The following is a 544,912-nucleotide window of genomic DNA, read 5'->3' on the forward strand; positions in this document are numbered from 1 at the left end:
GAGGTGAGTACCATGTTTACCTACTCCACCAGCTTGATTGAAGTCATCTTTTCTTTTTTTCAAGTCAAGAAATAATTTCTGGTATAAAGACTCTTCCTTATAAAGACAAGCAGCTATAGGAGAAAGGCAGATTTTCATTTTGATTTTTCTGACTTAGGAATAAGACAAGCACCAACATCTAATTTTCTGAGTCTTGAATTCGATTGCAAGGTCTTTGAAACATCTCATCTTTTGCCCCCCTTCCCAGCAGCACCGTGAGGCTGTGCATATGGTGGGTATTCACAAGGTGGCGAGAGACCCATGGTTGTTATGAGGTTCAACCATATAAGCTTGCCAACATGCTACCATTTATAATGATAAAAAGGTAGTCTCATACAGTCTAATCTGTTGGTGTGCCCAGGTTTGACCCATTTTATCTGGGGTCTCTCCCCACAGATCTGTTGAGTAATCCTTTCCTGGGAATGAAATCTTCCCATTTCTAAGACTTCCTGGAAGTCTCAGGTCCTGGGTGGAGAAGGATGGCCTGGTGATCTCATCTTGCCTCTGTATCCTAGCTTTTCACAGCTGCTACCAGAACCCAAGTCCAAGGAGTGGCCTTTCCTCCACGTGTCAAGGAAGAGTCTGTTATACCAGTTGGAATGGATATATCCTGGCTGATGTGGAAACCATTAAAGAAAAACTGATCCATGATATTTGTTAGAGATGGCAAGGAAGACTATTCACAGGGCACTGACAATGGAGTTTTGCAGTAGAAGAGATTGGGCTCCATTCCGAATACAATGAAAAGTGGGGATTTACAGACAGGGCACAGAGTGGGAATCAGTGGGTAGAAAGAGGACACATCAGGAATGGCTGGATTCTTGTTAAATGGACTCAATAGGATTCTTGTTGAAGGCAAGCCAGGGGACCCCATATCACCTCGGAGGTGGAGGGGATGAGGAAATTGATCAGATATTGAGGCTGATCCTATACTGAGGGTGGAGATTCACTCTAAACTGACCTAGCAGAGTTCTTGCTAAAACTGGACTCTATAAGGACAGAAACGAAAGCCTGAGGTGGGGCCCCGTTGAGTAGAGGGCTCAGAAAAGCCTGACGAGAGTTCGGTCAAGGGAAAAAATCTTTGTCAGGACAAACTGTGTTGATCAATGTCGGAACTGGGCTCTTTTTCAAGCTTCTTTGTGAATTTGCAGCCTGGGTCATTCTGTTTTCTAAATACATTTCCTATAGTGACCCAAGTATATCTATGCTTGAATAAAATCAGGATTTAAATCAGTGTGTTTCTTCTGAGCTAGAAAATCTACTTATTTATTTAGAAAATTTTTTTCCCTTTATTGATTTTAGAGAAAAAGGAAGTGAGAGGGAGAGATAGAAACATTGATGAGAGAGAACATTGATTTGCTGCCTCCTGCATGCCCCTCACTGGGGATCAGGCCCACAACCTGGGCATGTGTCCTGACCCAGAATTGAACTGGCGACTTCTTGGTGCATGGGTTGACTTCAACCATTGAGCCACACTGGCTGGACAAATCTATTTATTTTTAAACTCTTTTTTTTTCCAGGTTGCAATTTTATTTTATTGAATTTATTGGGTGACATTGGTTAATAAAATTATGTAGGTTTCGGGTGTACAATTCTACAACACATCATCTATATATTGTATTGTGTGTTCACCACCCCAAGTCAAGTCTCCTTCCATCACCTTTCATCTCCCCTTCACCCTCTTCTAGCTCTCCCCATTTTTAAACTATTAATGTTCAAACAAGACTAGGGGTCAGAGGCTCTGTCCAACTGATGTGAAAATAACTGTTTTTAATTCTAACAACTGATTAGTTCTGTGGGGAAAAGAATAAGAAAGGCTGTTAGAATTTTAGTCAAAAGTAGTCAACCTACTGACCGTGGATTAACGTGTGTTTTCTGGAAAGCTCCAAGAAATGAATTTTTTTATTGAAAGAAGGAACATGTCAGTTTCCACCTGCTGAAATCTGCCTTACAAAACTCAGGCCTGCCATTGGCCCTCAAAACAGAGAGACAAGCTGCCAGGGACTGTCACAGGTGACTGATTTTGTGTTCAGAGGGGCGGGCTTGAGCCAGCAGGAGCTCGGCCACCCCGCAGTAACCCCAGCGTCTCTCCTTCGTGTGCCTTCCAGACACACACACTCGCTCAGGCTTGTACACAGCCACCTTCGTAGGGACCCACCCACGTGGACACAAACACAGAGGTCACCCACAAACCTACACCCCACACCCACACTGCATGTACTGCCACACAGCCCACCGCTAGTAGAGAGGGAGTACAGACAGAAAGATGGTTAAACGCCATCTCAGCTTAAACAGTCAGCAAGATCTCAGATGGGGTTAGGATCAGGGAAACAGACACAAAGAATAGTGGAATTCAGAAAAGTGGCCAGAGGGGCGAATTAGGAGGCAGAGCAAGACACAGGCTGAAGACCGAGATGAGGAAATTACCCAGGGGAGTGTTCATGAGAACAACTCCGGGGTGTTTTGGTCTGGGTAGTAGAAGGTTGGGTCTAAAGTAGCTGTGTGACTTTGCCTCTCTTGGTCTCAGTTTCCCCATCTGTAAAAGGTGAGCATTGGAGTAGCGTGGTCGATCTCAAACTTCAGCTTCAGGCAGAATCACCTAGAAGGCTGATTACAGCAGGTCTCTGGGCAGCACCCCAGAGTTTCTGACTCAGTCTGTGTGCGGTGAGGTTCTGTAACATGCATTTCTAACAAGGTTCCAGGTGTTGCTACTGCTGCTGGTCTGGGAACCACACTTTGAGAAGTGCAGATATAGAGGAACTCTCTGGTCCTTATTAGGCCTGATGTTCTGTAACTATGGGCACACTCTGGGACTAAATATAACTTAAAGTTGCTGCAATTCTCAACAGAGGGTGATTTTGCTTTACAGGAGTCATTTGGCAATGTCTGGACACCTTTTCGATTGTCTCGAATCAGGATTTGTTGCTACTGGCATCTTGTAAGTAGGGGCCAGTGGTGCTGTTAAACATCCTACAGTGCACAGGACAGCCTCACGACAAGAATTATTTGCTTAAAAACATCACTGGAGCTAAGGTTGAGAAACCTGCTTGAAGTGATTCAGCTAGATTTGAATTTGTGTGCGAATGGGGGAGAGATTGACGTTGACTTTTCATTCCCTGAAGGAAAAGATCCACAACAACTACCTGACCTTCTGTGAGCTCGAATTTGCTCCTTGATCTGGGATCTCTCACTCAAGGCTGAGTAGGATAACTGTGACTCTCAGGAAGCTTGCAGTTCTCAGATCCCAGGGAAGCTGCCCAACCACAAGCTGCCCAAGCACAAGGCTTGGCTCCCAGCAGGGCACATTCCCAAAGCAGCATCCACCCAGGAGCCCGCAGGCCCTGCACTGGATGAGGACGGCACTAGGGGCTGATGGCATTGTGTTTCCTTCCTCTGCTTCCAATCCATGGGCTAGCAAATGAGAGTGGCCCTTGTGGGTTCTGATTAGGAGGTTCATATATCAAGTCTCTAAATGTGCAGAATGTTGTAAGCCAGAAAGACTCTGTGTGCAAGTGTGTGTGTGTGTGTGTGTGTGTGTGTGTGTGCATGTGCCTGTGTGGTGAGAACCACATATTCAAACCATTCCCTTTTCTACACCTCATCCTGCCAATTACAATCTGCTTGGTGGTGTGAAACTGACAGCCGGCGGCAGTGATGGAGACAGGAGAACGAGGAACAAGGGCTTGTGCATTCTCAGCTTTAGAGAGAATGTTCAGTGGGGCGGACAGGCATGTAACTGGCAGGTTTAGGAATCAGTAAAAACCAAGAACTGCAAGTCCTAATTTATTGTCTGTTTCAATACAAGGCTAGACACAGGCTATTTAATATAATGCATTGTTTACAAGTGGAGGAGAGTGGAAGTTATCGATGCATTACAAATGCAGGCAAATGCATCTCATAAGCCAAGGGGTAGGTAATAACAATTGCAGAAGACTAAATTTGACTTTAATCCCCTGAAGAATGGCATGCACACAGCTTAAAATGATGAAAGCTGGAGGGGGTGGAGGATAGCGAAAGTGGGGAGGGAGAGAAGGAGGCTAGGGGAGACTGAGGGAGACAGAGCAGGGAGAGGGAGAGAGAAAGAGAGGAGCTGGTTTTCTCCTGGGATTATGTATTTCTTGATTATAAAATAGAGTGGAAATGGAAAGAGAATGTATATTTTTTTAAACCTTGTTTTGATAAACAGCATCACGCTTGGCAGGGTGTTTTCTGTAGCAGCTCTGGAGTCATGGTCAAGCAGCTTGGAGCAGTTTTAAGGCCTGCCAATCCCTTAGCTAATCCCAAAGGCAGAGACAGAAGACGGGCCCTGGTTTGATTAGTGCACGAAGGCTATCTGTGTCCTCCTCCCGGGGTGGTTAGAGCCCTGGCCACAGTGCTGGGTGTTAGCTGCTTTATCTTTGTGGTTAAAATCCCCCCCTGTGCACACAATGCTTTGGACGTAGTAGGTGCCCCGTGAACGCTGGCCAAGTGGTGCAGAACCCGGGGTGATGCAGAAGCCCGTGAAGCAAGGATGGCCTGGGCTCCATCGTTCAGCGTCTCCGCAGCTCAAGTTGCTTTAGAGCAAGCGGAACTGAGTCCGCTCCCCGCCCATGCTGGAATCTCCTCTGGAGTAGTATTGACAACAGTGTCTAAATTTTGAGTGAAAAATCATGTGACAGGGCACCTCTTACCCTTGAGGTAACCCCCTCTTTCATGCCCTGGGATTAAATAGCAGTCGACATGTATTGGGTGCTTACTAGGTGGCAGTCACTGTGCTAACATCTCCCTGTGATCGATCTCTATGCTTCTATCCAACGAAGGAGGTATTAAGCATCATTTTCTTTGAAAGATGTGGAAACTGAGGCACAGTTTCCACAGCTGGTGACTGGTGAAGGAGGCTTACTAGGGCACACTCGTCACTGTGGAGGGTGCTCTTCCTGCGTTGACTTGAATCTGCCTTCATGCCCAGCCGGTGGCCTCACTACTGTCCTCAGTCCCATGGGCGGCCCTGCCCAGTGTTGGATTTGCATTATCAACACGGTTCACATTTGCCTGGTTTATGGATGTGTTTGCAGTGTACCATCTGCCTTCTCTGGTGATCCAGGGGCAAACAGAGGGGGAAAGAGGACTGGCACCGGAAGATTTTCCTGTGACGGCTTTCCAACTGTGACAGCCACAGGCGGCCAGGCGGGGTCCTGGAGCAGAGTCCCCGGCCATACCGGCAAGAAGCAGTTATTTGTGGATCACTCGGAGATAAACAAATGAACTTTCTCTGGAGAACAGTGGTCTCAGTGACCCCATCTGTATGCTCAAGCTGGTTGAATCCTGAGGGGCGCCAGCAATCCCACCTCTCTAGGGTAGGCCCTCAGTAAACATTTGTTGAGTATCGGACCTGACAGCATTGCGGCGGATGGTACTGCCGGAAGCCCTTGTCCTCAGAAGGGCTGAGCCTGGAGAGAAAAACTTTTTTTATTTGGGAGAACGATCTTGACCATTTGTCTCTGACTTTGGGGTCAGGGACCTCACAGCCTGGCGTCTTAGTCCCTTGCAACTGTCTCATATTTTTGTGATTCATGTTTTATGGGTGCCAGCCCTTGCGTCACACCGGGGTCTTCGCTTGCTCTTGGTATGGAAACTGGTGGGTAAGTCGCCCCCTTTCTCCGAGATAGGTAAGTCCTCCCAGGCGCCTCAAAGAGAGAAGCTAACAAAACATGTAACATGTCCCCAAACATTTTGATTATTTTCTTCTCTTTCTGAGAGCTAATGGCACCTTAATTTTTGCAAACAAGCTTGAAAAATCAGAGGTATTGTCCTCCCTCCTGAGTCTCACATGCAATCAATTGCCCATTCTGGTGACTTTATCTGGAAATGTCTCCGAGGCCAATTCAGGACTGCATTATCTGGCATTTGAACAATTGCAGGCCTCTCCTAAGGGGTTTTTCTGCCCTCAGCTCTCAATCAGCTTTGCTCCTGCCCACTGACGGGGAGAGCTTCCCAGTGTGGCTTTTCTCCCTGCAGGTTTTCACACCATGCCCCAAGGAGCCCTAGGGTTTCCCGGAGATGTTGTAAGGCCTTTTCAGCAAGTCCAGAGGGGTCTCTGGTTACCCTCATTGCAATCCAGCCATTTCCAATTTAAACATTTTTTGAGAGCTGAAAACTAAAAAGACGTATAAAGCCATAGAGGATTAGCTCTAATTTTTATCTGTTGTGGGACTTTCACGTGAGGTTTCACTTAGAGAAATCCATTGTCGATCTTTTTGGAAACACTTGTCTAAAATGCAGACCTTGCTGAAGAAACTATGAGACGGAGTCTGAATCTAGGTTTAGAAGTTCTCCATGGAGGGTTTGAGGAACTATTGGTTCAAGGCACCTCTTTGTTTCCCAAAGGCTAGTTGAACCTGGGGATGTTTGGATTTCTCACAAACCAGTGTGAGGGATGGATGGCGAGGGGAGTGAGGAAAATGGAAGGAAAGGTTGGTTGAGTTGATTCAAATGACTGGAAAGGCAACGGGGAAATGATCTGAGCTGAAGCTGAACTCTAACAGAGGAATCCCTTAGATGCCCCTACCACAAACCAATGAAAAGCAATTTTTTCTCCTCTTGTGTTGGTAGGGCGATGTAGTTGGGAAGTCTAGAGAGGGAAGTGATGTCTAGTGAGTTCTTGTCTCATTTGTGTTTTATGAGCAAAACCAAAGACGACAGCAGCCTAGTTCAAAGTAGAACACAAGAAATGAGGTATTTTTTTTTTCTCCAAATGTCTTTCTAGTCTCTGGTACAAAGCACTTGAGGGTACCCAAAGCTGGAGTCAGGGGTGCACTGCCCTGGAAAAGCTGTGACCTTTGTTCGGGAATCTTTACTGATTCTTGTTGTCAGGCACATGACCAACTCTTGTCCGGGATGGATATTGGGGATAAATGAATGAGTCAGTGAATGTAAACAGAAATCTAACATTTACCAAATGCATCCTTTCTGCAGGGATTCAAAGCAGGTCGGTCTGATGGTAATGCTTGTGTTCTTGCTGCCATAGCATTGAGGTCATTTAGAAACTAATTACTATGCGATATGAAGTATTATTATTATTCTCTTAGTGTTTGAGGGAGCATGGAACTATAGGTCTCTGAGAGGAATGACTATATATATATATATATATATATATATATATATATTTTTTTTTTTAAATCCTCATCTGAGGATATTTTTCCATTGATTTTCAGATAGAGAGGAAGGGAGGGAGGGAGAAAGAGAGAAAAATTGATGTGAGAGATGATTGGGTGCCTCCCACATGACCCCAACTGGGGCTAGGGATCAAATCTGCAACCCAGGTATGTGTCCTTGACCAGGAATTGAACCCGTGACCAACACTCTACCCATGGGCCAACACTCTAACCACTGAGCAAGACTGGCCAGGACGACACTATATATATTTTTTTTCTTTTTTTTTTATGAATTTTTATTTATTTTTTTGTTACAGCGACACTATATTTTTTAAATGATTTGACCACACCCTTGCCTAAATTGGTTCAGAATAAGGGACATGGAGCTGATTAAATAGGAGTAAGATAATAAGAACCAAGTAATAAAAGAGAGTCAGGAAGTGTAGATGATCTCTAATTTATGATGGTTGGACTTAGGATTTTTCAAAATTATAATGACACGAAAGTAATACACATACAGTAGAAACCATACTTCAAAATTTGGATTTTGATCTTTTTCTGGGCTCTCAATATGCATTATGGCCAATACTCTCTCATGGTGCTGGGTAGCAGCAATGAGTTGCAGCTCCTAGTCCGTCACGTAATCACAAGGGTGAACAACCCATACTCCACAGTGTACTGTGTTGCCAGTGTTTTTTGGATATTGTGTTCTGAGCACCTTTAAGGTAGGCTAGGCTAAGATATGATATTCAGTAGGTTAGGTGTATTTTATTTTATTTTTATTTTTTTAATTCTCACCCAAGGATATTTTTTCCATTGATTTTCAGATAGAGTGGGAAGGACAGAGGGAGTGAGAGAGAGAGAGAGAGAAACATCAATGTGAGAGAAACACATTGACTGGTTGCCTCCCACACTACCCCACCAGGGCTGGGGATTGAACCTGCAACTGGGGTATGTGCCCTTGACCAGGAATCATGCATGCAACTTTTTGGTCCAACTTATGATGGGTTTATTGGGACATAACACCATTGTAAGTCAAGGAGCATTTACACTTATCAATCAGAAAATGTAGGCTAGGTAGCCGTTTGTCCTAACTCCTAAGAATATCTTTGAATATCTCTTTCAAATGCCATGTTCAGTGATATCACGTTGGAAGTAGCAATGGTGGGAGTATTTACACCACAGAGAATGGCAAATGCTTCATACCATGGATTTTTCCCCCCAGGAGAGCTGGTTGTTAAATATTTACCAGCAAGCACCACTGGGCTAAGGACTCTCCTACAGCTAACATGATGTGCTTCTGGTTTCAGGATCTGCTCTCCATGGTGCTGCTTCTCAGCTCCTTATCTTTGGGGGAGTAGTTTCCATTGTGATTGCTAGTGGCAGTGGTGATGGCATCACCCAGGTGGGTGAGTGGCTAAGATATGAACCATTGTCTCAGAGACCCTTTGTTCTCAGGAAACAAAACCCTCTGAAGCTGCTTAAGCAAAAGGAGAAAGTCATCAGAAGGGTACAGGTGTCTCTCAAAGAACCCAAGGATACCTGGGTCTCACAAAGGGCTGGAACCAGCAATTGGAAGGCTTTCTGTCAGGAGGAAGGCTCTCTCTCTCTCTATCACTCTTTTGCTCTCTCTCTCCCTCCCTTCCTTCTTCCCTCCCTCTTCCTCTCTCCTTTTTCCATGCTCTTTCTCTCTGGGTATCTGCTTCATTTTTCTCTCTGCAGACCATACTTCTTAGGTCTACTTCCATATGAACCTAATATAATTTACTTAATCTTGACCATGTTCCAGTTTAAGTTCTCAAAGGAGGTGAGCTAGAATTTCTGAAACAATGACTGTTTCTTAAAAGGCAGAATCTAATCGGCACAGTTTGGATCAGGTAACTGTCCTTGGTCCAGATGGCTGTAGTTGAGGGGATAAGGTCACTTGCCATTTCCATCAACAGGAAGGAGATTGAAGGAAGAGCCTCTGACAAGGGGGCAAAGCAAGGCAGGAAGATAAATTGACTGCGTATCCATCTGTACTGAAGGGTAAGGATGCCAAATCTGGACAAGACATTTCGTATTTGTTAGATTTCCCTTTGAATGTGCATAGTCATCCCCTCTGACAATAATAAATTATATTTAAAAATTAACTCTGTTCTTAATATGTAATGTTCATATTTCATATAATTCATTTCAAAAAAAAAAAAAAAAAGAGAAGAGTGAGGAATGGGTAGGACAAAAAGAACCATAGCAGTGAGAAAAATTATCAAGCAATCCTCTGGAATGGATCTTGTCTCTTGAAAGTGAACATGCAATTTTTCCAAGATAGGTAAGTCTATATCATATTTAAATCTTGAATGTTAAAGCCAGATGCAGGATTTTTTTGATAAAGAAATTCTTATTGTATTTGCATTATTTCTCCAATTTTCCACACTAATAAAATGGGAATTAGTGTATGGAGAAAGTATTGGTGTAAACTTCTTTTGGCTCTTTACCTGTGACTATGAACAGAACACCTTTTACTGGGGAATGGCGAGGGAAGTGTGATGGAGCTGAGTAATGATATTGGTGTGTGATATATGCTAGTTTGCTAGCGTGTTTGGGACGCAGACATCATGGTCACTGCTGTGATTTATTGAGCATCTACTATGTACAAGGCACTGCTTCAAATATCCATATATAATTTCTAATCCTTGCTACAGCCTTGCAGTACAGATGCCTGTATTATCAACTTTATTTTGGAGATAGGCAGCTGGGATGCTGGAGAGAGCCAGAGCTACATAGTTGGTACATGGCTGGGCTGGGACTCAGACCCATCCATCTCTCTGGCTTCAAAGCCCACCTTTCCCTGCCCCTTTTTTGTCACATCCTCCTCCTTCCAGGAATAGAGTCAGAGGTGGAAAAAGAAATCAAATGCAGAGTCATCTGCAAAGTTACTGAAAAAAATAAAAAGGTCAGGGCTTATTTTCATTTTAAGGGCTTATTTTCATCAGGGTTTCATTTAGGATTTATTTTCATTTCAGCTTCTATGTGGTGATGTATGTACACCTCATTTGAAGTTGATGTTGTCAACAGTTATCATAAAACAGGCAATGTGAAGCCTGTAGAGATCTCTTTTTAGACACGAAGAAATACATATATAGATATATTCTATTTCTTTGGGTAATTGGCCCCTGATGCAAAACATTTTCTCACTCTTACTCAGTGAGGTGAGCAGAACATCTTTGAGCTGGAGAGCAGCAGACAGGGTGGGGGGCCCTGTGAAGACTGAGGTGGAGAGGCAGACAGTAACCAACACAGCTTCCCAGGCATGGGCTTCAAACCAGGGAATAGTGTTCCTGTGGGACTCGTCAAGGAGGACTCTTTGCCATACATTTTTCTTTTTAGCATGTCTGCTCCCTTTGAGAGTAAAACAACAAGACATACCTTTTAAAAAAAAAAGAAACCAAACTGCCCTGGCCGGTTTGGCTAAGCGGTTGCAGTGTCGGGCAGCAGACCAATGAGTTGCGGGTTTGAGTCGGTCAAGAGCAGGCACCTCGGTTGTGATTCGTTCCAGGCCCTGGTTGGGGTCATGTGGGAGGCAGCCACTCGATGTGTCCCTTCCAGGTCGATGTTTCCCTCTCTCTCCCCTACTCTATCTGAACAAAAATGGGAAAAATGTCCTCGGGTGAGGATAAAAATAAATAAATAAATAAAAAGAAACACAAAACAAAACCGAAAAGCCCTTTAGAAAGTTTATCCAGAAAGCCAAGAAAAAGCATCGGTGATTTATTGCTCTGAACGTTGAACTCTTTGTAGTTGGATATCACTACTTTCCTATTCCTGATGCTTGGATGGTCTGTATATATTGTTAATATCACGTTGCAACTAATTCAGGTCACTTAGAAATAATTTCAACCACAGAGCTAGATATTTGGGGGAGTATTAAAAATTCTCACTCAGGCCCAGCCAGTGTGGCTCAGTGAACCTAGTGTCATCCCATGGACTAAGAGGTCCCAGTTTGATTCCCGGTCAGGGCACATGCCCAGGTTGTGGGCTCAATCCCCAGTAGGGGGCGTGCAGGAGACAGCTGATCAATGTGCCTCTCTCACATCAATGTTTCTCTCTCTCTCCTTTCTGTCTCTCTAAAAAAATCAATAAAAGCACATTTAAAAAAATTCTCACTTAGAAATGAATTTTTATATCATATTTTAAAAAATAATGGTAAACTATACATAACATAAAACCCGGCACTTTAACAACTTTAAGGGTACAGTTGATGTTGGTAAGCACATTCACATTATTGTGCCACCATCACCACCATTCATCTCCAGAACTTTTTCATCTTCTCAAACTGAAACTCTGTCCCATTAAACACGAAGTCCCTACTTCCCCTTCCTCCCGAACACCTGACAACCATTATTCTACTTTCTTTCCCTATAAATTTAATTCTAGGTACCTCATATAAGTGGAACCATATAGTATTTGTCCTTTTGCAATTGGCTTGTTTCACTCAGCATAGTGTCTTCAAGGTTCACCCATGTTGTAGCACGTCAGAATTTCGTTTCTTTTTAAGTCCAAATAATATTCTATTGTATGGATATACCACAGTTGTTTATCCATTCATCCATTGGTGGGTACTGGCTTGCTTCCACCTGAAAGTGACTTTTAAAATGTTTCTAGCTGAGAGCCAATATTGATTGTTGACTCACAGAGACAAACTGTTTTAAATTTGCTTTATGGAACCATTGATATGCTTTGATAAAAATGCCATTTTATAGACACAGGGTTCAAACATCTCACAGAGTGTTGTAGTCGGGTTGCTCAGATCTACATCTAAAGCAAGTCAGGAACAAAATACTCTGGCAGCGTAGATTCTGTCATTTAAATACATTTGATTGCATAGAGTCTACCTATGGCAACTTACCCTCAACCAATCCTTAGAAAGCAAAAGGTGCATTAAGACAAAAATATATATATGATTAATTTTCTAGGATCATCTATCCTTGAAACTTTTATGGTCTTTATTTGGTCTTTGATGCAATCATGGTGTTTTACCAGAATCAGAATGCAAGGCACGCCCACTTGGGTCTGGGGCAAATCCAGCGTGTTTGTAGTGACTCACAGAGGCTGTGGAATGGTTTAAAATCCAAGCCAGGGCAGCTGCACGCAGGGAGGGAGAGTGTGCCTGAAGACGCAAGCCAGAGATGTTTCAGAGGACGTGGGGAAGGGAAATTGTTTCTATTTGGATTCACAAGTTATTATTCCTGTTCAAAGGAGCATGTTTATAAACTCCCTATCTTCCTCTAGGATTTGAGGGGAGCACACAAGTTTCAGGCAGAGGTATTTAAGGGGAGATAGAAAGCCACAGTCCCGTAGGAGTCAAAGCCAGTCCTGAGATGATAAGCAACTGGCAAATAGGCATTCAACAGAGAGCATTGCAAGAAAGGCAAGCATTCTTCTGTAACTACCATAGATGAAGGCTCTTTTAAAAACCCGAGGCCAAGAGACAGCTATTTTCTGAAATTAGCAATAATGACACTGATATCAGGAAGTAACCATTCCAGCACAGAATGGTATGGAACAAGTACAGCCTGGGACACCAAGGAGCAGCAGGACCTAGATTCTGTGAGAAGAAAATAGATCCCCACAGCACCAGACAAAGGCAATTCCCTGTCACATCTGACCAAGGCTGTTCACCAGGTTCCCAAAGAGGGGAGATTGGATGTTAACATCCGAACCCTGCTGCATGTTTCGTCTGCCTGTTGTCCGTATAATTATGTTTACGTTAACTGTATATTAAACTGTATGTGGTTCTCATTTCACATGGCAGATTCTGTGATTTCCAACCAATCTTTTTGTTGTCTTCATGATGCCCTGAGTTAGAGAGTCTCTTCAGGTCTTCTCGTAGACTGATGTGCGCTAACTAGCTGGAGTCTTCTGACTCCTGCAGGTGAGGTTCTGGTCCTGCGCATCATCTTTATGGAAGGTGATCTTAGCCTGGCGTATTCCTGTCTGGATGTGCTGCACACTACTCGGCTGTTGTTTACGGAAACAATAATTTAACCTCAGTTTACTGCCTCTGTAGATTTCTTGTCCTGATATCCTTTTTTTTAGATTTTTTTTCTTTATTTTTATTTTTTATCCTCACCTGAGGACACTTTTGCATTTATCTTCAGATAGAGCGGGAGGGAGAGAGGGAAGAAGAGAGAAAGAGAAACATCAATGAGAGAGACACATCAACTGGTTGCCACCCACACGACCCCATCCGGGGCCGGGGACAAACTGCAACTGAGGTACGTGCCCTTAACGGGAACCGAACCTGGGACTCTCCGGTCTGCAGGCCGACGCTCTAACTGCTGAACCAAAACGGCCAGGGCTTCAGCTCTTTCTTGATGCTCCTAAAGAACTCAGGAGATGCAACGCAAGAATGGGGAGACATACACCATACTAAGAACTGAGTTCCCCAAATGGCTTTGTTCTTGAATATCAAACAAGAAAAGGCTAGCTAGGCTGGTAATCACTAGGCTGACGCTGGGAACTGGGGAGAGGCCATTTGCAACGATAATGCAGCAACCCGAACGTGAGGCAGAGGACGTCTACAGTTGGCTGCAGGTCAGCAGCTGCCTCTTGAAACTTATTAGAGCAATGAGTCTTTTGAGTTGTCTAAATCTTCTCTCCCAGTGCCTGTTTACACACCCTTGTGTCGAGCAGTTGCTCAGCTAAGGTTACACGTCCCTTTGGCAGGGCTGCTCTGGGCTGACGGAGGGTCCCCTGTGCTCACTGCCCTTAGGAGCCAGAGTGCCTGCTGGCTTCCATGTGTGAAGACACTTGAAATTAATTTTTTCCCAAAATTATTTTTTTTGGGGGGGAAGGATTGGGAAAGGGGAAGATGGCTAAGGGTAAGCTCATGAGCTAATTGTCTTTTATTTTTAGTTGATTGCTCAAGGACCTGGCTTCTGGGATGCAATATGGTTTTCTCATCGAGCTCTGAGTCATCACTGGTTTTCTGGATCACCTCCGATGGAACATTTTCCTTAGCCTCTGTTTTGGCATCTGTGAATTGGAAAATTCCAGGCCATTTCTCTGCAAACTTCACAGGGATATAGAACAACCAATAAGGTTATGTTATATACAACAAAGCAAGTAGCTCTGGGAAAAGAGTCTAGATTCAATTTTTCTTTCTTTCTTTCTTTCTTTCTTTCTTTCTTTCTTTCTTTCTTTCTTTCTTCCTTCCTTCCTTCCTTCCTTCCTTCCTTCCTTCCTTCCTTCCTTCCTTCCTTCCTTCCTTCCTTCCTTCCTTCCTTCCTTTCTTTCTTTCTTTCTTTCTTTCTTTCTTTCTTTCTTTCTTTCTTTCTTTTCCTCACCCGAGGACATTTTTCCATTTTTTGTTCAGACAGAGTGGGAGGGAGAGAGAGGAAGAGAGAGAGAGAAACATCGACGTGAAAGGGACACATCGAGTGGCTGCCACCCACACGACCAACCAGGGCCGGGGACAAACTGCAACTGAGGTACGTGCCCTTAGTGGGAACCGAACTCGGGTCTCTCTGGACCGCAGGTCGATGCTCTAACTGCTGAGCCAAACCGGCCAGGGCTAGATTCAATTTTTCTATGATGTTCTTATAGATGTGAAAGGCAACTTGAGAACATTGACTGTTGGGCCCCCTCAATTACATAGGACAGAACTACAGTCCAGAGCGTATATGACTTGACAAAGGTCATAGTGTGACTTCATGGTAGAGCTGACGCCAGGACTGAAAGCCTATGCTTCTCAAATTGTGTCTCTCCGCCCCCATTACCCTTTGCCCTTTCCCCATTGCCTTTGTTTAGTGTTCCTTGTCGATTCTGAAATCCCAGACCTTTGGGCTTCTGTGCACACCACTCAAAAGTGATTCTGTGTAGATCTGACTGTAATTAAAGTTGCTTTTCCTTAACAATGTGGTAAGATTGACATTTTAGCAGCTTAAGTCCTTTTTTAAATTTCCCGACAGATTATTTTCTTTATTCAGATAAAACCTGTGCTCTATTTTGAATGCTGGGAGAATGTAGACTTATTTTTTCTCATTTAGATTTTGAGGCAATTAGAGCCACAAATTAATTTCCCACATTAAGAGAAATGTTTTGTCTTCTGATCTGCACCTGCTCAACCCCATTTCCAGTGATTTGTAGGTTGTAGTGCTAAAGAGGAAGAGGAAATACTTAGGCAGGGTCACAGGGAATCACTAATGGCTAATCAATACTGTGGAGTATTTCAAAACTCTAAAGAGACATGGCATAGTGTTGTGGAAACAGTGGGACCACTTAGTTGTGGTTTCATTTATGTGGGGTTACCGGAAAGATCCAGAATTGACTATCAAGCATCAAACATCTCCACCTGCTTTTAGTTACTTCAAACTCAACCACAAATTCATGTGTCCCCCTCACCTCTCTGTCCGTATCCCTATACTTGCTTCTTCTCTTGTATTTTCAGTCTCTGTTAAGGGTGTCAACTTCCACAGCGACCTGAGCCAGCGCTGTCCTTGGTGCTGCTTTCTTTCTTAACTCTATCTCATAAACAAGGCTTGGCTTCTTACCAAGCACCCATTCCTTCCCTCTCCCATTGCTCACAGAACCCGATTCCCTCTGGGGAATTATGCCCCCACCTTGTATTTGCTATGTGGTTTGGGTAGAGTTTATCCTGTTCCTCACCTGACCATGGGCCTTGAGTAGAGTTAGTCAGCATAATTCCATCTCTCCTACCGTAGAGATCGGCTCAGAGATCCAAGCTGATCCTGCTGTCCCCCCAACCCCAGCCCAGAGGTTGATTCAGTTTGGTCCAAATAGAGTAAATGAAGGAACTGAAGGAAGGAAAATCTCTTTTTTGTTTTGAATGAGGTGATATGCGAATATGAGGTCTAGAGAAGCTGAGCCTCCTTTGCTCTGATGAAGAAAGCCAGTGTGAGGACATAACCCATTCACTCAGGAGAGCAGAAGCAAGCAAATGACAAAGAAACAGAGTCAGAGCCTAGGGTCTCTCACTGGAAGCCCACTCTACTGCTGGGTTTTTTCATTACGTAAGTGAATCAGTTTCGTTCATTGTTTATGCCAGTTTGTGTTGAGTGTTCTGGCAATCAGAAGTATCCTTAGCATAGTAATACACTGCCCTCCAGTCATTCGTTCATTCCATCCTATTAATTTTGCTTCTTTAATATATCTCAGATCCAACCTCCCTCTACTCTCCGTAGTGTCACTAGATAATTCACTAGACAGCCACTATCTTGGTTATTAGGCCCCGACTTAATTTTTGAACTGACATTTTTACTATTGAGAAACTTTCTAATAATGTAGAAGCCCAATAAATCAGAGACTAGAAAGCAGACTGATGATTCTAAAAGCTCTCAAATATGTGGAAGGTCTTAACATAAATAAGGTCCTTCATGAATTTCTTCTAGTTTCCCAGCCTCACCCTCTGTACACCTTCTGTACCCCTTGTCCACATGCCTCAGGCTGCATCCACACCATGTTTCTTGAAGTTTCTTGAGTGCCATACTCCTTTATTACCTTGTGTTTTCAATTTAAAAAATATATTTTTCTTGCCCTGGCCAGTTTGGCTCAGCGGTTAGAGCTTCAGCCTGTGGTCCTGAGAGATCCGGGTTCGGTTCCCGCTAAGGGCGCGTACCTCGGTTGCAGTTTGAACCCGGCCCTGGTTGGGTTGTGCGGGTGGCAGCCACTCGATGTTTCCCTTTCATGTCGATGTTTCTCTCTCTCTCTCTCTCTCTCTCTCCCACTCTATCTGAACAAAAAATGGAAAACTGTCCTCAGGTGAGGATAAAAAAATTTTTTCTTATTGAGGTAAAAAACACATAATAGTATTGGCCATCCCAACTACTTTTAAGTGTACAGTATCATTAAGAATATTCACACTGTTAGGAAATGAACATCCAGAACTTTTTCATCCAGAGTAAATTCACTCAGAATAAATCTGAAACTCTATACCCTTTAGACAAGTCCCTTTACCCTTCTTTCCATCCCCTGTAACTACCATTCTACTTTCTGTTCCTATGAGTTTCACCGCTTTAAATACCTCATATAAGTGGGATTACACAGTGTTTTGCTTTTTTGTGACTGGCTTATTTCTTTTTTTTTTTTTTTTTTAATTTTAATTTTTTTTATTTATTTTTATTTATTTATTTTATTGATTAATTTTTGTTACAAATGATTCTCCTTTTTTCCCCCAGTGATTCCCCCCTCCCCCTTCCCTCCCTATGACTGGCTTATTTCATTTAGCATAATGTCTTCAAAGATCATCTATGTTGTAGCATGTGGTAGAATTCTTTTTTAAATCCTCACTCAAGGACATTTTTATTGATTTTAGGGAGAGAAGCAGAGGGGAGGAGAGAGAGACATCGATGTGCGAGAGAAACGTCTATTGGTTGCCTCTTATACGCAGCCTTTTTGGTGTATGGGGCATTGCTCAACCCACAACCTTTTTGGTGTATGGGGCATTGCTCAACCAACTGAGCCATCACCTTCTTTTTTTAAGGCTTAATAACATTCCATTGTGTATATACACCATATTTTGTGCATCTGTTTATCTGTTGATGCACATTTGGGTTGCTTCTACTTCTTGGCTATTGTCAATAACGCTGCTATAAAAATGTGTATGCAAATATCCCTTCAAGATCCTGCTTTCAGTGTTTTGGGTATATATACAGAAGTGGTATTGCTGGATCGTATGGGATTGGCTGTATTTAAACAGATTGCATTAAGCCATGCGGGAGCAGCCTCTGAGCTGACCTCTGCCTGTAGCCCGAGATTCGCAGCTTGCCTGAGCTTACCACAGTGTTACCCTGTTTATTTATTGTCTGGCCCATGGTGAGGCAGCTGCTGTTTTCCTCAAGTTGGAGACCTGTATGAGTGCTGTGAACTGATGACCAGCCCAGGGAGCAGGCTGGGGGGTGAAGGCCCAGAGTCACAAATAAAACCTGCAGCCTTGGGGATGGCAGATGGTGCGAGATGGCATGGCACGGAATCACAGGATTCTGGGGCAGGTGCAATCTTAGAGATCACACAATGTGTTGTGTAATGGAGAAGCACCCTTACATATAAGGCCCAGAGAGGTCAAGTGATTTGCCCAAAGTTATTAGGATGAGCAGAGCCCCACTGATAGTGCAGGTGTCACAGCTGACAGGCTGGTGTTCTGTTCGTGGTACTGCAGATCGGGCATCTGTGCAGACAAGATGACTCACTGAGGTCAAACCAAGGACAGTCTGCCATCCTCAAGGGCTCAGAGTCCATGGGTGGGTCAGGAGAGAAGCTGTGAACCAAGAAATTATTGAGATGGGGCAGAGAATGGGGCATGGCATTGTTCAGTGGCCCTTCAATCCAGTGATAGATCTTATTATCCAGTGGCTTAGTAACTCAATTTTATTACTATGTGCTAAAGTCTACTCATGATGAATAAGGCTGATTTCCTTCTTTCCTCTGTCTTTCCCTTCTTTCGAACTCTTTTTCCTCCCTTCCTCCCTCCCTCCCTTCCTCCTTCCCTCCCTTCTTTTGGTTTTCTCTTCCTCCCTGACCAGCTCCTCCTTTTCCGGCTTGTTTCTTTTCTGAGCACCACCCTGGTGTTGGATGTTCTGTACTGCCTATCCAGCCCTGAAAAAGATTAGTTTCTGTCCTCCGGGAACATACAGAGTGGAGAAGAGATGGGGAGGGGCTTGGGTCCTATTGGGGCATTAATCTTTGATTTGAGGGTTTCTTTACACGAAAATAAATTTAAAAAAAAAACTTCTAAGACAACTCTGGAAATAAAACAAGGTGCTCTTTTTTTTTTTTTTTTATCCTCACGCGAGGACATTTTTTTTTCCATTTTTTGTTCAGATAGAGTGGGAGGGAAAAAGAGAGAGACAGAAACATCGATGTGAAAGGGACACATGAAGTGGCTGCCTTCCGCACGACCCAACCAGGGGCAGGGACAAACTGCAACCGAGGTACGTGCTCTTAGCGGGAACCGAACCCGGGTCTCTCTGGACCACAGGCCGACGCTCTAACTGCTGAGCCAAACCAGCCAGGGCTAAAACAAGATGCTCTTAAAGGTAGTCCTCACAATTCAGAGTGAGAATCACTTGCATTTAATTCCTACCCATTTGTATTTCTCTCTCTTTTCTTATACCTCATTGAATTTATTTATTCATATTTGTCCTTCATTGAGTCTTCATCTTCATTCCCACCCTTTTTTTTGTTTGTTTTTTTTTAATCCTCACCCAAGGATATTTTTCCATTGCTTTTTAGATAAAATGGAAGGGAGGGAGAGAGGGAGGGAGGGAGGGAGAGAGAGAAACATCAATGTGAGAGAGACATATAGATTGGTTGCCTCCTGCACAACTCCCGACTGGGAACAGGGATCAAACCTGCAACCCAGGTACGTGCCCTTGACCAGGAATAGAACCCAAAACCCTTCAGTCTGCAGGGTGATGCTCTAACCTCTGAGGCAAACTGGTCAGGGCCATTCCCACATTTTTATAAACAACAAGCAAGCCAAAGGCCCACTCACACAGATACATATTTATGTAATGGCATTCCTCCACAAACATTCATGGGTACACATTATACAAATATCAGTTTATGTAGGGCCATGTATACACAGATATGAGCAGAATTATATAAATATACATTTAAGTACAAATATGACAAAAGCTGTATTAGCACTTGCTTAACTGTGTCTTGGTTGAGGAAAGACAGTTCATTGCTTTGTTAAATAATGACAATGTCAAGACAACGACAAAAATATTTGAAGAAGAAAAAAAATGGCAGCGGAGTGAATGGAGCTACACAGACCATCTCCCAGGACCAAACTGGATTTACAACAAAAATAAAGACAAATCATCAGGAAGGGGCAACCGAAAGGCAGCCTGGAGGACCACATAACCAGGGACACTAACTCAATCCTGGTAGGCTTGCGAGGACGCAAGAGGGGGCCAGGAGCCCACAGTCCGCAGCAGCCTGGGCTGGGACCAGCGAACTCGGCTGGGACCAGGAGACTCGGCTGGAAGCTGCTGCTGCCTGGGCTGGGTGCCACGCCCTCGGCTGGTGCTGCAGACTTGCAACTCGGCCACCCTTAGCTGGGAGCAGCGCCCTCGGGTTGAAAGTCCCAGGCGGCTCAACGACGCAGAGTCTGGACAGAAGCTAAATTGGCAGCAGCCACTCACCTTGGGCTCCAGCAGAGGGAGGGCAGACTGGACTGGAACTGTGTAAGGACACTCGGGATTTGGAGGGTGCTCAGAGCTTTTGCTGAGTGCAGCCACGCAGAACTGTGGTCATCTTACTACTTCCCAGGGCCCAGGGGAGAGGCGGCAGCCCCTCCCTCGGAGATTCAACCCCACCTGGTGGCCATTGAAATGCTAATTGAGGCCCATTAACAATCAGCATCTGCCCCACACCCGGGAAATCCTATTACACTGAGCACCTGAGGGAGTTTTTGAGGTAACTCAGAAACCAAGGTCCTTCAGGTGACCTCTACTAATACCCTCCAGGCAAAAAAAAACTGGAGGAAAGTTAAGACTTGACAGTGGTGGTTAAAGTGGGTCCTTCCTGCCTCATCCAAACCCAGGAGAGGGAGCCACAAACAGCAGAACACCAACACCCACAGGGAAAATTTGGCAGACTCCAAAGCCCATTGTGATAGCCAAAATGGTGAAAAACAAAAACAAAAGCCAAATAAAAGAACAAGAGACCTCTACCAAAGATGAGATAAATGAGGTGCAGTTAAGCAGGTTAACAGAACTAGAATTCAGAGCCATGATCTTGAGGAAACTCAACAACATGTGTAAGGACATGAGCACCATGAGTAAAGACACAGAAATGTTGAAAATCAACCAGTTGGAAATTAAAAATGACATATCAGAAATGAAAAAGACACTGGAAGGTCTAAAAAGCAGAGTAGAGGAAGCTGAGGACCGGACCAGTGAATTAGAAGACAGGGTAGAAAAAATCAACCAATCAGAAAACCAAAAGGAAAAAACGATTAAAAAACAGAAAGACAGCTTAAGAGAACTGTGGGACAACTGGAAAGGTAATAATATTCGCATCATAGGAGTCCCCGAAGAAGAAGAAAATGAGCAAGGGTTAGAGATTATATTCAAAGAAATTGCAACAGAAAACTTTCCTAATTTGGTGAAGGAAGAAGGCATTCAAGTTCAAGAAGCACAGAGAACCCCAAGTAAGAAAAACCCAAACAGGCCCACACCAAGACAAATAGTAATCAAACTGCCAAAAATTAAAGACAAAGAGAGAATTCTAAAAGCAGCAAGAGATAAGCAACAGGTTACCTACAAAGGAACCCCCATAAGGCTCTCAGCTGACTTCTCACAAGAAACACTACAGGCCAGAAGGGAATGGCATGAAGTAATCAAGGTCATGAAAAACAAGGATCTGAATCCAAGACTACTCTATCCAGCAAGGCTATCATTCAAAATGGAAGGTCAAATAAAGAGCTTCCCAGACAAAAAAGTCTAAGGGAATATATTAGCACCAAACCAGCACAGCAAGAAATGTTAAAAGGACTGCTGTAATTAGCAGGAGAAATGGGAAGAAAAATAGAACCACACTAAACAAAAATGGCAATAAATAAGTACATATCAATAATCACCTTAAATGTAAATGGATTGAATGCTCCCATAAAAAGACACAGAGTAGCTGATTGGATAAGAAAGCATGACTCATCTATATGTTGTTTACAAGAGACCCACCTCACAACAAAAGACTCACATAGATTGAAAGTGAAAGGATGGAAAAAAATCTTCCAAGCAAACGGAAAGGAAAAAAAAGATGGGGTAGGAATACTCATATCTGATGAAATAGACTTCAAAATGAAGGCCATAACTAGAGACAAAGAAGGCCACTACATAATATTGAAAGGATCTATCCAACAGGAAGATATAACCTTGATAAACATATATGCACCCAATATAGGAGCACCAAAATATATTAAAAACCTTCTGGAGGACTTCCAAGGAGAAATCGATAGCAATACAATCATAGCAAGGGACTTCAACACTCCGCTGACATCACTGGATAGATCCTCTAGACAAAAAATTAGCAAGGAAACAGAGACTCTAAATGAAACACTAGACCAAATGCATTTAATAGATATCTACAGAGAATTACACCCCAAAACTACAGAATTCACATTTTTCTCAAGTGCACATGGGACATTCTCAAAGATAGACCACATGTTAGGGCACAAACTAAGTCTCTACAAGTTCAAGAGCACTGAAATCATATCAAGCTTCTTCTTAGATCACAATGGCATGAAACTAGAAATCAATTGCAAGAAGAAAATACAAAGACATTTGAACACATGGAAGCTAAATAGCATGTTATTAAACAATGAATGGGTTACCGAGGAGATCACGGAAGAAATAAAAAACTTCCTGGAAATCAATGAAAATGAACACACAACACAAAATCTATGGGATGCAGCAAAAGCAGTTCTGAGAGGGAAGTTCACAGCACTACAGGCCTACCTCAAGAAACAAGAAACATTTGTAATTGACTGTCTAACCTCACAACTTAAAGAACTAGAGAGCAAACAAAAAGAAAACCCCAGAGCAAGTAGAAGGAAGGAAATAGTAAAGATCAGAGCAGAAATAAATGACATAGAGTCCAAAAGAACAATTCAAAAGATCAATGAAACAAAGAGTTTGTTTTTCGAAAAGATAAACACAATTGATGGACCCTTAGCTAGACTCACCAAGAAACAAAGAGAGAGAACCCAAATACACAAAATCAGAAATGAAGGAGGAGAAGTAACAACCGACACCACAGAAATACAAAAGATCATTAACAACTACTATGAACAATTATATGGCAACAAATTCGACAATCTAAGCGAAATGGACAAATTTCTAGAAACACATAGTCTCCCAAAACTGGACTAGGAAGAGATAGAAAACGAACAGACCAATGTCAGCAGAAGAAATTGAAGATGTAATCCAGACTCTCCCAGCAAACAAAAGCCCAGGCCTGGATGGCTTCATGGGGGAGTTTTACCAAACATTCAAAGAAGAACTAACACCCATTCTCCTCAAACTATTTCAAAAAATTCAAGAAGAAGGAAGATTTCCAAACTCGTTTTATGAAGCCAGCATAATTCTAATTCCAAAACCAGAAAAAGACACTACAAAGAAAGAAAACTACAGGCCAATAGCCCTGATGAACATAGACGCCAAAATCCTGAACAAAATACTAGTAAATTGGCTCCAGCAATACACCAAAAAAATTGTCCACCATGACCAAGTGGGATTCATTCCAGGGATGCAAGGCTGGTACAATATTGCCAAATCAATAAACGTGATACACCACATAAATAAAATGAAGAATAAAAACCACATGATTATACCAATATATGCCGAAAAAGCCTTCGACAAAATCCAGCATCCATTTTTGATAAAAACGCTCAGCAATGTGGGAGTAGAGGGATCATATCTAGACATAATAAAGGCCATATATGAAAGGCCTACATCCAACATCATACTCAATGGGCAAAAACTAAAAGCATTTCCCGTAAGAACAGGAACAAGGCAAGGATGCCCACTTTCGCCACTCTTATTTAGCATAGTACTGGAAGTCTTAGCCACAGCAATCAGACAGGAAGAAAAAAATAAAAGGGATCCAAACTGGCAAGGAGGAAGTGAAATTGTCATTATTTCAGATGACATGATACTCTACGTAGAAAACCCCAAAGACTCCATCAAAAATTTACTAGACTTAATAAATGAATTTGGCAAAGTAGCAGGATACAAAATGAACATCAAGAAATCGATGGCATTCTTATACACCAATGATGAACTCACAGAAAGAGAAACTAAGAAAACAATCCCATTTACCATTGGGGCAAAAAAATTAAGATACCTAGGAATAAACTCAACCAAAGAAATAAAGGACCTATTCACAGAAAACTACAGGTCATTAAAAAAAGAAATAGAGGAAGATATAAAAAAGTGGAAGCACATACCCTGTTCATGGATTGGGAGAATTAACATCATTAAAATGTCCATATTACCCAAAGCAATTTATAGATTCAATGCAATCCCCATCAAAATACCGATGGCATACTTCACAGAATTAGAACAAGTACTTCAAAAGTTCATATGGAACCAAAAAAGACCTCGAATAGCCACAGCAATCTTGAAAAGAAAAAACAAAGTTGGAGGGATCACATTACCAGATTTCAGGTTATACTACAAAGCCACCATAATCAAAACAGCCTGGTACTGGCACAAGAACAGGCATATAGACCAGTGGAACAGAACAGAGAACCCAGAAATGAACCCAAGGCAATATGCTCAATTAATATTTGACAAAGGTGGCAAGAGCATACAGTGGAGTAAGGACAGCCTCTTTAATAAATGGTGCTGGAAAGATTGGACAGTTACATGCAGAAAAATGAAACCAGACCATCAACTTATACCCTACACAAGAATAAACTAAAAATGGATAAAAGACTTAAATGTGACTTATGAATCCATAAAAATCCTAGAAGAAGCTGTAGGCAACAAAATTTCAGACATCATACACAGCAGAATTACCACTGATACATCACCTAAGGCAACAGAAACAAAGGAGAAAATGAACACATGGGACTACATCAAACTCAAAAGCTTCTGCACAGCGAAAGATACAATCATCAAAACGGAAAGGCTACCCACTGTATGGGAGAGCATAATTGCCAATGGTATATCAGATAAGGGGTTAATTTCCAATATATATAGAGTGCTCATACAACTCCACAAAAGGAAGACAAAGAACCCAATTAAAAAATGGGCAGAGGACCTAAATAGACACCTCTCCAAACAGGCCATACAAATGGCTAAGAGACATGAAGAAATGCTCAACATCACTAATCATCAGAGAGATGCAAATTAAAACAACAATGAGGTATCACCTCACACCTGTCAGAATGGCCGCCATCAACAAATCATCAAACAAGTGTTGGTGAGCGTGTGGAGAAAAGGGGACTGTAGTACACTGCTGGTGGGAATGCAGACTGGTGCAGCCACTATGGAAAACACTATGGTGTTACCTCAAAAAGTTAAAAATTGAACTTCCATTTGACCCAGTGATCCCACTTCTAGGAATATACCCTAAGAAGCCTGAAACACCAATCAGAAAGAATATATGTACCCCCATGTTTGTAGCAGCACTATTTACAATAGCTAAGATCTGGAAACAGCCCAAGTGTCCATCAGTAGACAAATGGATAAAAAAGTAGTGGTACATATACACAATGGAGTACTACGCAGCTGTAAGAAAGAAAGATCTCTTATCCTGTGAGACAACATGGAGGGACCTGGAAAGTATCATCCTAAGTGAAACAAGCCAAACAGAGAAAGACAAGTATCATATGATTTCACTTATTTGTGGAATATAATGAACATAACAGTCTGAGGAATGGGGTAGTCCCAGAGACGTGGAAGTGGGGTACAGACTAACAATCCCCAGAAGAGGGGGTGGTGGGGGAGAGATAAACCACAGAACTTATATGCATGTATGCATGAACAATGGACATGGACAAAAAACTCGGGACAGGTCTGGGAGGGAGGGGGAGGGGGGAATCAGTGGGGGAAAAAGGAGAAACATCTGTAAGAAAAATTAATTAATAAAAAATAAAAATATATACTTGAAGAAATGTGGCCAGATTTCAAGTGATTTATAACCTGGATGGCTTCGACTCTTATAACAGAGCTCATTCAGAGAAAATATTTTGGGAAAATATGGGATTCCACTAAAAGAAGTGTGCACAGTTTCATCAGGGCACCCTCAGAACTGTGTGTGGGGCTCCACTAGAATCCCTTTCTTTGTTGTCACCATTAGCTTATTTTTTTTTCTTCTTTTCTTTGTTGATTTTTAGAGGGGGGCGGAATGAGAGGGAGAGAGAGAGAGAGCAACATTGACGAGAGAGAACATTGATTGGTCGCCTCCAGCATGCCCCCTCACTGGGGATTTGGCCCACAACCTGAGCATGGGCCCCAACCAGGAATCGAATGGTGACCTCTTGGTTCATGGGTTGATACTTAACCACTGAGCCACATCAGCCGGGCACCACTAGCTTATTGATTTGTTTCTTCCAGTAACTGAGTTTCTTAGGACACCCAAGGTCATGGTAATCTTGGTGTTCCCTGCCTCTAGCACAATGCCTGATTCATAGCAAAGGCTCAACATTTATTTGTTGAAACTAATCAACCTGAGCAATATTTTGAGTGATAAAGAAAATTGATATTTATATAGTGGAATACTACTCAGTCATAAAAAGGAAGGAGAGCCTGTCATTTGCAACAACATGAATGTAACTTGAGAGCATTATGCTAAGTGAAATACATCAGCCAAAGGTAAATACTATATGATTTCACTTCTATGTGAAATCTATGAAAACCAAATTCATAGAAGCAGAGATCTGATTTGTGTTTTTCAAAGGTGACGGTGATCCAAAGGTACAAACTTCTAGTAATAAGATAAATAAATAAGTTCTGGTGCCATAATGTACAGCATGGTGACTATTGTTAACAATACGAGTGTTCTCTATGATGGTGATCATTTCACAATATAAGCATATATCAAATCCCTACGTTGTATACCTAAAACAAATGAGATGTTTTGTGTCAATTATATCTCAATAAAATTGGAAAAAGTTAACTAAGAAAATTAATTGCTCTAAAATGAGTAGAAAGGAGGAGCACACAAAGGTAACCCTCTTAATTTTGGTGCTGTCCTCTTTCTCTTGTGTGGGAGCTGGTGTGGCTGAAACCCCTCAGCCTGTGTTTCAGCTACCTCCTCTCTGCAGTACCTATTATGACTGAGTGTGGAAAGCCAAGTGCCACAGTCCCCAGACTCCCTTGCGGTTGCACTTCTGGATGTGATTTGCATGATACCAGTCAGCTGCACTAGAGGGAAACTCGCAGTTGGAGCTGGAAGGGGCAGGAGACGGCACTGCAGCAGACAGGGTAGGCTTTGGATTCCTCGGTGTGCTGGCAGCTTCCTGATCTGACCAGGAATTTTGTGATTGAGACAGGTTTCTGTTCAAATTTGAGAGACAGAGTCACGCTCTTTCTGACTTACCCTAACCTAGACACTGTCACAAGGACAGGTGGTATTTGTGTTTGAATTTTAGGGAAGCTGGGGGAGAGTTCACATGAGATGATGAGCCTTCTCATTACTACATCCACATGAAAAATAGTTATGAGGTACAAAGACTGCCCGCCTACTCAAATGATACAATCTGACATGTCAGTTGAGAGGCAGAGATGAAAAAGACCAGCTAGCTTGCAGTGTAGGAGAAAATCGGCGAGGAGCCTGATTAGCTCCAAATCTAGTAAGACTGCAATAGAAAGTCAAGTCAGCTGACACACTGGGAGCCCAGTGGGCAGGCACTGTAGGCGGGGTGCTATGGACTGAATGCTTGTGTCCCCCCACTAATTCACACGTTGAGGCCTAAATCCCAATATAGTGGTGTATGGAGGTGGGGCCTTCGGGAAGTCATTGGATTTGGATGAGGTCATGAATGGAGTCCCCCGTGGGGGGACTGGCGCTCTCTGCCATGTGGGGGCGCAGTGAGGAGGCCGCCGGCCAGCTGTCCATAAGGCAGGAAGTGGGCTCTCACCAGACACCGGATGTGCTGGCGCCTTGACCCTGCACTTCCCAGCCTCCAGAGATGTGAGAAATAGATGTTTGCTGCTTAAGCCACTCAATCTATATTTTTGTTATAGGAGCCCAAGCTGACTGACACGGAGGGGTAGCTGGTGCAGCAGTGAGCAAACAGACAGACGAAGTTCTTGCCCTCATGGGGCGTACCTTCAAATAGGGGGATGTAGACAGAAATGACAAATATATAACATGTCAGGTCAGTTCATCGACAGGTTCATGTATGTTTGCCTCCAATTTTCAGGGAGTTTTAAGAACGTGTGAGCACATAGTCTACGATTTTGTGTCTACCCACTCCCCCAAAAAGCCCAGCAGCAAACTTAAGGTAAGTCACTGATAAATGCTTGCTACCTTAATCCTTTTAAACAATTTTTATTTTTTTATTGATTTTAGAGCAAAAGGAAGGAGAGGGAGAGAGAGAAAGAAACATCGATGAGATAGAACATCGACTGGCTGCCTCCTGCATGCCCCCTCTAGGGATTTGGCCCACAACCTGGACATGTGTCCTGACCGGGAATTGAACCGGCGACCTCTTGGTGCATGGGTCGGCGCTCAACCTCTGAGCCACACCGGCCAGGCAAAGACTTTCTTTCTTTTTTTTGGTACCTGCCCCTAGCGAGAACTGAACCCGGGACTCTCTGGTCCGCAGGCCGACGCTCCAACCACTGAGCCAAACCAGCCAGGGCTTGACTTAATCCTTGAGGTTAGCTGGAGTTAACCTGGCAAGACAGGGTTGTAAAAATTGGGCCTTGCTTACATAATTCCAAATGCTATGGACAATTCGCCTCTCACTGGGTTGGAAGTAATATCTCTAAGTTCCCTTCTAGCAGTAAGATCTATGATTTTTTTTCTTTTTAACTACCATAATTGTTTAAAAAATCAAGTGGTACAAATATAGGCTGAACACGTATTACATTTATTTCATCATGACTTGGATAAGGAACAATATAAAAAGAAAAGAGAAGAAATTTTATTAAAATTGTTATAAGCATGATCCCAAAGGTGCTGCTCTAATACGTGCTATTATCCTACACTCTCCCCTTTAAAATGGATTTTCCCCTATAAACCTGCATATTTTTTGCTTTATGGCCATTTGCCTTTTATATCTATATATCATTAAAGCTTTATTGCTTTAATACAAAATTGCATGCTCCTTCTGATTACAACCAAGCAAAATTATGTGTGCACACGGTCAAAAGCCAGAAAAGAAAAAAATGAAGTCAGTTCTTGGGTGAGAACAGTGAGACTAAGGGTAGTTTTTTTTTTTTTCTTTTCCTTTAGACGTTCCTTTAATGCCATCTCACATTTATACAAGACTATAATTTGCTGTTGATTAGGTTTTTAAAAAAAAATTTCTCTGACTGAAAAGCATTTAAAACCCAGCAGAGTGACCTGGAGAGCGCTGACCTGTGCCAGGGTGCCACCAGCCTCGGTGACACAGACTGAGGGTGTCCTTGCCCTGCTCTGCACCCCTGGAGGATCAGAAAGGATGGGCTGTCACAGGTGTCCTGTCCTCTCGGGCCCAGGATCTTAGCTTCAGAACTGGCCTTTCAGGAAAGCACTGGACAGTTCTCTGGGGAGTCCCAGTGGTCAGATTTTGCCAATAAAGGCCCCTTTGCATCCCTGCTGATATCCTTTATTTGTCTCAGCAGACTTGATGTTATCATTTTGCTATTATTTCCCTTCTCCCACCGCCACCCCAACCCCAAAGATTTAACACAAAGAGTCTGGAGAGAAACTCAGATTCCAGCCCTGCCACGGACTCTTAGCATGTCCTCTGAGCAAACTAATCTCTGAGATATAAACATGGGGATATTAGAGTAGGTGGTCTCCAAGACCCTTTGTTCCTGGTAATCTATGACTCCATTCAAAGAACTGATAAAAAGACAGTCTTGCATTTTGGTCATCAGGCAGAGCTTTAGGGATCAATCCAAGAACATGCCTGTTATGGGTACCAGAGAGGCCCCAAACTCAGAAACTCAGTTTTGGCATCCAATCCAGCCTCTTCAAATCAACAGTACCTCCTTACTTAAAGGACAGCATTGCTAGATAATATTGGATGTAATCAATTCTACTATTAATTCATATAACTAGGAACTTCCAACTTTTTTTTTATCCTCACCTGAGGACATTTTCCCATTTTTTGTTCAGTGGGAGGGAAAGAGAGGAAGAGAGAGAGAGAAACAACGACGTGAAAGGGACACATCGAGTGGCTGCCACCCACACGACCGACCAGGGCCGGGGACAAACTGCAGGCAAGGTACGTGCCCTTAGCGGGAACTGAACCCAGGTCTCTTTGGACCACAGGCCGACGCTCTAACCGCTGAGCCAAACCGTCCAGGGCGGAACTTTCAACTTTTTATGCAAATACACAACACAAGGTATCCAACAATGCAGATTTATAAAGACACAAAGACAAGGACCTTCACTGGAGGTGGGGAGGAGGCAGAGGGAGAGAAACAGTCGGTGCATATTGAGCATTTTTTTTTTAATCTTCACCCAAGGTTATTTTCTTCCATTTATTTTCAAATAGAGTGAGAGAGAGGGAGAGATGAAGGGGGGGAGGGGGGAGGAGAGGGGGAGGGGGGGAGAGAGAGGGAGAGAGAAATATTGACAAGAGAGAGACATATTGACTGCCTGCCACACAAATGAACTGCAACCAAGATATGTGCCCTTGATTGGAATTGAACCCAAGACTCTTTGGTCCGAGGGCCAATGCTCTAACCGCTGAGCCAAATCAGCTAGGGCTATTGAACATTTTTAAGGACCAATTCCAAAGCCCAACTCAAAAGCAGACTTTATTGGCTATGCTATGGTTTGAATGTGCCCACCCTCTCCCATTCTTATGCTGAAATCCTAACCCCAAGGTGATGCTATTTAGAGGTGGAGCCTTTGGGAAGTGATTAGGCTATGAGGGTAGAGTCCTCATGAATGAAATTAATGCATAATATATAAAAGGCCCCGGAGGGCTTCCTTGCTCCTTCCATCATATGAGCTTATACTGAAAAGACTGAGGAAGCTGGTCCTCACCAGACACGGAATCTGCCAGCACCTTGATCTTTAACTTCCCAGCCTCCAGAACTGTAAGAAGTACATTTCTGTTGTTTATAAGCCACCCAGTTTATGGTATTCTGTTATAGCAGCCTGAATGCACCAAGATAGCTTACATAATTAAAAATCCATTTCCACACTCAGCTTGCCTGAGGGACTGTAACAATATCGTCAGATCTAGATTGTTCTCTTTGTCTCTGCCTCTTACTCCTGGTTCCTCTGTGCAGGCAGCCCCCCTCTTAAGGTGACTTAGCTCCAAGCATATGCCAGCCTTGCTCAGTCTCATTCCCAGGGCAACCACTTTCTTCAACCATTCCTGGTTTTTTTTTTTTGTTTTTTTTTGGTTAGTCACTTTTATAGTCTCTAAAACAAATGATAATGTAATAATATAAATAGGCTTATATCTCTGCTTCTGGATTTATCAATATCAATTTCTTTCATGATAGTGGAAGATCTTATCATTCCTATCCTGTATGGCCCAGCAGAATTATTTATTTTTGTTTTTTCTTCCTGGGGTGACTTATGCCTCTATATAAACAACATACTTATCCTTCATTTTCTTAAAAAGAAACACAATGTTATTTTCATTGTTGACACTATTACAGATGTCCCCTTATTTTCCCCTTTGCCCACTCCACCCAGTCTCCCTCCCTCCTCCCCTCTGACAGCTGCCAGTCTGTTCCATGTATCCATGCCTCTGCTTCTACTTTGTTCATCAGTTTATTTTGTTCATTAGATTCCACATATAAGTGAGATCATGTGGTACTTGTCTTTCTCTGACTGGCTTATTTCACTTAGCATAATACTGCCCAGGTCCCTCCATGCTCCGCCACTGTATCTTGACTCTTAATTTCATCAGCTGAGGACATCTCTGCTGTCATCCCATCTTCCACTGCCCCTCAACTTCCTTTCACTTCAAAGTTGATGGCAGCTGTATTGTATTTTGTAACCATTGTGGATTTTCTCAAGACGAATTTAGTTGTCGATTCTATACACCTTTATGTGACTGAGGCATTATTAAGTAAAATAGGTGTTACTTGAACACAAGCTTTGTAATGGGCACTCGTTGATATGATGACACAGACAGCTACTAAGTGACTAATAGGTGGGGGAGTGTCTACAGCGTGGAGATGCTGGACAAAGGCTTGAGTCATGTCTCCCCTTATTTGGGGGGAGGGGTTCACCTTCTGCAGTTTCAGTTACTGGCAGTCAACCTAGGTCTGAAAATATTAAATAGGAAATTCCAGAAATCAACATTTCACGCATTTTAAATAGTGCCCCATTTTGAAGGGCATGATGAAATCTCTGGAGTCTCGCTCCATCCCGTGAGAACAGGACTCATTCCTTCGAACGGCATCTCCAGGCAGTGTGTGCTCCTGGCTTGCTAGTCACTTAGGAGCCATCTTGGCTACCAGGTCAACTGTTGAAGGGTCACAGTGCTTGTGTTCAAGCAACACTCATTTTACTTAACAATGTCTCATTCATCTCATCACGTTGGCATTTTATCATCTCATGTGATAACAAGAAGAACGGTGAGTACAGTACAATAAAAAGTTGGAGCCCTGGCCAGTTTGGCTCAGTGGATAGTATCAGCCCGTAGACCAAAGAGTCACAGGTTCAATTCCAGTCAAGGGCATGTACCTCGGTGACAGTTCAGTCCCCAGCCCTGGATGAGTCGTTCTGGAGGCAACCAATTGATTGTCGATGTTTCTCTCTCTTTCTTCCTCCCACTCTATCTGAAGATAAATGGAAAAATATCCTTGGGTGTGGATTAAAAAAATTTTTTTTGAGAAAAGAGAGAGAGAAAGACCCCAGTCACATAACTTTTATTATACTATGTTGTTATAAGTGTTCTATTTTATTATTAGTTAGTGTTGTTAATCCCTTACTTTGTCTAATTTATAAATTAAACCTTATCATAAGTATGTGCAGATAGGAAAAAAGATGGTATATATAAGGTTTGGTACTATTTGCAGTTTCAGGTATTCACTGGGGGTCTTAGAACATGTCCCCCACGGATCAGGGGGACTACTGTATTGCCCTTGTCAAACCTCAGCAATTGAATCAATTGAACTCTAAGAGCTCTTTCTTATTCCCTCATGGCTTATTTATTCAAAGAATATAGGTTTTGATTTTACAGACTTTGTTCTGCTTGTGTTTTTGGTTCTCTTCGGTGCCCTGAATTGTCTGTAGTTTTTTTTTTTGGGGGGGAGAGTTCTGCTTGATATTTAGTTTACCTTTGCATATATTTGTTTACAGTTAATATCAAGAGACTGAATAGAAAGTTCTGCGTATAGGACTGGGGTTGGTGACTCACTTTTGAATGGCACAGGTAGAGAACAGGCTAGTATGCTGGGAAACCTCCACATGGAATTGAATGGAAGATTCTTCTCTGTGGTCATACTGCTTAGTAGGTACTCTATTTTCTCCCCAGATAACATGAAAGTTGAGGGAAAAAATAAAAAAGAACAACTTAATTTTGGCCAGTGAGGAGTGCCTGGCTATGGAGTTCTGCTCATGGTGGAAGGAGGAGTTGGGGGTTGAAGGATCATATATCCAATAGTCAGGACTTCAGTTACTCCTGGAGTTCTCAGAACTTCTCAGACCTGTGCCTCTGTCACCTGTTATCTCAGAGTCCCGAGTTTATCAGGTCCTGCAGATCCCTACATTTATGTTCTAGGCTGACATTTCCTTAGATTCTGTTTATTAGTTACCATTATTCCATCTGCCTTATGTCTTCCAGCAATTTATTTCCTTCCTTTCTTCCCTTCCTCTCCTTCTTTCTTTTTCTTTCTTTCTTTCTCTCTCTTTTTAAAAAATGTATCTGTATTGTTGAAAGTATTACAGATGTCTCTCTTCCAGCAATTTATTAAAAGTCTTCTATTGCCCTGGCCAGTTTGGCTCAGCAGTTGGAACATCAGGCAGCAGACCAAAGAGTCGTGGGTTTGATTTTGGCCAAGGGTACATGCCTCGGTTTTGGTTTGTCCCTGTCCTGGTCGGGGTCATGTGGGAGGCAACCAATCAATGTCTCTCTCACATCAATGTTTCTCTCTCTCTCTCCCTCCCACTTTCTCTGAAGATAAATGGAAAAATATCCTCAGACGAGGATAAAAAAAAAGAGAAAGTATTCTATCATTGGCTCTTCACTTGGTTCTTGTGAGTTTATATCTTTTAAATTATTTTACCATCTTTTTCATGTGATTTTGGGAGGTGAGGAGATATCCATGTGTGCTTGGCAGCTCACCCTAAAATATATAACTTTGTGCTGTTAATTTTGTGTAGAGAAGATTACTCTGAATTTTCAGTTGATCATGGGTGGGAAGAGACTTTGAGGTTACTTTAGAATCCTCCAGTACAGAAAGAAAACTTGGACATAAAGAAAAATTTTTTAAATTGATTTTTAGAGAGAGGAAAGGAGAGGAAGAGATAGAAACATCAACGAGAGAGAACATCAACTGGTTGCCCCCAGCATGCCCCCCACTTGGGACTTGGCCCACAACCTGGGCATGTGCCCTGACCAGGAATCAAACCAGTGAGCTCTTGGTGCATGGGTTGATGCTCAACCACTGAGCCACACTGGCCGGTCTTTAAAACATTTTTTCTTTATTATTGATTTTTAGAGAGAGAGGGAGATAGAGATAGAAACATTGACAATGTCCTGGCTGGTTTGGCTCAGCAGTTAGAGCGTCAGCCTGTAGACCAATGAATTTCGGGTTCAATTCCGGCCAAGGGCATGTACCTCGGTTGCAGTTCATCCCCGGCCCTGGTTGGGTCGTGCAGGAGGCAACCAGTCAATGTAGCTCTATGTCTCTCCCCCTCCCCCCACTTTCACTCTATCTGATGATAAATAGAAAGTATCCTCGAATGAATAATTAAAAAACAAAACAAAAACAGAAACATTCACAAGAGAGAGAAAGGAAACTTGGACTTTAATAAACAAATCTCACCCACCTCCTACTTTCTATGTCAGTCATGGTTCAATCAGAGAAGCGTGACCACTAGGTATTAATTTATTTATTAAAGGAATTTGACCTTACATAATTGTGAAAGGTGATTACAAACGATGGCTACTGTCTTTGTGCTTGATCTTGGGATTTGAATTCTGCAAGGTGGGGGTTGGGGGAATGACAGGAAAGATAAATGTAAAGCAGGGAAGAGTCAGCACAACAGGGAACCCAAGTGTGAATTGGAGCCCATAAGGATGGTCTAAAATCTGTGTCTCTTCTTTGTTGCCTTTGACCTTGATGGTGTAGATGTCCTGCTGGAGAAGTTGGTGTCCTTCATCACAGAGGTAAACACACATCTAGTTGGGGACATAGAAAAGCTGAACGAAGATCTGAGGGAAGACAGGAAAGCTTCAGGACTGAAAGCTGTCCCATGCAACAAGATGAGCCAGGTAAGGGGCAATGTACAAGAGCTGCCTGGTAGCTTCCACCCACCCGCTGAGCATAAGAACAATATGGCTGCTGCTTTACTGCTCCCGAAGTCAGGGACCTGCCAAAACAGAACCTACATGGAAAGGGATTTTAGGAACCAGTTCAGTCTCAACAACTTGACACATTGCAAAACCACCACACTTTCAGACTTAAAAAATTAGGCTCAAAGTGATATGAATTATCCGAAGCTCAATAATATTTTTATTGGCAGAACTTGGACTGGAAACCAGGTCTATTGACTATCAGTGCAAATACTTTAAAAAAAGTTTTCCCCTGCCCTGGCTGGTTTGGCACAGTGGTTAGAGCATTGGCCCTTGTACCTCGGTCGCAGTTTTTCCCCGGCCCAGGTTGGGGTCGTGTGGGTGGCAACCACTCGATGTGTCTCTCTCACATCGATGTTGCTCTTTCTCTCTTCCCTCTTCTTCCCCTCCCACTTCAACTGAAGATAAATGCAAAAATGTCCTTACTATGCATATTACACATTCTTATTAAAGAAAATTTGAATAACAAGAAAATTGAGGTAAGATAAAAGATTACCCAAAGTTCCATTGTTTAATCTCAATCATTGTTACTATTTTAGTGTATCCTTTTCATTCTTTTTCCTATGCATATCTACCTACATTTCCATAATTACACTACGTATACATACATATATATTTTCTTAAGCATTAAAATCTTTATCAGCATCATAAATATTTAACTATATGTCTATAACTAGACATTAAGGATATTTCTATTTTTCTTGCTACTTTAAATAATGCTACAAGTAATGATGAGCATACTTGTACATATATTTTTATTCCCATTTTATCTTTTTATCTTCTTTTATTTATTTTTTTTGAGAGAGAGAGGAAGGGAGAAAGAGATAGAAACATTGATTGAGAGAGAAACATTGATCAGCTGCCTCCTGCATGCCCCCTATTGGGGATTGAGCCTGAAACCTGGGCATGTGCCCTGACTAGGAATCAAACCAGTGATCTCTTGGTCCATGGGTCAATACTCAACCCCTGAACCACACTGGCTGGGCCCATTTTATCCTTATTATAGAATCTTAAAATTGGAAGCAAATGCTCCAAAATTGTTTTCATCAAAGATTATACCAATTTACCAGAAGGGTGTGAGATTATCTTTCTTCCTAAACCTTTGACAGCATTAGATGTCATCTTTTAATATCATTATCAAATTTAATCACATCATTGTTGTATTTTGTATTGTTTTGATTACCTGAGGGGGTTAACATTTTACCTGAGTTTATCATTTGAATTTAATTTTGGTGAATTGTTTATCTACTTGTCAGTTGAGGGTCTTAATTTTTTTTTTTTTGGTATTGTCTTTTACTGTATTAAATATATCAACTCGTCATTTTTTACAGATATATATTTTTTTCTGAGCAGCTTGGTGCTCTGAGTCATAATCATGCCAGAACAATGGGCCTCTATAAGAACAGAAGTAGGGGCATGTGGAGGGTGGGGGCAGGCTGACATTTAGAAGTGTTCTGGTCAAGAGTTCTGATTGGTGTTGTTGGTTGAGGATGCTGGTGTAAAGCCCAGCTGAGTTATTAGGTTTAACCATAACCCCTGAGCAGATTAGCAAGGCCAGGTGGGGACCAAGGCTGGTCAAAGGCACACATCCTGGTGCATCCTTAGAAGTGGGAAAAGTGTGTGGTGAAGTGGATGTGATGGCAACAGTTGGAGAAAGTGACTTTGACATATTAGAGTTTATAGGCAAGGACTGTCCTCAGACTTTGGGGAAAACTTATTTGAAAAAGTTCAGATGACAGATGGATGCAATTACATTCCCTAGAATGAAGGAAGCTGCTCAAAAACAAAATTATGACAAATGTGCGTTAGAGGATCCTAAAAAATTAAACTCAGAGGGAGCAGCCAACATGTTTTGCTTTTCAATGTAGTGGGAAATGTTTTTGGATGTGGATTTTATTCTTGAGTGAACAATGGATTTTCTATATATTGGAGGGGAATTTATATTCTTGCCTACATAGCTTGTATATATCATGTATCTCATACATATTGCAAATATATATTAGGACATAAAACATCAATAATTAAAATAGGGGTGTTCCCTTCCCCTACCTGAAGAAGGCTTTATTTATTTTGGAGGGGGCTGTGGAGGAGAGAAGTTCTGACCAGATTTGGAGTAAGAGAGAAGTAGATAGGATAATAAAGGAAGCTTTACTAAATGTTGCTGTAGACTATGTAAATTCCCTTTGCTGTTCTAGGAGACAAAGGTAAATGATGGTATCTCCTCTTGCTTTCTATTGTCAAATGAGCTGTACCTTTTGGTAAAGAGCTCCAAGATGGAACCCCTGTGTTTCTGTTTATAAAGGTTATGTCTTCTGCAAAACACCTTTTGAACTTATTTTTTAAAAAAGAGACTAAAGCAAATACCAAAAGTTTTCATTATATATGTTAAATGTGATTAGAAAGGAAAACTATTCTGTTTTATCTTGAGATAAGAAGCATGGATATTAATCTGACTTTTGCCTTCAACCTTGGAAAGTCAAATAGAAAATTTAAATATAGTGTATAACTTTGTACCCTCAAAGGCCTTCGTATGTTGGTTTATTTGTGCCTCGTTTCATTCCATAAAAAAGATCCATGTTTGAATTCTCTTATCTTTTCCTTGCTTTTTCCTTTGCTGGGGATAATTCCTCTCTTTTTTTTCTAGCTAGTGAACTCCTACTCATCCTCCAAGAGCCAAACCAATGATCACCTGCTCTATGAAACCTTCCCCAGCTCACCCAGGCAGAATAAACTCCACTCTTCCTAATGTAAGGCTACCGTATTAAATTGTTACTAGTTTCTACTAGATTATAAACTCTTTAAGGTCTCATTGAGCATCTATCCCAGAGTCTGCCAAGGATACATGAGTCATGATGCGTGAAGCACAGACAATATTTTATGGTGAATGGACTTCCCATTTTTCTCGCTATGTTTTTACGTGGAGGGACTTAGAGTAACACATCTGGCCACTCCTCCCTCTGCTCCCTCACTTATGCCTCCCCAGGGGAGGAGAAATGACTTCTCCAATTAGCTTGGGCTCCTTGGTTAGCCTGTCACAGGCAGGCAGGCATGCAATCGGCCTTGACTGGGTGGATATGTTTAATTCCAGGGTGAAGTGTGAGGAAGTTTACTGTGGCCCTGCATTAGAACCAGCTGTTATCAGTAATACGTCTGATGACGAGTTGATCATCTTGCTGACTCCTCGTGTCTCTCTCTTAATTGGTTTCAGACTCAGGAATGGAAGAGATACATTATCCATTGCTCCCCTGCTAAACTCCCAACATCTGACATTTGTACAGTGCTTTTCAGTTTACAAAGCACTTCCACATCCATAATTTCAAGGGCTGTAAATAAGGTAAGAAATGCTGTGCGAGTATTGGGAGCAACTGATTAATTTTAGTTGGGGGAAGCCACAGAACGCCTCATACGGAGCTACCTGTTTGTGGGTGTTGTTCGGCACAGGTGTTGGGCTGAAAGGTCTCTGAATTCTGCCCCTTCCCAGCCCTTAGAAAAAGAAGGGAACCAGCAACTGGCCCATTTCCAGACTTTGCCTCATTTAGCTTGCTTTTGCAACGTGCCGCCCACCAAGCTCATCTTCCTCCGATTTCTGATGTCTATTGGTTATACGTCGGTATTTTCAGTTCTTACCCCAGGAAGCACTGACTTTGTCAACCTTTTTGGACACGTGGCTGTGACATGCCCTGGTGTCCTCTCTGGCTCAGGACTGATAATCACTCGCTAGGATTATGCTCTGTGACTATCACTCGTTTCCCCAATCTTGCCGCCATACAATCAGCTGGCAGACAGCTGTGAGCCCTAACAGTCTAACATTATTGGACTTCATCCCTTTAAAAGCAACTGGGTCTCTTCTCTCAGTCACAGCAAAGGCTTCATGACATCAGAGACATTGTCGCACCTGAGGCACACACCAGGTGACTTTGTAATCACCATCAGTTTTCCTAGGATGTGGGTCCATCAATAGACAGACACTGCATTGATGTGGATGTGCTAAAAGGCATTTTGGAACAAACGGCTTCCACAAAAGTGCCAAATTCTAATTGACGTTGTTTTATAAACTGTTGGAATATAAATTGAATTTCAAGGCAAAGGGAAAAAATTAGAATTGGAAGTATAGAAAGTGAATTTACAAGCAGAAATGAAACGAGTCAATCTAATTTCAAAGCCTGTCCTGAACCAAGGGTAAAATAACAAACAGAGTTTATTAAAAAAAGAACAACAACAACAAAAATGGGTGGGGGGGTGGAATCTAATATTTATAAGGGGTTCAACATCTAAGGGATGATAAATTGCACTTGAAAAGAAACGCTGCATTAGATAAATTTTATCTTGACACTGAACCCTTCAACATGCCCGTAGAGCTTGTCTTGTACATCTGTTGTAGCCCACATACCAGTCTGGCCCTGATAGTAACCGAAGGGTTATTTTGCTGAGAAAAATCTGTTTGACTTAGAAGCTAGAAGAAAGGAGAGGGGAGCTCAGAGATTGGAATCTAAATGAGTAATAGAAAAATCTCAAATACCACCATGGCGGGGAAAAGATGAGCAAGTCTGTGATAATTGACACCTCTTCTTACATTCAATTTCATTCTCTATGCTCTCCAAACACATTCTTAGCCTGGTTTAACATCATTTGGGTCTGTTTGGAATTACAATAGAGAATGCAGCAAAGGAAATCGAATCGGTGAAGTGCATTGTTGGGTGAAATAACCTGGAGATGGGACATTGGGTGGTCCTGTTTCACTGTGGGCCCCGAGCCCCTGGAGTCCTCTGATAACAGGTGCTGCTGGGGCAGGAAGAATGAGGAGGGAAGAACAGGACCCCAAGTTGGGAGTTTGGGTGGGTAGGGAGTCAGGGATTAAGTGCAATCACATGGTGTGTGTATGTATTTGTGTTTGTGTGTGTGTGTGCCTGTGTAAAATGAAATTGAAATCTAACGGTGGGGTGAGCAGTTGTGGTCAGGTGAGAGTCTGGGCAGTAGTTTCTGTAGCAGCATCTCCTTTGTTTGCTTCACGATTTAGCTTCTTTTAGTTGGTGCTTTACCTCATTCATCAGAGTTTCAGAAGGGACAAGTGTAAGGCAATGCACTTCATTACAAGTAATCTAAACTATGGTTTTAGAGTGATCCAGAAAAAGGGTGGGCATATTTTTATTTTATATATAAATAAAACTGTGATATAGTCACATACCTTATAAATATTTACTAATGAGTGTTTGATTTGACACTATAAATATTCAATAGACCTGGATTCAAATTCAGTTTCCACCACTTACCTAGGAACTGTGAGTTTTGATCCTGGTTTCATCATTTGAAAAATGGGGATAAAATTTACCTTGAAGGTTTGTTTTGAGGATGTCAACTGGATGGCGCCAACTCCGTTCCAACAGAAACCCCCAATGTGGGGTGCAGTGAAAAAAGAAACTTTATTTAGTGTAAAACAGCTCAACTGTGATACTGCACTGAAAACAGCTCGATGTGAGTCAGCCCTGGGGCCAGGCTGTCCTAGAGCCAGGACTCTATCCACCTACACAGTTCTGTTCTGCTCCTTGCCGGTATGCTTTGTGCCGTGCTGGTCAGCTCTGCTGGGCTTTGGTATGCCTGCGCTAGTCTGCTCCATTCTGCTCCAGGGAGACATCTTTAGTGTTTCAGCTCAGCCAGAGAAACACAGTCCTTAGGGAAAGTGCACTTCTGGAGCCAGAGGGGAGCTGGCTTATATTGACAGAAGTCCCCACCCTTGGTCTCTGATTGGTCCGTCATCATGCAAATGAAGACTCCAAATCCTATAGTTTGATTGATCCAGAAGGCACTGTCCTGATTGGCCAAAATAGGGCTTCTCTGGTTGGTCAGAGCTGTGCAACTCCAGCTGAATAGGGAAAGTCTCAGTCCTATTGGTTGAAATAGGATTCCAGGAATTCCTTTATAAGAGTTGTTTTCGATAGTAGACACACAGTGCAGGCAGGTAGTTCAGTGCAGGCTTCTTTGTGGAGTGCAGTATGTGTGAGATGCGCCTGTGTAGAAATGGCTAAGTTCTACAGTGATACCTCGGTTCTCGAACGCCTCGGTTTTCGACCAAATGGAGATTCGAGAAACTTTTGTCTCGGAATCCGAACAAATATTTGGAACTCGAACTTCCGAGATGAGCCGAATGGCGTTCATTCGGCCCAGCGCGCCTTGCTTGTGTCATCAGTGTGAGTGCAGAGAGAGAGTCACGCTTTGTGGAGTCACGCTTTCCTATTGGTTTCATTGCTTCGGTTCTCGAACAATTCGGTTCTCGACCGTCCTCCTGGAACGAATTATGTTCGAGAACCGAGGTATCACTGTATTTTTAAAAATTTAAACTCAGTTAGCTACCAGGAGCCCTTGTTTTCTTTTCTTTTTTTTCATCCTCACCTGAGGACATTTTTGCATTTATCTTCAGATAGAGCGGGAGGAAGAAATGGGGGAAGAGAGAGAGAGAAACATTGATGTGAGAGACACATCAACTGGTTGCCACCCACACGACCCCACCTGGGGCCAGGGACAAACTGCACCTGAGGTAGGTATATAGCGGGAACCAAACCCAGGACTCTCTGGTCTGCAGGCTGACGCTATAACTGCTGAACCAAACCAGCCAGGGCCAGGAGCCCTTCTTAGTAGTTATCTTCTTTCTTGGGGCTTATAGAGATTAAATGAGAAAATTTGTAAATGGACTAGAACACATTAGGTGCCCATTAAATTCCTTTCTTCTTACATTCTGGTTAAATTAAATTTGATTTTTTTAAAAAAAGAAAAGTGTTATGCTAGATTTTTAGTTCAAAAGTAATTTCTTTTTAGACCTCACATATTTATTTAAGGCACTAATTCCCAAATTTTAAAAATAGACATTACTAAAAACACTATATAAGTTTTTGGAAATAACTAAAAATTTGAAGAAGAGTTGTATGACTAGGAATAATACAAAGAAAACTTGATTATGTTTTATATGGACTTAGGTATAGTAACAGTTACTTCAGTGGCTTTTTCATTCCATCTATAGATCTTTCTATAGATAGATATAAAGTTTTTTCTGAACCATTTGAGAATGAGTGGCATGTATCCCAGACCCTACCTTGTAATATTTCAATATGTAGTTCCTAAGAACAAGGATATTCTCTTATCTTACCATAATACAGTATTCAAGTTTAGCAAATTTAACATTGATAGAACACTTCAATCTACCATCCTAATCCCAATTTTTATCAACTCAATAATGCCCTTCATAAAGCATTTCTTTTCCTGTCAGTATGAAATCCAGTATGAGTTTGGTTATTGCATTTAGTTGCCATGTCACCTTTAATCTAAATGAAAAAACATATCTTACCATTTATTTAGTTATTGATAAATGATATACTTACACATGGCTGGCTAATGTATTTATATTTGAATTAATGGGGCAGTAGAATAACTATTATTTATGCAGACATTTCAATGTCTTCTAACTTCCCATAGCAACAATTCTAAACTTATCTACTGGCTTTTCAGTCCTCTATAATAAACCCTCTCTTTAATTATCTATGTTCTGCTCCCTGATGAGGGCAGCAACTTGTAGCTGGAAAACATAAGCTTGGGGCAGGCAGCTCAGGGTGTGAATTGTAGCTTTACTGCTTGTTGACTGCATGACCTGTAGCAAGTTTCTTAATTTCTTCTAACTCCTTCCAAAAACAAACAAACAAAAAAAGAGTAGCCTCTCAATAAATAACTGTGGAACCAATAAATACATCTACTTAATAGATTTGTCAGGAGGTTTAAATGCAATGATTTTCTTAAATGAACACATAGACGTTCTTGGCACATAGCAGGTTCTCTAGAAATGTCTAACTCCTTTGCTTTCCTTCTCGTGGGAGTTAAATTATTGCCACATTTATTCTTGCCTCCTCAACTTTGCTCACGTAAGCCCTACCTCTGCTTTGTCCTTCCCATTCTTTACCACCTACCCAAAGCCTGTGTCTTTGTTAAGATTTAATTCTAGTTTTTTTACCTTCTTCATGAAGCCCTCATGAATCTCAGTACGCTCTCCACCTTCTAAATTGTACACTATTTTGGACTCATTAGAGATCTAGTAAATACCAAATGAATGAAATCTTAGAACACTAAAAAGTAGGGGGCCCAATAAAGACATTAATGTAGAGAACCTCTCACAGTTCCTGACAGTGCTATGTGCTGGGTGCTTTCCCTACACGATTACATCAATCCTCCAACAACTGCCATAAGTAGGTCTTCATAGTCCTATTTTACAGATGAAAAACCTTCAGCACAGGTCACAGAGCTAGAAAATGGCAGTGCTGGATTTTTTTTTTTTTTTTGGTGGTACGTGCCCCTAGTGGGAACCGAACCCTGGAGTCTCTGGTCCATAGGCCGATGCTCAACTGCTGAGCCAAAGTAGCCAGGGTGGCAGTGCTGGATTTTGAATCCAGGGTTGTTTTCATACTTCCTTTTACATTGATGCCCACCTAACTGATTAAAAAATATTGATTTTGACTCATGGTGACAAGTACACATTAGTTTTTAGAGAAACTAAATGGTAGCAGAGATTGGTACATCTAACTTCTTTTTCTTAAAATTTTTTTCTTTATTGATCATTTTTAGAGAGAGAGGAAGGGAGAGGGAGAGGGAGAGAGATAGAAACATCGATGTGAGAGAACATCGATTGGCCACCTCCAGCATGCCCCACCCTGGGGATTGGGCCCACCTGGGCATGTGCCCTGTCCAGGAATTGAACCGGTGACCTCTTGGTGCATGGGTTGACACTCAATCACTGAGCCACACTGGCCAGGCTACATCTAACTTCTTGCTCATTGGAAATTAAATTTTGTTCCTCTGAGTCAAGATAGTATCCATGAGCCTGTGGTTGACTCAGTGTGACTCAAAATGACAATTCTGTGTACTTCTGAGGGAGAACTGGTCGACTAATAGGTAATTCAAAAACCTTTTACACACAAAGAGCTCAATAATTTTCTATTTTAAAGTGTCACTTGAGTTATCAGTTAATGACTGGCAATGGCTGCTCAACAAATAGGCATTTATGATGAATGCTTCAATGTGAGAAGTTGGACAAAATGACCTCTTGGGGCCTTCCTCATGGATTTAATCAATCTAATCACACCTTTAGACTGAGTTGGAGCCCAGAGCGGAGCACTTATCTCCTGTTTTGAATTGTTACAGCACTGCTTTTGGAGGAACACATTTTATCTCCCTAACTGGTAAGTTCTGCAGGGGCAGGGACTCTACTTTTCATAGCACTGGGTGCAAAGTTGAGCACATAGTAGGTACTCAGTAAGCACTAATTGATTGATTTTGTAACTCCAATGTTATAATTTAGGGACACTAAAAGTTGGGGCAGAAAACTAAATAATAACCTTTAAGAGCCATCACACAGTGGATTGAGTGGACTCCTCGGGGACACCCCGTGGACAACACTTACTGCTTGAGAGATCTAGAAGCCATTCTATCATTGTTAAAAATGGACTTAAGTAAATGAATAGGTCTCTTTTCTCAACTCGATTCTATTTGGTCTCAACCCTGACGATGTATGACACAGAAAAGTGCCTGTCTTTGTCCCTAATAAAGGGAGTTTCTTAGGTTAGAAACACTAATAAGTTTTAGCAGGTTTTAGAGATGTGTAATCCAGCACCAAAATTTTAAATTGGAACTATGGGAGACATCTTCATAAAGAAGGAAGAGTGAAACAGGATCACTGAATCTTATTCTATTACACCCAATGAAATAACAGCAATCTTAAAAGCAAACACAAAATAAAATATCAAAACAACAACAACAAAAAAAAACCCCACCAGCATTTAAACAAGAAAAAAAATGGGATTCCAAAATGGTGGTGGAGTGAATGGAAGCTACACAGACCGTCTCCCAGGACCAAACTGGAATTACAACTAAAATAAAGACAAATCGACAGGAAAAAGCAACAGAAAAGCAGCTTGCGAAGATCATATAACCAGGGACACTGACTCAATCCTGGTAGAATTGCAGAGCCGTGAGGGGGGCGGCTGGAAGCCCACAGACAGCAGTGACCTTAGCTGTGAGCAGCGCCCTCAGGTAAAACTCCCAAGCAGCTCCACAGTGCTGAGCCGGGACAGACGCTAAAATAGCCACAGCCACTCACCTTGGGCTCTGGCAGAGGAAGGGTGGACTGGACTGTAACTGTGTGGGGACACTTGGGATTTGGAGGGGGCTCAGAGCTTTGCTGAGTTGCAGCCACACAGGACGTTGGCCATCTTCCTCCTTCCCAGGGCTCTGGTGAGTGGTGGTGGCCCCTTGCTCAGAGATTCAACCCTACCCAGGTGGAGCACTGAAATGCAAATTGAGGCTCACTAACAACCAGCATTTGCCCCACCGTCAGGAAATCCCCTTACGCTGAGCACCTGAGGGAGTTTTTCATTCAACTGAGAACCCAAGGCTCTTCAAGTAACTGCTACTGATAGCCTCCAGGCAAAAAGCTAGAGGATAACTGTACCATTCCTGGGCTAGAAAATCTAACAAGGAAAGTAAGACTTGACAGTGGTATTTAACATGGGTCCTCCCTTGCTCATCCAAACCTAAGAGAAGGAGCCACAAACAGCAGAACACCAACACCCACAGGAAAAATTTGGCAGGCTCCAAAGCCCACTGTGATAGCCAAATAGGTGAAACAAAAAAAACAAAAACCAAATAAAAGAACAAGAGACCTCTATCGAAGATGAGATAAATGTGGAGCAGTTAACCAAGTTAACAGCTAGAATTCAGAGCCATGATCTTGAGGAAGCTCAAGAGCATGAGTAAGGACATAGAGATGTTGAAAATCAACCAATTGGAAATTAAAAACCACCAAGAAGAAATGAAGAATGACATATCAGAAATAAAGAACACATTGGAAGGTCTAAACAGCAGAGTAGAGGAAGCTGAGGATTGGATAAGTGAATTAGAAGACAGGGTAGAAAAAATCAACCAATCAGAAAACCCAAAGAGGCCCACACTAAGACACATAGCAATTAAAATACCAAAAATTAAAGACAAAGACAGAATCCTAAAAGCAGCAAGAGATAAGCAACAGGTTACCTACAAAGGAATCTCCATAGGCTATCAGTTGACTTCTCACAAGAAACACTAAAGTCCAGAAGGGAATGACATGAAATAATCAAGGTCATGAAAAACAAGGATCTGAATCCAAGACTACTCTACCCAGCAAGGCTGTCATTCAAAATAGAAGGTCAGATAAAGAGCTTCCCAGACAAAAAAAAGGCTAAGGGAATACATTAGCACCAAACCAGCACTGCAAGAAATGTTAAAATGACTGCTGTAATTAGTAGAAGAAATAGGAAGAAAAATATAACCAAACTAAACAAAAATGGTAGTAAATAAGTACATATCAACAATCACCTTAAATGTAAATGGACTGAGTACACTGATAAAAAGACACAGAGTAGCTGATTGGATAAGAAAGCATGACTCATCTATATGTTGTTCACAAGAGACCCACCTCACAACAAAAACCTCACATAGAGTGAAAGTGAAGGGATGGAAAAAAATCTTCCAAGCAAACAGAAAGCAAAAAAAAAGCTGGGGGTATATACGGAATATAATGAACATAACAGTCTGAGGAATACAGTAGACCCAGAAACATGGAAGTAGGGCACAGACTGACATCCCTCAGAAGAGGGGGTGGGAGGGTGGGAAGAGATAAACCACAGAACTTATATGCATGTATGCATGACCAATGGACATGGACAACTAAGCCGGGGACAGGATGGGGGTGGGGAGGGGGGGTGCCAATGGGGTCAAAAAGGTAAAATATCTGTAACAAAAAAATAAATAAAAAATTTATAAAAAAAAAATGATGAAATGTTAAAAAAAAAAAAAGTTGGAGTAAAAATACTCATATCTGATAAAATAGATTTCAAAATGAAGGCCATAACTAGAGACAAAGAAGACCACTACATAATATTGAAGGGATCTATCCAACAGGAAGATATAACCTTGATAAACATATATGCACCCAATATAGGAGCACCAAAATATATTAAAAGTTTTCTGGAGGACTTCAAAGGAAAAATTGACACCAATACAATCATAGCAAGGGACTTCAACACCCTGCTGACACCAGTGGATAGATCCTCTAGACAAAAAATTAGCAAGGAAACAGAGACTCTAAATGAAGCAATAGACCAAATGGATTTAATAGACATCTACAGAGAATTAGACCCCAAAACTACAAAATTCACATTCTTCTCAAGTGCACATGGGACATTCTCAAAGATAGACCACATAATAGGACACAACTAAATCTCCACAAGTTCAAAAAGATTGAAATCATATCAAGCATCTTCTCAGATCACAATGGCATGAAACTAGAAATCAATTGCAACAAAAACACGCAAAGACATTTGAACACATGGAGGCTAAATAGCATGTTATTAAACAATAAATGGGTTACCGAGGAGATCAAGGAAGAAATTTGGTTCCTGGAAACCAATGAAAATGAACACACAACAACACAAAATCTATGGGATGCAGCAAAAGCAGTTCTGAGAGGGAAGTTCATAGCACTACAGGCCTACCTCAAGAAACAAGAAACATTTCTAATTGACTGTCTAACCTCACAACTTAAAGAATTAGAAAGCAAATAAAAAGAAAACCGCAGAGCAAGTAGAAGAAAGGAAATAGTAAAGATCAGAGCAGAAATAAATGACATAGAATCCAAAAGAACACTTCAAAGGATCAATGAAACAAAGAGCTGGTTTTTCAAAAAGATAAACAAGATTGATGGACCCTTAGCTAGACTCACCAAGAAACAAAGAGAGAGAACCCAAATAGACAAAATCAGAAATGAAAGTGGAGAAGTAACAACTGACACCAAAGAAATACAAAAGACCGTTAACAACAACTATGATCAATTATATGGCAACAAATTCGACAATCTAAGTGAAATGGACAAATTTCTAGAAACACATAGTCTCCCAAAACTGGACCAGGAAGAGATAGAAAACTTGAACAGACTAATAACAACTAAGGAAATTGAAGAGGTAATCAAGACTCTGCCAGCAAACAAAAGCCCAGGTCTGGATGGCTTCATGGGGGGTTTTACTGAACATTCAAAAAAGAACTAACACCCATTCTCCTCAAACTATTTCAAAAAATTCAAAAAGAAGGAAGACTTCCAAACTCATTTTATGAAGCCAGCATAATTCTAATTCCAAAACCAGAAAAAGACACTACATAGAGAGAAAACTACAGGCCAATATTCCTGATGAACATAGAGGCCAATATCCTGAACAAAATACTAGCAAATCAAATCCAGCAATACATCAAAAAAATTATTCACCATGACCAAGTGGGATTCACCCCACAGATGCAAGGCTGGTACAATATTCATAAATCAATAAATGTAACACACCACATATACAAAATAAAAAATAAAAGACACATGATCATATCAATAGATGCTGAAAAAGCATTCGACAAAATCCAGCATCCATTTCTGATAAATACACTTAGCAATGTGGGAATAGAGGGATCATATCTCGACATAGTAAAGGCTATATATGAGAGACCTACAGCCAACATCATACTTAATGGGCAGAAACTAAAAGCATTTCCCTTAAGAACAGGAACAAGACAGGGATGCCCACTTTCACCACTCTTATTTAACATAGTACTGGAAGTCTTAGCTACAGCAATCAAACATGAAGAAAAAATAAAAGGGATCCAAATGGGAAAGGAAGAAGTGAAACTGTCATTATTTGCAGATGACATGATATTATACATAGAAAACCCTAAAGACTCCATCAAAAATCTACTCGACTTGCCCTGGCCAGTTTGGCTCAGCGGTTAGAGCGTCGGCCTGCGGTCCGGAGAGACCCGGGTTCGATTCCCGCTAAGGGCACGTACTTCGGTTGCAGTTTGTCCCCGGCCCTGGTTGGTCGTGCGGGTGGCAGCCACTCGATGTGTCCCTTCACGTCGATGTTTCTCTCTCTCTCTCCCTTCCTCTCTCTCCCTCCCACTCTATCTGTACAAAAAATGGAAAAATATCCTCGGGTGAGGATTAAAAAAAAAAAAAAATCTACTCGACTTAATAAATTAATTTGGCAAAGTAGCAGGATACAAAATTAACATCAGGAAAACAACGGCATTCTTATACATTAATGATGAACTCATGGAAAGAGAAACTAAAAAAAAAAACAATCCTATTTACCATCATGGAGAAAAAAAAAAAGATACCTGGGAATTAACTTAACCAAAGAAGTAAAGGACTTATTTGCAGAAACCTACAGACCATTGAAAAAAGAAATAGAGGAAGATATAAAAAAGTGGAAGCACATACCTTGTTCATGGATTGGAAGAATTAACATCATTAAAATGTCCGTATTACCCAAAGCAATCTATAGATTCAATGCAATCCCCATCAAAATACCAACACCATACTTGACAGAATTAGAACAAATACTTCAAAAGTTCGTATGGAACCAAAAAAGAACCCGAATAGCCACAGCAATTTTGAAAAGGAAGGACAAAGTAGGTGGGATCGCAATACCAAATATCACATTATACTACAAAGTGACTGTAATCAAAACAGCCTGGTACTGGCATAAGAACAGGCATATAGACCAGTGGAACTGAACAGAGAAACCAGAAATGGACCCAAGACGTTATGCTCAATTAATATTTGACAAAGGAGGCAAAAGCATACAATGGAGTAAAGATAGCCTCTTTAATAAATGGTGTTGGGAAAATTGGACAGCTACATGCAAAAAAATGAAACTAGACCATCAACTTACACCATACACAAGAATCAACTCAAAATGGATAAAAGACTTAAATGTGTCTCATGAATCCATAAAAATCCTAGAAGAAACTGTAGGCAACAAAATTTCAGACATCATACACAGCAGAATTTCCACTGATACATCACCTAAGGCAACAGAAACAAAGGAGAAAATGAACACATGGTACTACATCAAACTAAAAAGCTTCTGCACAGCAAAAGAAATAACCATCAAAATGGAAAGGCAACCCACTGTATGGGAGAGCATAATTGCCAATGATACACCAGATAAAGGTTAATTTCCAAAATATATAGAGTACTCATACAACTCAACAAAAGGAAGACAAAAAACCTAATTAAAAAATGGGCAGAGGAGCTGAATAGACACCTCTCCAAACAGGACATACAAATGGCTAAGAAACATATGAAGAAATGCTCAACATTATTAATCATCAGAGAGATGCAAATTAAAACAACAATGAGGTATCACCTCACACCTGTCAGAATGGCCGCCATCAACAAATCATCAAACAACAAGTGTTGGCAATGGTGTAGAGAAAAGGGGACTTTAGTACACTGCTGGTGGGAATGCAGACTGGTGCAGCCACTATGGAAAACAATATGGTGTTACCTCAAAAAATTAAAATTGAACTTCCATTTGACCCAGTGATCCCACTTCTAGGAAAATACCCTAAGAAGCCTGAAACATCAATCAGAAAGAATATATGTACCCCCATGTTCATAGCAGCACTATTTACAATAGCTAATATCTGGAAACAGCGCAAGCGTCCATCAGTAGACAAATGGATAAAAAAAGCTGTGGTACATATACACAATGGAGTACTATGCAGCAGTAAGAAAGATCTCTTATCCTTTGAGATGACATGGAGGGACCTGGAAAGTATTATCCTAAGTGAAATAATCTAAGCAGAAAAAGACAAATACCACATGATCTCACTTATTTGTGGAACATAACAGTCTGAGGAATAGGGTAGACCCAGACACATGGAAGTAGCGTACAGACTGACAACCCTCAGAAGAGGGGGTGGTGGGAGGTGGGAAGAGATAAACCACCGAACTTATATGCATGTACGCATAACCAATGAACATGGACAACGAAGCCGGGGATGGGGTGGGGCGGATGGAGAGGAGGGTGTCAATGGGGTTAAAAAGGAGAAACATCTGTAACAGTAATAAAATTAAAAATAAAAGTAAATATATAAAAATAAACAATCCTGAACTCAAAACATAAATAAATAAAATAAAATAAACAAGAAAAAAATGTGTTAACCAATACCACAAACATTAAAACTTTTTAGCTAAGGGAGGAGATTCTGGCACATCCCCTCGATCCTGTATACATCTTCCTAAAGGTCGTGCTATCAATAAAAATATGCCCAGATCTGGAGACAATATAACTGAAGGGAATGTCTTTATATTTTGCCCTACTGGGATCAAGGAAGTAGAGAGAGAGAGGAACTGAGCAAGTCGGGTTAACTCTATTAGAAGTGAAGCCTCAGTGCATCTTTACACTGAAGCTGGGGACACTGCTGAGGGTTCATCCCAAATTCGGCAGAAGGAGGAATGTATTCAAGTTTTCCTAGAAAAGGCTGGACCCAGAACCAGCTGAGTCCTGCCTATCCACCTCTCACCCTCAGGTTAGAACAACGTAGGAAAGATCACAAAATAGAGAGTCCGCAGAGTGTGACTGGTAGGGGAACGTAGGAATATGTACAGGTTGAGATAGTTGGGAAGGGAGTCGAGAAAAATGCAATCTAGTGAAAGTAGAAGGTTTGGAGAGGTCCATGGTAAGCATGAAAAAGATAAAAAGAAATGGCATGAACACTATGCAAATAATACCAAAAGGAAGAATGTCGCATAAAATACACAGTTGAAGAGAATATAACCCACAAAACTGAAAGAACAGAAACAAATTTGTCAAGAATGCTTCACATTGCAGAAAAATTTACAAACATGACTTTGGTAAAAGAAGAGCTTAAAGGAAGATGAAAAACAGCAGAAAGACATGAAAAGAGAAGTTACAGGGTCTAAGGAAACAAACTGATGAGTAAAACAGAATCATGACCAAACAAACCAATAAATAAAATAGAATCACCGAAAACTGATATAAAGGACAGTTCTAAGGTAACCACAGTGCATGCAGAAGAAAAAAACAGAAATTGAGGTGCTAGGGAGAAGATAACAGACTCTCCCAGGAAGCATAACCAATGACTTCAACAAATTCAACAAATAGAACAGAAAAAATATTTAAAGCTAGAACCCAAGAAAAACTTAAATGTATTAGTTAGTTTTAACTACTGTTTTTGTTGTTAATCCTCACCTGAGAATATTTTTCCATTGAATTTTAGATAGAGGAAGGGAGGGAGGGAAAGAGCGGGAGAGGGACAGGGACAGGGACAAGGAGAGAGAGGGGAAGAGAGATGTGAGATGTGAAAGTTCCTTCCTGTGCGTCTCTGGTGCCTTTCAAGGTTCTGCCCCAGCTCTGGAACTCAGAGAGAGTGAGTCCGAGTACGTTGTTTTGCAGAACCTTGAAGAGGAACTGCCCAGCCCTGGCTAGTTTGGCTCAGTGGTTAGAGTGTTGGCTGTCAGACCCTAAGGTCTCAGGTTCAATTCCTGTCAAGGGCATGCACCTGGGTTGCAGGTTTGATTCCCCGACCCTGGTCAGCATTGTGTAACCAGTTGATGCATCTTTCTCCCATTGATGTTTCTCTCTCTCTCTCCCTCCCTTCCACTCTATCTAAAGATCAATGAAAAAATGTCCTTGGGTGAGGATTAACAAAAAAAAAAGGGAACTGCCCAGGACTTCAGCAGCCCTCAGTCTCACTCAGCCTCAATCCCTGCTGGTGTTTATAACCAGAAGTTATGGAGATTTCTCTTCCCGGCACTGGAACCCTAGGCTGGCAGTCCCAGTGCAGAGCTGGAACCTCTCACTCCGCAGGGGGGACCTCTGCAGCCAAGATATCTCTCCTAATTTTTACCCACCACCTGTGGGTGTGGGACCAGCCTGTTCTGGATCTCTGCCCTCCTAACAGTCTCAGCTGGCTGCTTTAACTTTCTCGTTGTAGGACTTCCATTCAGCCAGATTTCAGTGGGTTCGAAATGATGGTGGTTCTGTAGTTTAGCTGTAGTTTTGATATGGTTGTGGGAGGAAGTGAGTACTACGTTTACCTAAGCTGCCTTCTTGAATGGACCACATTTCAGTCTTTATATCATCAGGAATTAAATCTGTATGTAGCATGTGAGATAGATATTCAATTATATTTTTTCCATATTTACAGCCAATTCTCCTAGAACCATTATTGAAAAACGCATTATTTTTATAGTTGATCTGCAATGTCATCTCTATCATATTTCAAATATCAATATATGATATTGATCTGAAAAAGCCTTGTTTTCAGGGAGTAGGATGACTACTGTCTTGTGAGGGTGTGATTCAGCAAAAACTCTCAGTGCTCTCCAAATCCTGAGTCTCTCTACACAATTCCAGTCCAGTCCACTCTCCCTCTGCCAGAGCCCCCGACCTGTCATTTCCTCCACCCTTCACAGTGCTGCTACAGGACAGAGAGGAATGGATAAAAACATTGGTGAGCAACTCAGTAAAGCTCATGAAGCCTTCCGACAGGCATGCATGGATAGAGATTCTGCAGTAAAAGAACTACAGCAAAAGATTGAAAACTATAAGCAGAGACTACATGAGCAACAGGAACAGCTGTCCCTTCAACAAACTATTATTGACAAGCTAAAATCACAGTTACTTCTGGTGAATTCCAGTCGAAATAACAATTATGACTGTGTTCCCCTGCCTGAAGACATTGGAGCAAGAATAATCTGACTCTTGATCAGCTACATGATAAAGTAAAGTCAGGAACACCAAGAGAAAAAGAATCAAAGGAGAGAAGACAAGAGGTTTCTTCTCCTAGAAAAGAAACTTCACCAACGAGTCTCGGCATTCCTTTATTCCATGAAAGGAGTCATATAGAGAAGACTTTCTGCGATCTGAAAGAAGAATTTCATAGAATATGCATGCTAGCCAAAGCTCAAACCGACCACTTAAGCAAACTTAATGTCTCAGCCACTGCAACTGAAACACAGTGCTTGGTGCCTACACAGTGTACAGATAAAGCAGATAAACAAGAAGTGCTGTTTAAGCCTCAGAATAAGATGATATAAATAGAAGTACACCCTGCATCACATCTGTTTCACCAAGAGGACTGGGCCGAGATGCGGAAGACACCTCTTTGGAATCACTTTCTAAATTCAATGTCAAGTTTCCACCTACGGACAGTGACTCCACTCTCTTAGCGCTCCAGAAAGACCCAACGTCCTTGGTCCTGCCGCGTCTGAGGCTGTGTGCCAGGATAAATTCAATATGGAAATCAAACACGACCTGGGAAACTTCGTTAAAACAGAAGAAACTTTATTTGAAATTCAGGGAATTGATTCCATAGCTTCAGCTATACAAAACCTTAAAACAACTGACAATACAAAATCCTCAAATCTTGTAAACACTTGTATTGGGACAACTCTGGATAGAGCTCCATGTTTGCCACCTGGAAATCATAATGTATTATATGTAAAAACATTCCCACATCAGAACCTAGCTGATGCACCCTTTCCTTCCCTTGATCCCTCCAGAAAAGCTAGCCAAGGACCACAGCAGACGGTTTGGAAGCCCTTTCCTAATCAAGACAAGGACTTATCAACGGTACTAAGTGGCACAGGCTCAGAACTGCTTATACTTCGAGTATGAGAATTCTGTCAAGCAGTTTTCCCACCATCCGTTACATCCGGTGGGGGGGGGGGAGGGGGTTCCTCCAGCATCTTAATTCACACTTTAATGAGGATACTTAAGACACATTTGAAAACAGATATATCAAGTTCTAGGTGATGATTTGTGGGGGGGTGTAATACTATAAATACTTGATTACAAACTTAGTTTAAGATCATTTATTGAAAAATCACAGCTATTTGAATTTTTTAAAACTTACATTGTAACTTTCTTTTCTTACCTTTTAAAAGATTGAACTGCAGTTGGTTGTATTCATGTTTACAGTGTTTATTGCCATAATTCAGAATTATTGTATATGATTTACTTTGGAATTGTATGACCATAATTTATGTTTGCTTCAACTGTCTAAGCTCATTGCTTATATATATATATATATATATATATATATACTTAGATTATGTGTATATATTTAGGTTTTATATATATATACACACACACACACATGTACATACATATATATTTCATTGATTTTAGATAGAGTAGAAGGGAGGGAGGAAGAGAGGGAGAGAGAGAGAGAGAAACATTGATGTGACAAAGAAACATCGATTGATTGCCTCCTGAACGACTCTGACCAAGGCCAGGTATTAAACCTGCAACCCAGGTATGTGCCCTTGACTGGAATTGAACCCACCACCCTTCAGTCCACAGGCCAATGCTCTAACTACTGAGCCAAACTGGCCAGGGTAATTTTCAGTTGTTATTTCTCTTCTCTCATTTCTGATTTTGTGTATTTGGGTTCTCTCTCTTTGTTTCTTGGTGATTCTAGCTAAGGGTCCATCAATTGTGTTTATCTTTTCGAAAAACCACCTCATTGTTTCATTGATTCTTTGAATTGTTCTTTTGGACTCTATGTCATTTATTTCTGCTCTGATCTTTACTTTTTCCTTTCTTCCACTTGCTCTGGGGTTTTCTTTTTATTTGCTTTCTAATTCTTTAAGCTGTGAGGTTAGATAATCTATTAGAGATTTTTGTTGTTTCTTGAGGTAGGCCTGTAGTGCTATGAACTTCCCTCTCAGAACTGCTTTTGCTGCATCCCATAGATTTTGTGTTGTTGTGTGTTCATTTTCATTGGTTTCCAGGAACCAAATTTCTTTTGATCTCCTCGGTAACCCATTTATTGTTTAATAACATGCTATTTAGCCTCCATGCGTTCAAATGTCTTTGTGTGTTTTTGTTTCAATTGATTTCTGGTTTCATGCCATTTTGATCTGAAAAGATGCTTGATATGATTTCAATCTTTTTGAACTTGTGGAGATTTAGTTTGTGTCCTATCATGTGGTCTATCTTTGAGAATGTCCCATGTGCACTTGAGAAGAATGTGAATTCTGTAGTTTTGGAGTCTAATTTTCTGTAGATATCTATTAAATCCATTTGGTCTAGTGCTTCATTTAGAGTTTCTGTTTCCTTGCTAATTTTTTGTCTAGAGGATCTATCCACTGGTGTCAGCGGGGTGTTGAAGTCCCTTGCTATGATTGTATTGGTGTCAATTTTTTCTTTGAAGTCCTCCAGAAAACTTTTAATATATTTTGGTGCTCCTATATTGGGTGCATATATGTTTATCAAGGTTATATCTTCCTGTTGGATAGATCCTTTCAATATTGTGTAGTGGCCTTTTTTGTCTCTAGTTATGGCCTTCATTTTGAAATGTATTTTATCAGATATCAGTTTTGCTACCCCAGCTATTTTTGCTTTCTGTTTGCTTGGAAAATTTTTTTCCATCCCTTCACTTTCAACCTATGTGAGTCTTTTGTTGTGAGGTGGGTCTCTTGTAAACAACAGATAGATGAGTCATGCTTTCTTATCTAATTAGCTACTCTGTCTTTTTATCAGAGCATTCAAACCATTCACATTTAAATTGATTATTGATATGAACTTATTTATTGCCATTTTTGTTTAGTGTGGTTCTATTTTTCTTCCTATTTCTCCTGCTAATTACAGCAGTCCTTCTAACATTTCTTGCAGTGCTGGTTTGGTGCTAATGTATTCCCTTAGCCTTTTTTTGTGTTTGTGAAAAGCTCTTTATTTGACCTTCTATTTTGAATGATAACCTTCCTGGATAGAGTAGTCTTGGATTCAGATCCTTGTTTTTAATGACCTTGATTACTTCATACCATTCCCTTCTGGCCTGTAGTATTTCTGTTGAGAAGTCAGCTTAGAGCCTTATGGGGGTTCCTTTGTAGGTAACCTGTTGCTTATCTCTTGCTGCTTTTAGGGTTATGTCTTTGTCTTTAATTTTTGGCATTTTAATTATTATGTGTCTTAGTGTGGGCTTGTTTGGGTTCTTTTTACTTGGGGCTCTCTGTGCTTCTTGAACTCGAATGCCTTCTTCCTTCACCAAATTAGGGAAGTTTTCTGACACTATTTCTTCAAATATATTCTCTAACCCTTGCTCATTTTCTTCTTCGGGGACTCCTATGATGCGAATATTATTATGTTTCCCGTTGTCCCACAGTTCTCTCAAGTTGTCTTCCTGTTTTTTAATTGTTGTTTCCTTTTGGTTTTCTGATTGGTTGATGTTTTCTACCCTGTCTTCTAATTCACCGATCCAATCCTCAGCTTCCTCTACTCTGCTGTTTAGACCTTCCAGTGTGTTCTTTATTTCTGATATGTCATTCTTCATTTCTTCTTGGTGATTTTAAATTTCCAACTGGTTGATTTTCAACATTTCTGTGTCTTTACTCATGGTGCTCATGCCCTTACACATGCTGTTGAGCTTCCTCAAGATCATGGCTCTGAATTCTAGTTCTATTAACTTGCTTAACTGCACCTCATTTATCTCATCTTCAGTAGAGGTCTCTTGTTCTTTCACTTGGGATTTGTTTCTTTGTTTCACCATTTTGGCTATCTCAGTGGGCTTTGGAGCCTGGCAAATTTTTCCTGTGGGTGTTGGTGTTCTGCTGTTTGTGGCTCCCTCTGACGGGTTTGGATGAACGTGAGAGGACCCACATTAAACATCACTGTCAAGTCTTACCTTCCTGGGCAGAGTTGCAAGCCCATGAATGGATCAGTTATTCTCTAGCTTTTTGCCTAGAGGCTATTAGTTGCAGTTACTTGAAGAGCCTTGGGTTTTCAATTGAATGAAAAACTCCCTCAGGTGCTCAGTGTAAGGGGATTTCCCAAGGTTGGGGCAGATGCTGGTTATTAATAGGCCTCAATTTGTATTTCAGTAGGCACCAGGTGGGGTTGAATCTCTGAGGGACTGGCCGCCACCTCTCACCAGAGCCTTGGGAAGGAGTAAGATGACCACTGTCCTGTGTGGCTGCAACTCAGCAAAAGCTCTGAGCCCCCTCCAAATCCTGAGTGTGCCCACACATTTCCAGTCCAGTCTGCCTTCCTCTGCTGGAGCCCAAGGTGAGCGGCTGTGGCTATTTTAGCATCTGTCCAGGCTGTGCGCTGTGGAGCCACTCGTGAGTTTTACCCGAGGGCACTGCTCACAGCTAAGGTCTCTGCTGTCTGTGGGCTCCCCGCCACCCTCTCGCACCTTCACAAGCCTACCAGGATTGAGTCAGTGTCTCTGGTTATATGGTCCTTCAAGCTGCTTTTCTGTTGCTTTTTCCTGACCATTTGTCTTTATTTTCGTTGTAATTCCAGTTTGGTCCAGGGAGATGGTCTGTGTAGCTTCTATTCACTATGCCACCATTTTGGAATCCTTCCCTGTTGGGATTTTGATTGATATATACATGTCATTGTGTTAGAGAATTGACAGCTTTTCAATACTGAGTCTTCCTAACCATAAATATGGTATGTCTCTATATTTAGTTAGTATCTTCTTCTTTTTTTTTTTAAATCCTCACTGGAGGACATTTTTGCAAATTAGGAAACAATTTTATTAAAATTAGAGCTGGAGGAAGAGAAGGGGGATGAGAGAGAGAGAGAAACATCGACGTGAGAGGACACCTCAAGTGGTTGTCACCCACACAACCCCAGCAGGGCTGTAGACAAACTGCAACCGAGGTACTTGCCCTTAGCGGAAACCGAACCGGGGTCTCTCTGGACCGCAGGCCATCGCTCCAACTGCTGAGCCAAACAGGCCTGGGCTAGTTAGTATATTCTTATTAAAATTTTCTTTATAAAACTTTTGCATAGCTTTTGATATTTTCACAGATGCATTTTTGTTATTGTAAATGATATTTTTCTTTAAAAATTTTTTTAAAAAAATTCTCACCTGGGGATATTTTCTTTTTCTTTTTTTTTTTTTAATCCTCACCTGAGGACATTTTCCATTTTTTGTTCAGACAGAGTCGGAGGGAGAGAGAGGAAGAGAGAGAGAGAAACATCGACGTGAAAGGGACACATCGAGTGGCTGCCACCCACACAACCAACCAGGGCCGGGGACAAACTGCAACCGAGGTACGTGCCCTTAGCAGGAACCGAACCTGGGTCTCTCTGGACCGCAGGCCGACGCTCTAACCGCTGAGAAAACTGGCCAGGGTGATATTTTCAATTTATCTTCAGGCAGAGGAGGTAGAGAGAGGGAGAAAAATGGAGAGAGAGAGAGAAACATTGATGTGAATGAGACACATCGATTGGTTGCCTTCCGCATGGCCCCTAAGCAGGACCAGGACAAACCACAACCGAGGTATGTGCCCTTGGCCAGAATTGAACCCGTGACTCATTGGTCCAAGGGCCAACGTTCTAACCACTGAGCAAAACTGGCCAGGACAAGGATATTTTTCTTAATATCTGTTGCTGATATATGAAAAAATACAATTGATTTTGACATTACTCTTATATTCTACTACTCTTATTAATTCTAATAATTTATTTGAATAAATAAATTCCTCTGAGGGATTTTCTACATAGATAATCATATGTTGGAATAAAGGGAACTTTGTTTTTTCTAATCCATTTTTTTTCCATTTTACTGTAGTGATTAGAACTCCACAGTACAATCTTTAATAAAGCATGGAAAGCAGGCATCTTTAACTTGTTTCTAATAAAATTAGGAAAAGAAAATTTGTAATATTTCACCATTAGACGTGATGTTTGCTGAAGTACTTTAGTATAGGTACCTTTTTATCTGGAAAAGGTAATTCCCTTTTATTCCTGTTTTTCTAAAAGAATTGATTTTTATTCATTCAACAAATATTTATTGAGCACTTTGGTAGTGCACTGGGCTAACCAGTAGGGATACATCCCAAAACAAAACAAAACGTTCTTCCCTCATGAAGTATGCAGTATAGTGAAAGATAACACAACAGATAAAACAAACAAATAAATAAATATTTCCACTGGGGAATTTGGCCCACAAGCTGGGCATGTGCCCTGACCGGAAATCAAATCAGTGACCTCTTGGTGCATGGGTCGATGCTCAACCACTGAGCCACACCGGCCGGGCACGATGCAGTTTTATACAAGGTGATGAGAGCAGGCTTCACTGAGCAGGGGATGCTTCAGCAAATACTTGAAAGCTATGCAAGTATTTGTAGGGAAGGCATTCCAGGCAGAGGGACTAGCAGGTGTAAAGACGGAGGTGGGAGAGGCTGCCTGGCTTGTATAAGACACAGCAAGAAGACCAGATTGCCTGAAGGTGAATGAGCAAGGGAACGTGTAGCAGGAGATGGATTCCTAAGACGATAAGCAGCTGGATGAATGTGTTACATTTTCTTCCATTCTTTTCCTGCGCCTATGAGATAATTATGATTATTCTCCTTTAACTTCTTCATGTAAAGGATTATATTTTTATATTTGTCTATGTTAAATGTCTTGACATTCCTGTGATAAGCCAAATTTAGTCAATCTATGTGACCTTATTTTATAAACTAAATATGGTTTGATAATATTTTCTTCAGGATGTTTGCATCTATATTCATGAGTGTTTTTGGCCTGTAATTTTAGTTTAGTATGTGCCAAAGTCATACTAGCCCTCATGGAATAGGTTTAAAAGTGTTCTCTTGCCCTGGCCAGTTTGGCTCAGCGGTTAGTGTCAGCCCATGGTCCAGAGAGGCCCGGGTTCGGTTCCCGCTAAGGGCATGTACCTCGGTTGCAGTTTGTCCCTGGCCCTGGTTGGGTCGTGCGGGAGGCAGCCACTCGATGTGTCCCTTTCACATCGATGTTTCCTCTCTCCCCCTCCCTCTCTATCTGAACAAAAATGGAAAAATGTCCTCAGGTAAGGATAAAGAAAAGAAGAAATTACTAGTGTAGATTTACCCCTGGGTTTATCAATTTTCTTGCTTTTCTTTCCTTCTTGCATCTCAGACCTTCCTTCTAGGGTTATTTTCTTTCTCCCTAAAATACATATTTTAGGAATCCCTTTACTATAGGACTGCTGTTTTAAAGTATCGCGCTTATTTATTTGAAAATGTCTTTATTTCACTTACATTCTTGAAAGATAATTTTGCTGGATATATAGTTTGGCAGTTATTTTTCTCTCAGCAATTTTCTCTCAGATACTATTGAAAGTCTCAATAGTATCAAACTTTGAATATGACACAATTCCAATTTTGTAAGTGGGTAAATGTAAAAGCAGACTGGGAGTAAACACAAAAATAATTGTGAACATACCACCCAATACAATAGAAGTTATCTGTCCCTTCCTGATTCCATTACTTTACCTCCCTACACAAAAAGTATAACTCTCTTAAATCTAGTGTTTACCATTCCCTTGCTTTTTTTCTTCTTTAAAGAAATTTTTTTTCTTTACTGATTTGGGAGAGAGAGGAAGGGAGAGAGAGACAGAAACATCAATGAGAGAGAACATCGACTGGCTGCCTCCTGCATGCCTCACACTGGGATTTGGCCCATAACCTGGGCATATACCCTGACCAGGAATCGAACTGGCAACCTCTTAGTATATGGGGTTGACGACACTCAACCACTCAGCCACACTGGCCAGGCCCATTCCCTTGCTTTTAAAAATAGATATAGAGCTAAGGTCAAACAATTGTGAGGATGATGGTGATGGAACATAACGTAAGTATTATATATACTTCCAATTAAAAGAATAATATAAATAACAAAGATAGGGTGAGAGAAAATATGCAAATGCTACTTTCCTTCTCTTTCACCACAGACAGTATTGCTATTGTCTAAAATGAAAACATGTACTGATCTTCAAGACTCCAACCTCTTTTTTCCTTATAATTTTACAAAATATCTCTAGTGAAAAATAGTAATCTAGATTTCAGTAATTCCTTTAGTTTTATGTTATTTCTATTTCTTCTGTAAAATTAAAGTAAAACTAAATGTGATACTTTGAATAAAAATGGAAGTTATGTTATGATTTCTGTTTTTATTTTATTAAAAAACATTTTTTTTCCCCCAATCCTCACCTGAGGACACCCCCCCCCCCCATTTATCTTTAGATAGAGTGGAAGGAAGGGAGAGAGAGAAACATTGATGTGAGAGGGACACATCTACTGGTTGCCTCCCACAAGACCCCAACCAGGGCCGAGGACGAACCGCAACTGAGGTACGTGCCCTTGACTTGAATTGAACCTGAGACTCATTGGTCCGAGGGCCCACGCTCTAACCACTGAGCAAAATCGGCTAGGGCTATGATTCTATTTTTAGAAAACTATTTCTTCTACCTAGTTTCTTTATACATGCGTGGAGAGCTACCTGGAATAATGTGCACTTTAATATTAATAATGGTTTATTTCATCTGTTGATATTGGGCTAAATTTAACTTTATTTTTGTGTATTCAAAATTACTTAAATTTCTTGTTATGTGTAGGTATTATTAACAAACTGATAAATTTTTTGAATGCAGAGTCAGCAACTTCACAGTACATTACAAGTTGAGACAGTTTGCTCCCCCTCATCTACTCCTGTACTCATGGCCTTAACTATCAGCCGCACCTCTTTTCTGAGAGTAGACAGTGCGGGCACAACCATCACTAGCCGTAGAATTTCTTATCCTTGGAGTTCTTCCCACAGTGCTGCTCCAGACTGGATGTTTGTGTCCCCCACGCCCACTTGATATTGAAATTCTAACCCCCAATGTGATGGAGGAGGAAGGGACTTTGGGAAGTAATTAGGTCATGAGAATGGAGCCCTCATGAAATGGAATTCATGCCCTTATAAAAAAGACTACAGAGAGATCTCTCTCCCATTTTACCATGTCGGGACGGCTGTCTAAGAACCAGGAAGTGAGCTCTAACCAGACTCCAAATTTCCCAGCTTCCAACACTGTGAGAAATAAGTGTTTGTTATTTATAAACTACCCAATCTGTGGTATTTTGTTAAAGCAGCCTGAATAGACTGAGTCAGGTGTCCAGTCAGCCCTGAGGGGTCCTTCTGACAGCATTTTCTTTTCTTTGCTTTTTAAGTGTCTAAGTTACTTTATTTATTTTTTAACATTAAGATTTACTCTACATGGTAGACTTTTTAGAATATAATCTTAGAAGTCAGGTCAAAATATATGACATTATTTTTAAATTAATTAATTAATTAATTTTATTCCTCATCCAAGGATATTTTAAAATGTATCATCAGATAGAGTGGGAGGGAGGAAGAGAGAGAGACAGAGAGAAACATCGATGTGATAGAGCCACATCGACTGGTTGCCTCCATGTCACACAACCTGACCAAGGCTGGGGACAAAGGTACGTGTGCCCTTGACCAGAATCGAATCCGTGACTCAGTGGTCTGCAGGCCGACACTTTAACTGCTGAGCCAAACTGGCCCGGGCATATGACATTTTTTTCATTAGACTGTCTTTACAAAAAAGTATTGTACGACTCTTTTCAATGCTCATGATTTTATATAGCCATTAAATTGATTTTTTTTTTCATTTTTTATCCTCACCCGAGGACGTTTTTGCGTTTATCTTCAGATAGAGTGGGAGGGAGAGAGGGAGGAAGAGAGAGAGAGAAACATTGATGTGAGAGAGACACATCAACTGGCTGCCACCCACATGACCCCAACCGGGGCTGGGGACAAACTGCAACTGTTGTACGCGCTCTTAGCGGGAACCAAACCCGGGGAATCTCTGGTCCAAGGCCCAACGCTCTAACTGCTGAGCCAAACCGGGCAGAAAGCCAAATTGATTTTAAAAAAAGCTATACTAATTGATACTTTCACTAGAAGTATGTATAAAAGTGTCTCTTGCATAACTGTCTTGCTAGCACTAATAATTTATTGTTTGACATTTGTGTCCATTTGATAAGCAAAAATGATATTTAATAGCTTCTTTAATTAGCATTTTAGTTATTTGTGACGTTGAATGTTTGTCAATTGAGGATTGAATTTTTTATTATTATTATTTTTTTGGTATGTGCCCCTAGCGGGAACCGAACCCGAGACTCTCTGGTCCGTAGGCCGACACTCCAACTGCTGAGCCAAACCGGCCAGGGCAAGGATTGAATTTTTAATATTTCAGTGGCATTTTATTGTTGGGCAGACAACATGATCATTTTTTTTTTTTTTTTTATCCTCACCCGAGGACATTTTTCCATTTTTTGTTCAGATAGAGCGGGAGGGAGAGAGAGGAAGAGAGAGAGAGAGAAACATCGATGTGAAGGGACACATCGAGTGGCTGCCACCCGCACGACCAACCAGGGCCGGGGACAAACTGCAACCGAGGTACGTGCCCTTAGTGGGAACCGAACCCGGGTCTCTCTGTACTGCAGTCCGACGCTCCAACCGCTGAGCCAAACCGGCCAGGGCCATATTTATTTTTTAGAACTGTAATTCAGGTGAATGGCTGGAGGAGCCAGATGTCAGGACCAGCGGAGAGGAGACTTCGGCGATGGAGCTGCTGATGAATGATGAGGGTCTGAACCGGGCAAGCAAGCAGATCCGACAGTGTTTTATCTCCACCTCAGACTTCCTTTCTGGCTTTCTGATTCCCTGTTATGTTTTCCACTTTGAAAAATCAGCATAGCAATAATACATTGACCCAATTAATGTCAGGATGTTCTTAATCTATTTAAATTTGGGGGGAGATTTTATAATTAGCCTGAGAGATACATTTCTACACTTCCCATCTAAAGAATCAACAATCTGGAATACAATGTGGCTGCAGGATGATGAATTTTATTTCCTTATGAGTCTTACACAGGAAAAGTATAAATGGGTTCTACCGATCCAAACATGCTGAAGAAATACACTGATTTGTTCCTGGCTTTTGCTAGTATTGGTTAGTTTTTTGGCTTTTGCCTTAAAGTCCTCATATGTTACATTTTAAAAACAGAGAAATGAAACATACATAGTCAGGTTTTAGCCAACGCAAAGGCTGATAAAAACTACCGGCCCTCTGTAATTTGGAGCTGAATTGTAATTCTTTGTTCCCTGTAGACTTCAGATAAAAGGATTCATGTGGGATGGTAGATAGGGCAGTTTTAATTTGGATCAACTAGACTTAGTACTGGATTTTACACCAGCCATGCTGTGAGGCAGGTTCTTTGTTTTCAGCAATTATCAAACTAAGCCTAATTAAACTTGCTTTGCTTTGATGTACTATAATGTTTTCCATAATTTTATATTCTGAACCATTTTCATAAGTCTTTGTTTGAAATCAAGGATAGACCCTGGATTCCTTTTATATCTGTCATACCATTATTTAGTATGTATCTAATCGAATGTTAAGATGCTTACTTTTGGTTGTTACAATTCAACATTCTTCTTGTGTTTTTGTAATGTGGACCCATGACATTGTTTTTAAATACAATATGCCAATATAAAAAATACAAAAGATATATGTGGAAGGAAATTACAAAGACTTTCAATCCTACAAATTAAATATACATATTAAACTATAGAACACAATCTTCTAGTTTGTAAAATTCAGTGATTTCCCTTTTTGTTGAATTGTTCTTTAAAGGGACCTTTTTTTTTAAAGCTCACTTGATCCAATCGACACTGTGTATATTTCTTTTGTGTAGATGCGTTAAAGGTACTTGACTGTTTTTGTATTCACAAGTTGTTAATTTTCCACTTAATGGAGCATCCGTTAGATCTTGCTTGTTTTATGGGTGCTAGCATAGATGTAAGTGTTTTTTAAAGAGCATTTTTCTTTACCATGGAATAGAAATAATTTAAAAACACATTTATTTTATTCAGTTGATACCCTACTAGGAGTTCTTGTTAGCCACATGCCCTTTGCTGCCTTTAAAAATGGACTTAAGCCTTGGCCGGTTTGGAGCATCGGCCTGCGGACCAGAGAGTCCTGGGTTCGTTTTCCGCTAGGGGCATGTACCAAAAAGAAAAAAAAAAGGACTTCACTGTTTCTGTTATTTTAGTATCACTTCCTGTGGCTTTTAGCCTATCTGTTGGAATGGGCAAAGGATACAGAACCAGATCCATTATGTTGCATGGATTCTTCTTTTAGCCAATTTGTGAAGGGGACTTTGCTGTGAAGACCCTCTCATGTATTTTTGAACAAAGTAATGCCTCTCTTTTGGATATTTGTCATGAAGAAATATTATTCTTATCTGTGTCTATAAAAATTAGGAGCTGAATTATTGTCAATATTAGAAAAACTTTGTATTGTTGGGCACACTTAGATCATATTTTTTTAAAAAATGGGGTTGAGCCCGGATGGTGTGGCTCAGTGATTGAGCATTGACCCATGCACCAAGAGGTCACGGGTTTGATTCCTGGTTGGCACATGACCAAGTTGTGGGCCCAGTCCCCTGAGGGGGGCATACAGGAGGCTGCCAATCCATGTTCTTTCTCATCGATGTTTCCATCTCTCTCTCTCTCCCCCTTCCTCTCTCTCTAAAATCAATAAAGAAAAAATTTTTTTAATGGGATTGAAGTATAATACACATAGAGAAAAGTGCACATATTGTAACTGCACAGCCCAGTGAATTTTTACAAACGGAACACATCTGTTTAACCAATACTCAGACCAGGAAAGAAAATATTGCCAGCACCCTAGAACACCCCCCTTCCTCCTAATCAGTTATGGCTCCCCCCAGCCCACCCCCAGAGTAACCACTTTCCTGACTTCTAACAACATAGCTTAGTTCTGCCTGCTTTTGTGCATTATATACATTAATTGTACAGTATGCACCCTTCAATGTCTGGCTTCTTTCATTCACCATTATGTGTGTGAAATTCATCTGTGTTGTTGAGTATAGTTGTAGATGTTCATTTTTGTAATGTTGTAGTTTTCTATTGTATGACCATATAACAATTGTCCAGTTTATGGCTGAAGGGCAGTTTTTTGTGGAGGTGGTAGTACATGGGATGAGAAGGCACTGAAGGAGATGTCAAGTGACTTGATATTTAATTAATATCCTGCACCAGTACTCTTATTAGCAGGAATTGTAAGCAAGCCAAATAGACTTGGTTCTACTGTCCAATCTAGATAGTAAATATCTTATAGACAGGGACTAGTTTTGCTAATTTTCTTCTTTCCCACTAACTCAGAGTCTCCTACAAAGGCACTCAAGTGAATGTTGCTAGGATTCAACATAGCTTGCCCAAATGGAGAAACAATAAAATGCAATTAAGAGCATGTAAAACTTGAGACACGAGAAAAATAGTGCAGGACCTACCAAAACAAGAGATGGCTAAAGGAATAGAGAAAGGGGAAGAAGATAAAACATGAAACAATACTTACTTATCTTGCTCTCATGTAAATGAGCCTAATGAAATAGAGTTTTTAGGGCACTACTTAATCCTCTGATAAAAGTACAAAAACTGCCCCAAACCCACAGTGCTTTGGTTTGCTATTTTCTTCTTTGCTGCACAGGAACTTCCCTTGGTGTCCCATCTTTGATCATTTTAAATGTATTTTGTTTTATTTGCATGATTTTTTTTTTTTTTTGCTCCTCAAAGCAGCAACTAAACTGAATAAACCAATAATCATATACAATTCACATTTATCACAGCCATGAAAATGTTTGGTATTTCAGCCGATTTTGCTTTCTGGTTTGTTTTTTGTTTCAGGCTTCATTGTGGAGTCTACAAATTCTAGTTGTTGTTTGTAGAACATATAACTCTTACTATTTAAAAATTTTTTGTATTGACTTAATTGAAGTTGCTTCACAGTCTCATATCCAGAAGCCTGGTGGGTGGGCCTGCCATAGGCAATTTTTTGTTTGTTTTTGGTCTTACCTTATTGCACATATTTTATTTTTTATTGTGCTTACATACACAATAACATAAGGTTTACCATCTTAATCATTTTTAAGTGTACAGATCTGTGGCATTAAGTACATTCACATTGTTGTGCAACCACCACTATCCATCTGCAGAACCTTTTCATCATTTCAGACTGAAACTTTGTACCCGTTAAATAGCAAGGCCGCATTCTCTCCTTCCCTCAGCCCCTGGCAACAATTCTACTTTTTCTTTCTCCAAATGTGACTATTCTGGGTACTTCACAGAAGTGAACTTACATGATATTTATCCTTTTGTGTCTGGTGTAATGTCTTCAAGGTTCATTCATCTTTCTTATAGCATGTGTCAGCAGAGACCAATTTTTAAAAAATATTTTTAATTTATTTATTTTTTTAGAGAGGAAGGGAGAGAGAAATAGAAACACTGATGTGAGAGAGAAACATCTATTGGCTGCCTCCTGTATGCCCCCCACCGGGGACTGAGTCCGAAACTGGAGCATGTGCCCTGACCAGGAATCAAACTGGGACCTCTCAGTCCATGAGACAATGTTCAGTCCACTGAACACCAGCTGGGTAGCAGAGACCAAATTTAAAGGGCCGTAATATACTATTATAAGGAACTCTTTGTAAAGGAAGGGAGGCACAATGGCTGGGCCTTTGAGCAATATTTTTGTATTCAGAGCAGTGGGATGCTTCTGAGTAGTTGGAACCAGCTCTTGAAAGTGGTCCTCTAGCTCAGCTCCTTTGGACTCTGAGTCCCATGGAGAGAAAGGGTTAAAGTAAGAACAGAGGGGAATGCCTTCATTGTAAGTTCTTTGGCATAGTAAGTTCCATAACATTGTAGGACCAATGGAGGGAGGTGGGGCTGGCATTTTATGAGCCTCAGGAGACAGTACATGTGGTATTGACATTCACACTCTCTTAGTGAGCCCCAGAGGGTAGAGGAAGGAGGAAGACATTAACTTCATGTGGGTTTGTAAGTAGTGAGGGCTGGGTAGGAGATATCCCTACTGGATCAGAAAAGCATGAAAAATGCTAGATAACTCATTGGTAATGGGAGAATTTGCTCATTAGCATATAAGAGAAATCTGGAAATTCCTAGAAATGACTGAGGAAGTTTTGAGAGGCAATGGAAGTTTTATAATGGAGAGTGAAAGAAAGGCAAAAATAATATCACTGTGAAAGTGATCGCTGATTATTCCCAGGCTGATTTAACTCAAGAAAACAGGTGCCACCATAGCAATGTGTGACTCAAGAAACTGAAAGAACAAAATCATGCATAATGAATGACTGTGACCCTTGGTATATAGGGCTCGCCTCTCTTTTACTGACAAAAGACTTTAATCAGTCAGTGGCTGACCATCTCCATCGCATGTGCCAGGTCTAGAAATGCTAGAAGAGTCCATTCAAACTTCTTTGCATGGCCAAAAAGAGATATACTGCTTCCCTCAAAAATATGAAATCAGACTAGCAGCACTTTGAATCAATATAAGAAGTCTATGATAATCTCAAAAGGCTTCCAAGATGAGATTGCAAAATACTTGGGGACACTTGACTAAGATTTTGGTGTCATTTCTCAACAAGACTTGATGCCCATCAAGGATTATGCTAAACCATGTATACCATGTTTAACCTTTATGAATAGTCTTTTGGCTAGAAAGTCTGTTTCAGAGCACATAGGATACTCTCTACCCTCTGACTTCATTAGAACTATTACCAGATATGCCGTACATAGCGTCAGTAAAATAAGAGGGAACTGTTTTCAGGACTGATAGTGTGATTGCTTCCTACAAGGAAATATATAGCAGTCCTGTTAAAATCATCAATATATTATTCCTCTCCATTAATTCGTCAGGCCCAATCAGCCTGGAGAGCAAAGTGACCTATGGAGGTGACACATTATATGACAGAGTATTCAGTAGTAGATGACTCAAGCCAGTCATAGTAGACAAGCATATAGATCTAAGTCCTAAGCAAATATTCCACCGTTGCATATGTAACCCACACATGAAAGGGTAAAGTAGTTAAACCCCATGAGGCAGCAGGTGGCTGCTTTTAACTCTAGCTGCAGTCAGGGAAGGGGGTGGGGTGGTGGGTGAGTTTCATAGTGGGAGACAGGGCATAGTCATAGGGGAACTGTCTGCTGCATGATGGGAAAGTCTTTCAGGCTGCACTTGGAATTAGAGGCCATTGCACTACCTGAGGATGCTCAGAGGCTGTGCAGAGTGAGGGCCAGTACTAGAGTCCTTCGCCATTGGAAAGGAATTGCCTCCATAGCATTTCCTACATCTCTCAGTTTTTTGAAAGGCAAAGGGGGACAGAAATCACTAGAGCAATAAAAGTGCTATTAATGTTTTTGAGGCACAAAGCAGGCAGAGTGAATTTTGAACAGTTTCAGACAACAACTGGGAGCACTTTGAGACCAGAAAGCAAATGGACCATTGTAGGACCTGCAGGAAAAGCAGGCAGCAAGGTATCTCTGTTTATACAGCTGCCCAAGCCAGACCCAGACACATCATCCTTGATACCTTCAATTTCTCCCCTCCCTCCCTCCCTCTTTCCCTTCCTTCCTTCCTTTTTTTTCATCTTTCCATTATGTATATATATTTATTATTATAATGTGGTAGAAAATACATAACATGAGATCTACCCTATTAACAAAATTTTAAGTGTACAATGTTTACAGCAAATCGCTTGAACTTTTTCATCTTGCATGTCTGAAATTCTACACCCACTGAACATCAATTCCCTTCTTCCCCCTCCCCACAGCCCCTGGCAACCACCATCTACTTTCTGTTTTCTGGTTGCTCTTTCTTGTCCTTTGGGCTCCATTTCGTCCCAAGGGGCCTATCCTTGTCTTGAGGGCCATTGTGTCTGCTTGTTCTCTTCTCACTAAACACACTCTTCCCAGGGTGACCTCATCATAGCATCATTTCTTACAGCAAAACATGATTTGGAAATAACTCAAGGTTCAACAGTACAAGATTGGATAAATGTGGGTTATTTTTTAACTGGATCACTATGCATCATTTGCTGAAAATGGCACTGTACGAGTACATCTATTGACAGAGAGAGATGTTCATGGTATTGCTTAGTTAATAAACCATGTTATAATAGTGCATGTATAATGTGATCCTATTTGTGTAAAAAACAAATATACAATGACACTTGAATGCATGTTCACCAAAAATATTAACAGTTTTTTTCTCTGGGTGGTGGGATCGTGTGTGATTTAAGTATTATTTTTGCTTGTGAGCAATTTCTAGTTTTTCTACAAGGAACATATATTTCTTGTGTAATGAAAAAGAAATATATGTTGTATGAAAAAATTTCTCTCAGGATATGAATCCCAGTCAGCCAGCTGACTGCGTAAAACTCTGCAATAAATATTTAACCAATCATTTCAGACTCAGAGTCAGCTCTGCTCAGGGAGGAAAGCCATGCTCAGTTACTTACCAGTCCTTCTCAAAGAGAGATTTTTCTTATTTTAATAAAAGCCAACCTTTTTGTTTTCTGGACATGTGTACTACAAAGGAGTAATAAACAGGTAAGTAATGATCAGGCCTTAGATATGGCATTTATTTATTTATTTATTTATTTATTTATTTATTTATTTATTATTTGCAGCTGTTGTGAGGGCCAACTTCACTGCAAAGTGTGGGCATGCATTCAACCCATGGAAATGCAGAATACAACAAAGCACTCACCCTGCTTGCTCTGCCCCTGGGCGTATGTAGCAGGTACCAGAACTTACCATTTACATGCATGTTTTTGAAGCTATATGTTCAGGGATGTTATCTTTTTGGAAGTCTTTTTTGATCAGTAATAATGGCTATCACTTGATAAGCACTAATTCTATGTGACTGCTCTATATGCATTATCCCATTTTAACCACTCTGGGAAAATAGGTGATGATCTGATTTTATAGAAAAGGAGACAGGCTTGGATAAGTCAAGCCACTTGCTCAAGGTCAGCTGGTACATGGGAAAGCAAATTTCGGACCTTTCTGCCAGTCTCCACATCCAGCATGGGAACTTGTCCATGCTGTCTCCAGGTCTACCTTGAAAAATCTATCCTGTATCTTTATAGCTAAGTATGTTTTTAACCTAAAGCATTCATTTAATCACCTGCTTTATTTTCCACATTTTGCTCAGAAAGATTTCAGAGTTGAACTTTGCTACCAGAGGTAACACTTAAAAGAATGTCCCTCAGATTAGGAAGACCCAAGTCTTCCAAGAACGGTATCCCAAAATGAGACAAACAAATAATCAGAACTGCTTTCTAATCTTCCCATTGATGGCTGTGAAAAACATCACTCATTGGAACAAGTAGATTCCAGTCTTCTCATGAAAAACAATGAGTTGTTTTCTTTAAGATTCTATCACCTTGAGTTATGGGGGTCAAGATGGTGGGGTAGATAAACACAGTACTTGCCTCCTCCCACAGCCACATCAAAATTACAACTGAACTACAGAACAGCCATCATTCAGAACCACTTGAAATCTGGCTGAATGGAATCCTACAACCAGGGAATTAAAGAAGAAGCCACATCAAGACTGGTAGGAGGGGTGAAGGGGTGGAATAGAAAGGGCTGGTCCCACACCCACGTGTGGTGGTTTTCAATTGGGTGGGATATCTTGGTTGTAGAGGTCTCCCCTGAGGAGCAAGGAGTCCCAGCCCTGCACCTGACCCTTCAGACCAAGGTTTCAGTGTTGGGAAGACATGTCTGTATCTTCGGGCTGTAAAAACCAGCAGGGATTGTGGCTGAGTGACATGGAGGTTTCTGGAGTCCCAGGCAGTTCCTTTTAAAAGGCCTGAGCATGAGTTTACTCAGACTCACTTCCTCTGAGCTCCAGTGTTGGGATAGCAGCTTGAAATGAACCAAGGGTATATGGGAAGGAACTAACTTCTCTGGCATCAGGGCAAGAGCTGGGATGGGGGTGGGGGTGCAGATTTCTCCCAGAAAATAGTGCTGGCAGAGGCCATTGTTCCTCTGCTGAGCCCTCCCTGCCACAGAGCCCACAGGCAGGCACCATACCTGAGTCTCCATCAACTTGGCTCACACTCTTCACCCACCCTGGTGATTCCCTGAGACCCTGTCCCACCCAACTTGCAGGCTTATCCAAGTTGTTTTCAGTGGCTTTTCCATATGAATGGCCTGTCATGGGTCATGCTTCAGATTTCCTAAAATCTCAAACAATCAGCCTCTGGCCTCAGTGTGCCCATACCTCTTAATAAGCAGCCCAGGCTTGGCATTAGTGGCTGCCCACCTTTGTTCACAGATTGGTCTCTCCTGTGCACCTTCAAGCCCAACACAAGTAGCAGCCATCTGCAGATCACTCTGTTGCTCATGCCAGGTGGCCCCAAGGCAGGGAACAAGCAGTGGCTGACTTTGCACCTCCTGGGAGGTCCAGAACCAGTGCACCCGGTGGTCAGCTTCAGACTACCCCAGATAACAACCTTGCCACTTCCATGAGCAACACACTGAAGGCGTGGACTTGGTGAGCACCAAAGCTCCAATGAAGCAAGTCCTGCTCCATAGGGTTGGTTCCTACACAGCAGTTCTTTGGCTGTCATCACAGCTGATTGGCCCAGAGGTCAATTCCTCCCAGTGATGCCAACAACAATTAAGGTTCAACTACAACAGGACAGTGCACACAGCCCTCAGAAGGGTGCACCTGAAGTGCCCAGCTCAGGTGATTGGGGAGGCTGAGCCACTGGGACCTACAGAAAACCTACTACACAAGGCCACTCTACTAAGTCTGGGAGACATAGCAGCTTTACCTAATACATAGAAACAAACACAGAGAAACAGCCAAAATGCAGACACAAAAAAACATGTCACACATGAAAAAACAGGAGAAATCTCCAGAAAAAGAACTAAATGAAATGGAAGCAAGAAAACTATCATATACAGAATTCAAAACAATGGTTTATAAAGATGCTAAAGGAAATTAGTGAGAACATCAACAACATTAAAAAGGACCAGTCAGACATAAATGATACTCTAACTGAAATGAATAACTTATAGGGAATCAACAGTAGAGTAGAGGACACCAGGAACCAAATAAAAGATTTGGAATATGAGGAAACAAAAAACACCTAATCAGAACAGCAAAAAGAAAAAAGAATTAAAAAAATATGAAGATAGTGTAAAAATACTCTGCAACAACTTAAAGCATACCAACATTTGCATCATGGGTGCCTGAAGGAGAAGAGAGAGAGCAAGAAATTGAAAACTTATTTGAAAAAAATGACAGAAAGCTTCCCTTACCTGGTGAAAGAAATAGACATACAAGTCCAGGGAGCACAGAGAGTCCCAAACAAGATGAACTTCAAGAGGCCCACACCAAGACATATCATAAGTAAAATGCAAAAGGTTAAAGACAAAAAGAGAATCTTAAAAGCAGCAAGAAAAAAGCAGTTACTTTCCTACAAGAGATCTTCCATAAGACTTTCAGCTGATTTCTCAAAAGAGACTTTGTAGGCTAGAAGGGAGTGGCAAGAAATATTCAAAGGGATGAAAAGAAAAGACCTACAACCAAGATTACTCTAATTAGCAAAGTTATTATTTAGAATTGAAGGTCAATAAAGAGCTTCCCAGACAAGAAAAAGCTAAAAGAATTCACTACCACCAAACCAGTATTACATGAAATGTTCAAGGATCTTCTTTAGGAAGAAGAAAAGATAAAAAGATGAACAATAAAATGGCAACAAATACATATCTATCAATAATTGAATCTAAAAATCAAAATAAACAAGAAGAATAGAAACAGATTCATAGATATAGAGAATATTTTGACAGTGGCAAGAGGTGAGGGGGTTTGGGGGGATGGATGAAAAAGGTGAAGGGATTTAGAAGTACAAATTAGTAGCTATAGTGTAGTCATGGGGGTGTAAAGTACAGCATAGGAATAGAGTCAATAATATTCTAATAACTATGTGTGGTGTCAAATGGGTATAAGACTTTTCAGGATGATCACTTAATAAGTTTTATAATGTCTAATCACTGGAATGTACACCTGAAACTGATATAATGTTGTATGTAAACTCTAATTGAAAAATGATTTAAAAAACATTTTATCTCTGTGAGAGTCTGAATGGAGTTCTTTAAAAATCCACCACTTTGAGTCAGAGACATTGGGCTCTGTCCCTTAGCAGCTGTGTGATTGTAGCCTTGTCACTTAACCTTTTCGAGTCTCAATTTCACCATCTTAGAAATGGGTCATATACCAACTTCATTAAGTTCTTTTGAGGATTAATGATTGGGCACCCAGTCAAGGTTTTGTGGTCTATAAAGTCCTCCTTCACAGAGTATGAGTTCTGAGAGTTCCTTGTATTTCAAAGCAGTTTTGATCTTTACAAGGCTGATTAACATACAGAGATAGTATCTTTTAATGCAAGTTTTATACATGAAATGAGATGCCAAGTTAACAGCCCAGGAAAACAGAAGACTTATATTTTTTTCCACATAATAAACTGTGAAGAAATGAGTCAGGTCAACTTTCCAGCCTCTCTTTGAGTATAGTGTGCCTATAAAACACACAATGTACATGCAAAATCTTTGAGATGCCATGTTGCTCTGATGGAGAAAATAAATGCTAAGGATTATCCAGACATTTTCTTAAACCTGTAGCTAAATTTTAAAATAGCCAGGTCTGTTCCATTCAGCGGTTGCACAGGAATCCTATTATGTGCCAGGCACTGGGTATTGAGGGTTCAGAAATAAATAAGACCACCCTCGCAACAAGGTCCTCAGTTTTGGAGGACTAGAGAAGCACAAACAGATCATTTTATTTTATTTTATTTTTATTTTTATTTGCTTAATTATTTTAATTTTATTTTTGTTACAGATGTTTCTCCTTTTTTACCCCATTGACACTCTCCTCCCCACCCCCCACCCCCGCCCCGTCCCCAGCTTTGTAGTACATGTCCATTGGTTATGCATACATGCATATAAGTTCTGTGGTTTATCTCTTCCCACTCCCTACCATCCCCTCTTCTGAGGGTTGTCAGTTCGTACCCTACTTTAGTGTTTCTGGGTCTACCCTATTTCTCAGACTGTTATATTCATTATATTCCATATATAAGTGAGATCATGTGGTATTTGTCTTTTTCTGCTTGGCTTGTTTCACTTAGGATAATAGTTTCCAGGTCCCTCCATGTCGTCTCAAAGGATAAGAGATCTTTCTTCCTTACAGCTGCATAGTACTCCATTGTGTATATGTACCACCGCTTTTTTATCCATTCGTCTACTGATGGACACTTGGGCTGTTTCTAGATATTAGCTATTGTAAATAGTGCTGCTATGAACATGGGGGTACATATATTCTTTCTAATTGGTGTTTCAGGCTTCTTAAGGTATATTCCTAGAAGTGGGATCACTGGGTCAAATGGAAGTTCAACTTTTAATTTTTTGAGGTAACATCATATTGTTTTCCATAGTGGCTGCACCAGTCTGCATTCCCACCAGCAGTGCACTAGAGTCCCCTTTTCTCCACACGCTCGCCAACACTTGTTGTATGATGATTTGTCGATGGCGGTCATTCTGACAGGTGTGAGGTGATACCTCATTGTTTTATTAATTTGCATCTCTCTGATGATTAGTGATGTTGAGCATTTCTTCATATGTCTCTTGGCCATTTGTACGTCCTGTTTGGAGAGGTGTCTATTCAGCTCCTTTGCCCATTTTTTAATTGGGTTCTTTGTTTTCCTTTTGTTGAGTTGTATGAGCACTCTATATATTATCCTAAGTGAAACAAGCCAAGCAGAAAAAGACAAATACCACATGATTTCACTTATTCATGGAATATAATGAACATAACAGTTTGAGGAATAGGGTAGATCTAGAGACGTGGAAGTAAGGTACAGACTGACAACCCTCAGAAGAGGTGGTTGTGGGGAGAGGGAAGAGATAAACCATAGAACTTATATGCTTGTACGCATAACCAATGGACATGGATAACAAAGCTGGGGATGAGGTGGGGGGGATGGGGAAGAGGGTGTCAATGGGGTAAAAAGGAGAAACATCTGTAACAAAAATAAAATAAAAAAATAAAAATAAAACTTAAGCTCTGGCCGGTGTGGCTCAGAGATTAGAGTGTTGGCCCGTGGTCCAGAGAGACCTGGGTTCAGTTTCTGCTAAGGACACGTACCTCAGTTGTAGTTTTTCCTGGCCCTGGTTGGGTCATGTGGGTGGCAGCCACTCGATGTGTCCCTTTCACATCGATGTTTTCTCTCTCTCTCTCTCTCTCTCTCTCTCTCCCCATCTGAACAAAAAATGGAAAAATACCCTCAAGTAAGAATAAAAAAAATAAATAAAATTAAAATTAAAATTAAAAAATAAATAGCCTGGTTGGTGTGGCTCAGTGGTTGAGAGTCGACCCATGCACCAGGAGGTAACCAGTTTGGTTCCCGGTCAGGGCACATGTCCAGGTTGTGGGCCAAGTTCCCAGTGTGGGGCATGCAGGAAGCGGCCTATAGATGTTCTCTCTCATCTATGCTTCTGTCTTTCTCTCCCTCTCCCTTCTTCTCTCTCTAAAATCAATAAAGAAAAATAAATGAGGTGGCTATCACCAATAAATCTACAAAAAACAAATGTTGATGATAATGTGGACAAAAGGGAACTCTCATGCACTGTTGGTGGGAATGCAGATTAGTGCAGCCACTATAAAAAGCAGTATGGCCCTGGCTAGTTTGGCTCAGCAGTTAGAACATCGGCTTGTAGACTCACACTGGGTTGTAGGTTTAATTCCCAGCCCTGGTCAGGGTCAGCCCTAGTTGGGGTTGTGCAGGAGGCAACCAATCAATGTGAGAGCACATCAATGTTTCTCTCTCTCTCTTCCTCACTCCCTTCCACTGTCTCTAAAAATCAATGAAAAAATATCCTTGGGTGAGGATTAACAACAACAACAACAACAACAACAACAAAACAGTATGGAGGGTCCTCAAACAATTAGGAATGGAAGTGCCTTATGACCTAGCCATTCCACTTTTAAGCATATATCTGAAGAAACCCCAAACAATAATTCAAAAGAACATATACACCCCTATATTCATTGCTGCATTATTTACAATAATCAAGATTTGGAAGCAACCCAAGTGTCCAGCAATAGACAAATGGATAAAGAAGACATGGTACATACACACAATGCAATATTATTTGGCCATAAAAAAAGAAAGAAATCTTACTATTTGTGACAGCATGGATGGATCTAGAGGGTATTGTGCTAAGTAAAATAAGTCAGACAGAGAAAGACAATTACATATTATTTCACTTTTATATGAATCTAAAGAGGAAAACAAACAAACAAACAAAATAGAAACAGACTCACAGTTGCAGAGAACAGACTGGTGATTGCCAGAGGGGAGGGGAGTTGGGGGACTGGGTGAAAAAGGAGAAGGAATTGAGTATGGATTGGTAGTTACAAAATAGTCACAGGGATGTAAAGTACAGCATAGAGAATATAGTCAATAATATTGTAATAATTATGTATGGTACCAGGTTGGTACTGAAAATATCAGGAGGACCAGTTTGTAAAGTATATATGATTGTCTACCCACTGTGCTGCACACCTAAAATTAATATAAAACAATACTGAATGTAACTGTAATTGAAAAATTTAAAAATAAAATAGAAATTGAAAAAGAATGCTTCCATTTATTAATTTTCATAGCCCCTTCTCCAGCCTCTGTGTGCACACAGGTACTCTGCCCACATTTGCAGAGCTCCCTGCTTGGGAGTTCATTTATTATCTGTTCTAGACATTTGAAAGTAAAACCTTCTAACTCAGTGTGCATCCTCTTAAATTTAAAAAGTAATTTAAAGAATCCAAGCGGGCAGGAACATCATTTATTTTAACTCAAGAGATTTGCCATTATTTCTAAAATCACACTTGGATGATTGAAAAGACCTGAATTTCCACCTGACTCAAACCTACTGGATAGCTAGCATTTGGTGAAGCAGGATGGTCTCCATCCATGCCTGATCCTTTGGATAGAGGCTATGAGTTGCTGCAGCTTTGGTGGTCTGGAGATGAGATACCTCCTGGTGGGGAGAGCAAGTGCTATGGCTGTAGGACCTGGTGCCATCTTGCTTGGGCTTAGGCTGGCTGGGGAGCTTTCTCCTTCTAAAGCCTCCCTAGTTCAAGTCCCTGCTGTCTTTGTAAGAGAGCAGACCCTCACCATCTCTGGATTCTGATTCAGAGTCTTTCTGGAGATGCTCTCTCCCACCCCATGCTACAGAAGCTGGGTAAGAATGCTCTCAGTTTCTGGGGAGGCCACCCACACAGCTGACTGGTCCCAAGTTTCTGCTGTCCCAAGGCCCATACCATTCAGGACACCATGAACAGGAAGCATGGAGCAGGTACTTATGGACATCTCAGGTAAGGGAGGGGCAAGGGAGGTGTGGAAAGACCATCAGATTCTAGAAACCAGGAGACCACACCATGTGGGAGTCAAATCCTGAAACTTCTATGAGAAAAAGTTTTCAGCATCGATGCTGGCTGAAGTTGTAGTTAAGTAAGGAGACCACAATTTAAAAAATGTGACTGGATTTGACTGGAAAAATAACCCTACTCATGCCATTTATGTGATTATCATTCGAGTTACAACAGAACACCCATATAGCACAATAGTTATGTATGACATGTTCTGGGTTAAAATGACTTGTACTTTACATATACTTACTGTTGCTATTCAATTTTTTTCCCTAAGTTCACTGAAATATAATTTTCATACAATAACATTCTCCCAAGATATAGAGCATTTTTATCACCCCAAAAGATTTCCTCCTTCCCCTTTGCAGTCAAGCGCCCTTTTCAATCTCTGGCCAAAGGCAACCATGATCCGCTTTCTGTCACAATAGTTTGCCTTTTCCAGAACTTCATATAATTAGTATCATACAACATTTAATCTGTGTCTCAGCTTATTTAGTTGAAAGTTTCTGAGACTCGTCCATGATTTAATATTTGGCTCCTTTTTATTGCTAATTAATTGACCATTTTATGGATGGTATCACAATGCATTTAATCCATTTCTCAGTTGATAAATATTTGGGTTGTTTCCAGTTGGGGATTACCATGTGTAGTGTAGATATATACATTCAAGTACATTCATCGTGTGGGTATGTTTTCATTTCTGTTGGGTAAATACAGGGCTGACTTCACAGGTATGCAGTGTGTGCAGATGCACTGGGCCCCGCGCTGAGGCCCCCGTGCGTGGGTGGTTTAACGTTCTGCTCTGCTGTCCTGAGCAGCTGGACCATTTTATATCTCCACCAGCAATGTATGAGTGCTCTGGTTGCTTTACATCTCCATCAGGTTCTGCTGCTTTCTACCACAGCTATTTCTTAAACCTTTAAAACTAGAAGAGGGATTAGTATGCTGTGAAGGTCTTAATGCTTGTTCGCGAACACCCCCCCCCCCCACCTCTACTCCTACCGCCACCATATCTCCTTTGCACTCTGGCTTCCATGGGTTAATAAGAGGCTAAATAAACTGGTGAGGATAGAAACAGAACTCACAGAATCATACAGTGTGGTCCTCTCTTTGTTCTCAAGCCGAGGTTTTCATATTGTCTAACACCCAGAGTTGTACATTGGGAATCTAGGCATTGGAATGTTTTCCAAGCAAATAGACTGAGGGAATCAAACTATTTTTTGTCAGTAACCAATAGAAACTCTGAAGAAGCTATTTGAGTTCTCCTATAAGAATAATGTGTGTTTGCCATATGGCTGGATGTCTTTTAATTTAATAAATAGAGAGTTAAAAAAAAAAAGCCTCCTTTTGGATGTCAAGTACAACACAGGGACTATGGCCAACAATATTGTCATAACTATGTATGGAGTCAGGTGAGTACTAGAATTATCATCAGGGGGAACACTTTGTAAAGTATATACATGTCTAACCACTATGCACTACACCTGAAACTAATATAAAATAATATTGAATATCAACTGTTTTTTTTTTTTTTTTTTTTTATCCTCACCCGAGGACATTTTTCCATTTTTTGCTCAGGTAGAGTGGGAGGGAGAGAGAGGAACAGAGAGAGAGAGAGAAACATCGATGTGAAAGGGACACATCGAGTGGCTGCCACCCGCACAACCGACCAGGGCCGGGGACAAACTGCAACCGACGTACGCGCCCTTAGCGGGAACCGAACCCTGGTCTCTCAGGACCGCAGGCCGACGCTCTAACCGCTGAGCCAAACCAGCCAGGGCTGAATATCAACTGTTAATTGAAAAATAAATAAATAAAAAGTTTTAAATAAAAAAAATAGCCTCTTTCAAGTGCAACTGCTCCAACAAAGTAGCCAGCTTCCAACTATGTTTACTATATATTTGTGGCAGAATCATATTTGTTAGAACAAAGACTTCCTGAAATCCAGATATTTCACATATAGAGCTTTGCCTGCCCTGCTCTGGGAGGAAATGAGAGTGATCTGACAGGCCGTGCTCCTCAAAAAACCACACTTGCTGCAGTCACACTGTGATTTTGTAATTATTTCCATAAAGCAATCAAAATATAACTTATAAGATGAATGGTTTCTTCATAACAAAAAATGACTACTGCTTTCCCTCTATTTTCTTTGATTTCTTAAGATAGCATAATAGAAATATTTCAGTTCCTAGGTGTCCTGATAAATATGATACTCTGGCTTGCACTTTGGGGCACATTATAAGTATAGTAAGCTATTATACAATAATAATAAATGAACTTAAGAAATAAGTAGGTAGATGTACTTACAGAAAACGCTAAACTTCACTGAGGTGAAAAAATAAAAGACAAATAAATGCAGAGACGCAGAAAAGAAAAGACAAATAAATACAGAGACCTATGAAAGCATGGATGGAAAGATTAAAGATGTCTGTGTTCTCTGGTTTATGACGTAGGTAAAAAAACAAAAGTTCTAGCCAAAGCCCTGAAGGATATTTTGGGGAGATTGAAAGACTCATTCAAAAATCTATCAACAAAAATAATAGGAAGAAGAACCAAAATAGTTTGGAAAAAGAACATTAACAAAGGAATACTTCCCTCATTAGAAGTCAAAACATTTTAGAGAAAGTGCTTGGTCTCACTGAGAAATCTCTATTTTTTGTTTATCTGATTACCTAGGGTTTGTTAAAGACAACAATGAATGTTTGAGCAGAAGTTTAGTGAAATAAATATCTATGTTTTGAACATTTCAATAAGGGAAAACAACCTATTCTGGTTGGGCTGAGGGTTTTTTTCCCACAAGGATCAAATTCATTACAATTATATCCATTTGTGGACATCATGGTTTTCTTTAGGATATCCCCATCGATTGCCTGAAAGTGACATGGAACTTTTAATATTAGTAAAGAGGGTTCAGTATGTTCCCTAAATTAGTGTACTACTTATAATGCTAGAATGTTCTGATTGGCTCCAAGAGCAGATAGATACTGAGAGCATTTAAATGACAGAAAAATAAGTGTATTATTGATACTTAGATTAAAAGACATAGAAGCATGGAACAGACTGATGAACCTCAGACGGAAGGGGGGTGGGGAGGAAGAGATTAACCAAAGAACTTCTATGCGTATATGTATAACCCATGGACACAGACAATAGTGTGGTGAAGGCTTGGGGGGAGGGGGTCAATGGGGGACAAAAGGAGGGACATCTGTAATACTTTCAACAGTAAAGATAAATTTCGAAAAAGACAAACTTATTGAACCACCGGAACTGCGTCCATAAGCATCCTTCGTAATTTCTGGCTTCTCATTTTCATATTAACTGGAATGAATTTCTTCTGACATATAATAGGATGGAAGATGAGAGGGAAAAAATTGACTTATTGATGGAAGAAGAAACAATTCCTTTCCCTAAAGAATTAGGGAGCTTTTTAATTTAAAGTTTCAATAGATGAATAATGTTGCTATTTCCCCAGAGTGAACTTGATTGGAATTTCCATCCAGTCTGAGAGAGCCTGGCAAAGACAGGTGCAGTTTTCATAGCTACATAAAGGCAGGCTCAGTCATCCCTCTTCACTTTCTAGCCTCTAGTGCTGGTTGGGTCCAGGGTTCATCGCTCCAATCAAGACTGAAGATGAGGAGTGACCGCTTGCCCTGGATAAGAATGACTCAGCTCTATGACTTCAGTTATAGGACATTAATGTACCTAGACATTAATTGGTGGAAACACTTATTTTTAGAACTACCCATAACATCTTCATGAAACCATATCTCTACCTTCTCCTGGGTCGCCCATCCCACCCTACCCCAACCTCATTTCCTAGCACTGTTCAGAAAACACTAGGCTTGCCCTGGCCGGTTTGGCTCAGCGGTTAGAGCGTCGGCCTGCGGTCCGGAGGGACCCGGGTTTGGTTCCCGCTAAGGGCATGTACTTCGGTTGCAGTTTGTCCCCGGCCCTGGTTGGTCGTGCGGGTGGCAGCCACTCGATGTGTCCCTTCACATCGATGTTTCTCTCTCTCTCTCTCCCTTCCTCTCTCTCCCTCCCACTCTATCTGTACAAAAAATATCCTCGGGTGAGGATAAAAAAAAAAAAGAAAACACTAGGCTTTTTCCTAGGCAGCCTGCCACATTAACTGTCTATTCTCAGATATGTAAGAATACATATTTATTCTTATGACATTTATTCAACACATCTCTTTCGAGTGTGGGTATTGTAACATCTTGGTGAGGAATAATCTAGTCCTTTCCCATAGCAATGATGCTGATCAGTTGCAAATCGATATCTCCAGCCCTGCTATTTCATTGTGTTTCAGACCTGTACATTCTGCTCCTATGGAACACCAGCCTAAAAGCCAGAAATCTGGGAATCATCCTAAACTCCTCTATACATCTAATCTCTTACATCCAGGTCACAAAGGCCTGTTGATTCTATCTGCTAAATATTTCTCCAGTCCGTCCTCACATCCATCTTTATTGCCACTGACTTCATCTGGAAACCCCCATAAAGTCTTGCCTGGAATATACTAACAGCCACCTAACTGGCCTTCTTATTCTTGCTGTATGTTCTTTCGACCCAATATCAATTTGCTTCCAGGATGACCTCCCCCAAATGCAAATGATTATATCACTGCCCTATTTAGAGTCCTTCAGTGGCCCCATTATCATTAGGGCAAAAGGCCCATCTGAACATGCCATGTGCCACCCTTGAGAGTGGGCACTTGTTGGCTTCCCAGCTGCAGCTTTCACCACTCCCTGTTTGCAACGTCCTTTCTGGTCGTACTGAATTACCTGCAGCTCCCCAAATATGCCTTGCATTTGAATACTTTGCACTGCTGCACATGTCCCCATCAAAGGGAATGACCTTCCTTGCCCCTGATTATCTGGTGAATTCTCATCCACTTTTTGACATTAAACTCATATGTTCTCAGCCTCTCAGGAACATTCTCTGACCCAAGGCAGAACGTACTCCAATAACACCTTGTTCTTCAGGGGTAATGAGACAGCCAGAGGGGACAGACTTGCAGCCTGGCAAGCAGGCTCTGCCTCCTCTTTGCTGTTCTACCTCCTCCAAAAGCTGAGGGTAGAGGTGGTTTGGCTAAGTTAAATGCTTATCTACTGACCATGGGGTCACTGGGTCCCCTGTTGAGATCTAACTTGGGGATAGATTTGAGGGTTATGGTTATGCATTACACAAAAATATGAGTATTTGTGGCTTTTGTAGAAGGTAAGATGCGAAGTTACCCAGTACATTTACAACTCCATTCTTTTGTTAATCATTATTTTGAGCCAATTCCAAAAATTGTTTTTGGATTTTATTTTGTGGTATTTTGAATATTCTTGGAGGGAACAGCACTTATTCCATGGTGTTCAGTGTGGGATAAAGGAGCCCCAGTCTGGGTTTTCCTCATTTCCACCTCAGTGTGTCTGTGATAACCCTTACTATGCTGTATTTGTTCACATACTGCTTTGCCTGTGTTCCGAGAACGTGAGTCTCTTGCATTGGTTTTTAGAGCTTAGGCACACTGTTGGGCACATAGTTGGTGCTCAATAAAGCTTGTTTTAGTGTATAATTATTATAAAATAATATAGCTTCTCTTACTCCATCACCTTTACTATATTGCTCTTAATATCAAAGTGGTTCTGAGGATAGAGTCAGGTTAGAGTTATGAAGATGTCTCTTGGATTTTTAACATCTACACAATACTTAGGTTTTCCCTTCATTGTAACACATCCTGTAAGAGACACAGGAAGAAAATGACAGCCCTTGTGTGTGCTGAGGCCTGGGGGGTAATTCTGTTGGGCCATTCGTTGATGTTGTAGTTACAAGTGAGAGCCACCAGATGGCTTAAGGAAATGAATTTATTTCCAATGGAGATTTCAGTTTAGAAATCTGGGACCAGAAAAAGCATGATTAGAGGGAGATTAAAAGGCTCTCTGTAGTGAACCCCAAATAACCAACTTACCAGAAACCCACTTACCAGTATTTCAGGAATGGGTTTGTAGAGGTTTTGCAACTGTCAACATGAAAAGCGAAACTGTGTATCATCCCTCCAGTGTCGATGGGCTTTAATAATTACAGAATAATTAATGAAATTCAATTCAATTCCACAAATATTTATTGAGTGCCTAAGTCCCAATTAAATCTTATGAGAGGATTACTGAAGCCTATGCCTCACGAAGCACAGCTTACTACACAAGGAAACTGCATGGCAGGTCGGACGTGAGGATGGATTTTTTTTCTTTGTGTGTACTAATGCTGGTTACTGTTTCAAGGAGAAATGCTGGTGGAAATGTAACTGTGACCTAGAAAACTTTTGCATATTATTTGCAGGCAGAATAGGTAGATGACAAATCAAAACAAAGCAAAAATCTGTAGTATTTATAAATCTAAATGTATGTTATATGGTCTTTGTACAAGAAAACCATAGTTGAAATGGTTAGATGAAAACATTTTAATGAGGTAATTTAAAAATAATTCTCTATATAAAAAGATCTGAGAGGATATACATCATTGGTGGAATATATATATATATATATATATATTGGGCCTTTTTATTTTATATTCTAGATGCTCTGTACTATGTGAAGTTTTTAAAACAAGCACATATGTATTTATAATTTTGGAATGTCAAGAATGAAATCTAAACCTAGTTGAAGACAATCACACTTATTTATTTGAAAAATATGCTATGGGGGTAGGCACTAGGAAGTATAGCTCAAACACAGAGTCATAAATTTGAATTTCTAATTTCTATTTACACTAACATTAAGATAGTAAACTTTTTAAACCTTTCTAGACTATTAAAAAATTATATCAGCACTGTGGTAAACAGTATAGATGGAGGTTGCTCAAAAAATTAAAAATGGAATTACCTTTCCCAGCCAGTGTGGTTCAGTGGATTGAGCACTGTCCCATGGACTGAGAGGTCCTGGTTAGATTCCTGGTCAGGGCACATGCCAGGGTTGCTGGCTCAATCCCCAGTAGGGGGCGTGCAGAAGGCAGCTAATGGATGTTTCTCTCTCACATTGATATTTCTCTTTCCCTTCCTCTCTCTCTCTCGAAAAAAAAAAAGCAATTAAAAAATATTTTTAAAAAAGGTAAAAAAAAAGGACCTACTTATGACCCAGTGAGTATAGATCCAAAGAAACCCAAAACACTAATTTGAAAGAATGTATGCACCCCTATGTTCATTGCAGCATTACTTGCAATCGCCAAGCTATGGAAGCAACCCAAGTGCCCATCAATAGATGAGTGGATAAAAAAAGTGGTGGTACATATATACAATGGAATATTACTTGGCCATATAAAAGAATGAAGTCTTACCATTTGGAACAGCATGGATGGACCTAGATGGTATTATGTAAGTGCAATAAGTCAGTCAGGGAAAGACAAATACCATATGATTTCACTTTTAGGTGGAATCTAAAGAAAATAAATGAACAAACAAAATAGAAACAAACTCATAGTTGCCAGAGGGGAGGGGAATTGGGAGACTGGGTGAAAAGGTGAAGGGATTAAGAAATCCAAATTGGTCGTTACAGAATAGTCATGGGATATAAATTACAGCCTAAGGAATATAGTCAGTAATATTGTCATAACCATGTATTGTGCCAGGTGAATACTGGCAATATCAGGAGAACACTTTGTAAAGTATGATTGTCTAACCACTATACCGTGCCCCTGAAACTAATACAAACTAACACTGAAAAAATAAACGGTAATTTGAAAACATTAAAAAAAATTATGTCAGTCTGCAATGCCTGTTTTTAAATATATATTATAGAAATATATTAAAATATAATTTTAAAATGCCTGTTTAAAAAAAAACATATCAAAAGGCCATTCAGAAATATTTAATATCAAATCATTTTAAAACTTTTGAACAAAAGTTGAATAGGTATAAAGGAATTCAGCAAAGATTTCTAAGTGCATAACACATCTTATAACTATTGGTTAGCAATTTTAAAATATTAATTGGCTAATGAGAATTTAATAAAAGAAACTCAATAAATAGGGAACTGGCCCATTTTCAAACATAACCTAAAATTGGACAATTAACTTTTAAAACCACTAATGTCTTCTGAAGATGCAGAGGGAACATTTTCTTCCTTTGATACAGCAGACATTTTATCTTTCTATGCAGGCTACCTATGAATAAACCAAGGCAGATAAAACTCTAATTTAATGAGGTAACCCAGTATTTGAGATTAAAAGAAAAAAGTTGAACTAGTTATTAAGATAGTTTACTTACTTTTTCTTTTTACCCTGCAATTCATCTTTGCACTAATCATTTTTTTTTGTTAAACTGTTTACTTTCTAATTACAAAAGTGATACATGTACAGGCCAGGAATTTTTTTTTTTTAACCTCACCTGAGGACACTTTTCCATTTTTTGTTCAGATAGAGTGGGAGGAAGAGAAAGGAAGAGAGAGAGAGAAACATCGACATGAAAGGGACACATCGAGTGGCTGCCACCCACACGACCCAACCAGGGCCAGGGACAAACTGCAACCAAGGTACGTGTCCTTAGAGGGAACTGAACCCAGGTCTCTCTGGACAGCAGGCCGATGCTCTTACTGCTGAGCCAAACCGGCCAGGGCCAGGCCAGGAAATTTTAAAATAGAAAAGTATAAAGTAAAAATGAACCACAGCTTCATTACAGAGAGAAAACCACCACTGACACTTGGGTTTTCTTCCTTTTTTCTTAAATCCTCACCAGAGGATATTTTTCCATTTATCTTCAGATAGAATGGGATGTGGGTGGGGGTTGGAAAGGGGGGGGGGGAGAGAGAGAGAGAGAGAGAAATATTGATGTGAGAGGAACACATCAATTGGTTGCCTCCTGCACTACCCCAACCAGGGCCGGGGACCGAACTGCAACCAAGTTACGTGCCTTAGACCGGAATTGAACCTGTGATTCTTTGGTCCGCGAACTGATGCTCTAACTGCTGAGCCAAACCGGCCAGGGCAAGGGTTATTTTCTTTCATTATTTTTCCTATGACTATAAATATGACATATATATAACTGAATGTTGAGGGGAATTTTACCTATTTTCCTGGAGTTGACAAAAAGGACCCAAAGCCTTTAGAGCAGAGAGCCATCAAGTACCTCATGGTCAAGAGAGATATTCAAATAGTTGGAGTCTAATTGCTCATTGAGAGTTTATTAAGGGATGGCCAAACCTCTCTAGTATATGTAAGCAAAAGGCTGATGGACGAGGAGAGGGAGATGCATGAGTCTAGAATGATCTGCTCCATGGGGAGCACTATCCCTCCCTTCAAAGCTAAAGGGACTAGTGGCCCATTTCCCCCGGGGAAACGTTGCTAACACCCTGTCCTTATAGATCTGTTCTATGCTTTTGTTAGCAGGGAAAAGACGAATGGAGAGGTCAGGCAGGGTTGAATTTCCAGTTCTTACTAACTAAAAAATGTTGGTCCAATCTACTAGTTTGATTTTCTTTTAGAAAATATATTTTTTTTCTTTTTTGATTTGAGAGAGAGAGGAAGGGAGAAGAGAGAGATAAAAACATCAATGAGCGAGAACATCGATTGGCCGCCTCCTGCATGCCCCCCACTGGGGATCGGGCCCACAACCTGGGCATGTGCCCTGACTGGGAATTGAACTGGCGACCTCTTGGTGCATTAGTCGATGCTCAGCCACTGAGTCACACCAGTTGGGCCTAGCTTGATTTCTTTATTCTCCAGTGGGTCACTGTCCGAGTATATGCCCCAAGAAGTAAAATACTAGCTCCCAAATCTTTAGATTCTCCCTCAGTTCACAGGAATGTTTCTAAGATTCCATCACCAAGTTCATCCCAGGGTGGGAAATGAGATAAGGATGTTTGATCTTCTCTCTCATCTCTTAAGTCATGTCCTTTACCCTGTCTAGTCTTAGGTTCATTTTAAGGCCAGTCCTCTATTTTGGTTCTATGTACATTAAGAATATTGACCTGTAATTTTTTGTGTGTGGTGTCCTTGTCTAGTATCAGGGTAATGCTGACCTTGTAAAATGTGTTTGGAAGCATTCCTTCCTCTTGTTTTTTGGAAGAGTTTGAGGATAGGTATGAAATCTTTGAATATTTGGAAGACTTCACCAGTGAAGCCATTTGGTCCTAGAATTTTGTTTTTGGGAGATTTTTGATTACTGATCCAATCTTCTTACTAGTAATTGGTCTCTTCAGGTTTTCTGTTTCTTCACTATCTGGTCTTGGAAGAGTGTATTTTCTAAGAATGTATCCATTTCTTCTAGGTTGTCCAGTTTGTTGGCATACAGTTGTTTACAGTATTATCTTATGATCCTTTGTATTTTTGTATCAGTTATAACGTCTCCCTTTTATTTCTGATTTTAGTTTCTGAGCCCTCTTGCTTTTTTTCTTGGTTAGTCTAGCTAAAGGTTTATTTTGTTTATCTTTTCAAAGAACCAGCTTTTGTTCATTGATCTTTTCTTATTGTCTCTTTGGCCTCTATTTTATTTCTGTTCTGATCTTTATTATTTCCTTCTTTCCATTACTTCGGACTCCATTAAAAAAATATTTTTTTCTTATTTCTTGCGGTAGACCTGTGAGGTGCAATAGATCTTGCATCCTGCAATGTTGTGAAACCAACATGTCAGGTCTAGTAGCTTTTCTGTAGACTCCATAACATTAACCTAAACTATGTGGCTTTGGTTTAACTGGCAGGCAGCAGACAGCAAGGACACAGATAGTAAAGGCTGGGAAGCTGGAGATCCTTTTTACATCGCCACAAAACGTTTGATAAAATTGTCAGTTTAATTCCTTGGAAGGCAAAACACATGATCTTTGGATCTGTAGCTGTAGGGAAATGATCAGAAAGATGGTTGTCTGACCAGTGAGAGAGTATTAGCCGCTTCCTGCCTCCTTTAGCAAAGTCCTTTGAGAAAGATGAAGCCAGGTAAAAGCTAGCCATTTTGTTAACAGTGATGGAAGAAAATAAAGCTCTGCTAAGATTGAAGTTCTCTGCCTGCAGTCTACAATACAAATTGACTGAGAGTGGTTATTTAGGGCCTTCTAGTTTTGATAAAGCCAAAAGCTATTATACTCCCAATAGCAGAAGATAAAACTGTGACCCAAAGCCCTTCTCAAGGGCTATTAGCAAAGTGTTGTCTGCCAGATGACATGCAGTGAAGATCATATTAAGGGGATTGCTTTCCCAACCAAACCTACTGTTTTTTTTTCTTTTCTTTTTTTCTGGCTGCAAGGGTACTGCCATTAAGTTAATAGAAACAAGATATATGGGACAAACATAGGGCCTAGTAAATAAAAATGAAGAGTAGTGAGACACAAGAAATACGACTAGTTGAGATCTTTAGCTGTGATTATTTGTACAAGGAATTGTAAAAGGAATAGACCAGAAACAATTCAGTATCTTTTAAAATTGAATTGACAAAGAAACTTATAAGCCTAGCTTGCAAATGCTTATGTCTATTTGACTCTGAAGTAACCCACAGTCTCTCAAAACTTTACAAGTGAGAGCCCTGGCCGGTTTTACTCAGTGGTTAGAGCGTCGGGCTGTGGACCAGAGAGTCCCCGGTTCGGTTCGCTGAGGGCACGTACCTCGGTTGCAGTTTGTCCCCACCCTGGTTGGGGTCATGTGGGTGGTGAGCAGTCGATGTGTCTCTCTCACATCCACGTTTCTCTCTTTCTTCACCCCTCTCTCCCTCCCGCTCTATCTGAAGATAAATGCAAAAATGTCCTCGGGCGAGGATAAAAAACAAAAACAAGAAAAACTTTACCAGTGAGAAACTGGACACAAAAAGACGCACAGCCTCCCAGGAGGACATGCTCTTCAGTATATCCTTCTGATGGAATCATAGAGAATCATGGGTAAGAACCTCCCAGTGGGTAAAACCAGTACCTTCAGATGCAACCAACAAGGGAGTTCCTTCTAGAGAGTGGAACTGGGGTTTAAGAATTTGCTCCTCGCCCTGGCTGGTTTGGCTCAGCGGTTAGAGCGTCGGCCTGCGGTCCGGAGAGACCCGGGTTCGGTTCCTGCTAAGGGCACGTACTTTGGTTGCAGTTTGTCCCCGGCCCTGGTTGGTCGTGCGGGTGGCAGCCACTCGATGTGTCCCTTCACGTCGATGTTTCTCTCTCTCTCTCCCTTCCTCTCTCTCCCTCCCTCTCTATCTGTACAAAAAATGGAAAAATATCCTCGGGTGAGGATAAAAAAAAAAAAAAAAAAAGAATTTGCTTCGCCACCTGGGCATTCTTTGAAGGTTCTCCTTTGCAACAGTTGGTTAGACTGTGGACCAGGGACTACTGCCATTCTTTTTGAAAATTAGTTTTCATAGTCCTACTTCACCGTTGTACATCAGGTGTATGGGAAAGGGGAACAGGCCCCTCATCTTTTAATTTATAGGTCACTGGATCATGCAGTAACACCCAGACTTATATAGGGCTACGCATCATCTTCAGATCATGCACTTTGAACTGCTTGGAACTTTGGCTTTTCTCCTTTTGGAATATGGTGTGTTCTATATGTCAGAAGAAGGGCATATTTGGATATTTGGGTTGCCAGAAGAATGGACTGTGACAGAGATGTCCAGTAAATCATATTCTCACTTTCTTCCTTCATTACCACAACTGCCAAGTATTAGCTGGGTTTGTGGTTGCCCAGCTAGAGAACTTTGTCTCTCACCTTCCCAATGGTTAGATCACATCATGTCTCTAATCAGATCAATAGAATTAGTAGAAATGACGTTTGCTACCTCTGGGATGCACTCTTAGGAGTGCTGAGATGTACATCCCTTTCCTTTCTGCTTTTTGCTGGTCTATGATGCGAGGTGGTGGCAGGTCCTGGCGTGGGGATCATGGATGATGGCAGTAGTGCTGTCCTACCAGTCCTGGACCACCTACCTCTGGACCAGTATATAAGAGAAAAAACTCAAACTAGCTTGTTTCAGATACAGTAATGCTGTTAAGCAACCTAATCTGCATCTTAACAAAAACCTAGGCTTTATTTTGGGATAGGGTATTAAGTATTCTTGTTTCCAAGGGGCAAGGTAAAAACTTGAACAAATGGAAAAGAGACTTTTGCTAATCACAGTTAGAGTTTTGGCCCAATTAAACCAAATATGTAACCACTGAATACTTAATGTGAGCCAATCCGGTATGAGACATTGTGGAAGAAAAGACATGGTCATGCTTAGCGTTGAACTACCTATTTCTAGATTGTTACATAAGAGAGAAATAAACTTCTATTTTGTTTAAACTGCTGTATTTTGGGTCTTTGTTATACCAAAGATGATGCTTACAGTATATCCTAAAGAACATACATTGTTAGAATTTGTTGGAGAACTAGAGCATAATCACAAAAATGAAAAATCAAAGCAATGGGGACAAAAGAAGGCCCTCTCAGTGTGAAGCTCAGAAAGGATTAGGAAATTCTAAAGAAAAGGAAGTACTAGGGGTGAAAATGGTATAATTGAAGAAATAAATGGCAGAAATATTTAATCCTCTCCTCAACAAACAAAACTCAATGTAGCCTTGGCCGGTTTGGCTCAGCGGTTAGAGCATCCGTCTGCGGTCAGGAGAGACCCGGGTTCGGTTCCCGCTAGGGGCACGTACCTCGGTTGCAGTTTGTCCCCAGCCCTGGCTGGTCGTGAGGGTGGCAGCCACTCGATGTGTCCCTTTCACATCGATGTTTCTCTCTCTCTCTCCCTCCCACTCTATCTGTACAAAAAATGGAAAAATGTCCTCGGGTGAGGATAAAAAACAAAAAAAACTCAATGTAACTTTTCTTATAACTGTTCTGGTAAATGAAAAAACTCTTCTGATTTATGAAAAAAAATCTCTGAAATAAATTAAGATATTTTGCTTTCAAAATGTTTATTTTTTTATAATAAAAGTAATAGCCATCAGAACACTTGAGAACACTGTAACAAAGCAGAACATTTTATTTATTTACTAAAAAAAATTTTTTTCTTTATTGATTTTTAGAGAGAGAGATAGAAACATCGATGATAGAGAACATGCATTGGCCACCTCCTGCATGCCTCCCCACTGGGGATTTGGCCCACAACTTGGGCATGTGCCCTGACCGAGAATCAAACTGGCGACCTCTTGGTACATGGGTCGATGCACAACCACTGAACCACACTGGCAGGGCCGTACTATAGAACATTTTAAAACAGAGGTTCAAAGGAAGTGAAAATCAGTAAACCATTACCTTGAACAACAACAAAATATCAGTTTAATTTTTGCAAATATCAGTTTAATTTTTTCTAGTCTTCAGTGGGTGTGCAAGTAGGGCATATTTTACAGTGATACTTCGGTTCTCGAACGCCTCGGATTTCGACCAAATCGGTATTCGACCAGGAGATTCGAGAAACTTTTGTCTTGGAATCCGAACAAATATTTGGAACTCGAACTTCCGAGATGAGCCGAGTTGAGCCGAATGGCGTTCATTCGGCCCAGCGCGCCTTGCTTGCGTCATCAGTGTGAGTGCAGAGAGAGAGTCACGCTTTGTGGAGAGAGTCACGCTTTACACTGAATTTAACCCTTAGACATACTGTACACTTTTATTTCTTGTTGAGACTTATGTTTTTCTACATATTATATACAAATTAGGCCAGTAAATAGGCATTTTCTGGGGCTTGGAACGAATTAATCCAGTTTCCATTATTTCCTATTGGGTTTCATTGCTTTGGTTCTCGAACAATTTGGTTCTCGACCGTCCTCCTGGAACGAATTATGTTCGAGAACCGAGGTATCACTGTATATGCATTTTTATACATATGACATAACACACATGTACATACTTGAGCTCTGTTGTGTTTTCACTTAACATTATATAAGTACTTCTTGACATGAAAAATTCTTGTTTTTAGTTGCGGAGTATTTCTAACATGTTTAATTTCATATAACCAATCACTAAACCAGACAAAGCAAATCAGTATATATCAAAAGGCAGCAATTAAAAAAAGAACCCACAGAATATTTCCTTTGATAGAGGAATGATCTTATTTTTTCAAATGCTTAGCAACAGCCTGGCCTTCACAAGCCTAGAAGGGATACCTTAAGAGTGTTTTCCGGAAAGGCCTGTGGGACCTACTTTGTATCATCTCACAGTAAAAAACAAATAAATCCAAAGTAAAATCAGAGGCAAACTGCCCAGAGGAAATGTAAATTACAAAATAACATTTTAATCTAAATTTAATGTTACATGTTTTGCCATATTCTACAATACAGAACTAATCCTCCTGTCCATCTTATATTACAGTTCAGACCACCCTAAAACAGACAAATAAACCCATGGGGTGGGGGAGGGGGTTGGGTCAAAACCCTTTCATCCCTCTGGGTGCTAATCTGAAGTTCCTTCCGTTATCTGAGATTATCTGCCCATTTTGGCAGAGAGTTTGTGTAAAACCCAACATTTCACACCGGGTACACCCAAAACACCCATCTGGCTCCACCCACCATATTTTGTGGGTTGAAGATGTGTCACAGGACCGAATGCTATCTCCCATGATTTGAGAAACATGAACGATCCAACAGCACCATCACATTCACCTGTGTTAGTGGTGGTATTCGTGCCTTGCTCCTCTATTTGCCCCCCTGTAAAATGGGTTTATCACTGTATTATTTATGCATATGTATGTGTGTGTGCGCACACATTTTTGTCATTAATTGCGTTATCTCCCCCATTCGGAGCTTTTCGAAAACTGTGCTTAGTTTTCATTTTGGAGAAATACAGTACTCTTTTTTTCGGTAATTACTCATAATCTGGAACTATACACACATTCTAGTTGTCTGTAAGGTAGGTCGTTTGTATCTTATTGGGCATACCAAACACCTGCTAAGGAGGTTGTGAAATGGGACCGAACTTAAAAATCAAAGGCTAGGCATTTTTTTTTTTTTTTTGGCCTCTGGCGCTTCACGTACTTCGTGGCGCAATTCACACACTTGCTCTCAGCTTGGGAACTTTGTCCTGAAGCCGAGCCAGAAAAACTCGTAGGTGTCTCCGGGACCAGGCACCCCTCAGGGACAGAGCACGCCCTGTCACCGCCCGCGGCCTGCGCCTTAGGTAACCTCGACTCCGGCGCAGCTGCTCAGTGCACAGCGGTGCCGCCGCCGGCGTCCGCAGGCCAGTGCTCGCCGGGCCCGCCGCTGCGGCTGGCTGTCTGCCGCGCCCGCCCGCCCATGCTCTCCGCCACCAGGAGGGCTCGTCAGCTCTTTCACAGCCTTTTTCCGGTCCCAAGAATGGGCGACTCGGGTTCTAAGATCATCAGCCCCCAGGAGGCCTTGCCGGGCCGGAAGGATCGGATCACCGTGGCGGGTAAGAACGCGGGTACGCTCCGAGGGCGCGGTGGTCGCTGCTGCGCATGCGTGGCGGTGCCCGGCGGCGGCCCCTCCTCCGCCCACCGGGAGAAAGCTGTGGACTGGCCTCCGAGGGAGGTTAGGCTGGGGTCTGCGCAGGCGCGGAGAGGCGCTGGTAAGGGAGGAGGCGAGAGGTCGCTCCTGTTTCTTTGTTCAGTCCCTTACTCAAAAAAAACCACAAAAGTGCTCTGACGGAATCTAGCATGCGGGCATAACATCTAGAGTGCAAATTCCCCAGCGGCTTCAAACTTTGGGCAGTGAAAGCGCGGACCCGATTTCTGCCTTGTCACTGGGATGTGCGCGTCCGCAGGCCCGGGTTCTCTGCATCCTTTCCTTTCTCCTTTGCACTGGATGCCGGGATGCGCTCCTTGCAGCGAGGGTGCGGTGTTGTGTTGTCACCGGAAGCAATGTAATGAAACACAACGATGGAAACTGCGGTTTTGAAATTGTGTCAGTCCAGTGCTCTGGTTGCAGGCATTATCCTCAGCTTTCCTTATCTTCCAGGACTCCCCGGTGTCTCCCGTTTAGTAGGAGCTGCCGCTGGCCCTGTGCTCCCGGCCTGCACGTGTATCTGTCCTGCAGAGGTGTCTGTTCTGGGGCTGGGCTTCCTAAACTTCAAAACAAATTTCCAATCTCATACCAATGTTTTTGGAAAATACAATAAAAGTGAAATGATACATGTATTGATTTTAGAGCGAGAGGAAGGTAGAGGGAGAGAGAGTTAGAAACATTAATGAGAGAGAACATGACGTGCTTGGATGCCAAGTAATGTTATATATACTATCTACAGTTTTCAAAAGCTTAACTCTCCATTTCTGTCGTAGACCCGTTGCAGTTTGCAAACAGCACAGGTCCACCGAACCCAGGACCATAATTTAAGTAGGATTACCGTGGTGCAATGTTCCTCAAAGCGTGGCCCTATCAATTTGTGTTTTAAGCCTTACAGGGGATTTTAATGCACTCCTAGTTTATAAACCACTATCTTAGAGCTATTGGAGGTTTAAGCGATGATTCATCTTTTACAAATGGCTCAATGCCAAGATAGATCCTGCATTTGAAATTTCCCAGAAATTATTCTATTTTTCTTTTCCTTAAAGAATTGTTGAGTATTTATAGGAGGAGGTCATAGTGAGGGTCTGCATATCATGTGCAATACTCAGTATGAGACCATAAAAGATAGAGGTTTGGGGGTTTGAGGCAGTGTGGAAAGTGATTGCATGACCTGCTTTTTATTTACCTACATTAGCAGTTCTATTTTCTGTGTCTGCCATCACTTCACCTCCAACTCATCACCAGGCCTAAAAATTTATTTTATTTTTCACTCAAATTTAGAGAGTGAGTTTTTTTTTGGTGGGTGGGTGGGTGGGGGGAATAAAAAAGAATCAGATTATCTTTATCTCTAAACTATATTTAATTCAATAATCTAACTTCATCTTAAAAGTAAATTTTCTTTACAAATTTGCAAACTAGGATTCATGAATGGATATTTAAAGGCAGTCCTTTCTTTCTTTCTTTCTTTCTTTCTTTCTTTCTTTCTTTCTTTTCTTTTTGATTTGAGAGAGAGAGGAAGGGAGAAGGAGAGAGAGATAGAAACATCAATGAGAGAGAACATCAATTGGCCGCCACCTACATGCCCCCCATTGGGGATTTGGCCCACAACCTGGGCATGTGCCCTGACCAGGAATGGAACTGGCGACCCCTTGGTGCATGGGTCAGTGCTCAACCACTGAGCCACACTGGCTGGGCAAGGCAATGTTTTTAATGTTGAACTTCCCCAGTTTTTATTGAACTTCTTTTTTACAAACTGCCTTTGATATGCCCTCTCAGACAAATAAACAACCCCAAAACTCTTGAACAGATTTCCAAACTGGTTCAAGATCAAGACTGACCAAAATTTAGTTCTGTTTTTTCTTAATCAGTCTTCCCAATATATAAATGATACTTTTGGTAAAAGATTGACCAACATGACAGAAAACTGCCAAAGATTTCTTTTTCATATCCACATGAAAACTCTGTAAAACTTCAGGACCTGGTTCTATTCCAGGCTCTTCTTTCTTTTCGTATAGCCCTTTGTACATCTCTCTGAATCTGGACCTGTAAACTGTTGTTGTTTTTTTGGTCTAGGGCCAAACCTGCAATGCATATGTCCTTATTGCTAAGCTGTTGCCCTCCCCTCAATACAATATTTACATTTTGGATTGTGGCCTATCCAGTCTACACTCCTGGTACTTACTCCTGCCTTGATAGGTTGGGGAAAGTTCTAATTGGCTCCAGAAATGGGCAGTGTTACCTATTTGGCCAGTTTTGGTGATTGTAAGCTTGAAGCTTATGGACTTATTATTGTTTTGAAAGTTAAATTAATCTTAGTTTCAGCCTCCAATTTGTTTAACAGCTATTCACTTCTCTCTATTACCTCTGTTATTTGCACCCTGTCTCTCTGAAAACATTTGAGACAAAAGCATCATCTTTTGATTTTAGAGAACAAAGTGTGTCTATTTCATATCTTTGGCTCAGCCTACTATGAGGTGTGCACTATTACCAAATACTTTTGGTATGAAGGGTTATCATCTAAAATTTAAATCTACCTCTTTGGATGCTTAAGAAAACATATCTTTTTATAAATTGTAGCCCAGTAGATTTCTACTTTGCAGGAGGGTAAGATTCAATCTTTTTTTTTTGCATTTATCTTCAGATAGAGTGGGAGGGAGAGAGGAAGAGAGAGAGAGAGAACCATCGATGTGAGAGAGACACATCGAGTGGTTACCACCCGACTCCAACCAGGGCTGGGGACAAACTGTAACCGAGGTACATGCCCTTAGCAGGAACTGAACTTGGGACTCTCTGGTCTGCAGGCCGACACTCCAACGGCTGAGCCAAACTGGCCAGGGCCAGATTCAACCTTCCAAACTTCTTTAATGTTTACTTTCTCCCAGGCTATCTTAAATGGACCAAGACATGAATAGGCCTACTTTGGGTGATTGGTTAAAACTAAAGTTGCACTAGACTGCCTCATTTGAAGCTTACTCTGTTCAGGTTAGTGGTGTGTTCTGGACAGCACTGGCTGGCTGGTAGGGCACACAGCACTTTGGTCTGGTCTTATGCACTTTGGTCTGGCCTTATATATGGAGGTGGTTTTGCTCTGTTTTAGTGTCTGGCTATAAAGCAATACTGAGAGAAATTTGGGACTGGGGAAAAGAGGGGTGGGATTTATGCTTATTGAACTAAATTGGTGGGCAGTTAATTGCTAGAGATAGGCAGGAGGTGGAAGGCTTATAATTAAAACCCCAGAGTACCTCTTATATTATTTAAATGTAAGTTTATTATAGTTAAAACTGATCTTATTTCCAATGAGTTAATTATGGTAAAAGCCCAGCTTTTATTTTATATGGCACTTTTTTTTTTTCATATCGGAAACATTGCTAATCTGGTTTTTTAATCAGGTATTTGGGATTTGGAGATATTCAGGATAATATTAATTGCTCCTATTTAATCTCTGTCTTGCCTTTATATTCTTAGATTGTGTTCACTGCATTAATTGCTGTGATGTCTTTTTGGGGTGAGGAAGAGATGTAGCACACCTGCTAGAATTATACTTGTTTAAGAACTTTAAACATAAACAGAAAAACAGTGGAGCAATATAAGTAATTCAAGAAAGTGTCTCTTTAAAAAATAATTAGCCCTGGCCGGTTTGGCTCAGCGGTTAGAGTGTCGGCCTGCGGTCTGGAGAGACCCGGTTCGGTTCCCGCTAAGGGCACGTACTTCGGTTGCAGTTTGTCCCCGGCCCTGGTTGGTCGTGCGGGGTGGCAGCACTCGATGTGTTTCTTCACATCGATGTTTCTCTCTCTCTCTCTTCCTCTCTCTCCCTCCCGCTCTATCTGAACAAAAAATGGAAAAATGTCCTCGGGTGAGGATAAAAAAAAAAAAAAAAAAAAAAAAAAAAAAAAAAAAGAATTTTAAACATAAACAGAAAAACAGTGGAGCAATATAAGTAATTCAAGAAAGTGTCTCTTTAAAAAATAATTAAACTGCAGAAATAAAATGTATAAAATATTAGCTAGTCTAATAAAGGAAAAGGGAAGAAATTACAAATACACAAGTAAGAACTGAGGGGGAATAATGGAAATAGAAAGTGTAAAGAATCATAAGGGACCATATACTCAGTTCTTCGGAAATAAGTTTGAATACTTGGATAGAATAGATAATTTTTAAGTAAATATAATTGACTCTTATCCCAGAAAGAGGGGGAAAATCTAAACAGACTGATTTTTCTTAAAAAAAAAAAAAGAAATAAAGTTGTCAAGGAGTTGCCTCCTTCCAAAGCACTATGTCCAGACAGTTTTACAGGGGACTTCTACTGTATAGTTAAAGAACAGATAACTACAATACTGTTAAACTGAAAGAAATGTCAAATTGTTTTTAAGAAGCAAGTATGACATTGAAACCAAAATTGATAAAGACTACAAAAAATAAAATAAAACTACAGAACAATCTTATATATGAATATTGATGCAAAACTGCAAAATAAATATAATAAACAGACTCCAGTAATGGGATTCAATCTCAGAATGCAAAGATGGGTCAATATTAGGAAATCTTTTAATATAATTAATAATTTAATTGATCTAACAGAAAAATGGTATAACTATCTCCTTGGATGCTGAAAAGTTGTTTGACCAAGTTTAACAATCATTTTTTGATAATAACAGTCAGAGAAGGCTACTTCTTTAACATGATAAAGTGTATCTATTGCAGCCTAAAGGCCAACATGGTGCTTAATAGAGAAACATTTGAGATGTCCACTAGAGTCCCGATCAAGAAAGACTGTGGAGGTGGTCCACTCTTGCTCAGCCTAGTAGCAGGTGTGCACTATTATTAAATACTTTTGTTGTTAAGATTTATCATCTAAGCTTTAATCTTACCTTTTTTTTTTATTCTTAAAAAAATGTCCATCCTTATAATTATAAACTGTAGTCTGTTGATTTCTACTTTGCAAGAAGTTAAGATTCAAACCTTCAAATTTTTTTAATGTAAATTTTTCAAGGCTGCCTAAAGAGGATTAAAGCATGACCAGACCTACTTTGGGTAATTGGTTATTATTTGACATGTTTTGTAGGTATCAGCCAATGCAGTCAGACAAGAGAAGGCAACTAGAGATGTACAGATTGGAAAGAGAAGGTAAAACTAGCACCATTTGCAGATGATAGGATTACACATCTTGAAAATCCAAGAGAATTCAGTAAGGTATCAGGGTATATACTTACTAGACATAAACCAATAATTTTACTCTATATAAACAGCTGGTTAGGAAATATAATGGAAGAAAACACTCCATTTATAATAGCAACTGAAAAAGTTAAAATTTAGGAGTAAACTTGGGAAGAAATATGCAAGACCTATGTGAAGAGAACTTTAAAACACTACTGAAAGATGCAAAAGAAGACTTGAACAAATGGCAAGACATACATACCAGGTTCTTGGATAGGACTCGTGTATCTCAGTTCTTCCTAAGTTAATTTATAAAGGTGATGTGGTTTCAATAAAAATACCAATGATATTTTTCTTTGTTATAGAATTGAATGCACTAATTAAAAATTGATATGGAAAAATAATGAGGAATATCTATGGTAACTGTAAAAGCAAAGCAAAGAGGGATAACTAGCCCTACCAAACAGCGTGGTACTGGTCCATGAATAGCTAGGTCAATGGAGAGAATAAAAAGATAAAAAATTCTTAAATGCATATGGGAGTGTAGCATCTGATAAAGGTGATGTTTCAGATCAGTGGGGAAAAGATAGAATATTCAGTAAACAGTTTTGGAACAACTAAGTAGCCATATGGAAACAAAAGTTGGATGTGTACTTTCCATCTTAAAACAGGATAAGTTACAAAATATATATGGTAATAATAGCTCATGCTTATTAAATGCTTACTATATGCTAGGCGCTATAGTAATTACTTTATATTCACTAATATATTTAATCTTCACAATAATCCAAGAAAATAGTAACTATTATTCTTCCTCATTTGTAGATGTGGAAACTGAGAGCCATAGAGGTTAGGTGACTTATCCAAGCTCATATAGCTAATAAGTGGTGGATCTGGGATATGAATGTAGGCAGTTTGGCTTTAGCATTTGGGATGTTAACTACTATACTGTTTTTCTGTTTAGTTAAATGTAAGATAATGAAACAATTTAAGTATGAGAAAGGGAGAATTCTTTATAGTCTTGGTAACCTTGCAAGACCTTTCTAACCATGACTTGCAAATCAGAAGACTTAAATGATTGATAAATCAGATCACATAGAAATAAGAATATTCTGTAGGCAAAATTATCATAAGAAAATTCAAAAACTGGGATAGTATATATTTGCAACTTATATCATAGGTGAAGGACTAGTCTCCCTAATATATAAGAAGCTCCTAGAAATTAATAAGAAAACACCAACATCTCATTAGAAAAATAGGCAAAGGTTATGAAGAGTTTCCAGAAGAGGAAGTACAGTTGGCTTTTAAACATATAAAAAAGATGCTCTACTTCACTCATAATGAGGAGAATGCAAATACCATTTTTCATTTTTCAGACTGGCAAAAATCCAGAACTTTGATGATACACTCTGTTGCCTTAAGGAAAAAGGCACTCTTTTACAATGCTGGCGAGACTGTAAATTGGCTCAACTCTTAGGGAAGGCAATTTGGCAATATCTATCAAAAATTTAATTGCATATACCTTTTGACCCTGGAATGCAATTTCTGGGAATTTATCCTACAGATACACTTGCACACATGCCAAATGATGACTGTACCAGGTTATTCACTGCAGCATTGTTTGGAATAGCCACAATTGGAAACAACCCAAATGTCCATCAGTAGGGGCTAGTTAAATAAATTATGGTTCGTCCTCATAATGGAATATGCAGCTGAAAGAAAGAATGTGGAAAATCTATATGAATGGGTATGGAGAGATTGCCAAGATACCGTGTAAAGTGAAAAAAGCAAGGTCAGGAAAGTGTTATATAGCATGCTAACTTTTGTGTGAACAGGGAGGAAAATAATATGTATGCATAAAGAAACTTTGAAAGGATGGTAGGAGACCAATAGTCTGTGAGAGAGCTATGCAGCAAGCTGAGGGTGAATGGGAGACTTTTTACTTCCTTTTTTTAAAAACTTGACTTTTGTAATGTGACAGCTTTATTGAATTATATAACTCCACTTTGAAGATGATCTCTCTCTGTTGTTTTTGGTCAAATTGACCACCCTTCGATTATCTTTTGTCAGTCCTATTTCATTTAAAAAAAAATTTGCTCTTTTTCTTGTCAAGTAGTTTTTTTTTCTTCTTCAATTTGCTTTTGTAATCAAAATCTACATTTTGGCATGATTTAAAAATCTAAATTTAGAGGGCGAAATTGAAATAAGTTAATCCAAGTCATTACATTTCATAAATATTCATTTTTATTGAAGCAGCAATTGTGGTGGCATCATTTATACAAAGAAAAGATCTTTGGGGACAAATTCCTTCCTCTATTATATAGAAGGCATTATGTGTATTTCTTTTATTTTCAGTGATGTACATAGACTTTTAAAAGAAAATGATAGAAAACAATTTTCCTTTTAGAAAAAAATTTCCCCAATGTGTGATTAATTTCTAAATTGTAGGATACAGACTATTTCTGCTTTTGCGTCCTATATAAAGCTCTTTATTTTATTTTATTTTATTTTTTTTTTATCCTCACCCGAGGACATTTTTTGTACAGATAGAGTGGGAGGGAGAGAGAGGAAGAGATAGAGAGAGAGAAACATCGATGTGAAAGGGACACATCGAGTGGCTGCCACCACACGACCAACCAAGGCCGGGGACAAACTGCAACTGAGGTACATGCCCTTAGCGGGAACCGAACCCGGGTCTCTCCGGACCACAGGCCAACGCTCTAACCACTGAGCCAAACCGGCCAGGGCAAAGCTCTTTATTTTACCCTGCATTTCAGAACCCTCATTATTTCCCTGAAGTCCCTGGAATAAGGGTATTCCATACGCCCCATGATCTAATCCTTACTTCCCAGACTTTCTTCCCTCTTTCCCCTGTAGAGCTTCATCTTTGGGCTCACATTGGTTTCAATGTTTTGCTTCTGGAATTGCTCAGGTGATTCTACCTCAGATTCCACACTTTAGCCTTTTCATTTAATCATTTAATAAGTGACTCTTAAATGCCTGCTCAAGTAAAATATTGTGTTTTCCATGTGCCCTTCTTCAAAACTTGCCCTGTTTGAATTCCATTTTTCCAGTAAACCCATCCCTTTCTCTCTGACCTAAGTGATCCCTTTCTTGTCCACTGGACAAATAATTATGTACTGTTTTAGGAATCCTCCTATTGGGTCTTTCGTTGTTACTTAGATGTTTTGTTGCTACCCAAGTTATTAAATCTATGCCTTATTTCCCCATATGAAGGTGAGCTCCCCAGAAAGATGGCTGTTCGGGGGAGGAGCCATGTTTCACTCCCTGAAGGGAGAGGCTGGGCTGTGTTTGATACTTATTTTATCCTCTAATCTATAGCACTTCACAGAGGATGCTGCCTACATCAGGCACTCAATATGGATTGTGGATATTGGGCAGCATATCGTCGATGCCTAAGAACAAAGATCAAAACTGGTGGTCTTTCTCTGTGACCATCATGTGACCAGTGTAACCTAGAGATGCTAACACAGGTGACCCTTTGTCCATGGGGTACATACTCTTTTTTTTTTTTTTTTTATCCTCACCCGAGGACATTTTTCCATTTTTTGTACAGATAGAGTGGGAGGGAGAGAGAGGAAGGGAGAGAGAGAGAGAAACATCGACGTGAAGGGACACATCGAGTGGCTGCCACCCGCACAACCAACGAGGGCCGGAGACAAACTGCAACCGAAGTACATGCCCTTAGCGGGAACCGAACCCGGGTCTCTCTGGACCGCAGGCCGACGCTCTAACCGCTGAGCCAAACTGGCCAGGGTGGGGTACATACTCTTAATTGTTTTTCCACTACTGGTGATGGATTTTTGCTGACTTCAGACTTTCCTCTCACTCTCTCTTTAAAAAAAAAAATTTTTTTTTTCTTTATTGATTTTTAGAGAAAGAGGAAGGGAGAAGGAGAGAGAGATAGAAACATCAATGAGAGAGAACATCGATTGGCCGCCTCCTGCATGTCCCCCACTGGGGATTGGGCCCACAACCTGGGCATGTGTCCTGACCAGGAGTTGAACTGGTGACCTCTTGGTGCATGGGTCAATGCTCAACCACTGACCCACACTGACTTTCACTCACTCTTATGACCAGTGGTAAACTTTTCTGCTGGCCAGAATGATGGGAAACTGCTCACCTTTAAATCTCTGAGCAGGGACTTGTTAGGAGTCCGCAACAGTGGTGGGGAAAGAGGTGCTATGTTCAGCAAGTCCACGTAGGACCTTGACCTGCTATCCTCAGTTCAGGGGTCACAGTGCACCCCTGCCTCAGGTCAGGGAGGGAAGAGAGTGAGGACAGCTGAGGTGAGGAATGGGAGGCTGGTTGGGTGAGGAGACATCAGCCTGTGTCATGAGCCCCAAGAGAGCCAGTATCCTTGAGGCCCTCAGCTGAGCTTGGTTCAGTCCTATTATAGGCTCCCGCAGCCTGTCAGCCATCACCATGCTGCCTTGGCAGGTGGCCAGGCCCCTTCCCATGCCACAGCAGCTGGCTGCCCCTGCCATCCTGTGACGGCCCAAATCATCAAAGTGGTGATGTATGAAAGACTGAATTCTGCAAAAGATGATTCTGAGGTGTCAGTGTGATGAGCGAAAGTCGTGGATCTCCTGTGTCCTATTCTTTCATCTTAAATTCCCAGTTTGTCAGAGATTATCACAATAGCTAATGTTTTGCAGAAATGTAGCACTAGACTGCCAACTATTTGAGGGCAGGAATTGTTTTTTCTTTTTTTCTTTGTGCCCGGAACACAGTAGGCTGACAATAAATATTTGTTGAATGGCTCCAGCATACTGTGTTGTGAGCTTTTTGAAAGGTGTTCCCTGTGAACAGTACCATACACAGTAGACATACACATAGTATATCTTATGACACACAGTAGATTGAAGGTCACTAAATGTTTGAATGAGTTATGGAACAGTGGATTGAAGAAGACAGGAAGGGTAGGGGTTTGGAGCCTTGGGGTTGCCATTGTTTGCTGGTTGCTGGTTTCTATGTTACTGGTTTCTCCTACCCTACCAGAAAATTTTATTAGCTGGAAAGGATTTCTGCATCCCGATAGAAATGTATGTGAGAAGGAGTGGGCCATATTTGAAGAATGGAGTGTCAGTCTACCCTGTTATGTGATGGCAGTCTCTTCACCTGCCACTTCCTCTCCTTCCTGCAGTTCAGAGCATCAGCCTAAGCTTGGCCGAGCAGAGCTGAGTTTCTGTCGTGCTGTTCAGATCTTTAGCTACGTCTGATTTCTAGTGGCCATAGGCTTGTCATCATATAACAGTTCAATCATTTTAACTTGTATCTATCCCCTTACCAAATTTTAAGCCAAGAGATGGTAAGAGGTTGACAATGTCTGACCATAGCCTGATCTTTGGATAAGTAGAATTGGCATTTCCTGGCGTTACCCTCTTCTTTGTCCTGTTTATTGCTTTATTCTTTCTATCCTTCTTCTCATGGCTGGCTAGCTTTTTCCCTTCCGCTCTTGTCTGTGGGTGTCTCTCGAAATCTACACCTGTTTGCAAATATCTATAGGATGTTATGTCCTGCCATAAACCTAAACTCAGTTCTAAGACCAAACTTACTATTTTCTCTTCAAAACATTAGATACATATTTTAACTTCTCCATTTCTTCTAATTGCACTACTATACTCCCAAGTCCCCCTAACCCTTAGCTGCATTCGTCTGTGATCTTTGCCTCTGTATTTAATATGTCCTTTCTCCAATAAACTTGATTGTTTTTTGCCTCTTGTATTAGTCAGGATTCTCCAGAGGAACAGGACCAAGAGGATATATGTGGATATATAGAAAGAGATTTATTATGAAGGATTGGCCCATATGATTTTGGAGGCTGAGAAGTCCAAGGTCTGCCATCTGTAAGCTGGAGGCCCGGGAAGGCTGGTGGTGTGATTGCTGTGTAACTTGAAGGCCTGAGAACCGGCCATAATGTTCCCATTCGGTGAGATACTTGACTACTTTGACTCATGATGCTATTAAAAGATAAACTGAGACATATTAAAACTTTAAGATCTTGCACCGCCGGTGTGGCTAAGTGGTTGAGCGTCAACCCATGCACCAGATGGGTGTAAGTCCTGGTCTGAGTCCTAAGGCCTGAGAAGCAGGGGTGTCTGAGGGCAGAAGAAGATGGATGTCCCAGCCCCAGAGAGAATAAATTCACCCTTCGTGTGCCTTTGTGTTCTAATCTGATCATATTAGAAGAGGTCCCCTAACATTGGTGGGGGCCATCTTCTGTACTTAGTGTTCCAATTCAAATGCTCATCCATTCCAGAAATATCTTCACAGACACATCCAGAAATAATGTATTACCTGGACATCCCTTAGTCCAGTCAAGTTGATACATAAAATTAAACATCACAATTTCCTTGGTCTCTTGTTTTCATTTTTCCCCAGTCTATTGTGAACACCACTCTGAGACATCTGTTTAAACCTCCGGTTTCATTCCGTCACTGCTTAGGAAATAGTGGTAGCTCCGTGTGATCTGTGTGCTGACACGGTTCATCCTGGAGCTATCAGCTTTCTGTAACCTGCTGATCTGTGATCCAGGACTCTGCTTCCCCTCCTGAGGCCGACCCCTGCCCTTAGCTCCTTCCTCCCAGGGTGTTTGCCTTCTTCCTCACAGCCCATCTAAATCTTCCTGGGCCTCTCAAGGCTAAACTCAGCTCTTCCCTCTTCCATGCTGCCTCTAGGGACAGTTTCAGCTTAGATTGTTCTTGGAGTTGGAGGTGGAGCTACGGCTTTGGGGTCCTGTTTTACACTTTCATCCCAATGTGTCTCTTTAGGGAGGTGACGGTTGAGTTGCTTTAATATATTTGGAGCTCAGTAATTGCTGTTTTTCTCCTTTGTGTTTCCTGAACTCCTAGTCTAGTTATGGTGCCCCGCTGCCACGGCATAGGTTTTGGATTACAATGGTTAAGCAGCTTGGTCTTCTGGTAGCTTCCTCCTAGATGTCCTATCATAATGTTCCCATTTGGTGAGATACTTGACTACTTTGTTTTTTTTTTTTGTTTTTTTTATCCTCACCCAAGGATATTTTTCCATTTTTTGTACAGATAGAATGGGAGGGAGAGAGAGGAAGGGAGAGAGAGTGAGAAACATCGACGTGAAGGCACACATCGAGTGGCTGCCACCTGCACGACCAACCAGGGCTGGGGACAAACTGCAACCGAAGTACGTGCCCTTAGCGGGAACCGAACCCGGGTCTCTCCGGACCGCAGGCCGATGCTCTAACCGCTGAGCCAAACTGGCCAGGGCGATACTTGACTACTTTGATTCATGATGCTATTAAAAGATAAACTGAGACATATTAAAACTTTAAGATCTTGCACAGCCGGTGTGGCTAAGTGGTTGAGCGTCAACCCATGCACCAGAGGTCGCTGGTTCGATTCCTGGTCAGGGTACATGCCCAGGTTGTGGGCCCAATCCCCAGAGGGGATCATGCAGGAGGCTGCCAATTGATGTTCTCTCTCATTGATGTTTCTATCTTTTTCTCTCTCTATAAGAAAAAAAAAATCAATAAAGAAAAAAAATAAAACAAACAAACAAACCCCTTTAAGATCTTAATAGAACAAACATTTATGAGAATCAGGCAGCATCCAGTCTAGCAGATAGAAAGAAATGAGTAAGAGGAAGTCACACTAGGAAAAAAAATCGGGTTGGTTACTGCAAATTTGTTTTCCTCCAGGGGTTAATTGGATTATCAGGGAGGTTGCCTGACTATTGCCGATCAGGTAATTCTTATTTATTTTTTTGGTACGTGCCCCTAGCGGGAACCAAACCCAGGACTCTCTGGTCCACAGGCTGATGCTCCAACCGCTGAGCCAAACCGGCCAGGGCTGATCAGGTAATTCTTAATGAACTGGTTTAAGATTTCACTTCTGGGAGAGTCAAGCTGTAACTAAATTAAGTCTTGGTTTGGTGATGTGGGATTGGCACATAATACTTTATTGTGGTCCTGTTGTGTGTGTTTGCATGTGTGTGTGTGTGTTTAACAATGCCAAATGCTTGATTTTATCTTGACCAGAGATTGCCATATCATCTGGGTCAACTGGGACCTATTCTATAAACTGGATCTCTTTTGAAAGGTTGAATGAGGTTATTGCCCTTCATGAAGAAGGACATGGTTCCTTATATTTCTGTAGGACTTTTATATCAATTCATGTGAGCATACCTATAGTGTTTCTCAGCCTGGTCCTTTTCTGATCCCTCAGCTTGTTGAGTAAGTATATTAAATTTACATTACAATACAGCCAACACTGGTACTAGTGAAACTGGAAGGAATGCAGAGCTACAATATATTTCAATGAATATATTATCGTCACATTTTTTAAAAAAGAAGAATAAAATTTAGAGACATTGACCATCTTCCCAGAGCATGTATATAAAATAAATTCTTTTGAAGATGTTGCCATGGTAAGGAAATAACATTTGTGTTGAATTTTCCTCTGTAACTTTTTCATATTTTACCCTTGATTTTAAATTTGTAGTTTATAGTTAGGTAATTTATAGTTTGCTTAGGTCAAATATAGTATGAAAAACTAAAAAGCACTGTTCACATGAGGCCAAAAATGATTCTTTGGCCAAGTGAAAAAAAAAAAGTGATATTTTAACAGATTTTACCCAAAAGGCAAGAGTCATGAAAATGAAATACTAGGAGGGAATTCATAGTTTTCCAGCTGGAGAAAATGAAACCTCAAGTAAAAATCTTGAATGTGCTGTAGTTAGCAGATAAAAAGAAAACCATGTTAGAGTTTGCAGAATGGAGTAGCCAGCTGTCAAACAGAGCCCCCGAGGAAACACTGCCTTGCTGAAAACCTCCGTTTCCTTTTTTCTTCTTAAGAACCAATTCATAGAGCTAGTCATCTAGCAGGAAGCCCTCTGCAGCAACTCCTGCTGGTCCCTGGAGTTCCCAGCTAACCACTTGGCATTCCTCGCACACCAAGGTGGGGGCACTGGCAAGCAGCAGTGCCCTACGTAGCTCCTGCACCCACGCTGAGGACTGCAGTGGGCCTGGTAACAGCAGAGCTCAGGCAGGGTCTCTCTGACCCAGGAGGCAGGTTGCTGGGGATCCACATACCTCTAAGAGTGGAAACTGCACTCACCTGCCTCTGAATGGCAGAGGTTTGCGGAGCCCCTTGCAAGATCACTTTGAGTTGAAGAAATTAACATTTTTCTTCCGTCTTCAAGATTGTGCTTATACTAGGAAGCTCTGTGGGTTTATTTCAATAAGTGGAATTAAAGGGAATAATTATTTTCTGATGAAAATTAGGAGTTGGGTGAATAAAATTATGTATGTTTGCTGTAGTAGATTTTGGGAAGCACATGCCTGATTTAAGGAATAAGCTACATAAATTTAAATATGAATCTCCAGGGACAAGATTTGAACTAGGGATTTCATTATGGTTCATTAAAGACCCACAGTTATTTTTTTCAGAATAAGGAGACTCATCAAAGAGCTGAAGCCTTTATGTATACATTTCCTTTGGAACAGCAAGTTCCAAAGTCTTTCTTTTAGTTGGGGCTTGTTTTTGGTCAGAGTTCCTCCTATCTCTTGATATCATATGATGGTTGCAAAACTCTTAATCACTCCACATTCGCATCTTCAATTGCCCAAGACCTAGTCCCTGAGTTGTTGCCAGTGCCCACCTCCAAAGAAAGCAGAGTATGGGTGTGTGTAGACCTGGCTGATTTCCAAAGGTCCTTCCTACTCTGACGTGTCCGTATTTCTATCAGCAGTATTATTTTGAGTAGATTTTAGCCTTATAAGTACTGTTAATTCCTTACCTTGACATCAACCTGAGCAAATTACTTGCATTTATTTCATGGCCTGAACCTTCTTTCCTGCCTGGATTCCCTGACTCTGACTGTGTTAGGCATTGCTGTGTTTCAGAATGTTCACATGATATTAAATACATGATTTTAGTGATCTCCGAAGGGTCCAGTGGAGTGTTGCAGTCTAAACTTGATGACTCTTTACACTGTCGTTATTTATCGTATTTTGTTTTTCTAAGGGAGTTTTTAAAAATTTATCTTTATTGTCAAAAGTATTACAAATGTTGCTCCTTTTTTCCCCCATTGACACCTTCCTCCCCGTTCCCACCCCCAACCTTCACCACACTGTTGTCTGTGCCCATTAGTTAGGCATACATGCATATAAGTTCTTTGGTTTATTTCTTCCCGTCCCCCCATTCCTCCCTTACCTCTGAGGTTTGTCAGTCTGTTGTTCCCTACTTCCATATCTCTGGATCTGTTTTGTTTGTTATATTCCACAAATAAGTGAGATCATGTGATACTTGTCTTTCCTTTACTGGCTTATTTCGCTTAGCATAATACTCTCCAGGTCCCTTCATGTTGTCTCAAAGGGAGAGAAATCTTTCTTTCTTACAGCTGCATAGTATTCCACTGTGTGTATGTACTGCAGCTTTTTTTTTTTTTTTTATCAGCTCATCTATTGATGGACACTTGGGCTATTTCCAGATCCTAGCTATTGTAAATAGCTCTGCTATGAATATCGTGTACATATATTCTTTCTGATTGGTGTTTCAGGCTTCTTAGGATATATTCCAAGAGGTGGAATCACTGGGTCAAATGGCAGTTTCATTTTTCAGTTTTTGAGGAAACACCATATTGTTTTCCATTGTGGCTGCACCTGTCTGCATTCCCACCAGTAGTGTGCTAGAGTCACCTTTTCTCCATATCCTCGCAAAGTTTTAAAGACTTCAGCTTTGACAAGTTTGTTGCTTGGGCTGAAATTGAGGAGCTAGATAAATGATGGACTGAGTCCTTCAGTTAGGAAATAAGTAAATATGCTCCTATGAACATTGAAAGGTAAACCATTGTGGTTTTGTGCTTATTGGTTATTAACAGGTGGAGATACTGTTTCCTGCATTTCTACAGACACATTTTGTCCTGCTTGCTTGATCTGCTGTCTTTGGAACATGCCTTTACTGATAAAACCTCTTTTTCTTCTCTTTGCCAGGCTTCCTTTTATTGTTACCCACTTCTCACTCAGTGATGTCCTTTCTTACCCTCCAGCCCATGTTGACCCTCCTCTCTCATAAACCTGTCACAGTTCTTTTCTTTAGTACACATCTGGCATGCAAGCATGTTGTTTGAAGACATTGTATTTTTGTCTTATTATTGTTTAAATTTATATTAATGGTTTCACTTTAATATATGTTTATATTTTCTCTATAACTGCATTTTAAATTTATTGAGGGTTTATTTACTTATTTGGATCCCCCATGCCAATGCAGGTTTATATTGTACAATAATTATTAGTTAAATGAATGAAAGAACATTGAACTTATACTGTGTAATATTATGTTTGGAAGTTGTCTGCTCAATGAAATGCTTTTAGTATGGTGCAGGTCAATAGGTGTTAATATTAATGAATCTTGATAAATGGATGCTCTGTTTTTAACTTACCTTCCAGCACAAACTATCCATTTTTAGAAATTTGGTTATGACTGCTTGTGTGAACCCAATGGCCAGCTTTCCAACTACGTGGTTATTAGAGGTGATCTGAGTTCTTAGCTATTATATTACCACTTGTGTTTAATATTTATGGAAGTCTTTCTACAAATAAGTAAAAACGTTGGTGAGTGGAGGAAGTGGTTCCCAGTGTGACAGAAGAAAATATCTTAAAAAGATCTGCAGTTATCTGTAGTTTCCCCAAGGTTGTGTTTACATAAAAAAGACATTGTTTTATGTTCTAGAATCAAGAGATGATTTTATGATTTAACAAGTTCCACCAAGAACTTTTGTAAGGTTATCAGTACCAGTATAACTACTGCAGAGATCACATAGCGTATTAGTGTCTGGATTTATTGAGTTTGCTGCATTCCTTTAGTATCATTCATATTTTTCTCCCGAGGGTACCACTTTCCTCTCTTGACTTAATAACAAGATATGGAAACTCATTTGTGCTGCGGTGTATGGTGCTAGGAAATGAATGCCTGTTTATTATCTGTCTCTACAGGACCTTTCATGACCACAGGTAGATGTGTGCCACCTCAGTATAAATAGGCAGCGTTCAGAATTGTATTCTCTAAGGGGACAAGTTGGTTTGGTGGAAAGCACAGGCGTTTCGTGTCTGGACAGTGACTCTGAACTTCACTTCGTACGCTTATCAGCTGCGCGACCTTGAACACACACATTTGCCTGGGCTCGTTGATTTGTAAAACGGAAACAGCAGCACCCGCCTCAAATGGATGTTTCTGGGAACAGATGAGATAATGGAGAGAGGGCCCAGCGTGGTGCCTGGCTTCGGGCAGACAGCAGTATGATGTGTCCAATGGGGACATGTAGGGGACAGCTTACTGCTGTGTGTTGCCTAAATTTTTTCACTTTTATGTTTAATTTTTTGAAGGTTTTGGGATATAAGCCCAGCCAGTTTTTGTCAAGAACTGCAGCATAGGAAATTAAATGCACAAAAAAGTTTTGTTTTTTTTTCAGAACTGATTAACAAAGGCAACATGGGAAAAATTAGTTACTCCTTCCCAATAAGTATATCATCGCTGTGTGTTTGGAGGAGGAGAGTTGAGAGGAATGAAGATGTCTCTGCAGTTTCGAAACTTCCTTTTTGTTCCTCCCCTCTGCCTTCTTCCTCCCTCCTCCCCCCTCCTCCTTTTCCTTCTTCTTTCCTTCTTTTCCTCCTCTTCTCAGCCAACTTAATATCAAATGTAATAAGCCACGCTGGAGATAAGAATGGAAGCTGAAATATGAGAGATTGTGTGTATGGGCAGTTTGTGTAGACATGTGCTTACATACAAACCTGGTACTTGCATGATAGAAATGGGTGGGTGCTGTAGGCTTACCTGGGATTGTCGGCCTGGCACCCTTGTCTGGGAGCTGCTTCAGCCCCCTTCACATGGCTCCTACGAGAGCCAGACTTTCCACTGTGCCTGCCTCTGCTACTGTGGATTACAGGGGTGGGATCTGACCCTTCTGGGATGAATGTCCCTCCCAGGGCTTGGGGTCTCTTCTCTAGAGACAGGAGCTGTAAATGTACAGTTGTGGAGCTGACTGGGACCCATGGTTGCTTTTGAGTTGCTTCTTCTGTGGAGAAGGTCTGTTTTCACAAGAAGACCACACTCAAGGAGGCAGAGATGGTGGATAGTCCTGGCTGCATTCAGGTTCTCACTGTTTGCTTTTGAGATATAAGTGTCTTGCCCTGGCCGGTTTGGCTCAACACTTAGAGTGTCCAACCCTGGACCAAAGTCTCGGGTTCGATTCAGGTCAAGGGCACGTACTTTGTACCTCGGTTGCAAGCAACCAATTGATGTGAGTCTCTCACATAGATGTTTCTCTCTTTCTCTCCCCCTCCCTCCCTCCTTCCCATTCTATCTGAAAATCAATGGAAAAATATCCTCAGGTGAGGATTACCAAAAAAAAAAAAAAAAAAGAAAAGAGAGAGAGAGAGATATGAGCAGCTTCCTGCCCTTCCTACAGTTTCAGTTTCATTGTTCCTATTTCCTTGGAATCCTTGACACAAAAAATAAGTTCTCCATATCTGTCTTTCCTTCCCTCCCTCCCTCCTTTCCTTCTTCCCTCCCTGCCTCCCAGTTCAAGTTGGATTTTGTCACTTGTTACCAAAAGTGCCTTCCTTCCTTCCCCTTAAATCTGATTTGGCTTTAATGGAAAATAAATGAGCATTGCCCGTTTCGAGTCAGTGGTCTCTAGCTAGCTTTTCACAAGAACCACATGTAGAAGGCTATGATAGATAGGGCTACAGGCATGCTAGACATTTAGATTGTCCCAGGTTTCGCCCGCCACTGGTGGGGATTCCTGCCTGCCTGCCTCACTGGGAAGCCCGCCCGCAACTGTGCCCTGGAGGCTGTGGATTTGTTTCTTCATGGCCTCGCCGGTGAGCATTTCCCTCCAAGTGCATGATATGTACACATTTACGTTGCAAGAACCAGGTGAGTGGTAGAACCTGGCTCAGAGATATGATCTGATACTTAAGTTTTTTTTTTTTCCGCTAGAAAAATAAAGTGATCTATTAAAGTAGCATCACCAATTATAGCATTCCTAACTAGAAGTGATAACATTTACAGATATGTAAGCTCCTGGTATCAACTAAAAGCTTTGTTGTTAAACCCAACGAGTATCAAGTGTTGCACCATAAAAGCTTGGCCTTTTTTTTTTTTTTACTTCTACTTCAAGGTAAACTTTTACTAGTCTTCTGTATTTGGCATTTCAGGAGTTAATAATCTAATCTTCCCAGGGTTCATGGCCTAGGCAGAAGCCCCCATAAGCCTCTTAAAGCCTGACTCCTGCAGCCAGTCTCGTTATGCTCAGCAAAACCAAGGCGAGAAGCCACTGTGGATTTGTGGGATGGCCACTGAGCGTGGCCTTGCGAGTTCTGGGCTGTGCCACTGATGCGCTGTGCAGCTTTGTAAAACTCATTTACCTTCTCTGGCTGCTCATTCCCTTCTATAAAAAGAGCTTGAAAGCAAAGCTCCTGGAGGTTCTTTTTCCATTCATGCAGTGATTTTAAGTGCTCTCTTTGTATTCTGCTTAGCACTTCCTCTATAACCTTCAGAATTAATCTCCTTTCCTCAAAAGCTTATTAACTCTAGCTCTAAGCCCTGCATCTTGCACTTGCTTTTTTCCCCCTTTTCTTCCTTTTTTTCCCCCTTGTTCTTTTTTCCCCTGGAAAAGGCAGAGAAAAAGAAAGAAAATGGAGGCATGCAACATGATTGCAAATACAGTTACCACTTTTCCTGATAGTCTCTTGCCCAGTCTGGAGGAAGTTATTTTGGCAACTATGAATCCATCTCTCTGCCTCTGAACTAACTTTATCTTTCCTCATTATTATTTCATTTCAGTGGGATGGCTTCTTACAGATTTTTAAAAAATATGATTTTCTTCTTGGAATTTCTTAGAGATCAACTTTTTTCTTTCTTTCTATATCTGAATTTGAAAGTACAATTGAAGCAAACCCACAGGCAGTTTAGAGGTAGGACCATGCTGTAGTATCTTGAATGGGCAAAGTTCTTTCCACATGGACTATATGAGAACCTCCTTGTTCTTTGCAGACTCTTGGTTCTGTACCAGCCTGCAACTCTGTCACCAAAAGGTGACATTTGTCTACAGCTTTCCCTTCCAAAGACTAGTCTACCCTAATTACTGTGTCTTCCACAGTGGCCATGTAGCAAGCCATAGTTCTATAAACCGTCAGTCTAGAAAGAGAAATAAGGAACAGGTTGAAGTCGCATGCTGGGGCAATGCTTGGGCAAGATATCACAATGCAGATTGCAGCAGAAGTGGTACTGGGGAGGGCTAGGTGCAGAAACCAGGTCAGCACAGCAGGCTGGGGCAGACCCAGTCAGGGCTGTACACAAGATCCAGCCTGAAGGCAGTCCCAGATCACTGTCAGGAAGGGGTTGATCAGGAGGCGTCATATGAGAACTAGCAAAAAACATGGCCGGTGTGGACGAGGCCATGTGGACTCCTTTGGTGGCCTGAAGCTGGCACAGCTGACCATATAACTCACTTGCCATTTGGAGCCTCCTGCTCTTGGCTGAAACCTCGGTTCTAAACTGTGGAAATCCAAAGCTACCTTAAGATTTCTCTGAATTGAGTGAGATGCTTATGTTTTCTTTCTTGGTTACCTTTGCCTCTAGGTTCCTGCATCCCCAGATGCTATGTCTTTTTCACACTGAATTGGCCCTTTTCCATTACATTTACCATAACACAGGTGAAAATGTCCTAGACTTTACTGAAGACTGGGGCAGGGGTGACAGAGAGGGACTGAATGCATGTGGCACAGAAAGGGGTGAAAATCCTCCCTCAGAGACTCCTGATCCCAAGCACCTTTTGGCCAGGCTTCCGTTCATGCTTTCTCCCCAGCCCTTCCCAGTACACAGGGCAGACAATGCCTTACACCTCTCAGGTTGCCCTTACCCGCCACCCTTCTCCTCCCTCCTTTCTGAGAAAATGGAAATCCGTTCTCACACAGAACAAATCTAGACTTCTTTTTGACATGGGTTCTAGCTGATACCCGTGCTCTAAGGGCCGTACCTTCTATTTCAAAACCATTTCAAGTTATTTTCTCAGAGGTGGTGGATTTTCCCCACATTGACCTAGGAATAAATTTTGTAACACTGGAGCTTGAACTGGATGCCAAACTAAGTACAAGAGAAAATGGGGAGAGGAAGTGGTAATGAGTTATGGGGCTTGCAGCACCCTTCTTTTTTTTTTTATCCTCACCTGAGGACATTTTTGCACTTATCTTCAGATAGAGCAGGAGGGAGAGAGGGAGGAAGAGAGAGAGAAACATCTTGTGAGAGAGACACATTGAGTGGCTGCCACCCACATGACCCCAACCAGGGCTGGGGACAAACCGCAACTGAGGTACGCGCCCTTAGCGGGAACCGAACCTGGGTCTATCCGGTCTGTGGGCTGATGCTCTAACCGCTGAGCCAAACTGGCCAGGGCGCAGGACTCTTCTTTACACTAACGGGTATCTGTGATTCCCTTAGTCTTGTCACTTGTATACATTTTATCCTCACACCCCACTAGGCAGTAATGTCTTTGAAGGCAAGCACTGTTTCTGCTTTATTATCTTATTTCTGGAGCACCTACCCTTGAACATAATAGGTATTCAGTAAATATTTACTGAAGGAATAGATGTGCTCAGTGTGATACTAATGGATGATTAAAAAAGTTAATAATTTCTTCTCTTAAGGAGTTTGTAGTTTAGTTAGGAAGACAGAAATAACATAGTCGAGAATGATTAAGCCATGAACCTCGTGGTCCTGAGCAAAGGGGTGAATTTCTCAAGAGTTTGGAAACTTTTAACCACATTTCCATTCTTTGTTATGCATGTAGCATTTAAACATAATTTGGGCACTATCCAACTTAGCACTAATTCAGATAAATTTTCTTTCTAGATTAAAAACAAATTGGAAAAGCATATTTCCAGGGATTTTAAAAGAGCACCAAAGATTATAAATTTTATTTTAGCATCAGCAAATGATGATCTAATTTTAATAAGTTACTTTGAACTTCATACATCTAAAACTCAGGTTAGTTTTGTTTTCAGGCTCATTATTTTAACAGGGAGACATTTCTATGGTGGTTTTAGGATAAAATATTATTTTTGGATTTGTGACACATTGGTATTTTTTAAATCTCTTGGGTATTTTTAAAGGAAATTTAATTCATCTGATTTTGATCTAAACATAATTTACTCACAATAATGGAACAGTATTTGATATCCAGAGAAATCTATTGATGCTCTTAAAGGTTTTCTCCTGGGAAATAAGAAATCACATTTTCCAAGAGTAAATCACAAACCTACAATGTCTACTTTTTCTGCTTATTTAAGAAAGCCTGAGTTAAGCATCAAATTCGGCAATCCAGATCAGTTATTTTTGTTTTTAATTTTTGAGTCTTTCTTTTGAAAGCATACATAGGAAATTTTCTTTGAGGAGGTTTTCTTTTTTCTTTTTTTTCCTCCTAATCTTTTATCCTCCACTGCCCCTCCCCCCCAAACAACAATTTCAGGTAATAAAACAATTTTGATGTCTGTGGACTAATGGTGTCTGTATTCAAGATGTTTCAGACCTGTCAGAAGCTTGGGAATGGCATTTGAGTGTATTTTTTAATTTTAATTTTAAAACGTCTTCTATGAGAATTAGAAAGTCCTAAGTGAATATTTTGAATTTAAAAGAGGAGGTTTAGGCCAAGGTAAAGCCAAAATTGTACTCTTAAAAGACCTGAAATCCATTTATAAATTTAAAAAAACCCAGAGGTCATGGTATCAATATTATGTCTCAGAAGTGAAAAATGAAAGAAGTTGGGCTGTATCTGATTCTAAGAGGATTTTGGGTAGCCACCCAGGAATGGGTGGGGGGGCAGGGCCTCGTGTCTTAGCTCTTTCAGCACCTTTAAGTTCCTTCCAGGCTCCTCCCGACTTCTGGGATTGATGTCTTCTGGCCCCTTAAGGACAGTGTTGTTCCCAGCCCTTCTCTTGGGGATAGGCTTCTCATCTCTGACTTGAGCCTTGTTCCTTCAGGTTCCCCTTCTGTACTGTAAGCCAGCTGGCTGGAAGTCTGGGCAGGGGCCCAGCAATTGCTCCACAGCCCTTTGCTGCCCTCTGCTGCCTGCAGCAAATGGCTATTAACCCTCCAGGCCCAGCTGGCCCAGGGGCTCTGATGCCTGGGTCATTCCAGCAGTCTTCTTTCTGGCTGCTTGTTCCTTTAGTTCAGCAAACAATTTATAGTCAGACATTTCTTCCTGAAATATCATTTCTTGTGAGAAGCAGCTCAATTGTAGTGGTTAGGTGCACAGACTGGAGGCAGGCTGCCTGGGTTCTGTTCCAGCTCTGCCATTCATTAACTGTATGACCTCGGACCATACAGTTAAACTCTGTGTGCCTCAGTTTCCTAGCCTGAAAAATGGGTTGATAACACCCTTATAAGGAAGGTATTATTATCAGGATTAAATGAAATAAAATGAGAAGTGTTTACAACACTGTCTGGCACATAGTAAGTACTAAATAAATATTAGTTATTGTTATACTTATCAGACCCTTTTAGTAATTTGTGCTTTTTTTATTGTGCAGGAGAGATAGATGGACCACATATTGTTTATCCATTCACCACGTCATGGGCTTTGGGATTGTTTCCAGTGTTTGGCTATTAAGGATAATTCTTTGGTGAATATTCATGTGCAAGTCTTTGTGTGGACATATATTTTCTCACAGGTAGACTTAGGGATGGAAATTTCTGGTTCCTATGGTAAGTATAAGTTGACCTTTTAAAGAAACTACCAAACTGTTTACCATTTTACGTTCCCACCAGCACATTTACAAGGGTTTCAGTTTGCAGCATCCTCACCAACACTTGATATTATCTGTCTCTTTCCTTTCTAGTGGGTGATGAGGGATGAATCAAGAATGACTGAGCAGTTGAGTGTTTAGTGCTGCCATGTAATGGAGGCTGGAAGAAGAGTGGACATTTTTGAAAAATCAAAGGTTTGGGTTTGGGCCAACTTGAATTTGAGGTGGCTATTAACCATTCAGAGGGATTGGTAAATAGGTAGTGGGATGTATGAGGCCACCTGTATTCTTTCTATCTTCCAGAATTCATTAAATACTGGAATGTTGAATAGTTGTTTCAGCTTTCTGTGCTCTGGATATGTGTCTGATGGTCTGGACAAATCACATAACCTCTTCTGATGTCAGTTTCCTCATCCATAAAGTAAAATAATCTTTCTCCAAAGGTTGGGTGAAGAGTGAATGAATTAAAGAATGTGAAAGTGCTTATTATTATGGTTTGTATGATTAATGCACGATTACCTTTGGGTTATTTCATTTTTGTGTTCATTGTGGTGTTTAACGCCATGTTTTGTACATAAGCAGTGCTCAGTAAATCCTGATTTAATAAATAAATGAATCCAGATAATGACTAAGTATGTAATGGCAGAGAAGGGGGAGCGGAGAACGAGGAAAGAGAGTAGATATAATTTGGATTGGCCATCACAATTCGACATTTGCGCTCTATGGAAAGGCAATTTATCTCTTATGGTATGACACCAGGAAGAAACATGGAAAAGTCAGGATTTGGAGAGACGCTTAAATAATAACACTTATCACATAAAGCATAGTATTTTGTAAATGTCTTCGATATCTTCATACCAGACTTCAAGCTTCTTGAGAGCTGGGGTGATTTCTGATGTGCCTCTGGATTTTCCAGAGCCTTTGCTTACTGCTTTAAACATAATATGAACACAACAAATATGTGTAAAATGAATAAGTATAATTTTCAGACTTCTCTCTTTATTTTAATTAAAGTGAAATGTATTTAACTTCTAGTTGGTTGGAAGATGACTCTTCAGCAGGTTATTTCCTTCCCGTGTCATGGACATGCTTCTTTCTATGAGAGCTGATGGATGGCCTATAATTGTAATTGCTTGTTTACATACCTTCGCCATGACAGCGGGGGCGCCATGTCCCTGGCACAGGCCTGCACGCTGTGGTTGTTCAGATAATGCTTGAGAGAATTATTCTGAGTGGACAGCTGTATTCAAGACTTAATGAGTAGCTGGGGAAGAAGAACAGATCTGTGCTCTTGGGGTTGTAGATTACAGATCTGAAGATCTAGATCTAGGGAAGGAAAGAAAGTTGGAAAATGGTCAAGTAACTCTATTTCCTCCCGTTTTCTATTTTGTAGACTAGGTAGATATATTATTGACATGGGTGGGGAGTGGGTCATTTTTATTGTCATAAATATCAGTTGACAATATTAAGTCATGTTGTAAATATTTTGAGAGGGCTGGAACCCCAAAAGTTCTTGTTATGTTAGCTCACTAGGGAGTGTTTTCCTTGACTGGCTTAACATCAAGGTTAAGATTTAAATTTTTTTTTTTTTTAGAAAAACTTGTTTTTGTCTAACAAAATCTTTTGTGAACCCCATACATGTAATTAATTCATAAAAACAGCTATTCCAGTTGATGCAGGATGATGTCCTAGAACCTCACCTGCTTATCATTTCCTTGTCTTCCCTGAAGGCTCTGCAGCATAGAGGGAGCTCCAGGGTTCCTTGGAAGAAAGTTTGAAAAACCACAGGTTTAGAGAAAGTCTGTGCATTTGACCTCCTGCTCCTTCTGCTACCCTCAGTAGACATCTATTGAGTCTGTAGAAAGATTTAACCTTGCTACCATTTGAAACTATTAACTTTTAGGCTATATAAAACTTCTAAGAATCAGTACTTTCTGATTGTACTTTTTTTTTTTTTTCATCCTCACCCGAGGACATTTTTCCATTTTTTGTTCAGGTAGAGTGGGAGAGAGAGAGGAACAGAGAGAGAGAGAAACATCGATGTGAAAGGAACACATCGAGTGGCTGCCACCCGCACGACCGACCAGGGCTGGGGACAAACTGCAACCGAGGTACGTGCCCTTAGCGGGAACCGAACCCGGGTCTCTCTGGACCTCAGGTTGACGCTCTAACCGCTGAGCCAAACCAGCCAGGGCCTGATTGTACTTTTTATGTGAAGTTGAATCAAAAGGTTTTGGGGCTACCAGTAAATCAGATAAACAGTGCACACTGGAAGAAAAGTGCCCCATATTCGTGAATGTACCTTTGTGACCTTATAGTCCTGTGGTCATTATCCTGTGTGGGAACAGAGTAGTGTCCTGCCCAAGTGAATGAGTGGGAGAGGAAACTACAGGGAGATAGGAGAGAGTCAGGGATTGAAGGGTTGAGTCAGATCATGGATTAGCATTGAGAAGGCCCTTGTAAGCCTGCTGGGATCAGGGTGCGTGAAAAGAGCAAGGTGAGTTATGGGAAGAGAAGATTTGCTAACATGTTGAGGAAGCTGACTGTCAAAATTTTGAATTCACTAGGGCCTGGCATTTGGGGACGGAAGAACACGGCTGAGTGCTTCAGGAAGGGCCTGGCAGTCCAGGAGAGCAGAAACTACCTGAGGAGTCGGAACCAAGAGAGTGGGCCTAAGGGAGCAGTGTTTCAGTGGGGCCAGGAATCCTAGAGTTGGCTGCGATAGAACCAAGAAGCCAACACAGGGTAACGCATTAGAATTTGCTGGGTAGATTCCTGAAGCAGATTCACATAAGTACAATAGGAAAGTACTGATTCTAAGACAAGGTTTTGGCTCGTGTATTTCTTCCATGTAAGAGAATAAATGGGCTTTTGAGAGTTTACCTTGGGAAGTAATGATTTACAATCCTCAGAAATACTGGAGAGATGGACTGCAACTTTCCTTTTATTGAGATATAATTCTCATACCATAAAAATTTGCCATTTTATAGTATATAATCCAGCAGTTTTTAGTATATTTACTAGGTTGTGCAACCATCACCACAAATTCCAAAATATTTTCATCACTCTAAAAGGAACCCCTGTACCCATTAGCCACTCCCCATTCTCCTCTCTGCCCAGCCCCTGGCACCTACTAGTCTATTTTCTGTGTCTATGGATTTGCCTATTCTGGACCTTTCATATAAATAGAATCATATAATATGTGGACCTTTATGTCTGACTCCTTTTACTTAGCATAATTTTTTCAAATGTTCATTTATGTTATAGCATGTATCAGTGCTTAATATACTTTATTGCTGAGTAATATTCATTGTATGCATAAACCATATATTTTTACAGATAGTTGATGGACATTTGGATTATTTTCACTTTGGGGCTATTAGGAATAATACTGCTATGAACAATTGTGTACAAGTTTTTGTGTGAACATATGTTTTGATCCACTCTGACAATCTGTCTTGTAACGGGTACATGTACATGTATTAATATAGTTGGATAAATATCTACCATATTTGTTACTGTTTTCTATTTGTTGCCCTTGTTCTTTATTCCTATTTTTGTCTTCTACTTTGTGTGTGTATTTGTGTGTGTGGTTTTAATTGAGCATTTTATATGACTCCATTTTTTTTTTCTTAGTATCAGTTATACTTTTCTTATCTTTACTTTTCTTAAGGATTGCCCTGGAGTTTGCAATGTACATTGACAACTTATCAAAATCCAATTTCAAATAACACTATATTCTACTAATTCAAAAGAACATATGTACCCCCTATGTTCACTGCAGTGTTATTTACAATGGCCAAGATTTGGAAGCAGCCCAAGTGTCTATCAGTAGATGAGTGGATAAAAAAGCTGTAGTACATTTATACAGTGGAATACTACTCAGCCATAAAAAGGAAGAAAATGTAACCCTTTGTGACAGCATGGATGGACCTGGAGAACATTATGCTAAGTGAAATAAGCCAGCCAGGGAAAGACAAGTACTATATAATTTCACTCACAGGTAGTGTGAGTTCCTTATAATAATAAAATAATCCTAATTTCTCTCTCTTGTCCATTGTATCATTGTTGTCATTCATTTCACTTGTATAGAAGCATTCATGTGTCCATATATACACATACACACATATGTACACAAAGCATGTAATCGAGTACATTGCTGCTTTTCTTTTGAACAAACGGTTATCTGTTAGATCACTTAAATTAAGAAAAATAAAAAATTTTGTTTTACCTTTACTTATTCCTTCTTCAGTGCTCTTCCTTTCTTTATGCAGACCCAAGTTTCTAATCATGAAAAGATGTTGGGTTTTGGTAAATGCTTGTCTGTGTCTATTGAGATGATAAAATGGTTTCTGTCCTTTATTCTATTAATGTGGTATATTACAATGATTGTTTTTTCTATGTTGAACCAACCTTGTGTTCCTGGAATAAATCCCACTTGGTCATGGTTCATAATCCTTTTTATAGGTTGCTAGATTCAGTTTGGTAGTACTTTGTTTGGAATTTTTGCATATATATTCATAAGGGATATTGGTCTGTAGTTTTGTTGCAATATCTTTGATTTTCTTTCTTGTTTTTCTGTTTTTTATTTCATGTATTTCTACTTTAGTCTTTATAATTTCTTTATCGGTTATTTAGGAGTGTTATTTAATTCTTATATATTTGTAATTTTAAAAATATTTTTGTGCTGGTATTGATTTCTACTTTTATTCCATTGTGGTTGGAGAAATATTTTGTATGATTTCAATACTTTTAAATTCACTGAAGTTTGTTTTATGGCCTAACATATTGTCTGCCTGGAGAATGTTCTGTGTATCCTTGAGAATGTATATTCTGTTGCTCTTGTATTCAGTAGATGCCTGTTAGGTGTGGTTGCTTTATAGTGTTGTTCAAGTGTTCTATTTCCTTCCTCATCCCCTATATAGTTGTTCTATTCATTATTGAATATTGAAGTGGAATATTGAAGTCTCCAACTACTATTGGGAATTTGTCTATTTGTAGAATTATCTGTATCTTCCTTCAATTATTTCATTTTTTGCTTTTTGTATTTTGGGGCTCTTTTGTTGATAATAGTTGTATCTTCTTTTTTTCAATACAAGGCTTTTATTGCATCTTTAAAATATCTTGTGTGAAAATCATTTGGCTTCTTGGTGTTTCTATAGCTGGACAACTTATGTATCAGCCTGCTGAACTGTTCCTTTTTCAGAAACATAGATACCATCCCCAAATTTTCTGATATCCTTGTTTCTAACTGTTGTGACTTGCTGAATGAAAGCAGCTGAATTTGATACAAGTTCAATGTCATTTCCTTCAAGAATCAACTCATCTTGCCCTGGCCGGTTTTGCTCAGCGGTTAGAGCATCGGCCTGCGGTCCGGAGAGACCCGGGTTCGGTTCCCGCTAAGGGCACGTACTTCGGTTGCAGTTTGTCCCCGGCCCTGGTTGGTCGTACGGGTGGCAGCCACTCGATGTGTCCTTTCACGTCGATGTTTCTCTCTCTCTCTCCCTTCTTCTCTCTCCCTCCCACTCTATCTGTACAAAAAATGGAAAAATATCCTTGGGTGAGGATAAAAAAAAAAAAAAGAATCTACTCATCTTTCTAGGTTTGAGATACTGAACAAGCAACATCTGACCTCATCTGAACTCTGTGGATGTATTTTTCACCCAAGAAATTCCTGATTTCAACCAGAGAACCATTCTCCTGAATAACGATGTTAATGGGGAAGTGAGCATACACAGACCTCATCTTGTAATGGAAGCCCAGTGTAACACCCTTGGTCATGTTCTGTACATGACTGCAGATAGTGTGAAGGGTGGCCAGTTCCTTTCTATTTCCCCACCATTTGTCAACCTGGAGTCTCTTCTTTTTCTTTCCAAGGAGACTGAGTTCTACATTGATCTCAGTGGTTGAAGTCCCTCCGCAGGGTGCCTCTGGGGCCCTACACAATAACTCTGCATCCCTTCAGAGTGATGTCTACCTTTTCTGGGATGTTGACAGTCTGATTGCTGAAAATAGTCTTCATCCTCGCAGTAGATGCAGCAAAGAGCTGTATTTTTTTGATGACTTGACTCTCTTATCATTATAAAATGTCCTTTCTTGTCTTTAGCAACAATTTTTGTCTTAAATTAGTGTGATCACTCCAGCTCTCTTTTGGTTGCTGTTTGCATGTGGCATATTTTTTCATCCTTTTACTTACTTTTTTTTTTTTTTATCCTCACCTGAGGACATTTTTGCATTTTTTTTGTTCAGATAGAGTGGAAGGGAGGGAGGAAGAGAGAGGAAAAGAGAGAGAGAGAGAGAGAGAGAGAGAGAGAGAGAGAGAGAGAGAGAAACAGAAACAGAAACAGAAACATGAAAGGGACACATCGAGTGGCTGCCTCCTGCATGACCCCAACCAGGGCTGGGGATGAATAACAACTGAAGTATGTGCCCTTCATTGGAATCAAACCCGAGACTCATTGGTCCATGGGCCAACACTCTAATTGTTGAGCTAAACCGGCCAGGGCTCATTCTTTTACTTTCAACCTATTTGTACCTTTAAATGTAGTGTGAGTCTCTTATTTTTTTTTTGAACACCAATTTACTTATTTATTTTATTTTTTCCGTCACCATTTATATCCTCTATGCCTCCTCCTACTTCCACCCCACCCTGCAATCACCACATTGTGGCTCATGTCCATGAGTGCTTTTTTCTTTTTTGCTCAATCCCTTCTCCCCAACCTCCCCCCTCCACCAGAGCTGTGTGCTCTCTATCTCTGAGTTTGCCTTTATTTTGCTTGGTAGTTCAATTTGTTCATTAAATTCCACATATGAATGAAATCGTATAGTACTTGTCTTTCTCTGACTGGCTTGTTTCACGTAGCATAATGTTCTCCAGGTCCATCCATACTGTCACAAAATGTTACCATAGGGTAACATTTCCTTCCTTTTTATGGCTGAGTAATATTCCACTGTGTAAATGTACCACAGGCTTTTTATCCACTCACCTACTGATAGACACTTGGGCTGCTTCCAAATCTTGGCTATTGTAAATAACACTGCAGTGAACATAGAGGGTACATATATTCTTTTGAATTAATGTTTCGAGTTTCTTCAGATAGATCTCCAGAATTGGAATTACTGAGTCATAAGGCAGTCCATCTTTATTTTTTTATTTTTATCCTCACCCGAGGACATTTTTCCATTTTTTGTTCAGATAGAGCGGGAGGGAGAGAGAGGAAGAGAGAGAGAGAGAGAAACATCGATGTAAAGGGACACATCGAGTGGCTGCCACCCGCACGGCCAACCAGGGCCGGGGATAAACTGCAACCGAGGTACGTGCCCTTAGCGGGAACCAAACCCAGGTCTCTCTGTACCACAGGCTGACGCTCCAACCGCTGAGCCAAACCAGCCAGGGCATAAGGCAGTCCATTTTTAATTTTTGAGGCAATTCCACAGTGGCTGCATCAATTTGCATTTCTACCAACAGTGCATCATGGTTCCCCTTTCTCCACATCCTTGCTAACACTTGTTGTTTGTTGGTTTATTGATGATAGCCATTCTGACAGATGTGAGGTGATATCTCATTGTGGTTTTAATTTGCATTTCTATGATAATTAGTGACTTTGAGCATCTTTTCATATGTCTATTGGCCACCTGACATATGAAAAGAATTGTCTATTAAGGTCCTTTGCTCTTTTTTAAATTAGATTGTTTGGGGGGTTTTTTGGTGTTGAGTTTTATAAGTTCTTTATAAATTTTGGATGCTAACCCCTTATCAGATGTGTCATTAGTGAATATTGCTACGTGAAGTTTCCGAGATTTTACTGCCTATGGGTTCAAGTCTAACGTTTAAGTCTTTAATGCATTTTGTGTGCAGTGTAAGAAGGTAGTCTAATTTATTTATTTTTTTGCCCCATCTGTCCAATTTTCCCAAGACAATTTTTTTTTTTTTTTATCCTCACCCGAGGATATTTTTCCATTTTTTGTTCAGATAGAGTGGGAGGGAGAGAGAGGAAGGGAGAGAGAGACAGAAACATAGATGTGAAGGGACACATCGAGTGGCTGCCACCCGCACGAACCCGGGTCTCTCCAGACCGCAGGCCGACGCTCTAACCACTGAGCCAAACCGGCCAGGGCCCAAGACAATTTATTGAAATAGTCCATTGTATGTTTTTGCCTTCTTTATAAAATATTAATTGACTATAAAGGCATAGATTTATTTCTGGGCTCTCTATTCTGTTTCATCGATCTATATGCCTGTTTTTCTGCCAGAATCATGCTGTTTTGATTATTATGGCCTTGGAGTATAGTTTGATACCAGGTAGTGTGATTACTCCCACTTTGTTCTTCCTCAAGATTGCTGTTGCTGTTTGGAGTCTTTTATGGTTCCATATAAATTTTTGAAACATTTGTTCTAGTTTTGTGAAATACTCCATTGGTATCCTGATAGGAATTGCATTGAATTTGTAGATTGCCTTGGGTAGTATGGTCATTTTATTGATGTTAATTCTTCCTATCCATGATCACGGTATATGCTTCCACTTATTTGTATCTTCCTTAATTTCTTTCTTCAGTGTCTTATAATTTTTCAAGTATAGGTCTTTTACATTTTTGGTTAAATTTATTTCTAGGTATTTTATTCTTTTTGAAGCAATTGTGAATGGGATTTTTTTTTTTTTTTTTTTTTTTTAGTTTTCATTTCTGATAGTTCATTATTGTTGTATAAAAATACAACTGGATATTTATTTTATTTTCTGCTACTTTACTGAATTAATTTATCAGTTCTAGTAGTTTTTTTTTTGGTAGAATCTTTAATGCGTATTTCTTGTAGACAGTATATTGTTGGGTCATTTATTGTTATCCATTCTGCCGATTTGATTTTAATTAGAATCTTTAATTCATTTAAGTTTAATGTAAATATTGATAGGGTTGAAGTTGCTGCTCCCATTTTCTCTATATCTTTTAGTTTCTTTATTCTTTCATTACTTCCTTCTTTTGTGTTCAGTAAATATTTTAAAAGAGTTTTCTGTGGTAACATTTTAATTCCCTTGCTTGTTTGTTTTTCTTAGTGGTTGCTCTGGTGATTACTGTTAACATCTTAATTTATAACAATCTAATTTAGATTAATACCAAGTTAATTTCAATAGTATATAAAACTTGCTTCTATATAGTACTTTTCCATCACTCCTTCATTCTGATGTCACACTGTACATCTTCATAAATTGTATGCCCCTCAACACAGATTTGTAATTATTACTTTATGGTATTGTCTTTCAAATCAGACAGGAGAAGAAGAGTTACAAACAAAAATACATTTATACTGGCTTTAATATTTGTGTTTAGTTACCTTTATTTATGCTTTTAATTCCTTCATGTGGATTTGAGTTATTGTCTAATTTTCTTTTATTTCAACCCTGAAAGAGAAATTTATTTAGTGTTTCTTATAGGGCAGATCTACTAGTAATAAACTCTGTTTTTGTTTTTCTGGGAATGTCTTTTTCTTCTTCTGTTTATCTTCAGATAGGGTGGGAGGGAGGGGGGGGACAGGGGGAGAGAGAGAGAGAGAGAGAGAGAGAGAGAGAGAGAGAGAGAGAGAGAGAGACATCGATGTGAAAGAGACACATTGACTATTTGCTTTCCGCACGACTCCAACCAAGGCCGAGGATGAACTGCAATCGAGGTACGTGCCCTTGGCTGGAATCGAACCTGAGACTCATTGGTCCATGGGCCGACGCTCTAACCGCTGAGCCAAACTGGCCAGGGCTACCTGGGAATGTCTTAATGTCTCCTTGATTTTTGAAGGAGAGTGTTGCTGATATAGATTTCTTGGTGGAGTTTTTTCTTTTTTTCAGTAGTACTTTGAATATGTCATCCCACTGCCTTCTGGCCTCTGTGGTTTCCAATGAGCAATCAGCAGTTAATCTTATGAAGATTCCCTTGTACATGAGGAGTCATTTCTCTCATGCTGCTTTCAAGATTCTCTCTTTTTCTTTGGTTTTCAATAGTTTTATTATAAGTTGCAAACCACTGTCATCCTGCCCCTGTTTCACCATCTCTGTTTGAAAAGATACAGAACACTGTTGTTAGTGTTTTAATTCAACCTTTATATCTCTGTAGTATTTCTCTGATCTATCAACTTCATGATTTAGTAGTATGTGGTTATGTTTTTCATTGTCATATTTCATAGTTTTAGAAAACTTTAGAGTGATATTTATGTGACCTGTTGCCATAATTCATTTACCTGATAGATTTATTGAGCACCTGCATATAAAAAGCTCTATGCAAGACTTTCAGTTTTCTTAGATAAGTGAGAGATGGTCCTGCCTGTGAAGATGACACATTTGGTTGGTAGAGGACAAATACTCGACTAACTACTGTACAGTTAAAAGGAAGGTATGCTGAATATAAACAGAATATTTTTGGAGCACAGAAGAGGAAGTCACTTATTTTTATATTTGATAGATAAGCAAGCTGAGGATTATATAGATTAAGCAATTTGAGACCTTGAGGTTACTATATTAGAAAGGCAGGACCAGGGACTACAACATACTATTCTGGTCCTTTTTATGAAAACATGGTGATCATAGAGTGTGGCTATGCTGTATTTTTAAGCATCAAAGGTAAAAATGATTTCGTAAATAGCAGAAAAGGATTTGGCAGAAGTTAATGATGTTGGTGCCAGGATTTGTGCATTGTACCACAATTTCTTGTTTTCAATTGATCCGCATAGGACAGGTAAATGTGTGAATCACAGACTGGTTATTTTGCTTCAAAAGATGTGCATGCTACAAATAAAAATAAACAGTATTTATTTATACTTATTAGACTGTACTAGTATGAATGTAGTAAACAAATGACTATGTTGAAAACTGAGGTTCAAAATATTAACATATATTTAATTTTATTAAAGCCATTGTAAGTGTTTTCTTTTCCTTTTAATTGATATTCATATTTTGAAAATAATTCTTTCTCCCCTTCATCTCCAGTAAAATTTTGGATAGGTTGAATCTGTAAAATTAGAGTTTCCTTAATGATAGAAATTGCTGATCAATCAGAACTATGTTCTTTTCCCATAGGGTAAAGCATTATTATTTGGGCATAGAGTTTTAATTTTAATTTGTATGCCTCCTTTTCTAGTCTCCCATGATTCCTTGCAGCAGGGCAAGAGAAAGCAAGTCTTATAAAAAGAAATACAGTATGTGGTGCTTATTAAAGTTACATACATTTCTTCTCAGAGGAGAATTTTGATTTACTGCAGGTGGTGCATATGTCGCATATGGACATTTCTAGGGAGCAAATTCCTTATTACTGAACAGTGAATGGCTTCTAGTACTCCATTATTGCTCCGGGAACACGTTAGTACTGATTATGAAAGGTAGGATACCATGAAATCTGTAAGGTGATTTGGCAGAGTCGATGCTGTTGGTGCCAGGATTTCGGTACCGTACCACAGTTTCCTGTTTTCAAATGTATTAATTGATCCGCAAAGGATATCTTTTGGAGACAAGAATTCAGACAGACTGGCACAGGCTGGACCTCCGCCAAGACTGCTCGGAAGGTTGCCATACTGGGAGCAAAGAGTGAGAGAGAAAAAGAGAGAGAGAGGGAGAGGGAGAGGAGAGAGAGAGGCAGAGGGAGAGCTGAGGAAAGAAAAAAAGGCAAGACTTGGCACAGCTCAGTCAAATCAGCTTCTTTTGTCTGCTTTCTCGGCTTGAGCTTCAGGAAAGAAAATCGTCCTGGGGTACAGAAAAACTCAGAACTTTTTGGTTTTCAAACTTAGAAGGCTTTTTAAGTCTCTTGGGCTATTTGAAAGTGTTGGTACATTCAATGACGCTTGGTCACCAGTATTTAGGGAAATAAAAGCCTTTTTCAAAATGAAGCTTCCACAGTGTCCATGCATTTGGGAAATACTGTACTTGATTTTTTGCATGTATGATTATACCATGAGAGACAGGATTAATAGAGAAGATGGCAAGGCAAATTTCTAATTAGAGAGAATATTAATTTTCTACAAAATAAAGTTTGTTCATCAATACAAACCTGCTTTCAAATCAAATCAGACATCCTTCGGAATGTGTTCAGAACGTAAGTTTTTAGATTTTATTTCATTTTTTTTTTCCCATTTGTAGACATTCACTTTTCAAGGAGCCTTTCTAAGATTTTATGCAACCTAGCCAGGAAGTCAGAGTAAAAGTTCTTTTATCCATGTGTTTAAGATAACGTTTTCTTAAAGCAACAGCTTTTATTTCTGCTGCTTCATGCTGTCCTAAACTACATCCCCCAGCAATGAGTGACAACACTGAAGACCAGAAAGGCAAGCTGAAGACACCCGACTTCGCTTGAAGGGCAAACAAGAAATGTGAGCTTGGTCATTATTTTTGTGTGTGTCTTTGCTCTGAACCAGTTTTTGGAGGTGGGTGGGGAGGTGGGTGGGGAGGTGTCTATGTCTAAAAGATGTGTGCGATTAGGGAATTTTCATTGTGAGAAGGAAATGATAAAAGGTAATTTTTATGGTGTTGGCAGAAATGGCTGGGAATGATAGAGAATAGAAATTTAAATCTTTTGGATAACAAGTAGTGAGCTGTGTTCAAATAATTGGAGAAAAATTCCATTATTTTTAGTTGATTAAATTGTATCATTAAACGATTATTAGAGCTCAGCTCTCTCAAAATGTTTTAAGTAGAAGGAAAATCCAGAAAGTTTATCGATTTTCTTTTCAATATTACCCAGCATTTTATTTGTGTTTATACTTTATATGTAATTTCTTAACAATAAATATTTTCTGGTAGGCCTGGTTATGATTGGATTGTGATAGTTCTGCTGTTAAAAATCAGCATTATTGTAGGATAGGTTAACTGAAAGGCACGTTTTCTGTGTGTTTTTTTTTTTTTTTTTTTGTGGACCACTTTCTTTGTTATAAGTATTCTATTTCTAAAGAAGAGAATTTGAATTGTAGTAGGTTATGGTTTCCTGTAATATTATATTTCCTTTTTATTTTATAGACTAAAAAAGTACAGGAAAATCGTATACATTCACCTAAGTACTGATCATTTTGGGCAATATAAAAGACTGCTCCAGGATCTATGCTTTTGTTTTGAGTATGCAATCATGGATTTGTTAATCCTTTCACAATTTTTTGGTTGTAGCTTTGTATTATTGTGCACTTTAATCAATTTTTGAAATGGTTTTTATACTACTGTAATGATATATCAGCAGTTCTGAGAATGGCATTTAATACACAAATATTATAAAAAAAAATATGAAAAGGTATTTGCATAGTTAAGCTTCAGTATTTACTTCAACTTTTTTACTAATCAACATTTTGATTTTCCATAAAAATCTGTCACTTAATGTTCATGTGTGCTGCCAAAATGACAACCTTTGTTTTATGAGCTTCTTTATACACTACCTCGCTGATACTCCTAAAATGGACGCCAAAACATAAAAGACATGCTGATAGGCACTGGAAAGGAGGTGTTTGCCTGGCTACTGTCTTCCTTTTTTAAATGATCACAGGGTCATTCACGCCTATACTCAAACCCAACAATATACGAAACAAAAAGGGAGTTCAATAAATAAATTAAATTAGAGCTACATTTTAATACTGACCGTCTTATTACCGATTTTTATTTACTTTAATTTACTTCTTAAACAGGTTTGCTGAGTATACAAACATTTTTAGTTTGTTTAAGACCATTTACTCTTAAAGTTAGAATTATTTACTAGCTTATTTCCTAACTTGTTTGCAGCGAATTCAGTAAGAACAAACTTATTTTATATCCGGACTATTTCATATCTAATAATTTTCTAACAGTATAATAAAAAAAATAAGTGAATTTAAAAACAGAAGTCAGAACATACCTTTAAAAATATTAAGTATTTTGATACTGATAAAGCTACATTCTGTAGTGTTTATTGAACTTAAGATTTGATAAATATTAGCTATAATACCCAATAAAGTTTCTTACCAATATATTCTCTCTGGCCTACTTGTTACATATCTTAAAATGAAAAAAAAAGTCCCATATTAAGATGCTCCTTGTTAACTGGGTATAATAGACACTTCTTTGTACAACCTTTCTTTAAAGGTATGTTCAAGAAATTGTGTTAGTTACATTTTCAAACACATATATTTAGGTTTAAAATAATGCATTCTTCTTTACTTTTAGACTTTTATTTTACAAACACATTGACATTTAGGTTATTAATTATTTTCATATTAGTATTGACATTTCAATTCTTATTTTAAAGTGTATAAATACTCGTGGTATGATTGTAAATTAACTCTGAGCATATATTCAATGCAGTTTAAATTTTATAATATTTTGAAGTAGAGTTATTAAGACAGAAATGGATTAACAGTTAATGGCTACTGATGCCTATTAGTAAGTCCCATTTAGATGTATATACCTGAACATAATTCTATAAACTAATGCAAACCTTTCAGGAGGCCTTAGTCAACATTTTATAATTATTCACTCATTTATTCGTTTAAACAAATGTTTATTGAGTATTTATTTAAGCATGGTAATATTCCATTGATGAAGTTATTTTGGCTAACAGGGAAGGAAGCCACATACACGGGTGGCAGAGGGAATAGATTAAAATAGACGTACAAAAGCCTAGATAGAAAAGAGCACTGTTGGAATGAGATTTATTTCCATAGGTTAAAGTATGTTAACTTTTATTGCATAACATATGTATTATAGAGTTTTATTATAAAAAATCAGGCGATTCGTTGTAGCCCATATAGCTATAAGATTTTGTTTAGTCATTATTTAGGTTGCTGCATTTTATTGGTCAAAAAAACTACAGTTGTTAAAGTCTTTGGACAGATGTGTAAAATAAGCAATTCAAATGGTGTGAGGAAGAAACTAAACAGGGAACACTGAACCACTGTTCCAGTTCTAGATTTTACATACATCAAAGTAGGTGTCATTGAACCTTCAAAGATATGGCCTTTTTACGAGGGATGTTTTTTCTTTCCTTTGTTTTCTTTTGTGAGAAAAAGGTAGAAGAGGCCAACCCCATACTTGTAAGCCAGCGAGGCCCTTAGGAAGTAAGTTTGCAAGGGGTGGTGTATTTTAAATGGACCAATCAGTTCATTTTCCATAACCTCTAATGTTTTGTTTTATTTCTTTATTTCTTTTTCTTAGCTTTGTTTACTTACATAAAGACTCATAGGCAAACTACAACCCCTGACTCTGGATGTAAATGAGCATTTAACTTGTTTATTCCATGTAGTTATTCTTTAATACAAAAAGAAGGCATGGGTTCATATTCTGAAGAGGAGATGAAAGTCACATGAGCCAGGGAGATGAACTTGGAAGCTGTGATGGTGGCTAAGGCCTGTGTCGGGGCTGGTGGCCAGTGGTAATGAATGAGAAATGTTTCAGCTGTAGGTATGGACTGCTGAAGTGACCTAACAGATATTCCTCGAGGGCTTGCTCTGTGCCAGGCACCATGCTGGCTGTAGGGGATACTAAAATATAATTTTTGCCCATAAAAAATTAATAGTATAATTGGGGGTTGCAGGAGGAAGGATAAGAATAACTGATACATTAGAGTTTACTTGTTACCTCATTTAATCCTGGCAACAATGCCTAGCACAGGAACTGGTATATAATGGCCACTCCATAAAAATTCCTTGAAGGTTGTGAACCAGCTATTGACATCTTGGGTCTTATTGATTAAAATAATTTTTTTCCCTTCAAGGATGAGAGACAAAAAGCACTCTGCTTGCTTTTATCTTGAGTCTGTGTTGCTGGTTATGGGTTTAGATGGGGTGCAGAGTAGGGCCACATTCTTTGTGACCACATTAGAATCCCTCCAGGTGGCCATTGAAGAGAATATAAAACAAGGACCTGACTGGCCCACAATGGCCCTGAGCACACAGTCCCTCCCAGCTGCACCTCCGTTGTCTCACATTCTCCCTCTCCTAGTTTTTCCAAAGGATCCCAGAACTCTATCTTAGGCATGGCATGGTCTAAGCATGGAGCAGACCAGCTGATTATCTAGCAAGTTTAAAACCTTTCTTAGCATGGGAAGAAGGCTGAGGGGATTGAGAGAGAGTAAAATAGGGAGGAGGGAGAGGAAGTGAGGGAAAGTTGTGGATAGTTGAGGGTGCTGTCCAATAGCCAGCTTCAGTCCTGTCAATAACTTCGTTAAGAGAGTGATGGTAAGTGTGGGATCTCGCAATTATACTGGAATATCAGAGGCAGCCAGCAATAAGAATGTGATGAAGCAGTATGAAGGGTTGCTGAGGTCAGTTCATGTTGAACAGCAGCTTTCCATGTCTTTCTTCAGGGGTGTTTTGAGAACCAGGAGAGGGAGGGGCAGAGTCAGGTATACAACTGTGTACCGAGGAGATGTGGAGGCTGAAATTCAGTCCCCACTTTCTTGCCCAAGCCCTGTGCCTTGGTTTGCTAGAAAGTCACCATGGGTGTGAGTGGTGGGCCTAGAGAGAGTGGGCATGGGGTGAATCTCAGCTTGGAATTGGAATTGCAGCAATGAGAGAAGGTCAGAGGGTCTGGGGTGGATGAGGGACAGCGTTCCAGTATGGGACCACGGTATCCAGGTGGGGTTAGGAGAACAGGGTGAAACCGAGAGAGATGAGTGTGTAGAAATTCTGGTAAAGGGAAGGAAAAGGCTCAGAGAATACTGATGTTAGGAATTTATTCTGAAACCCAACAGATTGTGACAAATAGCACCACTACAAGGCATGACTTAAGTTTGGCCATTGGTTGTGCTAAGGTCATTTTATTTCTCTAAAAGCAAGTGTAGAAAAGGAAGAAAGTTTTGCCCATTTGTGTTCTGTATTTCACAATGTTATAAGAGTTAAAATTTTCCATTTTATAGTTAAGAATCTCTTACCCCTAAGGAGTGGAAAACATTTTGGTGTTACTGTTTAGGTTTTGAAGTAGTCCTTCTGTAGTGATGCCATCCTTTTCATCTCATAAATCAATGCCATTTCTGTCACTTTTTCCATTAGCCTCTGGAAGTTATTTTCCCTTACCTGAAAATTCTATCAAATTGTTCTGAGAGACTCAGGAGTGCTTTATTCTAGTGTTTTTGAAACAAATAGTCCTTTACCATCATGGGGTAGAGGGAATGGAATTCAGAGTTTCACCAACCTCAACTTGAATTTTTTTTAAATCTACACCTGAGGATATCCCCCCCCCCCCCGTCATTGATTTCAGAGAGAGAGAGTAGAATGGAGGGAGAGAGGGAAATATCGATGTGAGATAGAAACATTGATTGGTTGCCTTCTGAATGCAGGGCTGAGGATCGAACCTGCAACCCAGGTACATGTCCTGACCGGGAATCAAACCTGCGACCTTCCGGTGCACGGGATGATGCTCTAACCCACTGAGCCACACCTGCCGGGCTTAGCAACCTCAGTTTGAATTTTGACTCCACTTTTAACTTGTTGAACTTTGGTCAAATAATATAATCCCAGTTCTCTCATGTATAAAACAGAGATCATCCTATCTTCCTCAAAGGTTGTTGGGAAGAGAAATAAGGAAATATATACAAAGGTCTTAGCATAGTGCCTGGTATATAGTAAGTGCTCAATAAATGTTAGATATTGTTATTTTTAAGTTAAAAAATTTTTTTAAATTATGGCAAAAATAGATAACAAAATTTACTATTTTAACCATTTCAAAGTGTATAGTTCAATGGCATTAAGTACATATATTTATTTTGTGCAATCATCACCATCATCCATCCACAGAAATCTTTTCATCTTGCAAAATTGAAACTCTCTACCCATTAAACAAAAACTTCCCATTTCCCCTCCCCCAGTCCCTGGCAACCGCCATTCTACTTTCCATCTTTATGAATTTGACTACTGTGTGTACCTCATGTAAGTGGAATCATGTCCTCAAGGTCCATCTATGTTGTAGCATGCATCAGAAGTTCCTTCTTTTTTAAGGCTGAATACTATTCCATTATATATAGCTTTCACATTTTGTTTACCTCTTCGTCTGTTCATGTATACTTGGGTTGTTCTCCTATTTGGCTGTTGCGGATAATGCTCCTTTGAGCATGGGGATACAAATATCTGTATGGGTCTTTGCTTTTCGTTCTTTTGGGCATATAACCCAGAAGTAGAATTGCTGGGTCAGTAGGCAGAATTAGCACTCATGGGAGGTTATATTTTTGAAACACTTGTAAGCTAAAATTATGTAAGTTGAATTTGACTTTCTAGCATAGATAGTGGTGTAATAAATAGGAGGTCTTAGACTTGATTAAGAGCTTGTTATGTCTATCTTTTTGGGAAAATAGCCCAAACACTACATTTGTTATCTCTAAATTATTTATACAGCAGAGTTTTGCATGTTAGGGCAATAATCTAATCACTTATAAAATACTATTTATACACTATCTAATATAATAGTCATATTTCATTTTTTTTTTTTTTCAGTGGGAGAGAGAGAGAGAAACATTGACTTGGAAGGGACACATCGAGTGGCTGCCACCTGCATGACCAGCCAGGGCCGGGGACAAACTGCAACCGAGGTACGCGCCCTTAGTGGGAACCGAACCCAGGTCTCTATGGACCACAGACCGACTCTCTAACCACTGAGCTAAACTGGCTAGGGCAGTCATATTTCATTTTTAACACCAAGTGGTTTCGTACTATTCTTACTATTTCTGTTTTAGAGAAAGTTCTTAAGCCATTCTTTTAGGGTAGGTCTGTTGGCCACATACCTGTTAGTTTTCCTCCATCTGAGAATGTCTCGATTTCCCTTTTTTTCAAGGATATTTTTGCTGGATATAGAATTCTGAGCTGACAGTTCTTTTTCTTAAGCATTTGAAAAGTGTTGTGCTCTGGCTGGTGTGGCTCAGTTGGTTGAGTGTCATTCCATGCACTGAAGGATTGCCAGTTTGATTCCCAGTCAGGGCACATGACCAGGTTGTGGGTTCAGGCCCCGGTTGGGGTGCATACTGGAAGCAACTGATTGATATTTCTCTCTCTCCCTTTCCCATCTTCTCTCGAAAAATCTTCAATAAAAAGAAAAAACTTTTTCTTAAAATTTTCCTAAAAATGAAAAATGTTGTGACACTTCCTTTTGCCTCTGTGGTTTCTGATGAGAAACCTGCTATCATTCCAACTGTTTTTCCCCTTCTAGGTAAAGTGTTTCTCTGTCACTACTTTCAAAATCTTTGTCTTTAGTTTTCAAAGAGTTTATGATATATCTTGGCACGGATTTCCTTGGGTTTACCCTGGGGTTCACTCAGCTTCTTGAATATGTAAGTTTATGTCTTTTGCCAAATTTGTGAAGTTTTCAGCCTTAATTTCTTTGAGTACTTTTTTAGGTCTGCCCCTTTTCTCCTTTCCTTCCAGAACTTGGATGCCATGAATGATCGATCTTTTATATAGTCCTAAAGGTTCTTGACACTGATCATTTAAAAAAAAATTTTTTTTTATTATTCAGATTGGATCATTTCTGCTGTTTCTAGCTTCAGGTTCATTGATTCTTTCCTCTGTTATCTTCTTCCCAGATAGTGAGTTTTAATTTCAGCTGTTTTGTTTTTTTTCTTTTTATCCTCACCTGAGGACATTTTTTCATTTTTTATTCACATAGAGTGGGAGGGAGAGAGAGGAAGAGAGAGAGAAACATCAATGTGAAAGGAACACATTGAGTGGTTGCCACCCACACGACCCAATCAGGGCCGGGGACAAACCACAACCAAGGCACGTGCCCTTAGCGGGAACCGAACCCGGGTCTCTCTGGACCGCAGGTCAACACTCTAACCGCTGAGCCAACCAGCCAGGGCTAATTTCAGCTGTTGTATTTTATGTGCTATTTCTTTGCTGAGACTTTATTTTCTTTAATTTGTTTTCATGTGTGTTCGTAATTGCTTATTGAAACATTTTTATGATGAATGCTTTTAAACCCTTGTCAGATAATTCCAGCATCTGTGTCATCTTGGTGTTGACCTTAACTGATTGTCTTTTCTCATTCAAGTTGAGATTTTCCTTGTTCTTGGCATCACAAGTGATTTGGATTATATCCTGGACATTTTGGTTATTATGAGATTTTGGATTTTTTAAAAATCTTCTGTTTTTTTTTTTTTTTTTTTGGTACATGCCCCTAGCGGGAACCAAACCCGGGACTCTCTGGTCCACAGGCTGATGCTCCAACCTCTGAGCCAAACCGGCCAGGGCTAAATCTTCTGTTTTAATAGCCCTTTTCTGGTATGTGCCAGCAGGGTAAAGAGGGGGAGCACTCCCTGATTACTTCATGGTGGGGGTGGAAGTCCAGGCTCCTTATTGGCCTTTATTAGCAGCTTGGGGGTGGGAGGGATGCCTTGTTCTTGCTGGGTGGTGGTGAAGTTCAGGCTCCCTTTAGGCAGCACTGTTTTTTTTTTAGTTTTGTAGTTGGTGAAATAATCTGAACAATTCCTGAGCTGTGTATGCCTTCACTTTATCTTATACTATTGTTGCTACTTGTAAACACAAGTAAATAACTTATTTAATGATGGTCAAATTCTCAAATTAGGCACTGAACCCTTTCTAATCACTACCTTCCCTGAGGTTAGCATGTGTTTACCATTAGCACATTGAAGAAATGATTTTAAGTGAAGAAACAAGATTATATTTTCAAATTTATTAGTTTTGAAAATTTATTTTTAAAAGGAGATAAAAGCCTACCTGTGCCTGGTTTCCATTTTTCCTATTAATAGCATGTAGATCTAATGCTGCAGAGTATTTCATTATAGTTTACCTGTTCTGTTGTTTTTTTGCTTTGTGCTAACCACGCTATGGTGGCCAACATGTCTCTTACACGTATATTGTGATCTCTAGGGGAATTACCTAGAAATGGAGCTGACTTGCCAAATATGTCAATGTTACTCAACACTGCCAAAGTATTCTTCAAAGCATCTGACCAGTTATTATTCCTGCACCAAGGACGTTAAAGTTATCATCAGAGTTTTAATTTCTCTCTAGCTTCCACATCTTCACCAATACATGGTAGTATTAGACTTTGAAAATTTTGTGAATGTGGTGGACAAGAAATATTTGGCTGTTATTTTTATTTGTGTCCCTAATTACTTAGTGATATCCAGCATCTTTTTAAATCGATAATTTCGAGTTCCTTTTCTGTACGTTGTCTATTCATACCCTTTGCACATTTTCCTCTTGAGTTGTCATATTCTTATTAATTTGTAGTATATTTTATATACCAAGCCTTTATTATATGGATTAAAAATATCTTCTCAATCTTTTTTTTTTTTTTTCATTTTCCTTGTAGCGACTTTTGAAATAAACTATAGTATATGTTTGAAAAATTGGAATGCTTTTAGTTTTCATTTTCAAAGATGCTTTATTTTAGTGATAATATTTACAGTCCATGCTTTTGGATGTGGCAGAGAGGGCTAATGGGACTAATATTTCTTTGAATGTACCAGAAATTACCCCCTTAATTAATATGTAGTGGATAAAGTTTCTTATTTTCCATATAGACTTTTGGTCAACTCAAATCTTTGTTAGATTCCTAGTTCCTGAGCACCAGTTATTGGATGAATGAGTGCTGTTAAGTCTTATTTCGTTTGCAGAGCCTTGTACACCAGTAACATGGGCACATTCCCAGTAAGTCAGCAGCGTGACCAAATAGGAATTCTTGGGCCTTTAGAAAAAGGGTTCTGATTACAGTGATTTCTATACAGTGAATAATCTCAGTGCAGTAAGCACTTTCTCCTTTCCCTAACCAGTCCTCTTGCTAACAAAATAACTTAATTGAGAAATTCAAACTGTTGGGGCAAGTGGAATTGAGTTGTGGCTGAGACTCCTTGTATATCTTTTGTTGTGCAATCAAGTAGCACTTATTCACCAACTCTCCTCAGCCGTCCTGCCTAAACAAAATCCACCTAATCTCCCAAATCACTTTGCAAAACAAAAGAACACACAGGAGATACAGAAGCCAGGACTGGTGCCCAGTACTGGGTATTATACATGCAGCCCTCCTCTCTTTTTCCTCCTACTTTCTATTTATGTGTAACTGCTTTCATAGTTATGTACCTGTTTTAAAATCTGAGTGTGAAAGTGTGCCCTCCTCACTATCCTGATAGGAAACTGGGTTGTTCAGCCCATGTGGCACCACTGTCTGTCGGATGGCAGTTTGCCATCACCAAAGGTAAAGTTCTAGGGAGAAATTCATAACCATTGGAAGAGTGGACTTGTAAATTCAAACCTACTGGGCAAACCTCTTAGTATGGGTTTTGCAGACTCGCCCCTTTCAAGGGCAGTGGCCCCATGTGCTCAGTGCATGTTTGTCTTGTTATACTTGTTTGCTATTTAGTGTAGTGAGTGAACCTCCCAACAGTACAGAAGGAAACCAGCTAAATTCTTCTCATTGGCTGAGCTTTAGAGTTCTTCCTCCTTCCACTTACTGAATTCTTCCCTGGAATCAGCACTAGTCACTGTCTCTGTACCAATCCACTGTTTAAAAGACTTATGGAAAACTTTAATAAAGAATATGTGAAAATAATGACTATCATTTGTTTAATTACAAACTCTGTTTTCTCTGTGACTTAGGTTACTGCAACGCTGTCTCTCTGTGTCACACACACACACACACACACACACACACTTCAGGTGAGAAAATCGAGGCTCAGAGAGGTGAAGTGCCTGGCTTAGTGACAATATTAGGACTAAAATCAAGTCTTCTGCCACCAAATCTCTTGTGTGTTCCTTTATTTGGTATTTGTTCACTCTGTGATTAGGTCACTAGAAGAAGAGCAAGTTGCTACTATTGTAACAGCCCCTTCCATACACTACTGGGACTGTGTACAGAAATCCACGCCATTCATTCATTCATTCATTCATTCATTCATTCAAGCAATCAATCTATCATTTAAAAAAAATATTTGAGTGTCTGCTAGAGCTACACGATGAGGATCCAGTGATGGACAAAACATGGACACCCTCCGCCTTCATGGAGCTTATGGTGTAGTGGTGAAGAAAGACGCAAGTAAATTCAGTCAAGTATAAGTATGACAGGGGAAGAGGGTTTTGGTTTAAAAAGCCTCCTTTCCCTCTTCAACATAGAGGGAGAATAAAAATTCATGTATATAGAGAAAATGGATATCTTGGGATGTGAGACTCTTCTGATTTTTTTTTTTTTTAGTTTAAAATATGTATTTTCCTACTATATTTAGTAATAGTCAAATCACTAGAACTAAATGTTACAGATTTTTACATGGAGATTTTATATAGCAGATAGATTCTTTTCTTTTCTTTTTTTTTTTTTATCTTCACCCAAGGACATTTTTTTTCCGTTTTTTATTCAGATAGAGTGGGAGGGAGAGAGAGGGAGGGGGAGAGAGAGAGAGAGAGAGAGAGAGAGCAAGAGAGAGAGAGAGAGAAACATTGATGTGAAAGGGACACATCGAGTGGTTGCCACCCACACGACCAACCAGGGCCGGGGACAAACTGCAACTGAGGTACATGCCCTTAGTGGGAACCGAACCTGGGTCTTTCTGGACCGCAGGCCAATGCTCTAACAGCTGAGCCAAACTGGCCAGGGCTAGCAGATAGATTCTTTATATACTTATAGAAATCTTTAATTCAATTCAAGTATATTTGTTGAAATTAGCATTGATCAGTCTAGGCTTTAAAAAATTATTTTTCAATGACAGTTTATGTTTAATATTATTTCGTATTAGTTTCAGGTGTATAGCATAGTAGGTAGATAATCATATACTTTGCAAAGTGTTCTCCCGATATTTTCAGCACTCAGTTTTTAAAAAAATATAGCACCAAGTATAGAGTCATAAAATAAACAAAGACTGTAGAATTTTAGGATCTTAGATGTCATTAAGTTTGCCTCTTTGTAGCCAAATCAATGGGAACTTCCTTTCTTAGCCTCCTGAGAAGCAGATACTAGAATCTCTGGGAGCAGTTTCCTATGCTAAACAGCACCTCACAAAGAGGCACATAATGAATTATTCTGTGTGTCTCTGCCTCAGAACGTTCCCTCACACTTAATCTTCCACCTGGATTCCTTTTAATGCTTTGGAATGACAGATCAGGGGAGATGACTTTTGTTTGGCTATTTCTGGATGTAAGTGTTAGAAAAAAAAAAAAGAAAAAGAAAACCACAAAAACCCAACATGCAGTTTAAATAAAGAAAAATGAGTTTTACTTTCAAGAGAGCTTTTGCCATTTTCTTAACGCTTATTCTTCTTCGGAGAGCTCATTATTGAACAGAGTGCGACAGGAGTTTACTGTGGTGAATGTGTCTTGTCCGGACCAGGGGATGAATTAGAGCACTGATGAAGGCCAGAGGAGCGGGCAGAACTGCACCTAAATTGCCCCCAGATAGTTGCCAAGCTATTCTGCTTTTTTAAAGACCCCCAGAGAGCATCCCTAATCGCCTCCAGTTTCCCTTTTCAGTGTTTAATAACCTTTGCTGTCAGGAAATTCTTTCTCATATTTAACCCAGTTTTCCCTTGCCACAGTTCAATGTCATTTCTCTTGTTGTCCTTGGTGGCGACAGAAGAGCAGGTCATTATCTTCTTGATAATATCCTTAATGTTCTTGAAGGGCAGCAGAAGTTCCCCCTAAGCCTGCATTTTCCCCAGTGGAATAAGCATATTCCTTTTCTCCCTCCCCACCCACTTCTCAAGGGTACTATTTGGAAACATAAACGCTGACATTTTGCTCTTAAGTGTCTGATCCAAATATTTACGCCAAGACTATTTTTTTTTTAGTTAATCCTTACTTGAGGATATTTTTCTATTGAACTTCAGAGAAAGTGGAAGAGAGGGAGGGAAAGAGAGAGAGAGATTGGTGTGAGAGAGATACATTGACTGGTTGCCTCCCCCACGACCCTGACCAGGGCTGGGGATTGAACCTGCAACCCAGGTACCTGCCCTTGACCTGAATCAGACCTGCGACCCTTTGGTCCAAGGGCCAACGCTCTAACTGCTGAGCCAAACTGGCCAGGGCCATCAGGGCTATCTTGAGATGTCCCCTGGTTTCATTTTTGCTCAAAGAGCCAGATCCTTTTGTTACTTCCCTTGCTGTTGGTTCATCCCCGTGACTGCTGGCTGCTCTCCCTCCGGGTGTGAGTGCCCTTCTAGAGGCTGAAGGGGACTCAAGGAGGGGTTCCTGTCTCTTGCACCTGGAAGGAGGAACCCAAATGCCTCTTGCCATTCATGGTACTTCTGATAGCGTATGGCTTGGGCCTGCTCTTTTCTTTCTTCCATGAATACATTTCATTCCAATTTACATTTTGTTGCATTTAGGATTTCATTGGCCTCATCCTCAGAAAGATTTAGCATGACATCAGTGCTCTTCTCACTCTAGATTTAATTTTATAAATGCCACAAGGGAAGTTCGAACACATACACTTGGCCACATAAGTGATGGGTGGACATGTCTGTTTCCCCCCAGATTTCTGTGTGATCCTCATGAAGGGGTGTGATGGATCTTCGTATCTCCCATCCCTCATCAGAAATGCCTGACACATTTGAAACACACTTAATGGCTGGTGGTTGGTTGTCAAGTGAGTTGTTGGGAAATTTAATTCATTTTGCTTTTTTTAGGTTTCTGTCTCCTCACTCCTTTCTCCTAAACACGAAAGCAGCTCTGAGCTTTCTCCGGGCTGCTGGTGCCAGCAGCCCTCCCACCTTGGCTGCCAAGCTTTTAGCAGATGAAATAAAATTCTATTTATAACTGGTCTCTGATGGATTTCCTCCCTACCTGTGGGGGTGCTTCATCAGCAGGTGTATGAACAGATGGAGAAGGGTTTTAATTTTTTTTTAGTTCAATTAGATCAACTCTCCAGGTTCAGACCAGTACATTCCCTTTCTCACTTAGTTTCTTCCTCTTGGCATTAAAATTGTTGAGCATAGCAAAACACGAATTAAGACCAGGAGATAAAATGCATGTAGAATCTGCCTTTAATACAGATACTTTGGCAAAGGAACTCCATTTGACATCAAATGATAAATCAATTTTAACCCCTTTCTAACTAGCTCTTAATTTTAATGCTCTTTAAATTAATATTTGGGGGACTAAAATGCTAAAGTATATGAATGCTTTCTTATTTCTTATGATGTACTTTTTGCATTTGAACTTAGGCATTTTGAAAATATACTATTTTTGAAGAACCAGTTTGTCTCTGATAGCAGTTCAGTGTATATTATGAAGATTTTTAATGAGGAGCTGAAATAATTCATTTCATAAAGTTCATTTGACATTGACAGTTGAATTGTCCAGGATAGTGATCAAATGGTAGCATGTGATCCCAAACCAGTCTGAACATGACCTTTCTTAGCTCTGGGTTTTACCATCATTAACCAGTGAAAGACCAGGTACCCCAACTTCTAACTTCAACGTGTACATAGGTACGTTCTACTTACCAAGTTTGCCCTTTGTGGGTGTGTCAACTCTTGTTCCCAGGATCCTAGATTTCAGTTAGTCCCTGGCTCTCTCAGGAGAGGCCAAGCCTGACGGCCTCATGGAGCGATTCAATCATTCAACATTTACTGCCTCCTGCCCAGCGTTACAACAGTGCCTTCAATGAGGCCACATCAGGCCCCATTGTGTTCCCTATAGCACCATCAAAATTACTGAGTTAAGCCCTGGCCAGTTTGGCTCAGCGGTAGAGTGTCGGCCCGCCGACCAATGAGTCTTGGGTTCGATTCCAGTCAAGGGCACATACCTCGGTTGCAGTTGGTCCCCTGCCCTGGTCAGGGTCGTGCAGGAGACAACAAGTTGATTTGTTTCTCTCACATCGATCTTTCTCTCTCTCTCCCTTCCACTCTATCTGAAAATAAATAGAAAAATATCCTTGGGTGAGAATGAAAAAAAAAATTACTGAGTTAATATCTATTTGAAGCTGGATTTGAAACAAGTAAGATTTGGCTTATTTCATTACATATATATATATATATATTTTTTTTTTGTCGTTGTTGTTGTTTAGATTCTAATAGAAGCAGCTCCCCCACCCCTGTTTTATTTTACTTAATTCTTAATTATTTCTGGATGGTTTTTCCAAGGATGTGGATTGTCCAGATTTGTGGCTAGCTCTCTGGCCTCTCCCATTTTATTTCCCACTAAGAATTATACCAGGATGGGGGGTGGGTCGGGAGCCAAAAGAGAGTCAAATAAGTCAGTCCCACTGCTGGCTAGAAGTAGGGTGAGCAGTTTAGTTAAGAGGAGAAAATGTAGCGGGAGCCACACTTGTTTCTCATGTCATTGTCTGACGAGTGCATTTGAAGATTCTCTTTAGATGTGTTCTGCACTTTTTAAAATAGACTCTCATATTTGGTGATATGATAACTTAAAAATTATCTAGTGAAATCACCCCTCTGATCCTCCGTCTCCTTTGCAGAATCTGTGTCAAGTGACTGTCTCGGTGTTCACAATGCGGAGCTCGCTTTCCACAGGCTGGTTGACCCACGCTATCTTCGGTGACTTATTCTATTGAGCTGCGATGCTGTGATCTTTCTTCCTACTGCTTTCATCTGCTGATCCTCCTTTTACCTTTTGGGGTCATACAGAACAAAATCTAATTCCAACATGTGGCAGCCTTTCACATACTTGAAAAATGTGCCTTCTGTGTTCCACCATTTCTATGTGACATGATTTAGTTACATGGCTTTCCTCTAACCTGCTCCAGTTTAACTGCCTCTTTATTATGGAGTGGCATGCAGGAAGGATGCACATTTTATGTGGTGCAGTCTGACAAGTGCCAAGGAAAGCCAGACCACCACTGCCCTAGTTAGAGGTCAAGCAATTCTGACAACTTTCTATTTGCTTGATTCAACTAAATAGAGCATCTTATTTTCCCAGCAGGACAACAGGGTTTCTCTCGTGTCCAGGGACAGGCGGAATGTTTCTGGGCTGTGATGGATTCACTTTGATCATCGGGGTCTGGCTTCCGTCGTTCCATGGTACCCACTACATGGCCGTGTGATTGTGGTGCGTGAATGGGTAGCGGATGATGTCAAATGGGGTGCTGAATGACAAATATGGGGCCATCTGGAATGCTTATGTGGCCTGTGAACATAAATCATTCCACCTCCCTATGGCTCCTTCCCGCATTGCAATGCTATACCACTGCATATTTTCTCTCACAGGACCACTTAATCTTGTCTCCTTTTCAATACTTTGTAAAAGCCCAAACAATAGGATGCTAGGTTCTCAAAGTATATAAAATAGACCCCCAGGTTAACTCCATTTACGATTTCTTCAACTCTTCTCCTGCAGTGAGTAGAATCATCATAGGGAGGGACTATCAGATAGGCTTCTTGGAGATATAAAAAAAAAACACATAGCATTAACACATCTTACCTTATTTTCAAGGGGAAGAGTATGTGATTGAGGTTGGAAATGTCTTCAGGTGGAAATGTTCACTCTCTCCAGAAGTACCTGGCACATGGTAGACACTCAGTATGTGTTTGTTGAATGAATGAATGAAGCTTTTGTTCCACGTTATGGCCACTATTGTTTCAAATGCTATTGTACCAGAAGAGTGGTAGTTTCCTCGATTGGAGCCTCATAATGGGTTTCTTATCACACTTGGGTGGCATTAGCATAAGGATCTCTCAAATCTCCACTAATATGTCAAATCCTGAAGCTGCTTAGATCAGTGTTCTCTCAGTCAGACAAATAGTTGTTTCATGTAGATTCAGCCCTTCTTCATTTACCTCAAACAGTATTCATTCAACAGATATTTTTTTTGAGCATTTGCAACATTCCTGGTGTTATGCTGAGAGCCCAAGATACAGTGGGGAGCAAAACATTCAGATTTCTGTCCTCAAAATAGTGGGGGAACAGATAAAATATATGTTGTGTGTGTGTATTTTATCCCAACAAGTTGTCAAGGTGCAGGTGCTATCCAAACATATTATTGAGTTACTATTATGTGTCAGGCATTGTGCAAAGGACTAGGATTAGATATAGCAAGGATATGAAAAAGAAAGAGAAATTAATTAGACACAGTCTGCCATCAGGGAATTCAAAACCTGGCTGCAGAGAAATATCGATAATTATGACACAATATGAGAAATCCTATGAGAATTATTATGAGCAAAGGGTTACCCAAACACAGAGGTGAGAGCGACCAATTCTGTTCTGTAATTACATTGACATTTAAATTGGATCTTAAATGATAAGTTGAATTGCAACAAGTGTAGAAACTACATTCCTGATGAGAGAAGCATAAGCTAAGACAAGGAAACAGAACTACGCAGGATATCTGGGGCCTGACAAAGTTCTAGAAGATAAAGTAAGAAAGATGTGTTGCAGTTTGTTGAAGACCTTGCTATAAAAAGTTAGGATCCTTGCTATAGAGGCAACCTCAGATGCAGAGGACTTCATAAAGAGAATATTCTGTAAAATTAGGATAAATGAGTAATTTTCTAAGAAAATAGAAATTACCAAAAATTGCTGTTACAATAGGTAGAAGAACATAAGTGAAAAAGGTGGAGGGATTAAGCACACACACATAAAAAAGCCTCATAGACACAGACAACAGCATGGTGATTATCATAGGGAAGGGGGGTGGGGACGTAAAAGAGAGGGTAAGGGGGTACAAATGGTGATGGAAGGAGACTTGACTTTGTGTGGTGAACACACAATACAAAAGAGATGATGTATTATAGAATTGTACACATGAAACCCATATAATTTTATTAACCAGTGTCACCCCAATAAACTCAATAAAAATTTTTTAAAAAGAATAAGGAAAGACTGAGAAAGCTGTTAAGAAATTAGAATCTAACGTGCTATTGGAACCACGTGGTTTTAAAAGCAACGTATTTGGACAGAGCATGCCTTGATTATTTAAAATCATCTGGAGCACAGAGAAAGAGGGAAGATGTCCTGTTCATGTTATTAGACTCGTATAACCTGTTAAGGACTGTCAAAATAAAAGCCCAGATGAGATATTAGCAGTTTTTAAAGAGAACTTCTTTTAATTATTTTCTTGGTAGATTGACCTTCTGTGTCTCTTTTGACCATTTTTAGCTTAAAGTGTATTATGCCTGTATAAGTATAGCTACTCCAAGTATAGCTACTCCTACTTTCTTTTGGTTACCATTGCTTGAAATATCTTTTTATATCCTTTCGCTCTCAGTCTGCATGTTCTTAAAGCTAAAACGAGTCTTTTGTAGGCAGCATATATTGGAGTTTAAAAAAATCTATTCAGCCATTTTGTGTCTTTTGATTGAATATTTAATCTGTTTGCATTTTATGTAATTATTGATAAACTCTTACTACTGACGTTTTATTAATTGTTTTCTGACTGTTTTGCAGATCCTTTGTTCCATGCTTCTTCTCTTTCTGTGTTCCTTTGTGTTTTGGTGACTTTTCCTGGTGGTATGCTTTGACTCCGTTATTGTATTATTTTGTGTATCTATTACAGGTTTTTTCTTTGTGGTTATCATGAGTCTTACATAAAATATCTTACAACATCCTATTGTAAGCTGATAGCACCTTAACTTTGAGAGCATACAGAAACATGGTATTTGTACTTTTATCCCCTCACATTTTAGGTTATTGATGTTATAATTTACACTTTTTTAATATTGTATGCCAAATAACAAATTATTGGTTGTTTTTAATAGTTATGGTTATTTTTATTATTATTCTTATTTAATACTCACCTGAGGACATGTTTTTATTGATTTTTAGAGAGAGAGGAAGGGAGAGAGAAAGAGAGAGAGAAGAATCGGTGTGAGAGAGAAACACTGATCAGTTGCTTCTTATATGTGCCGTGACAGGGATCCAACCTGCAACCTAGGCATGTGCCCTGACCAGGAATCGAACCTGCAGCATTTGGTGTACAGGATGACGCTCCAATCAACTGAGCTACCCAGCCAGGGCAATAGTTATGGTTATTTTTAATGTTTGTTTATAACCTGTAAAACTAGAGCTGTAAGTAAATTACATACCAACATTACAATATTAGGGAAATCTGACTTTGACTATATAATTCATTACCAGTGAATTTTACATTCATGTTTTTATGATGTTAATTAGCATATTTTAATTCAAACTCAAATCAGGTTTGAAGAATGCCATTTAGCATTTCTTGTAAGGCAGGTCAGGTGGTGATAAACTCCCTCAGCTTTCATTTGTTTGGAAAAGTATCTTCATTTCTGAGGGACAACTTTGCCAGGTGTAGTATTCTTAGTCGACAGTTTTTTTTTCTCTTCAATATTTTGAATATATCATCCTACTCTCTTCTGGCCTGCAAAGTTTCTGTTGACAAATCTGCTTATAGTTTTTTGGAGGCTTGCTTGAATTCATGATGAGTTGCTTTTCTCTTGCTGCTTTCAAAAGTCTCTCTTTGTCTTTTACTTTTGACAATTAATTTAATTGTAACATATCTATCTGTAGCCCTTTTTGGGTTTAATATATTGGGATACTTTGGTCCTTAAGAATCTTAAGATATCCATTTCTCTCCCCAAGTTAGGGAAAATTTTCAGCCATTATAGGGCTCCCTGCCTAGGTGAGGCCACAGGATATGTTCAGCAGTTGATCAGGGCTGTAGGCTGGGCTCTGCAGCTTGGCAGTACCATAGGCTGGGCTCTGAGGCTGCCCAGAGTCACTCTCCAGGCATCCTGATTACATGGGGTCAGAATATATGCTTAACATTGCTGGCTTTGTTCCCTCGCAACCCCTGCCTACGTGGGGCTGTAAGATGGTCTTTGTGGCTGCCTGGGTTCTTTGACCAGGCTTTCTGGTCAGGCAAGAACGGAGGCTATAGTCAGCACTTGGGCAGGGCTGCAGACCTACTTCCCTACCTGGAAAGGTCCATACAACAGGCTCCACAGCCAGTTGGGCTTGTTGTATGGTGACTCAAATCAGACCCAACTACTAACCAAGCCCTCTGGGTAGATGAGTCCACCAGCTCGGCCCTGCAGATGGCAAAGCTGCTGGCTGGGATTTCTGCTGTGGAGCCTCCAAAGGCAGGAATGTGGCTTTCCGAGATCGAAGAGCTGGTTACTATCAGCCTTGCCCCTTCTCCATTTTTATCTAATTCCCAGTCATCAAACCTGGTTGATTCCCTCCGTGATCCTCATGAGGCAGAGTGGCACTCCCAGGAAGCACCCCATAATGCTGGGGGAGCTGAAAGTTCACCTTGGGCCTTTTCCACTGGAGAAACTGTAGGTCAAGGGAACCCTCTTAGTTCAGGGCTGTGCCAGCTTGGGGGAGGAGTAACGTGGTCAAAGTGTGTCCCTCCTATTGCCCGTCTAATGTGGTCCTTTTTGGTCTATGTGGTCCAGTAAGGTGCTTCAGCTTCATCCCTGGGTTCTGGGACTTTGACAATCGTGTCTTTTCTGTGCATAGTTGCTAGTTGGTCTTTTTGTAAGGGAAGCTGAGGCTGGGGATGACCTATGTCGCCATCTTGATTATGTCACTCTGGGTTTTTATTTGCTTGTTTGTTTGATGTGGGATAGACATGAGCATGTTTAAGTGCTGAGAAATTGTGGTTTAAGAAACAGAAAAGGGGAGGAAGGGATATTCTGTGAAGGACTGGGATACAAAGCACAGGGATTCACCTGAAGCAGGAGAAGAAACAGCTCTTCCTTGCGATGGGAAGGTAGGAAGAAGGGATTGGTGGAGTAAGTGAAGTTTATAGGCTTGGTGATAGGGAGTGGGGAATTTTTCTTCTTTGAGATGATATTATCTGCTGAGAGTGAACGAGAGGTAACAGGGTTGGCGATTTAGTAAAGTAGATAATAAAATGTGCCCTGGCAATTAAGAAGAGAATGAGAGAGAACTGACTAGGAAAACATGGAAAGTTAGGTGGGTACTTGTTAAAGGTGGGAGACCATGAAACTATACTGGGAACAATCTGTGAGTTCAGATGATTCTTAGTGGCCCATGTATGCACATGTTTATTTTTAAAATTATTTTTTATTTTATTGAGCTACAATTCACATACCATATAATTCTCCATTTTATAGTTTACAATTCAATGTTTTTTAGTATATTCATAAATGGATACAACCATCACCACTATCTAATTATAGAACATTTCCATTATCCTAGAAAGAAACTCTGTATCCCTTAGTGTTCACTCCTCTGTTCTCCCCTCCACTTAGCCCTTGGCAACCACCTAACCTACTTCCTGTGCTTTGGATTTGTCTATTCTGGACCTTTCGTTTAAATGGAATCATATAATAGATGGCCTTTGGTATCTGGCTTCTTCTGCTTACCATACTTTTTTCAGGGTTCATCTGTTTTGCAGCATTTATCAATACTTCATTATTTTATGTTGGAATAGTATTCCAGTGAATGGATATACCACTTTTTGTTTACTTATTCATCAACTGATGGACATTTGGGTTGTTTCCACTTTTGGCTGTCATGAAGAATGCCACCATGAAGATTTGTGGACAGGTTTTTATATGTACATATATTTTAAATTAACTTGGGACTATACCTAGGAGCAGAATTGCTAGGCCATATAGCAGCCTATGTTTAACTGTTTGAGGAACTTCCAAACTGTTTCCCCCAGCAGCTGCACCATTTTACATTCCCACCAGTAACGCATGAGGGTTCCAGTTTCTTCATATCCTTCTGCGATATTTGTTATTGTCTGTCATTTTGATTATAGTTATCCTAGGGTGAAGTAGTGTCTCTTTTCAAGTGTATGCACATTGAAGGTGAGCACTTGGATTGATCCATGGTTGAGATTTTTCTAGAAGGTTCCATGGAAAAAGAAAGGCCTTATGCTTGAGAATGAGTGGATGGTTGAAGTGACGGGCCAGGGAATGAATTAAAGAAATGTTCAAGAGCTATGGGAAGGAAACTATACAACTTCACTAAAGGGTGTAAATAAAGACTTAATGAAAGAATCAATATTGTAAAAATGTCAATTCTCTCAGAATCTCATATGTAAATGAAATTAACTTCAGTAAAAATCCCAATGAAAACTGTTTGAAGGATTTGCTAAACTAATTATAAAATTCAACTGGAACAATACATGCATGAGAATCCCTAAGATATATTTTGAGGGGAAAAAAAGAACAATAGTGATGAGGACTTATATACCAGATATTAAAACATGTGATAAAGTTAGTAAACAGTGTGGTTTTAGCAATGGAATAAGCCAATGGATTGAGGGAAAAGATGAGGAGACCCAGTTTCACATGGGAATGTATTATAAGATAAAGATGATGTTACATCATGAGAGATCAGATGATGGCTAATTTCCGAAATGGTGTTGGGGCAACGGACTAACTATATTAATAAAGTGAAACTATGTCTCTATCACACACCTTATAGTAAAATAAATTATAGATGGCTTAAATATTTATGAGGAAAATTGTATCTATAGAACATTAAAAGAGAGGCTATGTTAGTCGTGGGGATTAGATTTTGTGGAATGGTAGGGAGATCAGAGATACAGAGACACACAGGAAGAAGCCACGTGAAGACAGACACGCAGGGAAGATAGACTGTGTGAAGACACACGAAGAAGACGGTCATGTGGAGATGGAGGCAGAGACTGGAGTGAGACAGCTGCACAGGGACATCAAGGCTTCATTACCAGGGCAATCAGAAGCTGGACAGCAGCGAGATAGGGTTCTTTCCTGGAGCCTTCAGGAGAGCACAGGCCTGCTGGTAGCTTGATTTTGGACTTTGGGTCACCAGAACTGCGAGAGAATGCATTTTTGTTTTAAAATTTGTGGCAATTTGTTACCACAGCCCTATGAAGTGAATACAGTGACTAATCAGATTTGATTTGATAGGAGTAGTCAGAAACATTACCGAGTTTTCTAAAAGATTGATAACATAAGCTGTGTTTGATTATTCAGTTCTTGGGTAAACAAGAAGTTCAATTTCATGGTTAAGAAGGCCTCACAGAGCTGCGTAATGAATTTGAGGAATACAAACTAGTCCCATGGGGGTGGGAACTTTGTCTTAGTCACCACTGTGTCCCCAGCATTTAGAACAGTTAAAAGATAGCCAATGCTCAATAACCTTTTGATGAATTAATTAATAAATAAAAATATACAAAAATACAAACTATGTCAATTTTTAAAACTATGAAGATATTTATTTTGGAAAAAAAAAAAAAGAGTCAGGCTGTGATGGGGGTGGTAGGACAGGAATAGCTGCAATGCCCATGGATACTGCATGCTTATTTATATATTTATTTATTTATTCTTTATTGATTTTTAGAGAGAGAAGAAGGGAGAGTGAGAGAGAGATAGAAATATTGATGAGAGAGAACATCAATTGGCCACCTCCTGCACGTCCCTCACTGGGGACTGGGCCCACAACTTGGGCATGTGCCCTGACCGGGAATCGAACTGGTGGCCTCTTGGTGCATGGGTCGATGCTCAACCAGCCGGGCCTGCACGTTTATTTGACCTGTAACTCTCAGCGACTAGAGGGGAAGAAGGTGTCAGTTCACAGCTGGAGCCATGGCCGTGACCCAGTGCTGCTGAAATAGCCTTGCTCTCTGTTGTCATAGATCGTGGCTTAAAGCCGAGTGTCAAAGAAGGAACTAATGATATTAAATCCAAAGTTAGATTGCAGTATAAATGCACCAAATCAGAGTTCATTAATTTCCAATATCGAGTAAAAATGTATCCATTTGACAAGAAGTTACTGAGCACTTACTGTATGCTAAGTATTGTGCTAGGCTTTAGGGTACAGAGAAGAAAGATGTAGTCTCTATAGGTTGTTGGGGGGCACAGTAGATAATGTTGATATAGTGTGATAACATGTCATTGTGATGAGCCTAGGAGGCCACAGAGCCTAGAGCAAGGCCTGCTAGGTGGAACCAGGCATCATAGAGCTTAAAAAAGATTACGTTTTATTTGATTGTATGTGAGAGGTAGAGTTTGGATATTGGCAAAAATGGTTGGTTTGTGTCATGGAGTACCATGAGGGGGTGCTGAAGCCAAACACCTGCCCCATAAAATTCTGCCTGAAATTCTACCGTGGACATTTATTTCTTTGCCTTATGCTTTCTAGAAGTCTTCTTTTAGAACATGGATTCCTCTGTAAGACCTCATGCACCGTTCTAATTTAGGCATTCCTACCTTGTTGGGAATTGATTTCCTAAACTGATTTTCAAAGCAAGAGCCAGTGGCAAAGGATGGGACACAGGATGGGTAAGTCTCAAGAGAGGTAGGGGAGGAGGGCTCTCCGGGCTCAGAGAGAGCACTGGGCATTTAAGGAGAAGATTGCCAAGAAAGGGAGGAGAGAGTCCCTTAAAGGGGCACCAAGGATAGTCTGGAAAACCCACAGCTTTCCCTTGGGCTGGGTCTGCCTGGTGCTCCTTCCAAGAATTCGGGCCGGCTGCAGTGTGCACAAAGGTGGGCACAGCCACTCTGTCCTGTGTAAGTGTGAACTCATGGCTTTCTATTTGGGAATGGAGAAAGAAACCGCCTTTTTGTAAATGTAAGTTTCTGTATGCTGGGTATTAAAATGAATCTTAGTTGTGGGGATTATGTCTTTTTTTGTTTTTGTTTTTGTTGATTCTCACCTGAGGATATTTTTCCATTGATTTTTTTTTTTAGATAGAAGGGACGGGAGAAGGAGAGAGAGAGAAACATTAATGTGATGAGACACATTGATTGGTTGCCTCCTGCACGACCCTGACTGGGACCAGGTATCGAACCTGCAACTCCGGTAACATTCCCTTCACCTGGAATTGAACCCGTGACCCTTTGGTCCAAGGATTGCCACTCTAACTCCTGAGTCAAACTGGCCAGGGCGGGATTATGTCTTTTATCAATCCAGTAAAGTATCTTGTATATATGAATAGTCAGAATTTGATGGTGGTGATATGAATAAAATCAATACACATATTTGCCCAATTATCTCAAGATCAAGCAAATGCATCTCAGGCTTTTTGGTGATAGGTGTGCATGTTACTTGCTGGTATTAAAGTATTTTCATCTCCGATAACTTGAACTCTCCTTTCTCTGATGAACCAGAAATGTTATCAGAGAAAACCTAAACTTACTAGCATTTTCAGTCATGAATGGATCTCTGATTGCTGTGATAAAGAAAAATCTTGGGTTCCTACTTCCTTGCTTGAATCAACACAAATGTAACATTCCATCTCGATCAGAAGATACCAAAGGTTGAACATGAACAAAGATGTGCGAAGAACTTCATTGTGCTGAGGAGATGTTTAATTTTCTTCAGTGTGGAAAGATACAGACACCAAATCAAAGGTGCTTTATTTTATTTTCACTCGATCTTATCTATCCCCCTGGGCTGATGTTGATTGGCAGATCTTGAGCATTAGCTGTAGTTTTCTTAGTCCTCACTCCTGCGTTGGAGTAATGTTTTTACTTCATTGCCTGTATAGCCTTGGCAGGTATAATCAGTCACTGGTGTACATCCTTGATTATAGGAAAGACTTTATAATAATGCTTCTTTTATTCATTTATTCATCAGACATTGACTGATCGTTAGCTGTGTGCAGTGATCTATGGGAAAAGCTAAGGGCAAACAAAAATATGTAAATCATGGTCCTAACTATGTGTAAAGGCCCCTGGATGACATAAATAATCATAGAAGACATATCTTTACCTCAAATGGCTTATAATCTCACTGAGAAAAACGATAGGCTCAATTATCTCTAATCTTTTCAGAGACCTTCAATGTATCTCCATTTTCCCTACCATAAAGTCCAGACTCTTCATCTGAGTATGCACAGTTCTTGACAACCTACCCGCAAGCCATCTTGATTGGTATCTTTATCTCCTCTTGCTCCTCCCTATACCTATGCTTGGTCTTTTTGCCCTTTCCCCCATTTCCGTGCTTTTCCCTATTTCTGGGCCTTTGTACCTTCTGTTTTCTTTGCTTAGACTGCCCTCCCTTATTTTCACTAGCTGGTAAACATCTAAACATTCTTTTTTTTATTTTTTTATTTATTTATTTTTATCCTCACCCAAGGATATTTTTCCATTTTTTCTTTTCTTTGTACAGATAGAGTGGGAGGGAGAGAGAGGAAGGGAGAGAGAGAGAGAAACATCGACATGAAGGGACACACCGAGTGGCTGCTACCCGCACAACCAACCAGGGCCGGGGACAAACTGCAACCGAAGTACGTGCCCTTAGCGGGAACCGAACCCGGGTCTCTCCGGACCACAGGCCGACGCTCTAACCGCTGAGCCAAACTGGCCAGGGCTAAACATTCTTTAAAACCCACTCCTCTGTTACCTCTTTTATGAAGCTCTTACCCAATATCTCCTCCTTCCCCCACTGTAAGAGTTGGTCTCTGGCTTATGCTGGAACATTTGGGATATAGAATCACTTTGGGTAGAAGTCATTCATGTCTAAAATATTAGAAGCAACAATCCTTTTGTGACTTAGCCAGGCTGGCTTGATCCCTCCAGAAGGATATCAGTATTCATGGAAGGCAGGTTCTAGAGACCCTGGAGGAGAATCCCCCTATTCCCAAGACCTCTGGGATCTCTTGCGAATGTGGGGGACCAGGAATGCACCTTGTAGCTCTCGGACATCTGTGCAGGCTCTTGTTCTGCTTCCTTATATAGCTCATAGCTTAGCACTCTCTAAAGGGATGATAGTGAATTACAGCTATTAACTCCGTGGAGATCCATTATCTTGGATATTATTTCTAGTATGTTTTAACATTGCTATGTAATTTGTCCATAAAATGCTTGTCTTGATAATAAAATGTGAATGGGTGCCTGTTGAAGGAAAAAGATTTTCGATGAACAAGATGATGACAGGACAGTGCAGGAGCCTGTTATTTACGTCTTCACTGGGTCACATTCCTTAGCATCAGGGAGGGAGGTAATAATGAAGGCCATGTGGTTAATGTGCTTTTTGCTGCAACCTCAGAGAACTGGTGATTAAGTCCTGTATTTGGGCGTGGTTTGCAACAGGGAAAGTTCTGTGAGGTTGTGGTCAGAGAATGGATTGTTTGCATTTAGGATTGCAGGGCTAGAGGGATTTTGTGGCTTGGGTATGGCTGTGGATGTGAGAAGTATTAAGTGAAGTGGTGGTGAAGGTCAATGGAACTGAAGACATAGAGGAACTTTGAGGCAAGGGAGTTCTTTGATGTCAGGAGTTGGGATGGAGAGGTGGATAGAGAGACAATTGGCAAAGCCATTGGCCAAAGTGGGAATGGTTCCATGGAAGCCAGTCAGTAGGTAAGAGTCATGAGCCTCAAAGGGATTTTCACTAAGGAAGGGAATGATGATGTTCCCTTTCTTATTTCTATGTGACAAATAAGATCTCTTCTTCTGGAAGCACAAAATTTAAACTTTTAAATGGGCAAGGTATGAGCTACCATTTGAGGGGGCATCTGTTTTTCTATATGTGGGTCTTACAGAAAATCAAAAAGTGACTTTGGTGCCTTATTAGAACTAAGACTCACTTCTTGCTCCTGTGATTCTACTTTGATATAAAATAAGTTTTCCTTTATGAGATGTCAGTAAATAGAACAGAATGTATGGTTAAATAATTAAAATTATTTTCATCATTACAATTATAATATGCCTTGCCATTTCAAACCAAATATCCACATATTGTTCCTGAAATTTGCAAGAAATCTATTATTCAAGGATGCAGAGATGATTTTTTTTTGTTGAGTTAAACATTTTCAAGATATGAATTCAGTAAAAATAATTGAATTAAATTGGATGGCATGAATAATTCATGACATGTAATTTCACATCAGTTCTAGCATAAAAATAAAGCTATTGGTTTATGTGGTGGGAAAATGTATTTTATTACTTAGAAAGGTAGTGAACATTTATTATTTTGGAAGATAATTCACTTTATGATTAAATAGAGATATTAAATTGTAAGATTGAAAGAAAGTATAAAATTTGAACGAAGAGGCTTTGATTCAAGTCACCACTTCCATCTAGTTGATGAACCACTAGTTGCTATGTGTTGGTCATTGGTGATTTCAGGTGTACTGCAGTAGCCTTCTAGATCTTGAGGATAAGTCCAGTAATTGGACCAAACATTCTAGGGAGCATGAAGGTTGCTAAGTGTTCCCTTTAAAGAGTGGATGGCAACTTTCTGGCGAGGTCTGTCCTCTGGGGCTGGGCTCTCAGGTCCTTGACTACATGGAATAGTTTCTCACTCCTTTGTCTTACTTCTTCAGGAACAGGCCGAGCACCTCTTCTTTTCTGGTTGAACTTTAAATCTTTGCCAGGGGAGAGTGTGACTCCTGATGTGGGTGGAGAGCTGGCCTTTGCCACATTTTGTTGTGATCTGAATCTGGTGCTTGATTGGGACAGCTTGTTAGAAAACCTAACTCTGTGGGAGTAGTCATTCTTCTTAACACGGAAAGCCATTAGTTCAGTGACATGACTCATTTGTTCAAAAAAATTTACTGGGTGCTCACTCTGTATGAAGCCTCAGGTACTGGGACATCTGGGTGAATGAGACTCCGTGAGTTTCTCACAGGGTTGGATGGCGGGGCGTGGTGGGGCGAGAGACCAGGAGCTGGGAGGCACAGAAAAAGTCTTAATAGAAAAGGGAACCCAGATAGCCAGACACTTGGCCTGGGCCTTGAAGAGGGAGTCAGAGTTAACTAAGCAGAAGGAGAGGGGAGAGGAGTGGGAGCATTCTAGGGGTAGGAATAACCTGTGCAGTGGTACTAAGGTGAGAGGGAGTCATTCTGGACATGCTGGTTGTTGTTAGAGGGAAGCAGCAGGAGGAGTATGGTGGGAGGTGAGGCTAGAGAATGTTCAGGGCCAGGTTATGAAGGACCTCAGCTACTAGGCTAATGAGTGAATTTTTTTTTCTCAATTTTTATTAATATATTTTTGTTACAGATGTTTCTCCTTCCCTCCCCAGACACCCATCGCCCCATCCTGCCACGCCCCCCTCCCCAAGCATTGCTGTCTATGTCCATTGGTTACTCATACATGCATATAAGTTATTTGGTTTATTTCATCCATCCCCACAGTGAGTTTGAATTTGACTCTGAAGTCAAAGGGGGAGCCATTGGGCAATGCTGAATGGTAGATACGTTCTGTGGGCTTCAAAGTCACCTGAAAGTTTCTAAGGGAAGTTCTTCCTCCTAAACATTTTTGGTTGTTCCAAGTCTCAGTTGGTCCACAAAGATATTATATAATAGATGAGGCAATATTTTAACCCCTGCCATCATTTGATGATGACCAAAAGTTCATTCACAGAAATTGATACCAATCAGTGTTATTACTTACAGCAATGTTTCATCCTCTATTAGGCTACTAGAGCCTTTTGGCCTTTTTATAGTAAGACAACCATCACTCCTTTCAAAAGGCCTTGACACAGTTATGATTTAAGATTAATCAAAGGCCCAAGGGTCATGTTTCCCATAGAACCTAGCCAGATTTTGGAATAAGGCTTGATATTTATCAATGTTTGAGAAGAAAGAAAGGAAAATCCTGGCAATCATTTTCCTTTTATACTATACTTGGAAGACTGTTCTCTGGGTAGGAATCCAAGGTTCCCATATTAATAAGTTAGTAAATACTGCCTGTTGAGTGAAGTGTGTCAAAGTTGTTGAAGCCAGACAATCAGGAAAGATGACAGACAAAACGAACTTTATTGCTCAGTATCTTAGTCACTTCTTTTTCTTTCTTTTTTTTTTTTTTATCCTCACCCGAGGACATTTTTCCATTTTTTGCCCAGATAGAGTGGGAGGGAGAGAGAGGAAGAGAGAGAGAGGGAAACATTGATGTGAAAGGGACACATCGAGTGGCTGTCACCCGCACGACCAACCAGGGCCGGGGACAAACTGCAACCGAGGTACATGCCCTTAGCGGGAACCGAACCCGGGTCTCTCCGGACCGCAGGCCGACGCTCTAACCGCTGAGCCAAACCGGCCAGGGCAGTCACTTTTTCTTTTAAAAAATAACTGTATTGTTTTTGTTAAATTATGCATGATTATTATGAATGAAGTTAAATGTACCTCAAAAGTATAAACAAAAAGAAATCACTGAAAAATCTCATCCCCTAGAGATAACCACAAATGACATGTTGGTGAACATTATTTCCAGACATTGCTCTAGAATTCATAGCTTTCTGTTCTTTGTTACTGTCAGTTTATAAATTGCAGAGATCTTTGTCCCTTCTGTAGAGTAAGCATTGTGATTGTCTAGATTTTTTTATTCCTCAAGTTTCTTTAAAAAAAACAAATTGTTTTTCTTTATTCATTTGAGAGAGAGAGAGAAGGGAGAGGGACAGAGAGCTGGAAACATCAATGAGAAAGAACACTGACTGGCTGCCTCCTGCATGCCCCCCACTGGGGATCGGGCCCTGACCAGGAATCTAATCAGTGACCTCTAGGTGCATGGGTCGATGCTCAACCACTGAGCCTCACTGGCTGGGCAAGTTTCTTTGTTTTAATTGTTGAGAATATTACAGATGTGCCCTTATTCCTCCCCCCCACCTTGCTCCCCCATTGACCCCTTAACTTCTGGTTCCAGCCCTACCCTAGGCCTTCACCACCCTATTGTCTGTGTCCGTTGGCAATGCATATATGCATATAAATTCTTGGGTTAATCTCTTTCCATCCCCACCCCCTCTCCCTCTGAGATTCATCAGTCTGTTCCATGTTTCCATGCTTCTGGTTCTGTTTTATTTATCAGATTATTTTGTTCATTAGAAATTAGGGGCTATGTTCAATTTTGTTTTTTCTCTTTACAGTCCTTGGCTTGTTTTTTAAACAAACAAATAAAATACATATAGGTTACAAGGAGGGGAAGGAGAAACTGAATCGTTTGTAATTATCCTTGATTTGGATAACCCACTTTTTTATTGTTATAAATATGTATAATAGTTTAATGGTACATTTTTACCAATTCAGCAGCATTAAGTACATCACAGTGTTGTACAACCACCACCGCCCTCTATTTCTAGAACTTTTCATCATTCCAAATAGAAACTGTATCCATTGAACAATAATTTCTTATTTACCCCTCCCCTGAGCCCCTGGTAACTTCCATTTTACTTTTTGTCTATGGATCTGACTACTCTAGGTATCTCATGTAAGTGGAATCATACAGTATTTGTCCTTCCATGTCTGACTTATTTATTTCACTTAGCATAATTTCCTCAAGGTTCATCTATGTTGTAGGATGTATCAGAATTTTATTCTTTTTTTTAAAATAATTTTTTTGTTTATTGATTTTAGAGAGAGAGGAAGGGAGAGGGAGAGAGATAGAAACATCGATGAGAGAGAACATTGATTGGCTGCCTCCTGAATGCCCCTCACTGGGGATTTGGCCCACAACCTGGGTATGTGACCTGACTGGGAATCGGACCGGTGACCTTTTGGTGCATGGGTCAACGCTCAACCACTGAGCCACACCAGCTGGGCCAAAATTGTATTCTTTTTTTAAGGCTTAATAATAGTGCCTTGTATGTATATATCACGTTTTGTAGGATAACTTGCTTTTTGAATTTGGTTTGAGTTCATACTTGTGTTTAGTGGTCATTTTATGAGTAGATGGTACTAGACATCATCCATAAAGAATGAACAGAGGGTGATATATTAAATGATATTCTCTAGTGATCCTTCCTGAAACTTACTATTTAGCATTAAAACAATCAATGAGTATTTGATACTGGAATTAAGGACACTTGTTATATTTATTGATAAAAGAGATTTGAGTATTTCACAAGTACTTTAGCTAACTTGATTAAAATTCAAAAGGTTGCTGTTAAGTGGAAGAAATACACAATTTAAAATGTCAGAATTTGAATAAGTACAAGTGGAGAAATTCAGATAAGAAAACCATATCTGCCTGGCTGATGTGGCTCGGTGGATTGAGCGTTGTCCCATGGACTGAGAGGTCCCAGTTTGATTCCCACTCAGGGCACATGCCCAGGTTATGGGCTCAATCCCCAGTAGGGGGCATGCAGGAGGCAGCTGATCGATGTTTCTCTCTCACATTGATGTTTCTATCTTTCTTTCCAAAATATCAATAAAAACGTTTAAGAAAAGAAAACTATATATTATTATCTTTATGGTGATACAGAAATTAAAATCTTACTTATTTTCATAATTTATTTTTCTGGCATTCAGGAAGAGTGGATACTTTATGGCCTACAGTAAAAATGTGGGATGATTTCTCTTTACTTGTGGGCAATCTCAGTCTTTTCATCTAGGGCAGTGTTGCTCCACCTGGAGTGAGTTAAGGACCCTCCCGTTGACTGTGGTGCAGTGAGGGGGAGGCGAGGAGGAAGGCAGATATATTCTTCCTCTTTCTTTTTTATTAATTTATTTTTGTTACAGATGTTTCTCCTTTTCCCCCCATTGACACCTTTCTCCCGATTCCACCCCCCACCCCCGGGCATTATTGTCTATGTCCATTGGTTATACATATATGCATATAAGTTCTTTGGTTTCTCTCTTCCGTCCCCCTGCCCCTCTCTTCTGAAGTTTGTCAGTCTGTACCCTACTTCTATGTCTCTGTGTCTATTTTGTTCATCAGCTTATTTTGTTCATTAGATTCCACAAAGAAGTGAGATCACGTGATATTTGTCTCTCTCTGATTGGCTTATTTCACTTAGCATAATACTCTCCAGGTTCCTCCATGTCGTCTCAAAGGATAAGAGATCTTTGTTTCTTACAGGTGCATAATATTCCATTGTGTATATGTACCACAGCTTTTTAAAAAAAACCCTCATCTTTATTGTTGAATGTATTACAGATGTTTCTCCCTTTTTTCTCCATTGACCCCCCCTCCCCAATCCCACCCCCCTCTTGCCTTCCCCACATTATTATCAGTGTCCATTGGTTATGCATATATACATAGAAGTTCTTTGGTTTATCTCATTCCACCCTCCCTCCTCCCTTCCCTTTGAGGTTCATCAGTCTAACAACCAATTTGTACCTCTTAATTCCTTCATCTTTTTCACCCATCCCTCCAGCCTCTGCCCATCTGGCAAGCAACAAAAAGTTCTCTGTATCTATGAGTTTGTTTCTCTTCTGCTTACTCATTTTGTTTGTAGATTCATTTACCATTTCATTGTTCATATTTTTGTTCTTCTCCTTCAGGAAGACCCTTCAACATTTCTTATAATACTGGCTTGGTGGTGATGATTTCTTTAGCTTTTTCTTGTCTGGGAAACTCTTGATATGTCCATCGATTCTAAATGATAACTTTGCAGGATAGAGTCATCTTGGTTGTAGGTCGTTGCTTTTCATCACTTTGAATATCTCTTGCCACTCCTTTCTGGCCTGCAATTTCTTTTGAGAAGTCAGCTGACAGTCTTATGGAAGCTCCTTTGTAAGTAATGAACTGCTTTTCTCTTGCCAGTTTTAAGATTCTCTCTTTATCTTTAACCTTTGAAATTTGGTGATGATGTATCTTGGTGTGGACCTCTTTGGGTTCATCTTGTTTGGGACTCTCTGTGCTTCCTGAACTTGTATGTCTGTTTCCTTCACCAAGTTAGGGAAGTTTTCTGTCATTATTTTTTCAAATATGTTTTCAATTTCTTAGTCTCTTTTCTCCTTCTGGCACCCCTATGATGCGAATGTTGGCATGCTTAAAGTTGTCCCAGAGGCTCCTTACACTATCCTTATTTATTTGGATTTTTTTTCTTTTTGCTTTTCTGATTGAGTGTTTTTTGCTTCCTTATATGCCAAATCAATTGTTTGCTTCTTGGCTTTACCTACTCTACTATTGAATTGGTGTAATTATTCTTTATTTCAGTTAGTGCATCCTTCATTTCTGACTGGTCCTTTTTTATGTTGTTGATGTTCTTACTAAGTTCCTTGGAGGTCTCTTTAAGTTCCTTGAAGGTCTCACTAAGTTCCTTCAATGTCTCACCAAGTTCCTTGAGCAACCTTATAACCTGTGTTTTGAACCCTGCATCTTATTGATTGCTTCTCTCCATTTTGTTTAAAACTTTTCCTGGAGTTTTGTTCTTTTTTTTGACTTGGGACATGTTTCTTTGTCTCCTCTTTTGGCTGCTTCCCTGTGATTGTTTCTATGTATTAAGTAGAGTTGCTATGTCTCCTAGGCTTTGTAGGGTAGCCTATTGTTGTAGGTGTCCTATGGGCATCCAGTGGCACAGACTCCCCTGATAACTCCAGCTGGGCCCTCAAGGTGCACTCCTAGTGTGGATTGTATACCCTTCTGTTGTAATTGAGTCTTGATTGCTGTTGGCACGTCAATGGGAGGGATTTACTCAGGCTGATCAACTGCAAGGACTGGCTGTGCCCACTGACCACTGGCCTCTGTCTACCTTGGAGGATCAGCTGTGCAGGGGCCCACTACACAGAGCAAGACTTACTTCAGCAGGGCTCTGGTACCCACTGAGTCCACTCATTGAATGTGTCACTTGTGGGGGTGGTTGGGTGGTGGTGCTTTGATGTGGTCCGAAGCTGTCCACTGGGTGTGCTGGCTCTGGGGCAAGGTTTGCCACTATCTGTATTTCATCTGGGGCCACTTGGCATATGCTACAAAGTGATCTGCAGACGGCTGCTTCTTGTGCTGGGCTTGGCGTGCCCAGAAAAAACCAAGTTGTGAACCAAGGCTGGCTGCTTCTAGTGCCAGGCCTGGGGCCACTTAATGAGAGGTATGGGACTCGCTGAGACCGAATGCTGCTTGTTTGAGAGATTTTAGGAAACTCTGAAGCAGGATCCAAAACAGGCCAATCCTATGGTAAAGCCTTTGGAAACAGCTTGGGTGGGCCCGAAAGTTGGGTGGGGCAGGGCCTCAGGCATTGGTTCTCAACCTGTGGGTTGTGACCTTTTTGGGGTTTAACGACCCTTTCATGGGGGTCGCCTAAGACCATTGGAAAGCACATATTTCCAGTGATCTTAGGATCTGAGACACTGCTCCTCTATCTGTCTCCAGGCGGTTCTGCCCACATGCAGACATGCCCACATACAACACAAGGAACTGTATTAAAGGGTTGCGGCATTAGGAAGGCTGAGAACCACTGGCTCAGGGAATCACCAGGGTGGGGCCAACAGTGTGAGGTTGCTAGAGTCCCAGATATGGTGGCTGTCTGCCTGCCCTGTGGGGAAAGAGCTCACCAAAGGAACAACAGCCTCTGCCAGCACGTCTGTCCAGGAGAAAGCTGCCCCTCCAGCCCTCCCGGAGGCCAAACAGCTCAGTTCTTCCCTGTTCTCTGGTGTGCCTCAGGCTGCCTCCCCTTTGAGCTCAGAGGGAGCAAGTCCGAGTAAGTCTGTGTGTGGGCTCTTTAAGAGGAGCTGCCTGGGGCTTCTGCAGCCGCAACCTCCCTCCTACTCAATTCCTGCTGGTTTTACAGCCAGAAGTTATGGGGACTTCTCTTCCTGGCACTGGGACTCTGAGCTGGGTGCCTGGTGTGGGATGGGGCCCCTCACTTCTCAGGGAGGACCTTCCCAGCTGAGGTATTCTCCTGATTTCTATCCGCCACATGTGGGTGTGGGACCCGCCCATTCGTGCCTCTGCCCCTCCTACCAGTCTTGATGTGGTGGCTGCTTTAATTTCATAGTTGTAGGACTTCCATTCATCTTGATTTCAGGCAGTTCTGAATGATGGTTGTGTTATAGTTTCGTTGTAACGTTGATGTGGTCGTGGGACAAATCAATACCGTGTTTACCTACGCTGCCATCTTGATGGGAAGTGCCTACCACAGTTTTTTTATCCACTCATCTATTGATGGACACTTGGGCTGATTCCAGATCTCAGCAATTGAAAATAGTGCTGTTATGAACATAGGGGTACATATAGTTTTTCTGATGGGTGCTTCAGGCTTCTTAGGATATATTCCAAGAGGTGGGATCACTGGGTCAAATGGCAGATTAATTTTTAATTTTTTGAGGAAACACCATATTGTTTTTCACAGTAGCTGCACTAGTCTGCATTCCCACCAGCAGAGTACTAGAGTCCCCTTTTCTCCACACCCTCATCAGCACTTGTTGTGTGATGACTTGTTGATGGCAGCCATTCTGATAGGTGTGAGGTAATACCTCATAGTCATTTTAATTTGCATCTCTCTGGTTAGTGAAGAGCATTTTTTCATGTCTCTTGGCCATTTGTATGTCCTATTTGGTGAGGTGTCTATTTAGATGTTCTGCTCATTTTTTAGTTGGATTCTTTGTCTTCTTTTTGTTGAGTTGTGTACTTCATATATTTTGGGGATTAATCCCTTATCTGATGTATCGTTGGCAATTATGCTCTCCCTTATAGTGGATTCCCTTTCCATTTTGATGCTTGTTTCTTTTGATGTGCAGGAGCTTTTTAGTTTGATGAAGTGCCATTTATTTTTTTCCTTTGTTTCTATTGCCTGAGGTGATGTATCAGTGAAAATTCTGTGCATGTGATGTCTGAAATTTTGTTGCCTACATTTTCTTCTAGGATTTTTATGGATTCACAAGTCGCATTTAAGTCTTTTATGCATTTTGAGTTTATTCTTGTGTATGGCGTAAATTGGTGGTCTAGCTTCATTTTTTTTTTGCATGTAGCTGTCCAATTTTCCCAACACCAGTTATTGAAGAGGCTGTCTTTACTCCATTATATGCTCTTGCCACCTTTGTCAAATATTAATTGAGCATAATTAATATTTGTTCTTCTTTTTCAAGATTGCTGTGGCTATTTGGGTTTTTTTTTGTTTCCATATAAACATTTGAAGTATTTGTTCTAGTTCCGTCAAATATGTCATTGGTATTTTAATGGGGATTGTGTTGAATCTATAGATTGCTTTGGGTAGTATGGACATTTTAATGATGTTAATTCTTCCAATCCATGAACAAGGTTTATGCTTTTACTTTTTTATATCTTTCTCTATTTCTCTTTTCAATGTCCTGTAGTTTTCTGAGAACAGGTCTTTACTTCTTTGATTAAATTTATTCCCAGGTATCTTAGTTTTTTTTGTTGCAGTGGTATGGGATTGTTTTTATAGTTTCTCTTTCTGTGAGTTCATTATTGGTGTATAAGAATGCTTTCAACTTCTTGATCTTAATTTTGTATCCTGCTACTTTGCCAAATTCATTTATTAAGTCTAGTAGTTTTTTGATGGAGTTTCTAGGGTTTTCTATGTACATTATCATGTCACCTGCAACTAATGACAGTTTCACTTCCTCCTTTCCAATTTGGATCCCTTTTATTTTTTCTTCATGTGTAATTGCTGTCACTAAGACTTCCAGTGGCGAAAGTGGGCATCCCTGTTGCGTTCCTGTTCTTGAGGGAAATGCTTTCAGTTTTTGACCACTGAGTATGATGTTGGCTATAGATTTTTCATATATGGCCTTTATTATGTTGAGGTATGGTCCCTCTATTCCCACATTGCTGAGTGTTTTTTTTAATCAGAAATGGGTACTGGATTTTGTTCAATGCGTTTTCAGCATCTATTGATATGATCGTATGGTTTTCATCTTTCATTTTGTTTATGTGGTGTATCACATTTGTTGATTTGCGAAAATTGTACCAGCCTTGCATCCCTGGGATGAGTCCTATGTGGTCATGGTGAATAATTTTTTAATGTATTGCTGGATCTGATTTGTTAATATATTGTTAATGATTTTGGCATTTGTGTTCACCAGGGATATTGGCCTGTAGCTTTCTTTCTTTGTAGTGTCTTTATACGGTTTTGAAATTAGAATTGTGATGGCCTCACAAAATGAATTTGGAAATATTCTGTCTTCTTGGATTTTTTTGAATAGTTTGAGGAAAATGGGTATTATATCTTCTGTGAATGTTTGGTAAATCTTCCTTGTGAAGGCATCTGGGCCTGGGCTTTTGTTTGCTGGGAGTTTCTTGTTGACATCTTTCATTTCCTCAGTTGTTATTGATCTGTTCAAGTTTTCTATCTCTTCCGGGTTCAGTTGTGGAAAACTGTGTGATTCTAGAAATTTGTCCATTTCTCCTTGATTGTCCAATTTGTTGGCATGTAATTGTTCCTAGTATTTGTTAACGATCCTTTGTATTTCTGTGGTCCTTGATTGTCCAATTTGTTGGCATGTAATTGTTCCTAGTATTTGTTAACGATCCTTTGTATTTCTGTGGTGTCAGTTGTTACTTCTCCTCTTTAATTTCTGATTTTGTTTATTTGAGTCCTCTCTCATTGTTTCTTGGTGAGTCTGGCTAAGGGTCCATCAATCTTGTTTATCTTTTCAAAGAACCAGCTCTTTGTTTCACTGATTTTTTTTTTTTTAATTCTATGTTGTTTATTTCTGCTCTGACCTTTACTGTTTCTTTCCTTCTACTTGTTCTGGGTTTTTTCTTTTTGTTTACTTTCTAGTTCTTTAAGTTGTAGGGTTAGAAAGTCAATTAGAAGTTTTTCTTGTTTCTTGAGGTAGGTCTATAATGCTATGAACTTTCCTCTCAGGACTGGTTTTGTTGCGTCCCTTGATGATGTGTTGTTGTGTGTTCATTTTCATTGGTTTCCAGGTTTTTAATTGATCTCCTTGGTAACCCATTCTTTGTTTAATAACATGCTATTTAGCTTCAATGTGTTTGAATATTTTTGTTGTAATTGACTTCTAGTTTCATGTCATTGTGATCTGAGAAGATGCTTGATGTGATTTCAGTCTTCTTGAACTTGCATAGACTTATTTTGTGTCCTAACATGTGATCTGTCTTTGAGAATGTCCCATGTGCACTTGAGAATAATGTGAATTCTGCAGTTTTGGGGTGTAATTCTCTGTAGATATTTATTAAATCCATTTGATCTAGTGCATTATTTAGAGTCTCTGTTTCCTTGTTAATATTTTGTCTAGAGGATCTATTCAGTGATGTTATCGGCATGTTGAAGTCCCGTTATGATTGTATTGCTGTTGGTTTCTCCTTTGAAGTCCTCCAGAAGTTTTTAAATGTATTTTGGTGCTCCTGTGTTGGTGCATATATGTTTACCAAGGTTATATCCTCCTGTTGGATAGATTCTTTCAATATTATGTATTGGCCTTCTTTGTCTGTAGTTATGGCTTCATTTTTAAGTCTCTTTTATCGGATACAAGTGTTGCTACACCAGCTTTTATTTTTTCCGTTTGCTTGGAAAATTTTTTTCCATTCCTTCACTTTCAACCTATGTGAGTCTTTTGTTGTGAGGTGAGTCTCTTATAAACAACATATATATGAGTCATGCTTTCTTATCCAATCAGCTACTCTGTGTCTTTTGATTGGAGTGTTCAATCCATTTACATTTAAGGTTATTATTGATATGTACTTACTTATTGCTGTTTTTATTTATTATGGTTCTGTTTCTGTTCCTATTTCTTATAACAGTCTTTTTAACATTTCTTGGAGTGCTTGTTCCATGCTAATATATTCCTTTAGCCTTTTTCTTTTTTGTTTGACAAGCTCTTATTTGACCTTCTATTTTGAATGATAGGCTTGCTGGATAGAGTAGTCTTGGATTCTGATCCTTGTTTTTCATTACCTTGATTACTTCATGCCATTCCCTTCTGGCCTTAAGTGTTTCTGTTGAGAATTCAGCTGATAGCCTTATGGGGGGTTCCTTTGTAGGTAACCTGTTGCTTATCTTTTACTGCCTTTAGGGTTTTCTATTTGTCTTTAATTTTTGGCATTTTAATTATTATGGGTTCTGAGTTCTTAGTGTGGGCCTGCTTGGGTTCTTCTTACTTATGGCTCTCTGTGCTTCTTGAACTTGTATGCTTTTTTCCTTCACCAGGTTAGCGAAGTCTTCTGTCACTATTTCTTCAATATATTCTCTAACCGTTGCTCATTTTCATCTTCTTCATTAAGTCCTATGTTGCGAATATTGTTATGTTTCATGTTGTTCCACAGTTCTCTTAGGTTGTCTTCCTGTTTTTTAATTGTTTTTTCTTTTCGGTTCTCTGATTGGCTGATTGTTTTCTACCTTGTCTTCTAATTCACTGATCTGATCCTAGGCTTCCTCTACTATACTGACTATTCCTTCCAATGTGTTCTTTCTTTCTGCTATGTTATTATTAATTCCCAATTGGTTTATTTTCAGTGTTTCTATATTTTTACTTATGGTGTTGAGTTCTTTACTCATGCTATTGAGCTTCTTCATAATTATTGCTCTGTACTTTACCTCTCATATTTTGCTTAATTACATTTCATTTATCTTTTCTCCTGTAGAATTCTCTTGTTCTTTCATTTGGGATTTGTTTCTTTGTTTCACCATTTTGGTTGCCTCAGTGGGTTTTGGAACCTGCCAAATTTTTCTTGTGTGTGTTGGTGTTCCGTTGGTTGTTTCTCCTTCTACTGGGTTTGGATGAGTGTGGGAGGACCCATGTTAAACACCACTGTCAGGTCTTACTTTCCTGGGTAGATTTGCAGGCCAAGGAAAAGTTCAGCTATCCTCTAGCTTTTGCCTGGAGGCTATTAGTCTCAGTTACTTGATGAGCCTCAATTTGTGGCCCTCAGCTGAATGAAAAATTCCTCAGGTTTAAGAGGATTTCCAGCAGGCGTGGCACTTGCTTGCTGTCAGACTCTATATGTTAATGAACATTTTTGCATTTCTCTGGCCTGGCCTGGTGGTATTGAATTCCTGAGGGAGGGGCCGTTGCTTCTCCCCAGGGCTCTGGGAAGGAGCTCTTTGAGTAAGAAGTCTACTGTCCTTTGAGGGAGTGATTCAGCACAGAACTCCCAGTGTCCTCTCCTTCATTTCTCTCCTGAGCCAGGAGCCTTGGACTTTCTCTACACAGTTCCAGTCCAGTCTGTCCTCCCTCTGCCAGAGCTCAAGGTGAGTGGCTGTAGCTGATTTGGTGCTTTTTAAAACCCCCTGCTTTTTCAGCGGAGACCACTCACAGCTAAAACAGCCTTCAGCTGCTGTCCATGGGCTCCTAGTCTGCCCTCTTGCCTCTCCACAGTTCCTACCAGGCTCGATTTGGCATCCTCTTTCTATTCCTGATTATACAGGTTCTCTCCAGCTGTTTTTCCGTTGGTTTTCCCCAATGATTTGTCTTCATTTTAGTTGTAATTCCAGTTTGGTCCTGGGAGGCAGTTTGTGTAGCTTCCATTCACTCTGCTGCCATTTTTCCTCCCCTATATATTCTCCCTCTTGATGTGTTCTTCAGGAAATCTTTAAGAAGTCTTTTAATTCCAATGATAATAAAACATTAACATAAACATTTTCAAGATCATATGACATTACTGGATTACCCACTTCTGACTTGACTATCTTTTAGTATATTTGAACTTCCATGACTCATATTAATTTATAATTCTTCTGAAGCATTGCATTTGAGGCTGATGGGGTCCTTTAGTTAGTAGCTAAGCCTAGGAACTGAGCTACTTACCATTCACCTCTCAGTCTGGTTTTCTTGTCTGTCCAAGTACATTTTTGGAGGGAAATTATGCCCATGGTGATATTCCAAATTTAGGCCCCCTAAAAAGTTCTTTGCTATTTGACTTTCGCCTTTCACCAGAGGTTCTAGTCATTACCTCATTTATTCACTCATCCAACAAATATTTACTAAATGTTTACTATGCAATGGACATGTTATAATAAATCATATCAAAAGTTTGTTATGCTAGTAATATTTAGATTGATTTCTTTTTTCAGGACAAGAGTTGAGGAAGATATTCAGGTCTCCTTTGGTAAACTTACAAATATCTTTATTGTCAGCCCTACTTAGGCAGCAACGTTATATAATAAGTGCTCTCCCTAAGTTTTAATTTCTCACTAGGATGCAAGTCCCTTGAGGGGAGGAGACTTTATCATAACACTCTCCCACTTCTATGTGCACAGAGTATTTTGTGGCTAATTGATGGATTCCATCAACCAGAACATCCTATGCCTCTGGCTCCAGCTGCCTAAAGCTATATGTTTAACTGTCTGATATGAACTTGCTGCGGTGCTTTCTTGCCATCACACTGGTATCCTTGCTATTTTTGTCATTATTATTTGTGGGGTATTGTGGAGGCGGAGAGTTAAAGAGAAGTGAGCACAGCTTCAGAGCGAACAGACCAGCTCCCCTGCTTGGAAAATTTGACCTTAAAAATGATAATTAGAATACATGTTGTTGAGAAAATTAAATGAAAGAATATAGGTGTGAAATGATGAAGTGAAGAAATTGCTGGTAACTTGAGATGATGATATACTTCTTTTGTCCTCAAGGAGATTCCCGTCCCCACCACAGCCTTGGGTCCAGGGAACCATGGGAACTGAGCAGCAGGACTTTGAGAAGGAGTAGGAGAAAGACCAGTTGAAAGAAGGAAGCCTGATTTGCATCATAGAATTAGAACACACAATTCACTGGGTTGGACCATATGCATCAGAAGGAGTGGAAGTGCCCTTAATTGGTGATTTTAGGTTTTCTCCCCCCAATCCCCTGTCACTGAGTCCCAGGAACCTCAAAAAAGCAGAGATACCAGTTATTAGGAAAAGTAAAGCCATTCTGTCTTTGTAAATGGCTAAGCTGAATCTGTGTCCAAATCCGCTTTTACTTGTGCAAGCAGTGCACGTCTGTGTTGATCACAGTTGGCTTTTGACAAAATGTTTGTTCCTTGCTCCGCATTTTCCTTTCATTTCTTGATCTCTCTGTGATACATGCATATATAAGCCATGACATATGATATGTAGTGGCAATATGGATTTTTAAATGTGTGTGCGCATGTGTGTGCATGTGTGTGCCCCCGTCGGTCCGTGTCCTGGCAGTACTCACCTCCCTTAGGAGTGACAAGATAACTGGAAATATTCGGGGGAAGTGCATTTCTGGTGATCACAATGATTGGGGATGGCCACTGGAGTTAATGGAGATCCAAAGCATTCAGCAGAGTTCAGGACAAGCCCCCCACAACGGGGGATGGTCCTGCCCAAAAGGCCAGTGGCGTCCCTATTGAAAAACATCGAGCGTTTACGGTGTGGAAATCCCTCAGCAACTTTGTGAATTAGAGACTGTTTATAATTCTATCATAAGGGATAACAGCTTTTCAGAGGAAGTAAGAGAGCCTCTACCTTGACTAATGGTATTATTGCTCGGTGAGAATAGAGCCTGCTTCTTGATCCCAGCTGCGAAATTCTAGATGTGTTAAATTCACACCTATACGTGAATATTATTTCAGATTTTAGGGCATTGTTATCATTATTCTTTTAATATAGGTATGAGTGAAATAAGGGTTGATACTATTTGGATTTTTGCCCCCCAGACATTCTTTCATGGGGAAGCTATTAGATAAAAATTGGCTGGGTTTTGTGGACAAAGCATTTCACCAGAAAAATAATCTTAGCGTCACTGTGCACACACACAGAGACTGCACACACATGGAGAACGCACACACAAAGAAACTTTGGAGGGCTCTTTTGATACGACATAGGGAGAGCAACAGTGCCAATAATAGCACAGGGCTATAGCTCTCACAGTGCTTTTGAAGGCATAGAAAGCAAATGACAATTCTAGCGGTAGCTAAGATATATTTTGCAGTGGCTAGAAAGAAACTGGCATTTTTATAGGAGTCCAGGAAATTGTCTTTGAGCCTTTGAAGGCACACAGAAAGCTAATGACACCTCAGAGGAATAGCGTTCTCAGGTTTTAGATGCCACAGATGCCAGCGATGCTAAAGCCAGGATATAAAACCTTTCTTATAGGGCCTTTAAGAATCCTCAGTGAGCTCTTATTAGCAGGCTGAGTGTGTATATAGAAATGTTAATGGTCTGTGGAGCAAGCTCAGCTTGTTTTTGCAAACTACAGAACTATAAAAGTTATTCGAAAGGACACGCATTCTCCTTCCTTCCTTTGTTCCTTTCCTTCTTATTTGTTTCCTTCTGTATGTAAGAATAGAGCACCTATCATGTGCTGGGTTCCCTGGACACAAAGATGGATCCGATGTGGCGTCTTCTCTCCAGAAGCTCCTGTCTAATACTGGAGAAATGTGTGTGTTAATATCTGCCATGCAAGGTAGAAGGCGATAATGATGCAAATAAAGCACAAATTAAATGGAAATTTAGCTGCAGAAGAAATTACTTCTGGTTGATAGGATCAAAGAAAGCTACATAGAGGGAAGAGTAGAAATGGTATTTAACTGTTTTCAAGAATATGTAGGATTTGGGCAGGTAGCAATTAGCTTGCAGGGAGAAAAGAAGAGGGTATTTTAGGGGAGGGCAACCCAAGCTGGAGGAATAGCATTGCAAAGACTGGGACAGGAGTGGCATGACAAGGGGACACCTAAGGGACAGGAGGCTCCTGGTATGTACTTCTGATCATTCAGAGAATGAACCTATATTTATTGGTCATTAATTAATGATTTGCTTTTCTGGTCCTCCCTTGTGATGTGCCACAGAAGTTCCCATGGAGCTTGTTAAAAATCCTAACGTCTGGGAGCCCCTCCACACACAATCGTTTGGAAGATTCCAGGGACCCTGCTGTCCCTCACTGCTGCTGTGGAGTACCCAGCAGCAGCCACTGGAGACTTGCTGTGTGTGTCACCAAGCTGGGACCCGACACTGGGATGCCGGGAACAGGAGGGAAATGGAAATCACTTTCTAAGAAGTATAATCCCCAAATCTCCTCTTAAGCAACTACAAATAACATCTCATATTTTATTTAATTTTCTTTTAATGGAAAAACCAGTTATACTAAATGAAAGCAAATGACTGGTAAAGAATATTTGAATGATGTTTATAAGCCTTTTATATGATTTTTTATTGAGTTTTTGGTCTCCTAATTGATTAATACAGGAAAGAATGAGGGAAGACTGACATGTGTTATATTCTACCAGGGTTCAGATAGAGTGAAATGATTCCCAATTTGCCAATAAAATCCTCAAGGTTGATTGCTATTTTTAATTTATCTGAGCCGCGCTTTTCAATGAAGTGACATTGGTCCTGATCGTTCTGTAAATAGGGGGTTTTACCTGAGGAAGTGAAGTCACCCTCTTCCCCAGCAAATTTGGGCTTTATGGTCACTGATCTGACACGGGTGATGTCAGAGCCATGCTCCGCTGTGGCCCTGCCCAGGCCACTAGTGGATGCTTTTGTCAGTGGATTTCCTGTAGCATCTCTGGCCTTAATTGGGCTTTCCGTCCCTAAACTCAGGGTCTGGCTATCATGGTGTAGGTTGCTTAACCCACATAAGTATGAAGAGCATTCTGCCAGCCACTGAACCATGCAGTTGTGTCTGAAACATTAAGAGCTGCTGTTCAGTGGCTTGACTTAGCAATTCCCTGCTGCCTGGCTTGTTCAGCCCCCCCCCCCCCCCCCGACATTCCCATACAGAAATTCCCCTGTCCGCTTAAAAGCCCTACCACAATCCTGCAAGCTGTGTAACAATAAGAAGCAAACTAATAATTATTATTTACCAAGTGCATCTTGTGTGTCAGATACGGGGCTAGGGTCAGAAAGGTTCAATGATTCACCCGAAGTCACGAAGTCACTAGGCGGCCGACTGAGTACACTGAGTACACAAGGCTTTTGACTTTCCATCTGGATAGAACTCACACTTGAGGGCCACAAGGCCTTGGTCATTTACTAGCTGCCACTTGGGCTAGGAGGCCAGAGGTCTCCACAGCAGGCCTGGCATCACATACGTTGCATAACAGGCGCAATGTGGGATCCTGCCTTGGAACCGAGTCCTATAAGAGGGCCTTTTAAAGGCCTGGAACCGTCCAGCTCTCAGGGAAGCAAAGCTGTATTGGGCGTGGATGTCTGGGAAGATGCCCATGGTCCCTGGATCCGTTGTCAACAGGACCTATGTAGGGGCAATGGCGAAGGCAGTTGGAAGGGAGGAACCACTGCTGACCGAACGTTAGCTACGTGGTGCTCAGTGCAGGCCATTCTGGACTAGCTCACAGGGTCTTCACAGCCCCTCTATAAGGTTTTGTACTGTTGACACGTTTTAGAAACGAGGATGGTCCGGGGGTTCCCCACTCAGGAAGGCGCTGGAGCCAGGTCCTGCTTGGCTCTTGCCTCGGTGCTTCAGTGACAGGGCGCTGGCCATGGGCATGACCAGATCTTAGGGTTCTCCCTTCGGGCCCCCCAGGAAAGACAGAAGGCACTAGGGCCAACTAGTGAAGCTTCAGAGCTGGACTTTGCTGCCTGTGGGTTAGGTGGCCCTTCAACAGGAACCCATCCAAACCTTCATTTTACCATCCCTAAAGGTGGAAAGTATACCGAAGTCACAGAGTTATCGTTAGGCTTAAATGATAAAATTGTTCTAAAGTATTAAGTGTGTGGCCTGGCTCATGCTTTAGAAAGAAAGTGAGTGAATCAAAAAAGTGAGGAACTCAAGAAATGGTTGCGACTGTTATTACTGTGATTTTTTTTTTTTTTTTTTTGAGGCTGAATCTTAACTAGTTGTACATCCTGACCCATAAATCTACCTCTTTACATCTTGTCTTAAAAGAACTTAATTCATGATAAAATGGCTTTTCCATGCCATTTGGTTTTCTATGTTTATTCTTCCACTCTCTCTGCCTTTCTATTGTTCTGTCATAGGTGAGCTACACAGACTTCCTTGTGCAATAGCTATCACCATATAAAAAATGCGAAAAAGAATAGCTTCCTGCTTCCTGATGTTCACCAGTTGAACAACACAATACAGCACTTTACACTTCCCAGTGCTGAGCTTGCGTGGAGTCAGCATTCAAACTGGAGATACATTCTTTCCATGCCCAAGTCGTCGGTACGAAATGGGAATTTTAATGGAGACCCGTGACAGTGTGACCTATCCATACCAGTGTCACACACACCAAGTCACTGTCAGTGCTTCCTCCGGGGCTTGGGGACCTTTAGCTTAGAGGTCCGTTTTTCTGCACAATTTCTGATCCAAGTTGACCCCTGGCCCATTGTCATTTCATGGACAGCAGTCCACACGAGACTGCACGCACCATGTCCGAGCCCCGGCAGAAACAGCCTTCCTGCTTTGGAGAGGCATTCACAAAATGTTTCAGAGGCAAGTCTCTTCTTATGGCAAAACAGAGCGACTAAATCAAATGTTTGGTTGAAAAGTGTCTGTGATGAACCCAGTTTAATTTTTGTTTAAAAATGCCATTACGTTTCCTATTCAAATGTTCTTTCCCAAGCTGTGTTCTGACTGCATAAGCTCTGTAAGAAATCAGTCCCAAAGAACTCTTACTGGAGTATTCTGTATCCAAGGTAGGCTATGAAAGAGCTGTTGCTAAGGGAATCAACCGAGGGATTTAAATGTATAAGTCTTGCTATTATATTTAAATTTCATGTAACATCTGACCCAAGCTTTACTTTCCGGGGAAGAGGACAATGGAGTAGGAGTTATAATAGGTGAAAACTAATGAGGTAGGCACTGTCATTTAGAACCCCCTACCCTTAGTGTTTATGTTTCACTCTTTTAATGAACAAGTCAGTTTTCCTTTTTAAAAAGAGAAGCTGTACCTGCAGAGATGCCTTTCCTTTCAGGCTATGTCCTTAACGCAGGCAGTTTCCAGCACCGGGGTCGTTGCTTACTTCACAGGGAGGGGAAGCAATGAGGAAGAAGCAGTCCTTGATTGTTTTAACCATTGAAACCACAGTCTCTGGAGTGACAAAAGAAATCGCCCAGCTCACTTGGTGTGTGACTTTTTTTTTTTTTTGCCAGGTCTATTCTACTGCAAGTATTTCTTTGCTTTGTTGTAAACTAGATAGAAAGCAGAAATTTTCTTGTGCTGAAAAATAGTCAAAGCCGTTTCCGTGGGTAATAGTAATGACTTTATTAGTAATATTGGGATATGATTAATGTGCTGGGTATTATATTAGGAACTTAAGATACATTATCACACTTAAATGCATACTGTGATAAGACCAAGTTATGCTTCATGATCCTAAGTACATGAAATGCACAGCAGCTGAGTGTGCCATGACAGCGGTATTCTCTGCATTTCTGTGCCTCTAAGCTAAATAGATTTAGATTGAACCATATGGAATTGTCATTTGGCTAGTGTTAACTGTACACATGCGTTCAACCCAAACACCTTCACATATACCCAAACTGGAAGACGTGGTTCTAGAATTTCCTTGGGACATCCCTGACATGTCTCACAGGCATGAAAACAGGTGGGCTTTTCCACAAATATATAACTGACCATGCAGGAAAGTGAAACTCATAAATGTTTGATCTAATAATTACAGAATTGAAAAGCCAGAAGGGGTTGTGTGGTGGACTGGCCTCGTTTTCCAAAAGTGAGGCCCTGAGAGGTGAGGGGACTTGCCTGTGGCCATGGGGTCAGTGGGTACCTTGTGAGGCGGGGACTTCGGCCTGTGTGGCTTCTACAGCATCGTGCTCAGCCTTCTGCTGTTGATTTTTGGTTAGAACCAATATTGCATGTGATGTCTCCCATGCAGAAGTGAACCAACTGGTGTGGCCCTGTGGTTATACCAGGCGCAGGGGTTCTAGGCAGCAGGAAGTTCTGTGATGCAGAGAAGAGTTGTGGGGAAGGGCGTTAGACATTCCCTGTGGAGGTGAGGATGGATGTCAGGTGGTCAGGTGAGGAGGGACGGGCCAGCTAGGAGCAGGGCCCGCGTGTGCATTTCTGGGAGTGTGAGCAAGAGAGACTGCAGATGAGGGCCAGGCCTGGCGGGGGGAAGGACCACCTCTGGTGCTCGCTTTCTGCTGCCCCTCAGAAACGCCTGAGGTTCTTCCACACGGCCGCTTGGCCAGGGTGCAGGCCTGTGCCCCACTGCTGGTTGGAAATGGTCCCACACTTCTGCTCTTTCTTTCCTCTTGAGGGTTTTACCCCAGGGGGTCTTACGGTCCTCTCCTGCCCCTGGCACCATCCTTGTCCATCTCCACAGGCTTCAGTAATTTTGAGTTTGGGGGAGAATGGGTTTATTGCTCAAGGCCTAACATTTCTTTTTCTCTCAGAAGGGCCCCTGTATTCCTGCTGATTTGCTCACCCTGTGTCCAGCAACACCAAGCTCTTCATGTCTGTCGTTACTCTCTCACGTACACAAGAATAAAGTTCCACTTCATTAGACCACTAAATTAAAACATGCAGATAATAAGTAGCCATATGGAGCTTATACATCTTGGCAGGAACTATGGGCTTGTGAATTTTAAAAGTGCAGCAAGTTATAAAATTTGGACAAATGTAAACCGGTCTATAATACGAGCATGTTTCTTTTTACGTAGTGGAAACCAGTGCTTAGCAGGTCCGGGGGCTCAGAAAGCCCTGGGGGCGCACCATTCTGGAATTCTGCAGCCAGGGCAGGAATCCCATGCAGAGCAGAGGAGTTTATTATCGGATCACATCTCCATGGCCTCTGGACGTTCCTCTGCACCTGTGTCTTTGCCTCTCTCCACCGTTCTCTGTATGTCTTCCTCAGCATTAGAAATTGTCTCTTTTTCCTCCCCACGGAATTTCCACCCTGCTGGCTGTCCACTGGGGAAGGCATGTGGTCATATCAGGGACCCCTCACGGGCCTGGAAACACTGTTTGCCCCTTTACTCAGACCAAATAGATATTTCTCTCGAATTCTCCAGCAACCTGTGGTGGGCATTGGCCGGAGAGAAAATCTGCTTCCTCCTCAATTCCTTGTCGTAAACTGAAGAGGGTGTCCGTCTGACAAAAAAACATCCTGCTCGCTGGGGTGATGGTCAGCTGAGTTAAATGATCATTGGTGTCTTTTTCATTTTGATACCAAATTTAGAAAAATAGCATTTCTGCCTTTATTTCCCAACATCAGTTAACAGTATATTTTTAAAAAATCGGTTTTCCCTATTTGTGTGTGAAGACGTTGTGTCATGGTTTTGTTTCACTCGGGAACTTTGAGGTGGCCGCCACTTTTCACACAACCTCTGAAAGGTACTTTTGACATCAGATGTTGTTCGGTACCTTCCTTGAGAGCAAACAGGGCTGCCTCAAAGACACACTTGGCATCAGCATTTTATTTTATCTTTTTATCCTTTGCCCATTTCATTGTTAAGAGGATTGTGGTATACTGCAAAAGAAAAGAATTCAGCAAAAACTCATTTCATAGTAAATGAGCTAAGCCATTAGAAAGAATTGACCATAAGTTTAATAGGAATCAATCACGTGATATTGGAGCTAAAATAGTTAAAGCCGTTGGCTTCAGTGTTTTCTAAAGTGGGAGAACGCTTTTGTCACTGGAAATCTCGGCGCCCCATGCTTAAAACAGACGGAAGCTCTGAGCAGTGACTGGGGAGGTGTGAGGGGCCCAGGGTCCCGGCAGTCCATTCTGCTCTCCCTTTGCTTCCTTCGTAATCTCCTTCAGAAACGGGAAAACCATTGTTCTGATGCCTTAATTACATAGATATAGTAACCTCTTAAGTAACCATACAGTGTTATAACTTCAGAGGCATCTTTTTATACATCGTTTTATTTGACCCTGGGGAACAGACAGCAAAGGCATTCTTATTATTGTCCCCGCTCTTCATAAAAGGGAACCATTCGCTAATATGTAAGGCAGCAGGGACTGGAATGTAGTTCTGACTCTTAGTTTAGGGCTCGTTTCACTGAATCATAGGATTGTCTGAGGATGAAATAAAAGCCCGGACTTCTTTGAACTGATGGAACTGTTTCTGGAATGTTTCGTTCCGTAGTGGACGGTAAACTGGAAGATGTTCGGAAGGGGGTGACTGGGACACAGGCTTACAGATCATAGATAGGAGTAGAAGATTTAAAAATTCAAATCTCTTTGACCGTGAATTCGTTGGTGTGAACTGGTTTTAGTAAAGGCACGAGAGGTTGTGTAGGGTGGGGTTTGAGGCTCTAAGGCTTGGGAGACTTAGTTCAGGGAGCAGATGTCACAGTGAAGGGAGAGGGAGAAGATAGGGACACAGGCTTCCTGTAACTTCAGAGACAAGCATTCTGCGGCCCAGGGGACACGTGCAACCACTTTTCAAAATATAGCCTTTGTTCCTTTCTCAGGATAAAAATTAGAAGGCTGCTTTCATGTTTCCACTTCTCCAATATGTCAATTTTTTTCAATGACAGTCTTTTATTCAATGTAGTAGATAATCTGAATTTTAAGAATATTGTATATTTCCCCATGGGACTAAATTAAGCCATTTGCATTTTGAATGGAATAAAAGACTCTAAAAACATTTTTCCCCCTCCCTCCTGAATCATCCTTGGAAAAAGAGGTTGCTCAGGTTGCTCACCACTGATTTATAATTTTATCTGGGTAAAGCCACATGCAGAAAAACAGCTGTCTGAGTGCAGCAATGCTAGCAAAGAATGAAGCCCAAAGGGTGGAAGACTCAGAGAGATTTGGGTGCAACCTGACAGCAGCATCATAGTCACAACAACCACAGAGCTGGTCACCAGGAGCAGGTGGACTAGAGGTCCTGGGCACACCATCCCCGAAAATGTGCAGAGGCACCTCCAGTCCTGGGCATGAGGACTAGACCTCTAGGTCCATGGCGCACTGGACTACTCTGTTCTTTTGATATCCATGACTCAGTTATTTTAAAGTTTTCATTGAGCTATACATCAGAAGGAGTAATTTGACTTCCTTGCATTTGAGTAGATAATGCCGCAGAATACTTAGATTTGAGTTTCTTATGTTTTGTGAATTTCTCACTGTTGAAAATTTCTCAGAAAGAGTCTGAGAACATTATGATGTTATTTGGGCCAGATTTGCTAATGTATTTGAAGAACATGTAATCTGTGAATAAAAAGAAAACTGATACAAATATCAGATGATCAAACAATAGTCTACATACTTATAATTTTAAGTCTTAGAATGACATTGGTGTTAACAAATGTGTTCCCAGGGTAGAACATAGAGAGGGTCTGTGTCCCTGAAGATTGTGTATAAAGTGCCCATATTTCCCAATTTTTGCATAGGTTTTCAAAGATTTCCTATTGTTATTTTTTATTCCTTTTCAGATTTCAAGTAGTTTTTCCTAAATGGTTAGCTTTACATTTCTCTATCAGCTTTAGTACTTAATGGTCTGTAATAAATTCATGTTTCAGTATATTAAGGGCTTGATATTATAATGAAAAAACAAACAAACAAACAAAAAAAACCCCAAGTCAACTGTTTTATAATATACATAATTTCCCAATTTATATGTTTTATAATTTGGGCTTTCTTGCAGCAGAGGTGGAGAGCACTTTTTCTAACCATAACTCACTGATCCGCAGGAAAAATGAATCAAGTCTACTAAGTAAAGAGCAGCTTAATTTCTTTGAGAAATGTATTGTCCTCCTTTGCCTCCACAGATAAGAACAGGGGGCATAAAACTCTATTTAATAAATGCTAGAGATAAAAATTAAGAGAGATTGAGGATAAAAATAAAGGGAGGAGAGAAATCACAGAAACGCAAACACACACACACACACACACACAGAAACAAAGGAAAAAACGAAGACCTAGAGTGAGAGAGACAAAATGAAACAGGCACCTAGAGTGAATTTATCGGAACATACACAAGGCTCGAACACTGGAATCTTTTCTGGGGGCCAGGCAGGTAATTATATAACATAATGAGAGGTACTGGCAAATGTGGTAAATTAGAGAGTGTCTGTCACCCCTAATGGCACTCAAACTCAACAAAACAGAACATTGTGATCTGACCAAAGGAAATCCATCTGTCACCTACTGACCACCAGGTTAGACTCCTGGTTTATGAGCGTGCACAGAAATAAGAGCCAACATTTACTGAGAGCTTACTCTGTGCCGGACCTTGCTCCATAAGCCTTACCTTGAATGACTGTAGTCCTCACAACCTCCCTGGAGGCACATCACTGTCATTATCCCCATGTCAGAGATGAGGAAACTGAGGCACAAAGAGGTTATAGGATCTACATAATTGGTGAGTGGTGGAGCAGAGATTTGAATTCAGGGAGTCTGGCTCTAGACAGGGCTATGCACAAAAAGGAAAAGCCACACAGGTCTAGGAGACACACAGTGACGCTCGACAGGCCCAGCCATCTCCCTGCCCGTTCACCTAACCACGGGCAAGTGCGAGCTTAGACATGGCGGAGACAAAGAACGTGCCCTAGCCAGAACACAGGAGCCTTCCAGCCGGTCTTTCGTGGAATAACATCCCAATCTTCTGACTTTGGCCATGCCTGTGGTTTGTATCGTGATTTTAAAGCATTAACCCAGTGTTCTATCTCTTAAAGGTATACAGATAAATGGGCCAGGGTGAAGGAATTCACTCCTTGGCAAATACTTGCTTTTTAATTTATTGCTATTATTTTTTGCTTGTTTTGGCCCCTCGTAAACGAAGTGACAGGATGAATTTGCCTGAGACAGTTGGCAGCAGTTTTTTTGCCAGATGAAAATGGTGTTCTAGAAGGTTCACCATGGTTGTGTTTGGCCTAGCCTGTGGCAGGCACTCAGTAAGTGTTGAATAATTGAATCACAAGATGTAGCAGTTATTTAACAACAGATATCCTCACAATTTTTTTTTTTTTTTTTAATCCTCACCCGAGGACATTTTTCCACTTTTTGTTCAGATAGAGCGGGAGGGAGGGAGGGAGAGAGAGGAAGAGAGAGAGAGAGAAACATCGATGTGAAGGGACACATCGAGTGGCTGCCACCCGCATGACCAACCAGGGCCGGGGACAAACTGCAACCGAGGTACGTGCCCTTAGCGGGAACCGAACCCGGGTCTCTCCGGACTACAGGCCGACGCTCTAACCGCTGAGCCAAACTGGCCAGGGCAATCCTCACAATTTTCAGAAAGTATTTACTGGCGGTATTTTACTAATTATCTCAGAAACTTCTTGAGGTAAGCAAGGTAGATCATCATTATTCCCATTTTACAGATGAGGAAACCAAGACTTAGGGGGCTAAGTAGTGTGACTGAGAGCTTATAGCTGGGATGTGATGGGCCTGGTCCCCATGGGTTTCTGCTTCTAAATCCAGGCTCTCTCCATTGGGCCACACTGCCCCTTAATGGTTGAAACTGAAAGACACAGATGCATCTCGAGGGAAATGTGTTTTCTTCTAGAGTTTTGCAATATTTCTGAACAATGTGAAGCTCTACTTTTTTTTTTCTGTCTTGAAAGGAGGAAGGTTAAATATATGCAGTGTTTAAATTCCATAGCCCCTTTTAGATTGTTAACCCCTTTAAGAGACTATCGAGGACTGTTGTTCTTCTGCTCGGGCTGTCTCACTTCCTGCCTTTGAAGGAGGAGTCGGCTGTTTTAGTGCAGCACCTTTAGTGCAGATCTGGTCTATAAAGGTTCGCTGCCAAAGTCAGTTGCAATGATAGCCACGAGAGTTTAGAAATATTTGCCAATGCATATTTTCCCATCACACAGTTTTTGGAATTATTTTAAGTGACCATTAGAAATAACATTCTTTTAAAACCATGTTTTTATTTTTTTAAATCTTAGTTGAAAAGGAAACATCCTTGGGAACAAAGGAAATGCCTCCTTTTTCTGCCCTCTACTCTGCTCTTTTATTTTGCTCCTCCTGCAAATTCAGAGAACTTTGTCATAAGGAGTGAGAGGTGGAATATTTGACTGGGACATGCTTAGGCCACCTCCCCCACTCACACCCCCCTAAATCAAGAAATTAAGCACGATTTTATCAAAAAAAATAATACGACAGGAGGATTTCCTTTGCCATACTTTTGTTTTGTCCTCTCCTTTTAGGGGAAAGAGGGGCTCAAATGTTCTTAACTGTTTGCTGCATTTCTGGTACGTATATGTTTATCCCTCATATTATCTGAGACCAACCGAAGAGGGAGTGTTTAGAAAAAAGGGAGGAAAACTAATACAAGTTGAAAGTAAGATGTTTGCATCTTAATTTTAAGAGAACACAGAAAGCCAAATGCTTTCAGAAAAGGGCCCCTTCATGGAGTAATTTGCCTGGTATGGCATCCCAGTTTGTTGTATAATTTCAGCCCTGTTACTATGGAAACCTGCTTTAGTGTAGCAGTGATTGTTAATCAGGATTTGTCGTTATTCCCCTTTCATCACGAGGCTCTATATCCTTATGGATTAAATCACAGTTCTCATTGACAATGGCATAGATCAAACATTATTGCCCCACATAAAACCCTGGGCCGCTCCCTGTCATTTTCCCCCATTACCAGAAGCCGCGAACACCAGCTGAAGTCTAACTTTTACAAGGAAATCAAGGCTCCTCTTGGCTCCTTTGCTATCTCCCCTCATGACAGAATGCCAAGTAGGGGAGGAAGAGGGCCACTTTCCTTTAAACTCACCCGCACCTGGGGGAATGGCAAGCATCATTACATGTCATTGCAAACCTGAGTCTGCAGATATAAATCCAGGCAGGAAATTGTATCAGTGTGTCTGCTGACTTCTTTAATCCTTTATCTGTGGGTGCACATCAGGCATTGAACTGAACCTTGTTCTTGGAGCAGTCTGCTTTCCCTTTTTCCCAATTGATTTTCTGCATTCCTAGCTGCTGCTTTTCTATAGGAAGACTATGACGACCGGAGGCCCAGCTGCTACCCAGTTGATGCTACTGTTCTGTCCTAAACCAGAGAGCACTGCGGGGCGTGTGGGGTAACCCTTTGCTTGTGTAGCTTTGGAGAGTGGGGTGATGGCATTATCTGCACAGGGACGTTAACCACCCTGAAGTATGGTGGGAATGATGAGACTCTAGCTACACAGCGTTATGGTTTACGGGTCCATCACCGGCTCCTTCTGATTGCTAATCATTTTGTTCGAGAGCAGTCACCTTTAAACTGTGCTGGTGAATGCATAGCCTCTGGAGTCAGTTTGCCTGGGCTTTATTTCTGGCTCTCCCACTTACTAGCTGCGTGACATCGACAAACTCTTTAACCTCTCTGAGCTTCTGTATGTAAAATGAGGGTAATCATAGTACCTACCTCATGGCCATGAGGATTAAGTAACCTGATTTTTCGAAAGGTGCCCAGGCTAGTGACTGACACGTTGTAAGTGCTGTACAGGTGTTTGTAAATAAGTGAAGAAGAAACAACACTGTGCTTACATGTCTTTAAAATATATTCCAGATCCGATTACCCAAATATTAGTGAGGTGTTGAAAACAGCACTCCCATCCCCCTCTCATCTCATCCCCCTCTTCCAGCCCCCTGCTTTCTCTTCTCCATCTCTGCACTGTGCCCAACCCCCAAGTATAATTCTGATTGGCTAAATTAATTCTGCAGCATCCTGCTGTGAATAATTATGTTGATCCAGTGTGTATTCTGATGCCTTTTTTTCCCCTCTTGCCTAAATTATAATGTGACAATTGTGGCTCACAGCTGGCTCATCAGAGGTGGGCAGTTTGGGAATTGGCGCATCTGAATGTGCTTCTCTGTTAACCCTCTGTCTTGATTGCTTAAGACAAGACATATGTAAACCCCATGATTATTGCCGTTTGTTTGGACTTTGCAAAGACTCTGCCTTCAAACATAAAGCTGCTGGGTTTGTTTTGGGGGAGGGGGGCATATGAGTCCCCTTCCCCTCCCCCCCTTTTCCCTTTCAGACAATAAATAGCTGTCAGGCTTATGTCAAGGATGAAATTATAGGTGCACATGAGGCCTTGATTACATTGTTTTGGAGGGATTGCTATTAACATACTGAAATGAAGTCTAATTTTTCACTGACGGAGCTGAGTCAAGACTCAAGTGACAGAGATAGGACCTATAGTGTGAGGAGAGAGAGGTCCGATAGGGGCCCCTGTTCTGTATGGGATGGGCTTTTTCATATGGAAAACAAACAATAAAAACAACATAATGAACTTGAAGAGGATCTCCTTGGAAAAGAAAGACCAGCTGATCAAGGGTGAAATAAGACATTCGGGTTAGATAAGGTTCTTTGTGAAATTACCATGTGTGATTTTCAAGTGTATTTAATTCATTTTAAGGCAGCGTTTAGATTATTGAGTCAGCCTGTGTTTTAGCTAAAGAATGTTCTGTCTTGATTTTTTATTTTGCTTGCTGCCTGCATAATTCATCTCCGACTGCCACATTCCCCACGCTCGCGTCCTCTGAAGCGTGCTTATGATCACCCAATCTGCGGGGTGAGTGCCCTTGTTGTACTTTTGCTGTTTATACATTCCGAGGACGTGAACATGTGGCTTGTTAATTTTCAAAATCCTTCCTTTAAAAGGGGTTCTTTGCATGTGGCTTTTCTGGAATGTTTTAAGGAGTGATGCTGCCTATGATGGTAGATTAATAATGATATATGTCTTATTATAACTATCCCTCCTCACTAGGGTGGACATTTAAAAATTATAAACACACACATACATATACACACACATACACTACACATATGTGTATGTATTTTGTATTTCCTGTGTATGAATGTTGACATTGTAAGTAACTTGAAAGATTATTCCATACCATTGTTTCATTGTGACTTTTACTAAAGGGGAAAAATGGAGATTTAGTGATGATGGGGGAGAGAAGAGGGTGTCCTCCAATTTGAAATCTTGTAACAGTAGAGAACATTTGTAGACAGACCGTGTTTTTACTTATTTGTAATATACACTTTCAGTACCTACTGAGTGCAAGACGCTGCTGCCCTGTGATTGTTGCGGGGATTCCGAGGTGGATCAGAACCAGTTCCTGCGGTTCAGGAATGTGCGGTCTGGACCCGAAGACAACTCCTTGGCTCGCATAGACCTAGTAGAGCAGGGCCAAGTGCCACTGCCGAGGAGGAGCTGATGATTGCTTTGCCGTTCAGGTGCTGCAAAGACACACTGAGGAAGGGGAGGGATCAGTGAAGGTGTAATGGAGGAAGTTGTATTTGCAGTGGGGGAGAGTTTTAAACAGAAATGGAAGAAAAACATCCCAAGCAGAGCGCACCATGGAAGCAAAAGCTGGGAGCTGAACTGGTGAGAGGTCTGGTTTGGCTGGAGGTGCTCACCCCCCGCCGTGCTTTGGCATCCCTGGAGAACCAGCAGTGAAAAGGACTGTTGCCTGAAGTCTGCAAGACAGGCAGTAGGATTGATGACTGCCTGCTGAAGGGGGGGGGGCTGGGGGAAAATGGGGAGTCACTGCTAATGGGTATGGGGGTTCTTTTTGGAGTGATGAAAATGCTTTAAAATTAGATGTGGTGATGGCTGCACAATTCTGGAAATATCCTAAAAAAACCATTGAATTGTGTACTTTAAATGGGTCACTTGTATGGTATGTGAATTATATCTCATCAAAGCTATTACAAGAAATTCCTGCCGCCTGGTTCCCGTGCCAGACGATGAGATCAGAATCTCAGGCCTGGCTCATACCATCTGTGACAGGTTTCCAGGTGACTGTGCTGTGTCACACACCCCTGGGCTGCAGCATGCGGAGACAGGAGACGCTGGGAGTGCAGGCTGGAGGGACAGGTGGCTTTCTCTTAGAGCCTCGAAGGCCATGCTGAAAAGTCTGTGCTTCCAGCAAACAAAAGGAACCACTGAAAGTGTAAAAGTAGGGGCTTGACACGTTTCGGCTGTTGTTTAAAAAGCTGCTCACAGATGTGTGGAGGATGGCTTCCGGAAGTAGGGGTGCCAGCTGAGGCTGTTTCAGGTCACCAGCAGAGAGGCCCCGTGGCCCTCGAATGGGGGGTGGTTGCAATGAGAATGGGAAGGAGGGGACGATAGAAGAGAAACTGAGAATGCAAGTCCCTAGCAGGCCCTGGTGGGGCAAGTGGGAGGGAGGGGTCAGTTGTCCAGACTGCCTTCCCAAGAGGGCTGGGGAGCCAGACCAGATGTGGAGGTGGAAGGGCAGAGAAGGGGCAGGTTGGCCAGAAGTGGCTTGTGGTTTTTATATGCTGGACTCAAGGGGCCAGTACTCTGCCCACAAGCAAATGTTCAGCGAAGAGATGGAAATGTGCCTATGATCCCAGAAAAGGGGCTGGTCACAGCGACTCCGGAGTCTGCAGACAGGACATTCGGGCGAGGACATGCTTCTACGTGGGCTGTTGGTCGGAGGGCTTGGGACCTCACCATCGATTGCCTGAGCGTGTTCACAACATGGCAGCTCGCTTCCCCCAGAGTGAGTGACCTGACATTGAGCCAGTGAGAGAATGAAGCAGAATTCACAGTGTCTTTTGTGACCCAGCCTTGAAAGTGACATTCCATTAGTTCTGCAGGATGCTACTGGACACAGACCAACCGTGTTGATCTGAGGAGTCTGCATGAGGGCATGAGAATCAGGCACCGCCGGGGGCCATCCTGGAGACTGGCTGCCATGCCAGGATTCCTGGCACTGCGCTGAAAACAGTCAAAATAGCTGAGTGGTCACTGCCATTGAAACATCTGTGACAGGAAGGGCCCTCAGCTGCTAGGCTGGTTCACCCTTGAGTTCAAGGGAGTCTGTGTTGCCTGGAGGATGTGTTCGCTCACTCAACATTTGGGGGCTCCTCTGTGTGCCAGAGGCTGGGAAATAAATGAACAGGCCTTGTCTGTCTGGACTGTCACTCCTGGGAGCTCGCTGTCTCTCGATTCTGATGGGGCAGAGGGACAGGATAGAAATGCCTGACCCAGCAAATGTCCCCAATCCCAGGCCGTGATGAAAAACTCCAGAGGGAGGAGAAATAACTTTGGAGGGGCTTTGAAAGGAAGAAGCTTATCATTGCTGCCTGAACCTTTCCGCGGTGCAGCCTCACGAAGCGACTTTCACGAAGCCCGTGGGCGCAGAGGCTCCGGGAAGGGCGGCGTGAGTGACCCCAGGCCAGTGTCAGCTCCAAGCCCAGTTAGGCTAGGAACTGGGGAAGCAGCGGGCAGAAACGAATCTTTTCAGCCCCGTGGCACATTGGATTTTCTCCCATGAAGCTGGAGAGGGGAAGTCTTTTTAGAATAAGGGTTGTAGATAATATCCTAATTCTGGGAACACAAGGATGAGATGAACCTTCTTAAATGATGTGGCCTCTGATCCATTGAAAAGTACATTAAAGTGTATCCCCGAATGAAATTCATCCTATTTTTATTTTGGGGGTGAAGCTAACAAGCTTTTTTTTTTTTTTTTTTTTCCAGAGATAGAAAATGTTGCTTTAAATATTAAGAATAAGAGTTTAATGGTATTTAAAAAGTAATGAGCTCTAGATACTTAGTTTGATTCGTAATTTGTTAAGATGAGGAGGGGTCATCACACACAAACTGAAGTGGAGAAGGCAGAAAGACTGCCTCAGAGACAGGGTCTTTGTATGAATGAGGAGCAGGGAGCCGGCGATCCAGGCGTGCATTTGCGGTGGTAAATTGCTGGTTACACCATGTTCTGCCCTGCCTGTCCTCCTAGACCCCCAGTCTCCGTTAGTCCCTCTGCTTAATGAAAGGAGGTCTCACCTCAAGGCCACCACACTAACACCCCTCTAAATACTTGCTAATTTCCCTTTTGTTTTTTTACAAAGAGAAAGGAAGCCTCCGCAACCTTGGGTCTGCTAACATTTTAATGGCATTATCTGGTTTTCATTGTATTTATTCTGTAGCTACCTTCTGTTAGTGGAATGGCTTCCATTTATGGTTGTGATAAGGAGTTCTCTTTTGAAAATAAATGCATATACACCTAAAAAGAGGTTTGCATGAAAGATATTACTGTCGATTGTATTACAGCTGGCAGAAATCATGAAGGTGGTAGGGAAGTGACTGACATTTAGAAAATACTACCTTAGTTTGGCTTTTATTTATTTAGTAAAAAACGGGTTGTTTTAGTCATAGTGAAATGACGCAGACTGGGTGGTTTAAACAACAGACATTAACTTGTGGCAGTTCTGGAGGCCAGGAAGCCCAAGATCAGGGTACCAGCATCGTTTGGGTTTTGGTGAGGCCCCACTTAGGGTTTGCAGGTGGCCGCCTTCTTGCTGTGTGCTCTCATGCTGGAGAGAGACTAGAGCTCTCTTTACAAGAAGAGAAGAAACTAATCCCATCACAGGGTCCTCCACCCTCAGGACCTAATCTAAATTTAATGCCTCCCAAAATCCCAACCAACTAACACTATCACACTGGGGATCAGGGCTTCAACATGGGAATTTGGGGGCGGGGCACAGACGTTCAGTTTATAGCATGCGTGCAGTCATATCTTTGTGTCAGGGGAAATGGAATTCTGTCAGTAGAGCTGGGGACTGGCTTCATCACATCTCGGGTATGTGGCTACTGGCAGATCATTCAGCCTCAGTTTCCAGATCTCTAAAATGGGAGCATACCATCTGTTCTCCTTTCTTCACAGGACTTCTGTGAGGCCCAAATGAGCTAATATTTGTGCGGCCCATACCACTTAGGGCTGGCCAAATACCCCTCTATTAAGCTGGGTTTTCACATATGCAAGATGACTTACATTTTCATAGAAGTTTGGGAAATATTAAAACAGACATTTCAGAATAAGATTAGACAAACCATATTTTAGTTTTGTCTTAATTTTCAGAGGATCTTATTGCTCTCCCGGACTAACTCCTTTTCATGTAAATTAAGAAAGAGTTATGGGCTCCCTTCTCTCCCCACCCCAGCCTCTGTCTATGGTTCACTTTGCATTCTGGCCAATCATGCCCACTTCTCCAAGCTCTAAGTTTATTAAACTAGGAATTTACTCATGCTTGCTCATTTTTTTTTTTTTTAATCTTGTGAAAGCAGTGAGTTGCAAATTGAGGCGTCCCTGAAACATGTGTTGAATATAGCCTGGGGTGCTGTGTCCAGGGGAGGCAGGCCACCCCTTCCTCTCCTGTAGGGACTAGGAGGACTGACGATGGGTAGGCACCTGTTAATGGGGTCACTTCTTACCTCCACTGCAGCTGCGTTGAGTTCCCACTCTGTGCCGAGAGAGGGGAGAAATGAAGGCAGAAGAAAGTCCCAGAAGGGCAAGCATGGGGGAAGTTTCCCTGGTAGCATCTGGCTACCCATCCAAGGTACAGGAACAAACTCCAAAGTCCTCATGAGTCAGGAAGCCTTAGGCCACATGTCTTCTGGGACGTACCGCGTATTTCTGGGACCAAGGGGGTGACAGGGATGGGCCTGGCTCCTACAGGAGACCTCGGTCTGTAATAGTAATTTTGCTGCAGGACTTTGAAATTGAGCCCATAATGTTTATGATTATCCTGTACGAGTTGGGATTTTTTTTGTAAGGAGAACAATTTTAGGGAACCCATGGATTTTTTTGTCACCTTCATCTGTCAATTTACAAGTAGCGATACTCAGTCTACTGACAGGTGCTAGGTTAGTTACATGACCGTGGGAAGCTTTACTACTCTTGGATGATGGTGAAAGTAGCCCCCCCTCCCCATGTGCGGTTTCACTTTCTGTGGTTTCAGTTATGCTCAGTCAACTGTGATTCCAAAATATTACATGGAAAATTCCAGAAATAAACAATCCATAAGTTAAATTGTGCACTGTTCTGGGTAGTGTGATGAAAAATCACCCAGTTCCTGCTCTATCCCTCCCGGGATGTGAGTCATCCCTTTGTCCAGTGTCTCCATGCTGAACACGCTCCCCACACATTAGTTACTTTGTAGCCATCTCGGTTATCGGATCAACTGTCCAGGTATCACTGTGCTTATGTTCAAGTCACCTTTATTTTACTTTTAATAACAGCCCCAAAGCTCAAGAGTAGTGATACTTGCAATTCCGACGTGTCAAAGAGAAGCCGGAAGGTGCTTCCTTTAGGTGAAGAGGTGAATACAGTACAATAAGATATTTTGAGAGAGAAAGAGAGACCACAGGATGTAACTTTTGTTGCAGTATATTATTATAACTGTTCTATTATTATTGTTAATCTCTACTGTGCCAAATTTATAAATTCAATTTTATCATTTGTATATATGTACAGGAAAAAACATGGCATATACAGGATTCGGTTCTATCTGCAGTTCCAGACATCCACTGGGGGTCTTGGAATGCAACCCCTACAGATAAGGGGGACTACTGTACTCTGTTGGGCTGGGGAAAAGACTACCCCAATGATACAGGAATGCTTTAATAGTAAGGTTCAATTTAATACTGCAGGAATGCCGAGAGCCGACTGAAAATGCAGAAAAGCTCTGAGTATTCTGCGAAGAGGGAAGACGGGGCTCCATATGGCTTTCAGGATGTCCTTTGTCCTTACGGCTTCTCAAAGCTCTTTTCAAATCGAAGCAAGTGGATGGCGCAGAGATGTTGTTAATTATGTCTGTGAAGGAAGTGAAATGGTGCCACCAGCTCAGAGCAAAGACCAAAGCAACTTTAGAGAGAAAATCAGGCTGTCGAATTTGTATAAATATGCACTGCAATGATAATTACCATAGTCTTTGTTTACTATTGCTACACTATATTAATTATCTATTCAATGATAATTAAATACATAATTCTAAACATCATCCCCCAAAATTACCTTTTATCAATTGAAACAAACCAATTAAATATTTCAAAATGCAACCATGTAATCAACAGCTTAATACACGTTAATTATGACCAAAATTTCAATTAATGCGTTAATACATGACCTCAAATCTCTACAAACAAACAATAACAAAAAAGCAGCTTCATATAGCAATTATAGCCTAGTTTGATTGACAGGTATCTGTGAGTTTGTTCTTGTGTCTGATTTGGTAATGTGATTTATATCAAAAAAGCCAGCCTATTCTCTCTATTCTGGAGCCGCTGCGTGAAATGCTCACAGGTTTAGAAATACAACCATCTTCTCTTCAGCTCCTGCATCACCTCTTTTCCATAGTGTCAGACGTATCCCTTTGGGGCATCCATTCAGCTGCCCCATGAACCTTCACTGTGATCTCTTCATTTTTCAGATAAGTAAGGTAGCGAATGGACAGATTCATGTAGCTGCCTGAACACAACAGGTGTAGGTGATTTCCAGGTAGTGTGTACCTGTGGATTTGGAGAGCAGAGGGGGAAGATACAGTGGTCATTCATCACATACCCTTTGTTTCAGTTGGGAGCCACAATGAGGATTAGAGGAGGGAAGAATTATGTGTGCCTACTTGAGGGGTGTCAGAAGGGCCTTATGGAAATAACTTCGTTAATGGAAAGGATTCGGACAGGAAGAGATTGGGGGTGGAGGACATTCTAGTAGAAGGAAGGGGATGTTTGGATTGGGTCAGGACACAAGTTTGGCTAGTATTTCAAATAACTGGAGAAAAGCAATGATGAGATAGTTAGACTGGGAAGATGACTCTACCGATCTTATTTCTCATTTTGCTTGTGCCCCTTGATGAGAAGGTCATGTTTCAGCCCTGAAGTGAAGAATGAGGCCCTTTATTTTTATTTTTATTATTTTTTAATCCTTACCTGAGGACAATTTTTTCATTTATCTTCAGATAGAGTGAGAAGGAGGGAGAGAGAGAGAGAAACATCAATATGAGAGAGAGACATCAATTGGCTGCCTCCCACACAACCCCAACCAGGGCCGGGGACTGAACCACAACCGAGGTATGTGCCCTTGACCAGAATTGAACCTGTGACTCTTTGGTCCATGGGCTGATGCTTTAACTGTTGAGCCAAACTGGCCAGGGCAAGAATGAGGCCCTTTAAAGGTCACCTGGCCTGCCCTGGCCGGTTTGGCTCAGCAGTTGGAGCGTCAGCCTGCGGACCAGAGAGTCCTGGGTTCAGTTCCGACTAGGGGCACATACCAAAAAAATAAATAAAAGGTCACTTGGCCTTTCTAGCTGACTCAGAATGTGTAACACAACTCCCAGCATCAGTGTCCCATCACTTGACTCTTGTTTCTTTGGTTTCTTATGACCAATTCACTGCGAGACTATGTTTTATTCAGGAAAAAAACTAGAGGTATTTCTAAAAGATTTATTTTAATTTGTGCATACCTTCACTCTGAAACATCGTTCACTTAACTGCACTGGCAATTTTATTATGTGCAGTTAAGTTGTAAGCATATTTTTGTGTGTGTTGAAGTGGAAAATCCCCTTGAAATTTCAGCAAATCAGACTTCAGCTTGAAAAGGATGGATGGAGCATAGACCTCTGTGTGTGACTAAATGTATAAAATATATATACCTACACCTACATAAACACATGCATGCATTTGTATGTGTGTACAAATAAACAAAATTGGATTGACTCATAAAAACATAAATATGTCAACTATAAAATCTATTAGAGAAGGAGTTTGTTTTTGTGACTCAGAAGGGAGGTATAATAAAGAGGTATTTTTAAGACCAAGAACTAGTGCCTGTCCATTTTTTGTTGCCCGATTCCTCATCTTCTTGACAGGAAGCTGAGTCACTGGATTTGAATCAGAAGGCTGCAAGCAATCCTGGGGCAAGCTTACTTCAGACTGGACATTTAGAGACATTGGCTAAATCAGTGATTGGGTATCTGGGTGGACTGAGAAATCATCCAATCAAATATTTCTCTTCAAGTTTCCAGAGTCTGTGGATCTCCTGAGTATAGAAGTATCTTTTAAGTAATATGAATAAAGGGGTAATGCCGTCTGTACATTCTGGGGGAGCTTGTTAAAAAGGAGTGGAGGATCATGAACAGTCCTGTTCATAGCAGCATTATTCACAATAGCCCAAAGGTGGAAACAACCCTTCAGAAAAGACGGGAACATCCATCGATGGAGGACTATATAAACAAAATGTGATATGTACATATAATGGAATATTATTCAGCCTTAACAAGGAAGGGAATTCTGACACATGCTACATTATGAATGAACCTTGAAGACATTATGCTAAATGAAATAAGCCAGACACAAAGGACAAATATCATATGAGTCCACTTTCATGAGGTACCTGGGGTCGTCAAATTCATAGGGACATAAAGTAGGATGGGGTTTTCCACGGGCTGGAGGAAGAATGGGGAGTTTGTGTTTAATGGGTACAGAGTTCAGTTTGTGAAGTAGAACATAGTTCTGGAGATGGATGGTGGTCATGTTTGCAGAACAATATGAAATGCACTTAATGCCACTTACCTGTACACTAAAAAATGGTTAAGATGGTACATTTTATGTAACATGTATTTTAGCGCAGTTTAAAATATGAGTGTGGAATTCTGTTGAGGACATGGGAAAGCAGAAGCCTGAGAAGTTGACGTGACAAGAGTGTCCCATGTGGCCCTGGCCGGTTTGGCTCAGCGGTTAGAGCGTCGGCCTGCGGTCCAGAGAGACCCGGGTTCGGTTCCCGCTAAGGGCGTGTACCTCGGTTGCAGTTTGTCCCCGGCCCTGGTCGGTTGTGTGGGTGGCGACCACTCGATGTGTCCCTTCACATCGATGTTTCTCTCTCTGTTCCTCTCTCTCTCTCTCCCACTCTACCTGAACAAAAAATGGAAAACTGTCCTCGGGTGAGGATAAAAAAAAAAAAAAAAAGAGTGTCCCATGTGGAGATATCGATGAGCCATGAGGTGAGGAAAGAAGGCACCTAGAATCCTTCCAACTGAATCATTCTTTTCACCATGTCTTCCACCTTAATTTTCCTCCTGATGACTTACCCTGTCTCTTTGTCACTTACTTACTACATATATTTTCCCTTTTCATTCACCCAATCTATTTTACCCACTCATATTTAATCTTCTTTATCTTTGGAGAACACTCACACACATCTTTTTCTGCTTCAACCTTCTATTTTCCTTTTCCCCTTTTTATTTTAAATGAATTTTATTGTTTGTTTGTTTTTAGAGAGAGAGGAAGGGAGAGGCAGAGAGAGAGAGAGAGAGAGAGATAGAAACATTGATGAGAGAGATAAGCATCAACATCGATTGGCTGCCTCAGGCCCACCCCTTGCCAGGGATTGAGCCTACAACCCAGGTGTATGCCCTGACTGGGAGTTGAACCAGCCACCTCTTGGTACATAGGTTGATGCTCAACCTCTGAGCCACACTAGCCGGACATCCTTTACTCTTTTTAAGGCATAAGATTCACAGTTGGGGTAGAGATCTAGTCATGAGTTTTTTGTTTTTTTGTTTGCTAAAAGTTAGGATTTTCCTAAAGCAGCAGTCACCACAAACACAAGTGAGGATGCCGCCCATTTTCATAGAAACACTTTAAAAGCTTTGGCTGTCCAGCCGGTGTGGCTCAGTGGTTGAGCGTCAGCCCATGCACCAAGAGGTTGCTGGTTCGATTCCCGGCCAGAACACATGCCCAGGTTGTGGGCCTGATCCCCAGTGGAGGGCATGCAGAAGGCAGCGGATCGATGTTCTCTCTCATTGATGTTTCTGTCTCTCTCTCCCTTTCACTTCTACTCTCTCTAAAATCAATAAAGGAAAAAATAAAATAAATAAATAAAAGCATGGCCTGCTTTTCCTTAATGAGGAGGAGCTGTTGTGTTACTGAGTGTGCTTTTTGAAGGAGCAAGTGAAAGAGAGAAGAAAGTTGAGAAAGGACATGAAATTGGTTTTTGAATCTTGTGTTCTCAATTCAATTTTAGGATGCTTCTTGTTGATATCACTAATTACAAGTCATTGATTTGTTGCACATCATACAGAAGGAATCACAACAATGGTATTTTGACCCTTTTCATATGTATATTCAATGCTTATAATCAAAGTTTAAATCAAGACTACTATGGTTTTGGGCTAAGGAATCTGTACTTTCAGAAATAGTCATGGAGGAGAGGCAATAATAGTCCAGACCCTTAACACATTCTAGAGGTTTCATTTGTTGACTGTAGAAAGCAAGGAGGGGTAAGATCTGATCTTTTTGAGGAATGAGAAATGGTCAAAACACACTCACTAATTAAATCTGTGCATTCGAACCTTGCAGAGGAGTAGCCGTCTCACCAAGGTTACAGTAGATGCAACCACCCAATTAAAAGCATGAGCTAACAAGATACTACCAAAATCTGCTGCAATAAAATGAAAGCCTCAAGGCCATATTTATGTTTGTGGGAACAATCAATTTCCATTTTAAATAGGACAGTTCACTTCTTTCTTGTGAAATAATTTTAAAGCATAGGTCAGACCTATTAATTGAAGGTCATTTTAAGAAAATTACAGGGGGTGGGGCTGGGTGGAGCTGGGTAAAGGGGGAGAAAATGGGGGACTTCTGTATATTGTCAACAATAAAAATTAAAAAAATTAGAAAACATTCTACAAAGAAAATTACTTCTGTATTGGAAAAGATTTTAATTTTTTCTTGGAAATAGTGATCTATTATTGTTTCTATGGAAATTAGAACTATGGCCTTTAAATGCACTGTAATGTTGATTCACAGAAGCTTAACATTACCTATTTAAAAACCATAGGTACTGTAAAATTTAATGTGATGGATAATTTTAGTAGACTGTATGTATTCATATTATCTTAAATTCATATTTTGAGAGGACAAGCTAATTTTATGATTAATAGAATCATTAAAAGGATCTATTTATTCTAAGTTTGCCAAAGAGTCCTGTATTTAAAAAATTATACCAACATTGGATATAGTCTTTTTTTTTTAATCCTCATCCGAGAACATTCTTCCATTCTTTTTTTTTTTTTTATCCTCACCCGAGGATATTTTTTCCATTTTTTGTACAGATAGAATGGGAGGGAGAGAGAGGAAGGGAGAGAGAGTGAGAAACATCGACGTGAAGGGACACATCGAGTGGCTGCCACCCACACGACCAACCAGGGCCGGGGACAAACTGCAACCAAGGTACATGCCCTTAGCGGGAACCGAACCCGGGTCTCTCCGGACCGCAGGCCGACGCTCTAACCGCTGAGCCAAACCGGCCAGGGCCATTCTTCCATTCTTTGTTCAGATAGAGTGGGAGGGAGAGAGAGAGAGAAACATCTACGTGAAAGGTACACATCGAGTGGCTGCCACCCGCACAACCCAGCCAGGGCTGGGCACAAACTGCAACTGAGATACGTGCCCTTAGTGGGAACCGAACCCGGGTCTCTCTGGACCGCAGGCTGATGCTCTAACTGCTGAGCCAAACCGGTCAGGGCTGGATATAGTCTTATGACAAAAGCAAGAATAAAGAAACATTGAACTTTTTTTTTTAATTCTCACCCAAGAACATTCCTCCATTCTTGTTCAGATAGAGTGGGAGAGAGAGAGGAAGAAAGAGAGAGAGAGAGAGAGAGAGAGAGAGAGAGAGAGAGAGAGAGAGAGAGAGACATCGACCTGAAAAGGACACACATTGAGTGGCTGCCTCCCCCACAACCCAACTGGGGCTGGGGACAAACTGCAACCGATGTACGTGCCCTTAGCGGGACCGAACCCGGGTCTCTCTGGACTGCGGGCTGACGCTACAACTGCTGAGCCAAACCGGCCAGGACCAAACTTTTTTTTTTTAAGTAAGCTCATGTTTTAGGGATATTGATGATGAAATTCTGAAAGTATTTTGTGTCTATTCAGGAGAGAGCAAATGAGTAAATATATTGATGCATTATAAGCCAGAATTTTTAATGTGGAAGCAGCAGGGACATGAATATGGAAAAGGGGGAATATGAGGAAGGATCTCCTGGTTTTTGGGATCTAAGTTGAAAGTACCAGTATAACACATTAAAACACACACACACACACACACACACACACACACACACTACTGCAAGAGTAGGAGCCATATCGGGCCAGTAGTAATGAGCATCCCTAATACCCAGATCTTGGTTTCTAAATTCCATATTCCACAGAAAGAAACTTTGGAGAAATTGCAAGTCTGAGATATTGGGCTGTTCAAGAAACAAGGAAGTACTGAAAGGCTAATGAGGGATTCTCACTAGCCAAACTTAGGATGATGGGAGCATCCAAAAGAATTTTGATGATCAGGGATTATAACACATTATATTAATTTTTTTTTTCTTTATTGATGTTTAGAGAGAGAGGAAGAGAGAGGGAGATAGAGATAGAAATATTGATGAAAGAGAACATTGATTGGTTGCCTCCTGCATGGCCCCCACTGGGGATCAGACCCACAACCTGGTCATGTGTCCTGACCAGGAATCAGGCGACTTCTACACATTAGATTTTTAAAAAATCATGAATCCACATTGGTGAGAGAAGGACTCTTAGGAAAGGTTTGCTAAGGTGTTAGTAGTTGATAGATCTAGGTGAGGAGTATATGAGTATTTAGTGAACTATTGTTTCAACATTTCTGTAGGCTTGAAAATTTTCAAAATAAAAAATAAATTAATTAAAAATAAGTGAAAAAGGATATTCTATTAGGTTTTTTTTTTCCATATAGAAACGTAAAGTTATAGTGCTAGGATAGTCTCTGGGAAATAGTTTCCAATAGGACAAGTATATTCTCTCTCCACGACCTGCTACCATGGAAAATGCGATGCTGATGCATTCCCATTGAACAGTAACAGAGTGAGATTTTCCAGTAATGCCATTGTAGTTATTGTCTTCTGGTTCTTGATTCCTTATAAATTAAAACATCCTTTCTCTATTAGCTCAAAATGGATTTTTACATTTTCCCAATGAATTATGTCAAGTGACAAGAGAATCGGTAACATTGCCCTCACTTATGGGATGCCTACTATGTGCTTGGAAACCTGCTCTGCTGTATACTTTATTGTTTCTGTATATCCTCCATGAGGAAACAGACTCGGGGTGGGTATTTGTGCCTTTCCCAAGGTCACATGGTGAATAAGTTGTCAAGGTGACATTTTAAACTGAATTCTCTCTGACTCTGGTGTTTTATATATTCACTTCTTTTTAAACGGAGGGAAACAGCAGGGACTCTTTTTTTTTTTTTTAAATCCTCACCTGAGGATGTTTTTCCATCTATCTTCAGATAGAGTTGGGGGTGGAGGGAGAGAAACATCAATGCGAGAGAGAGACACATAGACTGGTTGCCTCCTGTACAACCTCCTGCTCAGCCGGGGACTGAACCACAACTGAGGTATGTGCCCTTGACTGCAATTGAACCCATGACTGTCCAGTCCATGGGCTGACATTCCAACCGCTGAGCCAAACTGGCCACGGCTATATATTCGTCTTACAACATCATGCTGCCTATACTGAAAATAAATGATTTCAAATAGTTTCCAAAATGATGGCATTTTTTTTTTTTTTTTTTTAGAAAATTCATGGTAGTAAAGATCAAGTGACTTCTCTGAAGTATATTTGCATTTAGGTGAGCAGACAGTGGTAGTAGAATTATGCTGGATTAGGGAGTCCTGGCTGTAGTTCCAGTTCTGTTGCTCATGGTAGGACTTGGGGTGTTCTTCAATATAATCGTTGGTTTTTCTTGTCGATATTTCTGTCTATTCAAGGAATTAAAACAGCAGATACTTTGAAAGAATTTTACAAAGTTCATCGTGGCAGAAATAAGGTTTGAGGGGGGGATGATAGGAAGGCTTGGGGAGCACAGTGCTGGGACATAGCTGCAAGAGAGGCAGGGCTGGGTTGTCAGGGGTCTGGGACCCATGTTCTTTAGGGCTATGGGGTGTTTGTTTTTTCACTCCAAAAATTTAATAGTAATTATTTCTCTCTCTTCTCCCTCACTCCCTTTCTCTGTTTTAAAAACAGCTTTATTGCTATTCAGTTCATATACCATATACTTCACCTACTTACGGTGTATAAGTCAATGGTTTTTTAGTATAGTCTTCCAGTTGTGCATCCATCCATCACCAAAATCAATTTTAGAACATTTTCATCACCCCTAAAAGAAAACCTGTACTTAAGTCTTTTCCTGTTTTCTCTCAACTCTTCCCTAGCCCTAGGAAAATACTAATCTACTTTCTGTCTCTATGGCTTTGTCTGAGGTGGACACTTTTTAAAAATGAAATTAAATAATATGTGGTCTCTTGGCTTCTTTCACTTAGCATAAATTTTCAGGGCTTGTCCATGTTGTGGCATATCTAAGTACTTCACTTCTTTTTATTGCTGAATAATATTCCATTGTATGGATATACTACATTTTACTTGTCCATTCATCAGTTGATGGACATTTGGGTTCTTTCTACTTTTTGTCTCTTATGAATAATGCTGCCATGATTTTTGTGTACAAATTTTTTGTGTGGACATTTGTTTTACTTTCTCTTGCTTATGAAATTGCTGGGTCATGTGGGAATTCTATAGTTAACATTTGAGAATCGGCCAGATACTTTCCCAGTACCAGTACAATCCTAGCAGCAGTGTATTTCACCAGCAGAGGGGAGCAAATTTCTCTACATCCTCCCCAACATTTGTTATTACCTGTCTTTTATATTATGGCCATCCCAGTAGGACCTTAGGTACCTAGTGCTACCTTAACTGTAATTTCAATTTGCATTTCTCTGATGGCCCTGGGAGGGTTTTAAGCAGCGGAGTGGTATTATCTGATAAAGATTTTAGAACGATCATTCTTCTGCATTGTGGAAGATGGGTTACAGGAGTGCAGGAAATAAGCAGGTGAGGGATGACATTGGACAGGTGGTGAGGATGGTAAGAAGTAGATAGATTGCAGGGTATCTAAGAAGTACAGCCCATGGAACTTTGTGAACGGTTGGCTGTGTGGATGGAGGAGTACTGGCACAGGCAACCAGGTGGAGGGTGATGCCATTCATTGACCTAAGGACGTAGCAGGGTGAAGAGGGGACCAGGGATGTGTTTGGATTTGGATGGGTTGAGTTTGAAGTGACAGTGGTTATTGTCCAGAGAAGGGATCAGGAGAGATCTCTGGGGCGGATTTATACATGTGGGAATTGTGTATTGGAAGTGACTTATGACTTGGGAGTGAATGAGATTGTGAAAGTGAGAAGAGACCAGGATTTGGACAGAATATGTTGTCCTAGAAACACAGAAGAGGAGAGAAAGAACACTTCAAGAAGGAGTGAGTGGTCAGCACCAGTAAATGTTTGACTGAAAGATATGAGTGAACCTATTCCTGGATTTAGCACCAAGAAATGTGCTTGATTTAATGTGAGTGATGAAGGGGAGGGTTGCAAGGAAAAACCCTGTTGAGAACTTGGCTTTGAATGAAGGAAAAACAGAGCGGTAGCTGGAAGGAGATGTGTTCATTTTATTTTATATTGGGGATTTGTTGGAGCATGAGTTTCTATGCTGATCGGAAGAACCTAGCAGTGAAGGAGCCTGAAGGTACAGGAGGGAGAAGGCACCATCCATTCGCTGGGTCTGTGGGAAGGGAAAGGGGTAAGGTAGCATCCAGGACCTGTGTGTTGTTAGCCAGGAGGAAGGTGCCTTTCATTGTCACAGTTTAACCAGCAACCACACATGCTGGTTTGTTTTTTTTTAATACTCACCTGAGGACATTTTTGCATTTATCTTCAGATAGAGTGGTAGGGAGAGAGGGAGGAAGAGAGAGAGGAACATCGATGTGAAAGAGACACATCAAGTGGCTGCCACCCACACAGCCGGGGACAAACTGCAACCGAGGTACATGCCCTTAGCGGAAACCGAACCCGGGACTCTCTGGTCCACGGGCTGACGCTCTAACTGCTGAACAAAACCAGCCAGGGCAGCAGTCACACATGTTTTGAAGACCAACTGGTAATATAGACTACTCAGTGTTTCAGATTGAAAGCCACTGTCTTGATGATTCAGATCATTTGGCTTAATATGGTGAAGCAGGTGAATCTCCTATACAACTGGCTTCATAATGTCAATGCATTACTAGTTAATGAACTGCTTTTATATATATATGAATGATGAATAGAGGCTCGTCATTAGATATTGAAGTGAAATCTCAAATATGAACTCCAATGGGAGTCTTTCTTTCTTTCTATTCCAAAGTATTTATTCCGCCTGGAACATTTCAAATTAATTTGGCAAAATTTGTGGTGTATCCGCTCTATGGTTAAGGAAGTACAAGGGAAACTGGAGGTGTAAGGCCCTCTTTCTACACTCAAGGAGGGGCGATGTGTAAGGAACAGCAAGGCATTCTCTGTGCCAGGCTCTGGTACCTGTGCACTTGGTACTAGAGCCCCGAGATGACAAGGACAGGATGGCTGCTCAGGGATCTATAGTATTCCGTGCTCCCTACAGGAACAAAGTGTTAGGAAGACAGCAAGGCCAGCTCCTCAGCCCTTTCCCTACCACATCACCCGTCAAAGACGGTTTCAGGCTGGCATGGGGTCAGGCCGGATTAGATGACCTCTAAATCCTTCCCGGGTCTCGGATGCCAGCATTGGGGTGGGGGCTCTGAAACCTCTTTCCTGGTGTGTGTGTGTGTGTGTGTGTGTGTGTGTATGTGTGTGTGTGTAGTTTAACTGTCATTTCTGGAGCCCTATGGTGCTTTTTTCTTTTTTAAAAAATGCATAAAACTACTATTCTCACTATAGAATATGGGGAAAGAACTGACTTCTCTTCAATTTATTGGAATTTGTTTCAGGCTAATATCATTGTCAAAGCTTTCTAGTAAAGGAGATTTTTGTGTGTGGTGGGGGGGTGGTGGGAGAAGGGGAGAGGGTGCCTCTTATAAGGCAGAATTTGCTTGGAATCTTTATTTCCAGCAAAAATCTGGTTAACATGCTGTTTGGATTTACATGATGGGTGGGCCACATTTCATGAAGAGGTCACTGGGAGAAAACTGTCTCTAAATACTTAATTCATTTTTTTTTTCTTATCCTCACTCGAGGACGGACACTTTTTGCATTTATCTTCAGATAGAGCGGGAGGGAGAGAGAAACATTATTGTGAGAGAGACACATCGACTGGTCGCCATCCATACGACCCCAACCGGGGCCAGGGACAAACTGCAACTGACAAACTGCCCTTAGCGGGAACCGAACCCGGGACTCTGGTCTGTAGGCTGACGCTTCAACCGCTGAGCCAAATCGACCAGGACTCATTTTTTTTTTTTTGAAGGTGATCCAGTCCTAATTTTGGAATATTAATTCTTGATGGACATCTCACTGATAAATTTGGCAGAAAACATTTATAGCGCTTCCCTTGGTTTTCCTCAGGAAGATACTTTATAACTTGAAATCTTTAAAAACCCATTAGAAACACTGGTCAGTGTAATGCTTAGCGGGGCGTTGAGATCCAGGGCCTTTCTTCTTTTAGTCTTTGCACTTTGTCTATTGAAAATGTGCAAAGACGCCCATCTGGAAGTCTCTTTGGGCCACTTACTTCAGCTTCATTACCGTGGAAGAGGGGTAAAATAATACCAAACAAACCCAGCAGGTGATTGGAAATATAGTTGGGGTGAATCCATGGCTCATCCTTAACATGACTTTATTTTTTTCCATTTCATGAATTTAGCCAGAGGGTCCTTTTAAGCTAAAACTCGAGGCAGTATTTCTCCTCTGCAGGGTTAGTTAGAGAGGACGGGCAAATAGATTTTGGTTTTTAAAACTACGAACACAAGAAGTGGCTAGAATTCCAAATATATACATGTATATATTCACTTACGTTCTAGAATAAATAGACGCAATTAGGACTGCATTAGTGCAGCATTAATTAACATCGCTAATTCTCGGTATGTAATTATGTCAAATAATAACACTAATAAAATGTAAATATCAAATGAATATGAGAGGAGCCTCCCTTCTCTCTTTAATGCCACCACATTACAGCATCAGATTATGAACCTGCAATATCATCAAGCTTCCAGACACCCACTTTCTAAATACAGGCTGCGTGAACTCTAATGAAAACATGGACTCTGGTATAAATCTCCTCTGCCACCTGGTTCAGTGAGAGGCTGCATGGCAAGCCAATAATTCCGTTCCTCAAAGCATTGCCGAGAATATTTATATAATTAAATATCATCTGTTTCCCCATTTAATTCCTGGTGGCTTTTTTTTCCCTGGCTGTTTCTGCTATTTCCTTGGGCAGGAATGGCCCAATAATGTTGCCGCCGCTCTGATGGATTATCTTCATTAGCTACTTGGGGTGATGAGTCCCTGAGTAACGCTGAATTTGATTTACCGCGTACAAAAGCCGAACCTTTTGCGAAAGCTCTAAATAGGGCAGGTTTTATGCAGCTTTAAACTGGTTTGTTTGAAGAAGAGGGAAAAAAAATAAAGTTGTTCTTTTAGGAAATGATTTTGGGACATACTTTGTTCTCCTGGGAGAGCTTTCTTTGATGAGATATCAACAAAGTGGTGATTTTGAAAGTCCTTTTTGATAAAGAAAGGTGAATGAGGAACAGGATGTCCTGAAAAGAACACAGGGAACCTGAATCTGAATCTAGGGGTGATACTGATACTAGGCACATATTTTGGGGTCTTGGTTTCTATGTCTTCGAAGCAAGGAACTGGATTGGCAGCTCTCCATGGCTCCTTCTAGCAAGAACCAGGTTTTGGAGTTGACAGATGTGTGCGTGAACCCTGCCCCGGCCCTGATGGTGTGGCTGCTGGGCAACTCACCCAATCTCTCTAAGTCTCAGGCTCTGCATCTTTAAAATGGGTGCACACTGCTTGTTTTCACTCACTTGTTACAGGGTGGTGGTGAGGACTAAATAGGAAAATGCACTGAAGCAACCGCACGAAGCCTGGCTTCCCTCAGGTGCTCACAGGATGCTGGCTCCCCTCCTTCCCTCCTGTCCCAGAGTCCACAAGGCACACAGAGCGCGGCCTTGAAGCCTTAGGACTTGCAACACAACGTGATTAAATAATGACGTGACAGAGTCGGCCGGAGACCGAGAAGTGTCTGCGATGGGACAATGCCCGCATTATGTCTGTAGCTCTGAGCCAAAGGAAAGGGTGCGGCAGGACTGCGGCCGTGAGGGTTTGGTGTGTGGTCTGCATCCTGCTACCATTCTAGGTATTCGGCACCCATGAGTGCCACCAGTGCGTCTCCTTTCATGCCCAGCTGCTGGCTTTCCGTGAGTGCCCCGGTTCTGGAGTGCCGTCAGCGCCTCCCTCCGAGCTGGGTGTGTGACACACGGAGAGACCTGGCCAGTGCTGTGGAGCGGGGCTGAGGGCTTTCATCACAGGCCTTGTCAAACTGTGGCAAAGGGGAAATCTGTAGCGATGACGCTTGGGCTAAAAATCAAGTACAAGATAAGACAGATGAAGAGAACAATTTCCTCTTACAGTCCCGGGCCTGGATCCAGCAGCATTAATCTCCCTTGTGGGTTCAGAATGCAAGATACAGTCCAGCGTGTGGATCTATCTGTTCCTGATCCAGAGGCTTCCATTGCTCCAGGAAGAGTCACTTTCTTGGTGCTGCTGCCATTTCGTTGGCTTCAGGGTGACCCCCGTTATTGCCATGGTTATGCTGTGCCCCTCTCTCCTCAGAGGCCTTGGGGACGCAGGAAGATGGGAGGCAATGGCATGAGGGTGGATTTGGAGGGTGGGGGTGGCAGGGGGGCTTCTGAAGAACAACAACCAGAAGGAATGCAGAGTTCAGTAGCCTCCTCAGTCAAGGCCACTTATAAATGGCAAGAAAGATCTCCAGAGAGCCTGACTGAGAACTAGACAAGTGAATACACGTCTACACAGGTACACCCAGAAAGTAAAGGTAATAACAACAATGAGAGTTGCTTATATTTATCGACTGGTTCCTATGTTTTGCGCATTGTGCTAAGAACTTTATATACACCGTCTTGTGGAATGCTCACAACTCCCTATGTGGTAGGTCCCATTTATAGATGGGGAAACCAAGGTTTAGGGGAGCTAAGAGGCTTGCCCAAGGTCATACAGGGAGGGGAACTTGGGCTCAGATGCAGGCCTGCTGACAGGAGCTGCCACACCCTTAACCACGATCGAGTCACGTGTAATGGGAGATCGCGTAGTATCACGCTGCCTTAGAATCAGGAGACTGTTGTGCTAAGGCCCCGGGGTGCCTATGTTACTAAACTTCTTCAACAGCATCTCAGTTCTCTTCAGAAAAGCAGCGCCACTGGTCAGGGCTGCTGTGGGAAGGAAGTGAGGCCCAGTGCGTGAAACTGCTATACATGCAATTAAGCAAATGCAAATGCCTGTTCCATTGAAATGTCAGGGGGCTGATGATCATTGAACCGTAGCTAGTTATTACGCCATTTACCTTGAAGGAGGGTCATTGTGCCTTCTGAGTCGTAGAGAAAAATTTCTGTTTTGTTGCCATGTTAGAAAAGCAGATAAAGCCAGTAGCTATCTGGAAGTTGGAAGAAAACATGTAAAATGTGGATGGCATTGGGTAGAAACAGAATCCCGGCGGATGCTAGTGCAGTCGGGATCCGGGGACCGTCTATCTATTGATAATAAGAGTGAGGCACAGGATTGGGTAAAGCCGGAGCCACAGGCCGAGTCAAGGGGGAAGGTGGGCCTGTGTAAGAACCACAGCAGGCACAGACCCAACTGAAATTGACACTGGATGCCAGTGACACAGAGACAGCCACTGGGACAGGAGGCAGGTGGGAGGTCCCCATGACCAGCATCCTCCGCCATTCTGCTTGGGTCAGCGTGGTCAGCGCCTCTTGCTTCAATGTCGACACTCCCCTTGTTTGACAGAACTAGCCTTTCTGCTTTCGGTGTTTTGAACTCACAAAGGAGACCAGTACTGCAGATCCACCTCTGGAAATGTAAAAGGAAATCATTCTCTCAACATGTTTTATCTTGTACTTGATTATTCTTGAGGTTCTTCTCTTAAGTTCTTTATTTCTCCATAATTCTCCTCTTAAGAAATCGTGCATTTCTTCTTAAAGCCATATACTCACGACAGCTAAACTTATATGGCAGAAAAGTGCTTTTAACTGGACGTAAAGAGAAGGTGAGGCTAAGGTGTAAGTGGAGGTCTTTCTCTCTAGTCCTGAGCTGTCATCATTTACAGTGTATGCAATCCTCGTCCTATTCTTCCTGACCTCCTTTCTTTAAGTTTTTTTTATTCATTTATTATTATTATTTTTTTTATCCTCACCCGAGGACATTTTTCCATTTTTTGTTCAGATAGAGCGGGAGGGAGAGAGAGGAAGAGAGAGAGAGAGAGAAACATTGACGCGAAAGGGACACATCGAGTGGCTGCCACCTGCATGACCAACCAGGGCCGGGGACAAACTGCAACTGAGGTACATGCCCTTAGCGGGAACCGAACCCGGGTCTCTCTGTACCGCAGGCCGACGCTCTAACCGCTGAGCCAAACCGGCCAGGGCTCATTTATTTTTTGATTACAGAGAAAGAGAGAGAGACATTGACTTGTTGTTCCACTTATTGATGCATTCATTGGTTGGTGTTTTTGTATGTGCCCTGACTGGGAATCGAACCTGCAACCTTAGTGTATTGGGACAATGCTCTAACCAACTGAGCTACTCGGCCAGGACCCTGACTTCCTTTATTTCTTTTCTTTTTCTTTAAAATATGTATTTATTGATTTTTAGAAAGAGAGGAAAATTGAGAGAGAGAGAAACATTGATGGGCTGCCTCCTGCACACCCCTCCTGGGGGTCGAGCCTACAACCCTGGCTTGTGCCCTGGCCGGGAATCACACTGGGACCTCTCAGTCCACGGGACGACGCTCAATCCACTGAACCACACCAGCTGGGCCTGACCTCCTTTCCTGGTTTCAGTGTTCCTATTAGAGTTCCTGTACATCCTTCCTGGGTGAAAAGTCCCACTGTGGGCTGTTTACGGTCTTTGGGCTTGGTCACCAGGCTCCTCCTGTCAGTGCCGGCCCATGTCCCCCACCTCACTGATGTTTAGGGCACTCAGAGAGGTAGCCCTGCTGGGCTTCTCCAGCTTCATAGATGTTATGTGCTGTGCTGGTTCTGACCCCTCCCCTCTCCAGTGGGCCAAAGAGAGTAAAATATTTAATAAACAACTCCCATGTCACAGAGAATGGAAAACTCCTGGGATTCCATTCTTGTAATAGAATTTTTGTTTTTAAAGTTAATAATGTATTTGAAAGCAGAATGCAATACCTGGAACATAGTAGGAATTTAACAAATATTAGTTTCCGTTCCCTGTAGAACAGTGATCCTCAACCCTGGTTGCATATAGAAATCACCCGAGGAACTTAAAAAACATACTGATGCCTGGGCTCCATCCTTGATCAGTGAAATTGGAATCTCAAGGGGTGAGGTCTAGGTGTTAATATTTTTCGAAAGCTTCCAAGGTAATTTTAATGTGCAGCCTAGGTTGAGAATTGCAGCTTTTGGAGGAATGCACTGGTCTTCTTTTTGTTTTATATTTCTTGAGCTGCTGGCTTCTCATTAGGGTTAATGTCATTACAATATAATGCATTTGTTTTGTTAAACTTAATGAGAACCAACACCTTTCTCTCCAATAATATACCCACTTTCTCTGGCATAAGCACTTTTTTTTTTCCCCAAAAAAATGAGGTTTCCAATTAAAAATCTAAACTCATCCCAGACCAGAACCTTTGAATTGCATTCAAACAAAATTTTACATCATGGATTTAAAATGGTTTCCCCGGGAAACCCAGCTTGAAGACAGGCCCCAGGCTCAGGTAAGACCGGGTTGGAGGGGAAGGGGGCCCAGGAGTGAGTTCACACCTGGATTATGTGCTAGCTTATGCACAGGTGACTGTAGTTTCCTGGTGACACTGTTCCAAGCTCTTTAGGTTTTTGTAGCCTGAGTCTACGTTCTAACATCCAATTCAGGGCATACAGCTTGTACAGAAGTGAGTATATAGAGGACATTGTCATTGGAACTGGAGCCTCAGTTCCCTTATCTATAAATTGGAGTTATTGAGGGGTCCCTCATATCGGATTGCAGGGAGAATTCAATAATTGCTAACATTTACTGAGTGCTTACTATGTGTCAAATACTATTCTAAGTTTTAAAAAGTATTAAATGATTCAAATTTCAACACAATTCTGTGGCTAGGCACCTTCGTCATCTCCCTTTTACAGATGAAGAAACCAAAGCGCAGAGAGGCTAAGTAACTTGCCTGAGATTCCAGGGCTGGTCCATGGTGTACTAGGATTTGAACCTGTGCTGTGTAATTCCAGAGGTTGCACACACAAAAAAACAAACAAAACTCTGTGCTTTTAGATCCCACATATGAATAAAGTCATATGGATTCTGTCCTTTTCTGTCTGACTTATTTTACTTAGCATAATACTTTCAAGATCCATCCATATTGTCAAAATGGCCATAGTTCATCTTTTTAATGGCTGAGTAGTATTCCACTGTAGATATGTATCACCTCTTCTTTATTCAATCATCTGTCGAAAAGCAACAAATGAACAAACAAAGCAAACAGACAGACTCATAGGTACAGACAACAGAATGGTGTTTACCAGAGAGGAAGTGGGTGTGGGGGAGAACAACGAGGGTAGAGGGGGTCAAATACATGGTGATGGAAGGAGACTGGACTTCATGTGGTAAGCACACAATGGAGTTATAATACAAATGTTGTATTATAAAGTTGTACACCTGAAGTTTATATAATGTGATTACCAATGTTACCTTAATACATTTAATTAAAAAAACAACAACAAAAAATCCCCTTTGTGCTACATTGCCCAGGTCACATGAAGGTGCCTGAGATAATGACTGGTGCAAGATAGACCCTCAGGAAATGAATGAACCTGAGGCTACTAAATTGGAGGGAGAAGAGGTGAACCTGTCTGTACTCAAAAGAGCCCAGATAGAATTGGCTTGGGGCAGGGGTGGTGGTTTGGCTGATGGAGGTGATGGTATTCTTTTTCAGAAGTTTCTGAGGGTCTGGTTAGCTAAGTTGCAGGGGAGAATAAACTTGATGCTATTAATTAATGAATAATAACATTCAAAGGTTGAAATGTGTAGGAGATGCATTTTAGCATGATGATGTGTATGTGTGTGTGCATGTGTATGTTTTTGTGTCGGTGTGTGTATATTTGTGAACATTTGTGTGTGCATGTGTGTTTGTGCGAGTGTGTGTTTGTGCAAGTGTGTGTTTGTGTTTTAAAGAGTTACGTGGCAAGTGACCTGGCCTCATCCTTAAACTTGACATTCTCTGAGCTGAGGATCTGTGTTTCATCTTTTGGAATTGTGCATGTCCCAGCCACATCCGTTGATCATCCTTTCAGAGTTGGGTGCTTTTTCGCCATCTCACTGTAGTCCTCACTAAAAGGGTTCATCCCTTTTCCTGGAGTCTGTGAGCAGCACTGCCTGCCAGCTGGGTGGCCTTTCTGGATCTCAGATGTCTGCAGAGCCCATGGACTTATCCCCGAATCTCAACACTGGGTGCATGTTACAATCACCTGGGACTGGTGTCCAGGTTGCTCCCAGCCTCTCTGCCCCACTCTGCACCCTCTGACTTCTCTGATTAGATCAGGCCTTCTGCAGAAAGGTCTGGGATACATCTAGTGCGTTCCTAGGGTTGACAGATCCTGGCTGCATACACCTAACCTGTGGGAAGAGGACGGTTACACAGAGCAGTTAGTCTCATCATAGCAGCAGAAAAGCGGCAGAGCCAAATACTGTAACTCCGGGTTATTGTGCCTTTTCCACTCTCCCCTTTATCCTCCTCCTTTCTCTATCATCTTCCAATGTTGCCCTTGCCCCTAAGCCCCCGTCTCATGCAAGGAATTGAAATGTTTTGTCTGGAAATAAGCGGACTTGACAAACACGGCCCGGGCTTCCGCGGCAGCCTTGTTCAGCGTGTTTGGATGCTAGCGACGCGCGCGCTTCAACGTGGAGCTTGGTGTCCAAAGGCCCCCGACATCGCCGTGTCCATTTCCATTGTGCTGAACATCACGTGCAAACCAATCAAATAATGATCTTGGGAATGAAATATTCAACGAACAATGTTATTAACATATAAAAGACTTATGGGCAAATCACTTTTAAGTATGACAAGGCTTCAAAATGTGTTTCATTTGAGCATAGGGAAAAAGACTTTGGGGGGTTGTTTATCAGCAGTGCCATGAGGGAGGCTTATTTCTTCCCTTTAAATCTGGATGAATATGCATGTGTGCGCTGCATGATAATAGCAATCACGCCAGCCAGGAGATTAGCTGAGCTCCTGCTCCAGTAATTCCAGCATGCAAATTCAAAGTACCAAGAGCAGGCAGCGCGGCCTTTGAGCTCTTCTACCTCCCGACCTCTGTGCTGTGTCCTAAGGCGTGCGTCCCAGACCTTGGCAAAATCAAAGCCTACCTAGGTGGGTTGGATCCACTTTCTCATACTGTGATGTTGTGAGATATACAAACAGGAGAGTGCATGAAATTTAATGAGCAATTATAGATAACCAGGGAACCACCCCTTCCCTAGGAAAAGAATATTGCCTGTGCCCTAGAAGATGTCCCCTCTTACCCTGATGTCATCTTAGAAAACTGGGCAGGGACAGCAGGCACGTGGGTGACCAGGAATGGAAAAGCTCTGCTAGGTCTTGGCAATGTCACTTCTTCACCAGAAGATGGTCCCTTTCCTTTCTGTTCTTCAGGAGGCAGTGGATGTCACGTCTTTGTGACCTGGGGCAAGAGCCTGGTGCTCCTTGTGCCTTAGTTTTCCTATCTATAAAATGGGAATAATGAAAGCACCCGCCTCATGGGCTTGTTGTGAGGATCTAGTGTGTTAATACATGTAAAAATGCTCAAAACTGTGTCAGGCACATAAATGTTTTCAATTACTGCTGCTACTACTTTTAGCATTATTAATAATGTTGGTTCTATATAGTTGAGTGATTTTGTGTGTGGAATTCTCAGTCTGGCAAATTATATCAACATATATAGATTTCTGTGTCATTTTGGTCCATCCTCATCCTGGGGTGATGTCATCCCAGGCCAGCTCAGACGTCTCAGGCTTATGCATTGTTTTTCCCTCCACTCCCAAGAAGAACATTGCAACTTGGCACAAGAAGAATTTTTAAGAGCATGCTGGAGCATGAATGTGATTATTGGGAGGTAGGGAGGAAAGAAGTAGCATTGATTGAATAGCTAAACAGTGCCATTTAACCCGAGAGGGAAAAAATACCCCTGTATGATAAAGTACTTTTAGTTCATTTTACAGATTAGGCAAATGAAGCTCAGAGAAGGGATGCAGCTTGCTAATGTCACATAGCTTGTAAGAGGTTCAGCTGGGAATCAAACAGGAGTCTATTTTCAGGGGCTTCAGGCTCACTTAGTCCAGCCTCCCACCCATGCAGGAATACTTCCTTCCATGCACCTGCAAAGTGATAACCAGGCTTTGCTTGAACAAATCGTAAATTTAGAAGAGCATGACATCTTGCTTGAATATGCTAAGTATGTACCCGTGTACCTGATTTATTGTTTCCGGCCCCAGGTAATGCTGCTTGACTTCAAGGCCTGTGTAGATATTCATGATCAAAAGATGTACGAATCGTTATTAATCACCCTGTATTACGGGCAGGATTTGAGGTGGAACCTCATAAAGGGAATACCCATGCTTTTGCATTTGTATAAATTTTCTCATAACCTCCTCTCATGGTGGCAGGAGATTGCTCTCTTATCCAGATACTCAGATTGGGACATCAGCTATAAACAGCCCACCAGGGCTTCAGAGCGATGATGTAGCAAAGACAGTGGTGGAATCCCAAGTCTGTTTCTGGCTGTTGGTAGGGTCTAATGTATTCCCTCACTTCTTTATTGGTCTATCTATCCAACTTAAGAATGTGTACAATAGGAAAACTGGCAAAAAAAACCTTAGCCTATCCATCAACCTGCATTACTATGTAAATAAAGCAGGGCACTTTGCTTCAGCCAAGGGAAGTTAACAGGAAGGGTTATTTAGCTGTTTGTGTACCTGCTGATTTTTATCCATGTCTCAGGTAACTATATTAGTGCCACTTTAGTTTATTAGTTTATTTAGTTTATTACTGCTTTTTATGAAATTAACTCAAAATGGATCATAAACCATAGACATAAACATAAAAACCATCAAATTTCCTGAAGAAAACACTGGAGAAAAATCTTTGTGGCTTTGAGTCAGGCAAATAATTCTTATATAGGATGCAAAAAATACAAACCAGAAATGGAACCCCCCCCCCCCCGATAAACTAGACTTCCAAAAAATAATGCTCTTCAAGAAACATTAAGAAAATGGAAAGACAAATTTTGCACATATTTATCCACACCATTTCATGTTTGAAGCTATTATAACATCTTAAAAAACTTTCAATTTCTAACTGCTTTTGTTAGTAAAAAAAAAGATTAACTTGATTTTTGCATGTTGACCTCCTATCCGGAGGTCTGTTAAACTCACCTATTCATTCTAGCAAACTTTTTGCTCATTCCTTGGTATTTTCTATGTAGTCCATCTGGCCTTTTGTGAATAATGATAGTTTGATTTTTTTTTCTTGCCAACCTAAATGCATTTCATTTCCTTTTCTTATCTTATTGGGCTGGCGAGGACCTCTTGCATGATGTTGAACAGGAACAGCAGATAGAACACAGTGCCTAGGTCTCACCTGGTTCTTGATCTTCTGGGGAAAGTCCTTAGTCCTTCACCATTGAGAATGATGCTGGCTTTTTGCTAGCAAGCATCTAGCTCAGTTTTCTGCCATTTATTTTTATTTTAGGCATATTGGTGGGCAGGTTGCAGTCTCCCAGCTGACGTTTCTCCAGTATCTTTAACATTCTGCTAAAGGGTAGAGGAAGGGAATGGCTGGACCAGCTGTAGTCTGGTTAGAAAAAAGCTACTATTTGGGAGTCAGTCTCAATTTGTTTCAGAAATATTTGATCTTTCTCTGTGGTCCAGTGCAGGCACATTCCCCCTAGGTGTCCTTGTTCTTATCTCCCTTGACTCCATAGCCCTGGAAAAAAAGTATTAGATTTAACATTTTATGAGGTTATTCCAATTTAAATCTTACTTTTCGAAAATAGAACATTAAGGAAATGAATAGCTCTCTACATTTTCTTGTATTTGTAGCAAGAGTTCTTAACTTCTCACCCTTTAGTTTCTGAGAGAGAAAACAAGGTCCTTTTATCTTTGTTGATAAGACATCAAGTAACTGTTATTAATGAACAGAACTGTAGGAAGAAATATACTTTTTAATTAGTCGGTGTTGTTCTTGCCTCAGTGACGAAATTGCTGCCCATTTGAAGGCACTGGCAGCAACAGCAAACTACTGATATGGAATCACCCAGTTAATTAAATAAAGATTATATTACTGGAAAAAGCTAAATCATCAACTCAACCATATGAAAACACTTTTAAAATCGTCTTAAAAATGTCTTTGCAATTTGTTTAGCTGGTAGTAGAATTTTTGCAAAGTATCAATCATTGTAATAGCGTTGTAGTTCTGTTGACAACCACTTGAAATCGGCAAGTATTATCTTCTATTGTTTAGATTTGCCAGAGCATTTCTTTTATAATGTAATAAGGTGTTTATGTGTTTCTTACTAGAAGAGATACACAGTATCTGAAGTAGTCAGGGGAATCAGAGGAATCCAGGTTATGGTTCGGGGGTATATGGGTAATATCCCATAAATGATGGTGATGGTGATGGTGATGGTGATGATGATGATGATAATGACACCAAACTCTCCCAGATTTCCACCTAGACTGGGGAGTACCCTCTCTCAGAAGGATGGTCAGAAGGATGGAAGTACAGCAGGGCCACTTACACCTCTCCCATGCCAGTGTCTGGAAAGGGGGTGCAGGGACAAAGGCAGTGGGATCTGGGGAGGAGGAGTGGCTGGAGTGATGGTCACCGTGCATGGCAGATGATGCTGGGCTACCGAAGAGCAAAGGCATGACGTTTCAGGAGAACTCAGAAAGTGCCGATTGAGACGGGAGGGACAGAATAGCCAAAGAGTGGAGCTAGGTGGAAGGTCATGGCTGCTGGACCCGTTTCTGCGGCTGACTCTGAAGCCGGAGCAGAAGAGTCCAGTTGTGGTCAATCGAAGGTGTAGATGGGGAAAGAGAGAAGAGATAAGGATGACACAAGACTTCTAGCTCTGTACACTGGCTGGATGGCAAAGTATTGACTGAGAAGCAGAGATAAGGGAAGGTGCTAATTAAGGAATCAGCTGATGGAAGGAATATTATCTTTGAGCTGAAATAGAGGAGAAATGAAAATTCAGGCCAAGGAATACAAATAGCCCAGCTTGGTGTTGGGAATGGATGTTAGGATGAACTTCTAGGAGAGGAGCTAAGACCAAAGTGTTAGTAGGAAGACCAGGATCAGCAAAGAGTGGAAACCTAGGAGCCTTGGAGGAGTAGAGTTGAGCCAAGTAATCCTCAGAGGAGAATGGGTGCCTGCAGCCCACCTTCTCTCTGTGTGGAGACTTTGGTTCATTAGTTGGGCCATACATATATCAAGCACCTGTCACGTACCAGGCATAGTTGCTGTGTAACAAAGATGAACACAAGTCTTGAGGTTCTGTGTAAGAAGGGGACAGACTGAACAGGTAATTATAAATATCGTGTGAAGTGGAAATCACCACAACAAAGATAGGAGTAGAAAGAACTGATATTTGAGTTGGGTCCCTAACAAGTTTGGAAGATGAAGGGGAGAGAGGAAGACGAAGAAAGAGCATTCTAGACAGAAGGAAAGCATGCGGAAAGGCCTTTTATTTTTTATTTTTTAAATTTCTTTCTTTTCGATCAGGAATCAAACCAGCGACCTCTTGGTGCATGGGTCGACGCTCAATCACTGAGCCATACTGGCCGGGCCAGAAAGGCCATTTAAAACAGCATACTGCTGATGCAGGTGGATGAGCGTGGAAGGAGAGTTGCTTTTTTCTCACAGCATTCTCTGTTCCTCATGAGCCCTTCATTTGTTCAAAGTGTTTCCTGCTCCAAACTTTTACCTAAAATCTTAGTGCCTTTGACTCATAATGTGGTTTTTAAATTATAGAGAAGGCAGACAAATGTCTCTGAGCTGAAGGCTCTCTCTATTTGACTGTATGTAGTCTTGGTTCTCTGCCATGTGAGAGATTAAAAATGGTACCAGTAAGGTCACACCCAGTTATCCTGAAATCAGATACTTCTCTGGTGAAGTATCTGAGGGTGTAGACTAGACAGGTTGAAATGGGCTACTGTCATGGTTTAACTCTGTCCTGCCGAAGAGAGAGGCCATGTTTTAGCCGTGTGTGTCCTCTTGCTTCGACATCGAACCAAGCAGTCTCTCTCCGTTCCTGAACTTGAGAGAATTCGCCCTTCTGGCTGGTTCCAGGCATTGCCTACACATTGAGCTCTCCAGGCATCTCCCTGACACCTCAGACAGACTGAGCCCCGCTCGGGCCCCATGCCTAGGAATCTTTCTGCCTGTCTCTTTCCTGGGCTTGCAGCCAGGCTCAACTTTTCAAGATGCTGCCTTCCAAACCCTGCCTTGATTAACTCGGTCTGCAGCCCCTTCTTTGTCACTGTTTTCTTGTCACTCCTTAAGTTTTTCCTGGAGTCATCTGTGTTCCTAGTCTGTCCCACTTTAGGCATTTGCATTTGCAAATGACCACATGTACATCGAACTCACAGGAGGCAGCTCTTGCCTACTGCATACAGAAATACCCCCGGATGGCACAGAAGACCGAGGCACTGGGGTCGTCGTCCCAGGGCACTGTGGGCTTGATCATCTGGACTCAACATCCAAACCAAAGAGGATTCGCCAGGGCAGATTTCCAAAACAAGAGCTAAGAGGGAGGACTCCCAGCCACGTGGTAAATCTACGAAAAGTTTTGGGAAAGGGAGTTCGGAGCAGCATTAGCTCTGTGCACGTTGCAAAAAGGCACTAGGTTAGTAAATATATGGGTGGGGGTGTAGAGCATAGAAGTAGGGGACTTGTACCCAGCCTTACAAAAGGGGAGAGGGTGTGAGGGAACACACATGGAAACACTTACAGTGGCAGCTGGAAAAGAGAGAGTGTGGGCTGAGTAGTCCCTAGTGTGTGGGGCGTGCAGGCGAGAGAAGGGACGGCTAGGGGTGGACTCAGGATGGGGGAACCCAGATGGACCGGTAGCAAGCCGATGTGTTTGGTGTCATGCAACCATGCTTTCCCACAGCTCTTCCTTCTTGGATCCTACAACATTATCCTGGTTCTTCTTCTGCCCCTACTGATTGCTTCTTCTCTAGACACTTTCAGGTCACCTCCCCCTTTGCTCCCTTTCTTTTTTTCTTTTTTTTAAAATATGTTTTTATTGATGTTTTAGAGAGAGAGAGGAAGGGAGAGAGAAAAACATCGATGAGAGAGAACATCGATTGGCCGCCTCATGCATGCTCCCCACTGGGGATCAGGTCCACAACCTGGGCATGTGCCCTGACCGGGAATCGAACTGGCGACCTCTTTGTGCATGGGTCAGTGCTCAACTGCTGAGCCACACTGGCTGGGCTCCAACATCATCTTTCTTGCCTGGCTACCCCTAACAGTGATCCACTCTCCGAGCTCTGTCTCATCACTGTGCATAGCTTGCACCCTCCGCCTGGGACGTTGGTAGCCCTCTTCTTCACCGGCCTAGTGTCTCTTTTTCAAGGCTCATCTCCGGCCGGCATCCTTCCAGAATTCTCCCATGACTTCATCTTCTCTGGGTTAGATGTTACAGTAATACCCTGATATGGTCCAATTCCACCTGGTGCGTATTTCTATCAAACATGCATCACATTGTGTTATAATAGTTGATATACTTATTTATGTCCCTAACAGACCTAAAACTCCATGCTGGTAGGGGTAATGTCTCATTAACATTTGCTTCCCTGATACCCAGCACTGAGCCTGATTTATTGGCAAACGTTTGTTGAATGAATACCTAGCTTATTTTAAGCTTTTCATGTTTAAGATGTTTGGCACCATTTAGATCTAGTCCTTGTACTTTGGTAAGCATGGTAACTGATGATCGAAGGTCCTTCAAACCTACGGTGTTTTCAAGGAGGCATTTTGCTTTCCCCTTTTATCTAGGTTTTATTTTTTAAAAATATTTACTTCTGGATGTATCACTCTATTAAATTTATTTATATTTGGTTCATTCCTTACAACTGAGGTAGCAGAATGGGATAAGGCAGCAGCATTTTCTTCCATTTCATTTTATCTTTTATCAGCATTTTGTTCTTCATGTACAACTTTGCCTGAATCATCAGTATTAGGCTAATGGACTGGGACGGCCCAAGTTGAATGGTAATTACTTACTTTGTTGCTGATAGCCCAGATGAAAATAGGACTTATTAGATCTGTAATAATGGAAATCTGCGTTTAATGCAGATCTTTTAAGCAGTTTGAAACAATCTCAAATTCATCTCTCTTTGCCATATGTCAAAATGTCACATTATGGTTTTAAAATTCAGGATGAGAACTGAAGTTTCAGAAGAAGCCTGCCTGTGGAAAAGTTCTCAAATTTGTCCTTTCTAAATTCAGAAGCATTTGCTCATCCCAAATCAAGCCGCCTCAGAAAAGCGAGCGCTGTCTGAGCAGTCCCCCTAGGGCAGGGTGGTACCAAGCGTAGGGTCTCAGTTCACAAGTACCCCGGACAGACAGGATGGGGAGGGAGCAGGTATGGAGGCCTTCCCGGAAGCTCAAGGCTTGAGTCAGCGTACATACCCAAGTCAAGGGTTCCTTTGTCCCAGAACTGAATGCTCATAGTTGTGTTAGCCCATCCCTTGTTTCAGCCGTGGAGGACTTCCTTCGGCTTTTCCACAGTTACCAAATTCGTTTTCTTTCTCACGTGAAGAATAAAGATGGACAAACTCTGCCTCAAGACACTTTTGTGAAAAGGTGCTTAGTAATCATGGTCCATTCTCTTCATATGGCAGACCTGAAGACCAGGTGTTCTTACCACTGCGATTGGGTGCTGGAGGCAGAACCTAGCTCTTACCTAGGGCACCTGCCATCACTTTTAGAAGGATGTTCCTTGGGCCCTGGCCAGTTTGGCTCAGCAGTTGGAGCGTCGGCCTGCGGTCCAGAGAGACCCGGGTTCAGTTCCCGCTAAGGGCACGTACCTCGGTTGCAGTTTGTCCCCGGCCCTGGTTGGTCGTGTGGGTGGCAGCCACTCGATGTGTCCCTTTCATGTCAATGTCTCTCTCTCTCTCTCTCTTCCTCTCTCCCCTTCCCATTCTATCTGAACAAAATATGGAAAAATGTCCTCGGGTGAGGATTAAAAAAAAAAAAAAGAAGGATGTTCCTTGGGGTCACAATAGAGCTTTGTGACCAACCCAACAGCTCTGTTTTCAAGTTATTTTCACTAACCTGTATCCTTCTTGACTGGGAAATAGCCCTAGATAATTTAGCTTCCTTTCTTAGAATAGAGTTTTATCTGGAGACTTATTAATGGGGGGGGGGGACACTATAATCTCACCACATTTCATAAATGAAGCAGGGTCGTGGTGGAGCTCTTGTTTTTCAGCAGAGTGAGACGTGGCTTTGCAGAGTCATCCAGTTGATTGTGTGCGGCTCTTCTTTTCAGCTCAGTGAGTCTCGTGCCTCTTTGCAAACGGTAGATGTCCTGGTCGTGTCATGGTGTTGAAGAACTTTACTGGTGAAATGCGCCAAGCATACACCTCTTCTGGTTTTGAAAACTTCATAGCATTCACAGACAAGGAGAGATTGATCTTGATTCATCGGTGAGGGGTTGGTTTGGATCCCATGACTCTTAAATTGGACTTTAACTCAACAGACTTGCTACAACTGGAGGGATACTCTGATGAATATAGTGGGGGATTACAAATATGATCCTTTGAACTGAAGGTGCTTATACCGTATTTACTTGTGTACTGCTTTAAAAACATTTCTGAGCCTTGATACCCTTTGTTCATAAATTTCTCTCAGTCCATTGAGCTTGCTAGGTACAAAGTGCTTCACAAGTGTATTTTTAGCAACCTCTGCTTTGATAGGAAGTGGTCACATTTTAGTACTTATCCTAATGGCTGTAGAAATAACAGTTTTATGTGGTATATCAGCATTGACTTAGAAGTTACTTATAGGTATTTGCTACATCTTTTGGTGACACAGTGTGTACCGTTAGGGACATTTAAGATCCGTTTTGGTAACAAAATTCTCAGCTTATACGTGGTATTTGTGATGTTTTATACATTGGTGAACTTTTTCTGGCATGAATCTATATGAACAGTCCTGAAATTTCTTAAAACCAGTCTTGGACATAAGAAAAGCTATGGATGTCATGGATGCGTAGTTGAAATTTCATGTTACCTGCATAGTACCTTGTTCATTTGTAGATAAGTCTATCTGTAGCCGAAGTAGATGACATGTTTGAAGAACTAGAAGTCTACTGGGTCCTGAGAAAACAGAAATAAAGAGGCATAGTGACTTCTCCAGAATCTTAGAACTAGGTCTGGAACCTGGGCACCCTGTTCACCACCGCACCCACTTCTTTTACTCCAGACACATAAACATCACCTCCTAATGACTACATCTATTGCCAAGACTGGCAAAATCTGTGATTTCTACTAGAGCACACAATCTTATTTGTAAAGAGGCTGACTAATTATCCATGACACTTTAAATGTCTGCATTGTCCTTGAACTGAGAGTGTGAAAATCAGAAGACTCAGGGGTGTATACACTTCCTGATAGATTTCACTTAGTTTAACAGACTCTGACAGTGAAAACGAAATGAATCTTAGCTGTTCAACAACAATAACAACATTCCAAGCGGGAAAGTAATTAAAAAAAACCTGTTAACTGTAATATTGCTAATTTTGGATCACAGAAGCTACCACAGAGTTAGAACTAGAGTGATGAAGATATAATAGACATTTTTTTTTTTTGTCTGAGGAAATGAAAAAGGCACATACTCACTTGGCAGAGACCTCAGTGACAATAACTCACTTTAGTAGCTCAGCTTGTGTTTCTTCAGCTGAAATTTGAAGTAACCCAGGTAGATAAAAAGGCTGTGGTGGGGAAGGATTGGAAGCTCAATCTTATGCAGGGTTGGAACTAATTTGAGATGCTGTGGGATATTTTACCAGATAAAGAGGCGGGGGAGATAACTGTTGTCTGTGATCTGAGAAGAACGGGATGGCCCCAGTGAATGGACCTACTACTCAGAACTGCTGCCCAGTGGAGAAGTTCCTTCATTAAGGCTGTTCTTTCATGGTAGTTCTGTTTGTTTTCAGTTTTTTACTAGAGGAACATGATTCTTAGCACTTACACCTGGTTGCAAGCTTCTGGCTGTCCTATTGATTCACAGGCAATAGAAAGAGTTAGAACCCTGTTTTCATCACAAGCTCCCCCTTGGTGGTATCTGTTCCCTTTGATAACTGGCCAGTCCGTGTCCCATCCTTTTTCATGGCTGCCCCACAGTTCAGTGGTCTCTTTCAATAATTAAAAAAATAATAATAATATTTTCATTATTATTTTCGCCTCTATAGTATTTTATTTTTATAGAAGTATTATTATTGCTTCTTTAGTGATATGGTGATAAGACAGGGTCATGGTCTATTTTTAGAAACATAGCAAACATTTCAAGATTGACTCAGTCAATTTTCTTATAGGAGCTGCAAATATTTGGATCTGCCTGCTCAATAGACACCGAGGACCTAAGACAGGGGAGGGGGTTCAGCTTCTCTAATTGTGGGACTAGGGGTCTGGGAGTGGGTCTCTTCATCTTTCTGGTAAAAAGGCAGGACTGAGTGATCTCTGTGGTTACTTTCAGCTCTAATCATCTATCATTTATTATTATAATGCATACGGCATCTGTGCATTTCAGTCATTCTGAAAAGAAAGAAGGTTTTGTCTTGGCACGGTTTTGTCTTGAAATGGCATATGTGTTTTTGTTGAATGGGTGCTTTTTGCTTGTTCTGGCTTGGTTTTTTTCCTTGCTTTTTTCTATGTTGACATTCCTGGTTTCTAGTCCAGGCCTGAATTTGCCACCAGCTGATGCGACATATTAGCTAGGAACACAGACTTTGGAATTCAACACACCTGTGTTCAAGTCCTGGCTCTAAATCACTGAACTGGTTTTGTGATATGCGAATAGAGATGATGCTGAAGTGAGGTGTAATGAGATACTGATGGTAAAATCCTTAGCACAGGGCCTGGTACCTGGCCATGCCTACGTAGTTCCCTGCCCCCTCTTCCCAAGTAGGATTTTTACATCTAGGAGTGTGAACCCCTAAGCCATATATATTTAACATATTTATTTATCTAGCATCAGACGCTGTTTGTAATTCTTTTGTAGCTTCTTTCAGTTGAATGCGCGGAAGAAGTGGACAGGAAGCCACGTGTGCTCGGAGGACCCTGGATCGGAAGCTGTGCTAATATGCTCTGCCTGCTCGTTCACCTCTTCCAAACATTGCCGGGATTGTCCACCTGCCACTTCTTCTTTAGCTACTTCCTGAACTTGACCTCTTGCCTATGATTGCTACCTTGATATCTTTCTATTCCAGGCTTGCTCTCTGGGCTTCCCTATCAAACCCACAGTTGGTCTGGGCAGTAGGTAGGCACTGTCCTAGGCACCGGGGTAGGTGAGAATAAGATGGAGAGTGACGGGAGGAGGAGACAGAACATAACCAGTGGACGCATGTCTGTTTCACGTGGTGCTGAATGTCACAAAGCAAAGGCAGCAGGAGGAGCAGGCAGCAGAGGGACCGCTGTGTGGGAGGCTGGGCAGGGAAGGCCTCTCTGTGGAGGTCGTGCTTGAGTAGACACCTAGTGAAACGAGAGCGGGAGTCAAGGAAATACCTGCGGAAAGAATGCTCCGGGAAAGACCTAGAAGGGGGCCCTGGCCAGTTTGGCTCAGCGGTTAGAGCGTCCACCTGCAGTCCGGAGAGACCCGGGTTCGGTTCCCGCTAAGGGCACGTACCTCGGTTGCAGTTTGTCCCCAGCCCTGGTCGGTCGTGCAGGTGGCAGCCACTCGATGTGTCCCTTTCACATCGATGTTTCCCTCTCTCTCTCTCTCTTCCTCTCTCTCCCTCCCGCTCTATCTGTACAAAAAATGGAAAAATGTCCTCGGGTGAGGATAAAAAAAAAAGACCTAGAAGGGGTAACGACCTCGACATGTTCAAAAGTCAGCATGCAGTGTGGGTGGGGAAGAGGAAGTGAGGCTGAAGCCAGCCCTGGACAGTCCACGGGGCCTTCAGACCCGGGTGAAGACCTCGGAATGTATCCTAAATGTGACGGACAGCCTCTGGAAACTTGGAAGCTGGGATGATGTGATTGTATTTACAATTTTGTATTTACTGAGATATAATTGACATATAACATTGTGTGAGTTTAAGGTGTGCAACATGTTGATTTGATATTTTTATATATTGCAGTATGATTACCACTATAGCACATTTAGCTAACACCTCACATAATTATCTTTTTTTTTTTTTTTTTGTAATGAGCACAATTAAAAACCTAGTCTCCTAGCAACTTTGAAGTTCATAATACAGTAGTGTCGGCTATAATCAGTATGCTGTGCATTCAATCTCCACGACTTACTTATCTGCTAGTTGCAGGTCTGTACCCTTAAACATCATCTCTCCCATCCCCCCACCCCCAGCCACTGGTAACCACCACGCTACCCTCTGTTTTCACGAATTCAGATTTTCACGAGTTTAGATTCCACATAGAAGAGATATCAAGATTGTATTTACATTTAAGATATTACTGTCTTAGACACTTTGGGCTGCTGTAACAAAATACCATAGACCAGATGGCAAGCTGGCCGATTGTAAGGTTACCGTTGCAGCCTCAAGGAGACTTATTCTTTTGCACATTTGAAGTGAACTGCCACCACCTGGTGACCCCAGGCCTAGATCTGGATGGGACAGAAATGGCCAGTCTTGGGCTTTGTTTGAGACCTAAGCTTCTCTAACGTAAATCCTGTGTTTTTTATGCTTTTTCTCCCCTTTACATAAACATGTCTTTAAAGCATATGATACAGTTTAGAGTGAGCCTTTAAAACACCACATGCCATGATCTAATTACTATCTCACCTGTTTTGAACAGTGTCTTTATCTTCTCACCCAATGCTACAGATGGCCATGTTAAGAACCCTCAATTCCAGAGTGTACCTTACATTCTAACACTGTGTTAGCCCCTAGCTCGTGAGGCCTGCTTGGCTCTCTGGACTTGGCACTAGGCTGGCCCCGTCAGTTCTGGGCAGGAGTAGGCCATTTCAGGCCATTGCCACGCTACGATGTGGGAGGCGACAGACACAGGGTCGTTATGCTTGGGACTGGGATGGTGTGAGAGCTAGCAGGACACAGACCTGCAGCATGCCGCCTGCGACTGCCTGGGCCGAATGTGGGAAATGGGTCAGGAAGTGGGAGGCTTAGAAAACGGCTGTGGCGCCCCCTGGAGTCCATGGTTAAAGTCCAGGGACGGATCCTACAATGAAGTCACAGTCGTGCTTGGGAGTCTATTAAAGCCCCAGTCAGTGGCAGACTAAAGGTCCAGGAGCTTGAAGACGTGGCCGTCAAGGCAGAAACGGGTTAAAATACAGGTTCAGACTGAGCAAAATACACGGATCGGTGAGGCAGGCCAATCCCTGGCAAGGATATTTGATTTGTCCCCAGAATTATTTTCTTTCTTCCTCATTGTTCAGTGCCAGCCCAGACCTAGGTATGGAAGCCTTGTGTCCTCTCTGCTAAAGGGAGGGGAAGAAGGCCTGGAGGAGAAACTGAGGCTGGCAAGCTTAGAATGGGCGGTGTTGGTGGTGGAGTTCTAGTTCTCTCTGCTCTCCTACACGGCCAGCCCCCAGAGTAACCCCCAACGTCTGAGTGTCCTCCCTCTCCCTGAGACATTGACAGATTCCAGACCTCTTTCTACTGAAACAGAAAAGCCCTCTCCTCTTTCCAGGCTGGGATTAAATGGTTTGGTTTGTTTGTTCTTTTTTTTTTTTTTAATCCTCATCCGAGGACATTTTTCCATATTTTGTTAGGATGGAGTGGGAGGGAGAGAGAGAGAGAAACATCAACGTGGAAGGGATACATCGAGTGGCTGCCACCCACACAACCCGACCAGGGCTGGGGACAAACTGCAGCCGAGGTACACGCTCTGAACCGCAGGCCGAGGCTCTAACCGCTGAGCCAGACCAGCCAGGGCTGTTTATTCTTTAAATACTTTTTTGACTAGTTCTTGGGGGGGAGGGGCAGTGGAGGTGGAAGAGGGCATGGAGGGGATAAATGGTGATGGAAAACATAAAATAAAATAAAGAATATTAAAACAATATTAAGGATCCCTTAGATACCATGTCCATCTTCCTATTTCTTTTTACCTGACCTGCTTAACAACCTTGGCAGGCGGGTAGAGCAGGCATGACCCACATTTGATGGACAGTGACATACAGATTCACAACAGTTAGGTGATGTGTCAAAAGACACACAGCTGTAGCTCACATAACTTCTAATTGTACGCAGCCAAGATTCCTACTTGGGTCTTCCCACTCAAAATCCAGTGCTCAAATGGAACAGAAAATAGCAGATTTTATCACCCAGCTGGTGAAAGAAGAGAAAGCAAGGGTGAACGAATGGAGAGACAGTAAATGATGTTGAATAAAACATGAGCATAACTAGTTTGCATTCGTAACCTTCCAATTTTTATTGCAGGTCTAAGACCTGGTCCTTAACTACTCTTTCCTTGTGCCTTCTGCTTCTTGTAAATGTTCCTAGCATTTACCACGAAACCCTCCGTCTGAAGGCTGAAGGGCTGCTGCTCTCTTCTGCAGAAACCCTGGTGCTCCCTCATCTCTGGAGATTGCCTGTGTCCTCAGTGAGTAAGAATCCCCCTGTGGACAATTGGTGATTGAGGGACAGCTGGCTGCAAGGGGCAGTTCATCAGTGTGCATCACGACTGAGCTTGGCAGTCATTAGGATTCATTATAAATGACTCCAAGTCCCAGGAATCTCATTTAGATCTCACTCAGCAGCTGGAAGATGCTACCAGCTGTGGATCTAGGGTTTTCCCCAAAGAATTTAGCTAAGCATGGAAGGCAAATAGGTCAAATGATCTGATGATGAGCGAGTGAGGGTAAAACAGAAAAGCTTGTTTCTACCTCAGGATAGATGCTCTGAAAATGCCATTGTGGAATTAATCACAGTTGTGGGCACAGTTTAGGTCTTGGTACCTGTCATGGGCCAAGGAACTCAAGAGTGTCTTTGGAAGTCATAGGGAAGAGGGATGTGAACAGAGAAGGGAGAGCAATAACCCAAGAGAGGGAAGGAGAAGAGAGTTGGATGTGGTACTTTATGACCTTCAAGATCTGGCCCTTGATTGCCTTTTTTGCTTTAGCTCCTACTGACCATTCACTGAATCCTCTCTCCATCTCAAATGTCTTCCTTTCTTCCCAGTTTCCCTCCTGTGAAAACCTACTCATCTTTCAAGGTCGAGCCTAACATGTGGGCCAAGTACTTTCCTATGGGTCATCCATTCACAATTCTTACAGTGGCTCTATAAAATAGATAGTTTTTATCGTGGTTTTTTTTTTTTTCCAGATAAGAAATTGAAGCTTAGAGAGGTAATGTGATTTGAGTGGAGGCACAGTTCTGGTGGGGGTTGGAGAGCTCCAGCCATGGCTCTTTCTGTGTTATGTATACTGCCTCGTGTTTTACTGCTGCTCCCCCTCCTTTGTAATATTCCTGTACTGGCCCTGTCCCTGTGGCAAGATTGTCACGTTTGGCTTCTTGTCCCTGGCTTCATCATGTAGCCCCTTTTTCATTGACCTCTACTGAAGAAGAGGCGTCCCCATGACCTGATGCGCATTCTCATCCTCATATGTTTTGCCTCTTAGAGCTTTTTCTAGCCCAGGGGCTGGACAGTTTCCCCATCAAGGTGCAGGTGGTAAATGTTATTGGCTCTGAAGGCCATATAGCCTCTGTCACAGTTACTCAGCCCTGTCACTGTAGAGTGAAAGCCGCCATGGAGAACAAATAAAGGACGCGTATGGCTGTGTTCCAAAAAAACTTTACACTCGAATTCGAATGTCATATAATTTGCATGTGCCACAAACTATTTTTCGTCTTCTCCTTGTTTTCAACCATGAAAAAAGATAGGAAAACCGCTCTTAGCTGAGGTTGTACAAAAACAAGTGGCAGGCTTTGGCCAGCGGGCCGTAGATTGGCAACCCCTGTTCTAGGACGAGTTGGGTAGTAATCATTTACCTTTTGGTAAAATTGTCACTGTGTTGGTTCCCTTGGAAGCACTGACAGTGTGAGCCTGTGACTGCAGGTGGAAGGCTTTGTTTCTCCTAGAGGGACTTGGACAGCTGGGGCTGTGATGAGCGTGTGTGGGGGGGAGAGGTGATGCCGGGGGGCAGCTGCCTCTGCATAAAATAAGGTCAGTCTTTCTGGGCTCCTATTGTCTCTTCCGTGAAAATGTTAGATTTAAATCCTATATGTCATTTATCTTTGAGCTCTGTATAGAGAAAAAGGTCTTGCTTTGGTTTTTGTAAAAATACCGGGCTTGGATCTTTTTGTGTGAGCTGTCATCAGCCGTTCTGATTGTTGATCTTGTAAATTCATGCTTTTTAGTGCTTGCAGAGGGATTGCTTTTGTTTCTGAACAATTTCATGAAGTGTTCCTTTCAGTAGGGACTTACATTGAATTTCCCTTTAGCTATATTTTCCCTGTGAACTAGATTTCAAAGACATGGGCGACTGCTTTGGGGTCCTTCTTTATGGTGCGAGCTTCAGCAAAGGGTCTGGTTGGCTGCTTGCTACCTTCTCTGGCCACGAAGACCATATGGTTGAGCCCTCTCCACATTTTGGTCTCCAGATGACCCACGCTGACCATGCATTGCTTGGACTTTGGTTGGTGATCTCTAGAGTGTCTTGAAGGGTTTGCTTTTCATCAACTCTTGGGTGCATCTGAGAATAAAAACTTTCATACGACGTTATGCCTGTTTGTGGAATTTGGAAAGACATATAGGTAAGGAAGCAGAGATTTTAAGGAATTAGATTCTCACTAGCACCCAACCTGTCTTCCATCCCCATCCCCCGCCCTATGCTGTATGTCAGGAAGCTTACTAGGGATGTCGCACCTGGGATACTAGGTAGGGCTTGACTTACATTCAGCCCTCAAAATGACCATTCTCTAGCCCAGTGGTTTAGCAGATTTCTAATCATACCAAGTATTCCTAGCAAACAGTAGTTGCTTGCTAGTATTATCATTTTTAAAGTAAGTTTAAAGATCCTTCAAGTGTATTAGATATATAGCGTGTTACCTGCCAGTGTGGAGCTTATACTCTGGATATTTTTATTCAGAGGCAGTTCTATTGAACTAAAGAAACAGATCAGTTTATTCAATCCTTTGAAATGATTATCCATGTAGACTATAAACACATGGAATTAAATTTAAATGAGTGAGTTTGTACTCTGGAACTTTGAAAATTATGTTCTGGAAGGAAAATTTTTTTTTTTTTTTTAATCCTCACCAGAGGACATTTTTCAATTTTTTGTTCAGATAGAGCGGGACGGAGAGAGAGAGAGAGAGAGAGAGAAACATCGATGTGAAGGGACACATCAAGTGGCTGCCACCTGCACGACCAACCAGGGCCGGAGACAAACTGCAACCGAGGTACGTGCCCTTAGCGGGAACCGAACCCGGGTCTCTCTGTACCGCAGGCCGACGCTCCAACCGCTGAGCCAAACTGGCCAGGGCTGGAAGGAAAAATTTTTGATTTACTTTATAAACTTGGATTATTTTTAAATTCTATTTTCAGACAATTAGGGAATATTGATATGTTTAGGATTTCTCGCAATATTAAAAATACTTATTTTAAAATAATTTAAGACTCACAAAAAAATTGCAAAAATAGTACAGAATTTTAATGTGCCTTTCAGCTAACCCCCAGTGATAACATCTTGCATAATCACACTCCATTGTCAAAGCCAGGAAATTGACATTGGTATAATACATTAACTCAAATATAGACCTATTTGAATTTCACTCTCCAGTTATTGCATGTACTTTTTTTTTTTTTTTGGTGTCTAGTTCTATGAAATTTTAGTGTATGTTTAGATTTGTGTAACCATCACCACAATCAGCATGCAAAACTGTCCCGTCCCTACAAAGAAACTCCTTTAAATTACCTTTAATATAATCACTTTTTCCTCATAAGGTTTTGTTCAGCCTGTTTTTTGGGATGCGAAATTAGCAGTAAAAGAAGAGGTAGATTTTGGGAAGGTGTTTAGATTTCAGTTGATTTTCACAGTGATACATCTCAAGTGAAGGAGAAGAAAAGAATGGAGGACATGTTCAGGTTGTGAGTCCTCCTACATCAACAATCCACTTCAAGCTAAATGTTTGAGGTGTGAGGAAAGGGTTGGGGTTTATTTTGTTCCATACTGTTGCAAGTTGTTCCAACACCATTTTTGAAAACACTGCCCTTTCCTTATTAAATTAACTCAGCACCTTTGTCAGAATTCAGTTCTGTACTCTTTATTCTGTTCCACTCATTTATAATGATCCTATGCCAACACCACACTGCTTGTTACTGTAACCTTAGAGTAAGTCTTGAGATCAGGTAGTAGAAGTCCTCCAACTTATATTTCAAAGTTGTTTTGGCTATTTTAATTTTATTCTTTCCAGTTTTATTGAGATATAATTGACTTATTATATTAGTGTAAGGTGTACAATGTAATGATTTGACATATGTATATATTACAAAATGATTACCACAATAAGTTTAGTTAACATCTAATACTTTATATACATTTTTTTTATGATGAGAACTTTCAAGATCCGCTCTCTTAGCAGCTTTCAAATACAAAACACAGTACTCCAAACTATAGTCACTATAGTACATTACATCCCCAGAAATTACTTATCTTAAAAATGGAAGTTTGTGCCTTTTGTCCACCAATCTGTTCTCTGTTTATATGAGTTCATTTTTTTGTTTTAGGTTCCACATATGAGATCATACAGTATTTGTCTTTATCTAATTCATTTTACTTAGCATAATGCTCTAAAGGTCCATCCATGTTAACAAATGGCAGGACTTCCTTTTTTATGGCTGAGTAATATTCCATTGAATATACATACCACATCTTTATCCATTTATCTGTTGATGGATACAGATTTTTTCAACATATTAGATATTACAATAATGCTGTAGTGAACATGGGAGTGCAGAATCCCTTTGAGATAGTGATTTCTATTATTTCGATATATCCTCAGAAGTGGAGTTGCTGGATCATGTGGTAGTTTTATCTTTAATTTTTAAAAGAAGCTATATGTTATTTTCCATAGTGACTGTACCAGTTTTTATTCCCATCAGCAATGCACAAGGGCTCCCTTTTCTCCATATCCTGATCAATACTTGTTATTTCTTATCTTTTTGATGACAGTCATTCTAACAGCTGAGAAGTGGTATCTCATTGTGGTTTTCATTTGCATTTCCCTGATGATTAGTGATGTTAAGCACCTTTTCATGTACCAGTTAATTGTCTGTATCTTGTCTGTCTGTTTAAGTCCTCTGTGCATGTTTTAAATGGAATTGTTTGTTTGTTTTGGCTATTGAGTTGTATGAGTTCTTTTAAAACTATATATTTTGGATATCAACCCATTATCTGACATATAATCTGCAATATTATCTCTCATTCAGCAGGGTGACTTTTCATTTTGTTGGTGGTTTCCTTTGCTGTATGGAAGCTTTTTAGTTTGATGTAGTCCCACTTATTTATTTTTGCTTTTGTTGACAAATTAAAAAAAAATATTGCCAAGACTAATGTCAAGTAGTTTACCCCTATGTTTTCTTTTAGGAGTTTTATGGTTTTAGGCCTTACATTCAAGTCTTTAATCCTTCTTGAGTTGATATTTGTATATGGTGAAAATTAGGGGTCCCATTTTATTCTCTTGCATATGGCTGTCCAGTTTTCCCAGCACTATTTATTTATTTAATCCTTACCCATGGATATTTTTCTATTGATTTTTAGAGGAAGGGAGGAAGAGAGAGAGAGAGAGAGAGAGAGAGAAACACCAATTTGAGAGAGACACATCAGTTGGTTGCCTCCTGCATGATCCCAACTGGGGCCTGGGATTGAACTTACAACTCAGGTATGTGCCCTTGACCAGAATTGAACCTGCAACCCTTCAGTCCAGGGGCCAGCACTTCTAACCACTGAGCAAAACCAGCCAGAGCCCCAGCACTATTTATTGAAGAAACTATTCCTTACTCATTATATATTCTTGGCTCCTTTGTTGTAAATTATTTGACCATATATATGTGGGTTTATTTCTGGGCTCTGTATTCTGTTGCATTGATCTGTGTGTCTGTTTTTATGTTATCACCATACTGTTTTGATTATTATAGCTTTGTAATATAGTTTGAAATCAGAATGTGTGATGCCTCCATATTTGTTCTTCTTTCTCAAGATTACTTTGTCTATTCAGATTTTTCTGTGGTTCCATACAAATTTTAGGATTTTAAAAGTCTATTTCTGTGAAAAATGCCATTGGAATTTTGATAGGGATTGCATTGACTCATAGATTGCTTTGAATAGTATGGACATTTAAAAATATTAATTTGCCCTGGCAGGTGAGGCTCAGTTGGTTGGGCGTCATCCCATGCATCAAAAGTTTGCTGGTTTGATTCCTGGTCAGGGCACATGCCTGGGTTGTGGGCTCGGTCCTTGGTAGGGGGCATGCGGGAGGCAGCCATTCAGTGTTTTGTGCTCACATTGATGTTTCTCTCTCCTTTTCTCTTTCTCTCTCTCTAAAAATCAATAAAAATATTTTAAAATATATTAATTTTTCTACTTTATGAGCACACTGTCATTTCATTTATTTGTGTCTTCAGTTTCTTTTATCACTGTCTTAAAGTTTTCAGTGTACAGATCTTGTTTTGGCTATTTTAAGTCTTTTCACTTTTCATATGAATTTTAAAATCAACTTGTCAATTTCTATAAAAACTTTTTGGGGTTTTCATCTACATTGTGTTGCACTGTAGATTGATTAATTTGAGGAGAATTGACATCTTAAGGATACCAAGTCTTTCACTCTATGAACATGGTATCTCTCTCCATTTATTTAGATACTCTTTAATTCTTTCAGCATAATTTTCTTAGATTGTGAATTACTTTTTAAAGCGTTTATATTCTTTATGTTAGACTACTCATTTACAATTTACTCTATGGTTTCTGTCTTCTGATTGGACCCCAGAATGCCACACAGGAATATCTTGTAAGTACTATTTGAATTGAGACTTTTATGACCTGTGGATTTTTTCCTAATTTTCAAGAAAAGTAGGAGACACTGCTATGTATTCATCTGGTATTTTTTTCTCCTCTCCTCACTTACCCCACTTCTCATGTGTTTTAACCTGTGATTGAACTAAGGCGAGGAAGGGGAAGACCAGAGTGTGGTGAGGTACATTCCTGCAAGAAATGAAGTTCAGCAAACAGTGAGCCAGACGTGCAGTTTCTTACACTGAAATGTTCTGCTCCAGCTTGACCCGTCCAGTGTCTCATGGTGGTCAGCAGAGTACTTAGAATTTCTTGAGGTACAATAATCACAGGATATAATAGGATCCACTGTAGTGATGCTTAAAATTGAGGTACTATGACCGTAAGATGCTATGGATGAAATATTCAGGCTAATAAAAACTTGGTTTAATACCACCAACGATTTTGATTTTTAGATTTGATTTTTATTCCTATAGAAAAGGGGGAAAATATTTCTTAAAGGTACATTATGAATAGAAATAATCCTGCCATATTCTTATGTCCATTTAGTTGAAGGAAAAAAGCCCCCAAATTCAACCAACTAACTAAATAACAAAACAAAATCCCATCAAAATTTAAAAAAAATTTTTTTTTTCTCCATTGCAGTTAAGGCCTTTGGCATGAATTTAAATTTAGCTTCTCTGGGAATTTTGGAAAAACGTTTTTCTTCATTGTTTTTGTAAGCCCTGTGAGGCAGAGATATAACTCCCCCAAACAAAACAGCAGGAAAAGCAACTAACAATCCTCTGGATAATGCAAATGAATAAAAATTGCCAGAATTATTGCAGAAGTGCTAAAAGCCTTAGTCTGATATTTTATACACTATTCCTAGACTTGAGTGGTTTAGGAATGCCTGTTTTAGCAATCTCAGCACACTAGGGAACAAAGTTTGTGGAGAAAATAAATTACATAGAGATAGTCTCCAACTTGGAAATGGATCTTATTCCAGAGGTTGATTTGTAAATCAGTTAGGCTGGAAATACCTTTTTCTTATGGAAAATCATTTGAAAAAAGATGGTTTGATTTCCTGGCTTATGACACCAGTTTTCCTTTGCTAAAAATTGTCTTATTTTTTCTTTCTTAGAACATGGTAGTATATTAGTTATCTACTGCTACATAATCAGTTATCCCCAAATTTAACAGCTTAAAAGAACAATAATGTATTATGTCACAGTTTTTTGGAGACAAGAATCTGGATGTGGCTTGGCTGGGTTCCCCTGGATCAGGGTCTCTTGGGAGCCTGAGACCTGCCATCAAAGGAACTGGAGAATGATTCTCCCCCAGCTGAGCCTTCGTATGATACCGCAGCCCCTGCAAACACCATGATTCCAGCCTGTGGGAGACCCTGAGCCAGAATTACCCAGCTTCCCATTCTCATCTGAAATGAGACCACTGAATTTAGAATAAACTTGCATTTGAACTGTGGTATTGTGCAACGAGGGATTTCCTCCTGTCCTTGTGGGGGAATCCTGCTTTCCACAGTGACATATAAAGTGGGAATTACTTCCTGTGGTTGAGTTAGTAGATGGGTAGTTTGAGAAAGTAGGGACAAATTTTTTTTTTTTGTCTACTTGTAGCTTGCAACCACCTTGACCAATATGACAGGGTGTGTTCTTGATATTGAAGTGTGGAACCTAGGGTGTATTTTCACATGGAGACAGTATCCATAAAAGGTGGTTTGAATCTTAGGATAGAGTTATACTTGAGACTCATTATAAGTTGAGTGAGACTTTGTGGGCTAGCTCCCCACCCTTTATAACAGCATGTGCATGAGAAAATGGATTCTATATCCCAGATGTCCATCTTGTAAACATGCTTTTGAAATGTGACTCATTTTTAAGTTGGGGACTTGCCTGTATTTCATTAGGTCCTCTCCAGCTATCTTCCCCACAATAGTTTACATTTTGAGCTATCAGCATTTTGGGAAGATAAAATGACAGAAAATAGAGATTACTATAATTTACTCTTAGCACTAAGAGCCTGGCAGACGTATCAAGACATAATTTTACTCAAAATCAGATTTTCTGCAGGGCTTGCACCTAAGTCCCTTTATAGTTGCATTATGCCAGGTCACAGCCATCTCTTCCTTTTGTAGAATTTTAGGGTCTTTTTTTTTTTTTATCTTCATTTAAAAACATTTTTTCCACTTTTTTTTGGTGTTGTTCAGATAGAGTGGGGGGGGGAGAGAGAGAGAGAGAGAGAGAGAGAGAGAGAGAGAAACATCGACGTGAAAGGGACACATCGAGTGGCTGCCACCCGCACTACCCAACCAGGGCCGGGGACAAACTACAACCGAGGTACATGACCTCAGCGGGAACCCAACCTGGGTCTCTCGGAACCGCAGGCCGACACTCTAACCACTGAGCCAAACCAGCCAGGGCGAATTCTAGGGTCTTAATCAGGTATTTAAAAAATACTCAGATTTAGTACATGAGAAAGATTTTTGGCCTGCCTTATACCCCCTTCAGTCCATACCTATACAGAAGCTGATGGCCTTCAAGCTGAGAGATCACTGTCCGGCATTGGGTGGGTTCAGTGGGAGACTGCTCACCTGCTCTCCTGTGGGCTTGATCTCTTCAGACATGGTGCTCATTTAATTCATCAATGCTCCAGTCAGTCAGTCATTAGAGAATTTATCCAGGAATCAACCCATTGCTTGAATATCAAAGGGTCTGCTTGAGCATGTATTCAAAGGATGCCACCTCTAATCCCTCTCCCTTCATTAAGTCAGATAACCAAGTGCATGTTTTAAGGGCCACCCCTACCTCCACTTAACTTTCCTGAGTAATGTGTTCAGTTTTGCATCACTCTTTCATGGATCACAGTCTAAGTACATCATAAAATGCCTTATGTCTCATTTGTAGAGTTGCAAATGATGTTTCTTCATATGAATGTGGACTGGGTTATCCAACTTCTCCTACTCAACCATATAACCAAGCCTGCTCTCTCAGAACGACGGGTCTTTAGGGGAAATTTTCAGAGTAGATGATTTACATGTGTTGTTTCTGTTGTAAGAGCTGAATTTTTTTTTAATTCACTGATTTATCGAGAATGAGTTGCAGGCTTTGTAGAAACAACTTGATTTTTTTGGGGGGAGGGAATATAAAATGTTTCAGCTGCTTTTAAAATTAGGAATGGTAAGCATAATCTCTATTTAGTAAATCTAAAATAGATTTAATATATCTGTTGTGGGTGGAAATTACAAGGGAGAGAGAAACAGAAAGGGTAAGAGGGAGGGGGGACAGAGAAATAATTAAAATATGCACCAAATTCCAGAAAGGCAAAGCACTTGCTGATGTACTTAGTCTATCTCCCTCCCTCCCTCACTCCCTCCCTCCTTCTCTCCCTTTTCTTCCTCTAAAATAAAAAATAAAAACAAAATATAAACCCTGAAAAACCTTTTATTTTACATAAATAAAGTTTCAATTCCATCTAAAATTTGGAATTGTCGATCATCTTGAATTCTTGACTCCCTTAAACAGAGGACAGCTGCTTTGGAGAGGAAATGGAGTGATATCTCCAGCGGGAGGCCTTTTAGGATACTGTAAACTATCCAGACTTTTAAAGTCGGGTTGCAGCTCTGCTACTGTGAGCTACAGGTGGGATCATCTTTGGCATTTGTCCTTGGCCTGGATAAAGTGTAAGCATCAGGCTGACCTGAGCTGGGGCTGCTTGCCCGCTGCTGGCCACTCCTCTCGGCCTGGCCCTCAGCCCTGGGAAGAGGCCCTGGGGCTGTGGGGTAATCACGAGGTAATGAAGACTGAGGTTATTAAAATGTTGTTTTATTTCTATTTTCAAAGAAATAATGCATCCCATGGGACAAACTTCAAAGAGTGAAAATACAATATTTAAAAAATAGATTGTAGCATATTATACACCTTATCCTGCCCATCGATTCCACCTGCCCCCCGCAATGAACAGTGCACGTTGTAGATAGTTCCATGTTTATACCTACAGTTACCTCGTCCTTTATAACAGGTGCATGTTATTCCACTGCACAGAGTATTCCGTTCTGAAGGTTGGTGCCAATCTCTTTTTACAAACAATCCTGAAAGGACTATCTTTGCAGATGAGCCAAATGTATTGTAGGAGCTGATCTCTGATGAATCTCAATCTGCAATGTGAATATTCCATCCCTTTATCAATATTTTATTCCCCTTAGAATGCTTTATCTCCTCTATACCCCCAACAACAGATCATAACTTAATAAATTGAAAACTTGCTGGTTTTAATAAAAGACAAATTGTCATCTTTGTTTATATCTATGACTATTTCTCTTTCTTCTTAAAGGCCCATAGTTAGCTGTATCTCCTTCATTTCTAATGTAAAAAGAGAATCAAGACAAGTTTCCTGTAAGGTTTGTGAGAACGTATTTCATTTTGATTAGGCACTTCCATTTTGAAATAAAGTCATAATTCCTTTTCACAAAAGAACAGCAACAAGAAAGCAAATAGGTCTGACCTTACCCTGTAGCAGCCTGCTTTGTGGTGCTGACAGGGGATGTTGGGAGGGTGAGAGGTTAGGTTGGTGCTGGTCTGGAACAGATTGCAAGGGGAGGCCTGGGCCTGTCAGGCTCAGCCGAGCAGAGGGCCCGATCATTTATCACTGTCAGAGGGTTTGGGTGGGGGGGAGGGAAGGAGGAGTTACTGGACCATTCCTGCCCATCGCCTGACTGACAGCTGATGGCGCCTCACCCAGCATCCATCCAGGTGCGCTGTCCTTCCTGCTGACGGCCGCTGACAAGTTCACTAGAAAGAAGAAAGAAGACCTGCTGCATGCTATGTGCTTTGCGAGAGCTGTGTATGCCTTTCTGTGCAGTGTATAGAACCGTTTGGGGTATTAGAGGCATACAGTTAGGCTCCAAAGTGATAACAAACTGATGATAGGATGAGAAAGTACCTCTGTGGGTCTCGTGCCATAATGACATTCGCAGGACTGGGGTGCCGCACAGCACAGATTATTTTAACGGGGCAGAACTGACATTGGCAAGTGCTGGAGAGAAAGGACAGAACTTTGCTTCAGCCAGGCTCCCCACAGTCTTTGAAGGGCAGCGTTTTTAGAAACAAGACTAAAAAGCATGATTTCTGTGTGATCCTTTATAGGTGTGTTTGACATTCATCTTAAAAAAAAAAAAACAACAACAAAAAATGTGGCTTAGGATCAATAGGAAACACATACCTTAGAATGAAAGGAAATCGTTTTGGTTTACAGCCTCATTTTCAGTACAACTGTTTTCAGCACGGCTATTCACAGGGACGTCACCTTTATCAGACTGACATGAAGATTCTAATCCTTAAAAGAATTTCGTTTTAAAAGGAGTTTTTATTCTCAAGATTGTCTAATTTTGGGAGAGGGCAGCAGGGAGATTTCATAAAAGTCAGGTGGAGATTTTCTGTCAATTAATATTATATGCTTATCAGAGATGCCTAAGTTAGACACGGCTCTTAAATGTGGCGATTAATACTGTTGTATTTCAAAGGTGAATATGGAATTCTCCCAAAGTGAAATGAACAATGCATGGAATGCTTTAATGGGGATAATGTCATCTAAATGGGGAACTCACGCTAGCCTGATAATGATGGGGTGACAGGATGTGTAAGAGCCACAGTGCTCCTAACACAGGAGCCTTGCACAGGTGTTCCTGGTTAGCAGCTCTAAAGAGTGGGGCAGGGTCACTGCTGCTTGAAGGATGACCATCTTTGTATCCCCAACAGTGAGCCCAGTACCTGGCATGCAACCGGTGTTCTGAACTGTTTTCTGAACTCTGATGCTAACCGGGCAACATGTGGATCCCTGTGTCTTGACTTACTGGGCAGATATGCCCCCCCCCCCCAGGCCCTCTGGCAACCGTCATTCCCCTTCCCTGACGCACCAGCCTACCTATGACTTCGTAAGCTCATGCGCCCTACCCAAGTCTGGAACAATGGGATTCAGTAGGACAGCCATGGTCTGCGTTAGTCTGGAAGTCCGTGAAAGCTCCAGTGCTGTCAGCCAGGGGCAGTGTCTTAAGGAGCAAACAGTGGCGTTCAAGGTACCCAAACCCTAGAAGGAAAAAGGGCCCTCTGCTGAGTCCTCATGTGACCAAGCAGGAAACAATCTGCTCATTGGCTGTTTTCCTTTAAGAGTGTGGTTAGGTTTTCTCTTGCTCTTTCTCTTACACAATCAAACAAAGGAGTGGGACCCATAGGAACACATTAAAATTTGTCCAACTTGAAAATATACCAAATCGGATCTAGATTTGTTCTTTTTCAAGTTTGCTTTGTAGTTTTTCTTCTTCTTTTTACAGTTGATTGATTGTCAAAGAAATATTTGCTTTAAAATTTGGAAGTACATAAAAGTGTAAAGAAGGAAGAAAAACCACCCATCACTTAGCATATAGAGGCAGCTTCTATTACATTTTTACTTTGTTTCCTTCTTGTGGTTTGCCTGTGCCTCTGTCCTTAATTGGGTAGGATACTGGATACTTTGTTTTGCTTTTTCCCACTCAACTCAGTATTATTACTATTTTCTGATGCATGAAAAAACCCTCTTTGTGATTACACTTTTAAAATTACTATAGAGAAAAAATTGCTATGTATTATTCCACCTTAGGGTGTATCACCATTACTTCATTACCCCCCCCCCCCCCTTTTTTGGGTCATTTAGGTGGTTTGTAGTTTTTCACTATTGTAAACACTTCTGCCCTGACGTCATACTGTGAACTCCACATTGTGCCATCTCAGGCTCCCCTGCAGAGGCCGGGAGGTGAGGGGGCTGCCTGAGGTGTGGGCTCCTTTACTGGCCAAGAGATGCATCTTAGGTTTGCTGCCCCCAGAGCAAAGGGAGAAAGGAGGGTGGCGGTGGTGGATGGAATTAACTGGAGCAAGGACGGTGGTCAGTCAGAGCATAAGGATAAAATCCTGAATCATGTGACTTCTTTTTTTTTTGAGCATCAATCTTAAATTATTCCCATCTAATTTTTCTCTATTTTGTTCAAAGCATATCTTTTGCTTCTCGGGCAGCCCCCACTCACATGCAGTGAGGACCGGCCTTCTCTTTCTCCTTGAGCTTTGAGAGGAAGGCTCGCCTCTGGGTGTCCACAGCAGTTGGGGACTTTTGTCTCATTCTCACCGTTGCTTTTACTGGGGACTCCTTTTAGCCTCTCCTAGCCAGAGATTCCACCTGCCTCTGGTCGCGCACCTCATCCGTCGGTAAGAAGCACCCAGACGTCCTCAGACATGGGGTGGGTGGAGAGCAGGTTCACTTGGCCCTCGGGCTGAGGAATGTCCTCCGAGCCACCACCATGGAACTTCCCAGTCTTCCCCTCCTCACATACACAGCACACCATTGGGGGCAAAACCCACTCAGGGTTGGATTTCACCTTAAAACACCATAGCCCCAAATTACAGGAACTGTAAGGACAAAAACAATGCAGAACCAAGGTACCTCTGGGCCAAGGTGACTAGAAGCATCATTACCTATTCTCTTCCAGTGCACCTGCCCTGTATTTGAGTGACCGGGTGACAGGTGCATCCTGAGGACTCCTGCTCATCCTTCTTGACAGAGCAGCTTTCATAGTCATCAAATAATCCTCACAACCCTGTGGAGGCCATCTGGGTGGCCCAGGGCCCAGAATGCTCGGTCAGGGCGACTGAGGGCCCCTCAGCGGGAGACGGGAGAGGCTAGTCCAAAGTTAGGGCCGTGGACCGAGTATGAACCCTACTTAGCCCCAGTCTAACTTGGACCTTAGAACACCAGCAGTGTGTGACCTGCAGAAAGAGCCACAAAGAAACAAACAAAAGTGGGGACTGTGACACGGTATTTAGTTTGGGGGCTTGACAGATTTTATTTGCCATTTTATTAAAATAAATGCACTTTTACTTTGGTCCCAAACGGAACCTAATTACTGATAAGCTTCACAGCAGAATGAATGACTGATAGTAACAATGACAAGTGTGGGCTGGGTTTTTATGGGGTTAGTAATATGACTGGGAGGGGCTCGCACTGCTAGCTGACCCGCAGCTCTGAGGCTTTAGTCTGATACAAGGCTGTACCAGTGGGGTGATCCTGGGTCCGGCAGGACAACAGCAGCGGTTCCTGGAATCTCCAATTAGGTAGTGTCACCATGGTCACCCAGACTGGAGGAGACTGCACCTGCAGGAGAATACTGAGGGTCTGAGAGCCCACCCTTCAGCCCCCCACCTCCCTGGCATTTACTTATCTGATCCGCCACCACCTAGAAGATACACATTTTAGCCATCTTGGTTTGAGTACAGGACATGAAGCTAATCACTGGTTGGTTTAGGTCTGAATTTGCATTGTCAAAGGTTCATTATCAAACAGTTTTAGTGTATTTTTTCAAGCAAGAAAACAGTCATAAAGTGGGAAGGGTATTAGGTATTCACAAAACAAAGCAAAACACAGTGTCAGTATCATCTTCTAAAGCTTTTGAACATGCCCTCCAAATCCCCTTCAGAATCTCTCCAATGGCTGACTGTGACCCAAAGTTGCTCTAATTAACCTTGCTGCTCCTCAAGCACTGGGTTTTCAAGATAAATGAAAATCTATTCCTTGTTCTCATATGCCCTTGACTGAGGACACGTCTGGCCATCATCCGAGGTTCTCCTTCTGGAACATGTGGCCTTGGAACGTGTCCCCACGGACCAGGGGCAGGGACATCTGCCCAAGCAGCCAGATTGGAGGCATCCAGCCTGCTGTGGCCAGGCAACAGATGTCCCTGTCAGAAAGCCTGCCTGTCTCCATTTCACGCTCTGGGGTAATCAATAGTTAGTATCCCATCAATGAGTGACTCTTCTGTTTAGTCAGTTTGGTGGTTTCTGTGGTGAATTGTATAACCAATTATGAAAATTTTTTTTATAAATGCTCATTAGGTACCCAGGTTAGTCCTCCCCACCCCCCAAATCTTATTGGACCTATATAAAGTGTCGAAAGGACCACTGGTTCTTTGGCTCCCAAGCAGTAGCCTCAGCAGAGTCCCAGTGGGAAAGTGTCCTTAGAAGTCCAGCCTTGATTTCCAGGAACAGAACTGCCACTGTATGGCTCTGAAGAACTCAGCATTCCCTCCTCGTGCAGTAGAAAGTTGCACTCAAATTTCCTCCCCTTCTTTCATCCCTAAAGCTACCTAGAGGGTTTTGGAGATGTTCAAAGGGTCTGTCTTCTTTCTGCAATTGATCACGTAGAAACGAGAAGGGAAACGGCTTCTTTCTTCGTACCGTTTTTCTGTGTTATTCACCGAGACCAGGAATGACAAAATGATTTAAGCACACGTGGGCTCTTTAAATAACAAGAGATTCCGTGGGGTGCTAAGTGGAGAAGGGGTTTTGTGGTCACATTTGGGGATAGAGAAAGCATGCTGTGGTTGATTAGTGATGTCTGTCGTGGGCATGGCAGCGGAGGAGGGGTAAGTAAGTGCCACGTCTTTGTCATTCCTGATGCAGATCCTGTGAAAAATGAAGTTCACGCAGAGATGGTAGTGCTAGCCTCACAGTCAAGGGGTGTTTACTACATGCCAGTCACTCTTTAAATTCTCAGAGCACCCCACAGGTCGTTAGCAACGAGGAAATGTACAGATGAAGGGACCGAGGCACAAAGAGGTTAAGTGACTAAGTCAGGCAGTGGGGAGCTGAGATTCAAAGCCAGTCAGCCTTGTTCCAGGGCCCACGTCCTTAGCCGCTGAGCCTGTACTGTCATTTGTTGGTTAAGGCTGTGTCTTTGCTCTCCGGGGACTGATGCAAGGCTCAGCTGCAGTTCAGAAGAAAATGTAAAATTGAGTTTACAGACCCTGTTATTTTTGGGCCTCGGGCTCTAGAATAAAAGAGAAGATAAGGTCCAGGCGAACCTTAGCAGTTGAGGAGAGAGCTGCATTTGAATTTCTGCCTTTCTCTCCAGTTCAGGTAGGATTTCTGGTCTCCCCACCTCCACCAGCACTGCTGTCGTCTCGTGGAGAGTAGACGAGTGGGAAGGGAAGGGGGATGGACACGTAAGGAGTGGAACCGAGGAGTCCCTTTGTCTCCAGGCCGTGTGGCTGGGGAAACTATTTCTCAGTGGCCATTTCTAGTGATCGTTTTTGCATGAAAGATACATGTGCATATATAGAGATTTTTTTAGAACATGAAATGATATATCTTTCATAATGGCGAAAGAGAGACTTACTGATTAACAGCCATTATTGACTACGTCTCATCCTGAGCTAGCACTGTGGAGGTGGTAAGCCCAAAGGACATGAGCCCTGCCCTCCCTGAGCTTACAGTCTACCCGTCCAAACAGTGATCGAGTGGAAGGTGCAGCTGTGGTGGGTGCTGCAGAAAAGCGTCGTCGGCAGGACGAGGGGCCAGAGCACTGGGGGCCTTGAAGGCCGTGTTAGGATTTTGACTTGGCCTCGACACAGCGAGAAGCCATGTGGGTGGGGGAAGAGGTTGGGGAGATTGTGTCTCATAAGCAGAGTTACTCTTTCTTCTCGAAGTTAATATGACCACACTGGGAAGAAGGAATTAGAGAGAGGGTTGTAGAAACACTCGGAAGAGGCCACAGCAGTTGGGACTGGAGTGGTTTTGGTGGTGAAGAGAAGGATTCTAAAGATGTTTGGAAGGCAAAATTAGCTAGATTTGGTGAGAAATTAGACGTGGGTGGCGAGGGAAAGAGAACAGGTAGGAGGATGGCCGTCCTGTTCCCAGAGGTTGGGATGCTGGAAGAAGGTCAGGTTTGGAGTGGAAGGTTGTCTTGTGTTGGAGGTGCTTTGGAGTTGTCCCAGAGGAGAGGTCAAACAGGCTACACTTGTTACTGTAAATATCTACTGGGTTATAAATAACACCTGATAGACTATCCTGGGGAACCAAGTATTGGGGGAAGTTTTTTTTTAATTTATAATTTGTTGATTTAAAAAAAAAAAAAAAATCCGAGCAAACATATTTTCATTTAGAAAATAAGAAATCTAACAATGACCAAGGAAATACATAAAGGTAAACATCTTGCCTGATTTCCCTGGTTATTTTCATTTTTGCTTGTTTCTCTGGCAGTCTTTTCCTATCAGCATTTATGTTTTAATTAGTTGTCATTAAATCTACATCCAGTGTGTAATAGGATTTTCACTTACCATTATCCCAACCATTTTTCCACATCCCCATGTCTCTCTCAAAAGCAAAATATATAGCACAATATTTCATGCTTTTTGTTTGTTTTTTTATCCTCACCCCAGGACATTTTTCCATTTTTTGTTCAGATAGAGTGGGAGGGAGAGAGAGGAAGAGAGAGAGAGAAACATCGCCGTGAAAGGGACACATCGAGTGGCTGCCACCCACACCACCAACCAGGGCCAGGGACAAACTGCAACCGAGGTACATGCCCTTAGCGGGAACCGAACCTGGGTCTCTCTGGACCACAGGCCGGCGCTCTAACCACTGAGCCAAACCGGCCAGGGCTATTTCATGCTTTGATAAATCATGGATTATAACTTCCCAAGCAATTTCTCTATTTTGGATATTTAGCTGATTTTAAGATTTCATTGTTAGAAGGAATGATACTTCAATGAGTACTGTTATGCACATCACCTTTTTTTTTCCCCTCTTGCATTGTTCTTAGGTGGAATTCTTTTGAGTGGGATTAGTGTGTCGAAGCATTTGAATGGGCTTACGGCTCTTGATGTGTGTCAAGGAAGGTGATCTAGAACCACGGCTGTGGAGGGCTCCCCATAGAACAGAACTCTGGCCTCCGCGTGGGGCGTCATCACATTTCCTTGGATTCAGTAACCAGTGGTCCTAACCATAGGAGTGGGTGCTTGACCAATCCCGTGCCGCCTGACCTTTCCTCTTGCACCTGCCCATTGTACTGTCGGTCTTGCTCTCTTGTTCACCTGAGCTGGCTCCTTCCCTCCTCCCAGCTTTTCTCTTCTGACGACAGGGCCACAGCTGCTCAGACCCAGTGGAACTCCCCGAACTACCTAGTGGCATCCCAAAGGGATCATCTAAACCCCCGAACTACCTAGTGGCATCCCAAAGGGATCATCTAAACCGGACCGAGCTTCAGAAGCCTTCAGGTTTAGAAGAGCTCAGTGGCGTTGAGGAGGCTGCCTAGGGCCCCCATGGGTTTGGGAGGGGTTCTCAAGACGTTCCGTGACCCAGTTCCTGCCTGCCAACCTGTCTTTCAATGCCATTGCTTCTCAACATATCACCTCTAGTATGCCCAGACTCGACTCTGTTCTGGCCCAGGGTGGTGCCTGGTTACATCTACTCCTGGCTCTCACCCAGGAGGCTTCCGCACCCTCCACCTCCCCAAACCCTGCCTCTCCTTTAAGACTCTGCATGAGTTGCAATTCCTCCAGGTCGCTGGCTCTGACTTCCCAACTGACCGCCCCTCTGCTGTGAACTCTTCCAGTACCTTTAGTCCACGACTTAGCACATAATTGTAAGCTTTCTGGTAGAGGTTGCTTTTGAATCATTTGCTCTCCTGGAGGGCAGGGAAAATGTCGTACTCTCCTCCCCTGACCCCTCAGAGCCTAGCATTAGTGCTAAAGCCTTTGCTAGGGTTCAGTAAATCTAACGTGACCCATTACATCAAAATTGTGCTATGTGATGCAGTGTGAAAGCGTTCTAGCAATTCATCTCACGCATTTTCAGCATAAATGCCCACATTCATAAGTTGCTGAGGATATTACTAAAGTACTCATAGATGGACCATATTCAGATGTTCTCTATCTGGTTGCAGTTTGGGGGTCATGGGAACCCATTAATACTGGAAAACCATAACCTGGTCACTTTTCATTCCTAAGTCTTTGATATGCACTAGGGTGGGAAGGATGATTGGTGGAGGGCACCAGGGTGGATGGACAGTAGTAACCAGCACTAGAGTATCTTTCTGGTCTATAAGAAGGTGAGTATCTGGCTCCTGGAAATAGTGCTTGAATTGTAGTGAAATGATGTGTTCCTGAAAAATTGGTCTCGATGTGACCTTGCTGTCTTTATTACTCACTTGATTGATTGGTTCAATGTTCTGATCCTCAGGAGTCTTCAGGGAAGTGACCCTGGGTCATCCTGGAAACCAGAACTTCCCTAGTTCTCTAGGGGATGGCCTGGGACAGTAGGGACCCTCTGGCTAGGAGTCAGGAGCGTTCAGGCTGGGCTGGCTCTGCCTCCGCCCGCCATACAGCTCTGTACAAGGTCGGGCCTCCACACACTCATTTGTCAAATGACCTGCCTGCACCGGACCATCTCTAGGCTCTTCTGTAACAGATCAAAAACAAAATAACCAAAACTCTCTAATGAGGGTAAACTTTGGTGCCATTGCTAACTGGAAACGAGAAGTAGACTCTTTGACACATTTAATGACATGTGTTAGCACGTGTGTAGAACTTTGCACTTAACTTGTATTTCTTTCTTTCTCTCCCTTTTTTTTCTTATAGCCAAACATCATGTCAATGGCAACAGAACAGTCGAACCTTTCCCAGAGGGAACACAGATGGCTGTGTTTGGTAAGATATCAACGGAAAGAAAACCCAAATTGTGTCCAAAGACGAGCGCCAATTTCTGAGTTTTTCGCAAGTGTCCTCAGGGCTTCAAAATCTGGGCTCTTCTAGATATTTACGAATCATTGGAGCCAAAAAAACAAAAAACAAAAAAAACCCCTACTGCTTTCTTAGTATTTCTGGGCTCAGAAAAGCTTATTCTATAGAGTTTTATATGCTTTTCCCCCCTCACCTTGCTGACCAAAGATCAAAGTGTGTATTTGTTATTTTTTACATCCACACTATGAATTAACCTAATAATTTAGGACTTGAGTTTTGCTTTCCTAGGAGGAATTTTCCCCCTCCCATATTGATATGTAACTCTGATAAAGGCTGGGTGGGTTTCAAATAGTTTTGAGTTGTTATTTCACAAAAATCAATCTAGTTGAATGCCCTGTGTCTCCTCCATTATGAATTGAGCACATTCCTTAGGAGAAAACATCAATTAAAAGGTTTTAAGCAGAATCAAATCTAATCCCTGAGTGTATACAGGGGTGGACAAAAGTAGGTCTACAGTTGTGAGGACCCATCAGGAGGTCAGGTCGATGAGGGCTGTGGTGTGGCCACCACCATCACCAGACCTCTCGCCCCAGGGGACTTTTGGGGTGTTGTCAAAGATAAGGTCTCTTCAGAGAAACCACATACTGTGGGTGATATTGTACCTCGGTGCACTGTGCCATTGTGCCATTCTTCTGAGTTAATAAAGCTATTGGAATAATCCTAACCTGCATGTCTTTTTCCATATGAACAACTGTAAACCTACTTTTGTCCACTCCTGTATTCACAATGTGCAGCTATGTGGCTGAGCAGTCCTTCTCTGTTAGACTCCTACACTTTTGGTGGAGAGGTCCTTTTTTAAAAAATCTGTTTTTATTGATAAAAAAAATTTTTTTCTTTATTAATTTTAGAGAGATGGGGAGAGATAGAAACATCAATGAGAGACAACATCAGTTGGCCTCCTCCTGCATGCTCCTCACTGGAGATTTGGCCCACAACCTGGGCATGTGCCCTGACTGGGAATCGAACCAATGACCTCTTGGTGCATGGGTCCACACCCAACCACTGGCAGGGCTTACTGATTTCTTTTTAGAGAGAGAGGAAGGGAGAAGGAGAAAGAGAGAGAGAGAGAGAGAGAGAGAGAGAGAGAGAGAGAGAAACACCCTTGGCTGCCTCCTGCACACCCTGTACTGGGGATCGAGCCCATAACCTAGGCATGTGCCCTGACCAGTAATCAAACCAATATGTCTCTGTCCATTGGACGATGCTCTAGCCACTAAGCCATACCAGCCAAGTGGGGGCGGTCCTTTGTAATTAATGGTTTCTTACCTCTATATCTAATGCGGTCTAAACTTCCTTCAAAATGTCTCTACACTTGGCACTTTCTGCCTTCCTCACTCCCCTTCCTCTCCTCCCTCCCCTTCCTCTCCCCTCCTCCCTCCCCTTCCTCTCCCCTCCTCCCTCCCCTTCCTCTCCCCTCCTCCCTCCCCTTCCTCTCCCCTCCTCCCTCCCCTTCCTCTCCCCTCCTCCCTCCCCTTCCTCTCCCCTCCTCCCTCCCCTTCCTCTCCCCTCCTCCCTCCCCTTCCTCTCCCCTCCTCCCTCCCCTTCCTCTCCCCTCCTCCCTCCCCTTCCTCTCCCCTCCTCCCTCCCCTTCCTCTCCTCTCCTCCCTCCCCTTCCTCTCCTCTCCTCCCTCCCCTTCCTCTCCCCTCCTCCCTCCCCTTCCTCTCCCCTCCTCCCTCCCCTTCCTCTCCTCTCCTCCCTCCCCTTCCTCTCCTCCCTCCCCTTCCTCTCCTCTCCTCCCTCCCCTTCCCCTCCCCCCTCCCTTCCTCTCCCCTCCTCCCTCCCCTTCCTCTCCCCTCCTCCCTCCCCTTCCTCTCCCCTCCTCCCTCCCCTTCCTCTCCCCTCCTCCCTCCCCTTCCTCTCCCCTCCTCCCTCCCCTTCCTCTCCTCTCCTCCCTCCCCTTCCTCTCCTCCCTCCCCTTCCTCTCCTCCCTCCCCTTCCTCTCCTCCCTCCCTCCCCTTCCTCTCCTCCCTCCCTCCCCTTCCTCTCCTCCCTCCCCTTCCTCTCCTCCCTCCCCTTCCTCTCCTCCCTCCCCTTCCTCTCCCCTCCTCCCTCCCCTTCCTCTCCCCTCCTCCCTCCCCTTCCTCTCCCCTCCTCCCTCCCCTTCCTCTCCTCTCCTCCCTCCCCTTCCTCTCCTCTCCTCCCTCCCCTTCCTCTCCTCTCCTCCCTCCCCTTCCTCTCCTTCCTCCTCTTTCTTCCATGTATCTGCTTCCTCCCTACCCTATCTCCACCTCCTCCCGTCCTCTTCTGTCCAACCACATTCTGGGACCCTTCCCTTATCACTCTCTCAGGGATTTCCATCTCTGTGCTCTGGATTTTCAGTGTTTAGTTTCTTGTGGCTCTTTCCCCTCAGCCTTGATGCAGGTTCTGTGATCCCTCCCATCCTGAAGCCTGCAGTGCCCTGGCTTCCCCTGGCCTCCAGCGTCCTCCTGGCCTGCTCTGGATGGCGGTGTCCTGCAAGGGCGTTGTTGTGTAACCGCTTTCCGCACTGGTGTTTCTGTGTGCTGGAAGCTGGTCTCAGGACAACCCATGTCTAAGTCAGCATATTCAGGACAACATGTTTCCTTCATCCCAGAGATGGAGCCAGAGCTAGTTATCAGCGATGACTAACAGTGGGAGACTTGAGCGCGCTCTGTGGGGTGTTTGTGAATCTTGCTCTGTGCTGGCTGTCACCTTTCACAATGTACTGATCAGAGGTTAGGGATTGTTAGGCTCAGAAGTTTAAATGGGGGTTTTGATGTTCATAGAAAAAAGCATAATGGACACTTGAAAAGTGTGTGCTAAATATTTGACTTGTCCCTTCCCTCGGAGGGATGGTGTGCAGGTGTGTTTTACCTGGGTTGCAGGCCCAGCGCAGTGTCTGTTAGCAGGGAGCACAGATTGCACATCGATCTTCAAAGGGCTCTCTGATGATTATTTTTGTCCTTTGGATTTCTCAACCCTGAGGTATGTTAGAACTTAGGTTTCATGTCGTATTGGGAAGTGTAAAATACAACGGACCCATCTTAGCAGGTTTCCCTGTTGTGATATGGGGGGGGGGGGCCTTGTACCCGAAGTAGAGTCCTAGTACCTGTCAGGCCAACGACAGCCACAGAATTGGAAATATCTGTGACTAAAGCTCTATGATGAGACTACTATTGTTATTTGTAGTATCATCATCATCATCATCGTCATCATCATCATCATTATCTGAGATTTGGTTTATAATGGCTTCCCCCCAAATCCTAACCCAAGGCCTTTATTGTTTGCCTTTGGGCAAGTAACTTCTCTCCAAGCCTCGGCGCTTTTACCCGCAGAATGAGCAGGCTGATGGGGCGCTTTGAGACCCTTCCCTTTGCTTCTGTTTCTAACATTCAGGACCAAAGGCGCATCCTGCCCCCGAGAAGCCCACTGTGATGAATCACGTGCATAATTTGCACAAGTGCAGAATTTACAGATTGTAAGATAGAATATCTGTAGACATCTAAGGATTTTTACAGTATTAGAACTGCAGTTTGGCTCTTACAGATGCGTCAGTGAAGACCCCTGGTTTGGTCAAGTATATGCAAACATTTTATGTTAATGTTTTAAAAACCATTCTCACTTGCATTACTTGTCCACCTGGTATCCTGTAGTGGAGTGAGGGAGCGGTTGGCTTTTAGGGTGGGCTTCTCTATTTGGGGTTGTTTATAGTATACACAATAGGTCAAACTAAGTATAATGCTTAGCTCTTTGACATATGTCGGGCATTTAATTCTCCCAGCACCTTGCAAGGCTGGTAGGATTATGTAATCCCTTTCTCAGAAAGGTCATATGATTTATCCAAGGTCACTCGGCCAGTGAACTCCAGTGGAGGAGTTCGAATTGTAGCCCCAGTCTGACTGACCCTGAAGTCCACACTCTTTTGACTGTGTCACCTGACTCTTGACACAGGTTGAAGAAGCCCTGGGAGCCTCTGGTAGATTTGCAAGTGCCTTTCAACTAGATCCATGCACAAAAGTGTGATTTACAGCCAAGCCAATTTGGCAAATTGATTTGTGAATTTCTATTCGTTCCCAGGGTGCTCTGAAGGACTCTTGAGACACAGCTTTTGCTGGGAAAATACTGCTTGGAGTGACGTCTCCTACTATTTATTTTTCCCATTTGATTTTAGTAGCATGTATTAACGTAGAGGAGAGAGTCTTACATACACTTGACTATGAGTTCACCAAAGCAACAATAGCATATTCTACTTGTCCAAACTCATTCTTCGCTCTTGGAGGTTTTAATATTTTATGCCAAAATTGTATCACTCGTTTCAATTTCATTATCTATTGGTTAATCATTTGAATGTACCTTGCTGTCTAAATAGGAGCTTTTAAATCCAATCTACTTGGAAAGTGGCCATTGAACTGCTGTTGGGCATTTAGATTGGAGTGGATAATGTAAGGAAGGGAAGGGTGAAGGACGGGGCACACTTCGTTGTGAAAAATACACAGATGTGTTATTGTATCAAGTAAGCAGAGAATATACAGATGGTTCCCTAGTTTCTGGCATAAAATCTTCACAGGCTAATTCTAAATTAAGACGTTCACCTTTTCCGATTTTCTCTGCGGCCCATTGATCAGTCCGTGTCTTGTGTCTCTGTGACCACAGTTCTTTACTTCTTTGTCGCTCTCTCCTCTGCCTTTTAGGATGGTGCTAATGAAGGTAATAGGCTCTGCCCTCCCGTGGGTCTCTCCTTGTCTGTGTATGATGCTCTCTTTCAAGTCAGTGGGAGCCCCCTTTTCACAAGCCGGAGGAGCAGAACCGAACGTTTTGCAATTACTTAATGCCTTTGTTCCTGGTAGCTGAGAGGGCCCCGTGGCTAACATCCCTTTAATCCTCCAGCGGTCCTGTGAAGTGGGCATTACTGTGCTCCTTTAGAGACAGAGAAACTGAGTCACCCAAAGATGAAAGAAATCTGGTCAAGTAGAGGGAATGCTTTCTCAGGCATGAGGACATTCACTTTACATTTGCCAGCACGCTGTGCCTGCCTTAGAAAGGTCTCTCCGGCTCTCAATAACTTAATGAGGGTGACATCCCGTTGGCAGTGGGCCACCCATCCACGCAGAGAGGACAAGCGGCAACCTCTCTGTGGTGGTGGTTCTTAGGCACGGAGCAGCTTTTCATTTTATTAAACATATTCCGTGGTCAAGAAGATTTATCATTTCAAAATAAAATAGAAGCTTATTAATTGAGACGAATGCAGAGAAGTTGGGGGTTGGAATTCTAGTCTTCATTTGTGAAGATTTTTAGTACAATTTCACAAAATGAAATACAATAAAAAAAATAAACTTTAAAGTATGGTACTTGACTATAAAATGTATCATCCAAAGTAGGGTACTTCTGAGAGTGAAAGTGTACTGTTAAAAATTATGTTAAAATAATGAGGATTTCAGACCATTGGGGCTATGTCACCCTGTAATGAGAGTGTGTATTATAAAATATTGTGCCAGGAGTAATAGATACACAGTGAGTAAAATTGAAATAGAAAAGTAATGAAATTAGACATATTGTATAAAATGAAGTAAACAAGTGAAAGATTACAATGCAATAGATACATTATGTACAATATAGAATCAACACCAATAGTTACACTAACTTCCAAGATTTATATATATATATTTAGATTCTTTCTGAGTGACTTGAAATTAAAAGCTAAGTCATGTTTATAAAACCATAGCACTTTAATAAGAGATGGGGGAACTGATCTGACTATACTCTTGCTATTTTAACATTGTACTGATAGTGTCCAATGATGTAGGTTAATGAACTCTCCATCATTAAAGGTATTCAAGTGATAGAGAGGTCATTTCTAATCAATACAGTCTTTAAGATTCTTTCTTCTCAATAAGCAAGAATTTACTTTGCTTCAGGAAGTTGAACCTTTTTGAAAAAAATTACTTCTATTTGAAATTTGATTCTATCATTTAAAAACCCACATCTAGGCTGTTTGGTGGGAGGTAAGATGCTGCTGTGAGGGGTCATCAGGTTCAGGAAGTGATACCCAGAGACACCAGCAGAAGTAGCTCAGTGAATCCTTAGGGTTGTCATGGGTCTCTCAGCTCCCAGGAGCTTGAGAGCAATGGCTCTGTGAACTCAAATCCCTCAAAATCTGGTTCCTCTGTCAGGTTCTCTTTGGGCTCTCCAAACAAGAGGGAGCAAAGGACAGCCCAAGGCATCGTGAAAATGTGTAATCATATCCGTACACTTGTCTGTTTATAGCCAATATGCCAAGATTTGCTGGACTCTTTCTTGAATAGCTCTGTGGAGGACTGATCCAAGAGCAGGGGCCAGGAGCTGTCAGCGGCCCATAGATGCACCTCACTCTGGGGACTCACCTTCGGCACCCCCAAGGAGAATGAGCTCAGTGTCTGTAAAATGAACCAATCATAAGACACTCCCCCTCTACCTCCAACTTGAATTGGAGGTGATTTTTGAAACAGCCACAGTTATTTTGTCTGCCAGCCAAGAAAACAGCATTGAAAGCAGCAGGCAATATGTCAGACTTCAAAGGAAAATGTATTGGTGTCTCATTGGCTTGAATCCCACATTATGTTGGTAAATAATCAAATCCCGGTGTGGCATATTTCCCCCTGAACCTTGACTGAAAACCACTGAAGACCATTCTGTGAGCTGTGGAGTGGCAGTCACTCATTCTAGGAAAAAGGCCAGAAAGAATGACTTTGAAATGTGTTTATAATTAACCAAACAATCTAAATTCACAAGATTGTTAGAACAGCAGGCTGCTGACTGGTGCAAACTTCTTAAGTGATGAGGTGCTTGGGGAGTCACAAATAGGCCTTCCTCCCATGGGAAGCTGAAGCACCTTGAAGGGACAATGATTGGTCATTTGGAGCCATGTTTTAAGACACATTTTATTTTATATATTATTTTCATGTGTGTGATGATCTCAATTTCCTGTTTTTTGTTTTGTTTTGTTTTGTTTTAGTGTGGAGAGGTCAGATAATAGGGGGAAGATAGGGGGAAGAGACCTTTTGAAGCCTGTATTGAAAAATCCCTTCTGGTTTGTATGGCATTGCCTGGGCTGATGCAGCCCACCTGGTCCTGGCAAGCATAGTTGGACTGATCTAATATCCTGGTGTGGGGAGAGAGAGGGAGCGCCGAGGGATGTATATAGAGGCTGGAGGCTGGAATGTGGGTGGGGATTTCTGTGCTTAAGAGAACAGAATTAAACCCATTGTAGGAAGGAGTAAATCAAATGTTTGATAAAGTAATACTTCACTTGTTTAGCGATCGTGTATCCATCAGCCTCAACCTTGTGGAATGTATGTAAGACCCAGAAAATAAGCCCCACCCCGCAACAAGGTTGTGGAGAAGTCCTAAGGAATTCAGAATCGACAGAGGTCTTTGCAGTCAGATAAAGATTGTTACCAGCTGTAATCCCCGTTCCTCATCTGTGACATGAGGGGAAGAATATGTACCTCATAGGGTTGTTGTCAGTGTCATGAGGTCATCAAGGCATTTAGGACAAGGGTGGCAGAGCGTGCCGAGAGATCTCAGGCACTTCTGCTCAAGGGCCAGCCTGGGAGGTGCTCCCGGGGGGGAGGGGGCACCTGCTCTCCCCAGTTAGAGGTAGCTGTGATCAAGGCCCCAAGCGGGTGACCCCAACATTAGTCAGTTCCATTTGATCCATAATCTGTTTGCATAAGGCCTGATGCGTCCTTTAACTTGGGAATTTTGAAGGATAACAGACAGCATTTGTTGAGAACTGACCTAATATTGGCTGAGTACTGGGCAGCCCTTGTTAAACTTTCTGTTAGGCCCACTCCGATCACTAGTTTAATTGAATTAGACTGATGGCTTCCTTCTGAATCAGTATGGAGCTCTCAGAAATACCATTATTTCTCTTTCGGCCTCAACTGTAGAGTTGGTCAGTTTTAGCTCATTTTTTTCACTGTTATCACAGTGACTATCCATTTGACCAACTTTTAAAAAAGTTTTGAAAATGAGAAAGATGTATTAAATTTATTTTACAAATATGGCAGATATTTCTTAAATTTCTACAGAGAAAATAGACTCACTGGGATGTGTAGAAGAAACAACCATAATTCTACTGCTTCTCTGTTAGTGACTATTTTATTTTTATCCTCACCCGAGGACATTTTTCCATTTTTTGTTCAGGTAGAGTGGGAGGGGGAGAGAGGAAGAGCGAGAGAGAGAGAGAAAAACTCAGATCGAGGTGAAAGGGACACATCCAGTGGCTGCCACCTGCAAGACCAACCAGGGCCGGGGACAAACTGCAACTGAGGTACGTGCCCTTAGCGGGAACTGAACCCGGGTCTCTCAGGACCGCAGGCCGACCCTCTAACCGCTGAGCCAAATCAGCCAGGGCTGTTAGTGACCGTTTTTAAGAAGAGAAACACAGATATGGAGAACAACAAAAACTAAAAAAGTTAATTGTTATTCAATGAACTCAACTAGCATTTTAAAGAAAAATACTGAGCCCTGTGTGGCAGATAACATAAAAATGAATATTCTCTCTCTTTGTCTCATTCTTTCCAACCATTTATGTTGGGTCTTATTAAAACATGAAATAAAGGAAAATTAAAAAATATATATACAAGACATGGCAAAATAACATTTATTAGATTTAGGTAAATATTAGACCAGAGAAAAAGATGAGAAATGAAATACAAAAAGTGCATGCCCATAATTCAAGATAATTTATAAAAGTTGGCCACAGATTTGCTTCTATATTTCCTGGCAGCAATGTCAAGATCAGTTAGTTGTGTGATTGCTTTCAGTTTTTTAAAATTGTGATAAAATATACATAATACAAAATTTACCATTTAGCCATTTTTTTTCTTTATTGATTTTAGAGAGAGAGGAAGGGAGAGGGAGAGAAAGATGGAAACATTGATGAGAGAGAATATCGACTGGCCGCCTTCTGCATTCCCCCACTGGGGATCAGGCCCACAACCTGGGCATGTGCCCTGATCAGGAATCGAACCAGTGACCTCTTGGTGCATGGGTTGACGCTCAACCACTGAGCCACACCGGCCGGACTAGCCATTTTTTTTTATCCTCACCCGAGGATATTTTTCCATTTTTTGTACAGATAGAGTGGGAGGGAGAGAGAGCAAGGGAGAGAGAGAGAGAAACATCGACGTGAAGGGACACATCGAGTGGCTGCCACCCGCACGACCATCCAGGGCCGGGGACAAACTGCAACCAAAGTACGTGCCCTTAGCGGGAACTGAACCCGGGTCTCTCCGGACCACAGGCCGACGCTCTAACCGCTGAGCCAAACTGGCCAGGGCCGGACTAGCCATTTTTAAGTGTACAGTTCTGTGGCATAAAGCACATTCACATTGTTGCGCAACCATCACCACCATCCATCTCCTGAACTTTTTTATCTTTCCCAACTGAAAATTGTACTTATTAAATAATAACTCTCCATTTCCCCTTCCCCCATCCCTAGGCAAACACCGTTCTCCTTTCTGTCTCTACGAGTTTTACGACTCTAGGTATCTTCTGGAAGTAGAATCATTTAATAGTTACCCTTTCGTGACTGGCTTATTTCACTTAGCATAATGTCCTCAAGGTTTATCCATGTTGTGGCATGTGTCAGGGTTTCATTCCTGTGTTAAGGCTAATATTCCACCAAATGTATATACTGTGTCTTGTTTATCCATCTCTCTCTCAATGGACTCTTTGTTGCTTCCACCTTTTGGCTGTTGTGAATAGTACTACTATAAATGTGTGTACAGATACCTCTCTGAGACCCTGCTTTTAATCTTTTTGGCTGTATACCCAGAAGTGGAATCACTGGATCATATGGCAATTCTATGTTTCACTTTTTGAGGAACAACCATACCATTTTCCATAATGGCTGAACCATTTTCCATCCCCATCAGCAAAGCAAAAGGGTTCCAATTTCTCCACATTCTTGCAAACATGTGTTATTTTGTTTGTTAATAGTCATCCTAATGGGTGTGAAGTGGTGATTAGTTTCAGTCTTAATGATACCGAAAATCTACCTGCTTGGGGGAATCATAAGATTTCCTGATTCTAGAACCAGAAAGAAATTTTTTTCAAGGATATTTAGAAGGAGGACATTATGTAACACAGTCAACAGTGCAGCTGATAACCTTTGAGTGAGCAGCATGAGATTTGTGAGCTGCTGGTCATAGTGCTGTTCTCTTTGGGTTCCCGACATCCTCCAGGGGCTGTTCGGTTCACACGCCCTCATGGGTACACAGGGTGCTTCTCTGGTAGGCGGGCTCTGGCTTAACCCAGAAGTTACTTGTCTTCTATCTAAAACAGTCAGCGGACTAGTACTCTTTTAGGGCATTTTCTATCAGTGTTATTTTTCTCAGTGGATTTTAAAATATATTTATTTTTTTAGTTCTTTATTGTGAAAAATTTCAAACATATATAAAAACAGAGAGACTAATAGAATGAAGCCTCACTCACTCAGCTTCTACAGTTATCACTTAGAGCTGAATATGTTTCATCTATATTTCCACTCACTCTCTCTCCTTCACTCCAGGTCATTTCAAAGCAAATCTGAAATATAATATAATTTCAACCATGAACATTTTGGAATATAGCTCCAAAAGAGCAATTTGTTAGAAAACATACTGCAATGACATTAATGTACCTAAAAAAAAATAGTTCTTTGATGTCATTCAATATCACACGAGTCCGTATTTCCACTGTTGTCTCATAAAAGTTTTTTTTTCAAACTATTTGAATCAAGATCCAAATAGAGTCCACACATCGCAATCGGTTGATATAAATATTCAGTCTCTTTTAATCTATAAGTTCATCTCTCTCTTTTCCCTTGCAATTTATTTGTTCAGGAAATTAGATGATTTATTCTGCACTGTTTCCTTCAGTCGGGATGGAATGATCATGTTCTTCAGGCCTCTGTATTTTCTACAAACTGGGAGTCGGAGGCCTGATCAGAATCCATAGGTGCAAACCATTTAGGAGGCATTTAACAATCAAGTTGTTTGTCTTTTGGTCAAGTTATCAGCCCTTAATGGTCATTGCCTAGATCTGTTATTTTATTACAGGCTGCAAGATGGTGATATTTTAATTCTAGCAGTTCCCTGTAGTTATGAACTGGAATATTTCTATAAAAAAAAACTTACATTATATCAACTATTTCGTTACTTTGACATCTAGGTTTGATTAGGAAAGCAGCTTTATTTTTTCCCACATTTATTATTTTGCTCCATGTGTCTGAGTCTGGGTTAAATGTATGTTCATGACTCAGAAGCAAATATAAGTATAGTTGCTTAAGTCAAAAATGATTTCACAAGTGATGGAAACCTTTTTAATTTGCCTGAATGATCATTTTTTACTTGGGCATTTAACCAAATTATTGATATTTGTAACCATTTGGTCAAATGCTTGAAAATATAATCACAGTAGACAGAATACCTCAACAGATTCGGGTAAAACAAAGAAGCGACACATAGTCAGGTGGCAGAAGGTTATGTCTCCAGCAAAGCCGAGCAGCCGTATTCTCTCCTGTCCTGGCCCCAGAGCTTGTGACCAGGGCACATGCTGCCATGTGGGTCAGGGTCCTGAGCCTCAGTGGCCCAGGATCAAAAAACCAACTCCAGAGAGGGCCTGAGGGCTGGAGACCACCTTGCTTCTGGACAAGGAGTGCTTTTAAAATATTGAAGTGACGGAAATGGATAAGCAGCCAACAAATGGCAAAGCCTCCCCAGAAATGTTGCCTACCTCGAGACGAACAGCTGGGCTGTTTCACCTGCACTACTTCATGCTTCATATTGTGAACGAGTTAGAGGGTAGCAGGAGACATCGTTATCAGAGTGCATTTTTCCTACTCTCCGCCCTCCAGCTTTCATAGACAGAGCAGGCAAAACTGTCTGCAGTTCTCACTGCCAAACATTTTGGGATTCAAGAAGGAGAGCTATTTACTGATCCGCTTACTTTTTTTTTTTTTAAGTCTCTCTTTGTTTTTAAATTATTATTTCCTATATATTTTTTTATAAGTTGTCTCATATTCTTCTTTTGGTATGACATGGTGTGTAAATAAGGTAAGCAAAAGTAAAATAGTTTTCCAAACTGAAATTTCCGAAGTCCAGGACAATGTACAGTTGCCTTTGAGGCCATCAGAACCCAGCAGTACCAGTCCTGTTTTCCTAGGGATAACTGAAGATGTTATCACTGAAACCCGAGGAAGGGAGGATTCCCTTGAAGCCACATATTTGATCCATGCTGAGAAACAGTTGTTTAGCCCAGTATACTTTTGGCCAAAATAGTGTGAACAATGATGGAAGACTCTGTGAACTTTCCCTAAATTCTGTAGAATGTAGTGTCTGTAAAATCCCAGGTGTCCACATATACCTGGAGCTATCACACAAAATACCTTTCATCTTCCTCTTGTGTTAACAGCGCCCCAGGATTTAGACAAAGGGTTATCGTTGACCAAGACCAGGTTTCTCGGTTGTGCCCAGTAACACGGATCAACAGTGGTGCTTGCCAGATGAATGTCTTTCTGGTGTAGGTCCCACTATACATTCCTTCATGTCTCAGCTGTGATCCCAAGACTCATGATAATATGGAAAGAATTCGTGATAGTTCATGATAGACCTCATCATGAATGAACTCAAAAAGGTATTTTAAAAATATATTTATCATAAGATGAGTGAAAACATCCTCACCTGTGACAGTCCAGAATCAAGCTGACACAGGTCTTCAGTGACACATAACAAATACTGGGCAGGTGCACCAGCTGAATGACAAATAGCTTTTCAGTTGCTGTTAACACATTGGTAACTGGACTAAAAATTTTCTTCCTGTTTTTTCTCTTCCACGTAGAACATTTTTTAAAAAAAATCTTCACTCAAGGATATTATTCCATTGATTTTTTTTTTCCTTTTAGAGTTGAAGGTAGAGAAGGAGAGAGAGAGAGAGAGAGAGAGAGAGAGAGAGAGAGAGAGATCCATGTGAGAGAGACGTCATTGCCTCCCGCATGACCCTGACCACCAGACAGAGATTGAACCTGCAGCCCAGGTACATGCCCTTGACCAGGAGTTGAACCCATAACCCTTCGGTCCATGGGCCGACTCTCTAACCACTGAGCCAAACCGGCCAGGCTGCAGGTAGGACATTTTTAATCTACCTAGAAATGAAATGTCTATAAAAATACCACCACCACCAACTTTATATTTATGAAGTAATTTTCACATTATAAAGTATCTTCATATATACAGTTTCATTTGTTCTTTGTATTTAACTCTGAGGTGAGAAAACTGGGGCTCAGAGAGATTAAATGACTTTAGGATCAGGTTACTAGTTAATGGTAGAACTGGGTCTAGCACCCAGACAATTTATTCAAGTATTAATCAAATTGCTCACTTAATGTAGCAGGAAACAAGCAGAATAAACACCTCCACCTCAAGGAATTTACACTCTAGTCAGCTAGGTCAGTAAATAAGATAACTATGTAAAGTATGTGGTATGGGATTTCAGAGTGTGATAAGTGCTGTGGGTTAAAATAAAATGGAAGAAGTGCCCTGGCCAGTGTGGCTCAGCAGTTAGAGCGTCGGCCCACAGACCAGAGAATCACACGTTCGGTTCCCGCTAAGGGCACGTACCTCGGTTGCAGTTCATCCCCGGCCTCAGTTGGAGTCATGAGGGTGGCAGCCAGTCCATGTGTCTCTCTCACATTGATGTATCTCTCTCTCTCTCCCTCTTCTTCCCACTCTATCTGAAGATAAATGCAAAAAAAAAAAAAAAAAATGTCCTCAGGTGAGGATAAAAATAAAATAAAACAGAAGAAATAGGAAATGCCAGGCTAGGGTTGGTATGGGGGTTGTAATTTGAAATAAAATAGTCAGGGAAGGTGTCAAGCAGAGACCTAAAAGGGGTGAGGGATGTTGTCAGGCAGAGATCTGTAGATACAATATTCTAGGCAGAAGGAATACAAATGCAAAGGCCCTGTGGCAGGAATGGGCCTGGCATGAGGCCTGTGTGCTGGGGTGTAATAAGAAAGAGGGTAGAAATAGTAGCTGAGGTCAGGCATTAAGAGGGAGTTAAATCATGAAGTAACTGTGTTTGTATACTAGGGGAAGCCTTTAGAAGATTTTGGGCAGAGGAGTGAAATCATGTGACTTGTTTTTTAAAAGAACCACATTGGCTGCTATGTTGAAGATAAAATGTTTAGGTTGATGAGTAAAGAAGCAGAAATATCATTAGGAGGTTATTGCTTCCTAGTCCAGTACTTTTGACTTGAATACACACTGCTTTTAAATAATAATAATAATAATAACAACAATAATAATAATAATGGTAAATCTTTACATCCTTTTGTATCTTTCGTAAATGCTTTTTCTTCATAGTTTTTAGGATACAACTGGGCCTTGAACAATGCAAGGGTTAGGGGTTCTGACACCCTGTGCAATCAAGAAATCTGTGTATAAATTTTGACCCCAAAACATAACTACTAATGGCCTTCTATTAACCAGGAGCCTTACCAATACCATAAATCAACAATTAGCACATCTTTTCTATATTGTATTATTATATACTGTATTCTTACATAAAGTACTCTAGAGAAAATAAAATGTCATTAGGAAAATTACAAGTAAGATAAAATATATTTATAGTACTGTACATAAAATATATTTATAGTACTGGACTCGGGCAGTTCAAACCTGTGCTATTCAAGGATCAACTGTATTCTCTATCCCCATGTAGTAAGAATTTAAATGGCCCTTTTAAACGACACATTAGCTAAAAACACATACAGATACTTTGTGGAGAGTATTTAGGTATTGTTATTGCTGTACTTATAGATCAATACTACTTGCATTTTTAGATGGAATGGATTGAATTAAGTCACTCAGAATCCTGTTGAATGGACATTGATTCCATTCAAAGTGGGCTGTTCCACAGTGTACTGAACAGTTTAGAAGCACTTCAAACTGTACTCCGGGTGTACGCAAAATGTGGAATGGAGCACAGGTCAAAGGGATGTAGTGATGTGATTTAAAATATGAAATCAGTGCTTAAAATACGACTAACATTTGCCAGTGAAGTAAATCAACATGTGCATCAATCTCTTAACTCTTCCAGCTCCAAAAACTGTTGGGATGGAATGTCAGATATTTGTTATCAGCCTAATTTAGGTTTCAGTAGTAACTCAGCTGATTTCTTTTTTACTCCTCACCTGAAGATATGTTTTTATTGACATTTTAGAGAGAAAGAGAGGAGGGAGAGAGAGAAAGAGATCATCGTAAGAGAAACATCAATTGGTTGCCTTCTGTATACTCCCTAACTGGGGAGAGAATTTGAAACCTAGGTTTGTGCCCTGACCAGGAACCAAACCCAATCAACTGAGCCACTTGGCCAGGCCTCATCTGATTTATGCACTTGACTAAGTTTCTGAACCTCTAGGTGAGGATACTTTTACCTGTGGAAAAAATATTTTAAAAAAAATTTAGTTGTCTGAAGGGACCAGAAAACAACCAAATGTTGGTCTTTGGGCAGAACCTAGGAGATACATAGGTCTTGAAATAAGAAAAACAAACTTGGTAAGTACCACATTTAACCAGCTTTTTCCTCAGGTCAGTTCCCAGTTCCCAGTTGCTTATAAAAAAAGAGCAGTCCGGCCAGTGTGGCTCAGTGGTTGAGTGTCGACCCATGCACCAAGAGTCGCTGGTTCTATTCCCAGTCAGTACATATGCCCAGGTTGTGGACCAGATTACCAGTGGGGGGCATGCAGGAGGCAGCCTGTCGATGTTCTCTCTCATCAGTGTTTCTATCTCTCCCTCTCACTTCCTCTCTCTAAAATCAATAAAGGAAAAAAAATTAAAGAGGGAGAGAGAGAGAGAGAGAGAGAGAGAGAGAGAGAGAGCGCGCGCGCGCGCGCAAATAGGAAATGGCTATCATACTAGGCTGAAGAGACAGAGGTTGAATCTAGGAGCTGCTGGAGTAGCTAGAAGTCAATGGGAGGAAGGAAACATTCTGGAAGGAAAGAGCAATTAAGGGGGAGCCCCAATATCTGTACAAATTTTCCTCAGATTCGTGTCTGCCTCTATATGCACACGTGCCATGTGACACTCCATGGAAACCAGGAGAAAGCAGCTGTTAGAAGGCTGAGATTCTTGGTTCTTGGAGAGAGCTGGAGTCCGAGTCCTGCTAAGTTAGAAAGGCTTATAAAAATGTAGCCTTTTCTTTGAAACTCTAGGAGTAAAACCAGGATAAAGGGTTACATCTTAGAGCTAAGGAGAAAAACCAAAATAAGCCCATTCTTGTAAAATCTAAAAGGAAGCTTCCACGGGATCAAGATGACCTACCAGTAATTTATTTGCTTGCCAGGACAAAATTCAACATTCTCTGGGGAAAAATAATAAAATTTAGCATGGATCATCCACAGTGTTTAGTATGCAATAGAAATTATTAGCCATGTAGAGAAATAAGAAATATGATTAATAGCAAAAGGAGAAAAGTTATTAGAAGCAGGCCCAGAGATGAGTCAGAGGCTAACTTAAAACAGATATAAATACGTTAAAGAATTTACAGGAAAAGGTAGACAGACAAGGACTTAAAACAGATATAAATACGTTAAAGAATTTACAGGAAAAGGTAGACAGACAAGGACTTACAACAGATATAAATACATTAAACAATTTACAGGAAAAGGTAGGCAGAGTGGGTTAATAAATAGGGCAAATTTAACAAAGAAATGTAAACTATAAAAATGAGTAAAAGGGATTTCTAGGGCTAAAAAATGCCCTGCAATAAAACAATTATTATTTGATAGACTTAATAGGAGATGGGATACTTTATAAGAAGGGATTAGTGAAATTGAAGACAGGTCAGTAGAAATGAACCAAACTGAAGGTGGGAGGGAAACATTTTTTTAAACAAAATGAACCAAGTCATGATGATTAATAAGATAGTGTCAACTGGTCTAATATATGTATAATTGGAGCGTCAGAAGGAGTCTAGAAAGAGATACTGAAACCAAAATATATATGCTTCAGGAAATAACCATAAATTTGATGAAATATTATTGGGGGGCAAGGGGAGGTAGTCAAGATGAATGCCAAATCTGGAGGGTCAAAGGCAAGGATCAATCCAGGACCAAGGAACAAATACTTTGGAATGAAGATAAAGATTGAGTAAAAATAGATGACTATAAAACAGGGAAGGTCTCTCTTGCTCAGTGACCACTCTGGTTCTCACTTCTGAACTCCAGCTCCTTTTAGAACACATTGTTCCCTATTCTGGTTCCATGGTGACAGTGTGTTGAGATGAATTCCAGACCTGGGTTCAAACTTTATTGCCTTTCACTAGCAAATTGTTGCAGTCTGTATCCTAGGATCATCATTTGTTAGATGAAAAAATGGTAACTTTCTTACAAGGCAAGTCTCTGTGGGAGAGACTGTAGGGTGGTGCTGGCTACACCATAGCTAGACCTCCAGCAGATGGCCATTTCCTTCTGCCGAACCTGTTCCATCACGGTCACCTGACATCACTGCCCACCCAGTTAGTCAAGTTAAGGAAATCATACTTTATCTTAAGAGCAGTAAGAAGGAAAGAAATGGTAGGATCATGGTTGAATTTCAGAAAAGGTCACAAGCTTCAGTGTGAAGAACAAATCGGAAGGATGTGAGTAAAATTTGAAAAGACCAGACTGAAGGGCTATTGGAGGCTCCTGCACATGCCTTCACCTTATGCTCTTCCCAAACATGTATTATCTCCTTTTCTTTCACAAGAAACTGCGTTTCCCATTTTAACCACATCCTCAATCATTACCAGCAAAAATAAAATAAAATCTGGTTCCTCTCTCCTCAAGGGCAGAGGTGCTCTGTCTTCAAAGGGTGAGATGATGGTGGCCTGGACCCGGGTGGTGGCAGCAGGCATGCAGCCCCTCTGCCAGTCTGAGAGCCCTTCTGCCAACCTATTGTTGTCTTTCTTTCCCTAACCGCCCTCCCAGCTATACTGCTCCTTCCCCATGGAGTGAAATGGTCCAGGCTGACACTAGCCTCCTCCAATGTTTTTCTTCTTCTCAAGAAAAATAGGAGGGTCATAGTGTAGTTGCAGATTGTTTGGGGAACCATTCAGGAAGTTTTCTTCATCGGGGACCTCTTTTCTACGTCCATATGTCCTACAGTTTCTATTAGGATGGAGCTGGAACTGAAAGCATTTTACTGTGTTAATCAACACCCACTGGCAATGTCACGGTCACTTATTTGTTCATTGAAGTTTCATAAATCTCCTACCCACTCTACGAGGAAAAATAAAATCGCAAGTACTTCCGAGAGGGCAGGGCCTATGAACAGGTACATCTGGGAAATAGAAAAGGGCTAAAGGACGCCTCTTAGGAAAAGGGAATGCTATTTTTTCCCCTTAGGGCTTTCTTTTCTTTGCCCTAGACAAACTGTTACATATTTATCAGGCCCTGAGAAAATCCCATAGTTCATTCTTACCCTGCCTCATCTCCAGCCTCATGCTCATGTCCTCAGGAGGAGTTCAGTTCTCCCGAATTGAGGTGCTGGTGTCTATTTAATCATGCATTATCCCCTAGTTCAGGTAGATACCACTTTTCTTCCAGCAGCTGAAAGAACTGTGCTGCTCCCAGCGAGCTCATTTTGCAAAACCCAGGCTTTCACTGTGTCGGCAGGTCCGTCCAATGGCCCTCCCCCTCCTGCCCATGGGAATCTACTGCCTTATTAACCCATACCTGGGACACAGTTGTGGCCCTTGAAGGGGTGCAGACACACTGGTGCACATTCTCAGGGACAGATAGCAAGTGGATTCAAAAATATGTCTAATGAGTCCAGCCAGTGTGGCTCAGTGGTTGAGCATGGACCCATGTACCAAGCGGTTGCCAGTTCGATTCCCAGTCAGGGCACATGCCCAGGTTGTGGGCCCGATCCCCAGTGGGGGGCATGCAGGAGGCAGCCAATCGATGTTCTCTCTCATCGATGTTTCTATCTCTTTCTCCCTCTCTCTTCCTCTCTCTCTAAAATCAATGAAGAAAAAAAAAATTTAAAAAGAAAGAAAAAACTTAAAAAAATATGTCTAATGAGGAGCAGACAAAGGAACTTATATGGGCTGTCTTCATATGGTCAAAGGGTCGACAGATTGTCATGAGGAAGAGGAGCTACAATTCGTTCTTTATGATCTCAAGAGAGAGGTTGAGAGTGAAGGAGGGAACTTTCCAGGGTTCCAGCTCCGTGTAGGGAAGAGCCTTTTCATTGTCATTAGATCTGCAGAGGTGGACTGCACTGTTTCAAGAGGTTGAGCGCAAGTCAAGCTTTAATTGGACAACTTTTTGCTGTGATGCTGAGGGATTCTTTTATATATATATATTAGCAGGGCATTTAAGCTAGATTAGAGGTAAAGTTTCTTCCAGCCTTGGACTGGTTCTTGAGCCCTCTCGGTGAAGACCTTCTACTCTTCAGAGACTATTCCCAGGGTAAAGTATGAATCCCAGCAATGTGTATCAAGTACCTGGAACCGCATTAATCACAGTACAAAGGTACAGTGAAGCGTAACTGTGTCTATATGGGCACGTTTCAAATGAGGGAAGAGACCACAAAGAATAATTAATCAAATTAAAGCAGCATTAGGAATTGATGTGGACAGAAGGCAATTAATTGTCATCAACGACTGAAAACATCAATCAGACGCTAATTGCTATATGCTTATTTTTTAGCAGAAGGTATTCGAACATTCTGCAGTTTTCAAGTGAGAACAGTGATAAGGAAAGCGTTGTTGTGAATTACTGAGCGTGATGTAGGTTCGCCAGAAGTAAAGCTAGCAAAGAAAGTATGCTGAGACCTCATTCCTGCCACCCGTGTTCAGCTTTGGGAGAGAGTCACAGTGTTTTAGAGCTGAAAGCTATCCGCAGACCTCCGTTCTCCTGTCCCCCCCTCTGCTGCGCAGCTGAGCAGCAGTGGTTTGGTACAGGCCACACACAGCCAGGGTCTGTGAAGGTGTGTCTGGGACCAGGGCCTGGCCACTTCTGGTCTCAGTTCTACTGAGTTGTGTTTCTAGAATTTAACCCAGCACATTCCCCATCTCTGCACAGGCACCCCTTCTGATAGAGGGCTCACACTTATCAGATTGTGGCTGGAAGTTGAGTTCCAGTGTTTCTCCCTGGGCAGAACTATCACCTGGACCAGATGTGACATCACCAGAGTGACACCATCTGGACGTCACCCTGTGCCTTTAAAGAGGACAGAGTCATGGAAAGGAGTGCCTTGGAAGTGTGCTGTGGACAGGGCGCTGTGTCTCTGCTGTTGGTACTTTATTTATACCCAGTAAAATCCCGTCACAGAACATGTCATTCTAGCAGAGTGCTCCATAAAACCACGCCGTCTGCACGGGATCCTCACACACTGCCCTTTCTTTAGCAGGTGCCGCCGCATTCTCTGTGATGAATAATGTGCTACCACAGAATTATGCTTCACACCCTGTATCTGTGACAGGGCGCCTCTTAATCCAGCTGGCTTACAGGTCTCCGCGGCTTCCACGGAGTCTAGCTTCCGAGCTTGTTTCTAGGGAGCCAGCAGTGGAAAAAACATCGGCTTTGAAGCCCAGGCATGCCTGGGTCGGAGGCCTGGGTCGGCCTCGGTTCCGAGTCTTCGGGCAAGTGATTTAACCTCTGAATTTACATCTTCTCATCATTAAAATGGGGCTAATACCGTCTTCCTTTTTGTAGGGTAGTCGGCAGATTCTGTGTGTACAAAGATACTAGTATGATGTGTGGCTCCCTTTTCTTATTACATAAGGAAAAGGACACGCGGTGATGTGCCATTTGTAGGAACATTTTTATTTGCTCACTGATTGCAGTTAAAGTTGAGAAGAGGAAAATATATTTCAATACTTCTTATAATTCTCTCCAGAGAGTCCTTAAATCATTCCATGATCAAGTTGGACGTTAGAAATGATTTAGTTCTCCTCATCTTTCAGATGACAAATTGAGGCTTAGAACATTCTAGTAAGTGACCCAGAGACACACAACTCACAGTGCCCCTGGCTGAGGCTGGCATTCTTTGCTGGTTTGGGGTGACAAAGACATGACTGGTGACATTAGGCAGGAAGGAGGCGGTGAGAAGGCAGAGATATAAAGAGATGTTTAGTTTTTTGAAAAAGGGATGGGTTCAGAAATAGCTATTAGAGAAGGGACATCTGATTTGAATGGTGACCAGTGAGTGACATGCTGAGAAAATGGAGAAACTGGCTCAGAGAAATTCTATAGGCAGCATCCAGGCAGGCAGGCCGCTAACGGGACCACAGTGCCATCTGTTTCACGTGAGGACTGGGGGCCTGGCTCTCGGGTTCTAGCACAGGATGCTGTGATGTCTCCGGGAGCAAGGGTGACAGGAGGAGCAGCTGTGACCTTGGGTGGACTGAGAGAGGGAGGTTTGAATGTGTGCACGTCTCTGTTGGGAGGGAGATGAGAGAGGAGAATGGAAACACACTCTTACTGAGTACCTGCTATAGGCTTGACACATGTTATATTATCCATGAAATTCTTTCAATGACTCTGGATTAGTATTATTTCTGTTCCTAGTTTACAGATGAGGAAACTGAGACTTGGAGAGTATAAGTGGCTTCCCTGAGATCACACAGGTTTCAGCAACATAGGCCTGGTGGAAATATACGGCACTCAGTGCTTCTGAATCCGTGTCTGCGACAACCCAGGTACTTGGTAGAGGAAAGAGAGAGGTGAAATGAGAATGCTTTCCATTCTGTGTTCCGCACATTTTTTTTTCCTCCTGCATATAATCACCGATTTTCCACTTTAGAAGCCTCAAAGGAAGATCTGAGCTCTCCATAAACTGGCGTTATGGTTTCCAGAAGTACTTCCATTGTAAAGCCCATTATAATTATGAAGGATGGGCCATTCAATTTCAAAGAATTCCAGTTCAATTCAACAGACTTTTCGCCCTTGAAGAGCCTAATACGTGCAAGGTTCCATGCCAAGTGACAGAGGGGAAACCAAGTCCCGAAAGACGGGACATGTTCTTAGTTCAGGTAGGGAGGAGGTTACAACACAGAAAACAACAGTAATTCCACAGGGCAGACTAAATGAAAGTCTGTCTGGGTTAGGAGGGCTTGGGAATGCTTTGGGGTTCCCAGAAGAGAAACTTTGTATCTGGATGGCATTCTCAAAAGACTTAAGGGAGATGGTGATTTCTGAAATTATTCTGGGTGGGGAGGCAGGATTTCCAAAGGCAGGGGTGGGGGTGGAGGCTGCAGGGCAGGGCCAGGGCAGGCAACCACCACGGTCAGAGAGGGTGATAATGGGATGGAGTGTTTGGTTGGCTGAGGGTGGAGAATGGGTGTCAGAATCTTAACAACTACGTTTATTTTGTTGGTTATAAAAGTGACACGTGGTCCTGGCTGGTTTTGCTCAGTGGTTAGAGCGTCGGCCCACGGACCAGAGAGGCCCAGATTCGGTTCCCGCTAAGCCAAGGGCACGTACCTTGGTGGCAATTTGTCCTGGTCCTGGTTGGGGGTCGTGTGGGTGGCAACCACTCAATGTGTCTTTCTCACATTGATGTTTCTCTCTCTCTTCCTTCCTTTCTCCCTCCCTCTCTATCTCCAGGTAAATGCAAAAATGTCCTAGGGTGAGAATAAAAATAAATAAATTAATTAATTAAAGTGACACATACATTGAGAAAATTTGGAAAGTGTATAAAAGCACAAATGAGAACAACCAGAGGAAGCTATCATTCCAGCGTTTCATTGCGCTTCCTTTCAATCAATCAATCTATACAAATATCTTTAAAAAAATCCTTCTTTTTGATTATGACAGCTGGAATACATACTTATTTCGAAATTTGGAAAATACTAAAGAGTATAAGAAGAAAATAAAAATCACTGCTAATCTTATTTAGAGATAATAACCACTATTCATATTTTAGTTTATTCCTCTTGAGTCTGTTTTCCAAAGTGTATGCATTAAACCAAATATGAACAAGTTCTTCATACAGTTTAATACCCTGCTTTTTTCCCCTTAACATAATATTTTGAATGTTTTTCTATGTAAATAATCTTAGAAAAATGGATGTGTAATACTTTATTACAAATTATATAGAAATAAACCACCATTTATTAAATATTTTAATATTAAATTTTCAGTGTTTTTCACATTTTGTATTATGAACATGCTGTTAAAACATTTCTGAAAAATCAGCCCTGGCCGGTTTGGCTCAGCAGTTAGAGCGTCAGCCTGCGGTCCTGAGAGACCCTGGTTTGGTTCCCGCTAAGGGCACGTACCTCGGTTGCAGTTTGTCCCCGGCTCTGGTCAGTCATGCGGGTGGCAGCCACTCGATGTGTTCCTTTCACATCGATGTTTCTCTCTCTCTCTCTCTGTTCCTCTCTCTCCCTCCCACTCTACCTGAACAAAAAATGGAAAAATGTCCTCGGGTGAGGATAAAAAAAAAAAAATTCTGAAAAATCAGCATTTGGCCCGGCTCAGTGGATTGAGTATTGTCCCATGGACTGAGAGGTCCCTGTTCTATTCCTGATCAGGGCACATGCCTGGGTTGGAGGCTCGATCCCCAGTCGGGGGCGTGCAGAAGGCAGCCGATCAATGTTTCTCTGTCACATCTATGTTTCTATCTCTTTCTCTCTTCCTCTCTCTCTAAAAAAAAAAAAAAGTCAATAAAAACATATTTTTAAAAATCCGTATTTGTCAATTAAAAATATTTCCTTAGAAGTGTTTCATAGCAGTGGAATAATGGAGTAAAAAGGTATTATTGCTTTTAAGATTCTTGCAAATTGCCTCTTTGTGGTTTTAAAGAAGACACATGGCATGTTTGAAGGTGGCTGTGATAGAGAACAACCTGAAAGCGATGGGAAAGGCGGTGGCAGTGAGCGAGCACGCAAGGCAGGCATCAGCTGAAGAGGCAGCGATGAGCGGCGGAGTTGCCGAACTAGGGTGGTGGTGATGGGAAGGGAGCAAGAATACGAAAGACTGGACACCGGAAGCTGCTTAGGCTGAGACAAGTGAAAGGTGACTGTCCGCTTTGCTGTTAAGAGTCTAGGAAAATGCTGATGCAATGAAAACAAATAGAGACATCAGAAGATGCTGGCTGGGTTGGTCCATTAGGTATTAGATATAATGGATTCAGGATGTCAGCTAGCCCTCCAGGTGGAGATACCCAGCAGGGAGTGGGAAATGAGTGTCTTTCTAAAGCTTTCTTAGGTGGATGGTCAAGGGTTAGGCTTCTGGGTTGAACTCTTTTTCATAGAGATGATATGTGGCTTGAACGACATAGAAAAGGCTGCTTTAAAAGTGTAAAAAAGAAAGTACATGTGAACCTTATACGCAAGCTAAAGAGGCAAAATGATTTTGTGTCCTTGGACTGTCAGAACCGGTAAAGGGGCTGGGGAGAAGTACGCAGTGTCAGGAGACGGTGGCCAGTCTAACTTTCTGGGATCCCAGGTGTGGGGGTAGCCGGACATGACTGTGAACATGGCTGTGTTCTGTGTGAAGTCTAAGAGTGGGGAAAAGAACTGGAAGAGAGGGATACAATGTTGAAGGAACATGTGGTGACTACACGTGTTTTTTGTTTTTTTTTTAAATATGTTTTAATTGATTTCTTTAGAAAGAAAGGAAGGGAGAGAGAGAGAGAAACATGGATGAGAGAGAAACATCAATCAGCTGCCCCCCGCATGCCCCCTACTGGGGATTGAGCCCACAACCCGGGCATGTGCTCTGACCAGGAAATGAACCAGCAACGTCTCGGTGCATGAGATGATGCTCAATCCACTGAGCCATACCTGCTGGGTTACACATGTTCCTGTTGGTTTCCACTGTGACAGGACAGACTGCTCTTCCTACTCCATCTGTTGTATGGGGCTTTGTTGTTCAGTGATAACCCCAGCAGGCAGAGTTGGAGAATGGGCTATGTTAGTTAACAGGGAGAGGGGTGTGCTAGTCAGCAGAAGTTGCCCTAGCCAGTTTGTGCAGGGTAGTGAGGCAGGTAGTCTCAACAAATTTTTTTCTTTCATTTTGTTTTTCAATTAGTTTATATTCAGTATTATTTTGTATTACTTTCAGGTGAATGGCATAGTGGTTAGACAATCATATACTTTACAAAGTGTTTCCCCCTGATATTTCAAGAACCCACCTGGCACCATCCATAGTTATTACAATATTATTGACTATATTCCCTATGCTGTACTTGACGTCCCAATGACTATTTAGTAACTACCCATTTGTATTTCTTAACCCCCTTACCTTTATCACCCAGTGCCCCAACCCTCTTGCAAGCATTATTCTGTTCTCTGCAGCTAGAAGTCTGTTTTTATTTTGTTTCTTTATTTTATTCTTTAGAATCCACTTGTAAGTGAAATCATATGGTATTTGTCTTTCTCTATCTGACTTATTTCACTTAGCATAATACCCTCTAGGTCTATCATGCTGTCTCAAATGTTAAGATTTCATTCTTTTTTATGGCTGAGTAATATTCCATTGTACATATGTACCACTACTTTTTTATCTACTTGTCTATTGATAGGCTCTTGGATTACCATATCTTGGCTATTGTAAATAACGCTGTGGTGAACATAAGGGTGCATATAATCTTTCTAATTAGTATTTTAAGTTTTCAGAAGTGGAATTGCTGGGTCATAAGGCAGTTCCATTTAAAATTTTTTGAGGACCCTCCATACTGGTTTCCTTAGTGGCTGTATCAATCTTTATTCCTACCAACAGGACACAAAGGTTTCCTTTGTTCCATATCCTCGCCAGCCTTGTTATTTGTTGATTTATTGATGATAGCCAGTCTGACAGGTGAGAGGTGATATATCTCATTGTGGATTTAATTAGCATTTCTTTGATTATTAGTGATGTTAAGCATCTTTTCATATGTCTATTGGTCATCTATGTGTCTTCTTTGGAGAAGTGTCTATTCAGGTTCCTTGCCTATTTTTTAAAGGAATAGTTTGTTTTTTTGTATTGAGTTGTATCAGTTCTTTATACATTTGGATGTTAACCCCTTATTGGGTATATCATTAGTAAATGTCTTCTTCCATTCAGTAGATTGTCTTTTTGTTTTGTTAATGTTTTTTGGTTTTTTTTTTTTGCTGTGCAAAAACTTAAATTTGATGTAGTCTCATTTGTTTATATTTTCTATTTTTTTTGCCTGAGGAGATGTATCAGAAAAAATTTGCTAAGAGTAATGTCAGATATTTTACTGCCCATGTTTTCCTCTAGCAGTATTATGATTTTGAGTCTTATATTTAACAGTTTAATCCATTTTGAATTTATATGGTATAAGAAGGTGGTCTAATTTCATTTTGTTTGCATGTATCTGTCCAATTTGTCCAATACCATTAATTGAATAGACTTCCTTTACCCCACTGTATGTTCTTGTCTTTTTTTATCATATATTAATTGACCATATATAGGTGTGGATTTATATCTGGGCTCTATTCTACTTCAGTGATCTGTGTGTTTGTTTTTATGCCAATACCTTGCTTTTTAAAAATTTTTATTACTATAGCCTTGTAGTATAGTTTTTTCTTAATTTTTATTGAATATATTGGGGTGACATTGGTTAATAAAATTATATAGGGTTCGGGTATACAATTCTATAATACATCATCTCTATATTGTATTGTGTATAGTGTGATATCAGATAGAATGATATCTCCAACTTTGTTTTTCTCAAGATTGCTGTGGCTTTTTGGAGTCTTTCGTGGTTTTATATAAATTTTTGGATTATTTGCTATAGTTCTGTGAAAACTGCCATTGGTATTTTGATAGGAATTGCATTGAATGCATGGATTACTTTGGATAGTATGGACATTCTAATGATGTTAATTTTTTTCATCCATGAGCACGGTGTATACTTCATTTATTTGTATCGTCTTCACTTTTTTCTTTTTTTTATCCTCACCCGAGGACATTTTTCCATTTTTTTGTTCAGGTAGAGTGGGAGGGAGAGAGAGGAATATATATATAGAGAAACATCGATGTGAAAGGGACACATCGAGTGGCTGCCACCCACATGACCAACCAGGGCCGGGGACAGCCTGCAACCGAGGTACATGCCCTTAGCGGAAACCGAACCCGGGTCTCTCTCGACTGCAGGCCGACGCTCTAACCGCTGAGCCAAACCGGTCAGGGCTTCACTTTTTTCTTCAATAGACAGGTCTTTTATCTCTTTGGTAAAATTTCTTTCTTTTATTTTTTTTCAATCTGTACTTGAGGATATGTTCATTGATTTCAGAGAAAGAGAGAGAGAAAGTGAGACACACACACACACACACACACACACACACACAGAGAGAGAGAGAGAGAGAGAGAGAGAGAGAGAGAAATATCGATGTGAGAGAGAAACATTAGTTGCCTTTCATATGTGCCTCAACCAGGGACCAAAGCTGCAACCTAGTTATATGCCCTGACCAGGAATCGAACCTGAGACCTTTCAGTGTACAGGACGATGCTCCTACCAACTGAGCCACACTGACAAGGTCCTAGATGTTTTTGGTTTTTTTTTTTTATGCAATTGTAATTGTGATTGTTTTCTTGGTTTCTCTCTCCAATAGTTCATTATTGGTATATAAACTCTTACTGATTTCTGAATATTCATTTTGTGCCCTGCTACTTTATTGAATTCATTTATCAGTTCTAGTAGTTTTTTTGTGTGAAATCTTTAGGGTTCTCTATACAGTGTCATGTCATCTGATTTTTAATGTATTGCTGAATTCATTTTGCTAATATTTTGTTGAGGATTTTAGCATCTATGTTCATCAGGGATATTGGCCTATAATTTCCTTTCGTTGTAATTATCTGGTTCTGGAATCAGGATAATCCTGGCCTCATAAAATGAGACAGGAAGTCTTTCTTCCTCTTGAATTTCTTGGAATACTTTGAAAAGGATAGGTGTTAATTCTTCTTTGAATATTTGGTAAAATTCACCTGTGCAGCCATCTGCTTCCGGACTGTTCTTTGTTGGGAGTTTTTTTGATTACTGCTTTGGTTCTGTTGGCTGAAATCAATCTGTTTAACTTTTCTCTTTGTTGATTCAGTTTTTGAAGATTGTATGTTTCAAGGAATTTATCCATTTTGTCGAATTTGTTTGTTCATAATATTTTCTTACAATCCTTTGTATTTCTGTGATGTCAGTTGTTACTTCTCCTCTTTCATTTCTGATTTTATTTATTTGGGTCCTCTCTCTTTTTTTCTTTTCTTTTTAAATATTTTAAAATTGATTTTTTTAGAGAGAGAGGAAGGGAGAGAGAGGTAGAAATATTGATGTGAGAAACATTGATTGGCTGCCTCTTGCATGCCCCCTACTGGCATGTGCCCTGACGGAATTTAACAGGGACCTCTCAGTCCATGATACAATGCTCAATCCACTCTGCCACACCAGCAGGCTCTCTTTTTTTCTTGGTGAGTCTGATTAAAGGTTTATCAGTCTGTTTTATCTTTTCAAAGAACCAACCCTTCATTTCATTGACCTTTGGTTTGTTTTTATTTTAGACTCTATTTTTATTTTTATTTTTTTATTTTATTTTTTTAAATTAATTTTTGTTACAGATGATTCTCCTTTTTTCCCCCCTCCCTCTCCCCTCCCTGCCCCTTCCCCAGATTGTTGTCCATGTCCACTGTTCATGCATACATGCGTATAAGTTCTGTGGTTCATCCCTCCCCCACCTCCCCACTCCTTAGGGGATTGTCAGTCTGTACCCCGCTTCCGCGTCTCTGGGACTACCCCATTCCTCAAACTGTTATGTTCATTATATTCCACAAATAAGTGAGATCATATGAAATTTGTCTTTCTCTGTTTGGCTTGTTTCACTTAGGATGATACTTTCCAGGTCCCTCCATGTAGTCTCAAAGGATAAGAGATCTTTCTTTCTTACCGCTGCGTAGTACTCCATTGTGTATATGTACCACAGCTTTTTGATCCATTCGTCTACTGATGGGCACTTGGGCTGTTTCCAGATCTTAGCGATTGTAAATAGTGCTGCTACAAAGATGGGGGTACATATATCGTTTCTTATTGGTGTTTTATGCTTTTTAGGGTATATTCCTAGTAGTGGGATCACTGGGTCTAATGGAAGATCAATTTTTAATTTTTTGAGGTGACACCATATTGTTTTCCATAGTGGCTGCACCAGTCTGCATTCCCACCAGCAGTGTACTAGAGTCCCCTTTTCTCCACACCCTCGCCAACACTTGTTGTTTGATGATTTGTTGATGGCGGCCATTCTGACAGGTGTGAGGTGATACCTCATTGTTGTTTTGATTTGCATCTCTCTGATGATTAATGATGATGAGCATTTCTTCATATGTTTCTTAGCCATTTGTATGTCCTGTTTGGAGAGGTGTCTATTTAGTTCGTCTGCCCATTTTTTAATTGGATTCTTTGTCTTCCTTTTGTGGAGTTGTATGAGCACTCTATATGTATTGGAAATTAACCCCTTATCTGATATATCATTGGCAATTATGCTCTCCCATACAGTGGGTAGCCTTTCCGTTTTGATGATTGTATCTTTCGCTGTGCAGAAGCTTTTGAGTTTGATGTAGTCCCATGTGTTCATTTTCTCCTTTGTTTCTATTGCCTTAGGTGATGTGTCAGTAAAAATTCTGCTGCGTATGATGTCTGAGATTATGTTGCCCACAGTCTCCTCTAGGATTTTTATGGATTCATAAGTTACATTTAAGTCTTTTATCCATTTTGAGTTTATTTTGGTGTAGGGTGTAAGTTGATGGTCTAGTTTCATTTTTCTGCAAGTAGCTGTCCAATTTTCCCAGCACCATTTATTAAAGAGGCTGTCCTTACTCCACTGTATGCTCTTGCCACCTTTGTCAAATATTAATTGAGCATATTGCCTTGGGTCCATTTCTGGGTTCTCTATTCTGTTCCACTGATCTATATACCTGTTCTTGTGCCAGTACCAGGCTGTTTTGATCACAGTGGCTTTGTAGTATAACCTGAAATCTGGTATTGTGATCCCTCCAACTTTGTTCTTCGTTTTCAAGATTGCTGTGGCTATTCGAGGCCTTTTTTGGTTCCATATGAACTTTTGAAGTAATTGTTCTAATTCTGTGAAGTATGCCGTTGGTAGTTTGATGGGGATTGCGTTGAATCTATATATTGCTTTGGGTAATATGGACATTTTAATGATGTTAATTCTCCCAATCCATGAACAGGGTATGTGCTTCCACTTTTTTATATCTTGATCTATTTCTTTTTTCAAAGACCTGTAGTTTTCTGTGAATAGGTCCTTTATTTCTTTGGTTAAGTTTATTCCTAGGTATCTTAATTTTTTTGCCGCAATGGTAAATGGGATTGTTTGCTTAGTTTCTCTTTCTGTGAGTTCATCATTGGTGTATAAGAATGCCATCGATTTCTTGACGTTAATTTTGTATCCTGCTACTTTGCCAAATTCATTTATTAAGTCTACTAAACTTTTGGTGGAGTCTTTGGGATTTTCTATGTACAGTATAATGTTAGACTCTATTTTTAAATTACTGCTCTGATCTTTATTATTTTATTTATTTATCTGTCTGTCTATCTATCTATCTATCTATCTATCTATCTATCTATCCTCACCTGAGGACATTTTTCCACTTTTTGTTCAGATAGAGTGGGAAGGGGGAGAGAGAGAGAGAGAGAGAGAGAGAGAGAGAGAGAGAGAGAGAGAGAGAGAAACATCAACGTGAAATCAACATGAAAGGGACACATTGAATGGTTGCCACCTGCACCACCCAACCAGGGCCGAGGACAAACCGCAACCGAGGTACATGCCCTTAGCAGAAACTGAACCCGGGTCTCTCTGGACCACAGACCAACCCTCCACCACTGAGCCAAACTGGCCAGGGCTATTATTTTATTTTTAAGCTCGCTTTGGGCTCTGTTTTCCTTTTTCTAGTTCCTTTAGGTATAAGTTTAGATTGCTTATTAGAGATTTTTCTTGTTTCTTGAGGTGGACCTGTATTGCTATGAATTTCCCTGTTAGGACTGCTTTTGCTGTGTCATGTAGATTTGGGTTGTTGTGTTTTCATTTTAATTAGTCGCAAGGTAACTTTTGATTTTTTCCTTGATCTCATTGTTAACCCATTCATTGATTAGTAACATGTTATTTGCCTCCATGTGTTTGTGTGTTTTTCAGCTTTTTTCTTGTAATTGAGTTCTAGTTTCATACCACTGTGGTCGGAGAAGATGCTTACATGATTTCAATCTGTTGAAATTTACTGAAACTTGTTTTGTGGCCTAACAAGCGGTCTATCCTGGAAAATGTTTCACGTGCACTTGAAAAGATATATATATTCTGCTGCTTTGGGGTGAAATACTCTAAACATAAATCCATCTTGTTTAATGTGTTATATAAGGCCACCGTTTTCTTGTTGATTTTCTGTCTGGAAGATCTACCCATTGATGTCAATGGGGTGTTAAAGTCTCCAACTATAACTTTATTACTATTGATCTCTCCTTTTTGTCCATCAACATTTGCTTTATATATTTAGGTGTTCCTATGTTAGGTCCATACATTTTTACAAGGGTCCTATCTTCTTGTTGGAGTGATCACTTTATCACTAAGTAATGTCCTTCTTTGTCTCTTGTTATGGGCTTTGTTTTAAAGTTAATTTTGTTTGATATAAGTATTGCTACCTCAGGTTGTTTTTTTTCTTTTCTTCCCATTCTATTTGCATGAAATGTCATTTTCCATCTCTTTACTTTCAGTTTCTGTGTATCTTTCTATCTGAAGTGAGTTTCTTATAAACAGCTTATATAAGGGTTATGGTCTATCCATTCAGCTACCCTATGTCTTTTGATTGGAGCATTTAATCCATTTTCATTTAAAATGATTATTGATAGGTACATAATTATTGCCATTATATTATTCATATTTGTGGTCCTTTTTAATTCTTTCCTCCTCCTCCTCCTCCTCCTCCTTCTTCTTCCTCTTCTTCTTCTTCTTTTTTTTTTTTTTGGTACATGCCCCTAGTGGGAACCGAACCCAGGACTCTCTGGTCCACAGGTTGACGCTCCAACCGCTGAACCAAACCAGCCAGGGCTCTTTCTTCTTCTTAAAGAATTTCCTTTAACATTTCTGGTAATACTGGTTTGATGGTGATGAACTCCTTTAGCATCTTCTGTCTGGGAACCTCTTAATTTCTTTCATTTTAAATAATAGTCTTGCTGAGTAGAGTAGTCTTGGTTGTAGTTTTTTGCTTTTTATTACTCTGAATATTTTGTGCCAATTCCTCTGGCCTGAAAAGTTTCTGTTGAAAAATCTGCTGACAGTTTTATGGGTGCTCCTTTGTAAGTAACTGTTTTTCTCTTGCTGCTTTAAGATGCTCTCTTTGTCTTTAACCTTTGGAATTTTAATTATGTGTCTTGGTGTGGGCTTCTTTGGGTTTGTCTTGTTTGGGACTCTGCACTTCCTGGAGTTGTGTGTATTTTTTCTTCACCAGGTTAGGGAGATTTGTAGTCATTGTTTCTTCAAACAGGTTCTCAATCCCTTTTGCTCTCTCTTCTCCTTCTGGTGCCCCATGTGATGCGGATTTTGTTAAGCCTCATGTTGTCCCAGAGGTCCCTTAAACTATCCTCATTTTATAAAATTATTTTTTCTTTTTGCTGCTTTGATTTGGTGTTTCCTGCTACCTTGATTTTCAAATTGTTAATTTAATTCTCTTCTTTCTATGTTCTGCTATTGATTTTTTTTCTAGTGTGTTCATTTCAGTTATTGTATTCTTTATTTCTAAATGGTTCTTTTTTATGGTTTTTATATCCTTTTTAATCCCTACTGTCTCTTTGTTAAAGTTCTCACTGAGTTCATCAATTATTTTCCTAAGTTCCTATAGTATCCTTATAACTGCTGTTTTGAGCTCTGTATCTGGTAGATTGCTTGCCTCCATTTCATTTAGTTCTTTTTTCTGGACATTTCTTCTGTTCTTTTATTTGGGAAATGTTTTTATGTATCCTTATATTGGCTGCCTCTCTGTGTTTGTTTCTGTGTATTAGGTAGATGAGCCATGTCTCCCAGTGTTGGTAGGGTGCCCTTATGTAGTAGGAGTGTCCTGTGGGGCCCAGTGGCATAGTCTCCCTGATCACCTGAGCTGGGTGCTTCAGGAGTGTTTCTTGTGTGGGTTACATGATTCCTCCCATTGTATTTGAGTCTTGATTGCAGTTGGCATGTCCATGGTTCGGGTTGACCCTCATGTTGGCAGGCTGTGAGGACTGGTCATGACCACAGTGTCTGAACTACTGTGTGGGGGCTGATCTCATGAAGTGAAATTTGCCCCAGCAGGGTCTGGTGCCTATTGAAGTCTCAACAAATTTTAAAAGAACATAATGAAGACCATATTCTCTAAGCACAATGAAATAAAATTGCATAAAAATGAAAATATTGTGTAAAACATCAGCCACATGTTTGAAAATTAAAATGTATAACCTTAAATAATTTATGGGTTAAAAAGGAAATAACGTGAAAATTATAAAATACCTGCAAAAGAATGGCAAGAAAAATACTACATATCTACCCAAATGTCCATCAGTAGACAAATAGATAAAAAAGTTGTGGTGCATATACACGGTGGAGTACTATGCAGCTGTAAGAAAGAAAGATCTCTTATCCTTTGAGACTACATGGAGGGACCTGGAGAGTATTATCTTAAGCAAAACAAGCCAAGCAGAGAAAGACAAATATCACATGATCTCATTTATTTGTGGAATATAATGAACATAACAGTCTGAGGAACAGGGTAGTCCCAGAGACGTGGAAGTGGGGTACAGAATGACAATCCCCAGGAGAGGGGGTGGGGGGGTAGAGATAAACCACAGAACTTATATGCATGAGTGCATGAACAGTGGACATGGCAAACACAGCAACAAAGCTGGGGACAGGGCGGGGAAGGAGGTGAAGGGGGGTATCAGTGGGGGAAAATGGAGAAACATCTGTAACAAAAATAAATTAATTAAATAAGAAAAATATCTAAATATTTGGAATTTATATAAAGCAAAATTTAGAGGTAAATGTATAGTGAAATACATTGATCAGAAAACAAGAATGCTTAAAAATAAATAAGCTAAGTATTTATATTAAGAAGGTAGTCAAACAACAGACTAAAAGTAAATTGCACATCAAGATAATATCAGCCCTGGCCAGTTTGGCTCAGCGGTTGGAGCATTGGCCTGTGGTCCGGAGGGACCCAGGTTCGGTTCCCGCTAAGGGCGCGTACCTCGGTTACAGTTTGTCCCCGGCCCTGGTCGGTTGTGCGGGTGGCGACCACTCGATGTGTCCCTTTCACATCGATGTTTCTCTCTCTCTCTCTTCCTCTCTCTCCCTCCCACTCTATCTGAACAAAAAATGGAAAAATGTCCTCAGGTGAGGATGATAAAAAAAAAAAAAAAGATAATATCAAAGAAGGAACAGAAATAGAAACCAAAAAAGAAGATCAATGAAACCCAAGGTTACTTCTGTTATGTAAATCTCTAAAACAGAGAAAGAAATAAGAAAATTTGAATAAATGAAAAACAACACAGCAATTAAAGTCGCCCCTAATCCCTCCCTTCCCTCCAGAGACACAAGGTGGTTTGGAAAGTTTTATTGTAACTTCAAGCAGTGAATAATCCTTTTCTTATGCAGTTTATGTAGGAGGGAACAAAAAGTTAGCCAATTTATTTTATGAGGCCAACATAACCTTGATACTAATTCTGAACAAGATAGTTCAAGGAAATAAAATGATGACAAATCTTCCTTATGAACATGAATGAAAACTTTTAAAATAAAAAGTTAGTAAAAGTAATTCTTCAATATTAAATGCATCATTAGTAGATAAGGTTTACTGTATGATGGTTCAGAAAATCTATACATGTAATATACTACTGTAAGACATTAAACAGGGAAACCATATGACCATCTAAAAAGAATGCAACTGTTGTTAAAACTGAAAACTCATGCATGATAAAAAGCTCTTTGTAAATTAGAAATGGAGGGACTTTCCTAGTCTGAAAAAATGGTATCTATTAAAACATGCAGCACCCTGGCCAGTTTTGCTCAGTGGTTAGAGCATCGACCTTCAGACCAGTGAGTCTCAGGTTTGATTCTGGTCAAGGGCACATACCTCCATTCGGTTTGTCCTGGGTCCTGGTTGGGTCGTGTGGGAGGCAACCAGTCGATATGGCTCTATCAGATTGATGTTACTCTCTGTCTCTCTCTCTCTCTCTCCCTCCCCTTACTCTGTCTGATGATAAATGGAAAAATATCCTCGGGTGAGGAATAAAAACAACAACAAAACATGCAGCAAACCTTATACTTATTGGAGCATTCTCACTAGTGTTAGGATGAGACAGGGATTCCCACCATCACCTTATTATTCAGCATTATCCAGGAGGCCCTAGACAATGCAATAAAATGAGATTTTAAAAAAGAATAATAATTGGACAGAGAGATATAAAACTGTCATTTGTACAAAATATGATTGTCCATATGGGAAATCAAAGAGATGATGGAGACAAATCATTAGAATGAAAAAGAGAATTTTCTGTTTTCTGACTATATGGAAAGCATACTAAAATCAATGGTTTTTGTTTTTTTTTATCCTCACCCGAGGACATTTTTCCATTTTTTGTACAGATAGAGAGAGAGAGAGAGAGAGAGAGACATTGACATGAAAGGGACACATCGAGTGGCTGCCACCCGCACGACCAACCAGGGCCGGGGACAAACTGCAACCAAGGTACGTGCCCTTAGCGGGAACCGAACCCGGGTCTCTCTGGACCGCAGACCGACGCTCTAACCACTGAGCCAAACCGGCCAGGGCATTAATGGTGTTTTCAATCCCAGCTATAAGCAATAAAAAAGTGTAATAGAAAAAAAGTAGTGTTTAGAACAGTGACACAAATCATAGGATACATAGAACTATCTGTAATAAAAATGTAGAAGACTTTTATGGAGAAAATAATAACATGGCATTGAAGGACATCTAAGAAGACCTGAATAAGTGGATGGCCACATTATGTTCATTGACGGAAAGTCCAATATTGTTAATAGGACATAATAGTTTCTAGTTAATTTTTAAGTTCAGTGTAATTATAATAAAAATCTTTACAGGATATTTTGTAGAACAGGACAAGCTAATACTAAATTAAATTTGGAATAGTAATGGACCAAGAATAGCAGAAAAATTTTGAAGAAGTATAAGATAAGAAGACTAGCTCCAATAGATACCTATTTATTAAAACTAGAGTGATTATAACCCCCAATCTTTCTCTACAAACTTGTTCCATCCAGTCTATCTCCATTCAAGTCAATAATATTAAGAATCATCTTTGATTCTCTTTCTTTCAAACCCTGCTTCCAATCTGCCAGGAACTCCTTTTGGCTCTATCTTCAAAATATATCCAAAATCTGATCATGACTCATTTTCTCCGCTGCCACCTGGTTTAACCGTTCCTTACTTCTGGGCTTGGTCCACTTCAATCTATTCTCAGCAAAGGAAAGCCAGAGTGATCCTTGTAAAACAGAAGTTAGGTCATCTCCTCTCCTGCTCAAAGCTCAACAATAGCCATCTATTACACTCAGAGTAAAATCCAAAGCCCTTACAAGGCCCTATATGATTTGGCTTACTAATTATGTCCCACTACTTTCTCATGCTCATTCCAACTCAGGCCACACTGGCTTCTTTCCTGCCCCTTAGACATAGCAGGCATATTCTTGGGGCCTTTTATTTTATTTTGAATTTTTTAAACTCATCTTTATTGTTGAATGTATTACAGACATCCCCCCCTTTTTTCTCCATTGACACCCTCCTCTCCAATCCAGCCCCCTCCTCCTGCCTTCCCCACATTATTGTCAGTGTCCGTTGGTTATGCATATATGCATAGAAGTTCTTTGTTTTATCTCATCCTGCCCTCCTTCCCTCCTTCCCCCCTTCCCTTTGAGGTTCATCAGTCTAACAACCAATTTATGCCTCTTAATTCCTTCATCATTTTCACCCATCCCTCCAGCCACTGCCCATTTGGCAAGCAACAAAAAGTTCTCTGTATCTATGAGTTTATTTCTGTTCTGCTTGCTCATTTTGTTTGTAGATTCAATTGTTGATAGATATGTATTAATTGCCATTTTATTGTTCATATTTTTGTTCTCCTTCAAGAAGACCCTTCATCATTTCATATAATACTGGTTTGGTGGTGATGAATTTTTTTTAGCTTTTTCTTGTCTGGGAAACCCTTGATATGTCCATCGATTCTAAATGATGATTTTGCAGGATAGAGTCATCTTGGTTGTAGGTCGTTGCTTTTCATCACTTTGAATATCTCTTGCCACTCCTTTCTGGCCTGCAATTTCTTTTGAGAAGTCAGCTGACAGTTTTATGGAAGCTCCTTTGTAAGTAATGAACTGCTTTTCTCTTGCCACTTTTAAGATTCTCTCTTTGTCTTTAACTTCTGGCATTTTGATGATGATGTGTCTTGGTGTGGACCTCTTTGGGTTCATCTTGTTTGGGACTCTCTGTACTTCCTGGACTTGTATGTCTGCTTCCTTCACCAAGTTAGGGAAGTTTTCTGCCATTATTGTTTCAAATAGGTTTTGAATGTTTTGCTCTCTTCTCCTTCTGGCACCTTTATAATGTGAATGTTGGTACGCTTAAAGTTGTCCCAGAGGCTCCTTACACTATCCTCATTTATTTGGATTCTTTTTTCTTTTCTGATAGGGTGTTTTATGCTTTCTTATATTCCAAATTGATTGTTTGCTTCTTGGCTTTACCTACTGTACTATTGAATCTGTGTAAATCATTCTTTATTTCAGTTAGTGCATCCTTCATTTCTGACTGGTCCTTTATTATGCTGTTGATGTTCTTACTATGTTCCTTGGAAGTTTCCTGAAGGTCTCACTAAATCCCTTCAATGTCTCACCAAGTTCCTTGAGCATCCTTATAACCTGTGTTTTGAACTCTGCATCTGATTGCTTATCTCTATTTTGTTTATAACTTTTCTCGGAGTTCTGTTCTTTTCTTTGATTTGGGACATGTTTCTTTGTCTCCTCATTTTGGCTGCTTCCCTGTAGTTCTATGTATTAAGTAGAGTTGCTATGTCTCCTAGGCTTTGTAGGGTGGCCTATTGTTGTAGGTGTCCTTCTGCCTGGAACACCATGTACCTCAGATATCGGAATGGGGGACCACCTCACTGCATTCAGGTCTTTGTTTGAAGTCACCATTGCTTTGAGACCCACCTCGAACACATTTTTTAACATTGCACCCTCCCTAGCATTGCTGACCGAGTGTACCTTGCTCTACTTTAAAAACAATAATACCTCTTTATATTTTTAACTTGCTACATCATGTACTTCTTTATTAATTTTAGTGCTTATTATTCATCTTTCACCAGTACAGTGTAGGCTTATAAGAGGGTAGGATCTTTGTTTTATTCACTCATGTATTTCAAGTGCCTAGGGCACTTCTTGGTACATAGTAGGCAATGAGTAAATATTTATTAAGTAAACTACTGAAGAACAGTATGTTATTGGTACAGAACTAGACAAATGAGTGGAACATAATAGGTAGTACAGAAATAGGACCACTCATAATGACATATAATAGAGATGACAGAGATAAGTGGGGAAAGAATGGATTATTTAATAACTAATAATTTATTTTGATATGTGGATATCTATATGAAAAATTAAATTGAATCCCTACCTCATACCCTACACAAAAATTATTTCCAGATGGATTAGCAATCTAAAATGGAGATCAAAAGTTGAAAACTTCTGAAAATATAGGATATTATCTTTATAATGTTAATATGTGGCAAAATGCTTATGCATAATACATCCCCCGCCACATATTGTAAAGGAAGATGTAGAGATTTTTAAGCACAGTTAGACTAACCAAATCCACACCGTGGGAAACTCTGCAGGGCAAGTGTCCCTTGTTTTCTTCAGTGGATAAATTATAAGGAAAAGAATGGAGAGGGAACTTGTCCATGAAAATAGTTTATAGACATCAAATTTTAAAAACTGGACAAGACCATACAACGGTATTAGGATGGACACCTTGAGTGATAAAAATATAAAGCTACATAAGGAAGTGATTACAATAGAAGTCAGATAGTGGTTAGTTTGGGGGAAGGAACACACTTGTGATTGGGGTGTGATACAAAGAGGGATGTCTTGGGAGCGTGGCTAAGGTCTGTATCTTGACCTGAGTGGTGGTTGTCAGGATGTTCACTTAATAGTAATGCATAGAAACTAGCATTTGTTTTGTAGTTTTTTCATATTTGTATTTTACTTTGTAATACAAGGTTAAAGATATAAAATATTTTAAAGAAAATAGTGCTACGATATCTTCTTTGATGATATTCATATTGTTGAGTAGACAATTGTAAATTATGAAAACTTTGCCATAAACCTTTCTTTAAACACAGCCCCCCCCCCCCCCGTACACGCACACACACACTCAAAACCAAATAATAGGATGCTTAGGTTATAATAGAAGGCACTAGATAAAACATCTTATTGCTTCAATGAGGAGTTTCATTCTTACATCAACCCCTATCCTAAATTAAGTACCTCTCCAAAATTTTTGACGTTGAATACACAGCAGATCTCTGAGGCATTATTTCTGCTACACACTGCCCCCCCTGGGGGCCTTTGCCTACCTGGAACCGGGGCTTCCTTTCTCTAGCAGGGTCTTGTCTTGATTCCTGCTAAACATCAGAAGGGGATTAAATAGTTCTCTACTTGCAGCAAATATTTGGTTTTGTTTGGCCAAGATCATTTAAGTTTTATAAATTTATATCATGAGTATCTAGCAAAGAAATAGAAGACATAAGAGTCTGGGGCCTGCTGCATGGGACTGTAGACAGGGGTAGGCTGGCTGCTAATACAGCCCATCATGTACCTGTGCATAGAACAGTTGCAGTCCTCGTTGCTCCCATCACTGCTAGTCATTGTGCAACAAATCCTGCAGACTTCTGAACTTCAAGGGCCAGAGTTGCCTTCAGCTTGGCACACTGTACAAGTCCTGGATGTGTTTGTGGCCTTTTATGCTCAGTATTGCTGCCCAGATCACTTTTTACCTGTCCTTCTCCAGAGATTTCCTGTCATCATTCCTGTGATGGTTAATTTTATGTATCAATTGGAGCTGGCTAAGGGATGCCCAGGTAAAATATTATTTTGGGGTGTGTCTGTGAGGCTGTTTCTAGAAGAAATTAGCATTTGAACTGAATAAAGAAGACCTCCCTCACCGTATGGGTGGGCGTCATTTAATCCATTGAGGACCTGGATGGAACAAAATGTCAGAAGAGGGGAGAATTCACTCTCTCTGCCTGAGCTGGGACATCCATCTTCTCCTGCCCTTGAATATCGGTGCTGCTGTTTGACAGGCCTTTGGGTTTGGACTGGAATTATAGTACCAGCTTTCTAGGTCTCCAGCTTTCACACTGTAGCTATTGGTACTTCTCAACCTTCATAATTTGGGGGCCAATTTCTCATAATAAATGTGTGTGTGTGTGTGTGTGTGTGTGTGTGTGTGTGTATGCATGCATCCATCCATCCATCCATCCATCTGTCATCTATGCATCCTGTTGGTTCTGTTTCTCTGGAGAAACCTGACATAATTCCCTCATCTCAGGAATACAGTGAAGTAAAATTAATAGTGAATTCTTGTTCCAGAGACGAGGATACTCAGTTTTTATTAATACTCAGTAACTGTTCAGTTAAATTTACTAGCAGACAATTTCCTCGCAAACAGGAAAATGGAATCCAGCAATGTGTAACTCAAATAATCCATATGCTTATGTTTTTCTTTGAACTTTTTGCTTACCTTTAAAAAAAGTATACATTTTAATATTTATTTATTAATTAATTTTTGTTACAGATGTTTCTCCTTTTTACATTTTTTACTTTTAAAGTAATTTTACTATTATAGAAAAACTTGAACAGTGAAAAAAATATTTCTGTATTCTTACCACTGTAATACAAGTATGGTTATAACTTGGTATATATTTTTCTAGACTACTTCAGGATGAATATTTTTTCGTAGCTAGAATAAAAACATGCACAGAATTGTTTTTTCTTCGTACATTTAGCTTTAGGCAATGATGACATAGTCATAGACATATTTCCATGTTTCACTGTTATCACAACAGTAATTTTTTTTTTTACTGCATTAAATTTCATCATTTGGCTCTACTGTATTTTTTAACTGTTAACCTATTTTTGGTCTATTTCCCCTCACATTTGGGCAAATATATTTTTGCATAATATATAATATTATTCACATTGCTTTTTGCTTAGTGTTGCCCTGAATATTTAAAGTAGAATATTAACAAGTGTCAAGAATTTCAGTAAGCGTCTATCTAATTTTTCATTTATCTCTGTCATCGAATCTAACAAATCTAGTGATTGTAGTAGGAGGCATATATTAATTTGCCAACTGTTGTTCCACCCGCGATCTTAATTGTCTGTGACTTGAAAGTGCTGTATAAAACTAAAGTGAGGCAGTCGTCTTGTTTACATCTGGAAATTGGCCATAGGTAGCAGATTTGCACAGTTAGAAACTCATGGTAGAAAATGAGGGTGTTTTGGAGCTCAGGGAAATGCAAGTCATCATTTTCGATGTGTGGAAACATGTGCATTCTTGGGAGATGGGTCTTCGTTTTCATGTGTTCCAAGGAATCCAGTAGCTGCTGGGGTGAGCACCATGTTGGCTTGTTGCACGGAATGCTATTTTTGTGAGTTTCTTTGTTTTTATTCCTTCTCTGCATTTCTCCTCTCCCTTTTCCCTCCTTCATTATATTCAGTAATAGAATTCCAAAACATGTTCTTTTTGGGGAGAAGTGATCCATCACATGAGATTTTATGACTTAAATTTTTTTAAAAAACTGAGCACATATGTGGACTTTTTAATAAAATGCTTTGTCAGTCTGTGTTGATTTTGGGAAGTTTTCCCACTTAAATTAGTATTTTAGTGTTACCTTGCTTTGCATTTTTAAAAAAAAGCATGATAAGGATGCTGGTTGTTAAATAAATTTCTACTGTTAATACAAGTTATTATGTTTTAACAAGTCCATAATGAATCAAGTGTGGAAATCATTAATCAAATGCAGTTATCCTTTTACTGTGTTATTTGAAAAAGTATGAACTTTACTAAATTCATTAAAATGTTGGGGGAAGCATCACGGCATGGTGGTTTAGTGTTTTAGTGTTTGAGCTGTGCAGCCGAGATAAAATGTAAGGTTTTCTGCCCAGCTGGTGTGGCTCAGTTGACTGTTCTATGCATGAGGAGGTCACTGGTTGGATTCCTGGTCAGGGCACATGCCCAGGTTGCTGGCTAGATCTCCAGTAGGGGGCGTGCAGGAGGCAGCCGATTGATGTTTCTCTCTCATTGATGTTTTTCTCTCCCTTCCTCTCTTTGAAGTCCAGAAAAACATTAAAAACAAAACAAAACAAAGCAAAACAAAAAAAAATGAGACATTCTATGCAAATACTCTTAAATAAAATGATTTTTATATGTTAGAACATCTTTTGTAGGATAAAATCTTAATGATTTGTGATTACCAAAAGACAGGAACAACTTCTCTTTTCTAGTGTAACAGCTTATAAATGCAATGACAATTTTATTTTTGATAAAGGACTAATCATTATCTTATGTTTTTCTTAGGAATGGGTTGTTTCTGGGGAGCGGAGAGGAAATTCTGGACCCTGAAAGGAGTATATTCAACTCAAGTTGGTTATGCAGGAGGCTACACTTCCAACCCTACTTACGAAGAAGTCTGCTCAGGTAGGAAGAATTTGCTCCGTCATATTACTAGGAAGAACAAGGAAGGGCTTGTCCCTGCTGGCAGGTGATTGGATTGTTAAAATGGAAACATGGGTTTGTTGTTGTTGTTGTTTTGTGTGTTTCCTCAGTCTTCTATTTCTTGTTTCTGTAAATAGACCTGTTGCCCTCTCACTTTATATTTTTAGGAGGTAATACACTTCCTATGGAATGTACAACTAGCTTTTGCTGTAGAACAGTCACCCCAAAACTTAATCACTAAAACAATCATTTATTAGCTTATGATTCTATAGTTCACCAATTTAGACTACGCTCAGCTTGGCAGTTCTTTTGTGGGTCTCATCTAGACTCATTCATGGACTGCAGTCAACTGTTGGGTTACCTGGGGGCTGTTGGTTTAGGATGGCTTCACTTGGATGCCTGGCAACTGGTGCTGGCTGTCAGTTAATGCTTGCTGTTGGCTGGAATAATGGGCATGATGGGCCATGGGTCTTGGCAGGCTGGCTTGGGCTAATTCACATGGTGGTGGATACAGAGATTCCAGGACCAGCAAGAGAGGAGAAGCCCCATTCTACTGGCACCTTTTGAGTCTCTTTTGGTGTCACGCTGACTATTGTCCCATTGGCCAAAGCAAGTCATGTGGTATAGCCCAGTGTCAGTGTGGGAGGGGCTCCCCAGGGGCATGTGTACAAGTAGATATAAAGAAATTGGGACCATTCCTGCCAGTTTAACCACATGGGACAAACATATACAAGACATGTTTCCTTGAGGGAAAAGTATTAAAAGCCAGGCTATAAAGAAGGGATTGGCAAACTATGGCTTGAAGGCTAAATCCTGCCTGCTGCCTGTTTATATACAGTTTTATTGAAACATGGCCACACCCATTTGTTTTTATATTATCTGTGCACATGCTTATGCCACAGTGGTGGAGCTGAGTGGATGCAGCAGAGTCGTATGCCCTGAAAAACCTAAAATAGTTATGATCTGGCCCTTTATAGAAAAAGTATTTACTGACAGACAGATGTCCCTTGGCAGCTTCTAGCTGGACCAGTATGCTCTATGGAGTTATTTTTTTGTTTCTGGCCTTCAAGGATTTCCTTTACCTTTCTGCTATCTCAGGTAGCATTTAAAACATATTTTTTTCTTTTAATTTTTTTTTTATTTTAAAGATAAAAAATGTATATATTTACAGTGATATTTTGTACAGTGAAATGATTTCTACATTAAGCTGATTAACATATCCATTGCCTCACATGCTCTTTTTTGTTGTTGTTGTTGCAAGAGCACCTGCGATCTACCCTCTTAGCAACTTTCTCAACTATAGTCAGTGGGTGTACATTAGATTTCTAGAACTAATTCATCATACATAATTGAAAGTTCGTACTCTTCGACCAGCATTTCCCCCTACTCCCACCCCTGGGAACTACCATTCTACTTTCTGCTTCTATGAGTTGGACTTTTTTAGATTCCACATATAAGTGAGATCATGCAGTATTTTTTTTTTTTTCTGTGTCTGTCTTATTTCATTTAGCATTAATGACCTCCAGGTTCATCCATGTTGTTGCAAAGGCAGGGTTTCCGTCATTTTTAAGGCTGAATAATATTCCATTGTATGTATTCCACACTTTTTTTTTTATCCATTTATCTGTTAACAAACACTTAGGTTGTTTCCATATCTTGTCTATGATGAATAGTGCTGCAGTGAGCATGGGAGTTTAGATGTCTGTTCAAGGTACTGATTTCACTTCCTTTGGATATATATCCAGAAGAGGAATTGCTAGATCATATGATAATTCTATTTCTAATTGTTTGAGGAATGTCCATACTGTAAAACACATTTTTCAATTGATTTTAGAGAGAGGAGAAAGGAGAGGGAGAGACAGATAGATACATCGATGAGAGAGAAACATTGATTGGCTGCCTCCTACACAGTCCCTACTGGGGATTGAGCCTGCAACCCAGGCATGTGCCTGGACCTGGAACTGAACAAGTGATCTCTTGGTGCATGGGATGATGCTCAATGCACTGAGCCACACCAGCCGGGCGAAACAAATTTTAAAGATTATTTTATTCACCATCTTAAGAGTTCTTAATGGGAAGGGTTTATCTAGATATGTAGTCCACCATATTGACAGAAATGAGATATTTAAAAGATATATAAAAGAGTTTTGTCTTTTAAAAATAAAGGTTTGCAAAGAACTTACATGCATATATGTACAACCAATAGACACAGACATTAGTTTGGGGAAAGCAGGAGGGGTTGGGAGCAGGGAGGAGTGGGTCAATGGGAGAAAAAAGGGGGGACATCTGTAATATTTTCAACAAAAAAATAAAGGTTTGAATTGGTTTTATTTGTGAGGGCCCTCTCATCTCTCTGAGAGCACTGTGAATGAGGAGCTGGAATAGGGAGTGTATTCATTGATGAGCATGTTGAATGTTTTCTACAACATGAATTCTGATTTTGAAATGAAATTTGAGTTGTGGAACAATGAAAATATATAAATACATGTTCTTGTTTTTCTTGCCACTAGAGAAGAATTAAAAACAATATTTTAAAATATGTTTTAATTGATTTTAGAGAGAGAGGAAGGGAGAGGGAGAGAGAGAGAGAAACAGAGATGTGAAAGCGACACATCTATTGGCTGCCTCCTGCCCACCCCCTAGTGGGGGATCAAGCCTGCAACCCCGGGCATGCGCCCTGACTGTAATCGAACCAGCAGCCTTTCAGTGCATGAGACAACACTCCACCAACTGAGCCACCCCGGCCAGGGCAAGAATTGAAATATATTGATTGCTGTTGAGAATGTGAAATATCAAACAAATACTTTAATGGTTAATCTATTTTCTTTGCTTCTGTTTCAAAATTAAACAAATGCTTATGCAGAGTTATAAATAGAGAAATTCAAATGAACCCTGGAGATTGCCCAGGTATATCCTCTTACCTCTCAGGAATGGCAATGAATAGATTCCTTTCTGTAATTACAGACATGACTTAATAGACTAAAATAAAAGGTTGCTAGGAAAATCTTCAAATATCTACTGCTTATACTATTATTCTGCACCAGCAAAATGTGAATAATCAATTAGAATAGTGTGATAGCTTGTTTGCTGAGACTCATTCCAATTCAACTCTTCACTTTCACAATGATAGCATGCATGATAATACCCCTTTGTTGAATTCCTCCTATGTGCCAAACACTGTAGTAGGCATTTTTTGCATCTTTGCTTTTTTACCACCTAATCTTCCAAACAGTCCCATGAAGTCTCCCGGTTTTTGTCTTTTATAGAGGGAGAGTTTGGGCTCATAGAGGAAAAGTCACTTACCCAAGGACATATGTAGGAAGAATTTCAACCTCATTAGTTCTTAGCTCAAAGTTGAGGCCATTGACCATGGTGTAAGTCATCCAACTCTCATTATGTCCCAGTTATTCTCCATTTGTCTATTCACACTTCCCTCTACCATGTCACACATTCTTTTTCATGTCAATGTCTCTACTATACTTTTTAGTATATTGGTGTGCACTTTAATAATTACTGTGAGGAAAACCCTTGTTTAAGATACAGTTCATGCAAACAGTTGGTGTGTTATAGACCTGTAGCAATGGTGAAGTACAGATGCCATGGAGCTTGGTAAAGAACCGCCTATTAGATGTGAACACTAAGTTAGTGGTCGCATTAGGAAGCATGGTTGTCATGGAAACTTTTCCTGATTGGGACAAGGTAGTTATAGGGTCTCAGCCAGGCACAGAAGGAGAGATGATTTCTTTCCCCAGGCTTTTTTTGTTCTGATCATGAAAGGGAAAAACAAAAAGGCAGCTTGAAGCTGTGATAGAAAGGTCCCTCTGGCACAGACGTGGTAGGGCCTTCAGATCCCTGGGAATAGCAGGGAAGGAGAACAAACAAGGTCCCCAGCTACAGTAATTATGATAACCAGCTAATTAAAGATTTTTGACCGAGATGAGGATGGGGAAGACAGAAAGCAAGTTATACTAGTGGGGCCTCCCACTGAAGCCTCAGGTGCTCAAAGCCTTGTTGAACAAGTCAGCCCTGGAGGGGTCTGACTTGTAAGGGAGAAAAATGAAGTCTCCACTAAGATGCATGGTAATTGCTGAGGTTTCTTGTGAGAGAAATGCTGGTCTGTGCTCCAGTACTTGAGGTAATTTCAAAATTACTTACTCTTGTGTATGTAAAACTTTGGTCATAAGCCAGGAGTCTTTTGTAAAAGTATGTATGTATGTATGTATGTATTCATTCATTCATTCATTCATTCATTCATTCATTCATTCATTCATTCATTCAAAGAAAAGAAGCCTAAGGACCTGGATTGCTTGCCAAATTCCTTCTCTCATATAGCAGTATACTTGAGCCTAAGGTCCCATTTGGTTTCTTGGGGCAAGTGTCAGAAATAGAGGGATAGCGCTCAGGAAGGGGTTCCCAAAATCCAAAGGGCAAGCTTTACCACTCCCCCCACCACCAACCCATTGCATGATGACAAATGTCAGAGCTTCCACCAGCATTGCCTGGGTACAGATCAGTGGTCACAGGCATACAGTCAGAACCATTGGCTGTAGTGTGTCATGCCCTCTTCTAGTGGGTGTATGCACAGCCTCGGGATGAGCGAGTGTGCCAGTGTGTGCACAAATGTAAATTAGATGTGCATTGAGACAGGATGCATGTTAATGTCAGAATGGTTTTTCTCTGTGGCTATTGATGGGCCTCTGCTTCTGAAACTTGAGTTGGAGCTGTGATTAGGCTTGAGTTGGAGCTGTGATTAGGCACATAGAAAAGATATCCAGTTTCTAACAGACAGGAGAGGAGGGGAGCCCCATGGGTAGGCTTGGCTCTGTCTGACATGTAAGAACATTCATCAGTGACTCACCAATAGGTCTGTTCCATACTGGGTGATCTGGGTGCGACTTGAGCCTAACCTATGTAGAAGATACAAGGGACAACAAAAATTTGCAATAAAGTTGTCCTTTGGGGATGAAAGTATAAAGTAAGCCTATAATGCATTAGAGCAGAGATAGGCAGTCACTTAGAAGGTTGGCTTCCAGGTCTGTAAGATCTCAGAGTAACCTGATGGAGTTTCCTGACATATGTAAGAGGAAAAATATAGGATCTCAGCAGGGAGAGTGGTCAGCCAGGCCAGCCTGGGACAGAGGAAGTTCTCCTGGCACCCTGTGGGTTGTTCTGTAAAGTTTGGCTGCTGGACAGACTCCCAGCACCTGACACCATGACACTTTTAAATTCTATCACTAACTCCTCTTGTTCTGATCCACACTGTATAGAAACTTCTCATCTTTTGTCCTCCTGTGGATATTATTTACAAAAAGAAAATGAAGAGACCTGGTCAGCCAGCCAGACAGTTCTAATTCTCATTTCAAATTCAATTAAAGGCCATTCTGAGATGTATATCTCAGTCTATTGTGAGTTTAGCCAACAAGGGTCATTCTCTCCATATTGGATTAACCTTGGGTTGAATGAAATGTTAAAAGTGGAATTTTGGCCTTGATAGCCTCCTTGCCTTTTGCAGGAGACTCCTCGCCCCTCACATGTGTCCACCATTATATTTAAATGTCCTGTTTTAAAAGTGACCATCCTCCTGTAACAGGCATTTAAACCTTCCTTTCTTGAATTCATCAATTAGCACTGAACCCAGAGCTCTCAAGCTGAGAAACTTACATCTCCTAGATGTTTCAGGCCTGAATCCTGAGCTCTCCTAGAGCTGCCAGCTCCTGCTCTGGGAACCCAGTCTCAGCTTGGATGCCAGGTTACATTGCCACAGCCACCGTTTGGCTACTCTTTCTTGTGTTTCATATCTGTCTCTAGGACACGTGCTGAGAGGTCATTTAAGTCTTAGTGGTCACCATTCTGTTCCTAAAATGATTTCCAAGATTCATTCATTCATTTGGTGTTCCCTAAAAGCTTCGTGTATGCCTGGTACTAGAGAATCCATAGAAACTTGGAATGGAATAACCATGAGGAGCCTAGATTACATGTAGCCTTTCCTGAATGAATTAAATACACCGTTTATTGGGAATGTACCACATGCATTGTACTAGGCACTAGGGAAGGGCTGTTTCTGATACAAAGTTGAGTAACCTGAATACCCGTCTTCCAGAATTCTTCCTCTGTAGTCAAGTGAAAGCTTGATCTTTCACATTTGTTTTAAAGAATTGTGCTGACCCACACACTCACTCAATCCCTCACTTACTTCCTCACTCACTCACTCACTCACTCACTCACCCACTCACCCACCCACTCATCCAAACATTTGTTATGCAAACCAACTGATTAACGGGCATGCTGTTGATTTACTACATTGAGTTTAGAAGTAATTGAGCTATTCACATTCCTGAATACCCTGATAGAGAATTATTCTTACATTTTATAATAGTGACTATACAGATGAAAATATGAAAAGACATTCTGCAATGGATAAGCATTCTGGGTTAATTTCAGTGCATTAGCCTAATACACAAATAACCCCACTTCTGGCAAGAAAACCCAGGATGTTTATTCACTGGGTAATGTATTTTTGTATTTTCCTTACAGATGTTCAGAACAATTCCATGTTTATTAGTCTATTCAAAAGGTTCTGGAAATCTGCACAGCCATGTGGCACCGGAACCAGAAGCGTGAAGGGGACTGTACAACATTTTCTCCTAAGTGAGATTTACACCATCACAGAAAATCGGAGGCCTAGATACATTTTTGTATCCACAGAGCAGTCTGGTAGATCTTCAGGCAACATGTTCAATAGAAATCCAGAGCAGGAGCCTGTGTCTGGGAGGAGCAGAGTGTAGAAGTCCTCATGTCACCTTCTGGTGGTGTTGCTGTCCAGGTCATTTCATTCCCTGGACTCAGTTTCTGGTCTTGTAAAATGGGGGCAGTGCTGTTTAACAAAGTCAGTAAAATTGTGGTGAGGTTCTTATTTGAAAATAAAATTATCTCTAATTGGAAGTATGCTAGAAAATCAAGGACATACACTTTCTATCACTACAACTCTTCGGCATATTAAAGATAGAAGTGATGGGTCATGGAGCATCGCTGGGCAGGAGCAAGGTTAGCCCACAGAATGTGCGCAGGGCTCAACAAGGAGCCATTTTCTTTTCCTACAGGGTTTTTAGTAGATCATATCCACTCCCTTCTCCAAATGCATACCCTTGTTTCCTTGATGCTTAAGAGCTCTAACAAAGCACTGAATAATTTCCTTGCTAATATAGAGCAACTCAATCTACTTTCTTAGTTTGACTTGCTCTCTGAAGTGTTTGGGTGGATGTACATGTCTATGTATCTTACATGAGGTTAATGGTCCCATTCTTCTTCAAAGCCATGATGAGTTGTTATTAGCAGATTTTACCAGGCAATGTAAAACTCTTTCTAAATTCCTTGCAGACTACATTAAATCTCTTTTTAGTGATAGTAAGTCTTATTGTACTCATTTCAATGTCAGTCAAGATAAATTACTAAGTTATTGACATAACCCTGAAAATGCAAGAATTCTGTTCAGTTCTTGCTATAAGCAATTTGATCATTTTTTGTTCCTCTTATATTACATGTAAAATTGACCTTGAACTTGTAGCAGGCAGGATGAAAATGCTTCTCTCTGTCAAACCACCGGGCAGAAAGCAAGCCCCAAAGTCAAGGGTCAAGGTCAAGTTATGACTTACAGTTATAACTTCTAGGACCAAATACAGCTCTTCCACCCAACCCATCCATGTTACTATTCAAGACAAATTTGTTCAGTGAATAGATCCATTGTCTGAAGGGCAAAATATAATAGCTAATGGGAAAACTGGTTTTATTTTCTAAGCCTCAATCACCAGAAAAGACAAGCCTGACTTTTTGACAAGGGGCTCCCTCTGAAGAGCTGACATCAGGAGTCCTGGGGCATAGACCATGGGGTGGGAGGAGTCAAGGCATTTCACACCTGAAAGGTGCCTAACTATCTTCTAGTCCAGTGGCTTTCAGAGTGGGTGACCATAGAATCCTCTGCTCACGAAAGTACTTAAGGGAGTCCAGCAACAATGAAGTGATTTAATTAAATAACAAAGATGTAAGCTGCTTGGAGAACTCATTCACCCTTTTAGCTACATTACATATTGTAGTTTTGACTAATATTTTGTTTTAGGAAGTTCTTTAAGATGTTTGGAAACCACGGAGACTAATGTCTTTGTCAGATGAGGAAACAGGATGAGAGAAAGTGATTTGAGACATGGATTTGAAAGGTTTTGCAAATTTATTTTTCTTTCCAGATCATACTATTGCTAGAATCCCAAAAGGAAGTAAAAAAACTGTGTCTGTTATGCCCTTTTATGTAAGGATGGGGATCAAGGATTCAGAGTGGAGGTGGCTTTTGAGTTTGAAATGTTAAGATTTCAAGACATCAATATTTTTTGTAAACTAGGTCCTGATAATGGTTTCAGTTAGGCTGGATTTTTCCCCAAAAAAATTGACTACTAAGGATTTCTAATAGACAGTTCTCTGTCTGCCAGAGGTGCTCAGTGCTCTCTGCTGTAGCCAGGGGCAGGGCGGAGGGTGTGGAGGCAGAGCCTACAGCCGCCTGTCTTGTTGATCAGTGCTTCGGCATGTCTTATTTCCCCCAGACCTAGGGATGAGAAGGAAATCATTAAATAAGAGTGCTGTTGCCTTACTCTCTTTCAAAGCTTCTGCAGATCAGATTTCCAGCCTGGGCTCTGGATCCCCAGGGCCTGCAGAGTTAGGACGAACAGTCTGCAAATTGATTTAGCCACCCAGCATGGCCTGGAGACCTTAATGATCATCCCACTCACATCTTTTTCAGGTGTTCAGTTCTAAGTGAAACGACACTGTGATAAGTAAAGTATACATTCAGTCCGTGGTTACTGCACCCAGAGCAGCGCTTTATCATTAGTATGTCCATCCCTGGATTCTAAAATTCGAGCGACTATACTGGGGGCTCTTCTGTGGCATCTTGACGGAACCACGTGGTCTCTCCTGCTCCTGCAGGATGGAACCACCATTGTTCAAAGTTCCCAAAGTTGAAACAAAATAGACACCAGAGCACTTTGCTAGAGCTATTTCGAGTTTGCACCCAACATTTCAACCCAGCATTGGACATCACAGAGGATGAAGATTTTATACAGCATCAAAGGATGGAAAGCTGGTAAGCACCAAAACACGAGGCAACAAAACCTCCATGCTCAGATGGCAGAGGAAACAATCATGCCTCCCATTTCTTGTTGAATCTATTGGCCAAAGACTCCAGTTATATCAGTGTCTGTTCTTTGTCATTTAAGTGGAGGGCGGTGGCGAGTGAATTTTGATGGATTATGGGTTCTTTGAAGACGATTGCATGTTCAGTGTATTCTTCCTATGACCTTGATATTTTCCTATTCTTTAGCTTGTTTGGCTGTTCAGTTCACCTTTCTTCTTGAGCAGCTTAAATCACTGCTGGGCACAGGTGTGGTAGTCAAAGGTCAACAGACCAACAGACTTTAAGCAGTTAAATGTGTCAGTATTTCAGGACAGCTGATGGTAAAATTCTAATAAGTCATTTAAATAGAAAATAAATGAATGGGAACAATAATAAAAACATTCTTCATACTCATTCAGCACTAGAAGTAGGTTTTTCTTTCATTGTTTCAGGATTATATTCTCAAAGATTTAGAAGGGAGATTAAGAGGAATTTGCTATAGCAAGCAGTTCTTAAAACATAATTGCACAAGCAATTGATGAATGTGCCTACACTGATTTTTTTTTTCTTTTTCAAATCACGTATAATGGAACCATAATGGACTATGAGCAAAGAACCTTATAGGGGGTTGAGTTTCTCTAGGAATTTTATGTGATACTCTGGGTCTTAATTACTTCATAATGACTGACAATTTTTAGAGCCTTAGAATAAGCATTTTCTTTTCCTTTTTTTTTTTTTTTTTAATAAGTTACATTAAAAATAAATATCTGGGTCAATTACTGCCCCATTTGCCAAGTTAAAATCGCAACAGAGGGGTTCACAGGAAAACACAGTGGCCCATTATGTCAGCGGATTGCCCAGTAGGGATGGAACAGCTTCGGAAGAGGTCACTGCCTCGGATTTGCCTGGGCCTCATCAGCATGTGAATCAGTTACAAACCACTGCGCCCCTCAGCTGGGGGCCGAGCTTTGCTCAATAAATCCTGGTCTCTGATGTGAAGAATTTTGGGGTCTATGAGGAAACACTGGGGGACAGGACTGTTCTCAGTGTCTCCAATCCTTGCAAGGAGAACTCATGCAGACTGCTAGCCCACACAGGGGTCAGAACCCTGGCATTTGTAGTTTTCTCCTGCCTCTTCTTTCTCAGTATTTCCTCTTCCTCTTCCTCCTCTTCTCTCTTTCTTTTGGTTAAGGAAACTTTGCTTTTCTACTCCAGTACTGTTGTTCTTATAGTCCTAAAAAAAATAAATCACGAGAACTGGTGACTTGATATATATTGCCCATCTTAGGTTTAGAAGAGTTTATAACAACACTCTCAATAGATATTACAGTATATTAATTGCTAGTTTATAAAATCTATAAGACATTTCACAGGCCTGTGGAGTAGAGCAGCCCCGTGGCCCACAGACAGTGGTGCAGGGACTCGGGATCAGAAGTTTCTCAGTGAGGTCCTGGCCATGAGGTACCAGTAGTCTCTTCTGAGGATATTTCTTTTGAAAAGAATCAGGGTTTGTATTTTAGGTTGTTCAGATAATTTCACATGCTTCTCTCGAGCATTTTAGGATACTTTAAAAGATATTAAAGTAAGCTGTGACGTTCTTGTAGGAATACAGTAGAATTTTGAAAATGTCTTATAAAAAAATGTCTGGTGGTCTGGAGTAGTTAGATGAACTCGTCTGACCCATAGAAACACGGATCATGGATTTCTTTTTCTTCTCGTTGGATGGATCGCAGATGTTGTCTGTTCCAGTGATTTCTGAAACTTTTATTAAGTATCAGAATCTTTTCTTCAGATAAAAACTTGGCAGTGTCCAAAATACTCTAGTTGGAAAGGGGGTGGGGCTTCTTAAATGGTCCTATTTCTTCAGGCCCAGGAGGTGCCTCGTTGGAGCTAAATGCAGAAGGCAGCTGCAGACTGGTTTGCAGTGCATGGCGAGGAGAAGAGCTCCCCCACCTCACTGAACACCTGTGGCTGCACTAAGCTGAGCACCGGGAGGGACAGAAATCCCAGGATCGTATGGGAGGACATTGGAGAAGCAATGCTGGAGGGCATGAGAAAGGGGCCTGTTATCCCCTGCCTGCTGCGAGATGTACCCAGACATCTGGATGTACCCAGAAGCCCTAAGCATAGGGATTTTTACATGAGTTCCAGGTCTCACAGCCCAGGAACCCGGAACATCCAGTGTCTCCCCCTTACCTGGGCTCCTCCATTTTCGATTTCAGCTCTGGCTCCTCCAGTGTGTTTCTTTGGAAGCCTGCCGTCCCCTCCTCCGTCACAGGAGGTAAGGAACTGCTAACTGCTGTAGGGTCTGTGCCCCTGTCAGCAGACCTGAGAGAAAGTCACAGGTGCCTGAACTTGTGTATCTTTGTGCACAAGCAAAAACAATCTGTCACCTTGTTTAAGGCTTTTTAGGTTGTATTTGATAGTTTGAAAGTGCTCCAGGGAAAACCATCTGTGCACCTTTGAACGTCAGGTTATGAAGTGGCCAAGCCACCTTATAACGGTGGGGTAGGCATTGGGAAGAAGCTATTTTTTCTGATCTTCAATACCTTTTTTAAAAATGAATACATTTTATTTTTTAGAGCAGTTTTAGGTTCACAACAAATGAGGGAGGTACAGAAATTTCCCAAATACCCCTACCCCCACATATGCACAGCCTCCCCCACTATCAACATCCCCACCAGAGTGGGACTTCGGTCACAGGCAATGAACCTACAGCAATACATCATTGTCACCCAGAGTCCACAGTTTACTTTTGATGTTGTCATTCTGTGAGTTTAGACCAATGTTTAATGACATGTATCCCTCATAATAGTATCATACAGAATAGTTTCACTACCCTGAAAATCTCCTGTGCTCCACCTATTTATTCCTCCCCACCACACCCCACCCCCCGGCCCGGCAACCACTGATCTGTTACTATCTTCAGAGTGTCCGTTTCCAGATGTCATATAATTGGAATCATACTGTGTGTGGCCTTCAAAGACTGGCTTTTTTTTCACTTAGCAATATCCATCTAGCTCATTTCTTTTTAGTACTGAACAGTATTCCATTGTTTGGGTGTATCAGTTTATCCATTCACCTGCTGAAGGACATCTTGGGTGCTTCCGAGTTTGGGTGATTAAGAATAATGCTGTAAACTTAGGAAGCTGGTTTTTAATGACACAAAGAGAGATCAATGCAGGGACGTCTGGAGGCCTCGGTGGAAGGGACATCCCACCAGAGAGGATTTCTATTAGCTGCTGCCCGGAACTTGAGGGCTTGATCCACCAGTAGCAACTTTAAGTTAAATTCTCTACTCGAATTTCTTGTGTGGGCCACTAGGGAACAAGAAACTGTGGGTAGCAGGTGGTTACAAGAGCTTAGCGGGTGTGGCTCAGTGAATTGAGCATCATCCCATGGACAGACAGGTCCCGGTTCGATTCCCAGTCAGGCACATGCCTGGGTTGGCGGCTCGATCCCCAGTGAGGGGTGTGCAGGAGGCAGCTGATGGGTGTTTCTCTTTCACATTGATGTTTCTATCTCTCTCTCCCTTCCTCTCTCTCTTTAAAAAAAAAAATCAATAAAAACATATTAAAAATAAAGAGGTTAGGGGAAAGCAGCTTTCTTCTCTCCTTAGAGAACCTGTGTTCAGACAGGCCCATGTCCACGCTGTCAGACAGGCCCGTGGGCCAGGTGTCTCTGCTTAGTTGTATGCTGAGGGTGTAGCTCTTTGGAGTTACACCTCGGTGGGGGTGTTTCCTATGCTATCCCTCACTTTGGGGGGCCTCAGGCTCCGTCTCCTACCCTCCTTTCCCCACCCCAAGCAGCTAGATGCCAAAGTTGGTTCAGAAGAAACTTCAGAGCTCTGGAGCCTGCGTCTCTTCGGGCGTTCTTATTCTCACCTTGCTTCTGGCTTCTGCATGTTTCTTTCATATTAACTCTGTGAAGAATTTTGAAAGGATGGAAAAACATTTTACTCGACATTTTGATTGTATCATACAAGAAAGGGGGGCAGGGGGAGAGGGCGAAATGAGGAAGGGGGTCAAATACGTGGTAATGGATGGAGCTGAGACTTTTGGTGATGAACATGCAATAGAGTAGACAGATATCAAATTATAATGTTGTCCACCTGAAAGATACAGAATGTTATTAATCGGCGTTATCTCAATAGAAACTAAGTAATTTAAAAAGAGATGTTGAGCTGTCGTCTTCTTGGCCAGGAGTTATTCTGAGGAGCGGTTAGTGCTCAGACCAGCGCAGGGTTGTGAGAGATGGGAACACCGTTGCCCTCAGGTGCGGCTAGACACCTGCCTGAGCAGATGGAGAGAGTGACTTGAAAGGGACCTTGGGCAGCCTAGGGGTAAGAGGAAGATGGCAGGCCTTTCCCAGCTCTAGGCAAAACAGTGTAATTAAATATGAAATACCCTTAAATCAGTAAAATTTGATCTTAGAGACCTCGGGTCTCAATGCACCAGACAGCTTAGATTTGCCATCGCCCATGTGTTCTGTTTTGTGTGTCTATGAGCCTTTGTCCCTTATTTTAAATTAATGCACCCTGGTGACCTACCATGTGTGTCTAGGTATTAAATGCGCACAATTTTATCTCAATCTTTGGGCTAATTTCCCAAGGCTTTGATGAGAAGTAGAGTACTGTTTATAAGTGGACTTTCCTCGGTCTAAAAATCCACTCTCTTCCATAGGACATAATTTTATGTTTTTCTGTGTAGAAGAAAAACACTCCTGTGTGCCTCCCGTACTCTCAATACGCTATTCAACAGTACTTCACTTCTGACACCAGATGCGGGAGTTTTCCACACAGCAAGCAATTCTGCAACAACAGCTGGGTGTTCTATAATTCAGTTCAGTTCCGACGCTGTTTGTCTGGAGTTGGCACCAGACACCGCAGGTTTAAAGGCTCAGTCCCACAGGACTGTCCCCACTTCAGAAGCTAGTCTCAAATCCCAGATGGTCACCCGTACTTCTGACTCACTAGCATAAACTGAGGTGCCCATGACCCCCTCCTTGGGTTCAGTAATTCGCTAGAATGGATCACAGAACTCAAGGAAGCACTTTCGTATGCTTACCGGTGTGTCAGAAAGGCTGTACCAGAGGGTCTGAATGGATAGCCAGGTGAAGAGACATACAGGGTTCTGAGCACAGGAACTTCTGTGCCCTGGAGTTTGGAGTATGCCACTCTCCCGGCATGTGGATATGGCCACAACCCAGAAGCTCTTCAAACTCTGCACTTCTGGGATTTTTGTGGAGGCTTCATCATAGAGGTGTGCTCCATCATCATCTCATTCTCCAGCTTCTCCTTCCTGGAGGGTGGGGGTGGGGTGGGCCTGGCAGTTCCAAACCTCTGTTTCTGGCTTGGTCTTTCTGGTGACCAGTTGCCATCTGGAGCTGTCCAGGAGCTCCAAAAGACATCCCAAAGACACTCCTATCACCTAGAATCCCGAGCTATTTAGGAGCTCTGTGTCAGGAACCTGGACAAAAGACCAAATATTAGACCAACAGGGACTTCTAGTGCTCTTATCATTTGGGAAATTACAAGGGTTTTAGGAGTTCTGTGCCAGGAAGCAGAAGGAGAGAGCAATAGATATGTTTCTGTGATTTCACGTCCTGACCGGTCACTCTCAACGTCACTGATCTCTGGCCAGATCAGTCCAGCAGAGTGGTGAGCGTAAGCATTTCTTGTGAAGAAATAGGAGGTAAGATTATGCAGTTACCACCTAGACATTTTGGTCGTCCTTCAATATGAGATTGGAGAAAGAAAATAGAGGTGATATTTTTGAGCACTTACCAGGCATAATTCTAAATTCTTTACACGTAACAACTTCTTCGATTCTCATAGCACCTATATCTGTGCTAGTATGCCTATTTTAAAGATGGGCAAATCAAGGCACAGGGTGATTATCTGCTTGTCTAAACCCACATAACCAGTAAATGACAGAGCGAGAACCAACACCTCGAAGGTCTGTGTCTAGAGTTTTTAATTAGGTTTCCTTAAAAGATAGTTAGAAATGTAAATGGTTACAATGAAAAAAAAAAACTGTATACCCTGAAAGCTACATAACAACCTCCCAAAATAAGGAAAACTAAACACTCAACTAAAATTCATGGCTAATTGGGGATTAGCAGACCTTGTTACTACATGCAGGCTCTCCTCCTGCCAGGCTGTATTTTCCTGGAGGGCAGGGACCAGGTCTGTTCACTTCTCAGCTCCCATAACACCGAGGGCACCCAGGCAGCATCCGTCAAACAGGTCAGCGCTGTTAGGTCTCCACAGGGAGGCAGAGGCTGAAGATCTGACTCGATGGCTTTGCGAGGCCGCTGGGACATTGCAGTGAGCCCCAAGGGATGCTTCCTGAAGATGAGAAAGTGCTGTCAGAAAGGCCCAGAGAGCGTCTCCCTTCCCACAGGCGGAAACTCTTCTGTGGTTTAACGAGTAGAGATTTATTTATTTATCTTCTTTTTTTGTTAATCCTCACCAGAGGATATTTTTTCCATTGATTTTTAGAGAGAGTGAAAGAGAGAGGAACATTGATGTGAGAGAATACATCAATTGGTTGCCTCCCACACGCACCCCAACCAAGGCTGGGAATTAAACCTGCAACCCAGGTACGTGCCCTTGATTGGAGTGGATCCCATGACCCTTTGGTTGGAGCTGATGCTCTAACAGCTGAGCAACACTGGCCAGGAGTAGAGATTTAGGTAAAACCATACTTTGCCTCAGATGTTTCGGTACAGGGTCTGCCTCCCACACGACCCAACCAGGGCTGGGGACCGAACTGCCACCAAGGTATATGCCCTTGGCCGGAATGAAACCCGCAGCTCTTGGTCCACAGGCTGGCGCTCTAATCACTGAGCCAAACGGGCTAGGGCAATGGTGAGTGAATTTTAAAATGATGCATCTCAGCATTTGTTGGAGTGTAGCAAGGTACCAGTTTACACAGATCGTTTCTGGAGAACTCCAGGAGCTCAATAAATAAAATTTTATACCTTCTGGAGTACATTAGAAAGAAAAGTTAATTCAGGGATTGGTAAAAGGAACCTGTGAATACTGGTTTGTTACCATGCAGGTAGGAGAGACCCACATCATTCTCCAGTCTGCAGTGACCTGCCTCCCTTCCTCCATCCTCTGCATGGGATTCATACGTTATGGTTCCTCCCTCTTTCCCTTCCTACGCCTGTCGAGTAGTCAATGGGTAAAAAGGGTTCTTCCTGGAATTTAGGAAGGTTAAGAAAAGACTAGATACATACTCCAGGAATATGTATCTAGTAGGGAACACAGGACTGAAGGAAAGCGATCTGATTATGCTGAGGAGAGAGAATCACGATGCAGGTCTCTCCTGGATCTTAACTTCCATATTTTAAAAAACATGTGACTGCTGTTCTCCTGGATTTCTCCCTTTGGATTTATAGCTTTGCTCTGCTCACTGGTGTTTCGGACATTGGTTTCCTTAGGCTCTGTTCGCCCCGCCCCCTCCTGCAGGCCCTCACCCATAGGGTGTTCTGCTGCTGTGGTTCTGCTTTGGGGCTGTGCCCTTTATAACCTCAACTCAGACATTCGGGCTTGAACCTGTTGCCCTGAGGTTCTGTAGGCCTGCAGATGTTCCAGAAAAGAAAATACATCCTGTTACTTAGTCTGTTTCCAAATTTGGGTCAGAAACACACACGGCCAAGACGAAAGGGAGGTGATAACTGCGTGATCTAGCGGGATACGTGGCAGAGAAGTGGGAGAGATCAGTGGCAGTGTGCAGGTGAGCGACGGATGAGGGCTGCACAGCCTGTGATTTAGACCAGTTGCAGCAGAATGAAAGGGCCACTTCTAGATGAAGAATCACACATGACAAGCAAGCAAAAGCTATTTAATACCACCTGGCCTGGGCCAGCCGAGCACTAACGGTATTCTGGATAGTGATGAAAGTGGAGTGAAAAAACAGGAAGCCCAAAATCAATGGAGCAGAAAAGGAGCAAAGTTTCCAAAGGGGTGGGGTGTGTGTGTGTGTGTGTGTGTGTGTGTGCACGCGTGCACGCGCCCGCGTATGTATGAGAGAGAGAACACGCCACGACTTTAGCAGCACGTGCATTTAAGCAAGGCAGCCTGCAATGTCAACAGGCACAGATGGGCTGGTCAGGTAGCCTGGAGTTAGGGCAACAGATGGATGATTCATTGCATAAATTGGATACCCAGGGACTACAGTGCCTGCAAGGAAATCCAAGGACGCATCACGTTGACCCAATGACAACATACCTGGGCAGAGGTAGAATCAGGGTGTCCATGCGCTGGTGGGAGGAATACGAGACACTTCAGTAAGAGAATAAAGGAAAACCCAGCATCGCTGTGTGTGTGTTTAAAAAATGTTTTTTTTTTGTAAGAGAGCTTATTGTCTTTCACTCATCTTTGTAAGACCTGATGTTATGCCATTTCTGAATGTCGTCATTCAGAGCATTGGGAAAGGGAATGGCACGTGGGTATTTGATATCTATGCAAAATATATTTGAAATACATTTTCTTAATGCTGAATTTTTACCCTAAGCACCAATGGTAAAATAATCACTTTCTTAAAACTAATTAACTATAGAATGTGATGCAGTTTTCAAAATACTGCATAAAATGTATGATAAAGCATTCATTTAAAAGCCAAATAGTATTAAACTAAACAGAAACCGTTCTCTCTGGCTATGTTTAGGTCACCTTTTGTACCACAACAACTGTAGCCTGCTCTAATGGTACCGATAACCTTTTCATTTGATGATACAATGAGTGAATTGTCATGTTTTTAAGTTGCTACACATTCAGCGCTTTCATATACATTTAGTAAATTCACACACTCAGGAGTTCTCTGTTGAAAGCTTTTTAAAATTAATTACCCCATGAGCGTCACTGGTGCTAGGTGCCAGACACAGTGAGGGGTGAGTGGGGAAGATTTGTTTGTTTTCATGAAGGTGTACATCCGTTATTTAAAAAAAAAAAAAAAAGATTTAAATTTATATAGCAGTTTTAGATTTACAGATGAATTGAGCGGGAAGTACAGAGAGTTCCCATATTACCCGCCCACACCCAGTACATTTGGTCTTTTATTGATATCTTGTATTAGTGTTGTATGTTTGTTATAATTTATGAGCTAATATTAACGCATTACTAGTCACTAGAGTCCATAGGTCACATTAGGCCTCGCTCTTCATGGTGTACATTATGTGGGTGTAACCAGTGGTTCTCAACCTTCCTAATGCTGGGACCCTTTAATACAGTTCCTCATGTTGCAGGTGGGCGTATCTGCATGTGGGCGGAGCCGCCTGGAGACGGATAGAGGAGCGGTGTCTCAGTTCCTAAGACCATCGGAAATATGTGTTTTCCAATGGTCTTAAGACCCCTATGAAAGGGCCATTTGGCCCCCAAAGGGGTCGCGACCCACAGGTTGAGAACCGCGGGTTTAAACAAATGCAGGACATGTACCCACTATCATACAGAATAATTTCACTGCCTTAATAATGTCCTGTGCTCCACCTTTATTCATTCCTCCCTTCCTGCCTCCGAATCCCTAGCAACCATTGACTTCTTACTTACTCTAGTTTTGCCTTTTTCATAATACCATACAGTTGGCATCATTCAGTATGTAGCCTTTTCAGACTGGCTTCTTTCACTTAGTAATATGCATGTAAGGTTATTCCATGTCTTTCTGTGGCTTCATAGCTTGTCTCTTTTTATCAGTAATATTCCATTGTATAAATGCACCATAGTTTATCCATTCACCTATTGAAAAGCATCTTGGTTGCTTCCAATTCTTGACAGTTATGAAAAAAGCTGCTATCATCAGGTGTGTGCACATGAGTTTTCAACTTTGAGTACATTCCTTAGGAGCATGATTGCTGGATTAGACGGTAAGATTATGTTAGCATTGTAAGAAACTGCCAAACTGTCTTCCAGAGAGGCTGTACTGTTTTGCTTTCCCACCAGCAGTGAGTGAAAGCTTTTGTTTGTTGCTCCACACCCTCACCAGCATTTGATATTTGTGTTTGGGATTTTGGCCATTCTAATAGGTATGTAGTGGTATCTCACTGTTGTTTTCATTTGTAGTTCCCTGATGGCACAGCATATTGAGCATCTTCTCATATGCTTTTTTTTGCCATTTGTATATCTTCTTTGGTGAGGTGTCTATTCAGACTTTTGCCCATTTTTTTTTTTATTTGGGTTGCTTGTTTTCTTATTAAGTTTTAAGAGTATTTTATTCTTTATCAGGTATGTGACTCGAAAATATATCTTTCTACTCCACGACTCGTCTTTTCATTCCCTTGACAGTTTCTTCCTCAGAGCATCTAATACTTAAATATGCGTGCGTGTGTGTGTGGTTGACAGTATTATAGAGGCCCCCCATTTCCCTCTTTTTGCCCCCCTCAGGCTTGGTAAACCAGAGTGGTTCTGGGAAGGTGGGTCATGAGTCTTTACAGCAGGCTCTATTAGCCTCTCAGAAGGTCAGTTTGGTCTGGACCATGCCCGAATCCTGGCAACCACACCTTTCCTTTCTCACTTGAGTCTGTTGACCTTGACACCGGGTTGCACCCACGGCTTCCGCCTTTCATTTTTTGCTCCGTTGGTTGTTCTGTGCTTCTGCTGACTACATATAGCAGTGGCTCCTGGCTGTGCTCCCTGACTTCCGCTCCTTCTGGCGTCGTCCGCCTACCTACCCGAGGCTGGGGCTGCCTGGCTCGCCCACGCACTGGTTTGGCTTTTTGATGACAGCTCATCTTGCCCTACCCTGAGGCTAGTGTCTAGAACAGTGATCATATTTTCAGTAGTTGATTATAAAATAACTTCTAACTTAGGTGTTTATTGACTTAAATGGCTAAACCCAAACCCTTTATCACTCTAACTTCTAAATTAACTTTTTCTGATTTCCAATTTTTTTTTTATCCTCACCCGAGGACATTTTTCCATTTTTTGTTCAGATAGAGTGGGAGGGAGAGAGAGGAAGAGAGAGAGAGAGAGAAACATCGACGTGAAAGGGACACATCGAGTGGCTGCCTCCTGCACAACCCAACCAGGGCCGGGGACAAACTGCAACCGAGGTACGTGCCCTTAGCGGCAACCGAACCCGGGTCTCTCTGGTCCACAGGCGCACTCTCTAACCACTGAGCCAAATCAGCCAGGGCTCCAATTTTTTTTTTCCATGAATGGCCTCACCTTTCTAGTAGTCACTCAAACTATTTCAGGGTTATCATTGATGTATTCTTTGCCTTCATGTGTAGACAGTGGTCTCCCATCTGAGATTTTTAGTGCCATCATTCACTCTTCAAAAACCTGGGTTCTACCATGATAGGGAAAAAAAAAGAGAGAGGTCACATTACCCCATGAGGACATGTATATATGTTCAGGCATTTTCTTAATGCTGGGTACAGTTTTCTGAAACCCAGTGTCATCTTGTTTATGACACCCTCCAAGAGCCTTTTTAATGCTCAAATCTGGAAAGAATCTTTGACCCTCACCCGAGGACATTTTTCCATTTTTTTTGTTCAGATAGAGTGGGAGGGAGAGAGAGGAAGAGAGAGAGAAACATTGATGTGAAAGGAACACATCGAGTGGCTGCCACTCGCACGACCCAGCCAGGGCCGAGGACAAACTACAACCGAGGTACATGCCCCCAATGGGAACCAAGCCTGAGTCTCTTGGGACCGCAGGCCAACGCTCTAACCACTGAGCAAAACCGGCCAGGGCGAATCTTTGACTTTTTTAAACACTGAAATGCGTCTCAAGTCTATTCTTCTCTGTTTCATTCCAGCTGCCACCAGGGTGGACCTGGCGCTGGCTCTATGGCTGCCCACTGTGGGGAGCCCGTCCTGGGCAGGAACAGAGAAGGAGCCCAGGAGCAGAGTGGGAGGCAGAGACCAGATGTCACAGTTGAGGCTGTTACGCCATTTGAAGTGAATTCTTAGGTTAGCCAAAGCTTTTAGAAATCAAAGACAGATACAAAACTAAGATTTAATGATTTTAAAAGCTTTGTCATTTGCTTATTCATACTATCATTCCTCCTCTTAACTCAGGTCAATAGTGATTTGACTATGCAGGGTGAGGCAAAAGTAGGTTTACAGTTGTGAACACTCAAAACAGTTTACTCTTGTATTATTATTTACTAGTTATTGTATTGTTTTCCACATGAACAACTGTAAACCTACTTTTGCCCCACCCTGTATCTATCCTTACATGAAAAAAAAAATATATATATATATATATATTTTTTTTTTTACCAACTTCAGGTTTATGTGGCTTGCTTGTCATGAAAGTATATGATCTATCATAGGAAACAAAACCCTCCAAAGTTTATTCAACAATAACTTCAAAGCTTTGACTAGAGAGCTACTCTGCTAAAAGCCAAACTTTTGTTACAATTCACTCTTAAACTATACCTATAGTATATTTTTATTATTATTATTTTTTGGTATGTGCCCCTAGTGGGAACTGAACCTGGGACTCTGGTCCACAGGCCGACGCTCCAACTGCTGAGCCAAACTGGCCAGGGCTATACCTATAGTATATTATTCACCCATAAACTATAGCTGTGTCATTAAGTTGCTGCTAACATGCTCTTCCCCTTATCTCTACTAGCTTATGAGAACTTCAGCTATAAGCAAGTAGCACTTCAGCCCATGTAATAGTATGCCATTTCCTTAATTATAAAAAAAACCCACCACCTTATCATTGAATGAAACTATTATAAATGACATACACATAGTTAAAAATGATTGCAAGATATTGTTGATTCTTTTTCCCCCAGAAATTCTGCATTGAATCTTTTTTAAAGTTTTCTATATTGCAACTTTTCCAGATATCTTTTAACTTATTTGTCGAAACTAGGCAGTTTGATCCAAAGCTGGAGTTGCTGGGCAAAGCTGCTCCAGGCTGGGCCCAGGAGGGTGCAGCAGGGAGCTGGCTGTCAGCTGGGCCTGAGATACTTGGCTCCGCAGGAGTGAACAGGTGGGCATGACTAAGGGCATGGCTGGAGGGTCCAAGATGGAGAAGAGGGGCAGGTGAGGTGATGAATACCTTCTGGAGTACATGGCTATTAAGTTTAGCTGACTAATTAGTAAGAACCCTTTAGCCTTGATGAATGGGCCAGGGACACAATCCTGTACGTATATCAAGTCCAAGGAAGTAACCTGGGAATAAAGTGAGGGACCAATGTAGAGGGTGCTGGGAAGTCAGTTAATAGATAGGGAGGCCAGTATGTTGAAATTAAAGTGAGAGCCAGATGGGTAAGTGGGGATCAGGTTGGTCCTTAAAGGGATAGGAGGCGTTATACCCATCTCTTGGTATGTGCTGGCACTGGCGCTGAAGGGAGGCTGAGGTTTTGGTGAGTGACAGGTGGCCACTAGGCTTAGCCCAGGACAAACTGAGGTTTTTGTCTTTGATTTAGGAAAGCAAGAGCATTGGGAGTTACTGCCTATTTTTTCCCTGCAGCTGATTTCATGCCTGGTCTGGATATCCTGGCGGTGTTATCCTAGTATGCCAACCCATATTCCAGAAACCAGACCAGATGCAAGTGTCTGGCTGGAGGAGAGCTGGCCACACACCAAGTGTGGGGAGAAGAGAGAGGCAAAGGGCTCAGGAGGAGCTGGAGCAGCCCCACAGAGTCCAGGTTGATTCTTGGCATCTGGAAGATGCATGGTGCACGCGAATGCCAACCACTGGGCAGTGGTTCAGGCAGGAGAGGTGTGTCTCTGGGCCTTTTAGGCAGCAGTCAGCTTGGGACCCTCCCTTTAAGCCTGACTGAGAGCTCCTGAGGTCGTCACAAACTGTGATGACTGTTGGAACAAGTGACCCATGCCTCAGCTAAATTAACAGCTGAGGACCTTTGGAATCACCTCTGCTCTTACACAGTAGAAAATGGAGTCACAAGAAGGTTAATGACTCCCTATTGTCAAACAGCTAGCAGGGACTAGATCAGGACCCGGGTCTTTATTTTATATTAATTAATTTTTTAGAAACAGCTCCATTGTGGTATCATTGACATATGGTAAAATATGCATATTTAAAGTTTACAAGTTGGTATGTTTTAACATATGTAGCACTGTAAACCCATCACCACAAACAATATATTGAACATATCCGTCACCCCCAAAGTTGTCTCATGCACCTTTGTAATCCCTCCCTCCTGCCTTCCTCATCTCCCCCTTGCTCCCTGCCACCAGTTTCCCAACCCCCATGCCCAGGAGACCTCTGATCTGCTTTCTGTCACTATAGACAGACTTGCACTTTATAGAATTTTATGTGGAATATGTATTCTTTTATGTTTGGCTTCTTCCATTCAATATAATTGTGTTGAGATTCACCCTTGCTCATATTTATCAATAGTTTGTTTCTTTTTATTGCTGAATAGTATTCCATTGTGTATCTATACCCTCTATGCACCTGGTGGTGGACGTCTGGATTGCTTTTAGTTTTTGGCTGTTACAAGTAATGCTCCCATAACTATGCATGTCCAAGTCTTTGTGTGGACACACCTTAATTTCTTTTAGATAAACACCTAGAAATGGAATGACTCACTCATCTGCTAGGTGTATGTTGAACTTTTAAAGATATTGCTGCGCTGTGTTCCAAAGGCTTGTGCCACTTTACATTCCTTCCCGCAGTGTGTGGGAGTTCCGTTACCCGACATCTTCACCAGCACTTGGCAGAGGCTGTCTTTTTAAGAGTAGCCATTCTGATAGAAGTGTAATGATATCACTGTGCTTTCCTTTGCCTTTCTCCAATGACTACATGATAGTATTTTTTGTGTGCTTACTTGCCATCTCTATACCTTCTTTTATAAAACTGTTCAATTCTTTTGCACTAGAGTATTTTCTTACTTTAGAGTTTTGAGAGATCTCTGTATACTATGATTACAAGTCCTTTATCAGCGATATGGTTAGCAGATATTTTCTCTGAGTATTGGCTTGTCTTTGAATTCTCTTAACAGTAGCTTTCGAAGAGAAGTTTTAAATTTAGATGTGGTCCAAGCAATCAAGTATTCTTTTATGGATTATCCTCTTAGATATGGTGATAGAACTAAGATCTCTTTGTCTAACCCAATTCACAAAGATGTTCTCCCTTTTTTTCCCCTAGAATTTGTCTATTTTAACATGGACATTTAGGTCCGTGGTCCATTTTGAATTAATTTTTTGTTTAGAATGCAAGAGCTCCTGAGTCTTTTAACATAGGTGCAGGGCAGTAAAAGACATACAGTCTCTTTGTCCACACGTGTTTATGGGAATCTTCTACCAAAACTATCATACCTAAATGCAAAGATCAACCATACATTAAATATGTACATCACTCAGAAAAACCCTAAATACATTGCCCAGTTTTTATAATGCATTTAATGAAAGAATAACAAGGTCATTAAGGGCAATCAGTGTTTTGTTATATTCTTGATTATATTCTTGATTGTAGCTTGTATTTCTTGGTATGAACGTAGTTGGAGGAAGAAGTATGCCTCTTCTCTTTGATGGGGACCAGCACAGTCCTGGACTCAAGTTTAAAACCTGTCAGCAGCGATGATTGCACATTGTTTACGCCTCACCCCTTCCTGTTGTGGTAATTATGGTACTTTAGAATTCCTGGAGAGGATGCGGTGCTTCATCATGTAATTATATCCCAAACAATGTGGGGCCCTCTCTCTGCAATTCATAGAAACAGCCAAAAGAGAAGCTTCTTTGGGCTCTGATTGTGGATACCCAGTGGGAGAGGAGGCTGCGTGGCTGGAGAGAGCAGCTCCTGGACGGGGAAGACGTTGGGTTGGAGACTGAACAGGGCTGAGTAGGGATATCGAGGGTGTCGTCTGTGCTTGTCTTTGTAATTATGTGAGAGGGAATTCTTAGCATCCTCTCATTGACCGTAGTAAGTAAGTGTGTGACTCAGGTTTTTGACACCATCATCTGGACTGGAGCTAGTCATTGCATCCTGGGGATTCCTTCTGGGCCCCATTACTCAGCCTTGTGCTGCGGTCCTGGCCCCAGGGGTGGGCTTGCTTTCTGAAAAGCAGCGGAGATACACAGAAAGGGGCACTGGAATAGGCATCAGCAGATGGAAGTATTTGTGTTCTGATGGCCCCTTACACCTACTGGAAGAGAGGAGTAAGTCTTTTAGCCTCTCCCAGCACCAGTTCCTTATCTGCCACATGTGAAGAGTATCTTTTTGTTGTTGTTAATCCTTACCCAACAATAGCTTTTTCCATTGATTTTTAGAGAGAGTGGAAGGGAGGGAGGGAGGGTGGGTGAGAGAGATAGAGAGATACATTGGTTACTTCTCGAATGTGCCCCAACTGGGGTGGGGATTGTACCTGCAACCCAGGCATGTGCCCTTGACCAGAATCGAACCTGTGACCTTTTGATGCACAGGCTGATGCTGTAACCACTTAGCACATCTGCCAGGGCAAGAGTATCTTTTTAATGTACTATGGACATGCTGGGAGAATTTGTTCTATGCCTGGACAATAATTCTATTAATGGGCGGGGGCCATGCATTCTGTTATTCTTTCATACAGTGAAAAAAAATGACAGTTGTCCTTCACCACTTCATGCTTCGACTTTCGCGGCTTCACTGTATCACGGGTTTTAAAAATATATTCAGTAAAAAGTTGATTGAGACAGTGAAAATGATACAGCGTGTGCTCAGTTGTCTGAGTCAATTATACACCACTATATTACAATTAAAATTACTGTACATATGGACTGTAGGCCTATGTATTCGAGCACCCCCACAAATCCTTCAAGGCCAGGTATAACTGCTCCACCACTCCTTGTGTGTGGGCAATAACTTTTTTCCAAAAAATCAGATGTGATGAATGAAACCAAGCCAATCAGAGCATGCTGTTCACTGATTGGCTATCCTGTCCTCTTCCTGTCCTGGCCACTGATTGGCTCAGTCTCATGCAAGTTCGCTTCTCTCATACGCACTTCTACATCGCTACGCATCTGAAGCATCTTTGCTCTTGTAAGTGTTTGTGATTTCTGAGAACTTTTATCTAAGCCCCGCAATGGCTCCTAAACATGCTGCTTCTTTTAAGCCTTCTGATGATGAAACTAAGTGCCGGTGGAAGATGCTTACCATCCAGGAGAAGGTGAAACTCTTGGATATGATCAGATGGCAAGAATATTGTGGAGGTTGCCCGCCATTATGACTTGAATGAGTCTACCTTTTGCTCCATCTGTAAAGATGAAAAGAACATCCGTGCAACGGCTACTGTCTCTTTCAACAAGGAAGCAAAGTGTGTTGTGACAAGTTGTAATAAATTCATAGTGAAAACGGAGTCTGCCCTAGCCATTTGGATCAGTGACAGCCGCAAGAAAAACATTCCGTTGAATTCACGGGTCATCCAGGAGAAGGAGAGGCAGCTCTATCAGTACTTTATGGTGGGTGAACCTCAACCAGGACCCTCTTCTGCAATGTTCATGGATTTCACGGCAAGCAAGGGTTGGTTTGAGAAGTCCCAGAAGAGGTATCATCTGAAGAGTGTCGTTCTCCACGGAGAAGCTACCTCTGCTGACCAGCCTGCAGCAGAGGACTACGTGAACAACACATTCCAGAAGATCCTTGAGGAGGGTGAGTATCATCCAGAACGGGATCCCTTAACTGGCGAGGATCTGGTGGAGATGACTAAGTCTGTGAGTGAGGAGGAGGAAGAGCAGCCAGAGATTCCTGGGGGTCAGGAGGAGGAAGTTGGCCTTACACTCGAGCGTCTCTCACAAGTCGTGAGAACTATTAAGGTAGTACAGGACATGATTGGCGAACGGGACCCACAAATGATGCATGCATTGTGGTTCCGGAATGCACTTGATGGAGCGATAGAACCCTACAAAAGCCTCCTCATGCACATGAAAAGTCAGCGCCAGCAACTGCCTATCACGATGTTCTTCAGCTGCGCACCCAGACACCCACTGCCTACTCCTAGTGCTCCTTCAGCAGAAGATGACGATGCACCTGCTGAAGATACTGCACCACATGAAGACTCTCCTACTGAGGTCGTGCCTTCTGAGGAGCAGTAACCATGCTCTTCTTCGTGTGCAGTACATCGCTTCATCTTGATTGCTTCATCATTGAACAAGTTCCACTATTTTCATAGGTTAGTGGTTGTGTGTAAGAACTGTGTGTAATTAAATGTACAATAATAATATATTTGTAACATCTAATATGTCTTATTTTCTCTTATTTTGTCTAATATATTTGGTAATATGAGTGTAATGGTGACTAAAGGGTGTTCTTTCATGTCTAGAGGGTTCTAATAATGTTAAAAAACGTATTTAGAAGGTCGTAAACAGGTTTTCTATGCTCTAACTGTGAAAATATTTGATTTATAAATAAAGAATCCTACTTTGCGGACATTCATTTATTGTGGTAGAGCCTGGAACTGATTAACCGCAATAAATTAGGGCGAACTGTAGTTGCACATTTGTTGTTGTTGTTGTTGTTGTTTTTTGTTTTTTTTTGGAGCACCATGAGAATTGGCCTACCTCCTCTAGGGATCTTCCCCAGACTGAGCTGGGTTAGCTATCCGATCCCTCCATCTCTCGGTGCCCCTTTGCATATTTCCCTCATTGCACTTATCACATCACAGTGGTTGTTCTTCTTTCCGCCTGGAGCCGGAGTTCTTCAGGGCCAAGACCTCTAATTCATCTTTGTAACCCTCGTGCCATTTAATAAATGTTTGATGAATAAACAACTCCATGAATCGATATGGAGATGAGCAGGACATGCACGGTGTTAAAGAAATTCAGAGCCTAATGGAGGAGATGGCCACGTATATGAATACTTGTGGCACGTTGTTCTAACTACAACAAGCAATTCATTTGTTCATTTTTAAACAAAACGGGAACACTTCATTCTCATCTAACAAAATAGCTTTTATTGGCACTCAAGGCATTTGGGTGGAAAGTATGTTACTGAAAAAGGATTTCTGAAAAGAGTAGAAGAGATGAGAGAGATTATTCCTTTATCACGGTCATTACTCATCTGTAAGTCTTGGCTCTCCGTGGCATCTCCCGCGCTGCTTCCTGGCTGAGGTTAGGCACTCCCATTATACATTCTCACAGCACTGTTCTGCAACGTGCACCCCAGTAACTGTCTTATTTACTACTCTGCTGTCATCAGCCAGAACAGTTCCTGACAGGTAGTAAGATCTCCGTAAATTGCTGTTGAATATTTAAGTATATGCGCAGACAAGTTCTGCATCACAAAGAATTTTTAAAAAACAACCCTGATTTCAAAAATTTTAAGGCCATACGTTCTTTCACCGCCATGGGATTTTACTCTGGCTCTGTGCCCCAGTATTGGTTTCGAGCATGCCCATTAGCGGACTTGCTCGGTAGGCCACCTCAGCCATTATGGACGATGTCCATGGACCTGGCTGAGCTCACCTATCAAAGAGAATTATTTCAGGTTATCGTCCTGGAATTCAGATGAAATTTAACTTCTTGCCGTTATCCACCAACTTTATGGTAGTCACCTTTGCCCACCTCTTGGATCCCTCATTTTTAGTTTTCTGGAAAAGATGACGGTTTGAACACAGTTGCTACAAACAGATAAGGCATAGCCCACGACCCATTTGCAGGTGCTGTCTGTGTTTCCTCCTACCGTCATTTGTCTCCAGGTCTGAATGCTTCTCGGGAGTCTTTATTGGCAGTTGAAAATAGAGTTCTAGCCAATGTAGATGCATTGTTACCACCAAATGCAATTTGCTGCCGCACGTTGTGTTCAGATAATGGAAAAGAGTAGAATTCATCCAAACAATTGTGCTCAAAGAAATGATACCACAGAGTGCGCCATTCTCAGTTTTTCTGAATCATTTAAATGGTTTCATTGTAAGATGAAACCCTTTGTCTCCTATTTTTCAGTGGGGAAAGTAAAAGCTTAAAGGAATTTCTTTTCTTAAAGAAACAGAACTTAGAGTGATTCAGAAATATGGCATGATATGTACTCCTTTATGAAAAATGTTACCAAGTGATTCGAGGATCACGTTCATAAGGTTAGGACAACATTGTTAATTTGGGTTTTCTGCAGGCACAAGGCATAGACTTGTGTGGACAACGGTGAAGCGTTACCTAGCGGGAGGCAGATAACTTTGTTCCCACTTGCTATCTATGCGATCATGGAAAAATGATTCTCTTAGCTCCCTTCGGGGCTTGTTGTGAGTGATAGAGAAGACAAGGCAGGTGTATGTAATATGGTTAGAACAGTGAAGGAGAGAAAAAGCTTTGTTACCATCGAAGTATGTGTTCTGTGTAAACTGGAAAAGTCATTTCAGTTGCACATGGTAGGTTTGGTCTTTCCTTAAAGCAATAGTATCAGAAAAATTGTTTTGTTATGTGCCTGTCTCTGGAAGTTTTACTTATAAACCAGGTTCTACTACAAGTAATAAAATAAAGGTCTGCCTATCAGTGGCTATTTTTGTTTCAAGGTAAAGCACTGAGCTGTAAACGTCTACATAAAAGGAAACATGATATCCTTTGGTGGAGGGCCACATTTCTGTTTTGCATAGAAGTTATAGGTATGTTGTTGTTTTTTAAGAAAACATAGAAAAATAATGCATGCTCTACTGGTTGCCTGATTCATGCAACAGAATTTAAATCTGATTATAAAAAGTAATAAAGAGAAATCTGAAAATTAAAAACAGGCTGCTTGATGCCAGTCACACAGAGGATTCTCCCATGGACAACTAGAGGAGGGGAGGGGTGGTCACTGGGTGTTAGCACAGAGCCCCTCAAACCACCTCAGGCCAACCTGAGTTCCAAACGCTGGTGAAGGGAGTTGCACAGGGGAGTCAGTATCATAGGGATGGGTGTGTCTGAAATTCTTATTTTAGAGCATTTCTCAGAGGAGTATTGACACAATGTATATTGTTCATGTATATTGTTCGCTCATTTTGTATATAACCCTGTGAAGAATTTAGGAAAGGTTGATTCCATGATCTTGGCATTTTTTCTTTGAAAGAAGAGAATTGTTTAGCTGGGCTGAGGTACTGCAGTGTGGGGATCTGTGCTGCAGGAGATAGCCATCCAAACATGACAGCCAGCCAGGCATCTTCCCCACGGCTTGGCTTCACCGCCACAGAACACTGAGCTGGCAGAGATCTCATTTCATCGCTGGAAAAGGGCTTTATTTCATTTCAACCCCCAGCTGCCTGGTGCGTGTTTCTGTTCAGGCAGTAAATAGCTTTAAGCTCCTTGATAAGCTCTCTCTTTTTTATATTCCATAGAAGAAAAAAGTTTTTTATATAAAAAACTCTCAAAACTCAATAATAAAGATATAAACAACTTAAAAAAAAAAAAACAGAGCAAAAGATTCGAATAAATATATCACCAAAGAAGACTTACAAGTGGCATAGAAAAATATTTAAAGATCTTCTACATTGCTAGTCATCAGAGAAACGCAAATTAAAACCACGCTGAGCTACCACTATATTCCACTAGACTGACTGCATTTAAAAATCCGGACATTACCAAGTACTAGTGAGAACGAGGGCACCCGGAACGCGCCCGTGCTGCTGGTGGGCGTGCCCAGTGGCACAGCCACTCTGGAAGGCCGTCTGGACGTTTCCTGTACAGGTTAATATACCCTTACCGCGGAACCAGCAATCTCCCTCCTGGGTATTCACCCAAGAGAAATGAAAACTTATCTTTATACAAAAGCCTGTGCAACAATGTTTATAGCAACGTTATCCATAATAGCCCCAGATGAGACACACTCAAATATCCATAACAGGTGAACGTGTAAGCAAACGTGTGGGTCTATTCAGAGGGATAGTACTCAGCAACAAAACAGGTCCAGAGACATGGACGCATGGAACAGACTGACAAGTCTCAGAGGGAAGTGGGGAGGGGGGCGGGGGCTGGAAGAGATAAACCAAAGAACTTTTATGCATATATGCATAGCCCATGGACATAGATAATAGTGTGTGACCCCTGGATGGTTTTGCCCAGTGGTTAGAGCGTTGGCCCACGGACCAGTGAGTAATGGGTTCGATTCCGGTCAAGGGCATGTCCCTCGGTTGTGGTTCATCCCCGGCCCTGGTGGTGTGGGAGGCAACTGGTTGGTGTGGCTCTATCACATCGATGTTTCTCTCTGGGTCTCTCTCTCCCTTCCTCCTACTCTATCTGATAATAATTAGAAAAGTATCCTCGGGTAAGGAATTAAAAAAAAGAAAACATTGTGGTGAAGGCCTGGGACGGGGCAGGAGCTGGGTGGAGGGGACCAAAGTGAGGAAAATGGGGGACATCTGTAATACTCTCAACTATAAAAATACATTTAAAAAAGTTATAAGCAAAAGGTACACACAACAATATGGATGAATCTCAAAATAATTATGCTAAGTGATAGAAGCCAGACAAAAAAGAGTACCTACTATATGACTCAAATTACATAACATGTAATAGAAACTGTAGTAACGGAAATGGCTGGGTAGGAGCGGGGCCTGTGAGGGAGGGGAGGTGCGACTTACAAAGGTGAATGGGGGAGCCCTTGGCAGTGCTGGTGGCTTGTGTCCGTTGTCTAGGTTATGGTGACGGTTTTAAGAGTGGATACATATGTTAAGACTTCTCAGGTACATTTTAAATGTGTGCAACGTATTGTATGCCAATTGTAGCGACTCCTATTTCATACTTTAATTCCCTTAGTTTGTGACCAAAACTCATTTCTATAGAAGAATTCTTGGCTGTTAATGTAAAACTAATTGTAGAACTAGAAAACTTGCCATTCTGCAACTTCTAATGAAACAGTTTCTTTAGGCAATATTCACCCTGCTGAAACCTTTAGGGGAAGTGTTTCTGGGAGTAGGTTAGATGGCTGTCACCACCTGAATCCACTGATGAATCACTAAAAGAGGAACAGCCACATATCATATGTCTACTGACTTGATGCAAGATGAAATACACAGCACCACATATGAAGAAGTCCCACTGAAATCGTTGAACCTAAATAAAGTCAAAACCCTGGATCCCATGTTCAGTTACCAGGAAATAAGGGGTTAGAGAAACACCTTGCTTGCTACATTCCTTTGGAAGCAACAAAGCAAATCTAGAATGTCAGGTATGCTGAGGACCACTGACCTGGTTGTTAGAAAAACATGGTTGATTACAAAACTTTTATGAGACATAATAATTATACATAATGTGTGGATCATGGGATGGAAATTGATTTGGAAAAAGCAACTTTAAAAAGACATTTTTTTGGTAATGGGAAAATTTGAATATGGGCTGGGAATGAGATGATGCCAAGGAGTGACTTAATTTTGTTAGATGAGATAATCACCATCATAATTACAGTTATGAACAAAAATATTCCTATTTTTTAGCAGTTATATATGAAAGTATTTAAATGTGAAATGATGTGAGAAAATTACCTTAACACACTACAAAATAAAGGAAGAAGGAAGAAAAAGAAAAAAGGGATTGATGAATTAAGTATGTTATATATAATATTGGTGATTTTTACATGTGGAGGATAGGTGGATAATTGGGGTTTATTTTACTTTTGTGTATGTTTGAAAACTTTCATAATAAAAATTCTTTAAAACCATTCTTATAAGAATTATGCAGACTATAAAATATAAGTAAATAGATATAATTTTAGGAATAAATTACTGTGCATTTTACATGCAAGAAACACCTGCCTATGAATTCAATTAAAAACAGTTTTATCTCTATTAAAAAATTCAGATTTATTAACTGTGTATTTGCATTACAAAGGGGATTGTTTCTTTTATAAACTGGTTTACCATGGAATTCCATTAAATGATTTCATTTCCATGAGTATTCTTTTTCTAAATCCTCGCAATTTAACCTTTTTCTTTCCTCAGTCTCTTCTACTCTCCAGACAAGCATGTTGAGTCCTTGCTTGCCTCCAAAGCTTTATGAAAACATCTTTCCTCTATCTGAAGTCATTTTCTTCACTTTGTACTTCACACAAGCTTTTTTATCAGGGTTTCCCAGAGGAAGAGAACCAACAGTATGGTGATCTGTCTGTCTGTCCGTGACATTTATTATAAGAAAGTGGCTCACAAGATTATGGAGGCTGACAATCCCAAGATCTGAAGTTGGCAAACTGGAGACCAGGGGAGCTGGTGGTGTGCGTCTCAGTCCGAGAGCCAGTAGGCTCGAGACCCAGAAGAGCCGATGTTTCAGTTCAATATGAAGGCAGGAAAAAACTGATGTCCCAGCTTCAAGGCAGTTAAGCAGGAGGAATTCCCTCTTTCTCAGCCCTTTTGATCTACCAGGTCTTCGATTGGCTAGACAGGTCCACCCACATTAGGAAGGGCAATCTCTATTACTCCATTTACTAATTCAAATGCTAATGTCATCTGGATACACCCAGAATCATGTTTCAGCACGTGTCTGGGTACCCTGCGGCTCCTTCAAGCAGACATGTAAAATGAGCTATCACACTCATTCATGCTTTAAGATCCAGCTCAAATACAAATCCAGTAGGAATGCCTCCAGTTGTCTGCACCGTATAGATTTACACGTCTGTGTTTTATTCTAGGCCGTGAATTCCTTAATGCAGAGGTTGTGTTCTTTTTTTTAAATCCTCACTTGAGGACATCTATGCATTTATCTTCAGATAGAGCAGGGGGGAGAGAGGGAGGAAGAGAGAGAGAGAAACATCGATGTGAGAGAGACACATTGAGTGGTTGCCAGCCACACGACCTCAACCGGGGCCAGGGACAAACTGCAGAGGAGGTATGTGCCCTTAGCGGGAACCGAACCCTGGACTCTCTGGTTTGTGGGCCGACACTCTAACCGCTGAGCCAAACCAGCTGGGGCAGAGGTTGTGTTCTTAAAATAAAAACAATTCAGGTACAGATTTGAGATTATAGAGATGAGCAAGTTATCACTCAATAGAATCTCTTTGACTTTTGTTTTATTCTGTATTACAATGAATTAAAGTCAAATTTTATATGCACAGAGTTAAAAATCAATTACCATTGAAAATAAAAGTAATATTTCTCTTCCTTATTGTACTCTGCCTTATATCTTGCTCCCCAGAGGTCTGTACTTTATTTTAGCGGTTTCTTCTGCCTAGTCACCACCATGTCTTAAAATAACACATTCATGCTGCTCTTTCTTAATATTCCCATTTTAGACATTATTATTATAATCATCAATAACAGATGGAAACAATTTTCTTATACCACTGCCCCACTTAAACCATCTTGTCTCCTTTCATTTTTCCTATATAACTATGTACGTTTTTCAGTGAATCAGTAAACAATGTTATATTATTATGATGGTGTAAATCTGCTCTGAACTGAAGAAGGTAATATGCTGTACCTATGAAGGTTCAGTTGGATCTGCAGAAAACAAAACTATTTAAGTTACTTTAAGCATAGTCTGATGATCAAGAAAATTGGGGGTTGTTGGGACAGTAAGGAGCCAACAGTTGGATTAAGCAGCATCCTGTCCGTGGATGAGATGGCAGGTATCCTGATAGGGCCTCCTGAGCCTTGTGAGAGGAAACTGCTGTACAGGAGGTGTAGGAGACAGCTGAGCCCCAGAAGCCTGTGAGGAGAGCACAGGGGAACCTGGAGGAAAACCCTTTCCTCCTCTAGTGTCTCTCCAGCGCCCTCTAGTGACGAGGCTGGATGTCATGGCACCTAGCAAAGAAGACTTGACAGAGCCCACCTCCATTATCACAAAGCAGGAAGGAAGGGTGGATTTGGAGCTGAGGGGCAATGACTTAATTAACTGCCATGTCTGTTAAATTCAGAAGCCTTCCAACATTCAGTTATACTTAAATTCCAAATGCTAAGTCAAAGGCTTGGGGGTGTGGTGGAAGATGGGGAGTGTGTTAGTTGTTTTCGGATATTTGAAGGACTGCCACATGAGGGAAGAAATCATCGTGTGTCTCTCAGAGAGAACAAGATGAGTAAAAGTAGTAGGGAGGCAGGTTTTGGAAGATTCCCTGAAGAATTTAGATGCTTATCTCCGAATGTTGCAAGTATCCTGACACTCAGGTGGATGAAATAGAGTCTAGTGTGATTCTCTGTCAAGTTGAAGGAGTTCAACTGGGTTGTAGGAAGTTGAACTGGGTGATCTCCAGGGTCCATTTCAATTTTGAGAAGTATGGACTTTTGGTGAATACCTCTGTTACCTAAAATGAGGCACCCCTGTATATCAATCCATCATTCCCCCCACTTATTTTTCTATCTATGCATTGTCCATCATCTGTCAATCCATCCATCCTCGTTTGAACTGCTTCAAAACTCAGTGAAGTTATTTCACTCAATTACTTGGACCAGTGTTGATTGGTTGGCTTCCTAGGGCTATTACATTAACTGATCCACATACAAATGCATTATTTTTTATCTGGTTTAATTATTAGAATACTTTTATTTGCTGCCTTTTATATTTTGGGTATCCTTTTTCTAAAAATTTCTTGTAATATGCCAAACAGACAGCAGCACTATCAGCAAAGAGACTGAATAAAACCACATATAACCAAGGTGCTAAAATGAGAAAACACAACATATTGTACACTGAGCTAAGTGACTCCAAGTAATCCGTCCCACACAAGTTTTGGAAATTTAGCCTACAGTGGTCTAAGCAGAAGAGCTGGGACTAGGACGTGGCCTTCTTTGTCTGCCAAGGGTCATTTCCTGAGTTCAAGCCTGAGAGTGAATGGTATGATTATTAATGGTATGATTGTTAATGGTGTGATTTTACTGTTTGACACTGGACGTGTTTTCTTTTCTGACACCTAGGGATTTTAAAGAATCAGAGTGTGGAAACCAAAGTGAAATCATGCGAAGCATTTCCTCAGTAGGGCCCATTCGTCTTTCGGTGGTGACACAGGTCCTAACAATGGCGTGCTCTTGGTCACTGAGCAGTGGGTTCTCCCAGTACGTCCAAAAACGTGTGTCAGGGATGCGGTAGGAAATTTGGAGTTGGTAACCCCTGTGTATAAGCTGTGTAGCACAAAGCTGGAACCTGGGTTTGATTCATGAATAAAGCAGAGCCCAGAGAATAAAGCACATTGCCCAACATCACGCAACCAGAGTTGCACATCTGGGATTAGAAATTAGATCTCTTGATTCACAACCCAGACCCCCTTTTTGTAAAACCTACTTTTTAGTTTTGATCATCATTAAGTGAGAAAATCATTAAGATGATTGCTCAGGAAAATAAGATCCCTCTGCTGAAAACCTGTTCCCTGTAACTCAGGGTTTAGCCCCTTCCATCCCTCCGATGCCCCGGCAGCCTGTTGGTGCCTGTCCAGGCGGAGCAGCCACTGTCTCTATGGCAGCCTGGGTAAGGTGGCCTCCATGCTAGTCCTTACTTTGTTTCTTTTTGGACAGGCCTTTCTCTAATCAGTAACCCTGAGCAGTGGCTCCATGACTATGCTTCCTGCAGCAGCTGTTTGCAGCTCAATGGCTGGGGGCACAGGCACAGGGAGTGCATGCCACCCCATCCGACAGAGTCGGTTAATCATACACAACCCACCAACAGTGGGCCGCCTTGTAATTGTTACAGGGCTCTTGCAATTTCTTGCAATTTCCTTTGTCTCAGCAGTTTTGGTTGCATCCTGAAAACTGTCAGGCTTCCTTGTTTCTGTAAGGACCTGACAATTCCGGCCTCACAATGCAGCTTAAATTGGACCAGCTGCTGCCTCAATGGAGCAGTCTGCCCATCTCCAAGGCATTAAGCCCAAAATTATTTCGAAAATTGAAGCCTTTGACTTGCTCTGGATTAATGTGATTAAGCAGGGCTTGCTTTAATTTGTAGCCATCTCTTCCTTTATTAATAACGTCTCATCAGTTGGAGCAGCACGTATGTATGGGAGACAACAGAAAGTTAGGGTGATTGCAATTTGTCTGTAAGAAAAGTCTTTAATGTTTCAGTAGCAACTGAAACAGGCTTCAGTTGTGTGCAGATTTAGATCTGCTTGTTATTCTTAATTTTTTATGGAAACCTAATAAGCAAATGAGTCCTCCCTCTTCTCTCCCTTTGTCCCTACCCCCCTGAGGTCTGCATTGGATTTACAGCTCCCTTTAAGTCATAAAGAAAGGATCTTTTTTCCCCCATCTGAATTATATCAGCTGGTGAAATCTGGAAGAAATATCCTTCAGGGTTAATTAAGAAAGGTAGAATTAAAAGGGATTTAATATTTTTTTCTCAGTATAATTGAAAGTGCATAACCATTATGATGATGAAAAATAATGTTAGCTTTTCTAAATAAGAAAGTATATACCTCATTATTTGAGACCTAGATTTTTATAATAACAGTGGTGGGTGATAAAGGAAGAAATACGGGCAATGTTTTTTAAAATGTCTTTAATCATTTTTTTAAGATCAATGAAGTTATTCTTATACAATGTATCCTGGCCAATTTAAGATGCTACTAATTCTAGGTCACATATCTTTTCCCCTTAGTATGATTTAGCTAATTGAAAGTATAGTGCTAATATTTTTCTGAGATTAAGTTTGCTCTTCCTTCTATACTATGAAAGCCAAAGCACCCATGTTTGAGAGTCAGCAAACCTAGAGTTATTCTACTTTTTTCCTACCAAAAGGCTGTGTTACCTTGGGGAAAGTGACTCAGCCTCTCTGTGCCTAAATTTCCTCATGCATAACATTAGGAAATTGAGTAGGAAGCTTTTTAAAATCGTATCTAGTCCTATTATTCTATAGATCCAACTTTTAAAGTTTCTTACCCCGTTAAAAAAATCTGATTCCCTGAATCTGATTCTAGTGTTGTCTTCTTGCTTTTAGCCTTTACAAAGTACAGAGTATAAGGGACCCAATTTACTGATATTTGGATCAAATCTGGTAATTTCTGGAAGTCAAAGAGCCTCAAATAACTCAGTATCACTGCATATGCTTTTAATCATATCGAAAACCCCAGATGTGTTTCTTTCCCATGGTTTTCATTTCATGCACACACAAGTCAAAGTTCTTATTCCCAACTACTGTTTTGTTTGCAGGAATATGTCTAAAAATGATCTTTTTTTGGTGTGTGTTTTTAAATTATTTTCATTAATTTGTTTTTGTTACAGGTGTTTTTCCTTTTTCCTCCATTTAAACCCTCCTCCCCATCCCCTTCACCCCATCCCCAGCTTTGTTGTCTATGTCCATTGGCTATGCACACATGCATGCAAGTTCTTTGGTTTATCTCTTTTCCCCCCAACCTCCCCTCCTCTGAGGCTTGACAGTCTGTACCTTACCTCTATGTCGCTGGGTCAATTTTGTTCATCAGTTTGTTTAGTTCATTATATTCCACAAATAAGTGAGATCATGTGATATTTGTCTTTCTCTGCTTGGCTTGTTTTGCTTAGGATAATACTCTCCAGGTCCCTCCATGTCATCTCAAATGATAAGAGATCTTTCTTTCTTACAGCTGCATAGTATTCCATTGTGTATATGTACCACAGTTTTTTTATCCACTCATCTACTGATGGACACTTGGGTTGTTTCCAGATCTTAGCTATTGTAAATAGTGCTGCTATGAACATAGGGGTACATATATTCTTTCTGATTGGTGTTTCAGGCTTCTTAGGGTATATTCCTAAAAGTGGGATCACTGGGTCAAATGGCAGTCCAATTTTTAACTTTTTGAGGTAACACCATAGTGTTTTCCATAGTGGCTGCACCAGTCTATATTCCCCACCAGCAGTGTACTAGAGTCCCCTTAAAAATGATCTTTATTAAGCCCTGGCCGGTTTGGCTCAGCCGTTAGAGAGACCTGGGTTCGGTTCCTGTGAAGGGCAAGTACCTCGGTTGCAGTTTGTCCCCGGCCCTGGTTGGGTCGTGTGGTTGGCAGCCACTCGATGTGTCCCTTTCATGTCGATGTTTCTCTCTCTCTCTCCCTCCCACTCTATCTGAACAAAAAAATGGAAAAATGTCCTCAGGTGAGGATTAAAAAAAAAAAAAAAAAGATCTTTATTAAGAAAATGATAAAAGACGTGACAGGGTTAATATTTAGAGATATCTTTCTTATAAATAGTCACCTTGTTTATAGTTCTTTGGCTACTTAGTTACATAAATTTTGTTTAGATGGGCCATAAAAACCCTTATCAAGGAGTAATATGTATTATGCCAGGGACAAGTTCTAAAACCTTTGTCCATTTCTCCCTCCCATTTTGCCTAATGTTTTGATATCTTTTGTAACTGATGTTCACGTTCTTATGAAATATTTTACTCTCAGTTGAACCATTCGTTTACTTACTCTTTAGATCTCGGTTCTGAAAATGCTCTGTGACAGCACCCTGGACTGAGCGAGGCTGGGCCTGAGAGCTGGGTGCAGCAGGGGTGGCCGCTCGCTCTAAGTCAGAGATGTGCTGTGGCGTTCCTTTGGGGCTCTGAGCTGTCTGTTCCATAAATCACTGCATTACACAGGAGGCAGCATGCACCTGCTTCTTGACTTGGTTATGCCACGATCCGTGGGGTTGGATTACCTGCTATAACACACAGACCCCCGCCATGTACAGCAGATTTGCTTCTTGTTCCTGGAACAGTCGAAAGCGGGCGTTCCTGGTGCATGGGCAGCTTTCCTTCGGGGGTGATCCAGGGCGCCAGACGGCTCCCGTTTTGTGGCGCTGCTGCCTCTGTGACCTGTTGTCGTCTCTGTCTAGCCTATCAGATGGGCAGGGCGAGCAAGGGGAGGGCAGACCTGCTGCTTCAAGGCCTTGGCTCGGAAATGGCGCACATCGCTTCTGCTCCTTGCCAGAGAGCTCAGTCACATTGCCGCACAGCCGCCGGGGAGCGGGCACTGCCGCGCAGGTGGGCTTCCCAAGTCCAGGAAGTCGCTTTCAAGTGAAGACTTTGCAGAACCTGCTGCACCCTAATTCATTCTCAGCTCTACCTTCCCACCTCGCTGCGGTTTCATGGTAACTCCCGGGAGAAAGTGAAATGGCTCTCATTTGTGAGGGCAGCTCTGCGTGGAGCTTTAAACATTTCAAATGGTCTTTTTAAGTCTTCAAAGGACCTAGTCATCTGCAAACTCCCTTCTGACTGATTGGACTTCTGGTTGGGACCTTTGAAGTTTATTGGAGGTCTCAGTCTTATTGACACTGTTTGGGTGGTGGTCAGGCAGGGCATTATGGCAGACTTGCGAGGGTGCTCTGTAACCAGAATAGATTTTTGCCTATAAGTAGGATCTAAAATAGTTTTTGTTTTTTTTAAGGGCACTTAGATAATTGATTATATGGGGATCACCGTATTGCCTTTTCCTTATATCCCCCCACAGTTCTTTCCAGGCTCCAGGGCTAACTGGCCACATGAGCTTGAGTACCTGTTTGAGACTGTGTGTTCATTAGTAAAAGCTGGGATTTTAATTCTCACCTGGATGGATAGGGTGATGATTAGAGCGCATATTACATGTCTTCTTTTCTTAAAAAATTCTTTTTTCTTTACTGAATTTTAGAGAGAGAGGAAGGGAGAGGGAGAAAGAGAGACAGAAACATCGATGAGAGAGAACATCTACTGGCCACCTCCTGCATGCCCCCCAACTGGGGATTTGGCCTACAACCTGGGCATGTGACCTGACCAGGAAGCAAACCGGCGACCTCTTGGTGCATGGGTCAATGCTCAATCACTGAGCTACACCAGCCAGGCTGTTACATGTCTTCTGTGTCAGCTACTCAACATAACCCTGTTAAAAGAATTAATTAATATAAAATCACTGGCTCTCCAGACATCTCATGGGTGAAAATAGGGAGTATGGACATTTATTTAAAAAATAAGTATCCTTAGAGGTTTAAGAAATCAGCCATATCAAAGCTAATTTCCCTTGAGAATTCACTTTTGGCACCTCCTCTTCCCTGCACCCGCACTCCTACTGAGCACTGGTTTACTGTCTTGTTATTGCCCGTTTATGTTTCTGACTGTCCCACAACATCAAATGCTTTTTATTTTCAGCTGTATCTCTGGGCCTAACAAGGTTCAAACATACAAAATTGCCATTTTTGTAGTAAAAATAAAAGTGGGATATTAAGAATTTCATATGGTTGATCATAATCCATAGGAGGCATGAGATATTTGGTTGGCTAGGGAGTGATGTCTGACACCTGACTGTGGGATCCATATTACTTTTGAGTTTCATGCTGTGTTTAGCAGCTATTATGCCATTGTTGACATTATACAGGCTAATATATGATGGAGTCCTTAGTGTGTGTCTCTGGCTATTTCGGGTATCCATGACTCAGACTCTCAGATGAACAAATTCCTTAAAGACAGGGTATTATCTGGTTTCTTGTGTATCTCCCACAATGCCAATGGTTGTACAAAAATAGTTGGCATTAAACATATACAGATTTGCCTTGAATGCACTTGTTTTAAGTTGCAGTGGAAGAATAGGAGCCTCCTAATTGAGAAGTGTTCAGTGATTCAATCATAATCCCAGGGTGTTTGACAGAATCTGTGCTCAGTGGCCAGCCTGACCCCCATGACGGCGCTGCTGCCTCAGTTAGACAGGGTAAGGATGCCAATCTGACAGTATGTTTTCTTGCTCTAGGCTTCTGTGTGTGTGTGTGTCATCAGGTGTCGTGGGCAGAAACACCAAGTTTGGAGTCAGACCTGATTTCGGATCCTGTTACCCCATTTATGGACGTGTGACCTTGGCGCAGCCATTCAGCGTTTCGCTATTTCATTTGTCAAATGCCTGCTTCACACCATTGTTGTGAGGATTTAATGAGACCCAATATGTAGGTTATTCAGGATACTTTTGGCAGCAAGTAACAGAAATCTCAACTAAAATTGGCTTAAAATTAGGAACGTGTCCTTTTTACGTAGTTAGAAGTCAAGAAGTTCCAGGTTAGTTAATTCAGTGGCTTGAAGAAAGAAGTCGTCAGGAATTCAGGTTCGCCCCTGCTTTCCACGCTGCTCTTCCCGGCTTTGGCGGCGTGCCCTCGTCGGCCCTGGATGGCTGCCCGAGTTCAGGCATCTGCGTCCTCAGCATCAGTGTGACTGTCACGAAAAGAGGTTAGTACTCCCTTGTTGGCGTCTTTTTGTAAGAAGAAGCGTTTCCTAGAAGTCCCTCAGAAGACACCCCCTTCGGTTTCTTCGGCTAGTATTGTTCACATGCCTCTGGCTCTGCCAGCCACTGAACAGAGGCGCGCAGGGGCCTTGCAGTCGTGGGACAGTGCAGACTTACCTGAGTGCTGGAAAAACCGGGGAGCTGTTTGCAGAGTGTTTATGTGACTGTCTAACCACTATGCTGTACACCTGCAACCAATACAAAATAACGTTTGAAGTAAAAAGTAATCGAAAAATAAATGCAACAGCAATAAAAACAAAGAACAACCTAACCCCTGATACGTCAGAAGGTTCCAGTTTGTCTGCAAGTGCTTGACTGCCAGACTCCTAAACTGAATTGGTTTATAGGCAAGGAGTGTGTGTGTGTGTGTGTGTGTGTGGGGTGGGGTAGATAGTAAGATGATTAAATTTATCTTATTCATTATTATAGACTTGATAGAAGGTCTGATTTGCTAAGAGGTAAATAGCAGATTAGTAAAAATGTTTCTAAGCATTTCTAGGCATATCTTTACTTTCTGAAAACAAACAAACAAACACGACTCTTTTGCTGTGAAACAACTGTAAAATCAAACCTATCAACCAAAAATTTGAGTTAACCTTTTTTGTCAGTCTTTCCCTTCCCGAAAGAATACATTATGTGTGTTATTAAAACACACACGTATACAAAAAGTGTTTCAATTCTTGCTGAGTGCCATTCTACTTCCTGGCCGGTGTGGGTGCTGTGGGAGGGACAAAGGGCCATAAGAAGGAAGTTTATTGTAACTCAGGTAGCTCGTTGCCTAGGAGAGCAGAGAAGGTCATCCTAATTCACAGAAAGTGCTGAGGACCACAGACAGATTCAGGTGGAAAGCTCTGCGAACCAGGTGTCAGAGAGGGTTTCTGACTGGGAATCAGAAAGTGTCATGTAGGAGCTGACGCTGGGCAGCCTGCAGGTGGCAGGGAGGCAGGGGAGCCCAGATCGAAGCCCTGGGTGTGGGTAAGGACTGGCCGTGTGAGGATGGCCCTTGAGAAGTGGTGGGAAAGGCTGACGAGAAAGGAAGATGAGGCCAATCATATGACACGCACAGTATGACTGTCATATTCTGGCATGGGCTAATTCCCCACAGATACGACACTTTTAAACTAGGAGGATAATAAAAATTTGTCAGCTGCCTTCGGTTTTCATGAGTTTCTCCATGAGTCCCAGCTTAGCAGGTTCTCAAAGGCCTCTGCATTCAGAATTCAGTTGAAGGAGCGTCTGGTGGTCACCTGCCACTTGGAAAGCACACGTCTTAGGAGCTTGGGTCCAAAGGCAGAACACGATTCAGCTCCTGCCCTCAAGAAAGTGGCAGATGAGTCCACCCATCAGTGAATCCCAGGCTCCGCTATCCCCTGGCCTCTGGGGTTAGTCTAAATTTCTCTCTTTGAACAGGCTAGTTCTTCTACCTTGTTACATGGGGAGCAGGGAGGAGCAGCGCTCTGGGGACAAGTGGTCCAGCCCAGTGGAAGGGGGACTAGACCTGCGGAGAGTGGGGAGACGTGGAGAGCCAGCCTGCACACCTCTTTGTCGGCTCGATTCTGGCTGTGTCTCAGTCACTTCCGACAGACTCCTCGGTGTCACAGGGGAGCGGCAGCAGGCCCTGGAGGTTAGTTCTGCTCCCTGGTCAGCAGAGCACACCAGTGGAGTTGGTGCCAAGCCCAGTGTTCTGTGAGGAGGATCACCTGCATAGGACATTCTAGGAAACTGTAAGATGCTTTACGCCCGCATTAGACAGAGAGGGTTGGAAGAGCCAAGAGAGAGGACTTCTCTGGAGGAAATCCCTCCCCTACCCAGGGCTCAAGGAGAGCCAGTGGAGTGATACTTCAATGTTACCTGAAGCTGCGGGAATGGAAAATGGAAGGAAAACAACCAGACTGCGATCTAGTGTGTTCCCTCCGTGGTGGGCAACAGCGTGTGTTTTCCAGCATTGGACCCTGTGCTAAGGAGGCAGCCTGGGGGTCTTCCACAGAGTCACTCTACCAAGAGGACCACTTGGAGGGGCAAAGGGACTTCTACAGAGAAAATCTGTGGGGTGGATTTCTGGAAGTTGGGGAGCAGGTGAGGGTGGTTGTGTGCAGCCAGCTGGAGCAAAGCAGTGGCCAGAGGTTCTCAGAAGGGGGATCCCCCAGACACCTGCAAAGTTACCCAGTGGGAAAAGAAGCTTTAATTATCCACCTGTCACATACAGAGGGAGCCCCTACACCAGATGCATTAATTTCCTAGGGCTGCCATAACAGAGTACCACAGAAATTCATTTTCTCACAGTTTTGGAGGCTAGATGTTTGAGATCCCCCCGGTAGGGCTGGTTTCTTCTGAGGCCTCCCTCCTTGGCTTGTAAACGGCTGTCTTCTCTCTGTGTCCTCACATGGTCTCCCCTCTGTGTGTGTCTGTGTCTTAATCTCCTCTTTGTATAAAGACACCTGTCCTATTGAATTAGGGGGCACCCCAATGACCTCATTTTCACTTAATTATCTCTTTAAAAGCCTTGTTTCAAATATAGTCACATTCTGAGGTACTGGGGGTTAGAACTTCAGCATATGAATTTTGAGGGGTTCACCATTCAGCCCATAACAGATTATAAATGTCACCTACCCTATAAAGCTGAACTTTCTCTCTCCCCTGTCTTCTCTCTCTGGGGCTGACCATGGAGGGGTCAGAATGACAGAGAAGGAGGTTAGTGGAGCATGAAGAAGCCGACCACGTCTTCCCATCACCCCAAGCTTCTTGGCCTGAAGCAGGCCCCGGTTAGGAAGAGGAGTTACAGTGTTCTCAGAAGGCCATCATTGGGAGGTCTTTGGACCTCGGCAGCCACGAACAAGACAACTCGCATGTCAAGGTCTGAGTTTTTAATTAATCCAGTCATTCCAGGAAGGCATGGTCTGTGGTAGGAAAATCCCTAGTTCATCTTAAGGTTTACTGCACAAGGCAATCCTATTTAACCTCCTAGCAGACACCCTGCAAGAGTCATTGAACAACCTCCAAGTTACCTCTTGGGTTTTATTATTTGCAAGATATTTGAAGGGTATTTTTTAATAGACTACGGAAAAAGAGGTTTACATCATGGCCTCTGTAATGAAAACGATTATTTTCAGTTCTAGATTGACACAGTATAACTTTTTATAATATTAGTAGACTTATAATTAACTTGTGACCTCATATGTACAATTAAAGTTAAATGCTTAGGTGAGTGGTTCTAATAACTTGCTCTTAACATGAAAAATAAAGGTTAATATCCATAGTTTCTTTTAATAAGAACAGATAGAAGGCTGATACTCTAGGGGCATTAGAAGTCTTCCTTCCTTCCTTCCTTCCTTCCTTCCTTCCTTCCTTCCTTCCTTCCTTCCTTCCTTCCTCCCTCCCTCCCTCCCTCCCTCCCTCCCTTCCTTCCAGAGAGAGAGGAAGGGGGGAGAGATAGAAACATACATGTGAAAGAAAAACATCGATTGGCTGCCTCCCGCATGTCCCCTACTGGGGACCAAGCCTGCAACCTGGGCATGTGCCCTTATGGGGAATCAAACCAGGACCTCTCAGTTTATGGGATGACGCTCAATCCATGGAACTACACTGGCCAGACACAGGTGTTTCTTTTTAAATAAAATTAAATATTTGGTCGCCCTGGCCGGTTTGGCTCAGCAGTTGGAGCGTCAGCCCTCAGCCCAATGAGTCACACATTCGATTCTGGTCAAGGGCACGTACCTCAGTTGCAGTTCATCCCTGGCCCAGGTCAGGGTCATGTGGGAGGCAACCAATCGATGTGTCTCTCTCTTCTCTCTCTTTCTCTCTCTCTTCCTCTTTCCCTCTCTCCCTCTCTTCCTCTCTCCCTCTCCCTCTCCCTCCTACTCTATCTAAAGATAAATGGAAAAATATCCTCAGGTGAGGATAAAAAAATAAATACAAAATTAAATATTTGGCCCATGAAAAAGATTATATAAAGTGAATTAAAATGTAAAACATAATAAAAGGAACCATCTGTTAAGAACTAAGACTTTATCAATAATGTCGAAGCCCATGGCTTGCCCCTCCCTCATTGCATCCTCAGCATTGTCCACTCTCTGAACATGGCGTTTATTATTCCTTTGCTTTCTTTTGCAGCTGGGATGCACACCCTTGTGTGTCCCAAAGCAGTCTACTATTTAGTTTTGTCTGTTTGGACCATTGTATTTTATTTTGACCATTTTATAAGTGGTATCATACTGTACAGATTCTTGCATGAATTCTTTTTCTCAGTCAACATTTTGTTTCCGAGATTCACCCATTTAAGCCACATAGCTGTACTGCATCACTGTCCTTCTGCTGACAGTATATTATTGGGTGGCTATGCTGCAATTTATATTTTTATTTTCCTATAGATGGACATTGGGTTGTTTCCATTTCTTTTCTATTATAAACAGTGCTTCTTTGTACATCCTTTCACATCTCCTGGCACCGGTATATAAGAACACCTCTAGGCTCCTGGAATTTAAAAAAATAATGTTTTCATTGGTTTTAGAGAGAGAGGAAGGGAGAAGGAAAGAGAAAAACATTGATGAGAGAGAAACATTGATCGGTTGCCTCCTGCATGCCTCCTACTGGGGATCGAGTCCACAATGTGGGCATATACCCTGACCAGAAATTGAACAGGTGACCTCTCTTTATGTGGGACAATGCTCAACCGACTGAGCCACGCCCGACAGAGCTCCTTCTGAATTTTGAGTTGTAGAGTATCTGCAGCTTTTGATATCCAAGGTATTATAGACCTATTTCAGGGTATACATTTTTTAATCCTGTATAGAATTTTATATTTTTCCTCCTAGAAACTCCTTTAAGGAGTTTTTATGTATACTGGATGCTAATTCTTTGACAGTTCTACATATAGCAAATACTTTTCTTTTAAAAATTATTTTTTTTATAAATAAAAAAATTTTTGTCTTTATTGTTGAATGTATTACAGATGTTCCTCATTTTCCCCCATTGATCCCCTCCTCCCCACTTCCGCTCCCCTCCTGCCTTTTCCCACACTGTTGTCTATGTCCATTGGTTATGCATATAAGTTCTTTGGTTTATTTCTTCCCACCCCCCAACCCCCTTCTCTTTGAGGTTTGTCAGTCTAGCAACCAATTTGTTCTTCTTAATCTCTTCATCTTTTTCACCCATTCCCCCAACCCCCTCCCATCTGGCAACCAACAAAATGTTCTCTGTATCTATGAGAATGTTTCTGTTCTGCCTGTTCATTTTGTTTGTAGACTTCATTGTTGATAGATATGTATTCATTGCCATTTTGTTTGTTCATATATCTTTAAAAAATTCTTTATATTGTGTTTTGATGAGAAGTTCTTCATCAAAGACTTCTTGAATTTCTTGGTCTTTTTCTTTATAGCCTGTGCATTTTGTATCTTGCCTATCCCCCTTTTTCTGTTATTTAAAGAGTTTGTATAAGATTTGGATAATCTATTTCTTGACTATTCTATAGTGAAGGCCTCTAGGCCTCATTGTTTTCTTTTGGGAAGATTTTTAAAGAAAACTAACAATCTAGTTTTTAAAAATAGTTATTAAAGAGAATTTAGCTTTTCTCTTTCTTTGTGGGCCAGTTTTGGAAAGTTATATTTTTGTAAGAATTGTATTTGTATGCAGTTATTATAGTGTTTTTCTCATCTTTTTAACCTTTGTTGCATCTGTAGTTATAGTCCCATTTTATTAGTTAAAATAATTTATTTCTGCTTTCTCTTTTTTTCTTGATAAGTTTTTGGCTACATGATCCTTTTCTATTGAACATGTGTTTTATGTTTCATTCATTTATGCTTTCCTCTTGTTTGTCCTTTCAAATACTTTTGTGTCATTCTAGTGTTCTCTTTCTAACTTGTTACTTTGTTCATTGATATTTTTACTTTTTGCTCCTTCCTCATAATATAATTGATTTAAAGCTATACATTTCCATCAAAGAACCATTTTTGCTGCCTTCTCAGAATTTTAATAGTAGAGTTTTCACTATAATTCAGCTTTAAGTATTTTAAAATTTTTATTGTGATTTCTTCTTTTTGAATTATTTAACTTTAAAGTTTTTTTTATACTGATATATAACAGTCTTGAAATGTTAAACATAGTTACTATATTACCCAGCAATCCTACTCCTAGATATATAACTAAGAGAAATGACAACCTGTGTCCACACACAGGCTTATATGCATGAATGTTCATAGAATTACTTGGCTGTTCATGATAGCCAAAAAGTGCAAACAACTCAAATGTCTATCAACTGATGAATGGGTAGTAAAATGTGATATATACATACAACGGAATATTATTTGACAATAAAAAGGAATGAAATACTGATACAGGCAAGAACATGGTGACCTTGGAAACGTGTCCAAAAGGGAAAGGAGCCAGTGCCAAAAGACCAAATAGAGTATGATTGTATGTATTTTAAGTGTCTGGAGTATGTAAATTAGATGGGTTAGTGATCACCCAGGACTGGAGGGGTTGGAGGGTGTGGATGACAAGAGCTAAAGGATATGGAGATTGTTTTGGGAGTAACGAAAATGTTTCAAAATTGATTATGGTGATGGTTGCCCAACTCTGCGAATATACTAAAAGCCATTGAATTGTACACTTTAAATGGGTGAATTGTGTAATGTGTGAATTTTATCTCAATAAAGTTGTTACCGAAGAAGAAAGCATTTTCTACTGGCCAGTAACTTTTTTTTTTTTTTTTATCCTCACCTGAGGACATTTTTCCTTCTTTGTTCAGATAGAGCGGGAGGGAGAGAGAGGAAGAGACAGAAAGAGAAACATCGACGTGAAGGGACACATCGAGTGGCCGCCTCCCGCACGACCCAACCAGGGCCGGGGACAAACTGCAACCAAGATACGTGCCCTTAGCGGGAACTGAATCCGGGTCTCTCTGGACCGCAGGCCTGCACTCTAACCTCTGAGCCAAACTTGGCCAGTAACTTTTAATAGCTCTAAACACCTAAGTTTAAATGTGTATTGCCAATTCTTATTTTCTCTCCCCCCTCTACCTCTCCCCTCTGTCTCTTTCTCCCCTCTGTCTTCTCCCCCTCCTCCTTCTTCCCCTCTCTGTCATTGGAAATGTTGCATAACAAAGTTTAACTTATTTATTAACAAGGATCAATGTAATGAAAATGAATGGAGAACATCGACTTGAACATAATTTTCCAATCTCCCCTCATAGGTCATTGTTTACAAACAGACTGAGATGACGCAACCTTGAGAATGTCAGTACTTGCTTACCAGCATGCAGGCTTCGACTGCATGAGTTTGAGAAAGCAGGATCCTGAAACAATATAAGGGCAGTGAATGTAGGAGCAAACAGATCCTCTGTCACATACTTTAGAAAACGCGATAGGTAAGAAATGGCCTTTAAGAGACAATTTCTGGCATGTGCCACAGGGGGAAAATGGTATCGAATCTACACAATACCCGGGTTCTATGGAGTGGCTCACTCTGTGCAGAATTTCGCTTTATTCTCTGTGCCGGGGACCTTGACCCCACCCTGTGTGTGAAGTAGGAGCCTGCTTTGTGAAGAGGCGCTGATGAAGACGGTGGCCATTATCGAGCGGGGATCCAGACATCTGAAGCTTATAACCAAGCACAATGGTGAAGGCTTCTTATCCGTGTTCCTAATTATATATTTTTTTCCCGCTTTTTAGATAAAGGGACAAAGAACGATGGGACTGACTTTTCAGGTTTTCCAGGCTGCTCTGAAGTGTTCTTTTTAAGGTAGAGGGGTGTGGTTTTATTTAATAGCGGCGCTGTGCACAGGGTGTGTTCTTCGGGACCGTCCTCCGCACGAGAGCGTGCAGATGTCGGAGATGCATTAGCAGCTGAAATAACTCATTTGTTATTTCTAATGAATAGTAATAATTTATAATTTGTACTAATCAAAAACCTTTCATCCACAAAAACCAACAAGCTTTACACACATTATCCTCTCACCAACCTCTGAAGTAAGTGTCTGGCAAGTACAATTATCCCTAATTTGCAGGAGGGCCAAGATAGAGAACATGGTACAGAAATAGTTACTGATGTTTCTGCAGCTTCAGACTCACATTTTGAAAGTCACTTTGAACTTAATTTAATTAGTTATTTTGATGGTCAAGGAATATGAGGTATACTGACCTACATAACAGATATCTCTATGAAGTGAAAAACCATAAAATTCATTTTCCCAGATGTTTTTGATATTAACCAACCTAGAGAAACTCATCTTTGCCAGCAGGGTTGCCATGTGGGGGACAGATGTCCATTCTGTGCCCCATGGGTGTCCAGCCCAATGGTCTCTGAGGTCCCAGGTGACAGAAGCAACCATGGGTGATAGGGGTGCGGTTGAAGGTAAACACAGAGGAGTGGGGATGCCCTTTTAATCACTGTCTTTGCCTCCAGACCCCATCGCCACCAAAACAGCCCACACAGGGCTGCTAAATTAATCTTGAAATAATACAGCTCCTATCAACTCATTTTCTTGCCACCAAATCTATACTCTTGACCCTGAAGTTCAGGGCTCCCCATCAAAAACGCAGAAAAGCAGATTGCTCCCAACTCCTCTGTATAGGTGCTTGAGGAAAAGACTTGGATTTCATTTAACCAGCCTCCTCTCACTCCCAACCTTGACAAAAATAAATTTAAAAAAAGAGGTTAGAGCTGACCCTTAGAAAATGCATACAGACTGCTTTTGAAGACAAAAGGAGGGAAAACCTCATTTTTAATTCCAGGAACTTTTTTAAACCTAGCCCGGAAGACTTCCTTGAAGGCCCAGCCAGTTTAAATTATAGATGCAGACACATTATATGTACGTAGGTTCATACCTTGTATACTGTATTGTATCTGTGTGTGTTTGTGTGTGCACGCGCGTGCATGTGCACACGTATACATACACACACAGCTTTCTCTTTGCTTGGAAAGATTCTTACAGGAGTTTCTATTCCAATAAACCATGCGAAATGCATCTGGATGTTTCTTAGGTTCCAGTGACACACAGTGAAGCCTGCATTCTGTAACCCTGCTCCTCATGTAGGCTGTCCTCAGGGCTGCTGCGCCCTGCGTCTCGTGAGCTCAGGCGGCTGTACCTCCTTCATGTGGACACCAGTGTGGGCTGACTGCTTGCCTCCCGGCTGCAGCGGTGCCCTTGGCACTGGTTAGAAAGAATGGAGTAGAAATGTCTTATCCACTGCTTTTCTTGGATGATAATTGGTTCATTAGGGAAATTGATTAAAGGGAGGGTGAAAAAAAAATAAAGGGAGGGTGAATCATTAAAAAGAAAGGTTAGCAGAAACCTTAATTAAAAAAAAAAATACATAAATGTACCTTCTTGTGCCAACCTTTGGATTCAGGGTCAATGTCTTTTTTTTGTTAATCCTCACTCAAGGATAGTTTTTCCATTGATTTTTAAAGAGAGTAGAAAGGGAGGGGAGGGAGAGAGAGAAACATCAATCAATATGAGAGAGATACGTTGATAGGTGGCCTCTGGCACGCGTGCCCCTGTCCAGGGCTGGGGATCAAACATGCAACCCTTCAGTGTGCTGGCCGACGCTCTAACCACTGAGTCACACCGGCCAGGTCTTTCTTTTGAGGGTGGATCCTCCCCCTAGAGTGCCTCCTTATCTTCCTTCCTTAGCACAGTGGGGGTTTGGAGTGCACAGCCTGTTGCTTGGCTGGTGTGGCTCAGTGGTTGAGTGTCAACCCATGTTCCAAGAGGTCGCTGGTTCGATTCCCGGACAGGGCACATCCCCAGTGGGGTGCATGCAGGAGATGGCCAATTGATGTTCTCTCTTGTCAATATTTCTATATTTCTCTCCTTCTCCCTCTAAAATCAATAAAGAAAAAAAAATTTTTTAAAAAGTGCACACACTGGAGGTGAAGGTAGACACTTCCATCTGGATTCTGACTCTGCCCCTTAATGGTGTTGTGATCTTGGTTGTGCCATTTAACCCTTCTGTGCTTCATTGTCCTCATCTTTAAAATGGGCAGAATAGTACCTTCCTTATTGGCTCTTTAGGAAGATCAAATAAGTTAATACATGTAAACTGCTTAGAACTGTGCCTTGTGCAGAGTAAGCACTAAGTATTTTTCTTTATTATCATCAACATTTTCTAGTTTTGGCTTCTTTAAAATCAAGCAAAAATTTAAAGATGTGTGAAGCAGTCTGAGCATTGAATTTATCTAGATTTTTATTTATTTCTAATCTTATCTTTCCTTTTTCTTTTTATATGTGGCGAAATATGCATAACATAACATTTACCAGCCTAATATCTTTTAAGTGTACAGTTTCGTAGTATTAAGTTCGCTCAGGTTGTTGTGTAAATATCACCACCACCCATCTCCAGAATTCTTTTCGTCAGGCAGAACTGGAACTATGTCCCATTAAACAACAACTCCCTAGTCCTCCCTCTCCCCAGACCCTGACAATCACCCTTCCCAACCTTATGTAGTGGTCTTGTCCATACCTTTTTGGATAGTATTTTTAAAAAACTTTCTTTTATTGGTTGGGTTTTTCTAAAGCATTCAACTTAATTCTTAATAGAAACAAAACTATTTCTTTTCTACTATAGATGATATTCAATTCAGTTTTGTATTTACAATGTAAACTGCAAATGGTCTAAACAGGTTTGGGAACAGACACAGCTAACTTGGTACCTGTACCCCTCGACCGGTGGGAGCAGAAGGAGCAGGTGTACCAGATAGCGCCGTGGGTGTCGTGGTGCAGTGGGTACCGGTCCCATGTTTGCCAGGAGGGATGCTGTGGATCAGCTCATCTGGGCCATCATATCCACTCTGGGATCCCTTCTCTGTGCCATGGTGCTTGTCATTTTCATCATCCAAAACACCCTCGTACTCACCTCTGGATGTCTAACTTACACCCATTTTTCAGTGCCCAGTCCAGATGCACTTCCTCTATGAAACTTTCCCTGTTCTCTTTCCTTTCTTTACCTGCACCTCTGCAATGGCTGCTAACACTTTCTGTGTTGCCTTGTTCGTTGACGTCCCCAACAACAGGCTCTGTCTGTATCTAGTGTCTTTGGATTTCTCATATCATCGGTTTAGTTCTGTGCACGTGGCCATGACTCAGGCTCACATTTATTGAGTTATTGCCTTGCCAAGATGGGACCGAGAGAGTGAGCAGAGGAATCTAAGCATTGGAGCACTTTATAGTTAACAAAACCTGTGTGTGTGTGCATGTGTTTGTGCGTGCGCGTGTGCATGTGTGCATGTGCGTGTGTGCATGTGCGTGTGTGTGAGAACTGAGTCTCACAGAAGTTAAGTAATTTATCCAAATCAGGTATTCTGATAGCACTGTCAGTACTCGTGGCCCAGTGTCTCAGCATTTCATTGTTGAAACCATTTGTTTTTATTCCTCGGGGCGTGTCTTTTGTCTCCTAAATTAATTACTGGCTGTCATCAAAGATCTATCAAGGCTAAAAGATTCCCAATATTAATCAAATTACAGCTGAATTTGAATCTGTAGATGGCCATAGGCAGCCGTCATTTAGTGGTTACCCTTAGTCCCAAGTCTTACGGGGAGAGAACATGACGTTACGGGGTCAATGACTGGGTTAGAGCCTTGACCCTAACTACTGTGCTCTGTCACCAACTGAGTGATCTTGATTAGGCAAATAATGTGACCTCATTGAGTCTTGGTTTTCTCATCTGTAAAATGGATGTGATAATACATGGAGTTACTATGAAGATAATAGATGTTTAATGCATATGAAAGTACTCTGTGATCTGTAAAAGTATTACACAAATCTAGAATATTGTTGTCATCACCCCACACTTGCAGAATACCATTCAACTGAAGGCACAAAAAGTCCAGTGCAGAGTCTGGGTTAATATGGAACAACTTACATTAAGTCCCAAATTGGGACACTGGTGTCAGTTACGCCCCGTTGGGACATGCACCCTTCCTTCTAACGTGATGTGTTTGGTCTTCGTGTTCTGGACTGATGAATCTCTGCTCAGGGCCTAATTTCCCTTCATTGGTTAAAGTAACTACAGGCAAAGGCACATAGTCTAGGTACATGCTCCCCGTTTTTGTCTGACAAGTGTGGCATTGTCATGAGAGAGGTCTGGGGGCCCAGGGGTCCGGGGAAGAGCTTAGTGCTGGGAGCACTGGAGGCACCCTCTTCGCCTGCGTCTCCCGTGGAGCTCTGAACACCCCTCTCCGAGCGGTAATTGCTTTAGCCTGTAAGTTCCCATGTTTCTGTGTCCTCCCAGCCTGTGAGGTCCTCTAGGCCAGCAGCTGTCTTTGTCATCATTGTATTAGCTGCGCCCCAAAGAGTGCCCAGACCTCATGCTAGCTGCTCAATGAGTGCCTGTTTAATGAGCCCCTCCTCTGGTGGCTGGGCTCTAGTACAAGCCCCAGCCAGAAGTGAACATGAGGCAGGAGTTATGGTAAGTTGTTTCACCATTGTGAGTGGACTGGCGTCTTGATTGGATTAATTTAGGGCAGTGTTTCTCAACCTTTAAAAAGTTATAGCCGCCCTGGGGAGACTTTTTAGCTATTTCTTTCCTAATTGTGTCCCTTACCCCCACTAAAAATTAATATCATAGATATACTGTCTGTTAGGCTATGTATGGTGGCCCTTTGAAGGGCCACACCCTCTTAACATATAAGATGATTCTGTCCCCCAAGGGCCAGTAGTCACCTCCCTAGGTAGTGATACCACCCCCTTGAGCGTGCCCGAGTTAGATCGTATTTGATTAAGTTTATAGAATCAGCTGGTATTTTAAGAGTCTCTATTTGATATTTACAGAGTCAGTTGTAAAGTTAAGATTAAGTCTTGGTGGTTCATCTTGTTGACATGCATTCAAGATAAGGCTATTGGATAGATATTTTTTTGGACAAAGTAGCAGATGATTTTGGTACAGAATAGGTAGGTCAAGAGGTCAAGCCAGGACTTCCCCAGACCACCAGTAGTATTTCAGCTTGGGGATAAATTACGCACAAATCTAAATGCTTGGTTCATAGTTCCAGTCTTCTGGGAAAAAAAAAAAAGTTTAATCTAAGCACAAAGTTTTATTTCTTGTTAATGGATTTAGATATCTGAATAGGTCAGAGCCATGCTTTCTGGATGATCCTGCCAAGTCATTCCTGTTTGGGGTATTTATAAATAATGTACCATGCAAATTGAAAGAATATGCTACTACCACTTACACTTAAAAAGCCACCGTAACTTGATTCATGCACCAGACGAATAGGCAATTATTCTCTCTGGAAGACTTGAAGTAGCTCTTCTGCAAATGCTGTTATACTCAGCCACAGTGCTAGCAACGATGGGCTCCAATCAGGGTGTCTTCTCCCATCCATAGTGTTAAGAGTTGAGAATAAATTTTTTTTAATCCTCACCCAAGGATATTTTTCCATTTATCTTCAGATAGAGTTGGGAGGGAGGGAGGGAGAAAGAGGGAGAGAGAGAAACGTCATGTGAGAGAGAGACATCGATTGGTTGCGTCCTGCAGGACCCGACTAGGGCTGGGGACGAACTGCAACCAAGGTATGTGCACTCGACTAGAATCGAACCCGCGACTCATTGGTCCGCAGGCCGACACTATAACTGCTGACTCAAACCGGCCAGGGTGAGTTACAAATAATTTTTGAAGAATATGATAAAACATCTGACTTTTTTGTTGTTGTTAATCCTCACCTGAGGATATCTTTCCATTAATTTTTAGATAGAGTAGAAGAGAGGGAGGGAGATAGAGAGAGAGGCACATCAATTGGTTGCCTCCTGCATGACTCCAACCAGGGCCCAGGATCAAACTTACAACCCAGGTATGTGCCTTTGACCAGGAATCAAACCCAAGCTCCTTCTGCCTGTGGGCAGATGCTCTAATTGCTGAGCCAAACCGGCCAGGGCCTGACTTGGTTTTAAGATCCCTTCTGTTATCATGATTCCAAGGGTTCTCTAGCTACCTTTTCATTCTGATTTGGAAGACGTACACTTTTGGGCGAACCTGCCCTTTGACAGCCCACCCAGAGAAACCCATTTTTGCTTGGAGAGCAGTCCACACTGTTCTGTTTGTATCAACCTGGATCCTAAATGATTGCCCGCTCCTGGCTCTTCAAAGTTCCATTTTGACGTGGCTTATCATTAGTCGTACTTGGATATAGAAAGACTAGTACTGATATCACAGATTTGATCACTGCTAGTAAGCTCCCAAGCATTTCCCCTTTTATATCTATTATTTAATGCTCTCCGCCATCCTCTAAGATTGATAGGACAGGTATGTGTATCCCCATTTTACTGATGAGGAACTGTGCCTAAGAGAAGTTAAATGGCTTATATGGAAGAGCATGCCCTCAAATATAGCTCTCTGTCTCCAAGGTCAGTGCCCTTTATCTGGCCCATGAAGTTCTATACCTTTAGCATGTGCAGGAGTCATTGTGGAGTGAGTAGACCCCCCAGGCAAGGCCTGGACAGGCAGAAGGAGGTAGACTTGACTCAGTAAAGATGGAACATTCCAGCAGTTAGGGCGTCCCAGCCATGGCACGGGCTGCTGTGTGAGGCAGTGTGCATCCTGGCACTTGAGATGGGCATCCGGGTGTGGCAGTGGGGTGAAGCAATGGGGCATTCGGCTGGATGACATTTCCAGGACCTTCCCATCCTGAGACTTGGTTAAAAAAAAAATCTTGTCTGGCTTCTCTTCCTTGGTACAGCTGCATTGATCAAATGCCTAATTTCATGGCTCCGTTTCCCAACTTTGGCTCCAAAGCAGCCTTCAAGCTTGGTGAGATTATGTAAGCCCAGGACTGATCCCAGGTCTCTCCTGTATCAGAATCCCAGTGTGGGTAGAGGGGGAGGTGTGAGTATTTTTCAGAAGTTTCACAAGTCATTTGAAGGCACAGGGTTGGGAACCACTCATCTTGTGTAGTCCACGGATAACAAGGCACAAGTAGGACTCACTGTGGACCTGGTGGTGTAATTTAACAGTATCAAGGAGTTCGGTTTCTCAGTGTGCAATACCCTTTTGGATTTTAATCAAGCCATTTAATAAAACTGTGTTTGATCTCTTGGCTGCAAGTGTACTGTGATTTTCTACTTGGCAGGTTAGTTTTGCTAATATCTCATAATACCTGCCTAGCTCATGGTAGCAGGGGAGCTGGGGCTGGGCTAGGAAACAGGCGTTGATCAGCCCACCCACATAGATCCTTTCATACACTTCATGTGCTGAAAAACAAAAAACAAAACAGCTCACAGGGTGTGAAGGCCAGCCTCTATAGTCAGCAGGTTGGACACAGAAGCTAGGAAGCTGCTCACTCCTAGACTAGTTACCTACTAGTTAGCTTTGTAGCGGTAGGAGTAGCATGAAGACTTAATGGTGTAGTTTATTGTTTTATTGAGGAATTTTCTTGATCGAGTTCTCAACTGTGTTAATAGCACTCCTCTGAGAGAATATTCTCGGAAGGATGTGTCTGTATTAAATATACACCAGAGGATTATAAATTCCCCACCATGCCTCCCACGGTGGACCAAAAAAATTTACAATTATCCTAACAGTATTTGTTCTACTTTTCCATCAAAAAGATGCTTTTTAAAGCTTACGTTTCTCTTTGGACACTTTAAGTGACTGATGAGACAAAAGAAAAAAAGCCAAGATAAAATGACAATATAGACATTCCTCAAATCCTATAATGAACTCCACAGGGCATCCAATTTTGATGTATTAGGACTTTTTTTTTATAATGAGTACATTGTTGGAAATCACATTTTCTATCTGCAGGAGCTGGGGATGAAACAGAGCTGACATATTACCTCTTTGCAGTTAATTAGCAAGAGGGAAGGAGTGTTTCGAATCGTATGGGAAAAGGGCAGTGTTAGTCAGCCACCACTCCCCCTGTCCCCTTCAAACACCTGGATCTTCTGTGAGCTCTTTGATCTGGTTCAACGGTTTGGATGGGTCCTGTTGGCTGGGAAAGTTGAGGGGTTGAAGAACGGTTATTATTTAATGAAAAAAAACAAAAACAAACTACTGCTCACTTCTATCCATCATCGTGCCTGTAGGATCAATAAAATAGATCAAGCCTCCTCTCTTCAAGAGCAGTTCCTTACCTGGATCCAGATTACAGGCAGTTCCCATGCTACAAGAGTCTTTTATTGTCACTGTATTAACAGTTGTCACCGTCGAATCCCCAGCCCTTAGCACAGTGCCTGAAACTTAGTAGGCATTCAGTAAACATTTATGGATTAATGCGTAAATAAAACGCAGGTGCTGACCCATACGGTCAAGTATTAAAGTTGCATTAATTGTATCTAATACTTTCCTCTGGGTAGTAACTGTGTCCGTTTTAAGACATGGGGCAAGTTTTGCATAGAATTCAGTGGTTAGGGACAAAGAAGCAGAGCGGAGCACATAAGAATGCTTCTGTTTAGGGGACTGGTCCACAGGCAGGTGAGCAGTGCTGGGCTCAGCATGGACACCCATCCAGGTGAAGGCTAAGTCAGTGGTAGAAAAATTCAGCACAAAGATTCCTCTGATCGGTATGTAGTCGTTAATGTCAGATCATGTGCCCAGTCCTACTGGCTAGGCCACCTGCCTGCTTTCCTCTCTTCTCCCCAGCCTGATGTGGCAAAAATTAATCATGCTAACCTGGAAGAGTTGGAGATAACATTTCCCCCGTGGGATGGAAAGCTGTGACACAGTTTTAAAAATGGGCTCATTTATCTTGGGGATCTCTTGAAAAACACCTGGTTCTGTGGATGACTTGGCTTCTAAAAAGCTCTAGCTGACTCCAGAATGCCCAATTTTTCTGCCCCCAGACCACTCCCCTGTGTCTCTTCCAGGATGTTTTGTTTTGTAAGGAATGACTGCCCATACCTACCCCTCTGCATTTGCTCACCTTCCCGTATTTTCACTGGATGAGGCGGCACAGGAACTGCTCGGGGAGGATGTTCACCCTTTTCATTTCTTCTTTCAAGGTATTTTTGAGCAGCAATGCGAAGCACTTACAGTGCTGCTGTGAACTGTTAGCAAGCAGTTTGCACATCACTGTGGTGCCGTTTGCATGAACTTATGTGAAGAAACAGCTCCAAGTATTTTTAAGATACAGCCTTTTATCTCTGGAAGCACCAGAAAGTATTTGCAGATTGGTTTCGGGAATCAAATTAGCCCAGCACATTGGTGAGTTCCTGGAGGCGTGGACATTTCTCTAAGTGGTTTCTGGCCCCTTAATCCTTTTGATCATTTGCACTGTGTATTTTTACATAGGCTCTTGTACTTTGGAGAAATAAAATAAAGAAACTTAAAGGTGAGTTTGATGAAGGCTTCTCCACACTGTTTGTTAATGCCGGTGGATCTTGAATTTTAATGGTAATAGTTTCTTTTAAACAGCCAAGCTTTTCAAAAACCTCTCCACAAATAATGTCAGTGCTCAAATCATGTCTGAAAGCCTTTGTTGGTGAGTGGAAATCTTTCCTGACCCCTTATTGCTGCCACAAAAGAAGAACCTAATCTTGGAAAATAGTCTTGACGGCCTGGATACCCCTTGCCCCATAGCTGTGATTTCTCATTTGGGCCACTGACAGTGTTTTGTTTCCTGTCACTTGGTGACTTCAGGTGTCCACATTCAGGAGCCTGGCTGGGGGTCACTGAATGAGCTCAAGCCTTACCTCCCATTAAAACCTGGTTGACTCTTCATTGGATTCTGTCACTTACTGGCCGTGAGACATCGTGGAGAGGCCTTTGTTTCCTCAGATGTAAATGGGGACCACCTCTTTATTGTAAAGTTGTGAGCAGTATGCCCATATGCACAGCAGTATTATTCATAGCCGAAAGGTGGAAGCAACCCAAGTGTCCATGGAGAGACGGATGGATGAACTAAATGTGGTAGAAGCATACAACGGAATATTATTTAGCCTTAATAAAGGAAGGAAATTCTTACACATGCTTCAACATGGATGAACCTTGAGGACATTATACTAAGTGAAATAAGCCAGTCACATCCAAAAAAAAAAAATACTATATGATTCCATTTATATGAAGTACCAAGGGCAGTCGAATAGAGAGAGAAGTAGAATAGTGGTTGCCTGGGACTGAGGGGAGGAAGGAAATAGGGAGTTAGTGTTTAATGGAGACAGTTTCGATTTTGCAAGATGAAATAAATGTTCTGGAGGTGGGTGGTGGTGATGGTAGCATAACAATGTGTATGCACTTAGTTGTATGCTTAAAAATGGTTAAATGATAATTTTATGTATTTATATTAATAATGTGTTGTAAGCATTGAAGAACATCGGGTAAAGTGCCCACCATTGTATCAGCATTCAGTAAGTAGGAACAGTTTTTACTAGGGTCAGGACATTGTATTTTAATGGCTACATGACATTTCATCCTATGGCTCTACCATAATTTGTTTCTTTTCTGTTTGTTTGACTTATGGATTACTTATAGTACTCCACCATTGTAACGATTATGGGGTGAGTTTTCTGTGTGTGCATGGATCTTTTCCATTGTTTGCAGTTATATCTTTGAGATCTATTTCCTGGACCACTTAGGGCGAATTAATCTTCATCTTTGTGGCTTTTTCTTCATATACTGGTGGGGTTTCACAGGATGTAGTCATTTACACCTCACCAGCCAAGCAGGGGTGCCAGTTTTACCAACTCCTTGCCAGCACTAGGTGCGATTTCAGGTGGTTTTACAAAATGTAATAAGGAGGAGATGGCACGTTAATGTTTTCAATGTGCATTTATTTCCTTTTATCACTAAAAATGGCAAGCCTTTTTCAGTCATGATTTACATTTCTATCTTCCTATGTGTATTTATATCTTCTGCCTATTTCTAATGTGGTTTCCATGCCTTTCTTACCAAATATATTTGTCATGTTGGTAACATATTATTGCCATTTTTAATATTCAGAGGGTTTTCATTCTTACTGTAGTTAAATCATTTCTTTAAACATTTCAAAATACAATGCCCTGGCTGGTTTGGCTCAGCCATTAGAGTGTTGGCCCTTAGACCAAAGAGTTGTGGGTTCAATTCTGGTCAAGGGCGCGTTCCTCGGTTGTGGTTGGATCCCCAGCCCTGGTTGTGGTCTTGTGGGAGGCAACCAGTCAGTGTGTCTCTTTCACATTGATGTTTCATGCTCTCTCTTTCTCTCTCCCCCACCCCCTCTCTCCCACTCTATCTGAAAATCAATGGAAAAATATCCACGAGTGATGATTAAAAAATAAATAAACATTTCAAAATACAAGGTAGTAATATTTTAAAGTAGGTCCAACGTGGTTTTACAATAACAATTATTATACATAATGTGCCTTCTCCCTATAATTTCCTCATTATTCTTTTCATATCTGTTAGCATAGACTCTGCCTAGATGCTTATGACTATAGTATTTGAATTAAAATTATGTAGACTGACCAGTTAATAAGAAAATATTAATAACCCAATATTTAAAAAGGACATTATAAAAATTAGAGCAAATAAGCTAAAATTATTAAGAAACATGACTTTTAAAAATCACTAATAATTAAAGTCATTGAAAATAAAACAACAGGATACTGCGTTCCAGCTATGAATTGGTAATGATCAAAGCACTGTAATGGTGACTGAGACTGGCCCCAGGATGCTGCCAGTGGGGTGAGACTTGGCAGTTTGACGCCAGGTATCAAGAAACCTAAAAACATTTACATGCATTGGTTTAGAAATTCCACATATATAGGTATGGCTTGAGGCAGCCTCAGAAATGTGAAAAATATTTACATTCATAGATAAAAACAGGATTCAGTCTAAATGCCCAATGACAGGGAATGATCGAATAAGTAATAGTAGTACAATCCTTATGGGGTGTTATATAGTCACTATAAATGGTATTTAAAAAATTTTTCAGTGATATGGGGAAATACAGTATGCTTCTAAGTGGTTAAAGCTTGATGCAGTGATTGCACTAAAATGAATTGTATGAGGCCCTGGCCGGTTTGGCTCAGCAGTAGCGCGTCGGCCTGCGGACCAATGAGTCTCAGGTTTGATTCCGGTCAAGGGCACATACCCCGGTTGTGGTTCGTCCCCGGCCCTGGTCGGGTTGTGCGGGAGGCAGCCAGTGAATGTGGCTCTATCACATCGATGTTTCTCCCTCCCTCCCTCCCTCCCACTCTATCTGATCATAAATAGAAAAATATCCTCAGGTGAGGAATAAAATAAAATATAATAAATTGTAGCCCGGCCGGTATGACTCAGTGGTTGAGCGTTGACTCATACACCAAGAGGTCGCTGGTTTGATTTCTGGTCAGGACACATGCCCAGGTTGTGGGCCTGATCCCCAGTGGGGGGCATGTAGGAGGTGGCCAATTGATGTTCTCTCTCATCGATGTTTCTCTCTCTCTCTCTGAAAATTAATAATGAAAAAAAAATTTTTTTAATAAAATAAATTGCATGTGGTGGTGGTGGTGGTGTGTGTGTGTGTGTATCTGGTACAGATCCAGAAAAATAGGAGTAAAAATATTGATAGTACTTATCTTACATGGTAGGAGTGTAGGTGATTTTTATTTTCTTTTTTATACTTCCACATATTGTCTAAGCTTTATATTGTTTGCAGATTATTGTTTCTGTAATTAAACATAAATTTAAATATTAGAAAAGATTAAAGATAATAGATTGCTTTCCTTTTCTGGATTCATGTTCACTTTGCTCTCTGGCTTTGACATATGAGACAGAATCCTGGATAAGAAGTCAGAAGGGCCCTGGCCGGTTTGGCTCAGCGGTTAGAGCGTCGGCCTGCGGTCTGGAGAGACCCGGGTTCGGTTCCCGCTAAGGGCACGTACCTTGGTTGCAGTTTGTCCCCAGCCCTGGTTGGGTCGTGTGGGTGGCAACCACTCGATGTGTTGCTTTCACGTTGATGTTTCTCTCTCTCTCCCTCTCACTCTATCTGAATAAAATATCGAAAAATGTCCTCGGGTGAGGAAAAAAAAAAAAAAAGAAGTCAGAAGGTATTTTGTTTTAGGTTATGGCCCAGAAATTTGCTGGCCATGTGCCCTTGGGCAAATCTAACTTAGTACATACCTCAGTGTTTTCATTTGTAAAATGGGGATTTCTACCTGCCCTCCCTACACCGTCAGAGGGTTGTGAGAGTTATGGTGAGACTACCAACATGTACAAAAACACTTTTGCAAACAGGTACAAGTTCAAGGGATTCCTGGAACCAGTGAGGTTTGATAATTGGTTAGAACTTACAGAACTCACTGAGAGCTGTTATTCTCATAGTTACTTTACCACAGGCAAAGGATATGGATCAAAATCAACCAAAGTAAGAGACCCATAGGGTGGAGGCTTCCGTGTCCTCTCCTGAGCAGTCAGGGTGTTTCTCTCCCATGTGTCACCTTCCTGGCACCCAGGTGTGACGGTATGCTGAGAGTATTGCCAACCAGAAAGCTCGTGCGGGCCTTGGTGGCCAGAGTTTTTCCTGGGGCTTCATTACATCAGCATGATTGATTGACAGATTGATTGTCCATGGAGCTGAACTTAGTCTCCAGGACAACTTCCACTTTCAGTCACATGGTTGGTCTTTAACATTGTTGGGTACAGCCAACCCTGCCCTAAGATACAGTGTGGCCAGTCCCCAGTTAAGAATGTTGGTGTGTTGCCCTGGCGGGTTTGGCTCAGCGGTTGGAGCGTCGACATGTGGTCCAGAGAGACTCGGGTTCGGTTCCCACTAAGGGCGCGTACCTCGGTTGCGGTTTGTCCCCGGCCCTGGCAGGGTTGTGCAGGTGGCAGCCACTCGGTGTGTCCCTTTCACGTCGATGTTTCTCTGTTTCTCTCTCTCTCTCTCTCTCCCCCTCCCTCCCTCCCTCCCCCCCTCCCTCCCCCCTCCCACTCTATCTGAACAAAAAATGGAAAAATGTCCTCGGGTGAGGATTAAAAAAAAAACAATGTTGGTGTGGTCAGCCTCATCCTAACAAAGAACACTCCTATCAGGTGTGACATAGATTACTTCCCAGAGGCCAAGGCAAAGGCCAGTTTTCTCTCTGGGCAACATTCTTTGCTACACATAAGATGATCAGAGAGAGCTGGAAAACTAGTTTAAATATGGAGATGATGTTTGTATGGAGGGCTGTTATTTACTATGTCTCAACACTGAAAGATAAGGAAGGGCATGAATGCCGCAGGTATAAGCGGTACCGCAAATACCCACTTCACAGATCCTCAGAGCCTTGGAGACCACCTTTGAGAATGGCCGTGGGTGCTGGAGAGACATTCACCAAAGTCGTTGGTTGGCACAGAGACAAATTTGGCTGAGAAGCACTTACCGCCCCACCGGGTGTCTGAGCTGACCCTTGCCTCAGTGTTATCACACAGCAAATAGTTCCTCCATGAATGAATTTATCTAACGTGAACAAGCTGTAAGTCTGCATTTTCCAGCCTTATGTGGCACCATCTCACTTGGTGTTGCAGCTGAGCTGACTGCATCTAGTGTGGGGTGATGATAAAAATAAATCAGCTCATTTCAAGTCTCGAGCACTACGTTGGAGGGGATCCATAAGGTTTCATAAGGGTGAAAACGGAAAAATGAGGACCGGAGTTTGTTTTCTCATGAAATTAAAAAAATAATAGACCACAGTGGAGAAGCCATCATCCTCAGGAAGCCTGCTAGATGACAACTGTATGCTTTTAGGGAAAAAGAACCAGTGACGGAGACTTAGAGCAAAACCATCAGCTAAAGTGCAGTTATGCTCCCCCTTCCTTCAGAGGGAAGAATTTTAGCCTTGGTCTAGTGGTGTGTTTTTTTTTTTTTTGAAACATATAAGTTGTAATAAAGTGATGCTGTCAGTGAATTTTAGTTGTACATTCTGTTTCTTTCCAGGAAAAACTGGCCATGCAGAAGTAGTCCGAGTGGTGTACCAGCCAGAACGCATCAGCTTTGAGGAACTGCTCAAGGTCTTCTGGGAGAATCATGACCCGACCCAAGGTAGACGAGTGAGCCAGTATTTAATTATCTTACTAATTACAGCTGGGATAATTAGTGTTTGAGCTGCATGGAAGAGATGAACCTTGAAATCACACAGGAGCTCAAGAATATGATTGCAGACATTTATTGACGGAGGAGAGGAGGGGGAGAAAAGGGGAGAGAGAATAAAGGCGCAGCCACAGTCGGTGCCCCTCCTCCTTACAGCTGTCAGGGGTGGGAAAATTCCCACAGAGAAAGACGCCAGACAATAGAGATTCGTTCACCTTTATTATTGCATTATTCCTCCTTAATGCAGTCTTTTGTCTACAAAATTAAAGTGTCTTTCTAGCAGCTCCAAAGTTTTCTGATTTATGGTTCTTTTATTTTCCTGAATTCAGCCTTTCTCGTCTTTTGACGTTATCAGGTGTGTGTGTTTTTTAAAATGTCTGTGGGTGATAAGAAAAAATAAAAAGAACATAAACGTAAAATGCAGTATTCAGTGGATCCACAATGCTTGCATTATTTAAATATTTCATTTGTCTTCTGTGAAATTTGTTTTATGGCGATATTAATATATTTGGGCTATAAACAATGGTGGCCAGAAATTTTATTTGAAAGCACACACAGGCAAAAAATCCCATGTTGGCAAATATCATTGTAATATTCAATAATGGAGCAATTTCCAGATTTCATTCTAACAGCCACACAAGCACCGCTTTGCCAGTGTGCTGATCTGATATTATGAGGCTTATGAACTGCAAAGTCCTATATAATAGATGTGATTTTCACAAACCCTGTTCATTTAGCAATCAGTCTATTTAACAAAAATATTTCCCTGTAGAGTCAGGTTTTTGTGTAGCGGGTACGCCGTGTTCGCTGTTTCCTGACGAACAGAGGTGTTTTTCCAAATGCTCATTGTGCTTTGTGGTGGAACCTTAATATAATTCAACAGTGCAGGTTGGCGGGTCCCGAGTTCTGGTTCTGAGAACCTGCCAATGTCACTGTGATTTGTCAAAGGGCAAAGGTCAGAGCTAAGCCAAGAGAGGCAAAATGATAAATGAGCCAGGGTAAGACAAGTCCAGGATCCAGGAAAATTCAGCAGGGTGGGGGGAGGCTGAGGAAGGAGGCCAGGAACTGGTTTTCCATTACAGTGAAGTTTGGTTTGACATAGGAAGGATGGACGAGTCCCTGGTGGGAGAGCAATGATGTAGGGGCCAGGGGAAGCAGACGACTAATAGGGCAAGAATATTATAATCAGAAGGTCCAGGTGTTTCCCCAGTGTGGATTACCAGCCCACTGTCATCACATGTGAGAATGGCAGGCCAATTGCCTTGCACTGTACAGGCCTGGCTCAGCGGGAAGCCATGACAGGTGAGCATCATAAAGGTGATGGCGAAGAGCAGTCATTCAGCCATTTGCCTCTCAAAGCCCAGGGTCAGGGCAGGATGCTGAGTTCCAAAATCCTCAGTGGAAGCACATATCAGGAGTCCAGGTAAGCCTGAAGTCATGTAGGAGACAGGCTTCCCACAGGCACCCCATGTATGTGCCCTTTGGCCAGGCCAACCGTAATGCCATGTTCTGAGAGAACCATCTTACGTTAGCCCTGTTACAATTTTGAAAAAGGTGGAATCTGTCATCCACATTTCTCTTAGCTTCTTACCCACTCCATCATATTTTCATCAGTACACCACAGTTAATTAGTTCATTAGTACTGGCCTCTGAATCTCAGGGGGAATTCGACTATAAAAAAGAACCTTAAAAAAACCTCTTGGTCTTCCATCTCACATGTTAACTTTGTCTCACCTGTGCCTTAGCCCTTTTTGAAATCCTTGATTTACTATCTGTGTTAATTTGCTAGGACTGCAATAACAGTACCTAAGACTAGGTTGTTTAAACCACAGAAACTTGTTTTCCCATAGTTCTGGAGGCTGGAAGTCAGAGATGAAGGTGTTGGCAGGGTTGGTTTTACCTTAGCTTGTAGATGACTGTCTTTTTTCTCTGTTGTTACATGGTCTTCTCTGTGTACATGAAATTTCCTCTTCTTATAACAGCACCACTCAAATTGAATTAGGACCCACCCAAATGGCCTCATTTAATCTTTATGTTTAAATACCCTATCTCCAAATAAGGTTACATTCTGATGTACCAGGGGTTAGGGCTTCATGTTATGAATTGTGGGTGGTAGAGAGGCATCATTTAGCCTGTAACACTGTCCAATAATATACTAGGTTGGTTTACTGTTCTCCAGACGTATTTTTATTCTAACCGGGGGTTCATAGACTGGAAAAGACTTTAGAGGTCATCTGGTCAAACTTCAGCTTCAATTCTATAAACCAAAAGATGAAATTGCTCATGCGGTTTAAGGAGAATGGGATTTGATTGCTGAGTGACATGATTTTACACTGATATTTGGACAAATTGCACACATAGGAGGAGAGTTTCTCTGCCCTTTCCTAGATTTGTTCCTGCTTAGGATAGTTCTTGAGGTGATATGCGATATATATAGCTACACATAGTAAATCACAAGATATCTTTCCACATTATCAGTAGAATTTCTCTTCTGGATAGTTCAGTGTAATGGGCCATGGTAACAATCTTTATCTGCCTTGCAAGGTTTCCCTTGACCCTTCTGGGAAAAGGATCAAATGAGTGATCACATGACTCAGGCCTGGCCAATCAGTATCTTTTTCTATTGTCAACAATGTTTGATCCAAAGAACAGGCATGTGACCCAAATGGGAACAATTAGAGTCCTTCCCTGGGATTCTTGGATGAGAGAAAATAGTGTCCTCACTTTGTTGGGGATGTCAAGGTGATGGTTCATGTTGTGTGGAAAGAGTCTGTCCACAGGAGAAGCAAAGGAGGAAGATGAGCAGAGGCAGTGAGAGATGAGAGTTGGGAAGAGAGAAACTTCAGGAGACTCTGGGGCCCTGGGACTTCATGTTCCTCCAATTCTTCCTTCAATTTTGACAGGTCTCCTTGTAGCATTCCAAGTGATGAGAGCAACTAGGCATCCTTTTTTTTTTTTTTAACTTAAGCCAGTTTGTTGGGTTTCTATTACTTATAATAATAAAAGTTCTGAATAATCCCTGAATTCATCTTAATCACTGTGTCATTATATTCAGTAACTGTTAGTTGACCTTATTCACTTGGTTCTACAAATCAGGCGTCTAAAGCCATGTGGTTAATAGCTTTACCATTGGCTCAGACATGGACTAGACAATAAAAATGGTTTCTTCAAGACCGGTTGATGGTGTGATGAAGGGGTTCCTTGGTAATTCAGAATTAAGAGTTGGGTTTAAGTTGTAAGATATATGGCCTTAGAACAGATCATATCCATATCCCCTTTCAAGATGTTTAAATTACTGTGAAAGACATTCATTAATGATATGTATCTTGTTTCTACTCTGTCAGTCAGATACTGTGCTAGGTGGTGCTAAATCACTCAGTGGGCTGGAGTAAGCAGCAGTATCCAGGATCTTGATTAATGCACAGGGAAAATATAATCCTATAGGAAGAAAACTGTTTCATCCCAACATACTGAGATCAAATGAACATTCAGCTAAATGTATATAAGACCGTAGATCAAAATATTAATCTGCAATCATTAAAATAAGTATATATTAAAACTGGCATGTTAAAAGCAAAAAACATAAGTTCAGAAGAACCCTAGTATCAATGGATTCACTATTCCTGTAGAGCCCTGAAGTTTTAACATGTTGTCATCTGTGATTTTTATGAAGTAAGTATTTGCAGCTCGGGAACTCATGGATGGCAGCAATCTTAGCTGTGAGCAGCGCCTTTGGGGAATAAAGACCATGCGTGCTCCACAGCGCCGAGAGCCGGGACAGAGTGCTAAAATAGCCACAGCCATTCACCTGGGGGCTATGGCAGAGGGAGGGCAGACTGGGCTGGAACTCTGTGGGGACACCTGAGATTTGGAGGGCACTCAGAGTTTTTGCTGAGTTGCAGCCACAAAGGACAATGGCCAGTGTGCTCCTTCCTGGAGCTGTGGGGAAAAGCAGCAGTCTCCCCCTTGGAGATTCAGCCTTTCCCAGGTGAGGCAAAGAAATGCAAATTGAGGCTCATTAACAACCAGCATCTATCCCACCTTCTGAAAATCCTCTTATGCAGAACACCAGGGCTACATTCCAAGGCACTGAGTAACTGAGACTACTAGCCTCCAGGGAAAAGATAGAGGATAACTGAACCTTTTCTGGGCTTGCAAATCTACCCAGGAAAGTAAGACTTGACAGTGGTGTTTAACGTGGGCCCACCCAGGCCCATCTAAACCCAGCAGAGGTAGCCACAAAAAGCAGAACACCAACACCCAAAGGGAAAATTTGGCAGGCTCCAAAACCCACTGAGATAGCCAAAATGGTAAAACAAAGATACAAATCCCAAATGAAACAAGAGAATTCTATTGAAGATGAGATCAATGAAATGCAGTTAAGCAAATTATCAGAGGTAGAGTTCAGAGCTATGATCTTGAGGAAGCTCAACAGCAGGAGTAAGGACATCAGCACCATGAGTAAAGATATAGAAACATTGGAAACCAACCAAGTGGGAATGAAGAATGACATAGAAGAAATAAAGAACACATTGGAAAGACTAACCTGCAGAGTAGAGGAAGCTGAGGACCAGATCAGTGAATTAGAAGACAGGGTATAAAAAATCAACCAATCAGAAAACCAAAAGGAAAAAACAATTAAAAAACAAGAAGATAGCTAAAGAGAACTGTGGGACAACTGGAAACGTAATAATATTTGCATCATAGGAGCCCTCGAAGAGGAAGAAAATGGGCAAGGGTTAGAGAATATTTGAAGAAATAGTGACAGAAAGCATTCCTAATTTGGTGAAGGAAGAAGGCATTCAAGTTCAAGAAGCACAGAGAGCCCTAAGTAAGAAGAACCCAAACAGGCCCACACCAAGACACACAGTAATTAAAATGCCAAAAATTAAAGACAAAGAGAGAATCCTAAATGCAGCAAGAGATAAGCAACAGGTTTCCTACAAAGGAAACCCCATAAGGCTCTCAGCTGACTTCTCAACAGAAACACTACAGGCCAGAAGGGAGTGGCATGAAGTAATCAAGGTCATGATAAACAAGGATCTGAATCCAAGACTACTCTATCGAGCAAGGCTATCATTCAAAAATAGAAGGTCAAATAAAGAGCTTCCCAGACCAAAAAAAAAAAAAAAAAGGCTAAAAGAATATATTAACACCAAACCTGCACTGCAAGATATGCTAGAAGGACTGCTGTAATTAGTAGAGGATATAGGAAGAAATATAGAACCACACTAAACAAAAATGGCAATAAATAAGTACATATCAATTATCACCTTAAATGTGAATGGTTTGAATGCTCCGATAAAAAGACCACAGAGTAGCTGACTTGATAAGAAAGCATGACTCTGATGTATGTTGTTTACAAGAGACAAACCACACAACAAAAGACTCATATAGGTTGAAAGTGAAGGGATGGAAAAAAATCTTTCAAGCAAACAAAAAGGAAAAAAAAGCTGGGGTAGCAATACTCATATCTGATAAAGTAGATTTCAAAATGAAGACCATAACTAGAGACAAAGAAGGCCACTAAACAATATTGGAAGGATCTATCCAACAGGAAGATATAACCTTGGTAAACATATAGGCACCCAATATAGGAGCACCAACATATATTAAAAATCTTCTGGAGGACTTCAAAGGAGAAATAAACAGCAATACAACCATAGCAGGGGACTTCAACACCCCGCTGACATCACTGGATAGATTTTCTAGAAAAAAAATTAACAAGGAAACACAGACTCTAAATGAAGCGCTAGATCAATTGGATTTCATAGATATCTAAAAAAAATTACACCCCAAAACTGCAGAATTCACATTCTTCTCAAGTGCACATGGGATATTCTCAAAGATAGACCACATGTTAGGGCACATACTAAGTCTCTACAAGTTCAAGAAGACTGAAATCATATCAAGCATCTTCTCAGATCACAATGGCATGAAACTAGAAATCAACTGCACCAAGAACATGCAAATACATTTGAAAACATGGAGGCTAAATAGCATGTTATTGAACAATGAATGAGTTGCCATGGAGATCAAGGAAGAAATGAAAAACTTCCTGGAAACCACTGCAAATGAACACACAACAACACAAAATCTATGGGATGCAGCGAAAGCAGTTCTGAAAGGGAAGTTCATAGCACTACAGGCCTACCTTAAGAAACAAGAAAAATTTCTAATAGTCTATCTAGCCTCACAACTAAAAGAACTAGAAATCAAACAAAAAGAAAACCCCAGAGCAAGTAGAAGGAAGGAAATAGTAAAGATCAGAGCAGAAATAAATGACATGGAGACAAAAAAAAAAAAAAAAAAAAATTCAAAGGATCTATGAAACAAAGAGCTGATTCTTTGAAAAGATAAACAAGATTGATGTACCCTTAGCTAGACTCAGGAAGAAACAAAGAGAGAACCCAAATACACAAAATCTGAAATGAAAGAGGAGAAATAATAACTGACATCACAGAAATACAAAGGATTGTTAACAAATATTCTGATTGTTAACAATTATACGGCAACAAATTCGACAATCTAAGCGAAATGGACAAATTTCTAGAAACACATAGTTTCCCAAAACTGAACCAGGAAGAGATAGAAAACTTGAACAGACCAATAACAACAACAAAAAATGAGGATGTAATCAAGACTCTCCCAGCAAACAAAACCCCAGGCCCAGATGGCTTCACGGGGGAATTTTATCGAACATTCAAAGAAGAACTAATACCCATTCTCCTCAAACTATTCCAAAAATTCAAGAAGGAAAACTTCCAAACTCGTTTTATGAGGCCAGCATAATTCTAATTCCAAAACCAGAAAAAGACACTGCAAAGAAAGAAAACTATAGGCCAGTATCTGATGAACACAAATGCCAAAATCCTGAACAAAATACTAGCAAATCAAATCCAGCAATACGTCAAAAAAATTATTCACCATGACCAAGTGGGATTCATCCCAGGGATGCAAGGTGGGTACAATATTCACAAATCAATAAATGTGATACACCACATAAACAAAATGAAAGATAAAAATCATATGATCATATCAATAGATGCTAAAAAAGCATTTGACAGAATCCAGCACCCATTTCTGATCAAAATGCTCAGCAATCTGGGAATGGAGGGATCACATCTCAACATAGTAAAGGCCATATAAGAAAGACCTACAGCCAACCTTATACTCAATGGGCAAAAACTAAAAGCATTTCCTTTAAGAACAGAAACAAGATAAGGATGCGCACTTTCACCACTCTTATTTAACATAGTACTGGAAGTCTTACCCACAGCAGTCAGACATGAAGAAGAAATAAAAGGGATCCAAATGGGAAAGGAGGAAGTGAAACTGTCATTATTCACAGATGACATGATACTATACGTAGAAAACCCCAAAGACTCCATCAAAAATCTACTAGACTTAATAAATGAATTTGGCAAAGTAGCAGGATACAGAATTAATGTCAAGAAATCGACAACATTCTTATACACCAATGATGAAGTCACAGAAAGAGAAACTAAAAAAAAATCCCATTTATCATCACAGCAAAAAATTAAGATACCTAGAAATAAACTTAACCAAAGAAATAAAGGACCTATTCACAGAAAACTACAGGTCATTGAAAAAAGAAATAGAGGAAGATATAAAAAAGTGGAAGCACATAACTTGTTCATGGATTGGAAGAATTAACATCATTAAAATGTCCATACTTCCCAAAACAATTTATCAATTCAATGCAATCCCCATCAAAATACCAACGACATATTTCACAGAACTAGAACAAATTCTTCAAAAGTTCACATGGAACGAAAAAAGACCCCGAATAGCCACAGCAGTCTTGAAAAAGAAGACCAAAGTTGGAGGGATCACATTACCAGATTTCAGGTTATACTATAAAGCCACTGTAATCAAAACAGTCTGATACTGGCACAAGAACAGGCAGATAGTTCAATGGAACAGAATAGAATACCCAGAAATAGACCCAAGACAATATGCTCAATTAATATTTGACAAAGGGGGCAGAGCATACAGTGGAGTAAAGACAGCCTCTTTAATAAATGGTGTTGGGAAAATTGGACAGCTACATGCAAAAAAAGAAAAAAAAAGAAAAGAAAAAAGAAACTAGACCATCAACTTACACCATACACAAGAATCAACTCAAAATGGATATGACTCATGAATCCATAAAAATCCTAGAAGAAAATGTAGACAACAAAATTTCAGACATCATATGCAGCAGAATTTTCATGGATATATCACCTAAGGCAATAGAAACAAAGGAGAAAATGAACACATGGGATTATATCAAACTGAAAAGCTTCTGCACAGCAGAAGAAACAACCACCAAAATGGAAAGGCAACCCACTGTATGGGAGAGCATAATTGCCAGTGATACATCAGATAAAGGGTCAATTCCAATATATAGAGAGTGCTCATACAGCTCAACAAAAGGAAGACAAAGAACCCAATTAAAAAATGGGCAGAGGAACTAAATAGACACCTCTCTATACAGGACATACAAATGGCTAAGAGACATATGAAGAAATGCTCAACATGCCTAATCATCAGAGAGATGCAAATTAAAACAACAATGAGTTATCACCTCACACCTGTCAGAATGGCCACCATCAACAAATCATCAAACAACAAGTGTTGGCCAGAGTGTGGAGAAAAGGGGATTCTAGTACACTGTTGTTGGGAATGCAGACTGGTGCAGCCTCTATGGAAAACAATATGGTGTTACCTCAAAAAATTAAGAATTGAACTGCCATTTGACCCAGTGTTCCCACTTGTAGGAATATACCCTAAGAAACCTTAAACACCAATCAGAAAGAATATATGTACCCCCATGTTCATAGCAGCACTATTTACAATAGCTAAGATCTGAACACAGCCCAAATGTCCATCAGCAGACAAATGGATAAAAAAACTTGGTACATATACACAATGGAGTACTATGCAGCTGTAAGAAGGAAAGATCTCTTATCTTTTGAGACTACATGGAGGGACCTGTAAAGTATCATCCTAAGCGAAACAAGCCAAGTAGAGAAAGACAAATATCACATGATCTCACTTATTTGTGGAATATAATGAACATAACAGTCTGAGGAATGGCGTAGTCCCAGAGATGTGGAAATGGGGTACAGACTGACAATCCCCAGAAGAGGAAGTGTGGGGGGAGAGAGAAACCACAGAACTTATATGCATGTGTGCATGAACAATGGACATGGACAACAAAGCTGGGGACAGCGGGGATGGAGGAGGTGGGGTGTATCAGTGGTTGGAAAATGGAGAAACATCTGTAACAAAAATAAATTAATTAAAAAATAATTTGCAGCTCACTCCCTGAATGATGGGCCATCTGACCACAGCTTCTCCATTCTCTTCTCGAAGTCACATGGTTAATCTTGTCATGTGTCCCAGTGGAAAGTGGCCCAGAAGAGAAAAGCATCCAACTGCGCAGATGGAGTAAATAGAGGCTTCTAAGACTGATTGCTGTCTCTCAGAGAATGGAAATTGCGGAAGACAGCAAGCAGCACAGGGCCTTGGTGGAGACTCTTTTTCAGAAACCAGAGTGATTCCTAAAACAGGCAAGGAATGCTCTTTCCTATACCAGAATTGCTTGTCATCAGAAAGACAGAACTTGAGTGAAAGTTGAGAAGGTGTTGACCTTTGATGTGAAGATATGCCCAGGAAACACACGATTCTCTGCAGAAATCTGACTCAAGAGAATGTATTTTAATTAGCATGTTGAAAGACTTTAGTACCTTATTTATAAAATCATTAGGGATTTGAAGGGGCCACTTCAGTTTTTTAGTTATAATTTACTTCATTTTGTGGGAAAAAGCAGTCTCCCTGAATGATATTTACAGATGTGGGATTCTTGCTAATGTCAAGTATCTACTGTAGAAGAAACAGCAGGAATTGAAGCTTAATTAGAGTCTGATTTATTAAATCAGATCTTCATGGCATAGACTAGACCGAGAATATTCTGCATGTTCTTCACAGCTTCAAGGTACTGAAGGCCGCTCTCAGGCTATCTGTCCTGACAGGAAGGAGGGAGTCCCCATGGCCCACCCCTTGGAATGGAGCAAAGCTGGTAAGAGTGCTATTACCAACCATAGGCTCTTAAAGATATAGGTGGGGCCAGAGACCTGTTATTCCACAGCCAATATGCAGTGAGTTCCGAGAGAGTACCACTCAATGGATTAGTGTCAACAGATCTAATAGCATCATTATACATTTGACCAGTAAATGGGATTGTCTTTTCTCTTAATTTATGGATTATCACAAAACCTGTACTGTTGCCGAAGCATTCAGATAGCACTATTTAAGCTTCTCTGTCCTATTCTGTCTTTGTTCCTTATTCATGGGAGAAATAAAGTTCCGCTAGGCTTCTAAGAGTAGACTGGAGCATGTCTATCCCTGACCATGTGGCCCCTGAACTCCCCTGGTCACCAGGCAACATGATAGAGCCTGAGATTTATATATGGTTTCTGGCCCCAACTGGACCACTTCCCAACCTTGCAACCTTGGCCAAGACACTTATTCTTTCTGAACCTCTGTTTTCTCATCTAAGAAAAAGGGGTAATGATGTCTATATAGCTTATTTCATGGGCTATCAGAAAAATTAAAATAATGTGCCCTGGCTGGTTTGGCTCAGTGGTTAGAGCGTTGGACCTTGGACCGAAGAGTTGCAGGTTTGATCCCCAGTCAAGGGCACATACCTTGGTTGCAGGTTCGAAGCCCAGCCGTGGTCGGGGTCTTGTGGGAGACAACCAATCCATGTGTTTCTCTCACATCAAATGCTTCTCGCTGTCTCTCCTTCCTTCCCTCCCATCGTATCTGAAAAATCAATGGGAAAATATCCTCAGGTGAGGATAAAAAAAAAAAAAAATTAAAATAACTTGAAAATGGTTAAGTACTGTGCAAGTGACAGGCATTGTTATGTTCTTCTGTATACAACAATATAATTTCACCAGATTTATTTATTTTTATATCCACATTGCCCTTGATTTCTGTGAGAAGATATTTACCTTTCATCTAAAGTGTGGGGTTTTTCCCATAGAGTTTCTTTTGTACTTTCTGTTATTTGGAAAGACCTCAGCATTGTTTATGTTGTCATTCTGTGATGAAAACTGCTCCTGGTGGTGGTGAGGCTGGTGGATAGGAGGCTCCTTAAATTTGCTGCTGTCACAATCACCAAAAGAACCAGATCAGCTCTTAACTTGTCATATTTGATCTGTGTCCTTCTATTTTGCATGCTGCGTGCATGAATGAACGCCAGTTTCAGTGCTTCTGTGCCTGCATGAGGATACAGGGCACAGACTGTGTACCTTGGGTCAAGCCACTGGTACACAAGTGCACAATGTAGCGACTTCAGCTTTGTCTCACTGGACCCATAAATCTGACTTCTCAGTCCCAACCCATGTCACTCTTCTGGATCCTGGGGGAAAGAATCGCAACATTTACTAAACCCCTCTTACAGACCAGTCTTAGTATCTATCCTTTCCTTTTTTTTTTATCCTCACCCAAGGACATTTTTCCTTTTTTTTTTTTCAGATAGAGTGGGAGGGAGAGAGAGGAAGAGAGAGAGAGAGAGAAAGAAACATCGATGTGAAAGGGACACATTGAATGGCTGCCACCCACATGACCAACCAGGGCCGGGGACAAACTGCAACCAAGGTATGCGCCCTTAGCTGGAAGTGAACCCGGGTCTCTCTGGACCGCAGGATGATGCTCTAATCGCTGAGCCAAACCAGCCAGGGCAGTATATATCCTTTCTATCTATCCTTCCATTTCATCCTTACCATAACCCTGTAAAGTGCGGCTCATTGTCTTCATTTAATAGAAGAGAAGAAACCAGGTTTCAGAAGACCAAAAGAGGTTCCAAAAAGGTTCCCAATGATGGCAGTATTCCCAGCCCTGTCTAAAGCTCATCTGTTTTCTTTCTTCTACACCAGAGTGGTTCAAGCTTCCTGACTAAGGGGACCTCTTCTAAGGATACATGTTCTCATGCATCTCTCTGTGATACAGTTGTGTCCTTAGTATCTTTTTTAAAGCAAATATATTAAAATGCTACTATGAATTTAATTACACTTTAAATGCCTATTTGATGAACTAACACAATGCCACATACTTCTGGAAAATGGAATTCTTACATACATAGTATGTTCTGCAGCCTCCAGGCTGTCCCGAGGTACCGCTGGATTTTGAAACTCTTGTTGTAGCTCCAGGCCTTCCCAGAGACTGTGGCCCCAGGCGGGGACTGCTCTAGTGCACTTCTGAGGAACCTGACTTTCTTCAGAGGCCTTCTGGCCGAGACTACGCATTGAACCCACGCCAGTGTCCCTACTTCTGTAGCGTTGCAGTTTTAGCTGAATAACAAACATTCAAATAAGAATGCAATCTCCCAGAATCCTCATGGCTAAGTACGGCCACGTGTCAAATTCTGACTCCCTGGGCCCGAAAACAAGTGATGGTGTGCAACTTCTGGGTCGTGTGCACTGAGAGAAAGGATGCTGTCTTCCTCCTCCTCCCTTCCCACAAGTTGCATGTGGTTGTAGTGGCAAACATCTGGGCCGGGATGGGGGCCTTGCCCTTGTAACGGAGGAGCTGTTAGAGAGAAGGCTCCAGTTACCATCCCAAGCTGGACTCTTTGTGCAAGAACTGTCTTCTGTAAGCTGTTGTTATTTTAGGCTCTCTGTTTTTGTCTTTTTCCTTTTCTGCAACAGAGGAACCTCTATCCATACTAAAATAGCCTTCAACTCTAAGCGGGTGATGAACTCCCAGTCACTCCTCTGAAGATCTTAATTAAAATGTTCCCCAATTAAACGTCTTTAATGAAATCTGTTAAGAATACGGACTCGGGGGTTAGAGGAGATACGGCTTTAATCAGGTCTGCCATGTACTCGCTGTGAGGTCTGGAAAAGTTACGCTACCTTGCCAAGTCTTGTTTCTCTCCATCTCCACTGGACCGCCTGGGTCCTAGCTGTCATTGTCAACTGGCGTGTCTTGTCCTTTCCCAGTCCATTCTCATGAGGACCTGTTAAAAACACAAAACAGCCTGGCCAGAATGCCTCTGTGGATTGAGCGCTGTCTCATGGACTGAGAGGTCCTGGTTTGATTCCCATTCAGGGCACAGGCTCAGGTTACGGGCTTGATCCCCAGTAGGGAGCGTGCAGAGCTGGGGCTGGGCAGAGCCGGGGCTAGGCAGAGCCAGGGCTGGGCAGAGTGGAAGCACACACATGGGTGTGATGGCCGCAGTACGCGTCCAGCCTGTGTCACAGCTGCGCCACCAGCTCCTGTGCGGCCGCCTCGCTCCTTCTTGAACCCAGTATTCCTCCACTTTTTCCTCTGTTGTTTCCCCCCAGCAAAGGTTCTGAATTCCCCTGATCATCCTCTACGTGGTTTATACCCTTTATCCTGTTGATAAAGTACCTCTTTATCGGCTCAGTACCTCTTTTCCTCTCATGCCCCTCATCTCCTCCCACAATGAGCTCCCAGATGTCCTCCTGAAGCTTGTCTGGCTTGCCCAGGGGCCACACTATCTATGGTGTTAGGTCTCATGGGGTCCCAGGACCACATGCCGGCCCACTGCCTTGACCCTTAGATCTATAAGTAGGGAATTAATGTGGTCCTCAGACCACTGCTGGAAGTAGAGACCCCCAAAAGGACTCTTCTCTATTCAGTGCCCTCTGTTCTCTCATCCCCCTTCTCCGCTCCCCACAAAGCATCACTTTAGGTAGGTCGTTCTCACGCGGCCCCCAGAGGATCAGGGTGGGTTGGTCCATTCCATCTTGAGCAGGTTTGTTTCATAGCCTCTCTCCAGGTGGAGAACTGAGCCCTCCCCCCACCGCTGCCGCCCGCCCTGCTGTCTGCTGGGAAACATTAATTGGAGAGAGAAAAATCCCACTTTCCCTCTGTGTCTCATCCAGTTGGCAATTAAGAGTGGTGTTCATAGATTTGAATTTGCCAAATTAATATCTGAACTTTGTTGTGCTGACCCGTTTAAGTTAGTTTTTAAATAAGTCACCAGTTTTGAAGGACTATCGTTTTTTTAGACCATGTACAAGGAATCTATCATCTGCAAATAATTAGACAGTAGGAATTATATTGTATTGCTAATGAGCAGATGTGCATACTTATAGTGGAGGAACAGCTGCACACATATAAAATGCAAAAACGACCCAAACCCGGCATTATGAATTCTGAAAGAGATGCCATTCTTTTAAGAATTTCAGAAACAGAAAAAAAAAATGAAACAAAGAATTTATCTGATATTTTTCTTTATTAATTGTTCTTTCAGTTGCACTTTTCTGTGCATAACATTATCATACATGTACATCGTAGCTTTGCTATTTGCAAATGTGTTATTTGCACTTTCAAATCCCTCTTTCATATAATACTACAGAGCTTATTTTTAACATTTTTCTTTTGCATTTCTAGTGCTGTAAGGGATTAAGGGTTTGGTACCTTCAAACTGAATAAAAGACCCCTACTGGGTGTTTTCTCTGGGCTGAGCATGCTGCTAGATGCTTACATCCATGCCATCCCATTTCCTTAAAGTAACCTGTGAGTAGGTGGTCTTAGACCCATTTTACAGATGAACACATAGGCCCAGAGAGGTGAAGTGATTGTCCATGAGCCAGTTAATAATCGTGGGACAGAGCCGGGATTTGGACCTGAGGGCACAGTTTCAAACCTTGTGTTCTTTCCATCTGTAGTACATGATCCCAAGTTGTTACACGATGCTATTAGCCAACAGAAAACACAACACCCCATGACTGGAAATAGTAGCACATTATCCAGAGTTTCTGTCCTCATAAGCTCCTTATAATCCTGTTATGGATTTTCAAGATGAAGTTCAAATAGGCTTTTGAAAACTTTCAGCCAGGAAGAAGTCCACGTATTTAGGTAGGAATGGCCAAGTTATTTAAAATTTGAGTAAATTGTTGAAATGATATGACATCAATAAAAAGAAATGAAGTCAGGAGATTTGCATTACTTCACATAAAATAATACCAAATTAGAACAAAATCAGAGCTGATAGCATCAGCAGGAACTAGATCCTGCAGAGGTCAGAAATGGCAAGCTAGGTTATTCAGATCAACTTTCTCATCAAAAGCAACTGAAAATGTTGGACAAGGTATAAAAACATATTAAATGTGTTACATCAAAGAGCCAATTAAATGATTAGGAATTACCAGGTAAAATTTGCCAAACTAAAACACTGTTGTTCTAGGAAATTTGCCAATCCTAGAAAAGTTGAATTTTGGGGGCCTTATTAAGGGTATAGAGGGTGTGACCGACACAAATAAAATACTTGACCTCTGGATATATATTAAACGAATATATCCCTATTTTTTCTTCTTTTGTTGTTGTTTTTTTTTTAATCTTCTCCCAAAAATATATCCCTGTTGATTTTAGAGAGGGAGGAAAGGAGAGAGAGATAAACATCAATTGGCTACCTCCAATACACACCTTGATCGGGATTGAACCCACAATCTAGGTATGTGCCTCGACCAGGAATCAAACCTGCGATTCTGGTGCACAGATGATGCTCCAACCAACTGAGCCACTCAACCAGGCAACCCTGTATCTTCTTAATCACACATGGAACATACACTAGGCCATAATGTCTCAGTACATTGGAAAGGGACTAAAATTATAAAGATTATGTTTCTCTTACCAGAATGCAATTATGCTAATATTGCATATAGTATCTTTGCTATTTGCAAATGTGCCATTTGCACTTTCAAATCCCTCTCTCATATAATACCACAGAGCTCATATTTAACATTTTTCCTTTGCCTTTGTAGTACTGTAAGGTTTTAAGGGTTTGGTACCACACACATCTCCAATTATATATAATAGTGCGATTATGCTAGTGAAAAGATGTAGAAAATCCTCTTATGTTAGAAAATAAGAAATATTCTATAGATCCAAGATAAGTCTGTGTGGAAATTAGAAAATATTTTGAACTGACTGGTAATGAAAATATGATCAATATTTATAGGACACAGCTAAATCAGTTCTTAGTGGGAAATACCGAGCTTTAAACTTGAACATGAGAAGAGGAGAAAGACTGAGCTAAACATCTATCTCAAGAACTTAGGAAATCAACAACAAAATAAACCAAACAATGAAGAAGAAAAGATAATAAAGAGCAGAAGTAAATGAAATGGAAAGTAAATATGTGGTCAAGAGGACCAATGAAGCCAAAAGTTGCTATTTCAAAATGGCTAATAAAATTGATAAAACCTTGGGACATTGAACAAGGAAAAAATGAAAGGCACAAATATCCAATATCAGGAATAATAAAATGGGATATCACTACAGATAGGCAACTTTATATCACTAAACTTGAAAAGTTAGATAAAATAAATTCCTTAAAAATAGGACTTTAATAAAACTAGATAGGCCTATAATCAATAGAAATTGAATCAATATTTAAAAAGCTTCTCATAAAAACCCCACTAAGTTCAGATGACTTTATCAGTGAGTTCTACCAACATTTAAGGAAGAAATAATTGCAATCTTCCATAAACTCTTCCTGAGATTAAAGAAAGATGCAATTCATTTTATGATTTTTTTTGAGACAGAGAAACTTCAGTCAGCTGCCTCCTACACACACACCAACTGGAGATTGAACCTGCAACATGGGTATGTGCCCTGAGTGAGAATTGAACCCGCCATTTTTTTAATATATGGGATGAAGCTCTAACCAACTGAGCCATACTTGCCAGGGCTTATCTTATGATTATTATATACTCTTGATACTAAAACCTGATGATGTAAGAAAAGGAAATTATAGTTCAATTTTACTCATGAACATATATGTGGAAATTTTAAACAAAAGTATTAGCAAACTGAATTTAGTAATATATATAGTAAGTATAATACAACATGATCACTTTAGGTTCCTCCAAGGAATGCAACTTGGTTTAGCATTTCAATATCAACCAATGTAAATTACCCCATTAGCAGATTAAAAGAAAGAAACATATGATTATCAAAATAGGTACAGAAAAGGTATTTAATTCAACTATGTATTCAAGAATGATTTAAAATATAAATATAAGATATGACTTTCTTAATCTGATAAACACAATATACAGAATCCTATAGCAATCATCAATCACACTTATCAGTGAAACATTGAGAAACTCCAACAGTGCCATTAGAACTTCTAATCAGCATCGTAGTGTGGTTCCTGGCTCATGCAGTAAGTCAAGGAAAAAAACAAAATGTACAATGATTGGAAAATATGGAATATACCTGTTTACCTTTTCTCATCTGGGCAACATTTCCCATCCTTCCTTGTAGTGGCCACATGACTAAGCTCTGACCAATGGGATATGAGCATAAATGACATGATGGTTACAGGTCTGGCCCATAAGTACCTCCTGCATGATCTTTGAACTTCTTTCTGTCAACTAAATGTGGATGCCAGGGCAAACCTTTGAAGTAACATCTTGATGATAGTTAAGCTTCCATCAGCCTAGGTCTTTGAAAAGTTCATGAAACAGAACCATTTCCAGTGCCTTTTTACAAATTGGATTTTACATAATGGAACACTATGCAGCTGTAAGAAAGAAAGATCTCTTACCCTTTGAGACAACATGGAAGGACCTGGAGAGTATTATGCTGAGCAAATCCAGTCAGAGAAAGGCAAGTACCACATGATCTCACTTATTTATGGATTATCATGAACAAAATAAGCTGTTGATCAAAATAGATCCAGAGTCATGGAAGGAGCAGACTGAGACTGACAAACCTCAGGGGGATGGGGTGGGGGTGGGAGTGGGGGTGGTGGAAAGAGATAAACCAAAGAATTTATATGCATATGTGCACAACCAATGAACACAGACATTAGTTTGGGGAAAGCAGGAGAGGGGTGGGAGCAGGGAAGAGGGTCAATGGGGGAAAAAGGGGAGACATCTGTAATACTTTCAACAAAAGAAGAAGTAAACTAATAATTTAAGCCATTGAAATTTCAGGGTTTAGCCCTGGCCGGTTTGGCTCAGTGGTTAGAGCGTCGGCCTGTGGTCCCGAGAGACCCAGGTTTGGTTCCCGCTAAGGGCACGTACCTCGGTTGCAGTTTGTCCCCGGCCCTGGTCGGTCGTGCGGGTGGCAGCCACTCGATGTGTCCCTTCACGTCGATGTTTCTCTCTCTCTCTGTTCCTCTCTCTCCCTCCCACTCTACCTGAACAAAAAATGGGAAAATGTCCTCGGGTGAGGATTAAAAAAAAGAAATTTCAGGGTTTATTTATTTACCAGGAATTGGTATCTTGAAGTAGAGTGTTACCAAAAACTCTAAAAAACATGGTACTAGCTTAGTGGTTGGGTAGCTAGAAGATCTAAGATTTGGTCTTGCTTATAGTTTGTAAAGATGTCAGTTCTCCAAATTGTTTCATAAATTTAGTACAAACCCAAGTGAATGAATGAACAGCTCATTCATGAATCCCAATAGTTTTTGTCTTTATTTTGTGTGTGTTTGTGTATCCTCAAAGCTGATTCTTATGTTTATATGGAAATGTAAAAATTCAAGAAAGGCAGATATTCTTGCATAAGAACAAGAGAATGGAAAGACTAATTCTTCGAGATATCGAGATTTATTATAAAGCAACAGTTTTTAAACAGTGTGAATTTGATTTAGGCACAGGTGACTAGACCAATGCAATAGAGTAGAGAATCCAGAAGCAGACCCACACATATACAGATGTGACAGATGACATGCTGGTATTTCAGTGACCTGGGGAAAGTGAGTTTTTAATAAATATTGATGATGGTTTGGACTTTCACACAGGGAAACACTCAATTGGTTTTCTACTTCGCACCATACATAAAAGCCAATTCCAAGTGCATTAAAGACCTAAGTATGAAAAGTCCAAAACTCTAGGTAGATAATATCATTATGAATTTGGATTTGAGATTCATTTTTTTTTAAACCAAGACACAAAAAGCATTACCCATAAGGGGAAAATATTCAGTAAACTATATTAAACTATATGAAAATCATACCTTGGTTCAACAAAAAATAAATGAAATGTAAGAACAGAGAAGTTATATTTTACAAGAGATTAGTATCCAGGATATATAAAAATAGATTTAAAAAATACCTCCAATAGATTAAAAAGAAAAAGAAAAAAGACCACTGAATAGAAAAATGCACGAAGGACTTGAATAGTGGGGAGAAAACATGTGAGATCATAGTTAATGTCATTATTAATCAGAGAAATGCAAATTGAGTTCAAGTGAGATCCTATTTCACACCAAGCTTACTGACAAAGTCTGACATTAAAGGACTTGAATGGACTGGCGAGCATTTAGAGCTGTAGGAACTCTCATGCACTGAAGCTGGTTTTGTAAATCGGTGCAACTGCTCGGGAAAATGGTTCAGCATTCAGTTCAGTTGAAGACATGCAAACTGCATAAGAAAACAGTTCTCTCTCTAGGCATCACAGAACACAGATCAAAAGTGTTCCTAGCAGCCCCAACCTGGTAGTATTCATCAACAGTAGAACAGATAAATCATCTGTGCTCTATTTATACAATGAGATATTATGAAACAGTGAAAACGAATAGAAGAATCTCATCAACATATGTGAAATATTAAAACTACAGTATAATTTTATTTATATAAATTACAGAAACAGGGAAAATCAAACTCTTTTTTTTCTTGGGTGTACCTAGTGCATCAAGGAAATTACTGTCACAAAAATCAGGTGTGGTTATAACTAGAGAGAGGGAGGGTACTGTTATCAGTAGGGATACATGGAGGGCATTCAAAGGTGCTGGCAGCGTTCTATTTCTTGGCATGAGTGGTGGTTATATGTGTTCACTTTATAGTAAATAATGTAATATATTTAGCAATGTGTATAATATATTAATATGAATGTGAACACTTTAATGTTCTCTTATGTACTTTTGTACATTTATGTACCTTTCTGTAATCAGATCTGGAGATTACAAAGGTTAATATGTTGATTGCAAGTCCTCCTAATAGTATGAACAATGTCCATGATGAAGGACTAGCTTTGTGAATGTGTGTGCACACGTGTGCTTGGTACTGATTCAAATGTAAGCACCTTATAAATATCCTTTATGTGCCTAATATTCTGTAGTGGAATCTGGCTCACTCATTGCTGCAGAATTTGAAGATTTGGCTAAGAAATGGTAACATAGAAATTTTACTATTTTGAAAGTTTTTAAAAATACATTCTCTGATAATTTTAACATTTCAAGACTCATTATTTGGTCAAACGTATATGTTCATAGCATAAACGGATGTAGAGTCTCAGACGTCCTAAGAAAGATGTAATAATAAAATATTTCTCATGGCCAAACATAAATAGGATTTTATTTTTTTCTTTCCTATTTTATTAATTTATTTTTGTTACAGATGTTTCTCCTTTTCCCCCCTAGAATTTTCTTTTATAGTAGCAAAATCTGTACTAAGATAACTTTTTACCTTTTAGGAATGAATCACCGTATATTTTCCAAATTATTTATGATTTTAGAAGTAGTATTTTCTCATTACTGAAAATCAGACCTTCCTTTTAGGTACACACTGAACATTTGGCACCTCTGTTATATAGTAGCATCCTTTTATCTTTCTTGAGATGCATTGCATTAAACAAAGAAAGAACATTATGAAAATGATGGGAAATACAGAGTATTTCCTTTAAAAGAGAGCCATGAAATATCTTTCATATATCACGACATTCCACTTCATTTTTCCCCTTCAATGATGTATTGTTTACAAATTGGGATATTAGTGGTTAAGAGCATAGAGTTTGGAGTTAGCTGGTTCCAGATCCAGCACCAGCTTTGGGCATATATTCAACTTCTTATCTCCAGAAAGGTGGGTTTAATAATATCTCCAGAAAGGTGGGTTTGATAATAATACTTATCTCCAGAAAGGTGGGTTTAATAATAATACTCCATGTAGTGGGAGACTTGAAGGAATAACATAATAAAATACAGTGGCACATAACAAGGGTTTTAGAATAATTAGCTATTTTATTATTCACCTGAATCAAACAGTAATTTCATTTATAGGTAAGGTATGTTTGGTTTAATAGGCACGGGTGTGTGTGTAATTGTACCTAATTGGGAAAACTATGTATTTTGTGTAATGTTGAGACACGGAAAGTGAAAAGGATCAATTCATTTTCCCTAACTGGTACGGCTTACATTCTTCCTAGGCCGAGGTTGAAATGGGCCATTGGAGTTCTATTAAAGCTGGACTGGACCATTCATCATAGTTTCTCCACCCCAGTCTTCCCCACCGAGAGTTATTTTCGCACTCCATAGGAAGAAAAGAGGTCGTTGAAAAAGCAGATAACATGTGTTCCCTCCCTCCCTCCCTCCCTCCCTCCCTCCCTCCCTCCCTCCCTCCCTCCCTCCCTCCTCCCTCCTCCCTTCCTTCCTTCCTTCCTTCCTTCCTTCCTTCCTTCCTTCCTTCCTTCCTTTTTATTTCTTATGATGAAACAAGGGCTATCCATCTGTTTGCTCAGAGTTCTAAATTTAAAATGAGCTGTCAGTTAAAATTGACAGGATTAATTTTTCAGTCAGGTAAAGTGAAATTGTTCCATATTAATAAGGCTCGTCTCAAACACCTGACTGGAGGGGTCACATGGGCGCCGACGAGAAGCACTGTCTATCACTGCGAGGGATGCAGGCTCATCTGCCCGCTGGGGGACGTCAGTGCCCTGTGCTGCTTTTTCCCATGGAAGCCCTATTTCCAGCAGACGGCGGGAGGCCATCCTTGGGCGGGCACTTCTGTAAGCTGTTCCACTATTGCCGTCATCTGTGCTGGTTCCTGGGCCACTGTAGCACACAGGAGGCCTGTCTGTGCCATCTCTGCGGAGGCGGGGTCAGTTTAGGAAGCAAGGTGTAGAGGGACTAACTCTATGTGCTTAGAGTATTTGAAAGTCTGAGCCATTCATTGGTGGTTTTCTTTTCACTGAGATAAATTGTGGAGAAGCAAGTGGGCCTGTTCAAAATCCAGTAAACAGAGTTGTAGCAGCGAAGCCGCTCCTATGCTTAATGTAGACGCACCATCCTGAGTGCGACCGGTGCAGAACGCAGGCCAGTGCTCCTCGTCCGAGCGTGATGTCCCCCAGGTGTATGGAAGTCGTATGCCGACCACAAGAACTTGGGTCTCTTCATTTCTAGCAGTTTAATAAACTTGTCTAATATGCTGTAATACACATCCCTAATAATAGTTTATCCGCAAACCTAAACAACAAGAGTGAGCGAATGTAAGAAACAACATAGCAGAGGAGGTGGGCAGCTGGTGGCTTGAATGAGAGTGAATCTAGTTGAAGAGCTTCAAGGGTTAGGTTAGTTTCCCTCGACACAGAGCCTGAGAAGAGATGTGGTACCTGTGACTTATTGAAGAAAAAGAAAAGAGCCTCTCAGTGAGGGAGGGAAAAAGGATGGAGAGGGGGAGAAGGAGGGTGTGGCCTCGGTAGCCTGGCCTTGGCCAGCTCCAGTGCGGACAGGGACGTTCCGGAGGTGTGGCCACGTGACTGTGCTCTGGCCCATGGGGTAGGAGTGGACTTCTGGGAAGGCTCTTCAAAGACAGAGGAGGTGGGAGGAAGTGTCCTTCTGCTTCCCTTCTAGACTGCAGCTTGGACGTGAGGGCCCAGTGCAGGCGGCATCTCAAGCCCTTGAGAATGAGAGCCATAAGCTAAGGGTGCTTGAGTAGAAAGAAGACATGTAAGCCCCTGTGACCATGAAGCCACCCGACCACCCCTAGACCCCCTACCTCAACAGCTTTCTCAAAATGAGAAAGAACTACATTTCTGCCTTGTTTAAGTCACCTTGTTCTCTGTTAAACTGATTGCGGTTCCTTACTGGGACAGCGAGATAGGACTGTACTGATTTTTTAGAGAGTTGAGACTTTCTAAGAGATATGGTAAGATGCTGTAGTCACCAGAAAACACATTATGACGGTGGGTTCAATGCTGCTGCTTGTTTTCCTACCCTTCTTATTAAATAAGGGGAAAAAGACTTTTCCTTGCTTTCTCTGTATGGTTGAGAACCTTCTCTCTTTCAAACTATATGCATGTTGATTATAATTTTAATTCACTTAAAGTCTGTAATACCTCCGCCTCTTCTTTTTAGACTTTCAATATGTAACTTTAAATGCTATTCTACCAAAGAAGAAGAAGAAAAAACGGGTCTTGTGTTTTCCATTGCAAATCTCCATTCAGTTGAATGTAAGGATAAAAAAACCCCACCAAAACCAAAAAGCAAACACGCAAAAACACGCCACACTGCTAATCACTGAAGTTAGTGGATACAAAACAAAATATGAACACCAAAGACCTCTGATACTCTTTTATAATGACTGGTTTCCACTCACCCTGGAGCTTTTACTTCTTACGTATTTCATTTAGCTGCCTGAATATGTAGGCTTTTTAGTGACACTATCGAAAGATGTGATTTATTAATATAGAGCAGTGGGTCTCAACTGGGGACAGTTTATCTCGAGGGGAGAGGGTAGAGATGATTACTGAGCTCCTAGGTCAATCACCCTGTGAGGTACACATCATCATCCCCCTTTTTCCAAACGAGGAACCTGAAGCTCTGATGGGCCTAGTGACCTGGCTGAGGTTACATAGTTAGCAGAGCTGGAATTAGAACCCAGAACCATCTCACAACAACACATGCGCCTGCTCCTCTGCTTCACTCAGCATCTGTGGGTCGGGATCCATTTCTTGCTGACAACAGTCTAGAGAAGAGAAGGAAATGAACGTATCCTGCTGGGAGTTGCCCTGTCCATCCAACGAACATGGATAGTCCCTAATGAGATTGCTCCTTTGAAGTTCCCTAACACAGTTAGTGATTTGGGGCCCTTAGGAAAATGTCAGTCTTCACTCTCTCTGATAGTCACTATTAGCTAGTAGCTCCTGGAATTTCTTAAAGGAATCACCTCTTAGTAACTCACGAGGTGGACTTCCCTTTACAATTCCCGTGTTCAGGCATATTTCTCATCTCTCCAGACGGAAAGTATAACACAGAGCTGGTACCCAAAGATGAGCTCATCCAGCTTCTTCTTCATTATAGATTAAGCATCTCTCCATTTTCTAATGCTTTCTCTGGCCTTGCTGAGAGAGAGAGAGAGAAATCTTAGAGCAGTCTCTGGATGGCATGTCCCTTTCAGATCTTACTTAGAAGGTAGATGGAGAAATCTCAAAGAGTTGGTAGGTGCCAAGAGGTCAGTTCTTTTCAGGACCACCCCAAAGCCCAGCCCTCATCCATCAGCTTAGAGAATGTTCTAGACGAATTTTAAACACACGACATTGTTTCTGAGCGAGTTTTTCTCTTGTCACCAAGTACAGCAAGCCCCTTACTTGCTTTCCTGGGATGTGAAGACACCAGATGATGCCATTCACGTGTTCTCTTAGATTTTCCAAAGCAAAACGGAGAGTACAGTGAACTTTGCCATACATGTTGAATCTGTGCGGCCCCGGTATGTCCTGTGAAGATACCTGTGACCTCATGCTCAACGGACCAGCTTCATTTCCTTCCAGCCCCTTTGGCAGAAACCAGTCTTGCCTCTTCAGTCTTGTCAAGCGTGCCAAATTGGTTCTTATTTCTGGGCCTGAGTCTGTGATGCCCTCTCCCCAGCAGATACGCTGCCTACAGGGCACTTTGCTCCACCATCTTTGATTGTTTTGCCCTAACTTCTTGCACATTAATTTGGGAAGGAGAAAGAGCTTTGCGTTAGGTAGAGCTAGGTTTAAACCATAGGATGGCCGTGTACCTACTGTGTGACATCAGTAAGATTGCTTAAAATCATAGAGATCTTAAGTGATCCTTCTTTGTGTCGAAGAAGGTTAAGAATAATAACTACTTCACAAGACTTCTGTGAGAGTTAAGTGAGAAGAATTGGCAAAGACCCAGCACAGGTAAATACAGGGTGGAGCTCATAATTGTTCCTCTTCTTCCCTCCCCTTTTCAGGCTATTTCTTGAGATCAAAGCTTTAACCTAACTCTTCTGTAGCCTCCATATGCGGAGCACACAGTTGCCCCCTGTAATACTTTATGCTGGAGAGAACATATTTGTTGGCAGAAAACGGAAAGACAAATAGGAATTCTCGGCTTTCAGTGACATTTTGTTTTTCTTTCTCAAAATGTGATTTTGGTTAATTGTGTCCGTTGGAGAACAGCAGCATAAAGGCTGTTTAGATCAGTTTGTAACAGTCAGCTATTTATTTTGTGATTCAGGCAGTTAGCAGGACCACTTCCCGTATTTCCAGCAGTTCTTAGATGTTAGTTTTCTCATCTGGACTTCAAGCTTGCTGGAGAAGATAAGCCCCAGGGCTTTGGTGAAGACACCAACCCTGCTGCTGCTGCTTCTGCAAATACTCCGGGCTTCCTATCCTGTCCCCGAAGGCACCAGCTGTTCCACAGTCCTGACCTTTGTCCCCCTGGAGAATGTCTTTCACCCCTCCGGCCCATCTACTTCTCTTTCAAGACAAGAGTCACTCCTGTTGTACAGCCTCGCAGGATTTAGGCCCTGTCCATGCTGATCATGTGAATTTACGCACTCTTTTCTCTGAATCCCTGCATTTTTCTAATCTGCACAGATTTTTTCCCCCATAAAATCTTGTTAATGGACTCAGTGTTTGTGTCTCCCCCAAATTCATATGTTGAAGTCTAATTCCCAACGTGATGGTATTGGAAGTGGGGCCTTGGGGAGGGTGGAGCCCTCACCAATGGGATTAGTGCCCTTATAAGAAGAGGTCCAAGAGCCAGCGCACTCCCTTCCTGCCATGTGAGGACGCGAAGAAGTTTCTCACCATCCACCACACTGGCTGACATCTTGACTTCCAGCCTCCAGAACTGTTGAAATAAGCGTCTGTTGTTGAGGAGCCACTGGTTTGTGGGTTATTTTATTATAGCAGCCCAAGCTGACAGAAACATACCTCCAACACTTGATTATGCTTATTAGTTTTCATCTATTTCTCCTTACTGTACTAGGAAGGTGATCTGGGTGAAAAATGAAACTGTGTCTTACTTTTGAATCCCAGTGCCTGGTACCTTGCCTGAGATAGGGAAGGATGAATGAATGGGGGAACGAAGGAAAAAAGGCAAGTAGTCACCAGAAAAAAGTATAGGCTTTTACAACTATGTTTTCAATGATTTTTAATTGTTTTTGTTTCTTTCTACCATTCTGCACATCTTTCTGTCCCCCTTTCTAGCACCCCAGTGAATATGAGCTCAGGAGATGCAAGATAATGCCAACAGGCCTGATTTTTCCAAACTTTAGAACCGAGACCAATAGCGATAAGCATTGGAAAGCTCTGTATGAGTAAGAGCAGGGGTAGGAGAATTCACTCATGCCCTGGCCGGTTTGGTTCAGCGGTTAGAGCGTCGGCCTGCGGTCCTGAGAATTCACTCAAAGATTTTTCCCCCTCTCTTAGGGTTGTCTTCCATTGAAGTAAAGAACTGGGCTGGAGATTAGCAGAGTTAAAATTTAAAAGGAAGGTAATTCTGATAAAAAGATGTAATAAACAGTTAAAAATAAACTAGTACATTTCTACACACATAAAATGAATTTTGATCCTCTCTTTCGATTTACCTGTGTGACCCCTGCTGTGTGAATAGCTGAGAGATTAATATAAATAATGCTTTACAAGGGAAAAAATGGTTATTCTTAGAATATCTTGTGTGATGTCATTTGTTATTTTTATTTCAAAAGTAGTTCTGAAATGTTCTAAGATTATTAAAAGTTGTATAAATAAAAGTATTCAACATCTACAAAAATTCTTTACAGTCTACAAAGTGTTTGCAGGTTTTATCTTATTTATTCACAACAAACCCATAAATTAGGCCTTTATAATTCCTGTTTTACAAAGGAGGTTTGAGGCTCAGAAAGATTAGGTAATTTGCATTAAGCATGTCAGTGGCAGAGTCAGACTTAAAAACAAGATCTTATAGCTCTAAGTCCTAGGCTTCTTACAAGAGATTTAGTAAACAGGTTTTCCTCACATGTGAATGACTGTTTTGCATTCACAGCATAAGCCAATGGAGGTTGAAAGAACTGGTGAAAAGTTTAATGATGCTAAACATCTGTAAATGCAATGTATTAAAAATAACAAGAACAGAAAATCCATAGTTCTGTGGGATTTTCAGTCTGTTGAGCATTAAATCATATTTCCCAATGAACCATTCTGCTTCCAAATTTCAAACTCCTATCCATTTAATAAGCCCCTTCATCAGTGAAATAAAAGGTACGTGCATAGGAATTAACCAAACACACACACAAGTATGTGAATATGTGTATGGTTTTGTTTTAAGATACTATACCTTCTCCTTGGGATAAATGTTGGTGGGGAATCAATGGCATTAATATTTTTATTCATGAGTAGACCAGAGAGAGTTATATCTTGTCCAGTATCACCTAAGATTCAAGGAATCTGAATAAAGGCTTTGATGTTTTCTCTCCACCCCCTACTGCAGGTATTTCTTTAGCAGTTTCTTATCTTCTCTCCTGGACAGACAGGGGTTTAGCCAGAGTGACCAGGAGGACAGTGTGTATTGTTTCTAACATGGGGAGCTTTTAGTTTCACTAGAATATCCAAGAAGGGTCAGTAGGTCAGGGCTGTAAATTCAGGTTGTAAAGACTTCTGCCTGTAGGTGGTAGCTGTAACTGTGTGAATAACTTCCATCTTCTCATTGGTTGAATGGTCAGTTTGGGGCATGCAAAGGGGAAGGTGCAGGGAGTCTGGAGCAGAGCTGTGGATAGTGCCCACAATATTACTTCTCTTTAAAGCTGCCCAGAGTGAGTTGGGGATGCCCCAAGTCTGCATAGAGAAGACAAGGAAAATAGTGATGGGAGCTGTATCAGTATTGTGTTACAGTTAACAGATGATCAAGTTAGAATTTAAATCAAGGGATTATGGCTTCAGGGAAGGGTCCATAAATCCATGTCCTGGAATGCAGCAGTAGTATAACCACTCATTACATCAATAATACCTAGTTTTGATAGAAATGCATTATCTTGAAAAATGCCATTGCTGTTTTGATAGGGATTGCATCAAATCTATAGATTCCTTTGGTTAGTATGGACATTTTAACAATGTTAATACTTCCAATCCATGAGTATGGTATTCTCTTCCATTTATTTGTATCTTCTTCAGTTTCCTCCTTTAATGTCTTATTGTTTTTTGAGTACAGGTATTTTACCTCCTTGGTTAAATTTATTCCTAGGTATTTTATTCAATGGATAAGGAGGATGTGCTACATATATACAATGGAATATTACTTGGCCATAAAAAGAATGAAATCTTGCCATTTGCAGCAACATGTATGGTAGAAGGTATTATGCTAAATAAAATAAGTCAGATGAAGAAAGACAAATATCATATGATTTCACTTATATGTGAAATCTAAAAACAAAAACCATGAACAAACAAATTTATAGATACAAAGAACAAACTGATAGTCATCAGATGAAAGGGGTGTTGGGGGTTGTTAGGCAGAAAGGGTGAAGGGATTAAGAATTATAAATTGCCAGTTACAAAAATGGTTGTGGGGATGTAAAGTGGAGCATAATAAATATAGTCAGTGATATTGTAATAACTATGTATGGTGCCAGATTGGTACTGGACTTATTGGGGTGATCACTTTGTAAGATATATAAATGTCTAATCGTTATGTTGTATACCCAAAACTAATATACTATTACATGTCAGTTATAACTGAAAAATAAAATTTAAGCAATACTTTCAACAATAAAGATACATTTATAAGAAAAAATAATCTAAAAAAAGACCAAAGAAAAGAAATGCATTATCTGACATTCTTGCCTTGAATGACAGTCATGTATATTTTTTCTTCCCAACCACACAATTTTGTAAGATCTTCCAGATGTTTCTACCCCTTAGGTTGTCATGTCAGTACAAGAGAAGCTCTAAATAGCTTAAGGGTTTCATTATGCACTCTATCTATCAGATTATTTGTGAAAATATGATTAGTGAAAGAGCCCATTATTATGCCATTTCCTTGGAATAATTCTTCATTATTCCCATTTTGTTTGATGAAAAGCTGGTATTTATCCATAAGCAACAATTTCTCATGATCCTATGACAATTCAAAGACCTTCAACCAAACACAGATATTTATTGTCTTCAGTGTACAAGACATAAGACATCTTAGCAACATTTGTTGAAAATAGAAATGTCACACCTGCAGAGTCTCTTTCACTCACATACTAATTTGTCTTTTAAAAGAAAGAAAGCTCACATAGCTTTAAACAACTCTCCACCGAGACCCTGCTTTTCTGCATCTTGAATGGGGAGGGGGTCGGATTTTAGCAAAAATCAGCCATCCAGCAATCTTTTTTCTTCCTGGAGAATAATGTTACTACTATCAAGTCTTGATGCACGAAAGTATGGGAAGCAGTCATGCAAGCAAAGCTCTCCTCGTAAGTGAAGGAGGGAAAACTGAAGAAGGCAAAGTGAAAAGGTCGCCTGGGTGCCATTCTGGAATGTGAATGTATCCAGTCTCTTCGATTCCCCCTGAATGTGAGCTCTGAGGAGGGAGGGTCTGCTTTCATTCAGTGCTGCATCCTCAGCATCTGGAAGAGTACTTGGTACATATCAGGTGCTTAAAAAATAATACTTACGCCCTGGCCGGTTTGGCTCAGCGGTTAGAGCGTCGGCCTGTGGTCCCGAGAGACCCGGGTTCGGTTCCCGCTAAGGGCATGTACCTCGGTTGCAGTTTGTCCCCGGCCCTGGTTGGTTGTGCGGGTGGCAGCCACTCGATGTGTCCCTTCACATCGATGTTTCTCTTTCTCTCTTCCTCTCTCCCCCTCCCACTCTACCTGAACAAAAAATAGAAAAATGTCCTCAGGTGAGGATAAAAAAAAATAATAATAATACACTCTAATCATGCTTATATAGTATGCACTATAAGTAATATTTATACTGTAATAGTACTTATATATTGTATACTATAATAATAATAATATAAGAATGCTTATGTGAATATATAACTTACACTGAAATGAAGTAGATGTTTTAATTTGGTAGTTGTTTATTAGAAGGATGAGATGGTTTATTTTTTATCATGTATTATTAATATTTTTGTGTCATTACTGGCTCTTTTAGCCACTAATTAGTTCCTGGTCCCCATGTGACCTTTGTACAGCGAGGAAAGGATGGGAGGTGTGAGAGTGAGATTGTAAGAAGCCAGCTGCTCTGGGGGTGTGGGCAAGTAGGCGTCAGAACCCCCCACACACACACACACATGCACCTGTATGCCATAGATAGCCCAGGGCTTGACCCTAAATCCTACGGTTTTGTTACCATTTAACCTTCTGTTTTTGGCCTGAAGTTTCGATCATGAATTCTAGCTTGCCCACCCATTAACTGCCATAGTGAGCCTTCGGCGTCCTCAGCTACTGCGCTTACCTGTAAGAGCAAACGTATCAGCTCATTTGTGGCTTTTTCCTATAGCTCCTAAGAACGATTATTTCATTTACATTCGATTTTACATTGAGATTTACCAAGTAAATGTGACAAAGCCCTCAGTATTGACCGCAGGGCCTTGGATCACAAGGTATGCACGCATGTATTCTTCCTGTGACAAATGTTTGTGCAAGTCCGTCCATCTGGCTGGTGCTACCCCAGGCACTGCGGCGGTAAAGCTCTCCCTCTGGACAGCTCGCAGAGGAGAAAGGGGACAATCACATGATACCAGTGCAGCGTGATGCACCTGCAAGGGAGGGACCTGCAAGGCCCGATGGAGCCCCAAGGAGCGGTGACTGTCATAGCCAGGAGGCACAATCAGGGAAGGCTTTCCAGAGAGAAGATGCGTGAACTGTCTTAAAGGTTGAAAAGGAGTCCTGTGAAAAGTGTGTGCATGACATGTTGGGGTGGAGGGAGCATTGTCAACAGCATACCCGCGCAAGGGTGGTTTGGAAGATTCAGGTTTCCCTCACCACAGTGCTGGAATTAGAAATGTTGCTGACAGATCATAAAGGAATCGTGAAAATATCTGGGCACACACTAAAGCTTTGCTACCCCAAGTTCGCTCTGGTGGCCCCACGCCACCCACGAGCAATTAAGAAATGCAGAATTTCAGGCTCACCCCAGACCTGTGGAGTCAGAACCTGCATTTTGACAACATTCCCAGGTGATACGTGTGGGCATCAAGCTTGAAATTCGAAGCTGGTTTTCTTTGGAAGGTTGAATCTTCTGTAGGAGTTTTGGGACACTTGTTAGACTGATTCTTGAATGATGCAGTAAACATAAGTGAAGTTCATTTTGACAACAGTATAGAGATCAATAGGCGATCTATATTAGGCCTGTGGCTGTTTAGCTTTGGGAACTAAATTACTCAGTTAGAAATTGACCACCATCTACACCCTAGCTGCTGTGACGGGGTGGAAAGTGCACTAGACAACATTACGTCCCAGGGTTTTTTCTTAATTGGGTGTGTGATCTTAGGCAAACACTTTAAACCCACTGAGCACAGTTACTGTTTCACTTACAGGCATCTCTCAATGCCAGGCAGAACTCCAGGCCCTGGCATGTGCGTCATCACATTTTCTTACCTGCCAAGTGAGGGGCAACAGTACCTGCCATAGAAGGTGTCTCATTCGGATCCAAAGAAATAATGTGTATCACTGCGCTTTGCAAGTGATACATGGACTGGGTTACGATTTAAACATCTGCACAGGAAAATACATAATTATAGAGCATCTACTATGATGCAAGGGCTGTGATAAATTTACCCAAGTTCAGAGATATTTGTTATCATTGAAATAGGCAAAGCAAGACAGGTACATTTCATGCTCATTTAAGGAGAGAGATGTCAAGATAAAATGAAAAGCACTAAGGACATTAGCCACAGAGAACGTGTGATACTGGCCTCGCCATCCAGTGCCCCCAGTAATCCTCTCCACTTTCCACTTCCCCAGGCATGCGCCAAGGCAATGACCACGGCTCTCAGTACCGCTCAGCCATCTATCCGACCTCCACCACGCACATGGAGGCGGCCCTGCGATCCAAAGAGGACTACCAGAAGGTAAGGCCCCCTGTCGCTCCTGGCCTCCTTCCGCAGCCCCGCCATCTGCCCCTGCCAGGTAGGGCCCTACCTGTGGAGGGAGAGTCTGGTTCTTCTCACCTGGCACTGGATTCCATTTGCACATTTTTTGGAAATTTCTATCAGCCTCTTGGAATTTAGCCATTCTGCTCCATGAATGTGCTAAATGAGATTATAATCATAGGCCCTTACACATCTTTCTTTAAAATCAACATATAGTCTTTCTCCCTCTTTGTCCTTCTCTGCCTCTCTCTCTGAAGTTCCTTTCTCTTTTGTCTTCCTGTTTGCTCAGACTGCCGTTACAAAGTACCACAGACTGGGGGCTTGAACAGCAAAGTTTATTGTCTCACGGTACTGGAGGCTGGAAGTCCGAGATCGAGGTGTCTGCAGGGTTGGCTCCCGCTGGGGCTCTGAGGGAGAAACGGCTCCGGGCCCCGCCCCTTGGCTTGTAGATGGTCCTTTTCTCCCGTCTCTTCACATTCGACCTATAAGGCTCTCCGTCTTGCTTGTAACAGTAGATTGAATTACCATAAAAAAAGACTTCTGAGAAATATGGAATTCCATCATAAAATAATTATTTTCATTATTAACTTGTATTGTATTTTTAAAATCTCCTCCAATAGAGATTTAGTTCTTTTAAAAATGAGTTGCTTTGCCCAGCCAGTGTGGCTCAGTGGATTGAGTGTCGTCCCATGGACTGAGAGGTCCCTGTTTGATTCCCGGTCAGGGCACATGCCATGGTTTCCGGTTCAATCTCCAGTGGGGCTGTGCTGGATGCAGCCAGTCGATGTTCTCTCTCATCGATGTTTCTCTCTCTCCCCCTTCCTCTCTCTCTAAAAAAAAAAAAATTCTGTGGTCTCTGGCCATGTGTAATCCCCTCTTCTTGAGTATGGGCTAGATTTCATGACTCACTTCTACTGAATGACAAAAGAGATGGGATATTACTTGTGAGATGAGTTTATTAAAGGTTGTGACTTCTGCCCTGGCCTGTTTGGCTCAGCGGTTGGAACGTCGGCTCGCGGTCTGGAGAGACCCAGGTTTGGTTCCTGGTAAGGGCATGTACCTCGGTTGCAGTTTGTCCCCTGCCCCGGTTGGGGTTGTGTGGACACAACTCGATGTGTCCCTTTCATGTCAATGTTTCTCTCTCTCTCTCTTCCTCCCTCTCTCCCTCTCGCTCTATGAATGCAAAAAATATCCTCAGGTAAGGATTAAAAAAAGAAGATTGTGACTTCCATCTAGGGGGCCCTTTCTTGCTCACTGTCTCTTGGATCACTTGCCCAGGGGCCAACCGACAGCCATATTGTCAGGGAGCCCTTTGTAGAGGCTCATGAGGCAAGGGATGAAGGCCTCCGCGAGCCACTTGAGCGAGCTGGGAAGCCCCTTAACCTCCGTCAGGCCTTCAGATGAGATTGTAGCCCGGTTGACAGTTTGCATCCTCACGTAAGACCTCAAGCCAGAGGCACCTAACTAAGTTGTGCTGTAGAAACCACGAGATCATAAATGCTTGTTATTCTAAGCTGGTAAGTTTTGGAGTAATTTGAGTATGTGTATATACTAAAAAAACTTTCATTATACCTTATTCTTTCGCATATCCCTTTCCATTGTGACTTTTCTGATAATGGTGGGCTTACCTGGACATGTGTGGTGGCAGTTAGACATGTGGCCTGTAGCATCAAATTGCCATGATTTGTATGTCAGCTGAGTCATTTTTTATCAAGTGCCTAACAGTGAGATGCCCCATGTCACATTTACTCAAGCTAACCTGGAAGGATGAGAGACCTCATTGTTATCCCCTTATTTTAGATGCCCGACGTCATAAGGTTAAGTTGGTAGAGTAACCGGAATTAGAAAAATCAGACTAGATACAGAGATGAGTTGGGCTATTACAGGACTCCAGGCCAGAAATGATGGGAGCTTTATCCAGGATGGTCAAAGTATAAACGGAATGAAGGGATATTTAGGAAGTAGAGCTCATAGAACTTGGAACTGATTGGGAGTGGAGAGGGAGGAGTCCCAGAACGACATACCCATTTCTGGATAGTGATGACTTGTGTAATGGTATGGAGAAGCAGAGGCAGGTTTGTGGGGAGGCTAAGTGAAGTTTGGAATTGTGGAGTTTGAGCTGCCCATGCTATGGGCATCCAGTGGTTGCTGGGAGATGTGGGCTGTTCCTACCTTGCAGGGAGGGTGGTTATGACTATTAACTGGGTTCATGCTTGTAAAGTGCAGGGCTTAGCACATACTAAGTACTCAACAAATAGCAGCCCTTATTATTATTATTGCGAGTTGACTTATACTTGGTGAATGTAACCCAAGTTGCTGATAGAAGCACTTAGGAAAAGTGACAAGAGATGAGAGGAGAAGGCCTAGGCCTGAAGAACGTTTTAGAGATGGGTGGGGACATGTCTACACCAGGCAGGACCTTGTTCTAGGTTCGGAGGAGCGTCGGCCCCAGGCAAGAACTTAAAAAATTAGTTCTAATTAATTATATTTAATTATAAAGGCAATATTAGTAGTTAATACTTAGAGTTACCTATGATTAATGTTATATATAAATTGCCTGTTGTAATGATTCACAGCCCTGTGATACAGTAATACTAAGGCACTCTGGAAGGATATTAATTTCCCTCCTGAATATGTCAACATGAGATGGTATTTTGGTGTTCACAATGAAAATTTTAAGTGCAAAGGTCAGTGCCTTCTATGCGATGATGAAGAGGCTGACTTATACCTAATTTTATGGTTTTTACCCCAATATACTTTCTTACCCTTAGCTTTGAATGGAACGCACATCGATCTTAGCAGTTGATAGTTATATGTAATAAAATTTAGATATTACGTATTAATTCACGGTTTTAATAATTTCTCTATTATTTTTTGAGATTTGGAGACTTCTAATCTTATATTCTAGATGGTTGTTCTAACCAAATGCTTTTGGGTGTTCTGTACAGGGAATTAAATACATACATTCATATACATATATACTTTTTTGGCTGGTTTTTAAAAGTAGGGTCTTTTTGCATAAATATTGGGGTTGCCTGTGCCCCCAACACTAGATATGCATTGCTGTTAACGTAATTACATATAACTGCATTATCATCAACTCAGAGAACAAATACTGTCCCATCTCTTTTGTTTTATCTCGTAAATAAAACTAGCCTCGGACCCCACCGGAGGCAGGGGGCATAGCAGTCTGGCTCTCTGGCTGGGAGACTCAAGATTCCAAGCCTTGCACTCCTGTGTTGGCTTATTGCCAGGACAGGGGACGGCCACGAAGCACAGGCCCTTGAGGCCATCAGACGTGCTGCCCCCAGGAACTGCCCTCTCCTTTGCCTGTCTGGAGAGACACACGGCGTGAGGGTCACTAGTCTCTTCAGGCACCACCGGGAGGAGCTGAGTACTGAAAGCCGTAGCCCTGGGACCCCCGCTTGAGCTCAGTCAGGTGCAGAAGGCTCTTCCATCCCCCACACCGCCACTGCCCAGGGGGCCCCCACCCAGAAGCCCTGGCTCGGGAGTTATCCTCCCGTTCTCCCTTGTACACGAGGAACTGCCCCCCCCCCCCCTTTTACATCTGCATCATGAGGGATCAAATCATTTTCCTGTTCAGGAAGAGAAGAACAAAGCGTCTAACTGTGTCACCGCCCCTGGGAGCAGGAGGGCTAACTGCACCAGCACGTGGGTGACCACTGGGAGTTTTACCTTAGTCTGGGTGTCATGGAGAGCAGAGCCCAGGACAAAGGCTGTGTGTGAAGACTTACGGGGGCATGCGGTGCCGTGGAGCAGCAGTGCAGGGGAGGGGAGTGGACAAGGAAAGGGGGGGGCACCAATACACGTTGTGCCCTGTTACTGCTATTGGTAACTGGTTGTTTGGTCCTCATGAAATGACCAGTCATTCTGGGGGAAGGGAAGCATATGTCCATGGGATACCATCTCCTGTGGATTCATGCTGCACTTCTGGGTTGCACATGAGTGGGCTCAGGATACTGTGTCCCCAGGGCAGGAGAAGGGAGCTGAGAGGCACATGGCATGGGGGTGAGGTGAGGTGCTGTAGGGTTGTGCCTTCATGAAGCTAATTAGAGTCCATGCAGCGCTGGGCACTGAGGTGGGGAGAGGAGAAAGGTGAAGCCCAGAGGACCTGAGCTGGTGCACGAGAGGTAGCCGGTAAGACGAGCTACAAGGGGTCCTTTACCCAGTTCAGGCCAGGCAGCTGACCACAGTGTCTCAGGGGTGGTTTGCCATGCTTCAGTGACTTTCTGGCATATCTGTTAGAGCAGAGAAAGAGAGACACAAGTTTAATTTCCAGCAGGAATCCTGCTACAATTATATAGTTATGTAATATAGTTATATATGTAGTTTATGTAATATATGTATATATAGTATATATGTAGCTAAATAACGATGATAACAATAGAACAGCAACATGCTAATCACTGTGTAAAGCACTTTATATAACTGAGTCATTTTTATATTTCTGACTATATGTATCTATACGTATACATAGATAATATGGGTATGTTTAGCTTGATACAAGATAAGATATGTATGTATCTTATCTTTATGGAAAATTGCATTTGTTCATGTATCTCTTACTTCTGATATTGAAACTCTTATAGGTTTCTAACTAGCTGTCCATGCAATTGTTGTAATTGATAATGTACACACCAAAAAAAGAAAGAAATCAATAATCCGCAAATGCCTATGAGAGGTGACACAATTAGCTCTTACACCGTAAAGAAGTTGATCTGTGCGTTGACATTTACCTTAAAAAGGAATATGGTTTCTAACGATTGCAGAGTAGGGAGAGTCTCGGACATCTCCAGCTGCCCGAACAGGGGAGTGAAGGATGTGAGGAAGCTGAGGAGAGGAACTGGCCTGCCTGTGTTTTCTGTCTAGGGAAACCTGAACAAATTCCCGAAACAACAGTCTTTAATAGCAAGAGTCATTTCTGGACAACACCAGATTAGGGTGTAGGACACTGTAATCATCGTAAACATTTAGGTTTCTTTCTAAGAGTGGGGAGATTCTGCAGATGACTCCTTCCATGCCTTTTATATCTACGCAGGATTTTCCGCTGTAAGAGTGGACATTTCTGGCCCTGTCACTACATTCTGGGAATTCATTTTATTTGAGCCCTGGTGGGACCCCCTATGTCCTGACTATAACATTGACTTACGTACTAATTTAATAGTCTTCGCTAGTTTGCCCCCCAGTGACCTCCCAGTAACCAGCGTCTTCAGCAACTCCTTTATACGTGAAGTTTAGAGTGACAGTATTGCTTAGCACGGAGCAGCCATTTGAACATAAAATTGGCTGATTTTATCACAGGGACCAATTGTTGAGCTAATTAGATGTGCAGTACTGCTGATGAGCCAGAAACTCAAAGTGATTTTCCATCTAAACTGTGGTTTTGTGCAAAGTTGACTGTGCCGTAGATACCAACAAGCCTAGGAAAGGAAAAATGGCCTAAGAAGTTTGCTAGTTTCTATTGCAAGTAGAGGAACTGGAGAGGGTCAGGGTGAAGGTGAACTTGACACCGTTTCACTGACCTAGAAAGTGCTGGGTTCTGCCCACAGACTTTGACAGCTCTGTCATGTCTTTGATGAGCTGAGGATCGCACAGACTCTGGAGGTGTTCTTGCCTTTGGACCCAGACTTTGTCATCTTTTCTTGACTGTGTTTACGTATTTTTCTCAGAGTTTCATGGTGGAATTATATGCTTATGATATTAATTGGAGGAGATAATCTGATATGTTATTAATTGTTTTTGGATTATCAAATGCAGACAGTTTTCCTGGCAAGTGAACCTGTAATAACAAACATGTTCTCACATTCTACATTGAATCATGGCCTTTTATTTCACATAGGATTTTTACATCCCACAATGTGACTCTTTTTCTTTTAGGAATTAAATAGTTTGATCACTGACATGTTATGTTTCTTCAGATCTGATAGAGAATTAGTAAGTCTGGAGACTGTTCTGGCCACATGGCCTCCCCCATTCCTGGTCTCTCAGAGCTTCATAGACGTTAAGCACAACCTTTCCTCTGGATCACCTTTTTGGGTGAGTGTTAAATTACCCACTATGTGTCAAATATAAAACAGTGTTTACAGTCTGTCTGTGTCAGTCTCTCAGTCTGTTTGCCTATCCACCCACCTATTCATCGATCCATCGATCCATCGATCCATCCATCCATCCATATCTTCAACAGAGCTATAATCTCTATTTATCATATTTTACCTTAAATTTAAATTTCTAGCAGTCTATCATCTGCACTCTATATAATGTCATTTTAAAGAAAATTACCCAAGAGTGAAAGATAAAACCAGTAGGCAAGGATTGGATTACAAGCATTTTTAGAATTGCTTCAGCTTTGATTATTTTATTTTCCCCTAAATTTTGAATGTATTTTATAATTTTGTTCAGCTTTGATTATTTTTAATATGTTTTTATTGATTTTTTTTTTTTTTTTTTTGAGAGAGAGGAAGGGAGAGAGAGATAGAAACATCGATGTGAGAGCGAACCATGGATCAGCTGCCTCCTGCATGCCCCCTACTGGGGATGGACCCCACAACTCAGGCATGTACCCTGACCAGGAATCAAGCCAGGACCTGTCAGTCCATGGGACCACACTCAATCCATTGAGCCACGCTGGCTGGGCCAACTTTGATTATTTAATTTTCTTCCCAAAGCACTCAGATTGAGTCTCCATGCTTTCCAGTTAAGCCTTGAAGAGTTATTAGTTATGATTTGGCTGGTGTGTGTGTGTGTGTGTGTAGATGGAAAGGGGGAGGAGGGAGAAAGACAGCAAGAGACAGCTTTCATTTTCAAACAGCCTACTACCTGTGCTGCCAATTAAGTTTTTGCTTCTTTTTCCAGCATAGTTTAAATGCCATCTCTCTGCCAATGATGCTCAAAATTTATGGTCTAGAACTATTCTCTGGATTCCAGATCCCCAGATTCCACTGCTCACTTGTTATTTCTACGTACTTGTAACATAATATTTCCTAAACTGGAGACTCGATTCCCATCCCACCTCCTGAATCGAGCCCTGCAGCTCCTTCTCCGCCTCACCCATTAACAGCCTTCCCAGCCATCATCTTTGAGCGTGCTCATGCAAAGTCCCTAGGAGTCACCCCTGATTCACCTCCCATTAATAAGATTAACCTAGATTCTACCTCCAAATATATCTCCAGTGTGCTTTCTCTTTCATTTTCATGTTCACTCTCGTAATTCAGGCCACCATTATCTGTTCCTGGACCTCTCTGCCCTCCACCTGCCCACCAAAGGCAGTCAGAGCATCTTCTGAATCGAAGTCCAGCCATTCCTCTTCCTATTCAATGTGTCCATGGCTTCCCCATGACTTTTAGAATAAAATCCAAACTCCCTAGCCCACAAGGTCCCACACTCTCATTTTGCTGTCTTCTCATAAGACATATGTAACTTCTAGCAGAGTGCCGGATTACCTGGGCAAATCTAAGAATTAATGTGCAATTCATGTTCAGATCTTAGAACCTTTGAACAAAGCTCAAGAGACCTGGGGACTCCGGATGAGAACAACAGTCACTCGTGGAAAAATTTTGCAGCTGTGCCACCGTCATAAAGAATGGTTTTATGTTTCTTTGTATTTCCAAGTTAACTCCAGTGTGGACTCGCTGTTGCCTCCGAGAGAGCAAGTTCAGAGGTGTGAGGGATTGCTGCTTTGTTCACGGTGCGTTGTAGACCTGCAGGAGTTAGCTAGTGCATTAACCAGAGGATTCCTCACCCCACAGCCTGTCTTGCAATCTCTCTGGACACAAGAAATTGCTAACCATCATAACGAGAAAACAGTATTTGGTGAGATGAAATCAGCAGTTGGTACATGAAACCACCTTCCTCTCTCCAATTTGCCAAATTTCTGACTTTTTGCCTCCATCATCGTTCCCTGTGGCCGCTGTTACGAACTTCCAAAAACTGGGTGGCTGTAAACAACAGAGATCCATTCCCTTGCAGTTCTGGAGACCAGAAGTCCAAAAGCACTTTCCCTGTGTCAGAATCGAGGTTTCAGCTGGGCTGTGCTCCCTCCAGAGGTCCTCGGGGAGAATTTCTTTCTGGCCTCTCGCAGCTTCTAGCGGCTGGCATCATTTCTTGGCATGTGGCCACATCACTGCAGTCTCTGCCTTGGTGGTCACATGCCTCTTCCTCTTCTATGTCTAATCTCCCTCTGCCTCTCAGGACACACGTGATGGCATTTGGGCCCCACTGGATACCCCAAGATAATCTCCCCCTCTCAGGATCCTTAATGTAATCACATCTGAGAAGTCTTTGCTATATAAAGTAACATTCTCATGTCCTAGGGATTAGGACATGGACATTTGGGGGGTACCGTTATTCAGTCCGCCCTAGGCCCCAGGCTTGGTTTCCAGAGTACTACGGGCACAGGTCCAGCCTCGAATGGGGACAGAAACTGGGAACTCTTCTCTCTTGGGCTGTCAGGAGAGGTGGGCCGTTCACAGGTGGCTTCCTCTCCACCCCAGGGCCACAGCCAGAACGCACTCGGCTCACCAGAGGGGGTGGAACGAGGTCCCTTCTCTCTTGGGCTGTCAGGAGAGGTGGGCCGTTCACAGGTGGCTTCCTCCCAATCCTAGGGCCACAGCCAGAATGCACTCGGCTCACCAGAGGGGGTGGAATGAGGCCCCTTCTCTCTTGGGCTGTCAGGAGAGGTGGGCCGTTCACAGGTGGCTTCCTCTCCACCCCAGGGCCACAGCCAGAACGCACTCGGCTCACCAGAGGGGGTGGAATGAGGTCTCTTCTCTCTTGGGCTCCTTGTCTAGTTTTGAAGGGAAGTAGAAATTTACATAAGCGTGTCCCCTTTCAAACATCTCTACCTTCAGAAAGGACCCAACCTCAGCCCCATACTACTTAACAAAATGAAGGAGCATACCACATATAACAACAGAAAAAAAATCCTAAGAGCTGGATTTGGGAGAAGATCGGGGTGGGGGGGGTGGGGGGTGGAGGATTATGTGTGTGTGTAAGTAAATAATGTTTGAATGGTTTGTAGAATGTGTAAGAACTTAGTCACTATCTGTGAATCCCTGACTTTTCTGGTCTTCATTTTAAGATGATCTAATTGTGGAGAACAAAATTTCCTTGCAGGTTTGTTATAAGAATTAAATGAGATTTTAGCCTGGCTGGTGTGGCTCAGTGGTTGAGCATCAACCTATGTACCAAGAGGTTGCCGGTTCTATTCCTGGTAGGGGCACATACCCTCTGTGGGCCCAATCCCCAGTGGGGGGCATGCAGGAGGCGGCCAATCGATGTTTGATTTCATTGATGTTTCTATCTCTCCCTCTCCCTTCCTCTCTCTCTAAAATCAATAAAGAAAAAAAATTTTAAATGAGATTTTATATATATGTGATATACCACTTATTATGGACTAAATATTTATATATAAAAATACATCATGTAACTACTAGCATACACATACATACTACTACGATGCATTAATTGAAGCAGAGCCCTTTCCATTTTCCAATCCAGAAAGTAGCTTTAATTTTGGCAACTCAATTAAGAAAAATTAAATACACTTAGTAAATATCCAGTTATGTTATACATCACCACAATATAACTGGACTTGATAATTTTCCACCTGGAGGTACAGATCCTTTGTATTTTCTTATAAGCTGAAAATCTCAGTCTATAGGCTGAAAATTCGACAATGTCCCTTCTTCCTCACCTTCCCCCACTTTCCTCAGTAAACTAACGTTAATTACCTTATCAAATAGTATGTACCGATCAGTTGCCAGATTTGCATTGCCGCTGTTTCACACGTAGCTATCTGAAGATGGTCTCACGAACTAGGTTCTAATAAACTGTGCTATACACAGCCGTAAAGGCCACGTGTCACAAAAGCTCTTTCCTGTAGACCATTTCCTTGGGACTGTCCTGACGTCCAGGGAGCTCTTATTCATACTTGTTTTCCCTGAGGCCTGGTACTGTGCTTGGCACCTAGCAGCCTAGCAGCAAATTTATTGACCTGAACTGAAAAGATGTAGCTGGATGAAGAAGGCCACTGTTATCCCTTGTTTTGGACCAAATGTTTATGTTCCCCCTCCCCAATGCTTATGCTGAAGCCCTAAACCCTAATGTGATGGAATTTGGAGGGCTTTGAGAGGTAATAAGGCTTAGCTAAGATCATGAGGGTTATAAGAAGGGGCACCAGAGTGCTCTCTCTCTCCACCTGCTCACAAAGAGGGCGTCATGTAAGCATACAGGGAGATGGTGGCTGTCTACAAGTCATGAAAAAGAGTCTTCACCATAAAATCTACCCTGCTGGCACCTTTATGTGGGATGTCCCAGCCTCCAGAACTGTGACAGATGAATGCCTTTTGTTTTAGGCCTCCAGGCCTGTGGTACTTGGCTATGGCAGCTCAAGCTGACCGGGACACCGTGCAGGGGAGGGGGAGGAAGCCAAGGCCTTGGATGAGAATGCCTGGCTGGAGTCCTGTTCTGCCTTGACTGACTGTGACCTTGGACAAGTCTGTAAAGCTCTAGTTCTTTGTCTATAAAATGGGGAAAATAAAAACAAAATTTTAAAAATAAATCTTAACAGTTTTCAGTGCGTTGTCCCCTATTTTATGAGTGACCCTCACCTTCACATCGGGAGGTAGCTCAGGACCTCTTCTCCTGCCTACCTGTGGAAGGAACTGAAGCTCGAGATGACCCACATAGGACATTTAGAGAGTGAGAGTCATTTGACCAAATTCCGTATGCTGTTCTCACACGCTGTGTGGAGGTACATTGTAATCTGTCAAGCATTTTTTATGAATATCAGGGTTTAATGGGGTAACTCCAGAGAAAAGGCTGTCTGCATCCTGCCTTTCCTGAGGCCCTCAGATTTCAAACCATTGTGAAAGCATAGGACCAGAGGATCTTCCTTTCTGTCGTGAGTGAGAAAATGGCAGGCTATTTGTTTCTTTGTTCACAGGGAAATGGGTAGGTTGCATACTAGAAGCAACCCCTTGCAATCTATTGCATTCTCTATGCTCTGATGTTAAAACCAGTAGGAGCACTAAAAGACTGTTTTTTTTATTTGCATAGTAGGACCCTGAATAGGCATGGGTAAATGTCGGTTGATATTTTGTGATTTGGGGATAAGCCAGTTCCTCTTTTTCATTTTTTAAAAATTTGTGCTATTGTTTAAAGCATGGAGTTATGATTTTTAAATGCCCACAGAAGGGCCCTGAATAATTCATTCAGTTACCTTAGTCAGAGAGAAAAATCCCCCTTTGTATGCCCAGCACTAACGATGAAACTCCCCTCACAGCCCGCTTGTAGCTTCATGGCTAGCATTACAGGTATTGTTATGAACTCTAAATAAGCACTTGTGAAATACATGTTTTAAAAATGCCCATTTCTGGAGTCAGGTATCTCTGTTTCTATGCATGCAGCAATATAGAGGCAAAATCTTTAGCCTTAATGGTTTAGTTGCATCTGGGTGATTATTTTCATTCCCACTTACTACTGTGTGCTAGACTCCCTGTGTATGAGTACAGATTGCCTTTTCTTGCACTGTATTTAGGAATATCTGCATTACCCCTGGGCATTTGTTCATTAATAGGGGGTGGGGAAAGCAAAAGCTTGTAATGATAGACTTTACATATTATTAAACTGTGCATCCACTTTTGGGTCCAAATGAAAAATTTGGTTTATGTTACTGCCCTCTGGTGGTTGTAGCCCGTTGCTGCAGTGGCAGGGAAGCACGGTCCCTGGGGTGGAGTTTGGCCTGCGCCCGCGGCTTCCAGGAGCAGTGTAGACAAGGGCAGTGATGGCCATCAGGCCTTTATTCACATCCACTGCTTTTCACTCAGCACTTTGCCAGCACCTTAGGATTCCACGTACTGGCCAGAACAATGATCGAAGAAAACATTCCTGTGCGGACCAAGGAGACATTTTCATTTTAGTGTAGGTATATATACAAAATAACCCTGACCAACATAGAGTGACATTTTAGTGAAATCAAATTCTCCATGGGCCGCACTCCCACTAATTTTCCAAGGCCAGCATGGGAAAATGCAGTGACGCCCAAGGTGTGGAATACGTATCCCATGTAGTACACAAAATTAGGGTGCATCCAGATAAACCTGTTAAACTTGAATAGTTGTGTTTGTTTCAGTATGTATCAGGAAATATGCAGTGAGTGTTCGAAGGCCACGATTTCATGGATGGTATTGCTTAGGTGAAGACCAGGACACGGTTCCTGCAGGACAGCTGCCATCTCCGCAGCAATGTGCCACTTGCTTGGTGGAGCAAAATCCCCATGGAGGTGGGTAGAGGATTTGGCATAACAGTGCACTGCTACTTGCCTGGGTTTCCTGATTTGTTAGATAGGAGAATCATGGCTACTTCTTAGGCTGTTCTAAGCATTATATGATAATGGTATATAAGTCAGGTGTCTGTCACAGAATTGGCACTCTCATCTCCCCACACCCCAGGACCCTTGTCAGAGCCCACCTTCCTCCATAGCCTCACCCTGCTTAGCTGGCCATGCTCACTGCATCCAACCTATTTTGAGAGCTTCCATGTTTCTTTTCCCTGTTGGTTATAACTGGGACCTCCCCTTGCTTTGCATCCTTTGCGGCACTCCGTGTGGCACTTTGCACAAAGCAAGCACTCTATGAACATTTGTTGGGAGGAATTAAGCATACGTGCAAAATAATTCTCAGCAACATTTTTCCATCCTCGGCACATTCAGTGCATTTCACCCATCGGATTAGGACAGGACCTATACGTTGTCCCTCCTGTCTCATGATTCATGTGGTCTGATAACAGGAACAGGATTAGGTTCCTGCCCATTGGCTACAAGCAGGGAGGAGAAAAGGCCTGCAGTGTCTAGTGCCTGCCTGCTGCTAATATCGCTCTTATCTTACCAACTAATATACAGGTTTCGCGGTGCGCCTGCGTGCACACGCTCTACTTGTTAATTTCAGCGGAAGATAAATGAAGGCTGTGGAAACATTTTCAACACAGTATTTCAGCTAGGATAGGATCTATTTTAGACAACAAAAGAGCCTTTGTTGCTCAAGCAGGTAGATTTATAAGCCTTGCCCTAGTTTAGTCTATATAAAACGGCCCTAGGAGGGCATGATGAGAGAACCTACCCCGGGGGGGAGGGAAGTTGGAGCCCTTCCATTTTAGTGGCAACAAGAGTGAAACAGGGTTTGTTGTTTGCCTACAGAGGCAATGCGTTCGCCATTAAAATTCCCATGGATTTTGTCTCGGCTCTGTGCGGTCCTAAGCTTCTCCAGGTCACCGCGACGGAGCTGCCCCGCCAGCTCCTCCCGGCCGGCTTGCATTTCTGCAGCGGAGGCAACACTCATTTACGCCTTGGAGAAAGCAGGCCTTTCGCGAAAGCCAGAGGGCCGCAGCACCTCAGCAGCAGAAATGAAAGGACGTGCGCACATGTGGGTTTAGAACTTAAAGGACAGGGAAAAGAAAGAAAATAGATGTTACCGCTTTGCACTTAACTTCAAAATATGCCTTACTCGCTCTGGTGGGACCATTTACCTCCAAATGTGTCCCCCACACCCCTCCGCCCCCACCACATGCTCCCCACCCCCACCACATTCATCTTTGCTCTTGTGACATCTGTTCTGGGCTCTGCAGAACAGTCTTCTCGTTGCCATGGCAGCTGGTGGAGAAAGCCCGCCCATTGGCTGCCCGTGGAGAGGAGGAAAAAAAAGGCTCACAGTGTCAGGGGTCGGGTGCCTAGTGCCTGCCTGCCACAGTTTTCAGTCGGCTGCTGGCTGGGCCGCGTTAACAGAGCATGCTGCAGTGGGCAGAGGCCCGCAGGGACCACCCGCCACAGCTGTGTACACCACGGGGTGGAATGGGGGCCCCAAGGTCAGTGTCATTAGTTTCTCCCTCAAGTGTGAAGTGTGTGAAGGACAAAAGCAGAGCACATAAAGAAAAGTGGGCTGCCTTTTCCTTCACCTTGAACTCCTCTTAGCTCTCTCTTCTTTTGTAGCGTTTGAATTTGAAATTCGGAGAATGACCCTTTCTACTCCCAAGCATCCCCATAGTGAGAGGGCCTGGGCCTCAATGAAGCTGTCAGAATAAAAGCCTCTGTCAGATTCCATTTACCTTGACCATTACCCTGTCAGTCTAAAACGGAAAGAGGACAGCATTGCATTTCGACATCTACACCCACACCTGGTTGTTTTTTAAAATCATTTTCTTCTTGTTGGAGTCACCTCTGAATTTAACGACAGCATTGGAATCACTGTCTGGCCTCATAGCTGTAGGTTGCTCCATCCTTACCCCCTGGCCAAGTGAATTGATACCCCCAAGGCCTGATCGAGCGCCTGGAAAATCAGACAGTTATAGTCTCACTGGCCAAACCCCAGGTGCCTCTTTGGGTTCCCTTTTCCAGGCAGGTCTGAGGTCCCCACCGATGAGTGATGGGGGCGCATGTACACCAGTCACACCCAGGACCTTCAGCTTCAGAACCAGGCACCCGTTGGGATTTAGCTGTTGCCCCCTGGCTGACACTGACTGCACCAGTCAGCATAGTTGAAGGGGAAGAAGGAACTTTCAGGAACACTCATCTGCTCCTCCCAGTGAGCATGAAGCAGGAAGTTCCACTGAATTTCTGCTCTATAGGAGACGGAAGCTGATGGTTTCCAAGATCACAGACCTGTACATGAGCAGGCCCAGGATGCATACTCTGGTTCTATGATTCCAAACTCTCTGCATACTTTTTCCATCTGTCACACGGCAGATTTCTGGACAGATTTATAGATGGGGAAGGTGGACCATGATGAGATTGTTCCTCCTGGTTCTACTCATGCTTTAGCATGCTTACTTTACATGTGATAAGAATGTGTCTTTAGCCCAAATGGTGTGGCTCAGTGGATTGAGCATCAGCCCATGGACTGAGAGGTCCCTGTTTGATTCCCGATCAGGGCACATGCCTAGGTTGTGGGCTCGATCCCCAGTAGGGTGCGTGAAAGAGGCAACCAGTTGATGCTTCTCTCTCACATCTATATTTCTCGCTCTCTAAAAAAAATCAATAAAAACATATTTTTTAAAAAAGGAATGTGTCATTAGTGTTTAGTTTGCCAAGATCGGGGCTAATGGCTTGAAGAAGTTTTGTTGTCCCTTCTGGTGGCTGCCTGAGGTTCTAGCCTTCCTTGGAAGCATGGGACACAGTGCCCTTTCCCTGAGCAAAGGCTTCAGGCTGAGGACCGGAAGGAGATTGGTGCCAGAGCCAGTGCGATTATTAAGTCATTGTACCCACTGCTTTGCTCTCTCAAACTTATTTTGGTCACTTGTTTATTTGGGGATAGTTTGGGCATCGTCAAAATAGAAATGAACCACAAAATCATGAAGGAGAAGGTCTGTATGAAACTTACTTTGCAGAGTGAGGATTATATACAATCACATTTCAATTCAGTTCAAAAGTATTTATCAAGGACCTGCATATTGTAGGGGAAGGATGTTGCAGAAACCCATATGCAGAATCCAAATCTAGAAATGCGTATGCATGGTGGTTAGAGCTTGGAAGAGCACCTGCGTCTGCTTCTCTGTTGGCTCAGTCTCCACTTATCTTCAGGGGAAGATGTAATAAATGTTCAAGATATAATAAAAATACTGAGTTTTTTTGTTTGTTTTAGAACAACAACAAAAATAATGGACCTGAAAAGAAAGCCAACTAGTAGTGCTGGTGTGGAAAAGGCCTTCAAGTGTGAAATGACTTACCCAACTAATCATATAGCTATGAAAAACAAAACTAGAAGTCCACTGTTTATGGGGTTCTGTGAATTCTGGAGCCCCACCCACATCAACTGAATTAGAATCTTTAGGAGTGGGGCCAGGAAATGTGAAATGTTTAAAACTCCCCAGTTGGTTCTACTGCACAGCTAGGCTTGGTGGGAACCTCAGTGCGATGGACGAGTCTTGGGTATTCTTAGTGCTTAGCCCTTAGTCTTCTGATGGAGTCTTGGGCGTTTGAGCCTGGATAACTAACCTCACTACTCTGCTGTGATTTCCTAATCTCCAAAATGGGTCTAATCATGTGAACCTCAGAAGCTTGCTGTGTAGAATAAATGAGATGACATGTACCAGGCTCCTGATTTGCAGGACGGCTTGATCAGCATTAGTTTCATTCTCTTCTGTTCTTGCTCTTTCCACCCTGGCACACCATATTCAGTTCACTGAAGCCCTTAGTTACAACAGCACCTTGCACACACAGGCAGTGACTTGTTCAAGTACATCAGCACCTTGCACACATAGGCAGTGACTTGTTTAAGTACATCAGCGCCTTGCACACACAGGCAGTGACTTGTTCAAGTACATCAGCGCCTTGCACACACAGGCAGTGACTTGGTCAAGTACATCAGCGTCTTGCACACACAGGCAGTAACTTGTTCAAGTACATCAGCACCTTGCACACACAGGCAGTGACTTGGTCAAGTACATCAGCACCTTGCACACACAGGCAGTGACTTGTTCAAGTACATCAGCACCTTGCACACACAGGCAGTGACTTGTTCAAAGGAGTCCACCTTGGACACACAGCTGTTGGTGAGGAAGGCATGGATCAAGACATTTGCTAACGCAGGTATTCTTAGAACTCAGTTTTCTACCAGTACATTCCCTCCCCTGACATAAGCTACACCTACTCAGTGGTGAGCTCATGGGTAAGGATTTTAGGGAAGAGTTAACCCACAGGGTCCTCATCAAGCAAACTTCTTTCCCACTCTGGTCCTCCTGAGCTGTGTGAGTCAGCTGGATCTGCTCAATTCAAGGGATTCGAGTGGCTTGTTCGTGATCAGCTGTACAAAAGCACCTGTCTTTTTGTTCTTAAGTTCTGTTCTTCAGTGTCTGAGGTTTTAGGCCATTTCGTTTCCATTGCTCTTATGGGCTTCACCTCGGGCAGTGGTTCTCAGACTTTTTAACCTCACGACTTCTTTACATGCTTAAAAAGTATCAAGGACCCTGAAAAACTTTTTGATTTTGAGGGTTATATCAATTTATATTTACCATATTAGAAATTAAAACTGACATTTGAATTAAAACACAAGCACACATTCCATTAGCCATCAGAGTGATATCATCACACTTCATGTAGCTTCTGGGAAAATCCATCTACACCCTTGAGAAAATGAGAGTGAAAAAAGAAAATATATCTAAGTATTATTATGAAAATAGTTTTGACCTTGTGGACCCTGAAAAAATCTTGGGGAGACTCAGGAGTCTCCAAGCCACACCAGACTGTTGATCTTGAGTACACGGTTATGTGTCATACCTTGTTAATGTGTCTCACAGAGAAGCACAGATTCAACCCAGAGGTCCCTGAATCACTCACCGATGTCACTGGCAAAGGATCTTAGAGAAGTCCTCAGAGCCCGGTTGCCAGACTGAGCTTATAACCTATAGCTTCTGACCACTGGCTGCCCTGTCTTCAGTGTGGTGGCTTAGGGTTCAGGTTCAAGTGGAAGTCAGCTGGGTTCCAAACCCAGCTATGTTCCTGTGTGACCTCAGACAAGTTTCTTAACTTCTCTGACCTCAGTGTCCTCATGTAAAATGTAGATGATAAAAATACCTCTTCAGCGTGCTGGGAAAATTAAAAGAGACAATGTATGGAAAAGGAATGGCATCTTATGTAAGCATTCAGTGAATATTAGCCAAATTACACTCTGAAAGACCTCTGACTTGTTCATTTTTATATTCCTCTTTTTGCTTCAAATCAACTAAGTCGTAGAGGTGTACATCTCTAATATTACAGCAGTCACCACTCCTCGGATTTACTGCCAACTTTTCCTCATCTTGTGGTCCCGGTTGTTCCTTCTTCTGACCACCTTTAGACTGGTTAAGCAAAGCACGGGGAGTCCAGGCTGCATGGTCAACACCGAATCTGTGTGCCTTCCCAGGAGGCTGAAGGCAGAGCAGAAAGCGGATGTAATTAGTGTACATGTCAGGCCCAACAATCCATGCTGAACGTCACGCAGGCACGATCCGTGTTTTCAAGGTGGTATGAAACCTCATAATGAGCCAACAAATAGTATTATTACAGTTGAGTAAACTAAAGCATGATTTATGATGATTAAAATTTGTTTCTGACATATGTTTTTCTTTTTCTTTTTTTCTCCTCAAAGTGGAATGCGTGCTTCTGTAGCACCATCCATTTGCAAATTGCATTCCCAAGCGACTTTTTAATTGTCTACTGATCATTTCATAGGAGAGTTTAGTGATGGTAGTGACCCAGTTCTCCTTATTTGACAAATGTAAATCTAACACTTCCTTACTTGCGGGGGTAGGGCAGGGTTGGCCCTGGTGGCCCTCACATACAAGCCAACGGATTTCTACTGCAAAGCTTTTAATGTTGGTTTAAAACAGAGTAAGTGAGTTTGGAGGCTTCACTAGCAAAAGGAAAACAAAAGGCAGAGATTTAAAAATAATGTCCTATAAGTAACTAGTTTTATGTATTCATCCAAATGAGATAATCTACCATCCATGGCCCTGTGCTCTAAGACCCTGTTCAGACAGAGGTGGGTGTCCATATGAATGAGTGAATTAATTCATGTTCAGTCTTGCTGAGTGTCTTGCTGAGTGAGACACCCCTTGTGTCTCTGTTGGTCACCCAGAGGTTTTGAAGGTCAAATGCTCTGTGGTCCCAGATGGCAGCATTATGCCTAGAACTGCATGTGACCAATTTCTCTAAGATAGGGGATTGGAGCATTTCCCTCTTGCTAAGGAAGTAGCATGTATCACCTAAAAGATACTGGCTCTGGAGGGAAAAGACCTGGGTTCTTATCCTGTCCTTGTACCAACAGCTGTAACTGAGTCAAGTGTCTTTGTCTCTCTGTCATTCCTCCCCATCGATGGAAAGGTGTCTCAGTAGCCATCGCTTCTAATGCTGGTCTGAAGAGTGGGGGCTGATTTCCTCTACCCTCAGGCCATGTCCAGTGACTGTGAGGGAAGGAGTAAGTTGCATAAAATGAGAGTCAAAAATCATTAAGAAGCTGGATGAGCTAACCATGGTGATTTTGAGTGAATCTAGAACTTGGAATCTCAGGTTTCCAAGTCAAGGATGATAGTTCAGGGTCAGTTCACCACGACAGTCTCCATTCCCGTGGAAGGTGGTGGGCTGCAGAGACTTCAGGTCTACTCTTGGATCTGTGAGGTACTGCCATGGACAGATTTCTTTTTCCTTAGTATATTGGTTAGCCATCACTATATAACAAACACCCCAACACTCAGTGGTTTAAAATGAAAAGTATTGTTTCTGCTTCTCGTGATCCAGTGGGTTGTCTGGATCATTCTATTGATTCTGCTTGGGCTTTTTCATGTGACGACATTTAGGGGCAGCTGAGATGTCTGGACCTCTTTCTCGTCATGTGGTCTTTCCTCCTCCAGGAGGTTAGCCTAGGTCTGGCTGCCTTGCAAGGTGGCGGCAGCATGCTGAGCCCTGATATGCAGGTGCTTGTCAAGCTTCTGCTTACTTTCCTGATGTTCCATTGGCTAAAGCAAGTCACATGTTCACGTTGATGTGGAGGCGACTGCACAAGATTGTGGGTATCAGCAGGCACGCTTCACTGAGTCTGTGTGTACACGTCTATCCCCCCCCTTTAGCCTCAATCTTCTTCTGGTCCATAGGATGGGAACACGTCACTAAGACTGCATAGGGGCCAGCCTGAGAGTCAATAGATGTGGGATGTTTTTAATGTCTAGTCTATTACTAAGTCTGTGTGTGATCACAGACTTCTTTTTCCTCGGGAATAAAGGGAAAGTCTTGGAGCAAGTGACCCAAGGGCCCACCTCTCAACACGTACGTGTAAACACACACACACGTGCGTGCACACACACAGTCTCTCACCCCCTCTTTCATCTCCCATACAATGTGAAAATCAAATGTGCTCTGAAGATCTTGAAAGTGATAAATAATATTCATGAAGAAATCTGATAAATATATTTTCAAAAACACACAATGAGATTGTAAACATTTCTGGTGTTTTTAAGTTCACTCCAAAGAAGTTCAGCAGATCAAGGTGTATGTGCATGAAGTCAAACATGACCAGAGGGACTTAAGGGTCAAATCCATAATTTGGTTGCAGCCTTTGTTCAAAATGGAGGCGTTTTAGCTCATTCAAATTTCTATTTACTCAAACCATTTGGCAACCTACTCTGACACAGAATCACAATTCAGCCATTCTCTCCTGTCTTCCTTGTGTTTTGTTTATTTTCTTGGTTCCTTGTGTTGTTTTTGTGTCTCTGTGTGTGTTAGGGCAGCTCAGTGTTCCCACTGTGCAAAGTCCTCTAAGGATGCCAGGGCATCCGTGGGCCCCTCACTTCTTATATGGTGGGCAAAGAATGAGTGACTTTGGGTCCTTGACTCAGAAAATGTAGACTTGTCCCCACCCAGTCCTCTGTTCATTCCCTGAACACTAGTCCTGAAAAGATGTGACTCAAGACTGAGAATCAGCTCTCACCTCTGCATGGATGACTTCGCACCCCACACGGACTTCGGGGCTCCTTCTCCTGGCTCGGCCATTCGCAGTGTGACTGCTGACTGCCCTCTCCTTATCCAGGCTTCATTCTCAATTCTGCTAGCCCTCCACCCCAAATATTGTGAAATAAATGGAGTCCCCCTCATGTGAACCAGCGATGGCTGTTCGTTCAGAACTTACTATAACAAGGGAGTCCACCACCATCGCTTGCGTTTGGCGGAGACCCAGAGGTGAGCAGGCGTCGGGGAGATGAACACTGAAAAGAAGGGGAGGCTTCAGGTGTGCCCCGATTGGGAGCTGTTGGCACAGGGAAGTTGCAGGTGGGCTAACTGGATGTGGGAGAGCCTATGTGGTGGGTGAGGAGTCCATATTTGGCTTTCTTTGGTTATTCCTAAGTTGGAAGCAAAAACTAGGGAAGTTGTCAGCTGTTAACTAAGTCCTGACTATTTGAGGCCAATTACTACAGGGGTTATGGTTTGGCTTCTTGGGCTGGTTGCTGCAGGTTGGGGATCAGAATCCTCTTTTTAAAAAAATAATATGTTTCCATTGAGTTTTTAGAGAGAGGAAGGGAAAGAGAGATAGAAACATCGATGTGAGAGAGGAACATCGATCGGCTGCCTCCTGCGCACCCTCTACCAGGGATCGAGCTTGCAACCCGGGCATGTGCCCTGACGGAATGGAACCAGGACCTCGAACTGGGACCTCTCAGTCCATGGGGTGGTGCTCAATCCACGAGCCACATCGACTGGGCCAGAAGCCTCTTTTTATAGATAGTCTGGCCATTGTCCGTCTGTACATCCAGTGTCTCGTCGTTCCCCCACTGAGGCACCAGTCTCTAGTTCCTTCTTCCCTTTCCTCCCACATCCCCTTTCCCAGCTCCGTTTTCTGGTTCCAGCCCCTTCGGTGTGTTTTCACGGCACCTGCATTCTTATCGTTACACTTACTCCTTTTCATTATGATCGTTACTGGTTTGTTTCTCCTCTCAATCCAAAAACTCCCTTGGGGCAGGGATTATGTTTTGTTCATCAGTGTATCCTCAGTCAGCAGCCCAGTGTCTGGTACCGTCAGCTTATAGTAAATATAAATGCTAATTTAAAAAATGGTGGATGAATACCCAATGCAGCCCAATCATCTCCCACCTTTCACCTCTGCCCACCTTTCCCACTGCTCAAGGGTATGATCAACTGGATACCGCATTTGAATCTCAACACTAACAGGCTTAAAACCAAATTTTTGATCTTTCTCTCAAGTCAGTCCCTCCCAGTCTTCTCCCAGTTGCTGTCCTTTGTGCCCTCCAGCAGAGTCACCAGTGGGTTTCCTTCATCTTTATCTCTTCATTCCTTTTCATTCCCATCACAGTCCTTGCTCTGGCTTAGACTGTTTCCCTGGCCTCCTACCTGGTCACTGGGTGCCAGTCTCACCCTCTCTAGTTCATCTTCCACATTGTTCCAAAGTTCTCCATATGCTTCTCTCTTGTGGAAAACCCTTCTGTGGACTCAAGGTTTCACAGCTTGTCATTCAGAGCTCTGTATGATATTGCAGTTATCAAAGCAAGTACCTTCTCTCTCTTCCCGGACCATGCTCATTGCAACACCCACCCTAGCTGGTCTTTGCCGTGTACATAGAAGCAGCACAAAATAGATGCTTGTTGAATGAATGAATGATGAAGCTGGTCTGTGCATCTAGAATAACCCTCCTATAAAATGGGTTCATATTTGGATTGATTAATTCAACCCTGCAGTTAAGAATTTGCTTGTAAATCCTGGGATCATAGAGACAGAGTATGAGAATAACCGTGTGCCTGCAATATCAGCATTTGCTTAGTCCTCCTTTTTTGGGGCTAGGGCCCTCTCCCCAGGAGATTTCTTTTCATGAGATCTATACCAGCATTATAGCCAAATGCCTGTTTCCCAAATTACATCCAGAGATAATTGGCTTCTCCTTAGTAGACGTTCAGTTCACACAACCGAGGCATCTAAAATATTGATTTCCTTACTCATTAACACTTTGCAGTCATATGTCATACTGGAAAGAGTCATGGGTTGGCAGAAATTGGGTCCAACAGGTAGCTGGGATCTGAGAGGTGTTGGGAGAGAGAAGGCTTACTGAAGTAGAAGAAGAGTGTGTAACGAGTCTGAGAGACCAGCACGGTGGAAAAGAAGGAAGTGGCTGCCCCTGGGCTCACATTATCTGAAAAGTTTGCCAACTTGGTATTTTGGTTCTTGGGTTTTTAAATCCGAGGAAGAGAATGCCAGCACCATGGAGAATGCCAGCCGAAGAACATGGAATAAAAAGAATGCCTACAGAATCCGAAGAATCATGCCATGCATCTATTCGTTTTAAAACATGATTACATAATGCAAATTACATGTGATCATCATAAATGAAAACAATGACAAATAAAACAGAACACATTTATTGTGTACTTGGTGCGCTTTCGGCAGCATCAACACTCACATTCCCAGCAGATCTCAGCTTGCTGAGAAATGGTTGGGGTGGCACGCACCGGCCGGGCTCTGGAACAACGGGATATGTCTCTGACCTGCCGTGCTCCGCCCCCCCCCCCCAGTTCCATCCTCATATGCATACTGTTCTATCTGCCTAGAATGTCTTTACCCGTTCTCCATCATTTCCCATCCTTCAAGATTTAACTCCGACCCCAACTCCTCAGTGACACCACCCCTCACTGCCTTCTCCTCTGCAGCCACGTGGCACCCTGCCCGTTTGCTGACGTGTGCACCTTGGTCATGTACCTTGAACACTCTCTTCCTCTCACTCCTCAAAGATAAGGAGGCCTTGCCTTGGTTGCTTTTGTAAACCCTCTTCACACTATGCCTCGCACGGGGCCTGGCCCTTATTGGAAGTCAGTGAATATTTATTTAATGAGATTGGGCTAATACGAGATTGCTGCTCAACTTAGTTGGTGGAGAACTGCGGTCTCCCCATCTGGCCCCCCAGCCTCGCCACCCCTCATGCCTGTGACAGGTTCACTCCTGAGTCCCCGACGTCTATGAATGCTAGATTGTCAGCCCAAGGGGACCAAGAGGCTTTCGCATTAGAACCCCTTTGTCTTAGTCTGTTCAGGCAACTATAACAAAGTACCACAGACGGGATGGCTTACAAACAGCAGGGATTTATTTCTCACAGCTCTGGGGATCAGGGTGCCAACACGGTCAGGCAGTGGCCCTTGTCCAGGTGGCAGAAGGGCAAGGGAGCTCTGCCCGTCCTCTTTGTAGGGGCACTGACCCCACTCATGAGGACTCCACCCTCGTGGCCTAATCACCTCCCAAGTACCACCTCCAAAGACCATCGCCGTGGGGGGTAGGTTTCCAGCATATGAGTTTGGGAGGGGCGGCGCAAACATTCAGACCCTAGGACCCCTCATTTTACAGGTACAAACCCCAAGCACGTGAAGCACTGCATGAACATCAAGGTTCCCTTCGAGCCATTTAAGATTTTTGACTTTGTTAAACAAGCCTCCATAAAAAAAAAATCGCTGGACTCCGAGAGTCAGGAGAGACCTCGGTTTTCATTTTGGACTTGACATTAACTAGCTGTGCAACTGAGGCACTTCCCCGCCTTGAGAACAAGGTCATCAGTCACAATCCAGTGAGCTGTGAGTGGAGTCTGGTCTCTAGTCCTCTTTCTGTTGCTTTTTCAAGCTGCGATTTGAATGCCTTTTCAGAAAGACACGTGCTTTGCGGTAGGTGCGGTCCCGTCCTCCCCGTGTAAACAGAAGGCGAATCACAAACCTGAGCCACGTGTAAGGTAAAGCGTCCTAGCATCCGCATTAAAAAAAAAAAAAAAAAAAAGAAACATGTGAAATTAATTTTATTGAACCCAATATATCCAAAATATCTACTTTTCAACATATCAATCATATAAAACATTAGTGAGCGATTTTACATTTTTTCCCCTTCCTTCTATACCTTCGACAAACCTTGTATTTTATACTTACAGCACATCTCAGTTTGAATGAGCTGCCTACTAAGTGCTCAGGCCCACCTGTGGCCAGTGGTTACAGCACTGGGCAGGGCAGCTCTGGACCCTGCTCACCCCACTCACCGTCCTCGCTGGCTTCTGACGCATTCGGATTTGAAAACCCTGCATGAGAAGGGCATATAAAGTCCTTCCTGCTCTGAATCCTGTGAATCTATTGTCAGGGAGAATTTCTGAGTCAAATGAGTCCGGAACCACCAGAGACATTTCACTGAATTAGGACTCACCTATCAGCAGCCACCGTGTTTGATCTGGAACCAGAAAGTGCCTCTCTAATTGGCAGGGTCCGATTTGCTGGCCCTGGGGCTGAGTGTGCTTATCACCCTTCGTCTCTGGCCCCGGGCACGATGGCCTGTTACCAAGGCTGGCAGCCCCCCTGTGCTCAGCAGCACCAAGGTTGACCCTCCAGCGATTCAGCCCCAACACAGCACCCTTGGGCCTCTGCCTTCACCCTCTCAGAAACAAGCTTTCCCCTCACGTGTGCCTTCTCTGGCTCTCCTGGTTCCAAGGATCGCTTCTGACTTTCTTAGCCATTGGCTGCAGTCTGCCTGGCACGTAAGGGTTAAGTGGGGTCATCCTGGGCAGCCAGAGGCCTCACTGGCTTTGGTTTCCCTCCAGGTGACAAAAAGAGTATGTTTTTTAAGCCCCCACACAAAACTATTATTTCCTGTTAATGCTATGCAGCTGCTGCAGAATTGGCTGGGAAGAGAACCCCATTTCAGCTGCCTAAGCAGGAGAAGGCTGTGAGTCAGGACACAGCTTGGCAGAGGCACCTGGAGATGCTTCACTGACGCTCGTCTCTTCGTGGTGACACCCTGTTTCCAAGTCCCTTGCTTAAGGGAAAAACAGCATACTTTGCCTCCCTCATGCTAATCTGTACAAAGAACATTTTGTAATGAACGATAATTTATTTTCCTTCTAAACAGAAGAGTGACGTGTATTTGTAAAGATGATCACAATGAAAAAGTCAAAGGTTTCTGTTAAAACCTGCTGCTTGTAGAATATCTTCTTCGGGAAGAGTTCTGGATGATTAAACGACTTCCCTGTTAAGACAGTACAGCCTGTAAGAACACTTGTGATCTGGATTCAAATGTTAAACACAATTAGATGGGTGTGCTTCTGAAACTTTCATCCACCTATAGGTTCCCAGGGATCTTGTTCAAATGCGGACTTGGGTTCAGGAGGATTGGGGGTGAGGTCTGAGACTCAGCATTTCTAACAGGCTCCTAGATAAGACCCAGGTTTCAGGCTTATCAGGAACTTTGTCCCACAGCCGCAGTTCTGGAGGAAAGAAGGGGCTGTGGATCGATGGCCGTTTGCTTTGTTGGGGGCGAGGTCAGGACTGAGCTGACTTGTGAAGCAGTGGCTCTCATGTTTGTTTGGGGGCTGAATTGCAAAGATTTGGTAAAATAGCAGGAAAATGTGGGAGTTTAGAGAAAGGAAAAAGTAAGCTATAGGAAACAGCTTTCTGTTTCCTAATTCATTATTATTTTTCTTTTTTAATTCTCACCGAGGATATTTTTTTCATTTTTGTTCAGGTAGAGTGGGAGCGAGCAAGAGAGAGAGAGAGAGAGAGAGAGAGAGAGAGAGAGAGAGAGAAACATCGACGTAAGAGGGACACATGGAGTGGTTGCCTCCTGCAGGACCCCAACCAGGGCCGGGGACGAATCACAACCAAGGTTCGTGCCCTTGACCAGAATCAAACCCAAGACTCATCCGTCCTCCAGATGATGCTCTAACCACTGAGCAAAAGGGCCAGGGCTCCTAATTCATTATTGAATTAACTGTTTTGTTTGCTGGTGCCGGTGATCAGAAAAGACTAGGCTGAGCCAAGTTTGTCACAGTTGGACAGGACAGAGATCTTGCAGAGTTAAGTCAATGACTACTGTTGGAATCCTAAAATTATTGTTATGTATAAGAACATATAGATAAGAACACATTTAAAGGACAAATATGAATCTGTGTGTGCAACCTCGTGAAAAATAGTTTTGCTGGTTACATACATGAGAAAATCTAGTGTTTGGAACGAATTCTGAGTTGTGCTTTGGGCCCACAAGTTCAGCTTGGGGCAAGGCAGAGGGGTCCGAGAAGAGGCAAGGGGTAGAGGGCAGAAGGGGGGCACCATACCTATACGGTTCATAGCAGATTCCTTTCCTTTTGGTCACAGAAGGACCTGGGGGCCGGCTTGTCAATGTGTAGACGGTTGCAGTTGCAATTGCTAGTTAGTGTCTGTTCTTTTAAAGCTTTCCTGAAGTGCCATTTTGTCTCAGTAAAATGCTCCCTAAAAATACTCAAATATTTTTAGTTGTCGAGTACAAATCAGATCGAGCTGCACATTTCCCTGGTGAGCAGAAGTGATGAGTTTGTGTTCATTAACTCGAGGCCATCTGGTGTAGACACGCAGCAGTCTGTGAATCAAACGTGCATCAAACTCCAGGGATCAGAACCCGTGCCAGACCCAGTGTTTCAGAGAGTCAATAACAACCAGGGGGAGAAAAGGGCCTCGACGATCTTCCTTTTATTTTTAAAAATCAGTTCCGCCGTGCACTATATCAGAGCGTTTCGCGCTGCTCAGCTGGCGCGCCGCATTGCTTTCCCTTCATTGCCCATCTGAGCTGTCTTTGGGGTGTGCTTCTGCAGATGAAGTCGTTTTCCCTGTCACCATCGCTGTTCGGGTGGGGGAGGAGAACGAGAACATCCCTTTCCCCGCACTTTCTGGAACCACAGGCCTGGCCGGGCCACCCACACGCCCGCGCGCACACGCGCACCGCGAGGCAGAGCAAATACCCCGTAGCAGGCGCGCTGCAGAACGGCCTCGGGAGAAGGGCCTCTTGCAGAGCCGGTTTCTGGAGGAAAGGTGAGGGCTCCTTGTACCCTTGCTAATGAAAAGTCACTCAGCAGCGGCCAGCTTTCTGCTGAAGCATGCTCACCAAAATGTAAAGAAAGAAAACCAATCGCTACGCTGATTTGGTCCTGCTGGACACGACACCTCTCAATGGGGTGTATGGAAGGGCCTGGGGCGGGGGACGACTGTGGGCCTTCCTGAGGCTTCCTCCCAACTCGGTCTGTGATTCCTGTATTTGAAGCTAGTAGTCAGTGGCCCCTAGAGAGCGGCGTGGCAGACGTTTCTGTGATTAGAGGCATCTTTCTGGGAGCCTCTCTCCTTGAATGCTTTCGAAGCGCCATCTCTGTGGCCATGCTGTTCTCCAGGACGCCCCCGTGCATGTTTAACTGAAGAAGATGGACAGACTGGGCTGCCCACCCAGGAAGATGTGACTGGTGACCCTGCCTCTCTGTCTCGGCACCTGCTCAGTGCCCACCCTTCTGTGTTCCAAGATGCCAAGCAGATGACAGGGTTCTATTTGGAAAATTCTTCTGAAGTCCACACAGGACAATAATAAACAAATAAATAGCTCCCTTCCCATGTCTTGTAACGCGTCCTGGGAAACGTCGTATTTCAAAAACTAGGAAGAAAAATGATGAAGCAAAGGACTTTAAAGGTAGATGCAGATGCCTTTCTCGTCGACAGAAAGCTGGATAACTGGTGTGCAAGATGTACTCCAGTGCTGTGAAGAAAGCTAAAAGTAATCCTTCTCCTTTTTTCAACGGGTTAACTTTTAAAAGTACGAGCTATTCAGTGCACTCCATTGCAACGTGTCTTTTTACAACCTTGCCAGCCCTGGGTGCTATCTTTGTTTTTAATGTTTGCTGCTATGATGAATATAAAACAACACTTTATTTTGTTTTGCATATCTTTGATTAGCACTGGAGTTTAAATTTATTGTTGTTGTTTTTTTAAAGCCCCAAATAAAGATTTTCTTGTGCTTAGAGAAGCTCATCTTTTAATATGCAGGGAAGCTAGCTCACTGAAGGTCTTGTGAAGACATTAATTTAATTATAATGCATGTGCTTCCACATTGTTTGCAAGATCCAACTATAGGTCACAAATTCAAGAGCACAGAATAAGTGAGAGAAACAGATGAGTTTTTAAGGAGTTTCCTGGAGGAAGAGAATTTTGTTTTAATTTTTATTATACAACAAATATAGACCTATTGTGGAAAATACAGATAAGCAAAAGGAAGAGAATAAAAATTACTTTTAATAATCACATTTTTAAACATTTTTGTATATATACTGTCAATTCTCTGTGGGAATTGACAATAGAATCTTAGTGTAGTATATGTTTTCACTGATCAGTATTTCATGAATATCTTTTCATACTACGATATGTTATTCTTTCAATGCATAGTGTACACTGAATAGATATACCATAACTTATTTAACCAATCCAGTCTTGTCTGACACTTGGGTCATTTCTAACGATTCATGATCACGAACACCGCTGTGATGAGCATACTTGTGGCAACATCGCTTCATGCATCCATGATTATTTCCCCAGAGTAAGTTCTCAGAAGAGGAGTTGCTGCACGTGTGGGCATGCAGACGTTTATAGCTTTGACCCGTGTGTGTCAGTAGCATCCTGTCTTTTTTGCACTATGGCATCATTACAGAAAAAAGTATTTGTGACACTTGTTGAAGATGGTAAAGGCAGACTTTATTGAAGGATGCTGTGGTGATAGGGACCAGTGCAATGATGTTTTGTAGTGGGGGAGAGAGATTGAACTCAACTCCAAGTACAGCATGGGCAAGCGGGCATTTACTACCAAGGAACCTGGTGGGGGCCAGTGAGTGAAAAATTACTGAGAGGAAATATCAGGGTAAGGGGTCTGGCTAAACCAAGCAAACAGGATTGTTGCTATAGATAAGCGAGGGTGATCAGACATCATCTAGGGAATGGGGTGGGGGATGAGGAAGCTGAACAGATATCAAGGTGAATGGATATGGGGGTGGGGGGAAATCTGGTTAAACTGACTTAGCAGGAATCGTGCTAAAATTGGACAACGCAGAGACAAACAGAAGCCCAAAAGTCAGGTGTACTTGAAAAAGAGTCTCAGTGGAGTTCGGTCAATAAGAAAAGAATTTAGCATGTTCTACGGTCACTCTTTGTTTATGTTGCTCCCCATAAATATTTATTTTGTTAGGGAAGGACTGTGTGTACCTTGTTCATCAACCTATAGCACCAACATACCCAACCAGCCCCCCTCCAGCACCACCTCTCCAGACCCAGCATCATTTCATTCCTGGGACAGCAAATGGTAACTCACATGGAAGTGCTACTATTCATGCACATTTGAAAAGAAACCGTGCCCAAGGATGGATGGAGAGCAAAGAGGGAGGGTCGTTGTTGGAGACTCGTGGGTTCTGGTACAAGGCTTATCACTAATGGATGTGGGGTCTTTTCAAACCCACTGTCACTTTGTTGATGCTCAATTTCCTAACAAAAGCAAATGAGCTAATTAAAAAAGATGACTGAGGGGGTATTTCTGAGGGTATTTCCAGATCTGCAAATCTAGGAGTCTTTTATTGTGAATCATGTATAAGGGATGGAAAACGCTGGCTTGGGTGGTGTGCTGCATCGAAGAGAAAGGAACTGCAGTGAAGTTGGAGAAGTTTGCTCAATGGATAAATTCCTTCAGAACATAAATGACAGCAGAAGGGCCTGGGCTACAGGGAAGTCAAGCCGTCAGGGTAGCTCTTGGAAATAGGCAGTATCTGAAAGTCCTGATGGCTGGAGACCAGCTTCAGACTCCTGCTGGGCACCTTCAGAAGGCAGGTGATTGATGGTGGTCCTGGGTGGGAGGTTCTGGAAACAGGTATTGGTCAGAGGTCTAGCCAGGCAGATGGCCTGCATCCAGGAGACGCAACAGTCATGGGAATAGGATTCATAGTGGAAACCCAATTTCTTAGAGGTTTGGAGATAAGACCGAGCCTTGTTCCATAGGAACAGGGGTTTGGATTCTCAGTGACAGAATATCCCATGCTAGACCTGGGATCTGAAGAAAGGGCCTATTCCCAACGGCCAGGGTGGGACCAGGAACCCAGACACCGGAGCTGTTGACCCGAAGCCCCTTAATTTATCTGGGGAGCTGGAGTGAAGTGGTTCGAGTCCAGAAATCTGGGCATTCATTACTCTGAACTCTTTAGTTGGCAGCCTTGTCTCTTGGCTTTTATCTAGACAGAGCCTAGAGCACACTGAACATCTGTAAGAACTAAGCCCTGTTAGCTCAAGTACAAAAAGGAGCTTAGAAATTCCATTTGTTTAAGACCACTCCTGTGTGAAACAATAAAAAGGTAATTTTTGATGTCAAAACCCCCCCAAACCCAAACTAATCTCTTTTGTATATTTTAAAAACATACAGTACTAAACAAGTCTATAGCTTAGTGAATTTTTATAAGGCAAACACTCCTGCTGCCGTAGGACTTTGCCAGCCAACCGGAAGGCCCCCCATCTGCCCCCTACATCACAGCCCCCATACCACGCAGCCGGACAGAGTACTCTGTTGCATTTCTTTGTGGATCTGCCACCTAAATGCACATTCTTCACTATGTTTTAGTCTTGCTTGTTTAAAAAAAATGTGTAAGGGGTAGACAAAAGTAGGTTAACAGTTGTTGGAATGGAAAAAGACATTCAGGTTATGATTATTACAATAGCTTTTATAGGCTTAAAAGAAAGTTACAGTAAACCTACTTTTGCCTATATACGTGTGTGTATGTGTATATATATGTCTCTCTTTTTATATATATATATGAGCTCTCTTTTAAAAGCTGTAAATCTCCTCCATCCCTTTCTTTTTCTTACACTTTTTCTGTGGAAGGACTGAGGCACTTTTTGTTGTTGTTGTTAGTCCTTACCTGAGGATATTTTTCCATTGATTTTTTTTTTTTTTTTTTTAGATAGAGTGGAAAGGAGGGAGGGAAGGAGAGAGAGACTTCCATGTAAGAGAGACACATGGATTGGTTGTCTCCTGCACGACTCCGACTGTGGGCCGACATTCTAACTGCTGAGCCAAACCGGCCAGGGCAGGACTGAGGCACTTTTAATCCTTAGAGTCACACAAGCTTGTATGTTCGTGGTGCCGTTCAACATGTTCCTCTGTCTTCTGTATTTTCTGCACACTGGCAGCTGTATCCGGAGGCTCGACCAGACTCAGGGTCCGTCTCTTTGGCAAAGTAGTGGTGTTTTCCATCAGGAAGCCCTAACGTGTTTTTACATTTTCTTGTTAACACTAGTGATGCTCAAAGTCAAGATCTGCCACTTCACTGGAGTCTGCAAAATGAGTAACTCTGACTCTGTATTGTTTTCATTCATTAGCTGGGATACTTTTTGAAAGGGGAGGCTTCCACCCATTTACCGTATGGTTACCCAGGGGTACAGTTCTTACAGGAGAGAGAGAATAAATATTCAATGTGTACATACACCTAGATAATGCAGTGACTTCCTGAAATCCTTAAAATGTAACCAATTAGTTCTTTTTAAATAGTTTTTTGCACTTACTGGTTTACACATATCTGATGGCTTTCAATCCGTTGCCTGTTGGAGCTTCTTGATTTGGCTCTTGAGTCCTTTGGATTTGACTTAAGGAGGTTTCTGATCTACCTTATCATCTGGTGTGTGAAGACACCCCAGGCTCATGTTGTGTATTTCCCACCTCAGACCTGGAATCAACCATTTCTCCAGGAAGCCAGGTTTCTTTTAATGGGAAAATGTATCTGAAGACCACAATCTGGATACCATGAATGCTTATTCCTACTGGGTTGGTCATTGTTTCTAGCTTTTCAGCAGACATAAGAACACATGTGTGATGTGTGTGTGTGGAAGGGGAGTTTTGTGTGATCAAATACTTTGTGAGTTCAAACTATTTCAGACTCAGATTCAAAATTATTTTTACTTAACTACTTTTATATTGCATTTATATCTCCTTTACTCCAAATCAAGAATCCTGTTTCTTAGAAACACTGAAGCAGAATGATAATATCCCATAATAATTCCAAATGTCTTGAAATAACAATAATAACAACACGGGTACCATCAATTATGATTACTAAGCAGTTTAAATTTTTGTTATCTTTATATTCCCTTCCCTCCCCCCAATTTTTTATTTACTTATTTTTTCTATCTTGATTTTTAGAGAGAGAGGTGAGGAGAGGGAGAGAGAGAGAGAGAAACATTTATGAGAGAGAACATTGATTGGCCACCTCCTGCACGCCCCCTACTGGGGTTTGGACCCACAACCTGGGTATGTGCCCTGACTGGGAATCAAACTGGTGACCTCTTGATGCATGGGTTGATGCTCAACCACTAAACCACACTAGCCGGGCCCTCTCCCCCAATTTTTATGATTGTGTTATATTTGTGTTATTAGAGCATATAGCCAATACATACTGTAATTTGTCCCTTTTAATCTTCATTTACTTTAAGTTCTATAGGTAGCTATATATTTAATATTTATTATCCTAATGCTGATGCCAATTTCTTCATTTTGCTCATCTGAAGATGATTCTCTAGTAGATTCCTTAGTAAGGTTTCATCTCATGGAAACAATATTCTCTGGATTCTTGCACACTGGAACAGTGTGTGTTTTTTATACACAAAGTCAGTTTTGCTGGATATAAAATCCTGAGCTCACACTTTTATTTTAATATTGTAAACATGAGCATCAAAATTATAAGAATGCCCTGGCTGGTTTGTTTCAGTGGTTAGAGCATCGGCCCGTGGACCAGAGAGGCCTGGGTTTAGTTCCCCCTAAGGGCACATAGCTCGGTTGCAGTTTGTCCCTGGCCCCAGTTGGGGTCATGTGGGTGGCAACCAGTTGATGTGTCTCTCTCATGTCGATGTGTCAATATTTCTCTCTCTCTCTTCCTCCCTCTCTCCCTCCCACTCTGTCTAAAGATAAATGCAAAAATGTCCTTGGGTGAGGATAAAAAAAAAAAATTATACGCCCTGGCCAGTTTTTCTCAGTGGTTAGAGCGTCGGCCTGTGGTCCAGAGAGACCCGGGTTCATTTCCCGCTAAGGGCATGTACCTCGGTTGCAGTTAGTCCCTGGCCCTGTGGTGGCGGCCACTCGATGTGTCCCTTTCACGTCGATGTTTCTCTCTCTCTCTCTCTCTCTCTCTCTCTCCCCCTCCCTCCCTCCCACTCTATCTGAACAAAAAAGAAAAAAGAAAAAAATGTCCTTGGGTGAGGATAAAAAAAAAAAAAATTATAAGAAAATAGTCCAATTTCTTCTAGCACAAACTATTGCTGTCAAGAAGCATGTGATAACCTAATTTGCTTTCCCTTTATAAGTCATGTATTATAAAGAAATTTTTATTTATCTTTAAAGTCCAGTAATTTTACTAGATTATATCTTGATGTTGATTGTTCTGGGTTAATAATTCCAAGTTTGTGGTATGCTCTTTTAATGTGTAGTTTCAAACCTTTTTTTTTTTTTTTTAAGATTCAGGAAAATTGTCTAAAGTCATACATTTTAACATTTTTTGGTCCCTTGCCTTTGTTTTCTTCCTCAGAGACTGACTCCCATTCTCCACTGATTAGATTTTCTTTTCCTGTCTTTAATATTATCCCTTTCTTGAGACATTCTTCATCTTTCTCCTCATTTCTCTTTGATTTTTATAAACTTTAAAGCTTACCTTTTTTACCTTCCACTTCCTTAAGGCATCATTTGTTTTGTGAATTAGCTTTTGTGTTCCTTCTAGTTTAGTCTTCATTTCTAAAATAATGTGTTAATGTTATTTTAAATTTTGCATCATTTTTGCCTTTAGCTGATTTTGAAATAATATGCTACAATTTTGATGGTTATTTGAGCCCATTTTTCTGGCATGCCTTCATGACCTGTAAGGATGCTATTCTGCTCTTCATCCTTTTTTTTTTAATCCTCACCGGAGAATATTTTTCTATTTATCTTCAGATAGAGTGGGAGGGAGGGGGAAAGAAGAGAGAGAGAGAGAGAGAGAGAGAGAGAGAGAGAAACATGGACGTGAGAGGGACACATCGATTGGTTGCCTCCCGCACGACCTGACCAGGGCCAGGGACGAACTACAACTCAGGTACATGCCCTTGACCGGAATGGAACCCGTGACTCTTTGGTCCTCAGGCCGATGCTCTAACTGCTGAGCCAAATTTACCAGGGCTCGCTTATTTATTTATTTATTTATATCCCCACCCAAGGACATTTTTCCATTTTTTGTTCAGATAGAGTGGAAGAGAGAGAGAGAGAGAGAGAAACATCGATGTGAAAGGGACACATCGAGTGGTTGCCACCCGCATGACCAACCAGGGCCGGGGACAAACTGCAACCGAGGTACGTGCCCTTGGTGGGAACCGAACCTGGGTTTCTCTGGACCGCAGACCGACGCTCTAACCGCTGAGCCAAACCGGCCACGGCAGACCAGGGCTCTTTTTTAAGAAAAATATAGTTTGTATGAGATTTGACATGTACACCACCACAGGAAGGTCTTTTCTCCCAATCTTCTACCAAACCTCCCCAAGAGAAAGGTGGTCTTGGATGGGGGGTTTTGTGCAAAATGTGAATTTTTTAAGTGAATTTAATTTTTTAATTTTTCAGAAGAGGATTGATCTATTTAGCTTTCCTAACTTCACAGTGCTCTCTCTTCTGTTGTTTCACATCATGTTAAAAAATGACTCGGCACTGCCCTGGCCGGTTTGGCTCAGCGGTTAGAGCGTCGGCCTGCGGTCCGGAGAGACCCGGGTTCGGTTCCCGCTAAGGGCATGTACTTCGGTTGCAGTTTGTCCCCGGCCCTGGCTGGTCGTGCGGGTGGCAGCCACTCGATGTGTCCCTTTCACATCGATGTTTCCCTCTCTCTCTCTTCCTCTCTCTCCCTCCCACTCTGTCTGTGCAAAAAATGGAAAAATGTCCTCGGATGAGGATTAAAAAAAAAAAAAAAAAAAAAATGACTCGGCACCTTTCTTTCTGGTAGTTCCTGTTTCTCCTCTACCTCGATCTGGGCCACCTCGTCTCTTTATCTGCAGCTTCTATCTGCGCAGTTTTGATTCTGCTCCCTGAAGCGGAATCCTGGAGTAATTCACTGCTGGGACCGTGCGCGGGATCCAGGCTCTGCACGTCACACCGTCTAACTCACGTCCTTACCTGCTCCTACCGTTAGTGGGAGCAAAACAGCTCCCGGTTTTAGCCGTTGTTCTCGGTTTGGCCATCTGTACTTCCCGTGAATCCCTGTGGGACAGCAGGCCCATCAGATGCCCTCCTGCCTCCCGATGCTCTCTCTAGCACAGAGGCCAGTGATACATCATGTGGCTATTGATGGTTTCACCCAATGACTTGTTTTTTGGGGGGGTTCCAGGGGAGACTATATCACCTAGCTTCATCATAAGCATTGTCCATGTGCTTTTCATTTTGAATTTAGTTTCTCTGTATGTTTTTTTCTTTTTTCTGCGAGGCATTGGGAAGAGGTCACTGCAGCTGCCCTCTTCCTAGAATCTCCCAGCAGGACTTTAAGCTGATGGAAGACAGGGCTCATTGTTGAATCTCTACCAGCGCTTCATACACTGTCCTGTGTAACATGAGCCCGATAAATGTTTGGGGAATGAAATGAAACTGTCTACCTCTGGAGTAGAACTCCAGCCCACGAAGAGTGCTTTCGGTACCTAATCCTATTTCCAAAGGTCGTTGGGATGCCAGAGACACTGGGGTCCTGGTGTGGGAGGGGTTCACCCTCCAATGGGAGGAGAGTGTCTCCTGCTGCCTGTTATTTGGAGATAAGTTGCAAATGTTGAGTTGGCTTTTAGAGTTCACAGCCTGCCACTTTGAACCGAGACCAGGATGGAAAGTAGCTGGGCAAGCTGTGACTCCCAGTGCCTCTGTCTATTAACGCGCTTAATATAGCAATAACTTATCTGCTTCTTTGCTTAGGTCCCTAATTAAAGCTGTTTTCAACCCAATAAACAGCCTCGCCCTGGCTAATAGACTTGGAAAACTCCTTGGTGGCCTCTTCCTTTGTCCTCTCAGGTTCAATGGCGCTGGGGTTAAGCTCCTGCTGCCTTCAGCAGGGCCACCCCATGGAACATTTAATAAGGAGAAGAGCATTGTTTTCTGGAGACATAATTATAAGAGCCACTTAGTGCAACCCTTTCGGAGATAACAGGCCTTCTGAAGGGCAGTGTGTAGGGGGAAGGGGGAGATTTAGCCCAGATCAGTGACTGCCTTCGCTCTCAGGAGTCATTTTAATAATGCCGTGTTTCTGCCTCGGCCAAAAGGCCTTGCGGTCTGTTTCGAAAGTTATGAAACTTTTGTTTGAGAGACTTGTACTTGGAACTTGTGGTTCTAAGTCTTTTCTTTCAGCTTTGTAGGCTGTAACTCCAGTTTGGTGGTTGTGGCTGTGGGTGCATCTGTGAAATGGGTGCCTTCCCCTTTGAATCTCCCGTTACTGGAAGCCCATTCTGTCCTGGGTTGGGGGTTTACATAAACCTATTTTGGTGCTGCATTCGGATTGCTGAAGACTGGAAACGCTGGATGCAAATAAAAACTACTGCTGGGGACACCCTGGAAACATCTGAGGACCGGTGTCTTGTCCCATTTTCTCAGGACCCGCCTGTCTTCCTCCAGCGTCACATGCCGAAGACTCTTCTTTGGCTCTTAGTGTAAATGTACTTGGGACGCCATTTGCTACTGTAACTCCTAAGGAAATCAGTTTGTTAAGTAAAATGCAATTTTTGTCATGTGAAAACTGTCTCCCTAGTTTATCTTTCTGAAAATTTCAACTTTTCACCATCACCCTGTTCTCCTTCAAGGAAAACCTGTTCTTTCCTTCTGTTTGGTCACCCCACCCCCACCCCGTCTTCCGTTCATTTCCCGGCGAGGGGAATCATCTCCTTCACGAGATTCGTGGTTTCCTTTTCCTCGTCCCGTTCCCGGTTCACCTTGCTTGCAGCTCTCGTTCGGGAGGACACAGAGGGAAAGTCTCGAACTGGGAGGAGAGCCTAGGGTTTCCATCTAGCTCTGCCCTAACTTGCTGCAAAAACTCAACACGCTGGTGAACCTCCCTTAGCCTTCGTTTTTGTACCCGAAAAGGGGTATAAAAATCTGTGCATGACTTTGTTGCTGCTGGATTCCTATAAATAATCGATGTAAAGCCCTTGGTGCCTGGCACAATGTAATGCACCCCCAACCCGCAGATAATTGCCCTTAATTGGGAGCCCTCCTGCCAATGGAAATGTGACTGACCTCTTGCCCAAGGGAAATACTTTGTGATATTTGTTGTCAGCCCCATGCCCCCATAAGTGGGGCAGGAACTTCCTTCCTTCCTCCCAGTGCACCCTTAAGGATGTGTTTCCCCACACAAATGCATTTACCGCCACTAAAACAAATCAGAGATACCCATTCACAGCAGTGCCGTGAGCAGAGGAGCCCAAGCCCGGAAGGTGGCCATGAATCTTTAACAACGTGGGTGGTTCGACGGGCAGGGATCACGGGGACAGCTCTTGGCTCCATTCCCATTTGTGAGTTTTCCAAGCCTCACTCAGCCGTTTTGTCTTCTTACATGTGACATGGCTGCTATAGCCAAGCAGCTACCTTTGAGCCTAGGATCCCCAGAGAGGCCCCTTCTCCTTCCTTCCCCACATTGTCTCCCAAGGGGAGAGTGTCTCAGGTGGGGGCCCTTTTGCAAAATGTTGCTTGAGAAACAGGGAAATCCAGCTCATGCATGCTGGTCCTGACTTCTCTCCTGGCCTCCTGGCCCTTCCTCTTTCTTCCTTGTAGTATTTCAGCACAGTTCCCTCCACCAACCTATGCTGTCCCTGCTGTCCCCACCCCTCCCGGACCTCGACTCTTTTGTTCTGTCCCTGCCACTGCCTCCCTCCCCGCAGTACACTCAGCTTCATTGCTGCTTAAATGTCAGTTTTGAAACAACAGAAGGACGTGCTGTTTTTGTGGCATCTCGGGGAAAATTTTATTTTGATCCATTTGGTGTTAAGAGCACTCACAAGAAATGTATTCAGGGACCCTCGCCAGCCTCTTTCACTGGTGCGGTTCACATTTGGTGGTTGGTGATGTAACAGGCACTTTTCTGCCCCAGAAAGGTCCGTTCTCCTTTCATCTGTATCCTTCCTCCTCAGATTTCTTTGGCTCTCAGATCATTCCGTGTTTGAATCAGAGCAGTTCCTGACTTATTGTCAAGCTGGGGATCCGTCTTGATCTCGCCTCTTCTCAGGGTTTTGAACCAGGTTCTCAGGAAAACCGTGAGGGAACATGGGCAGGTCCAGCTTATTTCTCTAGGCCATAAGACAGAGGGGAGAGCTTGAGGTACTTTGTCCCCCCCCTTGGCCCACAGGGCGTGTGGCACGTGAGAGGGGTCTGTTGGATGACCTGTGTCGGGACCTCTCTTCCGAAGGGGAGTGTGCATCTCCTCCAGAAACTGGGGACTCAGGGTTTCCTTCATTTCTCTGGACTGCAGGCCAGTGCTCCAACCGCTGAGCCAAACCGGCCAGGGCCCCTTCGTTCCTTATCTGCTTCCTCCAGGCCCTTCCACGCTCCATCTGCGATGATATATATTCACACGTTGTCATTCCCCGTAGACTAGAAAGTTCTTTAGGGCAGGCCCCACGTCTGATTCATCTTCGAGTCCTCCAGGGCCTAGAATGGGACCTTGCAGGTGCTACACGATTGCAGAAAGGAAGAACACACACGCTTATTCACTCAGCCGAGTGTGCGGGGAGGACGCAGGGAGGAGGGCCTGCTTCTCCCAGACCCCTTCCTGGCAACGCGGTGCTGAAGAAATGGTGTGCACAGCCTTGCCTCTGAAACCCGGAGGCCTCTGCTTGTTACAGAAAGTCCAGATGAGCAATTAAGTTATGAAATGGATTTTAATTAGCTTGTTGTCCCGGCCGAAACCCCTGATTGCAATTTGTGGCCGGGATCGTCCTCGCCCATTTGCATTATTCAAAGCCTTTAGGACTGTGGTGCTCTGAGTTTAGTTAGCTGGCAGTCTGTGAGCCCTCCGAGGGGGAGTTCGGAGTCGTCAAAGCAAGCTCCTCAAGCCTTGAACGTACCAGAGGGCCCTTCATGCAAGAGCAGTTTGAGAGAGACTGTTAAGTCTCAAAATCTTCCCCAGTAGACCTCCATTCCCGTTCCTCTGCCCGGGCCCTAGGAAGAAAATTGTAGGGCACTTAACAGGTAATCCTTCCCTACTTGCCTTTTAGACATCATAGGAACTTAGAGGAAATGAGAAATAGCTCAATTCTCTCTTTTTTCTCTCTCTCTCTCCCTCCCCCACACACACACCCCGAGAGTTCCTGTTCTAATGACTTGTTTTGACATTCCACTTGACAGGAGGCTGACAAATTGAGGTTTGCAGCCTGAGTGACCTTCTTTAAAACTATACCGTGTCTTCGCTGACTTGGGCTGGACCTTCGTTAATGGGTGGATCTGGGCAGAGTTCAGTCCCTCTGCCCATGCGGCCAGCTGGCATCTCCACCACCTGGACTCCCCGGATGCAGAGACACTGGGTGTGGATTTCACGTGTGTGGGTCTTTCCTAGAGCGTGAAGCCTTCCTTCCTAGATATCAGTCGATCCTGTCTTAAAATCAGCCCGGGAGTAGCCTCCTTAGTAACGCTGCTCTGGGTGCCTCTCTGTTGGAGAAGGCCTTTGGGCCTCCCTCTATCTGCCTTTTCCTCACCTTTGAATGCTGAGCCTTGGCAAATAGCTAGGGACGAAATTAGAAGCTTTCCGCTGGGCTGACTTCTAAGGGCCTTCCTGGTTTTCTAAGAAACAACCAAAAATATAAAATAAAAAGAAAGAGAAAGAAAGAAAAAGAAAAAAAGAAAGAAAAAATAAAAAGTAGAGACTGGAAGAAGCAAACTTTCAGCTAATTATCATCTTTTTTCCCCTCTGAGCTCAGAGCCCTGTTCTTAATTTCCTGACCAGCTTGTACCCCTCCCCCGCGCCCTCCCAGCATCTGTGGTGGTTTCAAATTGAACTGCATACCTGCTGCTCTGAATTTCCAACATACCATACCAGTTGGTTTGCCAAACAGCGAACTGCCAGCCATCTGCCATCCAAAGTCAGAATTTACATTGTTTCATCTTAAAATAACGCCTCCGGAATAGCAAGCCACTCTTATGCATCAGGTTTTAAAATTGACAATCAGCCAGAATTAAAACCAACTACCAAATGGGCATAAAAAAAGAACTTGGGGAGGGGGCTGGCATTTGACGGAGAGTTTATTTTTCAGCCTTTTTTTTACCTGATTTTCCCACCGAAATAGCCATGCCATTTAATTGTATCTGCCACAGCAGAACTCCGTATAGACCAAGAACATTAACTTTTTACTTGCCTGGCTTTAGACAGAAGAGGATCAGGGTGCAGGGCTGGGCCAGTTGGTCTGGTCTTGGGAAAGCAGATGTCTTCACAACCCCTGGCTGCAGGGAAGGAAGACCTGTCTTAACCTCTTTCTCAGATGAGGAAGCTAAGGAGCATGCAGGTGGAATGCCTGCAAGGTCACATGCTAGTGAGTGCAAGGAGGCAGCCATGAACTCAGAACTCCCGGCTCCCAGGCATCCCCTCCCGCCACCTCCTCCTTCCTGTCTTGACTAGTCATTCTGGATGACTGGCTCAGTTCTTATTATCTGACTGTAGCACCGGCCCGTGCCTGTTTCCCCGCTGCTTCGGGACAGACGGGAGAGGAGGGATTTCTGCAGGATTTGGGGAGCACCTGGGGACCTGTGGTGTTGGCCTTGTGGAAGAGCGACATTGAATCTTGATGGCTTTCCAGAGCAGATGGTCTTGAAGGAGATTTATTTTTTTAAGAGAAAAAGAGGAGAGGTTTTATGTTTCTTTAGGGAAGCTGTTCTAGGCGAAGGCAGCTTGGGGAAAGTGTGAAGTTATGAGTGGGCAGAGGAAGCAAAGGGCTCTAAATTTATACCAAAGCCACCTGCCTGCAGTTTGGCGCCCTGAGCCCTGAGCAGGAGCCGAGAAGACAAAAGAGTGCTTGTCCCTGTCTGGGGCTGGGGAGGGCACTGGGCGACCCCTGAGCCCAGCTAATGCAGCCCCTCTGGAATTCTCCTTGCGTGGATGGTGGGGACAGGGCTAGGTATCACCCCCATGGAGACTCAGACATTCTGGGGTCCAGGGGAGCTGCCTGCTCAGCCTGGGTTTGATGTGGTTGCAGAGGTGGTTAAGTTTGGCTTTGGGCCAGATGGTGGCATCTCCTACCGGAAGCCTTCTCTCAACCCTCGCTAGACCCAGGGGCCCACTTGCTGTGCCCCTGTAGCCCCCCTACCTGTTTGGAGCTCTAACACACCTGCCCCACTACCTAGTCTTCACTGCTAGAACCGTCTGTCCTTCGGTTAGGCTCCTTGTGGTCAAGGCCAGCTTACACCTTGTTTGGTCCTGAGCACCCAACTCATGCTCACTTAATGAGTGAATCACCGAGAGAGCACAGAGCTTAACTGGTTGTGTTGATCAGTAGACCCTATTTTGCAGTATTTCACCTGTGAAAGCTGCTTTTGATTTACCCAAACTCTCCTGATTTTGTTGTGTCCCAGTTAGCATTATTGATACCATCCGGCGTGATGTAATTTCATTCATTGATCGTAATCCTGTGAAGTCACTGTTGTCATTATAGAGGTGAGCCCACCCAGGCGCAGAGGCGTCGATATTCCCCAAGTCCCCCCTGAAGCAAGCATCAGCGGCAGATCGGAGCTCGGGAGCCCGATAGGGCTCCTTTTAGTCGAACCCCACTGCTCTGCGTCTGGCACTGGTCAGGCCTCCCCATGCTCCCGAACCCTGGAGCATCAGGTCCGGTCCTGGGACAGCCCAAGTGCCCTGATGTTACCGCGCACCAGGAAGAGGGTAACTAAGATGAGAGGGGCTCTGTGAGGAAGGGTTGGGAAAGAGGTTTTGTGTTGTCCGAGAAGAAAACACTGAAGTGAGGTGTGAAGGCTGCATCCAGACTCCTCTGGGCTGTTGTTGGAATCGAGAAAGGGCGTGCTCACTTCCCCCAGGGATGGGCGAGGACTTGGGGTGAGCATGGCAATGAGGCAGGTGTTAGCCCCTCAGAAAGGGTTTCCGAGCGAATGGAGCAGCCCATTGGTAGAATTTCCCACCCTGCAAAGACAGAGCAGAGTGGCTAGGTGTTAGGGAGCCTCACTGATAAGGACCTGGGGGCAAGAGCCTTAGAATGTCCATTCTGACTCCAAAGTACCTTAGTTCTGTATTCTTAGTTTAGTGCATAAAACAACGGTGATTATGAGGGAACATTTTTAAAGCTTAATATAGTCTTAAATCATTTTTAAGAATGAGTCATTTTAAGGTCTCCTTCCTCCCCTTGCTTTGAAAATCTCTCCAGAAGAATCTCAATTTGAAAAGAAAAGCTGAAAATTTAAAACAAGATTAAATGCAACACTATCATTTGATTTCCAAAGAGGCGGCATCTTTGCAAAATTGGAAGATGAACTCCTGATCCTTTCAGGGACTGAAGAGGGTACCACTCAGGGCCAAAGCCACCGTATCAGGGCCTCGCCCGTGATTGCTTCTACTGATTTGAGTTTAAAACTCTGCCTAGCTATCTGCACAAAAGCTATTTGCAAGATGCACTGTTCTGTGATAAAAGATAAAAGCTCTATTTTATAAAAAGCAGTTGTGAGACAGTTTGTATCTGACCCTGAGTTAGCGTCGTTACTAAGGGAACCGGAGAGAGGGAGCATATATTTAAATGAGCTGACATCTCAAGATTCCTCTGGGCAGGAGGGATGTTTCTCCCTAAAGAAAGAGCGGAACATCACTTTCTTCCTTGTAGTAAGTGGATCTGTGGTGTTTGCTGCCCACAGGTGCTTGTAGCTGTCTGTCACTGTTTTTCCCTTCTGCCCGAAAGACGGGACAGTCCATTGTAAAGGGCCTTTTAGCTGACCTAATAGTCAGAAAAGCAAACCAAGTCGTCTCCTCTCGTTGGCTCTCGCTGCTCAGTGATAAAATGGAGTTCCTGTGGTTTTAGGCACAGCTGTGCCAACAAGGGAACACACCCCACAGGTCTGTTGAAACAATGGACTTAAAGTTGAAAAGCTAAAAGAGTGTCAGAATCCAAGCTCCGGGTTCTCAGTGAGTTTGAAATGAACTCTGCATTCAGTTGTGTGTGTGCGGCGGGGACAATTATATTAAGTAGTGACCAAGAAATTGAGACTAGTTGAGGTCAAGTTTATAACATTTATGTTACTTTATATCAAGCATTAAAAACTAAGTCGCTTTTAAAACACTGTTGAAATGTAGCTCTTTTCTTCGTATTTTTAAATAAAGAAAAATAGATTCTCCTTCCTAGCTAAAAAATTATTGTAGACATAATCTTGCTTTGACCACAGCATGATTATGACACTACTGCCACCTAATGGTAGAGTGCCTTAATTGCAGACCAAGTATCAAAGAAATAGGCAGACACTAAAATTTCAGAACTAAATATAATTTTAGCAAACCAAATGCCACCTACAGAGACTATCTTATATACAGTGTGTAAATAACTGTCAGACGCGAATGAGAGGGGGTCATCTTTTGACCTTTGCTTGCCTTTGACTTATGGTGCTTTATGCTTTAAAAAAAGTCCATCAGGCTCCTGGTGTGGCTCAGTGGAGTGAGCGTCATCCCATGGACTAATGTTTCTATCTCTCTCTCCCTTCCTCTCTCTCTAAAAGAAAATAAAAATAAAAACATGTATTTTTTTAAAAAGTCCATCAGAAACTGAGGAAATGTAAAAGATTTAGAGAATTATTTTACAGACTTTATAATATGTCAACATATTTCATTTTTAGAATTAAAAACTATTGTTAAAAATGGAATATATGTCACCCTGGCTGGTTTGGCTCAGTGGTTAGAGTGTCAGCCCGCTGACCAGAGAGTCCCAGTTCGGTTCCCGCTAAGGGCACATACCTTGGTTGCAGTTTGTCCCTGACCCCGGTTGGGGTCGTGTGGGTGGGAACCACTTGATGTGTCTCTCTCGCATCGATGTTTCTCCCTCTCTCTCCTTCCCTCTCTCCCTCCTGCTCTATCTGAAGATAAATGCGAAAACGTCCTTGGGTGAGGATTAAAAAAAAAAAGGGGGATATATGTTAAAATAATTATTAATATGTGCTAGATAATGGTCATCAGTAGTCATCCAATTTGAACATTATTGATAGTTCAATAATTTATTCAACTTAATTAGGGCCAATTAATCACAAAGACATAAAAAAACAGACATAGGAAGAAAAATACATTTATGAAAATTATTCATTAGTTTTCAGGGTTAAAATCATCCTTAAGAACTTATAGCAGACCCTGGCTGGGTTTGCTCAGTGGTTAGAGCGTTGACCTGCAGACAGGAGAGTCCCAGGTTCAGTTCCCGCTAAGGGCATGTACCTCGGTTGCAGTTTGTCCCCAGCCCTGGCTGGGGTCGTGTGGGTGGCAACCACTCGATGTATCTCTCTCACATCGATGTTTCTCTTTCTCTCTTTCTCCCTCTCTCCCTCCCGCTGTATCTGAAGATAAATGTAAAAATGTCTTCGGGTGAGGATAAAAAAATAGAACTTATAGCAGATAAAGGAGGAACAGCCATTCACTCATATTCTACTACATGGTTATGAAACTATAAATTCATAACTGAACAATCCACACAGGCAAAGTTCCATCATCTAATCTTTGGTGGATACTTGGCACAAATGTTCTATTCTTGCTTAAGAAGAAACTTGATGTTGAGTCCTCCATAAGGGTAGACAGGGACACCTTTGTAAACTTTGTTTTGTCATTATTTTTGCTTTCTGGTTTAGTAACATCCAACATTTATATTCTGTTTTGCAGCTGCAGAATGCTTTGGCATGTTATTTTTCTTCTCCCCACCCCTAGCTAATCAGTACCTTTGTTTTACAGCCGAGGAACCATTGTGTTCATAGAAATGAAATGAACAGTGCAAGGTCACATAGCCAGTAAGTGGCAAAGATGGAGGTGTAAATCTAGATGTGTAATTGCATGCTCCTTCTACTGTATGGCACTGTTTTCCAAAGGAAGATGAGGATTGTTCCTCAAGATGGAATGCCCTGATTCTGTTACATGGGATGCATAGCCTTCATGTGGCCAGTCAGGAAGTAGCGACTTAGACCGTCAATGTCCGCGGCTTCTTAGGAAAGAGATTTCTTACCGAAACTGTCAGTTACACTATTCTTTTAGTAAAATGTCAGTTCTCACTCATTCATCCATTCATTCATTGACCCAACAACAGTCATAGGAAGAAAAATATATTCGTGGGAATTATTCATCAGTTTTCCAGGTTTAAAATCATTATTTAAAAAAATATATGTTTTTTTATTGATTTTTAGAGAGAGAGGAAGGGAGAGGGAAAGAGATACATCGATCAGTTGTCTACTGTACACACCACAACTGGGGACCGAACCCACAACCTGGGTACGTGCCCTGACCAGGAATTGAACCAGTGACCTTTCAGTTCACGGGACACTCAACCAATTGAGCCACACCGGCCAGGGCCAAAATCACTATTTTAGTTATTGTTAGAGAAGCAGCCATGTTGCCTGCACTGTCAGCGCAGAGAATCGAGGCCAGAGGGGCCGCGTTCTGATGACCTGTAAAATGCCTCTTCCTTGTTCTGAACGCTTTTTCTCTTCGTCCTCTGCCATCTCCAGTCCACACGATGGACCTAGAATACCGAGGGAACTGCTGACAGGGTGAACAACAAGGAGGGAAACATACTTTGTTAAAAATGCCTTGTAGTTTTCACCCACGAGGTCTCGTTGGTCAGCCCGGGGACTGGCGCGTGGGCCTGTTCTCCTGCCAAATGAGCCAGTCGGCGTGGGCACCTGTATTTGAGCAAATATGTGTCAGGGTTGCCATGGAGAAAAAAAGGTGCTGGCACTTTGTTCTGGGATGGGCTGTCACGCGTCCACGTGCCCACACACCCCAGCTCGTCGTTAGAAAATGTATCTTCAGTGTGACCCAAGTCTCCTCTCCATGATGCTACTCCTTTTCTGGCTCTGGCCCTTTCGAAACGCATAGATCATTTGCTCACCATTCTGTATGATGGCTGCTCAACCTCAGCAGATAGATCATAACCTCCTGGGGACATTTTCAAGCCAAACTCGTGCAGTTCCAGTGAAGAAACAGAGCTCTCTGTGTGATGATAGGTGGTTGATAAAAACTTAATTCATCGGTATTTTTAGGGCATATTATTCTGAGCCAAGATCAGGAAGGAGATAAATACCACAAGGCACTCGAAAGTCAGAAAGGAAATAATTCAGCATCTCAGCCTTCAGAGGTAGTGCAGATCTAAGACTAGGGAAGCCCGTATGTATATTATGGGAGAAATCACTTCCAAGGACCCCCCTTCACACTGGACACGAAGTCCCAAATCTCGGCTGACCAGCACCTTGGTCCTCAAATTCCCTGACCCCCACACACGATCAATGCAAGATTGACGCAGGCTTTCCCAGATGGTCCCCACACTCTGGGAGCGGCATAATTGTGTGTTCTCAGCTTTTTTTGCTTGAGCAAAAGTAAATAGCAGAAAGGAAATTCTTCTTACCAGCTGGGGAGGGAGAAGAGGAGACGGATCCCCTGGCCAAGACAGCATTTGGACTCCTGAGCAGGGTGTGCAAGGCTGTCCACAATGTGCCAGCCTCCCTTTTCTCCGCCAAGCCCCTTTACTCTACCCGGAGTTCCAGAGTTTGCTTTGCCCCCTCCGTGCCTGTGCACACAGGGTCGCCCCTGCTTTGGAAAGGCACCATGAGCCGCTCGCACGCGGGCAGCGGGCCCCACCAACTCTCACCTTCGGCACAGCTCAGGGCTTTCTCCCTGGGTGTCATTGGCCCTGCTGGGCAGCTGCTGCCATCTGAGCCAGAGGGGTCCAATTAGGAATGAAGAAATTGACTATTACAATCACAGGCCTCATTGAGCCGACAGTGTTTAGAGTAATTTTCCAAGTGAACTCCATGGAGATTATTTTCACCACGCTTGCAAATAAGATCCACGGATTCCCTACGCACGTGTAGTGCTTCGCAGTGACAAGGTGCTTGAACTCGCACCGCTGTATTGGAGCGCACCCCCTACAACAATGTCGCGAGGAAGTAGGGCAGCTGCCGTTCGCCCTGTTTCTAGGTATCCAAACCGAATCTCAGAGAGTCTGACTTACACAACCACTGTGTTCCTAGCGACAGAGATCCTGTTGACATGAATTTCCTCCCACCTCTCTCTCCCCGGGTGTGAACAAAGGGAGTAAACCTACAATTAGACAGAGCTAAGATGAAAAACCCATCCTGGATAACCCCGAGTGATGTGAGACAGACGACAAGCGCCACAGGAATTTGCAAGAGAAGAGTGGAAGAGTCAGGGAATGCTACTGAAAATAATAGCTGCCATTGTTGAGAGTCTGAAAGTTAAGGCAGACAATGAAAACTGCTTTGGAAACTCCAAACAACAACGTTACAATGAGAATTTCCTATAAAGGCTGACCGTGCGCCAGCCACTGCGTGCTAACCGAGCGTCTACAAGCACGGTGTTGTTTGGTCTCCAGTCAAGTCTGTGAGGCAGGGACTGTCGTTGTCATTTTCCAGATAGTCAACCAAGGACTGGGAAGGTCAGGTGGATTGTTCACAGTGACCCGGTGGGCTGGAACTGTAGCTGGAACCCAGGCCTGTGTGACGGTGCTTTGACACCACCCTGAAGCAGGGCAGGAACTTGGCCCTTGATCAGGGTCAGATTGGCCCTCCTGGGAGAGGAGGCACAGTGCTTCGGAAAGGAAGCCAGAGTGACTAGAGGCACAAGGCCAGGACATGTGCAGCTCATGGGACTCTGGGGACACCAGGGGAGAGGGCAGATGTTGGGGGGGGGGCTATAGGGATCGACTGGGAAGTGGTGAGACTGGGCCAGATTACGGTGGGGCCTCACCGCCAGGCAGAGCAGCTTGGATCTGATGGAGAGGGCGGTGGAGCTCTTGGCGGGCTGCCAGCAGGTGCAGGCTATGAGACAGGTGTGTCAAGACCACGGTGCGAAGCCTCGGCTGTGGGCTCTGTTGTAGCCGCTGGCTTCCAGAATACAGACCCGGGGCAGGTGCATGACTCACGGCCGCGTTAGCATCCTTCGCCGCGGCGTTTGCCCTCCCCCCACACACACTGCACACCCTGTTCCAGGGAGCACCAGTGGAGACGGTCTCCCCTGCTATTAGGCTGATTGATGGAGAAGTCAAGCCTCCTTCTGTTCAGTGCCGTGAGCTGATGGGCTTTTGTTCTTCAGGCCAAGTTCCTAGGATCCTTTTGGTCCCAGAACACTTCGCCTGTGGAGTTTATGATAAGAAAGTACAGAAATGAACTCACAGAATATAATTCGGGGATTATGGAGAGACAGTGTGGAAAATAGCAGTTCTCTGAAATCCGCGGCCTTGTGGTGTGGGATCAGTGGGATGGGGGGACCCCCGCCTCGCCACTGTGCTCTGTGAGAGATGAAATGAGCAACCATTGGTTCAGCAGAGCTGGGCCCCAGGCCCCAGCTCAGTGCTTTACATGTATGTCTTACAGAACTCTATTAGGAAGGCGTTAGGAGTCCGATTTACAGGTGAGTAAAGAAAGTCTCGGGAATATTAAATACCCTGTCCAAGCTCTTACCTAGTAAACAACAAGTGAAACTGCAATGCAGGTCTCTCTGTGCCCTTCCCACTGCACCTTGGCGGGAAACGAACCACGCAGATGTAGCTGGCAGGGTGGAGAGTCAAGATGAACATGTTACATTTCCCCCATAATTTTGCCTTTGAAATCTCATGTGTGTTTGAATCGAGGGAAGACTTTGGGAATTGGCTTGTATGGACACCTATGTGCTTTTTTCTCTCTTTCTAGCATCTTCCCTTCTCCCATCCCAAATAAATTTAGAAGGAAATAAGGCAGGCATCAGCTCTGTAGCAATTTGACTACTTTTTTTTTTTTTTAGAGAGAAAGAGATAGAGACACACAGAAAGAGTGAAACATCAATTTGATGTTCCACTTATTTATGCATTCATTGGTTGATTTTTGTATGTCCCGTGACTGGGGATCGAACCCCCAAACTTGGTGTATTGGGATGACCCTCTAACCAACTGAGCTAACCGGTGAGGGTTCAATCTGACTTGTTAGACACACCCCCCGATCAGGAGCGAATGCTGTCATGCACCACCTCTGGCCGCCGGGGTTGGATCTTTGGCCCTGGGGGTGGACGACAGCTTCTGTCTGGGGCACTATCACCAATGTTCTGTGGACATGAATTCATAGGCTTGTTTCTCTCTCAAGGCACATGGCATGATGTTTTGTGGAACTCCTATTTCTGAAGTTGTCACAGTAGGAACAGACCATATTTAGGGAAGCGGCATGGTCCGAGGACAGGCTGTCCGTCCTCCACAACCGGGCACTGGTAGGGAGTAGAGGATTAATGGGAGGTGCCCATTAGCCAGCGGCAGGTGCCTGGGCTTGGGGTTTTGCAGCATGGCAACCCATTGAGAAATAAGGCCTCGTGCTCGCTTCTGTCCCTTTGCCTGCAAAAGGCCAGTCCACTCACGGGAGCAGGGGTTAGGGTTAAGGTTAGGGTTAGGATTAGTGACTTCCCTTTCTGGGTTGCAGTCCTACATTTCTGACAGTCTGAGCAGCTCTTTGTTGCTTAATAGAGAGATCATCTATTCCTTCAGCGGAATCCTTGGCAGCATTAGTGCAGCTTGTACACAAAACGGTGTATTCCTGAGGGCGTTGGTCTTTCTGGCATGTTCTCTGAGGATCCTCGTAGCTCTTGCTCTTCCAACCCAAACAGGAAGAGCAGAAAACACTTGGAATGCTCGGCTGGAAGCACCTCCAGTTCGGCACGTACATCGAGTCGAGTGCAGGTGACGAAAATGCCTCCTCGTCCAGTGGTGTGTTCTGCTGCCATATTGTCCGCACCTGCATCTCAGCTCCGCCACGTCCCGTGTGCTGGCGGCCAGGCGGGCACAGCACACTCCTCCTCTTCCCTGCCCAGTCTCCCGATCTGTACAATGAGGATAGTGATAGTACCTGCCTCCTAGGGCTGGGTGCACAGTAAAATGTTAGTCCATGTAAATTATAAAGATGGTGCCTGTTAGATATTCTTAAGCACTGGGAACCTCAAGGAAATCCTATTTTAAACTTTACTGGGGTTCTTAAACCAGTTTTAGTTAATTTAGTTTGTGTTTGAGTTGTCAGGTCTTATGACTACGCTCAATGCGTCCATACAGTGAGCTGACTGAGTACATACATAAGCTAAATCTGCTCCCTTGCGGCATCTTAGTGCGGTGGGCGCAGGTGTCCCTGGGGATGCCACCACCACATGCAGGTGCTCCCTTCACTGTGTCCGTGCACTTAGATTAAACAAAGACAGCTTGCCTGGAACTTAAAAAAAAGAAGTGGGTGGGGCAGTGTGGCCTCTAGAGACCTGATGTTAGCCCAGATTCATGACCTTTGTGACCCTGTGCAGCCGTTCAAGCTTTCTGGGTCTGACTCAGGTTCCTAATCTGTAAAATGGGGCTACAAGTCCTGCCCTGGCTTCTAGCAACAGTTCCTGTGATGCAGCTGTACGGAGGGACCATGGTGATTCATTGTACTGAAAGTGATGCTCACAAGGTTTCTTTGGAGTAATTCACCTGTTATACAGGTGGACCCAGCCAGGAGGGTAAAAACCAGGCCAGTTTGCCTGCGTGATTCTGCATTAATTGCATTTGACATTCTTGGCTGGCAGAGTCCCAAACCTGCAGGTGGCCTGAATCCCCTTTAAGCAGATTTCTGCCAGCATGTATGCAGGGCCTGTGACGTGAAGCACAGTTTGACCTATTAAGAACCAGATCCTTTGATATTACTAGCCTCAGTCTTTTCCCACTGGCAAATCTTGGTTCTTTGTTCACTTCAGCAGAAGCTCATTATGGCGGCAGTTTCTGACTCCACCAGAGGCATGCCTCGCTGTGGCGATGGCCTTCAGGGGGGTGGATAAAATAAGGGGTGTGGATATTTTTACCTACAAATACACCCTGCACTCCGGACCTTTTACTTCTGCATCTGCCCAGCTCGTGGAGAGCGCTGGGAACCCGTGGGCTGGAGCTGGGACAGCGTGTGTCTTTCAAAGCCCTTGGCTGACTGATTCAGGCTCTGAAATCAGATTCCAGCCTCTGCTGGGTCTCTCTGGGCTGCTTTAATTATGGCAAGTTCACAGGGCAAACTCTGCTGGGAAAATGCTTTTTCAAAGGAGGGGCACAAGTACCAAAGTGCTGGGCATGGAGGGGGCACGGCAGCTCCCAGGGACAGCCAGCCGGGAGCTGCCTAGCACAGACCCCAGGCCCCACAGGAAGACGTTTCCTGGCAGTGCTGGTGGTCCAGGAGGGTCTCGGTTTGAGCTCGGGCAGTGGCAGCAGGCATGTGACCCCCACTGGGTGTGCTGGCCCCAGCACAGAAGCTTCTAATCAGAGACACCTGCTCAGGGTGACTGGCTCCGGGAGGCCGGGCCAGCAGATGTCTTTATCAGGGACTGAATGCTGGCACAGGGGCTCTGCTTATGTCAGGAGCACAGGGCATTGGCGGCCCGGGGCCCGGGTTCTCATTTCAGCCTGCTGGAGCCAGCTGTGTGGCTGCTCCTCTCTGGGTCTTGGTTTCTTCACGTTTGAAAGCTGGCAGTGGGGTTCGATCACCCACAGGTGCTTCTGATTCTTGGGGACCCAGGCAAGAGCAGGCTGGGGAGAGCAGTTACTCTGGGAGAGTTTCCTTGAGCTGGCAGCTGCCCCAAATGAATGACTGCTGGGGAGGCCAGCAGTCAGGCCCCATGGTTCCCCAGAAACTGTGGGGCTGCTGGCTCACAGCTTATAATGACCCCCAGTCTCTGTGAGCTGTGAGGAATGTTCCCATCAGGGCAGCATCCCAGTGACCTTACTGAGTCAGTGACCCTGACCATGAACAGGATAGAGGTGACCCCGCCCACCATGTCTGCCAGAACATGTACTGCCATCATCTCCTGGGCTGGCTGGAGCCTCCGCACATTGGGAAGGATTGGCATCCTCTTCGACAGCTCCAAGTTCATACTTTCACAGAGACCACCAACTAGCCCCGTGTTTCTCAAAGTGTGGGCCCAATGGCACCAGGGTCATCTGGGAACTTGTCAAATAAAAAGATGATCAAGCTTGTCCCAGACCTACTGACTCAGGATCCCTGGATGAGCCGAGCAGTCTGAGTTCAACCAGCCCTGTGAGGGGTCCAATCAGTCTGACCTTTGAGAACCGCTGCATCGGTCTAACCTGATGCTATAGACCTGCCATCCCCATGTCTCTCTCTTACTTGCAACTGTATTTTATTATTAAGGCAACACTGAACAATAGAGGTACTTGGAGAAATTACCCATAGACCCGCTGCCCATTATAGTTACTGTTTCTACCTTCCTGGTCTCTCTTAGGTCTTTGTGGATTTGTTTTTACAGAGGTGACATTGTACAGAGAACATTTTGTGTTACATTTTTTTCACTTAAGGTTATTAGTGCTTCCCCCCACCATTGCTTTATAACTTCCATAACTTCCATACTTGTTCAGTGACTGCAAAACACTTCCCTGTGGCCGGCTTTATGACCTTGACTGCCTTCCCTGCCCCTAGTGATTGGGCGACTTGCAGCTTTTCACTGCGGGAGAAATCGCCTGCCTGTCCAGGGTGTGGGCAGCTGCTGGGGCATTCCATGTGACATCCTGTCCGCTCAGTGCCTGACCTCCCTGAAATCCTAACATGAGGTTATCTGCAGAGATTCCTTAGGGTCAAAGAGAACCACAAACACCCAGGACAGATACTAAATCTGCAGGGATGTGTCGTGATGGCAAGACCCCTGCTCTGCTGAGTTTTTTTAACCTGAGTATCTGTCCTTTTAATTGCAGGTGGTATCAGCAGAGGGGGGCTGGTGAGGGGTGGGGGCAGGCGCCTTCTCGCCCTGGTGGGCTGGACGCCTGTGGCCTCACGCTGAGCCAGGGCTGCTGTCCATCATTTCCGGAGCATCCTGGTCCCAGCAGGAAGGCCCCTCCTTCTTCTCCTCCTGCCTCCTCCTCCCCCCTCTCCCACAGCCCAGTACCCTCTGGTCTCCTCTCTTCCCAGCCTGGAACAGCCGTCTTAGAGTCCGAAACACAGACTGACCAGCATTGCCCCTAGATTGGCTCCTTTGTTGTGACAAGACCACTGATCATTCCTGGGCCATATAAATAACACCGTATCTTTGTAAATGATTTTGTTGGGATGAATTCCTAGGGACAGGATTACTAGGTCTTAGTGTAACTGTTAGGACATCTTTTATGCCCTTTTCTGTCCCGTTAGTGGCCGTCTGCATGTATGCCCTGTCGGTGGCTCCCACTGCTCTGTATGACATGGGGTTCTCCTGCCCATTCTGCAGGTGAGGGCACTGAGGCCCGATGAGGTTTTGCAGTGACCATGAACTGGGGTCAGGAGTGTTGTGTGTTGTCTGGTCCTGGGTCGTTGTTTTCCTTCAGCAGATAGGGTCACCCACCACCTTGCCTTCCTCTGGTCCTGGGTCGTTGTTTTCCTTCAGCAGATAGGGTCACCCACCTCCTTGCCTTCCTCTGGCTGCTTCTCCAAGTCGTCAACAGCTCAGGAGCCTTTGGACTTGAAGATGGCTCTGGCCGGAGGCCCCCCGCCCGTCACCGCTGTGCTTCTCTTACGTCTTTAGGCTGAGGGTCCAGAGCTCCGACCTCCTGCATCTTTATTCCCCAGCGCACCCTGGGTTTGAGGAGATGCCTGTCACCAGACTCCCGTAACTGCTTCCAGGGTCCAGACCCAGCGGCAGCAGCTGGTGTAGAGGCTCAGCTCGGCCTGGGAGGGGGCACACCTTGAGGGCCCTGTTTGTGAAATGACCAGAGGCTGTCATTCTGCACCTGCCTCTCATTTGCAGACCTGGTCTGGAATCATAAAGGCGGTGCCAGGAGGGGGCTTTGCCAAAACATCTCCTGAAAATCTGGCTAATGGGCCTTTGGGGTCCACTAGCTTTAGCTTTACATGGCAGAGACCTCAGCTCTGCTTTTATATTTGCAGGTGGCAAAGGTCTTGAGTGAGCTGAAGGTCATTTAAAGCCAGATGGGCTTTCCTAGGCCCTTCTCCCCAAGTGGATGACCCTCCCAGTCACGGAGGGACAATGCCATACTTGTAAGTGGCCCAGCTCTGCCACCAGCTAGCTGTTAGTGCCGACTGAAATCACACCGTCAGCTCCCTGGCGATTCCCCACCCCAGCCAGGCCCGCCTTCGATTCGCTCCCCCTGCCCTCAGTCAGCTCCCCTGTGGCATTCAGCTTCCTGCACGTGTCTTCCTCTCCTAGACCTTCCATCTTCTCCCGGGGTGCTTGACGGGAGAACAGGATTCCCAGACCTTCACTTCTTGAAAAGGGTAAGCGTGGGGCTCTCCTAGAGATATGGGGGCACCCATGAGGGGAGACTCATGTCAGCCCCCTGACCTGTGAGGCAGAAGACCCGAGGCCTGGTGTGCTCATGGCCACAGAGCCAGCGGATGGCAGAGTCGGGCCTGTCCCGGCAGCAGCACTGGCCAGTTCTGCTGCCGTCTGCAAAGCACAGAGGCCGCCGGGAGCGTGGGCTCAGGCTTCGGTAGGGCTGCCTGTGTGCGCCCGGTCCCGAGGAGCATGGAGTGGCCGGTGGGTGAATCGAGTCCCGCGGTGAGAAAAGGCTCCAGTACATCTCGCATAGGTTCACTTTTTAATACTGAGGTATATTTGACAATTAAGAATTGTACATATTTAAAGTGTACACTTTGATGATTTCATATATATACACACTGTGAAATGATCACCATATTTAATCTAATATATTCATCTCTTCAGATAGTTACCACTGTGTGTGTGTGGGGGGGGGACATTTAAGATCTACACTGTTAGAAAATTTGATTCGATTTTAAGGTATATGTGTGTGTGTGTGTGTGTGTGTGTGTGTTGTGAAAGGAGTTTTGTGTGGTCTATTCTAACTCAAACAGCCTCTGGGCTCTATTGAAGCAATTTCAATTTGGTTCTTGTGGCTTAAAAGGTCCCTGAAACACTTCAGCGAAATTATAGCTCCTTAATTTAGCTGCCTGTCAGTTATTTTTTTTCCAGGTGGTTTAAGATTGACAGTGAGTTTGACATTTATAAAAATGTTTTGGAAATCATATTAGACACCTTGGAATCAAAAGGAATATAAAGTACATTATTCCGGGAAGCACAGTTGAAATTATTCCTCCGGCCACCCCAAGTGCTTCTCTGTTCTCTCAGCAGTCTTCCCAGACAAAGCCCAGTGATGGGTTGTGAAATGGTAGGTTACTTCTGAGCCTGGTTGCCGTTGTGAATATCCTTCCTGCTCTTTGTCACCCTATTTTGGTGACTTCTGCTTCGTTTACGCACAGCTAAGGACAGAATTTCCATTGTTTTGCCAGAACATTGTAGGATGTTAGAGATGGAGCGAACTTTACGGACCTCCTTCATCTGCTTACACCCACTCCTTTCCCAGGGGTTCAGGGGATGGGGGATGTGGCTGCCTTCACGTGCTGAGATTCGTCCCCAAATCAAGGACTCTGGGTCACCCTTGCTCCATGAAGCTGGGTGTTACAATGCTCACTGTGACACTTACCTGCCAGTTTCAGGACAGCTGTGAGCCCAGAGCGTGTTCCTGAAGTTAGAAACGGCTGGCAGGTAGGGCTGTGTCACCCCGGAGAACTGTGTGACAGTCCTGTGCCCTAGAGATGGAGGAGGGGGGAGGAGGGGCAGCCTGCCCTGAAATGGGAGGGTCTCCCCTCCTCCAGCCTGCCTGCCCTGACTTCTTCAGAGCAGTTCAAACCCTGTGCCAGGCACCTGCCTGTGCTGGGAATCCGCAGGATGAACCCAAGTCCCTGCCCTCCAAACAGTGACAGCACAGTGTGACAATGGCCCTGGCGACAGTCACCGGGAAGCCTCTCAAGATGCCCCAGCAGAGCTGCTCTCTTAGGTGGGGAAGGGAAAGAGGTCCTGGCCACAGGCTCCTGACCCTGGCTGCTCACTGAGGCACCTGTGGAGATGAAAAAACTCCTCCCAACTTCATTCCGGTGTTTAGCTGGTCTGCGGTGGGACCCAGGCATAGGAGTTGGGTTTCTGTTTCGGGGAAGGTGGTTGTTTTAGATCCTTAACAGTTGTTTCCGATGCAGCCAGGATTGAGAACTGCTGGGCAGAGTAGAAGTCTCATGCTTGAGTCCTGTTCGGTCCACTGTTACAGGAAAAAATGAAATTATTCATGATATTTGTTAGTTGTAAAGAAGACTTCATTCAAGGGGGACTACCACAGTGAGGTTTTCCAGCAGGGGAGAGAAATTGGGCTCAGTTCTCAATACAATAACAAAAATGTGAATTTATAGACAAGGAGTCGAGGGGGTGGGGCTGGGGATGGAAAATCACTGAGAGGAGACATCAGGGGTAAACCAGCCTAACAGAATCTTGTGGAGGCAGGTCAGGATGACCAGACACACCTGGTCTGTGCTGGATGAGAATCAGTTATCGAGGGTGATCAGATATTGGGTAGGGGTGGGAGAGTCTGGTTACCCTGATGTAGCAGAATTCTTGCTAAAACTGGACAATGCAGGGACGAACACGGACGCCCGAAAGTCAGGACCTGGTGGAGAAGAGTTTCGAGGAGCCCCAGTAGAGTTTGATGCAGGAGAGTGTCCGTCAGAATGGTGGGTGGCACACTGCCGGGAGGGTGTGCCGGGTGTGGGGAGAGGGAAGGGTGGGGACGGGATGGGATGGTTTTGGACATTCTGGTTGGGGTGGGGGAGGCAGGTGAGTGAGATCAGGTCTGCGATTTTAAAACATTGTTCTCTTGTTGGAGATTGTGCGGGGCTGGCTCTCAGTGAAAGGGACCGAGTGTAATGTGGGACACATGGCATTTGAGGCCCTCACTGGACAATCCCGGTGGTGAAATCTGGGAGGCAGGGGAAATGGCAACCTTAAAAAACAAGAATCAGTTCCATAGGCAAATCATTCATTCAGGATAAAAGAGCTGCAATTCAGGCTACACGGATTTAGGCAGAAACCCAAATAGTGTCCCGATCAAGGGAGAGAGCATTGGAATTTAGTGGGAGAAAATACAAGACGAGGTCAGTTGTTTCTGAGTAAAGCTCATGGGTGCTGACAAAGCTAGATCTGTACGTCACTGGGCCGGCACCGTGCTCACTGGGTAAAAGCGGACTGTTACCAGTCCTTTGGATGGAAACTCATCCTTGCTGATGTCTTGGCAGGTTGGCAGTTCAGAAATTCAGAAAACAAGACATATAAGACGGTTCCCCTGGAATGGCTGCTCAGCTTCATTGTATTTTATTTTTAAATTTTTTTTCCCTTTATTGATTTTTAGAGAGAGAGAGGACGGGAGAGGGAGCGAGACATAGAAACATCGATGAGAGAGAGAACATTAATTGGCCACCTCCTGCCTGCCCTCCACTGGGGACTGGGCCTACAGCCTGGGCATGTGCCCTGACTGGGAATCGAACCAGTGACCTCTTGGTGCATGGGCTGATGCTCAACCAGTGAGCCACACTAGCCGGGCTCAGTTCCATTTTAAAATGACCCCACTTCCGCTATTTTTAACAGAGTGAAGGTCTGCAGCTGTGGGTGCCGGTGGAAGAGACTAAGGGTAGGCTTCGCTGGCACTTGGAGATTGCTGAAGTGGTCCTTCCAGCCACGGGGTGCACTGTGAAGTGTATCACTTACCCGCGGGAGGCGCTCTCTCAGATCAGGAGAGGGACCCCAACTGTACGGAGAGGAGAAGAAACAGCTGGCAGAGGTGAGGAAGAGCCCTAAGCGACAGAGGACAGTCCTGTGCTGTGGAAACCAAGACGGGGAAGGTGGCTTTCTGGAGATGGTGGAGGGGAGAGGTTTGAATCCTGACTTCTTTCTAATCATGAGGCTCCAGTAACACATAACAATCCTCAATATCATATTTAAGAAAATAGAGTTTTCAGCAGCCGTTGACGTTTTGGGCCAGGTCATTCTTTCTGAGGGAGGTTGTGCACTGCCCTGTGCACTGTGGGAAGTTTAGCAGCTTCCCTGTCCTCTACCTAGATGCCTGGAGGTCAGTCCCCGCCCCCACCACCCTTTGGTCTTTCCACCAAAGATGTCCCCATACATCAAATGTCCCTTTGAGGTGACCTTGTCTCCAGTTGAGAACCAAGAACTAGCTAGTTCAGAACGGGGCAGTATTTTATCATCTCCTGTGCACTTTGAAAGTTGTTCGCACCGGGGCCCTACCCCAGGCGATGCACCAGGGTTTCTCTGAGGCAAAGGGCCCTCGCACTCGCATTTTTGTTTGTTTCCCAGCGGATTCTCTATCGGTAGCAGGATTTCAGAACCACTAGAGTAGTCTTCTCAACTGGGGAGTGATATCCTTGAACTAGAAATATGTTTGGTTATTCCTGAGGCACAGGAAAGCACATTTATAATGTGAGCAGTTAAAAAACCATAGATGTATTTGGTTCTCTCTGCAATGTTTTTTTAAAAGTAGCTGTTATAGCCCTGGTGGGTTTGGCTCAGCGGTTAGAGCGTCAGTGCAGGAACCAATGAGTCGTGGGTTCAATTCTGGGCAAGGGCACGTACCTCGGTTGCAGTTTGTCCCTGGCCCTGGTTGGGTCGTGAGGGAGGCAACCAGTCGATGTGTCCCTCTCACATCGATGTTTGTCTCTCTCCCTTTCTCTCTCTCTCTCTCTCTCTCTCTTTCTCTCTCTCTCTCTCTCTCTCTCTCTCTCTCTCTCTCTCTCTCTCTCTCTCCTTCCCTCCCACTCTATCTCATGATAGATAGAAAGATATTCTTGGGTGAGGATTTTTAAAAAGTAGCTATTATACTCTAAAATATAATGAAATTAATTTATCATTTGTTTTTCCATCCAATTGCAACTATCTTGTAACTACTTCAGTAATCAATTTATTCTATTAAAAAATGTGGGGTAGGAGATGGTTATAAGAACTCATGACGGATTTCCCCCTGAATGTCTTTTCTCTCTTCCTGCTGCCCCTGGGTTGGGTTGGGGTAGACCCTGCACCCCTTCTTCTGCTCACCTCTCTCCTCCCCAGGCACCTGGCTCAGCTGCCAGGTTAACCTTCCTCTGCCTCCTGGAGCTTCCACTCTTTTCTCAGCAGACTTCAGTGGTTGCCAGGCCCACAACCAGACCCTGGCTGACATTCAACATCATGGACAGTGTAGGCCCCCGTGGGTCCTGGTGTTCTGACTCTTTCATGCCTGCTCCGGGGCTCTTGTGGGGGAGGGGAAATTGGGCCTCTTTTCCCTCTTGGTTCTTCTGGCTGATTTAATAATAAAATTAACATGACAGAGATGAACAGAAGGAAATACCAAATTTAGTTACGTGTGTGCATATGGGGGTTTCAGCAGGATGTGGGGCCCATGGACGGACCGGCAGCTGGGGCTCACATGCCATCTTGAGCTGGGGAGAAGGCGGACGCTTCGAGGTTTGGGACTTGGACTTGAACAGACAGGAGGGCGATTCACATGGAGATAGAAACGCAGATGTTTAGTGAATCAGTATCTCGGGCCCTTTGACACTGGGTCACAGAGAGGGTCCCCCTGCCTGTCACACTGGTTCACGTTCAGCCACCGTTATCCCTGATGATAGTTCCCTTCCTGGAACAGGTTCTGCGGCTGAATTCTCTGAGGCAGTTAGGGGGAAGGTCAAGGTTTTTCCTGAGTCTTCATTTATTTAAAATAACCAGCTTAAAATAATCAATATCCCCCCCAAAGGCCTATTTTGGGGTAGCAAGTCTACTCCCTGTCACGGCTCATGTTGTCCTGCCTACTGCAGACCCAGCTCAGTGGCCACCTTGCCCTGGCCCTGCTTAGACGGACTCTCTCTCCTCTACAGTCCCGTGGTTCCTGGGGGCACGTTCAGAATTTCGCAGTCCTAACTTGAGGGCTGCTCTGTGCCCGTGTTCAGGGTCATGTCCAGCACGGGGTCTTGCTGCAGGGAGCAAAGGTGTCCAGGGCAGTGGGCACGTCCAGGTTGAGTGGAATGGTCCTCACTGGGTCATGTGTTGGCAGTCTTTTGTTTCCTTGTGCAAAATGGGGAGTCTGGCAATTATCGGGGTTTGGGGTCCATCAGGGGTAGATGACTGCAGGACTAGTCCATTAGCTGTCAGCTGTGAGCAGGATCCTCCTTAGGGCTCCTTGTCCTTTGGGTCTCCCAGCCCTGCTCCTGCTCCCGTCCCCCCCACCTCTGGAAGAGGGTTCATCTGCGTCCCCGTGAGCACTGATGACATGACTGAAAGCAAAATGACCTCTTCCACTTAAATCCATTGTTTCATGTCCGGCTGTTGTCACAGGGTGATTTGGGAAGTTTTTTAGATATTTATGAAATCAAAGTAATAATTGCAACAGTACAATGACACCTGACATTTGTTCGGTGAATTGTGATTGTCCTATTACCTTACTTGAGCATCCTGAGAGGTGGGGACACACACTCACTCCATTTTAAAGGTGAAGAAATAAAGGAAAGGAAATTACATTTTAAAAATAGCGTGAGGTATTGTGCTCTGAGATTTTAAAGGTGAATGCTACCCATTCTCAAATGTAGCTCATGTCCTGGGGTTTCAAAAAGCAAAAGCAGAGGGAAGTATTTCTTGAACTTACATATCCATATTGTGACTCTATAGGAAGAACACTTTCATAAAAATATTACCCCGGTTTTACCTTGACTTCTACCTCCCCCTAAACCTTTAAGTCATCTGTAACACAGTACAGCTTAACGCAGTTAGAAAAGGTTTGTTCATCAGTGTGGTGACTGCAGGAGACCTGGATTTCAGTCCTGCTCTGACACATGGCTTTATGTGTGGGCATGATTATTCACATTGGCCTAGTCTGGGGGGAGTCATAGCACTGTGCACTGTGTCTTGTGTGCTGCCTGGGGCCAGCAGACAGTGCAGGTATCTATGGCATTCTGGGTGATTAAACCAAATTCAAATCTTTAATTAAACTCTATTAAAATATTTTTCACCACTCACTGAGAATTCTGTGGGCATTTTACTAATATTAAATGCAATGAATGAGCCCAGGCGGGTTTGATGGAGGTCACGTAAAGCCAGCAGTGACATGCGACAGATGAGGATGCCCGGGTCCCAGAGGTGGGTGTGTTCCCAGGGTCACACATCTGGCCATCTGACCCTTGGCTAGCCAGGGTGTCCTTCTAGATGACCACACCTAACACGTCTGCCACCCTCTGTCCTAGCCTGCCCAGCCCTTGAGTCCAGGAAGAGTAATTTGTGGCCTCATTTGTTCATGGCCTCGTGTGTCCCATGTAAATGAAGTGATGGGGTAGTGGGTGGGCAGATGGTGACATCTCCTCTAAAATACTGCACCCCACCTACTGGGAACTTGGGCCACTGCCTAGCTCTGCCACAGTGCTGGTCAGGCAGCGACCATTGCCTGATCTGTAGAAATGTCTGAAATATTTCTCTACATTTCTAAAGGTGGGCATTGCAGGCTTTGTTTTCATACTTTCCAGTTTAAAACAACTGACTGCATGAACACGGAGTGCTCAGAAAACAAAATAAGAAGGTTCGGCCAATCCCAACCTCCCCCATTGGCTTTGTGGTGGAAGGTTCACCTCTGTGGAGGGAGGGAGACTGTGAGGATTATTTCTCTGTGTGTGGTGATGACAGGCGACCTGAGACCCTCTCTCCATGAGGGAGAGGGGAGTGAGGCGCACCGTCCTGGCTGGCCACTGCTGACGATGGACATCTGTCTCCTTCCCTCTTAAATCCCGGCAGCCCACATGCATGGCTTCCTCGCACACTGAATGATCTTATACCTCCTGCATCTGTTTGAATGTGAATGTTAGAAGGCATTGTGGAGGCTGACTCCTGCAGTTACAGCTCAGGAAGTGGTCAGCCAGACAGGGTGGATGGCTTCCCTGAGACCAAACGTCTGGTCAGTGTCAGAGCCCAGCACTCAGCCCAGCCCAGTGTCCCTCTTCTGGTCCCCACCTCCTACCTCCTCTTGGTCCTGAGGTCCACATTCCACCCTCACCTCCTACTGCCCCCCCCCTCCCGCCCCGGATCTGGTCATGATGCTCTTTTTGTGCTCAGTAACCAAGTTTATTCTGTAATTAAAAATTAATCTGGTGGCCAAGCATGTCACTGTGAATACACGTCATCCTTTAATCAGCCTCGTGGCCCATGGAGCCTCCCCTTACCCCTCAGCCCTGGGCATTTCCATGTATGATCTTAGGGGTGTTGAATTAGCTGACGTCAAAGGAACATCCCCCACACTAATGAATGTTCTGCAGTCCCTGGGCCCTGAGTTATACAGTGAGAACGGAACCGACCTCAGCGACCTGTAGCTGAGTCCCTGGAGAATGGGGGGAGATGGAAGGCAGAGCAGAGCCCCACCCACCCCACCCCCACCCCCGTCTCCAGTGTGTGAAGAGTCATCAAGACCGCTTCTGCTTTTGGAGTGAATGTAGCGCCAGCTTGATGTTTGTTTCTCTGCCATTGTTTGGACACATTTTTGTTTATTTTGCCATTGAACTCGCCATCGCGGAGTTCTCAGACTTGAATCTAAAGTTATTACAGGTCCTGCTGTATAGCTGAGGGGCATTTCCTGGCTCTAGTGAACGTGGGCCTTGTGTTCTAGGCAAAAGGATGCATCTTGAAGGGAATTGGCACCATAACTCCCCGCCTGGCCCCCGGTCACCATTCGACATGACGCACTCCTAGGTGCTGTGTGAACGCGGGGTTTTGACCCGCATGTAGGTATTGTAGGTGCCCACTGCACGCCCCCTACTGGGAACTCGGGCCACTGCCTAGCTCTGCCTCAGTGCTGGTCAGGCAGTGACCCTTGCCTGATCTGTAGAAATGTCTGAAACACTTCTTACGTTTCCAATGGTTGGAATTGTAGGCTCCGTTTTCAGACTTTCCGGTTTAAAAGGACTTGGCAGTCATGCCTGGCGTTTGTGGTCATGTCGGCACAGGATGTCTATGGAAATGATCCGTGTATTTGATCACAGCACGGGGTTGTCAGTGTTCAGGAGTGACTAGCATGCGGTTGTCCTGTCGCATTGATGACCTGCGCACGGGCAGCGTGAGTCTAACTGCGGTCAGCTCACGGGTAGCTCCTGCAGTGCTGTGGCGGTAGGTGAGCGCACAGGCACTGAATGGAGGCAGGGTTGTGACTGGTCCCTGGGCATCGCCTGTGCCATTCCACACGGTCCCTGTGCAGGTTCGTGCTCTCACATGAAGATGCTGCACGGATGGTTATACATACGTGTAATGTACGCGTGGCCACACGGCCAGCCCACAGGCCTTGTGTCGTGTAAACTTCCTGTGGCCGATGGCAAAGTAAATGGCAGATGGGAGAGACCCTAAGACAACATGCTCAGTGTTAGCATAGGTCAATGGCATCTGCATCTTGTATATTTGTAATCACATTTAAATATTTCACCAGTCCCTCCATCTTCTTGTTATGATGAGTTTTTCTTATTGACCTTTTCAAAACCAAAAAGAGGCCGCTCAATGTTTTTATTGTAGAGAAGCCAAAGTTCATACGATGACACCATGGGTTTATATTTTTGGCAGCTGGAACCCTGTGGTTCGCAAAGATAATAGCTTTTATTTTCAAAGAAACCGACCCAAACGATCAGCCCCTTGGCCAACATATAAATAGAGCTCCCCACCCTTCCCATCCCATTCCTTCTTTTTTTTTTATCCTCACTGGAGGACATTTTTCCTTTTTTTTTAATTTTTGTTCAGGTAGAGTGGGAGGGAGAGAGAGGAACAGAGAGCGAGAGAGAGAAACATCAATGTGAAAGGGACACATCGAGTGGCTGCCACCCGCACAACCGACCAGGGCCGGGGACAAACTGCAACCGAGGTACATGCCCTTAGCGGGATCCGAACCCGGGTCTCTCCGGACCGCAGGCCGATGCTCTAACCGCTGAGCCAAACTGGCCAGGGCATCCCATCCCTTCTTTACACAGTACGAAAAAGGGGGTGAACATTATATTAACTATGAAAATACGCTTATCACAGGAAGAGTTACAAAAATAGTTATGTGAATTTTCTCATTTGAAAAGTCTATTTTTAGTTTTTAAATTTCTTTCATGGGTATCAGCTCATTGATGCTCTGAACAGCTGTGTTAGATTAGCGAAAGTCTCGTGTCCACTTTCCAGGCGAGGAGAGCAAGGCTCAGAAGGCCGCGTAACTCACCTGTCACACGGCTGCTGGGAGCCAGAGCTGATTCACGGACTGGTCATACTCCACACCTCTCACTGCTCTGGACAGTGGACTTGGACCTCTCGCCACGTCTGACCCGCAAATGGCATCAGTCGGTTTCTAAATAATTTGTACCAGCAGGTACGAATGTGAGTTGGCTTGGCTGATTGCTATCTAATAGCATAGTGATTTTTGTATTTACTTCTGATTTGGATCCATATTGATTTCAATATTGTCCAGACTTCTTACTGATGATAAATCAATTATCTCTGACGATATATTCCATTCAGTCAATACAGGACTGAGCATCTACCACTGTCTGGGGCCCTACGGTGTGCCGGAGGGCGGTGGGACCAGTCAACATGATCACAGCTCAATCTCTGCCTTCAGGTTGGCTTGCAATCCAGTGGAAGAAACCAGCACACACACAGCCACCTAGAGCAATGGGATACATGTGACAACAAGGATGAGCTCAGGATGCTTAGAAACACACATAAGGGAGGCACTGGATCTGACCCGGGGAAACCAGAAGTGCTTTCCAGAGGGCGTTCCTGTTCAGGAGTTTGACTTGAAAGATGAGTAGGATTTTGAAGAGGAAATGCAGGTGTGTGTGTGTGTCCGTGTGTGCGAGCCTGTGTGTATACACACGTGTTTACAAAGGACTGCAGTGGGTAGGGGAGAGGACTACCTCCCAGGGAGAAGGAATAACCAAAACAAGTGTGAATCTGGAAGGCAGTGTGTTCATTGGGGCAGAACCACGAGATGTTTGTAGAAATTTGGAAACATTTCTTTGTAAACATATATGTACCTCTATGTTCACTGCAGTGTTATTTACAGTGGCCAAGACATGGAAACAACCGAAGTTTCCATCAATGAATGATTGGATAAAGATGTGGTACATACATACAATGGGATACTGCTCAGCCATTAGAAAATATGAAATACTGCTTTTTGTGACAACATGGATGGATCTTGAGAATGTCGTGCTAAGCGAAATAAGTCAGATGGAAAAAAGTCAAGAACCATATGATTTGACTCATGTGGGATATAAAACTGAAAGCAACAAATGAACAAACAAGCAAACTCATAGATACAGACAATAGTATGTTGGTTACCAGAGGGGAAGGGGGGTAAGGTGAGGTTAAAAAAAAGGGGGGGGGGGGGTCAAGGTCAAATATATGGTCACGAAAGGAGATTTGACTTTGGGTCGTAAACACACAATACAATGGTGTATTATAGAATCTTACATTTGAAACCTATATAATTTTCTTAACCAATGTCACCCCAATACATTTAATAAAATTTTAAAAAAAGAAACACTCAGTGGTTAGAGTGTTGGTCCGTACACTGAAGGGTCACTGGTTCAATTCCTGGTCAAGGGCATGTACCTGGGTTGCAGGTTCATTCCTCGGCCCTGTTTGGGGTGTCAGCAGGAGGCAACCAATCGAAGTGTTTCTCTCATATCAATGTTTCTCTCTCTCTCCCTCCCTCCTACTCTCTCTAAAATTCAATGGAAAAAAATATCCTCAGGTGAGGATTAACAAAAAAATATAATAAAATTTTAAAAAACATCAAAAAAATGGTGGTGGTGGCCAAAATATGGAGGAAACATTTAGCCTTATTTTTGAGCAGGGGATTAAGTAGTGAGGGGTGTTTTTTGGAAAGATCATTTCAGCGGTGGCGAGGTGGATGGAGCAGAGGAGGCAGAGGCAGGAGCTAAGGCCATTTTTGAAGCTATCGCAGAAGTCTTGGCCAAGCAGGAATGACTCATCCCTGCTTGGGGCGAAGGCTCATTGCCACCACCCCTCTGTAATGACCTGCTGAGGTACCTTCATGTCTGCTGACCCTGGTTGACCCTGGCTGCAGAAATTGCCTTTCAGCACAGGACAAGGTGAAACCCTCTCTGCTCCTCTCTGCCTACCTCTAAGAGTGTTGTTCACCTTCTTTTTGCCCTGTATCCTGGAAGAATGGTCAAGTTCTTGCTGTTGTAGATGACGTATCTTCCGTGAGTCTTGGAAGCAAATATCTTTAGTGAAAATACAAAGTGGTACTGCTAAGCACACAGCCCCTTTCTCTATAAAAGCCGAAATCGGAACCAACATTTCACAAAGATTCCCATTTCTGTCTTCGCAAGGCCCCCCAAGAGGGCTCAAGCTCAAGCGGGCCGTGTCTTGTCTCCACTGTGCATTGCACAATTTCTGCTGAAATAACCCATGTCTGAGGCTGCACACTCCCCTCCCCGTTCCCACAAGGGCCCTTAGCTGCATGTGACCTTTCATCTCTCAGGCTCGCTTCTCCCCACCACAGGCTCTGACCCCCACCGTCTGTTCCTTCAGGGTGTTTTTTCCATTGGCTAACTGGTGCCAGCGGCCAGCTGCATTACAGGGACACGCAGGTGTTGTGGTTGATGGTCTGTGCCTGGTGCCTGCACAGGAAGGAACATCCGTGCACTCGGCCAGTGCCCAGTGCTTCGCCTTCAGGGTCCTCTCCTCTCCCCACCCCTTTGCTTTACACACTGAGTAGCAAAGTCTGTGAAAGAAGATGCAGCGTTTCCATGGAGGAAGATGGAGCACCTCAGTAACTTCGCAGGCTCCTGTATTTGGAGCTTCATTGTCATTAAGGGAAAATACTGTTTGGAGGGGCACCAGATGAGTGTTCTGGTGGAAATGGGATTAGTGTTTGGAGATTATGGGTTCAGAACTCACATCGTGATCCTCTGAAACTGTTACACCTTTTGGGAATGAGTATAGATCATTTCAGATTCCCTAGAGCGTAAGGACATCAGGTACGGGCTGAAGGTAATTTTGGGATAAGAACTTTCTAGAAGGATGACACATTTTGACTGCTGAGTAACCTTGTCTCTTTACTCAAAGGAACTGCCATTAGAAATGTTTCGAGACAGATACCTCCATTGAGAACCTCAAGGTTATTAAGTGAATGAAATTTCCTAGGTCAAAGGAAGTTGGGGATCTTGGATACAGCCCCCAAAACGGGGTTTCAGACCCTAGGCTGTCAGCCTGCCCTGTTTAGCAGGGGCCACCATTGTCTGGGGAATTGTGTGGCATTTCTCTCTACGGTACCACTTCCATCCTCCTGCTTGTGGCATCGGTGATCATCAGCTTGGTGATGTTTGGCGACCTCCCCATCAAAGCAGCCTTGTTTAGAGGAGGCCTCCTGGGTCAAGCCTTCCCTTACCCTCCCAGCCAAAGTTATGAGATTGGATGTTCATGCTCCGAGGCATGAATCCTTGTGTGCCGACGTCCCGGTCGGTTGGCGACCACACAGTGAACGTTTGGAGCATCCACCGTGTGCTGTTCAGACCCCAGAAATGAGTGTAAGGGTTGCTGTCCATCCCAGACAGCTAGGAGACTGTCCTGTTCACGCACGGAGTCAATTGTGCAGTTCTGTTTTAGCAACTCTGTAAGACTCTGTGACTTCCGTGTGTGTGTCCTTCCTACCTTTGTCTGCCCGCTTGACCTTCCTTCACAATGAGTGTTTTCCCTGGTCTTTTTTTCTTTTTCTTTTTCTTTTTTAACATTTATCTTCAGACAGAGTGGGAGGGAGAGAGAAGGAGAGAAAGGGAGAAAGAGAAACATTGACGTGAGAGGGACACATTGACTGGTTGCCTTCCTCAAGACCCCATCCAGGGCCGGGGATGAACCACAACCGAGGTACTGCCTTTGACTGGAATGGAACCTGTGACTCATTGGTCCGAAGGCCGATGCTCTACCCCTGAGCCAAACTGACCAGGGCTTCCCTGGTCTCGTTTTATCTTTGTAAGCCATCATTCATGCCTGGGGAATAAAGCAAGCAGAGGCACGACCAAACTAATGGACACATATTTAGAAGCGGCTCCTCCAAGGCCCTGACATGGGCCCTGATAGTTTGTGGCACTTTAACGAACATTGCTTGGAGTGAGCTCATTTGAACCAAAGCAGCTGGAGGACAAGCCTGTTGACCCGCAGAGAGTACACGGGGCTGGTGTGGGGCCGTGAGAACAGCCCAGTGTGCGCAGAGCACAGCGTGGGTGCTGTGGAGCGATTCGCTTCTCCGGAGCTTGCTGAGCCTGGCTCCAGGGTGCCGACCAGCGGTCCCGGGAGGGCAGGGGCCACATCGGTGACATATCTTCATCCAGGACGGTAGCTAGGGCCAGACTGGGCGCATGACACAGTTTGCTCTCTGACTTTGAATAGCAAGGCTCTCCACAGATGAAAGTTATTTTTTTCTTCTACCGACCTCCTGTTTTCTTGTTTTAGCTTTCCATTTAAAAACATTCCACATTAAACACAAAGATGCTTTTGGAGTGCTGGATATCCGGATTGAATAGAAATGCAAACGCTTTCTTTGAAGAACATTCTGTTTTCTCATAGTGTTTAGGACTTTTTATTCTTGTTGTCTACATTACCAACAAAGAAGCAAGCAGAAGAAAAGGGAGCCTGTTATAACAGCTTGGTGAAGAAGAGGTGGGTAGAGGCCTTCTGTGCTCTCCTTTCTGTTAACGTGGAAAGCCTTGAGCGGGTCACGGTGTCAGCACCGTGAAAGGTAGTGTGGATTCCACACAAAGTAAAGAAGATCGGCAATTACTCTGTGACTTAAATCAACGCAAATCAACAAATTTGTCATTTAGTATAAAAACCCACCTTGGAGTCTGTTAAAGTTTTGGCATCCGCTATCCAGTGGGCTGTCCAGAGTGATAGCTTTCATCGACTCCTAACCGGTCTCCACTGGCCTTCCCAATGTAAAGAAGCCACGCTTTTTTTCCCACTTCATCCGGGGATCCCTCTTGGGGAATTCCTGGCCACCAGTCAGTGAGCCAGCCTCAGTGTGAACAGTTCTGAAGCGATCCACCCGCCCTCAGAGCCCCCTAATGAGAGGACTTTTTCTTTGCGATGCGGTGGCTACATTCTGCCCCTGGGCCGTTCCATTCGCTTGTGCTCATCCGGGGTAGAGAGCAGGACAGGCCTTCTCCCCTTTCCCGAAAGAGCCCCCTCTGGAAGCAGCAGTGGAGTTCCTGGAGGGTCCTGTTTGGTGGGGCTGAGCCGCCCTTCTCCGTGAGGGTCTCCGAAGGCCCCTGACCACTGGGATTGCCTTGGCCTGAGACAGTCAGACTTGCCACCGTTAATGGAAGAGGGGGCGCCGGCCCGGACAGAGGTGTTCTGCGTGCCAGCAATTCCTCCACCAGCTGTGCAGCCAAAAATAAGTTCCCAGCTGCTGCGGGCTGATCCTGCGGCTCCCCTGCTTCTCCGAGGAGCACCCAGAGGTCTGCCAGCCCGAACTGGGAGATTGGGGATTTTTTTTTTTTTTTTTCATTCCTGCCGAAAGGAAAAGCACTATGAGGCTTTCCTTTCTTTTTTAACCTTATTATGTCAAAGGAGTTATCCTGTTCGTAAGGGCAAAAATGCCGCCGTGGCCTCTGAATTCACTTTTGAAATAGCAGCAGGCACGCCGGGCTGCGCGGAGCCTCCCCGGGCGCCCTGGCGGAAGCCGCTGTCGGGGTGTCCCCTTGAGTGCGGGGCGGCCCTGGGGAGAAGCCCGAGGACTGAGGTCGGCACTGAGGTCGGCCCTGAGGCTGATGAACGGCCCCTTCGCACAGAGGACACCGGCAGCTGCCCACACGGTGGAATTTTCCGAGGGCTGCACAACCTGAAGGTGGGGGCCCCAAGGCACTCCTCTAAATGTGTGTTAACCCCGCTGGTGCCAGGCTGTGCCGGGGCTGCAAAGATGAGCTGAGGGCGCCCCGTCCTCCTCTCGCTCGCCGTCCAGGGGGAGAGGGGGACGAGGACACGCGCGTGCGGCGGGGCCGGTCTGCGGCTGTCCCCCGAGCGGTGGCTGGGGCTCGGGAGGCCTGCAGGGAAGGGCCTGTTACTAACACAGCGGAGGATGCACACAACCCCGTGAGGAACCCCCAGTTCTGCGGCAGCGTTGTCGGAAAGGAGGTGATTCGTGCGATGCTTTGGGCCGACCACGTGGACCCCAGCAGCGAGGCCTTTCCCGACAAGGGGAGAGGACCGGGCAAAGGAATGAGGATTAAAACGGATCATTCCAGGACCGGCGGCAGTTTCAGTGTCTCTGAGGCACGTGTGTGCGTGATGAGGGAATGGGGGGACAGACGGTATTCCTGGAAGGGGGCTCTCTGAGGAGCTAAGCAGTGGAGACAGAGTCAGATTGGCATGTGACAGATCACGCTGGAGGAACTGCGGGGCTGGGCGGGCGCTGGGCGGGCGCTGGGTGGACCTGGGGGCAGGGAAATGGGTAAGGGTAAGAAATGACGTGAGAGAGACTGGATTGAGGCAGTGGTGGAGAGGATGGAAGGGAGAAGATAGATTTAAGAAAACAAAAAAAGATTGGACTTCATGACCTGTGTTCAAGCTCGTGCATGGGGGTGGTGGCACCAGTAAGGAGTGAATGAGGGCTGAAGCTAAGAATAGCATCATGGTTCGCCTTCTGTGGTTGGTGGTGGAACTGATAGGGAAACGGCAGGAACAGATGTGGGAGAACAAAGAGAGAGTTATGTTGATTGTGCGGACTTTGGTGAACCTGCCTTTGGGGGCTGCTGCCTAGAGGAAATAATTATGGAGTTGGAGGATGTGGGGGATGGGCAGCTGTCAGCCTTTGGGGGTCACATTGCTGAGGTGGTGGCAGAAGGAGAAGGGTAATGGGCAGTATTGAGAAGGAGGACTGGGTCCTCACATCTACGGTCAGTTGATTTTTAACAAGAGGGCCAAGGCTGTTCAACGGGGAGAAAGACAGTCTTTTAACCAGGGATGCTGGGAAATGTGGATATCCAGTCTCGGGACTGAATATAAGCATGAAAGAAAGAAGTTGGACCCTTACCTTCTACCATAGACTACAAAAAATGAACTCAAAACGAATCAAAGACCTGCACCTATAAAACTACAGAAGTCTTCAAAGAAAATGTAGAGGAGAATCTTCGCCGGGTTTGCAGTGTGGTCATTGCGAAGCTGCACTGGCTTCGCGGTGGTTTCCCCATGTGACACCAGAAGCACCGGCAACAGAAGGAAAATAAACTGGACCTCATCACATTCAAGACCGCTGTGCACCAAGACCACGGAGAGAGTGAAGACACCCCACAGAATGGGACAGACTATTTGCAAAGTACATACCTGATAAGGGGTTTATATCCAGAATATATAAAGAACTTCTACAACTCAACAACAGTAAAGCAAGTCAACTTAGAAGTGGACAAAGAGCCTTGGCTGGTTTGGCTCAGTGGTTAAAGCATCGGCCTGCAGACCAAAGGGTCGTGGATTCGATTTCCAGTCAAGGGCACTTACCTGGGTTGCAAGTTCGATCCCCAGCAACTAATTGATGTGTCTCTCTCACATTGATGTTTCTCTCTCTCCTCCCATCCCCTTCCACTTTATCTAAAAAAGATCAGTGGAAAAATATCCTCAGGTGAGGATTAACAAGGTGGGAGGGGGGGGCAGGGGGCAAAGAATTTGTCTAGACATTGCTCCAAAAAGATATGCAGTGGCCTGTAAGATGCTAATATTATTAATCATTAGAGAAATCCAAATCAAAGCCACAATGAGATACCACTTTATACTTTTAGGATGGATATTTTCAAAAGACAGGGAAAAAGCAGGTGTTAGTGAGGATGCGGGGAAACGGGAACCCTTGTGCATTGCTAGTAGGAAGGTAAAATGGTGCAGCCACTGTGGAAACAGCTTGGCCGTTCCCAACAGGTCGTTGTAGAACTACCACATGATCCAGCAATTCCACAGAACTGAAAGCCTGGGGATGAGCCTGGTTCCCTGCTGTGTGGAGAAGTTTATCTCTGAGAAGCAGAGGCCAGCTTCTGAGCAACCAAAAGAAAAGTCCCCAAGTTGCTGCACTAAAGCAGGACACTCTACCCGGAATGGCTCTGGTTTCAGGCACACACACATATGAAGCTTGAGATTCTTGTGTACCAGCCCCTGCAGGCAGAAGCCGTGAATTAGCGTGTCCCAGGACTGGTTTGAGGAAGGCCCTCTTAAGGCACCGGTGAGGCTTCTGGAAGCTTGGCAGCCCAGGAGGAAAGGAACACCAGCCAGCAGACAGGGAACAGCAATATGAAGATTGCAGAAGCCAGGTGCTTCGCCGAGTGACATCCCAAGATGACAGATAGCCAGCCAACACGACAAGTCCCATTGTGCTGTGTGAGAAGGCAGGCGTGTTGCCTTGTGCAATTCAGCAACCTCATGTTCCACCTGCCGGAAGCTGGGATGACTGGTCCCTGCCTGCACAGACCTTCCCGGCCAGTGGCAGGGCTCCGTGGGGACCAGGGGGCTCACCCCAAGGGCTGCTAGGCAGTGCTGGGGTAAGGGAGGCTGCAGGGGCTTCCTGAGCCTTGCAATGAGGGCTTCCAGCTGGGGCTGCAGCAGGGCTTCCGGGGAAAGGGAGCTTCGAGCTGGCTTTGACACTCACTAGACAGGCCATCCGGTGGCTCTGGGGAGAAAAGCTTTGCAGAAGAGCCCACAGCATGTGCCTTGCGTGTGGGGCCCACAGAGGCCCCGTGTGTGTGTGCTCGGCACAATCGTGGGTGTTGAGTCCTCTGGAAGTTGAAGTTGCTTGGGGGCCACAACTGGGAGGAAGTGGGAGCATGGTCGGCTGGAGCATGGTCGGCTGTTCCAAGCTCAGGACTGGAGCCCCAGCTCCGTGGGCACCAGCCGTGTGTCCGTGGCGAACAGTTACCTCTGCGAGCCTCAGTCCTCCAGTGGGGTGACAGGGATGAAAACTCAACCCGTCCTATAGGGTTTAAAAATCGTCAGGATTTTTAAAAATGAGGAGTAAAATACAACTAATGAAAAGTAAATGCGTAACAAATACTTGAACATGTGCTGGGCAGGGAGCACGTAGATCACCTGAGAAAGTTCCTTTGTTAAGAGTGATTACAGCAGTCGAGGTTTTTATCTTATCGAAATGCAGTAAACGTTGTTTACCTAAAAGAAAATGCTTCAGAGGACTCAGGCCTGAGCCATGTCACCCTCTGATGCTCCTTTCAACACGTCACCTCACCCGGTGACACGGATGGGACGCTAGTTCCTGGTGGGGCTGAGAAAACGGAGAGTCCTGTTCTTCCCCCACAGGCAATGAGGCCGGATGTCCCAGGCGTGTCTGTGCTCAGACCTCCAGGGAGAAGTTGCCCTGGAATCTCTCTCCCCAACTGTGAACCCCAAATGTGTTTCTCCTCAGCTCCTGTGACAAGCCTGGTACCGGGAGGCAAGGACAGGGCTCTTCCCACCCTTCCCGCGCGGAAGTAACTGCACAGCCAGGATTTCATCACACCCCCTCCTGAATGGGCCGGGCTTCCAAGTGAACAGTTGGCATTCCTGTGGGGACAGGCCCTGTGCTCCCTGCAATAGGCCATCCTGGGGCGGGGCTGCCTCCCCCTCCCTCACCTACGCGCTGCCATCAGCAGCTGCTTGTGACAGGTGCTTGGGCTCTCCGTGGCAGATGGTGACCAAAATGGGCTTGCTGGCAGGTTGTGCCGCACACCGCCCTCCCATCACACGCGTGGGTGTGCATACAAACACACGTCTGAGCGCTCGGCTTTGTTCTGAAGGCACCTGCCCTGGGGTCTCAGGTGACGCCGGGGGCTCATTCCAGAGAACACATTTGGTCTCCAGGGCCATCCCCCTGAGTCTGAGACCCGGCAGGGTTTGGCCATGAGACTGGGTGGGGCACGTGCCTGCTCCCAGGCAAGCTTTCTGCCTTCTCCGTCCTGAGACCGCGGATCTCCTCGCTGGGGTCTGCCCCGGAGTGTGGCTGTTCCCCGAGTGCTCACAGCGGCTCTGGACTCAGCCTGGAAGGAGGCCACGAAGGCCAAGCTGCATGGGCCAAGGTCGTGGGCCTCCAGATGCAGAGATTGCACCGCGCTTTGCTCCCGCCATCTGTTTCCCGAGTGTGGCCCTGCACACACTGGGCAGAGAGACCGTGGAGCAGGGGCCTTGTCTTCGTAGGACAGCAAGACGTGGCTGTGCCCCAGCACCAGCTCACTCCGGGGAGAGTGCAGGAGTGAGGGGTGTGCCCCTTCCAGAGGCCCCTTTGCCTCCCGCTGACCTGCCCTGAGCAGAGAGTTGCTTCTTTCCTGTCCGGTCCCTCACCCCCGAGGATCAGGGCACTGCCAGGACTGTCACCCAGCCCGGCGCCCGCAGCCTCGCAGGAGCCCCGCCTGCACTGTGTTTGAGCTGCTCATTCCAAACAACTACCCAGCCAAGGCAACCAGATGAGGTGACATCTGGCTTGAGACCGTTGCCAAGTCACTCCTGTTCCATCCCTGGCAGGAAGGAGGTGAGCTCTGTGTGCCAGATCCTTAAAGAGGGAGAGCATGAAAATGTGTGTTCCACGCCCCACACTTCTTCTTCCTTTTACCCTGACTCCTCACCTGTCACTTTTCTTTCCCTGGAACTTGGACCCCTTAAGGACCCAACAGCCATAACGAGTTTGGAGCAGACTTGACTCCATGGTGGTGATCAAAGCGTTGGACTAAATGACCTGAATGGGGGTGGCGTGGCAGGGTTGGAGGTGACTGCAGAGGGGAACGACATACACAGGCACACATGCTTACAGGCACACACACGCTTGCACACATGCACACAGGCACACACACACATGCACGCACACACACTCGCACACATGATGGATCATGAGGGACAGAGGGATGACGGAGAGGGCTGTCCACCGAATGTCTTCCCTGGTGAGCGTCTCTGCAGTGCACACATTTCTAGTGAACTGAATAGGATCCGAATATGACAATAGGAACTAAGTACCATGTTTTCTGCTCTTTCCAAGAATGGAGGAGAAATAGTAAGGACTTTCATTGTATTTGATTCTTTGTAGAGTGACAGGCACAACCTCGTGCCTGTGGTCCAGCTAGAACTGGAAGCCAGACTCATCCACTGGGTTGGGCAGGAGGGAGAGTGGGTGTATGTATTCGGCCAGAGAGGCTGAGAGAAAGTCCAGCTGGCCGGCCAAGGATGGTATCCAACAGCCAGGGCAGCTTGGTGGCTGTGCGACCTTGAGAAAGTTCCTTAGCCTCTCTGAGCCTCTGCTAGTCATCTGGAATATAAGAATAATAGCCTTTTGAAGAGTGTTGGTGAACTTGCAACAAACACCGCCACCAGGTAATATTGTCATTTTAATTTTAGAAATGAGGAAGTTGAAGTACAGAAAGGTTAAGTGACTTGACCAAGGTCACTTGGGCAAGTGGGGTATCTGACCCAGAAGGGGGAGAGGTGGGGTAAGGGACGCCCAAGAGTAGTCAGGCAGGGACTTATTTCAGGAATGTCAGTCCGCAGATGTGGGCAGCGAAGCCCAGGGTGCGCTGACGTCATCTCCTGCTCGTCGGCCACCGTACTCTGCTGGCTGGTCTTCAGGGCATCCTCGTTCCCTCTTGGCATCAGTTAAGCAGACCGCCTACTTCCAAACCCCAAAATGTGTTACTTTCTCACATGTGACCTGTGCCTCCCCTGCTCTGTGCTTGTCCCTTTGATGTCTTTGAAGTGTGCAGGAGTTTCTTTCTCTCTGAAACATCTTGTTGTTTGGATCTACATGTGTGGCCAGCTGAGACCTCCTTGAAGTAAATCCAGTTCCAGGAACCAAGGTGAGATTCATGCTGAGGCCGGCCTTGAGTCTTGCCTTGTCAGATGTGACACTGTCTCCGCGCCGTTGATGAGTGTGATGAACAAGACGTGTATTTCACAGTGTGGAGGCGAGGTGGCATGCCCATGCTCTCACAGCCAGCCTCCCATCGGCCCTCCTTGGTCCATGGTCAGGGTCAGGGGTGGGTTTTAGGGTCGTGAAATGAGTCGGCAAGACCAGATGGAGGGCTATGGCAACAGCCTAGCAAAAGTCGGTGATGGCTGAGCCTGGGGAGTGTCAACGAGGAGGGGGCAGATTTATGCGTCATTCGGAATGCAGTGTCAGGATTTTGTGGATAAACATGACTTGTTAGAAGAGACTTTAGACGGTAGAGTTGACGACAGCAGTGCGATGGGGGATATGTGGCTGATGATGTCAGGTACCAGGAAAGGGGACAGGAGAAGACAAACAGCTTCTGGAGAAGAAGAATGGCTCCAATCTTGGATGTGCCCAGGCCGGAGCTTGGTGGGGGTGGGGGGAGGGGGAGGGGCGGGTTTCATTGAGCAGGTGGAGAGAAGGGTCTGGGTCCCAGAAAATACGGAGTCTGAGTCATCATTGGTCTGAACAACGCAGTACCTGGAATGTAGTTTGCATTTTCATTATGTAATTCTTACTTGCTCATTACGTTTATATTTGAATGCCGATTCTGCGTCTTATGACGGTTGCATTCTGAATCCTGAGCTGATATCAGTTCATAGAGTTTTTGTGCAGGATCACTTAAATCTCTTAAGCTATTCTGGCAATGCGAACATTCTTTGAGTGGATTAATAGGATGCAAAGAAGAACCAATAGATATGAGTTTCTTAGACTTTCAGTAAAAAGCAATGGATAGGCTGAGCAACTTCTACACCAAATTCTAACTTTGTTTCAAGGGTAACCATGAGATCAGGAGCACAGCAGAAAATCTGTGTGGTCACCAACAGGAGCTAGCCTACTGCCAGGAAACAGAAGCCGGAGATAAACAGCTACATCTCTGGCAGGGGAGAAGTATCAAAGTCGAGGTTCGCAGGTTCATTTACTTGGACCAGCGTTATTTTATTTCTTTATGGTGAAAGTCAAAGGGGGATATGTAATGTAAACGTCCAGGTTTTTAGATGAAGTGAATCTCTCATCATATTGAGAGCGGATAATGGGAGTGAATGTTCTGCTATGGGCCCGTCTTGTCACAAGCGGACATCAGCACCTTTTAGTTAAGTAGGCAGCCCTGGTGAGTGGTTAAGAAGGGCTCTGGAGTTGGACGGCCTGGATTCAAATCCTTCCTCCACTCTTCTCTGTGCCGAGTGTTCTCCGTACAGAAACGGGGGTAATAATGTCTCTTTCATCAAAGGGGCTTTTGGGTGGATCATGTAATGGATTCAGGACTACGCCCAAGAAATGTCAACTCTTAGCTCCTCTCCATCTCCACCCCTGCCCCTGCCACGTACGTCCTTCTCCTGGTCTTCCAGAGACACAGATGTTCACTGAGGTCTGAATAGACATCGATCAAGAAATTTCTTCATAAAAAAAATCAAAGGAAAAAAGGTTAGCCTCCGAGACCCGTGTCCAGCTGCTCCTCAATGGCACTGCCAGGCCCACCCACACTGTGCAACCTGTGACATTCAGTACCCGTGCATGGGCGGGGAGCTTGGCCACGGGCCACCGGCACTCTGGTCCCCAGTCTGTGTCTTCACCGTCCCCCAAATCTTCATGACGTGTGAACAATTACTTGTGCTGGGGGAGAACAAGAAAGGGTATAACGAGGGCTTGTTAGTGAGGCTCTGGTGCACTACCTTCTCTGGGCGTTATCCCTGCCACCCTAGGTTCCCACAGTGACATTCTGAGGGCTCACAAAGACCATAACATCTTCAAAAATAAGTAACGTAGGATGAGCAGTGCTATTGAAATGAAATATATTATTTTGAACGTGTAATCTCATCTACTCCTTAAGACAACGCTGAGAGGTCGGTCTCCTACCCCCATTGTCCAGAAGGGAAGGCCAGGCCTCAAGGTCATGTTGTTTGGTAGAACCAGGGGTAGAACTTGTCACTCCTGTCTGTACAAACATGCCTCACTCGAGAACCCCTGGAGATGTTATAAGGGATGTGGGATACCTAGAGGTACAAAATGCAGCTTTAAATATATAGTGCCATCGTCTTAACTCCAGTTACCATGGCCTTACGTCACCTTACCTGATGACCATACCGATTATGTTGTTTTACCAAATTGAAGTTGTATAATGATCTCACGTCCCTGCCGTCTTCCCTCGAGGGAGTTCCAGTTCTCCCCTGGTTCCTAGCCCTCGAAGAAAATCAAAATTAAAATGAAAAATTGGCAAAGAGCACCCAGACCCTGTTTTAGATTCTTTCTTTTTTATTTTTCCCTCCCTCTCTCCTTCCCGCCCTTCCTTTCTCCTCTAGAAAAATATCCTGACTGTACTTCATTGCTCAGAAGCTTAAACAGCCTGACTGGCATCTTCGTGAATCCAGACCCCCTCCATCTTATCCCCACTCGGGTTTACTTTTTCCTTGGTTCTCGTGTCGGCAGTTAGAAGAGCCAAAGAATGGGTCCTCCAGTGATGCCCACGAAGAGGGGGCTGCCTGATCCCGGGAGCAGCGTGTGGCTTCCCTGGAGCTTCTGCAGGGCGCGCTGACAGTCCCCCAGGGAAACAGCCCTGTGGGCTGTCCCCCACTACCCGCCCCGCGCCGTTCTAAAGCCGGAGCAAACGCACACAAGCTTCCTTTCTCTCTCTTTCTCACCAGTATGTATCTTCTACCATGTAAGGCTGGAAACTAAAGCATTAAAGCAAAATATATCTGAAATGGATTTTCTCATAGATTCTTATTTTATTTTATAGTCCTATTTTTAGTTTCCTCTGCTAATAAAAAAAATTCCCATCGTTGAATTCTCAGCCCTCGGCAGGACAACGGGAGGTTATCCATATTTCAGCCCCAGGGAGAGTTTCCACTTGCAAGCTGGCCAGCCTGTCGGCAGGTGACAGATATGACCTACTCCAGGGCAGGGGACGTCTCAAGGGAGGTTTTAATTTCTTAATATTGAAATGAGCACAGCTTTGATTGTCTTAATCAGTGAATAAAAAAGCAATACGGTTGTTAAGCCTCATTTTTAAACTCGGTGTAAGAGGATTTTAAGAAATTACAATTGCCTGTTAAGTTACTGTTGAGAGTTGATTTTCTCTGTGTTCGGGAAGCTTCTTCCCACGGTTCTGCAGAGAGATGGTCACGCGGCGGTTAGGTGAGACTTTGCCGAGCTGTTCTGTAGCCACCACCGCTGGGCAGGGAGAAGGTGTGGGCTCAGATGTGTGCAGGGTGGTCGTACCTGTGTGAAGAGAACATGGCTTGTCTTGCATCATTTTGCAAGAGCTCAGAATACAGGAATATCCATTTAAAACTGCAGCAGGAATCTTTTAATGCGAACTGCTCTCTTTCAGAATATATGCTATCTTAGCCTGTGTTGAGGAATATTTTTATGAATGAAGAAAGGATTTACTAATGATAATTAATGGCCTTAATAAGGTCATAAAGAATGTTTCAGCCATTTGTTTGAATGATTAATTTTATACACAAAAAGCTGATGTGTTACATGCAGTCATTCTTGTGTATCTATCAATTTAATCCATTTAAAGCCACATTTCTTAAACCTGGAAGTTCCTCAATTGCCATGTGCTATTCAATACTGATTCCCTGCTACCTTATCAATGCCTTAAAGGGTCATGTCAAGTGTTTCTTGAACTAAATTGAAAAAGAAAATTACTTAAGGAGCTGAATGTGTGTATGTTATATATATGTGTGTGTATAAAATATATATATATATATAAAACATTCAATAAAAAATAGCCCAGGTGGTGTGGCTCAATGGTTGAGCATGGACTCATGCACCAAGAGGTCGCCAGTTCAATTCCTGGTCAGGGCACATGCCCAGGTTGTGGGTCTGATCATGGGGTGGGCATGCAGGAGGCGGCCAATTGATGTTCTCTCTCATTGATTTTTCTATCTCTCTCTCTCCCTCTCTAACATCAATAAAGAAAAAAAAATTAAATAAATAACATCTGAAGCATTATGTTGTAGATGTAAAGCCAATACGCTCAATACCAGTGTCTCTGGGTGGGTGTTATATATTTGTAATCAAATTAGAACTTTGGAATCTATAAAGAATTGTCAAAATTCAACCATAACAACAAACATATTAATTAAAAAATAGGTAAAAGAGCTCTGGCAGATTTGGGTCAGTGGATAGAGCGTCAGCCTGCAGACCGAAGGGTTGCAGGTTCGATTCCAGTCAAGGGGACATACTTGGATTTTGGATTCAGTCCCCGGCCCTGGTTGGAGTTGTGCAGGAGGCAACCAATTGATGTGTCTCTTTCACATAGATGTTTCTCTTTCTCTCTTTCCCTTCCTTCCACTCTATCTAAAATCAATGGGAAAATATCCTCAGGTGAGGATTAACAAAACAAAAAACAAACAGACAGACAAAGAAGTCATTTCAGTAATCATGTGGGGCGTTTGCCATGCGCCACCAACTGGGCCAGGCAGGCACCGTGCTGGGTGCTGGGGAACAAGTGCCCTGAGTTGAAGGAGTTTATGGCTTAGGGGGGCGTCAGGCCATATGATGGGGATGTGGTGGCCTGAGGGAGCAGAGTGATAGCTCAAAGGTGACAAAATGGGAGTCCCGCTCACGCACGGGAGTGAAGAGGAGCACTGTCCGTCCTTCCGGAGGTCAGAACTCACTAGAGGACATACATGCACACGCAAGGCTGGACTATCAGAGGGGCAGACAGGGTCCTCCAGGCCCTGGAGGCGGGAAAGACGAATCCGGCTCGGGTGGGTGCTGAACTGGGAATTTGACGACTGGTGGCTGTAAGGGCAGTGAAGGGCCTGTTCCAAGCGCATGGAGGGACAGAGGGACAGAGAGGGAGGGAGGGGTGCTGAAGGTCCTGGAGCGGAAGGAGGGGGAGATTAAAAGAGACCCAGGCAGAGTGGGAGAGACCTTTAGCAGCATCAAGTTTATGGTGTGGTTTTCTGTTTGCTCCCAGATAAGGTCACTACACACTTTCTGTTCATCACTGCCCAGTTTTCAAGAAAAAAATTATGAGACAAAAAAACATGAAAGAAAACTTACCAGACAAAGACTTGAAATCAGCTATTACAAATGTGCTGGAGAAACTAAAGGAAACCTTGTGTAAAGAGTGAAAGAAAAAGCGAGAAAGTGTCTCACCAAATAAAGAATATCAATAAGGAGATAGAGATTACTTTTTAAAAGGAATGGGATAGAAATTTAGGACTTAGTAGAACTAAATAGAAATTCAGAGGTACAGGACCTAAATCAAAAAACAAAAAACAAAACACAATCGCTAAAGAGGCTGTGTTGGCAGAAGAAAGAATGAGTACGTCAAGATAAATTAATTGAGATTATTCATTCCGAGGAACAGAAATGAATAGAAATGGTGATGTTTGCCCAACTCTGAGACTATGCTCAAAACCACTAACGTGTGTACTTGTGATTTTTTTTTATCCTCACCCCAGGACATTTTTGTATTTATCTTCAGATAGAGCTGGAGGGAGAAAAGGAAGAAGAGAGAGCGAGAGAAACATTGATGTGAGAGAGAGACATCAACTGGTTGCCATCCACACAACCCCAATCGTGGCCGGGACAAACTGCAACCGAGATACATGCCCTTAGCGGGAACCGAACCCGGGTCTCTCTGGTCCGCAGGCCATTGCTCTAACCGCTGAGCCAAACCGGCCAGGGTTAAATTTGTTATTTTATGGTGTGATAAATAAACTCAATAAAACAGTTATCTGGCCCTGGCTGGTTGACCACATCCTGAGCAGCCCCCCTAGTCCCAGGCAAGTTAGGTCAGGTGACCACTCTGTCTGCCTTTCAAAAGGGGAGGAGTCCTCCTTCCCGAGGCTGTGCATCCCTGAGACCCAGGCCTGAAGGAGAAATGGTGTTGTTCAGAGAAGTGCTTTTAGCTCCCCGAATTCAGTGCACTGAACTGAAGCCGCTGGCATTTTGCTCTGGGTCCTTTTCTACTCAACCTCTGGAACGAAGGCGCTTCCTTTCACTGAAACCTGCGTTTCGTCCCCAAGGTGAAAGCGTGTCCTTGGCTTCTCCTGGAAAGTGACAAGTGGGTTCTTTTATAGACGAAATGCGAAGGATACAACAAAAACAGTTCGTGTTTTTTTTTTAAATTTCAGATATGAAAAATAAGTTAATTGATTTCAGTTATGAAAAAGCAGATGATCGCCCCTCGAGCTATGTGGAGGGGGGAGGGAGGGGGATTATTGAAAGAGGAAGGGGGTGGGGAGGAGAAGGAGATTTCCTGTAACACTGAAAGCCATGCAAAGAAAACTTACATAGGAAACGTCATTTGAATTCTTCTTCAAAACCACAGTCCTCAAAGGAAAGATCAAGTCCAGAGGAAGCAGCAGTCCTTGGATGCCTGGTTGACGGGAGCACCTCAGGGGTGTGGGAAGCACTGTGAGGCCAGAGCAAATGGGCAGTGGCACCTTCAACCGAATGACCCTGCGCTGCTTTTCCTGGCACAAGGCGGGGTCCCAGCTCAGCCGCTCTCCTTTCCAGGCCAGGCTGCAGCCCCCCTGGTGGGGTTCCACCTCTCCCGGTGTGAAGTAGGGAAGAGGGAAGGACCTAATTCCTCTGGCACCCGGAAAAGATGCTTAGAATCTGTCAAGTACGGGGAGGTAAAGGGTAACAGCAAAGCAATGGAAAAATAAGCAAGCGGCCACCTCCTTCCCCTGCATCTCCACCTGGGCTCTGTTGGTCTGGGAGACATCACTGCAGGCCAGGGGCGAACCCCACAAGCCCCTGCTGGCTTCGCCAGGGTCCAGTGGCCCCTTTCATCTTGAAGGGTGCTCTCTGTCACTGTGACGGCCGGGCAGTGATGAACAGAAAGTGTGTAGTGACCTTATCTGGGAGCAAACAGAAAACCACACCATAAACTTGATGCTGCTAAAGGTCTCTCCCCCTCTGCCTGGGTCTCTTTTAGTCTCCCCCTCCTTCCGCTCCAGGACCTTCAGCACCCCTCCCCCCCCCCCCGTCCCTCTGTCCCTCCATGCGCTTGGAACAGGCTCTTCACTGCCCTTACAGCCACCAGTCGTCAAATTCCCAGTTCAGCCCCCACCCGAGCCGGATTTGTCTTTCCCGCCTCCAGGGCCTGGAGGACCCTGTCTGCCCCTCTGATAGTCCAGCCTTGCGTGTGCATGTATGTCCTCTAGTGAGTTCTGACCTCCGGAAGGACGGACAGTGCTCCTCTTCACTCCCCATGTGTGAGCGGGACTCCCATTTTGTCACCTTTGAGCTATCACTCTGCTCCCTCAGGCCACCACATCCCCATCATATGGCCTGACGCCCCCCTAAGCCATAAACTCCTTCAGCTCCGGGAACTTGTTCCCCAGCACCCAGCACGGTGCCTGCCTGGCCCAGTTGGTGGCGCATGGCAAACGCCCCACATGATTACTGAAATGACTTGATGGAGTGAAGGTGGAAAGTTAAACATACTGCACGGAAGCCCTATGACCGGCTTGTACTGAGCTGTGTCTGTCTTTCATGATCTCTCAGCATCACAGCCCAAACCAGGGAAAACCAGGTGACTGCAGCATAGGAGATAAAATATTCTGTGTGAGGACTCTGCTCCCGATTGTCGTTGCCCTCACACCAGGTCCCAGGGTGACGGAGCCACCACCGGCTAGAACAGCCCTGCCTAATGTGGTCGAGGGGGAAGGTAGGAAGCCCGTGCTGGTGCTGGACAGCTTCTGCCTGGAACCGATAGAGGCCCCTCCCACTCACAGCCCGTAGATCCGAGCAAGTCACATGGGCGTCCTGACTTCCGGAGGGAGGGCAGGAGCATTGGCCACCGCTAATACAGTCTGCCACGCTGGTCCGCTAGAGCAGAGCTTCTCAAATTCTAACATGCACATGGATTGCCTGGAGATGGTTCTAAAAAAATTAATTCTGATTCAGTAGGTCTGGGGAGGGGGGCCCCGATTTTGCATTTCTAACAAACTGATGGCCTGTTGGCCACACTCTGAGGAGCAAGGGTAAAGCTTTGAATCCTTATTGGCCAAACTGACCTCCCCCTCACCCCCTTCTCTGCAGAGACAGAGCACAGTTTGTAGCTATCACCTGGTGTTGCAGACCCAGGAAAATACCATTGCTGGTGGTCGGAAGACACTTGTGATTTACCGCAAGGGTGAGGGGGACACAAAGGAATAGCCCATGAAAGCTGCGGAGTCTGGGAAGGACAGTGTGAGAACGTGTCACTGTTCTAAGAAGCCAAAAGCATTCCATCTAGAGGCCGTTTGCATAAGAGGGTCTTGTAAATGGGCCAAATCAGATCTAGTTGTGTTGCTTCTTTCTCTGCTTTTCCTCCCTTTGCTCCACAGAGGGCCAGTGCAGCCTGACCGGGCCTCGAACGGGCCTCAGCCCTCGAGCACTGCCCTTGTCAATGTGGCATGGTTGTTCCAGGATCTGTCACCCCCTCACTGTGCTGACAGCCACTGGTTACTCACAGGGGGTGACGCTGTGGTTCCAGAGTCCATTACGGGCAGGGGCAAACCCACGCCCTGCACACTGCGGTTTTGTGGGTGCTCTGGGCCGTCCTGAACGGGATACACACGAGCCTCAGCTGAGCTCAGAAGAGATGGTGTTTTCTTTCTAGTGGTTTTCTTTAAAAGCCATGCCTGTCATTTTATGTCCTTTCCCAGAAGTTTTGATTGATGGCAATCTGGTCAACCAGAAGCTGCCAATGGAATAAAACTGCTGACTTGGGCACTGGCCTTGGCTGAGCTTATTAAGCTTGAACTGTGTGTTTATGTGTGCGTGCGCATGGGCATGTGCGTGTGTGTGTGTGCATGTGTGCATGTGATCAGGATAGCATGAACTTCCATGTAGTTCGATCCGAAAGGAACAGAAGGGGTCTCTCAGTTCACACAGGGAAAGTAGGAGCCAGGGCTCTGCCTGGTACATGCTCCCTGCTGCCACTAGAGGGCACAGTGAGCAGCAGAATCTTGACCTCCTGAGTCCTGCCCGGGAGCCCTTTGCTCTAAAGCAGACTTGGTTGGCCCCTGAAACTCAACAGTTTCAGGTTGAGTTCTTAAAAGTCAAACCCCAATCTTGGGGGGGCTTAGTATCCTAAGTTGGATTTCAGTTTTAGGAAACACATTTTTTACCATTAAAATATTTTTCAAATGTGATCCTAAAATAAAATGAAATACACATTTACACTTTACAAATAATTATCTAAAAACACAACACTCAAGGTGAGGCTAAAAATTTCTACAGTGGGTGGAGGAGACCAGACATGATGAGGCTTTAAAGAGCATGAATCTGATGAGGTTGGCACCTAGTCTTCCTCTGCTGCTGACTGTCCCATTGACAACACAGCCCTTCCCATCCGGCCTCCAGACTGGGCTGGAATCAGTCATCTCTCTCAAAAATGCTCCTTGCCAGCTAGAGGTGCCCGCATGTGCCAGCACCCTGTGAGGGGGGCATGCGCAGTGTTGTGACGACTTTGGACTTGGTAGCCCTATCTAGAGGTTCTGAATGCTGGGCCCGTGGGTGGACTTCAGCAGCTCATGGAATCTTTGAAATTACAAACAAATATTTCATAGTTAGTTTTTGTAGGAAGAGTGTTCATTGGATTCTCAAGGGAATCTATGACCCTCTCAAGGTGTTAAGAATCACTATTATAAATACAAGTTTCTTTTTAAATGTGCCTATATTGATTTTTTTAGAGAGAGAAGGAGGGAGAGAGAGAGAGAGAAACATTGACGTGAGAGACAAACATCGATCAGCTGCCTCCTGCTTGCCCCCTACTGGGGATCGAGTTTGCAACCCGGGCACGGGCCCTGACTGGGAATCAAACCCAGGACCTCTCAGTCCATGAGATGATGCTCAGTCCACTGAGCCACACCAGCCAGCCTTCAGGTGTCTTTTTTATGATACATTTTCTAAAAAAGTGTAGAAGTAAAAGGTGTCTCTAGGTCACTCCATCTACAGGGAGTGGGTATCACACGGCAGCTTCAAGTGCACTTGGATACACACATATACAAGTGTGCACACACACACCTCTCCCACACACATGTGCACACACATACACACATATGTCAGTGTCTCTAGACTCAAGCCCCTCTCCGCCCTCCCTGCCCTGCTTTGTAGAATTCCAACATAAGGTTCTTGGTGGCTCCCATCGGCCTTGTGTGCATTGGACATGCTGTACGACAGTGAAGACTCAGCAACCTGGGTCTCACTCCCCGACACTCCCGAGTCCCAGGGACAGCACGCAGGTGGGAAGGAGCATGAAATCCAAAGCCGGACGCACTACCCGCTCTCCAGGCACGTGAACGCGAGCATGATTGTTAACCTCTCTGCCTTTCTTTTTGGGTGGAGTCAGAATAGAGACACCACCCCTGCATGATGAAATTAGAAAATGAAAGGAAAAGCACGTCACAGCCCTGTCTGCCCACTGGAGAGGCCCTGTACACTCCTGCCCCGATGGCCACTAAACATGTGATATAGATCCTGGCACTAAAAATCAAGCGTGGCTTTATGACACTGAGCAGGTCTTCTGTCATCTGTTGGCACGAGGCGATGAGTGGGAAGTATGTGGAAGTTGGTGTTGGAGGACATCTGCCCTCTGAGGAGCTGGGAGGCGGTGCGTCCCGGTGGTCTCTGTCGGGTGACCTTAGATGGGCCTCGGCGCTCGTTTTCCATCGTAATAACGCGGTATTGGTACATGGGATCAGTTCGGGTGGGACACGAGAGAGAATCGCCCAACCATGTTTGGAGCAAATCTTTTCGGTGTTGTAGTCTGTCTGCATTTCTTTGGGGAGCCTAACCTCCTACTAGGAGGCGGCTGATACGTGCGGGCCAGGAGGTATCTGAGGAACTGTTGTGGGGTGTGCCTGTCACGTGGCGAGATGTGTGACTCGACAGCTGAAACAAACAGCGAGAAGCAGCCCAAGTGTCCACTGATGGACGGATGGCTAAACCAAATGTGACATTTATATACACATGCCGACACATGCCACCACATGCATGAACCTGGGGAGCATCCTGCTGAGGGAGAGAAGTGTCAGGAACCTAGCGCTGCAGGACCCCACTCCCAGGACGGGCCTGGAGTCAGATGCAGACACAGGAAATAGAATGGCGGTTGCCAGCGGCCGCAGGAGGGAGGGATGGAGAGCTGTTACTTAATGGGCACAGTTTGGGTTTTGCAAGATGAAAAGTTCTGGAGATTCGTCACACAACCCTGTGAATGTACTGAATACCACTGAACTACACACCTGAAAATGGTTAGGATGGAAATTTGGAGTTATGAGTATTTAACCACATGTTTAAAAATCGATGAGATGCCCTGGCCAGTTTGGCTCAGCGGTTAGAGCATCGGCCTGCGGTCCGGAGAGACCCGGGTTCGGTTCCCGCTAAGGGCACGTACTTCGTTTGCAGTTTGTCCCCGGCCCTGGTTGGTCGTGTGGGTGGCAGCCACTCGATGTGTCCCTTTCACATCGATGTTTCTCTCTCTCTCTCCCTTGCTCTCTCTCCCTCCCACTCTATCTGTACAAAAAATGGAAAAATATCCTCGGGTGAGGATAAAAAAAAAAAAAAAAATCGATGAGATGATCTGAGAAATAGACGTCACACATTTTGACTTCCAGGGATGTGAGCTGGGGTGGGGAGAGAGAATGATCTAAGTAGGGGATGATCCCTGTCTAGAGCTCTTAGGGATATGTTGAAATAACATACTGCCCCCTCTAAGGGAAAGGTCACACCTTCATCTGGCCCCAGGACAGGGGTCTTACAGTAGTGATGGACATAGTCAGGACGGAGTCTAGCCCGAGCCCTGCAGCTTCCGGGACAGTGACTTAGGACAAGCCTCTTCTCCCCCTGGGCCTCACCGTCCTCCACTGGGAAATGAGAATAATGATTCCCCACTCCTAAGCCAGTCAGCCTCACATGGAGACACTGCGGTTTGGGACAAGCACAGGCCTTGGGTTCACACTGGCCTCCCTGCTGATACACTCCTGACCCTCCCCCGTTGACCTTGGGACAAGCACAGGCCTTGGGTTCACACTGGCCTCCCTGCTGATACACTCCTGACCATCCCCCGTTGATGCTCCGCCCTACCCTGCACCGCTGAGACCTCCAGGCCTCACTCTCTCCGGTGGCGTAAGAGTCTCATTTCCCTGCAGGAGGCGCAGTAGACCTGGGCACCTGGAGAACCTCTGCGAAACTAAAACAAGCTCGCTAGTGGGTTGCAGCCAGCAGAACAGCCTTGCGCTCTTAGTTCTATGAGAAGAAAGATTCCTTCCGGGCGGACCTGGGAGGGTGGGTTGGGCCCAGAGCACATGTGCTGGCAGAGCATCTGTGATGAAGTGGCCCGGCCACTTCCTCAGGCCTTTGTGATGTTTGGCAGGAGCGGCAGGGGCTAGGAGCTCTGCCCAGCTTACCGGAGCCCACCTCTTTTTCCTGCCCCCACAGACACCGGCTTTGAAGCCGTAGAAGTGGAGAGAGCATAGCGGGTGGGTATAGGTGGATACTTACTGAAGGAGGGCATAGTGGGTGGGCTGGCCTTCCTCCAGCCTGGGGGTCGATGGGCAAGGGAGCCAGCACTGTCGTGTAGTTAAAACATACCAGGGTGCTAAGCACTGTTCATGCTTTATCTTGGATTCTCTTAATAGCACAGTGAGCTAGGTGGCGTGCCCATTTTACAGATAGGAAATCTGCTTATCTGCTTCTGGAAAGAAACTGGTAAGAGGATAAAGGCACGGCAGGCTTCCTGGGGCCACCTCAGAAAAGGTGAGGTGAGCGTCTGTGAGGAAAGCATGACCAATTCCATGAGGTGACCTTCCGGAGATTTCTTGAATCAGACGCTGTGGGGAAGAAGGAAACAGAGTGCCGGCCTCAGCCTGGAGGTTGGCTGGCCGTGTGGAGGGGCGGTGTTGACCCCAGGCCCGGTGGCTCCAGTGTGCCTGCCCCATGGACGAGACCTGTCCAGAACGTCCCAGTGGAAGGACAGGTGGAGGAGGGCCGCGGAGCTGTTTCTGTGGCTTTTCATCAGTTGTTGCTGTTTTCCTCTCAAATAAAAGTGAATTGTCTGCCATCTTGTGGCAGAGTCCTGGTACTGCCTGAGCCCCCACTGTCCTGCCTCCCTTCCCACTGCTCCCCCAAAGCAGTGCTGCCCCTCTGGGCTGGTTGGTGGGCGGGGGTCAGTGAGAGCTGATGTGGACAGAAGGAGGGGAGCCTGGCAATAGCGTCATGGGCGCCTGCTTCCTTCCCATCAGGTAGAGAGGTTTCTGGGAGGGCCACCCTTGTTCGTACCAGGAGGATGGCCATCTGTGAAAGAGAAGTCCCGAGGGCAGCGTGTGAGGAGGTGGCCCCCAGAGAGGACGGGGCCCACAAGAGGCGAGTGAGCAGAGAGGTTGGCAGCCCTGGGAACCTGGCCCTGGCTCTAGGGGTGACGGAGATGGGGGGGGAGGGGGAAGGATCTCAGCCCGGGAAGTACCCGTTCGGTGTGGCCATAGTGGGGACATTCTGAGGTCACTATCTGATTTTGCTCAGAATGTAGAAGACTCAGTCGGCATGCACAGGGCGGCTCAGAAGAGCCGGAGGGCGGCACCTCTCCATGGCTGTGGTGCAGCAGCGAGTGGACAAGCTCCCCGAGGGCCTCCCTGGGCTTCAGACCTCGTGAGGGTGCGAACTCCACGTGTAAACCCCGAGCCCTCGGGAGCCAGCCTTATTTGGCACATGGATGCAGCTGCAGGAAATGAGAGATCCCCCGGTCGGCCCTAAGCATCCCTGGCTCTCTGAACTTGGGCCAGGAATGCCAAATCCCGACCCTGCATCTTTTCTTTCCACAAGCTCTCGGCCTGGACACCCCACAGACCTTGTGCCTGTCACCTCGTGCTCCAAAGCCCGCCTTCAGTGGCATTTCTTCACAAGTGCTGCTGCTGACTTACGTGACTGCGTTACCACCGTACGCACAGGCACAGATCCGGGTCCCAGCTCAGTGAGGTCTTTCCTAACTCTCACTCTACCCAGGACAGTTAACCATCCCGGCTCTCGCTCTCACTGAGGTTCTGCGTCCTGAACACAGTGCTGGCCCCAAATGCTGTCTTAGCTGGGGTGCAGTCACGGACACAGTGCTGAGGGGTCTCAAGCAGGGTGGATTTTGCCAAGGGAATTGAGTGCTTCCAGCATCGTTAGAAAGGCGGTTGGAGTGACGGTCAGGGAGAGCACCACTGGATTTCAGGATATCAAGAAGTTACAGAAATCGCTAGAAACCATTGCCGATGGCGCTCATTGCCTGCAGCGCGAGAGTGGACGGCTCTCCGGAGGAGCCGCAGTCGCAGGTCCGCTCTCAGAATATGTCTGTGCTCATCCTCGCAGAGCACCTTGAGAGCAGGTGACCTGGCCGGCCAGATCGCACCTGTGCCCCTCCCCCTGGGGCAGCTAATCCCGGGCACTGCTGGCAACAGATTCTGGGAAAGGTAGTTTCCAGGCTCGCGGCCGATGCGTGCGAGGGTGAGCCGACAATGCCAGGGATCAGGAAACAATGCCTGACACACACGTTTGAAGACAGATGATAACAATGGCACTTCCTTCAGACGGCTGTTGTGAAGCTAAGATTCACATTGTGAAGTCTTTGTGCAGAGTGTGGCATATGGTGAACCCTGGAGAATTGCTTGTTTACCAAGAAGTGTCAAAACTGAAATCAGAATGGCTCCTTGTTGTGATTTTCACCCCTGTAAGGAAACTGGCTGCCTGTGAGCGGTGGGGTCCAATCTGCCCGCCCTAGCGAGGATCCTGCCCCTCGCCATCCCCACCGGCTCGTCGGATCCTCATTCAGCCTCTTGTGGGCTCAGAGGGCTGGATGGATGGTCGGGAGAAAGGTGAATGTTTTCAGGGAAAACCGAGGCAGGGAATCAGGCTGAATATTAATATTGGATTCCTAATGCTCGGCAGATAGGAGGACTTGCTCGCAATAGACCAACAAAGAGTCAGAGATTGGGCAGCTCCCTTATGGAAACACAAGTCCCCACCTGGCACCCCACCCAGGATGGAATCAGTAAGCCAGGGCCCGTCTCTGCAGCCTGGTCTCAAGCACTGCAGGCAGCCTGTGACAGGAAGAACTGGGGCACAGCTGAACCCAGACGGGAAGGGAAGCAGGCTAAGATCCATGGGGAACAATGTCTGTTTCTTAATCCGTCTCCTGCCCCAAATAGCTCCGCTCTCCTCCCCCAGCTTGTGTTTACCTGCCTGTTTCTTTCCCTGGTAGCAGGTGCCACCAGGCCTTCAACTAGGTCACAAGGGGCAGTGATGAGCCCACACAGGCCCTCAGGCCACCTCCTCCCCTGACCTCACTCCCCAGGTTCCAGGACCTGGAGTCACAAAGCCCAGACCCCAGTGACCCTCTGCTGCCCGGGCATCCTGGCAGGGTCTCTGCTCCCTAGAACCACAGGGAGCGAGTGGGGGATCCTCTGTCCCTGTGAGTGGGCAGGGGCCTGTCCTGGGCTAGAATCAGAGGGGGCAGCCCTGGGTTGCTCAGCCCTCCCTGCCTCACCCTGCGGGTGCCCCTCCCACTGTAGCCAGGCTGAATGCTCTCAGGGACCCCATTCTTCCCGGGCATCCAGGGAGCCACGTGTCCCTGCTGTTTCCCCTGGGAAATCAAGGATATTATAGCTTGCCCAGAATAACCCAGCTGGTAAATGGCAAAGCCCAGGCGGGCCAGGACCAACGGCATACCCCTAGCTACCCTGACAGCCTCCCCCACAGCCTGAGGGCCATGTCCCTCCACCTCTGCCCAGGATCGGGTCCTGATGATGCCTTTCTCCCCACAGGTCCTATCTGAGCACGGCTATGGCCAGATCACGACCGACATCCGGGAGGGACAGACTTTCTACTACGCGGAGGATTACCACCAGCAGTACCTGAGCAAGAACCCCGGCGGCTACTGTGGCCTTGGTGGCACCGGAGTGTCCTGTCCGATGGGTATTAAAAAGTAGTATCTCCCCATGTCGATGGCCCTTGAGGTCCCAGCAAAAACGCTTCCAACAAATTGGGCAGTTGTTCTGTGGCTCTCATCACGGGCTTTGCAGGGCACAGAGGCCTCAGGAAGCCGGGTCTATTGCGTCTGCCTGAGCGCTAGATACGTAGTTTCTCTCCCAGCCGGTTGCGGAGGGAGTAGAGTTGTGAAAATTTTTGGATCATTTGGGGTCTGAATGAGGATAGTGAATATGATGTGTTCACCTTTCTTGTGCCTGAGTGCCTGCCGTGGGAGCTAGGGAAGGAAGGGGAGGCTGGCTGCCGGATGAGGCATGCTGGAAATCCTTCATCCCAGCCTGTGCCACCTCACCTGCCTGCACCCGCCAGTGCCTTAAAATTTGCAAACATTTATAGCCTCAATCAATCATTCACCGACATACTTCGTTCTCTGATCCCACACACGTGTAAGGGGCTTCTCTCTCTCTCTGGCCTCCTGTGGCAGAGATCGGAGTTTGCTTGATGAATTCTAACGCACTGCTTACAGCTATGAGAAATGCTTGTTCTAATAAAAGTCTACAGTCTAATCATACAAATGGTGTGATGTCTCAGCCGTCTTTTACTTGTTCAGGTGGCTATTCCCAAGTACTGTAAGATAAAAGCCTGAGTCATTCTCCCCAAGATGGGAAATAAGATTGAAATTTCTGGGAAACACGTACACCTCTGGCTCCTCGCAACTTTAGTAGCAATAACCGTTTTTCACACACATGGTGCAGCTGTCACATCAGGGACTGTGCTAGAGAAAGACACGTGCCGTCCCTGCCCTTCAGAGCTCACATTCAAGACAAGGGGTGGGGGACATGAGCAATAGACACATAAATACACGAGTAAATAAGGTCATTGCGGGCCCTGAGAAACGATACGGAAGTGATTAGCAGGATAAGGTAGTGAGTTGTGTCTGAGGTGGTGGAGTGGCCCGGGGCTGTTTCAGCTGCACTGGTTGGGGGAGGCCTCTGGGAGGTGGCGAGAATTCTGTTGAGAGCTGACTGATCTCAGTGATGCAGAGGAGACACGTAAACACAGGTTGGGGGAGGAGAGCAGAAGTATTTGGGGCAGGAGACAGATTAGGAAATAGACATTGTTCCCTGTGCATCTTAGCCTGTTTCTTTCTTTTCCCTCTTGGATTTCTGCCGTGCCCTAAACGTAGATATACCTAATCATGTCAGTGCCCCATTTTGGTGGCTTGGAGGAAATGCTTTCCAAATAGAAGGACCAGGACATATAAGTAGCTGAAGACTGGGAGGAATGTGTGGTGATGGAGAAACAGAAAGGCCCAGGGCTAGAATAGTGTGAAGTCATGAGGGTGACGCTCCAACAATGGGATTAGTGTCTTGTAGGAGAAAGGGGCAGGAGCTCCCCCTCTTGGTCATGTAAGGACACAGCAAGAAAGTGGCTGTCCATAAGCCAGGAGGCTGGCTCTCACCAGACACCAGAACTGTTGGCACCTTTATCTTGGACTTCTCAGCCTCCAGAATGCTGAGAAACAGATGTTTCCTGTCTAAGCCACCTAGTTTATAGTATTTTTGTTACAGCAGCTCAAGCTGACCAAGACAGGTAGCCTGTGCTGAATCTTTTTGTTCCTCCAGATACAGACTCAACCCTCCTTCATCTTGCCCTGTGTCCTGTGATCCTGAGAGGGCTGCAGCAATAGGCTTCCGTGCTTTCTTGCTTTAGTTTGGATCTGGCCTCCAGGAAGCACTGGTAGGATGGGAGATGAGTTAGGTGAAGGTATTTGCTCTCCCTGCAGGTCTCCATGGGCTGGATGACCATGGGTGGGACAAGCTCATACTGTTGCTCATTGTGACCTACAACCCCGTTGTTTTGGGTTTTAACCTTGTATATGTTCCCTGTATGAATGAACCTCTCCTTAATTAGCCAGATTGAGTGTGCCCTCTGCTTTCTGGCAAGACCTTCGCAGACATTCACAGGGAAGGTAAACTTTTCTTCCATGATCAATGCCAAAAAATACTGTGAAAAGACACTCTTGTTCTATGTTCATGTCAATTAATTAAAACTATTGTTAAATACTATAGCCTGTAAAACCCTAGGTTTTATAGATCATTTGGTTGACCGCCCTCATTTTATAGGTGAGGAAGCTGAGGACCCAAGAGGCAATTTCTCACTATTGGAAAGTACCACCTCTTCACTTACATATCAAAGACACCTCGGTCCTGTGTTTTTCAGGCCCCTGGCCTCAGTCCTGACCTCTGGGGCCACCAGGGAGTCTGACCCTCTTCTTTAGGAGATAGATACTTGAGGCTATTTGAAGAACACGTTCTCTCCAAAGGATCTTTTCTAGGCTAAATAGCTTTCTAGATTCCTTCTAAAACCCTGAATCACACCTGCTGGCCTGCTAGGTACCCTGGGCCCCAAAATGAAGGTACTTTGTCTAAGGTTCTGTTGTCTAACATGTAGCCTGCAGTCACAAGTAGCTATTTAAATTCATTTATTTTTTTATTTTTTGAAGTCCGACAAGAACTTATTTTATTTCTGTCTGTGGGAACATACAAATCAATTGCATTTCATCGTTCACTAAACTTTTTAAAAACACCTTTATTGTTGAAATTATTACAGATGTCCCCTATTCCCCCCATTGATCCCCTCCTCCCTGCTCCAACATCCCCCCTCCTACATCCCCCGAACTATACATTAATTAAACTTAAATATAACTAAAAATGCAGTTGAACTATCTAATTTCAAGTACTCAATAGATAGCTACAAGGGCTAGTGGCTGCCATAGTGGATTTGCAGATTTAGAACATTCCACAGAATTATCACAGAAAGTTCCACTGGGTAGCACTAGAGTAAGGGAGCTTGATGGGACTTGTATGTCCTTTGGTTTTATGATTTCCTTTAATTAATGCAGTCAAGTCATCTTGCTGGCCCATAGGATTAATAAAAGCCTAAGTATATTTCATATGAACTGCCTTTAAGACAGAGCCTCTCCATTCATATTCTTATACCCTTCATCTATTACCATTTTAACCTTTGCTATAGGAATTGACCCTCATTCTTTGTTTTGTTTATTTGGGCCCTCCATTTCAGTTTGCTAAAATAATTTAATGTAGACTCTGAAATCTGAAACACAGTTTCCCTCTCCCACTTTTGTGTCATGCATGGGCTTCATTAGCATGTCCTCAAGTATCGTCTTGAAAGTCATGATGCAAAATCTTGAACTGGGCAGTTCACTCAGAAAGACCTGTCACTTGTTTAAGGTCTTAGAGCATCGGTTATACTTAGCCTTGTCACTCACTGCCACTCCTGACCCTTCCTCCCTCAGTCTGTACTAGAAACTGCCGGTAGATTTCATGCTTTGTCTGCTGAGCCCAGATCTACCTGCAGAATTCTCCACAGAGGACTTGGGCAGCCACTGCCAACCAACCAGACTTGGATTTCCAGGAGAAACCCCTTTTCTTCCAGGCAGACCCAGAATCTTTGACTAATGCTTGAGATACAGTGTCTCAACCAGTTGTAAATTCGTCTAAGAGAGAAATTATACAGATAATATTTTAGCCACAACACGGTGATCAGAGAACGGGGCAGATGCTTTGTGGACATCCAGAAATACCATGAAGCTTATGAAGCGATGAACTCGAGTCAGACAGACCTGACTGAAAATGCTGGATCTGCCCTCACAGGTTGACTGACAGCCAGAAGGTCGGAGGATCTCTCTGAGACTCAGTCTCTTGGAGTGTAAAATGCTGATGATAATACCTACGTTGCAGCGTTGTTGGGAAGATGAAATATGTTTTTATACACATATAAAAGTCATTCCCTGGAAATTTTATAAACTATTCAAACAAACTTACAATGTTTGAAAAATGTCGCTGATCATTCTGGGGCCAGAGTAGATTCACAAAAATAAGTGAGATTAAAAGTATCATTAAAAAAATCTCCTTTTCATAAGAAGACTTAACAATATCTATTATATAGGACGTACCTAACAATGTCTCAAGCTGTATATATAGTATATATGATATATATTATATATTGATATCCAGTTGTTCCAACACTATTTTTTAAAAAGACTATTATTTCTCAACTAAATTGATTTTGCACATACATTGAAAACCAATTGTCCATATAAATATAGGTCTATTTCTGGGCCGCCTGTTCTGTTTTATTAATCTGTTTGTCTATCTTTATGCCAATACTAGTGTCTTGACTATTATAGATTACTAGGTAACTTTTTTTCACTAATTGATGCAACATTTACAGTCTGTCTGCTATGTATCAGTCACTGGATTAGTTTATTACACAGTTAATATCTTACAATACATGTTTTTATTCTGTTTTGCAAATTAATCATAGCGGTATGCCAATCTCAAAATTTGTAGTCAATGAATGCATTGATTTTAAAATAAAATGATGAAAAAATTAGCCCTTTAAAAAGTTATGCATGCACTTATTTGGGATAATGTGGCTTAAATTCACCACCCAATCACGCTGACAGCTAGATAAGTCTTACAATCAGGGAGTGTGACTGGTGAAAATCAGTGAAACTTATGAAGTTCAGGCCCTTCTCTAATTTCATATATGGTAATTAAGCCCTTGAGCCGGTGTGTTCAGTGGTTAGAGTGTCAGCCCAAGCACTGAAGGGTCACGGGTTGGATTCCTGGTCAAGGGCATGTACCTGGATTGCAGGTTTCATCCCCAGGGCTCATGCAGGCAGGAGGCAACTGATGTCTCTCTCATTCTCTCTCTCTCTCTTTCTATTCCCCCACTTCTACTCTCTCTTCTCTAAAAAAAAACAAAAAAACCCAGAAAACAATATCCTCAGGTAAGATTAACAAAAACAATAGAAAATAAGTTACTTAAATGTTTCTTTTCCATCATTCAGCATGAATATTCCCTACATTTCTCTACAGCTTGATTATTTTTATTTAAAAAAAAAAAAAAAGTGCTGTGAGCATTGGAAAGCTGTTTTTTCTGGTCCCAACAAGTTCATGTAAAACCATCGCTCAGGAGTTGAATTTTCCAAGCAGCCTTCACAAGGGCCCGGTGGATCCCTAACAGTGAGCTGCCAGCAGCCCTGAGAACTGGACCGACAGGGAAGGATCTGCTCCTCGGGAAACGTGGTGTGAATACAATTGTTTTAAACCTCTCGTCGGAAATGTGAGCTTCGGCAGTTTATATCATCACTTCATAGCATATTAAGTCACTTTATAACCTTTAGCAAAATCCGGTAGCATAAGTTCTCCAACTTTATTCTCTTCTGTTGCTATGCTCGTGGTTATATTAGGTCCTTTGCATTTCCATATGCATTTTAGAATCAGCTTGTCAATTTCTGTAAAAACAAGTCTGCTGGGATTTCAACTGAGATTACATTTAATCAGAAAATCAATTTGGGGAGAATTTACAGCTGAAAAATATTGTGTCTTGCAATCTGTGAACACAATATAGTTCTCAGTTTATTAATTCATTTTATTTCTCTTAATGTTTGTGATTTTCGGTACCTAGGTCTTGCTCATATATTTTTAGATTTATTCCTAGGTATTTCATATTTTTATGGAGTTGTAGTACTGTTTTTTAAATTTCACTTTCCAATTATTCACTGCTAATTTATACAAATACAGTCCATTTCTGCACATTGTGTATGCTGCCACCTTGGAAAACTCACTAATTCTAGTCTCTTTTTTGTAGTTTCTGTGGGATTTCCTACATAGATGATCGTGTCATTGGCAAGCAGAGACTATTAGACTTCTTCATTCCAACCTGTGTGCCTTCCCTCCCCAAATTCCTAATTTAAAACTTGACCTCCTGTAGGATGTGAGCGGAAGTGGTAGGAGCAGATGCAGAAGCATTTAGTCTTTCACCATGAAATGTGATGCTAGTCATATATATTCCATACAAACTCTTTGTCAAGTCTCCTTCTATTCACAGTTAGGGGAAACTTTTATTTTTGTTTTTTGGAATTGGGAGTGGATGCTGGATTCTGCCAATGATATTTTGAAACTAGAAGATGATCATATGGATGCTCTTTATTAGTCTGTGAATATGGTGAATTACATTGATGTTTGACTTGTTAAATCAACCTTGTATTCCCAGGATAAATCTACGTGGTCATCATACAGTATGCCTTTTATTTTTATTTCTTTTTCTTTTCTTTTTTTTTTTTTTAATCCTCACCCGAGGACATTTTTCCATTTTTTTGTTCAGGTAGAGTGAAAGGTAGAGAGAAGAAGAGAGAGAGACATCGACGTGAAAGGGACACATCGAGTGGCTGCCACCTGCACGACCCAACCAGGGCCAGGGACAAACTGCAACCAAGGTACGCGCCCTTAGCGGGAACCGAACCTGAGTCTCTTTGGACCACAGGCCAACACTCTAACTGCTGAGCCAAACTGGCCAGGGCCTTTCATGTATTTTTTTAAAGATTTTTTTTTTCGTTTATTGCTTTTAGAGAGAGATAGAAACATCGATGAGAGACAACATCGATTGGCTGCCTCCTGTATGCCCCGCACTGGGGATGGGGCCTACAACCTGGGCCTGTGCCCTGACCAGGAATCAAACCAGTGACCTCTTGGTGCATGGGTTGATGCTCAACCACTGAGCCACACCAGCCAGGCAATGATATAGTATCCCTTTTATAAAATGTTGGATTTGATCTGCTAAAATTTTCTTAAGAATTTTTGCTTCTATGTTTATGAGGGATATTGATCCAAGTTTTCTTGTAATGTCTTTGTCTGATTTATGGTATCAAGGTAATGCTGGCCTCATAGAGTAGTTGGAAGGCATTCCCTCTTCTTCAGTTTTCTAGAAAAGTTAGTTAGAATTGGTGTGAGTTTTTCTTTAATTGTTTCATAGAATTTGCCAGTGAAGCCATCTACATTTTTAGTTTTCTTTGTAAGAAGGTTTTTAATTGCAAATTCAATTTGTTTAATGGACATAGGGCTACTAAGATTATCTATTTCTTCCTGAATGAGCTTTGCTAGTTTTTGTTTACGTGATGTTACTTCTCTCATTCCTGATATTAGTCATTTGTTTCTTCTCTTTTTTTCTAATCAGTCTTTCTACTGGTTAATCAATTTTATTGATCATCTGAGTAAACCAACTTTTGGTTTCATTGATTTTTCTCTGCAATATTTCCTAATCGATTTTTGCTCTAATCCTCATTGTTTTCTTTATTCTGCTTACTTTAGCTTTGCTTTTCTCTCCACTTTAGTGACTTCTAGTTGGAAGGTAAGATCATTGGTTTGAGACCATTTTTCTTTACACATAGAGGTATTTGGTGCTATAAATTTCCTCCTGTTCCCTTTGTGAAACCTCACAAATTTTGATACACAGTGTTTTCATTTTTCACGTAGTTCAAAATTCTTTTACATTTTCTTTGACTAATGCGTTATTTATAAGTGTGTTAGTTTCCAACTATTTGGAGATTTTCCAGAGATCTGTTAGAAAATGTTAATATCATTTCATTGTCAAAAACCTTACTTTATATATCTTGAACTTTTAAAATTATTGAGGCTATTTCATAGCTCAGGATGTGGTCCATTGTAAATGTTTTAAGTGCACTTGAGAAGAATATATATTTTGCTGTTGGTGGATAGAGTGTTCTATAGTTGACAGTTATTCAGGTTGGTTCATGATGTTGTTTAAGTCTTCTGTGTTTTTACTGATACTCTGTCTAGTCGTCGCATCAGTTATTGAGAGAGTAGTGCTGAAGCATCCCACTGTAACTGTGCATTTCTGTTTCTCCTTGCAGTTTTGTATTCGAGAATTCTGTGCTAAGTGCATGGACATTTGAGATTTTTACTTCTCTTGATGAGTTGACCATTTTATTAAAAACAACTTTTTGATCCCTAGTAATATTCTTTGTTCTGAAATCCACTCTGTCTTAAATATAGTCATTGCAGCTTTCTTCAAATTAGTGTTCACAGTATATATAATTCTATGTCATTTTACTTTCAATCAACTTGTATCTTTTTGCTTAGAGTAAGTTGCTACACAGCATAGAGTTGAGTTGTGCTTTTTAAGCTAATCGGACTGTCTCTGACTTTAATTGGGGTGTTCAGACCATTACATTTGATGATTTGTATGGCTAGGTTTAAATCTTCTATATTTTTATTTGTTTTCTACTTGTCCTACCTGTTCTTTGTTCCTCTTTTCATTTTTTCTCACCTCTTTCTTTTAGGATATTGCATATTTATTGTTCCATTTTATCTCCTTTGTTGGCTTATTAGCTGTATCTCTTTGTTGTATTATCTTTTTTAATTTTTTTTTATCCTCATCCGAGGACATTTTTCCATTTTTTGTTCAGATAGAGTGGGAGGGGAAGAGAGGAAGAGAGAGAGAAACATCGAGGTGAAAGGGACACATGAAGTGGCTGCCATCCGCACGACCAACCAGGGCCGGGGACAAACTGCAACCGAGGTACATGCCCTTAGCGGGAACCGAACCTGGGTCTCTCAGGACCGCAGGCCAACGCTCTAACCGCTGAGCCAAACCAGTCAGGGCTTTGTTGTATTATCTTAATGTTGCTTTAAAAGTTTATCGTAAACATCTGTAATGTATCACTATCTACCTCATTGCTATTGCATCACTTAAATGTCTACAATAAGTATCTTCAAACAATATACTTCCTCCATGTCTCTACTCTGGTCATTATGCTGTTGTCATTCATTTTGTTCTATGCCTGTTATAAACTCTGCAATGCGTTGTTATTTGTTTTAAACAGTCAATTATTGTTTATTTAAATAACAAGAAAAAATATTTTCTATTTACTCACAGAGTTACCACTTCTAGTGTTCTTCCTTCCTTTGGCTGATTCAGATTTCTATCTGGTATTATCTTCCTTCTGCTTGAAGGACTTCTGTTAGCATTTCTTATAGTGCATTTCTGCTAGTGAAGAATTCTTTTAGCTTTTGTATGTCTGAGAAAGTCTTTATTCCACCTGTGTTCATGAAACATATTTCTGCCGTATATAAAATGCTAGACTGACTTCTTTTTCCCCTAATAATATATAAAGATGTTTTATTGTCTTTTTTTGGTCTGTGTTATTTCCAATGGAAAAAAAAATCTATCGTCCTCTGTACATAATTTTTTCACCCATTTGGCTGCTTTTAAGATTTTTTTCTCTTAGCTGCTTGTTTTAAGTAAGTTGATTATTATAGTATATAAAATAGTGTTCCCCCAAAATAAAACATATAAGTCCTAATCCCTGCTATCCGTGGATGTGACGTCATTTGGAAACAGAGTCTTTGCAGATGTCATTAAGTTAAGGGGAGGCTGCACTGGGTTAGGATGGGCCCAGGAAGGCAGTAGTGACGAGGACCCGAAAGTCACCAGTGGCCTCGCCCGCAGGGAAGAGAGGACATCTCGGGGAAGAGATGGAGCTGGAGCTTCTCTCCCACCAGGTGGCAATTGAACTCCTGGAATCCGGTGAGCTCCCTGATGGAGCATTTCCCGGGAAGCAAGCAGAGGGCAAGGCGTGAGCTCTGGGTTTGGGCGGTGATGGCGTGGACAGAGGAAGAAAGGCGGTGAAGGTGGCTGAGCTGTGGACAGCAGGGCCTTTAACGTAAGCCTACCCAGGGCAAGTTCACTTAAACTTCTCAACCTGAATTTATTTGTTCTAAGAAGTAGGTCGCCTGGCTGGTGTGACTCAGTGGATTGAGCGTCGACCTATGGACTGAGAGGTCCCGGTTTGATTCCCAGTCAGGCACATGCCTGGTTGCGGGCTCGATCCCCAGTAGGGGGCGTGCAGGAGGCGGCCAATTGATGTTTCTCTAGCACATCAATATTTCTATCGCTCTCTCCCTAAAAAAAAAAAAAGTATTTAAAAAGGAGTTCACAGGGGCCTTGAGAATTCAAGGAGATGTGTATGAACGTTTTGTGTCAAGGACAACACTTTCTGCGATTGTTTTTGAAGAAACAAGAAAGCTCTAAGTAATGGTAACCAAGATTACAGAGATGTGGTGGTACTAGAGTCACCAAAGGATAGAAGTGGGAGAGGCCCTTGGGGCACTTAATCTGACCTGCACACAGGAAGAAACCAAGGCCTCAAAGACATCAGAGACCTTAATAAGAAGGAGACTGTGGACAGGACTCAGCTGCTGGAGAAAGAGTCTGGGGGAGAGGCGGGTTGGCCCAGTGCTGAATGTCAACACCAGTATGTGGCCCACAGAATCACATGCGGATGACAGTGTAGTGCCTCCCCATTTGGTTGTTAGGAGGACGAAACAGTACAACACCTGGGAAGTAAGTCCTTAATCCTGAGAACTTGCTAACTTGCAAAGACTACTTTCTCAAGACATGCTTGGAATGACTGAGTCCTCCGTGTCATTTTTAACTCCTGCTGGGGAACTGGCTGATTTGGTCTGCCCTGTTTGGGCCTTGATCAGATTCCATGTTTTATCATCACAGGCCTGCCTGGTTTCAGGCCCATCCGTCTCCTTTGTTCCAGCTCAGAGGGCAAATGGAGATTCGGAATTTCCTGAGTGCTCGGGGGGGATTAAGAAATGAGGACAATATTGAGACTCGGTCTGATATTCTTCGAAGACTTCAGTTCTTCACTCTGAACAGAATCAGTCTAATTAATTCCTGTGTGAAGGCACAAGCCCAGCACCTACCTCACCCACTCTGTCCCCGATGGCGTTAATGAAACGGGAGCTGAGTCTCTGTCATCTTGTGCTCAAATACCCCAGCTGGCTGGGAACAAGAAAGAATCAGGGCATAGCTCAAATACGAAAGGAGAAGAGTTCTCCATAGGGAGACCTTTCTATTTGCTAATGTCTCATGTCCCAAATAGCTCTGCTCTCCTCCCCCGATTTGTGTTTATGTGTTAGGTTCTTTCTCTTGCGGCAGAAGCCACCAGACTGACAGTCTAAGAAGTAGGTCAAGAGAGCAGTGACGGATTGACACCGGCTCTCTGGCTCTGCCTCATCCTTACCTCCCTCCAGGGTCCTGGCCTGCTTTCCCCGGCATCCCAGCCTGGTCTGTGTTCCCCAGAACCATGGGCGCTTGGGCAACCTTCCGTCCACCTCCAGGACTCTTGACTTGCAGGAGCTCAGCCCTCTTAGCTGGGATGAGAGAGTAAGGTAGCTGTCTATCCCCCGGCACTTTCTGCCTCGCTCTAATCCTGAGTCCACGCATTCCACTTCAGCTCTGATGAAATGATTCCAGAGGACAGTTACCTGTTTTCTACAGCAGCCGGAAAACCACACTTCCCTTCCAGTATTCCGATTGCACTGGGGACTGTTTCACACAGACGGACACGAGCTCAGTCAGGGTCCCCCTGTGTGCAGTTGCGATAGCATCAGTGGGGTGAGTAAGGAATAGGTCTCAGGGCCACACAAACCTTAATGCTAATGCCAGGAGACTGAGACTGAGAGAAATAAATGGCTTTCCTATGTAACCCACTAAGGACAGAATCCAGGGTCAAACCACAACCCGACAATTCCTACTCCAGTCCGCTCTTGGCTACTTCACTTGAAACGTACACTACCCATGAGTATCGCTCTCCTTCCTTGGCTTACCTCTGCTGAGACTCTAGGTCCAAGTTTTTTCTTTTCCTCAAGATGTCTTTTAAGGAAATAGTAATGACGTGCTATGATTACTATCTGAGAGGGAAAACATTATATTGAGCTGAAGATTATCATCAGCAGTGTTGAAGCAAAAATCCTGATGCATACTATGAACTGGGGGTGGGGTGGGATTTTCCTTTCCGGTGGATTAAAAATAATCTCTCAATTTTCACTTCTGGGTATGCTACAAATTGCGGAGACCCGTACTTCCACTCTATACACAGAAAAACCTGAAGAATGTTTTTAAAATCACAGCATAGGAAAACTATGAGAGAGCAATGACGCCTAAATGAACTAAACATTTCAGAGAATCAACCCTGTTATGAAATGAGCCAATATTGCCAAACTGCCAACGGGGCTCAGTGCCTCCTCTCCTCTGGGGACACTTGCCAATTCTGAATACAGGCTGAGCATCAGACTTGGTTCAGAAAGATCATCCACAGGAGCAGAGAGAAACCAGCAAGGCTTGCGGGTGTTGTGGGGGCTGGAGGAGAAACAGGAAACTCGAGAGGCCCCAAGTGTATAATTTCGAGGTGAATGAATGACTGGCAAGTTGACTAACATCTTAAAGGACAGAGAGGATTACCTTGCCGTCTCCAGTGCATAGGGAACGAAGATCCACCGCAGGAAGGAATCTGCCTTACGATCACCACTCATGTCCTCCTCCAGACAGGCACCAGGCGGAAGCTGACTGAGAAGCTGGAGATGTGGGTTGGGAACCCCAGGCCTCCTGCAGACGTTCAAGGCTGAGGAGGTGGAGACCTGCCAGGAGCCTGCAAAGGCCATACCCAGCAAATAAGGATCCGAGAGAGAAAGACTGAGTCTGTCTGAGGTTCGACTCCAGCAGACGCCTGATTGGATTGAGGTGATCCGACCTTTAATTTATCACTCAGCAGAAGACAGGGGAGTCTTCTCAGGTGGAAGACAACAGTACGTGGATAGAACCTCCTTTTCTTTTCTTTTTCTAAATACACAATGTCGCCCTGGCCGGTTTGGCTCAGCGGTTAGAGTGTCAGCCTGCGGTCCAGAGAGACCCGGGTTCGGTTCCCGCTAAGGGCATGTACCTCGGTTGCAGTTTGTCCCCGGCCCTGGTTGGTCGTGCGGGTGGCAGCCACTCGATGTGTCCCTTTCACGTTGATGTTTCTCTCTCTCTCTCTCTCTCTCTCTGCTCCTCTCTCTCCCTCCCACTCTACCTGAACAAAAAATGGAAAAATGTCCTCGGGTGAGGATAAAAAAAATAAAAATAAAAAAATAAATACACAATGTCAAATATTTAAATTGATCACATTTAATTAAAATCAAAAAAGTTAGAATTATTACTAACCATATAACTCCACAGTCTAGACATGAGCATTGCCAATATAGATGAAAAGGAAAGCCAACCAACTAGTCTGGCTGGTGTGGCTCAGTGGATTGAGCATCATCCCATGGGCTGAGAGATCATGGTTTAATTCCCAGTCAGGGCACATGCCTGGGTTGCAGGCTTGACCCCCAGTTGGGGGCATGCAGGAGGTAGCCGAGTGATGTTTCTATCTCTCTTTCCCTTCCTATCTCTCTAAGGAAAATCAATGAAAACATATTTTTTTAAAAAATAAAGCCAGCCCTGGCCGGTTTAGCTCAATGGTTAGAGCATCGGCCCATGGACCAATGAGTCGCGAGTTTGATTCTGGTCAAGGGCACATACCTCAGTTGCGGTTCATCCTTGGCCCTGGTCGGGTCATTTGGGAGGCAACCAGTCGATGTGGCTCTATCACACCGATGTTTCTCTCTGTCTCCCTCTCTCCCTCCCTCCCACTTTATCTGATAAGTAGAAAAGTATCCTTGGGTGAGGAATAAAAAAAAGAAAAGAAAGAAAAAAAAGGAAAGCCAACTATATGTCACTTATATGTTTTAAATACAAGAACACAAGTTGAATGTCAAATAATAGGAAAGAAATTATGTAAACACTACAAAGATGGCTGGTGAAGCTACACCAATATCAAAGACGTCAGGTGAATAGAGACAGAGTCTCACAGGATTCAGACATTAGAGATACCAGACATGGAGCTTTCGATTGACCATAATTAATATGTTAAATAAAACAGAGGGAAGGTGGACAGAACCAATGAAGAGATTCAAAATGTGGTGAAGGGATTAAGAAAACAACAACAGCAACAACTCATAGACACAGACGGTGGCATGGTGATTACCAGAGGGAAAGAGGGGTGGAGGAGGTAGAAAAGGGTAAAGGGGGACTAAATGGTGATGGACGGAGACTTGACTTCAGGTGGTGAACACACCATACAATATACAGATGATGTATTATAGAATTGTATACCTGAAACCCATGTACTTTTATTAACCTGTCACCCTAATAAATTCAATTAAAAATTTTTTTAAAAAAATTATAATTTATAAAGAACCAATAGGTCTTAAGAACTCAAAAAATACAATATCTTAAATTAATGATGAAATGGGTCATTTCCACAGCATCTTAGATGCAGCAGAACACAGAATTCATTAACTGAAAGACAAGCCAGTGCCGAGAGACCGGAAAGGAAACATACACGGTGTCAGAGGCCTGTGGGTGACGCACACAGTGTCTGTCGTGTGTATCATTACAGTTTCAGAAAGAGAGGGAGAGAAAGAGATGAGACAAAATTAATATTCGAAGTATCAAATAGCGTTTTTCAGAACGTAGGAACATCAATTCCCAAATTCAAGAAGCTCGGAGAACCCGAAGCAAAAGAAACACAAAGTACCACAACGAGGCACACACACCACAGGAGAACTAGTGAAGATCCAGGACAGAAGCGAGAAAAAGACACAGGACCTTCAGGAGAGAAGCAATGAACACCGCAGACGACTGCTCGAGGGGAATGATGGAAGCTGGAGATAACGTAATGACATCTTTAAAGTGACGAATGAAAAATAAGAGGCAATCTAGAGTCCTAGCCCAGCAGAATATCCTTCAAAAATGACAGTAAAATGAAAACATTTTGAAACAAATGAAAACTGAGGGAATTTGTTGCCAACAGGTCTGCATGAAAAGATTAATGAGAGGGAGTACCTCTGGCAGGAGAAAAATGATCCTGGAGGGAAATATAAAATACAAGATGAAAAAAAAGTGAAAAGAGTACATGTGTGGGTCAATATAAATGAATAAATAGTACAAAGTAACAATTATAATGTCCTTTGGAATTTAAAAAATATATATATACATATGTATATGTATATATGTATACATATGTATATGTATATGTGTGTGTGTGTGTGTGTATATATATATATATATATACACACATATATATATATACATATAACACATAACAATGACATGAAAGGTGGGGTTAGGTGAATAGAATTCAAAGATTCTAAGCTTCTGCCAGTATTAAGGAAGTGTCTGGGCAACTGTGTTGTCCCAATGAAAATAAAGCAGAGTCTTATAACCTAGACTGTACCATGATTTGGGACAAAGCACAGGCTAATTTCACTTTCCTTTGTCCAGAGTAGAACTGACATGCGAGCTCTCTAAATCAGTGGTTCTCAACCTGTGGGTCGCGACCCCTTTGGGGGTCGAATGACCCTTTCACAGGGGTCGCCTAAGACATAACAGTAGCAAAATTACAGTTATGAAGTAGCAACAAAAATAATTTTATGGTTGGGGGTCACCACAACATGAGGAACTCTATTAAAGGGTTGTGGCATTAGGAAGGTTGAGAACCACTGCTCTAAATAAATTTGTTGCTGATGCGTATGAGGAAAGCATCATTACTATCGGTCTTCATATGAAAGTCAGCCAGCTGAGCCTTAGAGAAGTTAAATAACTGGCCCAAGGTCACATGGCAAGTGACGTGGCCAGAACAGAGCATGCTTTACCCAACTGCACCAAGTTTCCTGCGAGCAAAGCGACAGCAAATAATTTCCCATGCTCAAACCACACTTGTTTCTGCAGACTTGACTTCTGCTTCTCTCATTTCTGAAAGTATTTCTTCCACTAGCAGTCAGCAGCCAACAGTGAGAACGTCAGGGAATAAAAGTTTCCCAGACAACACTGACGGAGGAAGCCAACTGGATTCAAAAGCTGATATGAGACCTCCCAGGCTCAAACCATCTGCCTTGAACCATCCCTTGTTCTGGCTGGATGGCCATTTGGGAAAAATCTGCGCTCTGAAATTATCTAATTCTAGAGGCACTTGGAATCCACCAGGAAGCAAGATTTTATCTCCCCCATGTCAGGGCATGAGGAGGCTGGCTCTGTGACTTCTTTTTGTCTCATGAGACTGGTGGATCCATGATCTCACTTGCTTAAAAAACCCCAATGTTTGGGCTCCTTGGAAGGTCCTTCAGAATGACAACAATCACAACTCTCAAATTTTGTAGGACAGCCCAAACTTCATGTAATTTTCAATAAAAGTTCATCATTAAATTGCATAGCAATGTCTGATTTGTTATCTCTTCATAAGAATTTTAGCTTTAACATTTTCAATAACTTTGTTAAGGTATGATTTACAGACCATAATATCTACTCACTGTAAGTGTACAATGATTTTTAAAATTTATTTAGTAAGTTTATAGTTCTGCAGTCATCACCACGATCTAGTGTGGGAACATTTCTGACATCCCAGAATGTTTCTTTATGTTCCTTTGCAGTTAGTTAATCAATGCTCCCACCTCAGCCTCTGATCTGATTCTGTCTCTGTTAATTTACCATTTGTGAATATTTCATGTAAATTGACTTATACAATAGCAGTGTTATGTTTCTGGCTTCTTTCACTGGGTATCGTGATTTTGACATTCATCTATGTTGTGCAATGTATCAGAGGTTCATTCAGTTATGTTACTACATAGTATCCCACTGTATGGATATACCACATTTGTTTATCCGTTTACCACCAGTTGATGAAAATCTAGGTTATTTCTAGATTGAGGCTATAATGAATAATGGTGCTAACAACATTCATGTACATGTCTTTGTGTAAACATAGATTTACATTTATCTTGGGTAGATTCCTAGGAGTAGAATTGCTGTGTTGAGTAATAAGTTTTTAACATTTTAAGAAATGCCAAACTGTTATCTTACATTACCACTAGCAAAGTAGGAGGGTTCCAGTATCTACACATCCTTGCCAATATTTATTGTCATTTTTTAATTATAGCTTTTCTGGTGGGTGTATAGTGATATCTCATTGCAAATTTAATTTGCACTTCTCTAACAACTAATAATGTTGAGTATATTTTCATATGCTAATAAGTCACTCATTTATCTTCTCTAAAGAAATGTGCATTTAAATAATTGGTCAGTTTTTCTCTTGCAAATTGGGTTGTTTGCCTTCTTATTATTGAGTTAAAGAGTTCTTTATATACTCTGGATACAAGTCCTTTATCAGATATATGATTTACAAAATTTTATATCAGTCTATGACTTAGCTTTTCATCTTCTTGGTGGTGACTTTTGAAGCAAAAGGGTTTTGAATTTTGATGATATTCAATTTTTCCATTTTTAATGGATTATATTTTTGCCATTGTATCTAAAACCTTTGCCTAGCCGAAGATCATGAAGACTTTTTCCTGTTTTTTTTTTTTTAAGTTTTGTAGCTTTAGCTTTAACATTTAGGTCTATGGATCATTTTGAGTTAATTTTTGTGCATGATGTTTGTTAATATTTTTGTTTTATTTTTTATTTATGGCTATTTAATTGTTCTGGGACCATTTGTTGTAAATACTATCTTTTGCATTGTTGAATTATCTTAGCATCTTTGTAAAAAATTGACCATGAGTTTCAGAGCTCTCAATTCTGTTCCATTGATCCAAATTTTTATCTTTGTGCCAATATGGCACTGTCTTGGTCACTGCAGTTTTAGAGTAAGTTTTGAAATTGGGTACTATAAATCCCCCAGCTTTGTTCTTCTATTTAAAAATGGCTTTTGCCATTTCTAGGTCCTTTGCATGTCCATATATGTTTTAGGATCAGCTTATCAATTTCTGTCCAAATAACCTGCTGGAATGTTGATAGGGATCACATTGAAGTTATAGATCAATTAAGGGAGAATTGCTATCATGATAATTTTGAATCTTCTAATCTATGAAATGTCTCTCCATTAACTTAGATCTTGTGTAATTTCTCCCCACTGTGGTTTGTAGTTGCAATCATGCACCAGCAGCATCCGCATCTATCGCTCTGGTATTTTGTGTTGCATCTGTTATACCAGTGGTTACATTGTCTGTTGTCTCAAGACTAGTGGGGAAGGACAAAGGTGATGATTCACTCAAGGTCAGTAGTCCCTGCTCTGGCACTAAGCTTGGCTACAGCTGTACCCACAATACACTGTGCCTGGGCAGCAAGTACAGAAGACAGGGTTTTGCCTCCTTCCATCTCTGTCATTAATCAGGATCATAACCTTGAAATTATACAGGAGGGCCTATCTTTAAATACTCTTCGTGACTATCCAGCCATAGCCATTGAAGTTTTAAAAACATGGTCAAGCCTGCATATTGGAATCTCTCTCAGCAGATGGTTTTGGTCCCACCGGAAAAGACAGAAGCCAAGGCCAGCATTCAGGTGGAAAGGTGATCAGCCCAAAGTATACCATGCTCTCTTTTCTCTCTCTTTTCTTTTTTAATCCTTATCTGAGGATATTTTTCCATTTATCTCCAGATAGAGTGGAGGAAGGGAGGGAGGAAAGGGAGAGAGAGAGAGAGAGAGAGAGAGAGAGAGAGAGAGAGAGAAGCACCGATGTAAGAGAGACACATCGATTGGTTGCCCCCCACATGACCCTGATCAGGGCCAGGGATGAACTGCAACCTAGGTATGTGCCCTTGACTGGAATCGGACCCACGACCCATTGGTCTGTGGGCCGACACTCCAACCACGGAGCCAAACCGGCCAGGGCTATCATCTTTTTAATTTATCTTTGAGGTGGTCAAGAGGATTCTTTCAGAAGAATACTCTGATGTTTTGAACTTGGCTGGAGGCAGATGCATATGAATCTTCTGGGAAGGCAGGGATAGAAGAGCCTTCTTTCCTATGGCAAAAGAGTTGCTTCATGCTGGCTTCATCTTTAGATACAGCCACAGTTGTTTCCAAGGTGTTGTACCAATTTGCTCGCTCAGTAGCTGCATAGGAAAGTTCCTGTGTCTTCACATTCTGGCGACACTCAGCATCACCAATATTTTTAATGTTAGCCCTTCTGGAAAGTTAGAGTTATTTTGTGGTGATTTTAATTTGTACTTCCTAGATAATAAGTATAAAATATTTAATAATATGTTAATCAGCTACTTGGAGATTTTTTGTTTTTAAGTGTTTGTTCAAGACTTGAGCACAAGGAGGCCTCTGCTCATCACATGCAGTCATCTGTTTTTTGTTAAACAGATCCATTAAGACCTTAATAGGTTTTATTTCCGTGCTAGGGACCCCTTTATTAGTGACCATGGCCCCAGGTTCCAGATGTTCCCACCATTACAATGATTTTGCTGGTCCCGTTGCTTACCATAGTTGCTGTGTCCATCATATTTCTAACAGTCAGCACCTGGCCTTTGATGTTCCAGGATGATTTTGATGTTTCTGGATTGCCTCGCTATTAATCACTGACGCCCACTCAACCTCAGCGTCTCACATTGTCCTCCTCATTCTCAGATGACAGACGCTAGACAGTGCATCAGGCATGCTGGCTTTGGTAAATATGGTAGCACTAACTGCTGAAATATACACTTAACATTTTAATGGCCTAACACAATGAATTTTATCTTTTGTTCAAGTAGCACTCCAGTGTGGGCATCCCTATTTAATGGTTGATTTCTTCCATGTGGCCCCCAAATTTTACTTCTAGGTATTTACCCAAATGAGAATATATACATAAAAAGACTCTTTACAAGACCCTTCATAGTCGGTTTCCGTTTTTAAAAAATAACAGCCCCAAACTGGACACAGTCCAGGTGTTCATCAAGACGTGTATGGAGCATCATGCTCAGCAATAGGAGAGAGCCCGCCATGACGTCGACGCACCTCAGAAATATGTTCAACGGAGGAAGACAGACATGAAAAGTACACACCGTGTTATCCCGCTAATGGAAAGTTCTATCGCAGGCAAAACCAATCCACAGCGAGAAAGGCAACAATGGTGTGGACCCTGGTAGGATGAACAGAGGGTGGGAGCACGTTGGGGTTGGTCCGGGAAGGACTTGAGGGCTTTTTTCTATGGTGATGGAAACGTTCTATATCTTGATAGGAGTGAGGGTTTTCACGGCTACAAGCATGTTTAAAAACTCATCGAACAATATATTTAAGATCAAGGCATTTTTCTCTACTTAAATTATACCTCAATTTGGAGAAAAACACACCCACTCTGTTCTCTCATTTCTCCCTTACGGGATCAGCAAACGTCAAAGTCCGACAACATGCTTTGAAGGAGGCAAAGCAGCCCCTCCTTGAACCTACTCCCTTTCACAGGAGCCCAGCTGAGTGGCCTGGCTGTCAGCCTGTTGCCCTGAGGTGAGGGCGCAAGAACGTGGCCACAGTCTCTTCCAGCCTCTGCCTTCTCTCCTTGAAGGCCAGTTGGCCATCACTGCCTCTTCTCTTCATGAAAAGGAGGAAATTCTTTTTAAACCTACCTTTCTCCAGGACCCTCACCCATCTGCTTGTAGACATACCTCCCTGCTTGCCAACAGCCAACATTCCTGGGGGGACTCTGCAGGTTTGGCAAAGCTCAACTTGATAAGGATTCTTCGTGCTCTCGCCCACTTCAATGCTGCTTCCCCGCCCTCTGCCAGAGTCCATGGCAGCCACCTGTCCTGTTCTGAGGCAGCCGACAAGGCCAGCGGAGAGAAGCTGTCTTCTTATCCTCTCTTGTTTAATTTTAAAATCACAGTTGACATTTAATATTATTTTATATTAGTTTCAGGTGTACAGCATTTGTTAGACATTTATACAATTTATGAAGTGATCCCCCTGATCATTCTAATACCCCCCTTTGGTGGGATTGCAAATTGGTGCAGCCACTGTGGAACCCAGAAAGGAGGTTCCTGAAAAAATTAAAAATAGAATGACCTTATAACCCAGAAATTCCACTTCTGATTATATATTCAAAGAACCCCAAAACACTAATTTGAAAAAATATATGCACCTCTATGTTCATTGTAACATTATGTTCAATAGCCAAGATATGGGGGCAACCCAAGTGCCTATCAATAGATGAGTAGATAAAGAAGATGAGGTACACATATAAAATGGAATATTATTCAACCATAAAAAAATAAAATAAAATCTTGCCCTGGCCGGTTTTTCTCAGTGGTCAGAGCATCAGTCCTCTGAACAAGGAGTCTCGGGTTCAATTCTGGTCAAGGGCACGTGCCTCAGTTGCAGTTTGATCCCTGGCCTGCTTGGGGTCTTGTGGGAGGCAACCAATCAATGTGTCTCTCTCACATTGATGTCTCTCTCTCTGTCTCTCTCACTCTGTCTCTCTCTTCCTCCCTCCTTCCATCCCACTCTATCTGAAAATCAATGGAAAAATATCCTCGGGTGAGGATTTTAAAAAAAAAGAATAAAATCTTGCCATTTGTGACAACATAAATGGACCTAGAGGGTATTATACTACGTGAAATAAGGCAGACAGAGAAAGACAAATGTCATTTCTTTTCTCCCATCTCAGAAGGCATATGCACAAAAGTTAATTTTCCTTTTTGTTTTATGTTGTTGCTCACAGCTCAAGGAATTCCACAACAGGCAAACTCAAAGAAAAACACACCTCTTTTGAGTATCTACACCTTTAACCTTTCTTTTAAAAAATGTGCTGAGGCCTCAGAAAAGAACGCCACTTACTTTATTTTGCCTGGTTGGAATAATTATGCTCATAGATGATTGCACGGAGGATGGAGAATCCACCCACTCTTCCAGGTGACCCAAAATGCACTCTAGATTAAGGCAAATGCAGAGCTGTTTGCTAGAACAGCCTCCCAAGTGTGTGCTGCCCTTCCTTGACTCTGTGCTACATCAGTATATTTCTCATTTCCTTTGTTCCTTCAGGTTGAGTTTCTGATGCTTGTGAGCATCATCGTTACCACAACCCATTCATGGTATGTTTCTGTCCTGCCTCATCACTAGGATATTTCTACTTCGATCATTTTCTGATCCTGAAGTGTAGCATCATCAGGCATGATCTCTGGGAGCCAAAAGCAGAATTTATGGGGGCTTTCGACTAGGTGATAGATGTGGAAGCAAAGGAGGGTGACGAGCAAGGATCTTCCTGGAAACCAAATCTACAGGTCTCAAGGATGAGCTACAAATGAAGGGAGAGGAGTTGGAACATTTCTTATTTCAGGAGCAAAAGAAGACTGAGAGCTGTCCACCCCTTTTGGAGGGAGAAATAAGTTGTGAAAGGACACCTGCTTATAGGAGAGGAAAGAATAGGCTCTCCGTTTCAGAGATCCCTGGCATGCCCTTCTCCTTGGAAGGATGTGCCATCCAAACCTTTGGAGAGGACGCAGGCTGAAATTGGTAACTTACCCCCAAGTCCCAGGGGTGACATCGGCATGGTTGTGAGTTCCAGGTTTTTTTAAGCCCCTATAGACATATGATTATTTCAGGTACAACAAATTATAATGACACTCCCTCCTCACAACCTTCACCCGCCCTTGACCTTACTCCACAAACTGAGAAGGACACTTGGTTTTGAGGCACTACAGTATTTAGTCACAGGATTAGTAGAAGTATCACAGAATATAGTAACAAGAGGGCCCATGGTGAGAGAGGCAAACTGTACCCGGAGTCTGGCGTATATGGGTAGGGCCTTCCTGACAGAAAAGTCTCCGACTCCATCCATGTGAGGTATTCGGATATCATTGTGTACACTCCAGGCAGATCCATCTGGCCACAGCCCTCTCCCCAGCTGGCAACACCCACCTGGTACCATGTTTTCTTGTCATTTTTCTGGCAAACCAGAGGCCCCCCATGGTCACCCTAGAAGAGAAAAGTTCTTTGGGAATGACAGGGATAGTAACAAGTTACTTCTATGGACTATTGAGGTACAAGGCAAAAATCACTCATGATGTCTTTTGATGAGCAGACACTTTAAATTTTGATTAGAATCTCCAACTCCCTGGGCTGTGCTCCAGGATCTGTGACTGTCAGAAAGGGTAGCAAGCAATGGGGTCAAAAGCGATGATGATGAATGACACTTTGGTCAAAAAAGGGGTATCCGTCACCATCCTCATCCAGTCGTGTGCATTCATTTTGATGGACAAAGAAGTGATTTGCTTCCACGTGGCCTCTAAGCACTTTATTTTTCCAGAATTCTACTTATTTACTTCAATCCATGTTCCTCAGCAAAAAGTGAAAACACAAACACAAAAATCCATTTTGCCCCATAATAGGTCATTAGTGGTTGAATATAGCATGCATGCACAGTGATGTATATATGACATACAAAAATACAATCATGTCAAAATGTTATATTGTAATTTTAATCAATCTACACATTTTGAAACAGCTTGAAAAAGATGGGCAATTAAGCACCGATAAACCAGAGAGACGCCACTGACATGAAAATCGAGGTCTACACCATCTTTTCATGCCCCAAATCAGTTAGACCACTTTTTAAATTCTATTCTGTATCTTCAATCAGAAAAAGTCAGAAAACTCAGACATGGAAAAGAAACAAGAAAAATACCCATAATTATATAATAATTAAATGTATACATAAAAACACACGATTGTGTATAAAAAATATGTATAAAAAATATGCAGTGGTTTCTCTGGGGAGTGAACAGAACAGCATAAGAGGTAAACTGAACACTTGAATTGTCTTTACCCTGTACTCAAATAAGTGAAATAAACATTTCCAATTCCAACCATGCAGAAGAAACTCCTTAGTCAAACACAACTTTCCACATCTTTTTGTATGCAAATATGCAAACATCATTCCTATTTTACAGAAATAGGATCAGGCGGTACATATTGTTTCACAGCTTATAAAGGTTTATCTTTGAAAATCTTAAGTGACATAAAACAGTTGAAAAGGAGCACCAGTCACTGAAATGCCCCAAAATCCTAATACAAAACTAGTAACAAACAAACAGGGCATCCATTTAATTTCTTTTAACCAGAATGTTCTCATTAACAAGTTGCTGTATCCCTCAATTTACTTGGAACCAAACTGTCCTTTACCAAATTCCTTGAAGTCATTGAAAAATCCCATGACCTTTCTTTAAAATGAATTGCAACATATGAAGAAATGCTCAACATCACTAATCATCAGAGAGATGCAAATGAAAACAACAATGAGGTATCACCTCACACCTGTCAGAATGGCCGCCATCAACAATCATCAAACAAGTGTTGGCGAGGGTGTGGAGAAAAGGGGACTCTAGTACACTGCTGGTGGGAATGCAGACTGGTGCAGCCACTATGTAAAACAGTATGGTGTTACCTCAAAAAATTAAAAATTGAACTTCCATTTGACCCAGTGATCCCACTGCTAGGAATATACCCTAAGAAGCCTGAAACACCAATCAGAAAGAATATATGTACCCCCATGTTCATAGCAGCACTATTTACAATAGCTAAGATCTGGAAACAGCCCAAGTGTCCATCAGTAGATGAATGGGTGAAAAAGCAGGGGTACATATACACAATGGAGTACTATGCAGTGGTAAGAAAGAAAGATCTCTTATCTTTTGAGACGACATGGAGGGACCTGGAAAGTATTATCCTAAGTGAAACAAACCAAGCAGAAAAAGACAAATATCACATGATCTCACTTATATATGGAATATAATGAATATAACAGTCTGAGGAATAAGGTAGACCTAGAAACACGGAAGTAGGGTACAGACTGACAACCCTCAGAAGAGGGGGTGGTGGAGGGTGGGAAGAGATAAACCACAGAACTTACATGCATGTATGCATAACCAATGGACATGGACAACAAAGCCGGGGACGGGGCGGGGGGGATGGGGAGGAGGGTGTCAATGGGGTAAAAAAGGAGAAACATCTGTAGCAAAAATAAAATTAAAAAATAAATTAATTAATTAAGAAAATAAATAAATAAATAAATAAATAAATAAATAAATAAATAAATAAAATGAATTGCAATCACTTGTCTGGAGAAGTGAGGATCTACATGAAAGCTGTCAGACAGAACACCTTAGAATTAAGAACTTAAATCGGGAACCAAACACAGACCTTGGTTCAAGTCCCACTTGGTTCAAGTGAAGCTTTAGCTGAGAGAATGTGAAAATGTTCTTCAGTGTTTTAAGGCGTGGTTTCTATGCTGGTGATAACTGCACAGCTCCCGCAGGACGGCTTTGTGAATGGAGGGAAATGACAGGTGTGCAGCACTAAGCCCCGCCCTGATACATTGCCAGCCTGGACTCAGGGGTAGCTCCCAGCACCTTGGTGGTTGTTGAGCACCCAAAATCTGGGCACTGCCAGGCTGGGGTTGGAGCCCGTTTCTACTGGAACCCCAAGATAACTCTAAGCCCAGAAGTCAGCGTGCCTTTGTGGGGATTCTGGGTCTGCTATTTACCTTGCTGGTGTGCCCTCCACAAGGCTCTCTGCTTCCCTGATCCTCAGATTCCCCATATGAAACAGGCCTGCTTCCTAGGGCTAGTGCATACCCCTTTCATGTATTTGTGAAAGTGGTTAGTATGCTACTGAGCACTGAGCAGGTGTAAAAGATGGTGGTGGGAACACGATATTCTCAGCATTGACTATGACCCTCCGCTACCGTGCACTGTTCTAAGTGCATTTGTCCATTGACTCAATTTCCACAACAGTTCCAAAAGGTGGGAAATCTTAGTATTCCCATTTTACAGATGATGGCGTCTGAAAAGGCACAGGCACAGAGGGAAGTCAAGGCCGTCAGTACAGAAGCCAGGAGAGAAGCAGGGAAGCCTGCACCCTAACCACTGCCCTGCACAGCATCTCGACGGGGTTAATAGCATCTCTCCCAAATTCCTGTCCACTCAGAACCTCAGGCTGCGACTTATTTAGAAATAGGACCTTTGCCGATGTAAGTAGTTTAATTAAGATGAAGTCCTACTCAATTAGTGTGGGCCCTGGTCCAACAATATCCTTTTAAGAGAAAACAGAAGAGACACACACACAGGGAAGAAGCCATGTGAAGATGGACGCAGAGGTTGGAGTGATGCACCTGTAAGCTAAGGAACGCTAAGGACTGCCATCAACCACCAGAAGCCAGAAAAGGTGAGGAAGGATCCTGCCCTGGAGCCTCCTAGGGGAGCATGACCCTGCTGGTACTTAATTTTGGATTCCTGGCCTCAAGAACTGTGAGAGAATACATTTCTGTTGTTTCAATGCACCCTGTTTGTGGCTACCTGATACAGCAGCCTTAGGAAGCCTATCCAGAGGAGGACGAGGGGAGCCAACTATCCTGGAGAGGTCGGCCAGCCCTCTGTGGCAGCCCTTCTCCCAGCAAAGGACAAGCTTCATTACCTGGCAGTTATTCGTCTCTTCAGAATTTGTAGCACACACCATGTTTATGGCGGACACAGGTAAAACTTGAGTGCACATATTCCATTCGAGCAGCGTGACGTTCACTTTCCGTAACTCTTTTTGCAGACCTTGCACAGGAACTGATGCAAAGAAGAAGCAGAGAGGCAAGGATCCTGAGCTCACAGTGGTCTCTTTGAGTGGAGGTCAAGCACCCTCAGACATCATGTCTTTTCACCTCCAGGGACAAGGAAACTTTCCTATGGTCCAGAGAACAAGCCACATTTGGACTGAGTGGAGAAGGGGTGGGAGGAATGGTCGAGAGACTCTCAAGCCCACCCTGTCTGAATCCAGAGGTTCCCAGAACCAGACCCCTACTGGGTTTCAACCTGTGTGCACCACCTTCTCGCCCTGCAAAGCAGCTGGGCTCCAACTAGGGTCCTAAAAAGATGTTTCTTTTAAATCCACAAGGATATAAAGAAAACCTCCAGTGACAAGCTCTGTCCTGGGGACCACAAGACATAAAGGGGGGCTTGAATTGTGTCAGGACCGTTGAGGAGTTCACTGCCAATGGAGGAGGTGAGCCCAACACCTAGAATGTTCACTCCCCAAGAGGAGGATAGTTTTGTCTTTGTGCAGTACTGCTGAATCCGTAGAGCCGAGAACACTGCTTGGATCATAGAGGAGGTTCAATGAATATGTGCTGGAGGAAGCATGAGGAACTCAAGGTTAAGAAGGTGGCCCTTTTCGAAGCTCATGATAAAGGGCAGTTCCCACTGAGGAATTCGAACATAGCTCTGAGCTGTGGGACCACGTGGGAATCCATGGACAGCCGTCTGAGTGCCTGCTTGGATAATAGCACTGACGGGAATATGTGTTATTTTTTCTCTGCTCTGTTGATTATAAGGCAAAAACACATGTACTAAGATGAAGGACAAGAGGTCAGCGTGTTGAGTGTTGGCGGGGGAAAGCGGTGAGAGGAGTTTGCAGGGTGACTGTGTAAGGACAAGTTCGCAGTGTATCCCCTTCTCCTCGGCCTGTGGTTTTTGGATATTTCCCACAGAGCCTTTACCCCAGGTGAGCAGAACTGACATGGTCAGTTCCAACAGAACTGCTCTGATGACATTGGTGTGGATTTCCGGGAGCTCAATCTGCTTTGCCACCTCTTTACCCATTGATGTATCCCTCAAAATTTCTCTCAGTCACCCCTCAAACTCTGAAAACGTCTGCCTGGGTTATGTCTTAGGCCCTGTTCATGGTCATGTTCCACAATATGGACAAAAAACTTGCTCCAGAGACCCAGGAGGGCTGGGAAGAACATCTCCCATGCTAAGTGAGGAGAAGGAACATCATGGGACCTTAAATGAGAACTTAATGTCCCCAAATCCACAAGGCAGACTTCCCAGGACCAACAGAGCCTCCCGCCTATTGCTTCTCATTGCAAATACCAGCCAGGGTGCCACCCACCACCCACCATTGGGTTGGGCTATAGGAGCTCACCAGTAACGTCCATTCTGGACACCCAGCAGTTTTTCCATCTCTGTATGTCAATGACCTCCGAAAGGCAGATGGGGATTGTGGCGACACTGAAGTTAAATGGGGTTTTGAGCAGGAGTAAAGCAACATCATGACTCAATATCCAGCTGATAAAATCATGGTGGATAATTAGCTTGTCCACTTTCTTCTTGATCAACTTCTTAGTGGTAGAGTTACTGTCATCGTGTATGATCTCCAGGGCAGATCTTATTTCAAAACAAAAGAAAAAAGGTGAGCCTTATGAGAAATAATCCCGAACGTCTGAGGCTGTGACCCTCAGAGCTGGGGACATGCAGCACCTGGGCCATGCCCTTGGCATAAGGCCAAGTCAGGAGCCCCAACTAGGTGGGAGGAGGCAGACGTGAGTTCCAGCTCTGCCCTGTTGGCAACAGCTTTTGGCCTGACGGTCTCTTACATGGACAAGTTATTTGTACATTTCATCAGTGAATGTCTGAAAGCCATGCTGTACACAAGTAATTGAGGGAACTGACCCTTGATTTGCAAGAAAGGCTGGACTAGCTATCTAAAAATCACCTGGGAAGTTTCTCACAACTACTGATTAGAGGACCCAGGCTAAGACGGGAGCTTCTGCCATGCGGCCAGGCCTGGCGCCCTGCCCAGGGTTCTCATCCCTTCCTTGTAGGAGTCTCCCACTCTGTGGTCACTGTCACCTGCAATGTACCCGAGTGTGAGCAAATGCTCAGGAAAGTACTTTGCAGAGGTTTGGACCAGGATTACATGCACTTGGCAAGATGCTGAGAAGCCCAAGGAACATTTGTTCTGCCATTTGGGTCCTAAACAACAAGGAGAGCCGCGTCTCTCCCACCTGCAAAGGGTGATACTCAGCCAGCCGGGCATAAGGCCTCCTGGTACGTTGTTCTATGGCTGACACATCTGAATGGAGGTTCCAGGAAAACAACAAGCATGTAGGGGCCAATATTCTACCACACTGGTTTAAAAAGAGGTCTGTTTGCAATACTTACTTAGTTTTGTTTATGAAGCAACGGGAGGCAGATAGAACCCACCACTCACTGAGAATTGATCCTCCACAGAGACGTCTCCCTTGGTGAAAAATATCCACGTGCCACGGGAACTCGGTAACGTTTGTAGGCTCCCCACACGAGATGTTTGAAACATTTGTGTTGTTTGGGAAACTTGTTTTAGCCTGTGTCACTAAAAGCAGAAAGAAGGAAGAGAAAAGAGAGCCGGGGCCCAACAGTCAAGGTTGGTTGGCTTGGAAGAGACTTAGGACAGTGCCTCCTTCTCCTCTCCTCTCCCCCCAACGACCCCGGCACACAGATAGCAGTGGCTTAGCCAGCTAACACCAGGTGGGGGACCCATCAGACAGAAGTGTCCCCAGCTGCCAAGGGCACCACAGTTGTGAGACTGTGCCTGTGGGGTACAACAGCTGCTGCCTTCACCGTAGCTTATCTTCTTGGGAGCGTCTCCCACTGAGGGCCTTTGGGGAGGAGACCCAACCACAAGCCTGTTGCCCCCGGGAAGGAAGCTCAAGTGGGAACATTTCTTTCCTTGAAGTTAGGCCTCACTGTCCTCTGAAAAACAGGGCCTTTGTTATTGTCTTGGTGTAGAAGATAAAATGCTTCTCCTCAGCTCTGCAAGGGCCTCTCCTAGTAGAGGACACAGACACCAGAAATGTTACAGCGAAGGGAAATTGACCAGCCCCTCCGTCCTCACTGGGTCCTCTCTGGGTTTCTTATTGTGGTTGGTGATACCGTCCTTCACTCAGGTTTAATTCTAGAGATTATGCCAGTGTCACCCTGAGAGGATAAAAGTTGGGCATTTCCTACGCAGCAGGATTACTTTGACTTCTTTCAAAGTCTTTCAAATGTTATGAGTCATGAGAAAAAGAAACATCATAAAATCTAAACTGTTGAAACTTGCTATTTGCCAGGCACCATTCTGTTTTCTCTGAAACAATTAAAATATCACGTTAACCCCATGAGATAACTGAATGTATCACTGCCGTTTGGAAAGGGAGACAAGAGGCACGTTTAAGATTAGGGTATCTGGCTGAGACCCAACAGCTCACACAGGACTGAGCTGAAATGTGAAATGAGGCGGTCTGGCTCCCGAGTCTGTTCTCATACCCACGGGGCCAACTGCTTCTAAGTGCTAACCAGGTTTGTCCATGGGGAGAAGGCAATGACATTAAACCATTCACAGGAGAGATTAGTATGAAAGGAATATGATTCAAACCATCTCCACACCACACATCACCACCACCCACATGTTACTATCACCACACAGCACAACACCACACAACCCCACATCACACAACTCCACACCACACATCCCCACACCACAACACCCCATCACCACAACCCCCAAACCCCACTCCACCACAACACATCCCCACACCACATATCCCCACACCACAACACACCATCACCAAAACCCCCACACCCCACTCCACCACAACACATCCCCACACCACATATCCCCACACCACATCCCCACACCACATAACTCCATCACCACACATCAGCACACCATACAACCACCACCACACAAACCAACCACTATACTTCTCCCCATCACACAATCCCACACCACACTTCACATCACACAACTCTACCACCACACAACTCCACCACCATATAGTTACACCACCATATGCTCCATCACCACGCAACCCCACATCACATATTCCGACACCACACAAACACCACCACATGTTTCCACCAGGTCACCACCATCACACCGCACATCACTAACCGCCACATTGACTACCACATACCACCACCACTAGCTATTACCACACCACAACACACCATCACCAAAACCCCCACACCCCACTCCAGCACAGCTGCTGCCTATCTCTGCCTTTGAGTTGCTCTCCTCCAACATCCTACCTGCTTCCTCCTTCCGCAGGCTCTTCCTCAGGCCTCTGCCAGAATGTCAGGCCCCTCCCTGGCCAGTCTCGCCCCTCCCTGCCTTGTTAATTCCTGGGTGTGCTCACATCTTCGCTCAGCTACTAAACCCTTTTAGAAATCTTACTTGCCCTTCAAGAGCACCTCAGTATCTTTCTTATTCTATTCTCTACCTTCCCCTCAGAACACTAGCAAGAGTGATTAAACATTTGTGAGACTACTAGTTTAAGGTCTATCTCCCCCATTTAATTGTAATCTCTATGCAGCAGGAACCTTGGGTGGCTAATTTTTATAGCATCATCACCCACCTTAGAAACTGGCACCTGGTAGAAACCCAATGCATATTTACTGAACAAATGGCTGGGTGGATGGATAAGTGGGATGGGAGATGAAGATCAATGTCAACAGTAAAATCCTACCAATGACCTGTACAAGTGATCAGGGGATTGAGGACCTTCAGTTCAAAGATGCTAATTCCCCTAGACCCATGGAAGCAGCTGCCCTTTGAGTTCCTAAATCAGGAAGCCTGGGTTGGGGCAAGAGTAAGTGGCCCATGGAGGTGGTCTTATTTGAAGATAGAAAAAGAGAATCAGTAGCTGGTACCCAGGAATATCTAAAACACTGTGCTTTTCAGTTCAAAATGGTTAGGGGGAAATATTTTTACTTAAATTACATCAATACAAAATGTAAGGATCTTTATTGAGTTCTTATATGTAAACAGTGAAGAACATTTTAGCCTCCTTTTTCTTCACCTTAAGAGGTCTGAGATTTCAGCTGCACCGTTCCTCACGCTGTGGGGATGCTGAGGTCAGGCTGCCTGTGCCAGGCAGGCTGAAGTGGGAATGTATTTACAGGAGAAGTCTTATGTGAGTTCAAACGTTCTTTCTTACTTTTGTGTTGAACATCTCAATTTTGTTGAAAATAACATAGAATTGGGGATGACCTGGAAAATAGGAGACACATGGTTGTGAATTTTAGGAGCGTCCCCAGGAGCTCAAGGGACTTCCATGTATGTTCTGTACACAGAGAACCAAATGAATTCTTGGGTCCACCAGCACCACAGAGCAAAGCTTTTAGTGGGGGAGCTCAGAGATACTCCCCTGCAAGTCCTGCTGGATGAAACGACTTTCGGCTCTGGATTTTTCCCAAATGACTGAATGATCTCAATCCAGAGATCTGGTAATCAGATGAAGACAGGGAGGTCTCATTTCAGCTCTTGGGTCCAGAGTAGATTCTCTTTCCCTGCAATATTGGGTTGTCTGAGAAATTCTCTTTTCCCACAAAGACTCTAACAATGTGCTGTTGACTAGGAGAGAAATAGAGCCTGACTGGAGACAGAAATGGAGCCTACAGAAGGCACGGGGTTGGGCATGGAGAGTTCCTAGCTCTGTCCTAGCTGGCAAGATACCTGGTGAAGAGGGAACCAGGTCTGAGTTGGCTCCACTGTCTGCGGCTTGTAAGACTTGGAGACACTGACCTAAAAGCTTCCGTGTTCTCATCTCTAGTACACAGAGAGGTATTCACACAGCCTGCTACCTGTTTTTTTGTTTTGTTTTAATGTAACATTGCTTTAGAGGGATAGTATTTGGCTTCATTCTAGTCTGTACCAAGAAGAAAGAAATCTTTCCTTTTTGAAGAGTTTTTTCCAAGACTCTTGCTTCAATCTGGGGTCATCTCTGGGCAAAATGTCACTGATAGAACACACTTGCTTATTGTCTTCCAACAACAGTGGCCAGTGCTTCCATACACTTTGGCTGAATCCTCCACCTCTTTCAAAACCAGAGGCCTCTTCTCTCAGAGGACTTCTCTCCGGTGATCTCATCTGTCACTACAAATGTCATCTTTATACAAATTGCCTCACATGTATCCCTCTCAGACCTCTCCACTGAGCTCCTAACCCACTAACCAACTGCCCTACTCCATGTCTTATAACAATGTCTAAGACACATTGCAAAATATGGCCCAGATCAAACCACTGACTACCTGGCCCACTCCACATCTGTGTTCTTACAATCCTTCCACAATTCAATACATGGTGCCCACATCCATCTGTTTGCTTAGGCAAGAAAAGCATCTAGAAGTTATCCTTGACTATTCTTCTCTCGCCTCCCACATCCAATGAATGCATTGCAAGTCAAGTCAAACCCTTCTCTCCATCCTCACTGCTACAAACCCACCTAGACCACCATCCTCTCATGCCCACTAACTCCCTCCCTTTTTCCACTCTTGTCCCTGAATGGTCTGTCCTCTGTAGCAGCCACAGAATCTTTCTAAATCATCTCTTATTTCTCACTTTCCTCACTTATTTCTCCAGTGGCTTCTCATCATAACCAGAATGAAATACAAGGTCCTTACTGTGCCTCTATGGGGCTCAGCATGATCCAGACCCTAATGACCTCTCTGAGCCCATCTTTCTCCAGTGCCCCCTGCCCATTGGCTCTGCCCCAGCTACACGGACCTGCCTGCCTCTAAAATCTACCGAGCTCATTCATCACTCAGGGACTTTGCACTTGCTGTCACTCCTGCTTGGAAATACGTCATCTTCTCATCAGGTGGGTGTCAACCCATATCTCGTCATCTTCGGAAGGCTTTCTGTGCCCAGCTACTAGAACAGTCTCAACAACACCTGCAGACCTTGCACCACACTTGCCTATTTTGTCTGCTTCATACCACTTACCAGGAGCTGAAATGAATGTATTTATTGACTCATTATTCATTCAATATATCCTTCCCTTTAGGTAGTAAAACTGTGTAAGGGTAAGAAATGAGTATGTCATTCTCTGTTATAAACCCAGCTCCTAAAACAGCTCCCGGCATGTGGTAGAGGTTTGATATTTGTCAACCAACAAGCTGAACGTAATGCAAACCTCCATAAATTCTCAGGACCCAGGGAGATGAAGCCATGGTGAGTATTAATACACTGCCTTCATTATAGTTCTATCATGTTATGGTTTTGTATTTGACCAGCTAGCCTCCACAGGAGCCTTCAGACTGTTTCAAAGAGAAAGCAGGAGGGAAATATCTCTTTAGGATCACCCATGGCCTTACAGCTGCAGGACATGGCAAGGTGGCATCTCCAGCTTGACGGCCGGTTACCCCTCTTGGAGGATTTGCTTACATTGGCCATTCACTCTGGAAAACTCTACTTAACATAGGTGATAAACACACACACACACACACACACACACACACACACACACACACACCCCAAGCTTCTCCACATATAACTGTAAAGTTGAGGTGTTGTGGAAACAATGATCTGAAAGGCCTGTCCAGGTACCCCCACACACATTGCATTCACCTGAGCAGCTTACTAAATGTGCAGTTCTACCCTGGCTGGTGTTGCTCAGTGGTTGGAACATCAGTCTGCACAATGAAAGGTCTCGGGTTCAATCTCGGTCAAGGGCACTTACTTGGGTTGCAAGTTTGATCTTGGCCCCAGGAGGGGTGAGAGCAAGAGGCAGCCAATATACACGTCTCTCTCATATCAATGTTTCTCTCTCTCTCTCTCTCCCCGCCCCTTTCCAATCTTTCTAAAATCAATGGGAAAATAAAATATATTTATACAAATACAGTACAGTCCCCCAGATTCAACCCAGAACTACAGATCGGCATGCCAGGACTTGACCGTATGAACAAAGCTCCCTGGTGATTCCCCTGCGCTGGGAGGCAGACAGAAGAACACCACAAGAGACCTACATGCCAGGGAGCCGTGTGCCCAGGGCAGCAGCAGGGCAACAGGCAGCAGAAACACCGCTCTCCCATCCTCCATCCTGTCCTTGGCCATGGTCTCCGCTCAAGCCAGTGGAGAGACTTGCACTGAGTCTGTGCACAGCAGTGCAGGGGCTGAGCCGGGCTGTGATCTGTGCTCCCTATCTCACAGCCCAGCCTGACACCAAGGTCACAATAGGGCACTGGGTGGAGCTGGCATGGTTCAGACAAAGCAACCGGCTGATGTTCTGGCCAGGAACTTGATGGGTTCCATGAGCCAGTCCTCTGGGATGTGGAGGTCAGTGTGGAACTGGGGGGCCAGAGGGAGCAGAGTGAGAGGACTCCAAACCAGTCGGGGCCTCCTAGATTCAGTAATGTGTCAGGAGAAAAGAGCTGAAGGCACTCCCCAGGAGGAAGGACCTGAGGGTGACGGTCCCAACAGGTCAGATCAGATACAGCGGAGCGAACACGGACTCACTCCTACTGAACAGAGCTCACGTCACCAATGGTCTTAGGGGAGCTACTGAACTTCAATCCTCAGATTATTCATCTGTAAATTGGGCATAATAATAATATATCATTATATTGTTGGGAGGATAATAAAGTAATTCATGGATCTTAGCACAGGACCCGGAAATCACCAAGCCTGCAAATTTAATTCTCTACTAATTGCATCTCTACTAATGTCCTTGAACCGAGGAAGGTACACTGACCGGAAGTTTCTGTGAATAAGATGTACAGGTGCATCAAGTACAGGTGCTTTCAGAGATCAACTGCAGGTGGATTTCCCTGGTGCAGTTCATTTGTTTGTTCGCTAGGTTAGCTGGCACATTCTGGAGCCCTTTCTACATTCAGGCTTGGAGGATGGTGCAAAGATGAACAATATTTATTCTGTCTCCTAGAAGCTCTCATCCATCTGGGAGAGACTTGGGAGCAATGATACTGCCTTAATACAATGCGGTAAGAGTATTCGTATCATTGGGAGTTGTGGAGGGTCACCCAACCCAATCTGGGAGGAAAATGGCTGTGTGGTAATTGGGGGTAGGGGGAAGAGGCCATCAGGAAAGCTTTCACAGACAAAATAAGCTCTCTCTCGGCAAAGAAATGGTGTTGGGTAAGGGCAGGAAGGCAGTTGTTATGGGTTAAATGGTGTTCTCCCAAAATACATCTGTTGAAGTCCTAACCCCCCAGAATGTGAACTTATTTGGAAATAGGGTTGTAGCAGATGCATTCAGTTAAGACGAGGTTACGCTGGAGAAGAATTGCTACCTATTCCAATATGACTGATGTCTTCATGAGAAAGAAAATTCTGGATACACACCCACACTGGAAAAATGCCCCATAAAGATCATAGCTGTGGTGACACCAGCCGAGGAAGTCCCAGAAGCTAGGAGAGAGTCCTGGAACAGAGCCCGCCCTGCAGCTTCGGAAAGACGCTGCCCACAACTTGACTTTGGACTGCTGGCATCCAAAACTCAGACCATAAACTCCTGCTGTTCCAAACCACCGGTTTGTGATACTTTGTTACGACAGCCATAGGATACTAACGTGGCCTTCTAGACGGCAGAACACGTGCAAATGTACCGAAGTTATGGGACCTGTAGGAACATTAAGTTAAACCATATAGAATTGCTGTTTTAGTCTGATGTTGAAAATTCAAATAGTTTAAACCGAAATATTGAGTTGGAATATTGTATGAGGCTGAGTGGTAGACGGGGTATAATTTATAGAATAACGCTTGAATCTGAATAAACAGCCCGTCCTCCCCCCATGTAGCCACTGAATAATCCCCATAAGAGATCACTGTGGGCGTGGCCGGTGTGTGGAGAGCAGGTGTTGTTACTAGAGACTGGCAAGAAGCTGTGGGTGCACTCGTTTTTTAAATGTTCATACATAATAGATTTCCACCTCAGGGAAAATGACTATGGGATTTTTCTTTCTGTAGCTATTTTGAGGCTTTAAAATTTATCTTAAAAACTCTTGGAAGTATCCCATCAGAATAAGTAAAAGGCAGGTGAAATATTAGGAAGTTAGTTTGTGTTATTGGATATAGCGTGTCAACATAGCAAACATTACTATACTTCTCGTAGCGTAAGCAAAGCATTCAAATTCATCAACCTAGCTATAGTTTCGCTCAGCCAGAGAAGCCCTGAACTGAGATAAAGCCTCTATTCCTTGGAAAACAGCATGAATTTGAGCTCAGTAGAGCCAAAAGTTTCATTGCAGCTCTAAGTCTTTGCCCATTTGGGGTACTGGTGGGCACGTGTTCATACGCGGTGGGGTGGGGGCATAGATGAACAATTCCCAGTGCCACCCACAGTCCTGCTCAGCTTAAGCACATGGTTTGCATACCAACCCTGAGTTCAGAATGGGAGGTGCAACATTCAGAACATCTTCATTCAACCCCACAGAATCTCCAAACCTGTTAGATCATCCGTAGATGAATTCACATTGTATCAAAACACTGGTGCACGAAGACCTGTTTCCAACCTAAACCAGTATACAATGTTTGCAGTGACTTTATCATTGTTAAAAGCTGGTGACAACCTACATGTCCAACATCAAATGAATGGATGAACAAACAGTGCATCAGAGGACAGCAACAGTATGCAGTAAAGAGAAGATGAAGAAAGAGGAGGAGGGGGAGAGAAAGGTGTAGAAGATTATAGACACACTCAACAATGTGAATCTCAAATGCATTAGGCAAGTAAAGAAGCCACACACTACATTCTGGATGATGGCATTTAGGGGACATTCTGGAAAAGACAAATGACAGGCACAGAGAACATGTCAGTCACTGCCAGGGGCTGGGTCTGGGGTCTGGGGAAGGGGGTGGGTTACCAGAGACATAGGGCAACCTTTTGGGGGTGGACAGGTTCTATGTCTGGGTTGTGGAGGTGGTTACACAGCTGTTTCTGTCAGAATTCATGGAACTATACACCTTAAAAAGGTGAATCGCTAAATAAATACAAATCAATCTGAAAAACTAAACTTTAAAAAATGCCTTAATGCTTTGTGCACTTGGAAACAACAGGGACACATGGCTCCCTGGATGCCCGGGAAGAATGGGGTCCCTGAGAGCATTCAGCGGGGCTGCAGTGGGAGGGATGGAGGGGCACCCGCAGAGTGGGGCAGGGAGGGCTGAGCACCACCCAGGGCTGCCCCCTCTGCCTCTAGCCCAGGGACAGGCCTCTGCCCACTCTCAGGGACAGAGGATCCCCCACTCACTCCCTGTGGTTCTAGGGAGCAGAGACCCTGCCAGGATGACCCGGGCAGCAGAGGGTCACTGGGGTCTGGGCTTTGTGACTCCAGGTCCCGGAACCTGGGGAGTGAGGTCAGGGGAGGAGGTGGCCTGAGGGCCTGTGTGGGCTCATCACTGCCCCTTGTGACCTAGTTGAAGGCCTGGTGGCACCTGCTACCCGGGAAAGAAACAGGCAGGTAAACACAAGCTGGGGGAGGAGAGCGGAGCTATTTGGGGCAGGAGACGGATTAAGAAACAGACATTGTTCCCCATGGATCTTAGCCTGCTTCCCTTCCCGTCTGGGTTCAGCTGTGCCCCAGTTCTTCCTGTCACAGGCTGCCTGCAGTGCTTGAGACCAGGCTGCAGAGACGGGCCCTGGCTTACTGATTCTATTCTGGGCGGGGTACCAGGTGGGGACTTGTGTTTCCACAAGGGAGCTGCCCAATCTCTGACTATCCATCGGTCCGTGTATGCCAAGAGGGTGGAACCAGTCTTCTTCTCCAGCTCTGGTGACTTTCTGAATTTCCATTGCTCTCTGAGGCCGAATCAAGGAGACTGATGGCTCTGGATTCGCAGGCCCACATGTCTAGGAAGACAACCTTGAGTGTATCAATCAGGGAGGGGCCCAGAAGGAAATTGAATTCAGACTAAGAGTTGTGGTCGTGTGAAAGGGACCCAACAAAGGAGGAAAAGGCGAACTAGAGATGAGCAAAAAAAGGGGGGGCGGGGAGAAGAAGGGTAGCTGAACAGTTGCTGGAATCAGTGAGAATAGCAGGTGAGGAGGAGGGACACTGATCAGGACCTGAGTCAGTTAGGGTCCCTGCCCTTGGCAGCACAATGGCTCAACGGGTGTGGACAGGAGAGAAATACCCTCACCCTCTCATCTCCTGCCTGTACCTTCAGGGTACCATCCATTGCCTCAGAAACTGACAGGTCTCTGGGAAGCAGTGTGCAGCCATCAGAACCCACCACCGATGTATAATTGAGCCTCCACAGAGGTGTTTCTGAGACATCTGGATACTCACTTGCCTTGGGAGCTCACCTTCCTGGACTTCACACAGTTCATGGAATTATAACAATGGTAAATTTCACAGGGCAGGTCTGTAGACACATTGAACTTTGAAAGACAAAAGAAAGAGCCCTTCATACATGAGCAGCAATGAGAAATCCCTCTTGTCCCAGGTTTTAAGCATCTTCTCAGCTGAGCCCTGTGCTGGAGCTGAGGGAAGTGAAGTGAGCAGGTGCAGAAGGACAGATCTCAGAGAACACCAGCGAAACGCTGCTCCTTGGGTGCCTGCCCCTCAGATTCCAAGAGCTGAGGCCTGGAGAAGCCAGGGCGGATCCATGAGAGGGGTTGGGTGGCCACGGGGAAGTGAAGAGATGTGCAAGGTCCATTCAGGAAACAGAAACTGTGCAGGAAAAGGTTGATATTGAGAACTATAAACTATAGCAGAGGAGGACTCCAAGAATACCACAGGGTCAGGGGAAGAGAGGAGGAACGTGGCACGGGAGCCCCTCCCCAAGGTTGGAGTTCAGGGCTCACTGAGGAAGGTGTGCTTGCAGCCCAAGGGAAGACAGAAGTTAACCCATCCTTTTGCAGAGCTAGTCCCCTGGCTAAGGAAGCAGAAACACCCCTCTGGATAAGGCTGGGCTGAGGCCGGAACACCTGTCCTGGGTGCAGGTGGACTGATGGCTGGTGAGCAGGTGCATGGAGGGGGTTTAGTTGTTGAGAGCCTGCTCCTCAGCCCTGGGCCTGAGGCCTGGGGTGTCACTGTTGATGTGGGACAGCTGCAGTGAGGAGGTGTAGGGGTTGCAGGGTTTTGCGGGATGACCAAGGAAAAGATATGACCACGAGGTGGCAGTAGCATCCATAAGCTTCATTTGAGAGATGCTTTGGCAGGTCTGTATGCAGGAGAAGCAAGCCCTTTACAGCAAGAGACCATCCAGAGCCTAAGGCATGGGGACCACCATCCAGATGGGGAGGGAGACTAGGGAACTCCCAAGGGAAAAAGAGAGCAGAGTGGGGCATAACATGTAGGTAATGTCGCTCAGCAGCACGGTTGGGAGTCTGGGTCAGAGAGCTCTGAAGGGCAGCAGTGGGTCTTTATCTCATCTATAGAAGCTGGTGTTGGTGCAGTTTCAAAGCAGGCAGGCTCTAAATGATTAAAAATCGCTCAGTTGGACTATATAGAAAAAACTCATGTGTAACGAATTGAGTTTGATCACCAGGCTTTGAGCTAATGGGTATCAGCCTGCTGTGCAGACATAAAGAATCTAGGAGCCAGTGGACATAGGCTCATTTTGCCTATTTATATAATTAAGTCACTGAACAGGAGACAGGACTCTAGTTCCTAGGGGGACCCATAGCTGGAGCCTGGCACCACTGGGTGTCCCTCCTGCCCAGCAGTCAAGCCTTAGCAGCAAGGGGACGCATGCTGGACAGAACCTGGAGGAAAAGGCCCTTCCTTCTGCAGTACTCCTAGGACCTTTTACTGAGGAGGCTTTTGTTTTCCAGCATTATTGAGACACAACTGACGTACAGTACTGTGTGTGTGTGATTAATATGAATAACATGTTGATCTGATACACCGTATACTGCAAAATGATTACTGCAACAGCAACGGTTCACACCCCATCACGTCTGTTATTACCATTTCTTTTTTGTAGTAAGAACATTTAAGATCTACTCTCTGAGTAACTTCAAGTATAAAGTACAGTATAACTGTAGTCACCATGCTGCACATTAGATCTCCAAGTCTATTCACCTAGAACTGGAAGTTTGTATCCTTTGGCCCCTCTTTCCCTATCCCCATCCTGCCCCTGTTAACAGCCATTTCCGTCTCTGTTTTTATGAGTTTGCCTTTTTAGATTCCACATATAACTGATATCACACAGTATTTATCTTTATCTGACTTATGGCATTTAACATAATGCCCTCAAAGTCCATTCATTTTGTTGCAGATGGCAGGATTTCCCTTCTTTCTCATGGCTGAACAACATTCAGTGTGTGTGTGTGTGTGTGTGTGTGTGTGTGTGTGTGTGTGTGCGTGTGCGTGCCACATCTTCTTTATTCATTCCTCCATTGATGGACAGTTAGGTTATTTCCACATCCATGCTATTGTGAATAACACTGCAATGAACGTGGATATACAGATATCTCTTCAAGATCCTCCTTTTACTTCCTTTGGATATCTACCCAGAGGTAGGATTGTTGGATCATATGGTAGTACTATTTTAATTTTTTAAAGGCTCTCCATAGGTTTTTATAGTGGCGGTACCGATTTACATTCCCTTCAACAGTGCACGGGGCTCCCCTTTTCTCCACACCCTCACAGTACTTGTTATCTCTTGCCTTGATGGTGGCCATTCTGACATGTGTGAGGGGATATCTCATTGCGGTTTTGATTTCCTAGATGATTAGTGATGCAAGCTCCTTTTCATGTACCTGTTGGTCATTGTATGTCTTCTTCTGGAAAAATATGTCTATTTAGTTATTCTGCCCATTTTTTTAAAATTGGTTTTAAGTTTTTTTGTTTAGTTAATTTTATAGAGAGAGAGGAAGGGGGAGGGAGAGAGTGAAAGAGAGAGAGAGGGAGTTAGAGAGAGGGAGAGAAACATCGATTTGTTGTTCCACTTATTTATGCATTTATTGGTTGATTCTTCCATGTGCCCTGACTGGGAATCGAACCCCCAATCTTGTTGTATTGGGATGACCCTCTAACCAACTGAGCTACTCGGCCAGGGTGCAATCTGACTTCTGTTAGATAGATCCCGATCAGGGACAAATGCCATTATGCACCACCTCTAGCCGCCGGGGCTGGATCTTTGGCCCTGGGGGTGGACGGCAGCTTCTGTCTGGGGCACTATCACCAATGTTCTTGTGGACCTGAATTCATAGGCTTGTTTCTCTCTCAAGGCCCATGGCATGATGTCTTGTGGAGCTCTTGGTTCTGAAATTGTCACAGTAGGAACAGACCATGTACTGGGAAGCAGTGCGGTTCAAGGACAGGCTGCCTGTGCTCCACACTGGGACACTGGCAAGGAGTAGTGGATTAATGGGAGGTGCCCATTAGTCAGCAGCAGGTGCCTGGGCTTTGGGTTTTGCAGCACGGCAACCCATTGAGAAATAAGACCTCGTGTCGCTTCTGTTTCTTTGCCTGCAGAAGGCCAGTCCACTCACGGGAGCCGGGGAACATGCACAGGTGCGCTCTGCAGCTGCCTGACACCTGTGTAGACCAACATTGAGCTGGGGGTCCCAGCTAAGTTATCAAGGCTTTGCATAAATGCTGGGTCAGTCCTGTTCTTGTAACTGTGGTTGACATGACGTGGCCACTCTGCAAGAGAGAAATCCCCTCCCTTCTCTGCACAGGAATGGAATTGAGCATTGTCAGTAAAATCAGCTTTACATTGGAGGTTTCTGTGTGAATTTTCAGTTATTAATACGGGTTCCTAGGGCATAATGGCGGCCCCCTCCCACACCAGATAAAGGTCTTTCTTCTGAAGGGCCTTGCAAAGATTGTCTTCCCGGAACTCGACTTGATCTAGCCAGGTTTCATTAGTGACTTCCCTTTCTGGGTTGCAGTCTTACATTTCTGACAGTCTGAGCAGCTCTTTGTTGCTTAATAGAGAGATCATGTTCTATTCCTTCAGCAGAATCCTTGGCAGCATTAATGCAACTTGTACATGAGGTGGTATATTCCTCAGAGCGTTGGTCTTCCTGGCATGTTCTCTGAGGATCCTCGTAGCTCTTGCTCTTCCATCCCAAACAGGAAGAGCAGAAAACACTTGGACTGCTTGGCTGGAGGCACCTTCCGTTCGACACATACATCGAGTCGAGTGCAGGTGACGAAAATGCATCGAGGCAAAGTTGCACAGTGTCCAGTGGTGTGTTCTGCTGCCATATTGTCCGCGCCTGAATCTCAGCTCCGCCACGTCCCGTGTGCTGGCGGCCAGGCGGGCACAGCACACTCCTCCTCTTCCCTGCCCAGTCTCCCGATCTGTACAATGAGGATAGTGATAGTACCTGCCTCCTAGGGCTGGGTGCACAGTAAAATGTTAGTCCATGTAAATTATAACATGGTGCCTGTTAGATATTCTTAAGCACTGGGAACCCCAAGGAAATCCTATTTTAAACTTTACTGGGGTTCTTAAACCAGTTTTAGTTAATTTAGTTTGTGTTTGAGTTGTCAGCTCTTATGACTACACTCAATGCGTCCATACAGTGAGCTGACTGAGTACATACATAAGCTAAATCTGCTCCCTTGCGGCATCTTAGTGCGGTGGGCGCGGTGTCCCTGGGGATGCCACCACCACATGCAGGTGCTCCCTCCACTGTGTCCGTGCACTTAGGTTAAACAAAGACAGCTTGCCTGGAACTTAAAAAAAAGAAGTGTGTGGGGGCAGTGTGGCCTCTAGAGACCTGATGTTAGCCCAGATACATGACCTCTGTGACCCTGTGCAGCCGTTCAAGCTTTCTGGGTCTGACATAGGTTCCTAATCTGTAAAATGGGGCTACAAGTCCTGTCCTGGCTTCTAGCGACAGTTCCTGTGATGCAGCTGTACAGAGGGACCATGGTGATTCATCGTACTGAAAGTGATGCTCACAAGGTTTTTTTTGGAGTAATTCACCTGTTATACAGGTGGACCCAGCCAGGAGGGTAAAAACCAGGCCAGTTTGCCTGCGTGATTCTGCATTAATTGCATTTGACATTCTTGGCTGGCAAAGTCCCAAACCTGCAGGTGGCCTGAATCCCCTTTAAGCAGATTTCTGCCAGCATGTATGCAGGGCCTGTGACGTGAAGCACAGTTTGACCTATTAGGAACCAGATCCTTTGATATTACTAGCCTCAGTCTTTTCCCACTGGCAAATCTTGGTGCTTTGTTCACTTCAGCAGAAGCTCATTATGGCGGCAGTTTCTGACTCCACCAGAGGCATGCCTCGCTGTGGCGATGGCCTTCAGGGGGGTGGATAAAATAAGGGGTGTAGATATTTTTACCTACAAATACACCCTGCACTCCGGACCTTTTACTTCTGCATCTGCCCAACTCGTGGAGAGCGCTGGGAACCCGTGGGCTGGAGCTGGGACAGCGTGTGTCTTTCAAAGCCCTTGGCTGACTGATTCAGGCTCTGAAATCAGATTCCAGCCTCTGCGGGGTCTCTCTGGGCTGCTTTAATTATGGAAAGTTCACAGGGCAAACTCTGCTGGGAAAATGCTTTTTCAAAGGAGGGGCACAAGTACCAAAGTGCTGGGCATGGAGGGGGCACGGCAGCTCCCAGGGACAGCCAGCCGGGAGCTGCCTAGCACAGACCCCAGGCCCCACAGGAAGACGTTTCCTGGCAGTGCTGGTGCTGGTGGTCCAGGAGGGTCTCGGTTTGAGCTCAGGCAGTAGCAGCAGGCATGTGACCCCCACTGGGTGTGCTGGCCCCAGCATAGAAGCTTCTAATCAGAGACACCTGCTCAGGGTGACTGGCTCCGGGAGGCCGGGCCAGCAGATGTCTTTATCAGGGACTGAATGCTGGCACAGGGGCTCTGCTTATGTCAGGAGCACAGGGCATTGGCGGCCCGGGGCCCGGGTTCTCATTTCAGCCTGCTGGAGCCAGCTGTGTGGCTGTTCCTCTCCGGGTCTTGGTTTCTTCACGTTTGAAAGCTGGCAGTGGGGTTCGATCACCCACAGGTGCTTCTGATTCTTGAGGACTCAGGCAAGAGCAGGCTGGGGAGAGCAGTTACTCTGGGAGAGTTTCCTTGAGCCAGCAGCTGCCCCAAATGAATGACTGCTGGGGAGGCCGGCAGTCAGGCCCCGTGGCTCCCCAGAAACTGCGGGGCTGCTGGCTCACAGCTTATAATAACCCCCAGTCTCTGTGAGCTGTGAGGAATGTTCCCATCAGGGCAGCATCCCAGTGACCTTACTGAGTCAGTGACCCTGACCATGAACAGGATAGAGGTGACCCCGCCCACCATGTCTGCCAGAACATGTACTGCCATCATCTCCTGGGCTGGCTGGAGCCTCCGCACATTGGGAAGGATTGGCATCCTCTTCGACAGCTCCAAGTTCATACTTTCACAGAGACCACCAACTAGCCCCATGTTTCTCAAAGCGTGAGCCCAGTGGCACCAGGGTCATCTGGGAACTTGTCAAATAAAAAGATGATCAAGCTTGTCCCAGACCTACTGACTCAGGATCCCTGGATGAGCCGAGCAGTCTGAGTTCAACCAGCCCTGTGAGGGGTCCAATCAGTCTGACCTTTGAGAACCACTGCATCAGTCTAACCTGATGCTATAGACCTGCCATCCCCATGTCTCTCTCTTACTTGCAACTGTATTTTATTATTAAGGCAACACGGAACAATAGAGGTACTTGGAGAAATTACCCATAGACCCACTGCCCATTACAGTTACTGTTTCTACCTTCCTGGTCTCTCTTAGGTCTTTGTGGATTTGTTTTTACAGAGGTGACATTGTACAGAGAACATTTTGTGTTACGTTTTTTTCACTTAAGGTTATTAGTGCTTCCGCCCACCATATATAACTTCTATACTTGCCAGGTTCACTGACTGCAAAACACTTCCCCGTGGCTGGTTTTATGACCTTGACTGCCCTCCTTGTCCCTAGTCATTGGGCAACTTGCAGCTTTTCACTGCAGAAGAAGTCACCTGCCTGTCCAGGGCGAGGGCGGCTGCTGGGGCATTCCATGTGACATCCTGTCCGCTCAGTGCCTGACCTCCCTGAGTCCTAACATGAGGTTATCTGCAGAGATTCCTTAGGGTCAAAGAGAACCACAAACACCCAGGACAGATACTAAATCTGCAGGGATGTGTCCTGATGGCAAGACCCCTGCTCGGCTGAGTTTTGTTAACCTGAGATTCTTGTCCTTTTACTTGCAGGTGGTATCAGCAGACGGGGGCTGGTGAGGGGTGGGGACAGGTGCCTTCTCGCCCGGTGGGCTGGACGCCTGTGGCCTCACCCTGAGCCAGGCCTGCTGTCCATCATTTCCAGAGCATCCTGGTCCCAGCAGGAAGGCCCTTCCTTCTTCTCCTCCTGCCTCCTCCTCCCCCCTCTCCCACAGCCCAGTACCCTCTGGTCTCCTCTCTTCCCAGCCTGGAACAGCTGTCTTAGAGTCCGAAACACAGACTGACCAGCATGGCATCTAGATGTGGCTCCCTTGTTTTGACAAGACCACTAATCATTCATGGGCCATATAAATAACACTGTATCTTTTATTTTTTTCCATGTTTTTTTTTTTTAAATTAATTAATTTACTTTTGTTACAGTTGTTTCTCCATTCCCCCCCCGCCCCCCAGAAGATTTCCTTGGGGAAAGTCCCTAGGGACGGGATAACTAGGCCTAAATATAACTGTTAGGACATCTTTTATGCCCTATTCTGTCCCGTTAGACGCCGTCTGCATGTATGCCCTGTCGGTGGCCCCCATTGCTCTGTATGACATGGGGTCCTCCTGCCCATTCTGAGGTGTGGAAACTGAGGCCCGATGAGGTTTTGCAGTGACCATGAACTGGGGTCAGGAGTGTTGTGCATTGTCTGGTCCTGGGTCGTTGTTTTCCTTCAGCAGATAGGGTCACCCACCTCCTTGCCCTCCTCTGGCTGCTTCTCCAAGTCGTCAACAGCTCAGGAGCCTTTGGGCTTGAAGATGGCTCTGGCCAGAGGCCCCCCGCCCATCACCGCTGTGCTTCTCTTACGTCTTTAGGCTGAGGGTCCAGAGCTCCGACCTCCTGCATCTTTATTCCCCAGCGCACCCTGGGTTTGAGGAGATGCCTGTCACCAGACTCCCGTAACTGCTTCCAGGGCCCAGACCCAGCGGCAGCAGCTGGTGTAGAGGCTCAGCTCGGCCTGGGAGGGGGCACACCTTGAGGGCCCTGTTTGCGAAATGACCAGAGGCTGTCATTCTGCACCTGCCTCTCATTTGCAGACCTGGTCTGGAATCATAAAGGCGGTGCCAGGAGGGGGCTTTGCCAAAACATCTCCTGAAAATCTGGCTAATGGGCCTTTAGCTTTACATGGCAGAGACCTCAGCTCTGCTTTTATATTTGCAGGTGGCAAAGGTCTTGAGTGAGCTGAAGGTCATTTAAAGCCAGATGGGCTTTCCTAGGCCCTTCTCCCCAAGTGGATGACCCTCCCAGTCACGGAGGGACAATGCCATACTTGTAAGTGGCCCAGATCTGCCACCAGCTAGCTGTTAGTGCCGACTGAAATCACACCGACAGCTCCCTGGCGATTCCCCACCCCAGCCAGGCCCGCCTTCGATCCGCTCCCCCTGCCCTCAGTCAGCTCCCCTGTGGCATTCAGCTTCCTGCACGTGTCTTCCTCTCCTAGACCTTCCATCTTCTCCCGGGGTGCTTGACGGGAGAACAGGATTCCCAGACCTTCACTTCTTGAAAAGGGTAAGCGTGGGGCTCTCCTGGAGATACGGGGGCACCCATGAGGGGAGACTCATGTCAGCCCCCTGACCTGTGAGGCAGAAGACCCGAGGCCTGGTGTGCTCATGGCCACAGAGCCAGCGGATGGCAGAGTCGGGCCTGTCCCGGCAGCAGCACTGGCCAGTTCTGCTGCCGTCTGCAAAGCACAGAGGCCGCCGGGAGCGTGGGCTCAGGCTTCAGTAGGGCTGCCTGTGTGCGCCCGGTCCCGAGGAGCATGGAGTGGCCGGTGGGTGAATCGAGTCCCGCAGTGAGAAAAGGCTCCAGTACATCTCGCATAGGTTCACTTTTTAATACTGAGGTATATTTGACAATTAAGAATTGTACATATTTAAAGTGTACACTTTGATGATTTGATATACATATACACTGTGAAATGATCACCATATTTAATCTAATTAATATATTCGTCTCTTCAGATAGTTACCACTGTTTGTCGTGAAAACACTTAAGATCTACACTGTTAGAAAATTTGATTCGATTTTAAGGAGTGTGTGTGTGTGTGTGTGTGTGTGTGTGTGTGTGTGAGAAAGGAGTTTTGTGTGGTCTATTCTAACTCAAGAAGCCTCTGGGCTCTATTGAAGCAATTTCAATTTTGTTCTTGTGGCTTAAAAGGTCCCTGAAACACTTCAACGAAATTATAGCTCCTTAATTTAGCTGCCTGTCAGTTATTTTTTTCCAGCCAGTTTAGGATTGACAGTGAATTTGACATTTATAAAAATGTTGTGGGAACCATATTAGACACCTTGGAATCAAAAGGAATATAAAGTACATTATTCCGGGAAGCACAGTTGAAATTATTCCTCCGGCCACCCCAAGTGCTTCTCTGTTCTCTCAGCAGTCTTCCCAGACAAAGCCCAGTGATAGGTTGTGAAATGGTAGGTTACTTCTGAGCCTGGTTGCCGTTGTGAATATCCTTCCTGCTCTTTGTCACCCTATTTTGGTGACTTCTGCTTCGTTTACGCACAGCTAAGGACAGAATTTCCATTGTTTTGCCAGAACATTGTAGGATGTTAGAGATGGAGCGAACTTTACGGACCTCCTTCATCTGCTTACACCCACTCCTTTCCCAGGGGTTCAGGGGATGGGGGATGTGACCGCCTTCACATGCTGAGATTCGTCCCCAAACCAAGAACTCTGGGTCACCCTTGCTCCATGAAGCTGGGTGTTACAATGCTCACTGTGACACTTACCTGCCAGTTTCAGGACAGCTGTGAGCCCAGAGCGTGTTCCTGAAGTTAGAAACGGCTGGCAGGTAGGGCTGTGTCACCCCGGAGAACTGTGTGACAGTCCTGTGCCCTAGAGATGGAGGAGGGGGGAGGAGGGGGGAGGAGGGGCAGCCTGCCCTGAAATGGGAGGGTCTCCCCTCCTCCAGCCTGCCTGCCCTGACTTCTTCAGAGCAGTTCAAACCCTGTGCCAGGCACCTGCCTGTGCTGGGAATCCGCAGGATGAACCCAAGTCCCTGCCCTCCAAACAGTGACAGCACAGTGTGACAATGGCCCTGGCGACAGTCACCGGGAAGCCTCTCAAGATGCCCCAGCAGAGCTGCTTTCTTAGGTGGGGAAGGGAAAGAGGTCCTGGCCACAGGCTCCTGACCCTGGCTGCTCACTGAGGCACCTGTGGACATGAAAAAACTCCTCCCAACTTCATTCCGGTGTTTAGCTGGTCTGCGGTGGGACCCAGGCATAGGAGGTGTGTGTGTGTGTGTGTGTGTTTGCTTGTTTATTTTTTATTTTTTTGTTTTAGACACTTAACAGTTGTTTCCGATGCAGCCAGGATTGAGAACTGCTGGGCAGAGGAAAAGTCTCACATTTGAGTCCTATTTGGTAAACTGTTATAGAAAAAAATGAAATTATTCATGATATTTGTTAGTTATAAAGAAGACTTTATTCAAGGGGGACTACCACAGTGCAGTTTTGCAGCAGGGGAGAAAAATTGGGCTCAGTTCCCAATACAATAACAAAAATGTGAATTTATAGGCAAGGAGTTGAGGGGGTGGGGTGGGGATGAAAAATTATTGAGAGGAGACATCAGCCTAATTAGAATCTTGTTGAAGGCAGGTTAGGATGACCAGACACACTACTGTTTATGGGGGATGAGAATCAGTCATTAAAGGTGATCAGATATTGGGTCGGGTGGGGATGAGAGATTCTGGTTACATGGATGTAGAAGAATTCTTGCTAAAACTAACCAATGCAGGACGAATATGGAAGCCCAAAAGTCGGGGCCTGGTGGAGAAGAGTTTGGCGGAGCCCAAGTAGAGTTTGACCCAGGAGAGAGTCCGTCAGAATGGTGGGTGGCACACTGCAGCGGAGGGTGTGCCCGGGTGTGGGGAGAGGGAAGGGTGGGTTTGGTCACTGTGGTTGGGGTGGAGTGGAGGCAGGGGAGTAAGATCAGGTCTGCAATTTAAAAAGATTATTCTCCAGCCCTGGCCAGTTTGGCTCAGCAGTTAGAGCGTCAGCCTGAGGTCCAGAGAGACCCGGGTTCGGTTCCCACTAAGGGCACGTATCTTGGTTGCAGTTTGTCCCCAGCCCTGGTTGGGTCAGGCGGGAGGCAGCCACTTGATGTGTCCCTTTCACATCGATGTTTCTCTCTCTTTCTCTTCCTCTCTCTCCCTCCCACTCTACCTGAACAAAAAATGGAAAAGTGTCCTCAGGTGAGGATAAAAAAAAATTATTCTCCAGACTTCCGGTCAAGATGGCGGTGTAGGTAAACACAGTATCTCGCCTCTTCCCACAACCACATCAAATTTACAACTAAACTATAGAAAAACCATTATTTAAAATCACCTGAAATCTACCTGAATGGAAGTCCGACAACAATGAAAGTAAAGAAGCAGCCACATTGAGACTGGTAGGAGGGGTGGAGGCATGGACAGGCTGGTCCCACACTCACGAGTGGCAGATAAAAATCAGTATGCCTTGGCTGGCAAGGTCCTCCCTGAGGACTGAGGGGTCCCCGTCCCACACCAGGCTCCCACCTCAGGGTTCCAGTGCCAGGAAGAGAAGTCCCCATAACTTCTGGCTGGAAAAACCAGCAGGAACTGAGGCTGAGGGAGGCTGAGGCTACTGGAATCCCAGGCAGCTCCTCTTAAAGGGCCCCTCCCTGCATGAACTTACTTGGACTTGCTCCCTCCAGGCTCTAGCATGGGGGAGGCAGCTTGAAGGGCATCAGAAACATATGCAGAAGAACTGAGTTGTTTGGCATTGGGGTGAAAGCTGTAGAACAGCTTTCTTCCAGACAGATGTGCTGGCAGAGGCTGTTGTTTCTTTGGAAGTCCTTCCTTAATGGGGTAGGTAGAGGGGTGCTATATCTGGGACTCCAGCAACCTGGTACACACAGTTTGCCCCACCCTGGTGATTCCCTGAGGCCCTGCCCCACCCAACTAGCAAGCCCACCCAAGCATTTACAGTGACTTTACCATAAGAATAAACTGTCTTGGCTCCTGTTTCAGATTTTCCTAAATTCTCTCTCTAAAAAATAAAAAATAAAAAAGCATCTGGCTTCAGCAAGCCCCATACTTCTCACTAAGTGACCATAGGCTCGGCACTAGGAGCAGCCAAACTTGGTCCACAACTTGGCTTTTCCTGGGCACCTCAAAGCCCAGAACAAGAAGCAGCCATCTGCAGACTACTTTGTAGCTCATGCCTGGTGGCCCCGGGTAGAACACCAGGCAGTGGCTGACCTTGCCCCAGAGCCAGCACACCCAGTGGACAGATTCAGACCACATCGAAGCACCATCACCCAATCATCTCCACAAGTGACACACTCAATGAGTGGACTCAGTAGGTACCAGAACCCTGCTAAAGTAAGTTTTGCTCTGTGTGGTGCGCCCCTGCACAGCTGATCCTCCAAGGTAGTCAGAGGTCAGTGGTCAGTGGGCACACCCAGACCTTGCAGCTGATCAGCCTGAGTAAATCCTTCCCAATGATGTGCCTACAATCAAGCCTCAATTACAATGGAAGGGTGTTCAGTTCACTCGAGGGGTACACCTGAGAAGGCATGGCTGGGGTAATCAGGGAGGCTGTGCCACTGGATCTGATAAAACACCTACTACAATAGGCCACCCTAAGAAGCCCAGGAGATATAGCAACTCTACCTAATACATAAAAACAAACACAGGGAGGTAGATAAAATGAGGAGACAAATATGTCCAAAATTAAAGAACATAACAAAACTCCAGGAAAAGAACTAAAAAAATGGAGATAAGCAATTTAAAGATTCAGAATTCAAAACACTGGTTAAAAGGGTGTTCAAGGAACTTAGGGAGGGCCTCGAGAGCAAAAAAAAAAAGGAGCTGTCAGAAATGAAGGAGGCACTCAATGAAATAAAGAATAATTTACAGGGAATCAACAGTAGAGTAGGTAAAGCCAAGAAGCAAACCATTGATTTGGAATATAAGGAAGCAAAAAACATCCAATCAGATCAGCAAAAAGAAACAAGAATCCAAAAAAATGAGGATGGTGTAAGGAGCCTCTGGGACTACTTCAAGTATACCAACATTCACATCATGGGGGTGTCAGAAGGAGAAGAGAGAGGGCAAGAAATTGAAAACCTATTTGAAAAAATAATGACAGAATCCTCTTTTCTCCACATCCTCGCCAACACTTGTTTTTTGATGATTTGTTGATGGCGGCCATTCTGACAGGTATAAAGTGATGCCTTACAGTTTTAATTTGCATCTCTCTGATGATTAGTGATGTTGAGCATTTCTTCATGTCTCTTGGCCATTTGTATGTCGTTTTTGGAGAGGCGTCTATTTAGGTCCTTTGCTCATTTTTTAATTGAGTTGTCTTCCTTTTGTTGAGTTGTAAGAGCACTCTATATATTTTGGAAATTAACCCCTTATCTGATGCGTTGTTGGTGATTATAGTCTCCCATATAGTGGGATCCCTTTTCATTTTGATGGTTGTTTCTTTTGCTGTGTAGAAGTTTTTTAGTTTGATGTAGTCCAATGTGTTCATTTTTTCCTTTGTTTTTCTTGCCTTGGGTATTGTATTGGTGAAAATTTTGCTGCATATGATGTCTGAGATTTAGTTGCCTACATTTTCTTCTAGAATTTTTATGAATTCACAAATTACATTTAAGTCTTTTATCCATTTTGAGTTTATTCTCATGTATGGTGTAAGTGGGTGTTCTAGATTCATTTATTTTTTTTGCAAATAGCTGTCCAATTTTCCCAACACCATTTATTGAAAAGACTGTCTTGACTCCATTGAATGCTCTTGCCACCTTTGTCAAATATTAATTGAGCATATTGTCTTGGGTCTATTTCTGGGTTCTCTATTCTGTTCCATTGATTTATGTGCCTGTTCTTGTGCTAGTACCAGGCTGTTTTGATTACAGTGGCTTTGTAGTATAACCTGAGATCTGGTAATGTGATCCCTCTTAGTCTGTTCTTACTGCTGGTGGGAATGCAGACTGGAAAATGCTACGGTATTACCTCAAAAAGTTAAAAATTGAACTCTCATTTGACCCACTGATCCCAATTTTAGGAATATACCCTAAGACACCTAAAACACCAATCAGAAAGAATATATGTACCCCTATGTTTATAGCAGCACTATTTACAACAGCTAAGATCTGGAAATAACCCAAGTGTCCATCAGTAGATGAGTGGATTAAAAAGCTGTGGTACATGTACACAATGGAATACTATGCAGTTGTAAGAAAGAAAGATCTCTTTTCCTTTGAGATGGCATGGAAGGACCTGGAGAGTATAATGCTCAGGAAAACAAGCCAAGCAGAGAAAGACAAATATCACATGGTCTCACTTATTTGTGAAATATAATGAACTAAACAAACTGCTGAACAAAATTAACCCAGAGACATAGAGGTGGGGTACAGACTGACAAGCTTCAGAGGAGGGGGGTTTGTGGGGGAAGAGATAAACCACAGAACATACATGCATGTATGTATGACCAATGAACATAGACAACAAAGCTGGGGATGGGGTGGGGATGGGGGGGGAGGGTGTCAATGGGGGAAAAATGAGAAACACCTATAACAAAAACAAATTAAAAAAAAATAGTAATAATGACAGAAAACTTCTCTAACTTGTTGAAGAAAAAAGATATAAAAGTCCTGGAACACAGACAGTCCCAAACAAGATGAACCTAAAGAGGCCCACACCAAGACACATCATCTTCAAAATGCCAAAGGTTAAAGGCAAAGAGAGAATCTTAAAAGCAGCAAGAGAAAAGTAGTTACCTACAAGGAAGCTCCCATAAGACTGTCAGCTGATTTCTCAAAACAAACTTTGCAGGCTTCTCCATAGGGCTCCTTGTCCTTTGTGTCTCACAGCCCTGCTCCTGCCCCCCCCCCCCTCAGGAAAATGGTGCATTTGTGTCCCTGTGAGCACTGATGACATGACTGAAAGCAAAATGACCTCTTCCACTTAAATCCATTGTTTGATGTCTGACTGTTGTCACAGGGTGATTTGGAAAGCTTTTTAGATATTTATCAAATTAAAGTAATAATTACAACAGTATAATGACACCTGACATTTGTTCAGTGAATTATGATTGTCCTATTACTTTATTTGAGCATTCTGAGAGGTGGGGACACACACTCACTCCATTTTAAAGGTGAAGATATAAAGGAAAGGAAATTACATTTAAAAAATAGTGTGAGGTATTGTGCTCTGAGATTTTAAAGGTGAATGCTACCCATTCTCAAATGTAGCTCATGTTCTGGGGTTTCAAAAAGCAAAAGCAGAGGGAAGTGTTTCTTGAACTTACATATCCATATTGTGACTCTATAGGAAGAACACTTTTATAAAAATATTAACCTAGTTTTACCTTGACTTTTACATCCCCCTTTAACCTTTAAGTCATCTGTAACACAGTGCAGCTTAACCCAGTTAGAAAAGAGGTTTGTTGATCAGTGTGGTGACAGCAGAAAACCTGGATTTCAATCATGCTCTGACACGTGGTTTTCTGTCTGGCCATGATTATTCACATTAGCTTAGTCTGGGGGGAGGCATAGCACTGTGCATGAGGTGTCTTGTGTGCTGCCTGGGGTCCAGCAGACAGTGCAGGTATCTGTGGTATTCTGGGTGATTAAATCATATTCAAATCTTAATTAAACTCTATTAAAATATTTTTCACCACTCACTGATAATTCTGTGGGCATTTTACTAATATTAAATGCAATGAATGAGCCCAGGCAGGTTTGATAGAGGTCACATAAAGCCAGCAGTGACATGCGACAGATGAGAATGCCGAAGCCCCAGAGGTGGATGTGTTCCCAGGGTCACACATCTGGCCATCTGACCCTTGGCTAGCCAGGGTGTAATTCTAGATGACCACACCTAACACGTTTGCCACCCTCTGCCCTAGCCCACCCATCTCTTGAGTCCGAGAAAAGTAATTTGTGGCCTCATTTGTCCATGGCTTTGTGTGTACCATGTAAAAGAAGTGATGGAGTAGTAAGTAGGTGGGCAGATGGTGACATCTTCTTTAAAACATTGCACCCCAGAGGATTCCAAAATGGCAGCAAAGAGAATAGAAGCTACACAGACCATCTCCCAGAACCAAACTTGAATTACAACTAAAATTAAGACAAATCACCAGGAAAAAGCAACAGAAAAGCAGCTGGAGAAGGCTCATATAACCAAGGACAGGAAAAAAGGGCACTGAATTGAGCCTGGTAGGATCTGTGGAAGCATGAGAGGGCAGGCTGGGAGCCCATGAACAACAGCTATTTAGCTGTGGTCAGCTTTCTCAGAGTTAAAATTCCAAGCCAGCTCCACAGCACAGAGGGCTAAGATAGAGCACCAAATTAGCTACAATCACTCACCTTGGGCTTCGGCAGGGAGAGGGTGGATTGGACTAGAACTGTGTGGAGACTCGGGAGCTTAGAGAGCTAGAAGGGCATTGGGAGTTTTATACTGAATCACTCCCTCAAAGGACAGTAGCCATCTTACTCAAAGAGCCTCTTCCCAGAGACGAGAGGAAAAGCAACAGCCCCTCTCTCAGAATTTTAACACCATCCAGGTAGGTCATAGAAATGCAAATTGAGGCTCATTAACAGCCAGCATCTGCCCCACCCTCTGGAAATCCTCTTACCCTGAACACCTGAGGGATTTTTTTTTTTATTATTCAGTTGAGGACTACAACCCAAGATTTATCAAGTAACTGAGACTAAAAGCCTCAAGGCAAAAAACTAAAGGACAGCTGAACATTTTTTGGGCTTGAAAATCTACTCATGAAAGTAAGACTTGACAGTGGTGTATAACATGGGTCCTCCCACCTTCATCCAAACCCAGTAGTGGGAGCTACAAACAGTGGAACACCAACACCCACAGGAAAAATTTGGCAGGCTCCAAAACTCACTGAGACAGTCAAAATGGTGAAACAAAGAAACAAATCCCAAATGGAAGAACAAGAGAACTCTACTGAAGATGAGATAAATGAAATTCAGTTAAGCAAGTTATTACAGGTAGAGTTCAGAGTGATGATAATGAGGAAGCTCAACAGCATGAGTAAAGAGCTCAGCACCATGAGTAAAGATATAGAAACATTGAAAACGAACCAATTGGAAGTGAAGAATGACATAGCAGAAATAAAGAATGCATTGGAGATTCCAAAATGGCAGTGGAGTGAACGGAAGCTACACAGACTGTCTCTCAGAACCAAACTGGAATTACAACTATAACACAGACAAATCAATGGGAAAAAGCAACAGAAAAGCAGCTTGCGAGGACCATATAACCAGGGATACTGACTCGATCCTGGTAGGCTTGCGAAGGCACGAGACTGGGGCTGGGAGTGCACAGACAGCAGCAGCCCTAGCTGTGAGCGGCACCCTTGGGTTAAACTCCCAAGCGGCTCCACAGCGCAGAGCTGGGACGGAGGCTAAAAAGGCCACAGCCGCTCACCTTGGGCTCTGGCAGAGGGAGGGCAGACTGGACTGGAATTGTGTGGGGACACTCGGAATTTGAGGGCACTCAGAGCTTTTGCTGAGTTGCTGTTATGCAGGATGGTGGCCATCTTGCTCCTTCCCAGGGCTCTGGGGAAAGGCGGCAGCCCCTCCCTCAGAGATCCACCCCACCTGTGGGCCATTGAAATGCTAATTGAGGCTAATTAACAGCCAGCATCTGCCCCACCCTCGGGAAATCCCCTTATGCTGAGCACCTGAGGGAGTTTTTCAATCAACTGACAACCCAAAACTCTTCAAGTAACCTCGACTGCTAGCCTCCAGGCAAAAAGCTAGAGGATAACAGTATCTTTCCTCGGCTAGCAACTTTAACCAGGAAAGTAAGACTTGACAGTGGTATTTAACGTGGGTCCTCCCTTGTGCATCTAAACCCAGGAGAGGGAGCCACAAACAGCAGAACACCAAAACCCACAGGGAAAACTTGACAGGTTCCAAAGCCCACTGTGATAGCCAAAATGGTGAAACACAGAAACAAAAGCCAAATGAAAGAACAAGAGAATGCCACCAAAGATGATATCAATGTGGAGCAGTTAGGCAAGTAAACAGAGCTAGAATTCAGAGCCATGATCTTGAGGAAGCTCAACAGCATGAGTAAGGACATAGAGATGCTGAAAATAAACCAATTGGAAATTAAAAACCACCAAGAAGAGATAAAAAATGACATATCAGAAATGAAAAACACATTGGAAGATCTAAAAAGCAGAGTAGAGGAAGCTGAGGACTGGATCAGTGAATTAGAAGACAGGGTAGAAAAAAATCAACCAATCAGAAAACCAAAAGGAAAAAACAATTAAAAAACAGGATGACAGCTTAAGAGAACTGTGGGACAACTGGAAACGTAATAATATTCGCATCCTAGGAGTCCCCAAAGATGAAGTAAATGAGCAAGGGTTAGAGAATATATTTTTAAAAAATAGTGACAGAAAACTTCCCTAATTTGGTAAAGGAAGAAGGCATTCAAGTTCAAGAAGCACAGAGAGCCCCAAGTAAGAAGAACCCAAATTTAATTACATAGTAATTAAAATTCCACAAATTAAAGGCAAAGAGACAATCCTAAATGCAGCAAGAGATAAATAACAGTTTACCTACAAAGGAAACTCCATAAGGCTCTCAGCTGACTTCTCACAAGAAACACTACAGGCCCGAAGGGAAGGGCATGAAGTAATCAAGGTCATGTAAAACAAGTATCTGAATCCAAGACCACTCTACCCAGCAAGGCTATCATTCAAAACAGAAGGTCAAATAAAGAGCTTCCCAGACAAAAAAAAAAGGCTAAGGAAATACATTAGCACCAAACCAGCACTGCAAGAAATGTTAAAAGGACTACAGTAATTAGTAGAAGAAATAGGAAGAAAAATATAACCACACTAAACAAAAACAGAAATAAACAAATACATATCAATAATCACCTTAAATGTAAATGGACTGAATGCTTCGATAAAAAGACATAGAGTAGCTGATTGGATAAGAAAGCATGACTCATCCATATGACATTTACAAGAGACCCAACTCAAAACAAAAGACTCACATAGGTTGAAAGTGAAGGGATGGAAAAAATTTTTCCAAGCAAATGGAAAGCAAAAAAAAGCTGGGGTAGCAATACTCATATCTGATAAAATAGATTTCAAAATGAAGGCCATAAATAGAGATAAAGAAGGCCACTACATAATATTGAAAGGATCTATCCAACAGGAAGATATAATCTTGATAAACTTATATGCACCCAATACAGGAGCACCAAAATATATTAAAAATCTTCTGGAGGACTTCCAAGGAGAAATCGACAGCAATACAATCATAGCAGGGGACTTCAACACCCCATTGACACCACTGGATAGATCCTCTAGACAAAAAATTAGCAAGGAAACAGAGACTCTAAATGAAGCACTAGACCAAAAGGATTTAATAGATATCTACAAAGAATTACACCCCAAAACTACAGAATTCACATTCTTCTCAAGTGCACATGAGACATTCTCAAGGATAGACCACATGATAGGACACAAACTAAATCTCTAGAAGTTCAAGAAGAGTGAAATTATATCAAGCATCTTCTCAGATCACAGTGGCATGAAACTAGAAATCAATTGCAACAAGAACATGCAAAGACATTTGAACACATGGAGGCTAAATAGCATGTTATTGAACAATCAATGGGTTACCAAGGAGATCAAGGAAGAAATTAAAAACTTCCTGGAAACCAATGAAAATGAACATACAATAACACAAAATCTATGGGATGCAGCAAAAGCAGTTCGGAGAGGGAAGTTCGTAGCACTACAGGCCTACCTCAAGAAACAGGAAAAATTTCTAATTGACTGTCTAACCTCACAACTTAAAGAATTAGAAAGTAAACAAAAAGAAAACGCCAGAGCAAGTAGAAGTAAGAAAATAGTAAAGATCAGAGCAGAAATAAATGACATAAAGACCAAAAAAACAATTCAAAGGATCAATGAAACAAAGAGCTGGTTTTTTGAAAAGATAAACAAGATTGATGGACCCTTAGCTAGACTCACCAAGAAACAAAGAGAGAGAACCCAAATACACAAAATCAGAAATGAAAGAGGAGAAGTAACAACTGACACGACAGAAATACAAAAGATTGTTAACAGCTACTATGAACAACTATATGGCAACAAATGTGACAATCTAAGTGAAATGGACAAATTTCTAGAAACACATAGTCTCCCAAAACTGAACTGGGAAGAGATAGAAAACTTGAACAGACCAATAACAACTAAGGAAATTGAAGATGTAATCAAGACTCTCCCAGGAAACAAAAGCCCAGACCTGGACCACTTCACGGGATGTTTTACCAAACATTCAAAGAAGAACTAACACCCATTCTCCTCAAGCTATCCCAAAAAATTCAAGAAGAAGGAAGACTTCCAAACGCATTTTCTGATGCCAGCATAATTCTAAATGCAAAGACACTACAAAGAAAGAAAACTACAGGCCAATATCCCTGATAAATATAGATGCAAAAATCCTTAACAAAATATTAGTAAATCGGATCCAGCAATACATTAAAAACATTATTCACCATGACCAAGTGGGATTCATCTCAGGGATGCAAGACTGGTACAATATTCGCAAATCAATAAATGTGATACACCACATAAACAAAATGAATGATGAAAACCATATGATCATATTAATAGATACTGAAAAAGCATTCAACAAAATCTAGCACTCATTTCTGATAAAAAGGCTCACTAATGTGGGAATAAAGGGATCATATCTCGACATAATAAGGGCCATAATAAAGGTCATAATACAGCCAACATCATACTCAATGTACAAAAACTGGAAAGCATTTCCCTTAAGAACAGGAAAAATACAGAGATGCCCACTTTTGCCACTTTTGTTTAATATAGTACTGGAAGTCTTAGCCACAGCAATTAGAAATCAAGAAAAAATAAAAGGGATCCACATTGAAAAGGAGGAAGTGAAACTGTCATTATTCGCAGATGGCATGATACTGTACGTAGAAAATCCTAAAGAATCCATCAAAAATCTACTAGATTTGCCCTGGCTGGTTTGGCTCAGTGGTTGGAGTGTCGGCCTGCGGTCCAGAGAGACCCAGGTTTGGTGCCCGCTAAGGGTGCGTACCTCGGTTGTAGTTTGTCCCCGGCCCTGGTTGGCCGTGCGGGTGGCAGCCACTCAATGTGTCCCTTTCACGTTGATGTTTCCCTCTCTCTCTCTTCCTCCCACTAAAAAAAAAAAATCCACTAGATTTAATAAATGAGTTTGGCAAGGTAGCAGGATACAAAAGTAAAATCAAGAAATTGATGGCATTTTTAAACACTAATAATGGCCCTGGCCAGTTTGGCTCAGCGGTTAGAGCGTCGGCCTGCGGTCCGGAAAGACCCGGGTTTGGTTCCCGCTAAGGGCATGTACTTCGGTTGCAGTTTGTCCCCGGCCCTGGTTGGTCATGCGGGTGGCAGCCACTCGATGTGTCCCTTCACGTCGATGTTTCTCTCTCTCTCTCCCTTCCTCTCTCTCCCTCCCACTCTATCTGTACAAAAAATGGAAAAATATCCTCGGGTGAGGATAAAAAATAAATAAATAAATAAATAAAATAAACACTAATAATGAACTAACAGAAAGAGAAACTAAAAAAAAAAAAAATCTCATTTACCATTGCAGCAAAAAAAATTAAGATACCTAGGAATACACTTAGACAAAAAAGGAAGGGACCTATTTGCAGAAAACTACAGGATATTGAAAAAAGAAATAAAGGAAGATATAAAAAAGTGGAAACACATACCTTGTTCATGGATTAGAAAAATTAACATCATTAAAATGTCCATACTGCCCTGGCCGGTTTGACTCAGCAGTAGAGCATCGGCCTGTGGTCCAGAGAGACCAGGGTTTGGTTCCCGCTAAGGGCATGTACCTCGGTTGCAGTTTTTCCCCGGCCCTGGTTAGGTCGTGCAGGTGGCAACCACTCGATGTGTCCCTTTCATGTCGATGTTTCCGTCTCTGTCTCCCTCCCCACTCTATCTGAACAAAAAATGGAAAAATGTCCTCGGGTGAGGATAAAAAACAAAAAAAATGTCCATACTACCCAAAGCTATCTATAGATTCAATGCAATTTCCATCAAAATACCAACAGCATATTTCACAGAACTCAAACAAATACTTCAAAAGTTCTTATGGAACCAAGAAAACCTCAAATAGCCACAGCAATCTTGAAAAAGAAGGACAAAGTTGGAGGGATCACAATATCAGATATCAGGTTATACTACAAAGCCATTGTAATCAAAATAGCCTGGTTATGGGCACAAGAACGGGCATATAGATTAATGGAACAGAACAGAGAATTTGAAAATTGACCCAAGACATTATGCTCAATTAATATTTGATAAAGGAGATAAGAGCATACAGTGGAGTAAAGACAGCCTCTTTAATAAATGGTGTTGAAAAAATTGAACAGCTACATTTAAAAAAATGAAACTAGACCACCAACTTACACCATACACAAGAATAAACTCAAAATGGATAAAAGACTTAAATGTGACTTGTGAATCTATCAATATCCTAGAAGAAAATGTAGGCAACAAAATTTCAGACATCATATGTAGCAGAATTTTTACTGATGCAATGTCGAAGGCAAGAGAAACAAAGGAGAAAATCAACACATGGGACTACATCAAACTAAAAACTTCTGCACAGCGAAAGAAACAACCATCAAAATGGAAAGGGAACCCCGTATATGGGAGAACATAATTGTCAACAGTACATCAGATAAGGAGTTAATTTCCAAAATATATAGACTGCTCATACAACTCAACAAAAGGAAGACAAAGAACCCAATTAAAAAATGGGCAGAGGACCTAAATAGACACCTCTCCAAACAGGACATACAAATGGCCAAGAGACATATGAAAAAATGCTCAACATCACTAATCATAAGAGAGATGCAAATTAATACAACTATGAGTTATCACCTCACACCTGCCAGAATGGCCGCCATCAAGAAATCGTCAAACAAGATGGTGGGAATGCAGACTGGTGCAGCCACTATGGAAAACAATATGGTGTTTCCTCAAAAAATTAAAAATTGATCTGTCATTCGACCCAGTGATCCCACTTCTAGAAATATATCCTAAGAAGCCTGATACACCAATCAGAAAGAGTGTATATGTACCCCTATGTTTATAGCAGTACTATTTCCAATTGCTAAGACCTGGAAGCAGCCCAAAGTCCATCAGTAGATAAGTGGATAAAAGAGCATGTACACAATGGAATACTATGCAGCTGTAAGAAAGAAAGATCTCTTATCCTTTGAGATGACATGGAGGGACCTGGAGAACATTATACTAAGCAAAATAAGCCAATCATAGAAAGACAAATACCACGTAATCTCACTTATTTGTGGAATATAATAAACAAAATAAGCTGATGAACAAAATAAACCCAGAGACATAGAAACAGTCAGACTGACAGACCTCAAAGGAGGGGGGATGGAGCGGAGGGGGGGGATTGATAAACCAAAGAACTTACATGCATGTATGTGTAACCAATGGACATAGACAACAATGCTGGGGAGATGGGGGGGGGGCGTGAAAATGGGAGGAGGGTGTCTAGGGGGAGAAAAGGAGAAACATCTGTAACAGAAACAAATTATCAAAAATTGAAAAAGTAAAATAAAATAAAACACTGCACCCCACCTACTGGGAACTCGGGCCACTGCCTAGCTCTGCAACAGTGCTGGTCAGGCAGCGACCATTGCCTGATCTATAGAAATGTCTGAAATATTTCTCTACATTTCTAAAGGTGAGCATTGCAGGCTTCATTTTCAGACTTTCCAGTTTAAAACAACTGACTGCATGAACACAGAGTGTTCAGAAAACAAAGTAAGAAGGTTCGGCGAATCCCAACCTCCCCCATTGGCTTTGTGGTGGAAGGTTCACCTCTGTGGAGGGAGGGAGACTGTGAGGATTGTTTCTCTGTGTGTGGTGATGACAGGCGACCTGAGACCCTCTCTCCATGAGCGAGAGGGGAGTGAGGTGCACCGTCCGGGCTGGCCACTGCTGACGATGGACATCTGTCTCCTTCCCTCTTAAATCCCGGCAGCCCACATGCATGGCTTCCTCGCACACTGAATGATCTTATACCTCCTGCATCTGTCTGAATGTGAATGTTAGAAGGCATTGTGGAGGCTGACTCCTGCAGTTACAGCTCAGGAAGTGGTCAGCCAGACAGGGTGGATGGCTTCCCTGAGACCAAACGTCTGGTCAGTGTCAGAGCCCAGCACTCAGCCCAGCCCAGTGTCCCTCTTCTGGTCCCCACCTCCTACTTCCTCTTGGTCCTGAGTTCCACATTCCACCCTCACTTCCTGCTCCCACCCCCCTCTGGATCTGGTCATCATACTCTTTTTGTTGTCAGTAAATATGCTCAGTAGCCAAGTAAATTCTGTAATTAAAAATCAAGCTGGTGGCCAAGCACGTCACTGTGAATACACTTCATCCTTTAATCAGCCGTGTGGCCCATGGAGCCTCCCCTGTACCCCTTGGCTCTCAGTTTTTTCAGTGCCAAAGATCTTTGTGGTTCGCACCACTGCAGTGATTTTGCAGGTCCTGTTGCTTACCAGAGTTGCTGTGTCCATCATATTTCTAATAGTCAGCACTTTCTGGCCTTTGACTTTCCAGGGTAATTTTGATTATTCTGGATTGCTTCTCTTTTAATCACTGAAGCCCACTCAACCTCAGCATCTCACACTCTCCTCCCCCTATTCTCAGACGACAGATACTAGACAGTGTATCAGGTATGCTGGTTATGGTAAATATCATAACACTAATTGTTGGAACACAAACTTAACATTTTATGTATTTATGTATGTATTTATTTATTTAATCCTCACCCAAAGACATTTTTACATTTTCAGATACAGCGAGAGGGAGGGAGAGGAGGGAGAAAGAGAGAAAGACAAACATCGATGTGAGAGAGACACATCGAGTGGTTGCCACCCACACAACCCCAACTGGGGCCGGGGACAAACTGCAACCAAGGTACCTGCCCTTAGCGGGAACCAAACCTGGGACTCTCTGGTTCATGGGCTGATGCTTTAGCCAGGGCCAAACTTAACATTTTATTGGCTTAATACATTTTATCTTTTGTTCAAGTAGCATTTCAGTGTGGGCATTCCTATTAATGATTGGTTTCTTTCATGTGTCCCCCAAATTTTACTTCTAGGTATTTACCCAAATGAGAACATACACACAAAAAACATATACACTTGTTACAAGACCCTTCATAGTAATTTTCCATTTTTAAAAGTAATAGCCCCAAACTGGACACAGTCCAGGTGTTTGTCAAGATGCATGTGGAGTACCACACTCAGCAATAGGAGAGAGTCCGCCACGACGTCAACGCACCTCAGAAATGTGATGTTCAGTGGAGGAAAACAGACACGAAAAGTATACACCATGTTATCCCATTAATGGAAAGTTCCATGGTAGGCAAAACCAATATACAGCGAGAAAAGTAAGAATAGTATATATCCAACTTCTGGTCGAGATAGCAGATTAGGTAAACGTGGTATCGCGTCCTCCCACAACCACATCCAAAGTACAACTAAACTACAGAACAATCATCATTCAAAACCACCTGAAAACCAGCTGAATGAAGTCCTACAACTATGGAATTAAAAAAGAAGCCACATCGAGACTGGTAGGAGGGGCGGAGGTAAGAACAGGCTGGTTCCACACCCACGTGTGGTGGATAAAAATCAGGAGGATACCTCAGCTGGGAAGGCCCTCCCCGAGGAGTGAGGGATCCCCCTCCCACACTAGGCCCCAAGCTCAAGGTTCCAGTGCCAGGAAGAGAAGTGTCTATAAATTCTGGCTAGAAAAAACAGTGGGAACTGAGGCTGAGCGAGGCTGAGGCTGAGGGAGGCTGAGGCTG

The 544,912-nt window shown here is 42.8% G+C and overlaps 1 protein-coding gene and 1 pseudogene across 2 annotated transcripts; both read left to right on the forward strand.

Annotated features, from left to right (window-relative positions):
* The first annotated feature begins 53,684 nt into the window (after positions 1–53,684).
* Positions 53,685–54,976, forward strand: LOC118616271 (annotated as a pseudogene).
* A 40,502-nt stretch (positions 54,977–95,478) lies between these two features.
* Positions 95,479–481,326, forward strand: MSRA (methionine sulfoxide reductase A). Of its 2 annotated transcripts, none has more exons than XM_036241934.1 (6): positions 95,479–95,655; positions 248,449–248,517; positions 291,219–291,338; positions 356,295–356,399; positions 388,387–388,493; positions 480,605–481,326. In XM_036241934.1, the coding sequence occupies exons 1-6, from the start codon at positions 95,520–95,522 to the stop codon at positions 480,767–480,769; spliced, it is 702 nt and encodes a 233-aa protein (XP_036097827.1). In that variant the 5' UTR covers positions 95,479–95,519; the 3' UTR covers positions 480,770–481,326. The 2 variants fall into 2 exon arrangements, with proteins under 2 accessions (XP_036097827.1, XP_036097826.1); XM_036241933.1 differs by having other exon boundaries at positions 95,496–95,667.
* The last annotated feature ends 63,586 nt before the right edge of the window (positions 481,327–544,912 follow it).

This window comes from Molossus molossus, unplaced genomic scaffold (assembly GCF_014108415.1).
Source record: "Molossus molossus isolate mMolMol1 unplaced genomic scaffold, mMolMol1.p scaffold_m16_p_4, whole genome shotgun sequence".
Lineage (NCBI taxonomy): Eukaryota > Metazoa > Chordata > Mammalia > Chiroptera > Molossidae > Molossus > Molossus molossus.

What these genes read in the sequence shown, in the direction of transcription:
- MSRA (XM_036241933.1), top strand. Translation starts at nt 95,520, where the DNA reads ATGCTCTCCGCCACCAGGAGGGCTCGTCAGCTCTTTCACAGCCTTTTT. An exon ending in CGTGGCGGGTAAGAACGCGG is followed by an intron (nt 95,668 to 248,448) that starts GTACGCTCCGAG and finishes TTTTTCTTATAG; the next exon opens with CCAAACATCATGTCAATGGC. An exon ending in TTACGAAGAAGTCTGCTCAG is followed by an intron (nt 291,339 to 356,294) that starts GTAGGAAGAATT and finishes GTTTCTTTCCAG; the next exon opens with GAAAAACTGGCCATGCAGAA.